At 43.5% G+C, this 572,259-nt stretch overlaps 30 protein-coding genes, 2 long non-coding RNA genes and 6 other non-coding genes across 108 annotated transcripts; 18 read left to right on the top strand and 20 right to left on the bottom strand.

Moving 5' to 3' along the window:
* Positions 1–29,021: 29,021 nt before the first annotated feature.
* trnal-cag (transfer RNA leucine (anticodon CAG)) lies at positions 29,022–29,104 on the bottom strand. The gene has a single exon. It is a non-coding gene; the product is annotated as a tRNA-Leu (tRNA).
* A 1,899-nt stretch (positions 29,105–31,003) lies between these two features.
* On the top strand, positions 31,004–35,946 carry baalcb (BAALC binder of MAP3K1 and KLF4 b). 5 transcript variants are annotated; one of them, XM_054762529.1, is made up of 5 exons: positions 31,004–31,098; positions 32,244–32,329; positions 32,407–32,619; positions 33,004–33,209; positions 34,857–35,946. In XM_054762529.1, exons 2-5 carry the CDS (start codon positions 32,317–32,319, stop codon positions 35,022–35,024), a joined length of 600 nt encoding a protein of 199 aa, XP_054618504.1. In that variant the 5' UTR covers positions 31,004–31,098; positions 32,244–32,316; the 3' UTR covers positions 35,025–35,946. The 5 variants fall into 5 exon arrangements, with proteins under 5 accessions (XP_054618504.1, XP_054618502.1, XP_054618506.1 ...); XM_054762527.1 differs by having other exon boundaries at positions 32,392–32,619; XM_054762531.1 differs by having other exon boundaries at positions 31,058–31,098; positions 32,388–32,619.
* Positions 31,140–38,611, bottom strand: nme6 (NME/NM23 nucleoside diphosphate kinase 6). 2 transcript variants are annotated; one of them, XM_054762533.1, is made up of 9 exons: positions 38,416–38,611; positions 38,167–38,262; positions 37,950–38,052; positions 37,768–37,807; positions 37,082–37,242; positions 33,675–36,956; positions 33,494–33,594; positions 32,962–33,198; positions 31,140–32,865 (listed from the first exon to the last, which is right to left on the bottom strand). In XM_054762533.1, the coding sequence occupies exons 2-6, from the start codon at positions 38,257–38,259 to the stop codon at positions 36,805–36,807; spliced, it is 549 nt and encodes a 182-aa protein (XP_054618508.1). In that variant the 5' UTR covers positions 38,260–38,262; positions 38,416–38,611; the 3' UTR covers positions 31,140–32,865; positions 32,962–33,198; positions 33,494–33,594; positions 33,675–36,804. The 2 variants fall into 2 exon arrangements, with proteins under 2 accessions (XP_054618508.1, XP_054618507.1); XM_054762532.1 differs by having other exon boundaries at positions 31,140–33,198.
* On the top strand, positions 32,669–32,750 carry trnas-uga (transfer RNA serine (anticodon UGA)). The gene has a single exon. It is a non-coding gene; the product is annotated as a tRNA-Ser (tRNA).
* Positions 38,612–47,927: 9,316 nt separating the features above from the next.
* On the top strand, positions 47,928–53,235 carry eif2b4 (eukaryotic translation initiation factor 2B, subunit 4 delta). Its single transcript, XM_054761138.1, has 13 exons — positions 47,928–48,025; positions 48,463–48,500; positions 48,592–48,790; positions 48,852–49,037; positions 49,108–49,190; positions 50,707–50,798; positions 50,865–50,979; positions 51,626–51,702; positions 51,837–51,939; positions 52,044–52,171; positions 52,235–52,412; positions 52,487–52,667; positions 52,956–53,235. The coding sequence occupies exons 1-13, from the start codon at positions 48,004–48,006 to the stop codon at positions 53,153–53,155; spliced, it is 1,602 nt and encodes a 533-aa protein (XP_054617113.1). The 5' UTR covers positions 47,928–48,003; the 3' UTR covers positions 53,156–53,235.
* On the bottom strand, positions 51,952–55,071 carry atraid (all-trans retinoic acid-induced differentiation factor). Its single transcript, XM_054761141.1, has 7 exons — positions 54,943–55,071; positions 54,631–54,761; positions 54,336–54,404; positions 54,155–54,226; positions 53,908–54,029; positions 53,714–53,814; positions 51,952–53,632 (listed from the first exon to the last, which is right to left on the bottom strand). Exons 1-7 carry the CDS (start codon positions 55,033–55,035, stop codon positions 53,528–53,530), a joined length of 693 nt encoding a protein of 230 aa, XP_054617116.1. The 5' UTR covers positions 55,036–55,071; the 3' UTR covers positions 51,952–53,527.
* Positions 55,072–55,719: 648 nt separating this feature from the next.
* snx17 (sorting nexin 17) lies at positions 55,720–73,972 on the top strand. 2 transcript variants are annotated; one of them, XM_054761139.1, is made up of 16 exons: positions 55,720–56,193; positions 57,310–57,586; positions 59,677–59,751; positions 62,387–62,504; positions 63,325–63,389; positions 64,925–65,035; positions 65,112–65,202; positions 65,420–65,507; positions 68,316–68,385; positions 68,472–68,564; positions 69,240–69,443; positions 71,243–71,371; positions 71,997–72,074; positions 72,175–72,249; positions 72,321–72,362; positions 72,804–73,972. In XM_054761139.1, exons 2-16 carry the CDS (start codon positions 57,503–57,505, stop codon positions 72,921–72,923), a joined length of 1,443 nt encoding a protein of 480 aa, XP_054617114.1. In that variant the 5' UTR covers positions 55,720–56,193; positions 57,310–57,502; the 3' UTR covers positions 72,924–73,972. The 2 variants fall into 2 exon arrangements, with proteins under 2 accessions (XP_054617114.1, XP_054617115.1); XM_054761140.1 differs by lacking the exon at positions 57,310–57,586.
* A 567-nt stretch (positions 73,973–74,539) lies between these two features.
* znf513a (zinc finger protein 513a) lies at positions 74,540–85,203 on the bottom strand. The gene is made up of 5 exons (XM_054761137.1): positions 83,514–85,203; positions 80,241–80,365; positions 80,016–80,150; positions 77,455–78,207; positions 74,540–76,248 (listed from the first exon to the last, which is right to left on the bottom strand). The coding sequence occupies exons 2-5, from the start codon at positions 80,278–80,280 to the stop codon at positions 75,371–75,373; spliced, it is 1,806 nt and encodes a 601-aa protein (XP_054617112.1). The 5' UTR covers positions 80,281–80,365; positions 83,514–85,203; the 3' UTR covers positions 74,540–75,370.
* si:ch211-278j3.3 (E3 ubiquitin-protein ligase RNF19B) lies at positions 75,756–100,936 on the top strand. Of its 2 annotated transcripts, XM_054761135.1 has the most exons (11): positions 75,756–80,442; positions 82,741–85,333; positions 87,295–87,743; positions 89,044–89,507; positions 90,758–90,963; positions 91,546–91,693; positions 92,501–92,663; positions 94,406–94,520; positions 96,113–96,244; positions 97,350–97,587; positions 97,756–100,936. In XM_054761135.1, the coding sequence occupies exons 3-11, from the start codon at positions 87,588–87,590 to the stop codon at positions 97,958–97,960; spliced, it is 1,827 nt and encodes a 608-aa protein (XP_054617110.1). In that variant the 5' UTR covers positions 75,756–80,442; positions 82,741–85,333; positions 87,295–87,587; the 3' UTR covers positions 97,961–100,936. The 2 variants fall into 2 exon arrangements, with proteins under 2 accessions (XP_054617110.1, XP_054617111.1); XM_054761136.1 differs by lacking the exon at positions 75,756–80,442 and having other exon boundaries at positions 80,465–85,333; positions 96,174–96,244.
* Positions 100,937–101,624: 688 nt separating this feature from the next.
* On the top strand, positions 101,625–124,220 carry si:dkey-71h2.2 (low density lipoprotein receptor adapter protein 1). 6 transcript variants are annotated; one of them, XM_054762708.1, is made up of 10 exons: positions 101,625–101,896; positions 112,917–113,059; positions 114,675–114,787; positions 118,093–118,207; positions 118,846–118,918; positions 119,004–119,096; positions 119,202–119,329; positions 119,866–119,900; positions 121,049–121,074; positions 121,378–124,220. In XM_054762708.1, the coding sequence occupies exons 1-10, from the start codon at positions 101,812–101,814 to the stop codon at positions 121,413–121,415; spliced, it is 849 nt and encodes a 282-aa protein (XP_054618683.1). In that variant the 5' UTR covers positions 101,625–101,811; the 3' UTR covers positions 121,416–124,220. The 6 variants fall into 6 exon arrangements, with proteins under 6 accessions (XP_054618683.1, XP_054618680.1, XP_054618679.1 ...); XM_054762705.1 differs by having other exon boundaries at positions 121,016–121,074; XM_054762707.1 differs by having other exon boundaries at positions 101,626–101,896; positions 121,046–121,074.
* Positions 124,221–124,490: 270 nt separating this feature from the next.
* On the bottom strand, positions 124,491–147,001 carry fndc4a (fibronectin type III domain containing 4a). Of its 10 annotated transcripts, none has more exons than XM_054762716.1 (8): positions 141,830–141,901; positions 134,711–134,785; positions 130,944–133,980; positions 130,569–130,874; positions 130,299–130,503; positions 127,980–128,069; positions 126,240–126,373; positions 124,491–124,891 (listed from the first exon to the last, which is right to left on the bottom strand). In XM_054762716.1, the coding sequence occupies exons 4-8, from the start codon at positions 130,650–130,652 to the stop codon at positions 124,850–124,852; spliced, it is 555 nt and encodes a 184-aa protein (XP_054618691.1). In that variant the 5' UTR covers positions 130,653–130,874; positions 130,944–133,980; positions 134,711–134,785; positions 141,830–141,901; the 3' UTR covers positions 124,491–124,849. The 10 variants fall into 10 exon arrangements, with proteins under 10 accessions (XP_054618691.1, XP_054618690.1, XP_054618689.1 ...); XM_054762715.1 differs by having other exon boundaries at positions 130,569–133,716; positions 133,788–133,980; XM_054762714.1 differs by lacking the exon at positions 141,830–141,901 and adding an exon at positions 146,985–147,001 and having other exon boundaries at positions 130,569–133,980.
* Positions 147,002–147,748: 747 nt separating this feature from the next.
* On the bottom strand, positions 147,749–155,570 carry blk (BLK proto-oncogene, Src family tyrosine kinase). Of its 3 annotated transcripts, none has more exons than XM_054762700.1 (13): positions 155,382–155,570; positions 155,109–155,219; positions 154,846–154,876; positions 153,656–153,795; positions 153,481–153,579; positions 153,314–153,417; positions 153,054–153,203; positions 152,171–152,323; positions 151,922–152,101; positions 151,783–151,859; positions 151,500–151,650; positions 149,939–150,070; positions 147,749–149,864 (listed from the first exon to the last, which is right to left on the bottom strand). In XM_054762700.1, the coding sequence occupies exons 1-13, from the start codon at positions 155,555–155,557 to the stop codon at positions 149,662–149,664; spliced, it is 1,707 nt and encodes a 568-aa protein (XP_054618675.1). In that variant the 5' UTR covers positions 155,558–155,570; the 3' UTR covers positions 147,749–149,661. The 3 variants fall into 3 exon arrangements, with proteins under 3 accessions (XP_054618675.1, XP_054618676.1, XP_054618677.1); XM_054762701.1 differs by having other exon boundaries at positions 153,645–153,795; positions 155,382–155,568; XM_054762702.1 differs by having other exon boundaries at positions 153,645–153,738; positions 155,382–155,566.
* A 944-nt stretch (positions 155,571–156,514) lies between these two features.
* On the top strand, positions 156,515–172,216 carry LOC129172711 (uncharacterized). Its single transcript, XR_008567063.1, has 4 exons — positions 156,515–156,628; positions 157,376–157,495; positions 171,649–171,715; positions 171,823–172,216. It is a non-coding gene; the product is annotated as an uncharacterized LOC129172711 (long non-coding RNA).
* rp1l1b (rp1 like 1b) lies at positions 160,106–177,776 on the bottom strand. Its single transcript, XM_054762699.1, has 5 exons — positions 177,632–177,776; positions 175,614–175,691; positions 174,935–175,451; positions 171,441–171,606; positions 160,106–171,374 (listed from the first exon to the last, which is right to left on the bottom strand). The coding sequence occupies exons 3-5, from the start codon at positions 175,376–175,378 to the stop codon at positions 160,693–160,695; spliced, it is 11,292 nt and encodes a 3,763-aa protein (XP_054618674.1). The 5' UTR covers positions 175,379–175,451; positions 175,614–175,691; positions 177,632–177,776; the 3' UTR covers positions 160,106–160,692.
* A 2,874-nt stretch (positions 177,777–180,650) lies between these two features.
* On the bottom strand, positions 180,651–180,733 carry trnal-cag (transfer RNA leucine (anticodon CAG)). Its single transcript has one exon. It is a non-coding gene; the product is annotated as a tRNA-Leu (tRNA).
* Positions 180,734–188,612: 7,879 nt separating this feature from the next.
* On the bottom strand, positions 188,613–191,888 carry sox7 (SRY-box transcription factor 7). The gene is made up of 2 exons (XM_054761587.1): positions 190,729–191,888; positions 188,613–190,106 (listed from the first exon to the last, which is right to left on the bottom strand). Exons 1-2 carry the CDS (start codon positions 190,958–190,960, stop codon positions 189,145–189,147), a joined length of 1,194 nt encoding a protein of 397 aa, XP_054617562.1. The 5' UTR covers positions 190,961–191,888; the 3' UTR covers positions 188,613–189,144.
* Positions 191,889–195,166: 3,278 nt separating this feature from the next.
* Positions 195,167–222,610, bottom strand: pinx1 (PIN2 (TERF1) interacting telomerase inhibitor 1). Its single transcript, XM_054761588.1, has 8 exons — positions 222,578–222,610; positions 222,072–222,138; positions 221,439–221,548; positions 220,586–220,678; positions 219,245–219,326; positions 218,969–219,058; positions 210,852–210,934; positions 195,167–196,429 (listed from the first exon to the last, which is right to left on the bottom strand). The coding sequence occupies exons 2-8, from the start codon at positions 222,088–222,090 to the stop codon at positions 195,851–195,853; spliced, it is 1,056 nt and encodes a 351-aa protein (XP_054617563.1). The 5' UTR covers positions 222,091–222,138; positions 222,578–222,610; the 3' UTR covers positions 195,167–195,850.
* An 11,432-nt stretch (positions 222,611–234,042) lies between these two features.
* tdh (L-threonine dehydrogenase) lies at positions 234,043–240,270 on the bottom strand. 2 transcript variants are annotated; one of them, XM_054761329.1, is made up of 9 exons: positions 240,103–240,270; positions 238,919–239,114; positions 238,189–238,231; positions 238,035–238,105; positions 237,145–237,294; positions 236,906–237,078; positions 236,719–236,809; positions 236,270–236,539; positions 234,043–235,265 (listed from the first exon to the last, which is right to left on the bottom strand). In XM_054761329.1, exons 2-9 carry the CDS (start codon positions 239,103–239,105, stop codon positions 235,126–235,128), a joined length of 1,125 nt encoding a protein of 374 aa, XP_054617304.1. In that variant the 5' UTR covers positions 239,106–239,114; positions 240,103–240,270; the 3' UTR covers positions 234,043–235,125. The 2 variants fall into 2 exon arrangements, with proteins under 2 accessions (XP_054617304.1, XP_054617305.1); XM_054761330.1 differs by lacking the exon at positions 240,103–240,270 and adding an exon at positions 239,681–240,048.
* Positions 240,271–242,218: 1,948 nt separating this feature from the next.
* On the bottom strand, positions 242,219–250,809 carry mtmr9 (myotubularin related protein 9). Of its 2 annotated transcripts, none has more exons than XM_054761327.1 (11): positions 250,634–250,809; positions 250,118–250,307; positions 249,892–250,000; positions 249,694–249,819; positions 248,651–248,824; positions 248,364–248,581; positions 248,137–248,298; positions 247,930–248,071; positions 247,637–247,857; positions 247,032–247,183; positions 242,219–244,001 (listed from the first exon to the last, which is right to left on the bottom strand). In XM_054761327.1, the coding sequence occupies exons 2-11, from the start codon at positions 250,297–250,299 to the stop codon at positions 243,820–243,822; spliced, it is 1,668 nt and encodes a 555-aa protein (XP_054617302.1). In that variant the 5' UTR covers positions 250,300–250,307; positions 250,634–250,809; the 3' UTR covers positions 242,219–243,819. The 2 variants fall into 2 exon arrangements, with proteins under 2 accessions (XP_054617302.1, XP_054617303.1); XM_054761328.1 differs by having other exon boundaries at positions 242,219–243,983; positions 250,634–250,807.
* On the top strand, positions 250,128–303,315 carry xkr6b (XK, Kell blood group complex subunit-related family, member 6b). 4 transcript variants are annotated; one of them, XM_054761324.1, is made up of 5 exons: positions 250,128–250,315; positions 253,338–254,120; positions 289,129–289,325; positions 292,783–293,698; positions 299,218–303,308. In XM_054761324.1, exons 2-5 carry the CDS (start codon positions 253,561–253,563, stop codon positions 299,303–299,305), a joined length of 1,761 nt encoding a protein of 586 aa, XP_054617299.1. In that variant the 5' UTR covers positions 250,128–250,315; positions 253,338–253,560; the 3' UTR covers positions 299,306–303,308. The 4 variants fall into 4 exon arrangements, with proteins under 4 accessions (XP_054617299.1, XP_054617301.1, XP_054617298.1 ...); XM_054761326.1 differs by lacking the exon at positions 250,128–250,315 and having other exon boundaries at positions 253,224–254,120; positions 301,810–303,315; XM_054761323.1 differs by lacking the exon at positions 250,128–250,315 and having other exon boundaries at positions 253,224–254,120.
* A 280-nt stretch (positions 303,316–303,595) lies between these two features.
* ccm2 (CCM2 scaffold protein) lies at positions 303,596–311,074 on the top strand. 2 transcript variants are annotated; one of them, XM_054761351.1, is made up of 10 exons: positions 303,596–303,977; positions 305,942–306,118; positions 306,249–306,332; positions 306,462–306,645; positions 308,148–308,284; positions 308,370–308,505; positions 308,580–308,637; positions 308,712–308,847; positions 308,933–309,071; positions 310,324–311,074. In XM_054761351.1, the coding sequence occupies exons 1-10, from the start codon at positions 303,948–303,950 to the stop codon at positions 310,626–310,628; spliced, it is 1,386 nt and encodes a 461-aa protein (XP_054617326.1). In that variant the 5' UTR covers positions 303,596–303,947; the 3' UTR covers positions 310,629–311,074. The 2 variants fall into 2 exon arrangements, with proteins under 2 accessions (XP_054617326.1, XP_054617327.1); XM_054761352.1 differs by lacking the exon at positions 303,596–303,977 and adding an exon at positions 305,286–305,400.
* Positions 311,075–312,741: 1,667 nt separating this feature from the next.
* Positions 312,742–317,223, bottom strand: fam167ab (family with sequence similarity 167 member Ab). Of its 2 annotated transcripts, none has more exons than XM_054761353.1 (3): positions 316,934–317,223; positions 315,419–315,796; positions 312,742–313,301 (listed from the first exon to the last, which is right to left on the bottom strand). In XM_054761353.1, exons 2-3 carry the CDS (start codon positions 315,737–315,739, stop codon positions 313,038–313,040), a joined length of 585 nt encoding a protein of 194 aa, XP_054617328.1. In that variant the 5' UTR covers positions 315,740–315,796; positions 316,934–317,223; the 3' UTR covers positions 312,742–313,037. The 2 variants fall into 2 exon arrangements, with proteins under 2 accessions (XP_054617328.1, XP_054617330.1); XM_054761355.1 differs by lacking the exon at positions 316,934–317,223 and adding an exon at positions 316,728–316,918.
* Positions 317,224–317,390: 167 nt separating this feature from the next.
* lca5 (lebercilin LCA5) lies at positions 317,391–324,069 on the bottom strand. 3 transcript variants are annotated; one of them, XM_054761348.1, is made up of 9 exons: positions 323,466–324,069; positions 321,077–321,168; positions 320,579–320,959; positions 320,043–320,263; positions 319,623–319,928; positions 319,151–319,288; positions 318,979–319,075; positions 318,570–318,706; positions 317,392–318,472 (listed from the first exon to the last, which is right to left on the bottom strand). In XM_054761348.1, exons 3-9 carry the CDS (start codon positions 320,952–320,954, stop codon positions 317,576–317,578), a joined length of 2,172 nt encoding a protein of 723 aa, XP_054617323.1. In that variant the 5' UTR covers positions 320,955–320,959; positions 321,077–321,168; positions 323,466–324,069; the 3' UTR covers positions 317,392–317,575. The 3 variants fall into 3 exon arrangements, with proteins under 3 accessions (XP_054617324.1, XP_054617325.1, XP_054617323.1); XM_054761349.1 differs by having other exon boundaries at positions 317,391–318,472; positions 320,579–321,168; XM_054761350.1 differs by lacking the exon at positions 321,077–321,168 and having other exon boundaries at positions 317,391–318,472.
* A 255-nt stretch (positions 324,070–324,324) lies between these two features.
* Positions 324,325–345,314, top strand: sh3bgrl2 (SH3 domain binding glutamate-rich protein like 2). Of its 3 annotated transcripts, XM_054761346.1 has the most exons (17): positions 333,079–333,148; positions 333,232–333,291; positions 333,718–333,744; positions 333,841–334,161; positions 334,893–335,186; positions 335,257–335,571; positions 336,232–336,516; positions 337,218–337,532; positions 338,396–338,698; positions 338,760–339,068; positions 339,533–339,847; positions 340,911–341,219; positions 341,953–342,246; positions 342,311–342,646; positions 342,714–342,824; positions 343,881–343,965; positions 344,040–345,314. In XM_054761346.1, exons 2-17 carry the CDS (start codon positions 333,252–333,254, stop codon positions 344,188–344,190), a joined length of 3,810 nt encoding a protein of 1,269 aa, XP_054617321.1. In that variant the 5' UTR covers positions 333,079–333,148; positions 333,232–333,251; the 3' UTR covers positions 344,191–345,314. The 3 variants fall into 3 exon arrangements, 2 of the variants coding, with proteins under 2 accessions (XP_054617322.1, XP_054617321.1); XR_008566892.1 differs by lacking the exons at positions 334,893–335,186; positions 335,257–335,571; positions 336,232–336,516; ... (8 more) ...; positions 343,881–343,965; positions 344,040–345,314 and adding exons at positions 324,325–324,538; positions 327,154–327,339; positions 328,167–328,247 and having other exon boundaries at positions 333,841–333,962; XM_054761347.1 differs by lacking the exons at positions 333,079–333,148; positions 333,232–333,291; positions 333,718–333,744; ... (12 more) ...; positions 343,881–343,965; positions 344,040–345,314 and adding exons at positions 324,325–324,538; positions 327,154–327,339; positions 328,167–328,247; positions 330,991–333,069.
* A 153-nt stretch (positions 345,315–345,467) lies between these two features.
* On the top strand, positions 345,468–347,376 carry zgc:153284 (uncharacterized protein LOC751696 homolog). Its single transcript, XM_054761356.1, has 3 exons — positions 345,468–346,185; positions 346,265–346,432; positions 347,126–347,376. The coding sequence occupies exons 1-3, from the start codon at positions 345,994–345,996 to the stop codon at positions 347,186–347,188; spliced, it is 423 nt and encodes a 140-aa protein (XP_054617331.1). The 5' UTR covers positions 345,468–345,993; the 3' UTR covers positions 347,189–347,376.
* Positions 347,377–347,962: 586 nt separating this feature from the next.
* rps12 (ribosomal protein S12) lies at positions 347,963–351,831 on the top strand. Its single transcript, XM_054761499.1, has 6 exons — positions 347,963–348,072; positions 348,197–348,242; positions 349,133–349,249; positions 349,452–349,554; positions 349,803–349,904; positions 351,746–351,831. The coding sequence occupies exons 2-6, from the start codon at positions 348,229–348,231 to the stop codon at positions 351,806–351,808; spliced, it is 399 nt and encodes a 132-aa protein (XP_054617474.1). The 5' UTR covers positions 347,963–348,072; positions 348,197–348,228; the 3' UTR covers positions 351,809–351,831.
* LOC129172758 (small nucleolar RNA SNORD101) lies at positions 348,974–349,048 on the top strand. Its single transcript, XR_008567087.1, has one exon. It is a non-coding gene; the product is annotated as a small nucleolar RNA SNORD101 (small nucleolar RNA).
* Positions 349,284–349,366, top strand: LOC129172752 (small nucleolar RNA SNORD100). Its single transcript, XR_008567081.1, has one exon. It is a non-coding gene; the product is annotated as a small nucleolar RNA SNORD100 (small nucleolar RNA).
* LOC129172751 (small nucleolar RNA SNORD100) lies at positions 349,630–349,714 on the top strand. Its single transcript, XR_008567080.1, has one exon. It is a non-coding gene; the product is annotated as a small nucleolar RNA SNORD100 (small nucleolar RNA).
* Positions 351,832–352,000: 169 nt separating the features above from the next.
* Positions 352,001–399,112, bottom strand: eya4 (EYA transcriptional coactivator and phosphatase 4). 11 transcript variants are annotated; one of them, XM_054761491.1, is made up of 20 exons: positions 398,831–399,112; positions 394,147–394,212; positions 369,184–369,233; positions 366,459–366,580; positions 363,573–363,656; positions 363,197–363,274; positions 362,155–362,221; positions 361,939–362,078; positions 361,725–361,868; positions 361,557–361,639; positions 359,724–359,898; positions 358,345–358,481; positions 358,157–358,240; positions 354,831–354,920; positions 354,671–354,729; positions 354,215–354,375; positions 353,889–354,003; positions 353,687–353,808; positions 353,206–353,306; positions 352,001–352,418 (listed from the first exon to the last, which is right to left on the bottom strand). In XM_054761491.1, exons 2-20 carry the CDS (start codon positions 394,177–394,179, stop codon positions 352,338–352,340), a joined length of 1,926 nt encoding a protein of 641 aa, XP_054617466.1. In that variant the 5' UTR covers positions 394,180–394,212; positions 398,831–399,112; the 3' UTR covers positions 352,001–352,337. The 11 variants fall into 11 exon arrangements, 10 of the variants coding, with proteins under 10 accessions (XP_054617466.1, XP_054617467.1, XP_054617473.1 ...); XM_054761492.1 differs by lacking the exon at positions 353,206–353,306 and adding an exon at positions 353,039–353,139; XM_054761498.1 differs by lacking the exons at positions 353,206–353,306; positions 363,573–363,656 and adding an exon at positions 353,039–353,139.
* On the top strand, positions 358,328–407,829 carry LOC129172099 (uncharacterized). Of its 2 annotated transcripts, XR_008566914.1 has the most exons (5): positions 358,328–358,486; positions 361,717–361,866; positions 369,135–369,262; positions 404,231–404,329; positions 405,599–407,829. It is a non-coding gene; the product is annotated as an uncharacterized LOC129172099 (long non-coding RNA). The 2 variants fall into 2 exon arrangements; XR_008566915.1 differs by lacking the exons at positions 358,328–358,486; positions 361,717–361,866; positions 369,135–369,262 and adding an exon at positions 398,831–399,162.
* A 6,457-nt stretch (positions 407,830–414,286) lies between these two features.
* On the bottom strand, positions 414,287–416,001 carry tcf21 (transcription factor 21). The gene is made up of 2 exons (XM_054762098.1): positions 415,486–416,001; positions 414,287–414,662 (listed from the first exon to the last, which is right to left on the bottom strand). The coding sequence occupies exons 1-2, from the start codon at positions 415,909–415,911 to the stop codon at positions 414,573–414,575; spliced, it is 516 nt and encodes a 171-aa protein (XP_054618073.1). The 5' UTR covers positions 415,912–416,001; the 3' UTR covers positions 414,287–414,572.
* A 20,117-nt stretch (positions 416,002–436,118) lies between these two features.
* Positions 436,119–462,546, top strand: tbpl1 (TBP-like 1). 6 transcript variants are annotated; one of them, XM_054762277.1, is made up of 7 exons: positions 436,119–436,463; positions 437,128–437,369; positions 437,467–437,549; positions 439,597–439,660; positions 439,903–440,006; positions 442,867–442,961; positions 462,109–462,546. In XM_054762277.1, exons 2-7 carry the CDS (start codon positions 437,241–437,243, stop codon positions 462,312–462,314), a joined length of 681 nt encoding a protein of 226 aa, XP_054618252.1. In that variant the 5' UTR covers positions 436,119–436,463; positions 437,128–437,240; the 3' UTR covers positions 462,315–462,546. The 6 variants fall into 6 exon arrangements, with proteins under 6 accessions (XP_054618252.1, XP_054618250.1, XP_054618249.1 ...); XM_054762275.1 differs by having other exon boundaries at positions 436,119–436,357; positions 437,128–437,375; positions 462,109–462,539; XM_054762274.1 differs by having other exon boundaries at positions 436,120–436,463; positions 437,128–437,375; positions 462,109–462,537.
* slc2a12 (solute carrier family 2 member 12) lies at positions 444,665–452,033 on the bottom strand. Of its 5 annotated transcripts, none has more exons than XM_054762265.1 (6): positions 451,824–452,033; positions 450,618–450,736; positions 447,708–448,982; positions 447,414–447,536; positions 447,163–447,295; positions 444,665–447,086 (listed from the first exon to the last, which is right to left on the bottom strand). In XM_054762265.1, exons 2-6 carry the CDS (start codon positions 450,712–450,714, stop codon positions 446,876–446,878), a joined length of 1,839 nt encoding a protein of 612 aa, XP_054618240.1. In that variant the 5' UTR covers positions 450,715–450,736; positions 451,824–452,033; the 3' UTR covers positions 444,665–446,875. The 5 variants fall into 5 exon arrangements, with proteins under 5 accessions (XP_054618240.1, XP_054618241.1, XP_054618242.1 ...); XM_054762267.1 differs by having other exon boundaries at positions 446,942–447,086; positions 447,163–447,320; XM_054762268.1 differs by having other exon boundaries at positions 446,942–447,086; positions 447,163–447,290.
* On the bottom strand, positions 454,834–490,876 carry sgk1 (serum/glucocorticoid regulated kinase 1). Of its 4 annotated transcripts, XM_054762261.1 has the most exons (13): positions 490,586–490,876; positions 488,929–489,168; positions 472,166–472,360; positions 470,484–470,547; positions 460,175–460,250; positions 460,025–460,100; positions 458,299–458,487; positions 458,096–458,227; positions 457,628–457,864; positions 457,453–457,548; positions 457,218–457,373; positions 457,051–457,140; positions 454,834–455,751 (listed from the first exon to the last, which is right to left on the bottom strand). In XM_054762261.1, the coding sequence occupies exons 1-13, from the start codon at positions 490,709–490,711 to the stop codon at positions 455,584–455,586; spliced, it is 1,845 nt and encodes a 614-aa protein (XP_054618236.1). In that variant the 5' UTR covers positions 490,712–490,876; the 3' UTR covers positions 454,834–455,583. The 4 variants fall into 4 exon arrangements, with proteins under 4 accessions (XP_054618236.1, XP_054618237.1, XP_054618239.1 ...); XM_054762262.1 differs by lacking the exon at positions 472,166–472,360 and having other exon boundaries at positions 490,586–490,745; XM_054762264.1 differs by lacking the exons at positions 470,484–470,547; positions 472,166–472,360; positions 488,929–489,168; positions 490,586–490,876 and adding an exon at positions 461,975–462,183.
* A 21,973-nt stretch (positions 490,877–512,849) lies between these two features.
* Positions 512,850–533,304, bottom strand: aldh8a1 (aldehyde dehydrogenase 8 family, member A1). 5 transcript variants are annotated; one of them, XR_008567029.1, is made up of 10 exons: positions 533,189–533,304; positions 532,958–533,106; positions 531,163–531,310; positions 529,640–529,795; positions 529,400–529,549; positions 528,613–528,869; positions 527,052–527,213; positions 526,510–526,977; positions 526,342–526,448; positions 512,850–512,956 (listed from the first exon to the last, which is right to left on the bottom strand). XR_008567029.1 is itself a non-coding variant. In XM_054762272.1 (9 exons), the coding sequence occupies exons 2-8, from the start codon at positions 533,090–533,092 to the stop codon at positions 526,525–526,527; spliced, it is 1,461 nt and encodes a 486-aa protein (XP_054618247.1). In that variant the 5' UTR covers positions 533,093–533,106; positions 533,189–533,304; the 3' UTR covers positions 523,144–526,448; positions 526,510–526,524. The 5 variants fall into 5 exon arrangements, 3 of the variants coding, with proteins under 3 accessions (XP_054618247.1, XP_054618246.1, XP_054618245.1); XR_008567030.1 differs by lacking the exon at positions 512,850–512,956 and adding an exon at positions 523,144–524,786 and having other exon boundaries at positions 525,337–526,448; XM_054762272.1 differs by lacking the exon at positions 512,850–512,956 and having other exon boundaries at positions 523,144–526,448.
* A 1,551-nt stretch (positions 533,305–534,855) lies between these two features.
* hbs1l (HBS1-like translational GTPase) lies at positions 534,856–555,257 on the bottom strand. Of its 9 annotated transcripts, none has more exons than XM_054762253.1 (18): positions 555,109–555,257; positions 554,519–554,584; positions 554,270–554,401; positions 553,947–554,198; positions 544,945–545,053; positions 543,249–543,508; positions 541,833–541,998; positions 541,645–541,762; positions 539,841–539,987; positions 539,419–539,493; positions 538,355–538,472; positions 538,080–538,148; positions 537,895–537,999; positions 537,669–537,759; positions 537,480–537,588; positions 536,418–536,518; positions 536,187–536,331; positions 534,856–535,974 (listed from the first exon to the last, which is right to left on the bottom strand). In XM_054762253.1, the coding sequence occupies exons 1-18, from the start codon at positions 555,149–555,151 to the stop codon at positions 535,963–535,965; spliced, it is 2,118 nt and encodes a 705-aa protein (XP_054618228.1). In that variant the 5' UTR covers positions 555,152–555,257; the 3' UTR covers positions 534,856–535,962. The 9 variants fall into 9 exon arrangements, 7 of the variants coding, with proteins under 7 accessions (XP_054618228.1, XP_054618229.1, XP_054618233.1 ...); XM_054762254.1 differs by having other exon boundaries at positions 543,249–543,505; XM_054762258.1 differs by lacking the exons at positions 554,519–554,584; positions 555,109–555,257 and having other exon boundaries at positions 554,114–554,198; positions 554,270–554,306.
* Positions 555,258–555,519: 262 nt separating this feature from the next.
* myb (v-myb avian myeloblastosis viral oncogene homolog) lies at positions 555,520–571,782 on the top strand. 2 transcript variants are annotated; one of them, XM_054762641.1, is made up of 15 exons: positions 555,520–555,661; positions 564,004–564,121; positions 564,193–564,264; positions 564,357–564,449; positions 566,561–566,781; positions 567,105–567,333; positions 567,409–567,471; positions 567,543–567,647; positions 568,004–568,237; positions 568,710–568,828; positions 568,900–569,014; positions 569,084–569,179; positions 569,245–569,343; positions 570,457–570,540; positions 570,615–571,782. In XM_054762641.1, the coding sequence occupies exons 2-15, from the start codon at positions 564,041–564,043 to the stop codon at positions 570,711–570,713; spliced, it is 1,710 nt and encodes a 569-aa protein (XP_054618616.1). In that variant the 5' UTR covers positions 555,520–555,661; positions 564,004–564,040; the 3' UTR covers positions 570,714–571,782. The 2 variants fall into 2 exon arrangements, with proteins under 2 accessions (XP_054618616.1, XP_054618615.1); XM_054762640.1 differs by lacking the exon at positions 555,520–555,661 and adding an exon at positions 560,487–562,019.
* The last annotated feature ends 477 nt before the right edge of the window (positions 571,783–572,259 follow it).

The following is a 572,259-nucleotide window of genomic DNA, read 5'->3' as shown; positions in this document are numbered from 1 at the left end:
TGAGGTCTGCGAGCCCTCGTTTCCCGGGTCGGAATCACCCGGGATGACCTGTGGTCTCCATCGCCGCTGGTCTTATTTTGTCAACCGGATTTTACGAGCAGCGCGCTGGAATGGCCTTCAGTTTCATTTCGTCCGCAGCCGCTGCAGGAAGTGGTGACATACTGTCGCTGCTACACGATGGAATCAGGCGACATCGGCCATTAAAGCTCCATCATCCAGGAAGCATACAAAGTGCCTCATTACAGTACGTTCGCCCCGTTACATGCTGGCTTCTCTTATTATTTACTGTTGGGCTTTGCTAATTAACACTCATTAAAAAACCTCATGACAAAAACTGCTGTACAAATATGACAGATTCATATTTGTTTCCATTTGAATGTGACTATCTACGTGAGCCTGAAATATACATAGAAAACACAAATAACATTATTTGGGGGGATTTTCAACCTTTGAGGCCGGGATGGTCGCACAGCTCCACACACACTTTTTAATTATCACATGCAAAAAAACTTCATACTAGAAAATAATAGTTAATTCATATTTATAGAAAAAGACGCCAATCAAAAATTAATTTTAAAAACATTTGTATTTCAAAATAAAATAAAATTACATTAAATATTTTTCTATAATTTATACACAGTAAAAAAAATAAATACAACTATTTTGCAAAATGTTCAGTTTAAAAATAAAAATGCACCAACATTTTTTGTATCATGTTGTGAAGTATATTAACTACATTAAAATATTTCATGTACAAATTTCAACATGTAAAATGAATTATATAGTTCAGAAATTCCATTAAAATATTGAAGGTCATTTTGTAATTTATAGTATTTGTTTGGTTTGAAATACAAATATTTTAAATTTTATTTTACATGAAATACTGTATTTTCAATGTAATGTTTGGATCAGGCGGGGTACACCCTGGACTGGTCGCCAGCCAATCGCAGGGCTACAAATATTGTAAAAATATATTTTTTACTTGTCTGCAACCCACTTTTGGGTACCGACTAGAAGGGCCGCATAAAAGCTTTGCTATGATAGTTGATGTTCAGATAAATGTGTGCTTTTCAACGGGATATGTTTTATGAGGAGGAACAGAAGTGTCACGTTTGTGTAGCTTTGCCATGTTAGGCTCATTTAAGGAATTGAAATGTTTTAAAATGATGAATATTGTCTGCCAAATTCATACATACAGCCAAAATAACTCAAGTGAATAAGACCAAAATGTCCCTAGGATGTGTTCAGGGTTAAAAAGGGGTTCTGTGTGATTGCGAGCATAAATAAAGCCGGCGTACAGAAGTGCTTACTGTCAACAATCCACCGAACGCATGAAGTGCAAAGATCCAGAAGACACGCTGTGTCCGGAATGCGTCTTGTCTTTGCTTCCTCCTTTGTGCACAACGGCTGAGCTCTGCAGCGAAATCCAAGCTGGACGTGGCGGCCGAGCGCATTAACACACGGACGTTAGGCCTTTACAAAGCAGCTGTGAAATATCACACACGGTGGTGCGCGAGATGCGGCCGGCGCATTTCAATGAGGCGCTGGGATCAGTCAGGGCGCAAAAAGGACTCTTTCCTGGATTGCGGGACGTGGAGTACATCAGCATAGATATTACTCCATTCCACGTTCCCGTTGCAAGAAATACGTGAGGAATGTCACCTCCATTATTTGGCTGTTTGGACAGGAAGGGTCGGTGGCGCTCATGTTTCTTTCATGTTCATTACGCCGCAGCTTCAATCCCTGACATGGACACAACACGGGTGCAATCTAACCAGCTTGCTAACAATGGATACCTGAGCTTGTATCATTCCGAAGTCCACCTAAATTTGGGGGAGAAAAATATAAAGATCCCGCCCGCCCCGGCATGACCTCGCCCGTCAGTGATCGTTACGCAACGCCGCGTCTCATCTATCTCGGTCAAGGGCTCGGCTCAGAACAACGCCGCACTGTCGTTCTCACGTTACGCCGTTTCCTCGCGAAACTAGCTGACAGCACGGCTTTGGGTCAGGGTGACACGCAGCTGACTGTCTATATTTAAACGCCACGCTGCAAAGTACTATTTAGCTCCCTTTGTGCCGTCAGATGCCTTAAAGGTCCCTCGATATGCAAAAGTGACTTTTTAATGAGTCCCTCCGTCCTCTTTAGGAGCACCAAATGTGAGAAAAATGTACAATCTCCCTCCTCTCTGACAGAATAGGCGTCCCAACGGTTGATGTAAAAAAAAGCAGGCTTTGCTACGTATCTTAAAGTCAAGCCTGGAGCTCTACCAACTGTCCGTCAGTCAGCTGCAGGTGTGGGCGCAGTAAGGTTTGTTTTTCTTCAGCCAATAGACTAACCTAACGTGATGTTGCTGTTAAAATATGAGTGCAATGTTAGCACTGTATTAGCATTGCTATGCTAGTGTCTGGCATCGATAGGCTTAGCCTGTGACAAGCTGACTCCACATTTTCAACTACACTGCTTTTCCTTCCCACTGCAAGATTACAAAGTGCGTCCCTGGCCAACTCAATACGGGAGGCATACTTTATTTGATACTTGATTCACTACATACTACACACTTTATTACCTCCGCCAAGCACAGCGCACGGCGCAAGCGCAGAGGTTATGTTTTTGCCGGCGGTTTGCGATCAAAACAACTGGAAACGTTCTGCATGGATTTGGATGACATTTTCAGGAACCGTCGGAAATAAGATATGGAAGAACTGATTCAAATTTGGGGGTGATGCGGATCCAGGATTCTTTCACATTGCGACAGAGGACCATTTTCGGCTTTTGTGCATGTAACTCCACAAAAAATGGTCAGAGCACTTTGGAAAAAAAATACAGGACAAGTTTCCAACAGGTTCTGTAAAATGTCAGAGACTGGGCCAAGAAATGTAGAATTATGATTTTTATTTTGGTGCGACTCACAATATGGGGGGAACCATGGCGCTTGGCGGAGGTCTGTGCTTCTTTAGGTTCCTACTTTGTTTTTCAATACGGGATGATTCGGTTGTTCAAGAAACAAGCACAGCTCATTCGCATTAAAGCCGCAAACACAAACGGCGTGTTCCCACGCGGGTTTCCTAAAAGCACGTTTAAACTGTCTCAATCGCAGCATCAAGGCTGGATTTTGGACAGCACACTTGCTTATTTAAAAGAGTCGGGGGGGGGAAGACAAGCCAAGGGTACATCGCCTGACAGAGGTTGTTCAAAAGCAGCAAGCTGACCTACTTTGTTCCATCACTTTCACACAAACTTTTTGTTTTAGACTGAAGGGGAAAACGTCCCACTTATGGAAGAAAAGAAACAGACGACCTTTTTGTTCTTCTTCAGTCTGAAATCTCTTCTATTTCCTAAACCACTGTGGTTGCACGAGAATAAAAATGGAGCAGGTCCGGCGGTCTATCACGGTCCTGCGTGCACTTGATGTGAAACAAATGAAGTGATTAGCAGCTAATTAGGCCCAAAAAAATCATGGAAGAATCGCACGCTATTTTCACTCCGCTGTGGACAAAATGAATGAAGTGATTTTACGTTGATAGCGTGGGAGGCAGGGAGGACTACTTAGCGCCTTTCTTCATGCTGGTGCCAGCAGCTCTTCCAGTGGTTTGTACAGATACATAAATAAATACCAGGGGAGGGTCCCCAATGGAGGGCATCAAGAACCACAAAAGGGGAAGGGGGCAGTGCGCCACCTGACTCAGCAGGTGACAATGTATGAGTAATTGGTTCCAGACAAGGAAAAGTAGCAGTAGGTTTTTGTAGGTAGATCAGAGAAAAACTGCTTAAGACAACCTTATTAACTTTAGAGCCCACCAGAAGTGAAATAGCACCCCTATAGTCACCTTTGCACTCCTATTACCCAATGTAGTACACATAATAAGAGAAAATAAGACATTTAAAACATAAATACGACTTTTTTTTTCTTTTTTTTTTACAAATAATCAATACAAAACACAAAAAATCTATGATTTAATCATTGATGAATTTTTGCAAAAACAAAATGGAGTGAGGGCGCGATGTTCCGACCGTGAAGTGGTGAGGGACGACTGCATCTGCTGTTGTCAAACCAAGCGTGTCAATCACCGACATTTCAGGCGCAGCTGTGCGGTGTGGAGAAGTGGCGCTCCCTTGAAAAGCTCTGCCTGGAAGAATTCATTATCTTGAAAGCGAGCGCAGCAGAGAGGGGGGCCAGGTGGCGACGCGGGGTGGGTGGGGGGGGGCTAATTTAGCATTTCATCCCGTGTCCTGAGAGTGAAGACACCACTTGCCATCTCGGGGGAGAGCGGTGCCCGGCCGACATGAACGCTTGATCGGACGTAAGGGGAAGTCCCCCAACGCAGCACAAATTGCTCCACGTTTTCACCACGTTGACCCCCACCCACAAGCTTGGCGGTGTTGTTTGTTTGGCGGGGTGGAACACTGGTCTCAAGCGTTGCGGAGATTGGTTTTAGTGTTATTGTCTCGTTTTCAGCGATAGGACGTCTAATGGCGTGACACCATACCCCAATCACCGCCCAAGAAATGGCCTCTTATTCTTTCAGGGAGCAATCAGAAAAGGTTAAGACATACAGCATTTACATTTTTGGCTTCTTGGTCCTTCTTCCCCACTCCGTTTGGGCCACATTGGGAAGAAACAACAGAGATTTCGGGAATAAAAGTCGTTAATTTTCCAAGAAAAAAAGGGGTAATCGTGCGAGAACAAAGTGGAAATGTTAGGTTTCATGGTGTCATACGCGGCAGAGGGAAAATAAAGCACAGCTTTCAGGAAGGAAGGAAACTCTCCTCTTGTGATTCATAACGGGACAACAACACAGAGCAGTGGAGCACAAACAGATTAGCGCAGGTTAGCATCATCTCACTTTATTATTTCAATACGCCGTCGTAACAGGCATTGCCCGGGACATCTATGACAACGGGGTCAAAAGGTAATATTAGGACTATTAGAACTTTTTTCCTCGGAAATGTCCGACTTTTTTTCTCGTAATGATTGAAAGCACTTTGATTGGTGTTTATGGCGTCTTTGTCCTTCTTCCCCTCCCCGTTTGTACATCAGCGTCTTAGGGCCACATCGAAAAAAAACCCTATGATTCCAAGAATACAATTCAAGTTCAAATTGGAGAGGCTAACTCGTTAGCTTGCTATGCTAGTGGCAGTCCCTGCAGCGATCCCGTAGCAACAAAGTGACTACTGGGGTGTTATTTCATGTGTACTGGACTCTAGGAATGTTAAAACCCGTACTTAGAAAGGTATACGCAGGTTTCCTATGCTCTAACTACGAAAAGACTCCGGTAATATTGAATCCCACTGAGTGGAAATTCACGTATCTCGGTCAGGTCTGGAATCATCAATCAACGCGCTAAACAAGGGAAGACTGTCGTTTTAAAAAGGCTGTCAGCTATTCGCACGTCATGATTACTACCTTGTTGCTGTGTCAACGGGCCCTGGGTGGAACACTGGCTGGCTTACCTGGTGATTCTTTGCGAGGGAAAGATTCATTTGCACGTCAGGTTCCACTGGAGAACCTGCAGAAGTGTGTCGGCACTCTTCATCACGGGTCTCATTTTATTCCCTCAAATCCTAGACCTCTCTTGTCGACGCTTGGTTAGCATAATTAAATTCCACTTTGCTGCGGCCAGCACTTCTTCCTCTCCATACACGAGCGCCACCGCGCTAATCGTACGGCACGCTCGCTCTCTCCACACTCAGTCTGCTGCGGGACCCGAGTTCATATTGTTTCCTCACGGGGTGGGAATCCAATTTCATTTTCCATAAAATACATTATTTATATTGAGTCTTTTACACCAACATCGATACCGACTCATTGTGTTGCAAAGCTCAGACATTTTTTTTGAGGCTTTATTGCTGATGACGGGGACATGTGAGGTTTATTGTGTTTGCCGCTGTCGTATTTTGTAACCACGCACACAGCAAGCAAGCTGATATTGAAATGTAAAGCAGTGGTCTGAAAGAAGTCACTTACAGGAGCACGTTGGGGGAAGTGACTTGACTCTCGGAATCAAACCTTGGCCTCAAGCAGCTTGCTTTCTCATCAGCGATGCCGTCATTCTGCAGTCTGTGGATGTCCCAACAAGCATCCTTGCTGGGAAGAACATGATATTTAAAAAAAGACATCAGGAATTGTTTTCATGTGGTGGTTTCTCATTTGCAAGTGCACAATGGCAAAAGGGTCTGAGCCGGGGTCGCCACCACGGAGTCATTAAAAATGGCGCAATACATGAAATAATATTCATGCTCCCGAAGCACACATTATTATACAATACTTCACAAACGTGAGTACACGGCTCACATTTCAGAATTTGTGATATCTTGTCAAGGAGCAACGCCCTTGAAAGTAAAGTAAACTCGGATATGCCAAAAGAGCAGGGGTGTCCAAAGTGCGGCCCGGGGCCATTGGCAGCCCGCGGCTTTTTTTATTGGTTCACAGCACATTCTAAAAGTATTATTTAACAAGAAAACAACAACAACAACAACAGCAGCAAAAATGGAAACAATGAACAAACTAAGAACAAACAATGAACAAACAAATTTTTTTTGTCATTTTTGGAAAATTAGGTTGGGAAAAAGTAGTAATATTATGGGAATAATTCTCAATTTTATGGGAATTAAGTCATAATATCAGAATAAAGAAGCAAGTTTAAATTGTTGGAAAGTTTTTTTAAAAAATGGAAAGAAACTCATAATTTGAATGCAAATATTAAGAGAAAAAAGCTGTAATTTAATGAGTAAAAGGTCGACTAGTTCCCCCTCACTGTGCCCGGGCTGCTGTGTCACTGTGCGGGGAGCTCGCACGCAGCGGCCAACGGTTTCCGTGGTCATCCTTGGTCACTCTCCGAGCAACCCAACGCCCATTTAAACAACGTATTGCCACCCCTATGTGAGTAATGGTCTCACCTTGGCCACCCCAATGAAACATTCTGGCTCCACCCCTGCTCCCACGGGTAGTGCTGCTCTAACCGCTGGTTGTTTGTGCTAGGGACTGTCAATAAATGACTATTGCGCTGAAGAGAGCTTCTTAAAAAAAAGTCATATATTCTAAATCACACCAGAAATTGATCTACAACCGCAACAAATGATTAGTCCTACCCTAAAAGTATTTTGCACGGCCATTTTTTCCGATTTGGTCTCTATTTTCATAACCGCATAAAAGGTTATTAATGAAAAAAAATTTGTACCGGAAGCCAAAATATGTAGATCGGGACGTCCCTAATCCATACTAGCCATCCGCTTAAGTCGGCTGATTAGAGTCCCAGCAGTTGCGTGGAACCAGACATAAAATATGCCATCATCAGCACATTTGGTCGTGTTACATCCTCAGGACATTACGCTGCTTCACTGCGGTAATCAATAACAGCAAGCACGCCTTTCTGGAGGGATTGATGGCTGCAACACATGGACACAAGCGCTTAAAGCTACTGTATGTCATGTTTTATGAAGAGGTTAACTTAGCCCATAGTCAGCATTTTACATGAAACTAGCATTTGTTCAGTCGTCTCTCCTAACCACAGACAGAACAGCAGCGCACTCGTAATTCCCGATGAAAAACCAGCAAGCCAGCGTAGCCAGCGTCTGATCCAATAGATGAAATGGTGTCCAGACTGACATCGTCAATCCGGACATGGCGGAGTCATTATTAGTATCAATCACTGGCAGAAAGAGAAGACATTTGTACTCCCCAGCTGCCTCTTCAGCAGCGAGCATCGCGCCACAAGTCATTTGATAGGGTGGCGCACCTCTGACTTTGCCAAAGGGGAGAAGGAAAACGTTTGAGAATCTCGTGACCTGTCGCCAAGCACATGACGTGCGACACACAAACAAGCCATCACATCAGTAATGAAAGGTGAAGAGGCTGCTTAGGTCCAAGGTCTCTCTCTCTCTCTCTCTCTCTCTCTCTCTCTCTCTGCACAAACCCACCCCCGCCTTCAACATTAAAACACTTGATAATTCCTCTGCCTGAGGGCTGGGATTTCAAACTGCCAATGCATTTTTCACTCAATTTGACCACTGGCGATGCGAGCGTCTGCCCCAAAAGTCCTTGATTTGGAATAAATACATGCATAACAAGTCACTTGTTGTGGTGATCCCCTCTTCTGCAAACCTTGAAAGTGCAGCGTCCATGAGGAACGAGTCAGGCAGTCTTAACTAGAAGCAATTAACAGGCTGATGGATCGTGATCACACGTCCCCAGAACGTCCATGATCGCAGTGCCTGACATTCAATCATCGGACTCCTTTAAAAATGCATCAAAGGGAGCTCAGGAAATCACATCTAAAAGAAGGAAAGACAAGAAAAATACAGGGAATTTACTCTAATTTAAGTATGAATTTTTAAAGATTATATAAATATGATATATTTTACTGCATTATATCTTTATATGAATCTGCAGTATTGCGGTCGCTGTACCGGACCGTCGTGGTGAAGAGAGAAGAAGCCGTCATATTCTGAGAAACAAAAAAAACAACAAATAAAGTTGTAATTTTTGGAAAATGAGGTTGCTTATGAGAACAAAGTCCAAATATTAGGGGCATAAACTCAATTGTAATCATAAATGGAAAAAAATGCTTCATTTTATGTCAAAATATTAAGTGAAAAGTGCAATTTTATGAGAATAAACAAAAAATGTCATTTTAGTAGCGTAGGTTTGAAATATGAAAGAAAAAAATACATTATTTTGTTGAATTCAAACAAAACAAAATAAGGTCATTTTTGGAAAATTAGGTTGGGGAAATGAATGAATGAATGAATGATTATGGGAATAAAGTCATAATGTTACAAAAAGAACATTTACAAAGATGATTTCAGTAGAAAGCTGAAATATGTGGAAAATTCAAAAGAAAGCAACAGTAAAAAAAGAGTTTGTACTGATAATGCGCTTTTTCGCCGATAACCACAAAGCTGTTTGTTTTTCTTGAAACACTTCCTTCTTAGCGTAGCTACACGTGTTGCTTGACACGTATCTTCAGTGGCCCCTGCGTCCCTGGAGTAGCACATCACGTACATATCACTGACAGGCTGACTTCACCATCATGGAAACCTACATATCATTTCATGCTTCCAAAAACATTGTTATCGTCCAACTAAAACGTGCTTCAAATGTTCCTCTCACCCCAGAAAACACACAGTCACTTCCTGTTTTACAAACTCTGCAGCCCGTTTGGGCGACAAACCACTTCGGCCTCCATTGCTTTAGAGTTTTTTGAAAGAAAATATTCCGTTTTGAGATTACCCTTTCAAAAGGTTGTAGCTTGAACATGGTTGGAGATGAAGGCATACTGTCAATGAGAAAAAGCATCAGTATGACCCAAGGTTTGTGATGGGAGTAAATTCATTCATCTATTTGGATATTATGACGTCACCAGATCCCTGTCTCCATGATACCGGCTCATCAAAACGTCTGATCCCCTTCTGATACACTTCCTCATCTCTCCGGCAGCCCAGCCATCAATATCGGCATTTACAGCGGGATCTTGAACACCGCTGCTGCCTCCACTGCTATTATCACATAGATAGATATAAAGTCTCGATTAGCAGAGCATTTTCTTCCAGCCCAGCACAGCCGCCTCTTCAAAGTTCTTAACAGACGTGGAGCTAATGAATAAACAAACATCACGCCCGGCCCCATGAATGAAAACGACATTTCCACAACCAGAACCTATGGCGAGCGGCTGCAACCTGCTTGTCAAGAGGCAGCACGAGAAGATAAATGAACAACCTTGACTTGCTGACAGCAGCTGCTCATCATCTATTACAGTCTGAAAGCTCATCTCTTTGTATACAAGTGCACGTCACAGAAATGACTCCCCTGGCATTATTATTATTGTTATTATTCAGCCAAGAAGCTGAAAATAATGGCCTGCATGCGTAAAATCACACACAAAACAAATGGATGGCAAGGAAATAAGGTTAAAAAAAGTATAACAGCCAAATGTGAGTGTGGATTTATTTGCCAACAACTAAAAGCTGAAACAGCACAAAAACGAAAGCGTACTTTGACTTACGATCACGTCAGCTCGTCAAAACCAGCTTGACAACTCGACTACTTGCTACGCGTTTCAACTTTATTCTTATCGTAAAACAACACCATTGGCCAAATAAACAGACGCTGCCTTTGCTCATTATAAGGAGAATATCATCTGTATGGGAACAGATCACGGGCCATGGCGGCCTAGTGCTTGTTTGTCTACATGTGCCCTGGCAACCAGTCCAGGGTGTACCCCACCTCGTATTTTCTCTTATTGTGTCCACTATGCTGGGTAATAGGAGTCTAAAGGTGACTATAGGGGTGTTATTTCATATCTAGAGGGCTCTAATCATGTTAAAAATCGTATTTAGAAGGTTGTAAACAGGTTTTCTATGCTCTAACTACGAAAATCATCCATCTATTAATATTGAATTCCTACTTCATGGAAATTCACTCATCACAGTCGGATGTAAAATGAATAAATGAGGGATGACTGTACTCTGGACAGCAAAATGAATAAATCAAATAAATAAATACAAGTAAATAAAAGTGAAATACTTGTAAGTCGGTGTTCCTTATTTTGCTTTACTCCTCAATAGACCCGTCATGCTAACGTTAGCCGATGCGAAGGGGCTGTCGGTGCGGCCTGTCCTCATTGGTCATTTCCAATCAGTGATCCAAAGTGTGATCAATGATTGCCCCCCGCCGGGCATTCCGCCTGCTTCTTAATGGACTGAGTGTGGCGCTCGAAAATAAAAACTGGAAGGTCTTCGTCAGGGCGCGACGTCGATGGCGGCTATTGATTTAGTGTTTGTCTTGCGTTTTGATACGACAACGCATTCTCACGCTCACTCGCGGGGAAGCCTCCTCGCTGAGGCATTCAACCTGGCACTGCCGAGTCCAGGAAGCAGAACTTGCTTTCGATAATTATTACAAATTGGATGAAATCTGTATTATTTTTTTTCATTTTATTTTGAATTGATTTCTTATTACAAATATTTTAAATGCAATAAATGTTGATATTATACTCTGCATCTCCAGTAAAAATGCATAAGCAGGCATTGGTAGCTGAAAAGGGGACTGGCGTGCATTTATGCTTCTGAGATTTGATTGTATTCCCAAAGCTACAAAGACACCATTGTGGAAAATGGCTTCATGGAAAAGAAAGCTGATAAAACTTGAACTTTATCTGGTAGCATCTGGAGGTTTATATCGCTAAAGTCTTAAAAATAAGCAGTAAATGCAGTAACATTGAAAACACCACACTCGTAGCAACAGTTAATTGCATATTTTGTCATTTTAACCACATTGACTCAAGAAAATACCAAAGAAATATGTAAGAAATATTTATTTGTTGCCAAATCTGAATTCTAATCACATTTCCTTACATAACTTTAGTCACATTACCAACTAAAACGACAGAAAATAAGATATCCATAACAGGTAAGGAACCTTATTTGGTAACTTCCAACTTAAATTCTACTCTGGTGGTATCAAGTTTTGGGGGTTAAGTAGTTGGAATTTCCATGTATTTAATTGAGTGCCTTATCTATTTATAATGTATTAATGTCCCAGTTTTTGAGCAAATAAGTAGTAATAAAAAATATTACATAAATGAAACAAAATACTAGGGGTGCACGATGACTATCGGGCCGATACGAGGGAATTATGACGTCCTACCAATCTATCAATCTATCGATTGTACTTGCGTTTCCGGGTCATGAGGTTGTGTCAGCCACTTAGCTGTTGCTAAAGACTTGTTGCTTGTTGTTGAGTTGAGTGGAGAGTGAACTGATTGGCCCCACCTGCCTCCACTCCTGTCTCGTTGCGAATCACATCTCCACGTTTGGTGACCCTCGACGTGGGGAAGAACATCGACCGTGCCGGTACATCCACGCCCGTGGTTTCAACACATTGCAGTCCCGTTCCGACTGCGAGGGATAACACAGGAATAACACACAAAGTATTTCCACGTATTGGTGCCGCTGAATGCCTCGATGACGGCAACTACGGGAGCCCATAGGCCGATATACACAGCAGTTTTTTTATTATAGGGGAAAACTTGATACCAACATCGACCAACATTGCATTGGTGGGCCGATATTATCAGACATCCCTAGTCATGATGTTTGATTAGGACAAATCAACAGGTACAATTGGGCAAGTCCAACTATGAGCCCTTCTTACCTCCAGGTGTTCACAAACTACAGTTAAATCTAAATAAAAACAAAGTAGATATATCGGTTATCCATATGCGTATCGGTCTGGAGAAGCAGAAAGGTAACGGTATCGGCTTGACAAGAAAAAAACAATATCGTGCATCTCTACAAATATACAGAAATTGCAGCCCCCCAAGTCAAACCACACAGCAAAATGTTGCATTGGTCTAATGTGATTTGCCTCGTAAGCGACAGAGTGCATGCATCCACAGCGCAGCCCCTCCCTTCCCCTTCCTTGCCGGCTTCCGAAATCGTTGGGGTGGGAATCAATTTGAAGCAGCTGTCTTCATGTTCCGGCACACTTGAGGAATCGGAATAAATGAACACAAAGTGACAAGATGACTCTCCCTCCCCTGAATATGACCGAGTTGAATGGGCGACCACCAAACGAGACGGCCGACCAGACGGGAGAAGCCCCCCACCTCCACCGCAATATGTTTTCTCTCCAGCACATACGTCGGAGGCTGACCCTGGGGCATGTCACTCACTTCTGATCCATGTATTGATCTCTCACTGCGACGTGACGAATGCATGCCAGCCTCCGCACGTGGCGCTGAAGGTCAATCATGACATTTTAATGGTGCATTTTTACGCGCTTTCAGTTTAGGCTACAAACGGGAACAAGAGAAGACAGACGGTTGCCTTTCCTGCGCAGCATGACGGCGGTGTCCAAAGTGCGGCTCGGGGGCCATGTGCGGCATCAAGTTAAAATATTAAAGAAAAAAATGGTTATTTTGGAAGTTGTAATATTATGAGAAACGGACAAACAAAATAAAGTTGTAATTTATTGGAAAGAAAAGTGATAATATTCCAAGAATAAAAGCTAAATATTATGGTAATAAAGTCATAATTACGAGATGAAAATTTACAAAAAAATGTTTAAATACTAGTTGGAAAATGTAAAAAGTAAGAGCAAAAAAGAGAAAACCAAAACAAGAAATAGTCTAAATCTTCCAAAAATAGGTTGTAATATTATGAGAAAACATGATGTCATTTTAGGAGCATAAGGTTGAAACATTAAAGAAAGAAGATTATTTAGATTAAACAAATAAAGTTTACAATTTTAGAAAATTAGGTTGGGGAAAAAGTTATAATATTGTGGGAATAAAGTCCAAAATATAACAATATTGGGGGGGCCGGGGGGGGATGAAGTGAAATACTTCATTTCAACCAGCAGAGTCACGGCTGATTCAGTCTCAGGTGGTTATTGTAGATGTTTCTCCTTATATAACATTTTATGTGCAAAAGTCCCAATTTGTGGTATTTTTCACAAATTTGACTAACTTTGCATTGGGAATGGTTTTATTTTAAGATGTGTAGCGAAGCCCTAAGTGGTGTGGTGGGTGTATATGTAACGGCTGCAGCTGTGCGACAAGTACATGAGCAAATCTCGCTCGCTGAACCTTAAGACTCTCGCTGGACGCCGAGCCGACAGTTCAGGCTTTCAGCTCGACGGCTAGCGCTCTCGATTCTCATCTTGTTTTTAGTAGTATTTTGTTAGAAATGATCTCAATGAAGACTCTTATTTTATATTATTGATAGGTTCAAAATAATAACCCAAAAATATATGCAGTAAACTTGAAAAAAATAGGTGTAAAATTGTAGTAAAACTTGAGCAATGTTACACATCTACTAGATATCTACTATCTATATACAGTATACAGTAGACCTGCTATAATACTATAAGAAGATACCAACCAGGTGACACTGTGCTAAGTATGGAGGAATTGTACAACCAGAGTTTGATGAGCATCTTCTCCAGATGTTAAAAATCTACCCCCCCAGATGCTAATGAATTCCATCAACTCCTCATTCACACCAAGTTGACGGCCAGACCCTGCGGGATACTAATAATACCAAATAAATTAAATAAATGCAAATAATGGAATCCAATTCAAAGACCACCTTTACCCCCGGGGGTTTAATTATCAATTACCACCCGTCATGAAAAATATTGACATGTTCAAATTTCATGGCGTCCTGCCTGCCGCTTGTCTGACGGTGACTGTAATGGCGAGTTAAGCGTGGCCGCCGTGTTTCATGCCTGTTAAAGTGTTGAGCAGAGTAGGGAGCCGTCAGAGGCAATGACACAGCTCCCCGTGATGACAGCCCACAGTCGTTATTCATCACACACACGCTGCACACCAGACAGGTAGCTTATTGCGGCTGAATGGGTGGAGGTGTACTTCCTGGAGGAGCATACCTGCTGTGTCAGACTGAAGTCAAAACGGACACGCGTCACTATAAAGGCAGCGGAAAACAGACCCATGCAGCGTCCGCACCAATCTGTCCATCTGGCGTTCCTTCCTTCCCTCACTCGTGAACAACACCCCCGTTTGGAAAATGTGAGCTGTAATTTGTTTGGCAGTCCAAAGGAAATGTTCATATAAATATCAATGAAAAATGGGAACAGAGTGCCCCCTGAGGAACAGAGCGGAATTGCAAGAGAGCGCAGACCACTGTTGCTTAGGCCCTGTCCCCACGGGAACGTTCATGAGATATTTTTTGGGGGGCGGGTTGAAAAAAAGTCACGTCCATCCCGTGGCGGATTAGTAAATTGCTGCATCCAGACGGGAACGAATCACTGAGTGAAAACGATGTAATACACAAGCACACCAACGAGTGGCGCTTGAACAAGCACGCGGGCAGAACCACGTGACTCACCAAACCATAGAAGAAGACATGTGCATAAGTCCGTCGTCTTCCGCTTTTCCAGACTTACGAGACTTACAGCATATGTGGAGAGCGTAGATTGGGTGAGTCATGTCCGTCGAGATATTCAGACGTGATGCTGGTTTGTCGTCAAAGCGCACTTCTGGTCACGTGAGTCGGCAACGTCATCGTTTTTGTATTGCGGCAAGTCTGCGTTCTCAGATTTTCCCACTCTGGAAGCCGTTTTCCAAAAAAGAACGGCGCTCTCGTGTGAATGAAAGGCTGAAAGCATAAAATACTTTGCCGTTTTGACATGAAGACATTTCGGTGTGGCTAGCCCCCCAGTCCAAACACCGCTAAACGATCTCATCACAAATGATCCACGCCGGTTCCGAGGTCAGACATGAGCCTCACAATGGATTGCCGACATGTATTTTGTCGTGTGAACCCTTTGAGGGCAAACGCGACTCAAAATGACCGTTTTGCCGGGTGATGCCGGGCTCCACCCTGCCGCTTGTGTGCCGTGTACGAGTTTACGATGGAGGCAGATGTTCATTTGAAAGCACCACTGAGGTGCATCGGCGGGCAGAAAGAGCAGTCAGCACCATCTGGTTGAGATTCACAGCAGCTTGTTGTGTTTCAAAGCAACCCATATGCAAAAAGAATCTAAATGTTTGGGCTGCAATGAAAAGAACTCCGTGATACGTTACATTATTTCCTAGGAGAAAATGGAATAGAATGTCATATTTTATTTAGAGGGATTGAAATGCCCTTTTGCGCATATTTTGGCGTGAGTCTTACATCATGCTCGCAGACAACTGAACGCACTATTGCACACAAATTGCAGCCTTTTCCAGCATGAAATAACGCCGATTAAATGCAGATGCCGTTGCAGCAGCAAAAGCCCTTCGTCACCGCCTTCCTGCCGCCATCTTGTTTGTCTCCCAATCACCACAGCGAAGTTAATACAGAAGTTGAAAAGGGGAGAAACATTTCAGCTTCCTTTCTGTGCAGTGATAATGAAGGGCTTTCTGCAAAAGCCCATTAGAGGATGCGCCTCCACTAATAATGCAAATCACTTCCTGAGAAGGAACGAGCACAAAGCTGGCTTTGATCTCAATTGGCGTTTCCTTAAAAAAACAAAAAACAAACATGTCTGTGCCACATCTTTTTCAGTGTGAGTTCGTCCAATCAGTGGCATCATTAGCAGCGGGATAAAGCCATGCGGCGCATCAACAAGCAACAATTCAAAATGTTGAAAAGTGATGTACAGCTTGTTGCCCGATACGTGACGTATTATTTTATAGGGAGAAATCTTATCTCGTATCGGCTTTATGAAAGATATTTGATGTTGTTTGTTGAATACGTCATTTCTACTGGCTCCTTGTAGCTAGATAGTACAAATTAGTATTAGGGCTCCAATGAGAAGTAGGGGTGTCACGAAACACTCAGTTCACAAGACAGGGCGATACACAAGATTGGGTCTACGCGAACGAGATGAGACGAGATTTTAACATTACTTTGAAGAAAAGTACAGTGAAAAGATGTATATGACAATATATTGCAATCTACTAACTTAATTTCTACTACGTTACACTCTTCTGCACTCTGTGTGTATGCTGGCGGCCCCGCCTCCACCCACTGAGACAGCAATCTCGAGACAGCTCGGTGATGAAGGGTGCAAACACGTCTGAACATCTCCGTGGGTTGATCTGACAAATCTTGAAGTAAAACTGATCAAATGTAAAATTACTAGCGCGTCTGCTTTGACATCAACAAGTAGCAAGCAGCTGTTCAACTCCGATGGAAAAAACATCCACACGTCGCTCGCTGACGCTGAGGCTGGGAACCCCACGGCAGGTTGGATTGCAAGGTGTGCCTAAAGCATTTCACGTGCGCTTCCAAAAATGCCCCGCAGCCTGCCACGTCCGCATTTTTATCTTCCTTTTTCTGTCCTGTCCAGCCATTGGGGAAGATAGGATTGTTGATCTAAATGTCCTTACATGCTAAACAAATTTGCTCTGCCAGGGAGAAGTGTAAGACACTCTTGCCCTGTCCTACAGATAAAGTATTATTGCACTTTATTTGATGTTTATTCTTACGCAAATTTGGAGCGGCCGGAGCGGAGCAGGTGGGGACAGAGAAGAAGAGAAAAGAAGACAGAGGGGGGAGTGCCGGGACATGAGGGGGGACAATACAGAAAGTGACAACAACAACAACTGCAACGACAATAACAACACAACAGAAACGAACGGGCCTACAACAGCAAATGGAAATGACACAATAATATGAAGAACCACAGTGATAATGCTCTATTAAACTGTCATAGTTATTAGTGGTAATAGTAGCAATGAACATATTAACCCTAAGAGTGAACAAAATGACAATAACTGACATCCACATGACTGTGTTATCATTCATAAGCTGTGCCGTAGTTCACCGTCTGATTGGTTCCCGGCTGCCCTGTCCTCTGCTCCAAACTAGAAATGATGAGATGTCACCACACCCCTACCAGCGGCTATGTATTCAAGTGTGTACAGGCCCTCACACCAAGTCATATTTGACCCCAAGTAAAGCACAACGCATAACAACCTTGTCAACAAAATAAGATCAACTGTAGAGGAAAGAAATTCTATTTTAACAAGCATCTCACTGCGTGATTGGTGGGTTTTTGAATGAAGAGATGCAATATTAACAAATCTGTATGATTGTGTCCATTGCAGCCTTTAACAAGTCCTGTAAACTAACCGATGGCTCCAGTCGTGCATAAATGAACTCTGCCTCTGCCAATAGTGTACATGTAATGTGGAAGAGCCTCCCAGCTTAACTGACTGCCTGCCTTGTGCAACGTTCCCTCATGAACGTGCAATTATCTCTCTTAAGCACTTTTGCTTCCCCCTAAAAAGTGCTAACTTGAACGTCTGCAAAAGTGTTCCACTGCCTTTTGATGTTCGGCGTCCACCGGGAGGCCGACTTTGGAAACTGACAAAGTTTGACCGCTGTCTCCTGGGACACGGGGCGCACTTTGTAGTTTGGAGACACACTGTCGTACTGTACTTTTATTACCCCAACTGAAATACGAGGGGCGTAATGTTGCCCAAGTTATGTTTTTTCAGGCAAAACCAGGAAATAGCTGCGGGGATTTTTCTAACCTGTTCTATTGCAACATTAACATGTAGTTCTGTTTTCCAAGACGTTTCATGCCATCTCTCCCTGTCCGTTCGCTTCCGTGTGAGGCAGCAGAACGAGCTTCAAGTCCTAAATCAAAAATGATACCATGACTAGTGTAAAGTCTATTTCTTCTCTTTAGCCTTTGTTCCTGGTTCTTTGAACCCTCGTTGCTATCGCAGATGCAGTCATTGATCACACAATTTAAAAAGGTGTACAAATTGGATTACAGAGCAGGTGACAGTGCCGGACTCTATCCTCAACACACACAGTATAGAATACACGCCACCTGTCAAGTGACCCGATGTAGTGGCGAGATCAACCACCACCACCTGCCTGTTTTCAGTCACGTCAAGAAACACGTCTTCAGTGAAGGTAAACGGAACCTTCAATGTTCATTTATCCCTTTCATTCGTCATTGCTCTGCATTTCCAATAGTTTTCTGCATGTAAAACTACAAAAACGTGTTTTGTTAACGTGTATTCTACTATTACTATGCTCACATGTTAGAACAAATTTATAACGATAACCGAGGTTTCACTGTCCAGTACTCTGAGGATAAAGTCATGGCGTTTACGAGCATGAAGTCGTAGTATTATGACAAAAGTCACAATGCGGGAAAAAGTTGTCATTTAGTGAGAATAGAATAACTTTGTAAAAAAAAAAATGTAAAAAGCAGGCAAAGCTAATATGATTACGTTGCTGTTTTATGTGGTTTTTGATGAGGAAATGATAAGAAAACTTTCCTATGCTTTTCTATGTTCACAACAACAAAGCCCTTAAAATCCATCCAGCCGTACAGTACAACGCACCAAATCCCTCTCAGGGACCCAAGTGACCTATCCAGAAAATAAACCCGACTTTGTTTATCGCAGAGGTTCTTCATTCAGATCGGTGCCCTTTCAAAAGCGGCTTTAGTAAGCCCCTCCCTCTGTGGACAATTGAGTGGGAATTAGATGTCAGTCTTTCTTTTCCTTGGAAATACAAGCCGCCTCTTTTGCAGAGTTGATGCTTTGTGGCGTTCCCCCTGGCCTCAATGGGGATTATGGTGAGATAAAGTGGCAATAACTCACGCTGCTGCGGGGGTGGAGGCAGCACACATTGAAATGTATCACCATGATGCAGACGCTTCCGATCTCCAACCATCTGCTTCATCCTGCTCCTTTTCGCTTGAATTGTGCGAGCGTAAGCTTGTGATGCGCTTCAATGTAACACTGCTAAGCATGTTCCAAAAAAAATGAAACCGTAGTCCAACTAGATATTATTTTAGTTAACAGCTGCAAACGCCCTCTAATACAGCGAGGGTCATATGTTGAAAAATGAAAGGATGCATCTTTGCCACTGTGATATTTTGCAAAGCCACACATGTAGATGTGTGAAGAAGTTGTATTTCAAGAAAAAAGGGCATCTCAGCGTTGCGAGATAGGTGAAAAAGCCTATTATTAAAAGCTTTTTTTGCTGTTGTTTCCAAATATTTCAACTTTCTTTTTCAATAATCGTTGTACATTTTCTTAAATATTATAACTTTATTCTCAGAATCTAATCTAATTTTCCAAAAATTACAACTTATATTATGACTTAAAAAAAAATAAAAACATTTTTCCTTAATATTTCACCTCTCTGACTAAAATGGCATTATTTCTCCCTTGTAATATTACAACTTTATTCTCGTAAAATTACTGCTGAATGTTTAATTTTTGCTGCTGTTGTTTTTTTTGGAAAATTAGGTTGGGGAAAATACTTCAATATTATGGAAATAATATCAAAATATTATAGGTAGAAAGTCATAATATATAGAGAAGAAAATGTACAAAAAGCAAGTTTAAATTGTTGGGGAAAAAAAACACAGCAGAAATGGAAAAAACTGCTGTAATTTAGAATAAAGTAAAGTAAAGTAAGAATAAAGTCAAAATATTAAGTGAAAAGAAGTCGTATTTTAACAAGAACATTTTTTTTTCTCCATAAATATTAAAAGTCATAATATGATAAACAAACCAAACAAAATAAAGTTGTCATTTTTTTGGAAAAAAAGTTATAATATCATGACAATAAAGTTCTAATATTGAAAAAAATGTACAAAGATTATTTAAGAAGGAAGTTGAAATATTTGGAAAACCAAAACCAAAAAAACAATATCAAAAAACATTTACGCTCATAATAATCTGAGATGCAGTTTTTCTATTTTTGAAATATACATGACTCCTTAGCTTATGTACATTTACAAACTATGACAGTGGCCCTTGCATCCTTTCATTGTTCAGCATATGGCCCTCAGTGGACAAACACAGCCGTTTTGGAATGTGCTGCGGGCCACACGTTGCACACCCCTGATCTAATATTAGCACGTGGGTACAGACTGGAACCAAAGCTCGATTAAATATCAAGTTCATGCATTGAAACTGATAAAGCATCTTCAACTCACATCTTATCTAAGAATCAAGCTTTGGCTGGCTGTGTAATGCAAGGAGTGATAACTTCCAAGTTGGATAAATGATGATTACACACACAGCGCACACATTGACTTCCTTACTGTTGCTTTCATTAGTCTTTTCATATTTTTCCGCCAACACGCATGAGTGCATGGATCGATGCAGTGAAAGGACGGTCAAACGGTGGGGCTGCCTCGTCCCGTTATCGCAGTGGATTATCCAACTATTCCGGAACATTTGCAGGCACAGGAGATAAGAAGCGACTGTCGGATTCCCTTAAGGAGGGTAACACATGATGGAAAACATCTTCCATGCTACATTAAGTCACTGCAAACTTCTGGAAGATAAACATCGTTTAGTCGTGTTGGCGGTATCAGTATGCAGAACGCACGGTACAGAGTCAACACCGCATAAATACCTCAGACGTCAGCTGCGATGCTTCTGTTTGGGAGGCCCACTTTAAATAATTACGATTCAAATTAGCTTTTTGGCCGTCCTCCAGTTTGTATTCTATTCATTATTTATCACGGCCGCGTGTGGATGTGTGACTTCCATCAAAAGAAAAACATACTGCCACGCCGGCGTTTCACCATCGCATCCGATGATAGACGCCGTCCAACTAACCACAATAAACGAGGGACGACTCTACGTTTATTCAAATTTCAACTACGATGTCATAAATCGTGCAGGAAAAAAAAAAACATAATTTCAGAATACTGAACGATTATTTGAACGATGAATGAAAATTGAACCTCATAAACTGACGTGTCCACTTGTTGCTCGGAAGAGTTCATTGGGTCCAATGACGATACACCCCGATGGCCGATGGGAAAATACAGTTGTCCCTCCTTTGTGGCGGTTCATTGGTTCCAGACCCGGCTGCGATAAGTGCATGTCCGCCAAGTAGGATTCAACATTAATATACGGAGTGTTTTCGTAGTTAGAGCATAGAAAACCTGTTTATACCATTATTAGAGCCCTCTAGACATGAAATAACACCCCTATAGCCACCTTTACCTTCCTATTATTCTTTGTTCACGCCACATTGCACAGGCTACAGGATCACTGCAGGGACACAAGAGACGGCCGCCGCTCGTCGCATACAGGAAGCTACCGAGCTAACTAGTTAGCCTCCAATTTATCTGTTCTAAACTTCAGAAAATGTTTCAAACGGCATGGGGAAGAAGGACAAAGAAGCCAAAAACGCACCACTTGAATGTCAAGTCGGACATGCCGTGAGAGACTACACGCAGTAATGTAACATTACTGATGCCTCGTGACCGCAGTACTTGACTCGGCTTGTATTTTTTGACTGCTAATATGTCAACCACGAAACAGATCATTTACTTACATACCAGCCTGAATTTCACTTCACATCGGAAACGAAAACAGTGGTAATCACACATCACCAGTAATTTGACAAGAATGAAGTCGTTATGTTACAAGAGAAATAAAAACAATAGTAAGAGAACAAAAAAAGGTTGCAGTACTGGCAGTCTCATGAGGTTTACATGATCATTTTACGAGGAAAGTCCTAACTGTGTGAAAAAAAGCCATCCTTGAACGAGGGGAAAGTTGTAATATTACAATAACAAAGTCCTTTTATTTCACCCTGGCCTTCCTCATTAACAGATCGTGTCTCGAGGTGCTCAATTATTTTGTCTGATGTTTTTTTTTTAAAGAAGTGGTCCAAGGGACGCCGGCTTGGCGACGTGTGGACATCATCATTAAGGACGCCCGCTCAGCAAACATTAACGGCTGTGATTACGATCACTGCGAGTGAGTGGTGATTGCCCCGTTGAAGGGAACCTCATCATGTAATTATGAGCCATTAGGGAAGAGACCCTCATTTAGCACACAGACGAGCTGTAATTTCATTGACGCTGCAACAAGTGATGAGCCTCAATACCCCTGATTTGCCTCTGATTGCATCACGCTGACTTCTCTAAAGTGCACCACTTGCTTGTTAACAAAGTTGGGTAATTGGAGAGTCAACCTAAGACGCTCTAATATTAGCTGCTTCACCAGGCTCTGTTTCCTCACCAAACAGTCATTATTAGTCATTATCTTGCAAATCAAATACAGTAACACACAACGCACAACGTAGACAAGAAGAGCAGAGAGACTGCAAGCGCTTGGAAAGCTGAGCTGAGTGTGTGGATCCATTTTTCTCTTCTTTTATTACGAATGTTGAATTATTTTCATACCGAGTCAGCTCAGTCCAAAGCCTTGCGTGACATCGTCACGACAGCTGTCCAGCTTCCAAAGTTTTGTGCGGCTTTTGAGGCGGATTTTTTCCAGACAAAGTCCGAATTGTACAATCCCTCGGGCGAAATTCACACAAGTCACGCAAGACTTTAGCATATCTTGCGTGACTTGTGCGAATTTCATCATGACGGTGGTTCGACTTCCAAAGCGTGGGTGTATTATTCCGGACCATTTTAGTCCAAGTCTGAAGTTTTGTACATTTTCTCAGGCGTTTGAATTGTCGAGTTTCACTGGATGTGGCTGGCTTTGACTGCTGAGTCCCAATTGTACAATTCCTCAGGCGAAATTCACAGAAGTCACGCAAGATATGCTAAAAGTCTTGCGTGGTGTCGTCATAATGGCAGTTCTAGTTCAGAATTTTATGTCAGCTTTTGAGACGTACTTTTCCAGTCAGTTTTTGTCAAATTCTAGCAAGCTATGCAGACATATCACAAGATTTTCTCAAGCAAGATTTGCGAAAGTCTTACGTTACCCTCGTCCACTTCCAAAGTGTTGCGCGGATTTTGAGGCGTATTTTCTCCAGACAATTTTAGTCGGAGTCTGAATTGTACAATTCCTCAGGCAAAATTCACAGACGTCACGCAAGATAGGCTAAAGTCTTGCGCGATGTCGTTATGATGGCGGTTCCACTTCCAACGTCCTGTGTTGCTTTTGAGACAGATTTTTGGAGACAATTATCGTTGAATTCCAAATAGTACGTTCAACGGCAAGATTTGTAGAAGTATCGGTAGGTATAGTTTCACGTGATGCCAACTTTCAGACAAGTTTTTCCTCACTGTACGAGTTTTTGGGCGAGATTTGCTTAAGTCTGACAGGACTGTCATTATGATGGCAATTCAACTTCCAAAGTTTTAAGACATATTTTTTCCAGACAGAGTCAGAGTCCGAACTGTACAATTCCTTCATTCCTCGGGCGAAATTCGCAGAAGTCACGCAAGATTCAGTATGCTAAAGTTATTGTACAAATTGTACGTTCTCGGTAAGTATTGCAAGACATTCTGACATTTCGCTTGATGACGACTGTCGCCATTTTGTGCAACAGTTTTCAGACAATTTTATCCTCACTGTACCACTTTTTGGGTGAGATTCGCTAAAGTCTTACGGGACTGTCATCATGACGGCAATTCAAGTTCCGAAGTTTTGAGGCATATTTTTTCCAGACAACTTTAGTCAGAGTCCGAACTGTACAATTCCTCGGGCGAAATTCGCAGAAGTCACGCAAGATAGGCTAAAGGCTTGTGTGATGTCGTTATGATGACAGTTCCAATTGAGAAGTTTTGCGTTGATTTTTATTTTTCCAGTCAATTTTCATCAAATTCAGAATTGTACGTTCTTGAGCAAGATGTGCAGAAGTATCGCAAGATACGCAAGTTTATCATTTGCGCAGTCAAGGGACCTTCTCAACACACACGATACACTTCCGGCCTTCAAAATAAGAGCGCACTGGGCTACATCCTGTTGACTTGTGTTAAATAAAAAAAATAATTAAAAAAATGAAAAATAGCTCACGTCAACACTGAGGCAACAAACAAAGCATACTACTCTTCAAAAGTAATCATCGTGAAAATGTAGTAAACGTCGTAACATTTATATTCAAGTAGAACACTTTGCTATTTATCGACAGATTGCAAATAGCCCAGTGAGAAATTCATAGTAAAGCGGATAAAAAGTTCATATCATGAAACAATTCATAGAGACGTCAAGACATTTCATCCGAAAAGAATTCTGGTTGGAGCCCCCATTTAAACCATTTATGACCCTGCCTCTTAAAAGCATCGGAATCGAGAATCGTTAGGAACCGGGATCGAAACGAGGAATCGGTATCTGAACCGGATTCGTTCAAACTCAAACGATGCCCAACCCTAACCTCCACACAGTGACACTTTCGTTTTTGCTGTTCACGTAATGAGGGGTGTTGTCACGGCGGCTGTTCCGAAGTCCTCAATTCTGAAGTCCTCAATTATCGCAGTTCAATTTCAAACGGTGAAAATAAATCCCGCTGACCTTTGCTTTACAACGGCTGACGCACAGAATAGATTCTGTGGGTGCCGTGGCAACCACGCCCGGGCTTCTTAATTGAGCTCAATCTCGTCGTGGCCTTTGCACGGCTCACTCTGCCTATTCTTCACTTTGCGTAGGTTAATGGAAGCGGAAGGGCGGGGCGATATCTCCACTCACCTCGTATTTCACGGCCACGCACCGACTTTATAAGAGCGTTGATGTCGTGGGCGGTGAACCCTGTTTTTTTTATACAGCTTTTGTAATTGCGCACCAGTTAACCACTGGGGTCTTTAGATTGTCGCTCAACAATTTGCATTTATGACTCACTAGGGGCTTATAAGCCAGCTTCTATTGTGGATAAAACGCTTCAATGGGAAGACAGTTTAATAAAAACTACATACCGTGCTGGCTCATGCATAAATTTGTGCTTTTGCGATAGTAAAACAAAGCGGATCGTTTGGCTTTTTATCCACCTCGGCCGCTACGCCTCGATGCGGGAACATTACAGGCATTCATCTGTTATCAGTTCATAATGGGGCACGGGGAGGAGGGCATTTCAATTCCACAGAAAGGCCATTTGAAACGTTTCTGCTTGTGGCGTACATGCTTTGTCTTCAATTAGATTAATGAAAAAGGCCGGGCTCTGTTTAGCGTAACTGTCACCTGGTTCTTATGCTTGACAAATGGCATTTCAAAATGAACGGAAACACCTGCCTCCTGGGCCCATGCATCTGCACCACGTCGTCTCTTAAAAGCACAGAGCATCGCTTTAGATTTGATCATTTGATTGAGCTTCAATAGACCAGACTTTAACGATAACCCGTGGTGGGTAAGAGACACCCGTGCTAAATCCAAGCTGCAGCAGAGAGCATTAAATGTGATCGTTAAATACGTGCAGGTGGTACCTACAAGTCCTGTTCCTAGACCAAGGGTGGGCAAACTTTATATATATATATATATAGGTGCAGAACGACATACTTGCTCACGCTGCAACAAAACACATCCAAAGCAAGTTAAAGGCATCACATCAATCAACAACTAAGCGCTAAACATAGCACATAACTTCAAACTGTTACTTCCAAATGCCCGCAAGGCATATGGTGGCCGCTCTATCAGAGCATCCCTACTTTATTCCCATATTTGATTTTGTTCTCGTAACTATCATTTTTCCGCAACCTAATTTTCCAAAAACTACAACTTTATCGTTGTTTTGTTAGTTCCTCATGATATTACCACTTAAAAAAAAACATCTTTTTTCTTTGATATTTCAAATTTATGCTACTAAAATGACATTTTCATCACAATATTATGACGTTATTGTCGTAAAATTACAATTACAGCCTTTTTCTCTTAATATTTTGAGCCAAATTTATGTAAAATTACTGCCGATTTTTTCATTTTTGCCCTTTTCTTGTTCAGTGATATCTCTAGAATGTGCTACAGGCCCGTACGAGGGTATCCTCAATGGAAAATGTCCAAACTTTGTTTTCATCATCATCATGATCACTGCAGAGTAGTTACGAGAATAACTGCTCCAAGTTTTGAATAAACAAGAACTATTCCCTTTTCTTCCCCCGTTCTTTGCAAACTTTTAAACCTCATGGCACAAGTTCACTTTCGCAGAAGAAGATCTTGCTGGTAGCTCATCAGCCAGTCTTATCACACATGCTAAATAAGCAACAAGGGCAAGCAGGAGGTTCCAGAAAGGCCACGTCACAAGTTTGGACAAAGCAGATGAAAGCGGTGCGATGCTCCTCAATTTGACTTGATAAAAAGCTTCGACCCGTGGCGGGCAAATTAGAATTTTTCGGCGGGATACCTCACGTCACCCCGCCCTTCATCACATCGGCGCTTCCTCCCCGTCACGCCAACATGCTCCTGCGCTCAAATTAAAACAACTTGAAGAAAAGCCGGCTTCTAATTATTGAGGTGCCGCATGGGAGTTTTGCGGCATGAATAATTCATCACTCTCTTTCATCAGCTGACTAAGAAGCCATAAAATAGATGAGCCAATAGCTTATGTACAGTGTATCGTAAATAATGACGTCATCTCCGGAAACCATTTGGCAAATTTGTGGGAAAAATATGGCAATAAGCTCAATCAAATGAACCGCTGCATGTTTTAATTATGTATTTTTCTTCTTGCAGCAAACGTTACAATAGACTGCTGTGTTGTTTTTAATAGCTATTTCTATACAATTTGACTTGAACCATAATTTAGTAAAAAATTTGGGTTGGGATTGAACACACAGGTTCTACCTTAAAAAGGTGGCAGCTGTACCCTTACACCAACAGAGCCAGACATGACAACAGGTGAATTCTCCCGCGTGCCGTCAATCACTGTGGCAATAAGCACAAGGTCTCTCATGCCTCGGGCTGAATTGGTGCCCTTGTGAAAAATGCTGATTCTGATTCTCCCTCTCTGACATCATGAACTCCCACTAATTCCCTTTCTGGAATATTCCCCTCTACCTCCCATCCCGTCTTTGACAGGATTAGAGTTGTGTGTTTAGGAGGATAAGAAGAGGAACGTAAAAGTGCAAAGGCTGCGGTCCTCACGGCCGGAATTTCAAATATCAATTGAAGGGAGCTAAAGATTGATGGTGCGTGTTTATGTAAATGGCCCATAAAAAGTGTGGGAAATTACAGGAATCCGTCACAGGGGAGCGATTTTGGCTGCTGTTTCAAAATTGATAAGGCTGAGGCGCACATTTATTTAAGGAAATAGAAAACACCTTATGTTGTTTCATCAGCAACAAATTAGGGGTGCAACAAAATATGAATAACTGCAATATATGGCATAAATATCTCTGAGAGTATAGTACTGTTACACCAGCATCAGATATCACTACTGTTGCTAATACTATGTCCAAGGCTATTATAATGGAAATATGACTGAAATGTGTATTTTTTTGGATGCTTAACATGCAGGATGTTTTTTTTGCCAAAAATTATCACATAAAGGCTGTATCGTCGTATTATCCTTAAGCCATATTGCGATTTCATTGTTCCATCACTAAAAACAACAGTAAAAAAATCCCAAACAAATCATTTTGCTCACTTACATTCAGCACCACCACTGCCCGGCACTTTGCTCTGATGAAAGAGTGTCATGTTAGGACGTGTTGGCTTGACACTAGAGATTTGTCTGGCACAAATCTGAACAACAAGAAAAAAGGGTGTGAGATTGCCACCGGGGGTCCGTGGAGGATGCACCCACTCTGCCAAAAAAAAAAAAAGGATATGTGATTGATGTCAGTGAACCTTAACCTCCAGGTCCTCCGTAAAGAAGGATGCTCATGCTGGCTGCTGCAACAAAAACAATTTGGTGATGAAACTTGGATCATTTACAGTCTAATTTCACATTTCATGCAACACTTTGCTGCGGTTTATTGCTGCTCACGTTGTATATCTGTTCTACCATCTTTACACTACATACACTGATAGCAAAGTTCTGTATGATAGGATCAGCTCCCAACCTTTTTATATTACACAAACGCATGCTAATAAGTTTTCTTGTGCATGACTAACTGGCTGTCTCAGTGACTAATACAGTAAAAAGTTGGCTTCTTTTGGTACTTAGTTTCAAAATGTCTGTGTACAGAACTTGCCAGTCGACATTCTACTGACCGTGATTAGCAAGAATAAAGAAACAGTACTTGTCATTTTAACTTACGTGAAGCATGAATGAGATTAACAATTATATAAAATGTACTTTTACTCTGTGGAATAAATCCATATAACACAGTTAAGGCGAAAACAAGTTGGCCAACAGATCGAATTCAAACGCGCCGCCATGGAATCATTCCCCACTTCCGCGTTTGGATCCTCGCGCTCATCTGTGATTGGTCAAATATTTAACAGGGGCGAATTTCTACACGCTGATTGGTCGCGGGGTGTTGAAACCTCGAACGTGATTGGTCTACTTTGTGTAACTGTTATAATGGCTATTTGATTAATACAAATGTAACGATCTGAGTAATAACATTTGGATGCCTTTTGCCGCTTTTCGGACGGGTAAGTGGCAGGTTTCAAAACACATACATTTGTGCATTAAAGAGTTGTTTCCATTTTGCCAAAGTTAATTTTAATTTTAATCTATTTAAATTAATTATCTTCATCGATGTAGTTCACAATAATTGCTTTTACCATTGCCATTATTATTCAAATATGATTTATTCCCGTCCTTTAGTCAAATGAGTATTCAAAGAAAATAACAAACTGGTATTTGATTTAATGAAGAATATAAACCAAAGATTGTAATTGGTGGAATGCATCTTACACAGCAATTAAACTGCCATTCAATAAAAACATACATGTCAGAAGTGGGATTCGAACCCACGCCTACAGAGTAGACTACGACCTGAACGTAGCGCCTTAGACCGCTCGGCCATCCTGACACGTACCACCTTCAGCACCAAAAAACATATAAAAACGTTAAATAGTAACAATAAAGCTGAAGCGTCATTGTTTGATATCATATGCACGTTAACAGCTCACATACAGAAGGTGATGGAGAACCAGTGTAGTCACACTGCACATTTATAGCAGCGGTAATGCGGAAGACGTATTGACCTACTTGTCTGATAGGACAGACTAGGTGCAGGACATACAAATCAAAGCTGTCTGGTCGCATATTGACCACACTGTCTCCACCAGCAAGATTCATTAGGAAGGATGGAGACGGAAGAGAGGAGGAGGAGGAGGAGGAGGAGTTCACGGGCTTTTTGATTCAGCTGCCCGCGTGCAAGCTCCATACCAAACTCACCTCACATACTGTAGTCCATAGCAAAAAATGTTGGTGTTTTCTGTTTACAGCTGCACAATTCAACTTTCTGCTTTGTAAAGCAAGTGATGCCATTAGTGAATCAATGGCACAGCTGAGGCTTTTCATTGTTGGCAACACACGCATCACTTATTACTTGCTGCAACTTCTCATTGTATTAGTGCAGTTGCAGCGGCACAAGGAAAAAGGATCGGTGTATATAATTAAAAAGAAAAAAAAACATCATATGATATACATCAAATTAGACAAACGTCAAGTAAGCACGGTATGATACTGTGCTGTACTATGTTTGCAGTAGTTAGAGCCGTAGGATAGTCTAAAATGAGTAAAAGGAAAGAATGTGGCTGCCCTCTTGTGGGCATAATAGTCAACATGCATAACGTTTATTATTGTGGCTATAATGGTATACAGCTGCACTGCATCGTCACTGGGAGCTGTTTCTAATATTGTGGTGAACTTATTTAGTTACACGGGAGGGTAAAAATATTGGAAAAGGTTTTCAGCATGATGCAGTGCAGTTTACATCACCACAAACTGCAATGACACAATTTGTTTCATTTGCTTGTGAAGCACTTCATGATTTTGACCTGTCAGATGTGGTGAAGCTAACTAACTTAGATTTATTCGTGCAGTTGTACCTAACGTTGTGACTGCTGCGTGTATTTTATCCATTGCGTTAATCACACAAATGAACATAAATGCATTATTTTAGTTTCATAAATGTACTGTAGACTTATGAAAATAAAATATCCAATGTATACAAATGGCGTAGTTCATCAAATGGATACAAACAGTTAAATACATGTACATTTTACCACCTTTCGCAGACAAAAATCACAATTTCAAATGTATTTTTGTGTGACGTGACCAAACCTCTTTAATTGCATACCAGTTTTGTTTAAGTTACTGTATATTGGCCTTAAAATGAACATACTTTATATAGGGTTATTAAGGAACATACGGTTTCTCAAACTACAATAAATCGACACCTTAGCAATAAGTCGTCCCTCCTTTATCTACCGAGATAAGTGAACTTCCGACAAACCGGCTTTAAACTTATTAGCGCTCTGTAGACATTAAATTATACCCCTATAGTCATCTTTACACTCCTAATATAAAATACCTTTATGAAACCTTTGCACTCATTAATATTCTTTAAACCACACTGCACAGGCTACGGGATCACTGCAGGGACATAAGAGACGGCCGCCGCTAGCATACAAAGTTAACTAGTTAGCCTCTCCAATTTAAGTGGTTAACAGGCAGATTTTGTACTTTTACGCAAAAGACACCTCCCAGGTAACACTATAAGCCAAAATGCATTGCATTAAATACTATTTCTTAGCAATACGTCATTTCTCGTTTAAATCCTTTCGTTAGGATTGACAATTAAACTAAGCTTTGGTTATTGCATTTTATGTTACTTAGCAACCGATGAGAATCTTCGCGAACAAAATAGATGTTTTCAAATTTAACAAAGAATGTATTTGTGTCAGGGACGAAAGGGGGCAGTGTCATCATCATGAGCCGAGGGGGGGCGCCATACTGACTAAACGCAGGATCATCGAGCAGAGGAGGAAAGACAAAAACAGACAATCTCCATCATTAGTAAGCCTCTATCATCATCATCTTCATCGTTTCTGTGGTGTCCGGGATGAACGGGGCTGTTGCCTGCCACCATTAAGAATGTTTTATGTGCACTGATGTCACGCTGTCACGGCGCTTTTGTCAGCATTGCCTGCAACTAAAAAGATGCTCATTTGTGTCGGTGCACTTGGACACTGCGTATAGGTAGGCATTGGACAGTATGCTTGTTTTTGTGGTGGCATCTTTAGACACTCTCATATAGCTACGAGCAAAATATTACAAACCGCTACAAACCCTTTAAGAGATCATGGGGACATGTTGTGCAATTCAGTTTTTTATTTTATTTTCAAGCCAGTATGGCCGAGTTGAATGATCATAGATGACATTTGCCAGAGAATATTCAGCTTCAGGACATTTTAGAATTGAAAAAAATGGCAACGCTACACAAAAAGTGACACATTTGTTCCTCATGAACCAAAAATGTCCCATTTTCAATGCCATTTTTGATCGTAGTTCACCTTTCAAGTGTTATCCCCTAAATAATCATTATAAATACATAATAAAGAGGGAACATATATATAATATTTTTGGGAAGCCGACACTTTTTATTATCTATTATTATGATTAATTATTGACATATTTGTTCCTCATGCCCAAAAATATCCCGTTGTAAATTCTACTTGTGATCGTACCATAAACTAATACCGACGTCAATATGGACTACCGGCTATTTTTATTTGTTGTATTTGACCACCAGATGGCACTACTGTTTCCCATAATAATAATAATCATTTCAAATAAATATAAAAGAGTGGGAAAAATTATTTTTTTTTAAGCAGTTTTTGGGCAGCTGACATTTTGGTTTTAAATCTGACACTGGAGAAAAAATAGTAATGCATAAAAATGCGTGTTACTGCCAATCATTAACCCAGGTTACTAATAATACAAATAGAAAGTCATTGAAATGTATTTTATGGTATTTTTTGTCTTTTTTTCGATACAAAAAAGTCATTTGTATAGCCTTTTTCTTAAGATGATGTTTTTGTGGTTTTTTTTTTTATTTTTAAAGCTTTTTATTTCCTATTACTTTTTTAAGCCTGCGACCCTAGTGAGGACAAGCGACATAGAAAGATTATTTTTCCAATGACTTGTTATTGTTGTCTCAGGTGTATCCAGCATGCAAATGAGCCAAGTGTGATGGGGAACCCTCAACCTGCATTTGAAGGCTAGCAAAGTCTCATGAGGACACCTCGTAAGTAAATATTGAACATTTGGAGTCACGTGTGGGTTCTCCAGCTGACTAATGATAGATAGCGTCTTGTGCCAAAGGGTTAGACAGCGAGGAAACAGGCGCTAAAGACATGGGCTGCGGCGGGAGCAGGACCGACGCTCTGGAGCCTCGCTACCTGGACAGCTGGACCAAAGAGACGGAGTCCATGTGGTTGACAAGCACAGATGCGGACATCCCGCTGTCGTCCATCCAGAGCATCCCCTCAGAGAGCTCTGAGGCCTGCTTCACCTCCGAGAAGATGGTCAGTCCCGGTAAGAGCACCGGTCTGCTCGATTGAGAGAACAACAATTTGCTATGAAAGCTGTGATGGCTGAGCGGTTAAGGTGTTGGACTTGAAATCCAATGGGTTTTTCCCGTGCAGGTTTGAACCCTGCTTGCAGCGTTCTCTCTTGCTTGGATGAGCTTAGAAACTATAAGAATAGGGCCTTCCCTGAACCCCCAGTATCCAATTGCCGGCTCTCCTGTATTGTGCTTTGAGGCCTGAAGCAGCTGAATGACTAAACAGGGCACAATAATAAGGCAGCTATATCAAACAGCAGGACCATGGCAACACATGATCAGCCTTTTCATCTATCAGATGGTGTTCTACATACTGTACGTAAGAGCTCCTTAGATTAATCCAGGCTTCATCACAGTTCCAGATTTCTTTGAGGACGTTGACGGCCTGCCGCTTCCCGCTCAGGCTTACCTCAAAGTCTGCTCGGCCGTCTCGGAGGCCAGCCTCGGCGACGTGAAGCCCGGGAGCCCCTTGAAGATGCCGGCCCCTCCAGCCCAGGAGGGGGCGCTGGCAGCCCCCGGGACCATGGTGCAGTGCAGAAGTGTCTTACACACTGAAGAAATAGTGAGTGACCACACAATAAAAAAATCTGTGTATGTGGAAAACAATGTGATTATCATTTTTATAGCCGCTTTTGTTGCTGAAGCTGATGTTTTCTTAAATTGGTAACACATGACGGTGGGGGTGTCACAAGATTGGCTCTACGAGAACAAGATTTTAACATGAATTCAAACAAATTCAACAAAGTTGGTGGCTCACTTTGCTTTTTGCTATTAATCGTCCCATACGAGGGATGTGGCATTTGGCTGGCCAATCATCTTTTGTCCTCCTAATTTCAAGTACATTACCTTGCATTTCTCCCCACGAGGCTCCCTTGCCTTTGAATGCTAGCGGCTCGGAGTGTCACAAGATCTCTTGACAAGATTTCTTGTTCTCGTGGGCACTTGGCCTGGGACAATAACAAATAAATGAATGAGTCACACAATAAATGAAAATGATCTCGATCATTTTGCCAGCCTCCATATTTACCTCCAATTAGGCAGAAAGAGGTTCACTCTGTGCATTGCTTTCAGCACTCGCTTGTTCCCTAGAACAACAGTATGAACGGAGTCCACACAGAGTGCAGAATTAAATGAATAGATTGCAATATATCGTCATATATTTTGAATATTTTTTCATTGGATTTTTCTTAAAAGTAATGATAAAATGTCATCTGGTTTGCCCAATTTTGTGTCTCGTCTCGTTTATGACACCCCTACTAGCGGATCCGCCTTCTCCCACAGAGACAGCACGACAGTATGACTGACAAGAGGTCTCACTGCGTTGTTCTATGGAACACTGTTGGTCTACGAAGCGTCCGGGTGCTGAACCAATGCACAGAGTGAACTCTCTTCCTAGCGTGCGACGAGGAGAACAGACATGCATGCACATGGCAACATGTGGAGGCTGGCAAAATTATCCAGTTCCTTTTCATTTATCGTGTGTAGGCTTGTCACGATAATTGATTAATCGAACGATAAATAAAAACAAAGTTGATCATTTTGCCAGCCTCGATAAATTGACACGTGCATGCATGTGTGTTTGTTTTCCTCGTCTCTCTTTACCAACACAGGCTGGATGACAAGAGGGTTCACTCTGCATCTGCCTGTGCCCGTTGGTGCCACAGTGGAATGAACGGAGCGAGTGAACCCTCCCCTCAGCCATTCAGCCTCTTTGTCCCAGTACGTGGAGGCGAGGCTACTAATGTTGCGAGATCTTGTGACACTCCTACGGATTAGACTTTATAGCACTTTTCAAGGCACCCAAAGCGCTTCACAATGAAGTGAAAACATTATTAATTCACTCCTCAGTCACACGCCGGTGGTGGTAAGCTACATCTGTAGCCTCAGCTGCCCTGGGGTAGTCTGACAGAAACATGGCTGTCAATTCACGCCTACGGCCTCTCCGACCACAAGCAAACATTCATTCGCATTCACACACCAGCACTGGAGGCAAGGTGGGTGAAGTGTCTCGCCCAAGGACACAACAACAGTGACTGGGTGGAGGGAGCGAGGATTGAACCACCAACCTTCCCGTTTCTGGACGATCCGCTCTACCTCCTGAGCCCAAAGAGTAGCAAACTAGCTAGCTGATGCTACAAAAAAGCTAAATCGCTCTTACTGCAGTTTGACATGGTGCTGTCTTTTGTCCCCCGACGTAAAAAAAACCCAGACCAAATGGCACGACAACCGCATGTCCACCAAGCAGGTGACCATCACGGTGACGCAGAGTATCCACCAGGTGGACAAGAACGGCAAGGTCAAGAAGTCACTCACCACCTACGAGGTCATGAAACCCACCACCGAAACGGTAAAGCAGGTGGCCACACTCAACACTTGAGGGCGCGTTGGGAGAAACCAAAGAAGACAAAAACTAGCAAGGCCTGGGAAGCGCACAAGGATGGCGAGACGAGAGGCAGATTTATGAACAAATTCATTGTGATTTATTAAATAATGTATATTTTCATAGTGGATTGTTGCTGTGTTATACTGTATTTTGGCCATAGAAGATGTACAAAAAATGTTTATATACGCAATGACTGTATGCGATAGGATGGAGATACTGTGAGTGCTGACCAAACGGGAAGCCAATAACTCATGCACACCCCCTAGTGGACAGCTGCTGCATAGGTCATTCATTCGATCACGTCAACAAACAGCTCCTAGGTACCGTATGTCATTATTGTGGGGCACCTGGAACCTTGCCGTTGTTGCTGTCCGATGATTAGCTCGTATCTGCTGATTAGAGGGGGGGGAAACTGCAATATTTGGAGATACATGCTGTACACTGGACAGCAAAAATACTTTTTAACTATTTAACAATTATTTTATCACTTACCATTAATGAGTGAAGTATTTACCACAGAAAATAGTGCTTTCTATGGAAAGTTTGTGTTAGTGTAATATTGTTTTCTAAACTGCAAGCACTATGTTTACTGTGAGAATAAATCAGAATAATATACTTAGATTTATTTAATATAATTTCCTATATTTAGTATTCACTTAGATCAGGGGTGTCCAAAGTGCAGCTGGGGGGCAGGGGAGGGCATTTACGGGGCCCTCGGCACTTTCTAAAAACACAATCAATACAATTAAGCAAGAAAACTAAAAACAAAAAAAAGCAAAAGTAGAAAAAAAGAAGTAATTTTGCAAGAATAAAGATTAAATATTGAGAAAGTCACAATATTAAGAAAAAAACTAGCATAAAGCTGAAAAATTTATTTTAAAAAGTGATATCAGAAACAAAAAAATAATAAAATAATTGAAATAATAAAGTCAAATTATTATGAGTATAAAGTCGTAATATTACAAGAAATTTTTTAGAGGAAATCTTCTTAAAAATAAACAATATATATAGCTAAAAAGTGCAATGTAAAGAGAAAAAGTTCATACTAATAATACGCTTTGTCACAGATAACACAATGCTGATGCAGGCTCTTTTTTCAAAATAAAGAAATTATAAAATTACAAAAAAACATCTCTGCATATCAACATGGGGTGATTTAAAATTTGGCCCCCGCATCCTTTGATTTTTCAGTATGGGGCCCTCAGTTGAAAAAGTTTGGACACCCCCGACTTAGCTGCCCCATATGGACAGTATCAATTGTCTTCAGTTTTAGTTTTTAAGTGTAGTTCGGCCAAAAAAAAGTATGCTTTCAGTATTTCTTTGGGTAATAACGACACACTTAAATAACAATTAAGCAGGGAACGAAGGCCATTGTCAGTCGGTGTTTTTCGTCAACTGTGACTAAAAGACAGCTCTGATAAAAGAGCTGTATCGCACCTTACAGGATGTCAAATCTGTCACAACACAAAGTCAATTGATGGATTTTCATGACATGGCACAATCAAAAGGCTTGTTTTTAAGTGGGGAAGGTTGTAACTGTGTACTAAAGTCACAAATAAATCCTTGGTAGTATTGATAAAAGGGCACATGTCTCAGGATGCCGACATTGAAGATTGCACTATTTACAGTGAAGTGAACTATTTCATGTGTTGTTTGTACTCCTGTGTCTTTTGCTCTGTCTGGATTTGTGTGTTTTATAATGACAATTAAAAAAAAAAAAAAAGGTCTTTATTTCTTTGTGTCAGTAACTAACACCCTATGAGCAGATCTGGGGTCAGCTCGTTGCTGCGAGTGTGTGGATGTGTTTGCGATGGTCGTAATGTATCTGTCCTGATCTGAAGCCGGGTTCCTCCATCTCCATCCACTCCTCAACACGGAAGTCTGGGAAGAATAAAGCAATTTCTCGTCTTGCAGACTCGGTAGAATCTATACAGAGGACAGTGGAAGATTGCTTTATTGATCACAACAGTTTGACCCTGGAACAGACAAAATCAAGTTCCAATATTTTCTACAGTAGAAAAAACCAACGAATCGCATTTCTTCTGCAGTACCTGAGCCGTGAGTCGTGTTTCGTGTGTCCGTGAGTCCAAACTGAGCCCGCAGAGACCCCGGGGAGGTGTATCTGGCTTGGAACACCTTGGTGGGACCCATCAGTTCCCTCCAGTGACGAATGGCGTCCTCTCTGGCTAAGATGTACGCGCGCATGGGACCACTGTGGCGAAAAAACAAGTCTTAGGTAGTGTAGTAGTTTGTTAATACATTTATATCATGCTAAAAAAATAATTCTTTGGCATCATTGCTTTTTGCAGATCATGTTAGGGTTTTTTTGTCTGTCACGATAACGATAAATCAATTAACCGCATGATAAATAAAAACAAACTTGATCATTTTGCTGGCTTCAATATATTGACATGTGCATGCAAGAGGGTTTACTCTGTGCATCTGTCTCAACACCTGGGTCCATTGGTTCTATAGCGGAATGAACGGCGTGAGGGAACCCTCCTGTTAGTCATTCAGTGTCTTTGTGCCAGTGAGGAGAGGCGGGGCGCTAGCTCTATGTATGTCGTGTGTTCTACGATCCAATACTTCCTTTGTGCATATCATAAAATTTGACAATAACTGTCAAAAATATGTCAATATTGTAAACTACTGGTATATAATCAATATTGTAATTTATTGAGATGCATGTGTATGTATACATACAGTATGTTTTGGTTTGTCTGTGCATAATGTTTACCTTGACATGAACTCAACAAGTCTTTGATAGAAGAATCGCCCTAACGAGCAACATAACAATGGTTAAAGCTACAATATGGAACATTAAAACCAACAACCTGCTCATCTGCTAAACTAGACTAATGTTAATTCTACATGGATCGCCACCGTGAAGGTGTGCGTGGAAAAAGGTTGTTGCCACACCTGAATGTTCAGCATAAAACCTCTCAGAGTCTTCTCTTCTCCACACCAGATCTTTGCGTCGAACAATGACAAAGTTGTTATCCAAGATGCTTTGGTGAAGCGCCTGTAAGAGAAAAATACACATATATGTTGCATTGTATAAAAATGACAACAGTAAATCACGCATTACTATAACAATTCCATTAAAGCAGAAACAAAGTGTGCTATCGATTGGTACCTCCATCATGAGAGGATGAGCCATTGCATCTGGTTTAATGACCGCCAGGGTGAGCTGCAGCGCTTTGGACAGGCGACACTTTGTCAGCAACATTGTCTAAAAAAAGAAAAAAGGGGCCACTTTGTATCATAAATGGTGAATCAAAATGTTGAAATTGTACCTGTGTACACGTCGCCACGCCATTTAAAAAAAAGCTAACATTGAGACTGTAGTGCCACAACAACGCGTTCCAGCTAAAGGTTAGCTTACCGGAAGTCGACCTTTGTGGACTCGTAAAAAGGGTCGTTATCTTTCAAAGGACACCAAGAAGTTCCACCATCATGTCGGTAATATTTAACGTTTCTCTTAAACGTCTTTGTTTAATGTTTCATCGTGCGTAGACGTAAAAACAGCTATAAAATGTATTTAGGGCTGGGATGCCGGTATGGCCCAGTGAGTCCGTCAGTCAAATATGTCCCCGGAAGTGGTCCAAGTGACAGAAACAGCGGTGGAAGAATATTTGACCCGCTTGTAGTTATACGTTGTTTTTTTTTAACCAAATTAATTAGCTATGAAATTATTTTCACACTTACTGGAGAGAGGATAAATAATGCAGCTATAAATGTCGTAATTTAAGCGTTGTAGACAAAACATAAGACAATACATTGTCAGTCTGCGCTTTTAACATGACATGTCTGATAAGAAATTGTTTGGGGAAGCAACTGTGACTCTTGCCTGCGGTATTTAAACAATGCGGTGGATCAGACATGAGTAGAAATATGTCAAGTGCATTGCCAACTGTGCCAACATGGCCACACCCTGTAAAAGAGGAGAAGAGGATGGAGGAATGTCAGCGGGTGAAAGTCCCTCAGTACATACTGTAGGGTCTACAGTGACGTCCCACCTGGCCTGGTCATATGACACAGCTGTCACCCGCCATCATGGTATAGATAGCTACAATAGCAGCTACAACAGCTAAATTAGTCACCATACTGACAGCAGTCAAGCTGCAAAGAGCAGTTAATCTTTTATTCATGCTTTAAACATAAACTTCTTCTGCGTTTCATCTCGCTGCTGTCTTCCGTGTGCAGTTGTCGCTGGTACCTTTTGGTGGGCAGCTGAGCCACGACCCTCGCAGGCCCTCAGCGGTGCAACACACTCATCCGTCCATCAGGGCCCACACAGTCTGAAGAAGAAGAGCATGTGCGAATGAGCCCAACACGGCACCAATGAGAATTGACTTTTATGCCAAAAAGTGTTGACTAAAGTGAGTTAGGGTTAGTTGAGCTTGTGGTTCTCTATGTTTACACGACAGTTCAGTCCTTTTTTTCATGCAAATTAATGTGTAAATTTATAACATACTCAAATACATTACCCAACAATATTTTATAATAATATTCATATTATAATAAATCATAATATCTTACAAACAGCTTACCTATTCTGACTCAATTCCATACACCTACCCTAAAAATCAAATAAAAACAAATCATTTAAATCATGAAATATTTTTTATTTGAAAAATACTTGACAAATACATTTTTTTTCATTGAATCATTGACTACATAATAATATAATAGAAGTTCCACTACTTTCTATGCTAGAAAAAACCAACAATCACATCTGCAGTACCTGAGCTGTGGGTCCATGTTTTGTGTGTCTGTGAGACCACACTAAGCCCACAGAGACCCCGGGGAGGACCCCTTGGTGGGACCCATCGGTTCCCTCCAGTGGCGAATGGCGTCCTCTCTGGCTAAGATGTACGCGCGCATGGGACCACTGTGGCGACAAAACAAGTGTTAAGTAGTGGAGAACTTTGTTATCAATACATTTATATCATGTCAGGCTCGTGACAAAAACACCCGAGAATTCACCATTTTGGTTCTTTGGATCATTGCTTTTTGCCGATCACGTCAATCACAAAAAATGTTGGGTTTTTTTTACATTTCTTAAAATGCAAAAATAAAGAAAAGCTAAAAATACAAATAATTAAATATTTTTCATTAGAAAAATAAGATTTTCTTCATTGAAACATTCATCCATTCCAGTTCTGTGCTGCTTACTCCTCCTATTAGGGTCGCCAGGGTGTGCTGGAGCCTATCCCAGCTGACTTTGGGAGAGGCAGGGTGCACCCTGGACTGGTCGCCAGCCAATCGCAATATTGAAACATTTAATACGTAATAATACAATGTAATAATAGAATACATTTTATAGTTTCCTCTGACTGTGACAACTAATAAGAAATAAAATAATAATACAAATAAATAATGCTTAATAAAAAAAACAGTGAAACTATTTTTGGCTTAATACTTGAATGATTGTGTCTTAGGGTGAAGAGCTCGGCCATCCGGGAGGGGCTCAGTGTAGAGCCGCTGCGCCTTCACATGGAGAGGAGCCAGTTGAGGTGGCTCGAGGATCTAGTCCGCATGCCTCCCCAGTGAGGTGTTCCGGGCACGCCCGGCCGGGAGAAGGCCCCGGGGCAGACCTAGGACACGCCAGAGGGATTATGTCTCACAGCTGGCCTGGGAACGCCATGGTGTCCTCCCGGTGGAGCCGGAGGAGGTGGCCGGGGACCGGGAAGTCTGGACTTCCCTACTGAGACTGCTCCCCCTGTGACCCGGACCCGGATAAGCGGAGGAAAATGGATGGATGGACGATTGTGTCTTGTCTGTCAGCATGAATGATGTCATTGAAAGCAACTCAAATGAACAAACTCATTGTTTTTACTTCGTCAAGAGTTTGGTTGCAATGTGTCCAACTGATCACCTGTCACTGACCAATAAAAGGACCCGCTCGGAGGAGGACATGACACCCTCCTACACAATCCTTTCATGTCCTAATTATTCCAATGGTGAGAAAATGAAGACTGGTCTTTCCTGTTGTAACACCCTTTGTGTCTCCAGGCCCTCATTAGGACGCCGCGCAAAAGATACAAGCGGAGACGAGGCTTTAGTGTTTGACCCTTTGTCGGCCATTGGCGCCCTCATGACTTTGTGTTTGATACAGAGTCGCGGCGTGTGATGAAGTGCTTAAAATGCATACTCTCAACTCTCATGACCTCCACGCAATCCGTCCTTGCCTCCTCCTGTCACCTGTTCTCCCCTTTAGCCTAAATGCAGTGACTTTTGACCTTTTTCCTTTGCTGCATTGCTTCAGCGCACGGGACATGGCGGCTGCCCGGAACAGCTGCGTCAACCTCAGCGTTGGCAACTGGCGTGCCCAGGGAAGGACAGAGGGTGGCATTAATCCCCTATCAGCAGCTAATGAGTCAGCAGCACTCGACACGCGTCTCATTCCGTTCAATTGTCGTGTCTTCTGTTGTGACTTCAAAAGTACCGGCGGTGCCGTGCTCTAGTATTTTTCAGTGACTAATTAATGAGACACCTCATAACCCATGTATACACGACTAGAAACACTTCATAAGAGGCCATTTGCATTTCTTTATTGCTTAATAACAACATTACAAATGATTAGAAGAGAATGGATAGACATTTATCAAGTGTTGCCAAGCTAATTCCTTGCCCATTTGCTGAATACACAATTATAATACTTCATAAGGGCAGATGGCTGCGGTTACTTTGTCTCGTGGCTTTTAGCATTTTGTAAGGCTTGATGCAGCACAAATGAACCAGTAATCAATATTTAGAAACCGTTTTAACGATAACCCTCATGAAATGTTCACATGATGCTCAGAAATGAGCTAAAAACAACATTAAGAATTAGAATTATGAAGCCTATCCCAGCTCCTTAAGAATTCTATGCAAATAATTAACAGACATTTATCAAGTGTATGCTTTTGCTTGTGAAAGCGAACGCTTCTACCCTTGAACCGCTGTGCACAAAAGCGTGAAAATTTGTCACAACGTGCACCCCTACTGGGTCGCTCATGCTATTACATGTATTTCTCTGACAAATACACCGCACGGTGGCGCTGTTAAGACCCCCCACAGGTTATACTCTACTGACTGGAAATTTCTCACACAGCTCAGTGCGCGAATCTACGAAACCCCCACTGTAACTTTAGGAAGCTTTGACGAATCATCACGATCTTTGGTACGCACCCTCAGGGGGCCGATAAGAGCATGCGTGTCAAATTTGAGCAAGATTGGTTGAAAAACATGGCCGCCATCAAGCAAAAGGTCTTTCCGGGTCATGGGCGGGACTTAGCAACTGATTGACATGACCGCATGTGGCCTCCAGTAAAAATCCCAAACTTTTGGGTTTTGAGCAGTCCTTTTCTTTAAAAAAAATTCTAATTTTAATTTAAATTTTTTTTAATTTTTGAGTTTTTATTTTGATAATAAAAACTGACTTTTTTTTAGATGTTAAAGTTTTTTTTGTTGTTTAAAAAAAATCAGTTTACTTTTATATGTTTTTATTTTTTAATTTAGATTTTTCCCTGTCACCACAGCAAGTCAGTTAATGGTTTTCGCTTCATTTTCTCGCCGGATGCCGTCTGTACTGCGTATCAGTACGCATGTTACTGTATGTATTGTGTACTAAATTAAATACTAAATAATGAGCTTTAGTTACAGTTCATCATCACATCACTATCAACCACTAACACTTCATAAGAAGTTGATAAACATCCTACAAGTAAGTGTTCATGACATGAATGGCTAATAAAGTTAGTAACAAAGGATTACGTAATACTTACAAACCATTAATAGCGCTTTATGAGGGTATGCTTATTCTAAAGTGGCACTCGGGTGTGTGATGAACTCCCTGGACCAGGAGGGGTGCAAAGTGATTAGCAAATGGGGGCCCCTGTATGTGAATGTGAGATAAAAATAAACTGAGTGACCCAGTTTTGGGGGGAAAACAGCAGGCAGGTACCGAGTAAAGCAAAGTGATTAAAACAAGGGCTGGATGGCAGATGCATCATGCAAAATGGGACAAGCTGATGAGAGGCAGAACATGGAGCCCTCAGCAAGCGGCAGCGATCGGCCGCTCCGTCAAGAGGAACAGTGAGATTATGATTTGTGCTCGGGCCATTGTGTCTGATGTGAGCGGCCGAAGCATTCCATCGGCCACAAAAGTCATTTGATATTCCCGGCAGCCCGATATAACGCGGCGAGGCCTTGGCGCATAGCTGACATTAGTGGAAATGTTGCATTTGAGGTCGGCCCGCACCCTGGCCGGGGGCCATGGGAACTATCCAACAACTGTCCAATTTAGACGACATCCCGTTAAAGAGACAAAATAAAACAAAACAAAAAAAAAGCGCTGCTATTTGTGGACGCAGAGTGCCTCAAAAATAGCGAGCGCCTTGGGTTTCAGTGTAAGCCCCCCTTTCGCTCTGCTCTCTGAGCTGGAGCTTTCTGTGAACGAGGCCCCCGGGTTCCGATCACGCCCAACCCCGGCGCTGATTTTAGAACACAGGTGTTGACCTTAGTGGAAGCGGCTTGTGCTTGCTGCAGAGGAAAATGAACCCTCCGCTCTCCTCCAGCGTGCTGCTGATGGCCATATGGTCCCCGACAGATGCCCGCTGGCGGTCAAATATGGGCCGACGCGGTCCACCCAATGACGCGTTCACAACGACTTTGAAGGAAGATGTATAAGTAGAAACGGTTGTGCAACCCGTTCCCAAGACCTCACATATTCTTTGTTCCTTTCTTTTTATTTTTGGTATTATTTCATGACAAATAAAGGAAGACGCCAAAAACTGGTCATTCATTTGCTGAAGTCGAACCTTATTGGGAATGGTTTAGTATATTTTCAACACATACTGACACACTGATGTCCATAAAGTTTTGGATTTTTACTGGAGGCCACATGCGGTCATGTCAATCAGTTGCTAAGCCCCGCCCATGCCCCTGCAAAGACAATTTGCTTGATGGCGAACATGTTTTTCAACCAATCTTGCTCAAATTGTACAATCATGCTCTTATCGGCCCCCTGAGGGTGTGTACCAAATATTGTGATGATTCGTCAAAATATCCTAAAGTTACAGCATCGTAGATTCACCCATTTTGAGCTGTGTGAGAAATTTCCAGTCAGTAGAGGACAACCTATGGGGGATCATAACAGCGCCACCGTGTGGTGTATTGATATCATGAAATAATAGCACGGGCAGCACAGTAGGTGTCGGGGCTGCGCTCTCCGATTGCTTCTCTAGTTTATCTCTGTGTTCGTAAAACGCCGTAAAATTGGGAACATTTCACATAGTTGCAAATGCTGATTAATCATGATTAATTGATGAGAAAACTGTGATTAATTTGATTTCACTTTCTTTGATTTAACTTTTTTTAACAGCCCAAATAAAAATCGCATCTTTTGGTTTCCAGTATGGGCTGTTGGAAACCCGAGGTAACGCTGCACACGTGTGAGCGGAATGTCTTTTTGTGTCGCCTTTTAAGTTGACGTCTTTTTTGATCCTCCTTGGTAAAGTTCTGACCCGAGCTGTGCTTCATTCTATTCAGATCCTCATACTTTGGCCCACCAACGATGGTGCCTGTTCAGTCATCTTCAACGGATCCCCAATTCGATGTATTATTTGCCTCTTTCTCAAGTTTGGTGGATGTTGGTTTTGTACTGAAGAGTGCGGACCTCCGCCAAGGTCAATCCCGGCGGAGTTTTCATTATTATTCCCTGAGAAAAGTCTTTCAGTCTTTCCTGGTGCTCAGTTTGATGGAAATTGTTAGAAATGTTACTTTTCGTGTCATTCAGCCAGACAAAGGTTGTCTTTATTTTTTCTTGAGGTTATGTTTCATGTCAGAAACCTTCAGCTGCAACCCGCCGAAATGCTCCAACACATGCCCGCCCTACAGTCAATGCATTGTTCCTGCCCGTCACCCTCGCTTTCTCCCGTCTTTCTCCAAAAAAGAATCCATTGACATTCGGCGTAAAATGGAGGCAGGGTGGGGTGTCTTTCGGGGGGTGTAGGGTGTCTCAGCCAGCCCAGTGTGAACAGCTGAGAGGTGTGATTTCACAGACCGGCTCCCCACTGTCACGGGCCCTGATTGGGCCGGACAGGAGGTCGCAAGGAGAGGCCCGGGCCTTCCTAAAGGACACCAACAGGTGGGAGGCCACTTTGGAGGGGGGCTCGCCTCGGCGGGGATAGAAAAGGCCGACATGCGAGGCCTGCTGTGGGACAAGGCACCCTGCCTGGGCCCGGAGGAGGACGCTCGGAAGGAAAGAAGGAGTTGCTTGTGGAGGGGTTCCCGGGAAGGGCTTTTTGGGAGGCGGCAGCCTGACACATTGAGTTGACAAGGGCCAAATTAGGGATTGTAGTTTAGATTTAAAATCCGGTGGTTTGATCTTTGCTTTTACGAGCCTCGAGGCCTCGGGCAGCTGAGAATCAAAAGGGATGTCCTGTTGTTACACTGTCCCAAGAGCAGTTACTGTTAGGTAGAGTCCGCCACCGCCACCGTCCGCCGTGACCTCCATCTTGTCCAAAATCCAAAATGGTGAGTAAAAATATGGACAATCTAGCTTGAGTGCAGTCTGTCAATGTTTTATTACTGGTTTTGCAGCCCTTGAGAGAAAGGCCCTGTGGCGAGACACATCAGCGTAATCATGGATTTGTTTTCATTTTAACACACTTTCAGTGTCTCAAACTGCCACGTGGCATAAGTCATGGATATTTGTTTGTTTCCATGGTAAAATGTCCCACATTTCACCATCACAAACCAATACACGCCAGCATAGGTTATGCGTGTGGGTATGTGTGTGTATTTTGTACTGACACGTCACACATGTTGCATTTTAGCAGACTTGTCGAATTCTGCCATAAATGGTGGGTATTTGTGTGCATTTGAGGCTACAATGTCACACTTTTTGCATTTTAACACCAAAAGCTGGCCTAAATCATGCTATGTTTTGTATTTCATGCTAAAATGTCACACATTTTGCATTTTAACACTTTTTTGCATTACAAAACGCCAAATGCGGGCATAAATTTGGGGGTTTTGTGTGTATTGAAGGCTGCATTGTGCCCGTGCAGGTTCCAGTTGTTGCCCCTTGTGAGGACATGCTTCCTTATATCCCCATATTAATTCACCACTTATGGAATGTAAGGAAGTGTGTGGTTTCAAGGGGACTCAAGCATCACATTCAGCGGCGGGGGGGATGGTGTAATGTGCGTTTTATGTGCGAGCGTGTGTCGGGACGACAGGTGAAAGAAGGCCCGGCCGATTTTAGCCTGCCCCCCCCCCCCAACTGTTGACGGTCAAGGAGGATTGACAGAGCACAGCTGTCACCCTTTATAGCGGCTACAGGATGCTCACAAAAGGGGAGGGGAGGTCAAAAGGTTCTCGAAAAAAAAAGAAGCTATCAGCTTGTTAACATGTTGTAATTAAGAGACGCTCCCTTAATCATGTGTCTCGCTGTGTGTTTCTTTAGGTAAGACCAAAGAAGACAACCTTGCAGAGTGCACCCATTGCTCCCCTCTTTTTTTGTTTTTTTTTTTAAAAGCAACACACCTTGCTGTGGCTGGTCAAACGGAACCAAGTCAGGTGTTTCTGTGAGGTTTGGTCCCCTTCAACCAGCTACTGCGTCGTGCATTCAGTCAGCGGACGCCACCGATGTTGCCGTAGTAACCCTGGCAGATTGTTGTTGTTTTTTGAATGATTAGGTGTGTACTGTCTGTGCCCTGTGTGTTAATGCTGCACGTGAGAAGTCAATAAATCAATAAAATAACTGAACAAGCACAGCGTGGAATTTATTTAATTTATTTTGAAATATTCAGTCAAGAATTGCATTTCTTTTCTTGTTTTTTTTTTTTTAGAAAATATGAATTTGACACATACTCACGTCATTACGTGCATATATTACACACACACGTGATTTTAAATCATGTTGACTAGACATTTTCTATCCCGCTTCTCCTCCCTAGGGTCACGGGGGCATGCTGGAGCCCATCCCAGCTGACTTCAGGCGACAGGCGGGGTACACACACAGCCAGCCAATGGCAGGACACATATAGACAAACAACCATTCACACTCACATTCACACCTATGGACAATTTAGAGTCGCCAATTAACCCAACATCGGAGTCCCCGGAGAAAACCCACGCACGCACGGGGAGACCATGCAAACTCCAAGGGAGAATCGACCCAGTGGTGATCTCCAGACTGTTACTGTGCTGGCCAACATGCTAACCACCAGACCATCGTGCGGTCCGACTAAATAAATGAAATATTGAATTCATTTCACAATATTTTCCATTCATATTTATATATTACATATAAAATGAAAAATATAATGACAAAATAAATATAATAATTTAAGCAGCATTTTTTGGTCCCTGAGTAACTCATTCACGGATGACATCATCATCGCACCCTATTCTGTGTTTTAGCATCATACCATCTCAGTAAACATATATGACCATTTATACGTCAAGCTGTATATTAATTCACTTTATATTCCTGTACGTACAGTGAGACATTCTCTGCTTAGATGCCAAACTACATTTTGTTACCTTGTGAATGTGTAATTGAATCTAATCCAAACACGAAAATAAAAACGCACAGGCTAGCAAATATGCGGCAATTAAATAATCAGCATTCATGTTTTATGTACGTCCCATAAATAACGATATAATTAGCTATGAATCAAATCAAGGAGTTCCTTGTTTGCCTGCAAATTCCATTATATTGAAGGTAGTTTTGCCGTACAACTGGATGTTTTGGCAGGAAAGATGCACTATAAAACTAAGCCAAAGTGTATTTTTTTTCATAATAGTACACAATGTTCCTTAAATAATGTTTTCCAAACTTTACTCCCCATAAAAGACACGCACCGTAATAGCTATTGGTGAGTGGTAGCGGCACCTCCCAATCACTAGAGGGCGATATGCATTATTTGGGTGAACACCTTGTGCCGCGGTGCAGGAAGTGACGTACGTCGTAAAGATGGCTGACAGTGGAGCGACAGGTGAGTTTGAGAGAGTGTTCAGCAGCTGCGGTTTATCACACTTTTGGTGTGTTTTGTCCGCTTCGTGTTGAACGATGGGACACATTTCACGCGCGTTCACAGCTTGTGTTGAAATGTTTTGGTTTGACCCACAGGGAACAATGATAACCCGATGCTAATGCTTAGCATGGAAGCTAGTGATAGTGAGTGGTCCCAGTCGGCTTGAAATGTTGTTGCATCATCTCATCTTGTTTTGTTTTTTTTAACTCACAAAATAACCTAGGAAGGTTGTGTTTGTGTGACTGTATCCGTGAGGGCCAGAACCCTTTTCTGAAATGGCTAAATAGAAAAGCACAGTTAGCTAACAACATCCTGGACTCTCGGCAATGAAAGGCATAAAAAAACCCATGTCAATTCCCGCTATGAATGTAACTGAAGTGTGAGATAAACTATTGCAGATGAACCTGACAAGCAAGTGGACATAGCGCGCGCAAAGGCAAGTGGTTTTGTGTTTGCATTTATATATTGCATTGATATATGGATCGATTACGGTTAGTTATCACTTACTTTTTTATCACGATGCACAGAGCGAAGGCAAAGAGCTGAGCAAAGAGGAGAAGCAGCGGCTGAGGAAAGAGAAGAAACAGCAGAAGAAAAACAAAGAAAAAAAAGAGGACGCAACGTTGCATCAAAATGAGACAAAGCCTGCCACTTCTGTTGCTGTTGCTGCTGCTGCTGCTGCCACCGGCGCCGCCGCTCCACCTGCAAAACCACCAGCACAGCAAGGTATGGCGCCGTGCATTTTGCACCGTATTACATCGCATTGCATCACCTTCTTCTGTGCCAGCTCCTTCCACAGTGCCTGCCTCCGAGACTGCAGATAAGCCGACCAAAAGCAAAGCCGAGCTGAAAGCTGAGAGGAGAGCTCGACAAGAGGCCGAGAGGAACTGCAAACAGGGCAAGAAGGGAGAGACGGGCCCCCAGGCCACTGCCCCTTCAAAACCCAAAGTGCCGCAGAGCGAGCTGCAGCCAGGTAACATCCGCTTCAAGAAAGTGAAATGACCCAAGAAAACTCTCCCACCATTTGTTGTCTTTTGCTCCAGTGGTGAAGAGGCTTCCTGAACACATCCAAGTGGACAACCCTGATGTTTTAAGGAAATTGGCCAAGAAGCTGGAAAGACAACAGGTTGGCTGCTGTCTCGCATTAATAGAAAGACTATAGAGTTCAATAAAAACACCAATCTACAGTAAGCGAGGGGTGATATCGCTCTGTGTCCTTGTAGGTGTCTTTAATGAACACACCGCTTGCATGAAAGCTGACATGGCATCTGGACGGTGGTGTTCCAAAGCACCCCCCCAATAACATTTGCATAATTTATGACCATATTTCAAGTATTTTGTCTGAAATCATACTTTTGCGTGACTATGCTAATATGAAGCCACATTACCTGGCATGTACATGCCTGGTATGTACTATAGATGCCTAGCATGTAGATGCCTGCTATGTACCGTAGATGCCTAGCATGTAGATGCCTGCTATGTACCGTAGATGCCTGGCATGTAGATGCCTGCTATGTACCGTAGATGCCTGGCATGTAGATGCCTGCTATGTACTGTAGATGCCTGGCATGTAGATGCCTGCTATGTACCGTAGATGCCTGGCATGTAGATGCCTGCTATGTACCGTAGATGCCTAGCATGTAGATGCCTGCTATGTACCGTAGATGCCTAGCATGTAGATGCCTGCTATGTAGATGCCTGCTATGTACCGTAGATGCCTGGCATGTAGATGCCTGCTATGTACCGTAGATGCCTGGCATGTAGATGCCTGCTATGTACCGTAGATGCCTGGCATGTAGATGCCTGCTATGTACCGTAGATGCCTGGCATGTAGATGCATGCTATGTACCGTAGATGCCTGGCATGTAGATGCCTGCTATGTAGATGCCTGCTATGTACCGTAGATGCCTGCTATGTAGATGCCTGTAGGCTCTACTACATTACAAACCTGTTAGCTAGCGAGCTAACAAGCTAGCGATCTAACCAGTTAGCCTCGAATTTATTACTTCTTAACTTAAGAAGACAAAAACTTACCACTTCTACACGGAATGGGAGGAGAACTTTTCTTCACTCTATCATGTAGGACATGCCATGGCTGACTTCATGCAGTGTTAAGGTAATGTCATGTAAGGTAATGTCTCAATGTTTTGTGTCATTACTGCTACCTACTGACCAGAATACGGCATATCACTCGTATTTTAATATGTTTTGATTAATAATGGACCATAATCTACCACGAAAAATAGCCCGCATTTATTAATTTCTGAAAAAAACCCGCGCTATAGCGAGGGAGCGATAATCGACTGTGGATATCTCGAGGGACGGCTGTAAACTCACCGACAACCCGGGTTGTGTTTGACGTCCCTTGCCAGTTTTAGCAGCATGTGATCATTCTGAGCATTTCTTGCAGACACCAGAGCACGTTGCTGCTGAAAAGGTACAAAAGCAAAGCGGAACAACACGTAGCTGTTTGCTGTGCAGACTATCAGAGGGAATTGTCTTTGCTTTTGGAACAGGCTGCACGCGCTCTCTAGTGCGCTTTTGGCGTGTCTGTGCATGCATTGACTTTGCTGTGGTTGCTTTTTGCTCTCGCCTTATGCGCAACAACTGATCCATCTGTGCTATGGTTTTGTTTTTTGTAGATCCCGCTGCGGTCAGACTACGGCCACAGGGTCAGCCTCTTCTCACACCTTCACCAGTATAGCCGCAAAGCTCCTCTAACGCAGCAAGTCGGGTAAAGTGGCTTTATTCTGCAGCACATTTACATGGCGTGTCATAAAACAATATGCTCCCTTGCTAGCATTCCCTCCTCGGTCATTCATCCTGCTATTGTTCGACTCGGACTCCAGTACTCGGAGGGCATCGTCGCAGGATCCAACGCTCGCTCCGTGGCCTTGCTGCACGCCTTTAAACAGGTACATTTGCATAATTGGCCGTGTAAATTTTATGGCCGCTGTAGGAGACAAAATATGAGCGAAAAACATAAAAAGCAAAACAAATATCTTTAATAATACAAATGAACTTTCTTCTCTCGCTACTTTTTGTGAGGTTTTGTCAATGTCACAAGCAAGACGGACAGACGGAGCCGCCCTGTGAGTGCTGTTAGAAAAGCGATGCGCTCTCTCGTGTTAGAGTCTGCAGGGTAAAGTATCCCCGAAGCCCAGAAAAAGTTGCTGGATTTGTTGCGAGAGGTCGGAACACTTTACAAATTTAGAGACAAAGCCGCTACAATAGGACGGTATGACGGACAACGGTTTTGAAACCGTGACATTTTCATACCTTGAAACCAGCAACCAGCAACCGGCCCAGGCCTCTGTGTACGACGTATGTTAAGCAGCGGAGTTACGATGCCATCTGCTGCACTGAGTTGGAACAACATGCTACAGATAGTCCCCTTATAATGTGTTCACGAACAAGGGCGAACAGGTTGCACCAAAGCTATTTATGGACATTCAGTTTCGATGTCCACAAAACGCAACTTAACCCTTAACTCCCAAACTGGATGATGTGGGAAAATATTAGAATATATGTTAATAAAGTAAAGTTGTGTTATGTGATCAGGTGATAAGGGACTACACCACACCTCTGCATGAAGAGCTGTCCAGAGACTTGGTTAACAAGTTGAAACCTTACATCAGGTAAAAAAAAAAGTGATAAAATCCCTGACATTGATCTATTTTGGTTTAAAAGTGCATTTTTAAGAGGCATTTCTTACGTAAATGTTGTATATTTTTGTCATATTTATTATGTTTCTGCTGTTTCCCCTCTGCAGCTTTCTGAATCAATGTCGCCCTCTGTCGGCCAGCATGGGCAATGCAATCAAATACATCAAGAAAGAGATCTCCAACATTCCCAGTCATTGCAAAGAAGAAGTGGTGAATGTTACCTTTGTTTTTATGTTTAATTAATCCAAAACGGCTGTTTTATATAAGACGGAGTGTGTTTACAGAACCTCACCTCCTTCTCAACCTCCCTGCAGGCAAAGTGCAAACTGCTCGGCTGCATTGACAGCTACATCAATGAAAAGATAGTCCTTGCCGCCAAAGCCATCGCAGAGATCGCCATAGAAAAGATCAGCGACGGCGATGTCATCCTCGTCTACGGATGGTAAGGTGGTCCATTCAGATCACAGATGTCCCACTCTGGAACCCACGCTCGCATCCTTCTCAGCTCATCGCTGGTTAACCACATTCTGTGCGAGGCCTTCGACATGGGCAGGAAGTTCCGCGTGATAGTGGTGGACAGCAGGCCTCGGCTGGAAGGTAGGGAGGCCCTGAGGCGCCTGGTCCAGAGGGGCATCAGATGCACCTACGTCCTCATCTCCGTCGTCTCCTACATCCTCCCCGAAGTGAGCGCCACACACTCGCACATCAGTTGTCCGTGGTACTTTGGTGCAGGCAAGGTTGTTGTCGCGTGTGATAGGTGTCAAAGGTGTTCCTCGGAGCTCACGCGCTGCTCGCCAACGGCTACATGATGTCCCGCGTGGGGACGTCGCAAATAGCTCTGGTGGCCAAAGCCTTCAACGTGCCTGTGCTGGTGTGCTGCGAGACGTACAAGTTCTGTGACAGGGTGCAGACGGACTCCTTCGTGTCCAATGAACTCGGTAAGGAACAGAACCGCGCTAATGTTCTGACTTTATTCTCATAGAATGAACACATTTTTTCTTGTAATGTTCTGACTCTATTCTCCTAATATTTCAACGTTATTTTTGTAAAATTACTGCTTATTTCCCCCCATTTTCTTGTTTAAATGTATTTTTAAATTGTGCCATGGGCCAATACAGCCGCGGACCACACTTTGGACACCCCTGCTTTAAGGATCTATAATGATCTTAATCTAAAATTATGTAGCATTTGTTTGAAACATTAACATTTAACATAACGATTCCCAGACGACCCTGACGACCTAATTGTGACGCGAAAGGGGAAGACCCAGCTGGAGCACTGGCAGGAAGTGCCTTCGCTCGGCCTGCTCAACCTGGTCTACGACGTGACGCCGCCAGATTTCGTGGATGTGGTCATCACGGAGCTCGGCATGATCCCGTGCACGTCGGTTCCCGTGGTGCTACGCGTAAAAAATGTCGACCAGTAAACTGCGCGCGCCAGGTTCACGTGCTTTTGGCATGCGATAATAAATATATATGTACACACAAAAGAATGGCATCCGGTGTGTTTTTCATCATGGTATTATAGACGCAGTTATTTTTCACACAGAAAACTACAAAAAATGAGAGACTAATTGAATATTCTTAAAAATGAAATAGAGCTTAGTTAGGTGGTGAGAAAAATAAAAAAGGAGAACTTAAAAACAGCATTAGTGGTTACGACCCATCAAGAATCGGCTTACAATAAAAACAGTTTATGTAAAACCCCAACATTTACATAACATAGGACGTCATATACTGAAGTGGTGTGACGGGCAAAGTATTCCCTTTGAGCTGACTGACAGGAAAAAAAAAAAAGACTACAGTGACTTGGCCTTTCGTCTCTGCGTGACCCACAGCAGGAGGGAAAGCACCAGCGTGGATGCACCGATAGCCCCAAACACCTGGAAGCCTGGGAATTCCCCCTGTTGACAAATGCAGGAATTTAAAACTTTTATTTTATTTTTTCAAGAAAGTGGCAAGAAAAATCAAAAAAGGGAACAGACTTGTCTGAGACACTTGTATCCGTAGTAGTTGTCTGCACAGCTGCACTCAAAGAAGCCAGGACCGAAGGGGCCACACTGGGAGAACTCCGGACAATGGACGGCTGTGGGTCAATATCAGTATGGATCAATAATTAGGACATAAGCAGCTATTTGTGTGCCTTTAAATATAAATGGTTACAACACTGGAAACGTACACATCTGCCCGGTTTGGTTGCACATATTCTTCTGGCCTTCACACAACCAGTTTCCCTCTTTCAGCTCCACTTTTTCCCAGGAGGAATTCCCACCAGGACATGCGATGTCTGCAGGTAAAATCCTAAAAATAATAATTACAAAAATAAACTATTTAAATAACATACATATAGTGATAAAAAAGGAATGAATTTAAAATAGCTGAAAAAAAATCATTAAAAATGAAATAAAATACAGTACTGTACATACAAGTAGTTTAACTCAGTAAATCCTTGAAATGCCAAGTCGCTGATGTTGACAAGAGTGTTTCGTGAGAGGTCTCTGCAAAAGAAAGAATACAAACAGAATTTGTCTTTATTGGCGTTAAAGGTAGTTCAAGTATTGTTGAGCAAACATGCATTTTAGCAAGTAACTTCCGTCCCATACATACATCAATAAAGCTGTGGATGCTTCCTGGAGATACTCCACATGATTTAGGGAGCAATTGGACAGATCCAACCTAAAAAACAAACACAAAACAATAGTAATTAATGTATGCATTATTAGTAATAAACGAATTATTAATGGGAAAATACTGAATATATAATGTATGTACAAAAAAATAATCATTACAGATGTATTCGATATATTCAAGAAGTGAATACTACAAAATATGTATTTTGTTTTGAACTGGATGTTGTTATATTTCCCTGAATGACGAAGGCATCACTGCATGAGATGCCTACCCGATGATGCGTTCATGGTCGCTCGTTTTATTCCCCATGCAGCAGCGTCCGGCTATCCGACCAGCGGACGAGGAGCAAAACAGACCCACTGCAGAGCCATCCAGGACTGTCCCGCTACATCGACTACATACCTTGGATTGTAACAAATAAAGCCAACGCTAGAATTATCTGCTTATGTATTATTACAAATAAAATACGATCCTAACAGCCATAGGGGCTTCTTTCACTACTATTATTCATTTGTTAGTCGTTATTACGCCGTGTAATATCTGGTAATGATTAAATAAACAGCATATTACTTCTTGATCTTACCTGTAGCTCTTTAAGGTTCTGAGTAGTGCAAAAACACAAATAAATGATAAAAACAATCAGTGTAGGTTTGAGCTGGCCGTTCCCAGCTTTCATTTTTACCAAATGAGGTCATATGATACTACAGTAACAGACACGTGACCGGATGTTCTTTCCATACGGTATTCCCAACTTGATTTTAGGGGCTGTTTTCCTCCTTACTTTTATTGGCTACGTTTATAATCACTGCCATGAATTAAATTCCCAACAAATTATACGGCGTGAATAAGTAATATAGATATTATTAACATTATCTTATAACGTTATCTTGTTTACACGCACTTTAGCTCGTACCACCAAAAAAGTGGGGCATTATTGAAAACTATTACAGCACCCGCAAAAGCACTCACACAAAATACATCCCATATATAATAAAGAACTTCCATATTCAAGAGTAAATATTGAACTAGAAAAATAGGACCGTTTTCTAATGTTCTTTTAACCTCTGTGTCGATTGAACCACCCTCGACTGGAATGACAATGGTTTATGCCAAGCTTGTTCCAATGGACCTCTCACAGACAAACTCAGCAAAACACACTACCTAACTGACAAATTATGTGACTTTACATTATAAAATTCTTTTTCTTCAATATTAGTTTTAATTTAGCATCTACAGTAGGCGAGGAGAACAAGTAAAGCCACTAATTCCAACCGTGATCCCCCCCACTTGATTGTGAATGGTTCCGACCATCGAGTCTGTAGGAACCAGCTGCAGCCTCCAGCCAGTTAGCTACATCTGGTTAGCGAAAGCGGTTGGCGCAATAATTTAGCTTTTTAACTCCTTTTATATTAAAAATAAGTCGAAAGTGTTTGAAACAGCATTTAACGTTAGCAGTGGTGAGGGCGTAATAACCAAACAGTCGCAACATGGCTGCTGTGGTAGTTTTAAAAGTTTAAAACTGACGTGTGACAAGTTTTTTTATGTGAAAGCTAGCTTGTGTGTGGAGTTTAACGTCAAGTCGCCTCCACAGCACCCTAAACACGGCTCTGTTGGCCCGAGCAACCGTGTGCATCCCTTTTTCCCCTCTACTCATCACTGCTGTGGATTTTTATCTATTTTTTAGTTACTTGTATTATTTTACTCTGGACAACTGTGGCATCTTGAGCATCGTTAGCGTGAGTGGCGTTCAAGGACCGCTGGCTTTGAGCTAAACATGCATTTTTCCATACCCGAAACGGAGGTGCGTTCGGGAGAAAATGGATCTACCTATGTGGTGAGTATAAACATTTTTTTTTAACCCTGACGTGAGGTTTAAAGCTAACGACGAATGCAGCGTGAGCTTGTGTGGATGAGCTCATAGCCTAATAATAATAAATAGAAAACATCTGTCGCGCATCATGCTAATGGGACGACACATTAATATAGGAGAAATACAGTTTTATTGCTTTATCTTGGTTGGACAAAATGGTTTTGGGCATGGTTGAACCACTGAATGAGTTAAACAGACCACAACATGAGGTAGACCACCTATTAGATCCAATACAAGAGCTAACATTTAGGTTTTATTAGGGTTATAATAGTGGTAATCAGCCTTCAGTATGACGCAATGCATAAAAAATAATAAGCAAAAGGCATTAAACTGATCTCGTGTTTGATCTAATAGGATTTGTGCAGGTGTACCTAATTTAATGAGCATGACCTATCAAAGACATCTGAAGAAAGCAAGTGCCTTTTTCCAAAAAGGCTTGAATTCCTCCTGCCAGGGTTATTTTATATCTATTTTCTTTAACTGAAGAAACACACACTTTTGATATTTATCCATGCATCTCTTTTAAGCAGCGGCATATATGTGACTGTGTTTCTTAAAGATGTCCGCGAACCAATGCAGTTCCGATACACAAGACGTTGTGTTGCTAGGGAACTGCTGTCAAGCTTTGGGGAGTAGTGAGCACTGCCACAACAAACAGTCTTAACTGTTAGTAACCTTTGCTAACTGAAAAATTACTCACCCTGCTGGCAGCAGTCATGTGGCCGCCACAGTGACCCTCCAGCCAGCCTGCAGGAAGGGACTTTGCTTGCTCACAGTGCTGAGAGGCGAGCCGTGTGTACGTGTGTACCTTGGATCCAGTGGATGCACCACTGGATCTGCTGACTGTGCGTTTTGTGCAATAACAAGGGCAGCGCATGCAACCGCCAAACCTCATCTTTAGCAAAATAGCAACAATAGTTAATGCACATTAATGTCACAGTCTGAGTCTGATTTAAATGTAAAACCAAAGGGTCAGACATCCTGCCTAGTCACGCTTCCTTCCTGCCTATATCATGCACATCATTTTTTACTTTTGCTTCTCCCTCTCTCCTTTAACCTCCCCCCTACCACTCTCCAAAGGTCTGTCACTTCTCTGTCACATAATTTGCAGTCTGGAATCCTTCCCATCCGCTTGTTTGGACAGATGACTCAGGATAAATATTCAATAGAGACAGCGGGGAGAGAAGATTAAAGTACACGGCGTCCCTCGACACCCCGAAGGGGGGGTAATCAGCTGTTTCTGCAAGCAGGCAGAACGCACTTCCTGCGATCCATGCAAGTGTACGCGGATCCATGGGGGAGGAAAAATATTATCATCCAAAACAAACACCCCTCACATTTTCAGCAAACATATACAGTATGTGTTACAGAATATACTCTCAAACTTGTATAACTTGTCTCTCCACTGAAAAACACACAGCTATTATTGTCTAAATAGCTGCACGAGTGCTGCCGGCACTGGGGGACCTGGGGTTCAATGAGGGGAAACATGAATTCCAACATGCACTGTGACATCGTGAGGCAGAAACTGGGCCACATGGAAGTTTCCCAGACACACCTCCAAGGTGCCTTGCTGAGGAAGGTGATGAGGTGGCCAAGGATGTAGCTCTGTCACGATAACAATGTTTGCCGGACGATGATTGTTGCTGACAAACATTATTTTGAGAACAATTGGAACAAAATATATGGCATAATAATGCAAGTACACCGTATGAAAAGCAATAAAGTTTAACATTTCAGTTGGAATGCCAAGAGCTTTTAAATCAAATAAATTAAACATAATGACTTGTTAATTACTAAACAAATTCATAATTAATAAACAAACAAAAAAAGACAAAAAAACCCTGTTGAAAACCAAATGGACTCTGTCTCTTTTTAGCAAAAATTGCACTTAAATAAAAATCACAATCAATCACAATATTTCAGATTTTCAATCACTTTCACTTTCATTATTTTTTTAATATTGACCAAAAAAAATGCAGAAATGTGTGTGTCAATGCAGACTTCAGCTCATTTGCATAGACACCTCCTTGTTTCACTGTGTGTGGAATACAGCTTTTACGTTTGATGAGGGGTAACGCTTTGTCCGAGTTTGGTCAAAATACATGTTTTGGATGCAGCAAAATGCGGCACACAATGAGGTAAAGTAAGTTGAGCCGTTTTTCTCGTGTATATTTCATTGTTCTTGTCACAAACTTTATCATGTCACAAAACGACATCAGATCGTGTTTTATACACAAACAGACACAAAGACAGTATTCGATCGTGTAGCACACGACACACACAGCTAGCAAGTAGAGCGCCTCTCCCCACTGGGACAAAGAGACTGAATGACTGGCAAGAGGGTCCACTCTGTTCATTCCTCCTATAGACTCAACGCGCCCAGGTGTTGTGTCAGATGCACAGAGTGAACCCTCTTGTCATCCAGCCTGTTTGATAGAGGGAGGAGGGAAACAAGCACGCATCAATATATCGAAGCCGGCAAAATGATCACAGGCCTACAAGTATGTCTCATCCGCACCTGAAACTGATTGAGCGCCTGTGGGGCATCCTCAAGTGGAAGAAAGGAATGTCATCATGGAGGAGTGCAAGATGAATCTGGTAACAACCTGTGGTGCTCTGGTGAATTCCATGCCCAAGAGGATCAAGACCCAGCGGTGCTCCCACTAAATATTCACCCCAAGGACACAATATGGACATGTTCACTGTGATGGACTCACTTGTGTTGCCAGCTGTTTACACAATAATGGCAGTCTGTGGTGTACAAGCTGTACACTGACTACTCTATAATACTGTAAAGTTGTGCATGAACATGAGGGGCGTACTCGTTTTTGTGATATTCTGTAGCTCAACGCATTTTTTTAAGTGCAACAAGGCCTGTGGTATTTAAAAAAAAAAAAAAAAAAAAGTCTACAATATTTTGTAGTTTCATGGAAATAGGCCATAAAAAGTCTGTACTGTGATCATAATTAAAGCCAAAGTGGCTCCCTGCTTGGCTCCTTTTTACAACCGCTCATTTCCATTTTTATAACCAGAGCAACAACACTCCCGGCAGCCAATTATGCACAAAATATTCTAATACTGTACGTGTTTGAAGAGATCTAGACTCCTTGTTAAGAGCAGTTCAAGGCATTTGTTGTAAATTCTGAATGTTTTGTTGCGGTCCGCTTCATGTAGAATCCGGCCTGGGCTTTCTGGTTTGTTTTGACTTGGAGACACTTGGCTTGGTGACTTGATGGGGGAGTTGTGCAGTAGTAGAAAACAAAGACAGAATTCCTCAAACTTAAGTCTGGCTGCGGTTGCACAACGTGATACGAGGAATGGTGGAAAATGTGACGCAAGGTCCCTTCTTCCCCTTTTTTCTAATCTATTTGTTGATTCCTCTTGTTGAGATGTTTGTCTGGTGTAAGTTCTAATGGGTCCATTTTACGTGTGTCCCTCCCACAGGCTTACAACATTCACGTCAACGGCGTACTTCACTGTCGAGTTCGCTACAGCCAACTCCTCGGCCTACACGAGCAGGTAAGCCCAAAACTTGTTTTTTTTCTTTTGTCAGCGTAATGTTCAAGTACGACAATGAGGTTGATTTGACACTTGCCAGCAGGCAATTGTCTTGTCGTGTGGACAAGAGATCATTTTTATGCCCTCAGTAAAACATATTTTTCAGTTTTTTTTTTTTTTTAATGATGTGGAGTGCATGAGAAAGTGGAAAGGAAACCATAGCTACCTTTGACCACCACCAAGCGTACAGTCATCCCTCGCAATGCTGCGGTTTGATTATTGTTGCCTCGCTTTGTCACGTTTTTTCAGAAATGAATGAATAAATAGGTGATGGCTCATGGTAGACTATAGTCTATTATTAGTCAAAACATATTGGAATACAAGTGATGTAGTATCCTGGTCACGCGGCGAAAGAAATGACACTAAACATTGAGACGTTAGCTTACATGACATTACCTTAACACTGCATGAAGTTAGCCATGGCATGTCCCACATGATGGAGTGAAAAAATGTTGTTCTCCCACTCCGTGTGGAAGTGGTAACTTTGGACTTTGTAAAGGTGACTATAGGGGTGTTCTTTCATGTCTACAGGGCTCTAATGTTAAAAATCGTATTTAGAAAGTCATAAACAGGTTTTCAATGTTTGAAGTATGAAAATATTTCATTTATTAACATTGAATCCCACAATAAACGAGGGACGACTGTACTACATTTCAGCAATGTCTTTTAATGCCTTATATTTGTGTCTTAGTTCCTTTAGCCATTTTATGCTTGAAAATGCTTAATTTAGGTCAGAAATACGTGAAATATGCTGAAAAATAAACTTTTTATTTTTTTTTTACACAAATATTAGGTCGTAGTCAACCACGAAACAGCAATCATTTATTAATTATTTCATTTTAAAAAAACGTGATCGAGTGAGAGCACAAGAGTACTTACTTCTTGTGGAGTTTATAAAAAAATATTTGGCGTTTGGCAAGAGCCACAGATGTTAATTAGCGTTAATTACAGACTCCAGCGGGTATTTGCTTTTGTAGACCACGCACGCACCCGCTGACCGTAGGGGACTGGGCGGTTTATGGAATACCGTAGAGGTGTTAATTGGATTTGCTGAAGGTCCCATAGCCAAAAACAAAATCTTTGACAAATCATTGCACACCAAAATGTTTTTCTGTGTGTGTGGATAAGAAAATAAGCATGTGCCACGTTCAGGGAGATTTATTTCTATGCCCGCTTGCTGTCTCACTGTGATAAATAAGCAACCAAACTTCACCATCTCTGTCCTCAAGTCATCCACTCTGACAGGTACTGTTGCCCAGCAACAGGGTGTATGTGTGCGTGCGTGTGCGTGTGAGTGAAATCTATACTCTTGGGCTTCCTGTAGGGCGAAGACTCGCACTGCCACAAACAAAAAAAAAAAGACGTGGTTGTGTTAATCACTTGTCTTGTTTAGAGGACATGTTTGTTAAAAGTCACGCTTCTGTAGGGCGGAGATGGGACGGATTGTCTATACACCGTGTCTACATCTGCAGTACAGTGTTCCCACGCTCCATCATGGTTCGCCTTTTGCGGACTCGCTGTTTCATGGATTTTTTTTTTTTTTTTTAAGTGCAACTTAAAAAAAAAAACATTTTTTATACAGCGTATCAACGTTGTTACAGGCCGAGACTGGCCCTTTTAAGAAGAATTGCGTTGTGGGAAGTTGAGTGTTGTAGTTCTGTGCTTTAGCATGAGGCGCCGGTGTCTCCATTCTCTCTCTTCTGTCTGCACCGCCAATCATCTTCTGTGTCCTGATTGGCTGCAGACCATTGTCAATTGATCTCCTTTGTCCTGTCTCTTGTTGTGATCATGGCTAACAAACTAGCTAACCGTGTGAGCTGCTTGGTAACTGCCAATACTGTAAACGATAGAAGAAACAGAAGAAGCTAACCGCGTGTGACTCTGAACGCTGTATGGTTGCATGTTTTCTCCCCGACAAACCCACCATATCAACAAAACGTTCTGCACCCAGAAGGCAGAAGAAGGCTGACATCACACAAAAAGTTGGACTTCTGGACATGCTGAAGGAAGGCAGAAGTAACGCGGCCCAAGGGCACCGTTACGGAATACTGTATGTTTGAACAAGGATACAAAAATACTACAGCCGAGATGGCACAGTCAGAGGAGTGAAATATGCGAGAGTCACATCATTTCAAACAAAATTTGAGTGTTTAAACGAGAGAAATGTGATAAAATGTTAACGCCTGTCTGAGGAAAGGGCATAAAGTGTATGGTGAAGGGTTTTACAGCCTTAAAACATAGAAAGTATAATAAAGAAATCAAGTTGGCTACTTCACGGATTTCCCTTATTGCGGGCTATTTTGGGAACCTATCCCCCGCGATAAATGAGGGAACACTGTAAATAGAAAATACAAACACTATTTTGTCATGAAACGGCACAAAAACAGGGTTTAAAATACGTCTGTGATTCATGTCAGAGTGCATGAATGTGGCTCATAGACTGGAATGAATGCACAACTGCAACCCTGTGCTTGTGTGTAATCATGCACATGTTTGCTTTTGCAGATTGTTGTAATTGTGGGAGGAAGTGAGAGGGGAGAAAACAGTTTCAGGATGACCTGCTCGGCCTCACAGGGTCTGCTTTGTCTACCCGCAGATCAAGAAGGAATACGGCAGCAACGTGGTGCCGTCCTTCCCCCCAAAGAAGATCTTCACTCTGACGCCCGCCGAGGTGGAGCAGAGGCGGGAGCATCTGGAGAAGTACATGCAGGCGGGTGAGTTGTTTATCGGCGTCGCTCCGCAGGTGGCGCCTTCTGCTTCCAATTGTGTCTGGGTTGTTTTCTTCTTCACATCGTGACAGCAGACCACTTGGTGATACTGCAGCCAAAACACTTCTTTTCCATCTCCACACCGTGTGATAAATGTTGGAGAGAGATTATTCTGACACATTCGATGGGGGGATTAGTAAATATTTTAGGATGGCCACAGTTTGACCCTGAAACAGATGACTTCTGTCTACATTACTCCTTACGGGGGGAAATGTCAATTAGAAGTTATCCGCTGTCCAAACAGATTGGTTTTGGCATTTTGTCCACAGCAAACACATTTAAGCATATTTCTGTTTCAAGTCAAGATACTTATTGCAGCTTTCTGAACAATTCCAGGTTTTACATCACTTTCAAGGGCCGAAAAAAGTGGACGTTCATCTCTTGCTTTTTAATCCTATTACCCCAAACCTCATGCTGAACCCGCTGCATGCACAAACAAGTTTGCGGAAGCTGGCAGCCCGGACGCCGAAGGTTTGTTTTAATCCTCTCAGCGCCGGCCGCCACAGCAGAACAAGGAAGCGTTGTCTTCGAGTCCGTTATTTACTCATGGTCCCCGGGCGTACGCGCACGGGCTGTTCCTGGCGACGAGCTGGCTCGGTTGCGTCACGGCGTGGAAAAATGAACACGGTTGAGCCGTCATCAGCGGGGCCGTCTATCCTGATCAAACTCCACCTGGTGGTGGCGCCAATGGACACGATTCACTCCTCTGTGAGGGAGGGGTAGTTTTCACATGCTGCTTGACTCAGTGTTTCCTCTTTTTATGCAGTACGCCAGGATCCACTGCTTGGAGCCAGCGAGTTGTTCAACAGCTTCCTAAGGAAAGCACAGCAGGTCGGTACCTTGTTTGAATGACACCCACCCGGGACACAACATTAGGAACACGCCCTTTATCATAATCTGGCGAGATATGCAAGTTAATAATGTATGCATGTATTCGGGATGGGGCTCCAGGTTGTGTTGTCATCTGTCAAGCTGTGGTGGCCCGACCTTGGTTGCCAGGCGGGCTTGTGACCTTGGCGGGAGGGATTCATCCATCTGCCGCCGCTCTCGTTATTAGAAAGCGTGGCCACTTGTGTCCTGTCCCCTCCAGTCCTGGTGTTTTGTGAGGACATAGGAAAAGGAGCATTTCATTTTTTTTGGGGGGGGGGGGGGGGGGGGGGGGGGGGGGGGGGGGGTGCATAGTCACAGGTGCAGGCACCTTCTATCTTTTATTAACTAGTAATGCTTGGGCATAGGCCACTGCAACATATCCCACAACATATTTTGCAATTCTAATTCTACACAAAATAAGAGGTAACGCCACCTACTGCTGAATTTACTTTTTATTGCGCAACATGACCAACTATATTGTTTGGCTTTTGTAACAAACCTCTGTGAGTCAGGTCCCTAATCCAATAAAAGATCCAATAAAAGAAAAAAAACAGGAAAAAATGGGCATGCAAAAAACTTTTAGGGTAGGACTAATCATTGGACATGGTTATAGATCACTTTGTGGTGTGATTTGGAATACATGACATTTTTTTTAACAAACTCTCTTCAACGCAGTAGTCATTTTTTGACTGTCCCTAGAATAAACAACCAGAGGTTACAGCGGCACTTCCCGTGCAAGATTCCCACACCCTGACACAGCAGTCCGGGCACAGCGAGGGGGAACTACCGCTCAGCTTCACCACGGTACACCGCGGACATGTCTGCATGGTGGTGTTGCCTTTTCGAGTGACAACCAGCTTTGAGGCGCATTACCGCACCTACCATGTTGGAGTGTGGCCCAGAGTTACAAACGTTATACGGCAACCGGATTTGCCCGATCTCGTGGCGGAAGCCGATATTATCCGATCTTCAAAATACAGCGGCTTGGCAGACGATCCCGATCCTGAAGATTGGATCGGTACATCCCTTGTCGTAACGCTAGTCTAATAACATCACAATTGTGTTTCAGTTTTCCATTTCTGCTGGAATTGTGCAGAAAGTACACACTTAAAGTACTGTAAAATCTTGCGATTGTTTTTTTTTTTCTTTCTCCCACATTCTGTATTCTGTAATGCTGCTGGTGTGCTGTGATAATTATGACTATGTCCCCCCCCCCCCCTCTGTGTTTTCTGCCCCCACTCTCAGTTCATCAACCTGGTCCTTATTGAAGCAAATTACTATTCTGTTCAACTTGGCATTGTTTGAAAATGTTTGTGTTTTCTGTTTTTACAATACATTTTCCGGCACTGGCACCGTTTTAAAAGTACCCATTTGGCACCGGTAACGATATCCAAGCCTACGATACGATGATATGCAGATATATACGTTCCCACGCTGCTTTTCCTTATTTAGACTTTCAAGACGACTGCCACGTCCTCTGTGTATGTCTTATCCAGGAGACGCAGCAGATTCCCACAGAGGAGGTGGCCCTGGACATCTGCCTCTCCAACGGCCAGAAGGTCACGGTCAACATTCTCAGCTCGGATCAGACAGAGGACGTCCTGGATGTAAGCATTGTTGTGTGTCTGGTGTTTGTGGTCGCTCAGCATGAATGAATGCAACTTGATTTGTGTGTTTTTGAAGGTGGTCGCAAGCAAACTGGACCTCCCAGAAGAAATGGTGGGCTACTTCAGTCTCTTCCTTGTCCGTGAGGGGGAAGAAGGAGGACTCACATGTATGTTAACCAACAGCACACTGTTACGCAATCATTCTTTTATTGTTAATGAGTGACCGACACAATCAGATATTCCATGAACTGAATGTTCTGACTATACTCTGCTATCAGGTCAGCCTTGGTGACTCTCAGGAGTCTAAACATAGATGTCTAAACACTGAATGAGATAAGACCTATAGTGTAAAAAATACTTTTTCGTTTGCTGTTTCTCTCTCAGTTGTACGGAAGCTGCAGGAATTTGAGCTGCCCTACGTGTCCATCACCAGCCTGCGCAGCTCTGAATTCCACATACTCTTACGGAAAAGGTACGGACCATCACGCTTTAATTGCGTCTCTTCGCGCGCTCCTTCCACGCTTTAAATCATTTTCAAAAGGACCTGTGTGGCATTCATCTAAAGTGGAACCTCAGTTTTGGTACAATTTGGTTTTCAAGGAAAACGACAGCAGTGCGGCTAAAGCCATGTTTACACGCCTCCGCATTGTTCGACAGTTTGCAATGGCAATGCTTGTCATCTAGGGTTGCTCAAACAGTCTCAATCTGGGACCCGTATTTTCCAATGGTTAAGTTGCAACCCACCTTTATTGACGTAATATTCATTTTTTGAAGTTATTTTTAAATTCATTTTATTACATTTTTTAAAAATAATTTTATTATATTTGTTTTTTTTTTTTTTATTTTATACTTCAAAGTCAAACCAAGTGTATGTGTTATTATTTTTTTAATCACCTGTGTCATTTTTTTTTGAAACATGACTGCACATAATTACATGTCCAAACGTATTGGCACAGCATCAGCACATTGTTGACTCTGTGTGTCTATGTGAGGAAAGGATGAAAGGATGGTGCTTGTTTTACAGTTGGGAAACTATAGACAGATTCCAGCCACACAATCCTTTAATCATCTTTGTTATGTTTGTGTGTTTGTGTGGTTTATTGGACACACAGAACACACACAGAATGATGAACAACTCAGTTTCTGTGTCCTTTCTCCATCCCAATAAGCACAGTACACCCTGAGCTGATGAGGCGCTCAAGCACACTGCATATTTGTGGGTGTTCTTTTTTTTTTTTCTCCCCAATTACAGCTGCAAAATAACCCAGCATTGGGCCACAGAAAGTTGCAAGTGCCAGCACTTTGGTAAAGAAGGTGGGAAACACCTTTGAATTCAAGAAAGGGCTCGTAGCAATGAAAGAAGCGTCTTTTGCAAGAGGATAAAGTTAACAGCGGTTGCAGAGGGAAGAGTTTAAGGGAGAAAGCGAGTCAGGGCCAGTGTGTGCAATGATTGTACCTGCTGCTACAGTTGCACGGATGATTTAGATTTACTGCACATTATTTCCTGTGGAAAAAATGTCTTCGGTTTTGGTGTGAGCTTTTTGGAACGGGTTAATAACGAAAACCGAGGTTCCACTCTGTTTCAGTCCGTCCACGGGATAACATATTTCTGTTGCAGTCTTGTATTTGATTAAGTCCAACAAATGACATCTGCTACTTGGTGCTATTGAAATAAATGAAGCAGACGGTTCATTCAGTTTGAGGCCGAGCCCGCCCAGATTCATTTGTCTGGCTGTAATTGGGTTTAGATAACTTGCCAGCCTGCACATCATGCCGAAATAATTGTGTTGGAACCATTAAGACTGACAGAAACAGGATAGAAGTAGGATAAGGAAACACAATATACACTCCTGATCAAAAGTTTAAGACCAGTTGAAAAATGGCAAGAATTGACACTTTGCACCGTTGGATCTTAAGGAGGTTCTAAGTAGAGTTGAAAAGGCAAAAAGAAGAAATGGGAGTGAGACAAAAAATGTTGGATTTATTGCAATCAAGCATTAAAGTGAAATAGGCTGTTCCTCAGCTAATCAAAAGTTTAAGACCGTGGCTAAAAAAACCCCAGACATAATATTCCAAAAAGGACACTGTGCCATTCTTGTTAATCACCTGAAAATTGGTTTGGTATGCTTGATGCCAGTGTTTCCAGGAGGCTAGTGGGTATGTTGCTCCAGGTGGTGAAGATGGCTTCACAGAGGGCATCCACCCTCTGGAACTGATGTCCGTTTTTGTAAACCTCCCTTGCCATCCATCCATCCATCCATCCATCCATCCATCCATGTTCTCAGTTGGATTTAGATGAGGGGAACGCGCAGGATGGTCTGAAAGAGTGAGCTTATTCCTCTGGAAGAAGTCCTTTTGTGAAGTGCAGCGTTGTCTTGTTGAAAAAGCCAGTCATTACCACACGGACGAGGCCCTTCAGTCAGCGATGCCCCCTGCAGCATCTCCACACAGCCGTCTGCCGTTTGACGCCCCTGCACAACCTGGAGCTCCATTGTTGCACTGAAGGATCATGATGGTGTCCATTTCACTGTGCCGTGTGGAAAACATCTCAGGTGGGATCTCTTTGTCATGCCAGTAACGTTGGAAGCCATCAGGACCGTCAAGGAAGAATAAAACTTTCTTCCACCTTTCAATGTCCCATGTTTGGTGCTTGCCTGCAAATTCCAAACAGGCAATTTTGTGGCGTCGAAGGACCTTAAACCCCTTCTCTTGCAGATGGCGCCTGATGGTTAGGGTTAGATTGGACTGCACTCGGCACCAGTAACAACCTTCATTCGTGTCGAGGACGGTCCCGTGTCCTGATGGACAGCCAATCAGATGCTCCGGCTCAGGGCCGGTGACTTTTTTTTGGGTGTACCACTTGACTTGTTTTGTTCCATAAGCCTCAGGATATTTGAAGAAGTTGGAAATGACTTTGCCATCAAGAAATGACAGTGTGAATCACATTCAGTCTACATGTTTGCCAACATTTTGCTCGTCGACTTTCTACTCGTCTCTTCCTCCATCCTGCCTCCACTGAGGTGCTGTGGATGTTGGTGTGCCTCAAGGGAGCTCTAAAGTCCTGTTGACCTACTTTCACTTTGGATGTGGGACAGCGGGGGAAGATGGAATGTGAATCTGGCAAAGTGGAAGGTGGAGGACTAACAGACCCCCAGTGTACGGGAGCCAAAGAGGGCGTCTTTGTGGCTACAACGTTAGGAAAGGTGTCAGCAGCAGACGCCGTGTGGTTGAATGTTTTTGCTTGGTTCTTTTTAAAGTTAGTGCATGTGTCTCTGTGCAGCTATTGGGACATGGTGTACGATGGTGATGTCATGGACAACAGAGTTGGCCTGAACTTGCTTTACGCACAGGTCAGTAACTTCTAGTCTTTTTCACCTTACTTACCACAGGGATGTTTATAACGAAGTCCATTGATGTGTTTTTTTTGGCCAAAAAGACGGTGTCTGACATCGAGCGAGGCTGGATGCTCGTCAACAAAGACCAGCACAGGCAGCTCAAGTCACTGCAGGAGAAAGGCTCCAAGAAAGAAGTAAGAACGCAGCACATCTTGGTTCACTTTTGTTGTGTTTTAGTGTAGAGTGTCATAATTACTACAATACTTATTGTTACCCTCCCCCTAGGGAACACATTTACAGCAACACACACGAGCATGAGTCTTATTTATGTCTTAAATGGCTTATTTTCTCTTATGTCTGCTCTGTTGGGTAAAAGGAGTGTAAAGGTGACTATAGGGGCGTTGGTTCATGTCTAGAGGGCTCTAATGTTCAAAACAGCATTTAGGAGGTCGTGAACAGGTTTTCTGTGTGCTAACTACAAAAATATTTCATTCATAAATAAAGAATCCTACTTTGCAAAAAATCAGTCGGCTGTGGAATTAATGAAGAGATTTACTGTAACGACATAATATAATGTAAGATATAAGAAAATACAACAATGTGACAACTTGATCAACATAACAATAGCTCGAAAATACTCATCTCATTGCGCTAGGATTGATCCGATACAGATACCATCCTTGGTATCGTTACTATCAGTATTTGGATCGGTCCCCCAAACCCCTGCTGTACAGCTTGTGTCCCAGTGGTATTCCGCTCTATGCCTTTCAGCAATCTGCATGGGGAAGGATTCAAACCTCGTCACGCCAGGGATTAGACAGATTCGTGGTCTTAACCCCCCCGTCTGTGTTTTCTGCCCCCACTCTCAGTTCATCAACCTGGGCCAGACGCTGAAATACTATGGCTACATCAAGTTCGACCCGTGCGTCACTGACTTCCCCGAGAAGGGCTGCCAGGTCATCGTGGGCGCGGGCAACAACGAGCTCAACTTCCACGTCAAGCTGCCCAACGAGCAGATGAAGGAGGGCAGCTTCAAGGTCACGCGTATGCGCTGCTGGAGAGTCACGTCCTCTGTGAGTGTGTGAAGATGTGAAACCAGCAACAACAGGCGCCTGTTACTGCCAAGAATTTGTCCTTTTTTTTCCTCTCTGTCTCCCTCTCCTCACCCTTCCTGCTGCTTGTTGCCTACGTACTCACAATTCATCCTCATTAGCATAATTAGTCAAACACAACACACACAGGGGGCGGAAAATCTTGCATTGCTGTGTGTTGTGGAAGTAGGTTAAGTAGTTTGCTTGCAGCTCCGCTCCTTTGGTGCATCACTGATCCTCAAGTTGTGTCTGCAAAAATATATCTGTAAATATTCCGAGTGTGTGAGGAGGCAAAGCTCATAGCTCTGAGAGCACGTAAATTAGGAATAAAGCCCTCGTCCCCGAGGGGCTGCACGCGACTTTGCAGCATGTTGGGTGTTTGTCCTTGTACACATTCCGTCATGTCTTTGCTGCAAGCCTTACTCAACAAACAGGTTGTCCTTCTATCAGAAACAATGGAAGCAACAATAGTCTGTTCTTGAGTCAAAGTGTCTCCATGATAAAACGATTACTAACTGCATGAGCAGTGTTTGACGTAGCATTTCTGTCACTCGAGTGTACAACAGTAAGTTAGCCGCTAGGGTTGTGAACGACAAACCGATGCGACCGGATGTCCGGTTTGACAGGTGGGAGGTACGGCTCCATCGTCGCAGCCTCCTGGATTGACAACAATCAGCCATAAATCCTGACATGAATGGGCTGTAGAGACGCGCGCCGGGTATCGCAAGACTAGCAACTGGTGGACAGTCCGTCTCTTAAACAACACAAGAGCCTGGGCTGCCGGCCAAAGGATTGTTGCGCATGCGCCGTAGGTTACCACGACTGGAGACGAGACTGGATCTGAATAGCATTAGCAGCACACTAGCTAGTCACCGGGAGAGATTTTCAACACGTCAGCAAAACATACGTACATTATAGCCATCTAACTACTGTCTTACTTGTTATGTATTGTGTAAAACTAAGCCAGCAACAACATCAAATTTAAAAGCACTAAATGAATACAGGCCCACCATCCACCAGTACCAGCCTGGAGTTTGTTTTTCAGAGATGCACCGCACAAATATGCACATTAGCACTAGCAATAACTAGCAATAACCTCATCAGGTCTTACCTTTATGCTTTCCTGCATAATATCAGCATTTGAGACCAAACATGAGGTGAAAGAAAAAAGGCAAAAAATACCATATAGTAGTCTATCTGTGCAGCGTGGGAGAAAGTTAAATGGCACCTTCAAGGACCGCCGAATAAAGTGGGACAAGTCGCCACTCGCATTAAACTTGCAAAACCTGGGGCATTTCTAACTGTATATGTTTTGAATAAAATATTGGCCCATATTTACAAAATGTATATATTTTTTTAATTTACAAATTATTGTATTTTTTAAGTGTGTGTGTGTGTGTGTGTGTGTGTTTTTTTTTTTTTTTTTTAAATCATTACACCTGAACGTTTCCTGCGGCCCAGTGGTTGGGGACCCCTGCCTGACAGCATGCTTGGGGATATGATGTGTAAAATACTGGAAGAATGCAACTTTTTTAGAATTGGCTTCTTTATTTTATAACGCCAGATTCATGTCTACATCAACAAATGGAAATGTTGCATCAAATCGTGGGGTTTGCACACTATCAAATTGTTGTATTTGTAAAATCTATCGTTTCTGAATGGTATCTTAACCCGTGTATGGAGATGCGTATGGAATTGTCTACCACAAAAAGGTTTAGCTACTGTGTCTTGAAAAGATGTCGGTGTCTGCTAAATCCCCCGACTCCATTACGTCTTTGCAGCAAGTCCCGGTAGCGAACGGCACCAACAACCCGTGCACGTTGTCCAAGTGCGACGTCAAGCTGGAGCTGGCCTTCGAGTACCTGATGAGCAAGGACCACCTCCGCTGGGTCACCATCACCAGCCAGCAGGTATGCTCACAACACTGTGCAGCAGGGGTGTGCAAAGTGCGGGCCAGGGGTCATTTATAGTCCGCGGCTTTTTTTCCAGCCTTTCAAAATCTGTTGGTGATAGTGGACGATTGGCGGTCCAAGCAGCCCGAACAGAAGCTATGCTAATTCTACACTTGATCAGATGTACTTCAGATGTGTCAGACATCGCTGTATAAGACTTCAAAACGTGATTTTACCTTCCACTTCACTCGTCCACGTCACTACTTCCTGAAGCTGCACTCCACGCATCGTGGGAAGCGTCGTTTAAATGTATCTCCAGCTGGTGCTGCTGTCAAAAAGTTTGCTTTTCCTCTCTATGGAGGGACGTTCCATCTCACACATGCCCCCCACCCCTCTTATTTGATTGTCCAATTAGCTACAATAATGATGTCACACACACACACAAAACCATGTTTCTGCAAACATTACGATTGGCAGGAGGTGTGCAAATTTTGCAATTTTTTTTTACTTAAGAAAATGTAAACGCTTGGAATCATACAGAAAATACATTGATAACAGTTCATTGGACATACAGTGTATTCTTATGTTATTATTCATATGTCACTGTGCATACGCGTGTGTGTGTGCGCGTGCACGCTTTCAGGCTATCATGATGAGCATCTGCCTTCAGTCTATGGTGGACGAATTGATGGTGAAGAAGTCAGGCGGCAGCATCAAAAAGGTTTGCGTTCAGTGGATTAAGTACCTTATCATTGGCAGTAATAATCATTTCGTGTTAAAATGACGTGTCCTTGATGAGCACCCTGTTTTGTGCCTCCTAGATGCTGAGGAAACGACACAACGGATCCATCCAGCGGCCCGACTGCCAGCAATCTGTCAAGTTGCCCCCTCTACTGGTAAACAGTGGAAGCACAAGTCATTCTTGCTGGCCCCTTTTTGCTGATGAAGCTTGTATTTCTCCCTCCAGGACTCCCCTGACCAGAGCCGTGAACAGATCATCAAACTATCAGTAAGTTGATGCTAAAGTTATCTTATTCTACTGTTATACATCTAGATCTATAATAATCTAGTCATCTTCAACGCGCTGTTTTGTGTGTCTGTAGCTTTAATGCTAAGGATGCCTGTGTGTGTGTGTGTGTGTGTGTGTGTGTGTGTGTGTGTGTGTGTGTGTGTGTGTGTGTGTGTGTGTGTACTATTCTGCATTTTGTACACATACACTGTAACCCTGCACTTGTCCTGATAATTGATTGGGACAAATCAACAAATCCTATTTTCAAAGTGTCCACAAACTAGAGTTCAGTGTAAATGAAAAAAGTAGCTTGTTGGTGATTGGTGATCAGTACCAGTTGGAAAAGGCAGTGTCATGTATGGCATAATAATAATAATAATAATAATAATAATAATAATAATAATAACATAATGAAACAGTCCATTGACTCCCATCGTTCAGACCAAGCTGAGCTCGGTGTCGCTGCGAGGGATCAGCGCCTCCAACTCGGCCAACGACATCAGCGGAACGGATTTCCACGGCAACTACGCTTTCGAGGGGATCGGGGATGACGACCTGTAGCCCCCCCCACCCCCCACCCCACCCCACCCCACCCCACCAAGCAAAGGTCACGCTAACACAAGTATCTTCATTCTTGCAGGGTTGTAGCGTCCACACCCACAAGCCAACTGTTGGCGCTTTTCAAACAGCCGTCATGGTCATGTGATGCTTTTCGTGCATTTGACAGCAAAGCGAGAGCACGAGTCATCACACGGAAGCTAGAAAACCTGAACGTGTCGACAGCCCAGTGGCGCGTCTGGCGGAGGGGGGTCCCACGTGCCAAAATGACATTTATCATCATTTGTGACGACACTCACTAGCCACTAAATTAGGCAGGTGTGTAGTAGTAATGCTCATTTATGGGGCGTACCCGATGTTGCGGGTCACTCTGATGCCTTACGTAGTTGTTGTTGTCGTCGGCGTGGCATCCAGCATGATCTCTCCGAAACGCGCTTTGGTCGCTGCTGCTTGCACTTTGCTCACTATTGCGCGGTGGTGGTGGTGGGGGGGCTTTGGAAATCCATTTTAGCTTTTTTTTTTTTTTTTTTTTTTAAAGGTTTCTCATAAATGCCAAATTATAGTTTACTAAAGCATTTTGCACACAAGATATTATGTCACTTTAAAAAAAAAAAAAAAAAAGTACATGCAATGAAAGTATTCTGAACATTTACTAGTATCAAGTAGCTTAGTGGAGTCCAATAGAACAAATATAACCTGCAGCTGTGTGTACTATAGAGCAGAAACGAACTAACGCCTGTCATTGTTTACATTGTTGTTAGTTTACATTGGTATTTTATTTGTATCAGTCATCGTGCCAATCATCTCAGAGGACTCATCCAATCAAAGGTGCTTTTGGAGGGCGAGCAAAGTCCTTGCGTTGCTGGCAACAAAATGAACACATTTCCAGACGTTTCTTTTGCTGCGATGCCTTTTTTTTTGGTCGTCTTCTGTCATCCGTGTTTTGTCGTGAACGCTCGCAAAGGAGGTGCCAAATGACTTTTTTTTTTCTTTAAAAGTGCTAATTTCATTTTAGCAGCAAGCTCAGTGGCAAAATAAAACCTCTGAAACGATGTGTGTTCTTGTTAACTCGTCACTGCTAACAGCTTTGCTTTTCAGCCATGGAACACGACATCATCCGACACGAGCGAGCCTCCACTCGGAGGGTACAACACCAACCGGGGTCTCTTGATTTTCAGGAGCATATTTTCTGCTCAACCTCTCTCTCGCGCTATAGGCACAAAAACTCCATTCATTGTGCCTTTGATAGAACTAACTTAGCAGGTTTGAAATGATGCTGCGCCTCCACTGAAAAGTCTTCTGGCTTTGAAACTCCCTTTTCTAATGTGAAGCTTTAATGCTTCTAATGTGAACCAAAAAAACCTCAAAATTGCATTTTTTTATCCCCCCCCCAGCAAATGTTTTTAGGTCAAAACGGCAAGTATTTCATCGCTTCAGCCTTTCATCCACGTTTTGAAAATGGCTTCCGGAGTGGGAAAATCTGAAAACACTGGCTTGTTGTTGCCGTGTAGACAAGCAAACTGTTACTTTCTGTAAACAAAATAACAGGAGTGTAAAGGTGGCTGCAGTGCTGAACGTTACGTGTTTAGAAAGTCACCCGCATCTCGGTCGGGTCTGGAACCAGTTACCCGCTATAAACGAGGGACCTAGCGTTGACGCTTTGTATTCTTATTGGAGGAAACAAATGAGTCCGCTGTATGACATTCAATGCAATAACATTTATTGTAAAGTTCTGGTTTTAAGGCATTGATGAGACACTGCATAAGGACACGGAACTGGACAAATTTCCCTTGCATACAATAATGAACTAATCCTTCTAGGGGAAACTACATGGCACATCCACTGAAAACCATATATTTATATTAGAGTAATACTGGTAGAAAAATAAAACACTTGCACACATGCTTGCTTGCTTTCTAATGCCATTTTTTGTTCTGTCAAGTAAACAGTGGGTTGAGTTCACAGTCGGAGCATGAAGGGACACAAACAACCCCTTAAAAACACACATGACAAACATTTAGGACACCACTTCAACTTTAAATCATCTTTTAATAAGTCTTGAGGGGCTTAAAATAGTTTTATTTCTGCATCGCCCATAAAACAATTCCAGTGGTGTTAAGAAGCACTTCTTTGCTAGCAGTTGGTTCATTCCGAGGCTCACTGTCACCAGAGTGCCGATGCAAACAGAATGATGCGTTCAAGGACGCATGTCCCCTTACTTATTGTGTAGGGGTTTTTTTTGTTTTTTTTTAATTAATTTATTTTTTAGGCAAAAAGCATCATGCACCACTCCCTTGGAGTATTTGTCTTTAAATGCTGGAAGTAAGGACAGAAACGTAGCGGGATGGACACAAAGCACAGCGACAGAAGACAAACAGTCCACCCGAAAGGCATCACCATGTTGGGACAAGGAGAGGATATACTGTATAGGCTCTATAGAAAACCAGTCTTTAGACCATTTCCAGTTTGTAGCACGAGTGCTGCAATGTCTGAGCGCCCTCCCTCGCCATGTGGGCGGCCGCTCCCACGCCGCCCCTCGTCCCCTTGGCCACGTCGTCCTGGTCACGGCCTCCGGTCATGGGCACCTTGACCCAGCCGTCGGTGGCCAGGCCGTGCTTCTTCTGGTGCCGCTTGTAGTTGTCCCAGTGCCCCGTGGTGTAGCCGCACTCCTGGCACTTGTAGGGCTTCTCGCCCGTGTGCCGCAGCATGTGGCGCTTGAGGTTCATGCTCTGGTTGCAGCTGTAGTTGCAGATGGCGCACTGGAAGGGCTTGGCGCCAGAGTGCACGCGCTGGTGCCGCTTGAGGTTGGCCAGGTTGCCACAGGCGTAGTCGCACAGGTGGCACTTGTAGGGCTTTTCGCCCGTGTGCACACGGTGGTGGCGCTTGAGGTTGTCGAAGTGTGCCGTGGCGTAGTCGCACTGCGGGCACTTGTAGGGCTTCTCGCCGCTGTGCGTCTTCATGTGGCGGGCCAGGTGGTTGGGGTAGTGCGTGAGGAAGGGGCAGGCGGCGCACGTGTACACTTTGTCGGTGCGCTCGACGGGGCTGCCGGGCGACGACGACGAATCTTTGGTCAGCATCTCCAGCGTGCACTTGGCGCAGATTTGGGCAGACGAGCCGTCCTCGTCTTCCAGCACCACGGCGCACAGGCGGCACGTGTAGGGGAGGGACGAGGACAGGGCCGCGCCGCCGCCTCTGCCCGACCTGCCGCCGGGGGCCGGGGCGGAGGATGGCGTGGGCTGTGGCGACGCCCCTTTTAGGCTCTCCAAGACCGATAGGTAGTCTGCATTCTGGACTGCTAGACTCAGGTGAGCTGAGGCTGCTGCAACCTCTGGCATGACAGAACAAACATACAGCAGGTCAACAACCAGAAATGCATGCTTGTAGATGCCCATCATGTAGCCCACAGGGCATCCTTTCATCGTGATACAATACACAGTACATGCCCTGCTGCGAGTGGTGGGAACAACATGAAAAAAATGTATGATAAAGTCTAAAAATAATGTGGGTAAAGTCTTTTTCCTTTTTTTTTTTTACCAGTTGGGGGAAAAAAACAGCAGAAATGGACAAAATCAGCTGTAATTTTACGAGACTTAAGTCAAAATAAAATTTTAAAAAAGTTGTATTCTAACAAGGAAAAAAGGGTCACAATTTTATGAGAATAAGCTCGCAATATGAGGAATAAATATTTAAAAATATTTACTAGCATAGACTTCAAATATGTTTTGTAATAAAAAAAAATATGAGAAAACAAAAAGTTGAAAACTAGGTTGAGGAAAATGTTTATTATGGGAATCAAGCCAAAATATTACGAAAATAATTTACAAAGATTATTTAAGAAGGAATATGAAATATTTGGGAAATTAAAAACTGCAAAAAATGTGTAAAAAGAGCCAAGGCTTTTGGACGTGGACAGTCGTCCTCGCTGCATCGTGCTTCCAACATCGCTCATTTCAAAAATATTGAAGCAAATTGTTCTTGGCCTAAATTGAGCATTGTCAAGCCAAAAAATGGCTATATGAACTCAAATCCAAATTGTGACTGTAGTAATGTACATTGGCCACCAGGTGTCAGTAATTGTTGGGTGAGACGGGCACTAGACTGGTTGCTAAGGTTCCATGGGGAACACATTTACCGTGACGCTGCTCAAGCAGGAGTTTTGTTTCCATCTTACATGGCTTATTATGTCTACTCTATTGATTAATAGGAGTTTAAAGCCGCCAATACAACACATTGATGAGACAGTAGCTGCTACCGCCTGAGTCTTATTTATGTCCACTACATTGGGTAATACAAATGGAAAAGTGACTATAGCGGTGTTATTTCATGCTCTAATAACAGATCGTGAACAGGTTTTCGATGCTGTAACTACCAAAATATTCCATTTAATACGGAATCCTGCTTAACGAAAATTCACTTAGAATCACGAAGCGGCCCTTGCATGCTGTCATTTTTTTGGCCCTCGCTTGGACCCCCTGCTGTAAACCACACATCTCTCTAAAACGTGTTTTCAATGAGTAAAGCAACATAAACATACCCTTGGCAGCTTCATCCTCCTCCTCCTCCTCGCTGGTTCTCTGGCCTGTCATGTGACTCTTGGGGCCGCTGGGCCCGCTGCCGGGTCTCAGTGAGGCGTCCTGCCCCCCTGGCACGCCGGTGTTGGGCGCGTGCATGCGCTGGTGCCTCTTGAGGTTGCCGAGGGAGCTGCAGGCGAAGGCGCAGCTCTCGCACTTGTAGGGCTTCTCGCCCGTGTGGATGCGCAGGTGTCGCTGCAGGTTGACGAGCTGCGCCGAGGCGTAGGCGCAAATGGGGCAGTTGAAGGGCTTCTCGCCGTTGTGCGTCTTCATGTGGCGCTTGACGTGGTTGGCGTAGCGAGATGAGAAGCCGCACTGGTGGCATGAGTGCAGCTTGGCCTTGTCGTCGCCTGGCAGCGCTCCGTCGGCCGTGCCGTTGGGGATCCCGTCAAGCTGCGCGTGGGGGTGAATCCCGCTCAGGCTTCCGTAAGCGAAGTCCGTGGTCTTGACGTCCCTGGCGGCTTTGCAGCAGCGTAGGCAGTAAGGGCCCACCAGGTGTCCCAGGGGGTCGTCGCGGAGCTGGCCGCAGCCCCGGCAGGACAGATAGGGGGGGAAGGCGGGCTCGGAGCGGCCCATGCGGCCCTCATCCTCCCTTACGTTGTCGGGTGTGCTGCTGTGAGAGTTTTCCGTTTCGCTATCCATGCTGAGCTGGCTGCAGTCGGGGTTGTCCTCATCACACAGAGGAAACACGGAGAAACCGATCTCAGCAGCTACCTCTGTGTGGGACACGACACAACACACTGCTGTAGTAATCACCTCCACCACTATAAAGCATCAACAGTGACGTAATGGAAGTATACATGCTTGGCACTGAAATGCAGCTCTGTGACTGGCTGAGCAGAAAGTGGGCGGGAACTGCTGGCTAGCTGAGCCAAAAAAAAAAAAAAAAAGGCCAACGTTCCAATCAGACAAGATTTAACAGACATTTTATCGGATATATTTGTCTAATTTTTCTATTTAGTTTTTCTGAATTTTGCTGTGCTTTTCAATGATTCTGGTATCATTTAAAAATGCTGTATTTTAACACCAAAAAGAAATGACAGAACAAACTCACTTGCATACGCTTGAATTTTGCCAATGGCTTTGAAGCATTATTCTCGACAGAATGGAAAGAAAATGAAAACCAAGCTCGCAGGACACCTCCTAGGTTCCTTGGCCCGTCCGGTCAAACAACACAACCCTTAGAGACGAAAGCCAAAAGGAACACGCCAACAACCGCCACGTCGTGCCTGATGTACGCCCCTGCGACATCACATCACACTCAAGCGCTCGTGCTCTCAACCACTCTTGGCCAATACTTACGCTTTTTTTGTGGTCAGCCCAAAGAAGCTGCCTCCCTCGGAGCGACAAAACAAAAACCGCCTGGTTTTCAGAGCGCAGCCAGTGCGAGCCCCTTTCCCCTCAAAGATGTGGAGTGAGAATGCCAGGAGAGTCCGGACCGCCTTTTGGTCATTCGCCCCCAACCACCCCCCCACCTCCCAACCATGATTACAGAGCCTGATGATGATGATGATGATGATGATAGTGTGGCTGCAGCTGATGGTAATGAGCTTTGATGATGATGATGATGATGATGGGGTAATAATGGCAACAGGGAAGGCAACAGCAGATGATGATGATGATGATGATGATGATGAATAGATGATGGTGCCCTTGATGGTGGCAGTGGTACTTTTTTTGATAACGGCATCACAGCCTCTCTTGAAAGCAGAAAGTCATTTCTTTGGCTGCTGACCATCACGTCCTGCGTTCTAAAAACCAAACACCCTAGTTTGTGCAAAGGTACGTGCACCGTATTCATCATCGGATTTTTCGGGACAAAAGTACCAAATACGCCCGGTCCATGCCTCGCCTCTGGATGGTGCCAAGGAGAAGCCAGAGCATGAAAACCCGCTTCCGTCGTCCCGGTTACGTAAGGAAGCAGTGTGCCGCCATTGTTCAGTGGAGACGAGTAATGGAGCTACAAGCTGGAACCGCCAAAGCTGAAGCTAACATTTCCTAAAAATAAAAGAATTCAGACGACTCCAGCTGTTGGTTTGGTGGCATTTATATACCTTCAATCTATATACTAGATTTTAACACAGTTTGCATTTCCTTAGGGCCTATGTAACCTCTTCTGAAATGGTTCAATTATTATTTATCGGGTGATTTATAGGATTGTTCCAGGCTGCAATGTTTATCACAAGATGGATTTTAGGCCGATTGGCCCATCACTCTAACATGCTACTTTTCTTTTGTGGGGAAAAACATGATTTTGTATGATGTGTATGACAGAACTTTGCACTGTATAGGATTCTAAGTTCACCATTGATGTGATGACTGAGTGGCTCAATAGGGCCTCTTATGGAGCCTAGTTGTCTTTATTGTGATCTGATGCAGTGCACTTTTAATTCATATTCATCTTTTTTATCTTTGTAGAAGCTTGTAATGAAAGTCATTGGGTGTACCTAATGATGTGTCCATGAATTTACCATGCGTGTAAACACACACACACACAGGCAAGTTTTGGTATGTTCAAACCAACCTGAGAACTTTTCCAGGCCCAGAAACTTGTGGTCACGATAAGGATCAGCAAAGTGAAGGTCGTGTTCTAGAAGGAAGTCTGCGTCCAAGGTGAGGTTTCCCAGAGTTTCGGCAGCTACAACATCTTTAGAATCCGCTGCCACGAGAAGAACGAGATGAGCCGCTCGTGTCCATCGCTTATTTCTTTACCATACAACAACACAACACATCTCCACGCCTGACTCACACTTGACTGGCTGTGGATTCTGCTGTTTTTTTCTTGGCATCTTCCAGTCAGCCTCTCCTTTGTTTGAAACGTCTTCCTGCAGACTTCCACAACCATCACATCAGTGTGGGGGTTTCCCAGCAATTCTGTCAAAAGATGGATGGACATGGGAGACATTTAATGACGCCTGGCACTCTCTGCAGTTGAGTGAGCACCATATGAGGTACATGAAAGTGTCCCAGCTTCTTTCCACAGGGAGGGCCATGTCCTCAAACTTGTTTTTTTGGTTTGGTTTGGTTTAGTTTATTTGAACATGAAGGTTACAATGGAATACATCTCATGAATCATCCTTTGACAGTTCCACATGTCCAATTTACCATGCACATGACAATAACACTCTTGAATCTTGAATCTTGAAAAGGAGTAGGAAGAAGCAAAGCTTATTTAATCCTACCCCCCTTCCAATCTACATCTAGTACAGTACTTGTTGTTCACTTCCTGCATTCCATGTCATGTTTTCAGTGATAGTCAGGATAACACATAATAGATAACGGTAAGATAGCCCTCCCCCCCAAAAAAGAAAGAAGAAAAAAAAATTATATATATATATATATATATACACACACACACATACATTAATAATAAAAATAATAATGATGACAATACTAAATAAATAAATAAAAAAGTAACACAACAAAGAAAATTATTTTAAAAAATAAAATAATAAAAAATAAAATAAAATAATAAAAAAAATAAAATAAAATAACAAACCTGACAGAACAATCAGGACTCTTCTGCCTTGTATTTAGCAAACATCAACTGCTTGTATTGTTTTTTGAATGTGCTCATCTCTGTACTTTGTTTGAGTTCTTTACTCAATCCGTTCCATAATTTAATTCCACACACGGAAATGCTGTGGGTTTTCAGCGTTGTTCTCGCATATAAATGTTTTAGGTTTAATTTTCCTCTAAGATCATATTTCTCCTCTCTGATTGAGAAATACTTTATTAGGTTTTTGGGTAACGAGTTGTTATTAACTTTATACATTATTCTAGCGGTTTGAAAGTGTACTAAATCTGCGAATTTTAATATCTGTGATTTTAAAAATAAATAACTTGTAAAGGAATCAGGGGGCATTTGACATTTTTAAAACCAGTCATTTATGGCTAGGTCTATATACTGGATCGTTATGCCAACTTAGGTGTACGTTAAAGATGCATGATACATTTTATTAAACTTGATCCCGATAACTTTACGCTTCTCAAGACTGATATGATAGCGATAACCGATTACGACTAATTTTACTGTACAACTATTTTATGCTTTTTTTGTACTACTAATTTCTACTTTTTTTAAAATTTAGATTTAACTCTAGGCCTGTCACGATAAAAAAACCAGGTGGATAACTATGACGCCCTGGATAAATTGACGTGTGCTTCATGTGCTGGTCTCTCTGTGCCACACAGGCTGGATGACAAGAGGGTTCACTCCGCATCCGTCTACTAGTGAGTGGATGCAGAGGGTTAGCAGTCAGCTTCATGACGCAGCATACGCTAGCATGAACGAAGGCACGGTAGCGATGCTTTCTGAGGCGAATGCCGCAGCCGACAGCCCCCGTGTGAGAATATTTCAGTTTTAAACAAAAGAAATGCAACGATTCAATACGGTGATATGGCATACATTTTAAACGATATACGTACAGGCTACTTCTGTGCCAAGCTAATGTGGCTCACACAGGTACACTATACTTGAGTACCATCTAGTGGTTCAAATGCGAATACCTCTCACCACAATGACAATAGTGGGCGGGAAAAAATTACGACATTGATTATCAACGATAATTTGTAGCACAATTATCAACCAGCAAAATTTGTTATCGTGACAGACCTATTTAACTCTCGTTAGAGCACACCTGAAGGACGCAAAACAAATTTGGACTTTACCAACTGTACCTGTTGGTTTGTCCTAATCACGTATGATGACATTACTACCACCGCATCTCTACCATCAGGAGAACCAGACTATAGAACGCAGGGAGCCACCTGCTGTGGCCCAGCAAGGTGCACTGTATTCAGGCACACGCTCCCAGTAGCAGGTGTGATGCCACGGAGGTCTCTTGACAAACCTTTTGCACTTTTCAAATGCCGCGGGACACCAGGCCTCAAGCGTTGCAGCGATTGGACATTTCAGGTGGCTAATACGTATGACATCATAATTCCCTCATACCAGCCTGATAATTATCGTGCACCCCTACATATTGACATTTAAACATTTTCTAGTTACATTATGTGTTTTTTGCATTTATTTAAACTTTTGCATTTTTCTTTAATGATCTTGTTTAATTGTACTTATAGAACGTGCAGCGGGCCAATAAAAAAAACAAGCTGCGGTCCGCAAACGAGATTTTAACATTACTTTTAAGAAATGTACAATGAAAAAGGCAAACATATGACAATATATTTCAGTCTACTAGTTTAATTTATTCTACTCTCTTCTGAACTCTGTGTGTGTATATTACCAGGCCCGCCTCCACCCACCGAGACTGAAGGACTGACAAAAGGGCTCACTTCGTTCATGTCGTTCTATGGAACAAGCGCGCCAAGGTGCTGAATGCAATGCAGAGTGAACACTCTTCCTGCCTGTTTGGAGGCGGGAGACAAGGAAAACAGACGCGGACGCACGCACATTGCATTATATCGAGGCTGGCAAAACTATCAAGTTCATTTCAAATTAATTCCTTATATTCCCAGGCCTAGTGTCTGCGAGACAGTTGTTTTTCTGTCACGTTTTAATCTCGCAAGATCTCGTGACACCCTATTAAGACAGTAAATATTTTGTTATTGACCTTTTTTAACCAGTGTTCATCCATACACGCCTGACACCTTCTGCAGGTGAGTAAACGGTTTCCCAGCTCAGCATGAGGCGATAACGTACATGCTTTTTGTTACGTGGACGTAACAATTGTTGTCTCCTTTACTTTGACGCAGTAATTAGAGGCTGAAGCTTACCAGCTGGGAAATTCGTACCAGAGACTGCTTAATTGCAACCCGTTCACAAAAAGAGCATGCGGCTAATGTTGAGCAACCTCAGCAGGTTTGCAGAGGTGGCTGTAAAAGGTGAATCATTTATTATTTTACCTAACACGACGGGGGGGAAACACAGACGCCAAGAACAAACAAGCGTCGTCTTAGTAAATAAATGAGCTGCGGTTCTCCGTTGTCAACACACGGCTAAATTAGCCACGGCGAAGCTAACGTCAACTACAGTGCAAAGTGAGCCACCATGCTAACTTACCTAAAAAGAGAAAGTACTCCTCCCCCCGAGTGGCGTGTTTGTCGCCGCAGTGCGCCCCATTAGCAGCGACGTGGCTCTCCGAGAGTGCACCACGTCTGGAGAGCCGCCATTTCTTCATGAGCCTCGGCGACAAAGAAAGGCAATTAATGCTATTTTTCATAACTTAATTGATTTTCTCATTCGCCCTGTGATCTGCCGGAGCAGGAACAACAAGGAAACTTCCGGTTTGGGCCACTTCACAATTAAAGCGTGTGTATGTCGTCAGGGTAGTATTCGGAGCGTTCGTCCCTTTGGCTGCACCTTACGTCACCCTTTCAGCCATCACGTCTAAAGGCATAATCGCTACAATTAGAGCCTTACGTCGCTGAATGACGACAGTATTACAACATAGAAAGGAAATTTCGTGTTTCTTTTTTTTTATCTTTGTAGATCGCAGACTTGCTAGCCATAACATTAGGTAGACAGATAAACATTAAGAATAAAGCTGTCATGTTCTGAAAATAAATGTGAAATAAATACGTTATCCTCATACTATTTAACTTGATTTTATTATTTTTGTTAGTTTTAGTGTTGTCCCAATACTCTTGTAGAGCTATTGGAACGTCTACTTTTTCATAGAAACTTTGTCGTTTGTTTTGAAAGAGCCATAGACCCCACCGGATTTGATGTTATTATCGAGTTGTAGTTGTCGTCTAGCTCGACATTTCCGTTTCCGGCAGTAATTTACGCAAAAAGAACACATCGTTTAATTGTTATATTTATTTGATTCTAACCGTCAAATGTTTTAGATTTTTGTAGATAAGTGATTTCAGGACTGAATGTTGGCGATATTTAGGGGGTAGGGGTGTTGTTAAGGCCAAAGGTGAAATTAAGAGAATAAAGTTGTAATGTTTCGAGGAATTTTCTTGGTGGTGGTATTTTTTTTAGCATTGCCCTAGAACACATTCGTATATATTTATTCAAACGCTAGGTTACTCTTTGAAATAAACTGCTTTAAAGCGTTTATTTTGAAAGGCACGCGGACCCTGCCGGATGTCACGCTGCTATAGTGGACTTGTCGTTTTTAACTAGTTAATTCCGCTTCGGGTAATCGTTTGATGTTTTGGCGCTAGCTAGGTGAACGCACAAAACAATACCATGTTATCAGATGTTATCTTAAAATTATTTCATCCTTGATTTAGGTGACTGTTTATACATAAAATACTGTAGTGAGTTATATATTTATAGTTCTTCAATAGAACGTGTAAAAAAACGAGAAAAACTTCAGAAGAATCCTTTGTTAGCATACATATAAATTGTATGTACATACGAGGGGCAATATTTCACCTAAATGCAAGATAATACAGAAGAATATCACCAAATCATTTATTTCGTTCTTCTGACATTTAGTCCAACCTGTTTTCATTAAAAACAAGTCCGTACCAGAGGTATTAAATCCTATGCAATGCGCGTATTTGTGAGAAGCAATGTTTCCCTGAGAGGAGCTCATTTATGAATAGGAGATCCTGAGCTGCTGCGTCATCCCATTGGTCCATGTCACCGCAGTGTGCCACCCATCCGGGCCGCTGCTGTTCACATGCGAGTCGTCAGTGAGGTGCAAGCCGGGGGAAGGCTCTCTTCACCGCGGGTGCATTGCTCTGCTTGTGAACACCCGCCCCTCCTTAAAACCACCACCACCACTTGCACGGCTTCTCTGCAGCTTTCCCGGGGTAACAGAGGAGGACAGCGCCTGAAAGGAGGATGAGGATTTTCTTTTGCGTCTTTAGGGGAGGAGCCATTTGTTTAACGCGCTGCAAAGAGAGGGCGCCGAACACGGAGAGGTAAGAAGCCGTTTACGTAATGCATCTTAGATGCATTTATATCTCTTGAGGCGTTCAAAGCCTATCCGTCCTCACATTTTTTACCAACATTATGTGGCGCTATTAAAACATGCCACTCCCTGCAACAGCATGGTGGAAGTTATCCATGCTGCTGTTGTGTACTGTGGTGAAATCGCATCCAAATGAGCTGTAGTTTGTAGTATGTGTTGGATCATGTGATGCCAAAGACTTAAAGGGACCTATGACATGATGTGACCTTTATTGTGTGGCTCTGCAGCAGCTCCCGTTGAGCGTCACATGGTATATTTTGGTCAGGGATGCCGCTGTGTGTGTGTGTGTGTGTTTGTGTGTGTGGGCAGGCTGAGGTCACCCTCCTGCCTCCTGAAAGCCGCATTGCTGCTGTGGGATGCTGTCCAGTGAGCAGATGTTGCACAGGGAGGGTGCATCAGCAGCATCAGCATCCCCATCACCGGGTTTCCCTCCTCCCAAGGTCCTACCTTATTCCCTCTCGGCTAAGCGGCGTGGCAACAGCTGGCTAACAAGTGTCACGTCCTCACGATAAACAAAAGAAAAACAGCACCTTGGAGCTGATCCAAGAAAAAAAGGATGACTTGCTTCCTTGCAGTGCATTTTAGAGCTCTGGGGAGGCTCGGGCAGATGCTGGTTGTGTAATAATTCCATCTGTTGTCATTAAAAGGCATTCTGTAGGCTTTGTCTAACATGTTGTCAGGAGAAAAGATGAAGCTTGTGCAAGCAACGCCTTAGTCAGTTTAGTAGTTTGTTTTTTTTGGCGCGTACACTCAGTGTCTGTGCAAAAAGTGTTGGCTTCTACTTGCTTGGTAAAGCTGACATTTGTACACCTTTTTCCTCTGTCGTTGTTCTGTAAAGCTGCTTTCTGGCTTTGCAAGTAGTACATAGCAGAGCCATAACAGAGGCGGGACACCGTCTGTGTTCAAGAATTTTCGGGACGATTTTTGATTGTAGGATGCAGTAGCCCACTTGACTGGGTTCTGTATGAAAGACACTTTTTTTAATGGTAGATTTGCCATTTGGTCACCTGTGCTTTTCATACAGAGGTGAGTGTCAGATGTTAGTTGACACTTTGGCCCTGGCATCGAATGTTGCGCCGACTTCTTGTGTTGCTGTTGCATATAGTAGGGGTGTCACAAGATCTCGCGAGATTAAAACGTGACAAGAGTTCTTGTTCAGAAAAAAACTGTTTTGGGGCACTAGGACTGGGACGATAATAAACAAAGGGATTAATCATACAATAAATGAAAATCAACTCGATCATTTTGCCGGCTTCAATATATTTCCATGTGCGTTCCTGTCTGTTTTACTCGTCTCCCACCACCTCCAAACAGGCAGGGAGAGGGTTCACTCTGTGCATTGGTTTCAGTACCCTGACGCGTTTGTTCCATAGAACAACGGCATGAACGGAGTGTCGGTCATTCAGCATCTTTGTCTTGGTGGGTGGAGGCGGGGCTGCTAGCATACACACAGAGTGCAGAAGAGTAACGTAGGGTAATGTAATAGAAATTACATTAGTAGATTGTAATATATTGTAATATTTTTAATACTTTTTTATTGAACTTTTCTTAAAAGTATTGCTAGTCTTGTCTTGTAGACCCCATCTTGTGTTTTGTCTCGTCTTGTGAACTGAGTGTCTTGTGACACCACTACTGTATAAGCCATCCTGGCACAGACTTAGGGGGGAAACAAGTCAACCGGGCAATTTTCCTGCTTTTTGGGACGCTGTCGGTCTGTGCGAGGGTGTTCTGCAATGCCGGCAAGTCTCGCTGCTGTCTGACATGTACGTCACATCAGGAGTCTTTGAATGCGGTACCAGAGGCGGGAAATCTCTGTGTGCAAGGGTATTGCTCAATTCTTTCATCTTCTTGTGTTGGATAGAGAGATCTGCAACTTTGTATAGTCTTTAGTTGTTTTTCTTTTGCATGCAGGTTGTGAAGAGGAGCTCTAAAAGTACTTTGCGATGTTCTGCAGAGGACCAGCAGAAGTCCAGTGAAGGAGAAGAAAGAGCAGGAACATCCCAATGAATCGTTACTAGTGATGTTCCCCTCTTGACAGGGGTCACCTCCTCTCTTGTCGTCCTCCATCGCCGCCTCTCTTCCTCCCTCGCTCCTTGACTCACACACACGCACACACACACACACACACACACACACACACACAGTGCTTCTGCTCATGGTCGTTGGCCTGCGCTCGTCAGTCGCCGCTCCAGTCCAAGTAGACCATGAAGAGGCCCAAACAGCAGCAGACGGGACCCCTGAGCTTCCTCAACTTCTTCAGCCGAAAGCCCAAATCGGAACCGCGGCCGGAAAAGAATGTGGAGGCCCGGCCCAAAGAGGAAGTTGCAATCACCCTCACCCTGCGTGAACATCCAGAGCTGGTAAGAGTCACATATATGTATTTTAACGTTTGTTTTATCCATTCTTAGTCAGCTTAGTTAACCACTACAAAGAATGCAAAAAACAACTAATATTCTAATTTTTCGACTCACTTTAGTCAACACGCACGCTCCAAACATGTCTGTGTTGTTGCATTTTTGTTCTAACAGTCAAACTGCTGAATCGACAACATTTGTCATGAAAGTGTACATGGAAAGGATGCTGAGAGACGAGCATTAATCCAGGCTGTAGATCATTAACTTCAGACGGGTCAGCTCCTGTCTGCTCTGTTACAGCCCAGATCCATTAGAGTGTTTATTTAATTAATTGCTAATTTACCTAAATGGTGTTGCCAGGCAACCAGAGCCAACTGAGTACCTGCGGTTTGCTCTTATTTACCAGGGATGAAATTGAGGAAATTAACAATGAATTTGGATATTATTATTCTTTATTAGTTTTTAATTGTTGTTTTGTTTGGCACAACAAATTATTAGCATTTTCTATTATTGTTTGATTTTAAATAATTATTTTTCATCAATTCAAAGAAAAAGCAAAAAAAACGAATCATAAAAACATGTACGCTGTATGTCATTGAAACACCAGAAACAGAAGGCATAGAAAGGCTGCTAGTCTACATACTGTACGAAAGTGACCTTAAAGGAAAACTGCACTTTTTTGGGAATTTTGCTCATCATCCACAATCCTTATGTGCAACATGAACACACGTCTTTTTCTAATGATATAAAAACAGATAAAACGAGGCTGGTAAGAATGCACGTAATGGGATGCAACTATTCCGCTTATAAAGCCTTCTGAAAAAATAGTTATTAACGTTGTTACGCAGAAGAACTACATTACTGGCGTAGTGAAAACAATGAAAAGATATATGACAATATATTTCATTATACTCATTTAATTTCAACCACATTATTCTCTTTTGCACTCCACCACCCGAGAAAAAGAGACTATATGACTGTCAAAAGACCTCACTCCGTTCATGCCCTTGTTCTATGGAGCAAATGCGCCAAGGTGCTGAAATCAGTGCACAGAGTGAACTCTCTTCCTGCCTGTTTGCAGGCGAGAGACGAGGAAAACAGGCACACATGCACTTGGCAATATATTGAGGCGGCCAAAATGGTCCAGTTCATTGTCATTTGTTGTGTGATGAATTCATGTATTTATTATCGTCCCAGGCCTAGTGCCCACGAGACAGAAATCTTGTCACGTTTTAATCTTGTGTGATTTTGTGGCACCCCTGATGTATTGTGTTAAATGCAATCTTCAAAAATGCCTCTTCCATAGGAACTTGCAACAGAGGACGCTGCAGAATCGAGTGTTTCCGGAGCAGAAAGAAGCGAAGGAGGAGGCACTGAGCCGGCGGATGATGCCGGCGCCGCGGCCGCGGCCCCGAGCTGCGGCTCCACCGACGTCCTGTCGCTCTCCTCCTCCAGCCAGGACCACCTGGTGGACGAGCACCTGGAGGAGTGTCCGCTGTGCCTGCTCAGCCAACCGCGGTGCCGCTTCCCGCGACTCATCACCTGCTCCCACCGCACCTGCTCCGACTGCCTGCGCCAGTACCTGCGTATCGAGATATCCGAGAGCCGGGTGGGCATCGCCTGCCCGCAGTGCCCCGAGACCCTGGCGCCGCTGGACGTGCGCACCATCCTGGATGACCGGGCGCTGCTGGAGAGGTTCGAGGAGTACCATCTGAGGCGCTTTCTGGCCGCTGACCCGGATACACGCTGGTGTCCTGCACCTGACTGCAGGTGAGTATTCAGTTTGTTCCCTGTTTAGACAAGCTGCATCAAAACCATAAAAGTACATCATGCATTTATTCACCGGTGCTTTTTATACAGAACCCTAAAAGCGGGGTATAAAAATACGTGCCGGACAGCGACAATTACTTTCAGACTTCCTACCCGCCTTTTTGTCATTCCTTTAAACCAATTGTTTTCTGTTATGTCCTCTTTACGGGACAGACATTTTTCCACCACCTCCCCTCTCTGTGAATTGAAATACAATTGAGAAGCTGATAATATTTATTTATTTATGTGTTCAAACCACTGTATGAGTTGCTGGTACCAGCATTCTGCAGACAAACACTGTACCGCACAAAGTCCTCCCTGTGGTTATTGCTGTCACACAATGGCACTGTTTTTCTTTCTGTCGCCCTTAAAGCCTATTTTATATTTAATACAGAGCTCTGTCCAGGGGCATCCAGCTGTCTGACCCTTAGTTTGTCATTCAAACGCAACTGGCATACTCCATCGTCGACCTATGAACTCTGCCTGGCAACAAGAGGCCAGTCAAACATGCCGTGGACCAGGAAGAAGAATGAAAGGATGGAAGGGGTTGTTTGTGTTGACACGTGAGCTAGACTGCCTGTACTCCCACAAGCGCCACTAGTACTGGTTGTGATTCACCAGTATCTAGCTCTGTGGTTAAAACGAACTACAGATGACTTGAAAGAAATGTGAAAAAGTGTCTCATAGGTCAGTTGTGTGTATTCGCATGGTGTCCACACACAGTCCTCGCCTCAGAGGCTTAACAGGAGATTATGTCTGCTTTGTGAGGCATAAATCCTGTTAATTTTTTGCATAATCCACAGTTTTAGGGCAATGTTCTGTGTATAGTTGCTGCGTGAACATCAAGTATCCACACTCTGATGTCGTAATGCTCAGCATCTGCTTTGTTCCGTACAAGTCAAAGAGTAGATAAGAGAGCTAGAAGGAAGGAAGTGCTTGGCCTGTGGATCACACGAGGTTATTTTTACTTGATCGTTAATCACACGGGCTTATGAATATTAAAAAAGCGTGTTAATATTCCCTCTCGAGGAGCCTGGAGAGACATCTCAGGCTCTCGGTTATGATCACAAGGCGCCACCACCGCCCATCATTTACAGTGTGGCACCACACAGTTGCAACCACAATAATAATAATAATAATAATAATAATAATAATAATAAAGACTGCGCAGGTGTGCCTAATCCAGTGTCTACATGTCCGCTCCTCCACAGCTATGCAGTCATCGCTTACGGCTGCGCAGAGTGTCCCAAGCTGAGCTGCGGCCGGGACGGATGCAACACAGAGTTCTGCTACCACTGTCGCCAGCTGTGGCACCCCAACCAGACGTGCGACCAGGCCCGACGCCAGAGAGCGCGCCACGGGTCGGCCAGTAAGGATGCCTCGGCGCTGTACGTCTTCAACGAAGAGGCCGGAGGAGGTGCGACCCAGCATGTGACTTGTTATGTATTGTGCGTTTACTGCTTCCCACACTTACAGAGCATGCTTAAACACGTAGTTGAGGTCTGGTTTAAGTATACAAGTAGGAGTCACTCTGCGTTGGGGGCTGTGCAGGGGCAGTGACCTATAGCATCCAGCAGATGGTGCTGTTTTTAAGGTGGAGACAGCTACGTTTGCTGGTATTCTTTTGGCTATGTTTGCTGATATTCTTCTAGCTACGTTTGCTGATATTCTTCTAGTTACGTTTGCTGATATTCTTTTGGCTATGTTTGCTGATATTCTTCTAGCTATGTTTGCTGATATTCTTTTGGCATGGTTGCGACAGACTCTAACCTGTTTTGCTCAATAAAGCCATTGTTGCTCGACCACCTCTTTGTCATTCTGCTGACGCTACAACGATAATATCAAAGCAGACAGAGCTCTGGTATCAGAACAGTATCGTATTGGCAGATATCCTAATTGAGTTATTGGGATCAGATCAGCAGTGAAACAAAGTGGCTTGATGCATCCCTACCTACCGGTACCTTGATATAATCATTACGATTCCATGGCATTGTTGCAGATGCAGAGGAGATCAAGCCGTGCCCTCGCTGCGGCGCCTACATCATGAAGACCAACGACGGCAGCTGTAACCGCATGAACTGTACTGTGTGTGCCTGCCAGTTCTGCTGGCTGTGTATGCAGGAGATCACCGACGTGCACTACCTCAGGTGCGCATTGAATACACTTTCCTTGGTTGTTTTTTTTTAAACAATGCAAATTAGGAGTGCACGATAATTATCTGGTCCATATGAAGGAATTATGACATCATACCGATAAATCCGACAACAATAAAAACAGCTCACATAACCCATAATTTAAAAAAGGGTCCAATGAGGCCAGATTACCTGTACTGTGCGGGTGAGCAAATCAAGCGCTGTGACGTTAACAGCCTGTCATACCTTCCCCCGAGCTCACCCATCGAGCACACAAAAAAACCTCACCAGCCACCTGAAACGCCAGCATCGCCACGACGCTCAGGGCATGTTGTGCCGTGGTGTTTGAAATGTTCAAAGGTTTGTCAGAGACTTCCGTAGCAGTGTGGGAGCGTGTGCCCGAATACAGTGCACCTTGCTGGGCCGCGCCAGGTGGCTCCTCCTGCTCTACGCTCCGCTTCTACTGACCTTTGAAGCGGCACACAGACTGCTCGCATGTATCCGAATACAGTGCACCTTGCTGGGCCACAGCAGGTGGCTCCCTCCGCTCTAACTCTGGTTCTCCTGGTGGTAGTGATGTCATGATATTTGATCAGGACAAATCAACAGGTACAGCTGGTCAAATCCAAATTTGTTCCATCTTACCTCCAGGTGTGCAAATACTACAGTTCATGGTTTTAAAAAGTAGCTATAAAAAAGTTTTCGGTTATCGGTATCATATCGATCTTGAGAAGCAGAAAGTTGCAGTATCGGTATCAGTTTGAAAAAAAAAAGATATGGTGCATCTCTAATGCAAATAAATGTGTGTCGTGTCTGCCCCAGTCCCTCAGGATGTACGTTCTGGGGGAAGAAGCCGTGGTCGCAAACCCGCAAAGTTCTGTGGCAGGTGGGCATGCTGCTCGGAGCCCCCGTGGTCATCTCCCTCATAGCTGGCATCGCCATACCCGTCATCATAGTGGGCATACCCATCTACATGGGACGCAAGGTACACCTCCCACTGAACCCTGTTTGATGAGGTCGCTGAGGAGCTACAGCACGTGGTCCTTGACGGCGCTCCGCTGCATTTTGAATCAATGTTCCAACCTTACCTGGTTTACAACAGAGCAAGAACCCTTTTAGCTGCATACATACTGCATGTCCACGGTAGGCAGGGTCACAGGTCACACTCGCTCGATATTTTTGTTCCTATATTAAAAGCAAGAACCCTATTGATTTTAACTGATGTTTGGCGCAAGACAACCAAGAGGGAGGCAGAGTCCAAGGTCACCTTGCTAGGTCTATGTTCAGCTATTGCGCAGATGTGCTGTGTTTTTTTTCTGTCTGTGAAAGTAAGCACACTGTAGATTTTGAGTTGTGTGTTAGGACTTTTTCTCCACTGCTCCTTTTTCCATTTTTGCCATTTTGACGGTCTTCTTGTTGTTTTTTTCATAACACTTGCTTAAATATGTGCTTTTAAATTTTTTTTTACTAATACTAGATTGTATTCAACCGTGAAACAGCGATCATTTATGAATTAATTCGCTTTTGAAAAAGTGCGACCTTAAACCGCGATGTGGCGATGTGTTGTCCAACTCATATTTGGACACGAAACATTGGGGGTGTCACAAGATCTGGCGAGAATAACTCATTCAATACCAAAGACGTACTTATACGTCTTTTACGTTTTTTACGCGAGAGGCAAAAAGAGGTGATGATGCAAGTGCACAGTAAAAGGGGTCACTTTTCAAGAAGATCCACAAGATGGCAGAAGTGGCACAAGGTGGCACACACACACACACACACACACTTTAGTTCCAAATGTGAAAATTGTAAATAGTTGCTGGTGTTATATTTGTAAATAAATTGTTATTGATGTAAAACAACTCCCTTTTTGTGTAGGGAGTTGTTGAGATATTTGAGATGTCACAAAAGCAACAAATATCGGTGTCAAAGTGAAAGCTATGCTTGAAATGTATCTTTTCACAAAAAGCTGCTTTTCTCCCTTTTTTTAGTCAGGAACTGATATTTTCCTGAGACTTAGCTATGTTCTACTGCTGATTACTAAAGAACGCAAAATGGTAGAATTTTTTTTTTTCTGATGAAAGACGGGAGTCTAATCTTTCTTTTGGTAGGTTCCATGTTTATATAGCCAGACAACACAATATTCTGTGTGCCTTGAAAAATCACTCAAAATGGTCTAAAATGGCCGCTACTGAAGGAGTTGAATTGTGAAAAATGGCTGGGATTGAATGAGTTAAAATTTGACTAGATTTTTTCAGAAAAACTGTCTCGATGGCACTTGGCCTGGGACGATAACAAATGAATTCATCAAACAATAAATGAAAATGAACTTCTACGCATGTCTGTTTTCCTCGTCTCCCGCCTCCAAACAAGCAGGAAGAGGGTTCACTCTGTGCATTGCTTTCAGCACCTTGGAGCATTTCTCCCACCGAACAACGGCATGAACGGAGCGAGCCCTTTTGTCAGCCTCTTTGTCTCGGTGGGTGGAGGCGGGGCTGCTAGCATACACAGAGTACAACATAGTAGAAATTCTATAAGTAAAATTTGCAATATAGCAACAATCATATATATTTTTTATTTTTTCATTGTACTTATCTTAAAAGGGATGTTAAAATCTCACCTCGTTCTCGTGACACCCCTATTCTGTAGTCCTCTGGGGTCATTATGAATGTTATGGATTATGTTGATTTTAAACACCAACTTGACATCATATTCATGTTTTTGCAGGTCCACGGTCGCTGTAAGAAAAACAATATCTCAGGAAGCAAGCACTACTTGACGGTGGCCAGCGGCGTGATGATGTCCGTGTTTGTGTCGCCGGTCATAGCAGCTGTCACTGTAGGTAAGGAGGAAGTGATCGGGATGAAAACTATAAAGCACGCTCTTGGTCTTATGATGTCACATACGCTGCGTAGGAGGTGGTGCATGGCCCCGAACGCCTCACACAATGATAAGCGCGTTTAAAGTCTGAAATGTAAAGGCAGTCACTGCTAATGAACGATCATGTAAGATGATGGATGACCAGATGGGTGGGGGCCAGGGTGTAGCCCAGGCGTGGCCAAACGTTTTCACATGGTGAAAGGATGCGAGGACCACGTAGATATTTCGGAAAGCAACACGTGTACTGGAGATATGCTTGCAAGTTACATTTCATGAAAAAAGGGCATCTCAGCTGGTGAAGAAGCCTTTTATTGGCATGAACTTATCATATATACTGTATATCTTATCATATATCATCATCATCATCATCATCGATCCCTGTAGTGTTGGGACTTTTTCCTCCAACCTCATTTTTTCCCCATTTTTACTGTTGGTTTTTCATGCATGTTCCAAATATTTCAAGTTTGTTCTTCTCGTAATTATGACTTTGCTTTCATCATGTTTTGAATTTATTCCCGTAGTATTACAACTTTTCCTCCAACCTATTTTTAAAAAAATTACAGCTTTGTTTTGTTTTTGTTTGTTTCTCATAATATTACATTTGAAAAATAATGTATTTTTTCTTTCATTTTTCAACTTTATGCTACTACAATGATGATCATATGTACTTTAGTTGTGATTCTGTGCCTGTATTTTTATTTTGTATTTTCTTTTAGTTGTTTTTCTTCTATCTTATTAGATCTTACCCTGTTCTCATTTGCTATAACCTCTTTTTACGCTTGTGAAGCACCTCGGGCACCATTGGGATGTTGTAAGGTGCTTTACAAGTAAACTTTGATTTGATTTGATTTTTTTATGCTGAATATTTTGACTTTATTCTCCTAAAATTGTTGCTTTTGGTGTTTTTTTGGCAAATTCACAACAATTTAAACTTGTAAAAGAGTTTCTCACAATTTTTATTCCTTTATTCCCCAAATATTTTGACTTTATTCTGGTGAATTTACTGCAGATTTTGTCATTGTCACTTTTATTTTTCAGTTTAAAATGTGCCGCAGGCCAATGAGAAAACAGCGGTGGGCGGCAAATGGACGCCCGGTGTGGCCTTTAGCCTGGTCGCCCGTCTAGCACGTAGAAGCCAGCAGGCGAGGGACGGCATTTCTCCGAGCCACGTCAACATAATCCACCCTCCACGCGCTCGTCGGTTAACTTGCGTTGACCTGGCTGCACGTTTTCCAGCCGGGTTGACTGCGGAGGCTCCGTAGCCAAACAGACTTTGGTGTGTTCAAGGTCTGCTGAGCAAAGTGCAAAACGCTTGACAAAAACCAAACAAAACTTGTGGTCTTTCTAACACTGGCACATATATGCTGTATTATCAGCTATTTAGAAATGATTGCAGATTTATGGGGAATGCACAAAAAATGGAAAAATAGTTTTTTGGACCAAAAATCAGCGTGAAAAGCGGATGTGCGGGGATCCACTCTACTCTGCAAATCAGACATGCTCTCTCTCTGAGTGCCTGATGTGTGTGTGTGTGTGTGTGTGTGTGTACTGCAGGCGTAGGCGTGCCGCTCATGTTGACGTACGTGTACGGCGTGGTGCCCATGTCGCTCTGCAGGAACGGCTGGTGTCGACCGAACAGCGAGTCCCCCGACACGCGCAAGATACAACTGGAGGACCTGGCCAGCTGTGAGTGCACGCACGCACGCACGCACGCACGCTTGCGGACTTGGGGGCCCCTGCCATTCCACTGACTTGCATTAGATCAGGTTTTCCGTGACATCAAATGCGATGACAGCACAGATTATGTAGATTATGTTCACATGAAGTTACTGTAGAAGACATAAAATCACTTCTTTGTAATGACCTTAGATGACACGAGATGACATGACGTCGCATTGCATTCAAGCAGGTACATCGTGAAGTTTATCGACGTTAGATCCATTTATAGGACGGAAGATTACAATAGATTACTTGTACGTTACATATAATCTTTCCCATTACATTACAATAGATTGTATTACATTTCAGTGGATTACATCAAATGCATACTGGAATATATCCGAGTCCATTACATTCCATAAGAAATTACTCTTTGTAATCAATTCCATTCCACTGGATTAGATCAGATTACATAACATGACTTTTCATGAAATAAAAAGTAGACTTCTGAATAGATTATTGTAGATTACATCAAATCTTTCCCATTACCTCATCGCAGATTGGATTACATTCTAGTAGATGACATAAAATCATCTGATATTGGACTAGATTACATTCGATTGCTTTAGGTTGCATTAAAAAATGACACTTCTGAATAGATCTGATTAGATTACATGACTTTAGATCACAGGGCATAAGATTAGATCACTTCAGATCGCTTTGCGTGAAGTAGAATCTGTTGAGTTAAATGTAGATTGTCTCGTACATGACGTGAAATGAGATTAAATGACACACAATCTGATGAGAGAATCTCATTTTCTGAGGGATTATTTCAGATTTGCAGTGGATTGGATGACATCACAAGGGTTCATTTCAGATGATATCGATGATATCGAATGAGATGAGATCAGATTATGTTGCATTACCTGAGAAGTTCATCTGCATGTGTCTCAAACAAGAAGAACTGGTAAAGATGTCATGCATACAGAATAGAATAGAATAGAATAGAATAGAATAGAATAATAAATAACCAGGGCCTGTTGACTCTCATCTGTATTATGTAGCGTATGATTTAGTACGTTTTCCACGTATTTGCGTCCTCTTCTGACCGAGTTCTCTGCTTCCCCCGCAGACCTTCTGTTCTCTCACGTGGTCAGCGACCACTGGACGTCCCAGAGCAACCCCGTGCCGGGCGACACCTCCAGCCTCCACGAGGTCAGCGTGCAGGAAGCCAGCGCCCTCCCGAGCACCAGCGCCACGCCCGCATCGCTGGACGGCTACCCCGCCAAGGAGGAGGAATCGGGCCAACACCACACATACGCCCACGAGGACAGCCAGTCAGAGCGCACACAAGCGGCGCTTCCGTCGAGGTAAACGCCGCCGCTCTGTCTTTTTGGCGTTTATAGCTCCCTAATGAAGCCTGAACCGCCCTGCGGCTTTTAGACGGGCTGGCAGGCGCACTAGCAGACGTTAATGGACGGACGGACGGGTGGGTGGGTGGGGGCTTGATTGTGTTTGATTCCGTGATGTCGCCACAGGGATGGAACCAACATCGAGGTCCGCGTGGAAATCGAGGCCCACCCCAGAGGCGCGCGCCAGTCCAGCCTTAGTAGCGTCCTGTCCAGCCGTAGCTTGTCAGCCGAGTCTCTGCAGGCACAGTCGGCAGCGGAGGAGAGACGTGAGGGCGGAGAGAAGACAGGAAGAGAAGAAGGGAGCGTTTTCTTTGAAACACACCACGTATGATGCCCAGGGTTTATATATAGGAATATAACACCCACACAAAAGGGGGGCGGTGAACGCACGGACGGACCCGTTGGCCCTGGCCGCCCTCAGCTTCCGAGACCCTCCCACCAGATGCCTTTAACCTGTGAGGAAGAAGAGATCCGTAGCGTGCGTGCGTGCACGTGTGCGTGTTAGCATGACACTGCAATCAGGAGAGCATTCAAACCTCACAGCATGCTAGCTGACGTCTTCTCTGTTGTCTCATTTCACCTTTAGCGACCTAACCCCCCCATAAATAAAGAGCATGACTAGTTTACTGGGAAAGGATGACGGATTTAGCATCATCATCATCATCATCAGACACGTGCTGCAGTGGGAACATGCACGTTCACGCCCGCAAGTCGTTGCACCGTGACTTTGTGGCAGGAACGCCGCATCATGGACAAAAGTATTGGGACACAGGGTCACGATGAAGGACAGAAAACTGTCCACAATGTTTCACTTCAATGAGTCAACTTGAAATTCAAGGGCTGCAGCCCAACCCCCCTGGCTAATGCCCGGTTGGAGATGACCACAGCGTACCCCACCAGACATCTGCTAACACAACATAAGCTTATGAAAAACATTTCATGAATCGCTCTTGGAAAAACTACGCACCAAATTATTGTAGGCGACCACCATGTATCCCACGGGCAAAATTTGGGATTTTTTTGCAAGGATATTTCATGGAAACGGGGGTGTCCAAACTGCAGCCGCTGGCCCACGGCAGATTCCAAAAATAGAATTGAACAAGAAAACGGCAAAATCAGCAGTAGTTTTACAAGAATCGAATGATGTCGAATAATAACGGTTAGAGAAAAAAGTTGTAATCCGTCGGGAAAAAGTTGTACATTTACGAGAGTAAGGGCGTAATGAGATTTGGAAAAATAACCTCATCTTAGTAGCATAAAGTTGAAACATTAAAGACAAGATGTAATATTATGAGAAACAAAACAACAAATAAAGTTGGGATTTTTTTTTAATTAGGTTGCGGAAAAAGTGAAGCGTTGACAAGAATAAAGTCTAAATATGAAGGGAATAAAGTCATAATTACGCAGACATTTTACAAGAAGAAAGAAATTGTTGGGGGGGAAACAATAGTAGAAATGAAAAAAAATGCATTTTATGAGAATAAAGTTGTAATATTATTATTAGGAAAAATAATTTCATTTTAGTAGCAAAATTGTGATAACATGAGAAACAACCAAAATTAATTTGGGGGAAAAATGTGTATTATGGGAGCATTAGATTCTTTTTTTAGGAAGATTATTTAAGAAGAAAGTTGAAATATTTGGAAAATGTAAACAGCAAAAATGTGAAAAAAAGAGCACAGACGGGAGTTGATGCTTTTTCACCACCACGACATCACCACGCTGACCTGCACTTGCATCTCCAAACACACGTTTAGAACCTCTTAGCATATTTCTACAAAATATCCAAGTGGCCCTTGCATCCTTTCATGTTTCACCACCCGGCCCCTCGGTAGAAAGGTTTGGACACCCCCTGCGTGAAAAATGGTGCTCTGATTACCCTGAAAGCCACCACACATGAAGCTCTACAAACAGGTGGGTGTAGACCACCACAGTGTCTCCCACCAGATGCCAGGATTTTTTTTCTGCGCTCATCCCACTAAAATACACACTTTGTTTTGTACAAATCGCACACAAAAAGCTTAGATTGTTTTATGTGTGGATATTTTAAGACCCAAAACAATGGTTGTAAAGCACCACAGTGTTTTTGCTCACACTTTACTATAAGGTACACAAAAATACAGTAGTTACTGAGGAACTAATGAATAACTAATGAGGAACTCATGACTAAGGCACACAAATTTAGCCTACTTACTGAGGAACTAATGAGTAGAGTAGTTACTGAGGAACTAAGACAACATAACTTTAGACTACTTACTGAGGAACTAATGAAGAACTAATGTGGACCTAATGACTAAGGCACAAACATTTAGACAACTTACTGAGAAACTAATGAAGAACTAATGAGGAACTAATGAGTAGAGTAGTTACTGAGGAACTAAGGCATGTAAAGTTAGACTACTTACTGAGGAACTAATGTGGAACTAATGACTAAAGCACATACAATTAGACTACTTACTGAGGAACTAATGAAGAACTAATGACTAAAGCACATACATTTAGACTACTTACTGAGGAACTAATGAAGAACTAATGAGTGGAGTAGTTACTGAGGAACTAAGGCACGTAAAGTTAAGACTACTTACTGAGGAACTAATGAAGAACTACTCTGTAACAAATGAGTAGTGGTTAGGGTTAGGTAGGTTCATTCATTAGCTATGCATTCGCTACTGTCATTTTGTGTACCTTATTGTAAAGTGTCACTCATTTTTTTTTAAGTTTGTTCCACAAAAATACGGCGTTGTAATTTGAAACATGAACTTCTATAAACGTATATAACTTATATAAATATCGATGTTTCCATTCAGAAAAACTCCTACCACAATATGAATCTTTTTTTTTTAAACAATAACAAAGTTTGCCACTATGACCACACTTGACATAGTACTGTGAAACTCATGCATTCTGAGAGGCCAGAGGAGGAAGTGTCCCAAGACTTGTGTCCTTAGTAGCTCACTTTCACACAACAACAAGAAGGAAGCATCAGTGCAGTGGTCTTCCTCATCTTCCAGCTGCACGATGATGGCGATGTTCTCACCAACGTACACTCTGTGCTCACACTCTCATAGTAGGATGTGTAGTCTACGTGACAACATGGATTAAGACCTTCTGCAGTGATCACAGAGCAGCACAACTACCGCAGCAGCAGCAGCAGCAGCAGCAGCAGCATGCCACCTCAGGCCAAAAGTAACATCCACCACTGTTTCATGAGCAGAAACATGGACTGACTGTTCAGGCACTGCTTTGCTTCATGGGTGTTGAGGGCTGACGTTAATAACCTGTGATGGGTTCAATAAATATCAAACAATGTTGGACAAAAACGCAGTCTTCACTCTATTATTAGTTCTTACATTTAAAAAAATCATTTAAAAATTGCAACTCTACGTTTATGCTAGTGGTGTGGTTATTACATTACGTTATTGCAGCTCTCAGTGTGTGCTGAAGTTATTGGGTGCACAAAGTGCAAAAATGACATAAAATAATATATATTTCTGTATATTTAATTTAACTGAAATTAGCGAGATTTTTTACAGGCACTACTAATTTATTATATTTGAAAGTAAATGACGTTTACAAGTACAGCGTAGTAGTATAACGGACCTGCAATGACTCACTGCAACCTACAGAGGGCGACAAAATACAGACTATTCAAAACGATTATGTTTGTAGTTTTTTTAAGTCTATATTTTTGTGACGTTAAACTAAATACATGACGTTAAAAACGTACTCTTTGCATAATAATACTCATAAATATATTTTGCATTTTTTTAATAAATACAATACATTTAAAAGTATTAATGCCATGACTAATATATATTATTATAATTAATCTATAAACCAGAAATAATTGGAAACAACATTCAAGAGATACTTTTTTTGGGGCTTTTTTTACCTCCGTAAATATGGTTCCGTTTGGGGGGCGTTCCCCTATCAACCTTGGAGGGACACGCCCTTAACTTTGACAGGCACGCTGTCTGCAGTGAGTAGCTGTGTTCGGCTGCAGTTCTTCTTAACCACCGGCTCGAACAGCCACCACCAGCAGCACCGCCAGCAGGGGCGGGGCAATAGAGAGTCGCGAGGGCGGGCTCTCTCGCTCTCTTGTGCCGCCAGTCGAGCTCGGCATAGCGGATTCATCCACCTGCTTGGCTGCGGGTTGGCCGGAAGGCACTGACTCTCCTCGGCATGGACGCGCTGAAAAACGCCGGAAGGGCTATCATCAAGAGTCCCGGAGTTCCGCGGCACACATGGGGAACTTCCAAACACGAAAGTAAGTGTGACGAATCTGCTGTCTCGAGACCAAAGATGACTTTTCTTGCATTATCACACGATTGTTTGTTTGTTTGGTGCTTATTGAGGCTTTTTTTCCCCTGCCAAATATACAACATATTTTACAATTTCAAGTCTTAAAATGTAAATATTTACTGTATTTCTCTCATGTTTACGCATATTTTACAATACAGTCGACCCTTGCAATATCGCGGGGTTTTTTTTATAGAAATGAATGAATAAACGATCGCGGTTTCATATGGTCTATAAATAGTCAAAGCATATTAAAATACAAGTGATATGTAGTATTCTGGTCTCTAGGCGGCAGTAATGACACAAAACTTTAAAACAGGACTTTACATTACATGACATTACTTTACATTAGATTACATTACATTAAAAGTGCATGAAGTAGTGAAGTCAGCCATGGCGTGTCCGACATGATAGAGTCCAAAAAAGTTATCCTATATCGTGTAGAAGCGGGAAGTTTTGGGGCTTCTTAAGTTTAGAAGAAATAAATTTGATGCTAACTGGTTAACTTGCTAGCTCGCTAGCTTATTAGCTCGCTAGCTTAAAAGCTAGCCGTCTTGAGTTCCTGCAGCGTAAGAGTTGCGAATGTGGTGTAAACAATGAAAAATAGGAGTGTAAAGGTGACTATAGGTGTGTTATTTCATGTCTACAGGGTTTTGATAATGTTAAAACCCCCTATTTAGAAAGCTATAAACAGGTTTTTATGTTGTAACTACGAAAATATTTTATTTATTACCATTTAATCATATATAGCGGAAATTCATTTATCGTGTTCTGGTCTGGAACCAATTAACCACTCGGTGAATGGGTGATTAGCATGTTGGCCACACAGTCAGGAGATCCGGAAGACATGGGTTTGAATCTCCGCTTGGGTGGAGTTTGTTTGCGTGGGTTTTCTCCCGGTACTCCGGTTCCCAACTTCCAAAAACATGCATGTTGGTTAACTGGCGCCTATAAACGACCCATGGGTATGAATGTCAGAGTGAACGGTTGTTTGTCTATATGTCTACGAACTCACAAGAGGGTTCCCATTTTAATTCAAATTTACTTATGAAATGCAACACTTTCAACAGAAACGCCTTCCAGGAAGTAGTTTTCAAGCGAATGTTTTAGGATTGGGTGCGAGTAAACATTGATGGACAGGTTTTGTCAACACCCCCCCCCCGGCGTTGCCACGGTGACGTCTTGACGATGACAAGCGCTGACAAACATGATGTTATCTGTGAAATTCACTGTGCCCGTTGTGCCGCAGCAGCTTTTTTGTGCTCTCGACATTTGGGGAATACGAAATAAATAACATAAGAATGCAGCAGGTGATAGATAGATAGATAGACAGATAGATAGATAGATAGATAGATACTATAGGTAGATAGATGTGCGTCGGAGGGGACAGAGCTGCTGCCCACAGGTGCCACCGTAGCCAATTAGGAGAGGGAGGGACCATGACCCTCCCAGCATGTAGCAATGTGTTTCAGCAGGCGTTTCTCTGCTTGTTAATAAAGCCATTGAAGTGCGTTGTGAGTCTCTTCCTAACCAGAAAGCAGTAGAGTAGTATTCTACTCTGGTCTCTAGGTGTCTAACGTTAAATTGATGAGACAATAGCCACCAGGAAGTACTCAATGCTAACATGTGAGTCCATCTTATCTTATTTATGTCTAAGATGGCTCATTTTCTATGATGATGTCTAATATATTGGGTAATACAAGTGCAAAGGTGACTGTAGGGGTGTTACTTTACGTCTAGAGGGCTCTAATGATGTTAAAAAAACATATTTAGAAGGTCATTAAGAGGTTTTCTATGCTCTTAACTACAAAAATATTAAATTTATTAATAAAGAACCCTACTTTGTGGTGATTAATGGTGATAGATGAGGGACGACTGTATTACTGTATTTGTATATTAGTTAGTTTAGCCATTTTATTAATTGATGTTAATTCTGTTAATTAATTGATGAAAACCGCAATAGAATGAGGGACGAGTGCATATTAATTTCAAAAATATGTACTTATATTTTTTAACAATTCAACTTGAAATGTTTCTTAACACAAATACTGTTGTTCTTTCGTCAGGGAACAAGTCGAGTGGCTCAGCAGCGCCTCTGCTGGTTGCAGCAAGTAGTGCACCCCCGTTTTGACAAATAATCAGCACATTGATGCTGATGCCATTGTATTGTATACATTTAAACATTTTTCCAAAAATGTTGTCTTTTAATCTGGCTGTGTTGGTGACATCGTGTTATTGAATAAATACATCACCTGCAGGCCGCACCGTCCCGTTAAAGACTGGCTGTTGTGCGTCCTTGTAAGGAGGCGTGTCATATCCTGCTAGAAATGTAACACCTTGCTGTAGCTTGTGTGCCATTTCTTACTAAAATACCCGCTAAAATGGAACCACGGCATCTCAGAAGACAAAGCGCACATCAGAGTGACATCCGGCCCTCAATTAGGCTCATTCTCTCGCAACGCCAGCGTCATCATTCCCGCTCTCCCTTTGACACATGCCGTTGTTTTATGCTCGCAGCTTTTCTCGCTATACCGCCGTCTCCTTGACTAACGAGCCACCGGGAGATAATTGTTCCTCTGGGTGGTGGGGCAGTGGGGTTTGCAACCGGCACCTCCTGTCGCTTTTAATAAGCTGTTGGAACTCGGTCAAAAATCTTCAGAAAACAGCTGACTGCGGTCGCATGCTCCCGTGGCTGATTTTAAAAGAGACGCAGCAGACACGTCAACGACCTTGACGCCAATGGCGAGTGTGCCACTTGTTCCCCCAATTCAGCTTGATGTGATTCAAAGGGACGGCCCGTGCTGCGTCCCCCCCCCCCCCCCCCCCCCCCCCCCCCCCCCCCCCCCCCCCCCCGCTGGCGGCTTTGACCTCAGCTGAAGTGCACTAAATGTCACTTGGCTGCTTGCAGCCGCACCGATGAGGAAGACTGCCTGGGAGGCTCAACTTAATAGGAAGCAAAAAACAAAAACACAGCACTTGTGTTCCTAATCTGTGGTGTATAGAGTTTCCACACAGTACGTATTAAGTGAGGGACAGCAAGTGTGTGGTGGATTTTCCCTTATTTTCCTGAAAATGTGCATTCATTTGAAGTGCAAATGTTGTCAGTTAATGCTTGAAAGTCTCCTGTTTGGGAACACAAGGTGGATAAGCAGTGCGTCTTTATTGTTCAGCAGAGACATGGAGGAACGGGACTACCAGCTGGAATGTTTGCTGGTGGCCGGAGAGAGGCCGTAGGCAGCCACGTTTACGTCAGACTACCCCAGGGCAGCTGTGACTACAGATGTAGAGTACCACCACTAGTGTGTGACTGAGGAGTGAATGAATGATGGCTTCACTTCACTGTGAGGCGCTTTGTAAAAAGATGGTATCAAAAATTAACGCTATGTATTAATTAAATTAATATCCAATTAAACCGTTATTATTATTCATTTTTTTCTCATAATATTATAACTTTATTTTTTTTTGTGTTTCTCCTATTAACAGTTTAATTTTCATCTCCATGCTACTAAAATGACATTATTTCTCCTCATAACATTCCCAGTTTACTCTCGGAAAATTGGGACTTTTTTCCCCCTAGTTAGAATCCGACTTTTTTCTCTTTTAAATGTTGACTATTCTTGTAAAATTCCAACAGATTTTTCCATTTAAGCTGCTGTTGTTGTTTTTTTAAATTTTCCAACTATTTCCAACCTCATTTTCCAAAAATTACAACTTTTATTTTGTTTTGTCTGCTTCTCATAATATTACGACTATAAAAAAAGTCTTGATATTTAAATTTATGCTATTAAAATGATGTTTTTTCCCCCCCCATAATATTCCAAAAGTATTCACGTAAAACTGCAGCTTTTTCTCGTTAGATTCCAACTTTTTTCTGTTGATATTTACATTTTATTGTTGTAAAATTGTTGCTGATTTTTGCTGCTGTTGTTTTGTTTTATTGTTTTAAGTTTTCTTATTAAATGATATTTTTTAGAATGTGCCACGGGCCAATAACACAACAGCTGCGGCTGCAAATGGCCCCCGGGCCGCACTTTGGACACCTGTGGTTTAGGGCTGAAAAGATGACTGGTTTCATGGAAACAACAAGCTTCAGACGAGTCAGCTAAGAAAATAACGAAGACGTATTTAAGGGTGGATCCGTCCTTTCTCGTGAAAGCTATGCTAATGTGCTGCTGTGAGTGATGGGTTATGCTATTTAGCAGACATTTGTCATCCAGGTGTGGTTACGCAAACACAATGTAGATTTGTAGCCCGGCCTGATACGTGCCCTGTCATAAATCATCATCAATCAACCAGCGTCCTCATCATATTTTCATAGCAGTGATGTGATTTTCTCTCCTGTATGGTATTTTCGGCCCTGTTGCACTTGCAGTCATATTGATTGTTAAGTCTGGGCCTTGTGTTATTTAAAACCGCTCCACCTCCATATTGATTTTCGAGGGAAACTTTACAAATGTGTCCAGTTCAACCCCAAACAGTGAGGAGAGGACACGTCCTTAATGCCATAAAAATGTTCTTTCATGTGCTTTTGGAGGGTTCTTTAGCACCATGGAGGCCTGAGGTGAAGTGAATTATGCAACAGCAGCAACACTGATAGAGCGAGCCTATCTTTGGAGAGTGCAGAGCATGTGTCAGCGCTCCTCAAGCTGAACATGGAGGTAAATCCTGTCTCCGTGTTCTGTTCCCGACCCGAGTCGCTCCTATGAATAATGAGGAAAGCAGCGCTCATGCTTCCACTTCAAATGCTCCATAGCCGGGCTGAAATTGAAATCTTCAGCTGGAAATGGTGCAATAAAGTGCCAAAAGACTGTTAGCAGACACACAAAATGAGGACATTTGTCATCTCAAATGTTTCAATATAGTGTATCTATAAAATGCAGTTAAACAGATTCGCTAGCTCAGCGCTAATTTACCTTGAAAATCCCAAATACAGTCAAGGAAAAACTGATTAGAGCACCTTGTTTCTTCAGTGTCTTGCTCACTTGAATGCCTGATACAACTACAGCTACCTTTTGTTTGCACAAATATAACAATGACAACACAACTAGCTCGTGAGAGTTCCATTGTTTGGCAGTGCAATGCTACAGCTATCCATGGAAGAACTGAAGTGATTTTGGTTATGAAGAAAAGCATGGAAGTTCCTACATATCAGCGCTTAAATTCAACTCTGGAGCTATAGTTATTAAAAAATATTAAGAAATCCCCTTCAGAATAAAAGCACAGACAGATTTCCATGTGCGTGTGTGTCTGTTTTCCTCGTCTCCCGCCTCCAAGCAGGCAGGAAGAAATGCAGGAAAATACATTTGGAAAGAAATAGAATGAGGCCTGTTACTCTCTGCAGTGGAGTAGATAAAGACAGATGATCAGTGTGTGGTGTAAAGTAACCATGTAAGGACATACTGAACGCACTCGACCGTGTGGCCCTTTAATTGGAAGCGAAGGTGTCTGTCAGTCACATGGAAGGCTTGTAATTGCTCCACTGCATTAGAGGTGTGTGTGTGTGGGGAGGGGGGTCCCATGGGAATATCCCCCCCCCCCCATCTGTTAAAGAGCCACAATCTAAAGCTTCTTGCCTCCTTCCCGCTTCCTGTGATCAAGCAGGGCTTTGCAGCCTGTGAGATATTTATTCTAAGCATCTTCTTTCTGCTGAAGGCTGCTATCTGTGGTCTTGGTGGACTCCAGAGACACGCATGTGCATCAGCATCAGCATCAGCATTAGCGCGTGTTTGAACTGCTGATGATAAGAAGTGTTCTTCACAGATACGAAGCGATACAACCGCATGCGTTCTAGGAAAAGCGCTGCGGGTGATACCGCTTTCACACTTCCTATGTTCACTGAAGTGTCATAAAAGGAAGGTTGCATTGTTCCTCTTCCTTCAAGTCATTTCCTCGCCGGGAGCTCTTTTGTTACTGGATCTTAAAAAGAAGCCTCAAAGTAGAATATTTTGGGGGAAAAACCAACTTTTTGTTTTCTTGTGTGTTCCCTCACGTTGCCGCCTAGTGGCCTGACATGCACGTTACAGCGTTTCCTGTTGATGTTGCAGCTGCTTTTCTAAATTGGTTAGTGGCGAACCACGTTTCATTACGACCCAATACGCTAATTCCTCCTTTATCGCCGTCAGGTTCCGGACCCCACTGTGATAAGTGCAAGTCCACAAAGTAGGATTCCTAAAGGAAATGTTCTCATAGTTAGAGCATAGAAAACCTGTGTGTGACCTTCTAAATACGCTTGTTAACATTAGTAGAGCCCTCTAGACATGACATGACATATCTACAGTATATCGTCACCTTTACACTCCTATTAGCCAATATAGTGGACGTAACAAGACAAAAGAAGGCATTTCGACTGGTGCTCGTGTGTGTTGCTGTAAATGTGTTCCCTAGGGGGGTGTCCAAACTTTTTTCCTCCGAGGCCCGCATATTGAGAAATCAAAGGATTCGGGGGCCACTTTTCCTTTTTCTAAAGCAACCCATCTAGATACTGCGACGTTTTTTATACTTAAAGATAAAACATTATTCCGATAACATGATCAATATGGACTTCTTCTCCTTGTTTTTTTTTAATACAAATGTTCACAAATATTTCAACTTTCTCCTGTCATTTGTTCTCCTAACAGTATGACTTTCTTCTCATAATATTTTTACGTGATTATTGTAATATCCTAACATTTTTTCCAAAAATGTTTCTCATATTACACCTTTTTTCCCCTTGTAATATTTCAACTTTATGCTATTTTCTCTCTTAATATTATGACTTCATATTTCATATTTATTCTGACTGCTCTTTTTTTTCCCAATTTTTGCTGTAGTTTTCTTGTTTAACTGTATTTTGAGAATGTGCTGAGGGCCTATGGAAACCAACAATGGCCCAGCCCTGCCCTAGGAAGTGACATCGGGGTCCAGAGTTGAGTTTTAGGTGGGTGTGGGCTACAGCCTGTGCCCAGCGTTAGGAGTTCTTGTACCTGTTGTGAGATCATTCACACCTCAAATTAAAGCCTGTCGTTTCGGCGATCCAGTCTGGTGCTTGTGTGTCTCACCCAACATTGCAGTAACATTACTGACACCTAGTGTCCAGCGTGCGGCTTTGAATGCGTCTACTGAATGCCTTGTATTGGTATTTTGGTTCATTTAGCCATTTCTATGCTTAATATACTGTAGATAAAAAATATGTGATATTTGCTTAAATATGCCCATTTTTTGGACTAATAATAGGCCGTATTGCACCATGAAACAGCATGAATCATTAGTTAATATGTTTTTGAAAAACCATGATAGAGTGAAGCTTTTAATTTCATTCCACAGTTTGCGAATGAGTGCTATAATGAAAATGACAAAATAACGCCTAAATAGCCCCTATTATGTTCAATTTGCTTGGACATCTACACTCAACTAAGTTTTTCTGTCTTTACTCTTGCCAAAGATCCCTCTCGGTTTGTTTTATTTGCCTAAAACACGGCAGTGTAAATATTATGTAGCATAAACAGTCCGTGGTTGTTGATTACTGCAGTGGCTCAAGCGCTTGCACATCATTAGCATCACACAGGCCTCATTTGCAGTCGCGCCGTAAACACTGATTAGAATGTTTTCTTTCTTGACAAAAATAATCCCTGCGTGGATGAAAGTCCCAATCATGGGGGTTGTAACCTTCTTTAAGGTGTTTATTATTTACCTGGCGAGGACGGAGACTTCAGAGCGGATGCTAATTCGCTTTAAAGCCGCTGTGATGCTGTGCCAAGGTGTTCTCAGGAATGCTGTTTGTCGGCACCACCTTCCTCCTCCTCCTCCTCTGCGTTGTTAGGGGTGCAGGATGCGGTTGCCATGGCAACACGTGCCGTTTGCGTTCCCCTCCCCTCTTTTGTTATTGTTGTCAATATTTGAGGAGCAGCTGCTACGCTAGCTCTCAGAGGCACTTAGTAATGCTCCCGGCTCGCTTTAATAAAATAAAGGCTTTTAAATTGGTGCAGCAGGTGAGGGGAGGTACTTTGCTTTTTCCTGATTTGCCCCTTAGGGTGGAACCTGAGAGCCACACGCACATTTTCCCCAAATGTGCGGCCTATTTTCCCTGTCAAAGTGGTGTCCCAGATTCAAACTGAATGAGCAATGCAAACAGAATACATCATCATCCATATAGAGACAAGGCAAACACGTTACTTATACAGCATTTTTGATTGTGGACTGGACTCGGGACTCAAAAACACACTGGCGTGCCACATGTGTGTTTATCTCTCCGTTCCATAGCTAGCAGACTACTTCCTGGTGATGGGACTGTACCATGCTGGGATAAGGACAACAGATCCATGGGGATTGAAATGACAAAAAACAGAATAAATCCTTCTAACAAATGTGGAAAAATCATGAAAAGTTCATTTTGTGGTTTTGTGTCACTGTTCAATGTTTTTTTTGTATTTACCATAATTTCTTTGTTTCTGATATGATGGAACAGTTTCATTGTGAGTCAAATGACAAAAAGAGAAAGTAAATCCTTCTAACAAACATGGAGAAATCATGGAAAGTTGTTTATGTCACTTCTTTAGCTAGCAGGCTACTTCCTGGTTTGTGGGGGGTGGTATGTGATCATGATGGAACAGTTTCATTGTGAGTGAAATGGCAATAAGAGAAGATAAGTCCTAACAAACATGGAAAGTTGTTTTTGTGTTTGTTTATCTCACTTTTTAATCTAGCAAGCTACTTTGTGGGGGATGGTATATGAAAGGACTGTACCATTTTTGGCATTTCCCATCATTTCTTTGTTTCTGATATGATGGAACGTTTCATTGTACATTAAATCCTTCTAACAATCCTGAAAAAAGTAATGGAAAGTTGTTTTAGTGTTTGTTTATGTCACTTTTTTCTTAGCTACTTGCAAGCTACTTCCTGGTTCGTGGGGATGATATATGACAGGACTACCCTTTTTTATTGCATTTACCATCATTTCTTTTTTTCTGGTATGATGGAATAGTTTCATTGTGAGTCAAATGGCAAAAAAGAGCGCAGAAATCCTTGTAAGAAATGTGGGAAGTTCATGGAAAGTTGTTTTTGTGCTTGTTTTCCTGTCAGTTTGTTAGCTTGAAGGCTACTTCCTGATTGACGGGGGATGACTTAAGGTGTCAGGAATGTGCCATTTTTTCATTTGAAGCATGAGGAACTGTTTGATTGTAACTCAAATGGCAAAAAAGGGACAAAATCCCTATACAAACATGGACATTTGTATTTGTGTTATATCGCTTTACTTCCTGGTTCATGGAGGAACGTTAGCTACCATTAACATTCAGAGACAAGAAACTTCATCGACATTTTTTTTTCCAGATTTGTGGCTTCTTCCTCCTCCGAAACAGGAGTTAAGAACATTCAGAGAGATTGAGAATCTAAAGGGATGCACCAGAACTGTGCTCGGTGGTTGTTTGACGTGCTGCACTTGCCAAGCAGGAGGACGTTTGGTAGCATCAAACGCTGCCGCTTGACGATGTGATTGAAGAGGAGTTCATCATTCAGAGTTATTCGAGGCGGTGCAAAGCGGGTGCCCGTGCTTTCTCACAGCTGTGGCAGATGGTCCAGCGTGTTTGGACAGATCAGTGTCAGTACATGCCGCTAGAGATTGGAGCCTCATAATTATACTGTGTGCGTGTGTTTCTCTTATAATCTCCTAATCTGCAGGATGAGCACTAAGCATTGCGTGGCTCACAGTCTTACTGAATTACAAGACATCTGGAGGTGATTTTGGTAGTAATGCCGTATACCGATGCGCAAAACCCCGTCTATTGCATCCCTTCTCTCGCTCCGTCCAGGTGGGACTACTCGATGCTATTTTAAGCTCTCTGCATGTGCCAGCCTCCAGTAGTCGGCTCGAGGACAACATGCCTCCTCCTGGAAATTAGCCATCAATGACTGAATAGCTCAGTATTTGGACTGAACAAAATCTGTCTGTTTTGTGCTTAGTTGAGACTAAATCAACAGTCCCTAAATTCACATTTATCATAAAAATGCAGTGATTTAATAATTTCGTATTTTTAATTAAAATCAAATCAATTCATTTTATTAAAATCCAAATATTATGTAACAAATGCGACTTCATTTTTTTTTATTTATAAGGAAACATTTTAAAAAAGTTTTGGGCACACAGTCGTCCCTCGCTATATTGCAGTTTGAATAGTGCTCCCTCACAAAAGAGAATTCATTAATAAATGATTGCTGTTCCGTGGTTGAATATGGCCTATTAGAAGTAACAAAATTATACATATTCTTGGCCTAAATGAAGTATTTTCAAGCATAAAAATGACTAAATGGACTAGGCGGAAGAAGCATTGTTCTTGTGAATGTAGTACTCTGCATTGGCCACTAGGTGTCGCCAGAAAGTGAGGCGTGATTTCCAGAACAGGCCGTTATTGTACTGTAGGTTGAAATGACCTCACGTAGTGATAACAACACAATCATCATCATGACAACACGGGCTACTGTGGGGGCCATAACCCACGACAAGCTCAGACGTCACTTCCTGTCCTCTACACATCTGCCTGCCCTCCACTAAGGTCCGCCAGGGGACACATTTGCTGTGACACACACGTGCAGGAGTTTTATTTCCGTCTGCCATTGTAATACATCGATGAGACAATAGCCACCACAGGAAATACGCTGTCCTGAAAAACAAAACAAGGAACTGCTAACGTGTGAGTCTGTTATCTTATTTATGTCTAATATGTCTTATTTTCTCTTATTATGTTTACTATATTGGGTAATAGGAGTGTAAAGGGGTATTATGGGGTGTTATTTCATGTCTAGATGGCTGTAATAATGTTAAAAAGCGTATTTAGAAGATCTTAAACAGGTTTTCTGTGCCATAACTATGGAAAGATGGCGTTTATTAATATTCAAACCTACTTCATGGAAATTCACTTATCACATCCGGGTGTGGAACCAATTAACAGTCATAAAGGAGAGATTACTGTATTTGTGTTATTATAAAGTGATTTCTGTCGTGTTTTCCCAAACAGAGCTTCCTGAGAACTGGACCGACACCAAGGAGACTCTTCTGGAAGGGATGGCGTTCAACCTCAAGTACCTGGGAATGACGCTGGTGGTGCAGCCCAAAGGAGAGGACATGGCGTCTGCTGCCATCCGCAGGATCGTAACCATGGTGAGTTCTTAGGAGCAACTTCATCCAAGCTGGACGATGTACTGCATGTACTGGATGTACTGCATGTACTGCATGTACTGCATGTACTGGATGTACTGCATGTACTGCATGTACTGGATGTACTGCATGTACTGCATGTACCGCATGTACCGCATGTACTGGATGTACCGCATGTACTGGATGTACCGCATGTACTGGATGTACCGCATGTACTGGATGTACCGCATGTACTGCATGTACTGCATGTACTGCATGTACTGGATGTACTGCATGTACTGCATGTACTGGATGTACTGCATGTACTGCATGTACCGCATGTACTGCATGTACCGCATGTACCGCATGTACTGGATGTACCGCATGTACTGGATGTACTGCATGTACTGGATGTACCGCATGTACTGGATGTACTGCATGTACTGGATGTACTGCATGTACTGGATGTACTGGATGTACCGCATGTACTGGATGTACCGCATGTACTGCATGTACCGCATGTACCGCATGTACCGCATGTACTGGATGTACTGCATGTACTGCATGTACCGCATGTACTGCATGTACCGCATGTACTGCATGTACCGCATGTACCGCATGTACCGCATGTACCGCATGTACTGGATGTACTGCATGTACTGCATGTACCGCATGTACTGGATATACCGCATGTACCGCATGTACCGCATGTACCGCATGTACCGGATGTACTGGATGTACTGGATGTACCAGATGTACTGACACAGTGAGACCTTTTGGAAACTGCAGTTCAGCTCTTCCTTTCTGTCTGATAGTCATGTTCTTTCTATTGTGCATCTTTTCACTGGATGCTGCTTAATCTCACGGAGGGCTTTCTCATCATGAACGCCCCCCCACTACGTCGCAGTTAGGGAGTCAAACTCATGTCCGGATTAAGATTGAATTGATTTACGCCGTCTGTTCCCTTGGAAACCAATCGGTCCCGATGGAACGCACTTGTTGTATTTACCACGTGCGCTACTCCTGCAGGGCTGAAGCTGCTGTCTCTCCCTTGCTGGGAATGTGCTTGTTAGCGCTTCCTACTTATTGGAATGCTGCAGTTTTCAGTGCAATCTGGAATCTCCAACCCGCCGAGCGTGACGGCTTTCCTGTCCGTGGGAAGCCCTTCAAGCCTGCTTGGCCTTGACTTCACCTTTAAATGCCATTAAAGTCTGCAAACTGCAAATGAAACGTGGTCGACCTGCGCTGGCTTCCATCTTGGAACGCTCGATGTCCTGTGGGTGACAAAGAAACAAAGTGCTGGCGTTGGCGAGCTAATGGCGCCATAAGCAGGTCAACAGGCGCCCTCCCAGACTGCTAGCTCAGCATTACAGCCAAGTCAAACCCCCAGATGGAGCACCCGCGGGGGGGTGGGTAGTTGGCGCCTGCCTGCCAGCCCACATTCGAGTACACATTCTGGGCAGGAAATAGCAGCATTTCTCCCCTCTCGTTTTCTTGCCTGTCACTGCGTATACATTTCACACATTTCTCACTTAGCTGCTTATTTTCTCCTCCCGTCTGGGCCTGTAGCGCCAATCCTAATCTTATCTGCATGTTCCTTTTCACGCATTACTTTTATTTCTTTTTTTTAAATCCTCAGGCCAGAGCGGGGGCTAAGAAGTTCCGCAAAGTAACGCTGACGGTGTCGCCCAAAGGCATCGTCATCACCGACACCGACACTGCAGCTCTCATAGAAAATGTCTCCATCTACAGGTGATCCCGCTCATGCGGCTCTTCGCATTTTTAAGCTTCTGCAGTGACGAGGGGCGGGCGGTCAAAGTGAAAGTGAAAGGAAAGTTTCATCTCCCAAATGTAGTAATGCTAATCATCTGTTTCAGGGTCAAACTCTGGTCATCGTAATGACACTGAAACCTTTATTAACCTTTCCAGGCCAGGTTGACCAAGGTGTGACGCGTCATGTCGAAGATGTGCTTTGTTTTTAGCATTGTCATGCAAGTGTAAAAAGAAGTTAGCCACTGTCAAACTTGAAATGAACATAAGTTTATTGACAAAGGGCAAAGATGTGACGCGCCACTCTTTAGCATTTTCAGTTGTCATGCAAGTGTAAAAAGAAGTTAACTACTGTAAAACGCAAAATAGACTCAACTTTGTTGACAAATGACGCAACGTAAAAGTCACCCTTATTTTTAATGTACTTGATTGTCATGCAAGCGTAAAAAGAAGTTAACCACTGTCAAACCTGAGATGAACCAAACTTTATTGACAAATGACGTAAGGTAAATGTGATTCATGTTGCGCCACCTGATTGTATTTTAGCATTCTTGATTGTCACGCGGGCGTAAAAAGAAGACACCTGAAATGAAAAAGCCTTGTAGACAAATGACAGGCGTACATTGCAGATGTGCCACACACGTACTTCCACGGAGACTTGGACAGACTTTATTGATCTGCAAGGGAAATTGCTTGGTTGCAGTAGCTCAACTGCAGAAGAAAACACACAACACATCAAATGCAATGCAATATTAATAAAATATGACAAACAGAAAGAATACAAGAGAAATAAAAAGAATATAAGAGACAAGATGTGCGTATCTACAAATAGTGTGTAGAAATATGTGAACTAGACAGTACAGCACAGCGGTGTTGTGAATGATCTTTTACAGGCAGGTGAGGTTTTGTAGAGCTGGATGGCGTGTGGAATGAATGATGTCCTGTAGCGTTCACTGTGGGAACGAAACCGGAGGAGTCTGTTGGAGAATGAGCTCCACTGCCCCTCTGTTGTCCGATAGGGTGGGTGGGGTTGTCCGTGATGGACAGCAGTTTGTCCAGTGTCCTCCTGTCTCTCACTGTTACAAACGCCTCCAACTGAGTGCCGATAACTTGCTGTGCTGCTCCCCCAACAAACCTCCGCCAAGTCCAGGGCACTGGCTACCACAGACTGGTGGAAGATCTCCAGCAGCTTGCTGCACACTTTGAAGGACCTAAGCTTCCTCAGGAAGTCAACCACTCATTTTATTTGCAGTAAAAAGTGGAGGATATGAGGGCATTGGACTTTAGAAGTTGTATTGTCGTTCTAATCAGCACTAAATTGTATGCCTTTTAAAACCATGTGATTAAAAGATTCCCCACCCCCTTTGTAAACTTGAAAAACCTTTTTGTTACGTAAAGACGCTTAAAAGTACAGGAAACTCAAATGGAAAGCTAACAAGTTATTGATTGGAGTACAGTGGGTGTGTGTGTGTGTGTGTGTGTGTGTGTGTGTGTGTGTGTGTGTGTGTGTGTGTGTGTGTGTGTGTGTGTGTGTGTGTTTAAAAGGAGGAAACGTGTGTGTGTGTTCCTCTGATCCACCTTATCAGCCATAACAGACCTCAGGCCAGGGGATTCAGCCCGCTGTTTGATCCCCCCCCCACAATCTCTTCTTAAAAATATGATTTTCTCTGTATGTGAGCACATAGGATTGGGGTGAGTGATCACATGACTCCACGCCGTCTAATTGGCCACTGATTTATTGTCACTGGAGAAATTGGAGGTTCTCAGGCGGAGGATGTATGGAGACCCCTTCATGCGATACCGTTATGAAATGTCTTTCGGTGGCCTAGAATCGTCTTATTAAAGCGATACGTGTGCGTTTAAGTCACCTGAAAGCCAGCTTTTGTTGCGTATCTTCACACAGAGAGGGCTTCCTTTGAAGCTGAGGCTTTGTGTTGATATTCCTCCACTGTGATGACAGCACGCTGATCAAACGTGAGCGCCAGCTGACAGCGAGCTGTCAGCTTTTTATTTGATTTTTAAATTTATTTATTTATTTTTTTACACGTTTTCTCAATAATAGGAGCCCTTTGTGTGCTACGGTCAGAATCCAAATGCTCTAAATTCCTCAATAGCAAAGGACGCTTAATGATATTCACTCTAGTGAATAATACATCATTCCCACATGGCTCATCGTTTTTAATATACAGAAGTCTGTTCGGAGCTTTAAAAAAAATAGGGCATCTGTTTGAACTTTCTCCTTGCAATGAAGGCCTTAACATTCTACGTTCCGGTGATTGGGTGTCCTGGGCATTGCCAGTATGTGGGTCATGCATCATCAATGCTGCAAACAAGCTAAGAATACTTCTTATTGCATGCTTGTAATAAATATTGCGCCACTATTCCACACTTAGTGCCCTTGCTTTGAAGTGAGGCTGGTGCACATTTGACACGGTACCACTCACACACAACACATCATAATTCCTAACTACAGTATTCACCGCCTGCGTTGACAACGACGTGACAGTTTAAGTGTAGCATGTGTTCTCCTTTTCCCGTTGTGTGTCAGACACGCTGGCCTCAAGACATTCATAAATTGGTGGCACACTTGGTGCTGAATCTAATTATCATTCTATAAATGCATCAAGGTCATGGGAACTCACTGCTAGCATTGTCAGGGCCATACACTTACTGTAGCGTACTGAGGGGTGCCTCTGATATCATGCTAGACCTCTTAGAAATGAGAGAAATGATCCGTTCCAGGGTGGAGCTGTCGCCGTCGTGAACATTGGAGCATTGTCATACGAGTGTATAAAAAATAAGTTCACTGCTGCCAAAACAATGAAATGCTCACACTTTTCACAATAGAAACGCCATCATCATCACTGAAGCATATTAATAAGTGATCAGATAAATGATTAAATACTCACACATACTCATGTTCATTATTTGACCATTCTTACTATTCAATACAAGTCTAAAAAAGGGTTAGTGTTTTTACTTTCAAAATATTAATACATGTAATAAATTCATATATGCATGTGTGTGTGTGTAATGTGTACAAATATGTGTACTATACAATACATACAGTATTGTATGTAATAAATAAATGTGTCATTATTTATAATAATAATAATAATCACCATAATAACAAAAGATTATAATTACCATAATAATAATATTCATCATATATAATTATTTTTTTCAATAAAACATTTTTAATGAAAAATGATTGTAAGTAACAGTAGATATGAAGAAAACCATAATATTGTGATCATAATAATCATTTTCATGTTGGTGTTTTCCAGAATCTCATACTGCACAGCAGATAAAAGTCAGGACAAAGTGTTTGCGTACGTCTCTCAGAGTCAGTTCAACGAAACCCTGGAGTGTCACGCATTCCTCTGCCAAAAGAAGAAGATTGTAAGTACCCCCACCCCACTTTTTTATCCTCTTTATGGCTTTATTGAGCGTGAGATTTTAAGGAACATGCTTCTAGGTATTCTAGGTATTAGCATATCACAAGGTCAGTGTGTTATACAGTACATTCCTGTACGGCTTGAGTAGTGTGAGTAAAAATGGAGGTTTGGCGACACCTTGTGGTCGTTTCCATTTTACCTTAACCAGCCACAGCATTAGGTACACCTGCAAAGTCTAAGAGCTGCACCTGAACAACGAATTGATAGCGCCGACGTCAGCTAACTTGTTAGCTTGTAGCGCCGACGTCCCGGCCTCGGTGTCTCTGTTGCCAGTCGACATTTTGACCCACGTCGACGGTCACCAAATATAGAGATGCGATTCACAACGAGACAGGAGTGGAGGTAGGAAATTGAGAGTTGGACCATATCGGCACATCGGTCAGCATCAGCAAAAAAGCTAATATCGAACGTCCCGAATTATATATTTTTTAATGTTCTTGGGGGCCATTTCCTGGTCTTATTTGAATAAAAATAAGAGCCACTATACTGTACGTTGATCTAATGGTGGCCCAAGACGCTCGCACAGTAAAGTGAATTAGTGGAGATCATGTCATTAATGGCATCCCCGTGTTGGGATTTCAGGCTCAGGCGGTGACGTTAACAGTCGCACAGGCCTTTAAAGTAGCTCTGGATCTTTGGGAGATGTCTCAGGAAGGTGAGTGACGCCCCTCCTACATTTACGTACGCACCCCGCTATCTTTTTTGCTGTTTGATTTGATCTTCTTCCTTGGTTTTTATAGACAAAAGCAAGAAGACCAGAAGCACGTGTTGTTCCTGTCCAGGCACCAATAACGGACAGCGTGAGGCCACAGACAGTCAGTGTGTTGCCGCAGGTACCGTCATCATTGCCTTAATACTCCACCCTCACCACCAGAGGGAGCCATTGTTTCTTGCATGAATATTTCACTGTTTTTATTCACGTCTTCCTGTTTCCTCAGACCCGAAGGCGTGCTCGTCTGTGGGGCTGGACGAGAAGCTTCATGGTCCATTTCTGTCCACATCCATCAGCTCCCCCACGCCTCGTAGCAACCCAGCTAGAAGGCGACCAATCAACCATGACTCCTGGGTAGGTCAAGCTTACCTTTAACAGAGTTGCCGTGTCGAGACAGTTAAACATGCTATTGAAGGACAAGTTGTGTCCAAACATTTTGACTGGAAGTATATAATAAAACCAATCAAATATATTTTGTTGTTTGTCGCACCCTCACTTTAGCACGGTTTTTCCAAATGTAATTATTTAACAATTACATGTTTCGTTGTTGAATACGCCCTGTTAAAAGACCCCCAAAAATCCATATTTAAGTAAATTGCACTTCTTCTTGGCCTAAACGACGCAGGTGATGGTGTTCGCCACCAGGTGGCACCACAATCACAGGTTTCTCCCGTTTTCTTTCATTCTGAACCGACAGCAATTATTGATTGTATTCAGAGGCAGCCTTTTCAGATGCAGATGTTAATACATAATGGTACAAAATAGTCCTTTGCAAAGTAATTAACTGTGCAGCATTTTATTCATTGAGAGTTTGTGCGATTCAGAGGAGATGCGTGCCGGGCCTGAATGAATGCGTCTATTGATTTGATACACGCTTTGTATGTCAACAGGATGTGGATGATGGAGTGGACGATACGTTCTCAAGGTAACCTTCAAGCCTGATGCCATCATGTTTATCTCATGAAAGAAACAGAGATTAGCGCCATGATATATCAAATCTCTCTTGGCTTTCTGTGATCTCCTCCGAAGCGTAGCAGCTTCTGTCTGCTCTGCTGAGCTGGGATTACGGTGCTCTTTGGCTACTCCGACATTGTCATTCCCAAATTCTCAAATGTGTGTTCTACCGTCTGATTCATTTAAACAAGCATCAACATTTCCTGGTTGCCTACTTGTTGTCTGGCAGAATTTGTGGGGCACCCTCATTTGTGCCACCAAGCCAAATGAAACTTAGCAAAACTGCATATTTCAGTTGCGCTGAATGAGTTGTTTCCTTGGTAACTGCCTCACACAGCAGAGAAAGGACAGGGAGATTCAGCAGCAACAGGAAATCCTCCGGAAAACAACACCGTTCTGGGCTTGTACTGTCTATACTGTACATACAGTATGTCTGTCATAGCTGACGCCTCACTTGAAGCAGCAAACGTCTCTCTTTTAGCGCCACCCGCTGGACAACATCTCCTCGCGCCTTCAAAGCAACACTCACCAGATGTGGTATTTGTACGCAAAATAACAGCTGAAATTAATTCATTTGGCTGGCACACTGGCTAGTTGCGACCAAAATAACATCTGTTGTTGCCGTGGCGACACTAGTCCGCCTTCAGTGCTAATGCTAATGCAAACATAAACATCTATATTATGACATAGTGCTGTATCACACATGCCTTAGCATTTAGCATGTACCTGCCTCTCACGGTGTTTGTCACAGGTGTCAAAATCAAGGCCCAGGGGCCAGATTCGGCCCGCCATATTGTTTCATGTGGCCCTTTGGAAATAGTGCACGCCAAAATAACACTATTATTTTATTTGTATTGTTTTAAGCTTGCATGTTATAGCTAGGACTCAAAGGTAAAGGGATACAACAGTGACTTACCCCAAAACTGTGGAACACTCCGTGAAGAACACTCTACAGCGGTAGGGGGAGCCTTTTGAGGCCTCTAAAACCACTGAAACTGTTTCTTTACGGGTTGGATGTTAAGATTAAGTGAGCAGCCACTGCCTCTTTGCTTATTATTCTGATTCTGATTCTGAACGTGTCTTAAGGTGGTGCTTTTCTGCCTTTGCTTTGTGTAGTAGCATGGACGTGGAAGAATCATGCAGTGGTAAGTTGATGCTGCATGTTTTTGTTATTTATTTCCACCGTCCAGTCATCGCTTCACGTAGTAGCTTGACATGTCCGGCCATAATATTAGGTACCGGCATGTCTGCATTACACCGGGTAGCATTTCCTGATGGTTAACCCCAGTAAGGTCCCCAATGCAGTGTGTTCCAGCATGACATTGTGCAGGGTACCTAATAAAGTGGCTGCTGAGCACATACTCAATGACCATAGAAGCAATACAATAACGGACAAAAATGTGATTCTTGTTCTTCGTCCTCATCTGAGAGCTTTTCTGTTCTTCCAGACCCGACTTCAGACCCGTCTGTCACAATGCAGCTCTGAGGAGGTCCACATGACTGGAACCAACAATAAGTGGTTTCAGTCTGGATCAGTAGGGACCCCAAATGAACTTGAACACCTGCAGGAACGTTTTTTGTTTGTTTTTTGCTTCATACAAGACGTTACAGGGTTTGGACTTTCCACTGAAACCTGAGCGGCGAGCTTCTAACGAGTCATAAATCATCTTTTCACGCACAAACATGACTTGACATGAACCACCTGCTACACAACACAAAATTGGCTCACACTCCTGTTGTTGTTTTTTTTGGGGAATGTGGGCGGACTTGGGGCTGCCACACACTGCAGAGAAAGGATGCGAAGGGTCGGCAGACCAGTAGTAGCAGAAGTAAGCAGACTTTTGACAGTCGGCCGCCTGCCCAGTGTTGTGCCCATCCGCGGTCTCTTTCTGTTTTCACTTTCACTTGCGTTGGAACTATTGCGTAATCTACTGCTGATGCATTTGAGTAAATAACACCCCCGCTCACGTGATTCCACATGGACTCTTTCATACCTGCTTGTTTTCTACCTACTATGCAAACGCCATCGTTAGTTTGCAGAAAGACGGTGTGTAGTTTGTACTGGACTGTTTGCATTCGTACACATTGATGCACAATAAACCAGTTTGTACAATGACTCCACCCCCCCGAGTCACCGGTTTGTCCGTTTAGTACAGCGGTGTGAAAAAGTGTTGGCCCCCTCCCTGATTTCTTATTTTTGTGCACGTTTGTCACACTTAAATGTTTCAAATCACCAAGCAAATTTAAACATTAGTCAGTGACAACACAACTCAACACAAAATGCATCTTTTTATTATCGAGGGAGAAAAACAGTCCCCAGCGACATGCAACAAAGAATGATAGGAGTGTGAAGGTGACTATAGGGGTGTTATTTCATGTCTACAGGGCTCTAAAACCATATTCACTAAGTCCTAAACATGTTTGCTATGCTCTAACTACGAAAATAGTCCATTTATTAACATTGAATCCTATAAAAATAAAAAATATATATTAAGTCATAAGTCATGCTGTTTTTTGGTGGAATATTATTAGTAAAAAATGCACTTTTAAGCAAATTTTACTCTATTTTTGCCTAAATGAAGCATTTCCAAGAATAAAAATGGCTAAATGAAGTAAAATCCAAATATAACGCAGTCAAAGACGTTGCGATCATATGCAGTATTCTACCCTGGTCACTAGGTGTCAGTAATGTTACTAACGTTACTGTTTGCTGAGACACACAAGCACCAGACCTGATGGCAGGAACAACAGGCTTTTATTGCAGGTTTGAATGAGCTCACAACAGGCATAATAATCCCTCGCTGCTGTAACCCAGAACTCAACTCTGAACCCCAGCAGCGCCAGCTCCCCCAGCGCAGGAACACATTTACAGCAACACACGCAAACACGAGTCTTATTTATGGCGGAAATGGCTTATTTTCTCATATTGAGTCTACTATAGTGGATAAAGGTGACTATAGGGGTGTTAGTTCATGTCTAGAGGGCTCTAATGCTATATTTCGAAGGTCGTGAACAGGTTTTCTATGCTGTAACTATGAAAATCTTCCATTTCTAAATAAGGAATTCTACTTGTCACTTGTCACAGCCGGGCCTGCAATAAATGAAGGCTTACTGATTACTAACATGACATTTCAGGTTTATTCCCATGAACTCCAGTAGGTTACGGTATATTTATTCATTCCACATACAGTATAGCATCTATTTTAGTGTATTGTCTTTTCATTTGTGTTTTTACTCATTTATTTATTTAAAAAAAACACCCAGAAATGTTACATGCCTAAAAAACAAACCCTAATGACGAATAGCATGATGTGAAACGATGCAGCTAAACACGTGAAGAAAATCTCCATAAAGAACTGCATAAGGATTTGAAGGTGTTTAAGGGAAAAGCAAAATCTACCTTCACATTTGAGCTAATCGTCTTATTCCATGCATTTTAAAACAGTTGCAGCCCTTCATTGTCGTCCTGTTAACTCCACGAAACGCGTTCCTAAAGGCGCATTCCAGCATGTCGTGTAGCGTGTCACGTCACAAGCAGCCATTAAATAAAGGCGTCTGTGTGGCATGCATGGCGCAAATAGGGTGTAAGCGGCGAGTTGCCATGGTAACAGACTGCAAAAGTCTAGCGGAGGAACATGAGCTGTTGTACCTGAGACACTCATGTAGCTTCTGTTGGAAGAAGAGCACTAATTACAATTCGGGACGGGTTTAAAAAGGTCCCCGCGTGCCACGCACTCTATGGGACGTTGCATTCAGCTGTCAGGAAATGTTTACATTTGGCCGTTTGCGGCTTCCCGCTCGCTACGCTACCAGCAGAAGACCGGCATGCACGTCTGTGGAGTCGTGATACCGTACGTATGTAGACACCCCACACATGTTGATATGCAAGACATCAGTCTATTCTACTTTGTCTAAACGGCACATGCCGATATCAAAAATACAATGCTTCCTGTATTTACACCAATGGCCTCCCAGAGTCGTGCTGTGGTCGTTTTTGCTCGTCCAGTCGTCTACAGCAGATGTTTGTGTCGTGATTTCCTGTCTGTTGTCTTTGCATGGACCAGCGCCACTGCTAATGTCCCTCTACAACAGTGGTTCTCAACTGGTGGGGGCCAAAAATGACATTCAAATATGTGATGTACAAATGATGTCTGAATTATTGTCAAGGAAAGCAGAGCAGTATTTTCGTCAGTTTCGTCCTTGGTGTGTATACAGTCTGCTCATTGCACACTTGGAGTGATGTTTCGTTTCAACGGGTGCGTTATTTGGATCATGTTCTTCCTCGCCCCCCCTTGAAAAAATACCTTCAGAAAAATGTGAACGATGCGTAGGCAGGCAATAAAAATGACTCAAATCAATGTTTAAAAAAATAAAAATAAATGCAAATTACTTAAAAGTATAAAAGGAAGAATAAAAATGATATATAACTTAAGTGTAAAAACATCTAAATACAATGAATTTAATAAAAGTACCAAAATAAAAAATGAATGAAAATTAACAAAAGTGTAAAAATCATGAAAATTAATAAAAAAAATAAAAATGGCTTAAATAAAAATGTAAAAAAAAAAAATACTTAAAAGTGTAAAACAATAATAAAAATCAAATACAACTTAAAAGTGTAAAAAAAAATAAAAATATGACTTTTATAGTATAAAAAATAAAAATGAAGAGAAGAGGAGAGGAGAGGAGAGGAGAGGAGACTGTACACTCATCGGACACAACATTAGGTACACCTGAATTCCCTAACAGCAATCGAGTGCTCTTGCTGGTTGTTCCAAACACATGGTAACGCTCAAAGCACACGAATAAGCCAACATGATCTTTGTGTTTTCTTCGCTGTCGTCCTGGATGTCGCCGGATTGCGCAGGTTCGCCTGACATGCTGGCTGGCGAGCGTCCGACCGCGCCAGCCTTCTTCTCGTCACACTTCAATGATGTTGATGGACGGCACAGACGGGTGGAACTGCAACACACAACAAAAGAAACGTTTAACAGGGGTGCCTTGAGCAACCGAAGAAGCACTTGCTTCATTCATTCATTCATTCACTCATTCATTTCATTTTGCGGAAGTGATTGCACCCTTTGTGTGGATAGGAAGCTGCAGGATTTGTCCACAAGGACTCAGAACCAGAAAGAGAGAAAAGTCCTACGGCTGATTCTGTTTTCTTCTTTTCTGGAGGCGCAATCCACCTTGATTATTCATGTGTTCATTGTGGCTCCTCCGAGGCCGCCTCAGTCCTTCCTGGGTGGAAACGAGCCTCCAGCACAACGTCTGCTCTCCGCTTTGCACTCCGTTTTGGAACTTCCATCACCCTCTTTGAGTCCTTCTCTCTGATTTAGACTTTAGGAGTCCTTGAAAAAGTCACATGGTTCCAACTAGAAGAGAAACGTCCTCTGATAGATGAGCTTGCCTTGGAGACGCGGATTAGACAAGGACATGTCTTCCAGTTTGAAGGACAAAAAAATGTTCCTATTAGTTCCTAAGTGTCTGGAGAAAAAGAATCTTATGTCCAAAAAAAGTTGTGACATAACGAAAAAAGTCCAAATAGAACAAAACAAATCTGGCAAGCATAAACCGTCACCCCACATCACCAGAAAAAAACTATTGAACTGTTACGAGCATAAACACGTAAACACGTCGACAACAATTTAGTAACAAATCGGACAAAAAAAGTTTCAATATTACGTAAGCGTAGACGTATCTTTCAGCGCAAGAATTTTACAGCAAACTGCAGAAACACGTGACTTGCAATATCAATATTCATGTTTTCATATTAATAATACAGGCCGGCAAATCACAGAATTACAGAATAAAGTCCAAATATTACAGGAAAAAAGTAGTACTGATGTGAGCATAAACAATTTGTAACAAAGTTACGTAAACACAAGACTTCTTTTCACTGCAAGAATTTAGCAGAAACACGTGACGTGTGGAACCTTGCAGCGGCACGCTAAGATTCAAGATTCAATCCAAAACGATGATGCTAAAGAAGAAAAGTCCTAGCATGACAAGAAAGCGGGGATATTACAAACGTGTAGCAGCAAACTGCACAAAAAAAAAATATTCAATGTGTGACAAAAAACACAACAATTTAGTAAAAACGGTCCAAAAATATCATTGAGTTGAAATCAGGTGTCTGGATTGTTCTGCTAATCATGTGACTGCCGGCAATGAAGAAGCTGAGCTCCGCTTCCCAACTTCATTCAAGACGCCCAAGAGTATGTGCGTGCGTGCGTGCGTGCGTGCGTGCGTGCCTGCGTGTGTGCGTGCGTGTGGTTGCCATGGCCGCCAACAGCACATCATTTCTCACCTTGCTCCTCAGCAGTCCTCCGCTGTGATGCTCCGGCGTGCTCCTCTCCGACGACGGCTTGACCTTCTCCTTGTTGTTGCTGGAGTCGTTGTCCTTGATGATGTCATACTGGCGGCAAAATAGGGCGATGACGGCTGCACACAAACAAAGAGAGAGGGCGTTCACACACGCGCACGTCTCCATGCGACGCACGCACAGGCGGCGTTGCAAACACGGCAGCTGTGTTACGTTTCGACCAAAAGGACTCATTAGGCAGCACGAGCTGCACGCGGAAGTCATCCATTCATCGTCACGCATCAACGTGCGTCTATTTCATCTTCCCGCGCTTCCACACGGGCCCTCGCTCCTTCCTCAGCATGTTCACGGTTTATTGTGACGTCCGCACAAAGAAATACACTCTGGAAAAACCAGCGTATTTTCTTCAGAAATATTTGGCCTTTCGTCCGTGCGCAAACTTTGGGTCGCTAAAATGATGTGAACCCACGGACGGGAAAATCAGCTGATTTTATTCAATCATTCATTTTGTTTTCTTATTTGTTCTTATGGACATGCATTTGTATTCATTCATATCAACTAGAGTTCTACTACAGTAGTTTATTTCATGTCGTTTTGGCTCATTTACTGAATATAAATATATTTTATATATTTATATTTTTTGTTTAACAAGCATTCATTTGTTTGATTGTTAATGACTTATTTTTTCTCATCTCCTCCTTTTAAATGGTTCAATTTAATAACTATTATTTAAAATGTAATAGTTCACATTTTTTAAATGTATCATTTATATATGCAAATATATTTTAAATGAATTATTGTTAACAACTAATATTTTTTATTGTATTTTACCAGTTTTGTTGACTTGATAATCAAATACAAAATGCAAGTGTGACTTTTTTTTTCCGTAAATGACCGCCTTCGGGCTGAAACGGCCGTACCGTCATGGCCCCTAGCGCCACCTGTTGCCGTGGCACGCATGAGACGGCGCACAAACGCATTTGTCACGTGGACGAAGGGCGGAGACGCCACGATCTGAGGGTGTTATGGATTGGCATGGAAGCGTGAGGGCGTGCTTGGAGGTTACGGCTCACTGAGGCAGGATTTAAAGTAACAGTCAGGGAAAGCGTCATCATGACCATAACAGTGTAGCACAGTAACGTCAGCGCGACGTGACACGTGTCCTGGCTTAGTGCATTCATTGTCACTGACATCCAAAGGCTGGTAGTGTAACTCTTCTCCCAATGAAGCTGGACCGCATCCGACATCCTCCTGTGGAACAGCCCCACCCTCACTGGCACATTTGACAGGTTTGTATTATCTTTTTGTTCTCATTCTTTTTATTTTTTGTATTTTTCTGTACTCATTTACATCTTTTTGTTTCATTTCTAACATTTTTTGTCAAACGTTATTCTGCAACAGTTTCCTCGTAGTTTGCATGTTGTAAAATGTAAAAAAAATAGATTTTTTCTTTACCATTATATTTATTTATTTATTAAGAAAAAAAATACTAAGTTTTTTTTTTGTTTTTTTGTAGAATGTTTTTTCTGTGACAGCATCGCCGTTATTTGCATATTTTTATTCAGATAAATCTGTTCAAATATATTTTCATTGTCATATTTTCATTCTTTTTATTTATTTTTGTAAAAACAATTTTTAAAATTTCATTTCTAACATTTTTTTTTGTAGAACAAAACCCGCCCGCGGTCTATCGATGGACGTGTTATTGCGCAATCATGAACGTACCAGCCCACATGACCAGGACCACCACGATGATGATGACCTCTCCTGTCTGCAGATGTCTGGACCGGTCCAGGCCCTGCACAGTGGGGTCGTCTACACACACAAAACACCACAAATGACTAAAAGAGCAGCAAGCGTGCGGCGTGCGTTGTTGTAGCCAAGATCACTGTGGAGCATGAATGCTCCTCTAAGTGGATGGACTTACGTTCTCAAAATGATTCTGGAAGTCTTCCAGCGCTCCACTTACCCCGATTACCTTTATTGTGTGTCAAGAACGTGGAACCCCCAAATATCAAAGCGTTTGCTCCCCTCGCGTGATGCCCATTAAATCCAAAGAGAGGACTGCTCGCTTGATATTTGCAGTCTCTTTGCTAGCGTGTGTGTGCGTGTGCATATGCGTGTGTGTGTGTGTGCGTGCATGCGTGTGAGTGTGCTGACGGCTCAGTCACCGCCGAGCGCCTCGTTAGTGCGTCGCTGTCTTTGTTGCGTGCAGCTCAGCCTGACTCAGCGCTTTGAAATATTGAGCAGCAGTCGCGTCTTGGGGGGCCGCCGACCTACTTAAGACGTCCAGCCTCGGAAAATATTCCTTTTTATGTGACTTAGTTTTTTCCCGGCAACGTCGGAGGCTCGGAGGGATTCACCTGCCGGTTCATGAATATTTGAAAACATGCCCGTCAACTTCCAACAAAATGAGCTGTTTTTTGTCATTATGCGCACGCAACTGTTGGCTTTTGTCATCCCTTTTCGTGCTCCATTCTGCCAATGTCTGTCCCTCTTCAACGAAGCTAAGCCAAGCACTTGTCGGCTACGCTCTCATGAATGGTTTCTGTTGCCTGTTTTCTGGGGGTGTCACGAGACGTCACGCCCATGAGGTTGGGTCTACGAGACAAGACCAGATAAGTGCAATGAAACAGTAGAAGAAATATGTGACAATCGACTAATTTAATGTCTACTACGTTGTCTGCTCTGTGTGTATGCTAGCGGCCCCGCCTCCACCCACCGAGACAAAGAGACCATATGGCTGACAAAAGGGCTCACTCCGTTCATGCCATCATTCTGTGGAACAAACACGCCAAAGTGCTGAAACAGAGTGGACCCTCCTCCTGCCTGTTTATATTTATGTCTTTCTTGTCTTATCTTCTTATCTTACCACTTTTGGGTCCCGACCCCCCAGTTGAGAAGCGCTGCTATAGTCAGTAGATGTGATGTGCTTGATGAAGCGGTCACGTGGCGTCCTGTACACGTTCAACTCGACATCTGAGCTCATGGAGTGATAAGAGCAGGCTCGGCTCTAATGGAATTATGAGGAAGCTAATTAGAAGTCATTAAGGCGACGCCATCACAGCTGCGGTTCCTGTACGTTGGAAACAAGTACCGGGAGGTTAAAAGGGGTCGCCGTGCCGAGATAAGCTGAACTTTGACGACACGCACCTCTTATCTCGAATGAGTGCTCCGAAAAAGCCAAAGCAAAAGCAAAGGCGCTCCCCTTCAATGCCTGCTGACGGGATTTGGTTTTGTTGGACATCAAAGCAGCGCTGAATAGGCTTTTTCTTTTTCCAGACCCCCCCAGTACAGCACAGTACATCATTTGAATCCTTTCCAGAACCCTTCAAAGAATCCGACCCGCCTCAGCAGGTCAGGGGTCCCTGCGCGCTCAGCACTTGGCTCTCACGGTGAGTTAGCTTTGGAGAGGTTTTTACCGCCAAAGAAGCGTTTCTGGATTGTTAAGCATGAGCCAAAGGAGCAGCACGGAAGCGGAGCTCCTTTTAGCTTTTACCAGTCGCTAACAGCTAATAATAATAGCTCAGCTCGGCTGTAGAGAATCTATGATGATTCCACGCTCCGGCGCTTCCGACCTGGGCTAAATGGCAACAAACTGTCGTGGGCATGTTGGCTAGCTTCATTTCAGGAGGCAGAGTGGATTAGCGGATCAATTTCTTCCTAATAAACGTCCTCTCAGTCTTTTGTCATCTTCAAGCGTTATTGGTCTTCATTGTCCCGCCGCAGGACAGCAGTCGGGCACGGACTCTGAAACCAAATGAGCTCAGTAATAAATTGGTGTCAAGCGTAAATGAAAGACAGCGACGTTTGGCAAAGGCCTGTGGCACCTCATGTTCCACGAACACCCCCCCACACTCCCCAACACTGCAATGGTGGAGCAAAATAGCAGAAATGGACAAAAACCGATGCACTTTTTCCCACAGGAGAAAATGTAAATCCAATTAAAATCTGATTAAAAATGTCATCATTTGGCGTAAGCGTATGTAACCTTCTGCTTTCAGCTGTATTTGAGCGTGTTTGGGTTTCACACCTTCAACCCACCTTGATTGGAACTGTTGGAGGGGAAGAGGTCCGTCTTCTTGAGCGTGCGAAAGTGGACCTTCTTGCTCGCTTGGCTTTCTCCGTAAAGGCCGATGGACTGCACCTGGATGATGTAGTCCGTCTCCTCCTCCAGGTCCCAGAGGACGCAAGAGCGGCTGGTGGTGTTCACTTCCCGGATGAACCTCTGCATGTGCGCGTCCTGCCTCTGGAGGACGGATGCGGGATGAATGGAGAGGCCATGTTGTGTCTCGCTCGTGGTTTTGCACTTACTTGCTGCGAGATGGAGAAGCCAATTATTATATCTCCCTCTGGAACCTCCCAGGATACAGTTGCCGAGTCGGCTCGGAGGTACATGACGGACACGTTGACGGGAGCTGGCGGGCGGTCTAATGGAGTGGGAGGTGGAGGCGGGGACAGAACCAGAGAGATCTTGTTAATGTGGACGCTTTACTCTGCTATGAGATTGTCAGGGCCATCTGCTTCCGTGCAGGAAGTCCTTCACTCATTCTCGGGGCGTTTGGGTCTTTGACTTAAGTAGTGTCTGGAGTTGCATGTGACCTGAAATCCAATCAAGACCTGAAATGAAAATGTTTTGAAGTCATGAAGCCTGCAAACCACTCAAACACATGACTTGATACTCCAAACCTTTCCAGCATGGCCCACAGCGTGAAGAACGTTGCCACGTCTTCTCTATTATCTACAGCAGGGGTCACCAACCTTTTTCCTTGTGAGAGCTACTTTTACAAAATGAACATTTCTTTTCAGAGCTTATTTTAAAGCCAAACAAAGTGAATATGCTTGTTTTACCAGAACATGAACAAAATGCTGGTGTCCACAACTCACATGTTGTATTTCACAATGCATTTCTTTCTACTGTTCTTTCATTATTAACTGAACACCTGAATGAAAAGCAGGCTTGCGGGCACCTCATGTGGTCGTGGGGGCTACCTGGTGCCTCCCCTAACTAAAGTGCCTACCGGACGTCCTGGCAGGAGAAGGCCCCGGGGCAAACCGAGGACACGCTGGACGGGTTATGTCTCACGGCTGGCCTGGGAACGCCTTGGGGTCCCCCCGGCGGAACTGGAAGAGTCTGGACTTCCCTACTGAGACTGCGGCCCCCGCGTCCTGGACCCGGACAAGCGGAAGAACATGGAAGGATGGAAAACACTACCCAGCTTTGTGATACGGGTGAAGAAGCCTAGTATTCGTATCAACCTCCAGCGTTGCTTTTTCCCATTTATGTTGTTGTTTTTTAACTATTTCAACTTTCTTCTTCAATAATCTTCATACATTTTCCCAAAATGTGTTTTCTTTCCATCCGTTGTTTTCCACTCATCCGATGCGGGGTCACGGCGGCAGCAGCCTAAGCAGGGAAGGCCACACCTCCCTCCCCCCGGCCACTTCGTCCAGCTGAGAGACATAGTCTCTCCAACGTGTCCTGGGTCTTCCACGAGGCCTCCTACCCGTCGGACGTGCCCTGAACACCTCCCCAGGGAGGCGTCCGGGAGGCATCCTGACCAGATGCCCGAGCCCCCTCGTCTGGCTCCTCTCAATGCGGAGGCGCAGCGCTTCTACTCCGAGTTTCTCCCGGATACGGAGAAAACTCATTTGGGACGCTTGTACCCATGATCTTGTCCTTGGGGTGGTGGCCCCCCTTTTTAAGAATGAGAAATAATTAGAAATGACGAATGGATGGAACTTTCCCACACATCCTGGCCAGATGGAACTCAATAGAGCTGCTCGCCTTCTTCATCCAATTGCTGACACCCGCAACTTTCTTTGGCCCCATGGTGGGTTATTTAGCAGTCGCGCTCAATGACAAATGCACAGAGCGAGTCAGCAACGTGCGGGGGTGCTTTGTTAGCTTGTGCAATATAGTACGAATAGAGCACGAAAACCCAGCCACAATTTTGGCAAGAATGACAGCGAGGTTGTCTAATTTGCTGCATGAAAGCCACACAGCTTCATTAGTGCGTCCGTCTTTGGCTTCTGTGTGAAGAGCAAACGCCGGCTCTAGACTCCTTGGCGGAGGTAACCCATTCTTCATCCCGTGACACCGAGCTTCCATTACTGTCACAGTTACAGCCAACCACCACCGATTCCATTTACGTACTTGTGAAGACAAACTGCTTTGGCTACAAAGGCACTTGTCTTCTGTCCAAATACAACACCTCCCTCCCTCCCTCCCTCTCTCAGTCCCCTCGTCTCCCTGCCTGCCTTGTCCTGACAAACTGGGCTATTTAAAGACACATAGTGTCTCTTTATATATAAATATATATACTGTATATATATATATATATATATATACAGTATATACTGTATATCTCCTCACTGTGTCACCGGGCGGCCTTCTATTGCAGAAAGCTTGCTTGCAAAGTGGGACAAAAGACGTGGACGCTTTGGGAGCAGACAGGCTGCTGAAACAAAGGGTGACATCTGATGGGGGGCCTGTGATAGGATCGGTTGTGGGACATTTGGACGCGGTGGTTCAAAGAAAAGGACTGTTTGACGACGGGAGACAAGTCTTGCACTGTCAAACAGCGGCGTTCCAACTAGTAAGCATATGGAGGCTTGTTTCAAACTTAGAGCCAATGTTGTAATCACGGTAGGCAGCAAACTGCTCAGCGGATGAGTTCACTGTAAACACAACACGACAAGCGTAGCGCGCACGAGTGGCTGAGCAGCACCGATTAAATTGGAAAGTGCATGCAGAGGTAGATACAAATAAAAAAAGTGTAAAGTAAATAAATAAATACAAATTAAAACCAATGCTTTTGTTTGGTTTGACTTAAATAATTGAAGGAATAAATAAATATAAACATGACTTAAATAAGTGTACAAAACAATAGAAATAAATCAAAAGAACTGAAATAAAAGTGTCAAATGAATAATAAATAAAAGAATGAAAGTGTACAAAAACATAAACAAAAATGTCAGGTGACTTAAACCAAAGTGGTTTGCAACTTAATGAACACATGAAAGTGTGTTCCCAGGTTGAGACCACGTGAGAACCCCCCCTCTAAAGTACACCCCAGTCTACTTTCCATACTTTAGTCCCCTGAGAAGACATGCTGTCAAAATAAAATGCTTGCTGAAATGTTCTCTCCTTGACAGAGGTGGCGCTAAAAGACCCTCCTGACGGACACAGCCGCCCGGCCTCCCGTTCGTCACGCTCGGGGTCTCGGACACACTTGACCTCATAGATCGTGGACCGTGGATCGTGAGCCACATCGCCGTGGGGGTCATGGGTGCAGCTTTGAGGTGGAGAGGTGCAGTAATTAATGCTGCAGGTGTCAGAAGGACGGGGAGATGAGGTTTTTGGTTGGTCTCGCCCTGCGTCCTTGGTGTGGACATCCAGACGGACGGTAGAGGACTGATGTGTCTTGTAATGGAGAGACAGAGCACACGCTGTCCTTGGCTGGGAGACAGGAAGAATGACAATAAGACGGCGACCGTCGTCCTGGTGTGTTGGCGCATTGATGATCATACTGTAGTAGCGATCCCGTCATGTCATCTGGAATCTTCTTTCAAAGCTGACACCACATGAAGACACAAACAAAACTTTGGCGCACACCAGGGAGGCTCCGATCGATCGGCCATCGATCAACGTCGGCCGATTTCCGTAAAAAACACGTGATCGGCGTATGCCTTGCCCGCGTGTTTGATCACTCCCTTACCAAACCTAAAAAAAAAAAAACACCTGCTGAGATCATTTAAGGTAAGTCAAAAGCCAAATGAAGAGATTTTCCAGGAACTACGGTCAGAAATGTGCTCCAGAAAATCCGGTTTTCGGCAGTAGGCGAGGACCAAACCATTTAGTGTTCTCTGAGGGGAGGCTAACTGTGCCATACTTGGAAAAGCCCTGATCCATGACACTGCTGGACCTGCCTGGACACCTGTCCTGTTGTGTTAGCGCTAGCTAGCATCAGTGCCAATCATCAAACTGCTGGCACTTGTAACTTTCTTTGGCACCATTGTGGGTTAATTGGCAGCCGTGGTCAATAAGAAAAGCAGAGACTCGTGGCGTAACTGCGTTAGTTAGCAAACAACTAACCACTGATGATGTCATAAACGGGCGACAGAGCAAGAACATTTTGTGATAAAACTATGTTAGAAACACCGTTACTGCGTATTAATAACACGAAAAGACACGCACCACACTGTACGCTAACTGGAGAATGGACATAAACCGAGGCAAAACCGAACAAAAAAAAAAACACACTAACTAGGGTGTACACTAACCGAGGTTCCACTGTATTTCTTATTAGGTTATGGCGCTACAGTTTTCTGTAGCTTTTGTGAGGTTTAGCTTATTTTTACACTTGTACGACAAGAACATCCCTTGTTTATTGCGTATTGTACGCCAACTGGAAAATGTACAGAAAAGCCCGTTAACCGGGGCAGACACTAACCGAGGTTCCGCTGCGATGACTCTCTTATGGTGGCTGTAACTTGGAGTGATGGGGAGGGGCCAACCTTTGAAAAACCTGCATGAGGTGCAAAAAAAAAAAAGGCCGCTAAATCAGGTTAAAATGTCACCTGTCAAAGCGCGTTTCCAGAAAATATGGCAGGTGATGTTATCAGTTTGTTTTCTCCCATGAAGCTGATTCACTCTTTGACATTTCGATTCTTCCACCATTCAAAAAAACGCATCTAATCGTTTTTTATGCTGCTCTGAAAGCAGCATGAATAAAGTATGACTACAGCCAAACACATGGAAATCATGGAAAATGCTTCCATGGCCGCCACCAGCAGCACTTTCACTGTCTCCGCTTAGACGGGGCGGGGGCAATGAATGCATTCGGCTATTATTCATGCTAGCAGCGTGCCCACATCCCAAGAGGATCTTCCCATTTGCTGTGGCGACAACGCGGCTCAGCCCCTCTCCCATTCCAGGCCACATGCTACGGTGGACACACCGAAATGAATCGCATTCCAAATCAATGCACATTTTTGCAGTACACATATCACACATTGGATATTAGATTGCAAATAACCACGCTGGTCACCTACTTGCATGCACATTAGCATGGACGAGGGGGTCACTTCACATGATAGCTGACGCACGGCGCCATCAAATGCATCCCCCGCAATGTATGCACGTCTGCTTAGCTACACGTACTGACACTTACAGTAAATGAAGCAATCAAGACTTCAGAGCCTTTGGTAACTCGCTACTCAGCAAGTACACACTCACTTGTACACGTTTTACGCTTTCCTGTCTTCACGCACCCGCAAAAAGAATAGGACATGATGATTCCAGCCCATCCATTCCTCATTTATGATGGTTTGCATTGTTCTCTGCATGTAAAACTGCAATTATTCTCCATAAAATGGATTTTTTCTTCATATTTTTGGGTGTCTGGAACAGATTAGTTGAATCTTCATGATTTCCTATGAGGAAAAACTGCCTCAGTTTTCGTAGGTTTCAGTTTTCATCGGACGTTTTGTAAGAAATGAACGATGAAAACCGAGGTACTGCTGTCTTAGGATTTAGCAGGGGTGTCGCGAGACGAGACGAGACGAGACGAGACACGAGATTGGGTCTACGGGGACGAGATGAGATTTTAACATTGCTTTTAAGAAAAGTACAATGAAAAAATATGACAATATGTTGCAATCTACTAAATTACTATTTTACACTCTTATGCACTCTGAGTGTATGCTACCAGCCCCGCCTCTACCCACCGAGGCAAGGGCTCACTCCGTACATGCCGTTGTTCTACGGAACAAACATGCCAAGGTTCTGAAACCAATGCACAGAGTGAAGCCTCCTCCCGTCTGTTTGGAGGCGATAGACAAGAAAAACAGACACGCACGCACATGGCGATGTATGGAGGCCGGCAAAATGATCAAGGTGAAGCGCAATGTAGCGAGGGAACACCGTAACTGGGAAAACTGGCTTCCTCCGACCTTTTGGAATGAATGAATAATGACTGTACGCACGTGGCTAAAACATTTCCTGTACACTCATGAAGAGTTTCAAGATGGCCACAGATGGACTTGACGTGGTTTCCCACAGGAAACGTCAAAGAAAGTCATTGTGCAACATTTTACGAGCTTGTGTGTGTTTTTTTTCTGCAGTAGAACTCAGCTGGCGCTAATTATTCAGCCGAACATGAGTGAGCAGATTCCCAAAGGTGCACAAGTCAAGGCGAAACCAAGGTGCCGCGATGGTGAATTATTGATCATATTTCCCTCTTTATTACCTCCGAGTGGCACTTTGAAGGCTTGTGTCTCTCATAATTACAGCAGCGTTATCCCGAATACAGCCACATCACTGGGACACGGAGCCATTACAGCTTCGGGACAAGAATATACGGATTTTTTAAAAAGTCTAATTTGTGACACAGCAGCAAAAAACTACGTTTCTTTTAGCAGAACGTGTGTTTCTCAGACCTGGAGGCGGGGAAGTAGCTCCAAAAGCTAGAAGACGTTAATGCAAGGTTCATGCAATCAGCACAAAGCCTCTGTTTTAGCAACATAGCAGAAACGCAGATGAGACAATCTACTTGGTGGCTCTCTGCATTGTCCTCTAAACATGCTTCAAACATGTGACGGACGCCAGGTCCCGAAAACGATGACAGCAGCAGTTTTTACGAGCAGCAGGTAGCTCATTCAAAGACGTGAGCCTCGCGCCTGCGTACCGGCAAGCCACACGAGCATGCGTTCTTGGTGAGGACTTCAGCTTCAGCATGAGATGGGATGCCTTATTTCAGGGGTGGCCAACTAGTCAGAGACTAAGAGCCACATCATACACATGGGTACACATGAACATCATCTTTTAATCATGCATGCACGCATACACAGACCTCTGCTCAGATCTAATGAAAATAACCACACCAACATGATAACATCAGTCATTTTCAACAGTTTACATTGTGTGCACTGTCTCACACACACACAAACTCTCAGTTCAAGCAAGTCCACAAACAATAATAGAATAACTTTCAATAACATCTTTCTCTTACTTCTGGCATTCCTTATCTTGAACAATCCTCTACAAATCTGGCTTGTATTCTGTCGTTGCCACTCTAAGCAATTCTTTCAAATGAGTGTCAGTCAGAACAGATCGATGCTTTGATTTCACGTTTCAGGGTAGAAAACACAGACTCGCAGACGTACGTTGACCCAAACATGGACAGTATCTGAAGCGTATTAATATCCGATATTCTGCGTTTAACACGGTGGGGGGACAGTTGAACGTCTGATACGCTCCGTTTTAGTTTGTCGTCTCCAGGAGCCAAGGTTTCAAAGGCGTCAATGAGGCATTTTTTAATGAAGTCCCCTTCGTTGTATGGCTTTTTAGCCCGTGCTAGGTTCCAAGCCAGCTGATATCATGCAAGCGTTACGGTCTCCGAGTGTTTCGTAAATTTTTGGAAAAACTGCCCCTGCTTTTCTGCTTGGCTTTTCAAAGCGACCAACTTGTTCTTGCGAAGTTCAGTCCCTTCTGGAAATTCCTGTTCGATGTTAGGGTGGAGTGAGCTGAAGTGACGCTGAAGATGTGAAGCTTTGAAATGTGCTAATGCTGCGTGACATATAAGGCAGATCGGCTTGCCATTACGTTCAACAAAAAAATATAAACTCTCCCACTCTGGCAAAAACGTCCTGTGTTCTTCTTCATATTTCCGTTTGGCTGTGCTTTTTTTCTCTGCCATTTCAAGAGGTAACTTGACGGAAATTGTTTACAACACAAATGATGTCACACCAAAGATTCTCTCGTCGCTCGTTTGACGTCACTCAAACAGGCTTGCATGGTCAGTGTGCCATCTAGCTGTAGGGGGAGTGAATGCCAGCGCCAGCCAAGCATTTTTGACGCATGTCATGTGACAGCTTCTGAAGAGAAACTAGTTAAAGAGACGCATGAGGCTCGCAAGCCGCGGGTTGGCCAGGCCAGCCTTATTTGATCATCTCTTCTCAGATGATAAAATGTTGTGAAAAGATTTGCATTCACCTCGGAACCCTTTACAGCCGACCCCAGTAATGAGATCAGTCCATCAAGGTTCCATATTCATACATGGAGTATTTCAAGGAAACCTGTTCAGGACTTTCTAAGTTTAGCAATCACGATAAAGCAGCACCCGAGGTACAAAACTACATACAACAAAACACAAAGCCTCATTTTGGGGGGAATCCCCGCTCACAGGGACAGCTGGTTTTTCACCACTGAGCCGTGCGGGGGGTTCATCTTCATGTTCATAGGATGCACACAGAGCAATGAACACCTTCATGCTGTGTCTCCTGTCTGCTCCGTTCTCCTTGCACTGTGAGGCGTTCAGGTGCACTCGTGATTGTGAGTGTTAGGCACTAATTGTTTTTCATTTTTACTCACCTGAGGAGCAATGCAAGGTAACGCAGTAGAAGTGAGGAGGGAAAAAGATGCTTGAAAAGCCAAACGCCACAGCCCCCGTTTAGGAATATTAATGAGCAAAGCGAGCCCATCAACACGAACGAGCTAGTATGCCGAATTTATTCCAAAGTGGTAGCAACTTAAAAGGCCACAAAACGAACTTGCCCACCTCAAACATATCCGCCCGATCCGGTTTTCCCATCTGGGGAAAAAAACTACACATGGAGATGCAGAGCCTTCGTCCCGACCGTTGACACTCACTGAGACGTTTGGGTGGCAAAGTAAATACAAACCTTAAAGCACAAAAGGGTGTGCGTTCACAGAAAGTCATGGCAAAAGAGATGCTGCTTTTTAATACAGTCGAAAAGCCAGCATTTCAAGAAATGCTGCAAACGTCCGACAGACGATACATATTGCCTGTGAGAAAATACACGTCACAAACGCCAATTTCAAAACTTTACAGAGTGAACGGTGGCATGTTCAAGGAATATTGCATTATTTTCATATATTATCATATCATAAAATGACTGCTTTATTTGGTCTCAAAAAATGTTGAGAATAATATCGTTTAGTGTCAATTAGTGGGACAGTAAACATTCCACAACACACCTGCATTGTTTAGTGACTTACGCGTTTAAAAGTTGATTGGTCCAGTCAAATGTTTTCATTGTAGTTTCCCATAGACCCAATCTCATCGTGACACCCCTAACAGCGACTAACTTTAGCTTTACCGGCGGCTGAATATCGTACTGAAACTCCATGTTTCCATTTCAGCTAAGTTTCTGTCATTGCGCATGCAACCGTGCCGTTAGCGTCCTCGTGTATTTCCGTTCCCTTTCAAGCTCGATGCCTCAGCTGAACGTACATTCATGAGAGCGGCAGCGCTGATTATTTAGAAAAAGTTGAGCTCTCGAAAGCTCCGGGGAGATGAGAAGTGGCGCCCTCGTTATGTACGGCCCGCCTCCTCCCTCAGGAAGTCAGGTAGATGAAGGCAGCTCTGATTGCTCCTACATTTCATGGAAATGTTCTTTGAAGCCGTCCGATGAGCTGAAAGGGCTGCACGTGCTTGGCAAGGCTGCATGTCTGTTATCGCCGTCATACTGCTGCGAGCCAGGCACGCCGCCAGGGATATTTGCAGCATCCCAATGCTAATAATTAGCACTCCAATACTTTCTGTATCAAAACGTCAGCCTTCACAAAGATAATAAGACTCGCGTGAGTCACAGAGACAGCTGCCGTAGTGTCCAACTGCACTGCGTCATACATCGAAAAGGCTGTCTAATATTTGGGTTACCTTCATTGGCCACAATGAGGTCCAATGACGCCCCACTCGGTGATATTTGCCTCACCCCCTGTGGGCTGGGGTCAGAATGCTTTGAGATACAAACGAGCAAACATGTCAGACAGGTGTCCTCAAAGATTTCTAAGCATTAGTCGGATGGCCAGTGACTTATGTACGATGAGTTGCTAAGTCCCATCCCTGCCCCTGCAATGACCTTTTGTTCTTTTTGGTTGATGTTTGTCAACCAGTCTCGCTCAAATTTTACACACGTGTGCTTGTCAGTCCCCTAAAGGTGTGTACAGTCGTCCCTCGAAATATTGCTTTTCAATCATTCATGAATTCATAAATGATCACTTTTTCGTGGTTGAATGAGGTCTTATTAATTATTAGTCCCAAATAGCAGATTTAAGCAAATTGTACTTATTGTTTGCCTAAATGAAGCTTTTTCAGCATAAAAATGGCAAAATGAACTAAAACTAAATGAACTCAAATACAAATTCAAGGCGGAAGAAGCATTGTAATTGTGAATGTAGTATTCTACATTGGCCACTAGGTGTCGGTGTTCGGTGTAACAGGCACTAGACTCGTTACTGAGGTTCCCTGGGGAACACAATCACTGGGACACGGCTCGAGCAGGAGTTCTATTTACGTCTTACATGGCTTATTTACTCTTATTCTGTCTACTACGTTGGCCAACTCGGGTGTAAAGCCGCTTAAAGCCGCAAGGACGTACGCTGGACGTGCGCCACACAGAAAAATACAACAAGGTACCGCTAACGTGTGTGTAACGTGTTAGCTTATTTATGTGTAATATGCTGTATGGTCTCTGATTAGATCCACTATATTGGGTAAGAGGAGTGTAAAGGTGACTATAGGAGTGTTATTTCATGTCTTGAGGGCTCTAATAATTTGAAAAGAAACGTATTTAGGAGATCGTAAACAGGTTTGCTGTGCCATAACTATGAAAATATTCCATTTATTAACATTGAATCCTGCTTCGTGGAAATTGGTCCGGTCTGGAAGCAATTAACCACGATAAACGAGGGATCAGTGTACCAAATCTAGTGGTGATTCAGCAAAAACCCAAACGTTAGTGGGTGTTTTTGGAGAGCATGTTGACTTGTGTGAGAAATTTCCAGTCAATCCAACTTATAAGGTTTAATAACAGCCTCACTAGAAAAACAACAGCACAGGCAACACGGTGGGCGTGCATGTTATGAGAAATTATCACCCTTTGGTGTGCAGCGGGGGGGCGTTTTGACATTTTTCATTGTTTAAAAGGATAAATCCAATCTATAATGCTCAGATGTTATACATATTTAAAGACGTGTTATCAGTATCAACATTTTCTACTTGTTCACCTTATATTATTCATTTTGGCTCCTCCCTCCCTTTTATGCTGCTTTTTTAGAATATAAAAAGCCCCTGGGCCACACTTTGGACACCCCTGGTCTAAACCAAAGCGTAAGAATATGTCCTGTTTTTTCTCTGACCTTATTTGGCTGGAAGAGGTATTTGTTGCTGTCACCGTCATCCTGGAAAACTTGATGTCCAAAATGAAAAATGATGCAACTCTTTCCAATTGCAATGATTGACCAATTCCCCAACCACAAATGTGATATTCTGGGACTTTCATTCAACGGCTTATCTTTTAAAGCTGAAAGTTTAGACTTCAACCGCCTCTTGACCCACAAGTACGAGACCGCACAAAGAAAAATAACATGTTGTTCAACAAAATGAGCGTTGTTATCTTTGACTTTTGTCTTTTTCTGTTGGGTCTCGTTGTTCCGGGTGTGCAGGTGTACCTAATGGACTGGCCACTGAGTGTCAGTAATATTTCACAGACGAACGGCGGCTGCAGAGTAATAACGCAATGAGTGTACAACAGGATCCACTTACTTGCTCCCACCAGGAACACGTCGCTCCCAAAGAGCAACAGGACCGCCGAGTGGATCAGAAGCAGCAGACGAGCCATGTCTCTCCTAAAATCTCACCACTCTCTCCACGACAGGTCACTGCGGTCCATCGGTGTCGAACATGATTGGGAACAATGCGGCTTTTTTCACATCGGGGTTCTCCTCAGCAGACGTCGCCCACGTTGGAGGACGGGTTGTGGCGCATGCTTCGGTCCATTCCACAAGTGACTGTCTTGGACTAAACGCTGGCGGCCATTACTGCTGTTGGAGCTCAGGTGAGAGGACTGGTTGACGCTCGTGCGGGTCTCCTCGCCGCACACTGGGGTGGGTGGGTTCTACGATTCCGGGGGCGGTTCGGTGCCATTGGACAGAGAAGTTTGCGCGGCACCAGGGTAGGTGATGGTCTTGCAGCGCGCGTTCACGCTCCCGTTTCGTCCGTGCCACAGCAGAACACGCACGCACACGCATGTTGTCGTATGAAGGCAGCCAGCAAGCACACGTCTGGCTAACGTTAGTGCGCATCAAACATATTCACGCAAAAAAGTCACAATGAAGGTCCTCAGTACAAAAAAATGTCAGCTTCCCAAAAAGTGCTGTAAAACATCAGCAGAGCTTTTCTTGAAGGTGCTCGCCTGTCATGAACTTTTAGTTTTCAGGTCCTTCAACTGCGCTTTTCTGGTCCAGGACCCCACCCTCCTCGGGAGTCCGGACAGGACCCAAAAATGCCAGAAAAGGCCACGTTTCCAAGGGCTCCATTTTCGGCATTTTTTTCAGGTCCACGGTTGTTGCGAAACCTCATTTTGTCAGGTGGCTTCAACTACACTTTTCTGGTCAAGGGGGTCAAGGAAACCTCCTACATCCTTATTGGGGGGGTTGGCAGAACCCAAAAATGGCATTTTTGGGCTTTTTTTTTCCAAGTTTGAACCTGTTGCAAAATATAAATTTTTCATGTCACTTTTTTTGTCTGGGAGGGGGGGGGGGGAACCTCCCACTCCTTATCGGGGGTCTTGGCAGGACCCCAAATGGCAAAAAACACCACTTGTCCCACGGCTCCATTTTCGGCATTTTTTTCAGGTCCACAGTTGTTGCGAAACCTCATTTTGTCAGGTGGCTTCAACTACACTTTTCTGCTCTGGGAGGTGGGGGGCGGGGGGGTCATTTGTCGACATTCTTTGCAGCTCTGCATCTGTCGTGAATAAAATAAACCCTGTGGTCTTGACAGCACCAGTCAAAGGTTTGGACACAGATTCCCATTCAAACTTGACGAAGTGCATCAAACTTTTGCTAAAATGTTGTGAGAAGATGTGAAACCTTGTGAAAGAAAGGCCGTGCCCTGCAATGTAATCCAATAACCCCATGCCTTGGCTGGATTACTTCCTGTGAGCCATCAGTCTCCGCCTCCAAGGTGCATTTGGCTGTAAGGATGTTTGTCCAATCACATCACACAACTTTGATATCATCTGCAAACAAACAAGCCACTGCGGCTTCTTCCAAAGCTAATTAAAGCTCCAAATGGGTGTCATTGTCAGTGTGGTGTTTTTAATTAACGTTACAAGGGGGTGGTACGGGGGTGGTACGGGGGTGGTACGGTGTGGTCACGTTCGATCCCTAATTGTGGCTCTGGTGTCGGTGCTTTGGGCGGTCTTTACTGTAACTGAATGTGTTACAATGTACACTGAGCCTCACGGGTTGCCTTCATGAACATTCTCTCTCTTCATTCCAGCACAGCGGCGTGTTCTGTTTCACGCTCCCGCTGGCGCACGTGTCTTATATCGCATTTCATTCCGGCCGTTTTTGAAATCACCGCGGTAGAACGTGTCAGTTAAGTTTGTGTGAGTGACAGCAATGCAGTGCAGTCGGGCTCTATGGCAGCGGTAGCGGACCTGCGGCCTCTCGGGCATTTAACACAATAAAATGCCCATCCATCCATCCATCCATCCATCCATCCATCCGTCCATCCGTCCATCTGTCCATCCATCCATCCATCCATCCATCCATCCGTCCATCTGTCCATCCATCCATCCATCCATCCATCCATCCATCCATCCATCCGTCCATCCATCCATCCATCCATCTGTCCATCCATCCATCCATCCATCCATCCATCCATCCGTCCATCTGTCCATCCATCCATCATTTTCTATGCCGCTTATCCTCATTAGGGTCGTGGGGGCATGCTGGAGCCTATCCCAGCTGACTTCGGGCGACAGGCCAATTGCAGACAATAAAATGTATTTATTAAAAAAAATGTTTTTGCTGACATTTTAAAGTAAAACATTACAGAAGTCACAGTGTTAAAAATAACTTTCAAAATATAAAACTTTCTTACGCATTTTAATCCATTCGTTCATTTCCTACCGCAATGCGGGTGGGTGGCCACAGCCAATATTTGCTGGGTCAGACACCACAACTCGATTATTATTGGATAATATAGTAGCCTGCCCGGGTCATTGAAAGGTCAAGGAGGTCAAGAAGTTCCCGCCTTTAATCCAATAGTCGGCTCGCTAATTCTGCAGAGCAAACCCTTTTGACTAAGAAAACACACGTTTTTTTGTCCTCTTCCTCCTCCTTCATTTTTCAAGTGATTCCCACCATTCAAGCATCAAATCATCCAGCTCGGTCGGGAATACTATCCGACCATTTCAGTTTTTTTCAAAAAAATTCCCAGATTTTCCAAAACTCCAAAAATTCCACTGCATTTTTCCCATTCAAATTGAAAGGGCCATTTTGCAAACTTCCACCATTTGCACATTTCTCACCCAATGTCAACCATTCCGATATGAAACAATCCCACTTATTCAGGGCTTTCAAACTCACATTTCAAAAATTCCAGCTTTTCCTTACATTCCCACTTTTCCTTGTGATCTTAATTCCCGTAATTTCCTTTTATCTTAATTACTCCAACTAATTCAACATGTTTCAACTAATTCTAGCAAAATCCAGACATTAAGGCTACCTATTTTTCACATTAAAAAATGTCCACTTTTCCAAAAAACAAGTTCATTCTTAAGGAATGCTACTACTTCTACATTTGTCAACCCATTCGCCTCATTCTAACATCAACTCATTGAACTTCATCAGGACATTTGTGCTATTATCTACTGCACAGCCACTGATCTGATTAGATCAAAGGCATTCAGCAACTACTTCCACACTGCTCAACAGATTCCAATCGTTCCAACATCAACATGGACACCTTCTTGCTCATTTTTGTTTTCTTCCCCCCCATCAGGCTCACGCATTCACATGCAATGTCTCCAGACGTTGCAATCATTTAGGTTTATTGTAAAATTGCTGATCTTGCTTAAAAATGCACGCATTGAGTTGTATGTTAAAAAATATAACATGGCTCTATGGAAATCCATTTGAAAATATGTGGCATTCAAGGCTCTCTTAGCCAAAAAGGTTCCCGACCCCTGCTCTGGAGGCACACTTACTGCAGTTAGAACAACGTGAAAAAGTAGATTTTGCATCATCTGGAAACTTTGACGTGCAGAAAGATTCCAAAAGTTAATTGCTTGGTGCTCGGTGGCGGCGAAAAGAATTCTTGAAGTTAAATGAAATGTCACGGAGGCAGGCGAGGAGTTTAATAAGCGAGTCTTGCGGGTCATTTTGCTGCTTCTGAAGCAGATGACGCATTCAAAGACCCAGAGGTGTTCTGTGCAGACTGACATGAAAGACACGCGGAAGCTTAGGAATTGGAAGGACGTTGTTGTGTTTTGTTGTTGTTTTATTATTTATGACAACAATACAGGCGCAGGGAAATGGCAGTGCAATGACAAGTCAAGGTCAAAGTGTGATGTATGAATATTTCTTGCGCGGGAGGAAGAGGAGGATGGTGACAGCGTCTTGTTGCATACCGATCAGCTTTTATCAAATATCATATTACAAGCAGTCACACGTACTACTGAGATGAACTGCACAGCTACAGCTGGCCTTGCCTCATGGCCACAAAGTGGGAGGGGCCTCCTGCAGTAAATGATATTAATACACCAAGAGAAGATTTCCACCGGTGGCTCTGCTTTTAGGGAGTTAAGCACCTGTTTTTCTTTCCTGTGTGTTTTATATTGAATACAGAGTAGATTCAGCATTTCCCCAGAGGAAAAGTGCACCAACACGTGAAGGAGTGAAGGCGTTTACAGCGTGATACTGACACCTTGTGGTGTTTTCTAGCTATTGCTTGCCAACAAATCTTACCAATTCCATCGGGATTTGTGGCCCAAAGCATCATTTTTGTCAAGAATACTGAGACTATAACCAACTTTATGGCATTATCAATGAAGAGGCTGTAAATTCATTATTAAATGCGATGCTTCACTATCGCGATGCATATTAAGTATTTAGTACACATAAGTCGAATGGGTCTCGGGCTTCTCATGCCATCATGTAAAATACATACATATACATACATAATATATCAAATAAAAAATAAATACATCTAATAAAGTGGTAATTAAATTAACTGATTAAAAATTAACTTAATTCTTTAAAAATGCATGAATCAAATATTATTAAATATGAAAGTCATTGACTACTAAAAAAAATATAAATGAATAAATGACGTAGATACTAGTTGAACAGTAGGTATTGAATATTCCATCCATACATTTTCTATACCGGTTGTCCTCATTGGGGTAAGTATTGAATATTGTATTTCAAAACTGAATTAATTTACTTTTTAAAAAAAATATAAATGATTATGTGACGGTATGGTGTGGTGATGATGACCCCAGGATGCAGAGACAGGAACCCAGTGGAGGTAAAAGTCTTTTGTTATACTCAAAAGCAGAGCTCGTGGCAAAAACACACACAGGGCACAGACATGCATGCATGCACGCGCATGCACAATGCTCCAGCAGAGGGAGAAGCCACCAGCTGAACTCAATAGGAGAACTAAAAATAGCGCCAGGTGCCTAAGGACAGGGAAAGTAAAGGCGGCAGAAACAAGGCGGAACAGAACAGAATAGTGTCTTAACGGCGGTAACTACTGTAATTTAATCCGTTAATTACGATAAATTATTCAGTGTAATTAACGGATACCCTCATGGCAAGCCACGCCTCTTTGTTATGACGACATACAGCGCCACAGCGTAGCTCCCCACAGAGAGTCTGACGCTCTTTTCTAACTTCATTCTGACCTGAACACGTCAACAGCCGTGGAATTCCAACACCATAGATGTTTCTCCAACTCACAAGCACGTCTCTAGTCCCCCTCGGGACGACACTTCCTCATTGTCACGAGACTACCACGAGATGCGTTCAGGGACACCCCGAACCTCACAATAACGTCTTTATTATGCGCGTGTATGTGGTCTAAATGAACAGAAAGACAAAGAAAAACAATAAGTGGATATTCTTGTCATTGTTAATGCGGAAGTACAGTTTGTTGCATTTAAGTTTGCTCGGAAATCCGAGAAAATAAACTCAAACTTAAATGACGTGGTTTCTTTGATCGCCACCCCTCATTGCTCATAATAACTCGGTTAAAGTGTGATTCAAATGTTCTGCCAGGATTAAAAAAACAGTGTTAGCTAAATAGATTATCAGACATGAGTGCTATCTTTTAGCTTGATTTAAATTTTGAGTTAATTTGGAGCTTTTAATACATAATTAATACAAATATATATAATACCGTCTTGTCTTTCTTTCAATAAAATACAGTAAAAATGGGAATATTTCAGACACAGTTGCAAATGGTGATTAATCATGATTACCGTAATTAATTAGAATATTGTGATTAATCTGATTAAAATTTTTAAATCATTTGACAACCCTAGTTATTTCATTTTTTGGCACACAGACAGTGCAGTGACCTCTGCTGGATAACAAGCGTATTGCATGTCTTTTCTAACATACTTCACAAAGGTTTTTTTTAAAACATTTTTATTTGTTAGATGTTTTTTTAGGCTTAATTATATAACTAACTAAGAGTCCACAACATTCATCCACACCCACTGTCACCATTTCACTCTCATGTGTTCACAACATTATTTTCAGGGAAATGGAGTGGCTCAGGGGTGGCGGTCTCGCTGTGTGGCATCTCAGGAATGCTGACTAGCATTTCCTGTTTCCTGTCCGTCCAGGAAATGGCAGGCTGTCACCCCTGGATGGCAACCATCCCATTCTTATCTCTGAGATGTGCTTTGGTCCTTCATCCGAGGGAGGGGGTCAGTGCTGTACAATCAAGTTGATGTTTTTTGGGGGCTAAAATTACTCAAAGGGTGATGAAAGTACTATGAAATCATTTTTTACTTGCTGCAAGAGTGAGGTTATTGCCATGTTTGTGCTACTTCCTGTGTTATGTTTATTGTGAGCGCTACAGGAGCGAACATATTTTCCCATAGGAAATAATATCAACGATCTGTTCCAGGGTCAAGCTGTGGTGTGTGTAGTGTGTGTATAGTGTGTGTAGGCACTATTTAAAATAATACTTTGTCATACATGTGTAAAAAGAAGTTAACCACTGTTGGTATTAGCGTACTAAAACAATAAAATATCAAAGTTGTTCTGTTAATGACAAATGAGATGCTTCAGGCCTCATAGATGCTACTCATTCCACATACCTAACTGTCATACAGGTGTAAAAAGAAGTTAATCACTGCAAAACGCTGAAGTTGAAGGGTTCCGTGCACACTGAATTCCAAAACAGTACAGCTTTTTCGTCACTGTAGTTTAGGAATAAAATGTTCAAGTTGAGGTGAAAATGCTGTCATTTTATTTTGGGGTCTTTAGGCCTTTTGGGGGTTTTCTGCCACTGAAGCACTGGTTTTGTCCTATAAGATATTAAACAGCATATTCTGCTATAAAACACTATACAATCTATGTTATTCATTTACAGAAGTAATAGAGATGCACAATATGTCTTTTTCAAACCGATAACGATCGTTTTCTGCTTCTCAAGATCCATATGGTACCGATAACATTTTCACATCTACTTTTTCAATTTAGATTAAACTGTCGTTTGTGCACACCTGCAGGTAAGAAGGACTCCAACAAATTAGACTTTGACCAATTGAACCTGTTGATTTGTCCTAATCAAGTATGGTGACATTACTACTGCACCACCACATCTCTTCCATCAGGAGAACCAGAGTATACAGCAAAGGGGGACGAGCCACCTGCTGTGGCCCGGCAAGGTGCACTGTATTCGGGCACACGCTCCGAGCAGCCGGTGCGACGCCACGGAGGTCTCTGGCAAACCTTTTGCACTTTTCAAATGCTGCGGCGCTGGTGTTTCAGGTGGCTGGTAAGGTTTTTTTGTGTGCTCGATGGGTTTTTTTCCCCTCATTGCGGAGCATTTGGTACAACGAGCATGCAAAATGTCTTCCTGGGAAAGTCAATGTTTGTTTGTAAGTGACGGCAGGCCGCCAACGTCACAGGCAGGAGAAAAAAGGAGCGCTTGATTTGCTCACATGCACAGTACGGGTAATCTCGCTGTATTGGAGCGTTTTTTTTTTAAATGATCAATTATGAGAGCTATTTTTAATGTTATCACATTTATCGGTATGATGTCATATCGGCCCTTTTATCGTGCACCCCTAATAATCATTTCAAAAATATAACAAAATATACAAAAAATGTTTTTAAAAGATTCTATATTTTTGACTTACCAAAAATATGTAAAAATGTACAAGTTGAAATGCTTTGAAAGCAGTGTTCTGGCTGTACGGGGATGTACCGTAGGCCTGCTGCTTGAATGATGTGTCTGATGTTCCCTGTGTTGACTCTTCCCCCCAATAGCTGCTTTCGTCCAGCGTGTACACTGCTGTACCCTGTCAGAATCCACAATGGAGTCACTGTGGTCACACTTTGGGGTCACGGCTGCATCTCGTATTGTCCCTCAGTGGCGACAAAGAAGTCGTTGAGAATGTTTTGCAGGAATTCAAAGGTGGGCCGCTCCTCAGGCCTCTCCTTCCAGCAGGCCATCATGATGCGGTAGAGCTCCTCGGGACAGCCCTCAGGACGCGGCATCCTGATGGAGCGCTCCAGGTTTCGGATCACCTCGGGGTTTGTCATCCCTGAAGAAGTTAGGGTCATGCGAGGTGGTATTTTCCAACGAGCTTCATGCGTATTTAACGTGAGCATTACTAACCGGGGTACGGTATTCTTCCATAGGTGACTATTTCTGTCAGGAGGACCCCAAAGGACCAGACATCTGACTTGATGCTGAACGTGCCGTAGTTGATGGCCTCAGGAGCCGTCCACTTGATGGGAAACTTTGCACCTGATTAGCACAAATGAGGTGAGACCACGTTCATGTTATGTTGTTAGGAGCTGACTGTACACTACCTAACACAACACTGGTATCATCTTACTAGTCCACTAGTTTCTTCAAAAAGCTAACACAACACTGGTATCATCTTACTAGTACACTAGTTTCTTCAAAAAGCTAACACAACACTGGTATCATCTTACTAGTACACTAGTTTCTTCAAAAAGCTAACACAACACTGGTATCATCTTACTAGTACACTAGTTTCTTCAAAAAGCTAACACAACACTGGTATCATCTTACTTGTACACTAGTTTCTTCAAAAACTCTTTACTGCCATCTTGTGGTGAGATCGCTTCGTTTCACGGATGTTCTGTTATATATCACCTTATTTCATCTGTTCATGGTGGTTCATTAGACATGATTCAAAAAGATCATCCTCTAAATCAGTGATTCTCAACTGCTGAGTCGCAACCCAAAAGTGGGTCGTGGGTCCACTGTGGGTGGGCCGCAGACAGCAAGTCAAAAATGACATTAAAATATGTGATATACAAGTCATGTCTCGCTTATTTTGAAGTAAAATTGGTCAATATTCATCAGTCATCTTCTAAATACAATTAACATAAATAAGTCAATGAAGGAATAAATAAATAAATATAAAAATTAAAATGACTTAAATAAAAGTATAACAAATAAATAAAAAATACTTAAATACAGTGGAAAAAAATATAAATATAAATATGACTTAAATAAAAATGTAAAAAAATAATACAAATAAAATGTCTTAAATAAGAGTGTCAAAAATATAAAAATGTATCTGAATGACTTAAATAAAAAATTTTAAAAAAAAATTAATTATGAGAAAAATGAAAAACATTTTTTTTCCTTTTTGACTACTTATGATTTTTTTTAAATTATTTTAAGTATTTTTTTTACTCCAACCACCATTTATAGATCATTTTGTGTGAATTTTCTTTTCATCTGAAAAAAAGTAATGATTTTGGTCATAAAAGAAAAAATATATTTTTGTTTTGTGGTTTTCTGTGAAGAAAAGTTTTTTTTTTTAATCATTTATGGACAAAGAACCCACACAATGGTTTCAACATTTTTTTACCCTCCCAAAAGTGATTTTTGTAAATGAAAAATATAAAAAAAAATATATGCAGAATTACCTACAAATTTGGGCTTTTTCCCCCCTTTTTTGTCCAAAAAACCCTCCACTTAATTATCCCTAAATGGAACATAAAGAACATCAAATTTCCAGAGAATAAAGTTGTCATAGGACGACTATATGTTGTTTTTTTCCAGCACAAATGACTCATTTCCTGACTTTCCTGCCTGATTTCAGTTTGAGTGAGATGTCAGCAGCACCCTTTCTTTGTCAAATCTTTGGGAGCGGCATTTGCATCATTTATATGGTGAACGTAAACAGCGAGTGAACCTTCTTGAGCCGTGTATTCAGACTCCACCAGCCTGGCCAGGCCAAAGTCTGCAATTTTGCAGTGCAAAGTGTCGCTGACCAGGATGTTTGCTGCTCGCAGGTCTCGATGGATGGAGTTCTTGCTCTCGATGTACGCCATGCCTTCAGCTATCTGTCGTGAAAGGAGGAGCACAATATCAGCGCGATATAATATCGATGCGCAGCAACCTGCAGCGCTTGCTGTGCGGAATGAATGCAGAGCCAATAAATAAGACACACAGTCGCTGCTGTGACTGTGTCGCACCTGCGCTGACATGTCTATCAGCTTATTCAGCCTGAGCCTTTTTCCGTAATCTGTTTTGAGAAAGTCCAGCAGACATCCTGAAAGGAGAGCAATTCAGATGGCGTATTGGTGATGAATAGCATTGCATTGCTTGTCCTACCATGGACCATGAACTCAGTGACGATGAGAATGGGCTCCACGGTGACCACGGCGTGGAGTCGCACCAGCCGCTCATGCTGCAGCTGCTTCATCAGGTTGGCCTCCTGCAGGAAGGCGTGCGGCTCCATGGTGCCCTCCTTCAAGGTCTTCACGGCCACCTTCAGCGTGTTCTTATAGTAAGCTGAAACCAGACAGAACTCCCAGTGGTGCCAGCTTGTGGATGTCATCGGCGGACGGAACTTTCACTCACCCATCCATACTTCTCCGAACTGGCCGGCCCCGAGTTTCTTCACCAGTTTTAGGGTCTCTCTGGGGATCTCCCACTCATCCGGAGCCCACGGCTGCTGGGGGGGCTTTTTCTTGCAGGGGGCGTACAGGCGCTGGCACAAGCCGTCCGCTGTACCTGCGCACAGCACATCCAAAAAAGGCCAACTACTCCTGAACCGCGGTGAATAGAGTGCAATGATGGATTCATCTCCATGAGAGGATTCAGCTTTGTTACTTTTTTGTCTAACGGGGAAATAGCATCCATCAAACATATCTTGCTAGCAAATGCTTTTGTGTGTGTTTTTTTCAGTGGCGAAAAAAAGAAAGTGAAATAATTTCTGGAACAAAGAAAAAAGGTCTTATTAATTGTCCACCTGCACCACGGATATGATAGAAGAAAAAAGATGATGTTGTTATTTCTCACATTTCTATCTATCTCATAACGTTTTGGGGAGCGGAGGGGGGACGCTTGCGGCCGTAAAATAGATTGACGGATGGCGTAGATGACACATGCCTAACATGTGACTAGTGAAAATGAGGCTGACCAGAAGTAGACCCGTTCTGCACATGCGTAGAACCCAGTTGAACCGATTGCGTTCCGGGTACGCATTGCGTAGTGACAAGGCCACAGACTCACCTGCGAGCACTGGGAGACTTCCTTCTTGTTGCTCTGTTACTTCCTGTTCTGTAGAGTACTTCCTCATCAATGTAACATTACTGACACCTAGTGGCCAGTGTAGAATACTACATATCATCCCAATTCGGTGCCTTATATTTTGCCTTGTATTTTGTATTTGTATTAATATGCTTTTGAAAAAAGGTGTTAGAGTGAAGCCGCAAGCCGTGCTTCCAATGCACTGACTCACCTGTGTAGAATTTAACCAGCTCCTGCAGGGAAGGAAATGTGCTGGACGGGGAGATGTAGTAGCCTCCTTTGTCCAGAGAGCGGATCTTGTAGTGTTTCACCACGTCGGCCGTTTCTGCTGTAAAATCTCTGACGGACAGCGAGAAGGAACCTGCAACAAGCCGCACTTTAACCGCCACAGGTTGTCTTGCTTTTACACGGCAACAACAGCAAGGTCTGCAACCAACAACAATGCAGAGGCAACAAAAGGACGTGTGTTACCTTTACACGTCTCACTTTCACGTATGAGGAAGGCCCCTGGTTTGTTTCCAGGCGCCAGGAGCAGCCTTTCGGTTTCTCTCCTGCTCAGGTCCTTGAAAAACCACCTGTACGCATGCGGATTAGCATCAACGGCGCATCACGCTTCACCAATGGCGTGTACAACTCACTTCTCCACCTCCAGTGTGTCCGTCCGTGCCACGTAATTGGACGGTATGAAACCCTCGTGTCCGGTAGACAAGGAGCGAGCCAGCCACCATTCTCCATGTCTTACAAAGACACAGGTGGCACATGAGTGTTGTTACAGCGCTGCAGAGTTCCCGCATGCACTTACTCTTGCAGCACCTTGAACTGATCCCCCTTGCCGAAGGAGAGATCTCTGTGGTTGGTTGGCTTGAAGTCGTGCTGCGCCACAAACACCGCATCGTCTGAACACGCCGACGGGATGATGAAGTTAGCATAGTGTCTGGACAGCTGGAAGTTTCCTACAGCCACAAGATATTCTGACCTGGGGCCAATTAGAGCTATTTGTTTTTGTAGAACTATAAAAGCGACTATAAAAAGCCATTTTCAGTTAACAACTTACATGAAAGCCACTGCTGTGTAAAAGTGTGCCCCTGGGGGGCCTCTAGAGGAGCTTTATAAAAATGTAATTTATAAAGATGTGTTGTTTTTTTTTTTTTTACCTTGCTATGCTAACTTGAGCTGAATTTGAGCTTTGGCTCGTGACCAAAAGGAGGAGATGGCGGATACAAGCGGCTGAAATGAGTTTCCTCCGTAGGGTGGCTGGACTCTCCCTAAGAGACAGGGTGAGGAGCTCGGCCATCCGGGAGGGGCTCAGAGTAGAGCCACTGCTCCTTCACATGGAGCTGGTTGAGGAGGCTCGGGCATCTAGTCCGGATGCCTCCCTGGTGAGGTGTTCCGGGCACGCCCGGCCGGGAGAAAGCCCCGGGGCAGACCGAGGACACGCTGGAGGGATCATGTCTCACAGCTGACCTGTGACCGCCTCGGTGTCCTCCCGGTGGAACTGGAGGAGGTGGCCGGGGACCGGGAAGTCTGGAGTTCCCTACTGACTGACTGCTGCCCCCGCCACCCGGACCCGGATAAGCGGAGGAAAATGGATTGATGGATGGATGATAAGTGAATCTACATTTGAAGGCTAAGTCAAGCAAATGTTCCTGTAGCCGCCACGCTGATAGACGAGACAGAAGTTCTGCTTTATGCTCTCTGCGAGCGAATCCAGTGTCCCACGCTACCAAAACAAAACTTCTTAATCCTTCTGTGGATGCAATACAAGCAGACATTCATACATCTTCTGGATTCATCTCATCTAAACTGCTAAAACGGAAGCGCTTTGAAGGAACCCGGCAGCACAGCCTTGAGATAAATGTTTCCTTCCCCTGCTAATGACGATGTCTCCCTGCTGTGCATGCTAGCGCTAGTGTTAGAATGGCTTATCATGACAGAAATATGCGCCAACTGTACTCCTGGTTACACTAATATAAGAGTCGTAGTGTCGTGCTGTGTGTCTTTACCGTTGTCACAATAAGTGTTGCCACCCCAAACCTAGAGGACGGAAAGAATAAGGTTGTTTTACAAGACACTTCTGCCACATGTTATCAAAGCTAAGCTAGACTATTTGTATTGTATTTGTGTTTTAAGGTAGCTCTTAAGAATGTTCAAATGTGACCTGGTCACAGTTTGACCCTGGAACAGATTACTCCCATTGCTCTTACTTCCTTTGTGTGTTTTTGTTGGATCCTTAAAGGCTCTTCACGGCTTCTAGTTGTTTGCTTACCATGTGATTAGAAGCGTTGGGGTCCAGAGAACATCTTTTTCTTCTGTGGGAGTTGTCACCCACCACTTGGCCACTGCAAGTACATCCCATCCCTGAACGTGACGCTGGAAACTGATCATAAACATCAAGCAAGATGATTTTACTGTTAGCCTACGTGCGCTTTCTCCACCCGGTAGCCGGAAAATATTCTGTTGCTGCTCATAACTGCCAACAGCTATCTGATTTAGTTCATTCTGTGCACGGTTAACTGGAAGAAAGTAGAAATATACGTACTTGAACTTGTGCTTGGTCGCCCCCCGGATGTCAAATGTTCTTGTCAGTGTGTCACTCTCGCTCAGTTTCCCTCTCAAAGCCTTTCTCTCTCTCTCACGATGAAGTCCCTCAGGAGGCCTCATTGCGTTTGGAACACTTTCTGTTTTGCTTGTCCTCGCTTTAGTTAGCGTTAGCATCACCTCCTTGGTCAACAAGGCTTTCAAAATGACTGCTTACCACTTGGATGTAAATTAGCTGTACTTCCGCAAGCTAATCACATCCAAAACAAAACAACTGCCTTTACAAAAGGGCGCTAATGAAATTGATGTAGATACATGTTTTTATGCCTACATGATAGTTCATGTTTTTACAGGGCCTATTCCTATTTCTGTTTTATTTGATAAAAAAAGAATAAATATAAATAAAATGTATTGTTTTCTTAGACATCTCTATGTATTATAAATGTGTATAATTGTAGGGCTGTCAAATGATAAAAGAATTGAATCAGTTTTCAAATTAATTAATCATGATTAATCACCATTTGCCTCTATGTGTGAAATATGCCCATTAGTGCTGTATTTTATAAACAGAAAGATAAATTACGGAACACAGTTATCTTTATTTATATGTAGTAACGGCACCAAATGAACTGAAAATTTAAATCAAGCTAAAAGATACCCGGGGGTGGATCCAGCTTTTTTGAGAAGGGGGGGTGTGGCCGAGGCCGGAGGCCTAGGCACTGGAAATGGAGGGGGGTGTGTAATTTTTTAAATTAGACCTCATTTCCTGCAATCTAGTGATATCTGATATAATTTTATGTCCTTAATTTCAAGAGTTTGTTGTTATTTTTATTCTTGGAATATATCGTTTAAGATTCAAGATTCAAGAGTGTACACCCCCCACACCCCCTCTAAATCCGCGCCTGCGGCAGAGCACAAATGTCTGAAAATCTATTCACGTGATGCTACTCTCTTGCGTTCAAAGACACCTCGTAACGTAAATTGAATTTACATGTTTTCTGTGTGTTTTCTGGGGTTTCTGAGGATACTTCAATTCCGCTTACCGTTTTTGTTCATATGTCTGTTTTTTTAGACCACACTTGCAAGCATAATGAAGAAGTTGTTGTGATTTTCGGAGTGTCCGTGAATGCATCTCGCGGTCAACGACGATGCGGAAGTTTCGTTCCCAGGACGAGCTGACTAGAGACTTGTTTGTGAGTTGGAGATCAATAAATGGTGTTGGAATTGCACTGCTGTTGATGTGTTCAGGTAAGAATAAAGGTTTTGAAGAGTGGCAGACTCTGTGTGACTCTGTGGGGACTATTGTGGCTCCCTGCCGTCATAACAGAGCGATGTGGCTGGACATAACACCTATGCGTTAACGATGCTAAAAATGTTAACATAATTAATGAAATAAATTAGTTATGGTGTTAACGCGCTATTTTGACAACCCTAATCATATGTAGTCAAAGTTAAACTACTGAATATAAAAATTATTTTCTGCAATCACATTCACTGAACGCTGTTGTTGACGTTCCCCAAACTTGCCACCGGAGGTCGCCAAAGATAACGTTTTCCTTCTCCTAACGTATGACGAAATCCTCTTTTGACTCGTGATTGACCCTTGTCGTGACCTGCTGTGTATTCAAGGGCTATTCTATGATGTAATGTAATAATAATGACTCATTTATGCTTTGTGCTTTGCATCCTAAATGACAAAGAAATCCCTGAAAGGAGGAGGATCTCATTGAACTGAAGTGGAGGCGAACAATCAATCTTACAACAGTGGAAGTCTTTGCTTCCTATGGGGGGATTTATCCAACACACAACGTGGGGGGATATTACTCTACTGGGCAACACTTCACAGTCTTTTTTTTTTGGACCACCTGTGCTGTGTGTGGCTATTGTGATCTCACACACACACATACACACACACATGCATGCTGCAGGTGCACAGAGAGTGTTATTGAGTGCGTCCTGGTTTGCTAAAACTCCTGTTCCGTTTTTGTTTTTCAGGCTTCCATCAGGCTCCCTTGTTTTCTTCCCAAGCCTTGGCGGATGCGCTCGGGGTCCCCAGACATCGCATCCTGCCTGCAGGAGCCTCCTAAGTGGCCCCACAGGATAACCTCAACAACGGTGGGAAAGAAAGGGAGCGTGGGTCTCCTTTGGTATCCCGCTCACCCCTGTACCACCCTTTATTAATGTCACTGTGCACACTGTATGTGTGTGTATTAGTGATATTGTGTGCACATGTGAAAAGAAAGTTCGTTATCGTGTTGGAATCATGGTCCAAACGTCTACGCGTCAACAGTGTCTTTTCAACCCAAAGGTCATGTTACAAATACAACTACAAACGTATTCAGTAGAGCACAGACCTCGCCCGAGGACAAATACTGTGCATCCGAAATGCAGCATGTCCCTTCATCTCATTTGATGAGTCCAAACATATTGAAATACAAGTGAAATGTAGCATTCTGGTCACTAGGTGGCAGTAAAGACACAAAACACTGAGACAGGACCTTACATGACATTACCTTAACACTGCATGAAGTCAGCCATGGCATGTCCCACACCATAGAGTGAAAAAAAGTTCTCCAATCCGTGTGGAAGTGGTACGTTTTGGGCTCTTTAAGTTTAGAAGAAATAAATTTGAGGCTATCTGGTTTGTTTACTAGCTTCCAGCTGTCTCGATTCCCTGCAGCATAACAAGTTGCACAATATAAGGTGAACAAAGATTAATGGGAGTGTAAAGGTGACTACAGGTGTTATTTCATGTCCACAGGGCTCTAATAATGGCAACAAAAATAACATTTAGAAAGTCATAAGCAGTTTTTCTATGCTCCAACTACAAAATATTCTATTGATTAACATTGAATCCAATGTTGCGGACATTCATTTATCGCGGTTGGGTCTGGAACCAATTAGCCGCTTTATATTTAAAGACAAAGCTGTTTGCTATTATTAGTTAGTATCAATATTTCTGCTTTTTCTCTTTACATTGTGCCTTTGTGCTCTATTTTATCCGTGGGATAATAGCAAATGGACCATGGGCCGCAAAAGGACCCCAAGCCACACTTGGGACACCCCTGCTGTAGCGTGACCACAATATTCTTGTAAAACCACAACACACTTTTCTCTTAAAATTGCAACATAGTTTTTGTTGCGCCGTCCTCATCAAATTGCAACTTAAATCTTGTCAAATTACATCTATTTTGTCGTGATGTTACAAACGAGCGAAACGTCCGACACCTTCTTCACAGAAGTACAGATGACGTCTCAAGGAGCCTTTCCCTCGTTGGACAACTCCTGTACGACTGAGAGCCTACACAGACGTGATGTTACAAAGTTATTTTGGGAAAATTCTGATGTTTTCTCCATAATATATAAAATAGTGACTTCACATAAATGAAATGACCACTTTTCCCCATAAAATCCACCTTTATTCCCCTCAAATGAGTTCCTTTCTTGTAGAATAACCACTTTATCCTCCTAATTGTTTGACTTCATTCTCATTGGGTTATTTTTGTCTCTTTTCTCTGTGGCCGTGACACATGAGTGAATGTATCATTCTGACCCCCTCCATGACACAAGGCTCCTGTTGGACTTCCTGCCAGTGTGGGAACCGCTAGCGTTCACTGTCACACACGGAAGTGAGGAGAAGGTCCCCTCTCTTTCTCCTTCTGCATTATTCCTAACAAGACCAAGTGATGGAGGAACAATCATGATGATGATGATGATGCATTGAGCAGACACCATCATGGTGCTCCACTGGGACGTAGAACATGCAGCGGCCACCACCTTTAATGCCTTCATAGTGTGCAGTAGTAGTAGTAGCAGTAGTAGTAGTGGTAGTGGTAGTGTCTTGACAGCTGGGAGGGAAAAACCCCCTTCTTTCATGATTGAGCTCCGGATGACGCTCCTCACTCTTCCACCGTTTGTTGTGGAAACAGCTCTGCTCTGCCAGCCAGCAGGTGCTTCCTCTGCTACTTTTTTTCCTTGTCCAACTCTTGAAACACAGCAGGGGAAGCTGATGTTCATCGACACAGTGCAGCCCAAAAAGTACTGCAGGAACTGTAGCGCCTTATGTAGAAGACCTTTGACGCTGTTTTTGCAGTTTTTGTCCCTAAAAACAGCACAGCGCCCCGTCCCACATCGAGGATCTTTAAGTAGGAGTCTCTCCGAGGCCACGTGACGTCCTCATTCCGGTGCAGTCAATCAGGGTGACACCAATTATGGGTGTCACATGCCCACGGGAGACCTCCAGTGGCAAAGGCACCATCCATCAGCTCCGTCTTAATAGGGGTTGGGAGGGGGGTGGGGGGGCTCTGCTGCTGCTGCACACAAGTTGATTGGATGCTAGTTAGCTGTTAGCTTCCTGGCTATCAAGGTCGGTCTGAGTGAAAAACAGTAACACTTAGTATTTAATTATGATGGATCTTTTACTTTTTTTCACAAAAGATTACATTTAAATATAAATTATAATAAAATTATATAAAATATCAATTGTATTTATACATGTATTTTATATAATAATACATACTTGTGTAGAATATAATGTCTTATTTATAAATATAAATTATACAATTATATAAAAAAGAATTTGTATTTTAATAACACATGTCATCTTATTTAATACTACACAGTAATGTAGAATGTGTGCATAGTCATGTAGCAATCATGTATATTCATTCATTAACAATGAATCAAAAACTGAATTCATTAAAAATCATATAAAAAAAGACATCAATGAAGTATTTAAAGTGCATTTGCATTTTATTCCACAGACAAAAAAAGTGCAGTACATTCAGCTGAAGTAACACCCGCCCCACACAATGAAACCAGTACAGTTATCTTCTCTACTACGACATTTTAACAATCATATGGGAGTACTTAGCAATCATTCAAAATGACAATTCTTCATGGCTTTGCAGTAACGTTAACTAGAAAAATAAAGAGTATTATAACCGCAACAAAGGAAACGCATGTTTGCTTTCAAATAGGAAAACCTACAATATTCTGGATGTGCAAATGTACACACAATGGCCGCAATATTAGGTACACCTCACGAGATGCAATACAAAAGCCGCATGATTTGGACTGCGTAAGGAGAACAAAGAACATTTTTTGGTGTATCTAATATTGTGGCCGCTGCGTGCGTCTAAAGGAAGTTCCAGGTGGGAGTGTTACGATACAGTACACAAGTGGATTCAAGTTGTCCTTCAAGTTTTCAAGTTGATTGTGTCAAAGAGCTGCCTCGTTATGGAGGTGGTGGTTGTGATGCCCGTATGTTCTTTTGGTCGCGCCTAAAGAACCACCCCGCATACTGCATCCAGTCACTTGCCGTCTGACTTTAAGGGTTCAACGTCCGAGTCTTCTCCGTCAGCGTAAACGCCGTCCTCAGACTCGGCGCTCACTTTAAACAAAGTGTTATTTACCTCTAATGTGGTTTCCCCGGCGACAGCTTTATCCGCCTCCCGATTGGCTGCCCAGTCGGGCATAGAGTTCTCGCTTCCTTCCTCCTCCGCGCCGTTGTCGGATTCTGCCTCGTCTTCCCCGTCGGCTGACTCCCCCTGATCTTCCTCTTTTTCAGAAACTTCAAACGTGTCCCCAATGGTTTCGCGATCATCTTCATTATCATCTTCCCGGGTTTTGGCTTCCTCGTTTTCTGCATCATCCGGACCATCGCCATCGGGAACCTCAGGTTCCTCAGTCTGCTCATCCTCCTGTGTCACTCCACCTGGATCTGGGGCTTCCTCATCTTCAGCTTCCACATCCTCTTCTTCGCCAGTTGCTCCTGACTCCTTGTTTTCTGCAGGTTCCTCAGGTTCTGCTTCTGGATCTTCCTCGTCAGATTCCTTTGCAGCCTCCTCTTCATTATCAGATTCAGCATCAACATCTTCTTCACTGTCAGCCTCCTCTGCTTCTGGATGTTCATCAACATCCTGAGAAGAAGCACCAGCCTTGTCTTCTTCCTGTTCTGTTGCTAGCTCATCGGTCTCCTCCGCATGTTTAGATGGTTCCTCATCATCTGGCTCATCTCCATCCTCGTCCACGCCTGCCATTTGGTCTTCTCCGTCGTCACTTGTTAGGCCAGGATCTTCTTCCTCATTTTCAGTCTCATGGTTTGTGGCCTGCGCAACTCCAGCGGTCTCATCTTGGAGCTCCATCTCATCTGGTGCTCCTTCAGCTGCCCCTTCCTCAGCGCATTCGTCCTCATTCTCAGGCATACTTTCATCTTCACCTGCAGGATCATCCGGATCCGTTTGTTCTGCTGCCGTTTCCTCGCTGGCGGACTTTTCCTGAGTCGCATCATCGCCGCTTTCATCAGCTTCGTCATCGTTCTCAGGTAAGGATGCCTCCTCTTCCGCAGTCTCATCCTTGTTGTCATCCTCCACCTCATCTTCAGCTTCTTCTGAGGCAGAGTCTTCATTCTCATCTCCACTGGTGACAGGAGTCTCCAGATTACCAGGGATATCTTCATCTTTCTCGGCTTCATCATTGCCTGGGGCAGCCTCGTGTTCCGCATCTTCAGCTTCAACTGTTTCAGTATTGTCTTCGCTCATCTTCTCATCCTCTGCGGCATCCTCATCAATGGCTGCAGCCTCATTTTCGTCTCCGCTAGTGGCAGGAATATCATGTTCTTCTTCCTCTTTCTCAGATTCAACCTCATTTGTGGCCGTCACGGTGGCCTCTTCTGCTGCATCTTCAGCAGTTTCGGGAACCTCTTCACTCATCTTCTCATCTTCTGCAGCAACCTCATTATCGCTGATAGCATCCTCATTCTCATCTCCACTGGTGAAAGGAGTGTCATTTTCTTCTTCTTCCTCTTTCTCAGATTCATTCTCATTTGTGGCCATCACGGCGGTCTCTTCTGCTGCATCTTCTGCTGTTTCGGCAACCTCTTCACTCATCTTCTCATCTTCTGTAGCAATGTTATCATCAGTGGCGGCATCCTCATTCTCATCTCCACTAGTGACAGGAGTCTCATTTTCTTCTTCTTTGTCTGCCTCATGTGCTACATCTTCAGCAGTTTCGGCAACCTCTTTGCTTATCTTGTCATCTTCTGCAGCAACCTCATTATCGCTGGTAGCATCCTCATTCTCATCTCCACTGGTGACAGGAGTCTCATTTTCTTCTTCTTCCTCTTTCTCAGATTCATTCTCATTTGTGGCCGTCACGGCGGTCTCTTCTGCTGCATCTTCTGCTGTTTCGGCAACCTCTTCACTCATCTTCTCATCTTCTGTAGCAATGTTATCATCAGTGGCGGCATCCTCATTCTCATCTCCACTAGTGACAGGAGTCTCATTTTCTTCTTCTTTGTCTGCCTCATGTGCTACATCTTCAGCAGTTTCGGCAACCTCTTTGCTTATCTTGTCATCTTCTGCAGCAACCTCATTATCGCTGGTAGCATCCTCATTCTCATCTCCACTGGTGACAGGAGTCTCATTTTCTTCTTCTTCCTCTTTCTCAGATTCATTCTCATTTGTGGCCGTCACGGCGGTCTCTTCTGCTGCATCTTCTGCTGTTTCGGCAACCTCTTCACTCATCTTCTCATCTTCTGTAGCAATGTTATCATCAGTGGCGGCATCCTCATTCTCATCTCCACTAGTGACAGGAGTCTCATTTTCTTCTTCTTTGTCTGCCTCATGTGCTACATCTTCAGCAGTTTCGGCAACCTCTTCGCTTATCTTGTCATCTTCTGCAGCAACCTCATTATCGCTGGTAGCATCCTCATTCTCATCTCCACTGGTGACAGGAGTCTCATTTTCTTCTTCTTCCTCTTTCTCAGATTCATTCTCATTTGTGGCCATCACGGCGGTCTCTTCTGCTGCATCTTCTGCTGTTTCGGCAACCTCTTCACTCATCTTCTCATCTTCTGCAGCAATGTTATCATCAGTGGCGGCATCCTCATTCTCATCTCCACTAGTGACAGGAGTTTCATTTTCTTCTTCTTTGTCTGCCTCATGTGCTACATCTTCAGCAGTTTCGGTAACCTCTTCGCTCATTTTCTCATCTTCTGCAGCAACCTCATTATCGCTGGTGGCATCCTCATTCTCGTCTCCATTATTGACAGGAGTCTCATTTTCTTCTTCTTCCTCTTTCTCAGAGTCATTCTCATTTGTGGCCATCACAGTGGTCTCTTCTGCTGCATCTTCAGCAGTTTCGGCAACCTCTTCACTCATCTTCTCATCTTCTGCAGCAACCTCATTATCGCTGGTGGCATCCTCATTCTCATCTCCACTGGTGACAGGAGTCTCATTTTCTTCTTCTTCCTCTTTTTCAGATTCATTCTCATTTGTGGCCGTCACTGCGGTCTCTTCTGTCGCATCTTCTGCTGTTTCGGCAACATCTTCACTCGTCTTCTCATCTTCTGCAGCAACATTATCATCAGTGTCGGCATCCTCATTTTCATCTCCACTAGTGACAGGAGTGTCTTCCTCACCGCTTGCTCTGTCTTCTTCATCATCCTCTGCCATGGTGACCTCTGGTGCTGCATCTTCAGTTTCAGCTGTTTGAGCAACCTCTTCGTTCTTCTTCTCATCTTCTGCAGCAACCTCATTATCAGTGGTGGCATCCTCATTTATATCTCCATTATTGTCAGGAGTCTCATTATCTTCTTCTTCCTCTTTCTCAGATTCATCCCTGTTTGTAGCCGTCATGGTGGCCTCTTCTGCTGCATCTTCTGCTGTTTCGGGAACCTCTTCACTCATCTTCTCATCTTCTGCAGCAACCTCAGCATCAGTGGCTGCATCTTTATTCTCATCTCCACATGTAACAAAAGTCTCCTTTTCGTCTTCCTCTTTCTCAGATGCCTCTGCCTTTGAAGCGGTCATGGTGGCCTTTTCCTCTGCATCTTCAGCTGTTTCAGCAGCTTCTTCGCTCATCTTCTCAAGTTCCGCAACATCTTCATCAGGAACTGCATCTTCATTCTCATCTCCACTGGTGGCAGGAATCTGTTCTTCAGCACTTACTGTGTCAGATTCATCATCATCTTGTGTTGCATCTTTGGCTTCAGCTGCTTCGCTAACTTCCTCACTGATCTCTTCTTTTGCAGCAACCTCATCATTTACGTTGTCGTTCTCAGAAGGTGCATCATCATTCTCATCTCCACTAATGGCAGGAGTCTCTTCTTCACCACCGATTCTCTGTTCTTCGTCTTTATCGTCACTTACAGCACCCTCTTCACTCATCTTCTGATCTTCTCCAGCATTGGTGATCTCATTGTCAGTGGCTGAGTCATCGTTCTCTCCTTCACTGGTAGCAGGAGCTTCTTCTTCTTCATCTTCCTCGGATTTGTGTTGACTGGTGGCTGTCATGGCACCTTCTGATGCTGCATTTTCAGTTTCAGCAGTTTCAGGAACCTCTTCGCTTATCATCTCATCTTCTGCAGCAACCTCATCGGCAGCATTTGTGTCGTCAAACTCAGTGGCTACCTCATCCTTCTCATCTCCACTGGCAGCAGGAGTCGCTTCTTCACCAATGGCTGACCTTTCTTCATCTATCGTCACTTCTTCTGCTACAGCTGTTTCCTCAACCTCTTCCCTCATCATCTCATCTTCTGCAGCAACCTCGTTATCAGTGGTTGTGTTGTTATTCTCATCTCCAGTCATACCAAGACCCTCCTCTTCACCACTGATGGATTCTTGTGCTGCATCTTCATCTTCAGCCGTGATGGTTTCATTTGCGTTTATCATCTCATCTTCTGCAGCGTCCTGATCCACAGTTTCTGCATCATCATTCTCAGCATTGTCATCATTCTCTTCTCCGCTGGTAGCAGGAGTTTGCTCTTCACCATCAACTTCGACTTCCCCATCTTCTTCACATTCATGTTCACTTGTGACCGCTTCAGCTGTGTTGATTTCAGCCATCATCTCGTTTTCCGCAGAAACCCCATCGTCAGTGTTTGCACATTCATTTGAGTCCTGCACGATGGAGGCGTCATCCGTCTCTGGTCCACTGGCAGCAGTTGTCTCGTTAGCTACAACAGCAGTCACAGCTTGACATGCTACAGCTGCTTGCTTTTGTGGCATATCGGCATTAGTGGTGGAATTATCTTCAAATGGAACTTCTGTTTGGTCTTCGCTTAGCTTGGCTTCTTTTTCTTCTTTGGCCTCACCAGGCTCCTCGACAGAAACATCTCCACCTGTGACCCCAACCTCAACCTCAGCTTCATCTTCCTCCATTTGGTTTATGGCTTTCTCCAGAATCTGTCCAACAATTGTTGCTGCTGCTTTAGTATCAGTGTTGGCGAGAGAGTCATCTGTAGGATCGTCGTTCCTCGTATGAAGGTTTCTGTTTAGGTCAAAGTCGTTGAGAAGCGGGGCAGTGCTCATAATTTCCTCAGGGCGTTTCTTAATGCATGATTCGCACGGACAGTTTTCATCCACGGTTTCTGCACGCTGGTCACTGTAAACTGTGCTTGTTGTCGAATCATCGCTTTTTCCCAAATGCGATTCATACGACTGTTTGGCTTTGATCTTAAGCCTTCGTCGCCTCTCGTCAGTTTGGGTCGTTGAAGGCCTGGACTTTGCTTCTTTCGGAGGCCTCGGTAGGCCTCCTCGATCTTTGATCTTGCCCAGTTCTTTTTGTATGCTGGTTTGGATGCGTCTTTGAAGTTCTCCTATCATCCTGTTCAGCTGCTCATTATCATCCAAGTTCCAGTGATCTTTGAACTCTCTCATTGCGTTGATGTAATGAGTCATGAACTGCTTCTCTACATTGGCTAGTAAACTCAAGACCCAAACAGGATCAGGGTCTTGACAAATGCGTTTGCTGGACTGCACTGGACTCTCAGACATAGAGTCTGTTTCAAGCCGCTCACCATTGCCTGAGGATGGTGGACTTTCAGACAGTTCTCTTGGACTATCATTACTTCCAGTGGTTTCATTTGTGGATGGGTCTCCCTTTTGGTTTCCCTCAGGTAATCCCTCCTCTCCTCCTCCTGCTTCTTCATGCTGGTGGACTTCCTGTGCTTTGCTAAACGTATCTGCGAGAGTTTGTGCTTGATTACCATTTGCACAGTCGCTGCTCTTTCCAGAACCTGTGGAGCCACTGTTGACATCCACGCCAGAAGAGGACGTGTGAATGAATTCCTCGTCAGAATGGCGGTCCTTTTCTAAGACAGGTTCATTGTCTGAGTCGCGTAACCAAAGGGATTGAAGAATCTCCATCAGTGCTTTATATCGTTTACATTTTTCATCTGTGTTCTTAGGATCGTGGTCTATGAACTGCAACTTCACCAGGCAATCCAAGAAACCTCTGGCTGAAGTGCTTAATTTGCGTCCATATGCGGGAGAAACCTCTGGTAAACTGTTGCATCTGTCCAGCTTTGGGTTTAGAAGTACTCTCATCACCTGCACAGAAGAGTAAAACATCTTGGAGTCATTATCTCCATGATCTCCATTTGATTCCTCTGTGGTTTGTTGACATTCATCTCCAGAAACACCTTTCACATCGTTTGGTTCGTTTATATTGTCAACGGCGGAGTCTTCGTTGTTTTCGTCGACTGTGGTGCTGCTTTTGAGCCTGTCACAGTTAAACTCCTCCACGTCGCACAGTTCGCCGTCAGCTGGTATGGTTTTAAGCCATTCATTTACGACCTCAGTTAGGGAAGCATTTGGCAGGTTTGATGGAACTATCGCAGCATCATCAGCATCCATCTTCTCTTGGTCACTTTTGTTGTTGTCAATGACAGCGTCCATGTGATCTGTAGGCCCATTTAGTCCTCTCCCTGAGCTCACATCTCCATTGGTAGGTCCGTTGTCGTCATCACTTTTCTTGGATTTTACAGATTTGACAGATACAGAGTTTTGTCCTTTCCTTTGGCTTTTTCTTTCCAGAGCATCCGATGTTGCTGACACTTTGGACTTGGATGACATGGCCGTAGGTGTTCTTTCTTCTGATTCCTCAACTGCCACAGCAAGAACTTCTGACTTCTTGGATTTTACAGATGCATTTGACAGTGCACTTTGGGTTCTTTTATCAGTCTGTTCGCTGGGAGCTACTCCAGACTTTCTGGTTCTTGAAGATACATTTGATTTGATGGACAAAACACTTGGAGTCCCACTGATTACATCAACGTCCTCAGCGGGTATTTCAGCTGACTTTTCTGATTTGTTTGATGTCCTTGATTTTAAAGATACATCTGATTTGATGGTCATCGCACTTGGGATTCTTAATTCTTCACAGTCTTCTTCGCCACATTCATTTTCAGGCTGTACAGAATATTTGGATTCTCCAGACACAACAGACTTTACTGATTTATTTGATTTGATTTCAGTTTCGTCAATATTAACAACATCTACAGCAGCGTCTGACTTCTTTGATGCTGCTGAGGAATTTGACTTCTTGGATTTCATTGATTTGCCAGAGAAACTACTCGGTGCTCTCTCCGTATTGGCTTCATTGTTTTCGTGCACCGCATGTGAGGATTTTGCTGATATGTCTGACTGTGCTGATGTGGCACTCAGCGGTCTCTGCACTGCCTCCTCACCGTTTGTAGCGTTTTCTTCAGAAGGAGCCTCACATGTCGCTCTTGATGAGCCAGATCTGTTTGTCCTGGTTGATTTGGTGGATGCTTTGCTTGCTGATCTCATTTCTGATACGTCATCGTGATTCTCAATGTCTTTATTTAACAGAGAGAGGCCTGAAGACTTTGACTTTGCAGAGCTTGCTGACAAGCAGCTGGCAGCTCTTTGCATAGTCACCTCTTTAGCAACACCAGATGCTTGTGACTGGACTGATTCTTCAGCTTCACGTCGCTCCTCGTCCTCATTATTATCTACACGTTCAGGACTTTCTACATCTTCGGACCCGTTTGCTCTTGCTGATGTACATGACTCGACTGACTGCCTTGAACTCCGCTGCTCTTCACTCTCCATTTCAGCGATTTCAATGCTGTGTTCGCTGGTCAGCTCAGAAACATCCCGAGATACACCAGAGACGCTTGTCTTTGCAGATTTTGCTGATTTGATGGACAAGTTGCTCAAAGCTCTTTCTACTGGATCATGACAAGAAGCATTTTCATCAGCTGAGATTTTAGATTTGTTGGACTTGATGGATTTGGCAGACACTTTACTCCCCGCTCTACTTGAGACTTCTGCAGACAGAACCTCTGACACATTGGATACCACCGATGTCTCAGAAGCACGTGACTTAAGCCTGCATTGTTCAGCTGGACCTTCAGTTGAACATTTGGACTTACTCGCTGAAACACTTGATAAAACTGATAGTGAACTTATTGATCTGCTTTCAGTTTGTTCTTCTTGGAGAGAATCCATACCATGATCAGATGGACTGTCCTTCATGGACTTAGATGTTACTGAAACGTTTGATTTTGTAGATCTTTCTGATCTGACTGACCTGCTGCTTGGCACCCTCTCTTGGTGATCACAGGGATCAGTTGAAACATTCGATACTTTTGATTTTACAGAAAGAGAAGACTTTGCAGATTTGGCTGACATCGCACTGTGTGATCTCTCATCACATTCCTCTTCAACATCTTTGGCACAAATTCCAGAAACATCTGATTTTGTAGATTTCCTAGAAACGTGTGATTTTGCTGATTTTGCAGAAAAAGCACTGTGCGGTCTCTCTGCAGAAACATGTGACTGGATTGATTTTGATGACATGCAGCTTGAGGCCCTTTCTTCTGTTTCTTCAATGGAACACTGAGACTTCTCCTCCACTTGAACATCAGCAGAGCATTTCGACTTGTTTGATCTTGTGGATTTGTTGGATCGGGCTGACATGCCGCTTGTTGCTCTACCATTTGTGTCCTCATCTTCAAGTATATCGACACCATCTTCCAGAGGAACTTCAGAAACATTGGATTGTGAAGAAACATTAGGTTTGGAGATGTTAGATTTAGCAGATCGCGTCGATTTGACTGACTTGGCTGATCGCTCCGACTTTACCGACATCACACTTGGTTCCCGCTCATCCTCGTTTGACCTCGAACAAACGCTTGACTTGGCAGATTTGGTTGACATGCCACTTGGTGACCTCTGGCTAGCTCCTTGTCCAGTATCTTCTTCGTCATTTTGTCCAAGAACCATCTGAGAGGCTTTGGATTTAGAAGATCCTTCAGATGCTTTTGATTTGGCAGACATTGCACTTTGTGCTCTTGGTGCATCATTGCCATTTTCTTCAGTCCTATCTTCAGACTTTACAGATATTGCAGATGATTCTGACTTCCCATTTTTTTCTGACATGGCACTGTGTGATCTTGCTTCAAATTCACTGTGGTTGCCTGAATTAGGTCCCTGTGTGTCCTCATCCTCGTAATGTGAGACGTCGTCTTCTACTTCCAAATTGCTCACTTTGGCTGATGTGTTGCTCGCTGCTTCTTCTTCAGTTGGAGCTCCATCAATTTGACATTCATCGCCTGGAGCTTCCAGTGACTTAGATTGGCGAGATCTTGCAGAAACACTGGTCTTTTCTGACTTTACTGAGTTGATTGACTTTGTGCTTTGTGGTCTACCTTCAGCTGCCTCTGTAGTATATCGATCAGCATCAACTTCTGGGGTTTTTGATTTCCTTGACCTTGCATCTGAAATGGCAGATACTATGGACATGGTACTAGGAGGTCTGTCATCAGTTTCCTCCTCAGTGCAGCCATCAGTATTTAACACTGCATCTGTGTCTTGTACTTCCTTGTCAACTTCCAAGGTTTTAGACTTTCCGGATGTTGCTGACAGGACACTCTGCGCTCTTTCTTGATCTTCTCCAGCCTTCGTAGATTCTAGTTCATCAACATTCACCTCTGATTTCTCTTCTAGACTTTGTTCAAGTGTTTTGGACTTTGTAGAAGATTTAATTAACATTTGGCTTTGTGTTCGCTGTCCATTCTCACTTTCCTCGGGTTGGTCTTGGACTTCTTTGGCAGATTCTTTGTCAGCCGCATCCACATGAGCAGACGACAAGGAAGTTGCTGGTCTTTCGCCAGTGGCTTCCTTTTCTGATTGACATTCACTTGTCACCTCAGACTTGGCTGATGTTTGACTTGATGGTCTTTCTTCACACTCTAAGAGTTCTGGTTTGCACTTTGTTGAGGCATTTGAACGAATGGACATGGCACTTTTGGATCGTTCCTCCTCCAAACCCTCAGGTTCTGCAGTATTTGTTTCTTTTGAGTTTGATTGGCCAGACGTAACTGCAACTGTCTCCTCAGAGTTTACATCAGATGCTCCACAGTGACACGCATAGATCTTTTTGGACTTCTTGGTGGAGTTCTTTGAGTGATTAGATTCCGGTGATGATTGCCTCAAAGTGTCATCTGCTGTGATCTCCTCAGGTTTCCCACTCTGTGAGGGTGGTCTTGAAGATCTTGTAGATCCAGGTTCTTCTTCTTGCTCAGCCTCACAGTTGCCCATAGTGTCCACGTAAGACTCACTGCGGATGGTGCTATACTCCACCGTTTCAGACGCTTCAACATGCTCCACCACTTCTTCTTTGTGCTCCTCGTCCGATCTGGCCACAGTTTGCAGATTTTCAACCGTGGTTTTTCTGGAAACCACTGTGTGCGAGGATGCGCTTGAGCTTGATGTGTGAATGCCGCGACTTTCTTCCTGAGAACCTGCCGCCGTGTTTGTCCAAATGTTGGACTCTCTTCTTTGACTACAGCAGTGTGGACAACGAGAATTGTGTCTTTGGTGGTGCCTTGTGACGTACACCTCACCCGGTTCCGAAACATTTTCAGAACCTGAGCAGCTTCTTCCGACGGCTTGCTCCTGAAGGTGCTCGCCGGTCCTATTGGAGCTTTTTCTCACTTCTGTCGACCACAGTAAGGTTTCCTCCTCTAGCCGAAAGCGCACTTTCATCTTCATGGACAAGCTGCCATCTTTGTTGACATGGACTAGTTTCTCTACATCGTCATCAATTAATTTGTCAGCGGTGGCTGGACAGAAGGTAACATCTTCTGGTGATTCTGTTCCATCTGGAAGTGACTTCTCAGAAGACACTGAATGCCTCGTGGATTGGTTGGTAGATCCTAGTTTCGGTTGAACGGTGTGTCCTTGGATGATAAACAGAAGAAATTGAATCCATTTGTATTCAAACACTATGTCAATACGTTCCCTACCGTCGTCGCTGTCTGCGCAGCCAGCGGATTGTGCCATTGCGTTCAGCGTTGGCAATTTTTCTTCTGCAGCTTTTCGAAATCTCTCCACAACGGAGGGGTGAGATGGATCCCGACCCACGCAGACCAGAACACCGGGACAGTGCATGACACTTTGCACATTTTCAACCTGAAACGGGAAAAAATAGTTGAAAGACTGTTGCCCTGACAGGTTTTAGTTTCGCATTGGATGGCGATTGGGACTGGTTGGCACAGGGGAAGGGCCTGTTCACCCTTGGGTAAGGCTTCTCAACTGTTGGGGTCCTCATTATAACAAAGTCCTAGTTTCTGACACCCTTGCCTGCAATAAAAATACTGCTTTCTCTCCTTGTACCACTGCGTGCAGGCTAAAACGTCTTAATCCAGGATGATCTCCAAGGGACTCCAACAGATGACGGTGCAGTCCCGCAATGGAAGGCTGCCAGCGAGGCTTACACAGGGACACGTTAAAGTGTGACAAAGTCATATTAAACGTGTTACGCTGACTAACTATCGTCATCACAAGTGAATAAAAAATATAATCCCTTTGTTTAAGAGATGATTAACCTGATGGGCTGGGTCCGGTGGGGCAGTAGGGCCAGTGCGCGCTGACCCCTTTCTATCTTTCTGGACTGCTTGAAGCAACTAATCAGCTGTGATAGTGTGACACGGTGCACGTCTACAGACAGAAAGACAGACTTTTGAACCCAGTTCATGTCTCATATTGTGACCAGAGACTGTAGAACTGCTGTAATGCTTCTTTCACTGACACTTTTTAAAAGTGTTGTTCATGAGCAACGTGTTTTTGATGGCAAAGCAGTTTTGAGCTGAAAATCCACTCTCAGGCAGCGTAGATGAATCGCTTCATGCACAGTCACACCAAGCTAGAGTGAAGGTAATTAATTGCCTTTCTGATGTATGTACTGCACATAGAGAGTAAAAGTGTGCGAGTTTTAAAAGTGGCCCATTTCTCCCTTTGTCGAAATAACAGTGATTTCATGAAGATAAATGGTGTTTGGAGGAAAATGGGAAGGCGTTTTGCGACGACTGGGAAATCTTCAATGGCCCTGTAATTGCATATGTGCTAAATGTTATATGATATACATACAGTACGTAACGTACTTTACAGTAGAAGAACCATCAGCAGCAATGTAAACAAAAGTACTTTTTGCTATCTTATATTCCAACATGGGCATAATTGCGCTTGCTAACAAACATTTTAACGTCCCTCATTTATTGGTTAATTGGTTCCAGACCCGAATGCGATGAATGAATTTCCACAATATAGGATTCAGTGTTAATAAATGAAATATTTTCATTATTCAAACTTAAAAAAACTGTTTATGACTTTCTAAATATAGTCTTAATATTATTACAGCCATGAAATAACACCACTATAGTCACCTTTACACTCTTATTATTCTTTATTTACAACACATTGTTCAACTCTTATGCTGCAGGGACTAGAGACAGCCGCTAGCTAGCAAGTTAGCAAGCTTGTGAGCTAACCATTTAGCCTTGAATTTATTTCTTCTAAACTAAAGAAGCCAAAAACGTACTATTTCCACACGGAATGGGAGGATGGCTTTTTTTCACATGTGGGACACGACGTCATGACTTGGTGCAGTGTTAAGGTAATGTCATGTAAGCTAATGTCTCAATGTTTTGTGTCATTACTGTCACCTAGTGACCAGAATCCTACATATCACTTGTACTTTAATATGCTTTGACTAATAATAGACCAGAGTCTACCACAAAACAGTCATCATTTACTCATTCATTAATTTCTAAAAAAAACGCAATGAAGTGAGGGCGCAATAATCAAACCGCGATATTGCGAAGGATGACTGTATGAGTATCTCTAGCAGATAAAAGTACTTTTTAAACCAATACAAGTGCGTTTGTAGCCGACACTTGTTAGCTGAACACCAGTAAAATGTAATTTGTACATCATTTATTACACAATTACATTTGGAATTAACTGACAAAAAACACTGCGAATTGATATGCATACTTTTGGAATTAATGGAAGATGCTCGGAACGCAGTCGTCCCTCACCACTAAGTGGTTTGAATTTCGTGGCTTCACTCAAAAACGGCTTTTCAAAATAAATTAAGAAATGATCGCTGTTTTGTGGTTGACTACGGCCTGTTATTACTTTTTTTTAAAGCATGCGTTTGCAAGCAAATGTTACATATTCTTAGCCTAAATTAAGCATTTTCAAGCATAAAAATTGCTACATGAAAATCAAATACAAATATAAGGCATTCAGAAGACGCATTCAATAGTTATAGTTTAATAGTTTAATATGTTTTTATATGTACTTTTAAATGTACATTGAAGTGTAATTTGTGCACACCTGAAGTTAACAAATTAGGATTTGACCAAGTGTACGTGTTGAAATCTGATGACATCACTACCACCACATCTCTCCTATCAGCAGAACCAGAGTATAGAGGGAGAGGAGCCGCCTGCTGTGGCCCAGCAAGGTACACTGTATTCGGGCACACGCCCCCGGCAGCCGGTGTGCTGCTACGGAAGTCTCTGGGAAACTTTTTGCACTTTTCAAACAGCGCGGCACAGCAAGCCCCAGGCGTGGTAGCGATGCTGGCGTTTCAGGTGGCCAGTGAGGTTTCTTTCCCCTCATCGCTGAGCGTTTGGTACAACTAGCACGCCAAACGTCTTCCTCTGAAGGTGAATGTTTGTTTACAAGTGAGCTCAGGGGAAGTTACGGCAAAGGCAGGAGAAAAAAAGGGGCGCTTGATTTGCACACCAGCACAGTGCAGGTGATCTCACCTCAGTAGAGCGTTTTTTTAATATTATATTTATTATTATATTTCTACTTAATCTTATCAGATTTATCAGCATGACATCATAATTCCCTCATAACTATCGGTACCCCTAGTTGAAATGCTTCATTGAGCACCTCGAACCTCGCTATGTCACGCCTAACCGCCACTACATTGTGGATAAAACCATACCTCGGATGCTTGATCAAGCCTTTTCTAACATTCCACACTAAAAGTACATATGATTCATGTTCATATAGGATTTCAGTATCGGCCGATATTCAAGGCTGTAATATCGGTATAGACCGGAAGTGGCACTCCTGACTAACAACTCTTGTAGCTTTTTATTATCGCTAATAAATGACTCCTTTAGTACCTAAAGTGACTTTTATAACTAATTTGTTTAATTTTTATAGCTAATAAAACAACTTTTTAGGCAAATTATGCTACTTTTATAATTGATATGTTTAGCTGGTGAACCCATAGTAGTGGTTCCATGCTGGTTTCACACGGGGCATCCACCTGCTGTACATCAATATGGCCGCTAGAGGCCTCTGTTTCCCTCTGCTCTGTATTTCATTATCAGCAGAGGTCGAGCTGCATAAAGGCTAACACTGATGAATGAATGCCTGTTTGACAATAACTTTTCGATACTTTTACACTGTGCAGGTGTACCTAACGTGACCTCACCTTGTGCCCGTCCAGAGTGTACACCTTCCTGACGTGGTACTGCATGAGCTCAGAGAGTTCCTCCAGGAAAAGTCCAAAGCTGCGCAGCCCCTTGCGATGTAAGACGATGGTCTTCCTCACCGAGGGGTCGCTGTTTTTCACCAGCACCACCCTCTTAGCGTGCCGCTGAGGCGCCCCGGGGTTCTCCTCGGGCCTGCTGGGCCTCCAGCGGACATACTGGTGAGGATGATGATGGGTATGACGGTGGCGCTGGTGGTCGTAGTGACAGAGAGAGGACAAGGACTGCAGCGCCTCCATGGTGCGGGCGTGTCTGTACTCCGAGCACAGGCAGCATTCGGCCGCCACGGGGTCGTGATGGGAGATGCGGGGCAGCCTGCAGGTGGGGTGTTTTTGGGAGGTGTCCCCAGAGACGGCGCTGAAGCACTGGAAGCTGTGGGAGGACATGGCCGATGCTCGTCCTTCAGTTTAGACGCCGAGCGTGGAGCCTAGCAGAGCCCCGCCTTCCAATCATCCCAACCTGGACGAAAGACGACATCTTTGAAATTCTGTTGTGGCGTGATTGATCCTAGCTACTCAGCATTTCAAATGGGACATCCTCCCATGCCAGAGATGAAGGTGTCAGAGAAGACAGGGATGACGAGGAGGCAAAGCAAATAACAAGCTTAAAAGTGGACGTTACCTCGTTGCTGTCGCCAGCGAGGAGAATCCATCGGGAGAACCTCCGCCAGGGATTAGCGCCGCTAAAAAGCGTAAATATCTGCAAATAAAGTCATTCACGCTAAGACAAAGCTGGGAGGTAAGAGGCTTCATTGTTGCCGGGTAGAAAAGGAGAGGAGGGGATGGTGTGGAAAACTGTAAAGAGTTGGTAAAATAGGCCAAGCTTGACTGACAATTATAAAGAAATATTTTGGCTCTTATCCTTCTTTTTGTATTAGCGTCTTTTAAGGGTTTCCTTTTGGCAAAGGCGAGCGCTCCATTGCTTAAAATACTCCTTCGTTTCTTATTGTGTGGCCGCTCAAACGTGTTGTTTACCTTTTGGTGGCTATCGCATGCTTTTAAACAACAAAATAAGCATTTCCTGCCTTTAAAGCAGAATAGATCAGTGGGTTTTCTCACAGTGCCTTTAGTAAAGACCCTTAAAGTAACCTTTTGTTTGCTTTTGGCACGGAATGCTAACACAAGTCATCGGTTTCTTTTCTTTTCGTGACGCTAGTGCTAACGCAACACGAGAGGTGTCCTGGCTGGCCCGCCCATAATATCGTAAGATGTGTTTAGCATCGCGACGTTGTTCCCGTTTTTATAAGAACGTTCCATCGGGATGATTTTGGAAGTCTCGTTTGAAACCAGTTCTTACATTTTGTTGCTTTAATGTGGGGGTGTCCAAACTTTTTCCAGCGAAGGCCACGTAGTGAAAAATGAAAGGGTGCTTGGTAAAGCACCACACGTAAATATGATAAGAAGTTATGGATATTTCACGGGCGTCAGCTTTGTGATCTCAGCGAAAAAGCATTTTATTAGTATCAACTTCACTTTCACCATTTTTACTGTTCTACATTTTCCAAATATTTCAACTTTCTTCTTAAATAACTTTCGTGAATTTTATTTCCATAATTTTAGAACTTTTTCCCCAAACTAATAATCCAAAAATGACAACTTTATTTTGTTTTGTTTGTTTCTCATAATATTACGACTTTAGAAAAATTACATATTTTTTATTATATTTAAACTTTCTTCTTGTAAATTATCTTCTCCTAATTATGACATTATTGCCATAACATTTAGACTTTATTCTCCTAACATTACTGTATAACTTTTTCTGCAAGCTAATATTCCAAGCTAATACTTGTTTTGTTTGTTTTTCATAATATTACGACTTAAACAAATATTTTTCTTTAATATTCCAACTTTATGCTACTAAAAAGACATTAATTTTCCTCATAATATTACAAATGTGTTCTCTTAAAATTGCCACTATTTTTCTCATCAGCATACTATTTTTTCTCTTAATATTTTGACTTTATTCTCGTAATATTACAGCTGTTTTTTCGTCTCGGAATTATAACTTTATTAGCATCATATTTGAACTTTATTCTCGTAACATTATAACTTTTTCCGCAACCTAATTTTCCAAAAATTACAGCTTGATTTTGTTTTATTTGTTTTTCATAATATTACGACTTTTTCTTTAATATTTCAACTTTATGTAACAAAAATGACGTCATTTTTTCCTCAACATTGCAACGTTATTCTCGTAAAAATGCGACTTTTTCTTGCAAGATTACAACTTCTTTTCTCTTAATACAGGATTTTGGCTTTATGCTTGCAAAATGACTGATTTTCCCATTTTTGCTGTTGATGTTTTTTTTTAATGTTTTTTTCTTAAATGATGATTTTAGAATGTGCCACGCACCAAAAGAAAAACAGCCACGGGCCGCAAATGGCCCCCAGGCCCTACTTTAATGCTTAGCATGTTGTTTTCCTTGAGGAGTGACCATATGCAGCTTCGGATGACTGCAGTGATAGAAACATACACCCGGAGGTCGTGTTCTCCTTATTAAAGGAGTTCCACAAGTCCGGTCGCATTCATAGTCTATGCAGCATTAAAGACTTGTCTGCAAGTCGTGATTCTGCAGCAAGGAGATTTCCAGATGCGTCGTAGCATTGAGCCAAACAGTACTGAAAAGTGCATCCACTTACTAGATCCATCCAGCGCCATCATCCAAAACCATCCAAGGAATAAAACTCCACAAAGGACCTCCACCAGAGAAGCTAGTTTGCGGTCCTCCGGTCCAGTGCAGTCCCGTAGCGGGCCCAGCAGCTAATCACATGCACGAGGGCGCCAAGGATAGACTGAAAAGCTGGGCTAATCACTGGCAGATTGGACAGAAATCTGCTGGACACATGACTTGGACGCCACCGCCGCATGAAGCCAGTTGGAGACGCTTTTAGCGCGCAGCTAAAGGATTAAATGTTAAAAATATGTCAGGTCTATTTTCACCAGCCCCGCAACCCCCTGAGTCATCATGACACGGCTGGTGAGTTTTTGCTGCGGCATTGTCCACGCTCAAGCTTCAATCTTGGCGTTGAACACGCGCCAACGTTGACTGAGACTCTTGCTTGGTTAGTTAGGGTTGGAGTTTTGGTACGTTTGCTTCCTGCTTCATTGCCTCTACCGCTCACATGCGCGTGTGGGGGAGCAGCGGAATCGGGACTCAAAAGGAATCTTTTTTCACATCTGAAACGAAAGTCTTTTGGAAATTGTAGTTTTTGCACAGCGATCGGAACGAAGCCTCTCTGGCGTGGCTGGATCACGCTTGGCGGAGGTAACAACATTCATACGGAACGTGTACACACTCTTGGCGGCTTAGCTCTCCTCGCCCCGCCCCGCCCCGGCTGCAGTTCAGCGATCACAAGTCGTTAGCGTCCAACCTGCTGAGGGACAAAATTGCTCGGAGCTTTGCACCTTGACAAAGTGGAACTGACTGCTGCTCTCAAAACAACATCATTTGAATCACAATTGGAAATGGAAATAACAAAAAGTAGGATTTTAAATTCTCTCAAAATGAGTTTTTATTATGAGCATGCTTGTTGATACCACAGAGCGATGGAGAAGTTGTTTTAAAGCCCAAACATGAAAGAATAAACAAGTCACCTTTTATCAACGCAAGCATCTCTGGACCTAGACCCTAACCCAAACCCCAGACCCTAACCCAAACCCCAGACCCTAACCCCAGACCCTAACCCTAACCTCAGACACTAACCCCAGACCCTAACCATAAACCCAATGAATCACACAATAAATGAAAATGAACTGGATCATTTTGCCCGCCTCAAAATATCGCCGTGTGCGTGCGTGTCTGTTTTCTTCATCTCTCACTTCCAAACGATTGCCGATTAAGGCTTTTTGATTTAAAAATGTAATATCCTCTGATTTGAGCCTCTCATATGTGAGTATTTTTTGTATTTCATGAGTCATCCATGAAAGCAGGCGTATTATCTTGGTGTTTTCAGCATAACACACATCAGCTTTGACTTTGGAAAACAGTGATGGACATTTTTGCCTCTTTTCTGATGTGTTGCGGACCAAACTGCCAACTGTTTGTGTTTTGGTTCATATAGACTTGGCCCGTCTGGGGCCAGGGCGTCCAAAGTGCGGCTTGGGGGCTGTTTTTTTACTGGCCCACAGCACATTCTAAAAATGCAACTTAACAAGGAAACAGCAACAACAGCAAAAATTACAAATCAGCAGCCATTTTTCAAGAATCAAGCCAAAAGATTAAGAGGAAAAAGTTGTCATCTAACAACAAAAAGTCATAATTTTACGACCCTAACCCTAGGGTCGTAGAACGAATGAAGTTGTAATTTTGTAAAAAAAAAAAAAAAAAAAAAAAAAAAAAAAACGTTTGCAGAAAAAGTAAAAAAAAATATTGACTGAAAAAATGAAAAAAAACAGCTGTATTTTTACAAGAATAAAGTCCAAATATTAAGAGAAAAAGAGTTTTACGAGAACAAACTAGTAATATTGTGAGGAAAAATAATGTGATTTTAGTAGCATAGTGTTGAAATATTTAAGAACAAAAATATTGTTTTTGGAAAATTGGGTCATAACATTATGGAAATAAAGTCCAAATATTATGGGATTACATTTAAAAAAATAAATTTATAAAGATGATTTTGGGAAAATAAAAACCCCCAGCAAAAATGGGTTAGGGTGAGGGTTAGGTTTTCTTAAAATACTTGTAACTTCTTAGCATCCGTGTGTGTTGTTCTACAAACTAGCAAAGTGGCAAAGTTGCACCCTTTCGTTTTTCACTGTCATTTTTCCTCACTGGAAAGAGTTTGGACACCCCCGGCCTGGGGCCTAAGCGACTACTCCATTCATCGAAACAACAAGCTTTCCATTAATCAACTAAGAAAATAATTGTTAGTTGCAGCCCTAATATTATGAGAAACAAATAATAATATAATACAACTATTTGTTTAGGAAAAACAGTAGCACAAGAAAAATATGGTAAGAAAAATATTTTAATATCGTGACAAAAATGTCCCCCCCCTTACAACTTTCATTTTCATAACATTTGCATGGTATCTTGGGTTGCTATGGTATGCTGTGATGTGATGTACACTACCTGTCAAAAGTTTGGACACACTTCTGACTTCAACTTAATGTTTAGAGACAATCGAAAATCCTAACTCCACAATATATATTTGTCTATTTAGTGGGTGTTTTTCGGGAAATAATTTTCCTAAAGTTACACTTTTACTCTGGTGATATAAGTCACGTGGTGTAGTTTGTACATTACGGTGTTCTGATTGAATACTCGGTCATTAGGAGCCTTGATGAGCCTGCAATGTCCAGTATTACAATCCCAATGCATGCATGAAATCTGACAAGAGGAGTTTTATGTTCCATATTTCAGAGAGAACCTGCATCGCTTAATCCCACAGTAATGAGATTGGCACGGCATCGGATGATGAAACCAGTCCAAATCGGGGGAATGGAGGTTAGCCAAGCAGATCGCTGTTTTACTTTCTCGCTTTCATGCCTGTCGAAGAGTTTATTCTGCAGGAAAAGTAAATACTGTACAATGTCGCCTGCCACTATCTTCAAACTTGTGTGTACAATCTCCGCTTTGCATTAATAATTTACCCTTTCTTTTGTATTCACTGTACAATAATGGAATATAAAAAATAAACGTGAATAAAAAAAGATTTATGTCAGAAGTGGGATTCGAACCCACGCCTACAGAGTAGACTACGACCTGAACGTAGCGCCTTAGACCGCTCGGCCATCCTGACACACTTCAGAAGCTCTCCACATGGTATATATATCACTATAAACCATTTAATGAATTTTCTGACAAATAATATTTATAATAACACTTGGTTATACGCCTACAACTGTTAAGGGGTTATAATAGCAACAAACCCCACAGTCAATGAACGCGTGGAACTCGCGAATTCACAACACATTCCATTATACCGACGTTTGAGAAGGCGGAAGTGTTTCAGTTCGTCGTCGCTACATTGCCGCATGTGATTGGCCAACTGGTTGTAGTAGACCAATGGGATTGTCTTAACAGCAATGGCGGTCTGCTTGTTAATGAAAGTGTGTTCGTATTAATAAACGTGACTGAATTCGTCATAGTTTTTTTTTTGGTTTATTACGTGAATGGGTGAATTTGAGGATATTGTAAAAGCACAGTGAGTAGTATATTTGCATGATACTTCTACAGGGTCACGGGAGATGACCACTGAAGTAATGTGGGTTCATTCCATCCATGAGCAGTACTGTATAGTAAATAGCGTGATAGACACAAGTTACCACTATACACAATGTTTTTGAATGGTTTCATCTCACGTGGTGTCACACTTCAGTTTTCATACAAACTATACGGTATATACATGTATGACGTACAGCATAGAAGTGACTGTATTTGCAGTTGTGGGTTATCAGAGCTATCAGCCATGTCTGCACTTAAGTGCTCGGCCATCTGCAACAAACACACAGCTACATGGCTCATATCCTGTTTTCAGCCTGTCAACACGCCACTTTAGCCGCAGCGTCTCAACTCTGGGGACGAACCTATGAGTCACTTCCATGCGCTTCTTTTTTTTTGATGTGCTAGTCTTTAAGGAAACGGGCCTCAAGCGTTCCAGCAGGAAGGGATTCCTTCAAGCTAACAACACGGCAAATATTAGCCCCATAATGGCATGGAAATGATGCCGCTTGACCCGGTGCCAAGGTCAGCCTGGATCAGGCCCATAACCAGAAGCTTTTCAAGTAGAAAGAGACGAGAACATCAAGGCAGCGGACATGATGTGTGTCATCGTTGACGTACTTGTATCTTCACACACAAGAAGAGACGCTCTTGGTGTGGTTCCTGTAGGGAACAACGTGATCCCACCAAGTAAACAACTATACGATAGAATATGATAGATAGATAGATAGATAGATAGATAGATAGATAGATAGATAGATAGATAGATAGATAGATAGATAGATAGATAGATAGATAGATGGTTTTACACTGAGAACGCAGACTATGTTTTTTTCTTTTTTGTGTATTTTTTAAAATTAAATTTTCATTTTTATTTCTGGCCAACACAGCCACAGTCTGGAGATGGAAGACCTGGGTTGGATTCTCCGTTGGGCATTTCTGTGTGGAGTTTGCATGTTCTCCCCGTGTGTGTGTGTTTTCTGGGTACTCCCACATTCCAAAAACATGCATGCATGCTTCATTGGAGACTCTAAATGGTCCATAGGTATGAATGTGAGTGTTTGTCTATATGTGCCCTGCCATTGGCTGGACACCAGTCCAGGGTGTACCCCGCCTCTCGCCCGGGGTAGCGACAGCTGGGATAGGCTCCAACATGCCCCCGCGACCCTAATGAGGATTAAGCGGTATAGAAAATGGATGGATGGATTTTTATTTCTATTTTTTTAATTCTATTATTTATTTATTTTACATTTTCCCCATGTTTTCTTTCTTTCTTTCTTTCTTTCTTTCTTTCTTTCTAATTTATTTTTATATGTTACTATTTTATTGACATTTTGCTATTTATTTTTTATATTCTCATGTATTTTTTCCATTTTATCACTTTGTAATTTATATGTTTTTTTTTTACTTTTTTCATTCATGTTTGTAAGATTTTGTCTGAACAGATTATGTAAATATGTAAATATATTTTTTCTTTTTTGTGCATGTGCATATATATGTATAAAGTATATATACCATCAAACCTGTCTTAGCGGCCACCTTTATAGAAGGGCCACCTGCCTATAGCAGCCACTGAAAAATCCCCCCCAGCAAATGTACATGTTATAGACCCTGTGTATAGCAGTCACCTGTCCAACGCAGCCAGCAGCCACCCATTTTGTCTCCCTTGGTCAATATCTGACCGCATATAGCAGCCAAATTACCAACTCAAGTAGAAGCTTCATGCACAAAAAAGTTTGGTTTTCCAATCAATGAAGCCGTCGTGTGTAGACTTTAATTACTGAGTCCTAGCTCAGTCACAATCATTCACAAGATCCACACAAACTGTCAGTTGTTCCACAAAAAAAAAAGCCGTCTTCTTTTGAGCTTGTTGCAGACAGTGACACCGTTTATTTCCTGGTGTGAGACAATGTGCACTGGTCAATACTGTAATGCCGCTTGTTGTGGGGAAGGAGAGACTCACGTCGCCGATGCACTTTAATGGCTTTATTAACAGCGGTTTATGAACCTAGTAGTTTTTTACAACTTTTATCCGCAGTCCCACAGTGCCCTCTACTGGTCAACATGTAACAGTATTATTATATGTATCTGCAAAGACAACAAGCTTCTAATCACAGACATGTTAATACATGCGTGCACAAATTCAAAATGGCCACCAACCTGTCTATAACGGCCACCTGCCTATAGCGGCCACTTTTGCCCTTTCCTTTTAGTGGCCGCTATAGACAGGTTTGACTGTATTTATAATACTGACTTCATGTATTGATACATACATTGTTTATTTTTGTGTAGCATTTTAAATTAAAATAAATGTACATATTTATTTTGTCATTATTTTATGGTTGGATTGTGCTTTTAAGATTTAGTGTGTATTTACTCTGTTTTTTTAAATTGTTGTATACATATTCAAATTAAAACATGATATAGAAATTAAAAACACATGATAAAAAACTGAAAAAGCAAATGTGTATATGGGGGCAAGTATACAACATATGAACACATGACACGTATGAAGACAATGCTATGTGTATTTGCTAAGAGGTAGACCACATGCGTCCATACAAGGCAGTGAAGTCATGTGACAGCCAGCCAATGACAAACATCCAAATGATATTTAGTCAGTTTTATTTGACCTTTGTATGTGATGTGGTGCCAGGAGGCTGCTTTGCTTCGTCTGAAGCTCCGCGACGTATAAAAGCACCACTCGTCACAACGTGGCATGCAAGTGTAAAAATAAGCCAAGCAGGCACTGAACGTGTACTTTAAATAACTCGTGGACTAAAAGTAGACTTTGCACTGGGTACTTTTGGACAGAAGTGCATTTGCCAGTCCTCTCTTGTCAGGCCGTAAATGAGCACCTATCCTTCTCCTTCCCCAGGTTGGCAGCCACCGCTTGGCCTCCCCCTGCTCGCCTGTATCTGCTCAGAACAGGTGGAGGATCGCTGCAGCATTCGCAGCACAGGTACGACTGGGAGGCCCTTGGCTGCTCATCCGTTCCCGCTCCATCAAGTTTTCCAAAGGGGTCCCCATCTGTGTCCCCCACCCCCTCCTCCCCCAACACCCACACATCCTCTGCCACATGGCAGCCGTCCCTCGACGAGTCTGGTCCATTCTTTTGCGAACACGCCTGCCTGCCACCGCTGCACGCTGCCCGTTGTTGAGCCACAATGAGAGGAAGAATAGCAGCACCCATAATCCCTTAGTGTGTGTGTGTGTGTGTGTGTGTGTGTGTGCGCCTCCATCTTTTGGCCCCATTTGGATCCAAGTACAAATTGTAAACAGGTTATTATGCTGCTGTAACACACTCCAGTTGGAGATGCACTCCAGCAACATTTACTTAGTCATGCAAACGCACACATTATCCACAACTTGTTCATATTTGGGGGCTTTTTCAGTCATAAACACTTCAAAGAAGACTTTCTGGTCTTCACTCTATGCAGCTTTCTATTATACACAAAATAGATTAAAAAAAAACAATGATAATAACTGGGATATTTACAATGTTGTATTTTTTCAAGGCAAAACATGTAAATAGTAAAACCAAGCAGATGAATATTCATAATATGAATGCATATTAATGCATTCATATTAATGCATATAGTTAGATGAATATTCACATTTCAGCATCACAAAGGCACGGTGACTAGCTATAGTTTCCAGCCAATCAATACACCAAATAATGAAATATATCAATATAACATTAACAAGATCATTTAAAAACACAAAACATTTATGAATTATTATAAGACGATTACGTTGGGATATTTATCCACATCCCCAAAAAATATGCACACAATAGAAAGAAATCCTGAAAAAATGCATGAATATGAGATAACAGTGTTGACAGAATGACATCAATCTTCAGACTTTAGTTTAGTTTTCCTGCCTGCTGGGAGGAGACGAGGAAAACACGCACGCACGCCCGGCTAAGTGATCATGTTGGTGTTCATTGATTGTGTCATGAATTCATTCATTCATTCATTCATTCATTATCGTCCCGGCGCCCACGAGACAGTTTGTCCTGAAGGTGAAATCTTGTCACGTTTAAACTGGCGAGATCTTGTGACCCCCCCGTTGACCACGTTGTTGCATCGATACCTCTTTTTAATATCGCATTGGGTTTCATTGCGCTCGTGTGCCTAATGAACTGTCCAGTTCAGGCCTAGGTGTAAATGAACCCCCCCATAATAAGCCTTAGTCACGTAAGTCGAGTCGCCCTCTTCCTCTTGATCTCTAATTAGCGTGCACAGAATGCGACCTCCAAGGTGTGACGCGATGGACAGGGGTGCGGGGCGGGGTGGGACACAATCGCCAGACAGTCGGCCTCCTGCGAGCCTCTGGAGGACGCCGGCTTTAAAGCGACTTCGGGAAGCCGGCGGATGGATAATCCTTTACACAGCTGTGAGAGAGCCTCGCCACGGACGGCGCTGCCTCCACGCCGCTTGCTGACTTGGAGCGCCGAGATTGTTTGTTTGCCCCAGGAAGTGACACGACAGCACAGGAGGAAATAGGAAACATAACAGACTACCTGACAGCCTCGTTCCACTGGCCTGACCTGAGCCTGGAACCCTGCCAGGCGGCAATCAGGGTGTTTGTTCAGCCTGTGTGCTTCACTACCAACTTCAATTGCTGAAAAGTTCTCCATATTAGACTTCCTAACGGTCCCCTTTTACACTCTTTTCCCACAATAGTGTTTAAGAAGTGCTTTTCGTATTAGCGCTTTCATGGGAACATGGCGCTTTGTGTGCGTGTAGCTTTAATGCTAATGAGCTGTGTTTGTACAGACTGTGTGTCTCCAAGAAGCGCACTTTATCCACGCTTTGCACACACACTAACTGTTAGCAACGCAAGCGACGCCATATGTCACACACGACAACGAGGACGCAAGCAGGCCCCCCATGGTCAGTGGCACCCCCTGCAGGTTGTGGTCAAAATGCTTTGGAAGATATGCTAGCATGCATGTTTTATCATCGTTACACAACCGCTCAATGACTTAGGGACATTTGGCTGCTGCGTAGTCACTACGTCCTTCCCTTCAACGCCGCCTTGGTGGTAGACTACGGTCTAGAATTAGTCCAAACATATTCAAATACAAGTGATATGTAGTATTCTGGCCACTAGGCGGCAGTAATGACACAAAACATTGATGAGAAGTTAGCTTACCTTACATGATATTACCTTAACACTGCATCGAGTCATTAAGTCAGCCATGGCATGTCCCACATCATAGCGTGAAAACGAGTTCTCCTCCTATCCCGTGTGGAAGTGGTAAGGTCTGGGCTTCTTTAGTGTAGAAAAAATAAATTTGAGGCTAACTGGGTTGCTTGCTAGCTAGCGGTCGTCTCGAGTCCCTGCAGCATAAGAGTTGTGCAATGTGATGTAAACAAAGAATAATAGGAGTGTAAAGGTGACTATAGGGGTGTTATTTCATGTCTACAGGGCTCTAACAATATTAAAAACTGTATTTAGCAAGTCATAAACAGGTTTTCTATGCTCTGTGAAAATATTCCATTTATTAGCTCCGGAGTTTATGTTTTTGCCGACGTTTGTCTGTTCGTCTGTTTGTGCTCAAAACAACTTGAAAAGTTCTGAATGGATTTGGATACAATTTTCAGGAATTGTCAGAAATGGGATATGGAAAAAGTGATTTAATTTTGGGGGTGATCCGGATCACCGTCTGGATCCAGGAATCTTTGAAAGGACTCTTTAACGTTGCCAGATAGCACCATTTTCACCATTTGTGCACAACGCCACAAAAAAAGGTCAGAGGACTTGGGGAAAAATACAGGACAAGTTTCCAACAGGTTGTACAAAATATGTAAGATTATTATTTTGGTGTGAATGACAATATGGGGGGGAACTATGGCGCCTGGCGGGGGTCTGCCAGCAAGGGCCACCGTGAACAATGAAAGGATGCAACAGTGATATTTTGTAAAGCAACACATGCAGATAAGCTAAGAAGAAGAAAAGGCTTTGTCGTACACCGTAGATACAAACTCCTACTATTAGTATCAACTGCACTGCTTGTTCTTTTTTTCAGCTACAAAAATTTCAACTAATCATCATCATTATTTTCATCCTAATATTTGGACTTTAGTCCCACAACATTCTAACGTCTTCCCAGTCTAATTTCACAAAAAATGACGACTTAAGTAGAGCAGGTCGTCCAGAAACTGGAAGGTTGGCAGTTTGATCCTTGCTCCCTCCACCCACCTTGCCCCCGGTGCTGCCCATGCTGGTGTATGAACGTGAATGCATGTTTGGTGGGGGTCGCAGAGGCCGTAGGCGCCAATTGGCAGCCACGTTTCCGTCAGTCTACCCCAGGGCAGCTGTGCCTACAGATGTAGATGACCACACACCGATGAGTGGCTTCTGTTTCTAACCTATTATTTTGATGAACTGTATTTTGTTTCTTATAATAGAACTTAAAAAGATAAGCATTTTTCCGTACTGTTTCAAGTCTGTGCTACTAAAAATTATAGTCAACATTATTTTTCCTCAAGAGTTTATTCTAAAATTACAGCTGTCCCCTTTTTCCTCAACCTAATTTTCCAAAAGTGACAAGTTCAGTCATTGTTTTGTTTCTGGTGTTTCACCTTCATGCCACTAAATGATTCTTCTTCTTCCTCACTTTACGTTATCCTCCTCAAGCTGTGACTTTTCCCTTTGAATAGTTGGACTTCATTCTTGTTCATTTACTGCTGATTTTTCCATTTTTGCTGTTGTTTTTGTTTTCTTGCTGAATTCTATTTTTAGAATGTACCACAGGCCAATAATTAAAAAAACAAAAACCAGCGTGCACCCGCCCCTGGCGTGAGCGTGTATGACTTTAAGGTAGAAGTAGCGCGATGATGAAGATGCTGGTTTGTCCTTGAGTGAATGGATGGGACGCGCCAACACGTACCGAGGGAGTCTGCCTCCCGAGCTGACCCCGACGACCCCTAATATCGCCAGCATGCCCGGGGGCACCGCCTCTAAACGGGCTAATGTCGTCACCCTGCAGGAATGAGCTGCAAACATGATGAATGTTGTCACTCCTGCTCATGTTTAAAATGAAGAAAGAAATATTTTTGGATTTCTCAGCCCGGCTGCGCAGACGGGCGAGTCGACACAGCGGTGTAGTTTCCTAGGAATAGCAGCATGACCGCATCCCTCTGGTTCTTTAATGGCGGGTCCAGCCAGGCCCAAACATCCTGACATGGAGAGCTTCCCCCCCCCACACGAGCCCATACACACCTTATCAGGCAGGAAACACTGCTCCTCCGCCACATCCTCTTTACAAGAAGCACGACTCAAGCCTTCCCAAAAAACGCAGGAAGACCAGCCAGGATTTGTCAAAAGCCCCCCCGAATTCCTTCTGTGAGGAAAAAAAAAAAAAAGAGGAAAAATGTGTATAGAATGAGGCCTTGCCTGCGTTCTCATGTATTTCTTTATTTATGTACGCTGAGATTATGAAAGGTCTGCATCAGCGAGATACGAGCGTACATGAAGGATGGCACAAAAGCAACGTCGCAGGGCGGAGGCGGGCTAATCCTCTGCAGCACCACCGTGATAGCGGGCGGTGGGCGTACAGCACGACAACATGTGTTTGCACCGTTTGCATTATTTGCTTTTATTGAGGACTCTTTTGCTTTGTACAGGACACCAAAATGTGGAAAATCAAATTTCTAAGAAAAAAATGCAGCTTTAAATGATCCACAATTGTAAATCAGCATACATTTTATACTGTAGCCATTATTTCATGTATAATATATACTGTATATATTATTATTATTATTAAGCATTTCATAGAGAGTATTGTCCAACTTCTAAACAAAAAAAGACATAAATTAGCGTCTGTACACGTCTTTAGTGGTTCGACATTTACAAGTCTTTCACTGTGCTTCTGAAATGTACAGGTGGCCTACTAGAGATCCCTGAGGCGTCCCGTTTGAGTGTTCCTCTCAGGTTCTGCTCCGTTGTCCGGCAGCCTGGTGGGCGGAGCGGCGCTCACGAGATGCCGTAGTTGTTGTAGTAGGCGGCGGTGGCGTCGGCCAGCACCGAGATGAGACTGGTCTCTGTGGCGCTACTGGGACACGCCAGGGAGACGGAGGAGGCGGAGGACACCTGGATGTGTCCCGCAATGGCAGCTTGCTCAGAATGGAAGCCGCCGCCCCCGTTGGAGTTCAGGTACTGGTCAAACTCGTTCCGGTCCACCTCGCCCAGAAGTTCAGCTTGACTCAGCTGGTCCAGGGTCTCCAGGTGGGCCTGTGTCTCTGGGGGCGGGGACAGCTGACCTAGGTGGCCTTGATGGTGGAGGTGAATCTGAGGGAAGGGGGAGGGACTGTAGTAAGACAAAGGCGGGATCAGTCCAGTGCTGCTGCCGCCACCGGCCGTGGGGACCATGTGGGGCATGTGTGCACCCCCACAGTGGATTTGGGTCTGAGTGTAGTCCACGTGGTATGGCGGCGGGCTGCTCATGTGATTCTGGTGTTGCTCCTCAGGATGTGAGGCTGACGATGTACAGGAGATGGCGGTGCCCCCGGGGTAATAAGAAGGGGGCACGTGCTCGTGGTCCACAGCGTCCAAGGGGGACATCTCCGGAGGGGTGGGCAGGCCGTATGGGTAGGTGTCAAAAGTGTTTGAAGCGGTGGCGTCTCGGAAGCTTCGCACGCTGGGCAGAGCGGGGCTGGGACTGGAGAAGCCGCTGCGGACGCCCACGGGGCTGCCCCCGTCCTTCTCCAGGGGGCGGCAAAGGGCTCGCTGCTCGGGCAGGGAGTTCTGGTCGGGGCCCCCCAGGCCACCCAGGAGGAAGCCGGGGTCCACACGCTTGCAGATGCGCTTGAGCTGCTTCTTGCGGCGGGGGCGGTACTTGTAGTTGGGGTAGTCCTGCATGTGCTGCACGCGCAGACGCTCGGCTTCCTCCACGTAGGGCCGCTTTTGAGGGGGGGTTAGGGCCTTCCAGGACTTGCCTGTACAGGACCACAATAAAAAAGGCAAAGATTCTTTAATTCACTTGTAAAATGCTGCTAAAAAGTTTTCAAATGCGTCCGAGAACATGGCTGACTGAATTACACAGGCAAAAAATCCGCATTAAGAACTGCATAAGGATTTTAAGCTTTTTAAGAGCAACGCAAGTTATAACTTAGTAAGCTATATTATTTAAAGCTTTCACATAAAAGTAATAAATGTCATTTTTAAATAGTTGCAGCTCTGGAATTTCATTCGACACCATTTCCACTTTTATGTTTAGAGCATAAATGTAAAAAAAGTCATTTAAGTGTACAAGCAATCAAAAATCTTTGTTTTCTTGTGCAAGTTCTGTATGTAAGTTGACAACTTGACATTTGAAAGTGTAAGTTTGTTCTGTAAAAATGGACCCACACCGCCCAAGTTGTTGCTGCTTATCTTTTCATATGAAATACATTTTTACAAGTGATTCGATTTCTACACTGGACTGTAGAAATAAAAAAGACGTCCTTCTATCTTAAAGAGGCCTGTAGATAAATAGTGATAACGGTTTCATAATAATACAAATAATCGAATAATAATAATAATAATAATAATAATAATAATAATAATAATGTTACTCACCCAGCATCTTGCTTAGCTCGGCGTTGTGCAAGTCCGGGTTCTGGACGGCCAGCCGTTTTCTCTCGTCTTTGGCCCACACCATGAAGGCGTTCATAGGCCGCCTGATGCGGGGCTCCGGCGCCTTGTCCCCGGCTCCCCTGTGCGGGCCGTGCCCATCGGCCACGTCGCCGTCCGCCGGGGGACAGTCGAAGGACTCGGGCCACGACGAGTACGCGCTGATGAGGGCGGCCATGTGCGCGCTCCCTGCCCGCCAAAGTTGCGGACTCGCCCCCTTTTTGTCGCACAAGTGGTAAAGTGCCACCGCAGTTACGTGCTGCTGTAAATCAAATCAAAGAACGCACCTTTTCACCGTAAAAGTACTTTTCAGATACAGCGTCGTTGCACTGAGGATGTGCGAGGACAGGCTTTGGAGCTCCTCCTCGCATGCGAGGTGTGATCCAGGATCTCCTCCCGCATGGAAGGGGGCTTTATATTTGAGGAGGGGGGAGCACGAGCGCAAACCCCGCAGGACTCTCGGCTCCTCCTCGATGATTGCGAGTCCACTGGAGGTGTGCACCACCGCGACCCCGAGTAAAACCTGCGTTCCTTCTGGTGCCTCCTTTTAAACGTTAGAGGAAACTCTGCTTGGCCTGACACTCCTTCCGTGACGTGCACGGCAACAACAAACTTATCAGACCTGTTCAGGTGTGCTCCTCGAGCGTCGACTCGCGTGTGTAGGCGGGTGAGGTTAGGTTTACCAAGTCACACCAACACCGAGAGAAAAAAGCCCTTGTTTAGTCAAGTGTAGCAGACGATACAGTCAAACATCTCATCTGGAGGTCAATGAGCCTGCAGGGAGGCCGCATGTGCTCCAACGTAAGCTCACGTGGAGGCTCCAGCAAGCCATGCAAATATGCTGCAAGGAAAAGCAGCCTGCATCTTTCTTACACGTTTTATCCACTGCTCCTTTTTACATTTTTGCTGCTGTTTTCCATTTTTCCAAGTATTTCAACGGTCTTTTATCAGTTTCGCTTTCAGAATAAACTTTATTTCCATAATTTGTTCTTGTAACTTTGTTTTTTGTTGCTGTTACCAATGTGATGTTCCCCCTCACAGCATTATGCTCTTAACAGATTATGATTTTATGTTATTCTCCTACAATTACTGCTATTTCCCCCCCATTTTTCTTGCTGCTTTTGTTAGTTTTCTTGATTAATTGTATTTTTAAAATTACTTCCCCCCCCCATAGCATGATGACATGCTCTCAAAAATGTTTGTCCTATTGTTAGAATATTTTATATTAATATTATGACTTTATTCTCCTAAAACTACTCATTTTCCAATTGTTCTTGCTAGTTTTGATTTTTTGCATTTTTTAAATGACATTTTCCCCCCCATAGCATTATGACATCACACTCAGCATTTGTTGTCCTCATATTTTATATTATGACTATTTCCTTTTTGTAAAAATTGCTATTTTTGTCCATTTTTCTTGTTTTTGTGAGATTTTTTAATTAATTGTATTTTTAAAATGCGTCAATAAAAAAAAATCATATTCCCCAAACGGCCCCCGGGCCGCACTTTGGTCACACAATGTTACACAATGTTAACTTTGTTTTCTTTTCTTTTTACAATCCAATATTTTAGAGTAATTGTCTTTGCAGATAATTTTTTTTCTATTAAACTATTTTTTTTAATGAAACAAATTTTTGTGACTAATTAAACAGTTTTTAAATGCTTTTCTTAGCCAATAAAAATAAACATTTCTGGAATGAAGTTAATTTTCTTTCCTCTATTAACCAGTAATGTTTTGTTTTAACAAATTTGATGATTTTCTTAACAATTTTCTTGGCTGATAATACAAATTTTAGGAATTGTTTCATTTTGTTGTATTTACAATTTTTGTATAATTCTTTTGGTTGATTATAATGAAAGTGTTAATTTCTTCCGATTAACAAAGACATTTTAAGGGTTAATTATGACATGAATTGATTACCTTGGTTGAGTGAAATGCACATTTTATTATTTTTCTTCATTTTTATATTATTTTTCCCCCCAAAGACCAACTATCATATGATGATAGTATGAAAAACAAAGTCTTATTTAGTCCAGAAACGAAAGGAAATACGCCTCACGTTACAGCCCAGCCTGGAATACTCAACTCCTTCCTCTCAGGTCGCACAATTCATTATTTAACCCAAATTATTAGGAACTGGCGCTTGACTTCATTTGACACTTTTAAGGCCTTCACTAATGTTAGGGGGAGGCGCAACTGAACGTATTTGTACACCTGTGTGCCAGTTAAGAAGGCTAAGTTCATGAGTAAAGATTGCGGTTGGGGGGTTCCAGCAAGCAGCCAATCAGTTTCCTTCTGTGGCTACAAGTCACCGCATATCAAATCTGGGAGTTCCTGTTGACAGGACACTCTTGGGCTGCAGCCATGGAGTAGTTCTCTTGCTCACACACGCACTTCCATCCTATGTGTGGGGGTGGGGGGTGGGGGGTTAAGACTACAGGACAAAAGTATTGGGTCGCAACGAGCAGGGGTTGGGCTTATCTTCATTCGTCACGTCAGCAAGACATTTTTGTACAAGTGTGTACAAAGCAAGGACCATAAGGCATGCTTGGGGGGGGACCTCTGACCTTATGGATGGATGAAAAAGCCTCCCCAAGATGCTTCCAAAATCTAGTAGGATGTACACACACACACACACACACACAGGAAGGGGATGCAACACCTGAAGACACAGATTGTGCATTGGTGATGTATGGGCCTGTTTCCCCTCTAAACACACTGATTTGCAGTGAAAGTGTGTGTGTGGGGCGGGGGTGGCGGTGGGTGGCAGCCTGCCGCCTACGTGAGCTACATACTGTACAGTATACTTACCCCACGGTCGTCCATGTTTACACCACGGTGCCATGATGCAGTGTCTCGCATGCAAGCCCATTGTCGGTGCCCCTTTTAACTACAAAACAATCCAATCACGTTATCAACAGGCATGTTGGCCAAATGACAATGCAAACATGCATCAAATTCAGCACGAAATTTCATGTGTGTTTGTGTCATTTATTTACCCGCATTGTTGGTCCGTCAGCAAAACACAAAAACTACTTGAGCGGCCCCAAAGGGCGGACCGTACCATTATCCAAAGCAGGAAGTCACTCAACAATCAGCTCAGGAGAAATGAGGAGAAAGTGTTTAGTTGTGAGAAAAGGGCCGCAAACGCCTGAGAAATGAGATGAGCCTTAGTTGGCATGAGAAAATAGGAGGAAATGGGACACAAGGTTGAGCCCTGTAGTCAATATTGGCATTTTTGCCCATAACCGATATGCCGACATCGTCCCACACCGATATGTGTAACACCGCATATCTGTTGTGAAGCTAATGGATAGAGCATCAGCAGTTAGCCTGTCAATGTGGCGGTAAACAACGTAAAACATCGGAGAGATACTTGCCATCAGGCTTAGGCTGGGACGTTTCTTTTAAAAGTCACCCCAGGAGCCACTTACATTTTTTTGATGGTCAAAAAGTCCGGGGTAGAAAGTCAAGCATCATCATTTTCATGTCGGCCTAACACTCTTAGTGCAGCAGCAGAAATGTTTCGCTCGTACAAATGAGGGTAGGCGGGAGAAAAAACAGAAAATGGATGGAAGGAGCGAGCTAGCTAGCTTGCTACTTACTAGCCACCCTAGTGTTGCTTACATGCTTGGGGCGGTTTGACAAGGTCATCATATGCTCGCCGGCAAACACAGGAGCCCATAGGCCTACATGCAGCATTATGTTCATTAGCTTCGTTATAGGGGAAAATCCCCATACCGATATTAACCGATATTACATTTTTATGCCAATATCGGGCCCATAATATTTGTGGGCCAATATTATGGGACATCCCCTGTTTTTTCCCCACCGCCCCATTAGAAAAACATTGAGCTCGTCTCGCAAGAAACTCGCCTTCTTCACAACTGACTTATCTCATAATTATAACTTATCTTGTCATTTCGACTTTTTATCTCTGAGTTTTTTATCGCATAAGTCTGAATTTTTACCTCAGAATTTTGAGTTTTTATCTCATAAGTTAGAATTTGTATCTCTTATGACTTACCATTGGGAATTTTTTTCCCCAGAGGCAGATATGGACTTCCATCATTTTGTCACAAGAAAACAGTAAAAAAAAAGAAAAGAAAAGAAAAAAAAGACAAAAAGTTCATCCCAATGTATTGTTTTCTCATGAGACAATTGAATTTGAGGGAACATAAAGTTGAAGCCTGTGCTTTTTCTTATGAGAAATTTGGAATATTTCAACACACACATACTACATATAAAACATATGTCATCATTTCATGGAACAAGGGAACTAAAGAGAAAGCCGTGCTTTCTAGCCGCACTTGAAGGTACGTGAAGGTACGTGTGTTGGCAGATTAAGATCAGGAAAGGAAAATTATACTCATCGGTGGTTCCTTGATGCCACAAAAGATAACCCAATCAAGTCTTTTTATTTTTACACCAAACCTTTTCCTCATCTGACTCACACCCACACTGGTGGCTGCAGATGAACATGCTGACAGTTCAACATGCAGCTGAAGGAATCGCATCGTTACAAAAATGGGCTTTTACAGCACATTCATTGGTCCACTGGTCCACTTCATGAGGTACAGCTGCTTGTTGAAAGCAAACACTAAAAAGACAGCCAATCACAAGGCACGAGTGCACCAGCACACCCGCATTTATCTCCATGCAGGGCTAGCTATCACAAAAGGAAGCAGTGAGTGAAATGACTGGTGGGTGTGTTTGCTGTATTCACTTCATGAAAACCACAAATAAACATCAGTGGTCACTTGGATTTATTTTGTCTGCAGCTCACTCGTGTCCTAGTTTTGCCAAGTGGATGACATCGTTTAGACTAAACGTGTCAGATGCAAGCAGTTTCTAAATACAACTTCAATTCATGTGTCATGAAGTGTAAGAAAATCATTTGTCTCGTCCGGTGCTTGGAGTGGCCAAGAACTGCAGCTTAACCAGTGCTGCCCCTGCGGGAGGGAAAGAGAAGAGAAGAAAGAGAGGTACAGTACTGTGTCAAAATGTGATCAGCCCATTCATTGGCATAGATGCTCGCCCCCCCTTTGACAAAATGTCATCAATTCCTCACAAATCTTGCTTCTTTTTCTTGTGCTTTTTACATTTCTTCTCCGTTACCTCCAACACCTCGCTGCATTTTGCCACATTCAGGGCAGGTCCATTCAACATCTCGCCTTCCTTTTTGTGTTTTTTATGCTTCTTCTTGTTGTTCTTCTTGGGGGGAGGCCTCTCCTCCTCCTCACAGTCCTGCTCTACAGCCGTGCTGGAGTTTTCATTCAAAGCACCTTCAAGCTCCTCATTTTTCCTCTTTCTCTTCTTCTGCTTCGAAGGTTGTTGGTCCTCATCAGCTGCTTCTTCTGCAACAGGTGCATCGCAATAGACTTCCATCTCCTCTGCAGATTTCTTCTTCTTTTTCATCTTCTTTTTGGGCTCTTCGCTGGAAGCAGAGGCATCCTCACATGGTTGGTCCTCCACTGAGGAGGCGGCAGCGTCCTGGTTCCGGGCCACCTTCAACTGGGCCATTCTCTGCGCAAAGTACTCCTGCATGGTGAGGGTGCTGGTGACGGTGCGGGTGATGGCCTTCGGGTCAGGTTCACAAGGAGGAGCCTCGCCATTGTCGCTCTGAGAGTCTCTGCTGCTGCTCCCCTGCACGTGTGAGAAGATCATGCGACAGGCAATGGCTTCGTTAATGCGGCAAACAATGGCTTTTAAATGAGCGTCCATCGGCATGCAAAGATGAGGGAAGACGGATGATGATGCAACAATCTGTGTTCAAGCGTTTAAACGAAGAATCAGACCTACAGTATCTATGCAGCAAAACACTTGACTTTTTATCCACAAGTTAGCTTCTTTTTACGCTAGCGAGACAGGAAGATCAGCATGAAGCCAGACAGCAGTGTGACCAGGCAGGACTGCTATCAATAAATAAAAAAGCACATTCTGGGGACGGTGAAACCCAAACATGCAGCACACAGTCATGTGATCAGTCAGCCGTTTTCACCAGGTTATGTCATGCATCTCAAACCTGTGCTACTTGTTTTTGTAACGACCAACAAACAAAAGTGGTGGAAATAAGGCCCTTCAAGCATCCGAGCACTTTGTCACCAGCGCATAGCATGGACATTTTCATGGTTTTCATCCCCCTTCTTGGAGGTTCCACCGCCTAGGAAGAATCTCCAAGTTGTCTACTTTAACTGCACTTGTCCGACAGAGGCTGTGGCTCCCCAAAGCGCTACCGTGCACTTTTATCCATTTTCTACATGCTGTATAGGCTACACTGTAACGCCTAATAGGTGGTGCTCGGCCTACACACGACTTCTGTTCCGACGACGCCTTGTAGGTCGAACTTTAGTGTAAGGTGGAGCTCACACCTAAATCAACTCTTTCAGCCACAGAATGGCGACAAGCAACATTGCTGAACTGAACAAACGGTTTCTGCAAATATGGTGCCTCATGTAGTTTATACTTTACACCAGGAGGTGGCAGACATCTAACTTCAATCTCAGCAACAGTCTATGCAAACCCTGCGGAAATGGCGGCGTAGGCGGTACGATCTGCGGGAGAGGCATTTTTAATTGTGTGTAAATGTTTGGTTGTGAATACACCATAAACCCAGGACAACCTGCAGTGGTGGTTGGGGTGGGGGTGTTGCAACACTAGCATAGCTGTGTGAATGCTAACATTACACTCACGTTTTAACATCAAGTTCCATTCATTAAAAAAAAAAAAAAGATCAAACTTGCAGCTCCCACTGCTATTTTGCCATTCTGCTGAACCCGGTCTGTTGGGTCCAACCAGGATGGAGGACCAGTAGGAATCCTGCTATGGGATGGCTAAAGCTAAGACACACCAGCGCAGCGTGACTTTATGAAAAGTAGAACATGGTTAATTCACTCATTTGTCAAAATGGTACGGTGGAGGAATAAGTGTGGTCACTTAAATCAAATCAAGACCTTTGGGCTTCTCCCTGCACATTAAACATGGCCAACATAGTCTATTTGTCACCTCCCGCCCCTGACCCATTTGTCTCCATTTTCCTAATAGCCTACTCAATGCATAAATGATTTGTCCGCAAGACGAATACGCTACTTCCTCCTGAGGATCACCCTAAACAATGCAGCCCGAGCGAGGCCATTACCTCAGAGATGGCAGAGGGGATTGCCTTTTAAGAGACGAATTGAAAAATGTCGTGTTTTGTGTCGAGTCACCTCGCTGCTTGGCCTTAACGCTTTTACACGGTGATTATACGGCCTGACTCTCAATGCTGATTAGGATAGACAAGGTAAAGGATGGGCTGCTAACACAATATGTACATTCAAGCAGGCCTCAGGGAGTGAAGATCCCTACTGGACTTTAGGTTTATTTACTGTTACAACTACAAGTAGAAAGACCTCCACCAAGGTGGATTGTGGTCTGCATGGCAACACAACAACAGACTACATCATACAGTATGTATCCAAGCGTGTTTACTGAAAGCGTTTTTGTACTACCGTACTGATCCTAAAATGTCAAAGATTTTCCATGTTTGGAGACAAAATATTGAAGTTTTTTTTAAAGAAATAATTGGTAGGTTACAATAAAAAGAGACATCATATTTCACCATTATCTTAAAATTAGCATCATAACTCAGGAAGTGACAGGAAGAAAAGCTCTGGCGTTTGCGTGTATAAAGCGCTACACTTCGAGTATAAGGACCGGTCCACACGGGAATGCTCCTGGGTGGGTTTTTTTTGGCGGGTAACAATAATGGCGTCCACACTGTGTTGGATTAGCAAGCATTTGCAAACAGACAGGAACGGCTCACCGGGTAAAAACGTTGTAATCCATCAGGTACACCTACCTGTGGCACCGTAAACACACACACAGAACCACGTGGCACCAAAACTATAGAAGGACGATGACAGCCGTGGTCCGCTTTCCAGGGCCTGGCTTGTCTGGACTGACGACGACGTGAAATTATTTTGGACATTGAAGAGAATGTCCAAGTATTCAAATATCACGTTGGCGCCTCACTTCTGGTCATGTGACGGTGACATGTTCTTCAGAAAGTAGTGCTTTGCTTGTCTACAGGCGGTGTTACCACATTTTCTCCAATCTGGAAGCAGTTTCCATGTGGATGAAAGGCTGAAGCGATAAAATACTTTGCCGTTTTGACATGAAAACGTTCCGGTGTGGACAGCCACTAAGATGGGATGAAAATACCATCTTATATTTGGGTCAATATAGAAGAACTAAAGCCTTTTATAAATGCCTGAAAAAGATGGTGATTTGTCCACTTTGTTGACCAGTACTGCTATCGTACATGATGTCCACTGACATTGAATAGGTGGGACAAAGTTGACCCACCTTTAGTGGTAGTTTCAGTGCCTGTGTGTAAGGGTGTTCCACGTGTGACCGACACTAACATTGCTTGGACTTTTGTGCTGACAGTAGGGATGTGATTTCTGTGAGAAAGCGTGATCGGCTTATGCTGATAAAGGCCTTTAAAAGTCGATCACCAGTGGCTGGCACTACTGCAGCCTGTGGCGAGATGACCAACCTCTGCCAGCGGTGGAAGACACCGGGTTCGCCGACTGCTTTGTCACTTGGAGCCCACCTACGTCTGCATCTGACAGGATCGACGGGTGGTCATCAGGTTGCGTATGAGTTCCACCTCATCATCATCCTTACAATGTCTGGGTACTGTATGCTACTATACAATCTTTACCCTGGATGATGGTTGCAACTGAGACAAGTACACACAGAGTACTCTTGCACGTTCTTCATAGTTCCCAAGTGAGTCTCATGTCTATGTTTGTAAGCATGAAATGACGTAACACAAAATGCTGTAAACCTGTAATGATAATTCACATGTTTAGTTTTGCTCGGGTTGCTTGATGAAACCTACAAAGCTATTCATCTAAAAAGGGGCTAAAAACGCTCCTGGTAGTCAATACATCTCCATAAGGGACATCACCATTGTTTGATAAACTCATATTGATCAGGGTGGGAAAAAATAACTTGCTATAGATTACACACAAAACCTGATGCCAAAACAATTGAGGTATTGAGCTGTAGACAACACTAGGTGGAAAAAAATGAAGATGATTGAGGCAGAACTAAGTTTGAGCCACCTCAGAGCTTGAGTGGTGCTTCTACGGCCCGACCATTTAACTTTCCAAACTTCAGAGAAAATCTATACTGGCCGTTACTTCACACAATGGCCGAGCAGAGTGGAGACGGTGGCTTTAAAGCGAGCTGACAGCGCCAAACAACGTGTTAACTGGGATTTGGGGGAAGATGGCTGGGGGCCACTTTGCAACTGCCTGTGAAATTACTCTCTCGAGAGGGAGAGGGAGGAAGCCGGGAGGGCGAGTGAGCCGAGCCGCACAAAAGGAAAAGGTGAGTGGCTAAGAAACATCTTCATCAGGGGGAAAAGTGGCTGGAACTGAGTTTGTCGTTCTTGCTGGCTGCCCGCGGGAGGAACCAATGAAGGGCTGGAGATGCGACACACGTGGAGACGCAGCACAAAACACGCAGTCAGCATAACTGGCAGCCCGGTAGAGTCGCGTGGCCGGTGTTGATGGCAACATGTTACGAGGAAACACCTCAGCAACTCAGTTTGGGGATCGTGTTTCCTCCTTTTACAAGGTCCACTGGTTTTTCTAACATGTAATTATTTGTAATCTGACCGTTAGCAACACGCAAACAATGCAACATGAGTTGAAAGAAAACTAATTGTGAGCGGTCTGCAAATTCTTTTGCAACAGCAGACCTGTCAACCGTGACGACATTTACTCCCTCTGGGGGGCCACTTAGATGCTTTTCTAATTTTGTACAATGGCTGAAAAAACCCCAAACCCATTTCAAGAAAAAGCTTTGTGTCATTAGTATCATTTCAATTTTTTTATAGCAATTTTAGTTCAATTTTATTTCAACAATTTGCTGCGGACCATTTCAAAAACAAGCCATGTGCCGCAAACGGCTGCATGTTAGACACCCCTCCTTTTGTAGCTCCTCGTCAGGGTTGGCGTGACATCAGCTCTCTAAGCAACCACAAGTCTCACTGACTAGCTAGCTTGTTTGCGCCCTTTGTCACGAGCAAATCTTTTTTTATTAATCATCCACATTTTTAATATATTGGGCAGGGAGCAACACCATATAAATCCTTCCAAGTTTACATACGGCATTTTGGTTCAAATTAAAGCAATTATTGCAGGAATCTGAGTGTCCTTCTTGTGCAAACACCGTAAATTTTGTAAAATTTCAGCATTAAAATATGTTTTTGCCTAAATTGTAATGAAGCTCAGGCACACTAATTTAGTCAAATGTATTTATTAAAAAGAGCTTGATCAACCACAAAATCTCAATAAAACAGTGCATTAATTTAGAATAAATCCAATTTTTCTGCTATACATGGAACCCTGCAAAATTCCAAATTGCTCCTTTAAAAATCATATGCAACTTTAAATGTTTCTTATCCTGTGCAAACCCTAACCTGGAATGTACTGCGTGCCAAAGTCAGAAAACCACAATCCCTGGTTGGAGCACATGGAGGGTGAGTAGTGGAAAGGTTGGGGGGGGGGGCATAGAAAGCACCTATGTCACAGCATCTCCTCCTCCTCGGCCCAGAACCCCAGGAAAAGGATGCGCTCAGTGAGCTGTGTGCACTTCTGAGATAAGGTTCCTTCGGCAGAGGAGCGGCCTGGTTTGCTATCGGGCCCTTCCTGCGCTGCACTCTCCCCAGGTGGGGGTGGAGGGGAACACAGAGAGGGCTTGCCGAGGGTCCCAGTGTAAAAAAAAAAAAAAAAAAACATTCAACAGGCCACCTCCTTCAAGACGCTCCAGTTTTCTCTCTCGCCGCTAATGAAGGCTGTGGAAAGCCAGCGGGCATGTGCCAAGACTCCCAGGCCAGACGGTGCATTTGAGGAGGAGGCGGCAACGGGCCAGGAGAAGGATGCTTTGCATGGTGCTGCATTTGGTTCACTGCACTTCAGGGCAAACTTTACCCGACAAAATTGCACAAGGCTGAAAAAATTTCTTTCAGAGGAGGCTGAAGTGTTGAAAGAAGACTCACGTCTACCATCAATGAAAGTGCATTACTGTCCTGACTTTTAAGTGTCGTCAAAAGCCATAAAAGTGCTAAAGAAACGGTAGGATTAAGGACCAGCCAGAGGCTATCCAAACGGCAAAGTATTTTATCGCTTCAGCCGTTCTTCCACACGAAAACGGAGTTCCAGGTGATCTGAAACGGTATTCTTTGAAGACAGCTTCCAGAGTGGGAAAATCTGAAAGCGGCGGCTTGTCCTTTCCGTGTAGACAAGCAACCCACTTCTTTCAGAAAACGACGCCGTCACCAACCCGTCGCCGTCATGTGACCGGATGTGAGCTCTGACGACAAGCCAACAAAATATCTGAATATTCTGACTGCAACCATTTACTAATCCAGCAACTGTGTGGACGCAAATTTTCATCAAACTGCCAAAATAAAAACCCCAGGAATGTTTCCTTGTGGACGGGGCCTAACGTGCTTCTTTCTGATCCACTCCTTTGTTGCCATGGCTCTATGTTTTGGGTCACGGTCAAGCTAAAAGAACTGTCCACGACCCATTTCCATTCTCATCCAAGATTTCTATGGTATATGGCCCCGTCCAGCAGCCCCTCATGCGGTGATGTAAAAAGGCCAAAAAAAAGGCCAAAGAAAAGGCGGAACAGAGTACAGACTTCATGCATGACAGGTTCCACTGTACCTCACATTAAAGCTGATTCTTCAGTTGTTGTCAAACTGGACAAAAGTTGCATGAAAGATGAAAAATATGGATGATCTCCACCTCTTCGACATGCTTCACGGCCACTCTGCTGCTTCTTGTTAGCTTTAGTTTCTCGTTTGTCCACGGGGGTTCGGGTTTTAGTTGTGTGTTTTTTCTCGTTCAGGGGTATCAGTGAGGTGGGTTGGCCTGTTCGCCTCAGTCCTTTTGTTGTTTGGGCCGGTGCATCAGGACCTTTTCTTTGCGCACGAGAGGGTTTTTTTGGTCATCTCTTTTTAGTTTATTCATTAATAAAACTTGGGTGACTTGATTTTCCCGCCTCCTGTGTCCTCATCAAATATGTTATGTTCCTCAGGGTCGTAACAATGAATTTCAATAAATCCGATGTAAAGTCTCGTTCCTTTTCAAAATCACTTCCTAGTTTCCACGGTAATTAGACCTTGATGAAGCTGCAGTTGCTCATTTATTTACTCGGTGGGGGGTGGGGGGTGGGGTGGGAATGCCTGTTTGCAATACTTCCTGTTATTTTTTCCAATAATTTCCAGCCAATATCGGTTGGGTCCGTAATTGCGCAAGGGTGCCCTCATTGTCCTGCCACAATAATAAATTTGGCAATACTCGAGGTCTATGGATCAGGGCCTGATTAGCCAGCTGTCTCTCCCTGATGAGAGCACGGGTCCAGGAGCCCATCCTTCATGGGCCTGATGTGGGCGGACAGAAAAACAGGTGGCTGCCTTACTGGCTGGTAAATAAGCCAAAAGCCTTTGCTTCGCCATCAATAACTCTGCGGCAATGTCACTGCCCCTGAAGTGGCACTAATACTTGGGGGTTCTACAAACCTGTTAAGACAAAATAAATGGGTGTTCAAGTATTGCACTTTACACCCAGAAAACAAGCAAGAGTGTTTATCATAGCTAAACAAATGAAGACGGCATTATGCACACGGCCCGACTGCCTCTGCCTCCTTTTTGCACAACATTGCCCTGCCGACGACGCCCACCCCAAACCCGCGAAGGGACGACATATTACTTTCCTCGGCTGTGATTTATTCAAGTCGGTGATTAAAGCGTAGAGGGCAGTTAGCAGCAGACGCTAATTAGCCTCGCTGTGCAATTTTATACTTTAACTCAGACACGCAAACCTTGTTTTTTTTTCCCCCCTCCCCACCAGTGCTAATCTGTAAGTGTCAGCGAGACGGTATGGCCTGGAGGGAGCTGCCAGGGAGCTAGGTGGTAAAGGTGCAGTGCTTGTCATTTGGCGGGGTGTTGATGTTTTTTGGCGCTACGAGCAAAAAAAAAAAAAAAAAAAAAAAAAAAAAAAAAAAGGGCCTCAAGAAAAAAGGGAAAGGTTAAGCCTTCAATTAGATGTTATCTGAGAGTGAATTAGAGTGCCTCCATCTCACTTTAAGCGTGACGCCCTGCTCCAGTGCATCGGGCCGTGCAATTGCCATGGTGCTGCTTTATTTCACCTGGCAACACATCAACCACTATTTCCATAAATTCTTCCACAAAGACCAAAACATGTATGACAAACACATGATTAATATTAGACACATCAACAGCTGCATTGCAACTAACTGACTAAATGTCCAACCTTTCATCGGGGCTCCTACAGATTTGACATTTGAAAACGCCATACTTTTTCCAGAGCCAGTAAAGACGTGTATCATTAGAGCTGCTAATTCAGCCATGAGTCCATGATTGATTATCCAATTAATCCACAACTATTTTGGTATTCCATTCATGGTTGTTTGATTTACAAATGTAAATATCCTTGGATTTCAGCCTCTCAAATGTGAATATTCTTACATTTCCTTAGTCATTCATGAAAGCAGACCTATTATCTTGGTGTTTTAGGCAAAACAGGATATTCACACACATCAGCTTTGACTTTGGAAAACAGTGATAGGCATTGTCACCTCTTTTCTGATATGTTGCGAACCAACGCACTCACTGTTTGTGTTTGGTTCATATTGGTTTGGTCCGTCTGGGCCTAACCAACCAACACCTTGATCAATCGAAACTACAAACTTCAGATTAATCAACCAAGGAAATAATCCCTACTATCATGTAAAAAAATGATGGAATTCATCGTTTCTTTTCATTATCCTGAGTATGAGTGCCATTATGTCACCACAAACATTTCCAGGAGATTATAGCTGGGTAAAGTAGCTCATACAAAGGCTTGGAGGAGGGTAAGAACAGACGGCTGGCCATTCAACGTATCAATCTTCCCAAACGTGTTCCGGGATGCGTCGGCCACTTTGATCTCACACAAAACATCTTAGTTGCCTTAGAAAAAGAGATCCATCCATTTAGGTTTTCAGTTATTCATCATTTTATCTTTTAGAAACTAGAACAGTGGTAACAGTCTTGACCACTGTATGCAGTCTTTCAAATGAGTAAAATTGACGAGGGGGTTCATAAAATATCAATATGATGCCAAACTATACCTGGCTATAATAGATTAAAAATAGACTTACATGCTTTTCAGTTTATTGTATATATATATATATCATTTAATTGGACAATTGGTTTTTACATTCTATGCATCAAACAGAGCTGCAAAACTAATTTTGTTGCACTGAACTGTAAAAATGGCAATAAAAGGTATTCTGTTTTATCATAAAAAGTGCATGTTATGGTGGCTCCAAATATTGTATGTAACATTGAACTTTCTTGGCCAAGACCACTGGGCATTATGTTTTACAATTGATGTTACGTCATATTATGACTTATATATTTTAGTTAGGACTCAAATTTCTAATTTGTGTCCGAGTTGAAAATGTTTTTCTATTGAGATTCAGCTTAAAAAAAAAAAAAAGCTGATTTTCTATGATACGCAATCAGCAAATTAGCACAAAGTAAACACATTGGTTCCCTGGCGTCGAGATGACGCTGGGCCCCCCTAAACTAGGCCTTGTATTCCTTAAGGTGTTGGTACCGGAGGGAGCCCCCCCGCAGCTGACGTGCAATCCTTCATGTGGAGGAAGCGTGGGCAGCAGACACTCGCAACAGGTGCCCCCCGACGAAGGTCCCACTCTCAGCCCTTTGTGGCCCAGCAGGCGTGGGAGTGGGAGAGGGCACGGGGGTCACGCTGACCTGAGATGGCGGAGCAGTGCACGGAGTGTCTGACTCAAAGAGGTCCAAAACAAGGAGGGTGCCAATTTGTGATTTTTCTTCTTTTAATCACTTGAAGAAGGAATGGACATTTTGTTGCATGGCCTCAAATAATTACATTTTTAATCATTTAATTCTACTTAATAATACATTTAGTCATAATTTTGGTGAAATATTAAATCACATCTATCATGTAGTTATTTCTAAACCAGAGAAATTAAATGAAAAAAAACAAAAGAAAAAGCGCTTTAGCATGACTAATACATTTAAATAAACAAAATAAGAATAAATACAATTTAAGTAAATCAAGGATTACAATTACCAGATATCAATATTAGTCCTGTTTTATAGCTGACGTGTGAGAATTATGCCATCAAATACACGACACATCGAGAATCGGTGGTTGGGCAAATAAAACTGTGGCTCGTTTCCACCTTTCAACTGAGCTGGCGCTTTTAAAAAATGACTAACTTTTGTTGATGTATGAATCGGCGGGGAGTCTATTTATCAGCGGGGCCCCTGCGCTCGCCCGCCTGGGTCCCTCAAGTCACAAGCCGCCTTGCTCCCCTTTGACTGATTAATTAGCCAATCAGAGGACATTTTTCACTAGGCGGCAGAATGCTTTATTTCAGCTAATGCTGGGCTTTGGAGCCGGGGGCGCGCTGGAGCCTCGTCGGCTTTTTCGGCCGGCTTGAGTGGACCGGGCAGAGGGGGGCCAAGGAGATAAATCAAGCCGGGCGGCAGCTTCCTTGCGGCTCCTCTAACTAAACCCCTCGAGGAGGGCAAGGAGGGCCGGTGGAGCCGGAGGTGAGCGGTGAGGGGAGGGACGCGGGACGGCCAGGGGCGCTGCTCGCCCGCTGATAAGCGCGGGGAGACTGCCAGATCGCCTTCATTTAAAAAGTGGCCGCCTCTTTCTGATACCTCAGCAGCCTGTCGTTTGTCATGTGGTGAGTAATTGTGTTGAGGAGGCAGGAGACGGGGAGGTGGAGGCGTGCGAGCGTGGGACGGGTGATGGATAGTGGAGGGGGCCGGATGGACAAATGCCGTTATGACGCATACGTTTCCCATTGACTACATGGAAAAAAGTGGCAGCCATTCACATATCACATCTTGTAATGCTGCTAAATAAGGATGGTATCATCGATTAAGAACTGATTATCCATTCATCAAGCAACGGAGGTAAAAGGCAGTGGCACAGGTCGACCGCAACAACTGATTGATTGATTAACTATGCAGAAAGTTAACAAAGAAAGTGCATCACAAGCCCATCTGTTGTGCTAAATTGTACATTTATGGACAAAGTTAGTGTATATGCATACTTGCACACAAATATGCATTCTTTAGTTCTTAAATTTAGGGGTGCACGATAATTTAGGGGTGCCGATATGAGGAAATTATGACGTCATACCAATGAAATTTAAAATTGCTCGGACAACCAATAATTTAAAAGAACAAAAACCAAAAAAAACACTCCAATGAGGTGAGATGACCCACACACTGCGGGTGAGCAGTGTTTGCAGGCGGGGGACGAGTAAAAGAGACACGCATGCAATTGGCGATATCGTGATGCCGGCAAAATGGCAGAATTAATTTTCATTTATTGTATGATTCATGTATTTATTATCATTCCAGGCCTAGTGCCCAGGTTTTTTTCCCTGAATGAGAAATATTGTCACATTTTAATCTCACGAGACTTTGTGACGCCGCATATCTCACAATTTGGTGCTAAAGCATATTAGGGTTGGTGATATCGTGGCATCCTCGGTAAAAACAGCATGGCAGCCTATTTTTTTTGGAAAATCGGGATTGAGATTGGACCTGATTTGAACAATGGTGGAGCTGTACTGGTGGTTATAGATTAGACGCAAAATGTGCAATTATGTGTCAAATGTGTCAAAATGCTGGCAATGAATGCTTGCGCAGTTAGCGAAATTCCACAGGAATAGTCACAGCAGTGCATGATACGCTGCGAGGCCGCTCTATAAACAGAATCTTCCAGTTGTTATTTTTGATACCGCTCAATCTCATTACATTCTGCAGCTGTTCCTAATGAATTGCCCTGCAAGTGTTTGTCGCTACGTCCGTCTATAGCCTTTGATGAAGAGAGGCATGCGAGGCAGCTATGTGCCTGTTTGTGTGTGTGTGTGTGTGTGTGTGTGTGTGTGTGTGTTTCGGGGGAGCGTTGCAAGCAGCGATAAGAGGTGAACAGGAAGCACGGCAGAGGAAGGAAAACCCCAGCGGTGGGCGAGTGGAAAGGCGGCTGCAGAGAGACAGCAGTGGGCGGCTGGATGAAGTGCTTGATGATTCATGTGGGGACCCAAAGAAGCCGACCCAGATTTGGTCTCCTGGTGTCACCTTGTCTGGATGCAGATAGGCGATAACGCCAAAGCTCATGGATGTCCATACGCAGAGTGTTTAAATATGTGAAATAGCACACTGGCTTGGGGGGAGCAGAACTTGCACAATAGCTACAGCTTCTTTGGGCCATCATGCACTTTCGCTCTTCCGAACAAGGCTCAGACAACGCTGGGCTCCGACGCAGGGCCTTGTGGGAGACCATTGTAATTGTGTAGAATGTTTTCGATATGGTCAATGGAGTCCCTCCTGGCCAAAAAATAACAAGCCATAACCAAACGATTAGGAGAGAGAACGTTTGTGCTTGTTGCCTGAATATCCAGTGTTAATCAGCCGGGGAGCCGCCGCCATTGTCATGCGGCGGCTCGATACCCTCAGGAGTCAGGAGTCGAGTGTTTTGTTTTTTTTTTGCCATCTTCAGAATTTATAGATCTTCCATTGCCAAATTCTTCAAGCCAAATGTTGGTGATGACTGACAAAGAAGACAAAAGGATTTTTGTATTTGTGTGTGCCTTGGTTCCTGTGGGGGGGTGTGATGTCCACAAAAGTTATGTTTCAGTAGCAGCTGCAGTATGTTTACTTACATGATGAGGTGTTTTAATGAAAATGCATGAGCAGGGGTGGATATAGATGAAAGTGACCTTGGCGGAGGTTGCATTCTACCGAGTAGCCATTCTGGTTGATGGTGGCAGGATCCTAAATCGCCTTATTCTTTTTTTTTTTTTTTTTTTTTTTTTAAATGGGGCTCGAGTTTGGTTCATGTGCAAAAAGGCTCTGTGCTGGCAAAGACATGGCATTTACTTTGAATATTTTGACCCTAAATGTGCAATAATCTGCTTAAAATATGGCACTATGCAGGCCAAACTAAATGATTTATCCTTGCAGTTTCCAGTGTTATGCAGGAATAGCCACCGTAGTGCAGGGCTGTTTTCATTGAGGGCCACTTCTAACTGCTAATATATTTGAATATTTAACAATACAAACTCATGACTTTATTACATATGCACTTGGATTTTTTTTACAAACAAATTGGTGGATAACCTGAGTTTGACAAGCAGTCATTCAAGTATTTATATTTGATCATCCTGGGATGTCTTGTTGCATGATTAGATAACATTTAAGTTTAGAGGAAGTGCACACAGTACAATTATTCTGTCAAAATGAAAGAATACATTTACAAGGAAAAAGGTGAAGTGCATTATTGACACACATAAAAGATGTGGCGGGCCACATCTGGCCCCAGGGCCTTGAGTTTAACACATGCAATAGTGCATCATACTGTATGCTGTTTAACTCATTCAATACCAAAAACATATTTATACGTTTTTATGAACCCGAGCGGCCGATCCCAAAGACGTTACGTCTTTTACATTTTTTTGTGCAAGAGTAAAAAGAGGTGATGACGGAAGTGGACGCTAAAAGATGCCACTTTAAGAGCGGTTTTAAGCCATAAAAACAGCCCCAAGGTGGCAGAAGTGCATTTGATAAGTGCTCGGCAAGGATCTTTTGCATGTAAATACACACTGGGACACTCGGGCAGACGGAGTAAGCTTGTTCACATTCCTGAAAGACACCAGTCGCCTCGTCAGATCAGCAAACTTCATGGGACAAATACCAAAATTGTTTATAGAATTTTGGATTCCAGCAACGACCCCTTAAAAATGGCCAAGAGCCGCCACAAAAGTATTTTGCCAGCGTCATCATGTTTAGAGTTCATATTTTCTGCAGAACTAGCCACAGTTTCCCTTTGACTTTAATAACGACCGTCGGCACATCGACGTCGGGGGGGGGGCACTTGAAGACAGAAGTGTGACAGTGGTGGGGTTGGTTCAGAGTGCAAATCCTTTAACTGGATTTCACTGCTCTCACCACCACCAGCGGCCTGGCTGGCAACGCTAAAAAGCCGCACGCTGTGACGAGGCTAATCTGGGGCCATGGGGCTGGCTCATGAGCCAAACACTTGAGTGTAGCCTCACCGCCGGAGGTCCTACAGGGTAATTACCACGAAAACGTCATATTGGGTCATCAAAATATGGACATCTGGCCTCGCTTGGAGAAACAATTTAAGTAAAGTTAAGCGGATTAGGAATACACAAATGTTGTGTCCAACAAGATGATTTGAGCATTGTCTAACGCAGGGGTGTCCAAACTTTTTTCATCAAGAGCCGCATACTAAAAAAGGACAAGCCACTTTGATATTTTACATTTTGTACACCCACCCATGTAGATATGCTCAAATGTTATCAACACTGAAGAGAAAACAGGCTGCATCTCATCTTAGCAGAAACTTTTTCTCCTTCATTACCAGTTTTTCCCCCCCCAATATTTCACTTTTTCTTGTAATGTTCAGACTTTATTCCCATGTATTGACTTTATCCTCGTATTATAACCGTTTTCCCCAACCTAATTTCACCAGAAATGCAACTTTATTCTGGTTCACAAAAAATAACTTTAGAAAATATATATATATATATACATATTTTTTTAACCTATTTCAGTTTTATTACTTTAATTAATGAATAAATTAAAATGTATAATTTTCAAAATAATTTTAATTACGTTTTTTTTCATCCGACTATTCTTGTTAAATTACGACTTTTTTGCCCGAAATGTTATGATTTACGGCTCCTGATGTCGCCTCCCATTTTTTTGATTAATTGTATTTTTAGAATGTGCCATCAGCCAATTAGAATAAAAATGAAAAAACACTTGAATGGCCCCCGGGCCGCACTTGGGACACTCCTGGTCTAATAAGTGCCATCTTTCTCCAAAATTTAACTTTCAAATGCATGCTCTTAATGAAGGGTAATATTTGACACTTTGAGGCGCTGGAGGTGTACGTCTTACCTGCTCAGGGTGTTTGGCAGATTTTGCTCTCTTTCCAAAGACACAGTTGAGGTCCGTTACACTTCGGGAGGAAAGGTCCTTCCCTAAAACAATAGAATTGTTCATTAAAGCTAGGTGGATTTTATACATTCTTAACCCCACAAATAGGGCTTTCAGCGTCGTCATCGCGATGTCCATGTATGCAATAGTCACCTTGGCGGTGCTGTGATGTTGGATGCAAATGAACTGGGATGTCACGGGACAAGACGATACATGAGATTTTAACATTACTTTTAAGAAAAGTACAATAAAAAAATAACTAATTTCATTTCCACTACATTACTTTGCATTGCGCGTCACAAGGCTACACCCCTCTGCACTGTGTGTGTATGCTAGCTGCCCCGCCTTCACCCATCGAGACAAAGAGACTGTATGACTGACAAAAGGGTTCACTCGATTCATGCCCTTGTTCTTTGGAACGAGCACACCAAGGTGCTGAAACCAATGCACAAAGTGAACCCTCTTCCTGCCTGTTTGGAGGCAGGAGACGAGGAAAACAGACACGCACGCACGCAGCAAAACCCCAGAAAATACGTCTACAGTCAAAACATGTCAAGTTAGTTAGTTAGTTAGCCTGTCATGGCTCATAACGCAATTCAAGCGTGATTCTGATACTATTAAAGAGACGTGTGGTATCTTAGCTTAATTTCAACTCTCAGTTCATTTGGAGATGTTACTACATCCTGTATGAGTATATATATATATATATATATATATATATATATATATATATATATATATATATTCTAATCCTGTCATTTTCTTCACCTATTGCTCGCTTCTTCAATAAAACACAGCAAAAATGGGCATATTTCACACAGTGGCAAACAGTGATTAATCATGATGAATTTATTAGAAAACTGATTAACTTGATTAAAAATTGTCATCATCCATCCATCTTCTACAGCTTATCCGAGATGGGGTGGCGGGGGCAGCAGCCTAAGCAGGGAGGCCACTTCGTCCAGCTCCTCCCGGCGGATCCCGAGGCATTCCCAGGCCAGTTGGGAGACATGGTCTCTCCAACGTGTCCTGGGTCTTCCCCGAGGCCTTTTACCGATTAGACTTGCCAGAACACCTCCCCGGGGAGGCATTCGGGAAATTGTAATCATTTGACAACCCTAATTATGAAATGTATTATGTACTGAACAATACTGATAACATAAGAAGGTGGGGGTAAGTGATGCACCCCATGTGGCTTTTACGCGTTACATATCCCGTTTGAGGATGGGAAGGGCAGAAGGACGACGTCAACCAGCGTGGCTGTCGCCAACGTGGAATTGTAAAAATGCAGACATGTCAAGTGTGTGTACGAGGTGGGGTGGGGGCAGTTCCAAACTGAAGAAAGGGGAGCTTGCTTCTGTCTCCAGAGGATAAAACGGCAAAGAAAAATAAACTGGCGACGAGTTGGGCCACGCCACGCCACGCCTCCATTCTCCCATTTTCAGGCCGGGCCTCAAAGACTCCTGGAGCACACACACCGGGCCGTCTCGGGCCCCGGGTCCTGTTCGTACAGCTGCATCCTCTTCCTTCAGTGCGCCTCTGATAACATTTGGTTATTTATTGCTCCACAACCTCTATCTCCCTGCCCACTCTTGGCTTTTGGAAGTCGCTGCACATGCAGGTCTGAGAAAGCTGAACCAAGAAAGCAACTTAAAATAAATAGGAAAGGGGGGGGGGGGGGGGGGGGGGGGGGGGGGGGGGGGGGGCAACGGTCCTATGCTGGACATAGGTCAAACGTCCAGTGTGACCTTTTGGAGGTTTCCAAGAGGAAGAACCTGTCAAAAAATGGCAGGCTTTCAGGTGAAAGTGCAAATAATGTTGTGATAAAAAAGCCCACTTTTCCTTTTAGCGTTCAAAAGGTGGGCGAGAGCCTGATGAGGCAGAAGGGGAGTGTGTTATTCAACACAAGGTGGTTTCCAAGGACACGGTGCAAATGGCAACAACTCATAGTTGTGATAAGCAGTCCAACCGGACCAAAACATCACTGTGGGTCTCACTCACTTGTTTTTAAAAAGCAAGGTGAGACAATTAACCACTTTGAATGTACACGCGATTCAATATGACCCGTCCACACGCACACACCAGGTATGCAGCCATGACACGTGATAGATGGAGCTCGCAATTAAAACTGGCTTACTAGTTTTTTGGTAGTCTCTCTCCCTCCCCCAAACAAAGGCCGTCAATCCTCGGCACTGGCAGTGAGAGGGCCAGCATGAACAGGAAGTCGATTAAAAGCAGCCCCCAGTAAGTGGGAGGGAGATCTTTGGAAGCTTCACTGATAAATGCAGTAATTGCTGGGACTGGCATCACAAATCATAGCAATGCTCATGTGCATGTTCCCTCTAGTGGCTATGAGCAGCATAGGGATGACTTGAATTTTGCCTGGACGTGTCGTAAGATTCAGGCAATGCCATGGCATCCTTTGCACATCATGGCTTTCCATTATTTCAGAATTAGCATCAGCTAATGTTTGAGCTGGCCACAAGGTGGCCACACAGCCAGGACATCTGGAAGATCTGAATAAACATGGCAATGTAACTAGCAACTTTTTTTTGCCCATCATCCTTTTGTCCATCATTTCTGTGCATTCTGACGATAGAAAAAACGATAAAAAGAGACAGCTCATTAGTGCACGTACGCAGGTACATGTCATCATGAATGTACCTGTTACCACATGCTCACAGCATGGATGGAAAACCTTGCTGCAGATGTTTTAATAGCGGGCTTTGTAGGCGGCATAGGTGGATCCCATCATGTGCAGTAAAAGAGACATCTCGAGCCGTCTCTTTTATCTGTTTTTATATCTTTAGAGCACACAGAAACGCTAAAGATGTGTTCACGTGGCCAGGACGACCCAAATGACTAAATACGCCACTGTTCGCAGCGCGATGTAGCGAGAGACGACCGTATTCCTGTTTTATAACAAATCAAGGACAACATTATGTGCAATTGAACAGGTTGATTATTGCTGTAGCATTGCCATTCAGTATTTCCAAATGCAAAGTGTGATGTAGTTCCAAAGCAAAATGCAAGTTGTCCAACAGAATAACTGTCACACAAAGACAATTTCAAATGCTTGCCTCTCAGCATTCACATTCATTGAATTGCATCATGAAAGAATCATGCATTAAGAAAAAAAAGCGCACAGAAACGTGCACAACTTTACACACAGCCACACCATCACCTTCTTAATCCCATCAAACGTGCAAATGGGTTGAGTAGTTTTTCCATAATCACGCTGACTAACGAACGTCAAGGAAAACAAGCTCCTTGGCAGAGGTAATTGACTGCTTGGCCTGCGCATGGTGACAACATGGGCGTGCACGCGTTAGGGAATGGCAAGTTGTACTTGACTTTCCCAACCTCCCCATAATGAGCTTAGCAGCGATAAGTCTATTAGCGAGCCTCAACTTGGCAACAGCTCCAAAGGGCGGCGAGTGTTCGGGGACAGGCATGCGAGCGGGCGTGGTGGGGTTGGTGGCTTCCGGGTAACGTTGCATTTCCCGTATCCAGACTCCGCAAACTACAAAGGAAAGTAATTATGCTCTTACACTGTAATTAATTGTGTAAATTTGACTTTTCTAAGTTATGTGTCGTGAAGGGCCATCAACTATATTTTTGTGCAGAAAGGAAACACCTAACAGCAGAAGAGAGCTGCCGAGTTTGTAATTACGTTACGAAGACATGCGAGAGGAGCAAGCATCCCTTTGGTTGCCTGAAAACTGGTCCCGACGCAAAAGCAGAAGAGAGTTGAACAGCATTCCGCTGCCAAAGACAGGTCTGCAACTGGCAAACAGGCTGGAGACTGGCGTACTTGTGAACGCACCCTGCCTAAATTTCCCATCAAGCATCTTTCCCGTCCTCCAAGGAAGATGGAAATCTTTGACAGACACCAAAAAGTCAGGTGCTTCGCCCCCCCCCCTATTTTTTTTGTTTTGATGTGTCCAAACAGCTGCTGAAGAGAAGTGAATGGATTTCATCTCAATAGTCTCAGCCTTTAATAGCTGATGACTGGCTTGGGTGGCTGGGGTGCGAGTATGTCCCGGGGCAAAGACAATGAAAGAGTCAACACGAATGTCCAACTGAACATACTCATTCATCACTGGTCAAAACTCATGAGAAAGGCATTGTTAGAGCCACTTATCACTGTGCTATTTTAAGGGCTCCAAAGGAGGGCGGGGACAGGTGGGGGGCCCACAACTTGATGCAGTGTGGAAAAGGGAGCTGGAATAACATATTAGCTGGTTAGTTTGGCGGCCATGCTTCCCCGGGTCTGGAGTTGACCCGGCACAGGTAGCAAACATCCTGATACGCTCTTATCAGGGGGGGTCATCTGCTATGTCCACATAAATGGACAAGCCAGATGCCCCAAACAGGAAGCAGGAAGTGGCTGCTGAATGACGTAGAGATCGTCCAGATGTTTACCAAACTAAGTGATCGCTGATGAATTACTTTAACAAATGTCATTAGCCGGCTGGCGCGCTTGCATTTCCTGCCAAGAAAAATGCGAGGAGAGTTCTGCATGTTAAAATGCAACAACCATCATTTTGTTGCTTTTTCTTTCGCTATTCACCACCTTTGAATGAAAAAGATGTCATGTGAGACTTTAGCACACCTCAAGCAAGCTCAGTTAAGCTAGACCAGGGGTGTCAAACTCCCTTTGGTCTGCGGGCCAAATACAGCTTAATTTGAGATCAAGCGGGCCGGACCAGTAAACTCATTGCAAAATTACATAGAACTAACAATAAGCCCACTTTTTTCCTTTGTATTAGTCACTAATACTAATAATTAGTGCAAAGAATGAGTAAATTATCAAAATGTTTATTAACAGAATTTTCCTTTTACATTATGAACAATATATTATGAACAAGAGAATAACATAAGAACATAAATAAAGTATGTGCAATTTTAACAACCCTTTTACACAGTTAAACATATATTTAAGTGTGTTGTACATAAAACTGATCACAGAAATAGTAACAATGTTCCAAAAACATTTAGTACCAGCCTTGTGGAACTTAAAAACACTGTTTTTCAACATCTGGAAAGCAATTTGAACAAATGAATAACTTTCACAGAAATTATTCGTCTTGCTTGGAATTTGCCCCTGAAACTTGACATCGTTTATCCTGCACAAGTGCATCAATATGAGGCATCATGTCCTGAGAAGCAGCCAATTTCAGAATCTCATTCAAATGCTTATGTGTGAGCTTTGAGCGCAGCTTTGTTTTATTAATGTTCATTAGTGAGAAAACTTGCTCACAAAGGTAGGTTGTCCCAAACATGGACAATGTTTTAGCAGCTAGTGCTGTCAATGTGGGATAGCCTGGTAGGAGGTACTTGTAAAACGTGTCCAAGCTTACAGAGGCAAATCTGTCCTTCAGTTCTACATCACACTGCAAATCAATGATTTCAAGTTGCATGGCAACGGGCAAATCAGAAGCTTTGACTGTGAATGGTGAGCGAAAAACTGCAAAATCTGTTTCGAGTTCGCTAAAAACCTGAAATCTTTTCTCAAACTCCATCAACAGCCCTGAAATCTTCTCTTTGTACCGTTTCACGTCAGAATTAACGCTTGCTGCGCACATATCTTTTAAACAGGGAAAATGAGCAGGGTCACCGCTTGCCACCTGCGTCTCCCATAACCCGAGCTTTAACTTGAATGCACGTATGCTGTCATAATACTGTGTTACGATTTTTTTGCGTCCCTGCAACATTTTGTTAAGAATATTCAAGTGCTCAGTGATGTCAACCATAAATGCAAGGTCCTGCAGCCACAGATGGCACTGTAATTCCTTAACAGGTTTACCTTTTTTCTCCATGAATTGTCCGATTTCATCACGTAAATCAAAGAAGCGCTTTAGCACAGCACCTCTGCTTAACCATCGTACGTTCGTGTGATAAGGCACACCATGGATAATGTTACAGTCACTGAGAAAGCTGTCAAATTGACGATGATTGAGACCTCTGGCTCGGATGAAATTAACAGTTCGGACAACCACCTCCATGACGTGATCCATTCTTAGCGATTTGCTGCATAATGCCTCCTGATGCAAAATGCAATGAAATGTCCAAAAATTACCTCCCCCATTTGCGGCTTGTACTTTATCTCTGAACTTTGTTACAACACCTGCCTTTTTACCGATCATTGACGGCGCACCATCAGTAGCCAGGCTTACGGCGCGTGACCAGTCCGCTCCGACTCTGTCCAGCGCTCCAACGACGGAGCTGAAAATGTCCTCAGCTGTTGTGGTGTCGATCATCGGCACCAGCTCGAGAAACTCCTCTGTGACATTCAAAGTCTTGTCAACTCCACGAATGAATATGGCCAGTTGAGCGACGTCCGTGATATCAGTACTCTCATCAATCGCAACAGAAAATGCCACAAATGACCCCACTTTGCGTTTTAGTTGGTGGTCCAAATCTGCAGAGAGTTCCGAAATCCTGTCTGCCACGGTATTTCTTGTCAAGCTTATATTGGCGAAAGCATGTCGCTTCTCAGGACACACAATTTCAGCAGCCGTCAGCAAGCAGTTTTTGATGAACTCTCCATCACTGTACGGCTTTGATGCCATTGCTATTTGGCTCGCAATTAGGTAGCTGGCTTTCACCGCAGCATCACTGGCTTCTCGGCTCCGGGTGAAAACAGATTGCTGTTTCTTCAGACGCGCCATCATTTCATTTACCTTCTGTTTTCTCAATTCTCCATGCAAACTGTTGTATTTTTCACCATGCTGAGTTTCGTAATGGCGCCGAATATTGTATTCTTTAAGCACCGAAACTTGCTGCTGGCACACCAGGCACACGGGTTTCCCATTCACCTCCGTGAACATATAAGAACATGTCCATTTTTCTTGAAAAGTCCGACACTCTGTGTCTACTTTTCTCCTTTTTGACAAAGACATTTTGCTGATGAGGGTGCGAGGCAAACGGAAAAGTAGATAATGCAATTGTCGCCAATAGACGCTGTACAGACGTTCAATTTTACCAGGTTAAGGTGGTCCTAGTTCCGCCGCAGTGTTGCTTTCATGTTGTCTGCACGTACTAAAACACTGCGCCCCCTAGCGGATAATACAAGAACTACAAATTTTAAAGAAAATTAATATTTTTTTTTATACAATGCAGCTTTCTTCCCCGGGCCGTACCAAACCACCAGACGGGCCGGATCCGGCCCGCGGGCCGTATGTTTGACACCCCTGAGCTAGACTGTAAGGTCGCCGTGCTTTTTCTTTGGCTATTTTGTGACCGTTACTGCCTCAACAGGGGGTGTATGTAAGAATGTAAAACAAGTATGGCTGCCAAATGATTACAAATCAGATTAATCAGGTTTCTAATTAATTATGATTAATCACCATTTCAAATTGTGTGAGAAATATGCCCGAAATGAACAAAAAATGTAAGACTTCACCACAAACAAACTCATGAGGTTTGCCATCATTTTTCAGCATAGTGAACTTTGAAGTAGCCTAAACCTTAATTAAGTATTGGCGGTTCAACAAATGAGTAGATTAGCATGCTGTGACAACAATGTCTGTGATCCTAACGTTACCATCCAAGCTGCTGCTGCACTAAACCCCCAGCCCGCCCCTTCATCTCAAGCGTCTGCCCTATAAAATATGACCCAGTGTTTGCTCATTTTGCTCTCCAGTCATCCTTAAACACCACGTTCCTCCTTGTGCCTATCACCCAGAAAATCTTCCCAATATGTAATGAATGTTTAAGGTTACGTCATCTCAAATAACCTCCCCTAGCAGTGACCCGGGCCAAGTGACCTTGAGCAGGCTGACAGATCTCTGATCAGCGTCCTGAGCTGTGAGCCATGCAAAGAGGGCTCAGCGAGGGGTGAGGGAGGATATCTGGCCTGGATGGCATCAAAGTTAATAAAGCTGCGAGAAAATACCAAAGTGCAGCCAAAACCTTTTTTTTTTTTTTTAAATCCCTTTTAAGTAGAAGACTATATGAGGTTTTGGGATGCTAGTAGCCACATTTATTTCAGGCAATTACTGAGAACGAGAATGGGGGAAGTTATAAATTGTCAATTCTGGCAGTACCATATATCTCTTAGTTGTGAAACTCACCTTTTGCAAATTTCATGTAATGGACTCGCTTTTTGGAGGTCTTGGACTTCTCTTCCAAGCTGAAACCTTTCTGCTCTTTTGGAAAAGTTTCTGCAAATAAAATGATAAAAGATGCATGAATAACCTCTCTGATCACAAACAACGTGCATCTGCTGCACTGCAGCACCCTCTACTGTCCCCAAGTGGTAGCGCTAACATAGCAAAACTCCTATGATGTCAACCAACGCAAATACAAGATGGAAAAAGGTCACTAAATATACGATATATATTAATTACCAGTGCTGTTGCTTTGGCCATGGCAGCTGTTTAGCTCAGCAAGAAGGTCGTTGAAATCATCCTGGTGAGCGATCCAGTTATCCTAGGCACACAGCAGAAAACAAATCACTTGCAAATGTAGGCATGCACTTACAGTCTAAAAATAATAAATGATGGCTGTTTCCTGGTTGACTACAGCCTGTTAGTCAAACAATATAAAAGCATAAGTTATATGTAGCATTCTGATCACTAGGCAGCAGTAATGTTAGCGTGTTGTTAGGTTACATGACCTTTCACACTGCATGGAGACTGGCTACTGAGCCAGCAGAGCCGAGCAGGCATGCCATGGACATGCCGCAGCTGAGATCTCCTCTCATTTCGTGTGGAAGTGGTAAGTTTTTGGCTTCTTTGTCCTTCTTCCCCACTCCGTTTGAAACACTTACGTTTAGAATAAGTCAACTGGAGAGGCTAACTAGTAAGCTCGGTAGTTTGCGATGTGATGTAAACAAAAAAGTAACAGGAATGTAAAAGTGACAACAGGGGTGTTATTTCATGTCTACAGGGTTCTAATAATGTTAAACCCCATATTTAGAAAGCCAAACAGGTTTTCTAAGCTCCAACTACAAAAGCATTCAGTTCATTAATATTGAATCCTACTGCGCAGAAATTCACTTATCGCGGTCGGGTCTAGAACCAATTAAAAGCGATAATCGAGAGACGACTGCAATATGATAGTTAAACTGGGTAGTTACAGAATCAGATTAATATGTGAATACAGAGGTGACCTTTCAATCTGTACAGGAAGGCACCGTTGACATAAATTACGTTTGCATGCAGATATACAGTTATGGCAATAACCTCAACAAAAGGTCATCAAATACTTCAAGGAAAACTGCACTTAAAAAAAAAAAACATTTGCTCATCAACCACAATCCCAACGGACAAACAAAAACACAACAGCAGTAGCGGCAGCTCCAATATGTAGCCTTACCTAGTGAGTGTGTGGTGAAGCTAGTCGCTAGCCGGCTAGTAGCTAGCCAGTGTGGTGTGGCAAGGTGTCACTACGCCCACAAAGTAGTTCTTCAGCATGACAATGTTAATAATAATAATAATAATTTTGTCACTGTAGCTTGGTTAATATGCAGGTCACATTATGTAAATGGAGCATTGTTGACAGTTTGTGGAGATTTTTCGGAAGGCTTTATAGGCGGAATAGCTGCATCCCATCACGTGCATTGTTAGTTGCCTCTTTTTATAGCTTTAGAACGCAGAGAAAAGAGAAAGACCTGTGTGTTCATGTCTCACATAAGGATTGTGGATGATGGGCAAAATAAAAAAAGTGCACTTCTCCTTTAAGCTCACCTCTTGGCTTGCACTGGCTCCAAGACCATGGTGGTTGTTTTTAATTTTCACTTTGATGTGGTCAGTGGCTCCTTGTTCACTTTTGCCAAGGCCCTGCATATGATAGAGGGGTCAAGTCACATATTTCATACTCATTTTGTCTATACAGTGGAGCCACGCCGATTCGCATTTCAGGATTCGTGGCACGTGGCATTCGTGACTGTTTGACAGGCAAGGTGCAGTGAGGTTACTCTAAGACAGGGGTCACCAAGGTTTGTCCTTGTGAGAGCTACTTTTACAAAATGAAAATGGCCAAGACCTACTCATTTTTGTAACATTTCTTTTCAGAGCTTATTTTAAACCCAAACAAAGCGAATATGCTTGTTTTACCAGAACATGAACAAAATGCTGGTGTCCACAACTCACATGTTGTATTTCACAATGCATTTCTTTCTAGTGTTCTCACATTATTAACTGAACACCTGAATGAAAAGCAGGCTTGCGGGCACCACGTTGGTGACCTCTGCTCTAAGACATCACAGGAATTACAAGAGGCGAGCAGCGTGGATATTGTAGACGCGTCACACCACTGCTTGCCGCTTCAGAGGAAACTGGCGCACAAAAGGAAGCTAAAGGCTAGACCGTGACTCCAATAACATCCGTTCTCTTATCCATGTCTTACATTATCATTCAATAACATACATTGAAGTGTGTGAGGATTACTATAGAGATATGCCAAAAATATTCGCGGGGGTCACTTTCTGAGACCCCTGCTAGACACTTGATGTCAGGTAGGTGTCAGTTACCTTCTGCAGTAGAGTAAACAAAGACCCATGGCCACACTACAGGAGGGAATAGTACTTTAAACACACACCTTTCCTTTGGACCAGCCCATTCGCTCCATGAGCTTCTGGCCAATCTTGGAGTTGTCATTGCTCCAGGCACTGTTCCTTGGATCAACTGACCACTTCTGTTTCCTCCGGGCTGGAAAAGAGAAGTACTGTTGAAAAAGGAAGCAACTCCTAATCGGGGAAACCGGTCACAATCTGACACTGAATGGTGGCCCAAGCTAGCTTGTTAGGCAAACACACAATTGTAAACATTGTGTACGTCCATGTTTACACATGGATTGGCTTTAAATGCCACGACTACACAACAATATTACTAAACATAAAGAGGTAGGTCACTGGCACGAAAAAACAAAGCAAACACGTCTCGCTATAATGAAACTTGAAGTGACTAAAAGTATATTTTATGCTAAACAAAATAAACTCCTGACAATTAGCCCAAGTAAGTTCACATGACAACACGTGTGCTGACAGACTATGCTAAAGCTAACGTTGGCTACTCTAACTTTTATAGGTCCTATTTGACGGATAGTTTCACTGGCGACCGCTTTTACGGCGTTATTCTGGAGTTTGGACACACAAGACATTTATATACACGTCGTTAAAATGAAGGAAAAGGTCACATTTTTAAGAAAAAGGTGATTAAAAAAATGTCTTACGCTCGGCAAGCATGGACATGCTGGGAGGTCCTTCGTCGGCTTCTTCAGTAGGAGTCTGAGAAAATGCCTGACCAAAAAAAAACACAGGACGCTCCATTGGTTTTAAATTCTGCTTGTGTACTTAAAAATGTACTTCGTTTTCTTCTAGCATACATTTGAAAGTTATTTTTTTATGTCCACATTATCGTTCATAATATGTTTTCAATGCTTGTTATTTCATATACACTAGCAGCAGGGGACGCTGCGATCACGAGAAAAGCGCACCGATTTGTCAACACGTTGATTAAGTTTATTCAGCTTTATTTTAGTTGAGAAAGACATGACATTAAAAGGAACAATAATGAATTCTGCTTCTGATAGAAAGGGCAACTAATTGTTTGCTCTGGAAACTAAATAAAAAGAAACAGGGGTACTTTGTAGTACTTTGTAGTTTATTTAGTTTTCAAACACTCTGTAGTTATAGAGCTTTTTTTGTTATCACAAAGTTTGCAACAGTTTATCTTTACCTTTGAGGGTAATTTGCTGCCAGCTGAAGCCCAAGTTGTAACACACACGGTCATAGTTTAAAAGCAGCCACCTCACACTCCAAAGTAAACTCCCTTGGTTCAAAAGTGGAGCAGCCGGATTCCTTGGGAATATTTCTGTCCTCTTATGTAACATACTAAGATGCATTGCTAGATGATGACAGGAATAAAAGCCATTTAAGTCGAGCCATGCTGGTGGTTTATACTGTCAGCTTTCATATGAAGCGCACATGTAACTGTGGTCTGGGTGTGCGGAGGGCAGCAGGGTAAAAACAACATCGCTTGTTTTTGATCATACCAACACTGTTGCCTTTTTGTCTTGCGTTATAAAGCAGTATTATGGTATCTTTGTCAAGAGGGAGGAGAACAAAAACCCAAAGTGATACGAGCAGAGCAGTGTTTACATTTCAAGGCTATGAGTGGATTATACTAACCCAACAGAACCAGGAAACATTCCATGCTGCGTTCTTAGAAAGCACACATAAAAAAAAGTGTTAAAAAAAGTGCTTGTGTTTCATAATTGAACTCGAATGCCCTTCCAAGGAGTGACTGAACAGTTCCACGTGGACACCCCTGGATCAAAAACATTGAGCATGAAGCAGTGCTTCACGCCTTAAAACAATGAAATGAGCATGTAGCACACAGGCATTGTCAGTTTGGGCCACTTATAGCAGAAAAATGCCATGTGCAATACTGTATCAAAGTCACTGTTTCCATTGCACAGAAGGTACAAGTGTGACGATAACCATAGAACAGGAAATGGAACTTGCTGCGACGTGGGAATGAGGTGTGACTTATCAGTACAATACGAGCAACACGAACATATTTAATAGCACAAGACCAGAAATATTGATAAAACACCACCCCCTCCATAGGGTGGGTAGTTTTACTTGATTTTTATTTTATTTTAAAGAGCTTGCCTTCTCTTTGCATGTAGGACAAATAAGGATGTTTCTTAAAACATTACCGCTTGACCCTGGAACAGATTAATTCATGTGTAACTCACAGATGAATTCACAGATTAATCGGTGAGTCTCTTCCTTTTGCAGATGAAGTGGTCCTGTTGGCTTCCTCGCGCCGGGATCTTCAACTCTCACTGGATCGGTTCAGCACCTCCAAGTCCCAGTCCATGGTTGTCGCTCGGGAAAGGGTGGAGTGCCATCTCTGGGTCGCGTATGAGATCCTGCCCTCAGTGGAGGACTTTAAGTACCTCGGGGTCTTCTTCACGAGTGAGGGAAAGATGGAACGCAAGATCGATAGGCGGATCGGTGCGGCGTCGATGCAGACTCTCCTTCGGTCCGTTGTGGTGAAGAAGGAGCTGAGCCGAAGGGCAAAACTCTCAATTTACCCGTCGATCTACATTCCTACCCTCACCTATGGTCACGAGCTTTGGGAGTGACCGAAAGGTCGTAGGGGGGCTGGGCTCTCCCTAGGAGATAAGGTGAGAAGCACTGTCATCTGGGACACATTGAGAGGAGCCAGATGAGGTGGTTCGGGCATCTGCTTAGGATGCCTCCAAGGTGTTCAGGGCACCTCCGACCCAGGACACGCTGGAGAGACTATGTCCCTCAGCTGGCCTGGGAACACCTTGCGACCCGAAGATGGATGGATGGATGGAATGTTATTATTTCTTATGGGAACAAATGTTTTTGTCTTCAATGTGTGTATTTTTATGAGTTAGTGAACTTTTCCATGTGGACATTAGTGGCACAAAAAGCATGCCACTAAAAATGATTTCCACTCATGAAATGAACAAGCAGCGCACTCTTGACCCACTTGCACGGGCTTTACGCAGTTGGATTACAGCCCTGCAGATGACATTTCAGCTGGTCCCGGGTCAGACACACCCTGTTGTTATAGAAGTCAAGATGGGATTATGTGACACACCAATCTGACCCAGGATCTGTGTTTAAAAATGTCTCCCTGATGGGATTAAAACCACATTGTGTAACAAACACTTGAGGTTAAGCTCGATTCTAAAGTGATAGCTCACGACGGAGGTCATGAAATCCTATCGAGCTCATAGAGGTGGCCGTGGTCCTGACGCACACGCGTATTTTCTGACCTTCAGTCCTTCTTCGGGACCATTGGCTGCCCTGAAAAGTCATTCTGTACAATTAGTTCATAAATGACAGCGGAGGGAATCGTCTTTTGGGGTAAAAAAAATATGAGGTAGAAGACAAAAATATTACTCAAGTTCTTGTGTTGTCACTTTCTCCTGCACATTCACTGAAAAAGTAGGAATTCATTTTTAAAAATGCCCAAAAAAGTGCAATTTTTATCAGTGTAGCACAAAAAATATTCTGCATTCACAACATTCTTTGTTTCTTTGTAAAAGTCCTAAAATTTGGACTTCAAAACCATCATTAGATTTCTACACGCGAAGGAACACGTGGCGTCAAAACAACTCATCCCCAGAGCTTTTCCTCCTGTCACTCTCACACACCAATGACATTTCAGATACTGCTGATCAATGAAGCAGCTTGAGCTCATCACATATTCAGTGGCGTCATACATTTGGGTCAATACGGGAATTAGATATTATTGCTTTATTAACTCCAGAAGTGGTATCGTGTTCTAGTGCTGGGATTCTCAACCGGTGGGTCGCGGGGTCTTTGCCAGAAAAAATAGTGCAATGAAAGCACCTTGCGTCTGTGCTTTTCGCTTGCTACGCCTTCACGAGGTGTGTGCCATGTTTATGGGCGACTTGGTCAAGCTTGAGCGGGAGGGGAAGGACATCGGGTGTGGACTTAAGGCGCCGTCCCTCCGACACGCAGCGAGACAGCGAGATATCTACCGGAGAAGAGCGCAGCATACGGCCAAACCTCACATGAAGACTACCAGTACAGTATGGCACTACTGGTTAATGCAGGGGTGTCCAAACTGCAGCCCGGGGGCCATCTGTGGCCCATGGATGTATTTTTATTGGCCTGTGGCACATTCTAAAAATATAATTTAACAAGAAAACTGAAAAAAGGGGAAAAATCAGCAGTAGTTTTAAAGAATAAGGACAAAATATTGAGAAAAAAAGTTGGAATCTAACAAGAAAAAGGTGTAATTTTTACAAGAATAACGTAATATTATGAGGAAAAGTATGGTCATTTTACAAGAATAAAGGCAAAATATTAAGAGAAAAAAAGTTGTATTCTAAAGGGGAAAAAAGTGACAAAATTATGTCATTTTAGTAGCATAGAGTTGAAATATGAAAGAAAAAAAGAAGACGTAATATTATGAGAAACACAAAACAACTAATTAAGTTGTAGTTTTTAGACAGGTTGTGGAAAAAGATGAAATATTACGAGAATAAAGGGAAAATATGACAACAAAAAACATGTCCAAAAAAATCGTAGTATGAGAAACAAACATAACAAAATAAGATTGCAATTTTTGGAAAATTTGTTTGGGGAAAAAGTTAGAATGTTCTGGGAATGAAGTCACAATATTATTGGAATAAAGATGACTTCAGAAGAAAAGCAAACCAGCAGAAATGGGAGGAACAAAGCAAAGCGCTAAGCTGCTGCTAAAAATAGTCTTTTTCACCTCCAGTATATCACTAAGACCAGATGCCCTTTTTTCAACTTCTTAGCTTATCTCGTGTTGCTTTACAAAATATCAAAGTCGCATCCTTTCATTTTCCACTGTGTCGCTGGAAAATGTTTGGACACCCCTGGTTTAATGCCTAGTTTGACGTACCAGGCAGAGGGAGGGGCTACAGAAGAAATGCTCTTCCTGTTACTATTATTAAATGCAAAACTTTTTCAAATTTTTCACTTCTTGTTTCACTTCTCATCCAGGTCCAAGTGCAAGTGACTCCCCCAGATGCACCGAGTACGCAAAACATTTACACACACTTTTTTTTCCAAACCATTTTTGAATTTGCGGATGAAAACGTTGTGTTGCTGAGCTGGCCCTGAAACTCGTTAGGTGCTGGCGCGCACCACGTTATTCTGCACTACAGTCGTCCCTCGTTTATAGCGGTTCATCGGTTCTGTCGCTACGCAATATGTACCCGGGTCGCAGTCGGTTCAACGCATGTGCAGAATGCGTCCACATCCAGCCTTTTTTTCGGCAGTGTAGGCATGTGTAATCTACGCCATCCGTCCAGCTATTTTACGGCAGCAAGCAATACAAGTCCCCCCTCCCACTCCCAAAAGCGTTATAAAGACAGATAGAAATGAGAGAAAATACCATTTTTTTCTTATATATATATATAAGTATATCAGTGCGTGTGTGAAGGTATGAACGAGAGGAATTAACTTCAATGTCTTTGTAGAAAGGTGCTTTATGGAAGTAAGCACATTAACTTGGATTCATTTACAGCGCAGCCTTGGCACATCCAATATGGCGGCAACGTTGACGTATCGCCGCAGTGGACAAATCCACTCGATGCGGCGTCTAGCTAGCGGTGTCATAAGACCATAGAAACATCCGCACGCTAACAAAGTATTTTAAAAAGAGTCACTCATAAAATAACCTTCCAATATATGACATACATCAAGGATGGTTATTTACGTTCATACATTTTAAAAATAATAACTACCTCTGCACGTGACATCGCAGAAGCACTGTGGTAAACATTTAGGAGGAAAGGAGGAAGCGAGTAGCCTCGCACATGCACGGCACCAATTGCGTTCGGGGTACGAATTGCGTTGTGAGAGGTTCCAGACTCAAGATTCAAGATTCAAGATTCAAGAGTTTTCTTGTCATATGCACAGTAAAACAGCAGTTCTACTATGCAATGAAATTCTTATTCTGTTCATTCTCCCAAGAAAAGAAAGAAAACACAAGAAAAATAATAGAGCACAATAAACATAAATACCAATAAATTAAGCAACAACAACAGAAGAGACATTAATACAAGTAAATACTACAAATAAATAAATAAATAATAAAGTACTATGAGTGTGTGCGTGTGTTGTGTGCGGCGTGTGCGAGTGCTTCGTTGAGAAGCCTGATGGCCTGTGGGTAAAAGCTGTTTGCCAGCCTTGTGGTCCTGGACTTCAAACTCCTGTAGCGTCTGCCTGACGGTAGGAGTGTGAATAATGAGTGTTGTGGATGTGTGCTGTCCTTGATGAGGTTGTGTGTTCTTCGTAGGACTCTAGTTTTATAAATGTCTTGCAGTGAGGGGAGGGCTGCCCCAACAATGTTCTGTGAGGTCTTGATCACCCGCTGGAGTGCCTTCCTATCACGTGTTGTACAGTTACCGTACCAAACAGTGATGGAGGCGGTAAGGACACTTTCGATAGTGCATCTGTAGAAGCAACTCAGGATTGTGGTGGACATGCCAAATTTCCTCAGTCTTCTCAGGAAGTACAGTCTCCTTTGGGACTTCTTCATCATTTGTTGGGTGTTGTGAGACCAGGTGAGGTCCTCGCTGATGTGTGTGCCAAGGAACTTGAAGGTTTTCACCCTCTCCACCTCAGTCTCATCAATAAACAGGGGTCTATGCGGCTCCTTTTCCCTTGTTCTTGGGTCGATGATCATCTCTTTAGTCTTATCTGTATTGAGAAGGAGATTGTTATCACGACACCAAGCTATGAGGTCCGCCACCTCTCTTCTGTATGATGTTTCAACACCACCAGTGATCAGTCCGATGACTGTAGTGTCATCCGCAAATTTAATGATGCTGGTGTTGTTCTGGGAGGCCACGCAATCGTAGGTGAAGAGCGTGTAGAGGAGCGGACTCAGCACACACCCCTGTGGGGTCCCAGTGCTCACAATTCTTGAGCTGGATGTGCGATTGTGGACTCTGACTGACTGGGGCCTGCCTGTTAGAAAGTTAAACACCCAGTTACAGAGGGAGGGTGACAGGCCAAGTGTGAGGAGCTTATTTGTGAGTTTGTGGGGGCTGACTGTATTAAAAGCAGAGCTATAGTCTATAAATAGCATTCTGACGTATGTGTCCTGGCCCTGTAGGTGAGAAAGGGCTGTGTGGATGGCAGTGTTGACTGCATCATCCATGGACCGGTTCTGGCGATATGCAAACTGTAGAGGGTCCACAGTGGCCGGGATGCTCTTTTTGATGTGGGTCATGACTATTCTTTCAAAGCACTTCATAACAATAGGAGTGAGTGCTATAGGGCGATAGTCATTCAAGCAGGTCACGTTGCTCTTCTTGGGTACGGGCACTATGGTGGTGGACTTAAAGCAGGTCGGTACAGATGCTTGTGCAAGCGACAGGTTAAATATGTCAGCAAGCACATCAGCTAGCTCTGATGAGCAAACCCGAAGTGCACGTCCTGAGATGTTGTCTGGGCCTGCTGCTTTTCGTGGGTTTGTTTTGTTTAGAACCCTGCGCACATCAGCTGATGTCACCATGAGAGGTGAGTCCTGTGTGCTCCCCAAGTCCAGCCACCCTCTCTGCTCATCAGGAGTTTGGGTGTCAACAGACTCAACGTTAATAAATGGAATATTTTCCTAGATAGAGCATAGAAAATCTGTTTATGACTTTCTAAATACGCTTTTAACATCATTAGACCCCTTAGAGACATGAAATAACACCCCTACAGTTACCTTTGCACTCCTATTATTCATTGTTTACGCCATATTGCACAACTCTTATGCTGTAGGGACTCGAGACGGTTGCTAGCTAGCGAGCTAACAAGCTAACGAGCTAACCAGTTAGCCTCGAATTTATTTCTTCTAAACTTAAGAAGCCAAAAACTTACCACTTCCACACGGGATGGGAAGAGAACTTTTTTTTAGTCTATCATGTCGGACCTGCCATGGCTGACTTCGTGACATGGAATGTGAGGTAAGCTAAGGTCTCAATGTTTTGTGTCATTACTGCCGCCTACTGACCAGGATGCTACATATTGCTTGTACTACTTATACTATACATTAGTACACGTGTTGATTACGCTAATAATAGACCATAGTCTACCACAAAACACTGTCACTTTCAATTATTTCCAGTGTAAAGCATCCCTGCAAAGATTGTGTAATGATCCCTTTAAGTGGTTATTGCCAACATGCATGTATCTACACAGTGCAAGTGGGGGAGGGCTCGGCCTCCATCGCCATGGCAACAGGTTAGGTTATGGCCTTCTTGGCACACGGCCCAGTAGCTATAGCCTCCCCCTCGCGTCGTCTCGTCCTCGCCCTGCTCCGATGTAAGCCCCCGTGGAACACTGTGGGAATCTTATTACACCACTGGCCAACACAACACTCGCAGCGCTGGGAGCGCTCCCATTGGCTGGCAGGAGGCAAGCCTGCGCGTTACATAAGAGGCCAGGAAGGTGCCCCCCTCCCTGCCCCATTTAAAAGACAGAAAGTGGAGACTACACGCACACACACACACACACACACACACACACACACACACACACACTGAGGTGGCCTTTTGTTGCTGTTTCAGAAGGCCGCTATGTCAACGACACCCCCGCCACAACTGCAACCTCTGCCTGCCCAGACGCCATCACCACACCCTCCTCTTCTGTGCGCCTTCTTGGAAAATCTCTCCCACACATGCTGAAGAAGGCGAGGGAACTTCTGCATTATGCCTCTTAAAAGGAAAACACAACACACGCGCCTTTCTCTTTTCTGCACGTTCCAAAGATACGAAAACAGCTAAAAAGAGGCAACAAAGATGCACATAATATTCCGGTTATAAAGCCTCCTGAAAAAACCTCCATTTCCATAATGTGAGCTGCATATTAACCAAGCGACATTGCTATTATGACATTGTTACGCCCAAGAACTACTTTACTGGCGTAATGACACTCCGCCACGCCACACTGGCTAGCGACTAGCTTCACCACACACTCACTGCCAATGCCTCAGGTCACTAGCCAAAGGTAACGCTACATATCGGAGCTGCCGCCACTGCTGCTGTGTTGTTGTGTAGCGTTCCTTTCTATGTGAAATCAATGCACCCAGGAAGGACGTTCCGCTGATGCTTAAAATGCAAAATACTGTAAGTATGGCATGCTAGCATGAATGTAGGCTCTTTAACATGATTAGAAACCTGTAGACATGAAATAACACCCCTATAACCACCTTTACTGCCCTATTATTCATTGTTTACATCACTCTTATGCCACAAGGACTCAAGATGGCCGCTTGCTAGCGAGCTAACCAGTTCGCCTCGAACGTATTTCTTCTAAACTTAAAGGAAAAGTGCACTTTTTTGGGAGTTTTGCCCATCGGTCACAATCCTTATGTGAGACATGTCGCTGTAGCTTGGTTGATATGCAGGTCACATGATGTAAACGGAGCGTTGTTGGAGGTTTTTTAAGAAGGCTTTCTAGGCGGAATACGTGTGTCCCGTTACGTGCATTAATAATTAATAATTAATAATTAATTTGCTGCCTCTTTTTGGCTGCTTTTATATTGATACATATTTTTATATTTCTAGAATAGTCATAAAATATACACATATTTATATATATTTCTGATATATATGTTTATATTATACGTGTGTTCATGTCTCACAGAACACACGGGCTGATGGGCCAAATTCCGCAAAAAGTGCACATTTCCTTTAAAGGGTGGCTTTCATGACGTTTTCTTGGAAGGCTTTTCCAAGCAAGGTTCTCAAAAATCACCATTTGTGAAATGGTGAAACCATCTATTTGTGAAACGCTCCGATTCTTTTGAATTGCTTCATCGAGTGTTTTGCAATTCCAGCTGAGCAAAGAAGTGGCTGAAATGCCCACCCTTCCAACGCAAGGTCACCCAGCTGCACCATGAAGAAACTGAAGAAATGCCACGCAGCGCTCAGCGAAGCCCACGCCCTCCTCGGGGTTGCACTGATGTGGTCCACGTCAGACGTCAGCCATGCTTGGGTGCATTTATTCATGTTCTGACGCTGCTGTTTCTCACCTCTTTCAACGTTTGGGTCCCATTTTCTTGCTCTGCAGGACGCGGTGGTGTGTGTGATCCAGTCTGTGCTCAACAACACACAGCAACACAGTCATTTATGGTAGAAAAATACCACTAACGATGCCGTCACTTTCAGGAAATGGCAACTTACTGTAACGCAGGATTGGAGTCTGACTCCTCAGCGTGAAACCAGCAACGCGAGTCATTGAATATTACCTACAAAACACCACCTTCTCCAAAAAGACATCTCCAAAGGCCGACTAGCTGTATTTGTAGTTTGACCCTGAACATACCGAGTCATTAGTTCATATGGGACCTTTCCAAAAAAAAAAATAAAATAAAAATATATACTGTATATATATATGTACTATGTATATATACAGTGATTTATCATTTTTTATTTTTGTAAATTAGTCTACAGCTTTATTTAATTCTAATTAATTATCATTTTTAAAAATTAAAGTCAATGTTTTTTTTCTAATATATAGTCGTTCCTTTTTTAAATTTCTATAAGTTTACTTAAATAAAACAACTTCTAATTAAATATACATAATAATCATGATAATAAAGTATTCATTTGTTTTATATGATTTTGTATATATTAAAAAAGATGATATATATTTCATTTAGACAATTTTTTTTATTCTATATTGTTCTATAATTTGACCTACTAATTAAATATACATAATAATAATAATAACAATATCAGCTGGGATAGGCTCTAGCATATGCAACCTTAATGAGGACAAGCAGTATAGAAAATGAATCAATGAATAATAGTAATCATAATAATACATCAAAATAAACGTTAAAAAAAAAATGGTTTATTTTGTGGTGGCTGTTTGTTTCCCGATAAAGTTTTTTATTTTAAAAAAGAAAATACAAAACGTTCTATAGATTTATTTATTTCAAATAACAAATATAGATGATTTTTTGTTATGATTTTGCCTTCCAGGTGTGTATTCTTGGTAAATGTACTAGTTTTCTGTCTTTCAATGCCTTCAAGCTTCCTTTCGTAATGTTGAGTGTGTTTTTCTCGGAGTCGCTGGTGTGACTGCACGACTCGCACATGGAAGGGATTTGCAGCCAGGCCACGTTGTCATCAGTTGCAGTCACACTTTCCAAAAACACGTTTCCCTTTTCCCCGTGCTGAGTTTCACATGCGGCGCTGTCGCTGCAGACGAATGTTTGAAAAGCCTTGACGGGGTTACATAAGTGCTCTGTACAGTACGGCGAGTTCATGCTCAACAGGAAGTGCGGCCGGCACAGGCTGAACATTCTCACAACACAAGCTGCCGCCTGTTCCGGAACGCAAGGAGACGCTTCTGTGGAGGAGCGTCATGGAAAAGTAGAAATGAACGGAAGATTAAAGTACAACGCTTGGTTAAGCGCCACAATGGCGCTAACATGCTGCCACTTACGTTTTAAACTAAATTAAATTAGCTTTGATCTTCTTGCGGAAAACCTCGAAATATAGTATAGAGTGTTCCCTGATTGTGGCAGAGGTAGGGCCCCAAAATAGCCCGCAATAAGTGAAATCCGCAAAGTAGCCAACTTGATTTGTTTCCAATGACCCCCCCCCATACACGCCATGCGCTTTTCTCAGACAGACATGAACATTTTCTCACATTTCTCTCTTATTTCAACAAACGTCCTTTGAATTTGACTCATCAACCTACGAGGTTGGACACAAGAAATGATCACGTGTATTTCACTCCCTGACCGTGCCCCGGCGTCCTGGCGCCGTTCTGCTGTGCTGTAGCGTTCTTGCGTCCTTCTTAAGACATGTTGCCACAGTATTTCCTCCTCCTCGTCCTCCTTGATCCGAAAATTCATTTATTCTGTTAGCTTCTACTGCTTCTATTGTTTGTTGGCGGTTAGCAAGCAGCTCACACCAGACACAGATAGACGCCGCATTGAGTGGGTTTGTTCTCCCTGTGTGTGTGTGTGTGGGGGGGGGGGGCGTCTCCAGGTACTCCGGTTTCCTCCCACATTCCAAAACCATGCATGTTAGCTTCATTGGCGATTGTCCATAGGAGGGTTGACTAGTCAGAAAGTACTGAAAGGTAGAAATATAAAAGGTATACGTAGTATTCTGGACACTAGGTGTCAGTAATGCTCAGTTATTGAGACATGACATTAGAATACCATCACACAGTGCATGAAGTCATGGCATGTCTGACATGATAGAGTAAACAGAAGTTCTCCTCCCATTCAGTGTGGAAGTGGTAAGTTTTTGGCTTCTTTGTGCTTCTTCTCCACTCCATTTGAAACCCTTTCTTAAGTTTGGAATACAGTAAATAAATTGGAGGCTAACTAGTTAGCTTGTGTCCTTGCTAATGGTTAAAGCTGTGGCCCATCTCGTGTGTCCCTGCAGTGATCCCGTAGCATGTGCATTACAGTTGCACAATGTGGCGTAAACAAAGAATGATAGGAGTGTAAAGGTGACTACTGGGGTGTTATTTCATGTCTACTGATCTCTAACAATGGTAAAGATTGTATTTAGGAAGTCATAAAGAGGTTTCCCATGCTCTGTCTACAAAAATGGGCCATTTATTAATATTGAATACTACTTTGCGGAAATTCACTTATCGGGCCTGGAACCAATTAACAGAGATGAGGGATGACACACAACAATATGCATGCTTTAATCTTTACTTTACAGTAAGGTACAAAACAAATACAGTAGTTACTGAGGAACAAGTCAACAACTCATGAGGAACTAATGACTAAGGCACATAAAGTAGTTACAGGAACTAATGAGGAACTAATGACTAAGGCACTTACATTTAAAGCAGTAAGAGGAACTAATGACTAAGGCACATAAATGTAGTGACTGAGGAACTAATGCGTAAGCAACAAGTAGGTGTCAGGGTTGTGTAGGGTGGTTCCTCATGAACTACTGTGGTATGGTTTTATACAAAATGATGTTGAGGAAATGAGTAAGGTAACAAAAACAAGAGAAATGTGGGAACAAAGTGGTTTATTTGCCTGATCGAAACAACAGGAGATGTTTCCCTTCTAACACAATACCTTAATAGGAATAATAATAATAATAATAATAATATTCCCCATTTGGGTCCACATAGTCCCACAGTGTTGATGGAAAAATAAGCGTTAAGAAAAGCAATCACCGGACACCAATAGAAAGAATAAATAAAGTTATGTGGAATAAACAGAAGAAGTTCTTTGTTACGGATGTCCTGTATCAGAAATCACCCCCCCTTTTCCCTTTTCTGCACTTGATCGATGACGTGTTTACGCAGTAATTAGGATAGAAACCCTGCTAAAATGCATAAAAGGGCACACCTTTTATATCTGTAAATCCAACAAGACATTGAATTATTATCATTTGCTTTTTGTGTTTTTCAGCCCTGAACACTAAAAAAGTTACGCAATCGTTGGTGATGCAGCAAAAGCAGAACTGGTTTCACCGCTCTCTGCCCAAGTGACAAGCGGAGTCAAAAGGTCAAAAGCTTTGTTCTCTTTTTTTTCCCAGACAGCAAATTGTGTGCGTTTGTGTGTGGGGGGGTGTCTCACCCGCGCCAACCTTCACATTCATCATGCCGGGCAGCCGGGCGAGCGGAGGAGCCCTTCGTATTTGCACCGAGAGAACAACTATGTACACGCCATGTTTCTCATCCAGCCTCTTTGGTCAGTCTTTACATTATTTTTATGTACAACGAGGAGCCGCCGTTGCCGACGCCTCAGTTGGCGCGGGCCATGCGCATTTCAGCGCTCAGGTAGTTGAGCATCGTCTGGACGAGCTCGGGCAGGTCGTAGTCGTGCTTCCAGGCCCAGTCTCTCTTGGCGTTGGAGTCGTCGAAGTTCATCGGCCAGGAGTCGGCTAAGGAGAGACAAAACTGTTCAGCCACATGTCTGTGTGTTATTAATGCATGCATACTTGGAACGGGGGGGGCCCTTTTTCCTTATTTGGGACTAAATCTGGGTATCAAATTAGGGCTGTCAAGGAAATCGTATTCAGTGTCTTTTGTTCAATGATTTTGTTTTAATTCCCCCTCGATAATTACCAGGATTACGTACAAAAATAATCAATACATAGAATTTCCATCGCGCTTTACGAAGTTTCAGGTAAAAAGGGGCGTGGCAACACAAAGGAACAAAGCTTTTTCAGACATTTTCCTTGTTTTGGCCAAGAGTTGGGCATCTATGAAGATGTTTGGTACGGATGCCAACTACGCTTGTCACATATCATTTTGTTTTATTCATTTGTATTCATAAATGCTTTTATTTTGGAAGTCATCAAACCAAATAGTAAAAAGCGATGGAAACAAAACGAGGACGTTACGTTTTCTGAAAAAAAATTCCAGATCCTTTGTTTGTTTTAGTAGAATTAGGTAAAATCAAATACTTTTTTCCAAGTTTGACAGACTCTGGGTATCGATGGACGAAGGTGAATTATGATTTTCAAAGAAGTCAATTTCATGTTTTTTTATGTTATTAGGGAAACAAAATGTGTGTCCAGTTTGTTTACAAGTGAGCTCAGGGGAAGTTCTGACAGGCCGTTACCCTCACAGGCCGGAGAAAAAAGGAGCGCTTGATTTGCTCACCCGTAATCTCGCCTCATTGGAGTGTTTTTTTTTTTTTTAGTTATCGGTTATCTGTGCCATTTTTAAAAGTTTGGATTTATCCGTATGAAGTCATAATTCCCTCATATCAGCCCGATCATTGATAATCATCCATTTGTGTGCAGATGCAGTCATTTTCCAAAAAATCTTACTATGATCGGATTGGCTTGATGGTCAACAAGCAGGTGGAAATGAGCATCACCGCCACCTACAAGACTGGAGCGTACTACAAACGACTTTGCAACCAGCGTCGCCCATTTACCGATGGCCTGTCGGACGGGGTCCACATTGTACGTGACCTCCAGCTCGGGCACGTGCTTGCGGAGCTCCTGCACCAGCTCCTCGGGGGTGAAGCTCATGGCGTTGATGTTGTACGTCCTCATGCTCAGCATGTCGGCGGGCGCCTCCATCACCTCCAGCGTGGCGCGCAGGCAGTCGTCGATGTACATCATGGGCAGACGCGTGTCGGGCTTCAGGAAGCACTCGAACTTCCCCGTCTTGATGGCATCGTGGAAAATCTGGACGGCATAGTCTGAGGAGGGAAAAAAAAAAACGGTATTGATCTTGAGATGTGGTCCGAAAGGGCAAACGGTTCAAAAGAAATCGAGTATGGGGGGGCCCAAAAATAAAAGCGGTTACATAAGAAGCGTAAGGCAGGAAGGCTCCGGGAATAGACGTCCATTAAAAGTGATCTCTCGGTTTATCCCTCACCTGTTGTGCCGCCACCAGGCATGGAGTCAGCGGAGATGATTCCCGGGTAGCGAAGACAGCGGAAGTCTAGGCCGTATCGGTGATGGTAGTACTGCCGAAAAAACCCAAACATTCGATTGATTTATTTATTTACTTACTTGTCTATCGGGAGGATAACAAGAAGAAAAGCACCATCATGGAGACCCACCTCGCCCATGAGCTCAGCATGGACTTTGGAGACGCCGTAGATGGTGCGAGGCCTCTGCACGCAAAGATCTGGCGTGGGGTTACGAGGAGAAGTGGGGCCGAAGGCGCCGATGGTGCTGGGGACGAAGAGACGCAGGCCGTGCTCGGCGGCAATGTCCAGGATGTTATGAAGCCCTTCCGAGAAGAGGAGACGTTAGCGGGAACCTTTGGCGGTGCGTAATTAGGCGGCATTTCGCTCACCGGTGATGTTCACGGATCTTGCCAGCGCCACGTTTGCCTCGCCCACGGCGCTGAGGAGGGCGCTGTAGTGGACCAGCCAGGTGATGCGGTTGTTCACCACGATTTCACGCAGGTTCTTGTAGTCCAGGATGTCAGAGTAGATGAATGGGCCTGATGGGAACAGAAGACATGTTTGTATTTACTAAAGAGGCATTTTAAAGCCACTTTAAAGCCATTTTAAAGGCAATATCAACAACTTTCACAGCAATTCATTTTTAAAAGCTTTATTTTCAGATACTCTTGGGGTTTTTAATTTGTGTCTGTACAATTATTTCACGTGTATATCTCTAGTAACAATAAGTATTGTATAATGCTGATAAAAACCATGTATTTAGAATAATAATATTTATTAGATTCATTATTCATTCATACATAAAGAATTTAACAACAAAAAACAACTTTTCTGTCAAAAGTGACAATACATCAAAGTTTAAATAAAATATCAAATGAAGGTTAAATAAGTTTGCAATGAGATAAAAAAAACAATTACAGTATCAGTATCTAGATTTTTCTGGTAAACTCTGAAAATGCTTGATTTTGACGTTTGAGCAAACATTGACTCAACTCACTCCCTTGAAATAAACAGTTTCTATGATTATTGTTACAGTATAATTAGTATTATGAATATTACTACTATTAGTATTATTATTATTAATAATAATAGTACACATTCTGCCGAGTCATCTCCGCTTGCACATTTGGACACACTTGCGCTGTCCTTACTAGTCATGAATCACGAGTGACACGTTAACCTCATCCATGCAGGCTCATGTGATGAGATACGTGACCGCCGTGGCGCTCAATCAATCATGTTTGCACAGATGGGGTGCCTGTGACGAGGTCATACGCACCGCTGTGGAAAACATTGCTCGATGGCTTCCTGATATCGGACAGAATCACGTTGTTCTTTCCAAATCGCTTCCTGTAAAGCAACAGGTGGCTGTTACGCAACTTTTCACCAATAGCGAAAGTTTGTCTAGTAAGGGCAAGAGTGTGAGCTCTTACCGTAAGAGTTTGGCCAGCCCCACGCCGAGCTGTCCAAGGCCACCTGAAATTGACAGAACACCCGTGACAATGCTGCACGTTTCCATGGAGCCATGAAGCAAGAAGGACACTAGGAGGGAAATGTCAAAGCACTTGTTGCCTTTTGTTTCTCACTGGCATCCGACTTTGGGTGTCTCGCCAAACTCGTTAGCAGTCCCAGCACATTCTGTACAAAGCATCCGGCTAACCCCCTTTCTCAAGATTCAAGAGTTTTATTGTCATGTGCATAGTAAAACAGCAGTTATACCATGCAATGAAAATCTTATTCTGTTCATTCTCCCAAGAAAAGAAAGAAAACACAAGAAAGAATAAGAACATAAGAAACATAAATACCAATAAATTAAGCAACAACAACAGAAGAGACATTAATACAGATAAATAATACAAATAAATAAATAAATAAATAAATAAAGTGCTATGAGTGTGTGCGTGTGTTGCGTGCGGTGTGTGTGAGTGCTTCGTTGAGGAGCCTGATGGCCTGTGGGTAAAAGCTGTTTGCCAGCCTTGTGGTCCTGGACTTCAAACTCCTGTAGCGTCTGCCTGACGGTAGGAGTGTGAATAATGAGTGTTGTGGATGTGTGCTGTCCTTGATGAGGTTGTGTGTTCTTCGTAGGACTCTAGTTTTATAAATGTCTTGCAGTGAGGGGAGGGCTGCTTTTAGCGCTACGGAAAGTGAATCGGTGCGACCCACCTGTGATGAGCACCTTGGGGTGGTCCGTCTCAGAGAAGGACACAGAGTGGAAGCTGGCGTCGGACGTCACCTGGCGAGGGGAGAAGCTGATGTTGCGCACGGCCACCGCCAAGGGCTGGCAGCTGCACACCGGGCTGCTGAGCACGGCCTGCTTGGCCACCTTGCTGAGGGTTCTGATGATGGGCATGCTTGGTACCTAGAAAAAGGACATGATTACTTGTCACATGACTTTGACCCTTCTGCTGCTTTTGATATGCAGAATTTAGAACAGTTGTGTCCAAACTTTTGGCTCTCTTTTTACTACAATACAAAAAGTGAGCTCTTTGGACAACTGATTAAGAAGAAACATTAGATTCATAAGGCTGGAAATTAACTTTACCGTCATCCCCTGGTGGTTTGAGTGAATGCTTCTTTTCCATAAATAAGATGCCTGTGCCCCCCACCCCTTTCGGGTTCCTCTCCAATCCTCAGCGTGCCAACATTGAATGTGCAAATATGACAACATACACACAATAACAAACAAGCAGAGCAGACACGTACGCGGGTCCATTTACGATGATTCGGGGAGACCAGAATTCACAAAACAGGCGCTCAAGCTAGTTGTTGTGAAGAAACGTGCATATTAAACACATTTTAGATTTTTTTTTCCCCATAGTGGACTTGGGAAAAACATTTTTGCTATATAAAACACAAAATGCAACGTTTTCAATGCTTCAAAGGCGTTTGTAGCAGCTTATACATCATATATTTCTACAAACTCACCGATAGTGGTGGCAGCTCCCCACAAAAAAGCAAATAAGGGAGCAACTTGAGAGCACTTATACGCGCTGCCTTGCCTTGCCTCGCCAGAGAGACGTCACATCAAGGGTGGTTGTTACATACACGACTCGGGTGGGCCTGTAATACCGAAAATGTGGCGCTGGCTCCGCAGAAGTGTAAAGAATTAGCGGGAAACTACAACGATGAGCTAGCTGATCGCCCGTCGTAGTCCTCCAGCATGAACAGTAAAACCAGTTTGACTCGTAAAATATCACGAGGTAGACATAAAATACACAAACAGCTGATTTAGAAAGGTAAACTATACAAATCGTAAAAACAAGCACACGCATGCCAAACTACCTTGTCCCCTTCCTAAACCGGAAGTTGGAGAGATTATTTCACATTAAAGTTAGTGGTGTACTTACCAGTGATTCCACTCAAGTAGACGCAGTGCTGCTGCTACTACTACTACTACTACTACTTTTCCTCTTTGGTTCTCTGTGACGTGATGCTTGTTGTGGTCTTATCGCCAGCCAGTGTTGCATCAGATGCTCCCCGCTGCTATATATCAGCAACCAGCTGCATACTGGAGAAGCCGGTCTCGCCTCTGATTGGTTGAGGCATGGAGGTGCGGCGCTGCTTCGACAGACCACGCCTTGTGGCGTCACACACATCGCTGGCCTTCCACCGAGTCCATTCTACTGGCGCGCCATATCTCAACGGAGGCCAAGACTGGTGTTGCCTTGTTTACCCTTTACAGTCTATTCCATATGATCGAGTAGGTTAACTTAGGTCACAGGAACCCTACACATGGAAGGAATTAGAAGCACCTCTTATCTTTTTGGTCTAACAAACAATACCACATTCAAATCCAAATCTTACTTCAATAGTAAAAGTGAGTATGATATACTGGAATGGCCTAGAGAATAGTGAGGAATAAATTCTATTGAACTTTTCCAAGGTACAATTTCAAGGACTGAGAGTGAGGGAGCGATGAACAGCACCAAAAAGCCATCTGTTATAATACCCCCATAAGTTGGACAGACTTGGACTGAAATGTAACCCACTGTAACTTTAGGGTGCGACGTTCCACTGCGAAAATTGCTACACACCTATAGGGGACTGACAAGCACGTGTGAAAAGTTTGAGCAAGATTGGTTGAAAAACACGGTCACCATCAAGCAAAATGTCTTACTGAAATAGCAGCTAATTGCACATTACTAACTATTAACTATGGCCACTTATAAAACCTGGATTTTGTTTCGTTTTGGCTACATGGTAGCAATATTTTGGCGGGGCAACACCACCTGGAAACAACAGTACTCTGAAATGGTTTCAAAAAGTGTAATGGAGCATTTAAAGGAAAGTGCACTTTTTAAAAAATTTTTACTTTGCCCATCATCCACAATCCTTATGTGAGACATGAACACGTCTTTCTCTTTCCTGTGCCTTCTAAAGATAAAAGATGCAGCTAATTCATGCACGTAATGGGACACACCTATTCCACCTAGGAAGCCCGCTATTAACACCTCCAACAAGGTGTTATGGTTTTCTATCCATGCTGTGAGCATGTACTAACAGGTACATTCATGATAGCATGACATAGTATTTTGCCCTATTTTGGTAATTTTAAGCATTAGCGGAACTTCCTTCCTGGGTGCATTGATTTCACGTAGCAACATAGAAAGGAACGCTACACAAAAACACAGCAGCAGTGGCAGCAGCTCCGATATGTAGCGTTACCTTTGGCTAGTGGTGGTGAAGCTAGTAGCTAGCCGGTGTTGTGTGGCGAGGTGTCACTACGCCAGTTCTGTAGTTCTTGGGCGTAACAATGTTAATAACATGTCGCTGTAGCTTGGTTAATATGCAGCTCACATGTAAATGTAAATGGAGCGTTGTTGGCACTTGCAGGAGTTTTTTTCAGAAGGCTTTATAGAATAGGTGCGTCCCATTACATGCCTCTTTTTAGCTGTTTTTATATCTTTAGAAGGCACAGAAAAGAGAAAGACGTGTAAGGAATGTGGATGATGGGCAACATTTAAGATAAATGCTGTTTTCCATTAAAGGGCGTGACTAGGTAATTTCCATTCCAAAGTGTTTGTCCAGAAAGTTTTGACATTGATGGTTTGTTTGCGATGACTAGAGGTCATCCAAAGAGCCAACAAGGGGCGGGATTAAGCCGTGGCGCTGGCATGTGAGTGGACGAGCCGACACACCCATTTCGTTCACAGTAAGGGAAGGAAATGACCTTGGCAAAGCACAAAGTTAATCAGTAAGCTGACACACTTTTTTTTTTTTTTTTTTTTAGTTTTTACTAAAAACAAAACCAAAAGACCTGTCCTTCGTGAGACGAGCAGCAAGTTCATATGTAGGAAAGTACTGTATGTAAACAGCAGTGGTCACGTGGCGGCTGGAAGCAGCTGATGCTGGCCTATTTATGCCACTGTCACCTCATCAGCACAGACGTAGTACAATATTTTGGGTGGCGGTCTTGGGCTCCTTTGTCATGTGGAAAGATTTTTCGACACTAAACTACAGGAATATTTGTAGAGTTTTATTGACTGACATGGCCAGAGCACATGATGCATACTTACACTGGACAACATTCTTCACTTAAACATTTGGCAACATGTAAACCGTGTTGTGCAGGCAGAGACTCTTTAGGATGTACAATTTCAAGCAGTTTAAAGTAGTGGCTGGAATCATTGAGTGTTAGTTGTTGGCTTAGTGCACAGCCAAAAGCAATGAAGGCGACATGAAACCATCAGTTGCTGTACCAGAGGAGCTGCACGGTACCCATGCCAACAGGAAGTAACTGTGCTCTTCTTCAAGGGATAGTTTGGATATTTTCACATGAAGTTGTGAACACATGAACATCCCCATCAGCAGTGTAGTACATACGGTGACTTACCCCCCCCCACTTGGTGATTGGAAACGTAGTTCTGGTTAGTTATTAGGGTTACTTAAGGACTTTGGCTTGTCAAAACAACATGCGTTGGAAAGAGTTGTACATTTGCACCACAAAAATGCCTCCTTGAAAAAACAGAGCTCGCGAATCGCTCGGCTTTACTTTCTCTGACATTGTATTAGTGCGCGCTATCGGCTGTCCGTTGTTGTGCGTGTGATGAAGATGGCTGCGACCTTTGCATCTTCATCCGCTGTGGAACACATACGTGAACAAGTTGCAGCAGACGCATCTTCATCACACACACACACACAACGATGGACATCCGATAATACGACGTCAGAGAAAGTAAAGCCCAGCAATTTGTGAGGTCTGAATTTTTCGAGGAGGCATCACTACTCCTTCCACCGCCTATCGTTTTCAGAAGCCAAACGCTTCACTTAAGTAACCCCAATAACGGACCATAACTACATTTCTCATCATCGACATCTGACCAGAAGTGGACTTGGGGGGCCAAGTGGAGGGTAAGTGGCTGTTGATGGGGATGTCATACAAGTTCATGTCAAACAATCCCAACTATCCCTTTAACACACAGATCACCTTTGACTTAGACACAGTAGAGGATATTACCAACACAAAGTGCCTTGTTTTAATATCATAATAAAACGCTTTTAAGACTTTTTGGCAACCGTTCTTTACGCCCCCAGCATCCAACTCATATTTACTTGCAGCAAGTTGCAGTAATGCGCTGGTATCACCGCACACTTTCCATGACATTACTAGCACTTGCGAGGTGCATAAAGCTGCCATGCGTGGTAGTGCTCGTTAGAAATATTCAATAATCAGTACGGTGGGTCAGTCCCGCTATATGCCTTAGGTGCTGACCCCACCCACGCTCACTGTGCAACAGCAACGTGCAGGCGAGCCACGTACCGCCTTACGGCGTGCTTATTTGTTGCCATAGTTACGGTGTTGCATGCGCTTCAGTAGTTTAAATTCCGTGGGACGCGGGACGGAAGATGTGATACACCACACGGACAAAAGCATTGGTGTGGTTGTTCAAGAGGTGTGTATTGACACATTTGTCCACATAGTGTTAGCGTGACCAATGAATTGTAAACATAAAGCTTCAGGTGTGTGATGTAAACATGAAACAATAATCCAATCCCTCGTATCTGAACCCATTCGGACCAACGCAGGTCCGTTTTCTACCTCTTCCGCCTGCCTGGCGCTGCATCTAGGGCGTTTGCAGCAGAGGATCCTCGGTTTCCAGCTGGGCCAGCTGCCTGCACAGGAGGTTGACTCGACTCTGCAGCTCCTTGTTGTACTCGATGATGTGCACCATCTCCTCGTAGGCCTCGTCCAAACACTTGGACGAGCGGTTCCAGCGGAGGAAGACTCCTGTCATTAAAGACAACACTGGTTTGCTGTGGTTAGCGTGGAAGAGGAATTTCAAGTAAAAAAAAAAAAAAAAAGAAAAATAAGTAAATTTCCCCGCTGTGGGATAAATAAAGTACAAATACAAATACAAATACGAATTTGTCGTACACAAGCGGCATCCGTGGCTTCCTGTGCCGACTACCAAAAATAGAAGGTAACGCATGGGAGGATGCCTTTAGCTTAAGAGAACATTCCAGCACTGATATTATTATAGCGGGGTTACGCGTGAGCACAGACGAGTTTATTCTACCTGAATTGTTATTTAATATTGGAATGAGCAGGGCTGGAATTACAGGCCAAATACTTTGGATGCTCTGTAGTCTGTCAACATCCAATACTGCATTTTGGTGACTTTATTGAGCTACATGGAGGGAAAAAAACGAGCAGCAACAGATCTGCAGCACAATCATCAACTACAGCCACGATAGTAGAAATATAACTATTCAAAATATACATCAAAAATAATAATAAAATATAGTTATATTTATAATAAAATATTATGGATATATAACAAAACATAATACAATTTAAACAAACAAACAACAAAAATATTGCATTTTTCTAAGTAATCAAATATTCTAAAAATGTAAACTATGATATAAAAAACAAAAATGTAAAATACAAATATATATTAATATCATACAAATTCAATTAATAACATTTATGAGCATTATGAGCTTTGCAAAGGTAGACTTTAACACACAGCTCTTGAATTGTCTCTAATACTGCATGGATATCGCGTGACTCATACCTTTTCCCAATTTTCCACAATAAATCAACGAAGGAACACAGAGCCTTGAATTGGGCAGCAACGGTCACGCAGATTTCAAAATAAAAAGGTCACATGAGTCTTTGTGGTGGATAATCATTAAACCTGGTCTACCTGCTGAGAGACTTCATATTTTGCAGCTGTCAGTCATAAATGTCAAGATAGCAGCAGTTTGAGTGTTCTATGATGTGCTTGTCCCATCAATAAAACCTTCACCATCCCATCCGCACCATCGGTCACACACGGCTGGCTACAAATTTGGAGGGGCCAGGGGTCATGCGGGGTTGGTGAAGGAGGAGCAGCGTAAGCAGCATTTTTTTATTGATTGCTCCACTTAAGGTAAACAGGAAGTCTGATGCAAGTCAAAGTAAAATCATGGTTTACTGCACATCACGCCTGCTTTTATTGAAATTTATGGCATGCAGGTACACAGCATTCCTTTTCGTGTGTGTGTTTTTTTTTTTACAGGCAGTCGGCGCCCTATTTACTCTAATGAGCACAAATGACAATAAATCAATAAATTCATCTAAACTTTGTGTTGAGCAAGAAACCAACAAGCACGCACCCCGGGACATAAGAATAAAAGTGTGCCGCATGGATTAGCATGCATGTGACCCCTGGGGAGTAAAAGGGGCTCGAGTGTCACCCGCAGTGCAAGCTACACAGCGGTGACACGCTGCAGGAGTTATGCCGGCAATGTGAAAAGGTGCTGAAAGCAAAAACGAGTGCTCGGTTGGCCGAGTCACATGCGCGGTGTGAACGCTTCATGTTACAAGTCTTTGTGATGCAGCATGTGTAACCCGGCTTGTGCCCCGTTTGCTCTTTCTTGTTCAAAGCAATCTACAGTACGGTGTGCTCGTTTTCTTTTAGGAGACACGCTTGCTTATTAGTCATTTACTTGCCAAGTCAAAGACTTTTAACATGTTTTTAAATGAGTCTTTCTAAAGCTTACACACACAGGCGCTTGTCGATCCCATAAACGTGTGGACCACATTTTGTGGCGAGTTGTCAAAACACCCTAAATCTAGAGTGGATGTGTTGTAGAGAAATGTTGAGTCAATCCGACTTTAGGGGTGTCATACCAGCGCTGCCATGTGGCCTATTTGCCAGGAAAATAATAGCACAGGCAACACAGTCGGGGTGCGGGTTTTGACAAATGTTCACCCTTTGGTGTGCAGCCCTTCAAGAGTAGAAGAGTCACCACAAATAAACAAGTACTGCATGGCATCGTGATGATGACAATAGTGCCCCCTTCTGGTAACAATTCCCAAATATCAGCCTGGGATTTTTTTGGCAGTGCGATTTGTGGCGTTCCCCAAATTGCTGCGTTTTGTGTTTTTTTTTGTTCATGGGGAATGTAGTTGTGGTGACCATGAAGGAGTAAGACCACCACGCACCCTCTCTCTCCCCTACTCCTCCCTCTCTGCCACCTTTTCTCTTTGCGCATAAAGAATGCAAGACATCATGTACAACATCAGAAAAAACAAAAGACAACATCATATATCTCAAATATCGATATTTTGATTTGAGAATCGACTTTAGAGCATGAAGGGTTGGTATCGGAAGTATTGATATTTCAGTATCGATCCGTGATGCACTCTCGTGTACGGCAACGCACAACTGACTTACTCGACATGCATGGAGAACGCATGAAATATCTGAACGTGCGCGCTAATGATGTATGCCGGGTGCACGTGTGGCGCACGACACACATACGGACTCCACAAGTGCGACGGACAAAAAAAAAATGGACATTTGACCCAAACCTGACACCAGCAAAACGTGCTAAAGACACACGTTGGCCGTACGGACGACGCAAGAAGTACGAAGTGCGTAAGTGTGACCTCTGCGGCCAGTCTACGGCTCCAACATCAGCACGTCACACAAGCGCCCCTGCGTGCCTTTCTTTGCATACGACTGATTGTGACCGAGGCTTAAAGGAAAAGTGCACTTTTTTGCCCATCATCCGCAATCCTCATGTGAGACATCAACACGCATGTCTTTCTCTTATCTGTGTTCTAAAGATATAAAAACAGCTAAAAAGAGGCAGCTAATTAATGCACGTAATGGGACGCCTACCAAGGCAGCTGTTCAAACGCCTCCAAAAAGCTCCAACAAGGTTTTCTGGTTTTCCACCCATGCTGTGAGCGTTTAGTAACAGATGCATTCATGATAACATGGAATGCCCTATTTTGGTCATTTTAAGCATTATGGCGCTGCAATGGGTCTTTGTGTCTTACCTTCCCACAGCAGCAGGCTCTGAGGGGCCACCGAGGGCCAGATGACGAGGCCGTTGGCCTCGTAGAGCGGGTTGGTCAGGCGCTCCAGCTCCTGGGGACGGTTCACCCAAGACCACAGGGAGACGGTCTTCTCAGGCACGGACAGTTTCGACCTGTAAGGGGCGGGGGAGGGACGATAACTTCAGTGCAGCTTGGAGTCAAAATGTTCCCATTTTGGGATCCATCTAGGTTAGCCTGCAGTTAGACATGAATTTAAGTACGCAAACAGGATCAAATGAAACCGACCTGTTAAAATAAACAGCGAGGTCGAATGCTTTTGATGAACACTGCCACGGTGATTACCAATCACAAGACCGAATGCAAGCGCTCCATCAAATCGCTCCATTGTAACGGATACTGTCAGAAAAGGTATCTATAACGATTGTGGTTGTAGTCTGCATCATACAGTACATAACACAAAATGTTAAAACTGACAAACAACAACCTCCCTAGTAAACATATTGCTCAATTAATACACGACAAGAGCAATGTTATCTTGGTAAAGTCAGAGTTGATGATTCATCTCTTGTATTGGATCACACCTAATATTGTGGTCACTGATTTACCTCTCTGCGGCGCTGTTGCCCAGAAAAGTGCCGAACTGCGACGCGTAGGCGTGCTCAAAAAGCAGTGCCAGGAAACCCTCGCTGAACTCAAAGGAGCACGGGAACTGCCGGAGGATCTGCCACACGCAGTCCAAGAAGAGCAGGAAGACGGGAGCCTCCTGGCGAGGTTTGCCGCTCGAGTAGGCCGACTGGGCACAGCGCTGCTGGAAGGGGTGACCCGCCTTGATGGAAGAAGAGAGACACAAGGTTCATTTTTTTGTATTGTTTTAAAAGGCCAGGTTTACCGGGCTTACCTGGAGCCACTCTCGCTCCACCAAGCCCTGGAAGCCTCTGATGGTCCTGCAGACTGGGTCCAGAATGATCTGAGCCAAGGAGGTGACCTGCAGGGTGGAGTCTGTGCCTTCTGTACCGTGGACAAGCACTGAAGCTCCCTCCCTGAGACACAACATACATCAATACGGGGGCCCTTTCAAAAGGTCTCATCCACAATCAGATCCAACCTATCGATGCACTGGGCCGCCAGGCAGGCCGTGGTTAGGATCTCCTTGACATGAGCCAGCCAGTTGGACGCCTCCAACTTGCTGAGCCAGCGGTCCATGTTGTGGGATTGGTCGTTGCATGCCTCCACCAGCTTGATGAGGCTCTCTTGCAGCACGTTGGACCTGGTTGACGACAAATAGTAAATGATTACACCCGTAACCTCCATTTCAGTATAAGTTTGGTCCACCTTTCAATGGCCTTGTGGATCCTCCTCCACTGGGGGTAATTTGCCTCAGACTCAAAGCCTCCCCCTTTAGCTTTGGCCTGCTGGGCCACGTTGATGGCACGCGTATCTATAATGTAGCCGCGTTTGCCCGGCCTCAGGGTGGCATTGATGAGCTTCTCGTCTTCCTTGCACCGCCGCCCGTTGGTGCCCGTCAGAGGCTGAGCTGCTCGCATCATCACCTGACAACACAAAAGAGATGTCACGCCGTCTGCGGCCATCGAAGCCGAGTCAACACTCGACGCGCTCACCATTCCGTTCTTCTTGTGGTAATAGCTGAGCACGGGGAAGCGGCCGGCGTGACGGAAGGTTGCTACTTTCCTCAGGGCGTCGTCGTCGATACATTTGGGCACAGCAACAAGGGGAGGGTAGGACGGGCACACGCCGAAGTCCTTGTTGACTTCACTCAGCCTCCATTCATCCGTCTGAGGGATGAAACATGTCAGGCTGCTGTTGAAGGCTTTTTCATTTGAAACTTTATTTAGCAGAATTACGCCAAAGCTACACTTAAAAATGTTCATAAAACCTTGCAAGGAAGAATCATCGCTATCTTGGTTCTCAATGCAGTTTGTCCTTGCCTGTTGCTATAAGGCAGGGGTGTCCAAAGTGCAGCCTGGGGGCCATTTGTGGCCTGTGGCACATTCTAAAAATATAATTGTAATAATATATAATAAAAAGAATATAAATATAACAAAAATAATAAAACTGTTGCCTAAACTGCAATATTAAAGAAAAAATACTTTTTAAAAAGTTGTTATCTTATGAGAAACAAACAAAACAACAAATGAAGTTGTACTTTTTTGGAAAATTAGGGTGCAGAAAATGTTATGGGAATAGAGTGAAAATATTATGGCAATAAAGTTAGAATATTAGAAAAAAATGTACAAGATAACGTCATTTTAGTAGCATAGCGTTGGAAGTATTAAAGAAAAAATGATGGTGCTGTTAAGTTACTTTTTTCAAGTGGTAATATGAAAAACAAGACAAAATAAAATTGTAATTTTTTACAAAAGGCTGGGGGAAAATAATAATAATAATAATGGAATAAAGAGAAAATATTATGGGAAAAAGTCAATATTACAAAAATAAATTTTACAAAGATAAAATTATGAAGAAAGTTGAAATATTTGGAAAATAAAAAACAGCAAAAATGGGGGGCAAAGTTGATACTACCACTACTAGCGTCTACAAAATATCATAAAGTGGCCCTTGCATCCTTTCATTTTTCAGTATGTGGCCATCAGTGGAAAAAGTCGGGACACCATCGCTGGAAGGTTCTCTAGTTCTTTCGTACCATAGACTCTAGATCTTTAAAGGCATCTTGAGGTCTGAAACAATTCCATCCATCGTCTATGACTTCAAACATGGGCCGGTAGAAGAAAGGGTACATGAGGGAGACAGAATCCAGCGTGGACAGAGCCTAGAAGGGTCAATAAAGCGTATTAAAACACAGCAATCAACATCTTTCCTCTTTCAAAATCGAGCCTTTTACCTCGGTGGAGCTGACAATGTTGAGACACTCCTCCATACCGGGAATGTCCAGCTGGATCACTCTCAGGTCTTTGCATTTGACTATGATCCTGCCAAGGGAGCCAACAAATCTGGAACACAAGGGAAAAAGCGTTGCATTGCAATGTTTAGTACTGTGGTTGTGGTTTGCAATGGTGCACAACTGCATTGTTGTTGTCATTATTTATTCATATTAAAATAGTACTAACTTTTTCTCTATAGAGTCTATATTGGCATGAAGCAACCACAGCTCCTCTGTATTATCCTGCCTGGAGGACAGAATGAGGTGATGTCCCGTCAAACATAAAGTTCCCTCCACGGTGGGCATAAAAGGCCGATGGAGGACCACCCCGTCCACCCTGGGCGTCTTGATCAGCTCCGCAAACTCCATGACGACACCTGACAAGGTACAGTAAAGCAGACGCACCACAAGTACTTACTTACATGGTGTCTGATGTAGTTGTCAACCTTTTCCAAACACACTATCTTGTAACAAATGTGTTCCGAATGGCATAAAGCCAGCAAATGACCGTCAAAATGGTCAAATTAGCAATGCATGGAGTATGGTGGCTAACTAGCCAGCTAGCTAGCTAGCAAGCGATGACAGAAACGAGAAATAGGCCAAATGAATGACCTCTTGTTTAAAAATGTACATAACACGGCGTACCACAAATGTCCCCAGTGTACATAAACGCTTATGTTTAACGATGAAGTACTATAATTACCTGACCGGATTCGTATGTTTGTTCCAACGAGTCAAGTGCGTCGTTAAAAACACACCGACTTTGCAAAACTAAGCGGAACTAAAGGTACGGAACTTTAGTTTGGGTCAATAATAAACCTTCCTAATTTGCTCTGAAAGTATGAAAAATCCGTTTGAGCTTGTAGGCATGTCCATCAACTTAATATCCATATATTTATTTATTTTAAAAGCATTTCCTTAGCAATTGCCCCCAATTGTGGTGATAGCAAACATTGACACTAGGTGGTAGCATTGTACAATGTTAATACTCGTCTGCACTAATGCGTCGCTAAATGAGCTCAACGAAAGCTCTATCATTAAGATAATCAATGGGGGGGGGGGGGAGAAGAGAGAGAGAGAGAGAGAGAGGTTAAATAAAGTAAAACAACAAAAAGGCAGCCACACTGGTGATGACATGACAACAGAATGAAGCCCGCCTGCAACCTTGAATAACGGTCTATTGTGGACCTGTCTTTGGTGCGTCATTGTGCTGAGTGTGTGTTGTTGCAAATCTGCAGCACAATATTCGCTTCCCTTGCAGCCTGTCTGGCGTTCACAATAAATGATTCGTTCCGGCTGTTCTTTCATCCCGCCCCCCACATCATTGAGAATTCCCGGGCTTGACTGACAGTGAAAGCAACCTTTCTTCTGGAGGCTCAAGATGCTTTGCTATGGTATTTTTCTACGATTATGAAATTGCTTTTAAAGCAAATCTGTGAGAACGCTCACTAAAAGATGCCCGAATGTTTCTGACGATGAGTAACGTCCAAACATCACTTCCCAATCTGCGCACCGGTTTTGGCGTCCAGAGCCATGGGATTTGAAAAGCTTGCAGACATTTTGCATACGCACCTGTTACTTGCCTTCACTCTTCTGAGTCATTTCTTATCTATTCAGACGCCTTCTGTTCTGGAAGGCTCTGGCGGTATTTAAGCCGTGTATTTAAGGAAAACACGCACACAAGATGAGCAGAAGGTAGGGCACGAATGAATGCATTTAGGACCAAAATAGATCATGAAATTCTCATCATTTGTCCTTGTTTGGCCCCCACCAGTTTTGCTTCTCCCACATGTTCCAGCTAGCTGGGGTTGAAGTTCACACTGCTGGTCATACAGTGTATCCCACATGAAGGCTTTCCACCATTATCATAACAAGAACTTTATTTTATTGATACTGCAGCCAAGATGTTTGTGGTCTGAGTGAATCAAATGTCAGACCCAGGAGTGGACTGGTCATCGGGAGTACCAGTGTTTTTTCCCAGTAATAATGGACCGATCTATGGCTGCTTTATTTATTTTTTGCTGCTCCATGCCTTGGTAACCACACTAACCAACCCTTTCGGCCCGGTCCGGGAACATGCCACTGCAGACGTTTTGCACAAGGGGGACGCATTCTCGGAGGCTCTGTCAGCAGTTAGGTCAGGTGTGTCAAACTGGTGCCATGGAGGGCCGAGACACTGCAGGTTTTCTTTCCAGCCAGTCACTAAAGCAGGTGATTTTAATGATCAACACCTTCAGTTTGAGGGAAGGAGCTCATCAATTAAATCACCTGCTGAAGAAACTGGTTGGAGAGAAAACTTGCAGCGTCTCGGCCCTCCAGGGCACCAGTTTGACACATGTGAGTTAGAGATCACAGAATTCCTGTTGGTGTAATGGTACACACGGCTCCCTTTTAAGGCAGAGGAGGCGCAGATTCAATCCCAGCCCCAGTCAGACCCCTAGTCACATGTCCCTTAAAAAGGCTTTGCAGGCCTCAAGTAATCTTCAAACTTTCTGCCATTATTGTTCAGTATCATTGCAATTACAAGTACTATTGGAATAAAAAAAAAAAAATTACATCCAAAATATTTGAGGTTTTAGGGGTTAAAGGGCAGACTGCCAGTCAACTATTCCTCATCCAGGCTTTGTAGCTTTCCATTTTTAAACTTTTGTAATTTGTTTGTTGCCATAGATGAAGTACTCTGTAGGATTTTACTGTTCAGATTACATTTAAGCTAAATTGTTATCAGACTGTATGTGATCCAAGGTGGTGGCAGATGTATTGTGGTATTCCACTAAACTACTAAAAAGAAAACAGGGTGTCAAAGGTCAGAGCGCTAGTCACATGTCCCGTACTGTACAAGCTTTTCAGTTTTCTACTAATCGCTGTAAATTTCCTGCCATTTGTTGTTCACCATCTTCACAATAATTAGTGCTGTACTGCTTGTAAGATGCACTAACTGAAAATAGCCCACTGTGCTGCTTATTGGACCACAAGGTCACTTTTCCGCGGTCCAACAATGATCCAGGTGCATCTTATCCTGCTGTAAAATTCAAATGTTAAGGATACAAAAGCAAAACCACCCCAGTGAGATGGAACGTACCCCTAAATGTATAATTATGTGCTTTTTGCACTTTTTTGATGGGGAGGGTTATGCAGACCCGCTCTAATGACTGCATGGGCACATGAAACAAGACACTAGATGGCAACCAAGTTGAAATGGACAGCGTGTGTGTGCGTGTGCGTGTGTGAATGAGCGAGGATGGGAGGGGGCAGAGGTAGGGGATGAATTACGTCGGTGAGGACCAGTGGAGGGACGCGGTGGCTTGCAGCTGGAGGAGGGTTGCGGGGAGGGCTGAGGCAGCAAAAACAAAATAATAAATTGTTCTTTCGCAGTCGGACGGATTAAAAGTGTTTCAACTCCGCAGATTAGATGACCGAAGGACCGAGGGTCGCCAGGAAGATGCGCTGCGTCCGCGGGGCTTGCGGCTGCTTCTGCGGCGGCGGCGCGCCATCCGAGCCCGGGGTGAGCAGCGGCGACGCGCAGGCACAGCGCTCGTAGATGGCTGCGGGGCCCGGGGTCCAATACAGGTGTCCGGGAAGTGTCGTCACGAGTGGTCGCCGGGGGAGGGGGCAACGTCCGAGGGTAAGATGGCAGCGAAGTCCGACGGCCGAGGGGTCGTCACCGGCTTCGCCCAGCTGCGCAACCTGGACGAGGTGGTGGGCACCGGGGAGGAGGGCCCCGACAACGGCAGCTCCTTCCACATCTGCCACTGCTGCAACACCTCGTCGTGCTACTGGGGCTGCCGGAGCGCCTGCCTGCACTACCTCCGGTCCAGGCGGAGGGAGGCGGCGCGGCCACCGCAGGAAGAGCAGCGCCTCTGGCTGGACTGCCTGTGGATCGTCCTGGCCCTGCTGGTCTTTTTCTGGGACGTGGGGAGCGACGTGTGGCTCGCCGCGCACTACTACCGCAGCCAGGACTTCCTGTGGTCGGGCATGACCCTCTTCTTTGTGTTGGTGCCCTCGGTCCTGGTGCAGATCCTCAGCTTCAGGTGGTTCGTGCAGGATTACACGGAGGGCGGACTGGGCTCCGTGCAGGGTTTGAGTAGTCGCAGAGCCGCGGCCAGTCTGCACAGGGACCGCTGCTGTCGCCTCTCGGTGTGGGTCTGGCAGAGCCTCCTGCATGTCTTTCAGATGGGACAGGTGTGGAGGTAAGACTTGTGTCGTTTGTCACCTCAGCTTGACGGTCACCTGGTGTAACCTTATGTGTGCATGACTGGGGTGCAAAGCAGCATCACCGGTGCATGCTGTAATTACTACGCAAGTATACTCTGAAATGCATTACTACTACTTCATCCCAGTGCGCCATTGTGATGACTATTTGTGCACGTGTGAGGTGTGTTATAGCTGCATTAAAGACTCCCAATTTGTAGATGCTGCAACACTCCCCAGACTGAGCATCTGTTCTAACTCTGCTCACACAACTAACCCCCACCACCCTCCACCACCACCACCACCACCACCACCACCACCACCACCAATGCACAGACATGATGTCATTGATTCTTCTGCATTGACCCAAACCTCTACCCCCCCCCCCCCCCCCGCCTCCCCCGCCAAATCTGGCCACACAAATGAGGACGGATGTGCTGCCTCTCCAGTGCGTAATAATAGTGTTTGTGTATCTGTTTGATGTAGCGGATGGAGCAGTGAAGCATCACTGCAGGTCATAGCGGACTGAGCAGACTTTCTAGCAGCCTGGATCTGGATGTATCACGTTATTGTTTACATCTCGTAACTTTGTAATAGAATGTAGTCCGGTCGTGCTACAGGATGCACTGTTGAAGTAGTTATCCTCTCGCTGGAGATCAGTATTTAAAGGTCCCCTATTGTGTAAAGTGACATTTAAAACCATGTTCTAAAAGTAATGTGTCCCCAGAGCAGTGATTCTCAACTGGTGGTTTGGGACCCAAAAGTGGGTCGCGCAGCTGCTTTCAGTGGGTCGCGGTTCTATGCCTGGGGGAGGGGAAGGGGGGGGGGGGGGGTAGGTAATGACCCCGATGCCCGTGAATGCAACTCGCGTTCCAGTCTGTGCTACGTCACCACGGGGTGCGTGCTGCGTGCCGTGTTTATGGGCAACTTTGTCAAGCTTGATCAGGAGGGGAGAGACCTCGAGTGAGTCCGTCCGACACACAGTTGCAGATATCTGCTGGAGAAGAGCGCACCACAAAATGAGGACAGCGTTGCAGATGGTGCCTTTTTAAATAGAAGATATGTGACAAGTTTGAGTTGAAAAAATTCTGCAATTTGGGTCGTCGCTTGTCAAAACCAGTTGAGAGCCGCTGGCCCTAAAGAGTTTGTTTATGACAAATGTGTCATCTTCCTCACTTGTTTGCTCCACTTTTGAAAGTAGAGGCACTTTGGAAGGGAACGCCGCCTACCCCAGGCTTCATTACACGTCTTAAAATAAAGTTTTGCCAACTGTTCCTCACTCAGCTACTGCGAATACGCTAATGTTGCTGTTGAAAATGTGAGTCTAATGTTAGCACTTTTGCTGACATAGCTACTTGTTTTAGAATATTTTTAGAGGATCGTGTTCAGTCGGCACACAGAATGACACAGACACATCAAGGTATTTTAGCCTAAACAAGGGCGTATTTATTTAAGCATCAACACACAAGATATATGATTGCAGCGAAAAAGCCTCTTACCTACGCCAACAGAGTGGAGAGCCAACACCCGTGGAAGAGTTCGCGTCAATCGGCTGGGCGTTCGATCACAACCCGCAGCAGACTCCGTCTAGGTGTTTTCGCTCACCCCTCTTTATGCCAGTCTGTTCGTGCGAGCGTGAGAACGGGGTGGCCGGCCCCGAAACTCAGGCATTCGCACGCAGAGTTACTATTTTTTAACAAGCACCTGGTAGGCAAGGTCAGCAGATATACAGTGGGAAGTGAATATTCAGAACAACACAAACCCTTTCTCACATTCGTATCAAGACCATAACAAGATACAGTGGGAAGTGAATATTCAGAACAACACAAACCCTTTCTCACATTCGTATCCTGGGAAATGAATGTTCAGAACAACACAAACCCATCACCCTTTCACACTACTGTATGTGTGCATCCGAGTCCGAGCCCTTCATGTTACATTGTTGTATGTGATCTATCACATCTATTACGTTGGGCAAGTGCAGAGTTACAGTGGACGTGTAAAAAGTGGATAAGCGCATTTTGGAGCCATACACACTGTCAGGCAAATACGGGTCATTAGCATTAAAGCTACAGACACACAATGCTGTGTTCCCATTAGGGCTTACTGAAAGCACTTTTAAACATCCAGGCTAGATTTTGGGCAACATACGGTGCTATTGTGGGACCTCTGAGACTGAATAAGTCAGTAACTGTTTCCAACAACCGTGTACTGTTTGTAAAAATAAAAAAAAAAGTGCACATCATGATAGATTGCTGTCAGGATGACATTCCCTCATCACACGCCCACAGGAGCCACAAGTGAGGGTGATTATATTGATTAGCTGCAGCTCTTTTGGATCATCTTGTATTTACTCCAGCACTCTTCCACCCCTCAAAGATTTAGTGGAAAAACACATGTGAGTGCCTGTGAGGCAGCTTTAAACAAAACGAACCTCCGCCAAGGCTTACACAGTCAGAACAGAAGGGGAAAAAGTAGCCACAAGGTACATAATGCAGTCGTGTGTGTGTGTGTGTGTGTTGTGACAGGACACGACCTCGGGGGGTGAATAGGATCATGGTCAGACCTGCTGTCTGAACCCTTGGACACGATCCGCCTGGATGCCCAAAGTTTGGGGTTAAAAGCTGCTCGTGTCAGCTTAGTGAGAGCTGACTAGAAGGTTAACAAGCTGATATGGAGATGATGAGGCCAGAGACCACCCTGACACTGTCGTTAAGCAAAGCATGCCATTAGAAGGCATTTGGAGAGGGATTATACAAAGACAGGACATAACATTAGGCACACTTGCACTATACGTCTAATACAGGGGTGTCAAACTCGTGCCATGGAGGGCCGAGACACTGCAGGTTTTCTGTCCAACCAGTTTCTCCAGCAGGTGACTTAATTTATGAGCGCCTCACCTCAAATTGCAGGAGGTGTTGATCGTTAAAATCACCTGCTTTAGTGACGGGCTGCAACGAAAACCTGCAGTGTCTCGGCCCTCCATGGCACGAGTTTGACACCCCTGGTCTAATACCAGGGCGGTATCAAATCATCCAATTGGAATAAAATCCAACAAATAAACAAAAAGCACAAACAAATCACAAGCCCCCTTGGCCATGTTTCATTTGGCCAAGCAGGCTGTTTTTGCCCAGTGTCTTTCATATGGTGGAGTCATGAACACTAACCTTAACTGAGGCAAGTGAGGCCTGCGGTTCTTTGGATGTTGTTGTGGGGTCTTTTGTGACCTCTCGGATGAGTCGTCACTGCTTTCTTGGTCATCTTGGTTGGCCGGCCACTCCTGGGAAGGATCACCACTGTTCCATGTTTTGGCCATTTGTGGGTAATGGCTGTCACTGTGGTTGGCTGGAGTCCCAAAGCTTTAGAAATGGCTTTATAACCTTTTCCACACTGATAGATGCACACAGGAAGTTGCACACAAACAAGAAAACTAATAATGACAACGGTCATTTTTTTCACACAGTGATGGAAGCATTGCATCGTAAACCCACTGTTACGTTAGTGTCTTGTGCTGGCTCTCCTCTGACAGTGCGAGGGTACCTAATGTTGTGGCTGCCGAGCATTTACATGAATATTACAATGCTCCTTTTGGGCCTTTTTAAAGGATAAAGAGATTCCATCTTCCATGTCAGGTATCGGTATCATTTAGTGAAAATGTTGTGACTCCATTAGGAGAGGAAAGCGCGCTGAAGTGCTGACAGGAGTCATGTCTCATTACTCACCTTTATCTGCAGCGCTACATTCAATTAGCGGCCTTCCCTGCATGCATTGCGAGCAAGGCTTCTCTCCTGTCCTGCTATGTTGTCACACAAAAAGCACACTAGACACTCGCACTACGCGAGTCTCCTCGACGGCACGCTGGACAGCTTAATCAGTGTAAAACCCAAATTAGCGGGCGACTGGGAAAGCAGTGCAGGCGTTCCCACTGATTCCAAAGCGTGCAGGAGCGGAAACCCCAGCAGACTAGACCGGCGGGGGTGCCGTTCCTTTCTTCCCTTTCTGGTTGTCACAATTGGCCCAAAACACGCAATAATTGGCAATTATGAGAATTTCAACCAGAAGAGGCTGAGTGAGTGAGTGGAGTGTGTGTTCTCTGTAAACGCAGCATGCTGCAACTTCACACCAAACAAACATGAAACAGTTCATCCTTTTTAGCGACCACAGACGGGACCTGGAGGGCTGCTGTGTATTTGACTACATACTGCATATACAGCAGGGCTGTTACAAGAGGAGCCGAGGTACCAGATGGGCACCACGAGTACGAGACGAGAAACGATTTTAAAATGTAAAATTTAAAACCAATGCAGAGTGAACGCTCTTCCTGTCGCTTTTGGAGGCGAGACGAGGAAAACAGACATGCAAACACATGGCAGTTGATGGAGGCTGGCGAAGTTATCGAGTTCATTTTCATTTATCGTGTGAATAATTCCTTTTATTTAGCATTGCAAGACCTTTTTTCCTGAACAAGAAATCTTGTCACATTTTAATCTCACGAGGTCTCGTGACACCCCTAATATACACTATGTGAAGTGTATCATAACCAAACTGTAGATCTCAGTAAATTACACACTTGGCACGCAGTTCATGGCCGAAAAATGACCACGCTCCTGCACGACTTATCTACAGCTGGTCAAGTGCTGTTTACATGTAGCGCACGACACGCAGTGTTCCCGCATGGGTATGCATTGCCCCCTCCACTTCCCGTATCTGTGAAGCAGTCGTGCCATTATTTGGTCCCATGTGACACCACCCAACAAAGAGCAGGAAGGAGGCATTGACGAGAAAAAAAGGATGCACGGACAGTGTGGGAGAGGGAATTGCTGACTAGAAGACATTGCTTCAGGCAGTATGATCACTTATTGACAGAAATTCACAAGGAAATGCAGAAATGACTTGAGAATTCCCCCTGACTTGCTCTAAGAGGTGGTGTAAAAGTTAAGCCCTTCATGTGAATGAGACACACGTTGATACGCACCGCCTGCGCTGTTTAGGCATAGGGTGCGGCGCGTTTACGTGAATCATGCTTGCCACAAATTGAAAATGTGACATTTTTCTTTGCGCACCAGCATGCAGCCCAGCACAGTTTACACGTACTTCACACCTTCCGATTCTAATGTAAACACTCACCCTCAACTTTTTCCCTCTCGTTGCCCAAACGCCAGGACTGATCCGCTTGCCTTCGAAAGTTTAGCGCCACAAATCTGAAGCGTCTGAGGCTTACGCTTTAATCCAGAACAAGAGCGGCCTCGCCAACCGAGCAACAATGAGGAAATGGCCCACCGTACGTCTGCCTTTACGGCGTCTCCCCGCCTGGTAAATATTCATTCAGACTGCAAAAGGAGTTTGACAAAAGCCTCCCTCGGCTCACCGGGCTGCTTGTAGTTGCCATGAAGCGTTTGTTCTTGCGGAGATGACATGAAGAAAGGTAAAAGAAAGCGGAGGAAGGAATGAAACACATTGTTAAAGGTCCCCTATTATGCATACAGTAAGTGAGTTTTTAATGATGCTCTAACAGTGATATGTGTCCCTAGAGTCTGCTTATGAGCACCACATGTGAGGAAAAATATTATTCCCCTCATTCGTTTGCTTCACCTCTGAGAGAAGAGCAAGTTTTGAGTTTCATGACCTCATGAAGAGAAATAACCCCCTACTCAGGCTTTGCTACACATCCTTAAAATAAAGCCAGGCACTCTGCTAACTATCTTGACCATTTAGTTTTTTGTTTTTTTTTTTCAACGTATAGGCTAACCTAGCATGATATTTGACTGTTAAAATAGGAGTGTAATGTTAGCATTGTAGCTCACATAACTATGCTAGTGTTGCTAACATTTGTGTCCTTCTTCATGGTGCGTTGTTGTATGTGATCTGTGGCATCTATTATGTTGGACAAGTGAATACGGCCCATCGAATATGCACATTTTAAGCAAGTTTTACATGTTTACATGTATGCTTAAAATGCTAAAAACACATTTAGAAGGTTGTAAACAGGTGTGCTAAATATTCCATTTATAAATAAGGAATCCAAATTTGTTGCAGTTAACCTTGATAAATGATGCATTACTGTATGTAGAAAGAGCACAGCAGCGCTTCTTGGAGCTGCACGCTGTCGGAGGTGGGCGTGGACAAACGCAGCTCATTAGCATTAAAGCTACAGGCACACAAAAGGGTGTGTTCCCAGTAGGGTTTGAAAACGTCTACATTCCAGCATCAAGCTTTGATAAAACACTATCAGTTATGCGGGTGTACCTAATGGTGTGCGCGCTGAGAGTTCCAGCTGTGATTTTGCGTTCATGACAGGGCGAAGGAGTGTGAGTAAGCACCCTGAAGTTGATTGTTGCTGTAACAGTCCATGGTGTGCATGCTGAGCTGAGTCATAGTTAGTCATGGAAGCCTCCTGAAGGCCTTGATGTTGCACCCTGGCTGCCTCTCAACCTCCGTCCAGCAGACAGAGGCCACAGCGAATATTAAGCACAGATGGGCCTGCCAGACAGACATAAGCATGTGCGTCACATGCTTACAGTGTGTGTGTGTGTGTGTGTGTGTGTGTGTGCGCGCGCAGGCGTTCACAAACCTTTTACCTCAAGGGGGGAGTAGCCGTGAGATGCACCTCTTCGTATGCACACTCACAACTCACACACACGCTTTGGTAGAATTTCACATTTCCATGTCCTGTTTCTTGAGGCGTTCACATCAGAGAGAGGCGGCGCAGAAAATGGACAATGAACTCCTCCCTGCTGACTCCTGGCTTTGGAGAAGCCAGCAAATAAATATGCCTCTCTTATCGCACCCCCCTCATCTCTCATTTGTTACGCTACGCTGTGTCAGCCATTCACACCCGTGGAACCAGACGGCATCATTTAGCTCTTTAGATGTGGAAATCTGACTGCACGAATATGTGAGTTTTATTCATTCACATTACTATGCTGTTGGGCATCATGCTTTAGTGGGATACTCCTTGGGGTGTCCAAATTGGTCAAAATACTCTGGAAGACATGCTAGCATACATGTAGCCTTTCAAACCAGAAGCTGGACAGCTAGCCATGGCCCGGGAGTGGAAGATGCAAGCAACTAATCTTTCCTCCAGAGATCAAAACCACCACCCTCAGGCCAGACTTGGTGCTGTGGTCCTCTTCACTAAAGGTGGTCTACATCATAGAGCTGCACAACACCGAGGATGGAAGGCCAAGGTCTGTCCAGCTGAAGGAGGATGCAGACGTTCTAGCATCAGGCTTATGAAAGACCTTGGCATTCATGGACAGGCTCTGTGACAGACAATAAGATCAGTCTCTGAAGCGGCCGAAAGAAGCAGCCAGTGGCTGTGGAGCAAGTGCAAGGACACTTGCTGGGCCCAAAGCGCAGAGGGGCACACCTGGGGCACCAGGTGTTGCCGATGAGCTCTCTGGAGGTGGTCATCGAAACACCAATGAAGGAGGGTTTGAAACCCACCCCCTTCCTGCCCTTAACCAAGGATGGGTGCGGGGGGAAGGGGGAGCTGAGCGACCACCTGGTGAATGGGGCAGTTTTTGTTCCCAGGTCATCTCACTGCCAGCTCAGCTTAGACAAACACATGCAGTACATCCATGATTGATGAAGTACACTTTAGTCAGGAAATAACAAGCATGTGAAGTCATATTCTTTTGTTAAGGATAAAGTGCCAGAATGATTCACATTTTGAAAACCTTTTTTTAAATAAAACACTTGAATAAAATATTGATTATGATTGTCATATATAGTATAATAATATGTGTAAAACCTCCACCAATCAGAAGCCTGAAGAAAGTCATGTATGGAAAATATAAACACAAGGTGCTAAATGCATCATGCATCAGTCGCCAATACGTCCAATCAATGTGCTTCTCTCCTCCACAAAAAATACAGCAATAAAAGCACATTCGTCTTTGCTCTTTTTAAAATGTGGATGACATTCCGCAAGGCTTACGCACGCACGCACGCACGCGCACGGGCTGCAAGTACGTGTGCGCCGACTGGGATTGGTTTTGCAATCATTCATGCGGTACGTTCTGACATGTCTGACATGTCCCCCAATTTGCTAGCGTGCATGTTCACATGTTTACACTGCTCTTGGTTCCAGATACATTAGTCGCGTGCACGCCGGCGCAACTTGGCTGGTGATGAGGATTTATTGACTTTTGTAGTCTGCTGTTTGTTCTCTACGTGTGTGTGGGGGGGCGGGGGCCTGTTTGGCAGCTGTAGCGACTGCATCGCTTGCATTCGCCGAGCTGTCGCTTGTTTTATTCCCTCTCTGATGGCGAAATCTAAATATGGAATGCGATCTGTGATGTTTTCCCACGGATTCCACGGTACCACATAGACAAGCACTGTTTGTTTTTCCAATATGTGTTTTCTATTTAATACAGAGTTGTGACTCAGTTGCAAAACTTATTTATACGCATAAACTTGGCTCATAAGCCTTTTAGCAGCCCAGTGGGCGTGACTGGACAATTTTTATTGGCATATTGGACAGTTGTGAATGAAGCCCTATGAAATCCGCCTAGCAACAAGCAGCCAACCAAACATGACTAGGAAAAAGAAATGGAGCCATTTTCTGTGGGTTGCATGTCAATGCCTGTAGCAAAAAAAAAATTGTGATGACGCGATGTCTGTGAATGCACCTCGTGTTCTCGTTTATGCTACGCCACCATTGGGGGGGCGTGCCATGTTTATGGGCAACTTTGCCGGGCTTGAGCAGGAGGGGAAAGACCTCCGGTGGGTCCATCCGACACACAGCTGCAGATATCTGCTGGAGAATAGCGCACCATAAAGAGAGGACAGCGTCTCACCGCTGCAGCTCACGTTGTGTTACAAATAGTCCCTTTAAATGGGTTCCCAAAGTGGGGTACACCAATTGTCATAGGGGGTGCGTGAATAAAAATGAAACACAATTGGTGTCTGACACTCACAGTTGCCTTTGGCTGCAAGGAGAACGGAGCAGAAAGGAGACAGAGCATTCATACCCAGGTACAAGTTTAGTTTTAGTCAGTGAACGGGCGTAGGAAGTGGCAAAGATGCAACAACGTTCAACATGTAAATACGAAACTAACTTCTTAGTCTTTTGACACTTCCTTGTGTAGTTTCCTGCCAGAAAAGAACCATAAATTCACGTTGGCTCTCACTTTAAAGTAGGCCAGTGCATGAATCACTGTGGGCTTAGCCATCGGAGTAGTCAGTGCGCTATTATTTATTTTTTTAGACAAAAACGCCACAAGAGAAGATCATTACTGGGCTCGGCGAGAGCGCTCAAAGGCTATTTTTCACTAATACTTGTTGTCCTATTATACGTTTATGCCGTTCCGTCTCTTGAATTAGGGGATGCTTCCACTCCCAGGCGTGCTATCTTGAGATGATCATGTGTTCTCCTGGTGCTCTCTTTGCATCCATTAAGCTCCCCGACAACGTTAACATACCACCACCTCACTATCACTTACACCTATTCATGTTTTTTTAATCTCCACTACTGTACGTTCTCCGTGCTGGCAGCTGCTTGCCCTCCTTCCTCTCTCCTCTCTCATGAAGCTGCACTTGACCTCCATTTGTGTCAAGGAAACTGGAGCATCTGGTGCTGGCCTGCTCATCTTGTACTCACAGAAATGTGTCACATCTGCTCCCATTCATGAATCAACCTCGTGGCTGAGCGGCCCGACGGGCTGTGCCTTTTTTTCTCTTTGTGTTGACGCTTTGTTTAAAAGATGACTCACAAAGTGCCCGAGTCAATACAACAATGTGTCCAAAGGAGGAGGCGAGGTTGGATGTAAAATTTGACGGGTCTTTGATAAGATTTTGATAAACGCGACGGGCTGCCAAAAGAGTGCTGGCAGTGCACATGGCGAGAAGAATCATGGCTTCACTTTGTTAAGTGTCTGCTTTATTTTCTTGGCAAGACAAGCGTGCTTTTGTCCTTTTCCCGCTACAGTCATGTAGACACCAACACGCGCACCCCTGCTGTGTTGGCCAAACCTTGGATTGACTTGAAATTTCTCACACAGGTCAAAGCGCTCTCCTGCCAACTTTAGCACACACCTTTAGGGGACTGACAAGCAAACGTGTGCAATATTTGGGCCAGATTGGTTGGAAAACATGGCCGCCACCAAGCACATATAGACAGTGCTTACAAGAGGCCGATACAGGTGGCGACATGACCTGGTGCTGAAAAAGTTGGCGGAGGCAGTGGAGACATGCAGACAGGATGCCACCAGCAGACCTGCGGCCCCAGCGAGGCATTTCATCCAGTTTGCCACGGCGGGAGAGAACATCGTTACCCTCCGCGAGAGAGATACGCCAGGCTCGACCTTGGAGAGCAGCTACAGTTCTCCAGGGAGTTTGCTGAAACGTCACTCCGGCCAGACCTGCTAATGTGCTGCTACGGGGAGAACGTGGAAGCAGGCAAGCGACGGGGCTGAAGAGTGACATTTGATGAGGATGTGTCAGCTTGGAATCCAGTTGAGTTCCTGTCGCGTCCCAACACAGTGAAAATATTCAAACGTTGATAGATTGAAAGACACAGGATGAAGGGGAGGGTGGCCTGGATATGAATAAATGCCCCAACTCACACCCATCCTTCAATTAAAGGCCCTGCAGCAAGGCACAGCGCGGGACATCTAGCCCAAATAAAACTGCTCTTTTAACTCCGCATGCGGCCAATTCTCACGTTCTTAATTCCTCGGCGAGCGTAACAGCTCGCTGAGAGGGGGTATCGCCTCGCCAATGCACGAACGAGAGGAGATCGCGGCCAAGACCCTGCCAGCGCGACACTGAAAGTGTGAGAACTAAACAGTGGGGAGGCACGTGGGGGGGCTGTTCAATTATTTCTAAGCGGAGAGCGTCTGTTTATCAAAGCCACGCTCAGCGAGTCCGTCGCGATTACACTCGAGTCATGGTGATCTTCTCTGGCCGATGCTGCTGATGTTGCTGCAGCGTCCGCCACGAAGCCTGGATAGGAAATGAAATGCAGATCACGTGTGTTCTTGTGTACTTGTTTATCTGCCTCTACGAGGACCTGTTCTTTGCTGGGACTCATCTCTGCCCCACAGTTTTACGAGGAATCATTTTACGAGAATAAAGTCAAAACATTAAGAGAAAAAAGTTGTAATCTAACGAGAAAAAGAAAAAAAATAGGAGAAAAAGGTAATATGAAGGGAAAATAACGTCATTTTAATATCATAAAGTAGAAATGTTAAAGACAATAGAAGTTCTTTTTTGAAACTCATATTATTATGAGAACCAAACAAAACAATAAAGAATGTTGTCATTTTTGCAAAATTAGGTTGCGGAAAGAGGAATAATGTTACCAGAATTCAAAAGTCAAAATATCAAGAGAATAAAGTCATAACATTACAAAAAGAAAAAGTAAAAAAAACAACAGCAGAAATGGAAGAAACAGCTGCAGTTGTGAGAACAAAGTCCAAATCCATCCATCCGCTTTCTATGCCGCTTATCCTCACCAGGGTCGCGAGCGCATGCTGGAGCCTATCCCAGCTGACTTTGGCCAAGAGGCGGGGTACACCCTGCACAAACAGACAAACAAGCATTCTCAGTCACGTTCACACTATGGACCATTTAGAGTCGCCAATGACGCTAACATGCATGTTTTTGGATGAAGCCCACAAGCTGCGGTTCATTGAGGGAAAACATGAATTCCGACGTGTTCTGTGACATCGTGAAGCAGAAATTCAGCCTCATGGCAGTTTCCCAAATGATAAGGGGCCCAAACAGCTCCGGGATGACGAGCACCTTGCTGAGCGAGCTGAAGCTAAAGGTGTTGGGTGTCGGTGTGGGAGCACAAGGCGGGGAGGAGGAGCTTGTGCTGCTCTGGTCAATTCCATGCTCACGAGGTTTAAGGCAGCGCTCGATAACGATGGTGCTCACAACAAACGGCCACACCAAGGACACAATTTGGTCATGTTCACGGTGAGGTGGTCTCACCTGTGTTGCCAGCTACTGCATGTGTTGACCCATAACCGCTATGCAAGATGTACCCTGACTACTCTTAAGTGCATCCTAGTTTACTTTCAGAAGATATTCTGCAGTAAATGCTTGCTGAAGGGAGAATGAGATGCTGTACTTAGACAGTCCTTAGACATGGGGGCCCGGTGTTGTTCTACTGCATGATTCCTCCATAGTAGCTTAAAAAAAAAGCATCAGTGAGATATTTTCAGCCACTGTGTCTGAGTGGATTAGTCCGGCGTCCCTTCAAGGGACACAACGGAGCAAAACGGAATACTGCCATTGCTTCTCCTGCGGATGAATTTGCTAGAAAAAGATGTGACTACAGTAAGGCTAGTGTGGCCAAGGAATACGTGCACTGTACACTGTGTTGTGTATTTACAGTATGGTGGCGTGCCGGTGCTCGGCAAGGACATATTTCAAGGGCAAAATAGTTTCCTTGTCCTCGTTAGCAGCATGGCAGAAGCGGAGTGTGAAATGACACGTTTCCTCGCCAAAATATTGACAGCATCTCCATATTTTCCTCACATTTTGCAGTTAATGGATTTGTGGCGTTTTATGTGCAATGCGCCACGATTAGCAGGGTGTTTAATCACGCAGCCTTTTGAGACGAGCTTAACTTATCCCAATACTAATTTCCCTCATGTGGGAACGCACATCCTAGCAGCAGTGTCTCTTTATTTCGTTAATAATATCTCTCAGGCTCACTCTGATGGGGGGTTTCCATGCAAACACATTCAGGGATTTTTTTTTTTAGTCTTAAATGATTAACTGTGCTAGTTTCACCTCTCACCCCACCCCCATGCTGTGCACAGATGTCTGCCTTTTGAGGAGAAGCAAAATGCAGCCTTGTCATGCACTTACAGATAGCTGACAGCAGACATAGTATCTGCTCTGGGATCAGTTGATGCTTGGATGTGTCGTGGAGAGCGTGTACCTTCCGCTGCGGTGCTGACACTTCCACGTCTCAGAGGAATTGTGACACATGTTAAACTGCACAAACATACGCACACTCGCGACAGGAAACTCCTTTTACTGGCTCGTTTTTATGAGTCACTCCAGGGTTTCCCCTCGGGTTTTTTGAAGCTGTGATGGTGGGCTGCATGGGAGGGCTGCTTTCGCTGGGTTGTGCCACTCCTGCGTCTGCATTTTTTAAAAATGTTTTTGGACAAATAGCAATTTTTTAGGATTTATTTATTTATTAACCTATTTAACGTTTTCAACAACTAGCAGAACACGAACCGAGACATTGCAAGACTGTTCATTTAATGGCAAAGTTGCTGAAAGCACTGCCGACATTTCAATCGCACTTTGTTTAAGAAGCACATCTCCACTGAGTGTGCTCGTTTGTCATTAAATACGGACGTCGTGCTTGAATAGAACGCTTATAAAATACTGCATTCTTTGGTGAACTACTCCACATCAGCCGGCGAGCGGCCTGTTGGAGACCCCTGTGATAGCATCACTGGCTAAAGCTGGATGTGTTTCTGTTGCACAACTTCGACACACAAGGAGACAAGCCATAAGCATCATAAGGTTGTTAAGTGACACTTTTAAAGGAAAACTGGAAAAAACCCACAAGTTTTAAACAACTCGTCAATACTCGGCCATCGTGAAGTGCGTACTCGGCAGGCTTTCCTTGCCTACTCTTGTTTGGTTTGCATTTTCTGCCTGCTGCCGCGTTGACTTCAAACAGCCGCGTCCTATTGAAGAACACATCATAGCTGGGCCGCGCTGCCTCTGAAGTCTCCTGCGTGGAGCATGCTCAGTAGCGTGTGGTCAATAAGTCATTAGCGGCGGCTTGGCCGCTCACCTTGGGAGGCTGGAACTCGGCAAGTACAAACACGGAGGCACGTCTCGGTGGCTAAGAGCAGCTTTATTTAAAATAATGAACACGGTTAGGAAGCATCGTGAAAAATGGATTTATTACATCAGTGCCCTCCCCACCCGGAGAGTGACCAACAAGCACGCTTTTTGACCACTGAACACGCCCGTACGCCTCGCCACCCTCCAGGCACGCAACCCGACCGGAGGTATCAGCGCAAGTGAGGGAGAGAGAGTGAGTGACAGAGCGCAGTGACGTGCCTGTGCGCACATTGTCACACACACGTGTGCCTGTTGTACCTCGAAAGTAAGGCACAAAGACAACTCCGTAGACGTGCACCTCCAAACAATTCTTCACGCTGCGGCTCATTAGGGCTGCGTTGACCACTCGCTCATGACGCTGAGCCGACAAGCCGAGCTGTAGTTGGCGCACAGAGCCCACCCCACAAGCCCGACCCCGACGAAGATCCACAAAAGCAGGGGTGGCCAAAGTGGGGGCCGTCCACGGACTGTGGCTCATTTGTCATTGCACCACTGCAGAAACAAATACAATAAAAACCCCAGCAAGAATGAGATGATTCATTTGGTCTATAATTTCATATCCTGCTCTGGTGCAGGTTGATGACCACTGCTGCACAGCTTCGTCAAACAGTAACACAAAACTTGTTGAGCCAGTCTGGCTCTCGGCAACGAGTGGCAGGAGAGTGGCCGCCTGCTGGGTGGTGTCTTGCAGTGACACCATCAACAGAAGGCTCAATAACGCCACCCCTCCCGGACCTCAGCGGGAGGGTTGGCGCTGACAAAAGGGTGCTATGGTAACAACGTGGGACACTCATGGCAACGTGTGTAGTACAAACACAGACGACTGATTTACACCACATATTATTGCCACGTATCCTTTGCTCTGCACCTACCCAGCTGACAGTTGCAGGTACAATGAGGTACTATTTCTCGTACCTGGTCTGCCAGGGTTCCAAGCTCACCTTACCATATTGTGTATGGGTGAATCACTGCTCCGAAAATAAACACACAAACACAACGTTGGCTTACAGCAGGGGTGTCCCAACGTTTTCCAGTCAAAAATGAAAGGATGCACGGGCCACGAGGGCACAACCGGTCATACGGGCTCCTATGGCGGGTCTGCGTGTAAAAAACGCACAGAGGGTGTGCATGGGACGTGCTGATTTTCGAGCCATAGACAACCCGCAGAGGTTCTTGGTTGTGTCAAACAAACTCTAGGGCCGCTTACGTTTTTTTCAGGTCGCAAGACAAACTTACGCACTTTGTACGTCTTCGTGCGTCGTCCGTACGGCCAGCGTGTGTCTTTTGTACGTTTTGCTGGTGTCAGGTTAGGACAAAGTGTTATTTTTTTCGTACGTCACACCCAAAAAACAGCACAATCCAACACTGATTGGTGTTTGTGCTTCAGTATGAGCCGCAGCTGTTTAGGGCAAAGGATTCACCATGGGAGGGCGGGACAACTCATTCAAGCCATTCTTCCTTTTCCTCCATAGGACGACTAAAAAGCTCTCAGAGGAGCAGCAGCCCACTTGTTGCCATGGCGACAAAATGTCAATCAGAAGATGGCGGGAGCCAGAAGATGGCTATAGTGCATTACGCCCACGCCCACGCCCACGCCTCGTAATGTAAACACACGTAGGTGGACTCGCTCAGCGCCAAACGCCAAAACCCAATCTGTCTTTTCCCAGCATCCGTCCGTCTGTACGCCATGCTCCATCCTCCCTCCGTTTTGTTCCCGTGGCTCAGACGGCGCTGGCAGGTCTCAGCGGGTCCCAACGAAAGTGACCTCGCTATCGACTGATAATACGACTGTCATTGTCTGCTGCCCGCCGTGGCGCAGCAGTGGGAAAGAGAGCAGAGGAAGGAATACAAGCCAGGAAACGCAGCCGGCGTATGCGTGAGAAAAGGTGCTGAGAGGCGAGAGCGGAGCGGAGCTGAAGTGCTCAGACCGCCGCGAGGTCATGCGGCGACAAGGCTGCGAGCGTCACGGCCAGAGGGTCAGACAGGTTGATGGAAACAGACGACGGCGGACACAACAGGATGCGCACGGCTGCCTTTGACGCCGTCCACGCCACTCGGTCACCTTTGCAAATGTGCCGCTCGTCTTCGTTAACCTCGAAAGCCCCTTTCACGCAGCCTGTAAAGAGGCGGCGTCTTTCCCACAACAGCCCAGAAGGAGGATTTCATTTGTCATTCCCTATGACACGGGTGTCAAACTCAAGGCCCCGGGGGCCGGATTTGGCCCACCATGTCATTTTATGTGCCCCGCAATAACACACATCAAAAAGACACTTAATTGATTTTATTATTTTCATTTTATTTGAGCAGTTTGCATATATTTTTTTAAATTGTATTATTATTTTTAAAAACTCTTTTAATATAATTTTTTAAAAATTGTTTTAGTTTTTTTTATCTTATTACAAAAATATTTTTTAGATATTAATTTTATTAAACTTATGTTTAATATATCCATATTAAGTACAAAATAACAAAAAATGAAATCTGTAAGAAATTTAAAAAGACACTGAATCTTACTTGCTAAATTTATTTGTCAATTTTGACAGAAAAGTTCTTATCTTTTGTTGTCAAATCCAATTTAAAATTCTTTTTTATGATTTATGAATGAATATAATGAATTATTATTCATGACTAATGCTTTTCGTATTAGATTTATACTATACCGTAATAGTAGTTTACAGTACTCCAATCTGGGCTTGGCTCCTTGACGTCTTTCAATGTCGTTTTGTTGTTAAAACAAAGCAGACTGGAAATGCTGATAATCACACGTCTTCTAGCGTCATGAGGCGATGATACATGAATATGGTTTCCTAGTTACAGGGGGGCCATAATTGCCATGTGGCCCTATGAGAAAAATAGTTTCAAAGTAATTACGAACAAATTGGAAGTGGACCGGGATCCCGGGTCGGGTATGGATTGAGCTCAACTTCAGCGACCGCAGGTGACCTAAGCTGTAATTGCCAGCCCATATTTGCCAGAGGCTAAAGGGCAGCATATAGCCTTGCTTCTTATCTCCGTGCGTGTCTGGAAGCTGATAGCGATTCCAACGGCGGAGCTGCCGCGCCGCTGCTTTGACTCATCAGCACCGGAGTCCAGCGGGAATGTGGGTCAGGGTTTGCAGCAGTGCAATAATGGATCACCATGTTTGGATACACGCAGCCGCATAGATGATATCATATGATAGGAGTCTGGGCCTGGCTCACGATTGACCACGCCGTATTGTGTATACAAAGCGGTCCCAAAAGTGTGCGTAAGATGAGTGACGATATCCCTCGTCGCCGCTGTAGCGTTACATTCTCCACAGCGTTTCTGACACTTGCAAAATGAGGTGCCAGATTCTGTAATTGCGACTCTGAAGGGCAGATGTTGTGCAAAGAGCTAATTAAAAACTCCACTGTGAGAGCTGAGCGCTGAATAATTAATTGCATTATTACGACACCGTCACATGATCCTCTCAGTCACTGTGGCGCTACAACCAAACGGACACGTCACTCAAAGCGCCACACAAAGCGCTTTTGCATTGTCGCCGCGTGGAGTAATTAAGTCAGACAGCCGTAGCTTTGTCTTCATGTTCCTCGTCTTCATCATTATTTGGGCCTCTTTTTCTGCTGAAGCCATTCATGTTTAGGTTGGGAAAAAATGCCACAGTTCTGACAAGCGTAATGAATGTCGATGATCAGCAATGCAGGCTAACACTTCAACCGTGCACTAGCTTGTCAATGCTGTGCACCTTTAACCCTTCATACCATGTTCCAGGTTGGGAATGAGGTCCTGCCCCTGGCGAGGGAGTTCAAGTATCTCGGGGTCTTGTTCACCAGTGAGGGAAGGTTGGAGCGTGAGGTCCACAGGCAGATGCGTGCAGCGTTTGCTGGAATGTGGTCGCCATAGCGGACCGTCGTGGTCACTTCCCCCCCCCATTTATGGTCATGAGCTTTGGGTCGAGCTCGCGAAAGAACGAGCTCGCAAATAGAAGCAGCTGAAGTGAGTTTCCCCCGTAGGACTCGCACGGTGGCCTAGCGGTTAGCATGTCGGCCACACAGTAAGGAGATGGGAAGACCTGGGTTCGGATCTCCACTGGTTTTGCAACTTGCTTTTCTTCCTCCCACATTCCAAAAACATGCGTGTTGGGCTAATGGTCCATAGGTATGAATGTGAGCGTGAATGATTGGTTGTCTATACTGTATGTGGCCTGCCATTGGCTGGCCACCAGTCCAGGGTGTTCCCCGCCTCTCGTCCAAAGTCAGCTGGAATAGACTCCAAAAATGGCATCAAAAATGGATGGATGGGGTGGCTGGACTCACTAGGGTGAGGAGCTCGCTCATCCGGGGGGGCTCAGGGTAGAGCCGCTGCTCCATCACATGGGGAGGATCTAGTCGAGGCGTCTAGTCCAGATGCCTCCCTGGTGAGGCGTTCTGGGCATGCCCGGCCGGGAGAAGACCCCGGGGCAGACCTAGGACACGCTGGAGGCATTATGTCTCACAGCTGAGAACGCTTTGGGTTCCTCTCGGTGGAACTGGAAGAGGTGGCCCGGGGGACCAGGAAGTCTGGACTTCCCTACTAAGCGAGTGCCCCCGCCACCCAGACCCCGATAAGCGGAAGAAAATGATTTTGTGCTTATGTCATCCACCACGTTGGAGAGCATGTGTGCTTGGGACCTTACAGGATGTCCTCGGTCTTCATACAGGTTCCATTCCTCCGACAATGTCAGTCATTCATCCGTTCCAGAAGATCCGACTCAAACCAAAACGGACTCTAACCGAAACAAATTTTCCCATAGAAAATAATGTAAACGGATTGGGTGAGCTGATAAAAAAATGAATGAATGAATGAATGAATGTTTAGTAAATATAAATGAATAACGCATCTGATAACCGATCCTCATTATTTTCACCATCTGAAGTCTTGTGAGAGCCGTGATGCACCGTGAGTGTGCTTGTCCTTCAGTGTGGTTAAGTAGGGTTGATTCCCTCTTACTCTTACTTCCTTTCCCACTGATGCATTTGTGTTCGTGTGTGATGGCTGTTTTTGCTTGGCGGTGCTGCAGGCTTCTCTGAGTGAAGTGACTGTAACAAACCGGACATTTCTAAGGCAATTTCTCTCTCCCCCAGCCTTTGATGAAAGTGTGTCACAGACCCGAGATGCACGCTATTTGATGCAGCTCGCTCCAAAATTGGGGAGGAGACCTCACAGCCCATGCTGGCTAATTATCCTTTCCCAGATGTTTAGTTTGGGACACCAGTGACCAAAATATATCGTTGGAAAAACACAAAAGAGCAGAGCAGATGGGAAAGAGGCAGAACTGGTCCCTGTACAGTATGAATGCAGCCACCACCAGTGGACTAACGTTCCCTAGCTGACATTTGCATACCAGCTGACTTGAGCATGCAAATGTGTGTATCAGCGTGTTTGTCAAGCAGCTGACCAATGGAGGTCGGTGGTTCTGCGTGGGTTCATCGTAGCAGATGGCCAATGATGACTCAGCATCGCGGTGACTCACGCTGGCGTATGTCTTTGTTATCGTTCTTAAGTTGATGTCAACACCTGCAGCACTTCGCACGCCATCATCGTCAGTATTTTTCCTTTTTTTTGGTTGGTTTTTGCGCTCGGGTATCGTGGTTATCATGCGTGATAAATTACAGAACCCATTTCCAGAAATTTTGGTGGAGGGGCGGGACATGGACCAAGGAAAACCCAGTTAAAAAGGTGGATTAACTAACGCATGATAGAGTTTTAGGAAGTGTATCTCTGTATTCCGGTCACTAGGGGGCAGTAATGACACAAAACTGACTATTTTTTTCACTTGAATTGTATTATTTTTAGTAGTCTCACGTATTTTTCTGGCGGTTTTCATGCTCAGGTATCATGGATCAGTGGCGGGTTCTTAGGCGTTGGTCAGGGTTGGGGAATGGACTGAGAAAAGTTGGGGGAAAAAATTGACTTTTTTTTTTTTTTAGAACATTTTCTAAAATGTATTTTTGTGTCTTCATTTCTTTTTGTTCCTCTTTTGTTCTCGTCCTAACTTCCTGTAAATATTGCATGTGTTTGTGTAAAAATTCGATACAAATATTTCATATAATTGATGTGCTACTGTTGTTGATACTATTTATACTACTGTATGCTGTTATAGTTGAGATATTTTGGCATGTTTCTGTAACAATTGTAATGGTGTTTATAACAAAGGAAGATTTTTTTCCAACAAAATCCATAATTGCCCAGTAAATAAAGCATGAACGACATTACTGGGAAAAACATAAGCGTGTTCGTGAGGTGTGTATCTGGTGCCGATCCCGATTAGCATTATTGCATTGCTGCCTTGGTGGAAATGAAATCTTCAGAATAAAAGCCCTACTACGTTCAGCTCACTCTTCCATCCCGCCGTCGTCTTGAATGAAGCAGCCTTTGCACAGCAGAAGATGAATCTTTTTTTTTTGTCCAGCTGAGCAAGGACGAAAGCGTGGTCTCCTTCCTGGCCCGCTAAAAGGATTTGGCCGTGCAGATTCTTCCTGTAGCGGAGCTGTCAGCCTTATCGCTTTTTTCAGGCCAGATAGGCGACGGCGCAGTGAGTGAAGTACATGGCAGGTGTCAAGGAAGCGCTGGAGACGTTTCCCTGCTGCCTCCCTACGGAGGACACCATTATCAGCAAACGTAACAGCGAGTCCCCGTACTTACATTCCAAGGCCGTGTGCGGCCGCAGGGATTTCAAATTCCCCCCCCCCCTCCTTGAAGGTGCAGCATTAGTGGGGTCCTGACCCCCATCCCGGGGAGAACACTGGCGTAAAAACAGCTGCTCGGTCAAGAAGGAGAGACGTCGTCCTTGTTTGTCCTACTTTTTACTCTAACGTAACCAAAAGGAAGGACGGCAAGAGTCGGCAGGAGAGACACACTCGGGAATGTAGTCCCAAATTAGCACAGACGAAGCAACGTAGTCCTTCAAGATGGCCACAACTCTTTTTCCTGCTTGTTTTTTCTTCTTCTCACTTGTTGCTAGGCAGAATTCATGAGGCACAAACAAAGAAAGGACAGGGAGGGACGGCAGGAACAGCACATACTCTTGAATCTAGTTGAAAATGAGCAGAAGTGACCTAGAATGACAGAATGTCTGCTTAATTATTTAGTTTTCTTTATTTATGATTTTCTTTTGTTGCTAGGCAGAATGCAATCATTCACACCTCAGAGAAAGGACAGGGAGAGTTGGCAGGAAATACGCACACTCAGGCCTCTAGTTGAAAATTAGTGGAAGCGACCTAGAATGACAGCATGTCTACTTAATTATTTTATTCAGTTTTTCTTCCCTTTGTTGCTAGGCAGAATTCAAGGGGCACACTCATTCACAATCAGAGAAAGGACAGGGAGAGGCGGCAGGAAAAGCACACACTCAGGAATCTCGTTGAAAATTAGCGGAAGCAACCTAGATCAGCAGGATGTCTATTTGGTTTTATTTTATTTTAGTTTTATTCAGTTTTTCTTCCCTTTGTTCCTAGGAAGAATTCAAGGGGCACACTCATTCACAGTGAGAGAAAGGACAGGGAGAGGCGGCAGGAAACATGCACACTCAGGAATCTAGTCCTGAATTAGCATAAACTAAGCAACATCAAATTTTTAAATGTTGTCACTTGTTGCTAGGCAGAATTCACAGGCCCCAATCGGAGAAAGGACAGGGAGTCGGCAGTCAGGAAACGAGCTCATCAGATGGCACCTGAAAGATTGTGAGGTACCCGCTAATGATGCCCTGACAAGCCGTTTCTACTGCAGCACCATCTGCTGGACCTGGGGAGGCCCCGCCCCCACAGGCCTGCAATGAAACATATTGTCAGCTTTGCACGCATCAACCCATGTTTCTCCAGGGGGCGGGCCACTTGTATGTTTATTGTGAGCATTATTCCCCCCCATACAGTACGTACGTGTTTGATTGTTGGGGGGGTCATCCTGTCAATGAAATGGACGCTTTGGCAGCGGGCCCCCACGTTACAGCACTTCCAATTCATCACATTTCCCAGACTGCAACATGCCGGAGTCCGGTTACCACCACTTAGCCGCTCCCGGCGGACATCTGAGCGCTGTCGGCCCGTCGTTAAAGTACATCGTTCTGTGGTGTCGTCAGAGCGTCGGCGTATCGACTCGTTGCCGGCGCATTAGACCTGAAAGCTACTCGCTAGCCGCCATGTTACCCCCGCGGAAAACATGTAGGGCTCTATTTCACTCGTACTTACTGCCACTGGCGCTCTTTTAACGTCTCGTCTTTCGCCGTCGTGGTCCACCCTGTCACATGACAACACGACGTATCGCAAGTAGAACCTAATGAGTCCAACGGCCTCTAGCTCGTACTATTCGCAATTTCACCAACATTTGAATTATGGACTAAGAACCCCCTCACATGAGATGTTAGCAAGTCTTTTTCTTTGGCTTTTTGGGTGAGTGACGTTAGCTGCCAGCGTTAGCTGCCAGCGTTAGCCGCAGGTTGAGCGGCTAACTGCCATCCTGACGACAATCGCAAAGCTTTACGCATGTAGCGTCTTACACTGATTAACGTCTTTTCACACTGACCCAACTTTTACCATTAACTCAAGATTAATAGAGGGATTCAAGATTAATTGAAAGCTTGTTGCTGTGAGTAATAGAGTAATCGGTTAGGCCCTTGACCAGGTGTGTCCAAAACGCGCCACACGCCCAGGACACATTCTAAAAATAAAATTTAAATTACATTTTTAAAAAACAGCAGAAAAGGAAAAATCTGCAGTCATTTTACAAGAATAAAGTCAAAATATTAAGAGAAAAAAAGTTGTAATCCGACGTGAAAAAATAGTAATTTTACAAGAATGGTAAAGAGTGGTAATTTCATCATTTGAGGAGGAAAAACACCACCATTTGACTCGTATGCTGGCATGGAAACAGGAGTTGAGAACAATGCACATCCCAGTGAAAACAATACTGGAACTTACTTGCTTAACACAGAAATGAAAGGATGAATGGTGGAGAGGTGGAGTTTGACCCTGGAACAGATGAAAGCCATGATCATGATTACCTACAGGGAAACAAATTTGAGCATCAGGGTTCCTCCGTCGTGTCTCTGGAAGACAAACGATGCATTGCTAGCAAACACTCAGCTCTCCTGTCAGTGCCTACGCCAGCACACCGCGCATCACAGCCACCAGCGTCTTACCAGCCTGAGGCGCACATGACAGCTCTCACTTGCACACAATGCTGGAGGTGCATTCTTTTTAGCTGTTTTTGTGTCTTTACAACGCACAGAAAAGAGAAAGACGCACGTTCGTGTCTCGTCTAAGGGTTGTGGACGATGGGCTTGCCAGCGTCTTCCTCACATGGATTCCTGGAAGCGAGGAAACGTTCCCATGTTAGCTTTTTATTGATCTGTCCGCTCCATTCTCACGCTGGAAGGAGCTTAACTAGCTTCCCCATTTACACTAGCCGACGCCATGTTCTTGTCAACGGCGCCTCCGCTGGTTGCAGCCAAGCGGTGCGCTCCGTTTTGCCTCCTTTACTTCAAGAAGGGGTAAAACCTTCACACTCCCGCTTCAAGGACGCTACCCGGATGAGTAGTGGAGCTCACCCTCCCCATTTATGACTGTACACGCCAGCCAATCGCGTGGCAGGAGGAAAACCCACGCACATGCAAACTCTGCACAAACGGAGATTGGAACCCAGATCTTCCAGATCACCTGACTGTGTGGCCAACATGCCAACCAGCAGGCCACCGTGCAGCAAAAAAACAGCGCCAAGTAGTGCACTCTGCTTTGCCATTGATCATCCATCCATTTTCTATGCCGCTTCTCGCAGGCATGCTGGAGCCTATCCCAGCTGACTTCGGGCGACAGGCGGGCACATATAGACAAACAAGCATTCACGCTCACATTCATACCTATGCCCAATTTACAATGAAGCTAACGTGCATGTTTTTGGAATGTGGGAGGAAACCGGAGTCACCTGAAAACCCCCCCACACACGGGTAGAACATGCAAACTCCACACAGAAATGCCCAAGGGAGAATCCAACCCAGGTCTTCCCATCTCCTGACTATACGTGGCATACATGGCATACGTGTCATACATGGCATACATGTCATACATGGCATACGTGTCATACATGGCATACGTGTCATACATGGCATACGTGTCATACATGGCATACGTGTCATACATGGCATACGTGGCATACATGTCATACATGGCATACATGGCATACGTGTCATACATGGCATACGTGTCATACATGGCATACGTGGCATACGTGGCATACGTGGCATACATGGCATACATGTCATACATGGCATACGTGTCATACATGGCATACGTGGCATACGTGGCATACATGGCATACATGTCATACGTGTCATACATGGCATACGTGTCATACGTGGCATACGTGTCATACATGGCATACGTGGCATACGTGGCATACATGGCATACGTGTCATGGTATCCCTTGGGGTTATGACAGGGGCGGGCCTCAGTGATGTGGTGGGATTATACATCTGCCATTATTTTGCTTTCACACGAGCGCCTTCAACGAAGTCGTTGTCGTCAGGTGTGTTGCCCACAACCCGACCTCCCGAGTTCACCCCGAAGAGCAGCCAGCACGCTTGAAGCCTCCGCTGTCTCGGACTGTTGGCACAGCGCTCTCATTAGAGCCGTCATCCGTATTGCAGGATGTCTGCTGGAGGCACACGGTCTTCCCCCCTTTATCGTGGGGGATGGCTTCCCAAAACAGGCCGCCATAAGTCGCCAGCTTGCTTTGTTTCCAGTGGTTCTATTTGTTGTGAGGCCGTGAAAGCCCCGCCCCCGTACACTTGATACGCTTCATACGCTGTTAAAAAATGCAACTTTGCACTTAAAAAAATGGTGCACCGCGATGTAGCGACGGAACACTGGACTTTAGAGCGGGGGTGTCCAAAGGTTGGGCCACGTAGTGAGAAATGAGAGCGTGCGGGGGCCACCAAGATGCTGCAACTGCATCTCAGCTTGGTGATCAAAGTCTACCAGCATGAACTTTGCATTTTGGCTGCTTTCTTCTTCAGTCATCCCTGGAAGTGTTCTTTTGGGAATGTTAGGACTTTACTCCCACAGTATTAGCACTTTTCCCCAACTAATATGCCAAAAATTACAACTTTACTTTGTTAGTTTCTTTCTCACATTTTTGGGACTTTTCAAAAATACACATTTTTTCTAGAATGTTTCCTCATAATTTTACACATTTCTCATCAAAATGAGACTTTTTTCTCTTAATATCGTTACCTTGTTCTCATGAAATCAGAGCTGTTTTTCCCATTTCTGCTGTTTTTGAAATTTGACGTACTTCTTGTCAATGTTGTGATAGTATGACTTCCTAGAATATTTTGACTTTATTCATTCTAATCATATAATACAGCTTAAAAAATAACGTCTTTTTACTTTCATATTTCTGATGTTTTCTTTTCTTTTTTCCGTTTTTTTGTTTGTTATAGCTGTCTTGTTAAATTCTATTTTTAGAATGCCAATAAATAAAAAAACGCCACGGGCCACAAATGGCTCCTGGGCCGCACTTTGTAGATGACAGGTATTTGTGTTTGAGGGTCTAGTTTACGTTTGCCAATTAGCATTATTTTAGAAATGCTCTAACGCTCGACACCCTTTACTGTTCACTGGTGCTACCATATTTACAGTTTATTGTAGCTTTGCTTATTCTTACTCCTTTTGGACGTTTGTTGAACTATTTGCAATGCCAGCTGTGACATTGTTGATTGTATTAAGAGCTTATGGTGCTTGGAAATCTTTTAAATCTAGTCTAAATCGAAATTTAAACTAGAAAAGCACTCGGAGAGCGCAGACCTCTGCCAAGGGCTGTAGTTGCCCCATATTGTGATTTACACCATAAATATTACTGTTTATGCATGCTAACAATGCTAACATGCTAACACCTGGCATAATTATGGTAAGTGTTTATATAAGTGTCTAGCTATGAAAGTGGCTAAAAATGCTACTGTCCTAATGTAAGCATGCTAGCAATGCTAACATGCTAGCATTAGCATGCTAACACATAGCATAATAGTGCTAAGTGCTTATATATGCGTCTAGCTATGATGGCTAAAAATGCTGCTATGCTAATGTTAACATGCTAACACCGAGCATGATAACACATTGTACCGGGAAGTGTCCCGAATGACTTGAGAGTTTTGACTTTGGAACGTTGTGACTGGGTGGAGAAAGGTGGAAGTATCTAGAACTCTTTAGATCAAAGGCATTTTGCGTTGCGGACCTTTGATCGCAGGAAGTGGGGGCTAAGTTGAAGCACCATCATCTTGTGACTGTGAAGTTGTGCATCTTGAGACGTTCCAGCGCCTCAGCGAGGGATGCTAGCCTTCGCGGGGACGTCCGTGTCGATGATGATGGATGAGGTGATTTGCTGCGTGTCAATCACCTCACCTACGTCCTAACTCTCCACTGGTGAATTTTGCCAGGGGGTGAGCGCTGGCATGGGCCTAAGAGGCGCCATGATTGTTCTATCAGCGGATCACAGGAGTGTTGTGGTGTGTGTGAGCGTGGGGGGAGCGTGGGGGGGCCGCCTCCTTGATTTGCATGTCTGCTGCGAGCATCTATCATCATCATCATCATCAAGGCGCTGCAAAATAGTGAGGCGGGCAGACTCTCGGGGGGTGGGGGGGACACCTTCAGTTCTTTGCTGCAGAGGCATCAAATCCTTCCCAAGCGCCGCCTCGGCCCCCGTCGTTCACCTAACCATCACAGCGGAGCCGTCCATTTTAGAGGAAGGGGCTCGCCACCAAATGGTACGTCCTGATAGATAAGAGAGCGAGAGCGAGCGTTTGTGAGCAGAATAGTAAAGACGAGCCCCCAAGACAGCAGCGTAGTGGCGGCGTGGTGGGGGGGGGTGCGCTGGAGTGGAGGCACAGAGCCAGAAAATTGCATTGCGTGCTCAGTGATTAGTTTACCTCCTCCCTTCCTCCTCAGGTCTTTGCCCCCCGACAACCCCCCCGTCTCGCCACTTCCCCTCGCCTCCCTCCGCTTGCACTGTCACTACATCACGCTGTCACGTCTGCCCGTTCGTACCCTCCGCTTCCTCTCGGCTTATCTCCCACAGCGCCTCGCCCCTCCAGCCTCGCCTCCCCCCGCCAACCCCCCACCTCCTCTTTCTCCTTGCCGTGTGCTGACTTGGCTCCTGCCCCCACTCTAGTGTGATGGAAGAAAACGCTACCTAACCCGGCGAGACAAATTCAGCCAAAAAAACCAAATAATGACGTCTCACTCTGACATCAAATGTGCCGAATGCTGAGCGTCACTTTGCAGGGAGGGGGGCACTGAAAGCCAGCACTCTTGCGTTCCTCTTCTCCCTTTTTTTGGCAAGCAACTAGGTCAAGCCTTTCTTCTTAATCTCGCACATGATCTGCTCCTTCCTCCTTGTGGGAAAAGATTCTACCTCAGGCTGGCCCGCTGCAAAAGAGCAATTAAGTTGGCGAGAGGGCAGGCTGGCGTTCTGCCTTTCATCTAACGTACTCCGACCTGGACGGTCCTCTGGACTCCGTGGAGGAAGTGGGGGAGAGAAGGATGTTGGCTAAGCTGACATCCATCATGGACAACACCTCTCACCCGCTACATGACACTGTGGGTTCCCTTAGCAGCTCCTTCAGCAGCAGACTGTTACACCCACGGTGTAAGAAGGAGAGGTTCCGCAGGTCCTTCATACCGACCGCTGTCAGGCTCTACAACACCTGCACCACCTGAACCATGTTGTAGTCACTATGTATTCTTTACTTGCGTATCTTGCTTGCTGCTGTAACAAGTCAATTTCCCTGCTGTGGGATAAATAAAGTACAAATACAATACAATACAATACAAATGAAAATGAACTGTCATTTTGCCCGTTTCAATATATTGCCGTGTGCACTCGTGTCTGTTTTGCTCCTCTCCCTCCTCCAAACGGGCAGGAAGGGAGTTCACTGTGCATTGGTTAAGCACCTCGAGGCCTCATAGAACAACAGCGTTCCATCTCTTGTCTCTGTGGGGAAAGGCGGGGCCGCTAGCATACACACACAGTGCAGCCAGGCGGCCTCATGAGGAGCAATGCCAGGTAATGCTCTCAAAATTAGGAGGAAAAAAAGATGATTGCAAAGCCAAATGTCACAGCCCTCGTATGGGAATATTAATGCTGAGCAAAGTGAGCCCCCCAGCATGAACAATGTAACGATGTCTCCTTTGCCGAGATGATACCAACCCGGCAAAACTGCACAACATGGCGTCAACTAGCCAGTCAGTGCTTTTCTTCCTGCCACTCACGCACGCACACACACCCACCCACCCACACACACACACACACCGGTGAGGTATGGAGATGACGCACGGCCCCACTGGGAAAAGGTGTCCCCCGGGTTGGTAGCAAGTTTTAGCACATTTTAAGATAATGGCGATCAATGAAGTCGAGTCATCAGCTGGAACACAAGTCATCTTGAAAAAGACAGGTCGTCTTACATTCAAGGTCGTCTTACATTCAGATCAATAGATTCATAATAATAGAATTTAACGAGAAAACCGAAAACAGGAAGTTGTTGTTTGGTTTGCTTCTCATGAGAGTAAAGTTGTCATTTTCAAAATCAGCTTATGTAATAAGGTCAAAAGCCACGAGAATGAAGTCACAATTTATGGGAAGAAAGTTTCAGCTGAAAAAACCACCAGCAGTCGTTTTTAGGAGGATTCAGGTCCAAATATGAAGAGAAAAAAGTTGCGTTCTAACGAGAAATAACGCTGCAACGAAACTTGTAACACATCGAGGAAAAATAACCTCATTTTAAAAATGAAGTTGTCATTTGAGGAAAAAGTTCTAATCATTTGGGGATGAAGTCGTAATATTAGGGAAACCGGGTCAAAAGAGAATGTATGAAGATTATGAAACGAGAAAGTTCCAATATTTGGAATTTAAAAAAAAACAGCACAAATGGGGGAAAAAGAGCAACGTTCATGGTAATAACAAGCTTGTTCAGCTGCAGTATATCACAAAGCTTTTTTGGAAAAGAGGGGTCAACACAGTACTAACCCACTCATGCAAGACGTTTGTGCGACCGCTCCAGCTTCTGGGTTGCCGTGCAGCATATTTTCGTCATTTATAAATTTTGAATTGTTGGACCACCAAAGCCCTTATTGTCTGTTACGCTTGACGCTTATCGTCACTAGTATCACTGACAAAGGTACGGAGCTAAGATGCCATGCAGGACGTGTGTAGTAACTTCCTAGCCTACGTGACCCCCCCCCCCCCCCCCCCCCCCCCCCCCCCCCCCCCACTGGTAATCCTATTAGGCGATGACTCGCTGTAATCTCCTGATAATACTGATCACAGCCGCAGTGGGCCATGTCATCTGTTGAATGAATGAAATCATCAAGTCATTTCATGAAGCCTGGCCTTGGTTTGATGACTCATGTGGATATTGGCCGGTGTTGACCCGGTGCCTCTGATAGGCTTTCATGTCCAGCTGGATTGATCAATGGTGTTCTTGTGCTGGCAGGAACACTACTGACAGTCTCCTTGTCTGATCCCTGCGTTCATCCGTTACGGGACAGCAATCTGGAAATGTTCCAAGACTGCCTTCAATCTCTGGACGACGTCCATGGAAGACCTTCTCCACTTGTCTTGGCTACTTCCCATCGACCCGAAACACACGGAATGGTTTCTCGTCGATACAGAGCAGTGACATGAACAGCAGAAGCCACATTTGACTGTGACGCTGTAACGGGATGCATTGCATAATACAAAGAGGCCGTAGCAAATGCAGACGTGCCTCGAATGAATGAATGAATAAATAATGGCTGTTTGGTGGGAGACTATGGTCTATTTTTAGTCAAAACATATTGAAATACAAGCGATATGCAGCATTGTGGTCACTGGGTGGCAGTAAAGACATTGAGACATTAGCTTATATGACATTACCTTAACGCTGGATGAAGTCATGAATTAGTGATGGCATGTCCCACACCATAGAGTGAAAAAAGTTCTCCTTTCATTTCATGGGGAAGCGGTACGTTTTTGGATTCTTAGTTTAGAAGAAATCAATTCAAGGCTAATTGGCTAGCTCGCTAACTCGCTAACTCCCTGCCGCATAAGAGTTGAGCAAACAAAGAATAATAGGAGTGTAAAGGTGACTACAGGCCTGTTATTTCATGTCTACAGGGATCTAATCATGTTAAAAACCGTATTTAGAAAGTCCTAAACAGGTTTTCTATACTCGAACTCCGAAACTAGTCCATTTATTACCGTTGAATCCTATTCTATCTCCTTTGTGCCGCACCGCCTGTTTCCTGTTTCCTGATCGCTAGCAAACAGCTTGCAGAGACTCTGACACTCAATTTATTCTGTTTGAACTTAAGCAGGACAGATAAAGATAAATAAATGATGAAACAATTTATTTGCCGTGCATTGGTTTTACTCCAAAACACGTATCAAATTCAATTCAGGTTTGTGGCAAATAGCACAGAAAACCCAAATAAATGCCCAAGAGTTCATTATTTAATAATGAACCTATTTGCCAGGGGCCCTTTAAGGCGGTCCTGGCCAATAGCAATCATCATAAATACATTGAAAAACATCCCGTTAATCCATGTGATCGGTATCGGTCGATCTCACTCCCGTATGTACGGTACTCATAGTACAGTACGTTTAATGTTGTTGTTGACATGTATGGAATGTTCATCGATTTATGTAGCATTATTATAGATTTTGATCCTAATAATATTTGTAAAAATGGCTAATTGTTAAGAATTTGTCATTCAAACAGCCTAGTGGGCGTGTCTCGCATAAGCTCATTTTTTCATTGGCCCCCGGGGGCAGTTATGATACATGAGCCCTGTGAAGTCAGCCTAGCAACACAAACATCCAATCCAAGCGTTTCTGTTGATGAAAGATGTATTTCTTATTATTTATTATATTGAATGACTCTATTTAGATTTTTCATGTCATTGTGATCAAATGAAGCCTGCCAGACTGTAAGAAAGTATCGGCGTTTTTCCAGATAAATAAGTGCTTGCAGCCCTTTCGCCTTATTTCCATTTTTCTCAATTTAGCGTCACGTGATGGCGGCTCCCTCGAGTAGCGCTACCTGAGCGCCGTTGCTAATGGTAACAAATGAGCGGCTTTGGCGGAGAGGAAAAACAGATTGAGTGCCTCCGCGTGCACTGCTGGGGTTTGATGTTGTTGCTCGTGGCTGAGACGCAGATACTGATACTGTAAGTAGAACCACACCAAACACACAAAAGGATCACTCAACGCTCGCAAGAAGCATGTAGCACCCGCATGATCTTCAACTGCTACATCGTCATTCTTTTTATTTGTGAAATATTTGCTGTTGTCACTCTAAAGCACATGAGATGATATCAAGTGCGGTGATATCATTTGGTGTAGACGCACACACGCAGCTCCGAAACCCTTTCAGCTCCCATCACATCATCCCCGCTCTATCCCATCCCTGCGTCCTTCCATCCCAGCATCCCAGGAATGGCCCCAAGGTGCTGGTGCCACATTACTTGGTGTGTATCTGACTTAACTGTAGGATCTGCACTCAGCCAGCGTATCATCTCTGGCCTAATCACTGCCATGGGGGAGGATGACGATATCTGATCTAGCAACAGTGGTACCCTGAAAGGGGACGCACACGTTAGGTGATGTAGAGCCTACAGAGTCGGTCTAGCAAAACATGCTCCCCTACTGTTTTTGCTATTGTTTCTCTGACAAAAACGCCACATGATGGCGCTGTAATGAATTGCCAACGTTGGACCCACGTAAGTCCGATTAGTCATAAGTCACTCTACAAAACACACACTCTAACATTACCGCAAAATTTGGTACACACCTTCGGGGGACTAACAAGCACATGGGTGCAAAATTTGAACAAGATTGGTTGAAAAACATGGCAGCCATTCAGCAAAAGGGCGGGACTTACAGTAGTCGTTGACCATTTGTCTCATGATGATAAAGCTTTGAGGATATCTGTATGACATGAATGGACACTAGGACACGAGCATGTCCTCCAAAGCATGCTGACCACATCCCATAGGGGGCGCCACACATTTAGTCATTTACATGTGGACAAAACAGGACACGCCGTCTACCGAGTCATCAATCAAAGAAACCCACTGAAGCCAACACATGAACGTGGCAAACGACAGCGTTCCCTTATTTAGCGCGGGGGATGCGTTCCCAAAATAGCCTGCAATAAGTGAAATCCTCGAAGTAGCCAACTTTGTTTTTCTACATGGTTCTATATGTTTTAAGGCTGTGAAACCCCTCACTTTGTACACTTTGTACACTTTGTACTTTATACACTTTGTACACTTTGTACACTTTGTACTTTATACACTTTGTACACTTTGTACTTTGTACACTTTGTACACTCTGTACACTTTGTACTTTATACACTTTGTACACTTTGTACACTTTGAACTTTATACACTTTGTACACTATACACTTTATACACTTTGTACACTTTGTACACTATACACTTTATACACTTTGTACACTATACACTTTATACACTTTGTACACTATACACTTTATACACTTTGTACACTTTGTACTTTATACACTTATACACTTTGTACACTTTATACACTTTGTACACTTTGTACTTTATACACTTCTCAGACAGGCATAAACACTCTCAAAGTTCAACTTTCCTTTGCATTTTAAAAAACAACTTACGAGATTGAACACAAGAAGTCATGTGACTCACACGTATTTCCTCTGATCGTGGCCTGTCCTGGTGCATCGTCGTCCTGCATGAACCAAAGATTCATGAACAGTATTCCAGGGGCCCAAAGCTGCGTAACTTGTGCCTTTATTCAGCATGTATGAAATAGCTAATCGCTATAGCAACTAGTGTTCATACAACAGGAAACAGGCAGTCCTGCACCAGATTGATTGACAATGGTCTATAGCCAATCAGAACACATGACATAATGGGCGGGTTCTCCCTTAGCCAATCAGGACTGTTGTGGCTCTATATTTACTATGAAACAGGACAGTCTGGACACGTCTTCAATACAGTACAACACCTCGTACAGGTAGCGGTAGTAAATACAATCACAGACACATGCACCAGAGCGCCGATAGATCACTCTAATACACCACAACGACGTACAACAAAATGCGCATTCATAAGCTGTGAAAAACTTCACTTTAAAAAATCTGCATAAGGGCGAATGCGCGAAAAGTGAACCGCGAACACTGTACTGTATATCCAAGTTTAGTAGTTCAGCTCTGTATTAACTAGCGAAGGAAACCTACCAAGGAGCCACCTTATGGTGTACTTTTGAGATGGTTGTGCCAAGTTCTGCTAGAATCACACATAAGACTTGTGTTGGAAGAGCTCACCCTTGCAGGGAAGGCGCTGAAAAGCCCCGGAGCCACTCTAGATGTGAATGAGCGCCGCCGGTACCTTAAACACACCTTTTTCATCACAGACCCTCAGGCCCAGCCGGTCTACATGATGCATCATGATGGCTTTGCGTTTCTCGCGTGTGAATCTGCTCATGACGTGAGAAGTGGTGCTGCACAGAAGAGAGAAAGACACGTGTTCATGTCTCACAGAAGGATTGGTCATGATGGGCAAAATTCCCCCCCCAAAAATGCACTTTTCCTTGAACGAGTCGCAAGCGAACGCCTACGACCTCGCCACAAATAATTCATGAGACGCGCGCTAGAGGAGATAGCGAGACAGTGGGTGGAAAGAGGAGGTGGTTGACCACAGCCGAGGAAATTCCCACTTTCCTTCCGAAGCTGACAAGTCAGTTTGTGTCTGGTCGTCTTTAGGGAGCCATTTGTTTTCAGAAAAGGCACGGCGGGGGTGCATGAGGGTGTGTTGTGTGATGGAGTAGGTTGGGATTTTTCTGACGGCTTTCAAAGCCAACTTTAGAAAAAAAAAGCAAAGGTGTGGATTGGTAATGGAACTTCACAGCAACACTGTTAATTGTCCCTTTTGAAATGACAGGTTAGCGTCTGACCTCGTTATATAAAGAGGAAACTCTTCTGAGTCTGTCTTCACGAACAGAAACGATTCAAAAGTGGCTCATTTCTATCACGTATGTTTTTTCTTTCCTTCATACTGAGCCACAAGATCTCGCCAGATTAAAACGTGGCAAGATTTCTTGTTCTAAAAAACGACACCAGGCGTGGGGCAATGATAAATAAATGAATGCATTAATCACACAAATGAAAATGAACTGGATCATTTTGCCCGCCTCAATATATCGCCATGTTTTCCTCGTCTCTCGCCTCCAAACCCGCAGGAAGAGGGTTCACTCTGTGCATTGCTTTCAGCACCTTGGCGCGTTCGTTCCATAGAACAACGGCATGAACGGAGTGAGCCCTTTTGCTAGTCATACGGTCTCCGTGGGTAGAGGCGGGACCACTAGCATGCACACGGCATTAAGAAGAGTGCAACATAGTAGAAATTAAATGAGTAGATTGCAATATGTTGTCATACATTTTTAATATCTTTTTTATTGTTTTTAAAAGTCATGTTAAAATCTCATCTCGTCTTGTTCTCGTGGACCCGAGCTCGTTTATCGTCTTGTCCCGTGAACCGAGCGTCTGGTGACACCCCTATTGATCATGAAATGTTTTCCACACAGGTGACAATGATTGGTCGTTGGTGGCTACATGCATGCTAACGCTGCACAGCACTGACTTAGCTTGGGCTTTGTGGCGTTTCATTCATTTCCCAAAGCGCGCTAGTCTCACAGCTTCACACACACACGCACACACACGCAGGCTAACGGAGCTCGGTGGGCGGAGACTAACGTGAGATCTCTGTGGCGTGTCATTCGGGACGGGAGTGGGGGGAGGCGGGGGTGTGGACGTGATCCATGTGACATTTACCAGCCTGAGTGAAAATGTCACAAAATACCAGCCTTTACCTCCGCGTACGGTGCCTCTCGCAGCCCGCAGCTCCCACTTTCCCTACACACACCAAGCCCCGCCCCCCCCCCCGTGATGTGGAAGACCACCACCATGGTTGTTACATTTGAGGATACACGGCCAACGCAGGTCTGACATTGTGCTTCACAGTCTCCACTTGGCTGCAGTGCCCCATTTTCTCGCTGCCCTCAGTCTCCTGGTGGATAAAATTGGTCTCCTTATAGCTGTGCTTTCTGCCAAGGCGTCATTGCACTAATGCTGTGTTTCTCCGTCCGCAGGTACATCCGCACTATGTACCTGGGCATCCAAAGCCACCGGCAGAAGGAGAACCAGCGTCGCTTTTACTGGGCTATGATGTACGAGTACGCCGACGTCAACATGCTGCGGCTGCTGGAGACCTTCCTGGAGAGCGCTCCTCAGCTGGTGCTGCAGCTCTGCATCATGATCCAGAGCAACCAGGCCGAGTGGCTGCAGTGTAAGTGGGCGGGGGGGCGGCTGTCACTTGTTTTTTATGGACCTTCGACGTATTCAATAAATGCAACTACAGTAATCCCTCGTTCATCACGGTTAATTGGTTCCGGAGCTGAACGTGATGAGTACATTTCCATGAAGTTATTTATAGAGTGACTATATTTATATGTTCTTTAACATTATTGGAGCCCTCCAGACATGAAATAACACCCCTATAGTCACTCTTACACTCCAATATAGTAGACATAAGAGAAAGTAAGCCATTTAAGGCATAAATGATGTTTAGTGTGGCGAGGGTTACGCCCATAACAGCAGTCCATGTTAGGGATTACTGTGCCTGTTGTGAGATACAGTCGGCATTCGTTTGTGGATGTTAATTGGTTCCAGACCCTCCTGCGCTAATTTAATTAGCCAAGTAGGATATGAATAAATGGAAAAAGGGGGAAAAAAGTTACAAAAAAACCCTGATATTTAATAAACTTTGTAAATGCGTCTTTTTCCCATTATTAGAGCCCTCTAGACATGAAATAACACCCCTATGGTCACCTTTACACATCTGTTATTCTTTTTTTAAGTCACATTACGCAACTCTGACGCACGGGTTAACTGCATGGACACGGGAGACGGCCGCCTCTTTCAGCATAGCACGCTAACTAGTTAGCCTCCAATTTATTTACTCTCAACCTCCGAAGGGGTTCCAAGCAGTGTGGGGAAGAAGGACAAAGTAACAAGCCAAGAACATAACCACTTCCACACAGAATGAGAGGAGAACTTGTGTTAAGGTAATGTCATGTGAGGTAATGTGTCAGCAGTGTCACATGACTTGTCTTTCAATATTTTTGGACTAATAATAGGCCCCAGTCAGCCATGAAACAGCCATCATTTGTTTATTCATTCACTGCTGAAACACCACAACAGGGTGAGGCGAGTGAGGGTCCACCCTTAAAGGGGTGAGGGGCGTCTGTAATTCAAACCTGCAAGTCTGGTGCTTGTGTGTCTCACCGAACATTACAGTAACAGTACTGACACCTAGTGACCAGTGCAGAATACTACATGTGTCTTCTGAATGCCTTATATTTCTATTTAACTTCCTTTTTATACTTGAAAATGATCCATTTAGACCAAAAATACAAACAATTTGATTAAATACACATATTTGTGACGAATGATAGGCCTTATTCAAGCATGAAACACATGATTTCACTGTGATGGGGTGACGTGGTGAAAGCGAAAGCGTGAAGTGGCGAGGGATTACTGTAATTCATCAGGAACGAGACGTCACACTCATGTCCATCTTAACCTCCACTGGTTTGTGTTTAGCGTCTTTAATGTACAAAATGTATCAAAGTGGCCTCCCTGCATCCTTCAGTTTTTCTGCATGTGGTGGGAAAAAAGTTTGGGCGCCCCGAAGGCTAAGAGCGATAGTGTCGTTGATTGTTGTGTGGTATCACACGCCACTTGATGGACTGTTGTCACAACGGAAGCTGTGAGATCCAATTTCAAACCATCATCGCTCTGGCTTGCTTGTGCACTTCTACTGTAGTGTGCAATACGGCCCCCCCAAGGAAGGCAATCCAATCATAACAAGCCATATCTCCTTCCTGCTTTGCTACTCTTACATTTGTATGTTGGCTGCTGCTCTGCATTTAGAGGAGTCAGTGTACAGCTTGTATCGCAGTATACGCTTATTAGACACAAGCGAGTCCACCTCAAGGTAATGATGTGCCGATTCAAACTGAAATATCGACGCTTCCGATACCAGCTCTTTCTCTAAAACTGATTCTCAAATCAAAATCTCGGTACTTTTGATTTGGGCTGTCAAAGTACGCCGGAATGTTTTGGGTTTTTTTGGACGCGCGATTAACTTGCGCATGTCCTGTCTGAGCCTTGGCCCACGCTGCAGCGTGAGGAAGCGCAGCGGCGTGGCGGCTGATGCGGCGCCACAAGCGGGAGCAAATATTGAGCAGAAATGGAGAAAGGAAAGGAAAGGCTAAGTTTAGCTTCTAAGTCATTTGTGTCTTACTGTCACTTACTTTAGTTGCTTAGTTGTTTTCTAGCAACCTGCTTTCATTTCACGTAGTTGTTGAGCGCTTTTGCAAACCTGTATTTGTAATGTTAGTCACCAGTGTTATACTTTGTGAGATGATTTGCTTGAAGGGAATGACGTGTGACTGATGGACAGTTTACCTTACCAGTCCGTTGTGCGTTGTGTTTGTTTTTTATACCCTGAGGTCCATTTTGTGTTGAGCTGTTTAAAAAATGTGCATAAAGCAAACATATTATCCAGTCTCACGTTGACCGGTGTATTCAAAACTTTAAAATGATCTTTCAGACGTACACTTATGATGGATAAAAACTTTTTTTAAATCTGCGATTAATTGCGATTAATTACGAGTGAACCACTACCCTACTTTTGACATATCAGCCGTTTGAGGTGATGTTTGTCTGAAACGATGACCCCATGTGCTAATTGTAAATAAAGTTTTCATTCTTAGAGTAGTTCTTACTAATTACTTATTTATTTTAACGGATTTATTATTTCACTTTTTTAAATGTTTAAAAGACTATTTTCGCATGTTGATATGATTTTGTCCTGTATATTTGTAAATCACCTCGATACATCAATATAATCAATAAATACATTGCTTACATGAATTATTACATGAAGTCATATTAATACATTCCTGAAATAAAGTCCATCCTTCCCTGGCTCGTGGACAAGACCCCCAGGTGCTTCACCCCCTCCACCTGGGCAGGATGTCATCCCCGACCAGGAGGTGAAATGAATCATTTATTTCCGTGAGTAATGATTGAATCAATAAATGAATGAAATGTCTTGTATTCTTTCTGCTATGATATCAAATGCTCCACCCGTGTAGGTGAATTTGCACAACATATCGGTATCGGATCGGCATCGCCGATACCAGCCTGAATTTGACTAAGTATCGGATCAGAAACAAAATCAGTGATATCGCAGAGGGCCTTCTTGGGCGTGGAATGGAGCAGAGCTGCGCAGGTCGTTACTGAAATTCTCTTGCGCTCCTCCATGATGACATCAGCCGACATCATATCCTTCCTTCCACTTGAGGATGCCGCACAGGTCAGGCCACTCCATCACCTTCACCTTCACCTTCACCTTCACCTTCAGCTTCAGCTTCCTCAGCAAGACACGCGTCATCATCGAGGTGTGTTTGGGCTCCTTATCATTGCCGGAAAACTGCCATTTGGCCCAGTTTCTGCTTCAAAATGTGACAGAGGGTGTTTAAATTTGGGTTTCTCCTGAACGAACCGCAGCTCTGCAGCGTCAGGAGCGCTCGAGTTGACTTATTCTCAGAGGATACTGCCATCCAAGCTGTGCACTGACTACTCTAAAGTAGAAGATAGGATAGATTGAGAGCGCACGTGGACGGCATGGCCTCTGTTTTCTATCTCATCCATTCTATCTTCTCTACGTCTGTCAGGTTCTTCTGCCATGTCCTCCCTCCTGTCTCTGTCCTGGGTGCTAGCGTCCTACCACAAGCTCCTGCGCGACTCCCGCGACGACAAGAAGAGCATGAGCTATCGCGGCGCTCTGGTGCATCTCTTCTGGCGTCTCTTCACCATCTCCTCCCGGGTGCTCTCCTTCGCCCTGTTCGCCTCCGTTTTCCACATCTACTTTGGCATTTTCGTGGTGCTCCACTGGTGCGCCATGGCTTTCTGGGTCATCCATGGCGGCACCGACTTCTGCATGTCCAAGTGGGAGGAGGTGCTGTTCAACATGGTGGTGGGCGTGGTGTACGTCTTCTGCTGGTTCAACGTGCGTGAGGGGCGGACACGCTACCGCATGGTGGCCTACTACACCGTGGTGCTGCTAGAGAACGCCCTCCTCAGTTCGCTGTGGTACGCGTACCGCGACCCGGCCACCACTGACGCCTATGCCTCTTATGCCCTCTGTGGCGTCTTCCTGTGCTTTGCCTCAGGTGTGGCCTGCATGGTCCTCTACTACGGGGTCCTACACCCCATGGGCCCCCGCCTGAGGGTCTTGGCCAGCTCCTGTTGCGCCGAACTGCTTTGGGGTCTCCCGTTACCCCCCGAGGCCGAGCCCATGGCCCCCACACCTGGCCCGCGGGGCTCCCAGGCCACCCCGACTAGGGGGCTGGCGGGGGAACACGCGGAGCCCGACGAAACCGCCACAGACACCTGCCTTCCTGTTTTTCAGGTGAGGTCCACAGAGCCCGTGGACGCATCCGGCAGGCCCATCCAACCCGAAGGCCCCCTCATTAAAGTAGACATGCCCAGAAAGCGCTACCCAGCCTGGGACGCACACTTTGTGGATCGACGCCTGCGCAGGACCATCAACGTGCTGCAGTACGTCAGCCCCCACGCGGTGGGCATCAGGTACAGGGACGGCCCGCTTCTCTATGAACTCCTGCAGTACGAATCGTCGTTCTGAAGGCTTCCTCGGCTCTCTTACAGTCCAAACACACGTTCATGATTTATTTTTGGAGAAAAAAAACCCACACAAAGAGGAAAATCTGATGAAGCCGCATATGCAGAATAGAAGGAGGGCTGCGTGTGTAGATAACATGAATGTTGCATACCACACTATATGTCCCCCGTCACGCCTAAAGGGAATGTTGGAGGAGAGTCTCAGAAGGATGCCCCCCCCACACACACACACACACACATCCTTAACTTTTACTGCCATTTTTGATGTAAATAATGTATGATTTACCAACCGAGCTCCTTAAGGCCTCCATTTCTAGCAGGATGTTGCAAATTGGGAGGAAGATTTCCCTCCTGTGAGCTCTCCTGGCTGTTCTATTTTGGTTGCAAAATCCTAAATCGTAATCACATCATGTATGGCGAGAGAGCGAGAAAAGAAGCACACTGACCTTCAATCAGTTCCGCCCAATCGTTTAAACAGGTGTTCTTAGTGCACACTGCCCTCTAGTGGGGGCAAAGGGTTGTGGCGTGTCTTACCCTGACGGTGTGGCCACGAAAATGACGGTAATAGCACAATGAAAGGAGCGTGGAATACAACAGAAAAAGCACATCATCTTTTCAAGTGGAGGGTAGGGTACGGTGGCCGACGGGGGAAAACACTCCAAACACAGAACTGACACAAAAACACACAAACACCGCAAAATACTGCATATTAAAAATGCTGCAAATGCCAAAAACACATGCAAAAACTGCAAGTGCAACGGATGCCAGCCTGTGCAGCTGAGCCAGAGTACATGGGTAGGCCTCACTCCATGACGCCTTCAAGGAAAAGTGCACTTTCTTTGGAAAAAGAAACGAGAAAGGAGCGCTACACCGAGTGTTAACTTTTCCAAACTCAAAAACAAAAGCACAGCAGCAGTGGCGGCAGCTCCAGGCACCTTGAGCACAGCGCAGACGTGCCTCGGGTGAGTGTGTGGTGAAGCTAGTTGGCTTGTCGCTAGCCGGTGTGGTGTGGCGAGGTGTCACTGTGCCAGTAATGTAGTTCTTGGGCGTAACAATGTTAATAATAATAATAACAATGTCGCTGTAGCTTGGTTAATATGCTGGTCACATGATGGAAACAGAGCATTGTTGGCGCTGTTTGGAGATTTTTTCAGAAGGCTTTATAGACGGAGTAGGTGCGTCCCATTACGTGCATTCTTAGCTGTCTCTTTTTAGCTGTTTTTATAGCTTTAGAACGCACAGAAAAGAGAACAACGTATGTGTTAATGTCTCACATAAGGATTGTGGATGATGGGCAACATTTTTTAAAAAGTGCAGTTTTCCTTTAAGAGTTGCAACGGCCGTCGAAGGCTTTTAGCAATGGCTAGCGCTCTCAACTCTCAGTCGGCTCACTGAGACAAAAAGGTAAGCTTGCCAGGCCACCGGTGGAGCCAGACCTACGCTACGCTAACATTGCTACTTAAAGCGGTTGCTGTATAAAATCCTAAAATATGACGAAGACATCATGAATAACGTACGTGGTATCCCGGCTAACCTTCCTTTTGTTCTGTGAACTTGCAACGTTTCTCTCATGCAGCTGGCATTTGCAGCCTTTTTCTTTTGTATTTGCTGCGCACCCTCGTCGACCATCCCTTTTTTCTTCCAAACACAAATCCTCCACCATTCCCTTCTCAGCCCTGAAGAGTACTTGTGTTTTGATAAGAACAATGAGTTTCTTTCAGTATTTATTGCTATTATTTCACATGATTTGGGTGTAAAATCCAATGAGTCTATTAGTTACAAAGCAATCTACTAAAAGGCAACAGTGTCATTCTGCATTCATTCTGCTATTCACTGAAATCAACTCCCGTCAAGAAATGTATGAGCAGAAATGTACCGGGGCGGTGGACAGGGGTTGTCTGCTTCGCTGTGTGGCCGCACGTGCCTGATAACATCGTACTGTAAAAAGGCAGATGCCGTCTAAACGTTTGGGCTAAAGGCGAGAGGGCTCATTTTCTTTGCCAGGGATGGAAAAGAACGTGACGGGGAGACTGTGCTAAAGCGTTACCTTGCGGAACAGGTGTCTGTGGCTGTGGATTGGACCTTAAGGTGCACAGATGGACGCCTAGCCTACCAAGGTCCTTGCAGCTGAAGCTACAAGTAATACTCCAGCCTCTCTGCGAGAAGTCATAATACCTTCAGAGCAGGGGCTTCCAAAGTCATTTGCGACCTGTGGCTCCTTTTTTTGGGGGCCGCAACAGAGAAAATAAAAGATTTCAAGAAATACAGCTTAATTTTATGATAACTGTAAGCCATTTTTTGGCCCGCAGCTCGTTTTTTATTCATCCATTACAGATAGATTGACTGCATGATTAAACACATGTACTGTTAAATATTCCACTCATTTGCTTTGCCACCTACTGTATAACACATATCAATGTCAGTATCAGCAGTCTGGATGCTGCTTCAGCTGCCGCCTTCACGACTACTATTACTACACAGGAAGCCGAACAGCTCGTGAACCCGGGTGGTAGTTGCTCACGCTCCCTGGGGCTGTGCCCCCTAGCGTTTTGGTAGAGAATTGCAAGTCTCAAAGCTAAGCTCGTGAAACATTACAACAAGACACGTCCTTTTTTCCCCGAAAAACTAATGCAATAATTACTTTCAATTACTTTTTGGGAAAGTAACTAGTAACTACACCCTAATTGCTTTTACTAAAGTAATCTTCCCAACACTGATGCTAAATATACCAAACCAGTTGGACTTCACAACACTTCTACTCTCACTCTCGACTCTGTTTACTCTCTCACCGTCAGAGCTAAAAATCAGTTCATTTCGCATTTAAACCAGGGATGCTCCGATGGATCGGCCACCGATTAGTATCAGACGATTTCCGTAAAAAACACGTGATTGGCGTAAATGCGGACAAATGCCGTTTGATCACTCCCATGTCCAACCTATTGGAGTTCCACTTTTCTTGCATCGTTCTTTACAGAATTACCCGCCTAGCTTCTCGTCTTGTTTTTTTTAGCTTTACCTTTACACTGTGTTCCAGATGATTATGCAAAATGGATTTTACTATCACAAACATAAACATGTTTTTGTTTTCCAATGAAATTGAAGGATGGCATTGTGTCTTGGGGCTCTTTGGATGACTGATATCAATCTGGGACAAGTGTCATCATCAGCTTGCCAGGTGAGCCCGATTAAAAGAAAACTACTTCAAAGTGATGTTCCACATTACGAAGCACGCCTCGGACGAGGCATCAAAACATTGATTCATTCACAAAAACTTTGGAACGGTGAAGATATTTGCGGCTGATGGACATGACAGGCGGGATTGTGCTGATAAAGGCGTCGTGAGAAAAGTTTGTGGCAGCAAATGTATGGAATGAAGAGAGCAGCTGCTAAAAAGCCATTAAAAAGCAGCAAACGGGTATCTGAAGCTGCTGGTGCCTCTGAAGCCCCAGGAGCCTCCACAGGCTTGCAGTTCTGCATGAACCCACTATTTGGCCACCCCTCACCAATACCCACAAGCAGAGCGGGCCAACAAATACATGAAGATGAATTTCCAAACAATCCTGCTTACTGATGAGGGGGGGTGCAACCTCGGGTGGTCCGCGTGGATGAAGGCTGTGATGTCAGCAAGGAGGCGGCTGACTCACGTCTTGGATGGGAATCGTTGGGAGAGAGCTAGTAGGCCCTTGATGGTCACTGAAGGTGTGAAAATGACCTCAGCAAAGTATGTAGAGTTTCTCACTGGCCACTTTCTTCCATGGTACAATATGAAGAACCAAAAGGACCTTCATGCATGACAATGCACCATCTCATGATGCAAAGAATACCTAGCTCTCTGGCATTGGCTCTTATGGCCATAAAAGGAGAGAAACCCACGGTTTGGCCCCCTTTTCCCCCCCTGACCTCAACTCAGTTGAGAACCCGTGCAGCGTCGTCGAGCAAAAAGTCTATGAGGGTGGGAGGCCGATCACAACAAAACAGCAGCTGTGGGAGGCTTTTCTGACATCTTGCAAAGAAATCCAAGCAGGAACGCTCCAAAAACTCCCAAGTTCAACGTAAGAAGTGTGAAGGTTATATCAAAGAAGGGATCTCATGTTAGCATGTTTCACCAAATATGACCTCCTGATGCTGCTAATTCAACAAATGAGCATTTTGGCTTCTTAACAAGCAGCGAAATGTGGGACAGTGAAATGCGGGGCAGTGAAATGCGGCACAGTGAAATGCGGCACAGTGAAATGTGGCACAGTGAAATGCGGGGCAGTGAAATGCGGCACAGTGAAATGCGGCAGGTTCATGACTTGAAAATGAGGATGACCGGTCATTTATATTGAATATTTAGCAAAATCAGAGAAAAGTATCATGACATAATGATTTGGAACACAGTGTACGGGGGGCGTGTTCACTTTTCCAAGTGTCACCGAACAACTTGTCTTCAAAACACTGTTTGTGTGTGCTTGTTTAATGAACATAAAGACAATCTGCCCAAAAGTTTATTTTTAATAACTACCTGTTTGCCAGGGATGCTTGGAATTGTCTAACGGGGCCCCAACCAACAGCACTCATCATGAATAAATGCAAAAATGTTCAGTTCGTCCAGTTCGTGTGATCGGCATCGGTGTGGATGATGGATGATGGGTGTCGGAATCGGCTGCATAAAACCCTAATTTAAACGTTACCCAAGTTAGCTTAGCAGGTGAGAAAAATGTGTTTTTCTTTGTTTATCTCAAGCTGTTGCGTCTCACACTTTGAAAAACCCCGACGTAACGTATTTTGAAACACCGTGGATTGGTTTCAGCGTGTTTATGACGCAAAAGTAGTTTGCTTGCAGAGCTGATTGGTTGACAGAGAAAGGAATTGGGTTATGAAAAGCATGGATTGGGACAGCGCCGATGGAGTTACGTGCTGGCGGAATTATTGCCAGTCGCCCACCTGACTCAAACAGAACCCATACCTTTTTTTTAGACGGAGGGAGGACGGGAACGAACTCGTTCATTAGCTGGAGGAGTCTTCGTCTTTCCCTGCAGTCCTCGTAGCTCGTTCGACTCCATCCCCGGTTGCTGCTCCGCCCTCTCGCCGATCTCCAAGTACTTGCCGTACTCCCCCCGTGAAGCACTTCCACATGCTCTGGTTGGTTGAGGGCTGAGCCGTTGGAGATCCTGACATGAGAACATGCAATGAGGTCCACTGCTAAATAAGAATTGATGAGTCAGCTATGGGCGGATCACGCATTCACCTGGTTAGCGTACACGTTGGACCTTGTCAGCGGGGTAGCGCCCGTCAAGGTTCCAAGCTTCTCCAGTGTGGGGAGGAAACGCCAGCAGCCAGAGTAGTTCAGCCCTGGTGTAGTCGACGAATGAGCAGCCATGTTAGTTAGTTAGGTGTTAGTCAATGACTGCTTTCCTCAGGAGCAACACACCAAGACCACTAAATCAGCTGACTCAGGGGTGTCTCAATGCAGTTCTCATCCCCAGGAATGTCACTCCTCCACAAAACCACATCCTGGACCACACCTCACCTGCTGGGACCCCGCGGTTTCTGCTTAGTTTTGGGGAATGCTGATTATTTTGAAATTGGTGGCTGCCTGGCACATGACTCTGCAGACAAATCAGGTGCAATTTACACTGTGATTCATTTCTTCTTTTCACCAGTGGGGCGTCAGAACCAAGATTATCTTGTCAATATTTCAGCTTGCGGTGCTTAATGTTGTGCGTATTGCAGATGAGGAAGCGGCAAATCTATTTTGCATATTTCTATAGTACAGCCTGGTAACAAGGGTTCTAGCAGTCAGAAAAGGACTTTTTGTTTTTTTGTTGTTTTATTTAAAGACCAAATTGATTTCAAGAGCTAACACTGCAAGTGGAAGCCTTTTCTAATGCATGTAGAGTCGTTTTCAGGCCAGTAACAGCATTTCCCCACGTCACAGCAAGACCGTCTGAACATGAAGCGTGTGTTCTTTTCAGTCTTTGTTGTGCCTTCCAACCTTTTAGGGCTGCTTTAGTCCGGCCCGGCTCGGCAGCCGAGGTTTCGCCGCAAAAACCATGAGGCCAACGTTTTTATGTGTGTTGTACTGTTTTTGCCAGAACGCTAAACGTAGGCGTCTGTATCGTTCCAAAACGGGATGACGCCAAACTCCAAATTAGCTGACGCATTCGTGTTGACGCCACTCTGTTGGGATTCCCAGAACCAAACGGTTCATTCAAGCAACACTTTGCATGTTCTCCACTTGAGTGAAAGCTTCTGTGTTATTTGATATACAGTGGAATCCCCAAGGTTGAACACAATCCAACCCCGGTTTCCCCCGCAGCAACTTGTGTCATTACAGTCGTCCCTCCCTGTTTACTGTGACACTGCTCGAGCAGGAGTTTTATTTACGTCGTACATGGCTTATTTAGTCTTATTCTGTCTGCTATATTGGCCGATACGAGTGTAAAGCCATTTAAAGCCGCAAGGACGTACGCTGGAAGTACACTGTCCAGAAAACAACAGCAATGCCAACGTGTGAGTCTATGTTGTCTTATTTATGTCAAATATGTCTTATTTTCTCTGATTGTATCTGCTATATTGGGTAATACAAATGTCTTGAGGGCTGTAATCATATTAAAGAAACATATTTAACTATTTAAGTATGAAAATATGTAAATATTTCATTTATTAATATTGAATCCTATTCATTTATCACGATCGGGTCTGGAACCAGTTCATTTTTTTCTTAAAATTGATGTTAAAATCTGGTCTCGTCTCATCCTCGCGAACCCAATCTTGTGCATCGTCTTGTCTCGTGAGTTGGGTGCTGCGTGACACCCCCATTCATTTACAATGCTTTTTTAACGGTGGGTTCTTGTGTTTGTTTTTGTAAATAATGCATTTAATCCCAATTTTATCCACTCCGGGCACCACGTAACTTTTGTCTTTGCCATAATTCCAGCAGACTGGTGAGTTAGGCTAACAAGGATGTTTATGATAGAACTAGCTGTTATTTGTCTGTTTTAATTGAAAAACATCATTTATTGTGTCCCATTTTGATGAATTCATTGCACTTCTAACTCATGGGATTATCCATTTTTCATCAATCTTCAATTTGTCTAACTAACTAACTAGTGGTTGTAGGCACTTTGACCAAATAAAATCACAGGTACTGGACAGACGGCCAATGATATATTGGCTGCTCCATAAGATGTGGGCGGGGCAACAAACTTTGATGATCAATCAGACAGTTCACCGCTAAACTGCAAACGTTAATAACTCAGTTCCTCAAGCTCACATCTTCATCATCATTGGTACATAAAGTATGCAGAAGCCGATGCCTTGAAGCTAAATGTTGGTCACTTCCTGAATTTTGTCTCAGCGCCAACCGGGGGTAACAGGAAATGAAATGCGCATGCCCGCCGACTTACGTGAACCCTGAGTTCCACGGCGTTGCAAGGGCCCGTTTTGTTTCTTTACTTTCTGCTTTTCTCCGTCAAGGGTCGCTACAGGGAGTCAATCGCATAGTTTTTACACCCGATGCCCTTCCCGACATGGCCCCGGACAGGTATCGAACCCACGGCCTTTGCCGTGCAAGTGTGCACCGTTACACCACCAGGGATGTTGGCGATGAAGCCATATTGCACTGTGCAGCCGGGACGGAGACGTGTGTCGCCATCGCTTCATCACTTCCACAGAGGAAGTGATGGCGATCGCCGGTATTTTTGTGCGACTTCGGTGCTTTTTTTTCCGCTGTCGCTCGTCAAATTCCAAGCGACATGGCCTCCGCTGTGTTGGACTGTCGGGGTTCCACTGTGTATTTACATCCTTCACGTTTGCTTTTGTGCTCAAGATGCCAGCCAGCCACGAATTGGCCGCTCGATGATTGTTTTGTATGTTTCTTGTGTCTATCTATGCCTTGACGCCAACGATTTGTAGTGCCAAGACTTGTTTTCTGTGTGTGTCGTGTAATGTTTGTCTGGATTTTTAAAATAAGTGTATAAAGCTAGGTTTCAAAATGTGCAGGACTCCGAAGCAATCTGATTCTTGATTTCACTTTGAAACATCCTCATTTCCTGTTTTTTCCCCCCACCTCCCAGCATGCATCTCATTGTGAGGTGATGAACGGTTCCTGCACGGCAGCCCCTCTGATTTCTGCACTGATGTGAAGCAGCAGGGCGTCTTAGTTTTACAGTATGTCACCGCTCTTCGTGACAGAACAGGATGAATGAATAGGATGCATTCTCTTTTGTTTCTTAATAACCTGGTGCTGAACAAACTCATTCAGTGGTGCTAACACTGTGGAGTCCACTTTTCGGACTTTCCAAAGAGCATAAAAAAAGACTCCAGTGTCAACGCAATGCTCGACAGCAAGCACCTCAAACCCACAGAAATCTACAGCAAAACTTCCCAATGGTGCCATTTTTTTATTTACCACTCAATGCACAAACAAGTACAGTACAGCTACAGTCTGCACATTGTCTCGTTAATTATTCTCAGCATACAGGTGCTTTTTCTTTCCTTTCTTGTCTGTTTGTTATTTTTATTCTGGGGCAATGAAACGCTACATCACTTTGGCCCAGAAGCACAAACTACAGAAGGAAATTGACTTAAAAAAAACTAACAAAAAAACAATATATATCTAGAACGTGATTGCTGTGTTGTAAAGTCATCTATATGTCCTGTGTGTATCTATTGTTTTATTTATATTGTACAATTGGCTGTAACATTTTATTGGAACATGGATTTGATATTGCAATGACTGTGGGTGTCACATTAATTGCTGCTAATTTCAAAATTACGATGAAAAAAAGTGTTGCTTTGTTGATATTCACTCAATTTCTAGATTGTGTTAGCTTGTGGGTATATATTTAAATAACCCCTCCCTGGGCTATATATGATTTCTATCGGTGGAGTATTGCAGCAATCGGCAGTGTATGAATTTCTGACTGCAGAGGATTTCATTGTGATGGTTGAATATAAAATGTAAGTAAAATATTTCATGGAATTCCCTTTCTTTAAAAAAAAACAAAAAAACAAAACAAGCAAAGCTGATGTCCAGTATTGTACCTTTCCCTGTTTTAGGGAACAATATGAATATTATTATTATGAATAACATATGGTGCTAAAGTTCTTTTTGTATGTTTTGGTTTTTAGATGACATGAGAACTATTATGCTGAAAATATAATGTTAAGCCTTACTGTAGATTCATATATAAGACTGTTCATCCCAGAAGAGAAAAATAAATATAGTATTTGAAAGTGCAATGTGACTGTCATCTATTTATTTCACATTTCATTTCATGAGCCTGGCAAAAGTGTTGTTTTCAAATGACTTCATCAGGACATATCCGGACTTTAATATTTATTTAAAATGTATCAAAAGTGATGTTGTTGATGATGACGATTACTGTTCATATACAAAATCAATTGCCTCGTATTTAACGGCATATTACTGATTCGGCCACCAGGGGCGCTATTTAATCGCTTGGGGGAAATGTTGTTGGGCACCACTTGTTGGTTCGCATGTATTAGTCTCTTATATATCACGCATGCAATCTGTTGCTTGATTTTCTATCTAAAATTCTTATGATTATGGTGATGATTATTGTCACTGTTATTAGTGGGGGGGTTTTAAATCCAATAGATTGCATTTAGCGGCATATTACCGATTCCGCCAGAGAGGGCGCTGCTGAGCCGCTTGGAGGAGAAGTCGTTTGTTCGCCATCTGTTGTATTTGTAAGTCTCTTATGTGTTGCTTATTTTTCCCATTTAGAAATATGACTGTGTATTATAATTCTGATGATCATTATTCGAAAATGGAATGTAAAGAATTGCATATAGCTGCATGCTACATATTTCGCCAGATGGGGCGCTGCTGAGTGTCCTGGGCAGCATTCGACGCCCAAAATGGCGGCACGATTGAAAAGTTTTGACTGTTTTGTTCGAGTTTGTTTTCATACTATTTATCGGGGTGTGTAGCCCCTTAGAATACCACCAGAATCGAGTTGGACTCCGCGTATGGCTGTGTTCTCCACGATGAATTCAATACAAGTCCAACATGAGAATAGCGCTTAGCTATCATCCCAAATTCGGGCTCACTTCACCGAAGCGGGGCTAAGACTAAGCTAAAAGAAGCTAACAAGCGGTTTATATCGAAAAGCTTCGTTGCTTATGTCTTCTGTCGTTCGGACAAAGGTGGTGGGTTGAACATGAAGAAGGGGACCTTGTCATAGCAATGGAGGAAGATGTGAAAAAAGTGAAAAAGGTAAGTTAACCCTTCCACGGCACACTAGTTATCCACCCACCCACCTACCCAGCCGGCTAGCATGCTAACCCGCTTAGCCAATCAAACAAGTTAGCCTGGGCAAGTTAAAAGCATAACATAACGGAAGCGAAAGTCTCATAAATGTGGTCTCTTGCCTAATAATATAACACGAAATGACCAGGAAGTCTACAAATTGCCACCTATGTAACTGTTACTTCCAGAGCTCTTTGATTTAGCTTTACTTTATTGACCTGTATGGCAACTACAGCACTTTGAATTGATTTCTGTATGTAAACTTTTTTTAGTATTATGACTGTAATTGCCATACCTTAGTATTATACAATATCACATCCACATCGAGCCTTTTACCAATATTGTCATCCCGTTCCAGTTTAGCGACAGGAGTGCACCGTCTGTACTGTTTATTAACATAACGTAGTCTAAATTCCGTTTTAAATGACCAAATGAATGTTTGCCATGTTTTGTTTTTGTCTGTAGACTGGTTTTAGTGAGGTCACCATTCTGTGCAATTCCTGTTTGTGCCACTAGAGGGTGACAGGGACCCGTTATCGTTGAAAACTGTCAGCTGAGGTAATAATTTAAGGTTTGGGTACTTTTGTACTCTACGTCAGAGGTCCCCAGCCACTGGTTGCATATCCATTTAGTTAACTATGTGGTTTGTTTTGATTACCAATAATGTACAGTAAATGATTTTCACTCTGAATTTTGTGCAAACCGAGCTAATAAACTGGAGGCTGCTGAAAAACTTCCCAGACCAATGAGGATAATGGAGACAGCAAAGCAAAATTCAAAGTGAAATGCTTAAATGTTGTTTTGCTCATGTGCCAAATCCCTTGTGTGTTGTGTATGTGGGAAAGAAATTTGCGTTTCTGTCAATTTGGATTAAATTTAAAAGAAACTATCCAGAAAACCTTAGAGGCTTGCTCTTTTTCCAGCATGTTCCACACACTGACTCCAAGAAGAAACATATTTTTGTTTTTAAATAAGCAATTCTATCCATTTTATGTTTCATTGTAAATAAAACGTCATCATCAGAAGAAATACTGTCACCGTAGGGCCAACACTATCTCACCTTTCTCAACCAAAGCGCTATGAATTGTTAATGCACGTGTCATCTGGAGCCATACGCTTGTTTAATAATGCAGTCCTATGGTGTATGAAGTCTGCCATCAGTTGCGGCGTCTTGCATGCATCTAAAAGTGCGAGTGCCGGCGTCATCACAGGATGCTGCGGCGGTCCGTTTCCTGTTCTCACGTCACGCTTTCCTTTCAATTGCTTTGGGTCACGCGCACAGCAGTAGACAGCTTTCACTTAGTGCGGTCCCAGGCAACAGGTGTAAACAGAGGTTGAGTGCTTATTGGAATACTTAAGTCATCTCCTGTACGGGTTCATGGAGACTGAGGTACGGGGCTTTAATAATATTTGCAGGGCTAAAAAGTATCATGGTTTTGCAGAGTTAATCACATGTACGGAAGGCTTTAACTCTGTGTTGACATACTGTCAGAAGAAAACCTCATCTCTGTCGCATGTAAGCTGTCTTTTGATATCAAAATCATTGAGGATTGCAAAATGCAGTTTCCCTTTGTGTTGCTGTTGCTGACAGTGGAGATGCACGTATTGGGTAACACAAAGCAGCATTCGCTTTCCTCTGCAGGGACTTGTAGTGGTTGAGCTTCTTCATTTTGTTGGTACTTTTGCACGATGAAAACTGGGGAAGTTGTAATGGAGGGAAAATTGTTTGAGTCAAAACCTTTCATGTACCATCAACAAGGTTGATCCTTGTTCACACGGACCTGCAAAAGCTGTACATCCATGTCAGGTTACCAGTTGGCAACACTGTCTTTTGTACACCGAGTCCTGTCACAATGACACATTTTGCTGGACCATAATTGTCCTTCAAATGATTGCCGGTAAACCTTTGCCGCATGTCGTGTTTTTCTTAGCCTGGTATCGTGTCGCCTTTCAAGCGGGTCTTCCTGAAGGGAGAAAAAGGGCGGGACAAGAAGGCCCAGGAGAAGTCCACCGAGCGCCGGGCCCTGCACACCTTCTCACTCTCGCAGCCCGACCATCGCATCGACCCTGACATCCTCCTCAATGACTACATCGAAAAGGAAGTCAAAGTGAGTACGAGGAAGTATTTACTGAGTTGGCTGAGCAATTGTTGTGCCTGGTAATAAGTATGTGTCAATCAGGAAATGTTACTAATGCACACCTCAGGGTTTTTTTAACTCGACGCTGCGTTCTTTCTAGTATTTGGGCCAGCTGATGTCCGTTCCAGGATACTTGAACCCTTCAAGCAGGACCGAAGTCCTGCAGCTCATTGACAATGCAAGAGTACGTCATCTCAGTCTTGAGTAGTCAGCGTCCAGTTTGTGTTGCAGTATAGTTTTACAATCAACACACGGCCATTACTAGCTGGCAACACAATGCAGTAGAATAAAGTCCTCCTAATGTGTCGTCCAGAAGTCGCATCAGTTGGCGGGCCAGCTGACGTCAGAGCAGGACGCCGTAGTGAGCTTGTCAGCGTACAACATCAAGCTAGTGTGGCGTGACGGCGAGGATATCATCTTGAGGTTGCCCATCCACGACATCGCCGCCGTCTCCTACATCAGGGACGACTCGCTGCACCTCGTGGTCATCAAGACGGGTAAGGGAACAAAATTGGAAAGTACACATTTGTTCTGTGTGGAGGATTACCCACTGGCAGATTACATCGGGTTTTAAATTGAGCGTTTGTTCTCTTGCCCATAGTGGCGGGGCTCCAACTTGCCACTGTTTTTTTTTTTAGTAGTCACTTTCTTGTTTTAATCCTTAGTTTTTGTGACTAATAAGCCCCACAGGAATCAGAAGCAGGTACCCAGAAACACTCATTTAGTTGAAATAAGAGTGTCCTACAGGAACATGTTTATATATAGCAGTATTTGTGATGAAAGTAGTGTCACTAAATAGAAGTATGGTACTGGCAGTGCATATTACAGCTTGATACAGGAGATTCTTACTATATGTGGGGGCTATGACCTGAGACCTCCCGTGAATAGCAAATAAACGCAAGTAATTGAGGTGGCCATAAAAATGTCTATTTATGACACACTAATAAAACCTGGATTGTGCATCGAGGCGCCACCCTACGCAATGGAGGCTCGCTCCTTTCCCTCCAAACCTACCTGCTAGCTTGACGTTGATGTTCTCTGATTTCAGATCAACATTAAAAGTGACTATTTTAGATGATTAGATTCAATTCAGCTCTAGAACCCTCTTCGTCTCTTCAACTGCCATTGTTTGTGCGCAGCGAAGGAGGCTAACAAGCTAACTGCACAGAAGCACTATCCAGGTTTACGTCCCAAATATGCCCCACGCACTTATGAAACACATTTTCAATGATAAAACGTATGTAATGTACTCACCACTGATGAATGACGATCAATAGAACAGATGGAATCGGAGTCACGGTCTAACCTTTATACTAGGGATGTCCGATATCTAGTATGCTGATATTGTCCAACTCTCATTTCCGATTCCGATATCAACCGATATCGATATGTATAACATCACATATCCCCTGTCGTGGAATGAACACATATCTGTTGTGAAGCTAATGGACACAGCATCAGCAACTACCTTTTCAACAACAACATCGTACAACTGGCGTAAGCAAATATCTGAGAAATACTTCCAAAGCATGGCTCCAGGAACTCCACAAGTTTGGTTAATCCAGCAGCAGTGCACTTTCTGCAGAGGAGTCGCCCGTGTCTGCCTGCCGCTATTTTCCCGTTACCCCCCTCACCATTAGCGGTGTTTTGACAACCCACCATGTCCTGCCACCATCGGCTCAAGTATGTGCTGCATGTGTAGTGTTTTGGCGGGCGGAGACGAGCTTTCACTGCTTTTCCATCGTCTCGTTTCAACTATTTCATGTTTGCATGCATCACACAATGTACACTCACAATTGAAGCAATTCCTTTCAACGACATGCACCATTATTCACTTTAATCTCCAAAATGTTGCACAAACATACAGAGCGTGTATGTGGCTGTATCTACTGCTCCCTCCCCCCGCTCACCGCAAGGGATGCGAGGTCATGCGGTTGAAAGCCAACAATACATGTGCAGATGTCAGCCCCGCACAGTCAATGTTGCTTTGGTTTCTCAGCTCAGGAATCTGGAGGTTCTCCTTTTCCCAGCTCCTGTCCCGATCTCAACAAATCCCAGACGCTGAGCTCCTTGTCGGAGAGCGGAGCCGTGCTGGTGGAGGTCTGCTGTCTGCTCGTCCTCGCGGTCGAAAACAAGGTCTGTTTGCTCCCCGAGTGTTCTCACTAAAAGTAATGTAGTATACAGAGAAGTAAGTTGGTTTCCTTTGTTTCGTGTGTGTCAGGCAGCAGCAGAGGAGCTGTGTCTTCTCCTCAGTCAAGTCTTTCAGATCGTTTACACCGAGTCCACTATCGACTTCTTGGACAGAGCCATCTTTGACGGAGCCACCACCCCGACCAGGCATCTGTCCCTGTATAGTGGTAAGCAATAAGTCAGCTTTTGTCCTCCGTGTCATGCTGATGAAAGTTTTGTCCTAACGTGCGGTCGTCCTCAGATGACTCGTCAAGCAAAGTGGACGTCAAGGAGGCGTTTGAAGGCGACACCAGCTCTTTGTAAGAACTTGCCTTCATTGTGATTCATAAGTCCCTTGCGTTGTGGATGTGTTTATTTGTTTTCTCTCTTTCAGTCCGTTCCAAGCATCAGTGGACGCAGATGGCAGCTCGCCGTCCACCTCCAGCCCGGCCTCTCCTCAGGTGAAGACGGTGAGCGAAGGGGAGCTCAGCACCACGGCTGCAGAGCTGCTTCAGGACTACATGACCACAGTATGCAAACCGCTACACCCTTCACTCTTTGTGGATCAAGCTTGCGTAAATACGCTAATGGGGCTCCGTTGTCTCTTCCAACTAGCTGCGCACAAAGCTGTCCTCCCAGGAGATTCAGCAATTTGCCACTCTGCTCCACGAATACCGCAACGGGGCCTCCGTACACGAGTTCTGCATTAACCTGAGACAGCTCTACGGGGACAGCAGGAAGTTCCTTCTGCTCGGTATGGCCGCTCTTCACTAGACGTGTCATCTCTACGTAGTTGAACTGTTTGGCAATTTGAGCTTGGAACGCATTAAAACAACAAATCATCTAATCACAAAGCTAGTTTTTTAGGAGCAGACAGGTTTTATTTTTAATTTCCTGACCTTAAAGACCTATTTTGTTGGCAGGGTCCCTTCAAAAAGAAGTGCAGCCCCAAAGAACAAACCTCTTCTATTTTGGGATGCTGTTTGTTGGGATTGTTCCTGTAGGAAATCATGCAAATAAAAATAATCTGTAACACCTTTATTAACTGTACATGCAAGGTTTTAGGTAACGCTTTAACTAGGGGTATACGATATTATGAAGTAATACCGATAAATCTGTTAACATTAAAAATAGATCAGATCATTAAAAAAATAAAAACACTCCAATTAGGCGAGATTACCCCTACAGTGCGGGTGAGCAAATCAAGTGCTCCTTTTTCTCCTGCCTGTGATGTTAACAGCCTGACCTCACTTGTAAACAAACATTTACTTACTCCATTTACTTACTTACTACATTACTTTACTTACTACATTTACTACTCCACGATGAGGGGAACAAACCCCATCGCGCACACAAAACACCTCATCAGCTACCTGAAACACCAGCGTCACGGCATTTGAAAAGTGCAAAAGGTTTGCCAGAGACCTCCGTGGCATCACACTGGCTGCTCAGAGCGTGTCCCCGAATACGGTGCACTTTGCTGGGCCGCAGCAGACGGCTCCTTCCGCTCTAAACGCCGATTCTCCTGACCTCCGTAGGATCATATCGGCTGCTCGGAGCATGTGCCCGAATATAGTGCACCATGCTGGGCCGCATCAGATGGCTCCTCCCCCTCTATACAGTACTGTGGTTGTCCTGATAGTAGAGATGTGGTGGTAGTAATGTCATCATATTTAATTACGACGACTCAACAGGTACAGTCAAATCCAAATTTTGAGTAAATATTGAGTCCTTCTTACCTCCAGGTGCACACAAACTACAGTTAAATCTAAAAAATGTTTAAAGTTGATCTAAAAATGTTTGGTTATCGCTATCCAGTCGGTCTTGAGAAGCAGAAAGGTATCTGTTTGGAAAAAAGATATTGTGTGTCTCAAGTTTTTACATTTGTCATTCAAGTATAAAAAGAAGTTTAGCATTGCTATTAGCAAAACCACACAAGCGTAAAAACAAGTTAACCACTATAATATAACACATTTGAACCAAATCATGTGTCCTTGATCTCACAGGCCTGCGTCCCTTCATACCCGAGAAGGACAGCCAGCACTTCGAGAACTTCCTGGAGACCATCGGGGTCAAAGACGGCCGGGGCATCATCACAGACAGCTTTGGCCGCTACCGCCGGGCGGCGAGCTCGGCCTCCGATTCCACCACCAACGGCAACGGGGCGGCGGGCAGCAGTGGAGACAGCGCCGCCTCCGACGAGGGCCAGGAGACCTCCGAGGGCGACGAGTGGGACCGCATGATCAGCGACATCAGCAATGACATCGAAGCGCTCGGCTGCAGTATGGACGGAGAAGGGGTGACGCCGTGATGCGACCGGCGTGATCACGTGACGCTTGTTGGCACTGAAGATTTGCTTTACTGTCTCAACACATGAAGTCAAACAACTGCACTTGCAATCAAGTATTTTTGTACCCACTTATAGGCAGTATCTGCCACTGCTGTCAGCTATGTAGCCACAAAAAAGACTGATTAGATTTGGTTTTATTATTATTATTGCTGCCTTATATAAATGTTTTTTCTTTTACACTATCATTTATCAGTGTTTACTCAATCTAACTGACTCACCAAATGCTGTCAAAGTTTTATTCATTAAGTGTTCTTGACAAAGCCAGTTAGTTTGCGGCTAATGTTGACGTACTCTCATGCAGGTCATTTGGCATTTATCCCTGATTGTGCCTTTAAAACCGTAGCGCAGCCTCTGTTGTGCAAATGGTTATGATTAAATAACAGCAACTCTGACTTTTTATTTTTCAACGCTGTTGTGGTCCTTTTCTCTTTACTTTTGGGGTGCGAAGCTGACCTGAGAGGTGAAGGTTAGGGTGGGATGGTGATCCTCGCTGACTGATCATGCGCTCTGATGCGCCTAAACCTGCTGTGAAACTTCACTTTGAGTTCCGTCAAGGCGAGCAAGGTGGACATATCCTTAATGCCATCAAAGTTGGGAATACTGAGCGATGAAAATTGAGCACATTCCATCCTGGGAACCCCCTCCGATGTTGCGTTTACTGTGTTGACATTTTTAACACACCTAACCTCCGATGATGACAATAAATGACTTCACAGTGCAGATATAAGACACTTCCTGTCCAACCGCCTTCGTGCTACAGAGCATCTTAATTGTTTGGATGCTGAGCTGCCCTAATTAATTCTTTCTAACACGGTGTGAAACCGCTTTCTCCCGCAGCACTTGAAAGCACCCTAATTGGCCTCCTGTAACGCTAATCCTTAATCCAATTGTTAGCGGAACTGAATTGTTCTGGTGCTTTATTTGGAGCGACTTTATTAAAAAGTAAGCACAGGGTTAAAGCGAGTCATTGAGGCGATGTCATGGCAATTAAAAGAGCGTTTTATCTCGCAAGCTTACTGTCAGTTTGGGTTAGTGTGCTTAGCGTTTGCATACAGCTACTTGTTTAAAAAATATCAATTTCATGCCCGTGTTGGTTTAAACCATTGCAGGTAAACTACAGCTATTGTGTCTTCTTGCACAAAAGAAAAGGTAACTATATGATTAATATGTTAAACCATTTAAAAATGCTACATTAGAGTATGTGTTGACTTGACTAAAATTGTATTCAGAAAAACACAATTTTAGATTCAAACCATTTAAAAATGCTACATTAGAGTATGTGTTGACTTGACTAAAATTGTATTCAGAAAAACACAATTTTAGATTCTAGGAGACACACACACACACACACACGTCATCCAAAAATTAGAATATAACCACAATGTATCCCGCCTTTTTTTGCTCGGCTCATTACGGGAAAAGCCGAATTTGCCATTAAGATTATGCGAAACTACATCCCCTGGGAATGCAGACCGACCAATCACTGAGCAGCACACACCGAACCCCGCCCATAAGTCCGCCATTCTTCTGATGAGACGCCGTTCAATTGAATGTGTTGCTTAGTTTAAACATATTTTTGCTATTCAAGAAGATAATTATGCTGCTTCGATCACCCGTACCAGATGTGACAAATGTTCATTTTTGTATTTTGTTTCCAAGAATATGAAGGGCGATTACAAAGCTAATATAAAATTTAGCAAACAAAACAAAGTTAGTTAAATCCCTCAAAAAACTGCAAGCACACCTTCTGTCTTTTTGGTAAGGTAAGGAATACATTTATTTTTCTTAAAGTAATGCTTCTGGTAAACCAGAGTAAAACCAGTTATATGTATAAATGTGTACATGTCGGCTATGTGCTATACTAACTAACTCCTAGCCGGGCAGCTTTACAAGATCCATGCTAATTAGATCGGGGACATAATCAAGTGTCTGCAAAGTCAACATTTGGTTTATTGATGAACGACTCATGTTGAAGAGGCAGGAAGTGTTTAACCTGTTAGGACGTCGCCAAAATAAGTCAATGGCTGCATCACCTTAGTCATCACGGATCAGGTAAAGCCTCTGGGAGTATAACTGCAATGTTAGCAACGCAGGTGACTGTTTTTATTACATATGAGATTTGTGATCGTAATCACAATCACTGCATAGAGTCTGCTTTTCATCCGAGAAGCATGTGGATAGGCTCAAACTGGCAACGACAGTGTGAGGACACAATATTTGTTGCCCTTGATAAGAATAAATAATACATTTTTAACGTTTTATACGCATATATAGCTATATTCTGCCCACCGGTGGGCAAAAAGGTTTATCAAGCATTCACTTTACTATATCGGGTTAGTAACAGAACATCAGGTTAGCCTTCTACGACTACTAACATAGCGAGAAACGTCGAGAGTTAATGTTCATCTTAGTGACGCCAATGAGTCGCAGCGGTGCTGATAAGCCGAGGCCCGGCGTGACGGGGCACTCGCACAGCAGGTCGGCCAACTCGTCGCGCTCCTCCAGACCATAGGTGGCGTCGTTGAGCATGCGGCGATGCAGATGGCACGCCTGCTCGACCTTCATCTTGCTGATGTCGCCACGCAGGCGAATGAGCTGCCTCGCCAGCTGCTGGTCCTGCAGGCGCATCTCGGCCTGGAGGACAGAAGAAGAGGTGCAGACGAGAGCGGATGAGACACTTGCTCTCTAAATTTACACAAAGCGTCTTCACTCAGGCCTCGTTGTCGTCACCGAATTGACAAAGAAAACTCACAGTGGGACTCTCCGGACATGATGTCACTCCCGTGCACTGGCCTGCAGAATGTGCAAAGATCAGTGCAGTTTTTTTCTCACATCACTTGTTCACTGACTTTTTGCAAACGGTGGAAACCGGTCGCGAAGTCAGTGCCTCTTTGTGTGCTCGCTCCATGAACACCAATGAAAGAATGGATGAGCAGAGTGGAGGCAACCACACGCGTTTGGAACATGAAATAAATGAGGCATTAAAGGGATAGTTGGGATTTTTTTACATGAAGTTGTGTGACGTCCCCACCAGCAGTGCAGCACATCAACAGCGACTTACCGCCCACTCGGCCCCCTCTCGAAAAAATCAGATCTCACAAATCGCTCGGCGTTATATTTAGTCTATTTGTCGGGGTATGGCGGGAGACAAATACAACGCTGAGCAATTTGTGAGGTCTGATGTTTTTGGAGGAGGCATTTTTGTGATCAAATGTATTACTCTTTTGAACGCATATTGTTTTGAGGAGCCAAACTCTTTGCTTGTGTAACCCCAGCGACTACCTGCAACTACGTCCTTCCAGAACAGGACTTAGGGGACCAAGTGGGGGGTAAGTCGCTGTTGATGTACTACACTGCTGATGGGGCTGTCACACAACTTCATGGCAAAAATATCTTGAAGTCAGGCCCAACTTGTATGCTGCCTAAACGGGTTGCTGTAGAAAATAGAAACAAACAAATCTACAGGGCTGTTGGATTCTAACTGCTATGGCTAGAAATACTGTACAGTACATTATTGGTTGACCGGTATCGGCATAAAAATGAGATATCGGATCATATGAGCATCGATTTTTCTGCTGATGATGATATCATGTGCGAGTGAGACCACATCAAACTACCCAGCTTGTTTTCTGCCTAGTCAGGCTGCTGTAGAAAATGGAAACCAAAAAAAATGCACAGGCCTGTTAGATTGTAACTCCTGAATCATTAAGCAAGTCATGTTTACATGTCACACGTGTTTGCTGTCGAAACAGAAAAAGTGAAAAATTAGACTGTAGTAGCTAAGTCATTTAATAAGTCGGGCCCAACTTGTTTTCTGCCTAGATGGGGAGCTGTAGAAAATGGAAACAAAATCTCCAGGAATATTAGATTGTAGCCGCTTCGTCTTTAAGCCAAGAAGTCATGTCTACAGGTCAGACTTGTTTGCTGCCTCAACGGGCTGCTGTAAAAAAAAAAAAAAATCAACACAAACAGAATAAATGTGAATATATATATCGACTGTACTGCTTACGTGATAAAATGGTTCCTTCAGTCAGACCCAATTAGTTTGCTGCCTAAATGGGCTGCTGTGGAAAATTGAAACAGAAAATAAATTTGAAAAAAGTGACAAATGAGACTGCAGTAACAAGTTATTAAATAAGTTGGGCCTAACTTGTTTTCTGCCTCGATGGGTTGCTGTAGTAAATGGAAACAAAATCAACAGGATTAGTCATTAGTCATTAGTCAAGTCATTAGGCGAGGAAGTCATGTTTACAGGTCAAACTTGTGTGCTGCCGAAACGGAAAAAAAAATCAACACAAAAAATAAAGAGGATAATTGTGAAGATGTCATCGTAGTGCCTGTGTCATTAAATAAATGATTCCTTCAGGTAGTTGGCTGCCTAAACAGGTTGTGTCGAAAAGGGGAACCCAAAATAAACAACAATAAAGTGAAGATTAGATTGTAATCGCTGAGCAAAGAGGTGAATAAGGCATTTATACAGGCCCAACTTATTTGCTGCACTCAATGGGCTGCTGTAAAACATGTTTTTAAAAAAATAAAAATGCAAGAAGTTTTTTAAAATTTTTAAATTGGATTGTAGTAGCTAGGTCAATAAGTCGTGGCCATCTTGTTTTCTGCCTAGATGGGCTGCTGTGAAAAAAACCTGACTGTGGTTGCTATAAAGTCGTTCATTCAGGCCCAACTTGCTTGCTGCCTACACGGGTTGCAAAATATGAAACAAAAGATTTTAGGGAACTTTCCGGCCGTCTTACCAGTTCTCTCCTGAGCCAACTCAGAGCCTCGTCGATGTTCTCAAATGCCTTCAGGACACCTGACCTCAACTTGCAGCGAATCACGTTCGAGTCCCCTCGTTTGTCGGCCGATTCCGCTTCGACGTTTCCGCCCCCGGACCCTGTGAAGTGTTTCGCCTCCACCCTGGCTTTCCATTCCAGGTAGGAAGGTCTCCTGGTCTCTAGTCTCAGCCTCTCCGTCAAGGCCTTCAGGGTCAGGAGATGGTCACTGGAAGGCGAATCCTCACATGCCGACCCCTCCAGGCCGTCTGAAGTGACAGTAGAGGACGAGGACGCCTCCATTACAGAAGAGCTCCGTGGCTAAAGTGTGGCGTAAACGTTCTTGAACATTTTAAAGAACTGTAGTAAAGAGAGGGAGAGAGGGAACACGGTGAATGGTAAAACAGGAATAAGAAGGTATAATCCCCCATTTGGTGCGGTGATTAAGACGCCATTCTTCCATATCAAATTATAGCCGATCAGCAGCTTGTTCTTATGTTTCCACAGCAACTACACATGTGACGTAAATGAATCAGCAGTTTGTTGCCTCCAGAAGACAGATGCAACATCTTTTTTATTTAACAGGAATATAACATTTTTGACCTTGCAGGATGTGGAAAATGCATGAAATCTACACGGCTGTCTCCTAAACCTTGTAGTAACAAGTTGTCAAAGTGTTCCCAGGCGTTCACCTTTTTTTCTTTTTACAAAGCGGTTTATGCTCACTTATCCCATAATCGGCGCCGCAGACCAGCAGTGAGGTCATTGGCCATGTCGCTAATGATAGCCTTGGCTCTTTTAACAAGGCCAAAAAGAGAAATCTGAGTGGCTTTAAAATGCTTTGGGGTGGATTTTGTGATTATTCACAGCATGAATCAAGGAGGAGGAACATCCTTGAGTGTGTGTTTGCATATATACACACACAAATGGAAGTGCTTTACGACAAAAAAAATAGTAATCCTAATAATTACATTTAAGCACCAAAAAGGGGAAAAAGATCACCAACAGCCAATAATCTTCATTCCGACATTCCTTTTTGGTCTAAAGATCATCTGGTGGCTGCATTAAAAACTAAGTTCAGCAATAAAATATACTTTGTGGTTTGGGATGGCCAAAAGCGTCTAAATGGAGAACACAGTCAGCAAATTTGTCCATGAAAGTACCGTGTTTACTGTAAATACAGTTTAGTGAACATTCATTATACCAGTAAAAAATATATTGCTACTACTACTAATAAATATTTAGCTTTTCTACTATATACAAGAAAAAACCGGAACCTTTGAAACTTTACCACAGCTACAGCAATATCCCGGAATGAGCCACTTTGTGTTTATGGTTTAATAGTTTTACTTATACTTTCCGTAGAAATAATTGAAGTTATACTTAAATAAAAACAGCATTCGTATTTCTGATAAATACAAGGGAACAGTGCTTCATGTCTGGAAGCTACTGAAGAGCTAATAATCATTAGCATAACAATGTATGTTTTACTCTTACCACGTGACTCCTGGTTGCGCGTTGAACCACTTCCGGCATAAACAGCTCGTTACACAGCAGTTAAAATGTTAACTTCTCGACAAGTTGTTATGAAGCAGAAAGGAGTGGAGACCACTATATGTACCCCCTCCGAAAAAGGAAAGGAAAAACTCTTAATCCCCCCCCAGTCCTCGCACTGTCCACTTAAGTTTGAGAGCCGGCACCTACCGCTGGAGGGGCGGGGAGATTGGGTCAGTTGACAGTTATTAGGCGACACATTAGGCGATATGTAAGTGTTTCCAAGAAATAATACAATAACAAAGTATCATAAAAATCAAACACAATAATAAAGAGAGCCAATGTTTGAATTGTGTGTGCAGCTCTTGTATTATTTGTTGTGTAAAGTGTAAATGAATGACTCAACGTTTTTTTTTATCGTGCACATTTAATCCAAGACTTAAAATTTTAAATAACAGAATAATAAATTAAAAAAAACTAAACAGAAGAGATTTGAAAACACATTATTTTTGTTTTTGTTAGATTGTACCAAGTGCAATAAATTAAAACCATTTCAAAGTGCAACAAAAAAAATAAACACAAGCTAATGTCAGCCATATTCGACACACACTTGAGTGCTGAGTTTGTCTAGTCGCTAAAAACATGTTATAATATGAGCTCCTCGATGTCGTCGTCGAACGAGGCGATGGCGCGCACAGTCGGCCGGCTCTCTACGACGTGTCGGGCGTCCAAGGAGGCCGACGGCGGCGCTGACGTGCTGAAGCTCATGCGTCCCGAGCGGGGCCCTGAACGCACGCCATTGCTGCTCAAGTCCAGGATGTCACTTTTGTTAGTGTTGCCAGACGGTGTCGCCAGAGAGCCAAACAGCTGCTGCATGAGAATGGACTTCTTGTTGTTTGTGACGTCGTCACTCGCTTGCTTTTTGTCCAATTCCGCCCCCTTGAGGCTGAAAACGCCAATCGCCTCCAACGCGGAGTCGCCGTCCTCTTTGACAGGCGCAGGGGGAACGCTTCGGGAATTTCCAAAAGAAGGAATGTAACTCCCGAAAATTAAGTCCTCGTTGGATTTTTGGGAGCGCAGGCTTCGTCTCCGTCCAGCCTCCCTGTTTCCATCTCCAGCAGCCAAACTCGGATCCTCCACGTGAGAGGAGGGAGGCTCAGCGGGAGCTGTGTTGGACGCAAAGGAGTCGCCGAAGACGGATTTCCGCACGCCCTCGTTTTGAAGGTCGATTTCCCGCATCTTAGCCAGAAGCTGGTCCTTTCTGCGACGTGCCTCGGCCGCCTCTTGGTTCCACCTGTCCACTTCCTCTTGGACATGGCCGCTCTTCCTGCTGCTGCTCCCCTCTCTCAAATTTGTTAAGAAGCTGGCAATCTTTCTCTCCTCGTCCTCCTTCTCTGCCTTGTCCCACCCTGCGGGTTGTTCCTCTTTTGCCTCCTGCTCACTTGTACATCTTATGTCTTCCGTCTTCTTCTGATGCTGCTGCTGCTGCTCCTGGTTTGGACGTTTGCCCGTCTCTGGCGGTCCATCCACCTTGTCCAGTTGCTGGTGACATCACATGGGACAAAAGACATAAACAGAGTTATTGTTGGTGCTGTTTGTTAGCAAAATCCCTTCAACTGACCCTAAATATTTAGCTTACCTTGAGCGACAGGTATCCATCAGGTGCTGGATCATTGTTCTCTATAGCATCAATGACAGCGGGAGGCGGCGAGGGGAAATCTGGGCTGCACGTTCGGTCTTGGGCCTGCACCCCCTTTACGTGGGTACTACTAGGGACTTGTGCGACAAGACAAAGTCACTTTTCAAGCACGTGGCTTTGAAATAAATTTAAAAAAAACATGTTAATGTGCATTTTTAGATTATTTCTCTAATAAACTATTCAGTCAAGCTTTTAAAGCACTTTAAAAATCAATGCCACATTAAAAATTAAGCATTTTCAATTACCCACAGGCTCCCTGGAGCTCCCTTTACTTCAGACCAGCTTATTAAATAATGCTTAAATGATTCAATGGGAAGAAAAGAAAAAAAGATGATTAAACGAGCCTTACGCTTTGATTTGGGCTCACCCTCGGTGACTTTCCTCAGTGGGAGTTTCCCCATGCGGTGAGCGTAAATGTTCTTCGTCTCTAGTTCCCTTTCTTTTTCCTGCAAAAACATGAAATAATTAGGACAACATGCTTTTTTTATGCGGTATGTGACTGTATCGTTGCAGTTATGCACCCTGAGTTTATTGGTGAGTTGGTCGAGCTCCTTCTGCAGAGTCTTGATCTCTTCCTGAGCAATGAGCATCTTCCTCCTCTCTGCGGCGAGCTGTCTCTGGTGACTGCTGCTGCTCAGCTCCATGTTCCTCTCCAGCTCCTGTAACGCACACGGGATAGAAATGTGGCACATTACTGCCCACAAATGATGGTTTAAATAGTTAAGCTACGATAACGACCAATGTTAACATATTGGAAAATGTTGAATTGCTAGCTGCCTTTTCCTTTCCATTTTCTCATGCACTCCAAATCATTATTAAAGCTTAAACAAAGAACTTATTCATGGCAATTTTTCACATTTAAGATGTAACAGTCTCTCTCCAGTTATCTCGCCCGTCCTCTTTGTAGTTGAGGTAAATAAATGCTTATGTGAAGATCCTGCAGAAAATGACAAGTCCATTTGGAACCTCAGTGGATGTAAATGACCTTAATACCTTCATCTTGAGTTCAACCTCCTGCGTGCGTGCCCTCTCCTCCTCCAGCTTACAGGTCAGCTCCTCGCGGGCTCCCAACTCCCGCTGCTCCACCAGCTTCTTCATGCGGCCGACCGTCACCTGACTCCTCATCAGCTGCGCCTCCTTCTCCTTCAGCCGACGCTCGGCAACACGCTCCCGCTCCTGAGTGCGCCGGAGTCGCTCGCGCAGCACGTGGGTCTCGTTGGCGTGGCACGACAGCATCTGGGAGATTTTGTTCTCGGCGTCCGTGTAGTTCTGCAAGGCTTTCTCCTGGCGCAGCTGAAGCTGTGGCACGGAAACGATGGATGGATCTCATTAACATGTGGTTAAACTAACACCTCCCTGACCATGTCAATCAAAACTTGAGCATTATCATCAGTCAGAACTCGAGGAACCTACGTGCTTGAGAATCCGGTTTTCCTTCTGCAGCTCTACGATGCGCAGCTGCAGCTCGGCATGAGCATTGCGCAATTCGTTGATCTTCAGCAGACGGCCCGAGAGCATTTGCTTGGTCAGAGGGTCCAGGTCTTTTGGAGGAAGGGACTCTTTGCTGCGCGAACGCACTCCCCGGTAGCGTCCGCCTGGACGCGGTGGGCGGGCCCGGACGCGTTGCTGCACACCTAATATGGAGTACAGACATTACAATTGTCATCTACGGTACTCGTCAAAAGCTTAGGAGCATCTTCTCTTTTAATGATATAATAAGGCGTCTCCAAACTTTTGACCGGTAATGTGTTTTTTGAATTTTTTGTCCATCGCAGTCAATATTTGTATGTATGAATGTTAGCATTAATGGTGGTTAACTTCTTTTTACACATGTATGACATTTAGGAACTTTCAAACATTGGCTGTACGGTTTAAAAAAGGTTTATGATGGTGACAGTTTGACCCCGGAACAGATTATTTAAATTCCATTGAGTCTTTGCTTGACCCACCTGTGTTATAGGGCGAACTGCTAGGAATCTGGTTTCTCCGTACCCCCGTGGGTGGGGTAGGGGACAGAGTCCGATCCCGCGAAAACGGTGAGAGCGAACGCTCCGACAGCGACTCATTCTCGTAGTCGTCCGAGTAAGAGGGGCCCTTGCTCCCTCGACCCCCATCTCCGTCCGACATTTGGTCACGGTCTGGATCCAAAGGGTAGATTTCATTCTTTGAAATGTCTTTTTCATCCTGGATCCGGTCTCGGAAGTTCTTGTTGTGTTTCTGTTTCTTAGTGGAGGATGCTCGACCCTTCTTGTGCACGCTGCTCAGGGACCGTCGGCTCTGATTGTCACTCCAGTCGTCTGCGATGGGGTCACATTTAGACTCCATTGTTTCTGTATCATGAGAAGCAGCACCGCCAGGAGACAGAGAGACAGAACAGGCATGGACTTTTAATGTGCACACAGGTTAGACTGCATTTCATTCACCAGAAGAGATGGTCGAGTACTGACAGAGTCGTTCAAAACTTGCAAGTTCTTCCACTGAAGCGGGACCCGCGGGTATTTGTCTCAGTTAACTCGTTCACCTACCCTGCTGCCGTCACCTAAATGAAAAAGGAAACCAGGTAACATGGCAATAATTGTCTAAGTGTTACTCTAACTGCATTTGTATAACCGTATTATCTCACAGATCAACATCAAAATCAACAGATCTGCTAACTGCCTCAAATCTCTCCTTTCGACTTCCTGTTCCTGTCTGAGCTGCTCGCTAACGCCGAGGCGAGCACTCAAAGAGCCCAGGTACTCGCAAACCTAGACTCACTGACAAACCACGTCGGTGGACTTGTTGCACATGTGCGAGTTTCTCGGGTGCCCTAGACGCCGCATTGCGCGCTCAATCGTAAGTCTACGTCACGGCCGTATTGGATGCGTCCAGAGAGAAATGGGAGGATGCCTACAGTAATTGATGTTCTGCATGGAATTGTACCAACAAGTTTACCGTCTTCTTAGAAGGGAGACCGGGAGGTGTGTTCCAACTACCGTGGGATCGCTCTCCGATTCAGGGGTTCTGGAGAGGAGGATCCGCCAGATAGTTGAATCTTGGGTTCAGGAGGAGCAGGGTGGTTTTCGTCCTGGTCGTGGAACTGTGGACCAACTCTACGCTCTCGGCAGGGTCCTTGAGGGTGCATGGGAGTTTACCCAACCAGTCCACATGTGTTTTGTGGACTTGGAGCAGGCGTTTGACCGTGTGCTTCACGGAATCCTGTGGGGAGTACTCTGGGAGTATGGGGTACCAAACCACCTAATTCAGGCGTTTCGCTCCCTGTATGACTGGTGTAAGAGCTTGGTCCGCCTTGCCGGCAGAAGTCGGACTCGTTTCCTGTGAGAGTTGAACCGCACCAGGGCTGCCCTTTGTCTCCCTGGGGAGGTGTTCAGGGCACATCCAACCAGAGCAGGCCTCGGGGAAGAAGACCCAGGACACAGTGGAGAGACCATGTCTCTCAACTGGCCTGGGAACGCCTCGGGATCCGCCGGGAGGAACTGGACCAAGTAGCTGGGGAGAGGGAAGTCTGGGCTTCTCTGCCAAGGCTGCTGCCTGTGTTACCTGACCTTAGATAAGATGGATGGTTTACAGTCCAAACAAGATCTCACGGGATTACCTTTCACAGGTTAGGCTGAAAAACATACTTTTGATTGTATTTGGCTATTATAACATCATTTTATGAACAGAATTTGTTGGCTTTGTGGTATAATACTGTGGATTCCCGTGGTGAAACCATCCTCCTTTGCAGAAAGGAGCTTTGTTAGGTTTTCATTTTCTTGTACTTGTTTAAGGGGCAGATCTGCCACATCCAAACGTAACGCTCCTATGGGCCAATCATCTCAATGAGGAGTTTGCTTAGTGCGTAAATATTTGCATGAGTCTCTCTGTGTGTGGGTTTTTTTTTGGCGCATTCGCGTTGTGACACCTGATTTGAGTGAATTGTGTACTCGATTCACTTCAGTGAGTGATCCACTAAAAATGCGAGTCAGTAAAAGGAATCAAATTTACCATCACCACACGAGACTGACATTAAAATCCATTGACAGGTAAACTGGACTCCACATTGGGACTAAGCAACTGACTTCCTTATTGTGCAACATGGTTTGGTTCCTAAGCAACACCACAATAAGCTAGAAGTTTCCACCAGGCTAAATAATAATAATAATAATTAATAATAATAATACAAGTGCAGCACAAAATGCAAGATTGCTCTTATGGAAAAAGGCATGTTAATCAACAACAAATACATCTTGCATAAAACTAATGATACAGAGCGGTGTATTAATGTATAACAACAACCTAACACTCGTTTTTAATGGTACCATAAGGTCAGGCTGTCATCTGGCCCCTTCTAATCATCCAGACAATAAAACACTTGGTGTGTGTGTGTGTGTGTGTGTGTGTGTGTCTATGGCAACAGAAGCCCACAAAGACCAATCAACAAAGAGGAAATACATAAAGAACAGTGCTTGGAAATCACTGCTGTGCATCAACCGTCAATGCAGAAATAATCCTTTAAAATCTTTTTTTTCCAGTAGTGTCGTGACTTCCACAAATGTATGCTTTTAGCTGCCATGTGTTTGTTAGCAAGGTGATCTAGCCTATCTTTGACAGGATTAAGATAAACCCGCACCGTCTGCTCTTGACAGGTGCATTGTTGGCACAGATGGCTGCTCACATCACCACACACAAATAGAAGAACCTATATTCCCTATATTTTGTATTCTTAAACTTCAATGTCACTTGCCACAATTAAGGTCGATAACGGAAAGCTAACTTGCTAATGGCGTACTACACTTTTACAATCGCTAGCCCCGAGGCATTAACCCGACAATCAACAGGTGAGACGTGTCTTACCGTTTGGCGTCGTCTCCTGCACTTTCACTTGCAGATGGGTTCCTCATAAATGGCCGTTGCTGACAAGACCTTTGACAAAATAACAGTAAGTCTGCAACGTTGAGAATGGACGAACTTCCGCTAAGCGCTGCTTACGAGCTAGCTAGTAGTTTAGCCTCCCACCCCACCCCCAGCTTCATCCTCCACGACGTTTGTTTGTTAAAAGTCATCACCACGCAGAGTTCCGACTCGAGTGGGAGTGTGGACCTGCCAAGTCCGACCCGGTAGAACCAAGTTGCAAGGAGTGAAACCAAGCAGGACGGACATTCCTGCTGCTGCGCTGTATTTGCATAGGAACCGCTTCTATGACGTCAGCAGTTCGTCTTGGCAATACACGACGTGATTACAGTTCGCCTACACACACTAACGCATTGATGTTACATAATAAATGAATGAACTAGCTATCACATCTGTTCGTATGCCAGTGAGGCAACATTAAATGACTGTTCATAAGACCAGAAAATGAAAAATATATCGTTGCATTGGCTGGGAGTCGAATATGCGCGTCCATCGTAATGTCTGCCCCCTTCTAACCTAAACCTGAGATTGACATAAAGGTACGTCAAAGCAGCAGACGTTAAAAAAAATAACTTTCACAGTAAAGATGTGTGCAATTTCATGATGTCCAGTTTCATTAGGCTTGTATATCAGTCAAACAATATCTCAAATAAAACTAGTATGAAATATTCAAAATTGATAAATGTGTAGAAACCCTAAATATACGACGCGTTAAAGGAGAAAAAAGATGAAAATGACGTTCTGAGGTTTTATTTTGAAAATGAATACCGGAAGTGTATTCAATCTCGCTCGCGCGAGAAAGACGGCTGCTGATAGTCAGCAGCAGCGCACTCGTATAGTTAAAATAGTCGACTCGCTTATTTTTCTCGATCATTTAACACGTTGTCCTAAAAATACACCACTTTCACTGCTTTGTTGGGCGAAACTGTCGGCAAAATTCATCCACGCTGTGACCGTAATGTGGGTTTAAAATGGTCATCAAGGTTTACGTCGCCTCATCAAGTGGATCTGTGGCGGTGAGTGTTGTCCGTGCTGTCACTAATTTGGGTGTTTTTTCTTTGGAACTTTTGAATGTGGTGCGCAAACGCGCTTGTTAGAGTGCGGAAATAAACGTAAGTTAAATTATTGTCAGCAACTCATGTTCACTTGTTAATTGAGCCACTGCACATGCAGTCAAAATGATGACTAACTGTGATCATATGAGCCTAATATTGCAAAAAATTTATTTATTTATATTTATATATATATATGTGTATGTACATATATATATATATATATATAGCCTGCTTTTAACTACAACGGAATTATTTTACCTTGCCTGCACGTGAATAAATTAATTTATAGTATGGTTTACTTGGATATCATCACCTTTGCCAACATATAGTCTTTGATGTCATTGACAAAGGAAGAGTTTGAACTCGCATATATGCACTTGTATCACTGGACCACACATTACGGTATTGCACGCCTGAATAAGTTCTCCATTTGGGTCAGTTCCGCCAGTGCTGAGCTTGTGATTGCATTTGGCTCTGAATGCCTGGTGACTGGTTGGGGGGGGTTGAGGCCCTCAGCTGATTGGAAATGAAATGTGTGGGAAAAGAAAAGGTTGGTAAGAGACATGTATGTAGGAGAGAGAAATAAAACATGAAATCATCTGTTGCAAGCCTTACAGAAGCAGATTAGTGGGGCGGAAATCATCCGTGCCCAATAGATGAAGCGCAAATTAGGTTATGCCACGCTTGATATCGAACAGTGTCAAAAGAAATGAACCGCTTGTACAGGAAAAACTTCAAAACAATGATGACAGTGGGATTACATTACAGTCTTTCACATGAGCACGTTAAACACACTCCACTTAGCCACATTCTACTGAGCTATTCCACGTCACATCGCAGTAAATTTCATTTGAGGTTCTATGGTTATCATCGTACTTTCCCTCAAGTTTCTATTTGACTTTTAAGGCACTTTATTAAGTTGAAGTGCTCACCATGAACATGCTTGACAAACCTGAAGAGGTTTTCCCAGGGCATCCTCTATTTTAATGATTCTCAGCTGGTGGGTCAACCTATTTTGGCTGGGCAAAACCCACCCCGAAAATAATCTTGTGCTTTTAGTCTGAAGGGGATTTTCTATGCAATGGGGTGACGTCTATCAATACCCCTTAAGGTGGCAACAACGCTCTGTAGTGCCGTTTGAAGAAGACCAATGTTTGTTTGTTGTCTACAGCCATTAAGTTGTAGAATGTGCCGGGCCTGTCTCTGGTTGAGCCTGCCTGTATGCTTATTATATATCAAGTGTTTAAGTGGAACGTGCTTCTTGGTTATCTACATTCTTTGTTTGTGCAGTTTTAAGACTCTATAATGGAACTTCTGTGTCTTTGTATCTCACGTTCAAACTGCAGTCTTTTCATTAAATATAGATATTTCAGTCGAAAAATGTCCGCAATTGTCATTGAAAGGCTGCTGGTGTGTCCCGCAGCCAAACCAGTTGAGAACCACTGCTCTGTTTGTCCTCAGCAGCCCCGTTTTGTCCCCGTTTCTTTCTTGTAATGAAAGGATTAGTCCGAGTTAATCCCTTCATTTCACAGAGTGCTGTCAAACAATTGATGTGCATGCAGGGCTGCAGTTTGAGGGATACTATTTTGATATTTCATGAACGAGTGTTGAATTTCACATCAGTCTTTCACTCGGCTGGAAGAGAAGGCAATGTGTTGTTATTGCACTTGCACTTTAGGGTCAGGCTTGTTTGCGTGTGAGAGAGTACCGCACGACCCCGACTGGCAAACAATAGCTCCATTGTGGCCATCAGCATCCCAAAAATACAGTATACACAAGCCCATGTAATCTTATTACAGCAGAAAACCACCTAGTTATGACTGTTTGAAACTTTTTTTTTATTCAAATGTTTGTTTTACTTTTGTTGATTTATTCTGTGCATTTACTTTCACCTTGTAGTCAAAGACTGTTTGGCATTTTTTTTTATTTTATTTTGCTTATTTTTAATTAAAAAAAGAATTACATTAAATACATTAATTAAATAATTATTATCATTACATTTTATTTTATTATAAACATTTTCACAAGATTAAATAGGCTGTGTGGCAATATTATTATATTCTATTTTGTTTATTTTTAACATTTTAAATGAATTACATTAAATAAATAAATTACATTAGTATTACATTTAATTTTAGTTTATTAATATAAATATTTTTACAAGACTAAGTAGACTGTTTGGCAATTTTAGTATCTTCTAGGTTATTTTTAACATTTTAAATTAAATTACCTGAAATAAATACATTAAACTTTTTTTTATTAAATTGCATTTAATTTTATTAATATATATATTTTTACAAGATTAAGTAGTTTTAATTAATTTTATTGTATTCTATTTTGCTTATTTAAAACAAATTATATTAAATTAATTACATTAAATAAATAAATGTTATTATTATTTTTAAATTAAATAAAACCTATTTTATTAATATAAATATTTTGAAATGCGTTTAAAAAATAATAATAACATAGTGGGCCAGTACTAATGAGTTGGATGAGCTGGCAACATAAGCAGGTTCCACTACCCTTGTTTTGGGTCACGATGCATTCGCAATCTTTCCTATTTCCACCTCCAGGTGAAAAAGCACCAGCAATCAGTGGTGGGTTTCCTCGAGGCCAATCGTATCCGCTTCCAGGAAGTAGACATCACCATGCTGGAGGAGCAGAGGCTCTGGATGTACCGGCACATCCCTCGGGACAAGCAGCCGGCCAAGGGCAACCCGCTGCCTCCGCAGATCTTCAATGAGGATCGCTACTGTGGGGTAGGACTGCTTCTTTGGAGCTTCAACGTCCAGGAAGGTTTTCTTTTTACATGCGTTTGTTTTTTTATGGGCGACTTTCTGTGTGGTTTTTTTTGTTGTTGAGGATGTTCACAAAAATATTGAAGATAGGTTTAAAAAGTGTAGTGTTTATTCATTCTTTTTTTTTTTTTTTAATTCATCAATTTATTTTTGGTGAATCGCCAGCATTAATTTAGCTTTTTTTTATATGTAAATGTTTTGCTTTTTGGTTGATTTAGTCATATGCTTGTTTTTACTTTTTATTTCTTTTTGTCGAACCACCTTTTGAAGTTTGCTTTTGAAATTAATTAACAATTTATTTGTGATCCCCTACTTAATTAATGAATTTATTAATGACCACTTCAACTCTCTCTCTGCTCTGGTTTTAAGCGTTTTTATCTCCTAAAGCGCTACACGCAGTATGAAAAAAGGGATGACAAGACAAATATGAAGAGATTCTAAAAGCTTCCATTGTGCCTTTTATGCACATGACTCTTCCAGAGGGACGGTGATGGCACAAACTAGGTCAAGTCTATTTTGGTTATTTGGAGATTAAACTACCTTTTGACTGGCGGGCTGGTGAGTTCGCTCACACTCAACTCCAGAGTTGACACACGCCACCTCTGTAATCCTGTCGTAATCCCGTTTTCATGGCCGCCCGGGCAGATTATGTGGCGTCACTCTCACTGGTTGAAGTAAATCCACCATTACTCCCCGTAACAACATTGACTTACCGTAAAACCTGAAGCACCTTTCATCAAGGACGTTTTGATCTTACTTTGCCAACACCTCTCTCCCCTTCCTCACAGGACTATGAGGACTTCTTCCAGTCTAAAGAGAACAACACCGTGTTTGCATTCCTGGGCATCCGTCCTGGACCCTCCGTCAAGGTGAGCAAACGTCATTTGTTGTACGCATGACATAGCATCAACACCCCCTACATGAACATTACAATCACAAAACCCTTCCAACAAATAAGGAGATGAATTCAGTGGTCACATTCAACCTTGGGTACGTACACTCGGGTTATGGCTATTGCTAATACAGCCGTCCCTCGTTTATGGCGCTGATTTGGTTCCACACGATAAATGAATTTCTGCGATAAAGGATTCAATGTTATTAAATGGAATATTTTTGTAGTTAGAGCATAGCAAGACTTTGTAAATACGTTTTTTAAAATGATTAGAGCCCTGTAGACATTAAATAAATAACCCCTATAGTCACCTTTACACTCCTATTATTCTTTCGTTATACCACATTGTATTTGTACTTTATTTATCCCACCGCGGGGAAATTCACTATTGTGAACTAACAAGCTAGCGAGCTCACCAGTTCGCGTCAAATTTCAATCCATCCGTCCATCCATCCATCCATCCATTTTCTTCCGCTCATCCGGGAGGCGGGGGCAGCGGTCTCCGTAGGGAAGTCCAGACTTTCCTGACCCGGGCCGCCTCCTCCAGCTCCACCGGGAGGACACCAAGGCCTTCCCAGGCCTCTAGACGAGCCTTGAGAAGCTGAAGATGACAGACTTTCTTCTTGTATAGTCGGTGTGTCACGTGGTTCCGTATGTGTGTCACGTTTACAGCACCACACAGAGGTGTGCCTTGTGTATTACATCCTTTCCACCCAATGATCCGTTCCCGTCTGGATGCAACTATTTACTAATCCGCCACAGGGTGGACATGAATTTTTTTCAACTGGCCAAAAAAATAATCACAGGAACGTTTCCGTGTGGACAGGTCCTTAATAAGGTGAAAACATACCACTTCCACACGGAATTGGAGGAGAAGGTTGTTTTCACTCTCATGTGGGACATGCCATGGCTGACTTCATGACTTCATGCAGTGCTAAGGTCATGTAAGGTCATGCCTGATCATTGTTGTCATTACTGCCCCCTAGTGAGCAGAATGCTGCATATGAAGTAGCTTGTATGTTCCATGTTTTGACACGTAACAGACATATTCTCCCAGGAAACAGCCATCATTTACTCATGAATTCATTCCTGGAAAACCGCGATGTAGTGAGGGAGCGATAGTGGAAGCGTGATATTGCGAGGGACGCCTGTATGATGATGATGATGATGATGATGATGTACATTCCAAAACGTGCCTTTTAAAGATAAGCATATGAGAAAACTATTCCTTTTTCTACTCATAATGGGAAGTATTCGACCAGGAAACAACGATCGTTATTAGTTTTTGAAAAACTGCGACGGGGGGAGGGCGCCATGTTTGACCCGTGACGTAGCAAGACTTTCTTTTAAAGTTCTTTTTTTGAATGACTGAATTGAATGTAGATATTTTACATGCTTCATTACTTGTTCATTTAGGGAGCTTATCCACTTTTGAAAGCATCATCTACAGGATGTCTAATGTTTAGTAAGGACACGCCGTACACACAGTGCACTTCTTTTGATGAGCACTTTTACTCCACCGTCATGACTGTTTACAGCAGGGGTGTCCAAACTTTTTCCAGCGAGGGCCACATACTGGAAAATGAAAGGATGCAAGGGCCACTTTGATATTTAGTAAAGTAACACATTGAGATATGCTAAGAAGCTATACTGTATGGAACTCAAGAAAAAACTGCATTTCACCTTCGTAATATAGATGAAATGCTACAAAAATAATGTTTTTTTTCTCTATAATAATACAAGTTTATTCTTGTAGAATTGGGATTTTTGTTCTTCATTCGATTATGACTAATATTTAGACTTTATTCCCGTCAAATTACAGCTGCTTTTTCCATTTCTGCTGATTTTTTAAATTTTCCAACTGTTTCATTTCAGCTTTCCATTTGTACATTTTCTTCTCGTAATTCTAACTTTATATCTTTTAAAAGCAATAATGTATTTTTTGTTATTTCAACATTGTTACTAAAAGGATATTGATGCTCATTTTACAAGTTTATTCTCTTAAAATTGCAACTTTTTTCTCATAAGAAAACTTGTTTTTTTCTGAATATTTTGACTTTACTCTGGTAAAATTTCTGCTATTGATTTTTTGGTATAGTTTTCCAAATATTTCAATTTCTTTTCTTCTTCTGATATTTTGATTTTATTCCGATGTTATAAATTTTCCCCCTTCTTCCAAAAAGAACCTTTTTCATTGTTTTTACATAAAAAAAACTTTTTTCTTTAACATTTCAACTTCAAGCTACTAAAATGACATTTTTCCTCATTCTGTTACTTTATTCTTGTGAAATTGTGGCTTTTATTTCCTTTTAATTGATTTTCCCATTTTTGCTGCTGTTTTTGTTTAATTTTTTAAAAAGTTTCCTTGTTAAATTACATTTGTAGACCGATAAAATCACAGCCGAGGGCCGCAAATGGCCCCTGGGCCGCACTTTGGACACCCCTGGTGTACATTTTGATGGTTAGGGTTACCAAATCTGGTTCGTTGCCCTTAAGAAAGCACGACCAATCAGTTGGATTAATGTGGTTTTAGTTAGCATCGGTGTGGTGTAACACATAAGCATAAGACATACGTATAGAAGACATACATAAGACAGTATCAAGTATCCGATGCACTTTCTCCCGGGGTGACATGCAGCAGGGTCACACCACCGTTTATCTGCCTTCAAATGGAGAAATGCTAAGGAGTGTTTTTTGTTTGTTTTTGTTTTTAAATGCAGGATTTTGAATGTTAGGCGACAACACAGCGACCTCCTCCTGCGACCTCTCACTGTGTACGCCAGCGTGATGCCAAACACGGGATTTTGCCTTCTACATCCTCGTCAGACTTCAATATAAAACTTTCTGACCAAAAAAGGGAGGTTTACATTTGTGATGTGCGATACCGCTGATTTTGTTTCTGATCCAATACTGAATGATACTCAGGCGATACCGATCCGACGGCGATACTTCAAATTCAAAATCACCTAATGTGTATGGTAAATTGTAAAAAGTGGTGTATTCCTTATCACAGCATAAACAGTACAAGACATTTAATTAATGTATTCATTCAATAAATGACTCATTTAAATAATTAATTGAAATAAATACAAACATGATCAAATTCTATTAGTTAATTACATTTATTAAAATACAAATTTTAAATAAATACAAATTATATATTAAGTTTTACAAAATAGAAAGTTATTATATAGTAATATAAAATAAATTAAAAATTATTAAGTAATTATTAAAATTAATTACATTTATAAAAATTAACATTTAAAAGGATGTAAAATTCTATATTAAATTCTAAAAAAAACTACACGATAAATTTATTAAATTCATATAAATAAATAAAGTACTTTAAAAATGATTAATTCAAATAAATTAATAATTGAAGAATTAATTGAAGTTATTTATTTATTTAAAACCCTGAAGTTTATTGAGGTGTATAGCCAAGCTAATATACAACAACAGAAAAAACGTTAACAGAATCGTATGGAATGTGAAAATGGTATTTTAAACAATAAGATAAGAAAATGAGTAAAATAATAAAACCATTAAAAGAAATGATTAATACGATCGGTCAGCCTTTCAACAAACGTTACCTCAAGTGACTCAAGGATCAAAAGTATCGCTATTTGGACTTGAGAATGGATTTTAGAGCCTGAAGCGCTGGTTTGGGAAGTATGGACGTTTCAGTGTGGAGCCGCACATCCCCAGTTCGCATCACATCCTGCAGACCAGCGTAGAGAAGTGTTAGCTAGCCTCGTGTAGCGTCGTTTACCAGCTTCACCACTAGAGGCACCACCCGTTTGTGCTTCCCCCCCACTTGCTAATGGAAATGCTATGTCCAGTAGGATACGTGGTGGTGGTCTGTTTTGGTGGGGCCACATTAGATCGTGCAAGTGTACCTAATGTTGTGTCTGTTCTTCTTTCCTGCGTGCTGTGCCATGTGATCAGAAACACCATGTGACTTTTTACGTTTGTCAGGTGAAATCATCACATTCTTCCTCCATCAGTGTTTCAAAGCCAATTAAAGTTTCTACGTGTACGAGAAGGGACTCGTGTTTTCTTTGTTTGTGATGCCCGACGAACAATCAAATCCAATAAGATCAACGTACACTTGAGGCCACCTGTTGCCATTTTTGGGTCCTGTCGGGACCTCGATGGAGGTTCGGGAGGTTACCCACACCTCCCGCACTGTAAATTTGAGGTTGAAGCCACCTGAAACAAATGAGAGCTGCGGGCCTGAAACAAGTCATAAAATCCTACGTGTGCACCAATAATGGTAAAAATCACACTTAGAAAGTCAGAAACAGGTTTTGGATGATCGAACTCCAAAGAGAATCCGTTCAGTGATGTTGACTCCTACCGATCCCGATAAACAAGTGACTTTATTGGAAGATTAGTCAACAAGCAGGTTTCTTTGGAAGATTTCGCAACACTTTGCAGACAAATGTGCCCTTTGACTGGACGCTGGCATATACTGGAGTCCCGCTTGCCCTCTTGTCCCGCACGGGTCCTCACTTCCCATCAAAATGTTGCACACACGCAAGTCTGCAATGATTTACCCGGGAATCAATAGAGGAGTTCAACTTGCTGCTTCCATTAAAAAGCTGTTTTGCAAATAAAAGATGCCCACAAGGCTAAGGTTGCCTCCTTTTCACGTCTCGAAATGAAAGCCAGCTTCTCTCACCGCCGTGCTGTCATCACACTTCATCTGCGGTTCATTTACATGCTGTAGTGCAGATATCGGGTCAAATCATCTCCTCTCATCCTGTGCTCTTAATGATTGATCCTAATGTCAACATGCGTCCTGTTAGCAGCGCGGGTCCAGACTCTTATTGGGAACAAGCGACTGCATGTTTACGCGGGCGCCAGTGGATGCGACAGGTATGATTTATGCCCTTACGTTTCCCATCAGTGGAAATAAAACCTTACCGTCTCTTTCACGTTCTGCTTTCTTCCCCCCCAAGTGTGGCTACGTTGAAGGCACATGATGAGCTTCAAAAAGCTGCTTGTTCATCTGTCAGTTGGTAAGTTGTCCTTCTGTCCTTCCTCAAAACACGCTTGTTGTTTGGAAACGTTACATCTATACACATTCATCCAATGTCAATGTGAATTGAATTCAATATAAATATTTACTAACATGATATATTGATCCATAATATAATCCCATTACAATTACTGTATTAAAGAATCAATAATTGAATGATAATAAAATAACGTATCGGTACAAATAATAAATCATGATTAAAAAATGTCTTAGAGTATACTATTAGTAACAACTGCAAATATTAAATACAGATAGAAATATTATCTTTGGCACACCTCATGTAGCGTAACTGAATGAGGTCTTTAAATATTAGGAAGAACCCCCCCAATGGATTGCACAGGTGACATTCACATCCCGTTAGGAAGATGAAGAATACGTCTCACTTTGCTGTCTGTTTTTGTCTTAGGTCTTCTCAGTCTGTTGCTGAGTTCAGGTCAGTGTTTTGCCAAAAACAAAATCAGTTTGAATATTTCAGAAGCCTTCACCTAACAGATGCTTGTTCCTTGTGTTCTTTGTTCTTGTTGGCCAGAATGTGACCGTGAAGTCAGACTGGTCGGAGGCGGGTCGTCGCGATGCTCCGGCAGGCTGGAGGTCTTCCACGGCGGCGTCTGGGGGACGGTGTGTGACGACCACTGGAGCCACATCAACTCCGACGTGGTGTGCCAGGAACTGCAGTGCGGCTCCACCCTGGCGTCCAAAAAGAGCGCCTATTTCGGGGAGGGAAAGGACCAGATCTGGCTGGACGATGTGGAATGCACCGGGAAGGAGCTGTCCATCCTCAAGTGCCCGCACAGGCCCTTTGGGGAGAACAACTGCGGGCACAGTGAAGATGTCGGTGTGGTCTGCTCTGGTGTGTCTTGACTCACTTGACTTTGTAAAGCTCATCATGCTGCTGATCACACGCTGGTGCTGGACGCACTTCACAGGGCTCGTGCCAGATTGAATTTCAACGATTGTGGCTCATTTGTACACATTGGTGGTTGAACCACTACTCTGTATTAAATGTAAAATACTGTACATATTAGAAACATATTTACTGGGGCCGCACTGAAATGAAAACGATACTGTGAGAACCGAGTCTCATTAACTCAATTATTAAGTCAAGTTTTCATTTTATGCTACAAAAACAGTCAATACAATACTGAAATTCCAATTTTACAAGAAAAAATAGAATATACAATGTGAATGAAGTGGGAGTTCTACAAACAGAAGTGCTGTAATTTGATGGGGAAATGCTTGAGCGTATTAGGAGGGAAAACACGAACAAACAATACGAGAATAAAGTTGTAATATTTGAAGAAGTCACTATTTCACACAATGAAGGATGGAATGTTAGGAGAAATAAGTTGGAATCACCATTTTTGCCACAAAAAGAAGAAAAATCAGCATAACGTCGAATATTGTGAAAAATAACAAATCCGTTTTATGACGAAATGGTCATAATTTGATGAAGATAAAAGTAAACAGCCTTTTATCGCAAAAATAATCATAATTTTCAAGAAAAATCATTTGTAATTTGACAGGAATGAACTTGCAATGTTACGTCACAGTATAATAAAAAAGTCTTTGACTCGTTTGCAGATCACGTGAGAGTTAGCCACGGAAACAACCGGTGTAGCGGCCGACTGGAGATCTACCTGGGGGGCCACTGGAGCAAGGTGTGCAGCAGCGAGTGGAGCCAGGTCGAAGCTGAGGTGGTCTGCCGGGAGATCGGCTGCGGAAAGCCTCTCGCTTCCACGGATATTCTGGATTTTGGAGAACTGCGTGAAGCCTCCGGGGTCAATAGCAAGTGCTCGGGGAACGAGAGCTCCATCTCTCAGTGCTCGCATGAATCCATGAAGGGGGACTGCGTCGTCGCCAGCGTCCACTGCTCCAGTGAGTCGGCCGTGTCGATTGGTTGTTGATGCGCATGCGTTTCACCGTGTGCTTGCTTTCGCCCGCGCAGACAGCCAACCTCTTCGGCTGGTCAACGGGACAAACAGGTGCTCGGGACGAGTGGAGATCTTCTACCAGGACCAGTGGGGGACGGTGTGCGATGACAAATGGGGGCTACAGGAGGCGGCTGTCACCTGCCGTGAGATGAACTGCGGGGCTCCGCTGGCTGCCAAGTACCACGCCTTCTTTGGCGCCGGCAGCGATCAGATGTGGTTAGACGAGCTGGAGTGCACCGGCCACGAGAAGGCCCTGGTAGACTGCCCGCACAGAGGCTTCGGGGAGCATGACTGCAACCATAATGAGGATGCTGGTGTGATATGTTCAGGTGACGACTGGTATACATTATGGTCATCTGCAGCCATGCATTTTTAGTTGTGTAAATGCAAGCTTCCGGTTGCTCATTCAAAACTCAATTGAAAATCTTCCCAAAATTCACCCTTTTCCTTACAACTGGTTTTTATTACCTGCAACTGCTGCCACGTTTCTCAACCCATCCTAGCCATTCCAACATCCAACCGTTCAACACGTTCAGCACATTCAGACTAGCTATATTGATACTGGAAAAAGGTGTTAGCATGCCAATGTTTACTTGCATTTTTAGTTATTTTCATGGGTAGACACATACACAGTATAAACGCTTAGCGCTATCATGCTCGGTGTTAGCATACTAACGTTAGCACACCAGCATTGCTATCATTTTTAGCCATTTCCATAGCTAGACATACTATTCTACATGCTATCATGCTAACATTAGCATAGTAGCATTTTTAGCCATTTTAATAGCTAGACACTTTTATAAACATTTACCACTCTTATGCTAGGTGTTAGCAGTGCTAGCATGCTAACATTGGCAATCTGAATATGTAGATAGAATAAATGTAAGGGGAGGGTAACTATGACGCTTGGAGGAGGTCTGCGCTCTCCGAGTGTTTTTCTGGTTGTTTAAATACAAGCTTCCGGTTGTTCTATATTCTTTTTTTCCCAGAAACACTCCGATTGACCAACGGGACGACGCACTGCTCAGGCCGACTGGAGGTCTTCCACAACGGCAACTGGGGCAAACTGTGCAATCACAACTGGGGCACCAAAGAGGCCAAAATGGTGTGCGAGGAACTCGGCTGCGGACCTCTTTCCAAAACCGCTGAGTACTTTGGCGACAGCGATCTCGCTGCACTCAGGGGCGCGTGCCCGAGAGATGCCACCTCGTTCTCCCAGTGTTCCGTCGAGGGAACCTCCGACACATGCAGAGGGGTGTCGCTTTCATGCGCAGGTAACCTTCGGACATTCTTAACCGTCATTGGAAGTGTAAAACGAAGCGCAGGCGTCACTCGTTTATCGGTTAGTTGTTTCCAGGGTGTACCCCGCCTGTCGCCCAAAGTCATCTGGGATAGGCTCCAGCATGCCCCCGCAACCCTAATTAGGAGAAGCAGCATAGAAAATGGATGGATGGATGTTTCCAGACCCGACCGCCATAAGTGAATTTCCACATAGTAGGATAAATGGAATATTTTCATAGTTACGGCATAGAAAGCCTGTTTATGGTCTTCTAAATACGGTTTTTAACATTAGTAGAGCCCTCCAGAAATGAAATAACACCCCTATAGCCACCTTTACATTCCTATTACCCAACATAGTAGATTAGGCGCACTAAGAGGTACATTAGTGAGTGATGAGAATATGCACTTATTGTTTGAATGAGTTAGTTTGTTTAGACCACGCGGACGCGCACATTAAAGATGATGTGTGATGTTTGGAGCGTCCGCCAACGCCAAGTGTCTTTCCGAGGATGAACTGGAGACGTGTTTGTGAGTTGGAGGTACATACATAGTGTTGGATCAAGTCATGAAAGAGCGTCAGACTGGTGTGTGGACGCTACACTCCGTCTGCCGTCCTCTGCCATCCTCTCTGCAGAGAGGCGTGGCTCAAGTAGCCGTGGCTCATCGATGTATTGTGCTTTGGTAACATCCTCAGGTACTCCATCGTTAAAGCTCGTCAACGGCACGGACCGGTGCTCCGGCAGGGTGGAAATCTTCCACGACGGCCAGTGGGGGACAGTGTGCGACGACTCCTGGGACATCAGGGACGCCCAGGTAGTGTGCCGAGCTATGGACTGCGGGACGGCCATGACGGCCAAACACGGCGGCTTCTTCGGCGAAGGCACCGGAGATATCTGGCTGGATGACGTGGAATGTGTGGGCAACGAGTCGTCGCTGGCCCACTGCACGCGTTCCCCCTTTGGAGATAATAACTGTGGTCACGCTGAGGACGCTGGCGTGGTGTGTTCAGGTGAACAGGGATTTGGGATGCTGATCCACTGCATTCAAGGAAAAGTGCCCACCATCACAATCCTTATATGAAAAATGACCACACGTCTTTCCCTTCTCCATGCGTTGTAGAGCTATAACAACAGCTAAAAAGAGGCAGCTCATGAATGCACGTAATGGGCCTCACCTATTCCGCCCGCTATTAAAACGATCCATGCTGAGAGCGGGTAGTAGCAGACATTCATCATTACATGGAATATTTACACTATTTTGCTGTATTTCCCTCATTTTAAGCATTAGCGGAACTTCCTTCCTGGGCGCATTGATTTCACGTAGCGACATAGAAAGGAACGCCACACCTAGCGTTGACTTTTCCAAACTCGGCAGCAGTGGAGCAGGTGGTGACCTGAAGCGTTATGAACAAGTGTGTGGTGCAACTAGTTGCTAGCCGGCTAGTAGCTAGCCACGTGGTTTGGCGAGGCAAGGTGTCACTACGCCAGCAACGTAGTTATTGGGCGTAACAGCGTTAAGCAACGTCGCTGTAGCGTGGTGAATATGCAGGTCACATGATGGAAATGGAGTGTTGTAGCGTTTTGGAGTAGGTGGGGTCGGCACGTCCCATTACATGCATTCTTAGCCACCTCTTTTTAGCTGTTTTTATGTCTTTAGAATGCATTTAAAAGAGAAAGACGTGTGTGGATGATGGGCACTGTTCCTTTGTAGCTCCGGGCCATATGGGCATTTAAGCCAGAAGCCCCCACAGCCTTTAAGACAACCTGCACAGCACAGCTTGACATTAACTTCATTCCAAGTGTAAAAAGAAGTGAGCTGCTATAGTGTGTAGTATTTCCAACCACAGTCCTGATGGACTCCTTGCTCCCCCAGCCACCATCCGACTGATAAATGGCACCGACCAGTGTTCGGGGCGGGTGGAGGTGTTCCACAACGAAGGCAGATGGTCGTCGGTCTTTAACGTCAACTGGGGGATGAACGAAGCGGCGGTGGTGTGCAGAGAGATGAACTGCGGCGACCCCGTCAAGACTTCGGGCTCATTCGGGCGCAGCGGCGACGTACGAGGATACAAGGTCAGCTGCGCTGGCAGGGAGAATTCCCTCACCCGGTGCACGCTGAGGGATTACGACCGCAGCGGCCACGATCTCATCGAGGACGCGTCTGTCGTATGCTCAGGTAAACGACCTCACCCCAAAGCGCATCATCACGCCTGCATGTGCGTGCATCCCGTCCGCAGGCAACGTGAGGCTGGCGGGTGGACCCCACCGTTGCGTCGGGAGAGTGGAGTTCTACGAAAAAGGCCAGTGGGGCAACGTGTGCGGTGAAGTGTGGGACATGATAGGCGCCACCGTGGTGTGCCAACAGCTGCACTGCGGCAAAGCTCACCAGATCACCACGATGGAGGAGTACGGCCACGGCTCGGGACACACCTGGATCGACCAGATGGAGTGCAAGGGCATGGAGTCCACGTTGGCCCAGTGCCGCCGTACTCCATTCCTGGACAGAAGGTGTAACGCCACGTCCATTGCTGGCGTCATCTGCACAGGTATGACGAGCTGGATGAATGTCCTTCCTTCCTGTCATGACAATATTTTGGGAACCTATCCCCCGCGATAAACGAGGGAACACTGTAGCTTGTTGCTAGGTTTTTGGTAACTAGAACATTTAGAGGTCAGACCTTTGTGTGCTCAACGTGGGATATTTCCCGCCAGCAGCCTCGTTCTGCTGTTTTTAAGGATCCGCTGCCAAAGACGCTCGTCCAAGATCCCCGATGTGAGCTCTGGCATGTTGGCATGTCAGTCATGGGCCACCAATTGGACTAGACTGTTTTCTGCTAGAAGGCCAAACAGGAAAGTGCAGATGACACAGTAATGATGCCCCAGCATTGCCTCAAAGCGCTTACTAATCATCCAATCAGATTGCTCTGAATAATCACCTATGCCGCTCACAACCACCAGGCGGCGCTACTGTATAAACTTGTCTCGCTGCTTTTGTTTTCTCACTCCACAGACAGCCTGGGGGTTCGTTTGGTGAACAGCGATGTCGGGTGCACGGGCAGAGTGGAGGTCCAGCATGGCGATGTTTGGCACTCGGTGTGCGACGCCACCTGGGACCTGAGCAAAGCTCAAGCGGTGTGCGAGCATCTCGAATGTGGCCGAGTCGTGAGCGCTCCCGGCGGGGCGCATTACGGCCGGGGCAACGGACCCGTGGTGGAGGCGGACGACTTGTGTTTTGCCAACGGCACGGCTCTTCAGCAGTGCTCACGTGGAGGCTTCAACAAGTCGACGTGCGGGCACGAACGTGATGCTGGTGTTTCCTGTGCAGGTTTGCTGCTTTTTATTCACATTCTAACAGTAGAAATTGGATCCTTTTGACATTTTTTGTCTGATAGATTCACCGACATTCAAAAGACGCCATTATTAGAATGTGGGTCGTTTTGTTTTGTCAGAACATGCACCCCTACCGGGTTGCCTGTGCTGCTATTTTTCTGACAAATACACCACTCGGTGGCGCCATGAGTCAGGTTGACTTGAAATTTCTCACACAGCTCATTCGCTAATTTACAAAACACCGACGGTAACTTCAGGCACTGTATGTAATACAGTACATGCTAGCATGTGTTCCAAGGCATTTGACCACAACCTGCAAATGTCGTTGACTGTAAGGCAGGGGTGTCCAAAGTGCGGCCCACGGGGAATTTGTGGCCTGTAGCTGTTTTTTTTATTGTTTTTTTAAAATATAATTTAACAAGAAAACGTTTTTTTCAAATCAGCAAAAGTGGAAAAGTCAGCAGTAATTTTACAAGAATAAAGTCAAAATACTAAGAGAAACAAGTTGTAATCTAACAAAGCTAACAAACTCATGTTGGAATATCATGAGGAAAAATAACACCTTTCTACTAGCATAAAGGCATTATTTTTTAAGTCATAATATTTGGGAAAAAATCAAACTGTATAAAGTATTTTTGGAAAAATATTTTTGGAAATGTTATTATTTTTATTTGGAATTTTTTTGCGGAAAAATTCTAATGTTCCGACTATAAATATGTTGTGGGAATAAAGCCATTACGAGATGAAAATCTACAAGAAGAAAGTGGAAACAGTCTGAAAATATTTGTTTAAAAAGCTGCAGAAATGAAAAATAGTCCAAATATTAATTAAGGATTAAAGTCATGAATCTTTACAAGGATTTTTTATGAAGTAATTGTAAGCAATGAAGAAATATATGAAATATTTTGATATTTTTTCAAAAGCAAAGAGTGAGGTTGATACTAATATTGGTACTAATCATGCATATGTTGCCTTACAAGATATCAGTCATCCATTTCCAGCCACGCATGTGAAGTTGAGAGAAGTCGTATTAAAGAGTTTTGTGTCTCCACGTGCAGCCAAGGTGAGGTTGGTCGGCGGCTGGAGTGGATGCTCCGGCCGGGTGGAGATCTTCTATCAGGGCGAGTGGGGGACCGTGTGTGACGACCAGTGGGAGATGGTCAATGGCGACGTGGTGTGCAGGCAGCTGGGCTGCGGCCACGCCGTGTCCGCCCCCATCAGCGCCCACTTTGGCAGAGGCACTGGCCCCATCTGGCTGGATAATGTGGAGTGCGCGGGCGAGGAGGCGGCCATCACGCATTGCCGCCATCAGGGATTTGGGGAAAATAACTGCGGACACAGTGAGGACGCTGGTGTTATCTGCTTGGGTAAGACACCTGGATTGTGGTGGTGGTGTTATTTTTCATTTTAGTGGGGGTGGGGGTGGGGGGGGGTTGAACTCCTGTTTCCATACTGGTGTCTTATTGGCTAGAGTTGCTGTATTGTTGGCTCTGGCAAAAAAGTACCGATGCGTAGAATCCGTTATTCAGTGTTACCTTGGGTTTTGTTACTAATTTGTTTCAAAAGGTGTGACAAAAACTGAAACATACAAAAATGGAGGCATTATTTGCCAAAGGAAATAATGGTAATCCAATTCATTTGTTCCAGATATCAACAAAAAAGATATTTTGCAAATGTGAAATATATTAAATAGTCCTTTGTCACCTCTTTTATTGAAGTGCTGGCACTTTCTTTGGCCCCATGGCGGGTTATTTAGCAGTCACACAGTAGAACAATGCATGCAGAGTGAGTCAGCAGCGCGCAGGCTGCTTTGTTTGGGCACTTGACTTGCCAAGGATGCAGTACAGGGAAAAGGGACTAGTTATGTGTAGTAAGTATGCCAGGAGTGTCGCCAGATGAAAACGTGATGAGATTTCACGTTTGGAGAAAAGCTGCATCATGCAACAGGGCAACCGAAGCCAATCAGGTTGTGAAGTACGGCGTCGCTGCTGTGTGCGGTGATAAATTCCAGCATCAAGGCTAGATTTGGGACAGCACACTTCCAATGCGCTGTTGTGGCACCTCTGAGGCAATCAATCTGTTGGTACTGATATCTGCTAGGTTCTCTGGAGAAGCCTCAGGTGACGGTGAGTCCATCTGTGGAGGTCAACTGGGGCGACAGCCTGGAGTTCACCTGCAGCATCCTGACGGAGCACATGGGCGGCACCTTCCTCTTGAAGAAAAGCCAAGGCTTGTTTAAAATCCAGAAGTATTCCGAGAACGAGGCTGCGACCTTCATGCTCCACAAAGTCAACTTCAGCCACCAGGGCTCGTACTTCTGCGAGTATCAGAAGAAGCTGTCAAATAACTTCATCTACTACCCTCAAGGGAATCCAGTGGAGATCACCGTCAAAGGTGCTGCGTCTGTTTGCCCTTCTGCGGACAAATCCAGTACATAACCTCCGTCTCTAATCCCTAGTGTCGCTGGAGAAGCCGTTCATCACCATGACGACCTTCCAGGTGATGGTGGTCTACAGCCCGCAAGAGGTGTCAGTCACGCGAGGGAGCAGCTTCTCCATCACGTGCTCTGCCCACTCCTTGTACTCCAAAGGCTTCTTCTACCTGAAGAACACAAACACAAACAGCTCCGTCACAAAGCCGGCGTTTGGACACTCTGTCTTCTACCTGGCCTACTTTGAATTCCCCGAGATAGAAGACAAACACCAGGGAGCCTACGTCTGCATCTACGCTGTCAACATCTCCTCCAGGGTTTTTTGGTCCACTCCCTCCCAGTCGCTGTATGTCAGTGTTGTCGGTAAGATCCAAAGAGATCAAGCAGAGCTTCGTGTCCGCCACTCAAACTAATGTTGCCACCCCCGCAGCAACATCGTCTTCGTCGGTGGTCTCAGGACTTGTGATTGGGCTGGTGCTGCTGCTGCTGCTGCTTCTCATCGTGGGTTATCTGGTGTGGAGGAGGAGGAGGCAGCATGCTGGTAAGGGAAGCTTTCATATGCAGTACATACGTAAACTCTATACTGTACCGCACATCCTCCCTATTTGCCTTTCGGGACCACCCACAGCTGGTGGAAAACCACGAGTCTTTGAGACGTTTTGCAGCACACAACTATGGTGCGTTCAAGAACTGCCGAACACAGTGCGTACTTTCATGCTTCACCATTATCAGTGAAGCATGAATACATAAACGTACAAACTGGGGGAGATTTTTTAGCAGGGGTACTTGTATACTGTACATTTTCCCGCCATTATCATGGACGTAAAAATGACTACCGACTTACGGTGAACGTGATGTCTTTTCCGTGGAGGAAAAAAAGATATTTTTGAAGAAAAAAAAAATTTGGAAAAATATTTTCTTTGACCAAAAAGCTGCAAATTTGCAGGGTTGTGAATGCTGAAATGCAATCCTGCAGGGATCCACTGGACAAACACTGCAAACGTGTCTCGTGAATAAGTTACTGCAACGTTACAAATCAAATGAATTGTGTGTCATGTATTTTACAACAATTATAAGCATTCTGTTTTATTTACATGTTTTATCAAATATTAGCATTTATTGTTATTCTTATTCATAAATAATAAATACAAATAATAAATATTGTAATTTTATCAAAACAAATTTTTTCAGTTTTTTTTTATTTGTATAGAATTTTATGAAATTTTCAATGATTGTGGTAAAAATATTAAAAAAAAAATGATAGTAATAATGGTTAATATATATTTTTTTAATAAAATATTATTGTTATTCTTATGAATAAATAATAAAAAAAATAACAAAAACATAAAATAATGATAGTAATGATCCAGTAATGATTTTTATTAATGTATTTATGATGATTATTTTTCTAAGAAGCGGTATAGAAAATGGATGGATGGATGGAAATAAAAAAAAACAGCTGTCTTGCAATGAATGCCTCATACTGTCTGAGGTTGGTTCATCCATTCATTCATTTACCTTCCTGCTGCCTAGTAGGTGTATTCATGTTGTTTTCATGACTTTGGTGTCTTTTTTCCCCGTTTGCTCATCCTGTCAGGCACCGTGGTTCAGTTCAGTAACAGGTTCGGAGGAGCCATGAAACCGCAGTCGGACGAACGAGGCAACAGAGCGCTCGACGGCGGGTAAGGGGAAGAGAGATTTTGGAACTCAAAATGACACCACACCCACGTCACCGTCTCCATTTCTCTCCCTCAAGAGACCGGAACCCGCCCGTGAAAGAGCGAGGAGCACGCCGCCTGCAGGAGGAGGACAAGGCTGCTGATGTGGACTTGGAGAACTCCGTGGAGGAAGTCCCAGAGGACCTGGCGGGCCGAGTGTGTTACGAGCTCGAACCACTTGTTCTCTAAAAACGTGGACATCATGTGGCGACATGACGCAAACGATGAGGCCTTGTTTACACTCAGTACACAACGGACACTTCATTAGGTACACGTGTGGCATGTGATGCCATCCAGAACACGTTTGTGCCTACTATTCCTATTCATCGATGTCGTGTCATTGCAAGCCTTCACATTCACATACCTTCACATTTTTACAATATAGTCCGTTCAAAGATCCTCTACGTGACGGGAATTCTGTTTTTTTAGGACCTGCTACACAAACGCTAGTCAAAGATCCTCTATATGACAGCCGTCTGCCGTTATTAGCAATATGCTGTAAAACGCTGGTGAAAGATCCTCTATATGATAGAAACAAACTGCTGTTTTTGAGGTCGTGTTTCAAAAATTATAGTCATAGATCTTCTATAAGCCATGGACACTCTGCTGTTTTTTTAAGACCAACTTTAAAAACATTTATCAAAGATCCTCTATATGACAGTACCCTGGTGTGTTTAGGAATCTGCAGCAAAAACCCTGGTCAAAGATCCTCTATATGACAGGAGCACTCTGCAGTTTTTGAGGACCGACATCAAAAACACTATTCAGAGATACTCCATAAGCCAGGGACACTTTGCTGTTTTTTATTTTTACTTACTTTAAAAACACTTTTCAAAGATCCTCTACATGACAGTACCCTGGTGTTTTTAAGAATCTGCAGCAAAAACTCTGGTCAAAGATCCTCTATATGACAGGTGCACTTTGCAGTTTTTTTAGGACCTACATCAAAAACATGATTCAGAGGTCCTCTATAAGCCAGGGACACTACCAATGAATAGTCCATCGTGTTAGCTTGTGAGGGTGTACCTAATGAATAGTCCAAATGCTGACATGTGCTTCAGTGAGGTTGTTAAACAAACCTGGAAGTGGTTTGACATATTTTTCCCTCTTGAGCGAGATTGAAATGAAACACGTTTTGCTCATATTTTGTATTTGTTTTTCCAGAAAGAGAACGTCAGTCATGAAGCAGATGATTCCATGCATGTCAGTGATATCTTTGCTTTGCTTTGTATATTGTTGCATCGTGTTGTTTGTTGTCGCTGCAGTTGTACGTGCCAACCAATAAATGTGTCTTTCCTACAGGGCGTGCTTGACATTGCCACATAAGATACTGTATGTTAATACTAGGGGTGTACGGGAATTACGACATCATACAGATAAAGTGGATAACATTATTTAAAAAAAAGAAAAAACGCTACACTGTGGTTCCCCTACTGTGCTGGTGAGCAAATCAAGCGCTCACTGCCTGTGATGTTAACGGCCTGTTGTAACGTCACCTGAGCTTACTTGTAAACAGTCACTAGCAGAGGAAGACATTTTGCGTGCTAGTTGCTCCAAATGCTCCGCGATGAGGGACAAAAAAAACAACCATCAAGCAAACAAAAAACCTTATCAGCCCCCTGATAAGGTACCACGGCGTTTGAAAAGTGCAAAAGGTTTGCCAGAGACCTCCTTCGTGGCGTCACACAGGCTGCTCGGAGCATGTGCCCGACTACAGTGCACCTTGCTGGGCCACAGCAGGTGGCTCCCTCCGCTCTTTACTCTGGTTCTGCTGATAGCAGTGATGTGGTCGTGGTAGTGTCATGATATTTGATCATCAACGGGTACAGTTGGTCAAATCCAAATTTGTTTGAGTCCGTCCTTCTTCCAGGTTTGCACAAACTACAGTTCAATTAAAACTTTACAAAGTAGATCAAATCAGGTATCGGTTTGAAAAAAAGATATTGTGCATCTGTAGTTAATACTAAAGCACTTTCTTATGCATCCACTTACATGTGTGTGCACGTGTGTGTGCGCCAGCATGCCACGACTAGTCAGATAAGTGGGCGTGTCCCTGCACTCAGGTATGTCCCGTCCAAACCTGCTTACCTTGTTTACTTGCTCAGCCAAGCAGCACAACACACCCTGGTACCTGCAGCCATGTCCGTCATTGTGTATTATTCCAGCGTGAGCAGTAACCTTGTGGTACAGTATTCCACACTTGATCTGCACACTTCTTGCTAGAAACTTTTATTCACGGATCTTGCCGCCTCCTTTGGTGCAGATGAAGAAACAGCAGTCCAGAGTGTTTGATGTCCTGGAGTCCAAGAACATCTCCTTTGAGCAAGTGGACATTGCCCAGGATGCTGCAGATAAAGAGTTAATGAGGAGCAGAGCGAACAACCCCACCGCGCTGCCCCCTCAAATCTGCAACGGGGACGTCTACTGTGGGGTAAGACCAGGGGTGCCGTATGGGGGGAGGGGAAGTTAGACGGGTAAAAAAAATACAGGTGTGGTGACAACAGCTATCTATGGGGCCCAGAATTCCTGGCGACGCCCCTGGGTAAGATACGTAAATGCTGATATGGCTTTTTTTTACCGTATGCAGGTGTTTTGATTTAGCAGTTTGCTCGCAAAGTAACGCCCTTCCTGTCTGGTAGTCACGGCTGTGTGTGGGAACATGGACTAAGTCAATATTTGAAGACTTGATACCACACCCCGAAACGACTTCATTGCTTCTGTGCCAGAAAGGATGCTGGTTCAGCATGTGCTGTCTTAATGTAGCCATCTATTGAAATTCCAAACTTCAATCTAAAAAAAAGATGGCCGTTTTATGTTTGTATTCTTTTTTTTTTGTTGTTTTGTCCGGGTACTCCGGTTTCCTCCCACATTAAAAAACATGCATGTTAGGTTCATTGGCAACTCTAAATGGTCCATAGGTCCGCCTCTCACCCGAAGTCAGCTGGGATAGGCTCCAGCATACCCCTCCTAGTGAGGATAAGCGGCATAGAAAATAGATGGATGGATAACTCATTTCTTCAAATGGGACACAGCCTTCCTACAATGTGGTTGTACAAAGTGTCATTCATGTATACTTTTATTTTATATCTAAATGTTTTTCATGCACTTGTTGTTTTCCATTCAGGATTATGAGGCATTCGAAAGTGCAGTCGAGGACGGCCAATTGGAGGCGTTTCTCAAACTCTGACCAGCCTCTGCATTCCACTTTATTTCTTCATTGTCAACTACTTGGTCTGTTTATTTTGTCGTTGTTGTGTTTGTTCTGTTGCTGTCAGATGCTCTAAAATCAACTTAACTTGTTTTATTTTTCTGTCAGGATAACAGCTGGAATCTGAAAATAAATACTTGAAAAAGAAAATAAACAAAATGATTAAAAACGACTGGACCTTTGCCTACAAGACTTGCTTACAATAAATAACATTGTGATGCAATGTTTACAGTGCATTACAACATTTACTAAATATACATATTTTACAGATATTACATTTTCTATAAATAAAATATATATTATATATACAGTATAATATTTAATATTTTATGAACACTCCCAAAGGCCATGGGTAGTTTCATTACTGCTCACTATGTATACATTTCATTGTCTTTATTTTGTACAGGTAGAAAGTATTGTCAGTGTACTATGAAACATTTGTTTATCCATCCGTTGTCCTCCGTTTATCCGGGTTCGGGTCGCAGGGGGCAGCAGTCTCAGTAGGGAAGGCCAGACTTCCCGGCTCCCGGCCACCTCCTGCAGCTCTACCCGGAGGACACCAAGGCGTTCCCAGGCCAGTTTGTGAGACATACTGTGACTTGAATAATCCCTCCAGCGTGTCCTAGGTCTGCCCCGGACCATTTGTTTACTAAATTACTTAATTACAACAAATATAGTGAACACGTGGTCGGCCAAGCATTTAACAAACAGTTGGCTCCAAAGTCATAAATAAAACACGTAAAACATGAACTGAAATTTCAACAGGCAATCCTAGGACGCCATCATTTGGGGGCCTTGCAGCGTTAAAGCAATGTCGCACACTGATGACGTCCTCTTTACCCGCTGTCCGAAAGGAGGAAAGGGTGCGTTTCTATGCTTGCGCCAACAATCCACCGGATTCATATAACATCCGACATTAATACTTCACCGAAACAACATATTTATGGTGGAAAATAACTGCTATGTCGTGTCTGTTGTTTATTGCAGAAGTTTAGGTCCGCCATCCATCCTCATCTACAATGGCCGAGGAAGGGTAAGCACAACAAAGTGGCTTCTCGAATGCTATAGTATTTGTGTCAGCTAAGCCGTTATGGGAGTGCTTAATAGTGACAACTTGGAGGTTAAGTTGGTTCCGATTGAAACGATGTCCTTTTTCTACAAAGGAGGCGACTGCATGGCGCATATGAACGAGGTAGTTCATGAGTTAGCCGATTAGCTTACATTTTATGCAGCCTCATTCAGTATAATAGAACTTTGCTTGAACAAAGTGCTATACTGTAGAACAGAAGTCAAATGTGTTCATATAAAAACTGTCTTATAGAATAGTAAAACAAAATGAATCTCGTGCTGCCAGGTAAATGTACAACATCCATTTGAGACTGTTAGCCTGTTTCAATACACATACTGTACAGTATCTGTGTAGGCTCTCAGTCGTACAGGAGTTGTCCATCGAGGAAAAGGCTTCTTGAGACGTCATCTGTACTTCTGTGAAGAAAGTGTCGGACGTTTCGCTCCTCATCCGAAGAGCTTCGTCAGCGAACTAATAAGTGCTGGTATTATTAGTTCCGAAGAGCTTCGTCAGCGAACTAATAAGTGCTGGTATTATTAGTTCGCTGACGAAGCTCTTCGGATGAGGAGCGAAACGTCCGACACTTTCTTCACAGAAGTACAGATGACGTCTCAAGAAGCCTTTTCCTCGATACTGTACAGTATTCAAGTAATGCCAAATCTCTGATAAATCTCTGATCTGCTGAGCTCCCACATGCTTGAGTGATGACTTGAATCTTTTGTCGGATACCCCTTCACTCTCCAATGAGTGACATTTGTGTTCTGACAAGCTAGCGGCTCCATTCCAGCCCCAAATGTTAGAACTGGTGCCCCTTATGGTGTACTTTTTCTTAAGTTGTCTACTTTCTCCAACAGCATTGCTGCCGGAGGTGTGATGGATGTCAACACCGCTCTCCCTGAAGTGCTCAAGACCGCACTAATTCACGATGGCCTCGCCCGTGGCATCCGCGAGGCTGCTAAAGCCCTGGACAAGTAGGTCTCCTTTTTAGATTACCCTTCTCCTCAAAGTATCAATGACGATACCTTGGCTCCCTCTTCTGAACACCCTGAGGAAATTGCCATTGTTACCCAATTCTTGTCTGAGATATGCTACTTCTTTGTCTAAGGGCTTGTATATGTATACGGTGTACATGTCATCCCATGGGAGTTAAAGCAGTGCACTTGTTCAATTCAGGCGCCAGGCCCATCTGTGTGTCCTTGCCGCCAACTGCGACGAGCCCATGTACGTCAAGCTGGTGGAGGCCCTCTGTGCCGAGCATCAGATCAACCTAATCAAGGTGAGAATAGAATTGAAACCTCATTGGTAAAGAAATGGGAAGAGGTGTCCTGTCTGCTCTAGTTTGATATACTGCTGTATCCCTGATGATAAATTTGGCTCCCTCTACTGAAAGCTTGTGATGAGATTGCCACTGTTACCCAATTAGTGTCTGAGATACAGCCAAGAGTACCTGTACTGCTTTCTAGTACCAATTATCTACGACATCGTTCATGGAACGAGAATTACAATGAGTGCTGTCTAACTCAGGTTGACGACAATAAGAAGCTTGGCGAGTGGGTTGGTCTGTGCAAGATTGACCGTGAGGGCAAACCCCGTAAGGTGGTGGGCTGCAGCTGCGTTGTCGTCAAGGTAAGCAAACACCACCGCCTTTTTTTATGAATATGAGAAATGATGACAGCAGTGTCTGACTAATTTGGTCGCTACTGGTCCATTTTTAGGCTTAAAGGAAAACCACTATTTATTTTTTTTGCCCATCCACAATCCTTGTGACACATCTCTCGTTTTTTGCATTCTGAAAACGGCTAAAAAGTAGCTGAGCATGCACACAATGAGATGCACCTCTTCTGAAAAACTCCAAAAGCACAGACAACGCTTCATTTACATCATGTGACCTGCATATTAACCAAGCTACAGCGACATTATTACTAACATTGTTATGCCAAAGAACTTGTTACTGGCATAGAGACACTTGGCCACACCACACTGGCTACCTACTAGCTTCTCCACGCCCTCGCACAATGTGCCAGGACGCTAGGTGTAACGCTATGTTGCTACGTGAAATGGATGCACCCATGAAGGAAGTTCCGCTAATGCTTAAAAGGACCAAAATATCTGAAGTATTGCATGTTGAAGTATTGAATGTCTCACAGCATGGATAGAAAACCATAAAACCTTGTTGGCTTGTGGAAGTGTTTTTATGCCAGTGCACTCATTACCTGCCTGTTTTAAGATCTTTTAAAATGCACAGAAACGAGATGTTGTGGATGGGCAAAATTCCCCAAAAGTGTGGTTTTCCCTTCAAGACCAAAAGTGCTTAGCTGAGTCCTTTTAGGGTTCCTCACTGGGGAGTACTTGAGACGGTACACAAGATGAGGTTTTAACATTACTTAATGAAAATGACACATTGCAATCCACTTATTTCATTTCTACTACGTTACTCTTGTGCACTGTGTAGGCTAGAGACCCCCCCCCCATCCACAAGAGCTCAATTTGTTCATGCCAAGGTGCTGAATCCAATGCACAGAGTGCACCCTCTTCCTGCCCGTTTGGAGGCAAGAGACGAGAAACGGACACGTATGCAGATATCAATGTGTCGAGGCTGCTAAAATTAATTAATTTTTAATGTTGGTGTGATCAATGTGTCATCCCGGGCCGAGTGCCCATACGACCATTTTTTCCTCTTAACGAGAAATCTTGTCACGTTTTAATCTTGAGACCTTGACGTGGTCTTAACATCCCCAGTATGGGTATACCAAGGGATGTCAGCCTTTCTTCTGCCAGTCAAGTCCAGTTGTTGTGCTACATGCCACACAGCTGTTTTCACAACTGGCTAGAGGAGCGCCATGGTACGAACCCCGTCATCTCAACTGTGGTGGCTGGGGCCCCTGAAAGTGGCAACATGCTTTGTTTGCTTACCTCTTAACAGCACTACAACTTGTTATCCAGTTAGCTACTATAGAGTGCACTGGTGTATGTAAGCCACACCCACTAAATTTAAGGGGGGGGGAGGAGAGAATTGTACATATACAAGCCACACCTATCTATATGCCGCAACATGGGATATGTAATAGAGGGTTTTGCTTTTTAAACCAGTCGATTAAATAAATGCTTTTTGCCAAACAGTGCGTGTAAAATGACAAGTTAAACTGCAAGTGTCATTCGTTGCCATCCTCCTCCTGGGAACTGAAACCACTAAAGTCGTCATCTTCAGCGTCACAATTGAGCAGCCTCTTAATTCCTTCGTCACACACTTTCAGTCTATCTTTAGCTGTTGTTTGAGCTGTCCTCTTCATGCGTTTTGAAACCCGTTAGTGGACGTCTTGACAAACACTGAATAGCAATTCTAATGGGGCTGTAGTGGAGCGAGCCACATGAAGTGGCTGCAGTCATGTTAGGCAGGTTGTGAAATGTTCGTTGGGGTGGTCAAAGTGTGGTTTCTCTAATTTGGACCTTTTAAATTCCCGCCACAGGACTATGGCAAGGAGTCTCAAGCCAAGGATGTCATTGAGGAATACTTCAAGGCCAAGAAATGAGAATAAACTATTGAAAGGGTGAATTAGTCTCATGTGTTCATGACTGACGGAGCTGTCGTGTGTTTTGAAATATGATTAGAATTTTCAAGAGAAAATGCAAAGGTGACTTGGAAGGAGTTTAGTGCTTTTTTTTAATATTTACACTTCTGAAAAGAACAGACATGAAAACACTAAGGCACAACACATGATGCACATCCTCAACCCCCACCCACCCCAAAAACACAACTCCATTGACACACCACCCACACTTCTGCCCTTCACTTTATTGCAAATAATTTACACAAACGTCTGCTTCAGACTTGTTAGAAAGGAAACACAAAAAAGCAGCTTGTCCCTACATGCTGCCTGTACAGAGACCAGCCAGGTGCGGATGCCGTCGTCCACGTGGAGCTCCTCAGTCCTTGTTGCTCTTTAAGACCATTCAGTTTGTAAATCCAGATGTTCAAAACAATTGCAGTGTATAGTGTCTTAAGTAGTTCTACAAAAGCGGGTGCGCGCGTCCGCTGCCACAAGTCCATGTTGAACACTTTTACAGGTACTCAAACTCCAGTGCTTGATGTAACGCCAGCAGGTCCGAGTGGCTGGATATCCTCCAGAAGGGCATGTTATGCTGGGGAGAGTACACAAACACTGAAGAACAAGCTGATGCTGGATGTAAACTCTGCAACAAACACTGCAAACAAAGTCCATGCGGTCCTAAAAGCTCCGTAAGCGTTTGGGGAAATGTTTGCTTTCTTGCCAAGTGATCTCTAAATGGGATGCAGACCTCGGCTAAAGCCCAAATCCTCATTTTCCACCTTTTTTATTCTACAGATTTTGCCCGTTTTAAGTTATGTTTCAATAAATTCTGGGGGGGGGGGGAGACCTGACCATGTGAAATGTATATTTGAACATAATCCTGCTGAAACATTCTTGGCATGAAAGCAATTCAGCACTCACACCAACAATCCCGACACCCACTAACTCTAACTGGAGAAAACTGCATTTTTGCACATACAGAGCAAAACTATAACACTAACTTAAAGCAGGACCCACAAACCAGATTGTTCAAAAATACAACCATTGAGTTTTAGTTGCACAAGACTGACAACAAACCACAGCAAGTGAGGGGAAATGAAGCAAAAAGGACTAAAGTATCAGTACACCTCTACAGCAAAGACAGGCAGCCTTCATCCAATCATAAAGCTCACACTGCACCCAGTGGGCGGGGCCACAGTAAGGTCCATTTACCTTTTTGGCCGCCTGCTCCTCTTCCACACCGTCCCCCACTACAACATACACTACTTTCCTGCCAAACCTTTGCATTATGCGCTCAAAGCAACTCTCTTTTCCTGCAAATAAACAAGAAGGAGGGAAAGGGGGAGGGGGTCAAAAAAAAAGCTCAAAAGGTCATTTACCTGGCCTGCTGCATGCTCTTCATCCTTGCCATCACCAATCACAACATATGTAATGTTAGCGCCGAAGCGGGAGACTATACGCTCAAAACAGCTCTCTTTGCCTGGGGATGAAAAATGGCTTTCACAGGGTTTCACTTTGTTGTTCGTGTGCTTCAATTAGAAAACATCAACTTTAATGTTGGCATGCCTCCATAAGTATTCAGTTAGATTCTACAATATCTATCAATACAGAATGTGACATTTGATTGCTCTTTCCATATATGCCAAATGAATATGGATTAACAATTGCCACGTCCACAAGCATGAGGTCTTCGGGTTTCGATAGTTTGGATTGGGTGCTAAAGCTAGAAAATGTCAACTGTCTCTTCTGTATTGTCTCAATATGGTATGATGTGAAGTTGTTTCCATAGGGACCACTGCTCCATCAACAGGTTGCAAAAACTACTGTGCTTGCGTGCACGTGTGTGCGTGTGTGTCTTGCCTATTTTTGTCGCACTGTAGATGTTCTCAATGGGGAACACAGAACCGAGACTGTAGAGGAGAACCTTAGCGAGCGCCGGTATGAGCTGCGTCGTGGTCACCAGCACGTTGACGCAGTTACTCCTGCCAGGGGAACAGCAGCAAAGTAAGCGAGAGCACTTTAGACGTGGGGGAACGATTTCAATGCAGACTATGAGAGACACCTGGAGCTGATGATGGACAGCGACTTGAGGGCGTGAGTGAGCCAGGAGTCGGTGAGAGCCTCTACCTCGGCTCGGAGCTGCAGCCAAGCATCCCTCTTTGCAGGACCCAGCAGACCTGCAGGGCAGCATGGACTCATTAGGACATCGGGGGTGGGGGGCGTCATTTGTCAATGCAGAGGTAAGGCCAAAATCTCCAATATGAACAAAATCATGTATATGTACAGTATGTCCACTCAGCTTGTGCAGGTGTAGCTAATGCGGTGGTCAGTTGAGTGTAAGCTAAGGCCTCCCGCACCCCCCATCCCTCACTCATCCTATTGGCTTACCCCCTACATTGTTTTTGTACGTGCTATACAACTCTTTGACCCGTCGGTAGCGGAAGGCCAGCTTCCTCATCCAGTCGACGCCGCCGCGGACGCCCGTAGCGAGGCACAGGTTGGCGCTGGTCGCAGCTGCATGGAAGCCATCAGTTGCAAAACTGTAAGTACTGTCGATCACAACAATAACATGTTTTATTTGGAGGATCTGCTTTGCCGGAACAAGAAAAACATTGAACTGAGTGAGCGCTATAACAAAATGACAGCTAGCTAGTTTGTCTGTGTAGGCTCTCAGGCGTACAGGAGTTGTCCATCGAGGGAAAAGCTTCCTGAGACGTCATCTGTACTTCTGTGAAGAAGTACAGATGACGTCTCAAGAAGCCTCGCTAGCTAGTTTGGTCATTTCATGAAAGAAACATCTTATTAAAGCATCGCATTCATGTTAAATCACATTGCAGTTGTCACCTTAAGTCCTGCCCGTTGTCATCTGATGACACGTCATCAATGTGTACCTGATCACACTCCTGTAAACACACAACATGATGCCAAACGTGTTACGCAACATTTTACCAGCAGAGGGCAGCAGTGCCACTGACATCCCGCTGCTGCTGCCCTGGAGTCTCACCTCCAGGTCGTTAAAGAATAAGTGCGAGTCCGCCAGGTTGAAAATCATCTCTTCCATCCTCAGACCCAGCGTGACGGCCATGGGGGGGTCCTGCGCGAGCATAAACACCACCACCACCAGATCAAAAATGATTTAGAAACAAACAGTCATCATTACTGTACACATGCGGACAGACGCGTTGCACTTGTTCTCTCCCGTCAACATTCCTTCTGGCCTGGTGGGGTGTGCGCACGCGTGTGTGTGTGTGTGAGGCTCAGCTGCAAAAACCATCATGTACCATAGGTCAGCGGGGGTCGACAGCCCGCAGAGCGATTCGCTGACGCTGTTGTTGCACCAGAATAGAATAGACCCAGCGAACAGCAGAGTGAAAGTGGGTGAGAGAGGCACACACACACACACACACACACACACACACACACGCATTCCCAGTTGGGAGAATGTTTTACAACATGTCTTCATCCCCTGTGAGCACTGGCCACACCGATGCTCTTTGTGCGCCACAAACATTGTTGTAGGTATTTAGGCTTTCTTTGTGATTAAACAGACTTTCAGCGGTGCCACTTGCACCCATGAAGGCATTTTAGTGAGGATCTGGAGAAATGTTGCTTTCACTGACATTTTTCTGTTATGCTCTGCATAGAGCAACATTGTGCAAACATTTGATCCTAAAGTAAATCTATTCCATGCTGAGATACCCTTTAACAACAATCGCATGCAAGGAGACAAACCGATACAACCCGAAAGGCTGCTGAAACCCTCCCCGAAATGAGGGGAGGGGTGAGCTACTCCTCCTGTGGGGGATGGAGACGGTGAGGGACAGACTCGCATGCCTGGACACATACTTTTATCAGGTGCAGGAACATTTCCTCGGTTAAACAGAGCCCGTTGGCATGGAAACACCATTGGAGAGACTTTTTTTTGAAGGCATGAGGTCACTGACCTCGAGCAAGTGAGTGTGCTGTACTGGCGTACAAACCATCTAGAAAACACGTTCCCATAGGAAACAATTGGAATTGCTGTTGTAAAGTTTGCACATCACATTTCAACATTCTTCATTTGCCATCCACTTGTAAAATTTAGGGCTGTCAAACCATACCAAATTTTAATACGATTAATCACAGTTTTCAAATGAATGAATCATCATTTGCAACATTTTTTTGTTTTATGAACAAAAAGATAAATGACAGATTCGTATGTGAACAGCTCCAAACCAACAGGGCATTTAAGTCATTTCACTCACGTTAGCCGTGTTGTTATGAGCCATGAGGAGGTGCGTTCAAAGACACCATGTAGTTTTGAAGTTGAATTCACTGTTTTGAGTGTAGTGGGATTTCCGAGCACACTTAAATGCAGCAACTTGTACTTAGACGTGTTTGTGGGTTGGAGTTGATGCTGTTGGAATTGCACTGCTGTTGATGTGGCAGACTGTGGGGGGGCACGCTACTGTGCCTCATATCTGCTGTGTATCCATCTGCTTGACACGGTGTGAATGCGTTCATTATGCTGGAAATGTCATTCATGAAATCAATTAGTTAACGCGCTATTTTGACAGCCCAAATAAAAATGTTTTCCAGAAACATTCAAAACAAATCCAAATGCCCGACCCAACATGCAACACTCCTTTCGGTCTTCTCCCAACACTGTTGTGTTGAAAGCAATTGTTGCTGTCTGACAAACGAGGCTTCTTAGCTTATGGACCTGTGGGATGCCACACTGCTGTGTGAAAGTGCACAGCTGCCCCAATATCCTGCGTTGCTGGGTTCCGTGTTTAAGGCAAAGGCGTATGTCACACGTGTGGTGTGCAGGACTTGCTGTGTATCGGCTCGGTTACATCCTAGCTTCCCAAAGGGGGGTACGCCCATTGTCATAGTGGGCTGAAATAAAAGATGTAGGACCGATACTTACATACTTTATTCATCTCCAAGTTAACCAATTAGTCAAGCTTCATATTTGAATGGAATGAAAGTTCAAAATGGTTTGTCTTTTTAAGTGTGCAGGAGTCGGGGGTACATGGCTGATGAGGTACGTGCCTGTGAAAAGTTTGGGCCCCGTGATCGGATGCCATGCCTGTGCTGCTCACAACCACTAGGGGGCACATTCGCACCCTCTAATGAGCATCATTTCTCAGCATTCTCGTTCCATTTCTAGGGGAGTGAGAAGTTGCTTTGCAAACATGCATTGTGAGCGTGTGAGAACGAGGCTCCTCTATTTATCCTCAAAAGGCCAAACAATATTAGTTGTGGTCTGTGAGAGAGGCGACTCAGGGTCCCGCGGTTGCTATGCCAACAGTGTAAACACTATTTTGGGAGAGGTGCGAACAGACGCAGCTGCCGCTATAGCTCATGCGAAGGAGCGGGGGTGCCGGGGGCAAGGGGCTAACGCTCTTATTTTAAGGCAAATATTCCGGCGCATTCGTGCAAATTCTTGGCCAACGCTCAGCAGGAGATGATAAGTGGCCTTTTATCAGGAGGACGCGTCATGTGACTGGTGCGTTTGTTTACAACTCACTCTTTAGCCAAGACTTGACTTGTCTTATCGTCCTTCGGTATTCAGCTTTGGTTCTCTCAAAGGAACTCAGCTCCCCAACCCTCAGTGTCACCATGGAAGATACCTTGACACAATCACAGGAAGTGATGGGCGGGGTTTACCCTCCAAGACCCCCGTGAATGCCAAACACCCCCCCCAAAAAAAACAGTATTACAAAATGTGCAGTTACGCAACATCACATTTTGTCAAAGCTTCAAATGCTGAGACTCGCTATTGCTAGCTATTCATAACTGCAGGACTCCTCCAGCACTCTCTGCCCTGCAGATAGCGCCAGCGCACGAACATCTAATTGTTTCCAACGTAAAGCGGAGAAAGGCAGTGCACAAATACGCCAGGCAGGGAATGTACTGTACCGTATAGCTTGCGTCATTTGCAGCATTGGTTCTTTGCCACAAGGGAGACATTTTCACATAGTATCGCACAAACCCTAAAACTTCATTAAGGGTCACATGGCAGTCATGGCTGCCCTCAGAGCTGTCAATGTATAGGAACATGATGATTTCCCGTGCCTTGGATGATTATACTTGACCATAACTTGCTTTAAATGAGAAGGGCAGTGAGAATGTAGGAAGGAATGCTTGGAACATCTTGTTGTATGATCACATGACATCACATCACAGCTGAGAGGAAGTGCACACGGCACAATTCTTACGTATGTCGAAATGATACGAATACATTTGGAAGGACAAAGATGAAGTGCGTGATTGACACCCAGGCCAGTCGTAGGAGCTGTGTGCTGATTCTGTTTATTTTCCAGCAACGACGTGTGGCTGACTCACCTTGCCGTATTTCTGTGCGTAGGAGCCCGTGAGCAAGGAATGGAAGACAATGATGGTCTCATCCAGATCCCACACAAAAACCCTCTGCAAAGACATGAGGCATCAGCAGTCCCCCCCATAAAGCATGTAAAACACTAATAAGTGCTCTTTGCTTTGTTTTTTTATTCTTATTCTTCTTGGTGTGTTACCTCCAGGTCACTGTCTGGGGGAGGAGAGGGGTTGTTCTTGCGGCTCCTGCCTCGCGACTTGGACCCGCCACTCCGACAGGCTCGATCATCCAGGTCCTTGATGGGCGTGGAGGGCCTCTGCACCGCATCAAAGTCCCCTGAGGTTAGAAACAAACGAGTAGCATGCCGCTGCATTTTGTAATCCCACGCTGCTAACGCTACATGCGTTACAAGCACCACCCTGTGGAAACTGGATCCAGACACGCATTTGCCCCGCATTGTTATGTCTCCATCAGAGGGGGGGAGAGGACGCAAAGAAGACTCAGGGAGTTCAAGCAGGACATGACACGTCGTCCGAGCTCTTCAAATCACTGTTGCGCAACTACAGCCAAGATACACCACAGAGATGTCTGCACGTGGACTAGATGGGCAAAAGTATTGGGATGCATGCGCCGCACAGACAGGAAGTAAGACCCTTTTTGCAAAAGCATTAGGAGTGTCTGGCAATCAGGGATGTTCTGGCTTCTAATCCCATTTTTTTATAGTCTTGCTGAACTGATCCAATCCGATCCCTTTTTTTAATTTATTTTTTTAAATAATAATAATGTTTGTTACAAACATGAATTTGTGGAATTGAATACGGTCATAAAAATAGCTCTTCAAAGCATTTCAAATAATGCCAGCAAAGTACTGCTGAATGTACTTTTTTACAACACGGCATGACCAGCGACCTCTGTGTGTCACGTCCCTAATCCAATAAAAGACCCAATAAAAGTCCATCCAATGAAAGCTAGAACATTGGAAAAAATGTGCGTGCAAAATAGTTTTGGGGTAGGACTAATCATCTGATACGGTCATAGGTCAACTTGTGCTGTCATTTACAATACATCACTTTTGTTGCAGTGTGGCTCAGAGTTCCGAACGCTACACGGCAACCCGATGGGCCCGATCTCGTGGTGGTAGCCAATATTATCCGATCTTCAAAATAGAGCAGATCGGCAGCCGATCCCGATCCTGAATTCGGATCAGGGCACCCCTACTGGGAATTCTGGTCCATTTTTTGCTTTAGGCTAAAATTCCAGTGCTTCTCAAATAGTGGGGTGCGTGGGAGGCTGGGAGGACTTTGAACATTAGTGCAGACCTGCCAACATGTGTGAATTTGTTGTACTCAGCATTCCATTTGCAAACGCTTGCATGCATTTTGTTGCATTTCGCTGGTTTCAGTTTGGAGTTCAGTACATTACAAGCGTATATTATCACTTGGTATTCAAATCAATGATATTTCAAATCTGGGGGGAGGCGAAAACATTTCTGTCCCCCAGTGGGGGCATAACAGAAAACAATTGAGAACCACTGACATGGACCCAAAGAGCGGTGCAGAAAGTGAAACCACCACCAACCTGGATGGAGTTCTGCAGCCTGGCCCGTCATAGCAGGGGCGGGGTCTTGCAGCTGGTAGGCTGCAGTGGAGCCGGTCCCATCCACACCACTGGAGGTCATATACGTCCCGTACGTGGAGGCGGAATAATACTGGGCGTACTGGTTTTGGCCAAAGCTTGTGTACGAGGGGTAGTCCTGCAAAGAGAGTGGGATGTTTTCTGGACGGACTCCAACTGCCTTCCCTCGCTCTTATCGGACCCCCTTTTATTTCTATTTCCAAAACAGTTCCAGTCTGGAATCGCTGCTGGCTTTTACTGTCCCAGAGGAGAAGAGAGGGTGCTTTTATGAGTCAGCTCCGTCGGTCTCTAAACGAGAGCGTGCCGCACAAACATCCACATTAAAGCCCCCATTTTAGGGGCCTTTTTACGACCAAAATACAATGCATCAAACAGACATGGGCGAAAGTTTCATTTCTGTGTCTGTAAAATCATTTTTTTCCTTTGTCTTAACTGCTCTTGCAGAGACAAAACAAAGCTCGAGCTCGTTGGTGACGTCCGTTGGACGGCGCGTGTTAACATCTGCTCCGACGCCGACCACTGCCAGGGAAAGTTCCGTGGGAAAGTTCATATTTAGGCTCAGGCTACCTTTTCAAAGTTAAGGCGGCGGTGCGGAATCATTGTGGGATTGGACTAACATTCGTGGGGAGAAGTACATTTTTTAAAAATCACATGGCGTGAGACGTCCGTAATGCCAGCATGCACGCATTTGGCTTTTTCTTTGGCTTTGTGTTTTATGGTTCTCAAATAGCGTATTTTCATATGTGAATGGCAAATGGCAAAAGTTGACCCCGGAACTGGTCATTGTCATTCCCATTGTTTCTTATGGAAATCCAGTCAAACCTTTGTTTTCAGATCTTTTAGGTTTGCTCAAAAATGATTGCCAAAATTTTGAACTAGTCTGTTTGCCCTCTACCATATCGTTCTGCAAAATCGACCCAAACAAATCACCCGACACGTTGCTGAATCGCTGTCAACGTGCATTTATTTACTGCAATCACCCACCACGGGGCCAAAAAAGCTGTGCCAGCAATCTGATCAAGACACTGTTGAATTCCATCTGGCCAGGATGTATGGGAAGTCCTTATCAATAATAAATTCAATCCATTCACTATTTAGAATGATTTTGCATCGTTTTCTGCATGTAAAACTATCATTATGCTCTATCACATGTATTTTTGTTCATAGTTTTGGGCTTCTGACACAGACCAATTCCATTTACATTACACATGACCCCGCATCCTTCAATTTCTATGCACAGTGGTCCCTTGTTCACAGCAGTTAATTGGTTCCAGACCTGACCGTGATAAATGAATTTCCTCGATATAGCATTCAATGTTAATAAATGGAAGATTTTCGTAGTTAAGGCATAGAAAACCTTTATGACTTTCTACAAACGCTTATAACACGCCTACAGTCACCTTTACACTTTTATTATTCATTGTTTACATCACATTGTGCAACTCTTACGCTGCAGGGACTTGAGATGTGAGCTAGTGAGCTAACCAGTTAGCCTCAAATTTATTTCTTCCAAACTTAAAAAGCCAAAAACGTACCTCTTCCACACAGAATGGGGGGAGAACCTTTTTTTCCACTCTATCATGTGGGACACGCCATGGCTGACTTGATGCAGTATTAAGGTAATGTCATGTAAGCTAATGTCATCAATGTTTTGTGTCATTACTGCCACCAAACGGCAATATTGTATGCGGCCCTCAGTGGAAAAAGCCTGGGCACTCCTGCTTCAGGCCAAAATGTGTTGCTTTAAAGGCTCATCGATGCGTATAAAGACAGTACCTGCTGAGCAGCAGTGTAGTTGGTGGGACTGGACACGGAGTTGTTGGTGGCGTAGAGGCCTGAGGAGGGGGTGAAACTTGAACCTGGAAGGTGAACAACAAAAGACACATTGGAAAAACACAGCAACGCCTTGTCTCACCCTTTTTTCTTCACATTGTAGATCCAGACCTGGCATCTGGTAGGGCGAGTAGGCCGTCTGTCCGGGCTGAGGCGTGGTGAAGCCGGGGCTGTAACTCAGGCCCGTCTGGAGAGGAGACTGACTCTGCGCCAGGCCGCTCTCTGTCTTGATGCCTGGCAGCATCACGCCCAGGTCTGTGATATGACAGAGAATCACACATTTGCAACATGCCGCTAGTTCATGCTTCTACTGATGCTGTGTTACCGTAGCCAGACAGTCCATAGGCCTGTCCCGTTTGAGAGTACGTGTAGACGGCAGACTGCTGCATGCTGCTGAACTGGGGCTGGCCCGCGTAAGTCGGCATGGACGGGGCAGGCGGTGTGGAGAGGATGTGTGGGTAAGGTCTGACAATGATCAAACACTGAGCATGAGAGCACATAAAAGCAAGTGACAGGAGTTTCCAGAAAGAGGCTAGCTTACTTAGACGGGTAGAGAGGAGGAGAGTACTGGTGTGCGGAGCGAGGACTGTATCCGCTGCTGGTGATGACTGCAGACACATCACAAAAGGGGTTATTCCATGGGACGTACTGCGGCCAAAACATAATCACTTCCACCACCAGTGCCCAAACATTTCAATGGATGTAGGGGGCCTCTTTGGTATTTTTAGATTTAAAATTTTGTAAAAAAGGCTAAAAAAAATGCTTATTATTCTACTTGAGTTGGTAATTTGGCCGCTATATGCGGTCAGATATTGACCAAGGGAGACAAAATGGGTGGCTGCTGGCTGCGTTGGACAGGTGACTGCTATACACAGGGTCTATAACATGTAAATTTGCTGGGGGGGATTTTTCAGTGTGTCTTAATATTAGCTGTTTCTCCAGATTTTCACCTTTCATTTGTGTTTTTTTACTACAATAACAATTTTTCTTCATGTTTTTGGACAAAAAGGACAACTTTTGAGCACCAGTATTATAATAATGTTCAAAAAGTGACTTATACAATACTTATACAAAATAAAGCTATGTACTATACAATGGACTACACATCGAGGTAATACTACATTGCCATCCATGTACATGTACACTATAATATATTTTTGCACTACTACAACATTGTTTACGCTCTACAATAACACCATAACACCAACCTGCAACACCCAATATTGGTGTAGTGTTGTCGTGTGGACAACTGCCAAGTTGTCCCGTGGCCTCCTGCTAGGAAAGTCTGTTGTTGTCATTGAGATGTCACGCTCCATAGTTTAGTGTGTGTGTGTGTGCGTGTCCTAGTGTTAAAAATGAGTGTGACGTCATCCAAGGCTGGGCAGCACTTTTGGGGATTAAAGCTTTCAACGAGGCCGCCCCCAGCCTCAAATTGATGTTGCTGTGCGTGCGTGCGTGCATGCGTGCGTGCGTGCGTGCGTGCGTGCGTGAGAGAGAGCTGACACCTCGACCTGACGCTGCCGGTCAATCCCGTAACACATACAAACGCGCGTGTGCATACAGTATGTGTGTGTTTGTGGTACCTGAGCTGCCGTAGGAGTCTAGAGCTGCGTCGCCTGTCGTGGTGACCGCCTCGCTGTTGTTCATGGGCTCTGTTTTCACTCCAAGATGAATGAAGACGCTAAGTGTTAGCATGTGAGGACGCAACCAAAAAACACACATGTAGGTTTTGCCCCATTTCCACCAAGTTGTGGTTGGTTTGATATTAAAAGTGTTGTTTTTCCACTTGGTGGAAACGTGGCTTTTACATGCACAGTCGGCTGCAAAAGGACACAAAACAATTCACAGCAAACTAAAACAAAAAGCAATCTGAGCTGATTCAGCACAAATGGGCTTAAAAAAACAAAACAGAAGTTGCAGCAATGGCTGCTGTCAATTCACACACATGCACCTCTGTACCATAGTCCTTGGAGGCGGGCGCTGGGGGCGGGCTGCTGCAGCCCAGCAGCCAATCAGCCGTGTTTAGAACGGTCATGTTTTCACCTACAGGGGGTGCAAGGCGGGAAGGCGGTCAGGACAGGAGGGGGGCATGAATTGATGCCTTATTGTAAGCAAGATCCCAGCAGGCGGCCTTGGTTTGTGTTGTGTTGTTCCCAATACAAATACACATCACAGTACTTGTGTACTTTATTGCTACTAGTGAACACGAACACATACTCGCCTAAAACACTGAAGTAAAATCCTGATGCTGTATTCACCCAAACGAGTTATTGGAATAATTCACGTTATTATCTAAGCTTACGCAATGATGCCAACTGTTTTATGTCAAGGCTTTGCATCATGGCTCAAATGGGGCTGTACATTTCTACAAACATGTTTTCTTACATGCCTTTTCTACTTCATCGGCTTACTATTATTTTTTTCATATAAGTTATTGTCATTACACCAGGAAAAATAACATAACTCTTAAAGAAAGAACACATTTCTTGTAATTTTGCACAGAAAACTAATCTAATTAACCACAGTTTTCAAATGAATTAATTGTGATTAATCACCATTTGCCACAATGTGTGAAATATGGCCATTTTTGCTGTATTTTATGAAGAGAAAGATTACTAAAGATTACTGGGCACAATTACACATATTTGGATGCATTAACATCTTAAATCAAGCTCAAAGATAGCACACAGTATTTGTCTACCGCTTGTCTCTTTAAGAGTAGCAGAGTCACACTTTAACCGTGTTATTAAGCCAGGAAGGCTTGCAATCAAAGACACCACGTAACTTAAGTTGAATTCGTGTTTTGAGTGTAGATGTGTTTGTGGGACGTCTGAGCACACACGAATGCAGCAAACGGTATTTCTGCACTAAGGATGGCGTTCATGACAGATAAGAATATCCACGTACTGTTTTTCTTTGTCTTTCTGTTTATTTAGACCACACATACACGCAGAATCAAGAGACTGTTGTGATTTTCTAGTGTCAGTGGGGTAAGTGTCATTCCCAGGACGAGCTGACCAGACGTGTTTGAGTCGGATACGGTGCTGTTGATGTGTTCAGGTCAGAATAAACGTTTTAACGAGCGGCAGACTCTGCAGGGACACTTGAGGCGCCGTCTGCCATCATAACAGAGAGCTGTGGCTTGAATGGTGCGCATGTGTTAATGACGGCAAGTAAAACATACGTACTTTGAACTATTCTACTCAGGATACTACGAAAGATCTAGTTTTGCAAATAAGTGAATGACTACTTGTAGATAAGCTGCGTTCCTGTCATTGCACAAGGTCTGATGAAGACAAACGTGTCGCCATGGAGACGACCCCCGTAGCTGCCTGATGTCAGTCCAGGGGAATGTTAGCGATGTCGTTTGTTTTGGCCGCCGGCGTGCGGTCCCGCCTCGCCTCGGCCCGCTTCGGCCGCTAACTGATCTCATCGCAAACGATTAAAACGATCCGACTGCGTGATACAGCAAAAGGTCAAAGCTAAGGACTGAGATGGTGAGAGAGGACTTTGGAGGCAGCCATGACACCAAGTGATGCTCTAACGCTCTTGTAGAGGAAATAGTTTCCAGTGGGATTTCTTTTTGCCAAGAGTGGCGAGCGTGTGTGTTTACGCTTGACTGCTCATGCCAGCGTTGGCACGTCCACAAAAGGAAAAATGTTCTCTGACTGATGACTTTGCAATGGATGTCATAAACGTTGATTGTATCAATCACATGATTTAGCAGAGCTCTAAAACAGTTGCTGATGCAGAAGGCACTTTCTAATATGGACTTTATATTTAATACAGAGCTGTGAGAAACGAGTGTGTATAAACAAACCGTGATGCATGTATTCTCCTTGGCACAACCCTCTTTCCACTGACGACTGAATACTGAAAATCAAAGGACGCGGACACCAATTTTGATACTGTGAAAAGGCTAAAACCGGTCCAACATACTGTAGGTATGCTAAAATTATAATATATTGTTATTAGCCTAATTTGTATACACTTTTTTCATATTGTTGCTTTTTTTAATTCTCCTTTTTTTAGGATATACCGTGGGCCAATAAAAAAAAAAAACTTGCTGTGCGCTGCAAATGGTCACCCTGGGCCTAGAGGGTTTGACTAGCATACGTTACCGTAATATCCGGAATATAAGCTGCTACTTTTTTCTCACGCTTTGAACCCCGCGGCTAGTACAGTGATGCAGCTAATTTATGGCTAAAAGAACTACACTTCCCACGAGTGCACACTAACAGCACATTTTGAAATCTTACGCAGCGATCATGTTTTGATCTGACACATCTTAAGTACGTTTGATCAAGTGTAGAATTACTACAGCTTGTGGTTGGGCTGCTCGGACTGCCATCACCAACGGGTTTCGAAAGGCTGGACTACAGCGTGATGGCAGGCTTGTAGGCTACTGTTATGCTAGCCACATTACGCGCACTGTTTGGGGGCAAAAGCAATTATTTAATCAGTAGTTAAAAACATTTCTGTGTACTAAATATCCCATGCGGCCTATATTTGTACTGTACAAATCTATTTTTCTCTTGAACGAGAAATCTTGTCATATTTTAATCTCGCGACATCTTGTGACACGAGACCTTGTGACATCCCTGCACACAAATCATTGATTCTGCCATTTTTTCTTTTTAAAAAGAGGATTTTTTTTTAACTCCCATATTTCTTTGCCATTTTATTTAAAACTATTTTTTTTGCATTGCTTTCCAGCCTGGCACAGAACAGGTCTGCACTCCGCTGGTTGGGACCCCTGATTAAATTTTGCACGAGGTTACGTGATCTTAGGGGTGGTCCATTTGACCAAGCTCCGCCCTACGGGGTCCACACATGGCCACTCACCTCCTGTTCCATTGGTGGTGATGGAAGGGCTGCCCAGGTTGTTCTTGTCCAGCTTGGAGCCCGTCGAATCCCCGCCTCCCACGCGGTTGTGAGGACTGGCTAGGTCCTGCATTTCCATAGACCTGAGGGGTCATGGGTCAGGGGTCAGGGGTCAGGGGTCAGGGTGTGCAAGATATGGAAAAAAGTATTTTTGTTTATCTGGGTGCATAGATGGTACGTGTAAATAAACAAAGAACCACAAAACCACAGCCCCACGTGTGTGTGTGTGTGTGTGTGTGTGTGTGTGTGTCTTGTCTTTCTATGCTTATGTGGCATCCCACCTTTAATGTGGGGACATTTGTCATCACTGGGCCATCTGGGCAGGGAAAAAAGCACTAGCACCAGCTCCTTTCCCCCTCTTCAGTATGATTTGTGTTCGTAGTCACGATGCCCGCAGGCTAGTCACACTCGCACTGCTTTGTGGGCACATCAAAGTCTGAGATGGCAGCGATGGAGGGAGAATTCAAACAAGTGTGCATTGCGGTTCTGGAAGGCGGGCCCGGCTCGGCTCAACTCGGCTATGTAGCAAGTCCACGCGTGGCTGACAAAGCCGCAGTCAGACCGACAGCTTTAAACATTCCGCTCGCACCCGACAAGAAACGGCTCGGCTTGACACACTTAAACATTCCGACTCAACATCTTTTTTTATGTGCGGTTGAGATGGTAATCAGCGAGCTCAGCTGGTGCTCTGAGGGGGCGTCCTTCACATAACTTGTGCTGTGAACCGGCACTACTACTACAGGTACTTTGTTTGAGTGTTTCTACAGGAGGAAAGGATGCTTATCCACACACACCCGCCAGAGGTGATGGCAGCAGTTGGTGTTTCAGGAACTCTTCTCCTCTGCTTTTTACATGAACTCTGCCTGCCCGTTCCTGGGACTTTTTGTAAAAAAACCCAAAAAAACACATTTATTCTGTAGCATTTTGCGATGCAACTGTGAGTGACAGGCGACAACGGGCAGTAAGACCATACAGAAGAACACGATGGCCAACACTGCCCAGCCAATGATAACATCCCGTTTGCACGTATCAATTCATTACGTCTTTACGTTACGTAGTACATGCTGCTGTTTTGCTAACGGGGCAGCGGAGTTCCGAGAGCTGCGTGCGGCTTGCTAAGTCGTGTGTTGCGGCCTCCTTGTGCCTCCTGCCGCCCACGGTCACGGTCACGGGAGTGAAATACGCGTGAGTCACTTAATAATTTCTTGTGTCCGACCTGCAGGTTGATCATTAAAAGTCAAACGCAGGTTTGGACTTCTTTGAAAGTGTCTAAACAAGAGAAATGTGAGAAAATGTTAACGTATGTCTGAGAAAAGTGTATCAAGTGTACGGTGAAGGTTTTACAGCCTTAAAGCATATACAAGTAGAATCATTGGAAACAAATACAGTTGGCTACTTAGCAGATTCCACTTATTGCGGGTATTTTGGGAACCTATCCCCCACCATAAATGAGGGAACACTCTCTCCATGATGAACAGAATCAATGGTAAACAAGACAAAAAGGAAAATGAAATGACAAACTAGGTGTTTCCTACGAGACTGGGATGATGAATGGGATGAGATGCCAGTAAAGAAAGCTAGCTTGTGAAATACGCCTTGCTGTCCTTTTCCACCCTCTCATACACTAAACACCACAGGAAGGAAGCTGGACTACCTCAGCTCTCAGGTTTGGGACAAGTGTGATACTACAGTGTGCACGTCTGATTGAGCTCCGAGGAACGCTCAGGTTGTTTGCATGTCTGAAAAATTTGGGAGAACATTGCTGACCACCATGGTTTTGAGAAAATTGTTTTTTCATTTTTAGTGTAAGAATTTACAAAAAAGACGACTTCCAGGCTCCCCCTTCAAAAATGTGTTCAGGGGCTAAAGAAGCTAAGCTAACAGATGCACTCATAACACCTCGTCTAATCATTTGTGTTTGTTAAAAGTGGCTCACACGATTATTTAACATAAGCACAGCATGAAAAGCATCCTGGCTGGTCCACCGGAAGTGTAGACCACTAAAGTAGCCCATCAACAGCTCCAATCTCGTCAATAACTCCAATGATTACGTACCAGGGATGCTCCCATCAGGGTTTTATGCTGCGATACCGATCATCCAGGACTGAAATCGTCCGATACCGGTACCGATCAGATGGATTAATTATACATTATTACATTATACAAAGAGTGCTATTGGCCAGGTGTACCGTATAAAGGAGAAAATTCCAAGGTCCTTTGACTGCCAGTGGACCCAAAAAATAGGTACTTACTAATAAAAAGAGTAATTGATGAATAAAGGGGGGGGGTTACACTTTCAGAGGATGATATGTCTTCTTTAAGGAGACTTTGGATGTGAGAGTACATCGCTGGAACGTGAGAAAGCACTCGGCCAATTCTGTGTCTTCCACTGCTGGGAAAGGCTGCTCATCTCGTCCGTTGAATTCAATTATTTTTTGGGTTACTAGCTTGGCACGCACGTACGCGTGAGCGTTAGCTGCCGTTTGAACGAGCCTCCAAAACTCACCATCCTCCGTCAATTGTTTGTTCTTCAAATGCCGTTTTAGAGCTGTTTTAACGCGCTGCCCCTGCAACATGCTGTAGTTTCACGTGTGGCACGTCTTGGTAGCTAAGCTCTGCTTTCTTTCTGTTATTCAGGAAGCCATGGACGCAACCATCACACACTGTCCCACACCGGCATTGTTACCTGCTGTCTGAAGGGTCTGGAACATGAGAGTCACTGTTTGATTTCTTCACCTGCAGAGGAAGCACAACACAAACGTGAGGTGAAAACACACACACACACACCTAGCAAACCTCCAACGTGACACATATAGTCCTGGCAACGCACGCATGCACGCACGCGCTACGTGCAAATGGCACAGTTGCTAACAGTCACCTCCACGTTTGAACTTTCTCTTGTTCACCCTTGACACCGCGCGCCCCCCTCCCGGTTCACACCCCCTTCCTTGTCTAACTTAAAAGGGTTGGAAGGTCATGCCGGGGTCATGTTAGGTCAAGACGGGGGCGTGCTCTTTTACCCTCTTAGACGGAGCGACACCATAACAAGGCAGAGGAGTGGTGGTGCCCCAACCAAGACATTTGGGCACGTCAATCAATACATGCTGGAACTTGTACTTTATACCCGTGTGTGTGTGTGTGTGTGTGTGTGTGTGTGTGTGTGTGTGTGTGTGTGTGTGTGTGTGTGTGTCGGTCATCTTGTCTTTATATACATTTTGTATTTTTCTATCTATCCACCTTGACTGTGGGACAATTTGTCTTGTGTGTGTGTGATTCTTGCCTTACTATGTTTGTGTGTGTGTTTTTGTGTATCTCCTATCTTAGTGTGGACCACTTTTGGCATCCCACCTTAATTGTAGGCCCCATTTTACACAGTGGGGGACATTTTGGTTTGTCCACACACAAAAAAATGCTACACTGTGTGTGTGTGTGTGTGTGTGTGTTGTCTTCTCTCAATAGTTGTGTGTTTTTGTCTTTCTAGCTCTTTGTTGCATCACTCTCGGCATCCAACCCTAAATTGTAGGCCCCATTTTTCTGAGTGGGGACATTTTGGTCCAAACAAAAGAATGCTACACCATGTGTGTGTGTGTGTGTTGTTGTATTTCTACCTTTGTGTGTTTTTGTCTTTCTATCTCTGCGTGGCAACACTCTTGGCATCCCACCTTAATTGGGCCCCGTTTTTGGGGACATACTAGTACATACTTGCTTGTTCTCACACTTTAATGCTACAATGCGTGGGTGTGTGTGTGTTACTGTATTTCTATATTTCTGCGAGTGTATTTTTGTCTTTCTGTCCCTGCTGGGCGCGATGCTTGGCATCCCACCTAAATTGTTGGCCCCATTTTTGTTAGTGGGGACATTTTGGCTGGTAAAAACAAAAAAAACTAGTCTGTGTGTACGTGCTCATGTCTTTCTAAATTTGTGTGGCACATCCCCACATTATTGTGGAGACATATTGGTTGGTCCACACATGAAAAATACGAGAATGAGAGCCTTTCACCCCTTTAGACAGCGCGTGTGTGCGTGTGTGCACATTCTCTATTAAAATTCCTCCCTCTTATTTGACCCAGGAACTAATTAGGACAGTAAATGGAGGGCGGAGCCACAGCCAATGTGTACCAGCTGCCGTGTAATGACTGTGTCAACACGCCGCTGATGTGTAGGCCACGCGTGCAGGAACACACACAATGAAATGGACTGAGGCGGTGTGTGTTTGGGTCATTTCTAACTAGCGCAATCATTGTTAAGTGTGAAGAAAGTGCTTAGGCAAGCGGGTGTGTATTCGTGTCTGTGTGTCTCAGGGCTTTTATTTTGGCGGCATGGTTCTGATTAGAGGATCCTGCGGCGAGCCAATAAGAAGCAGCACTTAGCCGTTTAAGACGGGGGCCACAGGTCAGCCGTTGGCCCTCGCGTGGATCGCTTTACACGCACAAGCCACTTTCATGTCGCGTTTCATGCTTTGCTGAAATTTAACAAGGCTGTCAGTCACGGCGCTGGCGGGCGCTGCCGTGAGAAAGTGCATACGAGTATGTGCGCGCACGCGCATGAAGAGGGAACAGACAATCCTGGCTGTTTCTGTCTCGACACGATCCGCGACAACACAAGCGCACTTTGATCCCGTCGAGCTTATCATTGTGCTTCATGCGTGCACGCTTTCGCTGAGTGACGACATCGCTCAGTCATTCTGCTCTCGCTTTGACTTCTACCAGAAAAAGCCAAGTTCATTCTCGATCATTCTCTGTAGGACGCACTTCCTTCACATTATGGTGGGTGGAGAAGAGCTGCTCCTAATGTTTTGACCCTTGCATGCATCATCATTCCAATCCTGGAAGAAGAAAGAAGAAGTCCGTTATGTTGCAGCCCGGCTGAAAGCCATACAGCCTCTCTGGTGGCCAGCAGGCCCGTGACGGACTCATTTGTGTCATCCGAGCCACTTTAAAAAGGCTGACCTCTGACCTGGGCGCAGGTGACCGCTCGTTTACACCGCCTGCCTGCCTGCCTAATATGGACGACTGGGGGGGTGGGGAGAGAACTCAGGCTAATTAGATTTATTCACGGGCACCATTACGTTAGTGTTGTTGTTGAATATTTGCTCATCACCCGTCACCTTTGTGCAGCCTTACTGGGCTTATTGAATGAGCACAGTGCTAATATTTTGACATTTATTTGCTTGTTTTATCATATTTAAAAGTTTACTACGTTTACAGAATACTAAAAAAAACATCACGCATCACGTAATTAAAGAAAATATGCCATTGTAAATAAAGTGAAATGCCATTTCATTTTCACTATTTATTATAATAAATATATTTGGACATTATACAACAAAAATACACTTCCTGTGATTCAGAAATGCTATTTATTCACACTAACAGGCCTTTTCATTAGGAACACCTGCACAATCCAGCACATGTTCTGATGACCCTTTCTAGTATTTTGGTGACCTGACTTAGCCAACCGTGAGGCTCAAAATATTAGAACCAGCTCTCTATTGCATCTGCAACCGCCAACGCGTCCCGCTTCGCATGCAGAGGTGCTGCTCATGAGGTGCAGACGTGTAGAAATAGGCAAATACATCCAGACCGTCTTACCTCAAAAGTGCAATCAGGTGACTTTGCAGTGCTTTACATCCACACATTACACAGCTGCGTCATCCACCACACACACACACACACACACACACACACACACACACTCGGTCCAATCCGAAGTGTGTCTATCGTCCTGCAGGTGCCACGTTTCTCTCGCCTTTCTGTGCTTAAAAAAAAAAGCTACATTGTTTCCCCTCCATTCATTCTTGCAAAGTCCGACAATGTTTAGAAAAATTAAAAAAACAAGTGAGCGTTAAAGGACACTGTTCACTCCACGTCGTCCTCCTGGACTATACGGTCCATCCATGCACAGCTGCTGTCTTCCTTAAGTCCACTAATGGGGAGCGTTCCACTCACCCTTGCTTCCTCTCCTCTTCCTCCTCCCCTTCTTCTCCCTCCTCCTCCGCACACTCTCTCTCACCTGCCACTCAATCCCCACTTTTAGCCTGGTAACTTTCCTCCACTTCAAAAGTGTAAAAATCACTACTTCTTATGTTTGAAAGCGCAGTGCGAGACATGATTCAGTACGGCAAGATGTGCATGCAATAACAATGTGGCACCGTGGAGGAAAACGTACAGGTCAGACTATAAAATTCACACCACGGGTCCTACTGCATAGCTTCGCATCGGCACCCGAGCACGCCACGCACACACAAAAAACAGTCTGTGTTCATTGTAGCCACCTGGGGAACACGTGTGAATCACTGCAACTTGACGCCACACTTAGGCCCGTCGTGATAATCGATAAAGCGATGAATCAAACACTTAAAAAAAGCAGGTGGATAATTATGACAGCCTGGATAAATTGCCGTGTGCATGTGTGTGTGTTTCATTTGCTGGTCTCTTTGTGCCACACAGGCTGGATGACAAGAGGGTTCACTCTGCATGTGTCTGTGCACATTGCTTCTATAGTGGAACAAACAGAGAGAGTGGGCCATCAATCATCTCGTTCAGCCTCTTTATGGAGGCGGAGCTACTAGTGAGCGGCTACAGAGGGTTAGCGGTCAGCCTCGTGGGACAGCATACGCTGACATGAATGAAGGTGCAGAAGCCATGGTTTCTGAGGCAAAGCCACAGCCGACAGCCCCAGTAGGAGAGCCTTCGTCCCGACCGTCAACTCTTCCTGAGGTGTTTGGTGGGCAAATATAAACAAAACGGTGCACACTGACAGACAGTGTCACTGGCTACGTTGCAAAAACATGCATACAGGCAACTTCTGTGTCAAGCTAATGTCTCACACAGGTACACCGTACGCAATACTTGAGTACCATCTAGTGGTTCAAATGTGAAGTCATCCAGTCATTCAGAAAAAAACAACCATTGGTTAGCGCCCTCATTTAAACCTTGCAAACTTTTATGACCCTACCTCTGGAAAGAATCGGAATCTTTAGGAATCGGAATCTAAAGGAGGAGTCGGAACCGCTCAAATTCATACGACGCCCAACCCTGTGTGTGACTTCACAACGCTCCATCTCGTCCGAATTCTGCCATTGCCACTTACGGTATTAAGTCAAAGGTCATCTCACTTGAATTCCAGAACGTCTGTTAGCCGCGGTGGAGGTGAGGTCACTGTTCCTGATGAATAGACTGAAGAATTGGATATGGGTTATGAAAGCCATGAGGGACCTGAAGCATTGAACTCTATTGTGTTATTTGCTGCTTTAAGGAATGTTCACCAAATTCCACTCAGGACAATCAAATCCTATGAGAATAAAACCAGAAGTTGTTTTGCAACGTGCATACAAATTCCTCTTTTCAGTCTTGCTCGGGAAAATCAAAAGTTCAGATGAGAGAAACTTAATCAGCCCCTCATGAAGCGTCTGTCAAAAGAAGCTGGCAGCTCACAGCAGGAAACCCAATGGCAATCTCACGCCGCCATGCTAGCTGTTTTGTTAGCAAGATCACCCACCTTGAACTCGCCAGTTCCACTGGAAGATGGTTTTGTTAGAGACGGGGCCGTGTTTTGCCTGAGACGCCACAGGGAGCTCCAGCTCAGTCTTCCGTTTGCTTTATGCCATCATTTCTATTCTGCTGTGGTACTGCAATTTCTCTGACTAGTGGACTATTTCCAGTCTTATTATTGTATGAATAAAAGGATAAATTCTATTCTGCTGTGTTAATCCGATTTCTATGACTTTTTGGAATAATTCCAGGCTTATTTAGAGTCGTTCGGATTGTTTGTTTTGTGCAAGGTTACCCTTTAGCAGCAATCCTATGGATTACATGACACTTCTCTATAGAACTTTTGGATCGTTTTGCGTCTTTCTGTTTTAGGAGCCGTTGCATTCTTGTCATTGTGTCAGTGATACGCTGCGTGCATGGAACAGTGCCTCTTCCAGTCGTGCCAAAGGACTGGAAGCGTGTGCTCAAACTGGTCAAACGCAGGCACGGCATGATTGGCTGAGTGAGTTACGCCGAACGGCCAGATTCATTTGATCTGGGAAACAATGACGTGTCTACGTCGTGCACATTTGGTGGGTCACTGCCCCACTTGGCCCCAATTAAAGCGGACTGTAACTCCTTGATCATTTGGATCTGCACCAAAATTTCAGGGACCCTTCCTTGGCCCATGCGCCACTCCTCTACAAAGTTCAGTGTTATTCTATTATGTAGTGTTGGCATCATCTTAACTAACTCAAAATCCCGACTTTCTCAACGATGCTGTTCCATTTCAGTCCTGCAGGGGGCGACGATGCACGGTATATTTAAGTGGGTGCCAACAGCTGTTTTGAAATGGCTGACATCTGTCCAACATGTCCACAATATTTCCCTTCAGGGATCAATAAAGCAAAGTAAATCAAACATAAAACACATTTAAAGAACATTTTGGACCCGTGCCACTGTGCTCCATGGTGGGACACCCCCCGCCCCCAAAACCCCAAAAAACACATTGATTGATATACTGTGTGAGGACCCCCGCGTGCACACTTTGCAGGGGCCGTCACACGTGCACGCTGACACGCCTTTTGTGTGCGTGCGTGCGTGCACGGAGGACTACTTGTCAGAACCGATTAAGGGTGTTGCCCAAAGTGCTCAAGCACTTTATTATTAGCCAGGCAGGACCCCTTGTGAGGGGGGGTTGGTGGGTCACCCTCCCCTAAAAAACATCCCTGATGAAATATTTTCACAGCAAGTGGAGAAGGCAAAGCAGGGAGGCGTCCCAAAACACGCCTGGTAAAAACAAAACAAAAAAACTACCAAAAATATGGTAGCAGAGCGTGGGCATATCAGGAGGGGAAACAAGGCGTGCAGTATATTAGAGCACTAAATGACAACTATTGTTGACATTTGCTCCGTTTGAAGTGTCTCTAAGAGGCGCCTCTTTGCCTCCACAACAACATCGTCACGGCTCCTCAAGCGAAACCAACGCCGTTTGTCTTCCAGCGGACCGAGACGCACTCCTCCAGCAACACCGTTGTTGCTTCTTTCTTTTAAAGTTAAATACAATCTCACTTTTACTTTTCTACACTGATGATAACAGTAGAATAACTGATTTGGTATCATCATGATACCAAATACTTGGTATGGTTCATTATATAATCACAGTAGTTTTGTATTATGTACTTGAATAATATGTATTTTTATTTTGTTATCAATAAATCATATTATTTATTCTAATTCATTTTATCAATAAAACAATATGTCGTAATCTTTTCATATTAAAGAATTCATACAAATATTTATTGTAGTTTTATTATTAAATACAATTATAAATAAATACAATTACTATACACAAATTAACAAACAATTTATTTGATCTTTTAATTTTTGAAATATTGCTAAATATCACATTTCACCCAAATATTTGAAATATATCCAATGTAATCTTTTCATGACTACGTATTGTGGACACCACCCTAATTGGAAGTGCACAAAAAGAAATGTAAATATTAGCAAGTGTTCATTTCATAGGTCGATGAAATGGTCCAAAGATTAGAAACAGCTCCGCCACAAACGTAGGCATATTAATACCTACGGCACACAAGCGCAGCCTCCATTTCTGTCTTACACACATTTACCTGTCCCCCGCCTCTCCCCCCCTCGCTCAAAGCACTCCCCATTTGTGTGAGTGGTTATCTTGGCAGAAACCCAATCCCCCTTCCTTTCATGTAAAATACATTGTGCCTTCCCTCCCTCGCCTCGCCCCGCCCGCCCCCCCAGCAGTTGTGCCCCAGCCTGGGGAGGTGTAAAACTATCCCTCTTCTTTATGTCTCCAAAAATGCCCCCCTTTTCAGGTGTACGAGGAAGCTAGAAAAGACCAAGGGACATGGGGAGGAGGAGGGGTTTGGGTGAATGCCCTCCAAAAAACATCCCTCTTTCTTTCTTTTTCTTTCTTTCTTTCTCTCATTGGCTCGCTTTACCCGCCGATGTTCACACGAACGTGGCCAGGAGCGGCTTGCGGCGACACACCTTGGGAATGTCACGGAAACTAGTTTCTACACCCCAGGAAGGAAATCTTTGACCTTTTTGTTGTCTTCAAATTGTCCCAAAGAGATGACAGGAGACCACAATAGAGCTGAAAGGTTACACGTCGAGGACAGAGCAACATCACTACGATACAGTGTGTAGCCACACCATTAGGTACACCTGCACGACATCCCATACAGGAGCTGTATCATAAACGCTTGAAATTAACCAAGGAATGTAAGAAATGTCTCCATTTGTACCATTTTTTAGGGCCCTTGCCATCATTATACAAAAAACACCCCAAATGTTTAACCTTCGTAGGACTCACTAAAATAGTCTTGGACAATACACTCAGCAAAAATATAAACAAGACTTTTTTGCTCCCATTTTTCACAAGCTACACTCATTGTTGTGAGCAGTCGTCATTCCTCCACCCTCAACATGCTGATTAGACAGTATGATTATTGCCTTAGGTTGGCCACAATAAAACGTGCAGTTGAGGGGTGGTGGGGATTTTTTGACATGACATTGTATAACATCCCCATCAGCAGTGTAGTGCAGGGGCGCCCATTATGTCGATCGCGAGCTACCGGTCGATCGCAAAGGTAGTTTGGGTCGACCGCATAAACGTCACTTTGCGGATGTCATATGACATCAGTCAGCTGACACTGATTCGCTCTTGCTCCCCCGTGGCAATGGTGGAAGTCATGTGTCGAACGACATGCAGAGATGCAACTTTATGGCTAAAGTAACTATTGAGGAATGATGTGTCATTATCTTTATTGCCATGTTGAATTGACTTGCCAACGATTAGAACGATATCAACTACTTTGATCACCTGTACACTTTGAATGTGAAATACTAATCATGAGTATTTGGTATAGTAGTTGCAAAGTTTAGCCCTTAGATGTGATATACGTGTTATATGTTTTATAGGAAGAGATAGATCATGTCCACTTACAGCTTGCATGGTACACATGTACCAGGTACATACTGTAAATACATACATACACTAAGTCCCCAACTAACGAACACAATTGGTTCCAGATGACCGTTCTTAAGTCAAATTGTTCTTAATTCAAAACAAAATTAATATTACCAAAGATATGGGTACTACATGTACGTGTATACATATACAGTATACACTGTATGTGTATGTATGTAAATATGAGTTTGGATGCAGTAGTAATATTAAACCAGAATAACTCATGAAAAAAACAATAATAAAAGTGATAATAATAATATAATAATATATTACATATACGTAATGATAAATAATAATACGTAATGATAAATGTTATTTACCTTTGAAGAGGAGTGGTCGAGCATACGTCGTTGTGGAGGAGGAGGCGGCAATATTGGAAAAAAAAAAAAGGACAAATGGTCGTCGTGGTTAGACTCTTCTAAAAGAGGTAGTGTTCTGTGGGTGGTGTAGAATTAAGCAGGCCTATTAACTCTTCATAAACTTTAATCACACGCTCTGTCCGGGTTGTATCATACAGCTAGCTACAATTTAGCTTTCTATTTGTCCTTTACACTCTCTTCCCACCGTCTGCCTCTGTTGGTCCCATTAGCAGTGTCACAGTGCCCTCTACTGGTCAAGCATGTACCAGTATAAATACTGATGGAGCGAATAGAAGGCAAAATAAAATAAAATATAGACCAGTCGGCTTGTGTTCGTATCTACGAGTGTTCACAAGTCGGATGTTTGTAAGTTGGGGACTTAGTGTATTTATAAAGATATATGTTCTATATTTATAGTAGGAGGTAGAGCTTTGGGACTTGCCACCCCTGATGTAGTGCATCAAAGGTGGCTTTGCCCCCACGTCATCCCGTGAGCAGAGTTCTGGTCGGTTTTCTGTGTTGAGGAAAGTAGTTCCGGCTAGTTGTTGTGGTCACTTAAGTAAAGCGTCTTGCTTCTCAAAAGAAAAGAGTAATACATTTGCATCACAAAACAGTTTTCCCACGAAAAAGTCCGACCTCACAATCGATCTGCGTTATTTTCTCTCCGTTTGTATCAATGCACGCTGCCGCCTGCATATGCGTTCCACATTGTTTACAAGCGCGGATTACGGCCTCTGCGACGCGAGACAGTTTTTTGGTGCTTTTTTTACAGCATGTGAATGTGCATTGTGTTCTGCGTCCTGATTGGCTAAGGGACTGTAGACCATTGTCAACCAATCTCTTCCATGCCTTCCTGTGCAGTACAGAATGCATTGGGCTTGCCAAATTGACATAACTGTTGATCGCTAGCAGCGTGACTCTGAAGTGCTGCATGTTTGCAAGTTTTACCCCCAATAACACCCACAATGTCGACGAAACGTTCTTCACAGTCAAAGGCACCTGCGGTCGCACCCAAAAGGCAGAGGAGGATGCGAACCATCACACAAAAAGTTGGACTTCCGGACATGCTGAAGAAAGGTAGAAGTTGCAGCTGTAGGGCGCCATTATGGAATAAATGAATCTTCAGTTTGAGGAGGAGGAAAATGTTTTAACAAGGATACAAAAACGCTACGGTACAGCGGAACGGCGCCAGGACAGTCAGAGGAGTGAAATACGCGTGAGTCACTTAATTTCTTGTGTCCAGCCTCGTCGATCATTAAAATTCAAATGAAGGTTTTAAGTATTTTGAGAGTGTTTAATCAAGAGACAAATGTGAGAGTGTGAATGCCTGTCTGAGAAGCGTGGGGGCTTTTACAGCCTTAAAACATATAGAATCGTTGGAAACAAATCAAGTTGGCTAATTTACACATTTCACTGAGGGGCTAGCCACACGGAGTAAGTATTTTACCATTTCAGCCTCTCATCCACACGGCTTTCAGAGTGAGAAAATCTGACAATGCTGACTCGTCGTTGCCGTGTATACAGGAAATACCAAAATGATGACGTCACCGCCGTCACGTGACTTGAAGTGAGCTTTGCCGACAAACCAACACAATATCGGAATATTTCCACGAACATGACTCACCCCAGTGGACATTCTCCTCATGTTTGGTTGCCTTATACTCCATGATGACTTGCTGAAGTAACTTTCTTTCTTCTTCTATGGTTGCCACGGGTTGTCCACAGCGCCACATGTAGGTGTGCATGTGTCTTACATCCTTTTCCCTCAGTGATTTCTTCCTGTCCGAATGCAACAATTTACTAATCTGGCATAGTATTGATGGGAGTTTTTTTTCAATCCGCCCCCCCCCCCAAAAAAATCTCAGGCACATTCCCGTGAAGACAGGGCCTTATTGTGGGCTATTTTGGGAACCATAAATGAGGGAACACTGCATCTGGGCTGTAGCAACAGAATGTGTCTGAATGGCCCAACATGTTCCACGTTCATGCATTTTATCTTTGCAAAGGCTAAACTGTTCATACAGCTCTTCTGTTGGATCTCACTAGATTGAGAGATTAGTGTCAAAAGCACTATTTTATCTATTTGCACTGTTTACTCATGCGTGGGGAGGAAGCAGACTCTTCACCCCCACCCGATGCCCCGGTGGTCTCCCCACTCAACGCCACTTGGAGCTCCTCGTTGTCTCAGGAGAGTGAGGGAGCGGATCAGCAGACATGATTTAATGCAGCTTTACTCCATGCACACAAATGAAAAGTCACTGATGGATACGTCTGTGTGTGTGTGTGTGCGCGTGTGCTGGTGGTGTGGGGAGGGGGGGAGGGGTATGGCAGTTCTGCACTGTTAATTGTGAAACGTTTGGCCTCGACTGCCCCTCTGCTCAGCTAATCTGATGAGAGTGATTAAAAAAAACACACTGGGAGAAACCTACACCTGTACACGGATGACTAGGCAGACGCAGACAGACACACACACACACACACACACACACACACACACACACACACACACAGTTGGAGAGTCAGACAGTGGGAGAAACATTTGAACAGATTGTGGGTCTAAGTTTCAGAGGACACGATGATGAATGCCTCCATTGTTTTCATTGGTTTTGCATCAATGTAGGCTGGTTAGACGACACACAACTATCACGGCTGCCGCTGCTGATATCATTGAGCTGATACTGAAACATGTAGGAGTGGTCTTATTCTTTGCAACTGTTACACACAGACACTTTCATAGCAAAGCAATGTAACACGCTACAAGCTACAGAATATGCTACAACGTGTGTAAACAAGTTATGACCGTATATGCACAAATGAAGGAAAATGAAAATGGCCCTAGGTTACCGCCCATTCTCCTTATGTCACCCGACAAAGTCACGCGCAATTGCTAACTTCCGTTTTGGCCATGTCAACAACCGCTCACGTCGACGTCAGTCAGTCCGAGGGGCGTCGACTCCAATGGGTTGCGCTGTATAAGATGCAAATCACTGTTTGAAACTGAACAGGTCATGGACCTCAAACAAACTCAGTTATTTGAAACTTTATTTCTGTACAAACAACCTGCTTGTCTTATTCCTGGGCAACAGTCTAGCCTCGGATGTGGTGGATAGAGGCGTAAGAACAAGAGACAGAACCATAAGAAGCATCCATACGGGAAGCTGACAGTGGACTGGAACACACAACCTCTCCTTCTCTTTGCTGCTGTTGGGAACCTGTGGAAACACAACACCAGTCTTTTTGCATTGCCCCCCTCCGACAAACTCAGCCCCTTTCCCCCTTTCCCTGACCACAGCCAGTGCAGGTCCACCCAAGTCCCCCCCCAAAATCTACCAAAACCAAACCCTGTGTCCCTAAACATCTCAATACCAAGTCAATGAACACACAACAAATGATGTCCACTTCAGTAAGAAATGGTACAAGAAGCTACAGTATGCTAACTATACCCATGAGTAGGTGTGGGCCGGTTACCGGTTTCAAGGTCGGTATGACAAAGTCAGAGAGAAAGTGGAGGTCCAGTGCGGCCACTGTGTGGAAATACTTTGTCATGTCCTGTGTTGTTCCTCACAGTTGGAACTGGCTTTGGGCTTCCATGTGCTGAAACCACAGCCACAGCACGACGTACGTTTACATGCAGTCAAATAACCCGATCATAATCACAATATTAGCAAGAACCCGGTTGCACACGCCCATGTGAACACCAGTAACCTGGAGGAAACAAGCCACCTGGTCAGTGTGGTGAAAGACAGGAACATTACTGTAGGTTTTGATAGACGGTAGAACGTACCGCCATGACCTAATCTATCAGAAGTTCTACGATGCAGGGTTTGTACACACGCACCTTCATCCAAAGTGTCCGGGGGGTTCTGGTGGAAACGAGTAGCATGGACATGGATGGCAGAGCTCCATTTCCTATTTCTTTACGTTCTCGCCTTCCATTAACAAAGAAAGTGAGACAGAGTAGTGTCAAGTACTGGTGGTGGGTCAGTACCAGCACCAAAGCGCAAACAAAGGCGACTGCTACCGGCACCGTGCTGACAGGAAGAAGAAACGGAACAAAACGTTTTCTGTGCGTAGAGACATTGTCTGTGCATTTTGGGGGTTTTTTTCACATCACGTGTGTAAACGGGTTATTCCAAACGTTTCAGAAACCGGAACATTGACCTTAACCCGAACGCTGAATGCATGTAAACGCAGTGAGTGATAGCACAGGCGTTGTTACGTATTGCTCGCGTGGAGGGTCACCAAATGTGGAGATGAGACGTGGTACGTGGTATAAAGCCTTCATTCTCCACTGAACAACAAGCAACAACTTCTCAGTGGCTAACAATCACATGACACGGAAACGGACGTCTGTGGAAAAAAACCTGCCGCTATGAAATTATAAATAAAAAAGGGACATTAAGAGAAATTGATTGCATTTACTCACATTTTGCTTTGTTTTTTACTCCGAAAATATCTAGTGTTGTGCTTTGAGTCGCAGGATTGATTTAGAAAGAATTCACTTAGTTTTGTATTTATTTTAATACATACGTTCCACTTTCATTGTGTTGTATTATATGGTTTAAAAACATTTTTTAGAGCTGTAAGTATAATACCGTCAAACGGTTTGGCCAAGGTTACCATACCGGCCCACGCCTACTGATGACAGCTGGACTAAATCCTGTGACACATGCACGTCACTGTGTCTGCACGTGCACAATATTAGAATAAGAGTAGGAATCTGCTGCCCAACGGTTAGTTGGCGCCATGTTCTGCAGTGAAGTGGCAGTGTGGTGTTGGCTGTGTGGTTGGACCGTGGTGGTGTACCTAATGTTGTGGCTTGAGCTGTGAGCTGTGAGGCGTGTCATAAAATGTGTCATCAAGGTCTTGTGTGTGTCTTTATGTGCCTGCGGCTGGAGAGGTGATTCCATTGTCACAGCAGCAATCTGATACAGAGCGGGGGGTGAAGGGACAGACACTGGAGGGGAGTGGGCTCTTCTCATGGGATGGCTGGAACCCACTACCCTGGGGGGGCCCCCTCATACCTGGCCTCTGCCTACCTGTTGTTCCTCTACTACGGTCTCAAAGAGCTGACCCGTTTTTTTGGTGTTTTTTTTTTACTTTCCGTCCTTCCTTCCTTCCTTCCTTCCTTCTCCCCTTTCACACTTACTCACATCCTCCCCTTCCTCCTTGACCTTCTTTTTTCTTTTTCTTTTTTACACATGTGGTATTTTGAGTGATTTTATGAGGAAGATGATATGAAGTGTTTTTTTTAACAGCTTGGTATGACAGAACAGCTTGCGCCGCCTGCTCGCTGGCTGGCGGCCTGTCGGCTATATTGAATCTTGGCTTAGAGCAGATGGTGTGTGTGTGTGCGTGTGTGTGTGCGAGAGAAAGAGCCAGCGCATCTATCTGTCTCCTGTCACCCACCCGTTAAATGATGTCTTTTTCTTAAAAAGGCCATCTACCTTATGTTGTGGCGCTGGCACATGCTGGTGATGTCACAAGCCGCATTATTTAACAGGCAGCTGGGATGGGCCATTCATCATTTAATTAAAAGCATCTGAAAAGGAGCTGAGGCCTAATGACATTAGCTTTAATTATTAACGATGATGATGCTGCCGCCACTGCTGCTGCTGTGGAGACTGTGGGCGTTCTCGGACTTTCATGTGCAATTTTGTTTTTCCTCCCTCAAGAAGGTCTTGTTTTCATCTCGGCTTGCTTCCTTAACCGATTTCTGCAACGGTTTTGGAACGTGGGCTTTACAGGAAGTAACCACTTTTTTTTTTTTGGGCAACTCTGGATAAATTCACTGTTTTTGCCCCCCTTTTGTTAGCATTGCAAAGCTTTAATTTCTCAGTGAGTAATGCATACATGTAAATCTATGCATCCACTTCCAACTGATTTACTAATGTATTTTCAATACTTCACATATAATTCCGTGTTACGTGATGCACGTAAACAACTCCACTAGTGTCAAAACAACATAGATGTCAAAGAATAATAATATAAGTAGCTATGCTTTCACTGCCATTTAGAATTATCACGAGTGTGTTTGTTTGTCCGCCGTGTGTGTGTTGTTTGGGTACGTGTCATCAATCTGTGTATTCCAATATCTTTGACAGCGTGTAGCCAACCTGTGTACACTAAAGTGACATCGGCAGATAGCCCATCCATAGCCCAATCGTATTTAAAGAGGCACGATTCTCATCTGGACATATCTGATGCCATTTTTTTTGTCTTTACGTTGCCATGACCCATGTTTGACTTCTACTACATGCAAACAAAAAAACCCAACTTCAACGAAATCAATTCAAGTGGGTGTTGATCCAAATTGGAACTGGTATTCCTCAGCTGAACTATGGCAGGTAAAATCTAGTGTTGTTGTGCATCCGTTGTTAGGAAATTGGTCGCACATAGGGATGAGCATAATAATCAATTCTGGTGACGTTGATTGCAGTCGTCCCTCGCCACATCGTACTTCTATTTTCACCACTTCACTCGATCATGGTTTTTCAAAATATATTCATTAATAAATCTGCTTTTTTGTTGTTCATTACGGTCAATCACAATTATCACTAGTAAAATATGCATTTTTAGGCAAATGTTACGTATTTTTGTCCTAAATGAAGCATTTTCAAGCATAGAAATGGCTAAATAAACAAAAAGTCGTCCCTCGCTCCCTTGTGTTTTTTCAAAAGTTACTTAATGAATAAATGGCTACCACCGCAGGAAGAACTGTCCAGAAACTGGAACAACAACAAGAAACTTTCCTATTGCTAACATGTGCGGGTCTATATTAAGTAATTATTTTCTATTACTATGTGTATTATATTCAGTAATATGAGTGTTTTCATGTCAAGAGGGCTCTAATGTTAAAAAACGTATTTAGAAGGTCATAAACAGGTTTTCGATCGTCTAACTACTTATATATTTCATTTATTCCACTTATCACAGTCGGGTCTAGAACCAATTACCTGCAATAAACGAGGGATTACTGTCAGGAAGTGCACTACTTGGCTGCAACCAGCAGAGGCGCTGTTGATTCAGTCTTATCACATTTGTAGTCTAAATAAGGCGACGTGACGCCAACGATGAGAAGTAGCATGCAACACTGGCATGAAAACAGGAGCTCAGAACATTCAAGGAGGCATTCTCCCATCCCAGGTTTAAATAATCATTACGGCCCAGAATGCTGATGATGCAAAAATGCCAACATTTGCCACTGCACCTGGGGTCACAGTAAACTGGCCTCAGCATCCGCTCCGATGCCTCTGTGGGTCTACGCTGCAAAGGCAGTCATCCCATCTCCCAGCAGAGGAGCAGAGGAAGTTCTCGCTGCAGGCAAGTCAGTCTCCCAATTGTTGCAAGTTTCCCAGCAAAACAAAGAAGCATGCTAAAGATGAACTTCCAGCCAAGTTTAACGAAAGGTCAGCTGGATTCAAATGTTCACCGTCCGATCGTGAGGGCGGTCTTGAAAAGTATTTGAGAAGTAATCAATAAAGACACGAACGAGACAGTCTCCACTCGCATGACCTCAGCCGTCCCACGCCGCTGCGAGCATATGCGTAAAGCAGAGAGGCCAAAACACCGAGACGCACTCAGCAGACACTCAAGTGCAAATATCATGCGGTTTCCTGTCTGGTGCGTTTCTCTAGAAAGCCCACGCTGCTTTCTTCAGCCTTCTTTAGATGGATTCTCCAGCCTGTTTGGCCACTTTGTAGACTTGGCTTGACGCTCCACCGTGACCCGCTGACCTCACACCTCTGTGGCGTCTCCGAAAGCGCCAAGCTAATTATCATGTTACATCTTTTTCTTTCCTGTTACCCCCAAAACGAAGTGAGGGACCGACAAAGTTGGTTTTTATGGTGTGTTTTGCTGTGACCTCACACAGTCCCCACTGGGGGGAGGATAGTCTATCTTTTCAACAGAACTGGGCTAACCTTTCCTTCTAGGCTTTTCCAGTCTCAGGAGGTTCTCTAGCGCGGCGGGGAGGCATCAAGAAGCAGACAAACCAAAACCAAATTTCTCTATGGGCTGACGACAAAGGCTGCCTTGATGGATTCTTGACAACTTGGGGAAAAGTTGATGCAATGAGCAAGAATAAACACTTCATTCGTAATTAAATACATTTCCTTGGTTACTTGATTTGGATTCTATGGCACTTTCTATGGCAGCCCGTTTAGGCAGCAGACGCACAACAAAAATAGGCCTTTGACTAAATTTCCTTCTGTAATTGTTCCCTTTTTCAATGATTTTTGTAAAGGGATGGGAGTATCAGCTCCAAATCTTGTGGCGTCATGTTGTATAAACTTCTTTAGGCAACAAACTAGTTGAAAGTGAATCAACAGTGCCTCTGCTGGTTGCAGCAAAGTAGTGCACTCCATTTTTCAATGAAAGACAAACTGGGCCGATGTCGTCACAATAAATTAAGTGATTACTATACCCATTCCTCATCGTCTTTATCGTGGTTATTTGGTTTCAATATTATTAATAATATTATTATTAATTCAATATTAATTCAATATTAATGCACAGAATATTTGAGCAATTAGAGCAAAGAAAACCTGTTTCTGACTTTCTAAATAAGGGATTTAACACAATTAGAGGCCTGTAGACATGAAATAACACCCCATTGGTCACGCTTACACTCCTATTACTTGTTTACATCACATTGGGCAGGCTACAGGATCACTGCAGGGACATAAGCAATGGCTGCCTAGCGAGCTAACTAGTTAGCCTCTCCAACGGACTTATTGTAAACATGATCAGCTGATGAACAGCCTATTTCACTTTCATGCTTGTTTGCAAAAAATTTGCTTCCCTGAAGCTCTACTTAGCACATCCTTGTCCATTCATTTTTCAACTGCTATTACCATTTTGATGGGGAGTGTTTATCGTTATTGGAAGAGGCTGCAATCGGGATATCGCCCATCCTATCCCTTGATCTGCAGCAAGAATGTAAACCATGCGTGAACCTGCTAACTGTTTGAACATAACCTTTCTGCAGATGCAATGTGTCACAGCTGAATAAGGAATAAAAGCATGAAATGTACCCAAGACTGCACAGAGGCCGACTGCCAGCTGTCAACTAAACATAAATCTTACAAGAATCACCGTATCCGAGGCTGAAACTGAAGCGCACCTCTGTGCCACGACCGGGATGCCAGTCCACTCGAGGGATGCGGGGGCTTTTCGCTGCTGCACTCCTGTCAAGTGCCAGCACGCCTTGTCGTCGGGCAGATGGTGACGGCAATTCTCGGGCTCGCATTTAGCTACCGCCGCTACATGTATGTGTGTTTGTGTGAGCGAGACTGTATGGGGCTGTCAGGGTGAAAGGGGTGCAACCTGACCCCCCTCGCCTCTTCTAACTTGGTCCGTGCACGCTAACTGGGACAGCTGCCATACGCTCGGAGACTCTACCCACAGTGTGCCACAGGAAGACGGCTACCCCTAAAAGAACCTTCCCTTATACGCATGAAGGGATGAATATAACAGTGGAGGAAAAACAGGAGACGTTTTTGCGGGATGACAGCAATCTCTGTCCACATTGACCTGCAAATATATTTTAATATGCATGCCGGGCCACTCGTGGGTGACGTTATTAGCACAAACACAGCAAAAGCCCAGTAGACCACAAAGACGTGATGCATTTGCACATTTACAGGCTACCACTCTGAGTATTCAAATAAAAACATCCAAATGAAAGACTCCTTAGAGACCCATTCTTTTAAATGGTTGCATTTTGTACTAAGGAAGATGGAAAATGAAAGTAGACAGAGTCTAAGTAGCAGTTGTGGGGGCCAAACCTTTCCCAGTGAGGGACGCATACGGTAAAATCAAAGGATACGGGGGCCACTTGGATATTTGATACTTTGTGTGTACAGTATGTATACATGCTAACAAGACAAAGCAGCCTGCATCTAAGCTTTGTGTTATAGGTGACAAAGTGTATCATTACTACTGTGTGAACTTTTTCTACACTTTTCATTTTCCATTTTCACTGTTGTTGTTTTTCAATTTTACAAATATTTCAACTTTCTTCTGGTAATTTTTTTCCTAACATTGAGATGTTATTCCCCTAACATAGTGCCCCTTCTTTCATAATATAACAATTTTTTGCCTCTTCTCCCAGTATTTTTCCATCAGTTATATGTAGGCATTGTGCTTTGTGTGTGCATGTGTGTGTGAGTGTGTGTGTATTGTAAAGGCTTCTATGAGAAGCTATTAGACTGAATCTTAAAGTGTAATAATAATAATAATAATAATAATAATGCACAATAATTATCGAGCCAGCGCTTGTTGAATTCTGCTTCACAATGGTAGGAAGAGCCGATGTCGAAGGCTCAAAAAGCGACGTTGCTATGAACACTTGGCCGCCACAAGCCAGTAATTCCTGTGGTGACTTCTCTCACACCTCCTGCTTGAAACCCAAAAAGTCACAAAGACCGTGAGGCCTCGCTTTCACGGTCTGTACTCATACTGAAAATCAAGATCAAGCGAGTTTTTGCCCTTCTGCTTCATCCGATATCCAATTTCATTCAAAAATAACCAATGAGGCGAGATTAGCCGTACTGTGCGAGTGAGCAAATCAAGTACTCCTTTTTTTCCTCTTGCCTGTGACGTTAACGGCCTGTCGTAACTTCCACTGAGCTCACCTGTAAACAAACATTCACTGTCAGAGGAAGACATTTTGAGTGCTGGTTGTACCAAATGCTCCACACAAAAGCACACACAAAAAAAATTTAATCAGCCACCAGAAACGCAGGCATCACTACGACGTCTGTAGCTTGTTGCACTGCGGCATTTAAAAAGTGCAAAAGGTTTGCCCGAGACCTCCGTGGCGTTACACCGGCTGCTTGGAGCATGTGCCCAAATACAGTGCACCTTGCTGGGCCACGCCAGGTGGCTCCTCCCCCTCTATACTCTGGTTCTCCTGATAGTAGTGATGTGGTCGTAGTAATGTCATCATATTTGATTAGAACAAATCAACAAGTACAGTTGGTCAAATCTTAATTTGTTCCAGTCTTTCCACTCCCAGGTGTGCACAAACTACAGTGAAATCTAAACTTTAAAAAGTAGATGTAAAAAAGTAATAGGTATCTTATCAGTCTTGAGAAAAGATATGGTGCTTGTCTAATTAGTAGTAGCTAACAAGCTCTTAAACAATTAGTTGACTTTTATGCACATTTCTAGTCCATTTTCAGTAAAGCAGCCCCTAAAAACCTTACGATGCTCCCTGGCCCATTAATAACTACTTCAACTCAAGGCTGAAGAGGCGTTGAGGGACTGTATACAGTACCGGTCAAAATGTTAGCCACACCTCATTGAAGAACATGCACGTACAGTATGTGCCTATGGCTTGTAGCAAATGCAGATGCTAAATCAGGCCCCTAATCCTGTCAAACTCGTAGTCGACACGCAGTCCACGTCATTATGAAGCATCACTTGGAATAAAAAAAAAAAAAAAGAAAAAACATAACACCATTTCGCCTCAGCTAAACAAGTACGTGACAACAGGTGGAGTGGGACAGTTAAACAGGCTAAAAGTAGCATTAGCAAGCACTCTTGGCTTCGACCCAATGCTCTTTCCAGCACCATCCTCCACCCCCGCCCCTCCCCCATCCCCCCAGACGGCAGGTTGGACCGCTTCGGACCGCAACGCAGATGCCGCGGCGTGGTGGTTCTGTGGTTGGTGGGAAACGGGCGGTAGGGAGAGGAGGAAGTGGAACGGGGACAGGAGACTTTGAAGGGTAGCAGCAAGAGGGACAAGTGGGGGGAACGTCGGGATCGGGTATCAACAGACAACTCCCCGAAACTGAGTGTGTCAACCAAGACACGCCTTATTCAATGAACAAATTAGCTACTATTAGTTGGAATAGTTAACGTTTACTTCGTGTTTGCTAAAGACGACATTCCCAGTTTGTAAAAAGAAAAAAAAAACAAAAACACAAAATGGCAGCTAAAATGCGGAAAGGACACAACATGTTTACTGAAAGCCGATACTGTCATATGATAAGTACACATTGTTCATTTAGCGAACGCTTCCTCTGGCCTTGCTTAACATTTCCACAATGCAGACCAGGTTTTTTTTGTTGCCTCCCTGCCCTCAAGCAACCTGCAAACAATTTTGACCCACCCATTTACATCACTGCCAATAAACCTAATACCAGAGGAAACGCCCCTTCATTTGGAAAATACAACAAAAGTCTTTGTAGAAATGTTCCCAAATATTATTACAGGACCATCTACACCAGAAGTTCTCAAGTGGTGTCATCATACAGTATATTTAGGATATTTACATATGGAAAGTCCTCCTGGCAGGACTATGGTGCCCAATTAGACAATGACATAGAAACAGAAGTTAAGAACATTAAAAAACATCTTCTGAAAGAATAATTTTTTAAACATATTTTTGTTAGCAAGCCTTTTTATTATACGCTCCCATTCAAAATGTTAATACCAGTTGAAAAATTGCAAGAAGTGACATTTTATTGTTGGCTCTTAAGTAGAGCTTCACAATGTAGAAGGAAGAAATGGCAGTGAGCCGAACAATTGATGATATGATCTTCATCAGCTGATCAAACGCTGAACACCACAGCCTTTAAAAGGCAAAATGTTGGCAAACATGTGGATTGAATGTGATGCAGTGTCAGGTATTCACACTGTCATCCTCTCTTGATGGCAAAGGCAAACAAGCTTTCTCTCTTTGAAGGTGCTGGGATTGCTGAGCTGCACAAGCAAGCCCTCTCACTCGCAGAGTACCATTGCTGCTGAGGTTGGACGCAGTAAGATGCTCATTTCAAACTTCTTCACACGTCCTGAGACTCATGGAACAAAAAAGGCAAGGGGTAGACCTCAAGAAATGAGCAGGTGGATCCCATTGGCTGTCCATCGAGACACAGGACCATCCTCAACCCTTATGAAGGTTGTTACTGGCGCCGAGTGTGGTCCAATAACCATCAGACACCATCTGTTAGAGAAGGATTTTCAGAAGAAAAACTTCTTCAAGAGGCTTGTCTCCTTCAATGCCACAAAATTACCCGTTTGGAATTTGCCGGAGAGCAGCAAACATGGGACATTGAAAGGTGGAAGAAAGTTTTATTCTCACTTGGCGGTGCTGATGGCTTCCAACGTTACTGGCATGACAAGAAGATCCCACCTGAGATGTTTTCCACACGGCACAGTGAAGGGGGCGCCATCATGATCCTTCAATGGAACAATGGAGCTCTAGGTGGTGCATGGGCGTCAAACGGCAGCCGGCTTGTGGAGATGTCACAGGGGGCACCCCTCATGACTGAAGGCCCTCGTCTGTGTGATGACTTTTTCAACATGACAACGCTGCACTTCACAAAGGACTTCATCCAGAGGAATACGCTCACTCATTTGGACCATCCTGCGTGTTCCCGTCATCTAAATACAATAGAGAACATGTGGGGATGGATTTACAAAAATGGATATCAGTTCCAGACAGTGGATGCCCTCCGTGAAGTCATGTTCACCACCTGGAGCAACATTCCCACTGTCTCACTCCCATTTCTTCTGTCTGCATTTTGCAGCTCTACTTAGAACATCTGTAAGATCCAACGCTGCAAAATGTACATTCTTGCTATTTCTCAACTGTTCTTTACAATTTTGATCAGAAGTGTATCTTCTCAAAGGACAATACTATACAAACAACACTTGAATATACCTTTAGTGTACAGCACCACACAACCATGATTGTCTAAATAGCTGGCAGCACAAGATCATTCTCCTCACAGTGAGCGTGTCCAAATTGTGTCCTCGGTGTTACTATTTAGTTTGAGCAACGGTGCTTTCCATCACCACCTTAATCCCTTTGGGCATGGAATTGACCAGAGCTGCACTATTAGTGGAATCCCTCTTCCACTCCTCCACCATGACATCACTGGTGGAGCTCGTGCTTCCTTCCTTCCTTCCTTTCTTCCTTCCTTGAGGATACTCCACAGGTTCTCAATCAGGTTCAGGTCTGGAGGAGACATACTTGGCCACTCCATCACCTTCAGCTTCCCCAGCAAGGCACTTGATCCTCTTGGACGTGTGTTTGGGCTAGGCTGGAAAGCTGCCATGAGGCTGAATTTCTGCTTGAGAATGTCACGGTACATGTTGGAACTCATGTTTCCCCTCAATGAGCCGCAGCTCCCCCAGTGCCGGCAGCACTCGTGCACCCCCAGACCATTACGTTACCCCCTCCATGTTCGACTAGACCAGTGGTTCTCAGTTATTGTCTGATGATATCTACAGTATGTATTTATCTGTACCGTACAGAAGGAACTCCAAGCTGACAGCAACGCAACAAAATGGAGAGCAGTGACGCATACAAGCGGATTCAAGAGTCAAATGGCATGCTGAGTAAGACAAATTTACACATGTTGGCAGGTCTGCACTAATATCGAAAGTCCTCCCTGCCTCCCACGCCCCACTGACTGGTCCCCCCCGGGGGCCCGTCCCACTTTTTAAGAAGCACTGGAGTAGACACAATTACGTTGCACTCACTTTGTTGCCAGCTACAGTGTTTATACAACGCTGGCTGATCAGTACAAGCTGTACACTGACTACTCTGAAGTTGACTTTCGCTAGAGAAGGTATACACTGACAAAGGGGGCGTCCTCACTTTTGTAGAATCTGTGCATGACATCAGCACCGCGTCCTCATTTTGCTTATTTAAAGATCGCAGCGTGTATTGTTGGGAAAATGATTTTGGCGGCGACCGAGGCCCGCATCGCATTTCAAAGTCGTTAGTCAGCCACCAGAACAGGTGTAATTTCATCTCCTCCTGCATCAAGCCTCGTCCTCCCCTCCACCCTGACCCGCCAGCCTCCACTGTAATAACAGTGCAAAGCGGGACAAAACCCATGAAATGTGTTGTTTTCCTTCTTTCCCCCCCCCCGATGTCGTTCCACTAGACGCGAGTCGTATGGATTACAGGCCGACCACGGTAGACCGCTGTCACTCACATTTACAGTAGGCAAGGAAGAAATGAATGGGTCTTGTCTTGCATTGTGCCACTATGAAATATTCATGGCCATATATTCCTCACTTACTTCACCTGCTTTAAATAGGCCAGTGACATCATTTTTGATGGGAATTTGAGACATATTGATTTATTGTTGGAAATGAGATCTCAGAGGGAGCGCAGCGATGTCAACTGTTGATACGTAACACTAACTTGCATTACTTTTTCCTACAAAATAAGGCGCTTTTTTGCGTATGGTTTTTCACTAACTTCTATCTTGTAATATTCTTGAAAAAAAACTGTATTTGAATACAGTGTTTCCTCGTTTATCATGGGAGATAGGTTCTCAAAATAGCCCGCAATAAGTGATATCCGAAGTAGCCAACTTTGTTTGTTTCCAATGATTCTATATGTTTTAAGGCTGTAAAAGTCCTCACTGGACACTTGATACACTTTTCTCAGACAGACATGAACATTTTGTCACACTTGAAACACTCCCAAAGTTCAAATTTCCTTTTAATGTTCAACCTACGAGGTAGGGCACAAGAAAGGATGAAGTGACTCACACATATTTCACTCCTCTGACCGTGCCTCTCCGTCCTGGTGCCGTTCCGCTGTACTGTAGCGTTTTTGTATCCTTGTTAAAACATGTTGCTCCTGTCTTCATATTTTCCTCCTCGAACCGAAGATTCATTTATTTCGTAATGGTGCCTTACAGCCGCAACTTCTACCTTTCTTCAGCATGTCCGGAAGTCCAACTTTTTGTGCGATGGTCTGCTTCCTCTGCCTTTTGGGTGCAGAACGTTTCGTCGACATTGTGGGTTTTGTTGGGGAGAAAACTTGCAAAGATGCAGTGTTCAGAGTCACATGGTTAGCTTCTTCTTCTATTGCTTACTGGCAGTTAGCAAGCAGCTCACACGGTTGGCTAGTTTGCTAGCGATGACCACAACAGGAGACCAATTGACCAGGGTCTACAGCCAATCAGGACGCAGAAGACAATGGGCGGTGCAGACAGAAGAGAGACAATAGAGACACCGCCACCTCGTGCCAAAGCACAGAACTATAACACTCAACCTCCCACAATGCAATTCTTCTTAAAGGGCCAGGCTTGGCCTGTAACAGCATTGCATATACTTGAAAAAAAAAAAAGAAGCAGTACAGTGAGTCCGTGCAGGTGACCCGTGATGGGGCGAGGGAATATTATCAGTTTTTTTCTAATAACTAATTGTATTTAACTAATTATTTAATTCCACTTCCTATAATCACACTTTTTAAATGTATATTCTAAACAACGTACATGTAATACACATAAATAAAAGGAAAATGAACATGAGGTGAATATTTGACTCACCATTTGCTGGTTGAGGTCCTGTGAAGCCTCCATTACCTTTTGGGTTGTGATCCTCACACACTTCAGCTGCAAAAAAAAAAAAAAAAAAAAGTGACAAATGTGCACAAGTGTACACATTGTTGCATTATTTACTTGCACTGGTGTCCAACTTTATTGCTAAATGATCACTTCTAACGATTAGATAATAGTAATTATGCCCAATGTGCTTGAAGCCCGCCATAACACTTATCTCTGCGTTTGTGCGTGTGTGTGTGTGTGTTGATGTGTCACACCGTGTGTTTATGTGTGAGCAACAAGAGACGGGAGGGAGGGAGGCCGGTGGTGGTGGTGGCGGCGGCGGCGGCGGCGGCGGCAGGCAGCGGCATATCGTCTTCAGCCGAGGGCCAAGCGGAGAGATAATTGCAGAAGTAAATATCAACAATGAAAAGGGAGACGTGTAAATGATACGCGCGCTTGGCCGCAGACGCACTCGACAAGACGAGAACACTGACCCTGTTTTTGTTTGTGCGTCGGCGACGGATTGTGACGTGATTGTGTGGACGAGGTGAGACTGATAAGATATGATGTCACGATTTTAAAAAAACACAGCGCCTGGGTTGAGTCAACTGACCCTGCAGCCCTCCTCCTGTAGTCCAGTACTGAGCCTTTTGACACTTTAGGGCCACCGTAGTTTGCTTGTGTGTTCAACAACACAGGAGGTGAAAACCATACGAACATGATTTATTCAAATCTCTTAAATCAATTTTCTTTATTTTACATTTGGAATATTTTGTATTCATTACATTTATTTTTAAACTATTTTTATTCTATTGTCATATACAGTATATTTTAAATATTTCTTGTGTCTTGTCCTGCTAAAGGTTGAAATAAAAAATAGCGACAAAATGATTTATTATTTTTTATGAATCCCTCTTAACACAAAGTTCTTTTGTAATTCAATTTATACAATTTATTTTGTATTTATTAAGTGTCTTTTTAAACAAGTGTCTTGTGTTGTTTCCTGCTAAGGGTAAAAATAAAAAATAGTGACGATACTAATTTATTATTATTTTATGAATCCCTCTTAGCACAATTTGTCTTTAATAAATTGGTATTTATTTTTTGTGTCAGCTTTTTTGTGTCATTTCCTACTAAAAACAACAAAAATAGTGATTTATTTTTTAAATGAATAATTCTTAAGACAACTTTTATTTTGTATTTATTTTCTTACATGAAAAATTTGAAAAATGTGACATTTAATCAACTTTGTGTCATTTTCAGCTAAGAAAAAACACATTTAACTCATTTAAAATAAAACTTTTGTCAGGTTATGAATCATTTTGCTCTTTAACTGTACATATATATAATGCAAATATTGGAGAAGGGAAAAAATGATGTGCTGGTGCCACAATTGAAGATGTCATGGCTGGTTACCTCCATGACAGACAGGGACTCTTCAGCAGCTAGGGGAGGTATCATTAGTGGGGTTTTTAAATGAATGATGACAACTAATACTACTATTACCACTATTGTCACCGTTGGATTCAACAGACCATTGTACATACCCTATAGCGTGTACGTATATATATTATGATAGTCATTGACTTATTGATTTAGTAGCCTTTTATTGCCTCCTGAAGCACCACAAGTCATTTCATTGACTTGGATAAATATGAATGCTTGTTTTCCGGCTCGATAAAAATCACACTCAGTGGCGTCCTTTTAATTTTTCATAGCTGCTGCTCCTGAAACCCAAGACAATAATGTGTCCCTCAGGTGAATTGATTTGTCCTCCACCAGCACCTCTACTGTAGTAGTATCCACCTCTCACCTGCTCCTTTCTGCCAACTAGACAGTACATCTGCATACAATGAACTTTGCTACAACATATGCATGCATTTAAAGTACTTTTTACTGCGTCATAACCTTGCATTTGCGACTGTAAATTCATCTGGTGCCTCACGTCGTCCCTTAGAGGACCCGGAGGCCACCTGACACTGAGCAGTGAATCGATGATGCCTGCCATTTCCTCCAGAGTCCCACAAGAGAGAATTCTATTTCTTACAGTAGAAGAAACGCTGATTGGGGCGTGGGGGGCCGTGGGGTGATCACTACACGCTGCAAAGACGGCAAAGGCAGGAATATGTTGAACAAACCGCAGAGTGAGGTTGCGGTGAAAAGGTACATGTTTATGTGACTCCTCCTTTTAAAAAAGCTCATGTCGTAACATTGCTCATTTGTACAGTCGTTATACATTTATAGCTCCTTCCCACATCACTTTCACTATTACTTCATTCCACATGTCTGAAAAGGAGTAGGTAGAGCAGACCTTAGCTAATCTTACCCCTCCCCTGTGTCTCTTCAATTACCACAAGTCTTTTAGTTCATCTTCAAACATTTTTAGTCACACTGGTCTGAGATGACGTGCTGCTGCAGGCAAATACTGAGACATAACGAATACAATTATGTACATTTATTTATACATACTGTATACCCCTACTGAATTCCAAAAAAGTTAATACAGTATACCGTAAATATGTATTTATCGAAGAAAGAATTGAATTCAAATAATAATCATCTATTTTTATTTACACCAGTGGAGCTGATTTGCTGCTGCAGGTAAATACTGTACTTGCAATATAAATGAATACATTGAGCTAGTTAATGCAATCAAGTCAGAGCTGTCAAATGTTTGATATTACATTTTCTTGGCCTGGCAAGAAGCGGGAGCTCTTTGACTTGCTTTGTGCCATTTAACATTTTTTTATTGTTAAATACCACTATTTGAAATATAATAGAATATAAATATTGCATATGTTTTGTGGAAATCTGAAATGTTAATCCTATTTATTAACATTTATATTGACTTATGAAAAAGAACATTTGAATAAAATGCCTTATTTCAGCGTCAAATAATGTGTTCACTTGAAAAATAAGTCCTGATTTTCCTTCCCTCCCTGCACTCCACGTGAAGTACACCTGCACTGCGGCATTACATCTCATAACAATCCAAATGTGCCTTTTTAGAAACTTGTTTATTATTATTATTATTATTATAACAATTGCACTGCATCATTCTTTTAGCTGCTGTATAGAAGAGGGTCAAACTAATAGAAAGATCTGTCAGTACGACTGTACACCACTGTAAATAATCAATATACTGCTAAAGTAATACAGTACATCAACAGTATGCTGATTATTGTGGACAAGCACATGAAAGTTATTCATTCTAAATAGTCCGGCAGATATAAACCACACCGTCATTTATTTCCGGCGCCTAGAAATGCACAAGTGACATCTGCACAAGCTATCCCGGCCGTGTGTCTGTACCGCAGCCCCACGAATATACCGTATGTCTGCTCATGCATGTGAAATCTAATCTTGCAGCCTATGGATTAGGACACAGTCACCCCCGTACAACCTGTCATGTCGTTGCAGGCGGGCCAAAAGCCGGATGGGCGAACCCGAGCCCTCGGCATTCCCGTTTCCTACATATCAAGTAGGAACACAAACTCCACGTGGACTGGGAAAGAAATACCTCCACCAAGGCTAATATATTAGGTTGCTCATTTCAGTTAAACTGATTGTTAGTAATAAGTATAATATTGTGTCATGTGACCTGGAGATGCTAGGTATATGTACACATATTAAACAAAAAATGTCTACGTGTGCCTAAATTGACCAATATTTCCCCCACACACTTGATATGATTGGTAGAGGTGGGCAAATCAAATCAATCCACATATCAATATTATCAATACTATACAACACTATAATGTGATTAGAACCACGAGCAACAAATTAAAGGCAGACATCACATCAAAAAATGTCCAAGTTGAAAGTAGTGGTATCTGTAATAGTGGCCCTGTATTTACTTGGTGTCGGATGATACCAAAACCTCTAGTATCGCCCACCTCTAGCGATTGGTGGTGATGTATGGGGCCACAAGGTTATGGATAATACTTACAGTCATGGAACAACTGATGAGAGCACCCTTGTTTCTTCAGTTTATTGTTCACTTTAATTCCTGATACAACTAAAGCTACCTTTGATTGGACAAATATGACAATGACAACAAAAATAGCTCATGAGGGTTTTAATTGTTTGGCAGTACTATAGCTATCCATGGAAGAACTTGCGTTATCTTGGTTATTATGAAGAAAAGCATGGTTGCTCGATATCAGCTCTTATTATGAGCGATATTTGTTATCATCATTCTATTTGTCCAAACAAATGTGCCTTTAGTTGTAGCAGGCGTTCCAATGGATCAGTAAACCGAAGAAACAAGGCTGCTCTCATCATTTTGTCCATGACTGTACAGTATATACTGTATGATAATTGTGTCATGTGGAAAACGATTTATTAATGCAGAAAAAATGCAAAATTGTATTTATAATTCCATTGCTATCTTAAATTTGTAAAATATTTTTGAAATCATAATTGTATTTTCAGTTTAATTTATACTTAAAATAAACTAAAATTAAAACATTAAAAATGGAAAAAAGGGGGATGGAAATGATTAAAAAAAACATATCAACATTCAAAAAAATGTCATGATGTCAACATGATTTTAAAATACCTTTAAGTATGTTTAATAGTTGTTTTTGGTGTTTACTGCCATGTTGAATGATGAAGTGGTCAGTGGAAAGGCGTGTCCAGCACATTCCACGCACACTCATAACAAGAAATAATTATATGAATGTACCTGCGTCCTGTGCCAGCAAGTAGTCAGGTCCCAGGTCCAGTTTACTTGTTGGTGTAGCTCATATTGACGTGCTCTCTCCTGCCTCTTGCAGGCTGTCACTGACTTGTTTACAACATCCCAAACAAACGAGCACAACAAAGCTAAACAGTTGTCAACTTTCAGAAAGCAGTCAAAGCCGGTTTACGGTGAGCTGACAGCAACTTTCCTCTGAGTCGGCGTCCAAGTTGCAGCAGCGGCAGCAGGCTGCTCAGAGCCATTAACGCCAACTTCATTATTGACGACGGGGCGGCTACTGCGCATGCGCGCTGTTGACAGGCGGACACTGACGGCCAGTAAGTGATGGATGTTTCCAAGGGACTCTGCTCCACCAAATCGTTGATATAAATACTTTTATTGGTGAAATGCTTCCATATCTATCCATTTAATATATATTTGCTTTCATGTAGGCACTCCACACTCTACATTTGAGCTTATTTTAGTCCAATTTTACTTCATTTAAGTCAGTTTAGCCAACATTTCAGCTCTGTAACTTATGTCAAAGTTCTATCTGGCTAGCTGTTCTGCCAGCGAGCTATTTAGCTATCTGCCTCATGTATTTCATTTAGTGCAGGCACACTCTTCATATCAGCTCATTTAAGTTGAATTTGCTTTCATTTAAGTCAGTCTCACCAGCAGTTCAGCTAGCGTTCTAGTAAAGGCAATGATATCTGGCTAGTTATCTGTTAGCTAGCTAGCTGTCTGGCCAACTGATGTACATTCATTCCTCGTTTATAGTCGTTAATTGGTTCCAAACCCGACAGCGATAAATTAATTTATATATAGGTGATATTGGAGTCACTGTTACTAAATGGAATATTTCCATAGTTAGGGCATAGAAAACCTGTTTATGACTTTCTAAATGTGGTTTTTAACATTATTAGAGCCATGTAGGCATGAAATAACACCCCTATAGTCACCTTTAATGTCCTATTATTCATTGTTTACATCACATTGCACAACACTTATGCTGCAGGGACTCGAGACAGGCATTAGCTAGTGAGCTAACCATTTGGTTAAAATCGTTCAGACTGTAGGAGCTCGGATACATATCGGATTTATAACTACATACAAACGAGGACTGAGATGCATTTGAAAAAATCAGAATTGTACTGTTCACACTGACATTAAAAAACAAATGTTTTGGGCCAATGAGCAACCAGTTGTGGTGTACGTCCATGTCACCTATGGACCCTCAGCTGACCAGGTACTAGAAGTGGTGCCTCATTGTAGCTGCTTTTGCCAACAGAAAAGCATCAACAGCGAGTTTAGTCAACCAGAAACAGGCTGGATTCTCTCTTGAACCCCGACCTTCCGCGATTGACATGCAGGTCCCAAATAAATGAAAATGGCGCCCGAAATTGCGGGAAGCTGCTGTGGCTGACCTGCCACCTCTGGTGCTGCGTGTCAAGCAAGCTTAGAACACTTGGCAGAACATTTTGAACAAAGGAGGCACGTCCAGGTGTTTTTAGAGGCGACAGACAGAGGAATTTCAAGGCAGCAGCCGATGCACCCTTTCTTTTTTTGTCAGGCCAGCTGTTGCACGATGAGCAGGGTTGAAGCCTACCCCCCGTCCCCCCACCACATAAAAAAATGTTAAATGGCACAAAGCAAGTCAAAGAGCTCCCGCTTCTTGCCAGGCCAAGAAAATGGCCATACGCTCATCTGTATTTATAGATATGTGCAGAACTGGCGCTTGCGCTGGCTGGAGGTGCTGACGATGTAAAACGAGAAGACGCTTCCAGAAGTCCGAGTGTCAGGGTGAAAAGATAAAAATACCCGTTGAAAGATGGGCCCAGCCATTAGTCGCACAACCCGGCATGTGACATGGCAGCGTTTCAGACGTGATTTATGGTTATTACTACAGCCAACCCCCACCCCTCCCACCCTGCAGTCCAAACTGAATTGCCAAATGAGGGTTATTTCAGGCCCCGATGCGTGGACTAAATACTTCACTTGCCTTTTGGAAAGGATTTTTTAAAAAACTCAAAACAAGTCATTTCCTGGAAGTGTTTTTGATTAGTTGAAGAGCTGCATCTTCTAGAGCAGGGGTCACCAACGTGGTGCCCGCGGGCACCAGGTAGCCCCCCACGACGTCATGAGGTGCCCGCAAGCCTGCTTTTCATTCAGGTGTTCAGTTAATAATGAAAGAACAGTAGAAAGAAATGCATTGTGAAATGCAACATGTGAGTTGTGGACACCAGCATTTTGTTCATGTTCTGGTAAAACAAGCATATTTGCTTTGTTTGGCTTTAAAATAAGCTCTGAAAAGAAATGTTACAAAAATGAGTAGCTCTTGGCCATTTTCATTTTGTAAAAGTAGCTCTCACAAGGAAAAATGTTGGTGGCCCCTGACCTAGAGTAATGCTCAGTTTTGGCGTATTAATTAGGAGAATATTGACTTCCCTGAGCCATCGCAGGTCAGAACAAAGGAAACATTTAGATGCCGTAAATTCCTCTGATGTTCTTCCCTGAAGCGGCCACTAGTTACTTTTAGTTACTAATAGTTACTTTTATTTTTGTCTGCAAAGTGAGATACCATAATCTAATGATGTCCGATACAAGCTCTGGTTAGTAAATAGCTCATATAGTATGTCATCAGTTTAACACTTCTCTGACAATGTCAATCAAAACTGCCCATTATTGTCTTTGTAAAGTCAGAATGATTGCACTTCCGTCCTGCGTAAGTTCCATATCCTTATCCCTCCGCCTCATGGCCAGCCGGGCTTTTACTGCAGTACCCTTGGGAGCATGGAGGAGGGCTACTGTGGTCTGTTCCAGAACACTTTGCTTTATGTGGAGGGAATGGTTTACAGCAATGGACATAATATTTAAGTACGGGAACAGTTCCGAGTCAACCCACGCATGGCGAGAGAGTGGGCTTTTTAGCCAAAATGTGCAAGAAACCGACTGACATTGAATTACAGTAGTGCACAAAAGCTACACTTGATACATTATTGGTCATTTTCAGATTTGTTTGTTCTTAGGATGGACAATAATGAACTTCAGTAGGGTTTTTCCTCCCTTGAATCGTCTGCATCCGACTTTAACCTCGCTTGTGGTGACGTAGAACATGAGTGTAATGATTTGGGAGCCACATGGGACTTGTATTTAAGGGATGAATCATTATGAGTCAATGCCTAACAGCGTAGTAAGCCAATCTCTCTCTTTCTCTCTCTGTGCACAAATCCCTACGCTGACACTGAATCTCAATGGTATTACAGCTGGAATGCCTGCTATGTTGTTTCAACTAATGAAAGAATGAAGAAAAACAAACAGAGGGACCTAAATTAAAAGAGGAAAAAGTGAAAGAGGAAGACGCCACAAAATAGCTGTCCCTTGTTTGACTTGTATTCCTCTCCTTTTTGCATCTAATTCGATTTTCTTGTGAACAACAGCCGCAGACGAAGGAGTGAGGGACACGACACCTGCGTAAATTAGCTGATTTGTTAGCCTCAATGAGACTAATCGTTTAAACTCAGGACTCCTCCCAGTGGTTAGAAGTGTCACTTCATTGAAGTCACTGTGGCAAATGGGAATCAACCACTGCATGCTATGATGTCCAATTCAGATTTTTTGTTACAATCCGATACGTTAGCAAAAACTTGCAACTCGTTAATGTGAATGCAAAGTGTCGGGGAAGCGACGCCCATGCCATGCCATGCCATGCCATGCCATTGATTTATGGAAGTAAACATTGCCTGAATCTATCTATCTATCTATCTATCTATCTATCTATCTATCTATCTATCTATCTATCTATCTATCTATCTATCTATCTGTCTGTCTGTCTGTCTGTCTGCCTGTACGGTAAAGCGTTGTTTACACTCGCACGCATTTTGCCTCCGCATTGTCCCACAATTTTCTGTGCCAATGCGTGTCATTTATTTATTTACGGCACGCCTGAAAAGTGTGAAGACTAGTTTGCTGGCTGTTTGCGTTCAGTTTGGGGTTGGGGGAAAAGTGAACCCATTCGTGTGAATGAGACAGGCTTTGACACGCACCGCCCGCATTGTTTAGGAATGAGTTGCGTTGCGTTCACGACTTGTTCGCAGAAATTAAGAGTGCCACAAATTTTGAACATTTGACAATTTTCTTTGTGTACTGGCACGTAGCCCCGCACTGTTTACACATACTTAGTACCTGCTTAAGACCAATTTACTCACTGGCATGCAACATTGTGCACAGCAGGAAGAAAATGTGTGCAAGCTTTAATAAAACAGCAGCTTCGCATGGAAACACTTTGATTCATTCCAGTTATTTTCAACCAGCCTGTTACTGTACTTACTCGCACACGTTAACGCTCACCCCAATGGGGTTTCTATTGTTTTGTTTGGCATTCATGTTTCATTTAGGGGCAGGCGACTGTGGAAGAATTTAAGCATTGGGTGTCCTCACCAATCCTAATCACGAAGGCGTACACACAGCCTGATTGCTGCACAGTCTGGCCTGTATAGCGTTAGCGATAGAGATTGAACATGTCACAGTGGACCTCTCAGAAGTTTAAGAAGGGAAAGACTGTATTGAATGAAGGTCTTTTATATCTTTATCTTTATCTCTATCACACACGCACACGGTATATGGATGGTCAAGTGCTTGGATTAAGTGCTGTCTGGTGTTCTCTCACTCTCTAACCTCCCCTGAGAATGGATCAATAGTCACTCAGCATCAGGTTACCGTTAATGTCTTCATCTTTTTAACCAGGCACTGAATGCGTGTGTGTGTGTGTGTGTGTGTGTGTGTGTGTGTGTGTGTGTTTGACCCAAGCTTCAATTAAATGTCAGAGAAAGCTATTAATCCCTCAAGACTCACAGCGCCCCCTCGGGAGACTTGTTGGCAAGTGCAGGTTCATTATTCAGTGGGCTTTCGTGAGGAACAATTCATTAACTTCAGTGGGATGAGCATTTATTTATTAGCTGCACTCCCATCTCAGCTCGAGTTACACATGTATCATGATGTTGCAGGATATTTATCACCTTAATAATACATGGAGTGTCATGCTGAATGAGCGATTGTATGCATCACTGGGGCTGCTGGCAGGATTTATGCATCACCTCCATGCTTTCTGGTGTGCAGGTAGGAGATATTAAGAAAGTAAACAATAATGGAGGTGAGCAGAGCTAAGTTCATTCAATTTGATGACAAAAATCATCCCTCCATCTCCTCTCCTCATCCCTCTATCCCGATCAATCTCCTCCTCCCTTCCCCCTCGCCTAATGCACTCTTTCATGTGCTCTCCTGTTTCCTCCCCCCACCCCCACCCTTACCGCAACCCCTGTCTCCCTCACCCTCTTGTCTCATTGCTCTTTTGTAGGCCCCTCCACATTTTTTGGGAGTAACGTGATCTCCCCCTTTTCTCCCCAGGGTGGTCCGCTCCGGCCTCGCTCCAACAGCACAGCGGGACCGGGCTGAAGCGAGCATAGAGCGGGCCTGATAGAGGGGGAAAGACCTGCTAAGATAATGGTATGTAAATTCAGGCCTTAAAGCTTGTGTGTGTCCGTTCATGCGCCTTTCTTACATAAGTGGTGTGCCGTACCTGTGCCACCTGTTTCAGCACATCTAGCAGCTGGCATTGCTCTGCCACTTCAAAAAAAGGAAACATTTAATATTCATCAAACTTGTCACCGCTAAATGATATTTCAAATACACTCATGCAATATCAAATGTGTTTTACATGAGTACAAATCATCCTCTGCATACAAGGTTATGTTATTCAACACTTCAGTGGCCCCCACAAATCTCACTAATGTGTATGAACATAAAGATTAGACAAAAAAATGCTACTTGGCTCCAACAATGATGCAGTTGCCATGTTGTTTATTTAGTCTGGGCTTTATAATGGAGGCACTGTGGAACCTCTAAATTCAAACACTCCAAAGGTTGGACATTTTAGGGAAAACGGCACAGCACTGATGTTTCAGGTGGCTGATAAAAGTTTTTTTGTGTGCTCCATTGGTTTTTTCCCCTCATCACGGAGCATTTGGTACAATGTCCTTCCTCTTAAAGTGAATGTTTGTTTACAAGTGAGCTCAGCCACAGGCTGCAAATGTGACAGGCAGTAGAAAAAAGGAGCGCTTGATTTGCTCACCCGCACAGTAAGCTCACCTAATTGGAGCGTTTTTTTAAATGATTGGCTATCTGACCTATCTTTAATGTTATCAGATTTCATCATCATTTCCTGATATCGGCCCGACAATTATCGTGCACCCCTAACATTTAATAATAATAATAAAATTAGGAGCAAAGAGCTGAAAGTGAGCTGCATTTGTCTAAATTTGAAGAGACTCCCCTCACAAGCACAAGCATTAATCCTCCCTCTGCATGTCCATCACTTGTCACCACAGGTATGTTTGAATATACAGTATGTTTTAGGTTGTTAAGTGTTCTTCTTTTGATGCTTGTATGTCATGTTCAAATGTCCTGGAGCAAATTAGTTCCATTATTCCTCATCAAAACACTGCATTCAGCATGCCCTCCAGCTTTTGTTCTGTTAATTGCTAGAAAAATTGTCCAGTTATAACTAAATTTAGTGGAAACCTTAGCACGTAGAACACCCGAGACCCGTTTTAAATGAGCACTATAGTTTGGTCCATACCCTTCCATCAGGGTACTCAACTGTTGGATGGCACCAACGTACGGCAGGCACTTACATTGAATAGAAATACTCTTGAACAAATCATTCCCATCATTGTGTTGTCACTCTAATCTTCTTCACTGTTGTTCTTGACTAAGGCCTTCATCCACCAACACATGCCTCTGGGGCACACCAGCCAGACAGCCTCCTACTATGTGGACACCCCCCAGGGACTTTGTGTAACTCTGTCTCCTCTACCTGCCAAATGCTGTGTCACAAAGAGGTCTACACCACACACACACACACACACACACAAAGACACAAATTGAGCAGGTATCTAGCCAAATCTCTTTCATTGCTGCCTCCAAACTGAAGCCTATCATGGCGGGGGGAGGATTAGGAGAAGTGAAACCCAGCTAATGTCCTTACATGCCAACAAAAAATCTCTTTGCTATATATGTACAAGTTAATTTGGAAGAATAATATTCAAATAAAAAGAGTTGTATCCTCGTTTATCACCTCTATCAATGCAAATGTGCTGTACTGGGTGTGTGTGTGTGCATGTGTGGCTTTTTCTTGCTCATAGACAAACTGGAGCTGAACTTAAAGCCTCTCGCCAATAATAACAAATTCAAACTCACACACACGTGCACAGAGTTCAGTGGTTAGTTGAAGTGCATGGAGGGAATGTTGTGGTCACACCTGGGAATACTCTTTCATGAAAGAACCAACCTGACCAACATTTTCTTTCTCTTGCTATCGTTTCCTCTCCTTGGACAAGGAAAGCACCAACTTATGTTTTCTTTCACTTTAGTTTGTGTCTGCTCCTGAGACACATACGTGGAGTCGTCTGTATTTACAAAGAGACATTTGGAACATCTCGGCATGGTCTTGCTGTTACACTGCATAGCGTGCACGTGGTCTCCCAATGTGAATTTTAATTCTGATCTGATTGGAATTAAAGCAGTTTAAAGTCAGAGTTAATGGCTTTAGACGGGCTCTAATCCTTGTTTAATGAAGGCCTCGGTGGGCTCGCCGGCCTCCTTTCTTCATGCTGGACGCGGGCCCATCATAACTCAAGTGCACATTTAGGCAAACACTTTATAGAAAATGGCGGACGTGTGTGCATAGAAGCCGTTAGCATACGTGCAATGTATGACCAGCAAACACACAACAGAATTTGGACTTTTAAATTCATAAGATCTTATCAAGGAGCTTCTTGTTCACTTGTGTGTTTGTGTTTGTGTGTGTGTGTGTGTGTGTGTGTGTGTGTGTGTGCGCGTGCGTGCGTGGATTGTCATGCTCTCACTCCTTATCATCCCTATGTAATTGGAGCCAATCCCCTTCCGCCCCGCCTCTGTCAAATATAAAAATCATTTGTCCGCTGCATGAGTGTGGCCATTAAATATGCATGGTGGCTGGCTGGGGTGGGTGGGCGTGTCCTCTGGGGGAAGAAAGCCGATATTCAGGCGCTCCGGAAGGGCATCAGTAGCAAGGTAGACAAATGGCATCTGAAGAGGAAAAAGAAAGAAAGGTGGATCAGTGGGTTGCGTTGCAGTGCCCCTTAACAACCACTAGGCCGCATGAACAAAATATTGGCCAACATTCATAACTACCAACCATACTGTATGTAGCTGTTCAGATCATATCAGCTAGTTGTTTTCAAGTACAGCAACCCCTCCTTTATCGCAGTTGATCCAGACTGGATTGTGATAAGTGAATTTCCGCAAAGTAGGATTCAATATTAATAAACGGAATGTTTTTGAGAGGTGGTGGACTGGTGGCCAGTCAGTCGCAGGGCACTAACCCTAACCCTAACCCTAACCCTAACCCAATGGATCACACAGAGATACCCAATGGAGATTTGACCCAGGTCTCCTGACTGCGTGGCTAACATGCTCACCACTAGGCCAAAAACCTCCACATAGGGGGGCATCTGATCTGTGAAATGTTTGGTGGTGTGTTTATTGTTAATCTGGTTTTGTGTGCAGAGCCCAGGTAATAGGGAGGTAGTTTTATGTGGATCAAATGGCGTATGCTTCACCACTTGAAGTCTTAACATAGGATGAAAACAGTGTCTTTTTTTTCTTTAATTGTGATTTTCCTATGACAATTTTCCCCTGCTGTATTGAAAAGACAGTTTCATTTCTACTTAGAAGTAAGACGTTCATGTAGAGGACGTACAACAGGCTGCAATGCAGTACCACTTCAAACGTTTGGACAGACTATGTAATGCAACAAGTGTATACTGTACATTGTGTATTTTTCTCATATTCACACTAAATTGTGCCATGATGTCCTGTTTTACATCTCCTCTCTTTTTCTTTCTTTGCTGCGCTCCATGTGCTTCCTGTTAGCCATTTGCAGGGCGTTTATTCACACACAAGCAAAACAGTCCCTTTTCTTTTTCAACCATGCTGAAAAAAATGTGACATTTTTTTGTGCTTTTTCAATAGGGTGGTCGAATCTGGACCCAATTAAACTGGGGACCCCCTATATTTCCTTCACACCCAGCTTGAGGAAGACCCCAGATTAGGGGAATATTTTCCTTATTGCCCACTACTTTTCTGGAATTCCAGTGGATAATAATTGAACCCATGTGTCCTCTGTGTTCTGAGGTGTTCCCATTTTTTGTGGATGTTGTCGTTGCTGGAGCTATGACTGTGGCTCTTCAGTTGTTTGGATCTTTAACTGACTTTTAATTCCTGCTCATGTCTCCAATGCGGTGAGAAGTAGGCGCTTCATTGAGATCAAATAAACAACGTCGGCTGTGAGTGATTTTGTCTCGTTGCACACATGCGTGCACCACCGCAGCTTGATAAGCACTAATGCAGGTGTTTGCACAGTGCATGATGCCATTTACCTCCATATGCCACCACTGGCCTCTTGTCTAAACACACACACACACACACACACACTGGGGATTAGCCTCTCATAAGACTCAACACTGAGAGCTTGTGTTCTGTGCGCTGACCCGTAGTTCTTGTGCTTCCTCCGACCATGTGAGTGTGGAGAAATGAATGGCCACTTGTTGGATAAACCCTCGACACTTCTTTGGAATCCAGCTTGTCTGCACGGTATCACCCTTAAGTGGAGTTATTATATATTAAGGAAAGCGTCAGGAAACGGCTTGTCTGTGCTCGTCATCTGGTACCTCGAGTGGGCCGTGGAAAAAAAAAAAAACGCGTTGGGTGATTGTGATTCATGTCTTCCTAATTGTAATGGACTTCAATCCCGTAAAAACAACACGCAGATAATTCTTGAACGCATGGAGAACCCCACGCACCCGTAATTGTGCCCACCTGGTAAAACATCATTTAGTCCGGCGCCCCTTTCCGTCGACTAACACTGCTCTTACGACATGGATGTGTGTCTAAGAATGACCTCCTGTACCCTTTGCCAGTGCTTTGATCGCCATAATTGCATTTGACCAACCCCCGTCTTGAACCAGCCTTTGACAACTTCAGGGTTATGAGCAGCAGACCTGTGTTGTCGTTACAACGTAGATTCAAGTCAATGACAGCCTGAAACTGGATGGATCTCTGCCAACGTTTCACCAACAGAGATATGTATCTCACTTCCTGGTTGACAGAGAATGACGTAAGAAGGTAGGACCATACCATTTTTAATTCTGAGCTGGGAGAACGAGAAGATTCACTGATTTAAAACTTAAAATCTCTGAAATGTCAGGGGAAAATGCGAGTTGCGTTAGGTTTTACCTCTTTGTATCAACTAAATTTGGTCTGGATGTATTTGAACAAAAAATAAACTAATCATTAGCCAAACTGTGTTTTCTAACTTCCTTTTAGTCAACGCAAAGAATTGTGGGTAGGCTCGTGTACGTAACGAGGTAAGCCTGGCTAAAGCCATTCACCCCCACGTTTGTGTATGAGGCCTAAAATATGCATAATAGCTGTTTGTTCATCATCAGTCAAATTGCTTATTTATTTTTGTATAAGGCCTCATGTAAGAGTTTTCTTAATAAATAAGCTAACTTTGAATTGCTTGATTCATTTTTAATCAGTGCAAAGCAAAAAAATACATTTTTAAGCTGGGTGTATTTGGATGGTGATGCATTGCTATCAGGAGGTAAATCCCATCCAGTCAACTCGCCAGTTATTGAGGAGGTATCTTAAATGCATCGGATCTTTGGTGGTAAATCTGCAGAGACCAGGGATTCCCATCCCTACACCGTACACAAGTGGAGTTTTGTATTTGTGTTTATTTGTTGATCCATACAACTACTACTCCATACAGAACAATACCCAAGCAATGTCTCCTACTGTATGTTGGCCTCTTTTTCTACAAAACGCACTATCTTAGGAAAACAACTGCCACGTTTGGGGTTTCCTAAAAAGGCTTTTTTAGTTAATTTGATTAAAAATAGTATGGACTAGATTCAAGAGTTTTATTGTCATATGCACAGTAAAACAGGTAGTTCTGCTATGCAATGAAATTCTTATTCTGTTCATTCTCCCAAAAAAAAGAAAGAAAACACAAGAAAATGAATAAGAACATAAGAAACATAAATACCAATAAATAGATGAATAAATAATAAAGTGCTATGAGTGTGTTGCGTGCGGCGTGTGTGAGTGCTTCGTTGAGGAGCCTGATGGCCTGTGGGTAAAAGCTGTTTGCCAGCCTTGTGGTCCTGGACTTCAAACTCCTGTAGCGTCTGCCTGACGGTAGGAGTGTGAATAATGAGTGTTGTGGATGTGTGCTGTCCTTGATGAGGCTGTGTGTTCTTTTATAAATGTCTTGCAGTGAGGCCTAACACTAAAAGCCTAATTATATCCGCAATGACACAAACTATGGTGCGTTTTCAGCGTTACTGCAGCAGTATCTCTTCTGTGTTGTCTCCGTGTTTACTACTGTAGGGTGTCACAAAATCTCACCAGCTTAAAATGCGACAAGATTTCTCGTTTAGAAAAACAATGTCTCATGGGCACTCGGCCTGGGACGAGAATAAATAACTTCATTTGTCACGTGATACATTTTCTGGCCTCAATATATTGGCATGTGCTCGCGTGTCTGTTTTCCTCATCTCCCTCCTTCCATAGAACAACGGTATGAACAGATGAGCCCTTTTGTGAGTTATACAGTCTCTTTGTCTGGGTGGTGGAGGGAAGCGGGGCAGGTAGCATACACACAGAATGCAGAAGTGTAACGCAGTAGAAATTAAATGAATAGATTGCTATATATTGTCATATTTGTTTAGATTTCATTGTACTTTTCCTGAAAGTAATGTTAAAATCTCAAGTCGTCTTGTTCGCGTCCTGTGAAACCCCTAATGGTTATATTGTGAACAATCTAAATGTTGAGCCTCAAAATATAGAATTGCAAATAAATATGGCTACATTTCTGTGGCAAAATACAGCATTTTAAGCACATTGTACCTGGTGAATCCCCTTCGTCAATCTACTACTTTTTTTGAAAACGTCTTAAAGGTTGTGTGTGTGTGAATATAAAGGTCACCATTACTCCAGTGAGTTTTGACTGTAGACACCTGCTGGGATTCTTTCATGTGATGCTAACAACGAGACAAACACACACATACATACTGTATATATACATATTAGTATGCCAACAAACATGGCTTTGTTATCCAGCTATCTGAGGCATCTGCAGACCCTGATGCCACCTGACGTGCAGCTGCTTCACCTTGGTCTTCTATGGCAGAGATGAGCCTGGCATTGTTTTAGATGTAGTTTAGATGTGTGTAATGTTTAAAACCACTCAGTTTAAAGTGTTCTGGGCTTCATCTTAGTAGTCATTAGAGACCTATTTAGTTTGACTCCCACAGGCCCAACTTACTTTCCATTGTAGACGTTGTGATGCTGCCATCTTCTGGTTGAAGCAGAAAATGTTAGCCCAGACGTGAAAACAAACAAAATGAGGACGTGAAAGGTGATGCGAGGCCACCGGATGGCAGTGTTACAAAGAATTAGTAAGGTTTTATGCAAAAAGTAAGACTGTCATTTTTTCTCAGATCCAGAGAGTACTAGGTGTCATTAGCGGTCAGATGTTTTTGGTGTTGTCCAATTTATACCAATATATACTTTGAAAAGTCATTTCCACTAGATAACATATAGAGCTTGTTCAGGACTGTAAATATAGTTAGTGCAGTATGTCCTCCTAAAATCTCATGGGAAGGCACTGCAGCGAGAGCAAGACATGACTGCATCAGCTGCAAAAAAAAAAATTCTTTCCCTCCTTCCCTCCTTGTATTTCTGTTGGGCAGGGGTCCAACAAAACAATTAGCAAGTATGGGAATCCCTCCTTTCCTTCGTCCTCCTCCTCCTCCTCTTCAAGTTCTCTACCCCCTCTGCCAAGTTTATTTTCTCCCCGGTGGTCCTTCAAAAGGTGGTGCTGGGGGGCCCCTGCCACACCACCGCTGATGTATTAGGTGAGGGCCCTTGAAGTGACATCGGTGCGTTTCTTTTATTATGGCAGTGCTTCGTCTTATTGTTCCGTTAGTGTCTTATGTTCAAACACGACTGAAGTGTGATGAATGTGAGCAGGAAGACTTAGTCAGACCAGTGACTGAAGGAGGGCTGATAAACACAACTTGAAGCTAAACTGCATTGTCCTTTAATAGTTGTAACCATTCCATGGACAATCTAGAAGGCTTTCAGTGCGTCTACAAACAGTTAAATGCTAACTGCATACAAAGTATACGACACCAAAGTTGTGTTTGGTTGGCGACACTAGACACTCGGTGGTTACGTGACTACGATGAGGTGTAGGGTCAAACCTGATTGGTTCTGTTGACAGTTGGTTAAGATAGAGGTAGGATTGTGGTGTCATTTGTTTGGAACCGGACTATTACAACCGAGCAGAGGATCCGTTGATTTGGTCCGTGGCTGAGCTACACGGAACCACCAGGCGTAGCACAGTGCTTTGCAAGTCTTGAGTCTTCAGTCTCAAATGTCAAGTCAAGACACTAAAGGCTGAGTCAAACCCACAGTCATAGGCTTGAAATCCTTCCAAGTCATAAGCACGCTTTAGTGTCTCCCACATAAAATGCCTTTTTAACATTTAACAATTTTTAACAATTCCACAATACAACCAATGCATTTTCAATTGTTTTCTTTTTTTAAATCAAATCAGAAGCCTTAGTCACAGAACAAGAGTGCTGACATAGCGTTCAGAATTTATGTAATCAACACTTTTGTTGTTTATTCTTGAACCTGACTGGACGTTCATAGACGCATTCAATGAGGCAGATTCAAGGGGAAATACAGGATGTTGTCTTGCTGGAAATGACATAAGCATTAAGTTAGTTTAATACTTTGAATCGGGACAAGTGATGTGCGATACCATTGAATTCCTTTTTGATCCCATAAGTCAAATTCGCGATCTGACACGGATACTTTATGCACATACACTTAATGTGTCTGGTAAATTCATAAAGGTATTGTATTTCAAATCATAGCCAAAACATATGATACATCAAAGTCGTGTATTTTAAACTCTGAAGTATGTTGAGGTAGCAGCATCATTTACATTATAGCCCGGCTAATATACAACAATGTATTATTTTACACTTGAATTTGACGTGGTCTGTTGCCTATTGATTTTTTTCTATTTTCTTAACTCTCTTGTCTTGCTTTATTTCATTTCTTTTTAGCGTTTACTTTGACATTTTTGCAGAGCTGCAGGAGATGAATAAAGTATCTACGAATGAAAACTCAATAATGAGTTACTTTCCACTGTGTGCCTGTTAATGATATCCATGAGTATCAGAAGTATCAATATTTTGATCATCGATTTTACAGCATCAAAATGTGGTATCGAAGTATTGATCCGCACATCACTAATCGGGACACATTTTACTCAACACGTTCACCGAAAACACCAAATATTTTCAAATCACGAGCCACTGATGTCCAAGTGGAGTCGCAAGTCTTTGATGATATTGTCAGGTCTAATCCGTAGCCATCAAAATGAATCGCTGACTCAAGTCCACACTTTTTTGGACCACAGAGTTGTAGTGTGAAAGCACCCTTACTTAAGACTGCTTTTCTGTAAGAATACAAGCTTACCTATCTTTTATTTTGTAACCGTAGCTGGTATCTGTAAAGCTGCTTCTGTCTGTTTTGCCCCCTTTCACGACATGTAGGAAAACATGGATGTACACTACACACGGCTAAACTGTCTGAACAAAGCTGGTGAAGATAACAGTGCTGACCAAATAAAAATGACACAAACATGAGCCTAATTGCTAAAGGCTATGTCAGCCATGAGCCATTCTGCTTTCTCCACTGCTGTTAATGGCCCCCAAGTCTGCATCATCTTTTATGCCTTGGACTAGCCTTTTTCCAAACAAAATGGGAATGAAGAGAAGAGGGGATGCTATCAGAAAGTGAGGGAGAGTAAGAGAAAGAGGCCTTTTTTGTCTGAATGCATAAATAACTGTCGGTGGGATGTAAACATCACAGGTCATAACCCAAACGAATTAAAACAACTGCTCTGGGTGGGATAAGCTCACATTTTCCCCATTTCTCTTTGTTTTTCCTACTAGTTCATCTTCATACCTCTTAAAACTTGCCAATATTTGAATAGTGGCTTGATTGAAACTAAATGAAATGAGCCTTTTTCAAAAATAAAAAGTAATCTTTTGAAGGCAAACGTTTGTTTATGTAAAGGCGACCGCATCCAGCGCTATCTTTTAGGAACAACACTGCCACTTATCTTCCTCAGGTTGTGCTATTATTCTGAAAGGCTGCAGCGATAAGAGAGGTTAGGTCAGAGCACACACACAAAGACAAACACACATCTAGTTAAGAAAAAGAAGACAAATACAAAGCGATCCAAACATATACTGTATATATTTACAACATGTTCATCTGTAGACACACGGAGAGGAAAATAGAAATGCTTCTGCAGGGTACACATTACAAAAGCACAGTTTATCTTTGGACCAGCAAAGACAAATGAGTGATTAAAAATGCATTTAAATAGAATTTGGTCTTTACAGGAACAATAGGGGGAGGAGTACAGGCACCATCCACCCGTTATTCCCACTCAAAAGTCTGTGGAGATGAGTTCAGTCAGGGGTTTTTTTTTTAGTAAAAAAGTAAAATTGCTCCATGAAAATAAAAATAAAAAGAGGTATCCAAAGAGTCTTGGTCAAGATGCCGTAGTGCCGCATAACCTTGTTGAGTTGAGCATTTCCTTTAACTCGTTGTCCGGTTTGCCTGCAACCATGAAGGGCCACGTCTGGGGAGGGAAATGCAGCCGTAGGTTAGGACAATAGGACTGCACAAAATCATCATTTTAAACTCATTTATTTGAATACTGGGACTTTAAATTCCATTTTGGGGGGGAAAATGGATTTAATACAATTGAATACAAAATACAAATCATGAATTTAGTTTTTTGTTTTGTTCTTATAAATGGGAAAGGTTACTGAAATGGTTATCGGTGACCCCATGACCTGTTCACTTGAATATCATGGATGAAAACGTCACAGTCAGTCAGCCATCTACCTCAGGAATCAGGCCAAAGTAGCATAGTTTTATGTTATATCTTCACTACCACATATTCTCCCTGGCAGTGTTAACCCAAACTAAACAGCATTTTCTTTTTAAAGGTGAGATTTTGTGTTGGATTTGGTGAGGTTGTGCAGTGTAGCTGACATTTGTCGTGTTTTGTTAAAAACGTGTCTGACTGACGAGGCTGCATGGCACCTTCAATATCACCAACTTTATATGTGATTGCTTGCTACATACGTATTTTAAGCATCAGCCACACGAAACAAAGATGAAACACTGACGCATTTCTGCTTGTTTTTAATATTTCTTACTCATGTAAAACTACAGTCATGTCTTTTAAATGTGCGCATATAAGCAATTTTATGTTCTTCACGGCGTAAGCAGGTGAACGGCAAAAGAAAACGTCCAAAGAGCATGCATGACTAAAAAACTCAAATAAAATCTTAAGTTATTGTTGTTAATGGAGCAACTACGGTACGTGGAAACAAAAGCGTTCAACTTGACTAAATCATCATTATTGTGCCCTCAGTGATGTCTGCCAGGCTCACCAGGTTGACGGGGTGGATGAAGCCGCTCTCGTACTTGTCGTTAGCCAAGATCTCACGCAGGTGCGCGATGTAGCTGGACGCCAGACGCAGGGTGTCCAGCTTGGACAGCTTTGTGTCGGGAGGCACCCAGGGTAAGGAAGTCTTCAACCGGGAGAAGGCCTTTGAGAGGACGCGCATCCGGGCTCTCTCTCGGGCGTTCGCCGCGTTCCTCTGCACCTGCTTGCCGCCCCGCGGCGCACCCTCCTCCGAGGCGTTCTTGCGTGACGCGGTCTTCCGTGACGCGGTCTTGCGCCGCTTGGCCGGCGTGCGGCTGCCGTGACCCTCGCCGTTGGAGCTCTCCTCCGTGCTCTCGGTGGAGTCCTTGGCGAACTTGAGGATGCCGTCCAGCAGCTCGTCGTCCACGTCGCTGAGGGAGCCGGTGGACATGGTGATGTTCAGAACATGGGGTCCCAAGGGCTGAGGCTGGGTCTGGAGTGGACTGAGTGGGCGGACACATGCACGCACTAACACGGTGTGTTCATGAGCTAGGAGCAAAGTGAGGAGATGATTGCAAAACACTTAGTTTTATCTCCATGAGCAGAGAGGGCGTCTAACTCCAACGGTGGGAGGAGACAGCAGCAACTAACTCCAGCACTGACCTGCCCAAACTTTGTCTTTTTATTGGAACGCTAACCTTACAAAAGGTGTAAGTGACCTTTGTTAGGCTTTTGTCAATGCCAGTGAACCCGTGGTGTTAAGTGGAACCTCCTGTTCGAGCACAATGCTTATTTGGCTTTAGTGAATTATGGAAATACATAGAAATAATCTGTTCCGGAGTCAAGCTGCTGCCATCGTAGAATCTTTAGCAACCGCACAGGCAAAAATCACTATTTGAGGCTGGACAAAAGTATTGGGGCGCTGCCAGGGTCTTGAAGTTTGGGGGTGTATTCTGTTTCAGCTTTCCTCATGTTTCTTTTTTTAACATGCGAAGAAATACTTTTTGATGCTCACTGAATTGACGTCTCGCAAGATTGTATTGTACGCTGTTACCTTCCACGTGCATCGGGGCTCAGTGGGGCAGACTAGATCAGACCAGAAGGCACTGGTTTTTTTGGTGGGTTGAAAAAAAGTTGCATCCATATTACTAAATAGTTGCATCCACACAGGAACGAATCACTGAGTGAAAAGGATGTGACACACAAGGCACACCTGCGTGTGGCACTGTGAACAAACCGTAGAAGAAGAGAGACACAAGTCCGTCTTCTGCTTTTCACGGCGCTTTTAGACTTGGAGAAGTGGAATTACTTCTGCGAGTCATTAAGGAGTATAAAACAACAAAATAGGAGGAGAACGTCGACTTGGGTGTGTTACGTCCATCGAAATATTCAAATATTATGTTGGCTTATCGTCACAGCGCACTTCTGGATCACGTGACGGCGACGAGGCGGCGGATCGGCGACATCATTGTTCTCGTATTGCCTGTCTAGGCAATGACAAACGGGCGTTTTCAGACGATCCCACTCTGGAAGCTGGTTTAAAAAAATAGCACTTCAGATCACCCGCCGTTCTCGGTAAAATACTTGAACCTTTCGACCTCGAGACGTTTCCGTGTGGATAGCCCCTAAAGCGTGACAAGAGTTCTCTTTCAGAAAAGAATCACACAATAAATAAAAATGAGCTTGATCATTTTGCTGGCCTCAATCTATCATCACTCTATTAAAATAATGTCACTTTTTGAGGAAAATGAGTTTTTGGCCTAAATTGATCACCGATTCATTGATGGGCGGCCCCTTGAGATGAATCATCTCGTTTTCAAGGGAGTCCACCATAAAACTTAAAATGCACAATACAATACAACACAATCACATCCAGCAGTCACAGGCTCCTAGCTACCCCACACCCCCTCATCGCCCCCACAAGCCCACACTACCCACACAGCATCAATATGTCACACCGTCACTACACCGTCCACAGAATAAACAAGAATATGCCACCGTTAGTGACCGCAACAAGCATGGCCATGTGCCCGCGTGTCTTTTTCTCATCTCAGAACTGTTCCGCTCCTAAAAATGGCAACTTTGTGTCTGCCGCTACACTACTGTAGGTTGTGATGAGCTGCACAGGCTATCCATGTTCTGCTGTGACTTTTTAACAGGAAGTCAGACAAGTACTTAGCATCCACTCACAGGTCCGATGTAACTTTCAACACGTCGTGCCAGTTAGGAGGGTAAAGTGCAAGGACAAGGAGGAGGGGGATGCGGGTCACGTCTCAAATGGCAAACTGGCGCCTCGGTCCCCTCTGATGTAATGGATATCAGGCACCCACAATCCCCTTGTTTGGCCTCCCACATCATTCCACACGGATGCCACCGGGGGGGGGGGGACCATCTTTGGACAGGATGAGCACCTTGCCATTGGGATTTTTGTGCATCTTCTTGTTTCAGCCTACGGGGATGCGGCGTCTCCTTGGCCTGTGCGTGGGTGAGAGGTGTGTCCCCTGACGGCTGACCTCTGCTTCCGGTGTCACAACATCTAAAAGGGAGCAGATCTATTTTGGAACGAGCGTGATGCGGGCAGCATAGGGGAAAGAGGTGAAGTGATGGAGTCAGAAGAGGAAGTGAGGAGGGGGTTCGGTCTCCTGGGTGGGCCGGGAATCAAAGTGGAAAAGTAATAATCGAGTCAATGAGATTGATGACCACCTCTGAGCTGCATGCGTCCACAAGAGAGATGCAGGCCGAAAGAGACCAACTGAAATAGCTCATGAAAAAGATGTTGCCTTGGCTTGTTTGCTTTAAAAACACGCAGCATGCGGCCAGCGCTTCTCAACCATTACTTACAGTATCTCTCATGAGGTCTGCACAGAAAAAAGTCAAAGATGCTATCATTTATTGTCATAGCGATGCTGGTCTGATGTTTAAAACAAAGCCTCATGTTTTCCCTCTCTTTCCACATCCAGAGTGGCAGTGACACAAGGCAACAGGTGGAAAAAAGGGGGTTGGGGGGACGAAGAAAGACAAAAAGTCAGGACCTGGCCGCTTAGGGAAGGATGTGCTGCTAATTAGCCGCTAAGTGTCAAAGGTCGCTGTGGTTGTCTGATGCCACCATTAAGGGACGGTGTCCAGATGTTGTGTGTTTGCAGTGGCAATGGCAGGAGGGGCAACTGGGGGGGTTTAGACCCAACCATGAATTGCTGTTAGCTTGCTAGCTTCCTGTTTGCAAGACAGACTACAAGTAATAACTGGAATTTGGATTGCTTTGGCCTCTTCATTAGGCACACCAGCATAATTTAAGGTCCAGTGTAGGAGCACGTGTACAAAGATAGTCATGCATCTCTTGTAATTGAACAACAGTAATCATCGCATGTCTTTTAGTCTGCAGGGCCGCCTCCAACTAACGGGTTTCATAGTCGAATCTGATTGGGTAAATTTTGTCCGTAGTCAACTAATAGTCCTTTTTCGGACATGCAAAATTGTGAATTGTACTATGTGACGTGCTACAGTTTGACTCATGCATGTTCAGGATGAATTAAACCATTAAACCATTAAACCATTATTAGTGGAATGAGCAGCGCTAATGGCAATTTGACAAATTGTTCAAGTAAGTGAAAAGTTGGAGTTTGTATTATTCAAAATCTTGTTGCCAGTATTTTCACTTTTACTGCTAATGAATGCCAGTTATTGGCCTCCTTGTCTACTAAAAGTCTGTATTGGTATCATCCCATCCCGGAGAAAACCGTATCGGTCCAGCTCTAATAAGAAATATGTGGGAACAATTTGAAGAATTAATTTTTTCTTGTTATCCTCTTATCGAGCAACCTTTATTAACGTCATGAAAACCTCCAAAAAAGAGCCTCATCGTGCGTCACTGATTAGCAGTCATGGCTGAGCAGGAGGAGGGCGGGAAATAGTTACTTGGAACGCAAGCGCCCCCATTGCAGCACCTCACCACGAAGGACAGCACCTCTAAGTATAAAACTAATCAAAGTTGTGATGTTAAAAAGAAAAGGGACAAAAAAATCCCAAATAGTCCATTTTTTTGGTCTAATTTTGTGTTTTAGGTAAATAAGAAAAGGAAAAGCCACACATGGCCTTTTTATGACTTATTATTTATTACTGGAAAAACATCCCACAAGCTGTCTGTGTCACTTGGAATGAAAGTGTGAATAAACAAGAAAATGGTTTCTTGTGAGTCGGTAAGAGAAATAACTGCCATCTTTGAGTGAAGCTGGGGGCGAGAAAAACATCATCCATCTTTGTCCGAACACTCCAGCTCTCTGTCCGTTATCACCGCCGCACAACCCACACTCCCCCCTTACTCCCCCAACACACACAAGGCTTCGTCGCAGTTCAAGTCCATCTAAAGAGAGGCAGAAAACCAAAGTAGAACAACAGAAAGCGAGGTTGCAGAGAGTGCAAAGACCCAGCGGGGAGTGTTGGGGAACAGGATGTCGTGGACAATTAGAGAGAGTTATGAATATGTTTATTGCCGTGGAAATATTATTGTTCATTTTTATTTTTTTAAAGACAACCCCTTTTGATATTTGGTGACAAGAACATCCGGCGGGAGGCTTCTGTGATTCCTGCAGAATAAAACTGATGAACTTTCACAGTGCGGCCTAGAAGCCTTCTTCTTTACAGTGGGAGGGAGCGTATTGCATGGAATGTCAATACACAAACACACATTTATCTGCATAATCATGTCATGGATGGAAATGTTGAAGGAAAAGTGTACCCACGTTAAAAGTTTGGACGGTCTCACAAACGCCCACGATTGATATTGAACAACATTTCATTGCATCAGCACAGGCTGGTAGGCCATATTTGGCATTTAAAGGCTAGGATGGTGCAGGTATACCTCCTGGTGTGGACACCTGATGTGTATTTACAGATGCAAATAAGATGTGATGGAGCTACAGCAGTTTACCATTTCAGCCCCAAATATAAATAACCTGTGCCGGGGTCATCCTGACCTCTTAACTGCACAGGCAATGTTTTAGCAGCTAAAATTCAGCTCATTTTAACATTCAAGTGTAAAAATGGGTGAAAGACTGTTCAAATGGAAAAAGTAGGGCGGTCGAAAATAGCGCATTAATGGAGGAAACCATTTTATTTGATGGTGTAAAATGTTTAGCATTATTGATGCATGCGCACGGTGGATGAGCGGTTAGCATCTTGGCCACACAGTCAGGAGTTTGCATGTTCTCCCTGTGTGCACGTGGGTTTTTTGTCTGGGTACTTCAGTTTCCCCCCACAAACATGACTCTAAACTGTCCATTGGTATGAAAGTGAGTGCAAATGGTTGTTGGTTTACATGTGCCCTCTGACCCCACCTCTTGCCCAAAGTCAGCTGGGATAGGCTCCAGCATACCCCCGTGACCCTAGTGAAGATAAAGCGGCATAGAAAATGGACCGATAATGCAGTGCATCATGCCAAGCCACATCTCTATTATGACCATAGAGTCACGCAGTCTGCTGCTCTTTATCACTTTATTGTGACATGAACACATCCATCAGCCACCAGCTAGTATCGGACGGTTTCTGTCAAAATGCCGATCAAAGCTGATCACAAAACCAATCAGCGTGCAGTGGCAAACCCAACATGTGTGCTGTGTCACGTCGTGTTGCCAACGCCCGTATGGAGCTGACAAGGGTCGCACTTTGTGGTCACCAGGCATCAGTAACGCTATGAGACATGATGTTAGATGACATGAACTTTCACGCTGCATGGAGACTGGCTACTGAGCCAGCAGAGCCGAGCCGACATACCAGGGCTGAGATTGAGTGGAAAAAAAGGTATTCCTCTCATTCCGTGTGGAAGTGGTATGTTTTTGGCTTCTTTTACGCCCCCTAACCCTACTGAGAGCTTGGGGGCCCTTATTAAACACATTTTATGGGAAAATATTTGTTTTTCAAGCCAAAACATCACAAACTTTTAAAATAGCCATTTTTGAGTTTTGACCAGGAGCTCTGCAGTCGTCCAATTGTGCACAGAGTGTACGCATGTGCACCACTGGATGGTCGTTTCCCAGAGCCCTGCCTTCTGTCACCATGAACGAGTCTTCAGTTTATAAACAAAAGAGGGACACTGTTCAGTTTCCCATCTCCAATTGAAGTGGTTGTGTGTGTGTGTGTGTGTGTGTGTGTGTGTGTCTAGCCTCCTGCACTCCACTAAATCCTTCACCGCGAAGACCCCCCACCCCCATCTTTGCCTCCTCTTACTCGTCTTCATCCCAGTGTGCCCACTTGAGCCTCTGGTGTGTCTGCTTGGCCAAAGCTGTCAAGTCCCAGCAGTCACGCATAAACAAGCTCTTACACCTCAGATGCACACACAAACACTTCATGTGTTGCAAGTGTGTTTGCTTAGCAAACACAACTAAGGCAAGAAAGTTGTCTTTTAGTCATGTTTCATGATCAAAACTTGATTGAAACACTTGAATTGACCTATGACAGGAAAGTGTTGGTCTGGTAAAATCACACTTAAAACAAAATGGCATGTGAGGATTATTATTTATTGCCATTTTTATTATTACTACAGTATATACACAGTAATTAACAGCAGAAGTGTGCCATTCTTTGGTATATTTTTAATGTAAGCAGTACAGTCGTCCCTCGCTATATTGCAGTTTGAATATCGCTCCCTCCCTGAATCATTGTCATCATATTGCTGTTTCATGGTTGACTGTGGCCTATCATCAGTAAGAAATATATAGAAAGACAAGTTATATGTACGTAGTATGGTGGTCACTCGGCATCAGTCATGTCATGAGACGTGACATTAGATCACGTTACCTTTCACACCGCATGGAGACTGGCTAGTGTGCCAGCAGAGCCGAGTCGACGTGCCATGGCTGAGATCGAGTGACAACAAGGTTCTCCTCTCATTCCGTGTGGAAGTGGTAAGTTTTAGGCTGCTAAGGAAAAAATAAGGAATCCTACTTTGTGAGCCTGGAACCAATTAACTGCAATAAACGAGATGACTGTATTTGCTAAATGTTTTTGTTTAACTTAATAGCGTGCACCCAGAAAATACTATCAACTATAGTCAGCATTTCATTTCAATCGGCACTGTCACCCAAGTGTTAAATTTGCAACATATTTATTATTGTTGGTGTACCAGCAGAATTTTGAATGTACTTTTTGTACTGCACCTCTTTCTTTCCATGTGCAATGTAATGATCTCACTGCATCATATCTTGTGGGTTAGCTCCCCCCACAACAGAGCGCTGATACAGACATGCACTCATTATCTACTGGTTGCACTATCAGAGCCCAGGAAGGCAGATACAGCAAGGAGTAGTCCCTAAACGTACCACATTACGCCTTCCTGCGTGCATCCCAGCGGAGGAGCTGAGATACACCCCGACATAACCTGCCGATATCACCGGATAAAGGCAACGTCCACCACTGATATCCTGGGACGTGTTGACTGCTCAGACTTAAAGGCCGGTGCCCGAGCGCAGACATTACACACATGCCCCTCTCCCTCCCTCCTCCTTCCATAACTCCCACCCCCACCCATGACGGACACTCCTCGTGGGCTACTTATCCCCCCCAAGCCTGATACAGAGGGAGGGAACTTGTACAAACATTTGATTTGAGTGCGCTGACATACTGTACACCCACATAACTGCAGGGCTGTTGGAAATGGCTTAGTTTGTGTATACAGTAAACATGACACTAATGTGGAATATGCTGGATAGGTGTCCCTCGCTACATCACGCTTCAAATATCACTCCCTCACTCTATCGCCGGTGTACAAAAATGAATAGATGACCGCTGTTTCGTGCTTTACTGTGGACTATTAGTAGTCCAGAAATATTGAAAAACAAGTTATATGTAGTGTTCTGGCCACTAGGCGTCAGTAATGTTACATGACAAATTCCATTACCTTCACACTGCATGTAGTTAGCCATGGCCTCCCAGGCCTCCTCCCATTCCGTGTGGAAGTGGTAAGGTTTTGGCTTCTTACTTTGGCCTTCATCCCCACTCCGTTTGAAACACTTTAAGTTTAGAATAAGTCAATTAGGCTTCATTCATAATAGGGAACCAATTAACCGCGAGGGATGACTGTAATGATAACAAAATCCCATCAATCACAATATTAAAGGATGAAATATTCACCCCAGTCACACGTCTACAGAATCTCGCTGTATCTCCGGTCTGGAAAGTGGGCCAGTTTCTCTTGGGTTCAATTTGTCACAGAGGGACCACGGACATTGTTTATAAAGACGGTGAACATTGTGTTGAAATGATATTAGTAGAATCAGAAATGCAATTGGTGTGTGGTTGTACGTGTTGGTTCTGACAGGAACAGGTCATCCAGAAACTGGAAGATTGGTGGTTCCATTGCTGCTTCCTCCCCCCAGTTGCTGTTGTTGTGTCCTCGGGCAAGACGCTTCACCCACATTGCCGCCAGTGTATGTTTGGTGGTGGTCGGAGAGGCCGTAGGCACGATGTCAGCCTGTGGCTACAGACGTAGATGATGTAGATTACTACCAGCGTGTGACTGAGCAGCGAATGAGTGATGGCTTCAACGAGAAGCTCTTTGGGTACCTTGAAAAATGCAATATAAACCTAATTCATTATTATTATTCTTGGCGCTCAGACGAACCACCGCAGCTAAGAGCAAAGCAAAGCTGAGTGACACAACCATCCTGTGTTCCAACACTCAAACGTGCCATCCTGCTATTTCACTTGATATGTCACTTGTTGCATGTGAAAAATTAGGACGACTACTGATCTGTGTTTTTATGTGTTATTCATTGTTCTTGTTGGGCCTTTCACATGAAGTTCTTCATTTTCTTCATGTGATGGAAGTTGCATTATACGTTATATTCGTAAGGGTGTGTCAGTATAAAATAGGGACACAAGGGCAAAAGTGCATATTTGCAAGAAATCAAATGTTCTACATTTTATTCAAATGTAATATGAATAAATCTTGAATATGATTCCCAATATTTGTGTTGCAAAAGGTGATGTGCTTTGCAAGAAGTGGATGCCAAAACTGCACCACTGCTTCATTTCCTTTGTGTCCAGACTTTAGGGATACTCTGCATTATATTTATTTGGACTTTTTTCATTATTATCAATGTCTTATGTGTCTTTTTTGGCTTGTTGCAAAATACACTGGGAGTAAATATAATAGCCAAAAACACATCAGTCCCATGGAGAGGCAGGTCCAGTGAATAACTGCACAAGACGACCTTCACGGCACCCTCTCACATGACATTTCCACCTAATCTATGTTTTCACGAGGGTGTGTATCAGCCGTCCCATGAGACGCACACATAGTGCTACCGGAGGCCAACAGGAGATGACTAAGGGGTGAGATGTGACTTGCGATAAAAAGTGGCTCTGACACACACACACACACACCCAAACCTCCTGGGACCCCCCACAATCCTCTGAACCCCAAGTCTGAGGGCAGGAAGCAGACAAGCGCCTTTGTATGCGAGTGTATTAGCCTCATTAGTGTGTGCACATGTTTGTTTGTACATGCGACTGTGAGCCAAGCGCCGACCCGCTTAGTAGCAGAGGACAGGCACTGAAGCATCTTGCCTTAGTGGCCTGATTGCAAACAGATGTGTGCCAGCCTCTTTGCTGTGTGCTAACTGTAGCATCGCATGCTAAGATGGCAGTACAGCAATCCCTCCTTTATCTCACCGTGATAAGTGAATTTCCGCGAGGTAGGATTCCTTTTTATAAATGAAATATATAGAAACCCTGTTTTTGATCTTCTGAATACGGTTTTTAACATTATTAGAGCCCTCTAGACATGACATAACACCCCTATATTCACCTTCACACTCATATTACTCAATATAGGAGACATAATAAGAGTAAATAAGCCAGTTAAGACATAAATAAGACTCACGCTCGTGTGTGTTGCTATATGTATTTGTTTCCTCAGGGAGCAGTGTGAGTGGTGGACAGGAAGTGACATCACGGGTTCAGAGTTGAGTTTCAGCCCACGTTAGCCTGGTTTTTATCAGGGATTATTGTGAGATCATTCAAACCAGCAATACAAGCCTGTGGTTCAGGTGGTCAAGTCTGGTGCTTGTGTATCTCACCAAACATTACAGTAACATTACTGCCACCTAGTGACTAGTGTAGAATAATATGTCAATGTCTTTTAAAGGGATAGTTCGGAATGTCATACAACTTCATGTCAAAAAATCCGAACCATCCTTTCAATGCATCTTTTGAATGCCTTATATTTGTGTTTTACTTCATTTCGCCATTTTTATGCTTGAAAATGCTTAATTTAGGCAACAAATATGAAACATTAGCTTATAGTGCTCATGACACCAAAACAGACCTCATTCTTGCAATACTTGCACGTGATCACGCAATGCATTGTCGGCCGCGGGTGCCATTTTAGGACAACATCGTTTGTTTATATCAGAGTTTGTTTGTATTGTTTGTTTATGTCAGAGATGCATGACGTAACAAACAAATGGACCACCCAAAAGAGGTAAAAATGAGGTAAAAGTGATGTTAAGTGTTCAGTTGTCCATTCATTTATCATTTGCAATTATTTTTGCATCATTTTCTGCATGTACAACTATAATTATTGTCTATAAAATGTGTTTTGTGTTAACATTTTTGGGTGTCTGGAACGGATTAATTGGATTTACATTATTTTCTATGTGAAATTTTGCTTTGGTTAGAGACCGTTTCGGTTTGAGTCGGACCTTCTGGAAGGGATTAATGATGTTAACCAAGGCACCGCTGTATATAGCAACTTCTTCAACTTGAATTATGGTGGAAAGAGAAGCTCTTAACTCTATGACAGCATTATCATTTATTAGCAGGTATATTGCACAACACAGCAGCAACAGAACCGATGCTGGAATGGTGGAACTGCTCAGCCAACCTTAATACTGCTGATGAGTTTATGGTATACAAATGATGTGGCACAGCAACAGCTGAGTGGTGTGACCAAGACAGGATTGGAAACTCCATCGACATCTCTGTGTGGAGTTTGCATGTTCTCCGGGTACTCCGGCTTCCTCAGTCATTCCTAAAACGTCCTCCCTCCTGATCGTGTCCAAGTGTCCTGAACCCCCAGTTGCTCCCGATGCTGCGTCATCATCAGCAGGTAAATTTGACCAAATGTTGTTTTTATATATGTGCCCTGTGATTGGCTGTTGCACCCCGCCTCTCGCCAAAAGTCAGCTGTGATAGGCTCCAGCATACTAGTAGTAAGGACAAGCGGCATAGAAAATGAATGAATGTAGATGATTGGTGGAGGTAATGAAAACCAAACTACTGGAAAACTGATCCTCTGTGGTACTGAAGACACCCCCCTCCTGCTCTTTTCCAACACCATCTTCTTGCTTTAGGGAAGAAAAGCACAGATCACATCCATCAGATAAATGGAGCTCCTTATCTATCTTTTTCACCAAGGATGCTAATTAAAGATAATAAACCCTGCAGATAATTTCTCCGCTGCTCCAAACGGCCCGTCAGGTCCGCTCCCCTCGCACTCGCGCACATGTGGCCGTCCCGACGGCGAGAGCACGTCCGCACATGGCTCTTGGCTGTGCCTCCAGTGCAGGTGCTCGCCGCACATAGAAAGTTCACGCCGCGATGTGTGTTTACACAAGCAATGAATAATAACGCATGAAAGCAGACACACAAACACAGAGATTCATTTGTCTAACTTATCTTGGCTCGTTGATTTCCTGCTGCTTTGACTTGTAGGCCACATGCTTTCATGTTTATGTATGACATCACAATGAGGCTAATGTGTTCATAACCCTGTCTTTTCATAATGTCTTTTTTTCATCTGTTTGTGCGCTAAAACAACATAACCCGTTTCCACCAAACCAGGGGTGTGCAAACTTTTTCCAGGGAGGCCCACATAGTGAAAAATGAAAGGATGCAACAAGGCATCACGTGTAGCTATGCGGGGGCGAGCATCAGGGTCCAGTGCAATGTGTTTTGGGTGGCGGTCGAGGGTGGGCGCCTGGGTGACCTGGTCCTTGGTGGCCAAATCTGGTTCTTGGGACTTGGAACATCGCTTCTCTGGCGGGGAAGGAGCCCAAGGTTGTGTGAGAGGCTGAGATATTCCAACTAGACATAGTCGGACTCACCTCCACCCACAGTTTGAGTTCTGGAACCAGTAAGTCCTCGAGAGGGCCTGGACCTTGTTCTACTCAGGTGTTGCTTTTTAATGGCCCTCCTGGCTCGGTGCCGAGTGTTGGAGTCATCCCCGGTGAATGAGAGGGTCACTTGCCTCCGCCTTCGGGTTGGGGAAAGGGTCCTGACTGTCGGCATTTCAGAGTACCAGCCTTCTTGGAGTCTATGCTGGTGACTCTGTAGTTGTACTTGGAGACATCAACGCCCATGTGGGCCCTGACAGTGTGACCTCCCTGATCTGAACTCGTGCGGTGTGATGTTATTGGACTTCTGTGCAAACCACAGTTTGTCAATAAGATAAAAAGATTGCAGATTAAATAAAGTTTAGACTGCTGTTTTTCAAGTACTCAACGACTTCTTGCTGTGATCTCCTCCCGTGGTTCTACATTAGCTGCTGAGTTTTCACGTGGACTCTTGCCGTTGGAGTTTTTCAGAGACGGCGGGTTTCACAATCTCATCTTTTATTGAGCCCTGAGATAAAAGCACCGGCTCTGCTCTTGCGTCCATTAGTGCTAAAATGGCAGAAGAGAATCGTCTGAAATGGAATAAACTGTTGTGGTTATCTCTTCTGGCGATTGCATTGCATTGCGTCGTGCATGTGTAGGCTGGCAAAGACACGCATGACCACACAGACACAAAGTCATCCCTCCGCTTGGTGTGGCCCGGCCGCGCTCTCTGTATTTATACTCAAACATAACTCACCGGCCAGATAATGGCTGATGGGACAGTCGTAAAAATAACCGGCCGCACATTTGTTTGGATTACCTAACCTTGCTCGTCTCCTCACGCCTCCTTCCATTTCTATCCCACCACTATCTAGTCATCCGTGCATGCTGTATGGTCCAAAGTAACGGGACAAAAAGTGAAAATGGAAGAGAATGTTAAGCTTTTTTGAGCTATAACAGCTTCCTTTCTCCAAGATGTTGGCGTGTGCACCAATCAGCCTAAAAGCAAGCATCTTTGTTTGCCTAAATACAATAAATTAAGTGCATGCATACTACGATTCTGAGTATGTGGGGGGAAAGCTCCAGTCCCAGCACAAAGAAAACAGCATACATCATCACAAGTACTTCCTTTTGGAGGGCTGGGGGGGTTGAACTCCTGACAGATATGCGCTCGTACACTAACACTTGAAAATGTAAGCCTCTCCCTGAAACATGGCAAACATCATTTTGTTGAAATGAAAACACAAAGTGATTCCTGACAAAGTGGGAAACTTTACAAATAAAAGGAAAAAGGGGATGAAGGGATGTCTCATTTTATCACTCGAGAAAAGGAGAAATTAGAAATGAGTTAAATTAGGATATATGGACTATAATGAACATGTATTACAGAGGTCCCAAACTTGCCGCCCGCGGGCCATTTGCGGCCCACCAAATCGTATCTTGTGGCCCGCGACTGGACATCAAAGAGTAGCGTAACTGTAGCCCGCAACATCCGGGCAAGCTGAGTGTTACTTCCATACGTCCAGGGGCAAGGGAACACCAACGCTGAACTACCAGTGGTGTTGTCACATGGATGTATTGTGAATTGCATCGTATCGTGAGGTACCCTGACATTCCCAGCCCTACTCCCAGTACTCACCCACACTCTACCTCCACTGGCCCCCAGTGAAATTGAGTTTGAGACCCCTGATGTATTATGTACACAATATAAAAAGAACTAAAGGCGTAAAAGTTTGTAATTAATCTTGAATATTTATGTACATTTCCAAATATGATGAATAAAAATGAAATATATTGTGAAAACTTGTGCCTCACTGTTGCCTCGTGTGGCAGGGAGAGTCGTTACAAGACGAGCACGTGGTTCCCTAACTTTCTACAGTCACGTGCCACGGACAGTCACGGACAGGTGACCTGAAGCAATGTATCCCCTACTCCTGGACACTTGTGTTGTTGCTCCAGGTGGTGAAGATGGCTTCATGAAGGACATCGACTGTCTGGAACTGATGTCCATTTTTGTAAACCTTCCTTGCCATCCATCCCCAAATGTTCTCCACTGGATTTAGATGAGTGGAACATGCAGGATGGTCCAAAAGAGTGAGCTTGTTGCTCTTTGTGAAGTGCAGCGTTGTCCTGTTAAAAACGCCAGTCATCACCACACAGACCAGGGCCTTCGGTCATGAGGGAGGCCCCCTGCAACATCTCCATATAGCCGTCTTCCGTTTGACACCCCTGCACAACCTGAAGCTCTGTTGTTCAATTGAAGGCCTCCTCCACTGTGCCGTGTGGAAAACATCTGAAGTGGGATCTCCTTGTCATGCTAGTAAGAAGAACCTTTCAGTGTCCCATGCTTGCTGCTCTCCTGCAAATTCCAAACAGGCAATTTTGCGCCTTTGAAGATGTTTTTTCTCTCCTATAATCCTTCTCTGGCAGATGGTGTCTGATGGTTATTGGACTGCAGTCGGCACCAGGAACAACCTTTATTTTGGCTGAGGATGGTCCCGTGTCTTGACGGACAGCCAATCTGATCCTCCTGCTACCCCTTGCCTTTTTGTTCTATGAGCCTCAGGACGTGTGAAGAAGTTTGAAATGAGCGTCTACTGCGTCCAACCTCAGCAGCAATGGTACTCTGCGAGTGAGAGGCCTTGCTTGCGCCTTCAAAGAGAGAAAGCTTGTTTGCCTTTGCCATCAAGAGAGGATGACGGTGTGAATACCTGACACTGCATCACATTCAATCCACATGTTTGCCAACATTTTGCCTTTTAAAGGCTGTGGTGTTCAACGTTTGATCAGCTGATGAAGATCATACTTCACTTTAAAGCTTCTTTGCAACTAATTGCTTACTCGGATCTTCTTTGTCTCCATCCCATTTCTTCCTTTTGTGCAAAATGGAAATTCTTGCAATTTTTCAACTGGTCCTAAAATTTTGATCAGGACTGAATATGGATGTTAATCAATTTTACAGCAAACAAGTCAGTCATGCCTTGACTCACTGTTGCCTCCTGTGGCAGGGAGTGTCATTACAGTAAAGGACAGGCTCTTCCAGGCTTGGCTATCAATTCCGTTTTTCATCAAATTGGCCCGATCTTCCCCTTAATGCCCACAAAGTCAAGCTGACTTTGAGTTCCATTGGATGGTCTTCTATTTTATTGAGTGCTGCTCAGCAAGAGCGGAAACAATTATGTTGAAACTCAACAACGGGGACAATTTTGGGAAACTCTCTGAAGTCCAAAGGGAGAACATTGTGAGCCTGTAAATTGTTGTCTGATAACAATGGGAGGCCAAGACTTGATATCTCCATGGCGGCCTGGGACACAGTATATCTGACACACTTTTATTGGCTTCCTGTTTAATGACTTCCTGCACTGAACATGCTCACAACTTCTTTTGATCCTTCATCTTCTTATTCCTGATGACCTCACTTCTTATAGAGTTATCTCAGTTTTAGGTCTGAGTTAAAGCCTCCTTTGCAGTGAGTTTGACACTGTTCATGTATTTGCTGAGCGTAATCGCGCCCTCACGCCCCCGCCTCACTCGCTCTGGATGGCTAAGATGTGCTTACCAATGAGCAAATGTTTTGATGATGAAGCCTTTTTCCAAGAATCTTTTCTCCCAAACGCCCATGGCCTTTGGATGACTCCCCGAGGAGACCATTAATTTAAATATCTGTGTGTGTGTGTGTGTGTGTGTGTGTGTACATGAGTGGGAGATTTGTACTTTTTTAAGCACACACAAGAAAGAGCAACGCAGATCAATGCAACACAAGTCTGTGCAAGAATATATGCGCTAATGTATGAAAAACCTAATGATCCAAATAGTAAGAATAAATAAAGACAAGGAAGTTAGTGACCATTGGATCATCCTAATTAGCCACTTCATGCTAATTTTAAAAGATACTCCAAAAAAATGAATGTACGGAAAACCCTAACACCTAAACTAATCACTTCTTTTAAAAGTAAAAATATGTAGTTCATGAATGAAAACCACAATAATTCATCTAAAAAATCACAAAACAAAAAAAATGTTAATGTTAGATTAACCTAATAATTTAAAAAAAACACACAAAAAAATCCTATTAATCAAAGAAATAGTAAATGAAAAGAACCACAAAAAATGTTATCATGGACCATCCTTGTTTTGAACATCATTTTCAAAAATGTTAATGGCAGCCGCTAAAAGTACATCTTATCACATGACCCCCTCTCACACACACACACCCTTCCTATCATCATTCTACACCTACACCCCAAAACATCCCTCTATGTCAGCACCTACCACCCCCATTCCACCCCTCCTAGTTGACAGTACACATTGCAGTACGTACACTTCAACCTTAAACCCCTCCTAGTCGACACACAAGGCATACTCCACATCTTGAACCAAGTATTGCGTATTTTCTATGATTTCCACTTCCTCTGGCTGTAATGGCTGCTTGTCCTGATTATGATTTGAGCGGCAGTGATGGCACTCCTGCGCATGTACAAAGAGGCCCCCCCCCACGCTCTTCTAGCAGTTTGTTTTCACACAGCCAGCCAGAGGAAGAAGCCACTCAGCATGGCTTACAGCAGCTAACCGACTGTCTCAGGGCCTCATTACGTCTTGGCAAACAATAACACAAAAACCTGCTTGATTCAGGTAACTATAAAGTACAATACATGTAATAGAACTTTATTGTACAGTACAGGACATTTTTCACCAAGAAAGCTTTTGTATGGCGTCCTTTGAAATTTGTCATTGATGAAAGCCGAATAACAAAAAATAAACACAGACATTTCAGAAGACAAAAATATATCCTGTAAGATCAACTTAAAGTTAATGGGACGCAACTATTCCGCCTACAAAGCCTTCTGACAAAAAACCTCCAGCAAGGCTCCATTTCCATAATGTGAGCTGCGTATTAACCAAGCTACAGCGACATTGTTATTATTATTATTGTTATTAACATTGCTTACTGCTGTAACAAGCACATTTCCCCGCTGTGGGATTAATAAAGTACAATCTAATCTAATCTAATTGTTACGCCCAAGAACTACGTTGCTGGCATAGTGACACCTCGCCATACCACACTGCTAATAGCGACTAGCTTCACCACACAGTCGTTCATAACGCCTCAGGCCACCACCGAAAGCTAACGCTACATCTGGGAGCTGCCGCCACTGCTGCTGCGTTTTGGTTTTTCAAGATTCAAGATTCAAGAGAGTTTTATTGTCATGTGCATAGTAAAACAGCAGTTATACCATGCAATGAAAATCTTATTCTGTTCATTCTCCCAAGAAAAGAAAGAAAAACACAAGAAAGAATAAGAACATAAGAAACATAAACACATAAACATAAATACCAATAACTAAATACAATAACTAAGTCAAATAATTTGACGCTAGGTGTCGCGTTCCTTTCTATTTTGCTATGTGAAATTTTTAGCTGTTTTCATCTTTATCTTTATCTTTACAACACACAAAGACATGTGTGTTCATGTCTCAAATAAGGATTGTGGATGATGACCATAATTCTAAAAAAAAGTGCACTTTTCGAAAATTTTATTATCCTAATAATCAACCTTACATATATATATATATATATATATATATATATATATATATATAATAATAATAATCAACCTTACATGTATAAGGTTGCCTGGCCTTATATATATATATATATAATTTTTTTTTATTTAATAAAAACAAAAAAATGTATGGAAAATCTCACAAATAATCCAACTAACAACAATAGACACGAAACACGTAGTTACCAATGTATCAGCCTAATAATACTGTATGATTTAATACTAATACCAACCTGATATTTTTTTAAAGCGAAAAAACCAAATTAACTATAAAAAACAGAAAGGAACTGTGAATGTTGGATCAACCTAATCATTTGGGAAAAAAACAACAACACAAAAAATTTTAGACCAATGGTCTAAAATTCGTGGCCCGTGGGCCATTTGCGGCCCACCGAGTCACATTTTGCGGCCTGCGACTTGTCTTCAAAGATGACTGTAATACGGCGTGCGACAAGCCAGTGTTACTCGTAGGATGCACACATAGCCTACACTGAACTAAGAGTGAGTGAGCCACATTTTAAAAGATGTGGTAAAAAAGTTCCACCCATTTTCTATCGCGCTTGTCTTCATTAGGGTCACAGGTGAGCTGGAGCCTATCCCAGCTGAATGCAGCAAAATATAAACTGTGAAATTATTTATTTTTTTATTGATCTGACTCACCCTATTACTGTATCAAGATATTATTGTTATCGTGAGCCATGTGTCGCGTGTCGTATCCTGAGGTACCCCGACATTCCCGATACTTGATGCGGCCCAGCCTCACTAAGACTCTACCTCCAGCGGCCCCCAGGTAAAGACCATCCTTACAATGAACACAATGTTCAACATTTTGGAATGGAATGGAGGATCGTCCTTGTCGTCAACCTAATAATAAACACACAAACAATCATGAACGTAAGAACATCAAAACAAACAAAAAGCCATTTCGTTCTTCTTTTTCTTATAGGCTAAAACTCTCAGGGCTATTTGTGGCGCACTTGCTGTCTTAGCAGTTGTTGACAAAAATCAAACATAGGTCCAAATAAAGCTGGGTGAGGCTCCTGTGTGACTCGGTTATTAAATCAATCACGTGCAGATATTGTAGAAATGAACATAAGTCATGTGACAGCATGAAGGTTAAATGTTGAGCAGGTGCTCTTGCTCGAGCCATAAAAATTTAGAAGTCAGCGCACCAGAGGCTGCAAACACGACCCACGTGGTTCATGACTCATGTGTCCACCGATGATCGATGACATCCTCAGCTATTATTTCATCATTACTTTTTTATGAATCATTAGATTCTGTGGATTGGAGTCACGCCAAAGATTGCTCATGTCAGTTGTTATGGTTTTGCAAAGCTAGTCTAAACACGGCTACGTGCTCCTCTACATTTGTGCAGGTGTGTTAACGTTAGCGCAGTAAATCTGACGCGATGAGATTTGGACCATTTGTCCCGCGCCTGCCTGACTTTTATTGTTGCTGTTTTTCTACCTCGTCATTGGATTGCCTGAGCTCATGAGCGCCGACATGTGAATGATTTCAAATAAGTGTGCGCATGTTGTGTGTATTTTTGATTTTTTTTTGCACGCCCCCCCATGCCTGGCCTAGTGGTCCCCTCTAAGAAGGCAGATGATGTAAACAGGCTTGGTCGTTCCCACGTCTCTGTTTAGAGTGGAAGATCCCAGAGCAGCACCAGCAGAGTGCTGGACTGCCTCTGCATAGCGAACTCACACACAGTCCATCACCTCAACGTCATGACAGCTATGGACACTTCATTAGGGACACCTGCCCGTTATAATGAGCTGTATTATAACTTCTGCCTCCTGAAGTTTCCTATTAGTATTTCTTTTCTGCTATTCCTTGTCACGCTCTTGCACACAGTCATACACAGAGCGGTTGTATTGATGGATTGTCTGTTTATTGTCAGATTTATCTGCACGTAGAAGGCATTCACGTTCAGGCAGTAAGTTTACTTTCAGCATGGTATGACCGAATGAGAAAAGGCGCATTGTTTCCCCCCAGGCTACGTGTTGTGTGGTTTGTGCAGTGTTTACTGTATATCCGCCCTGCTACAGTATGTGATGATGCCCCCATCTGTTTGTGTGAACGTTATTTGACTTAAGGAGGCGACGTTCCACTGGCATGACGGCCTAGCGCCTCTTTGCTAAACTCATTCATGAGCCGCGTGAGACATAACTCTCTCCTTGATAACACTAACATTCCCACTGGCTTGTAAACCGCGTTCCCTCTCCTCGTTGCGTAGCCTGTTCCAGAAAATCCCTCGCCGAGCATTTACAGAGCAGATGTGCTCGTCTGCCTCAAGAGACGTCACTAAATTGCCGCATTTTTGTACATGTCAGTGCACACAAACACTGAATAACACAGCGCGAGTGTCAACACGGTAAGAGTACTGTTGGCGTGGATGTGGATGTGAAGTTTCACGTTTGTAAACACATTTGGCAAAAGGTGAGAAACTCAATAACTCAGCCCCACTTGGTTCTTGACAATGTGATTTTATCAAGAACACACTAATTGTTTCCTACAGGAGAAATCAATTAAACACTTAGATTTTTATACTTTACACATTACAGTCCAAATTCAAGTGTATACTGCACTGTTTTTAAAAACATTTGTTCTTTCAAATTTAGATGAACTACCTGTTAATATCAAGGTGGTGGCTGTTCTAAATTAACTTAAAGCTGCAAGTTGTAACCGGAAACTACCGTTTGGTGGATTTATTTTGAAAGCAAAAACCGAAAAACATATTGCCTTGCTTAACCCACTGATCTGTATAATATATCTGGATAGCTCATACGTCGCATGCCGCCATGCAAGCCCCTGAAGACTAACCTTGCATTTAGTGTGAGTGGCTAACAAACTAACAACACACTTAACAACTCACAAGTTCTTATATAAGTCATTGTCCGAGAAGTATTTCTTGCGAGTGGCAATATGGCGGCCGTGTGGCTTCACAAGCCATCGCCAATGGGCTATCCAGATATGTAATACAGATCAGTGGGTTAACCCCTTCAGACCGGAAACTCATTCTTCGTTTCCGGGTCGTACTTTAAAAACTAGCCCTGGAAAGTGTTTTGCTCTGTCGTTCAAGCTGTTCAATGTGTTTTATTTTGAAAGTTAAAAACAGAAATAGCAATCTGGCGTATGCAAACGCCGTGCATGTTTTATTTTATTTTTTCAACCTGCGTTCGGGATGACGAGCTATTAGTTTAATGTCGCGGCTACCGCACTGGCAAGCGGATGAGGTAGCTAAAAAAATAAATGCAACCGTTTACATTGTACATCATTTTACCAAAAGCCACCCGGAAACAATGAGAACATCCTCAGTGCAATGTTAAGGCTGCTAGCATGGTAAGCTAGCTATGCTAATAACTTTTCATTCATCCTGCCCTTCTTTGTTGTTAGCTAGCGCTCATCGCAACATTAGCGGGGTAGAAGAAATGGTGCGTCGTTGCTCTGCTATTTTTTTATTTGCACATTTTGACTCACAGAGAAAAGATAATTCCCTATCCGAATTAGTTTGTTGTGGCTAATTTTCAACGGGATAAGCGAGCATCACAACTCTAAACAAGTGCTAGCTGGTCGATACAGAACTTCAATTTTTACGTAGAACTACGGCGACGCTACGCTCTTGCACGATTTAGTCTGAAATTGACTGTTACGTTTTTAATCAAAGCGCGCGTGTCGTGGTCTGAAGGAGGGAAGTCGTGCTGGCACACATGAGAGTCTTTGTCTTGAAGAGTTGTAAACGGGATGCTCTTGAAATGGACCTGTGATTTTTATCATCATAAACGAGTAGATGACTATGACAGCTTCTCTTATGACTTTAATTCACTTAACACTGAGGTTTGTACGAAAGAGATGACTTGCTGCTGTGTTATGACACTGGCAGGAAGTAGCTTGAGATGTATTATTTCAATCATATCAGCATGCATCACTTCATACATGTCTCATACATGTTGATTGTGTTCTCATGATATTCACTAATAAAACCTTTGCTTTCCCCTCCAACTAGCCTTTAATCTGCGACCAATGCTTAACATCATGGTGATGGCGGACGAGTGAGGTCTTGGTGCATAACACACACATATACACACACACACACACACACACACACACACTTCCTCCATGGATTCCAGCAATGATGACACTCTGGATATCATCATCACCAATGTGGTGGCAACGTTCAGGACCAGGTGCCACCTCAACCTCCGCACCATTGCTTTAGAGGGCACCAACGTCATCTACAAGCCGGAGGTGGGGGTAAGAATGTCTCTTGAAAAGAGAGAAAAATACTTAGTGATGTATGTTGTGGATAATCTTGTTTTTTTTTTTTTTTACACTTTATTTTCAGAAAGTTCTCATGAAGCTTCGTAAGCCCAAGATAACTGCCTCTATCTGGTCCTCAGGGAAAATTATTTGCACAGGAGCAACAAGGTAGACACACTTATTCACTAGGGGTGTGACAAGATTTCTTGTTTTGTGAAAAGCTGTATCGTGAGAACAGGGCAGCCAGAAGCCACCCAAGACTGAACTATGGCATGGCTACTATGAATGATGATCAAGTCATGTGGAAGTGGCAGTGTGCAAGGCATTATTTGAAGTGCTTTAGGCACACCTTGCAATCCAACCTACCTCGGTGTTCACAGCTTACTACAGCTACTACAGCAGAAGCTGTAGTAACTCTACATTTGATCATTTTCACCGAAGATTTGTCAGATCAACCCACGTAGATGCTCATCACCGAGCGGTTCTATTGATGCTCATTGCATTTGGCTCAGCGGCAACTTTCAAGCACCGGCAATCACTGGTTGCGTTTTATAACGCATCTCATACGTACAGTGCAGGCCAAGAGTCTGGACACACCTTCTCAGTCAATGGCTTTTCTTTATTTTCTTGACTATTCACATTGTGAATAGTCATAACTTCGTCAAACAGAACTTCGAATATGTTTTATATTTTGGGGCTGCACGGTGGACTAGTTGTTAGCATGTTGGCCAACACAGTCACAGTCTGGAGATGGGAAGACCTGGGTTTGATTCTCCCTTGGGCATTTCTGTGTGGAGTTTACATGTTCTCCCCGTGTGTGGGGGGGTTTCTGGGTACTCCGGTTTCCTCCCACATTCCAAAAACATGCATGTTAGCTTCATTGAAGACTCTAAATGGTGCATAGGTATGAATGTGAGTGTGAATGCTTGTTTGTCGCCCGAAGTCAGCTGGGATAGGCTCCAGCATGCCCCCGCGACCCTAAGAGAAGAAGCAGTATAGAAAATGGATGGGTGTTTTATATTTTAGATTCCTCAAAGATAACGCTGCAAACCCTTGGTGTCCTCTCAATGAGCTTCATGAAATGTTTTTCACTTCACAGGTGTGCCTTGTCAGGGTTACTTGGTGGAATTTCTTGCCTGACTAATGGGGTTGTATTGTGTGTGTCTAAACATTGATCCATGTTGACAATTTTGCGACATGGTCACTACATTTAGCAAGTAAAGGGTGTGCATATAAGCGTTTCTTGCATCCTGCATTTATTTGGTAATTAAATACAAGCCATCAACAAAGTGAAGAATCTGCCAAGCAGGCGAGCTGGAGTGAGCTCCACCTGCGTAACGCCGTGCAATGCACGTCTGAAAGCTGTAAAAAAAAAAAGTAAAATAAAAAATCCAACTCTCCACAATGCAACAGACCCAAGAAAGTAGAGTTTGGACACAATCCTCTGTCGCCTCGCTGCACCACGCCTTCCTGGCAACATGCAAAAACTTGGCAAAAGTGGAAAAATAGAGCAAAAAGGCATAATGTAACTAGAAAAAGCTAAAATGTTTATACTAATAACTAATAAAAATACAAATATTTGTCTTTGTATATGAATATCCATCCATCCATCCATCCAATCGCAGGGCACATACAAACATTTACACTCACATACACTTCCAGTTTCCAATGAATCAAGCATGCATATTATTGGAATGTGGGAGGAAACCGGAGCACCCGTAGAAAACTCACGCACGCACACATGGAGAAAACATGCAAACTCCACACAGAGAGGGCTTTTATTATAAATATCATAGGATAGCAAACACACAGAGGGTTTTTATTATAATAAGATAGCAAACACACAGAGGGTTTTTAATTCTAAATATCATAGGATAGCTGGACAGCACACATGTAAGTAGCTAAAGACGCGCACATAAGAGAAAACAGTGAGGTGTATTATTATTATTATTATTATTATTATTATTATTATTATTATTATTATGGGTGTCACAAGATCTTGCGAGATTAAAACATGACAAGATTTCTTGTTCAGAAAAAAACGGGGGCAGTAGTCCTGGGACGCTAACAAATGTGTTGGCACCCCTATTGTAATGTTGCCACATTGATTTAGAACACATGGTTTGTGTTTAGACATCTGTTCATAACAGATTTAATTCTATGTGCAATTTGTCAGTATGACGCCAAACTCTGAACCATGTCTGCTTTCCTTCAGCGAAGAAGAGGCCAAGCTGGGCGCTCGCAGGCTGGCACGTTGTCTGCAGAAAATTGGCTTCAAGGTAATAAGCAGCTCATTTCTCTTGCATATATGACGACTATCAGTGTGCATGCCACATTTCCTCAAATAGTGGCCTCTGTTAAACACCACTCCTTAATAAATGCCTCCATTTGCCACCCTGGCATCATAAGGTGTCATTTTAGGGGCCACCATTTGGGGGCATACTAGTATTTTTTGAGGAACTGCACATGAGGCGAGGGCATATGCTGCTGCTTCTATGATAAAACATCATTTCGTGTTCAGGTGAAATTCTCAGCCTTCAAGGTGGTAAACGTGCTGGCCGTGTGCTCCATGCCCTTTGCCGTCCACCTGGTCGACTTCACTAAGAAGAACCGGCCCATCGCCAGGTGTGTGTATTGTTGTGGACTGGAAGTACTGGGATGATATCATTTTCCTGTACTTATGGTAACTACTGGGATGTTTGTACCGTTAAATGTTTGCATTGGGTGACCTCCAGTGGCAGGAAGGTTGATCTGCACTGGAGGTTTTTTGGTGTGTGTCAGCCGCAGCAGCAATAAAATGTCAGCCAGCACCTTTCTGTACACGAACTCAAGCAAAAATCCTACTTTTCCAAAGATAATTGCGATACATGTTTATTGATGTTTCTGATATCTTCTGGGTGACCATTCACCTCCATGAAGGGACGGTCAGTGTATGGCTAACTTGCATGTTTACTTGTTTCCCGTTGTCTGTTTATTCCAGCTAACCACTTAAAGATAAAATACACAAAGTACGTATAGAACATACGGGGTGCCCTGCTGCAAAAAAAGACAATTCTTCATGTCAACTTTGTTCAGCAGTAGTTCATGAAGTGTTATTACATTCACTTAGATCAATGGTTCTCAATTATTTTCTGTCATGCCCCCACTGGGGGACAAATGTTTTCGCTCCACCACCCCGGCTTGAAATACTATTGGGGGAAAATGATAATATATATTTATTTATCGGTGCTGTGGAGCTGGGCTTTTATGTGCTGAAACCACAGGCATGAGTTGTGTTGCTAAAAGTCTGGTAACTTAACCGTCACAGCTTAGCTAGCAGTGACGTTAGCATCAAGTGGCGCCGGTGTGACGACTAATATGTCCTATATCATATGTTGCAAATGTCGCTTGGAGTGTAAACACTACACATTGCAACTTAAAACATACAGTAAATGACAAAATACACAAATGTAGCATTATGAAGTGAAAACATTGCACTCACATTAAAAGTTCCTTCGAAGGGATGCACATTTACAAGATTTGGTCCATTTACAACAGGTTTTCTTGCATGTGCATGCGTGGTAGCGCTAGGTGGCAGAACTCGGAAGGCACATGTGTCATCATTCCACCGGTACGGCCACGCTGTTGTCAACGTTATCGGTCAACATTTTACTCATATCGAGGGTCACCAAATGTGGAGATGTGATTCAGAACGAGACAGGATAAGTGGTATCAAGCGTCTGCCCTCCGCTGAACAACAAGCAACAACAGCTTAGTAACAGTTGCTAACAACAATCACATGACCCGGAAACACAGGTGAAAGTTGGTGATGCAAGCAAATGAATAAAACCTCAACAAATACACAATCCAGCAACTCCAAAACACCTGTGGACAAGTTGCGACCTGCACATTCACCATGCTATGAAGTATTAACGCAACATTATGAGTTGTAACAATGATTTATGTTTGTATTTTTTGAGACATTGATTTACTTTTAGTTTTTTTTAGTAATATATATGGTCTTGAGACATGCATCAAAGGATTAGCCACTGCATTTTTTGCTATTTAGTTTAGATACATATGTTCCACTTCCATCATGTTCTATTACATTGTTTCCAAATGACTTTTTTCTTGTAAATAAAAATATTTCAAAATAAACACATTTTAGCGCTGTAAATATAACGCTGTGAAACGCGATATTTTTGCCCAAGATCATACCGTCTGAATCTCATAGCGGCCCATGCCCACCCACCCATGTACATATGCTGACAGGTTAGGAAAAGTCTTTGTTATTGGTAGGAGTGTCACGAGGCGAGACGATACACAAGCTTGGGTCTGAGCACGAGACGAGATGGGATTTGAACTTTAAGTGAAATGATAACATTTACAAAAAAAAGACAATATATTGCGATGTATTAATTTAATTTCTACAACGTTACACTCGTCTGCACTGTGTATGCTAGCAGCCCCGCCTCCACCCACCAAGACAAAGAGACTGTATGGCTGAGAAAAGGGGTCACTCTGTTCATACCATTATTCTATGGAAGCGCCCAGTTGCTGAAAGCAATGCACAGAGTGAACCGTCTTTCTGCCTGCTTGGAGGCGAGAGATGAAAACAGGCACGCACGCACATGGAAATATGTTAAGGCCGGCAAAATGATGGCGTTATTTTCATTTATTGTGTGATTTATTCATTTGTTATTGTCCCAGTGCTATTGCCCACGAGACTTCTTTTTTTTTCTGAACGAGGAATCTTGTCACGTTTAATCTTGCGAGATCATGACACCCCCGGTTATTGGTGACAAAGTGTATGAACTTTTATTTTATGCTTTTTTTTAATATTTCAACTTCTCATACCTTATGGAAAATGTAATTATATGTCTTTATTGTCCAAATAGTCTGACTTTATTATTTTAATATTTTCCCAACCAATTTATCTCAAATTGCAACTTATTCTTTGCTTTGCTTGTTTCTGATACTATGACTTTTAAAAAAAAAATGACATATTTTTGGCTCCTCATAGCATGGTGGCCTAGTGGTTAGCATGTTGGCCACACAGTCAGGAGTTCGGGAAGAAGACGTGGGTTTCCTCCCACATTCCAAAAACATGCATGTTAGCTTCATTGGAGACTCTAAATGGTCCATAGGTATGAATGTGAGTGTTTGTCTATATGTGTCCTGCCATTGGCTGGACACCAGTCCAGGGTGTACCCTGCCTGTCGCCCGAAGTCAGCTGGGATAAGCTCCAGCATACCCACGACCCTAATGAGGATAAGCGGCATAGAAAATAAATGGATAGCTCCTAATATTTTGTCTTTATTCTTGTAAAAAATTACTGCTTTTTTCCATTTTTGTTGTCGTTTTAAATTTCATTTTCCTGTTTAATCGTATTTTAGAATGTGCTGGGGGCTGATGAAAAAACAGTCGTGGGATGTAACTCAATCTTTGGACACCCCTGACTTAGATGTCAAATGTAAATATGTAATCATGCATGTGTTTTTGCTAGCTATGAGCCAGAGCTCCATCCCGCAGCCACCTACAGGATCAAACACCTCAAGGCCACCATCCAGGTGTTCTCCACCGGCAGCCTCACAGTGACAGGTACCTCGCGCACGCACACACACACACGCACACGCACACACACACACACACACACACAAACACACATTAACTCGACCCCAGAGACATAAGCTTCAGAAGGATTTGAGATTTCATACAAGTGGAAAATCAGGTGATTAAGTAAGCCTGATCCCAAAAGGAATTTCAGAGCGAGATTTACTCAGATTCGACCACCCTTGGCCCGCTTTCTTTCTTCAGGACCAAATGTGCAGAATGTGGCCACAGCTGTGGAGCAGGTGTACCCGCTCCTCTTTGAGTGCCAGAAGCCGCTCTGCAAATGAGGGAAGGTAGACCGTGGAGAAAGCTCCAAAATGGTGGACTGTCTTTTCTTTTGAATTCATTTTGAACAGACCTGAACAGACAAACAGGCTGGTTTCTCCATACACATTCTTCCGGACTTACTGGACAAATACCACTCCAGGATCAATTGATTTGCTTGGCTGTCTTCGTGCTTCGCCCATTTTGGCTGCATGCTTGCAACCCATATTTGTGTGCACAAACCTTTTTTTTAACCTTTTTTTTGTCTTCCTGACTTGTGGATGATGATGATGCATCACAAGGAAGAAAAGAGTCTAAGCACCAATGGCAAACGAGTCCCAAAGTCAACTCTGGCACTGAAGCTTGTTTTCGCATCCATGGATAGAAGCTATTTTCTTTATTCATGTTGTCCCTCCAGCTATTTACTCAACAGTTTGCCACAGCAGTGACAGATGAGAACACTAAAATGTTCCACAAGTTCACTTCTTGTACATTTCTATAACACTAACTGTAAATTGTAAATATTTCATTTTTTTATTTTAACTGCTACAAACTGGTCTGTCTTGCTCAAATATGAGCTGTTTTGGTTCAAGTGGTGCTGACAACAACAACAACAACAACAACAAACACCAACACGAAGACACATAACTTATGCTGATGAACTCACTGAATTTACCTACCATAACATGCAAACATTGCCTAATAGGGGTGTCACAAGAGCACAGGTCACAGGATGTCGCGTGATTCAAATCGTGTTAAGTTTTCTTGTTCAGAAAAGAAAGTGTCCTGGGCACTAGGTCTGGGACAATAATAAATTCATTAATCGCACAATAAATGAAAATGAGCTCAAACATTTATTGTCATGTGCATGCGTGTCTGTTTTCCTCGTTACCTCCAAACAGGCAGGAAGATGGTTGACTCTGTTGGTTTCACTGTCTCAGCACGTTTGTTCCATAGAACAACGGCATGAACGGAGCTCTTTTGTCAGTCATACAGTCGTTTTGTCTCGATGGGTGGAGACGGGGCCGCTAGCATACACACCCATGTATGCGCGGAAGAGTGTAACGTAGTAGAAATGATATTAGTAGACTGCGGTACATTGTCATACAGTTTTTCATTGTGCTTTTCTTCAAAGTCGTCTGGTGACACCCCTATTCAAGTCTTCAAGTTTAAATGGAAGCCAAGTGCTGATGGTGAGTGTAACGCTCGTTATCTGTGGCAAGGTTTTCAACCACTCACTATTTGAGTATTATATACAGTACGTATATCTGATTATTTTGTATTTTGTATAAAAATAAAGACTCATAATAAATCAGGCAGTGCATGTGTTCATGTCTGCATTGGGGAAAGAAATCACCTGACTGGATTTGAATAGTCAACACAAGTCATTGTTTCAGCAGAAAAACAGCAACAGGTAATCACCAGTGTACTCATTTAATCCTTCATTTTTACGTATGTGGCCACATACGGTACACATGCAAGTGTTGTATTACCTACAGCAGAGGGACAACATATTTGACACGGCGTGTGATGTAGTCAACTATCCATCTTCTGCTTATCCAAGGTCAAGTCGAGGGTGAAGCAGCCTAAAGCCTGCCGGTCACAACCGGTTGTACGGGCTCCTACAGCCGGTCTACATGCAAAAAAAAAAAATGCAAGAAATGCACAGAGGGCGCGCTTTTGATGTGATCATTTTTGAGCCGTAGGCTGGCTGCAGACCGGCTACAGAGGTAAGTCCAAACTTCCGCACTTCATGTGTCTTAGTGCGTCGTCCGTACGGCCAACCTGTGTCTTTCGCATGTTTTGCTGGTGTCAGGTTTTGGCGAAATGTCATTTTTGTCATATGTCGCACTTGCGGACTCCATGTTGTGCACCACACGTGCACCCCACATACGTAATTAGCACAGCCAACGCATGCTCAGATTTTTCTTACGTGCTCAATGCGCATCGAGTAAGTCGGTTGTGCGTTGCCCGTACGGCGAGAGTGCATCAATCGCACAAAAACTTGGGTGTATAGTTTCATATGCTTTATTGTATATGGTAATGTATATTTATATTTGATTCCTGTTGCAATGCCTGTTATTTACACGGCTGGATATGATGTATACGCCTGTGGTGCATCTATTTGCACGTGTACTGCAAGAGGTCACGGTTGGTGAATAATGACCATCTACATGCTGGCGAAGTCTTTTAATAAGCGCCATTCAGAAAAAGAAGCTGAATATATTGAATATTAAATATTTATCATATGGTTATTGACCATTTATGTTCATAAACTGAAACTGTCGTAAAAAGATAGTGGAGGAGCCAGTCATGTTTCCGGTCCGGATCTTCTGTTGGTGCGCACAATGTACAGCTCATGTGGTTCTTGCAACCTTCATACCAAGCCCAGATAGAACGCAAAGTCAGGACTTTTATTGCAAGTTTGCGGGACAGTGGTCTTACAAGTGACATGCGTTGGCTGTATGATTGACACGACAGCCATACTGTATGTCCGAGCAGCCTCAGAGTTTGTGTGCGGGACGCACATTGGACTTGCAAGTTGTACGTTGGGTGCACTGTGATCTTACTCCTTCATGATCAACTACATTCTCCACAAGCAAAAAAAAAAAAAAACGGCCTAAAAGTCGTACATCCGGTTGTGACCAACTGTAGGCTATAGATGGAAGCCCAGGCTTCCCTCTCCTCGGCTGCTTTGTCCACCAGGCGTTCCCAGGCGAGTTGAGAGACTGTCCCAACGGGCTCTGGGTCTTCCCTGAGGCCTCCTACCAGTCAGACATGCCCTCAATACCTCGCCAAGGAGGCATCCTAACCACCTCATCTGGCTCCTCTGTCAACTAACCACCATAATAAACCTCCCTGCCAATAAAGAATTAACATTATTAGAACATCTATTTTGTCAGTGCCTTGTTAAAGGAAAACAGCACTTTTTTATGTGAGACATGAGTACACGTCTCTTTTCTGTGCAGCCTAAAATGCATGTAATGGGACATAACTATTCTGCCTACAAAGCCCGCTATTAACACACCTCCAAAAAGCTCAACAAGGTTTTCTGGTTTTCTATCCGTTCTGTGAGCGTGTAGTAACAGTCACATTCATGATAACATGGAATATAACCTTAGTGTAACCTAGCGTTAACTTTCCCAAACTCAGAAACAGAAACGCAGCAGCAGTGGCGGCAGCTCCAATATGCAGCTAGTGGCGTGAGACGCTGGGAGCGAGTGTGTGGTGAAGCTAGCCGCTGTGGTGTGGCGAGGTGTCACTACGCCAGTAATGTAGTTCTTGGGCATAACAATGTTAATAACAACAGCAATAATGTTGCTGTGGCTTGGTTAATATGCAGGTGACATTATGGAAATGGAGCCTTGTTGGTGCGTTTTGGAGGTTTTTTCAGAAGACGGAATAGTTGCGTCCAATGACATGCATTCTTAGCTGCCTCTCTTTGTTTATATCTGTAGAACACAGGAAAGAGAGACGTGTGTTCATGTCTCACATAAGGATTGTTGATGATGGGCAACATTTTAAGAAAAAAAAGTGCACTTTTTCTTTAAAGCTCTCAATGGATGTACCTAATGTTTTTAAACTGACTGGCAACTTGCAAACAAAGTGTGCTTTAAATATGTTTTCCATGCTGCTTGTTAATCTTTACTGCAATTGCTTTTCCATAGAGGGACTTGCTTACTGTTACTGCACACAGAGTTTTTGTTCATCTTGGCACTGCAGTGTGTGCTTGCTTCACATTGCGTGTGAAGTGGATGCGTGTCGCAGGATTTTTGGAACGTCTCTGTGGACATTCGACTCATCTCCTGGGGTTGGACTTTCTTGCAGAGACTAAACTTAAAATGCTTCCTGCAGATGGCAAAGAGAGAAAGATGCGCGCATGAGACCATGAAACTAGTGGACGATCCCGCTGCGTCAAACTCACTTTTTAGCCAGTTCCTTCGATATTTCCTCCAGCGTGCGTCCTTTTGTCTCAGGTACACAGACGATGACAAACACCAGCAGGATGAAGCTCATGGTGGCGTACAGGAACATAACGCTGGGAACGCCAGCCTTCTCTGGAAAATGTCCACCCAAAAAAAACTGGTATTTCCATTATGAACTCAGCTTCTGTCAACACTGCAGGCTTTTGATTATGCTTGCATCATTTTACCTGCCATTACTCTGAGGACACACCTGTAATAGTGAGGAAGGTCATGGAGATGAGCAGGTTGGTGCCCCAGTTGACGGCCGACACCACCGACACGGCTCGGCCTCTGACACCCATCGGGAAGATCTCGGTGAGGACCACGTACGTCACTGGAAGCAACAGTTAGTGTGTGTTAATATGCAGCAGCAGTAGCATTTGTTATCTAAGGCTACTTGTTTGTAGACAACAAATGCACTTTGTCCCTCCCAGCACAACACCAGATACTTTATCTGGCCTATCTATGCCTTCATTGAGATTTACAGCAAGTATGCGCTGCTTACTTGGCCCGAGGCTGATGGAGAAGGCCGCCACAAACACCAGCAAGCTGATGAGCGACACCCACTTGAGCGACGTAGACCTGTCTTCCATTGGCCCAACCCCCACCGCGCCTTCATCTTCTGTCGTCTCTCTGCTGTTCCACTGGACTGTTGGGTTGGTGGGAAACGTTTTGCCGTTCTCCAACAGCACTGCGGTTCTGTTGGGATCCCACATCATGAGCGAGTGGTTGGTTGTCACATTGCTGGCACACAGGCTGGACAAGTGCGTGTGACTCTGCAGCGTCAATCCGCCCAGTGTGGTCAGTGACATCCCCATGCCCACGGCGCCCACACACAGGAAGGTCTTAGGTCCCACACGGTCCACGAGCAGCACAGCCGGGATGGTGGCCACCACCTTGACCACGCCTAAGCCGGTGGACGCCAAGGTGGCGGCGGCGTCGCTGTGGAAGCTGACGCTACGTAGCAGCGGTGAGGCGTAGGACAGGATGTTGGGCTGGCCGGTGGTTTGCTGGAGGAAAACGAGCGCCACACCTGTCAGCAGCCGGGATCGCAGGTTGGACTTGGAGCTAAATAGCTCCATGAAGCTGTGTTCTGACTCCTCTTTAAGTCCTGCCTGGATGTCCCTGAGTTCTCCTTCCACCTGCTCCTTCATGCCCCCACCCATGCGAGCCAGAACCATCCTGGCCTGCTCCATCCTCCCTTGTGCCACCAGGAACCTTGGACTGGGTGGGAGGAACACAAGAGTGCTGACCTGGAGCAGGGCTGCAGGGATCACAAGTCCAAACGTGTACATCCAGCCATGGGTGAGCGTGGTGAAGGCGTAGCTACAGCCGAAGCCAAGCATGACGCCCACCACCAGCATCAGCTCGTACAGCGTCACCAGCATTCCACGCCTCTCCCGCGGTGAGATCTCCGCGATGTACAGGCAAGCCCCGGTTCCCGACAGCGCCGTGCCCATGCCCACGATGACTCGCCCTATTGTCAGCGTCACCATTGAGGTGATGGCCAACAGGAGTATTGTCCCCCCGACCACCATGAAGGCGCTCAGGATCAGACAGCAACGCCGTCCGTAGCGGTCCAGGATGGGACCGCCCGCCAGGCACATGAGCAAAGAGCCGAGTACCTGGGAGCTGACCAGAAGCTCTTGTTCTTGGCATGAGAGCGACAGGACGCCTCGCAGCTGTAGCAGCACCCCCGAGGTCAGGCCTATCTCGTAGCCGAGCATCAGGCCGCTCAGGGAGGCCGTCACTGCTCCAACCACCACCAGCCAGCTGCACCCTGCGGGAAGGCACACCCGTGAGTACTAGGGTTGTGAATGATGAACCCATGCGACCGCCATAAATCCTTAGATGAATGGATTGTAGAGACATGCAAGGCTAGCAACCGCTTGACAGTCCGTCTCTTGAACAATGCCAGAGCTTGGGCTGTCACGTGTGCTCTGTAGCATAGCATGACTGAAGACCAGAATGGATCTAAATAGCATTAGCAACGCTAGCATTAGCCAGCACTAGCTAGTCACTGGGAAGGATTTTCCACACATCAGCAAAACAAGCGTGCATTATAGCCTTCTAATTGTTCTTATTTATGATGTGATGCATAAAACTAAGACAGGAACTACATCAAATACAGACCCAGCATTCCCACACAGTACCAGCATTTGGTACCAAATATGAGGTGAAAGGGGGGTAAAAATACTGTACATCTGTACAGCGTGGGGGAAAGTTAGATGGTGCATTCAAGGACTGTTGAACAAAGTGGGACAAGTCGCAGCTCGCATGCAAAAACTGGGATTTCTAACTGCTATTATTTTTTGGAATAAAATAATGGCCCATATTTCCAAAATTGATATCCCTTTCCATACAATGTGATGGAGGTTTTTTATCGCTGTGCCTGAACATTTCCCACGGCTAGGTGGTTGGGGATGCTTGGGGGGTATGACGTGCTCTTTCACACATTTGAAAGTACTGTGGGAATGCCACTTTTATACACTTGCCTTCTTTATCTTATACTGTAAGATCCATGTCTACATCCTACATGTCGAATCCTTGTGTTTTAAAAATATATCGTTTTTTTCATCGCATCTTAACCCACGTATCAAGATGTGTATCAAAGCGCCATTGACATCCCTGCTACTGGTCAGTACCAGCCATGTGCCATGCCTCTAGCACCAAGCGCTACGGCCCCCATTAGCTGTCCAAGGTGTGTTTTCAGCAGCACATCTTCAACTGGTTTGAAGCATGAAGGACAGCTCCTGTGTGTCTGCTGTTGTGTAATGTGGTCTTAAAAGTGCTGACTGAGTGGAACAGTGAGTATTATTGATTTATCCGTACAGTGACTTTGGCAGGCGGCATCATGACCTGCATTCAAAGCAGTTTGACCATTTGCAGCTCCCCTCCCCTTAGTCGCACAATGTAGCGCTACAGCTGCAAGCTGCGGGTCATTCCTGTAAGGACTCCTCAGACATCCCACCCTCTCCCAGGAACATCTAACCTTTGTCTCACGTGTACGGTAGATAACGTTCTAATCACAATCCATGATTGTTTACACGTGGTGATTAAGTAGGATTGACACTGTTGGGTTTATTGTTGTGGTTGTACTTTACATGGCGTCACACTGGGACCTGTTCAAGAAATGATATGATTCATGCAGAAAGGAAATGAACAACATGTCAAACATGTGAAATCACGACCTGTCTGACTGAACACAATGATGGCTTTTTTAAAAGATGCAACTCCATCATTTACAAATGCTGACGTTTTCAAAAATGACAAGTAGAACATTTGGCTTCTAATTTTTTAAAAAAGGAAAAAGCTATTTATTGACTCAGACAGCAGAAGTAATGACTCATCACTGGTGTACACATCATTTTACTGGCGCTTAGCAGGACAACTACTTGCTAACGTGTGTGTGTACCTTGGCCTCGGGCTGTTGTCTGGCCCTGGGTGTCTTCACAGTAGGGGTTGCCTGGGGGGTCAGAGGACATCATCTTGGTCTCGCTGCTGGAGTCCATCTGGGACCGCCTGGCAGCAGGCCTGTAATATTTAGCACATGTACGCTAATCCATCCAAACACAAATATGACTTGAAGAAACGCTGGAGTTTCAGGAGAAAAGATGCCTTTGAACTTCACCACCACGTTGCCATTTTATTTATTACTTTGAAGAAAAGTACAAAAAAATATATACAAAACACAACATCTCACAGCATTCAAACGTGACAAGATTTCTAGTCTGGTGGACACGATGCTCGGCATGATCATGAATGAATGAATGAATTCATCACAACAAATGAAAATGAACTCCATCATTTTGCCAGCTTCAAAGGCATAGCTTGGGTTTATTGGCCTGTTGGACGCTTGCGCATGGCAGTATATTGATCATCCACTTCATTGTCATTTATGTGATGAACACATGAATTCATTCATGTGTTATCAGCCCAGGCCCAGTGGCCATGAGACTTTTTTACATTTTAATCTCACAAGATCTTGTGACAGCCCTAATTTACACTAATTCATATTGGAAAAGTGGATTTGATGAGAGTATGTTTGGGTTGGAGCCGGACGGTCTGGTCTATTGTACTTATTTATGTATTATGCTTACGGTATATTGTCTACTACACTTTGCTTCCACTTTGTTTCCATTCTTAGCGCTTACGTGAGGAGTAAAAACGGATGATTGTTATTACAAGAATTCCGAAGAAGAAGAATCCCAAAGAACACATAGTTTGTGTTGGGTGACTTGCATCTATTTTTTTATTTTTTACTTGAGTGCATTTTTAGACTTGTACTTTGACTTGACTGCAACAGTTTACTACTTTTTCCACCTCTGAAAACCAGTAAATAAAAGCACTGAAGAGCCACAGGAAAGAACTACATGTAGTTCTGTGATTATGTTCTACTAAACAATAATTACAGTACATAGAAAGAAGCAGAGACGGGTCTAGCTGTCCAGTGGGGGGGCCGTCATAAATACCAGCCCCCTGACGGAGCTGTGAGCTGAGAACCGCATCTGGCTGTGCTCTCACACTATCATTGTGTCTCTTCCACCAAAGCAACACGAACGAACACACTTGTTGGAACTACGTTGTGAGTTAAAACAACCGCGGTGCAGTTCGTCCCTACCTGCTTGTGCCGCTTGTTTAAAGTCTACTTTGGTACTCCATTCGCCTCCTTAAGTCTTTTGGGGGGGTGTAAGACTCTCTTTGCCCCCCCAACTAGTCCTTGTCTTAAGAATCTTTCTGTCCCCTAATTATTCCTCTCTTAAGACTTTTTTCCGCAGCCCAACTATTCCTTCCTTCTTTCTCGTGTCGCCACACGCGGCTGCTTGTTTTGGTCAAGATGACCTCTTCAGGCCCGCCTACTTCCTTGCCGAACCACCAATAGGAAGCTGGGGTTGCTTTAGCCCCACCCTAGACGAGCTGATATTGGTCCAAACTCTCTGACCTGCGTGGCTTTTTTATTTTTTAAACTGTGCGGTCTTATCGAATGGACGACTTTCATGAATGAATGACATTTCATTTTTTACGATGGGGGGTACATTTTCAAGCCCTTGCATGGCATTTAAAGAGAATGATGTTATTAAGGTGATTATGTCATCAAATAAATTCAGTGACTCAACACAAGTCAGTCTGCATGTGTAAACATAAAAACCCTGCAGCGCTGCTCCGCTCTTTTGCTTCTTGTCCCTTCACACCTGCTTGACTGCAATGAGGCCTCCATTCCACCCCCCCCCCCCCCCCCCTCCCAAAAAAAAGTGCAGCCCCTCGCTATTCCAGATATGTATGGTTCATGTTTTGAATCTCTGCTGTCGGGTCTTATGTAACGCCACGGCCGCCCTGTCAGCAAATCTTTGCAGAGGTTAATTTATCGTTTGACATATCGCAAAAATCCTTATCTTGCTCAATGCCGAGCCCTGTTTGCATGCTTGGGAGGTGGTTGCATAACATGGAGACACGTACAGAAACATAAAAGTTGTGCAGGTAGCAGTGACACGTTCATGCAATGCAATTTGCACTTTTTATGGCAGGAAACGCATGAGGTGCCAAAGTAGTGGTCTAAAGGTCATGACCAATGGCTACAATAAACTGTGTGTGCTAATCTTGTTAATGCTCCAGGGTCTGCTCTGCACTGTGGAAGCTTCCGTCCATCATGTTGTGTAATCATGCACTGATGCATCCACCTGCAGTATACAGCATGTGTGTGTGTGTGTGTGTGTGTGTGTGTGTGTGTGTGTACATACTGTATATGTCCAGCATCTGTCCCCGCCTATGGCAGATTCATAGTCAAGCGGCACAATTCATTGAGAGACTTTTGCACAGTGTCATAGTGGTTTAGTGGCGTAAACTAACACTTCATTGTTCCTGTGTGTTCCACTTGATGATGCTTGTAAATGTACGTTTCTCTTTTCTCTCCAATGCAGTTTGGTTTCACAGCTCAATACTCCACAGAGACTGCTAATTGTTTTGTCATAGAAACTAGCAAACAACTACTAGATGAAGGTGGCGTGGTTGGTGCTGTGTTCCTCGACTTGAAACAAGCTTTCGATGTTGTAAATCACAGAATATTGTTGACCAAACTAAGCAAATCCAATCGTTCTTCAGATGCAATAAAATGGATAAAATCGTATTTATCAAATCCATGACAGTCTGTCAGAATTAGGGACTAGCATTCACCTCACGTCCTGCCGCTGTCCACAGGTGTTCCGCAAGGTTCCATTTCAGGGCCTTTGCTATTTACAGTTGATATAAATCCTCATTCAAATGTATGCAGACGCCGCCGCCATTTATACACAGGGTAAAAACACTACTCAAGTGTCTGAGTGGGTAAACCAGTCCTGCTGCAAATTCAATGTAAACTAAACAGTTGCTGTGTTCTTTCCTAAATTCGACACTGCAAATAACCAGACAGATATTTATGTGGACGAGGGAAAGATTGGAGTTGTGTCAGAATTCAAATATCTCGATGTCCTAAAGATCCTAAAGTAACATTTCAATCTCTGCTAAAAAAGGTGTGTAATGGTGTCAAATAAAAGATCCCAGCTATCACTGCAGGCGGCTAAAGTGTTGTTGCGTGCTGTGGTCCTGCCACATCCAACCGACTGTCTTCCAACCTGCACCAGCAAATAAGACACGCTAACGCCAACAGAATCCCTTTACAAAAGATATATATCAACATGTTGGATAGTGCTTCGTGGTTTTCTCTTACACAAACATCACCTTTGAGGTTGGGACAATGTAATCAAGTATTCAGAAGACATGCAAACTCATCCACGGCCTGTCAGCTCCTCCTCTCAGTCACTTTGTAAACCTCTGAGAAATTAAGACCGGGGGCAGTTCAGGAGACTGGATTCTACGGAAAAGTCCAAGTGCCTTTGCAGTCACAGCTCCACAGGAGGGGAACTCTCCCCCCCAGAACATCGTATACTTTATTCCAAAAAGAGCTCAGAAAGTGGTTCATAACTCATACTTGTCATCGCTAGTACTAGTTTTTGTAAGATTGTACCCGATGTCTGCACTGTGTATGTACACTTGATCTTTTAGCAGGGGTTGTGTCGTTGCAACTATGCTTTCCTCATCTTTTATATTTGCATTGTTCCTTTTACTGTTGCTTTAGGGAGACCATTTTAGCATCTGTCCAGGGACAAGAGATGGAGAATAGCAGCAATGCTATTTAATGTGCACTGTGCCCATCAAATAAACCAATCAAATAATACATTGAAGGCCAAAATGATTGATACCCTGGCCTTGAAGAGCTAAAGTGACTGTACTTGGCCTCTGTATCTCCCAGGGGGTGAAGCGAAGTCATAATGAGTCACTTTGAACTCCATAGTTGGTCTTGGAAGGAAAGATAGCGACATCTCGTGGAATGTGTTCTGCACTACATCAGCATTCAAACCTCGAGTCACTGAAGTGTAGTCCACCCCGCCCATGCAAAGATGATTGAAGTAGTCCAGCTTAAATAACTGGAATGTTTAAACAAACCGTTCAATTTTCCTTTCCAATCTTATTTCATTTGGACACTTCTGTCTTTGCAAATCCATAATGGATCCTTGCTTAGCCCTTTATTACAAATATATTTGATGTAAAATCGTCTTTTTAAGATCAGCCTTCACACGTGTACTAAAGATGAGTCCTAAAGTTCAAACTTTTATTGCAAACCAGCAACGGTCACATAAATCTTGAAACAATTTCCAATTGACAGTACATTGAAACATGAATACGACATCTACGCATACCTTGTTTTGTAAATCAACATACATTACAACTAAATACACTTGACTCAATATACAAACAAACTTAAATAATGCTCAACAGCAACATTGAAATGGAATGTTCCGCTTTTTTTGGGGTGAGGGGGCGCTGTTGGCAACACTTCCTGTGACAATAGCAGCAAGTCTCTGGCTATCAGCATGATTTGTTTAGTGTGCAACCGACACATCGTATGCGCTACAGCGTCCTCTTGTGGCGGCTCCTCCCACCTGCAGTCTACGTGAGGGAGTGACTTCAAGTCCAACATGAGGTGAGGGAGGGAACAGAAAGGCACCTCGAGGGGGTGGGGGGGAAGCCCGCTCTGTAACAATCATCCGACTCCCCTTTTCATGACATTGAAAAGAACAAAAAGCACCAAAAATGAAGTCGGGGACCATGGTGAGGATGAGGATGCGTGGCTACGTGGATGAAGATACGTGTGCTTACTGACTTGCCGGAGCTGTCTGTGTGCAAAGAGATCTCAGAATTTGTGTGTTTTAATGGACTAAAAGTTGATGTTGGAGGAACGGCAGCGTATTTACACACAAAGAAAAGAGACAGGACGGTTTCCCCAAATATCCATCCTGGCTGGAAATGCAAGTCTATGTTAATTAGGGCGCTGGTGTCGGGGAGTCCTATAGGTAGGAGTCCATGGAGGGGGCGTAGGAGAAGCCCACAAAGGCCTCGGCAGCCTCTTTGATGCTGGCCGTCACCAGGGCGCTGTCAGGCGAGCAGCCGATGGAGCTGGGCACCGGCTCGTCTGTGAACTCGGGGTCAAAGTGTCGAAGGTCGTTGGGGCCCGTCTGGTTGGAAGAAGAAGTCATGTTCAAAATGTCATGCCGGTAAAAACCACACTTCATGCATTCATCTGCTCTATTATGTACTCTCATGCATTCACCTACTCTATTGTGTACTGCGTGTGCACATACAGTAGATACTTCATGTCATGTACTCTATTATGTACTGCATGATGTGTGGATGTGTACACGTGGTGTACACCAGGGGTGTCCAAACGTTTTCTAGCGAGGGCCATAGTGAAAAATGGAAGGACGTTTTCCACGTTAATATTTGTAAAGACAGCATGTAGCTATGCTAACAGGTTATTTTAGCTTTGTGATAGACGTGAAAATGCGTATTATTAGTGTCAACTTCAGTCTTTTTTTCCCATTTTTGCTTTTTTAAAAATCTTATTTTCCAAATATTTTGACTTTCTTCCTTAATAATCTTTGTACGTTTCCTTCTTGTAATATTATGACTTTAGATTTTTTTGGAGAATAAAGAAAATATTTTTTAAAGTTGTAATATTATGAGGAAAAAAAACAAAGTTGTAATTTCTGGAAAATTAGGGTGGGGAAAGCTCTAATATTATTATGAAAATAACTTTTTTGTTTTTAATATTTTGACTTTATTCTCATAAATGACAGCAGGTTTTTCCATTTCTATTCTTTCATTGCATCCAGTAGATGGAAATCCAAGTAGATGAACGTCATTGTTTGATCGAAGAAGTACGTAGGAGCCCAAATACAACTTTAGTCAAGTCCTATTAGGCTAAAAGGACTTTTATGTTTGTTCAGATAAAAAGGGCTTATTTCCATTATTTACTCATGGAAATATTCAAAGGTCACGTTTACAGTAAGTACTACAAGATATGTTTACAGAAAGTACTAAGTCATTGCATTTACTGTATGTATACGTGCATGTGCTTTTCCTATAACTTTACAATATTGGTTGAAGTACTGCATGTATGCGTGTTTCCTATAGCTTTACAACATTGGTTGAAGTACTGCATGTATGCGTGTTTCCTATAGCTTTACAACATTGGTTGAAGTACTGCATGTATACGTGTTTCCTATAGCTTTACAACATTGGTTGAAGTACTGCATGTATACGAGTTTCCTATAGCATTACAACATTAGGAAGTCATGTTTTTTGAGGTGGTGAAACAACAGTGAATGTTTCCATGTTTGTGTCATACGCACACAAATGCTTTTTTGCTGATTTAAGTTGATCCAATCTTGAAGATGAGTTCTGGGGTGCCTTATTACTTATTACTTTCACTTTCATGAGACTGGAAGAAGCGCGACGTGACGTGAAGTTCTTACCACGTTGGGGTTGAAGGGAGGCGTGATCTTCTTGGCGTTGAGCTCGTCCCAGTTGATGGGTGAGAAGAACATGTGGTTCTTGATTTCAAGCTGAGGAGACATGAAGGCGGCGTTCAAAGTGTGGCTACAAGACCTTTCAAGCAGCAACAGCGGGAGCGAACGCTCACAAAGTCGTCTGTGCAGCCCAGTCGCTTGGTTCTGTCCTTCTGCAGCAGACCCTCCAGCAGGTGTCTGGCCGCGTTGGAGATGTTGGGCTTCAGCTGCAGGGGTTTGTTCAGGATGTTGTCGTACATCTCCGCCGTGTTGCGGCTGTAGAAGGGGGGCTGCGAGGGTCGGCGGGGACAAGGAGCACCAGTTAGAGCGTGCGAGGAGGAGATGAGGAAGGAGGCGGCCGTCACTCACCAGGCCGTAGAGCATCTCGTAGAGGACGGCTCCTAAACACCACCAGTCCACCGTGCGGTCGTAAGGTTGCTTGTGGAGCACCTCAGGAGCTAAATACTGCAACCAAGGTCACACAACAAGGTCAGGACACACCTCGGCTAAAACCAACAGCCAACAGACCAACCTTCATTCTTACCTCCGGCGTGCCGCAGAACGTGGACGTGGTCCCGTTGGGCTCGATGTTCTCCTTGCACAGGCCGAAGTCGGTGAGGATGATGTGACCCTGCGAATCCAGCAGGATGTTCTCGGGCTTCAGGTCCCGGTAGACGATGTTGAGGGAGTGCAGGTAGCCCAGCGCGCTGGCGATCTCGGCGGCGTAGAAGCGCGCCCTGGGCTCCAGGAAGCAACGCTCTCGCTGGAGGTGGTAGAAGAGCTGCGGGAAGAACACAAGGTCGTGTGTGAAGACAGCTGACACCCTGGGAGGACACACGCTGAAATCACTTAGGGATGAAACCCCACCCAGCAGAGCACACAAAGACACAACAGCTGGGCCCACAGTGGCAGGAAATGGCTGACGGACTGAGGATGGCTCATTTTGGAGCCGGCCCCTGACTCCTGACCCCAACCCCTGACCCCTGACGTCCCACGTGTCTCTTTGCCTCACCTCGCCTCCGTTGATGTAGTCCAGAATGAAGTAGAGCTTGTCTGCCGTCTGGAAGGAGTAGTGCAGACCCACCAGGAAAGGATGCTTGACATTCTTCAGCAGCACGTTTCTCTCCGACATGATGTGCTTCTCCTGAGGAAGGCAAAGGTCAGGGGTCAGAGCTTGGCAAGTGGAGAGACTCAAACTCATCAGCGCTCGCCAACCTCCTTCTTCTTGAGGATGGCCTTCTTCTGCAGGACCTTGACAGCGTAGAACTGGTCGTCGGCGCGGTGGCGGGCCAGCAGCACCTTGCCGAAGCTGCCCTTGCCGATGACCTTGAGGAAGTGAAAGTCGCTGGGCTTGGCCGAGGGGTTGGACGACGGGCCGAGGTTGATCTGCTGGGTTGGGCTGGGCTGTGGAACCACAACACTTCATTAGGTACACCCTCACACCCTACTAGGTACCCTGCTATTATACTACCTATACCCTACTATTATACTACCTATACCCTACAGGTAGTATAATAATATACAGGTAGTATAATAATAATACCCTACTATTATACTACCTATACCCTACAGGTAGTATAATAATATACAGGTAGTATAATAATAATACCCTACTATTATACTACCTATACCCTACTATACTACCTATACCCTACAGGTAGTATAATAATATACAGGTAGTATAATAATAATACCCTACTATTATACTACCTATACCCTACTATTATATTAACTATACCCTATTATTATATTAACTATACCCTACTATTATATTAACTATACCCTACTATTATACTACCTACCTACCTACTCGTCTTTTCATTTATCAACACTGCACAACTTTGACATATTAACACTTCTCCATTTAAAAAATATGAAATATGAATCTTTGAAATATGTCTATATTGTTTTCACTTCACATTTTATTGCTCTACATGATCAAATGCTGTACCTCTTTGTGACCACTAGGTGGCAGCGTTGCCGTGTTTTGTGGCGATCTTTTTCTCCTTTTTGTTGGAATGAAAAGTGTTGAGTGCGGGCTGAGTACTCATGCAAGGACTGCTGTGACATACACGTCTGCAAACTTAATATTTCATATTGCTTTTTATTCCTGATGCGCGTATTCTCTCGGCTGAAAATCTTCTGTCTTCTCGAGAAGTTCATCAGAGAATGTTAGCGGATCAGGGTGATGGCCAAGCAGCCACTCCTGCCGCAGTGCTGCCCCGACTGTTCTTCATCAGCTCTCAATGAGTTACAGTGAAACAAGGGCACTTTCATAGCCCATTTTAAGATGAAAGTCTGGACATAATGAGTTTATTTGGCCTCCGTTACCATGGTGATATAGCTGCTTTAAAAGAGCTCCCTTCACTGACCTGGCAAGCCCGGCTTTACGCTCAACACACCTCATAAACCCACTGAACTGGCTTGGCAGTACACCCCCTGCGTCATATTAACACTGTTACTTAGCTACAAGATGGGGTCAAAATATTACAACCTAGATGCACTTTTCAGCATAAATAGCACATTTTTCATGCCGCGCTTACAAAAGTACCTACAAAAAAACTACACTTGTCTATTTTTTCCTCTATTTTTCCACAATATCTGACATTTAATAATTGTAGTAGTAAAATCATTATGTTTTATGTAATTATATTTTATATAATGTATATATGTTTAAATGTAAAAAAAAGACTCACTTTTCCAATTTTCTTTTACAATTGTTTTCATTTAATGACCTCTTGTTTCATGTAATTTTTAAATGTTTCCTTGTTAGCAAAATGACAAAAACTGATCATAAAAACTGTCAGAACCAGTTTTTTTTTTCTTGAAAACCCGCCTGAAAATCGCCTTAAGCAAGTGCAGAACAAATATTTCCAATAGCGTTCTTTGCATTGGCTGTCAACAGACAGTACGGGTGCCGCGAGGAATTCTAGGTACTTACAGGAGGAGAGGGGTTCGTATTCATGAGCTCGGCATCCTGCGGAGGACTCAAGTTGAGGATGGACTGCACCTCAGGACTAAAAAAACAAAAGAAAAGAAATGTAACAGATGACAATACATTGAAGTGATGAGTCGCAGACTGGATGCTCACTGTTTGCAGGCGTAGGAATTCGTGGCGAGCCTCTGAATGAAGTCGTTCAAACCCATTCTCCTCTGTTTCATAAAAGCTGGAACACAAAAAAATACAAAACAGGCTTATTAAAGGCAATCCAATGAATAGAAAACAAGCAGTAAATATGTTCCTCTTCTCCATACCAGTGACTAAAGCCACCAGCCCCTTCGACTTGGAGTAAGTCATGCCAGGCTGTCCTCTGTCTGTTTTTATCGTCATGGTGGCGAAGATTTGTCCCACAAAAGAAAATATTACAAGTTTGTCGTTGGCTCTTTGCTTTTATGACGACAGGAAAGCTAAGGGGGCGGCGTTTCCGGGTGGGCGTGAGCCTCCGGCGAGAAGGCTTCAGCTGATTGGACGCCCTGATTTGCTTTTGCCCAATTAGAGCTTGCAGCGCTCTGCACCTAAGTTGTGCTGCTTGCGTCAAAACTGAAAGGAAGCCTTTCTTGTCCTTTTTGCGCAATAGCGCAATTTAAACCTCACCTGAGCAACCTTGTGTGAATTTTAAAGTACGTCGGACCACAAAAGAACCACGGAGGGACAATTTTAATGCGATTTTTAAAAAGTGTTCTCTAATTATATCCAGATGTGTCGGTGAATACCACAGCACTAAGGCGCTTATACGTGGATTGTAAAACATGTCTTATAAAAACAAAACATCACTGCATAATATAATAATGGCCGTTTGTTTGTTTTTGGAGTGGGGATGCGCATGAACTAGCGACCCGGCTTCCATAACAGTTAATAACGGGGTGGGGCGTGTGCAAAAGAATAAAACATTACATTTCTGTGCAGATACGGATCGACGTAGTGGAAACAGTAGCATTTTTCACTGGCTAATTAATTAATGGTGTATATTTTTACAGCCTGTGCAAGAACCTTTGAGTGTGAATCGGATTTGCAACTAAGTAAATAATGGAAGTGAGCCTATCACTTTTCGCTGCTTTGGCTGCTGTTCAATTATAACGGCCCAGAATGACGCACATTCCCTTTACTAAAAAGAAAAAAAGTGGGAGAGTCTGAACCCAAGAGGGGGGTCGGATGCCAAGAAAAAGCCGCTGGTAGTGGAAAAGTACAGAGTGAGGGAACGACTCCACAAGTTCAAGGGGGAGAAAGAAGACTAGAGGAGCGCATGCAGAAGTCCATCCAGAAAGTGACAACTTTAAGGCACAAATAATATCACGGTACAACTATCACACACACAGCACTTTTATCGTCAGGGTTATTATGTAAGACACCTGGAGGGAGTTTTTTTAATCTAGACTCGGCACATGTACAGATATCAGCATGAAGGCCTCGTCCACTTTGTTCAACACATTCAACTAGCAATAGGTGAGGAAAAAGGAAAAAAGACAACGTAATTTGTAATCGCAAGACAATTTCCATCCAAAACGAAAACATGCAACTTTGCTACAAGATGTTCAGCACTCATTTGCAGGAAAAACAAGCCACTTATTCCCCACTCCACACCCACAAAATGATATTTGTGCAAAGCAGGTCACAGGTTTGCGGGGTGGATGGAGCACCCGTCAAGATAAGAGTCTGTATTTTCCTCCCAAACATAAGTAGGTTACAGCATCATCCTCCTTATGTAATCCACTGTATACATCCCAGCAGACGTGACGTGTTTCTACTGTGCACATATATACATACATACATAATATATATATATAATCCTGCATACGTTCATGGCGGACCCACTTCCCCATTTAGGAGCACGTTTTAAAACCAAATACAGTACTGTGTCAATGTTGCGTTCAAAGCCCAGCTCGTACTCACACGTCAAAGCCGTCGTTTTGTCTTTCATGAGGGGATGCTTCAATGTCCGAGGCTGGATGGCAGAGAGCTAATCATCACATTACACGGCATTCCTCGGACAGCAGAGTTTCAGTTCAATGATTTTTTTCTTCCAGATCCTTTCGCTGCACGGGAAGGCGGAGACGGTCCGCCTTCTTGTTTCCTTCCATTCCGAGGCATGACCCGCGGTGCGTTCAAGCTCTCCATAGAAAGTCAGGAGTTTGGAATAGCGCCGCGAGACGCGGTGAAAGCAGGGTTTCCCCAGACACAAATGCCAGTTTGGTTCCTCCTTGGCATAATAAGGTACTCGAATGCATCGTAACATCCATACAGACATGTAAGCTAATGATAAACAGCACAGCAGACATTGTGACATAAATTGTGGTCCTACTTCACCATAAAAACTATAAAATGACATTTTTTGTAAATACTGTAATAATAAACATTTTCGAAAAAATTGTATTCACGTATTTGTTTTTTTAATTGAGAAAAAAGTTATAATACAGTTAAAATATATTGTAATGTATATTTCTATTTTTTAACTACAACAGTTGGAAACATTTTTAAACTGTATTTCAAAATGTTTAAATATAGAAATACATGATAAAAATTTCCCCCCAAAAGTTCCAACCATTAAAACATTTATGAAATGTTACTGGGTTTTAAAAAATAAATAATGAATAATTCTGATTCAAATTTCACTTCAAGAATATTGGAATGTATCAGTCATGTGTTTTTGAATACAAATGAAAGCACGTTACTGCGACAATGCAAGGACTGCAGGGTACCAAACCCAAGCCAACTAATATACGCAGACTCACTTCTTCCCCAACTCATCAATCAAGCTAGCATCTATCTCTCCATGTTATTGGGACATTTGTGAAATTTGGAGCCCCCATGCGAGGCACACTCTGCCTCCACGCCGCACCTCCTTGTGCAAACAGCGTTCCGCCTTCGCAAAGAGGCGTTCTTTTCCACTGTGTCCCAGCAGGCCTGGGAAGTAAACAGTAACCTGGATTGGGAAACCTCAGCGGGTTCACATTCATTGAAACAGTGTTGGGGAAATGCAGTGCAGGGACATAAGAGTTCCTTGTTGAACAAAGTGTACCATTGTGGTGGTCAGTCCCACTGACTGAGGTACTTGTTGTCCCCCCCCCCCCACTAGGATGTAGAGCGTGTCCTCAGTGCCTCCGTTGAGGCTTCTCATCAACGCTCTGCTGCCCGCTAGTCTCCGAGTGCAAAACAAGAACCCTATTGAGTTTGAATGGTATCTGACACGGGATGATGGTCAAAACGGCTGAGGTCAAAGGTCGACAGTCACCGGTTTGGACCCGATCTTCAAAATGTCACCATGTGGCAAAGCAGTGCTTCCTTATTTCCATCCATTCCACACACCCCCACAATAAAAAACTAGTACAGTCCTGTCGTCTTATGTTACCGTCAGGGAAGCAGGAAGGCTAAGCGACAAAGAAACCTGACTTGTGTGCTGCACTTTCATGTGGTTTTTGCTCACCAGCGTTCTCCCGACGCCACAAACGACTACAGTACAGGCCCGCCGTCACTGAACCAGGAAGTAGCCTCAAACAAGCTGGAAAAACAAACCAAAATGTTCTTTTTGCCGTCTGAGTCCCGATGGAACTCGTCCCTCTTCCCTTACAGCGGGGGTGTCCAAACCTTTTCCAGCGAGGGCCACATACTGAAAAATGAAAGCATGCAAGGGCCTCTTTGATATTTTGTAACCCACCTAAGAGGTTCTACTGTATTACGATCGTATCCATATCGACAGTACTGAGACTTGAAGAAAAGCCAGCACCGCCTGTCAGCGCCGCTCTAAAGCTTGACAAGGCTGCAGCTTCCCTGAGGAAAACGTGTTAAGATGCTGTGTCTCTCTTCCACTGCTCATTGCCTTTTTCTTGCCACTTGTGGAGCAACAAATGACTGAATGCTGTTAACCGATGTTGACGAGGGTGTAGTACCACAGTGTTTTTATGCAGACAGAGGAGGTAGTAAGTCCTCCTGTAGGGATGACTTTCAATTGTTCACCTGTTTTGTAGTCCCTGAAACAGTATCATTGTGAAACACGCTCTTTTTCACTTCACTTTCTCATGATTCAGATGAACTTCACTCTTGCTTTTTTTTCTCCATTTTTTGCTGTTGTGTTTTTTTCTTTTCCAAATACTTCAACTTTCTTCCCGTAATGATGACTTTATTCCCATAACATTTGGACGTTATTCTTGTAGCATCGTTACGACTTTTTCCCCAACCTAATTTTACAAAAATGACTTCATTCTTTGTTTTGTTTGTTGTCATAAGATGACAACTTAACCAAAAGAACACTTTTAGTTCTGCTTTGATGTTCGAGCTTTCTCCTCAGAAAGCTACAACTTTATTTTCAGAAATAATGTTTGCACATTATTCTCGCTGGATGGTGCATGTTTTGCTTTGTTAATGTTTCATTTCCCGAATGTTTCAACTTTCGTGTCGATGTTCTTGTTGTGATGATGACCTTATTCCTGTAATATTTGGACTTCATTCTCAGAACATTAGAACTTTTTCCCCAAAGTGGTTTTCCAAAAACAACATCTTTCTTCTTTGTTTTGTTTGTTTGTCATAATATTACAACTAAAAAAACATCATATTTCTACTTGAATATTAGAAATGTATGCGAGTAAAATAATAGAATTTCTACTCATGACTTTATTCTCATAAAATTCACTCTTTTTTCTCATTAGATTTTCTTCTTTAATATTTCAACGTTTTGCTACTGGAATGACTCCAAATATTATATTTTATTCTTGTAAAAATATCTTTTTCTCTGTAGATTACAACTTTTTTTGCTTAATAATTTGTAAATGACTGCAAATGTTTCCATTCTTGCAGGGTTGTTTTCATCTTCCTGCTAACTGCTGCTGTGCAGACGCAGACGGCCAATAGAATGTTGTAAACATTTTGGTTTAAGTCCGCCCCATCACGCTGGGAGACCAGGAGAAGAAGTTAATGACAGGTCGTCTCCTGTGTTCTCCCACGTGGGTTCTTCCAAAAGTACATACTTATTGGCTTTGTGCGTGTGAGACGAGCGTGTTATGTAAGACACTGGCGGCAATATGACGGATGCCAAGAGCGGGACCTGTGTGACTCACATGCACTTTGGGATGCTGCTTGGTGAGAGCAGGAAGGGAGGCCGGGCCGGGCCGGGCCGGGCCGGGCCGGGCCAAGCAGCGGATATTAGCATCATAGTAGAAACACCCTTTTTTCCCAGTATGGCACACTTTCATGCATCCGTCTTTTGTCCACCGTACCAGTCTGTCTGCCGGGGACGGTGCGCTTGATCCGAGCTGTCGGGCCGTGAATGCCGATGAGCTTTGGTGGCGAGAAGGCGGATGGCGTTACGTAAAAAACACTCGCCTATTCACGGAGTCTCAGCCTGGCTTAATTCGGACTCCTAGTGCGTCGCCAATGTGTGCTTGCTGTGATAAAAGCAACTTGGGCGCCATCGGGGGAACCTGGTCCAAGTGGCCTCATGAGCCCGGCCAATGTTTGCTATCCTACACACGCAACATGGGCGAGTGCGTTTGTCCAAAAACATGTTGAGACGTTCTTCCTTGGCCAAATTGGGCGTGTTGGTGGCTGATGTAGTATTGTCAACTGTGTAGGTGTGTGTTTTGTTCAGGGCAGGTCCGCACAGGTGAGCTAACTCTAGGGCTACAAGCAAAACAATCCACTTAGGAAATCATGGGGTTTTTAAAAATAGCTTGTTTCATGGTCACACAACATAAACAAGTTAACAACGACACGCTGGACAACTTTTTGCTAAGGCCAAGAAGCCAAATAAAAAGCAAAACAAACTTGCAGTTCCTCAATACTTTCATAGCTGATGAACTGAGGGTCCACTCCAACTTTATGGACACTTACTTCCCACAACGTCCACACTAATAAACCCAAAGGACTTCCACTCTAGTTTCTTTTCACAAAACTGTAATCTAGCTACACTGTCACAAGTAAAAGTACCCTCTGGGCCCATTTCATTCCCTTAAGACGTCAATCGCTAAGGTACGTTGGGTCGACGGCATAAGCGTCACTTTGTAGACGTCACATGACATCAGTCGGCTGACATTAAGATCCCCCGCGGCAACGGTGGAAGTCGCGTGCGAAACGACACGCAGAGATGCAACTTTATGGCTAAAGTGAGCGGTAAGATGGCGATATCTAGAACTAAAGTCTACGTCCGCGTGCAGCGGCTAGTTCAGTATTTCAAAAGTGAATTGTTTGAGGAAGTCCACTGTAGAAATGTGTGTTTTTCTACTCTTCCCGTTCCTGAACTATTATTTCATGATGAAGTGGAAAACGTTCATGTCTTGGATATGGGGAATGTTTGCTAGCAAATGCTAGCTGGACGTAACACATGAAGCGTGTGTCTAATGAACGCTACGTAGCTATTTTCACTTCCATGCTACTCAGCTGATGTACACAACTATTGAGGAATGATGTGTCATTATCTTTATTGCCATGTTGAATTGACTTGCCAACGATTAGAACGATATCAACTACTTTGATCACCTGTACACTTTGAATGTGAAATACTAATCATGAGTATTTGGTATAGTAGTTGCAAAGTTTAGCCCTTAGATGTGATATACGTGTTATATGTTTTATAGGAAGAGATAGATCATGTCCACTTACAGCTTGCATGGTACACATGTACCAGGTACATAAATACATATTTATAAAGATATATGTTCTACATTTATAGTAGGGGGTAGAGCTAAGTGCACTGTAGTGAACATAATGCCAAGTGCACTGCATGCAACATAGTGCCAAGTGCACTGTAGGGAACATAATGCCAAGTGCACTGTATGTAACATAATGCCAAGTGCACTGTAGGGAACATAATGCCAAGTGCACTGTATGTAACATAATGCCAAGTGCACTGTATGTAACATAGTGCCAAGTGCACTGTAGGGAACATAATGCCAAGTGCAATGTAGGGAACAAAGTGCCAAGTGCACTGTATGTAACATAGTGCCAAGTGCAATGTAGGGAACAAAGTGCCAAGTGCACTGTATGTAACATAGTGCCAAGTGCACTGTATGTAACATAATGCCAAGTGCACTGTAGGGAACATAATGCCAAGTGCACTGTATGTAACATAATGCCAAGTGCACTGTAGGGAACATAGTGCCAAGTGCACTGTATGTAACATAGTGCCAAGTGCACTGTAGGGAACATAGTGCCAAGTGCACTGTAGGGAACATAATGCCAAGTGCACTGTATGTAACATAATGCCAAGTGCACTGTAGGGAACATAGTGCCAAGTGCACTGTAGGGAACATAGTGCCAAGTGCACTGTATGTAACATAGTGCCAAGTGCACTGTAGGGAACATAATGCCAAGTGCACTGTATGTAACATAATGCCAAGTGCACTGTATGTAACATAGTGCCAAGTGCACTGTAGGGAACAAAGTGCCAAGTGCACTGTATGTAACATAATGCCAAGTGCACTGTAGGGAACATAATGCCAAGTGCACTGTATGTAACATAATGCCAAGTGCACTGTAGGGAACATAGTGCCAAGTGCACTGTATGTAACATAGTGCCAAGTGCACTGTAGGGAACAAAGTGCCCAGCCAGGGTTGGGGTTTTTGTTTTGGTACTCTAAAACTTTCCAGCGTGCACTCAAATGACAAATGAGTGTGTTGCAAGAGTGAAATGAATGGTTCTTGTGTGTGCATGAGTGTGTTTGAATAACACACCAGCTATGCTAAATCACAAAGAAGCACATGCTAGCTTAGTTTGTGAATGTAAAACAAAGACGCGTGAGAAAGACGTCCTTTCATGCTTTTCTACGTCAAACAGTGACACACAAACGCAAATAAAGATAGTTGAGCTGCTGTCAGTGTTGCTGGCTGGAGGCTGATGCTTGGACGGCTGGCAAACATCTCGGAGCAGAGCCAAAAAGGTCAGCGTGTCCCGACAGTTTGCCCTCTGTATCATTTACAGCAGGGGTGTTCAAAGTGCAGCCCGTAAAAAAACCCAAAAACGGCAAAAATGGAAAAGTCAGCTGTAATTTTACAAGAATAAAGTCAAAAGATTCTAAGAAAGAAAGTTGCAATTAATGAGAAAAAGGCATCATTTTACAAGAATAACACTGGAAAAGCAACGTACCTTAGTAGCATAGAGCTGACATTTAAAAGAAGTCATAATATTATGAAAAACAAATAATAATGAATAAAGTTGTTATTTTGGGAAAATGAGGCTGTAGAAAAAGAATGAAGTCAGAATGTTATGGCAATAAAGTCATCATTACAAGAAGAAAGTTGAAATAGTTAAAAAAGTAAAAGTAAAAAATCAGCAGGAATGGAAAAACAGCTGTAATTTGACCAGAATAAAGTCCAAATACTGAGAGAAAAAGTCGTATTCTCATGAGAAAAAAACCTAATTTTACAAGAATAACGTCGTAATGACAGCATTTTAGTAGCATAAAGCTGAAATAGGAACATTATTTTTTAAAGTCATAATGTTACATCCAGAAAAGTCCAAGTATTCTGGCAATGTCGTCCTAATTACGAGAAGAACCTCTCCAGAACAACGTTGAAATAGTTGCGGGAAAAAACGTAACAATAAAGTCAAAATATAAAGAGAAAAAAGTTGCATTTGAACAGAAAAAAGTGGCAATTTTACAAGAATAAGCTGACAACATTAAGAGGAAAAATAGCATGGAGTTGAAATATGACACTTTTTTAAAGTTGTCATATTATGAGAAAGAAACAAAACCAAATCCATTTGTAGTACTAAAATTAGCTGGGGGGAAAAGTCCAATAAAATCCAAATGCTTTGGGAATAAAGTCCTAATCTTACGGGACGAACATGTCTGATTATTTACAAAGAAAGTTGAAACATTTGAAGAATGAATTGAACAAACAACAGCAAAAAACAGCAAAGAGGGAAGCTGATACAAAGCTGAGATGCACTTTTGTCTTAAATCTATACCGTGGAGCTTCTTAGCACTCGTTACAAAACATCAACGTTGCATCCTTTCATTGTCCGCCACGTGGCCCCCACTGGACGCCCCATCTACCACAACCTGCTGGAATGCAGCGCCACCAATAAAGCTCCACTGGTGTCATCGCTATGTTTTGCCAGAACCATTATGCCAATAATTACTGTGAGACTGGGAAGCAAATACTGGGATGAGGCGAGCGACACATCTCTGAACCACTCGGGTTTGCAAGGCAGCAAGACAGCGAGACAGCGCTAAGGAATGCGTACCGAAACTCGGTGTAGCCGCACGCGACAAGCGACAAGCGCGTGAAGGCGTTATCGCGCAAGCAGCATCTTGACAAAGAGCCTGATGCTCTTTTTAAACTTCGCTGCCAACCTTAACACGCCAACAGCAGCGCTTACTTCCTCCATCGTTTCTCCGTCGCTATCCACAGCAACACACCACACACCCCCTGGTTAGCGTTCACCGCCGGCGAGCGAGGCGCACTCACAACCGCCACCACACACGGCGGCGTTCGGATGATGGATCTCTTCTTGAACCGCGTGGGAAGTACGCACCAAACGTCATTGCTGCCGTTGGCCTGCGACCTTTATGACGCTTTGCTGTGGATTTGATTTGACATTGGAGAATGCGTGACTTTGTTATCATTTACTTTATTTCAGTCAAGGATTTCAATGACTCGTCTCCATGGCACAAAACAAAAAGGCATCGTTTTTGCACACAATGTGTACATTTTTCCTTTTTTAATGCACCTTTCAGCCTCTGTTTAAGAACCGGCACTGGCACACTTCAATGAAAAACTCCACGAAAATAATCTCATCTCTCATAAAAAGGTAATGAATGCTGCTTTTGTGCAGAAAAAAAGCTGTTTTCACAGTCGTCAGTGAATAATGAACACTTATTCTATCATGTGAATATTTCCCTGACTGCTATTACCACTAATAACGAGAGTAGTATCACTGTGGCTGCTGATATCATCTGGACTTTTGCTGATGTCGTCCTCTCTGTTTCTCTTGTGTTCTTGTTGTCCTTGCAATTGTTGTTGTTGTCGTCTCTCTCTGTATTCTCCCCCTCTCGTCCCCGCACTCCCCCCTCCCTCTGCTTTTCTCTTCTTTTCTATCCCCCCCGCTCCGGTCCGGCCGCTCAGTATTTGCAGAACAATAAACGTCAAATAAAGTCAAATGAAATCTACATAAGAGGGGAAGCGTATCTTACGCTTCTCCCCGGCAGAGCAAATGTGTTGAGCATGTAAGGAAGGGCATTTAGGTCAACAACGCTAGCTGCCCCGATGGTTGGACGGGACAAAACTAAAAAAGTAACATCAAACAGCGACGGCATCGATGTAGAGTCCGATCCACTTGTATCGACACTGTAGCATCACAGTGAACACCCCCTGATGCCACGCCGCTTCCAGACGTCCGGAGAACAGCATGAATGGTGAAAGAAGGGAGCAGGAAGCAAAAACAACAAGAGTCTTATTTAAGACCTACCGTTGTCGCCTTGGCAACAGTAGCTGTCCGGGTCTGACTCATTGTGGTAGTAAAGGTCCATGGCCTGGGGGAGGAGAGCATCGGCATTAGTCAATAAAAGCAACACTTTAACGGCACTGATGATGCACCGTGACTTGCTTGCTTGCTTGGTGATGCAATCAACGCGTGACAGCAACGCTTTCACAGCAGCTAACGCGTTCTGCTAACCGGTCCGACCCTGCCGATCCAATCGGGCTGCAGGGATTATGGGATGTAGTGGAGACTGAGCAGACTTTGTGCTCGAATGTTCTCTGAAAAGCACAGCGAAATAAAAGCCCACAGTAGAGGCCGGACCCCTGCCAAGGACCAACTGCTGGTGGGTCACTGCCCCACTTGGCCCCATTGCAAGTAGACTGCAACATCAGCCATGACAGAGCCTCGAGTGGATTTGCACCAAAATGTCATTTTGCTTTTGCTTTGCCTTTGAGCCACTAGTCTTCTCGTGAAGCTAAGTAGTTCATTCGTGGTGGTGACTTTGGCACCGGTCTTCCACCACAGTCCTGCAGACAGATGAACACATGAACAAACCCAAAAAGCAGAGCCTGACTGTAAAGTTGTCCTCCCCAATGTTGGGCTTGATAATGTTCCACTCCAGTCCTGCAGGTGGCGCTCATGCGCATTACAAAGTAGACGACTGCCAAAATCCTGCATCCTCAGTCCCAACCTGCAGCAAAAATGCTCGCAGACGTAGAAATCTACAACCCACACGTCAACGAAACAACGCTGGAGGTAAAAACACACACAGCCTGCTTGTCATTTGGACTCACGCACACGTTGATGGGGATGATGTTCCACTCCAGTCCTGCAGGTGGCAACAGTGCACGTTACACAACCACACATGTCTAATATATATCAACTATGCATCTAAAAATCGGCAGAAGTGAGGTAGTTTTTGCATAAGCCGCACACAAATAGATAAAAATGTAATACATTTTTAAATCATTATTAGACAAGATGGAACACTAAGCTGCTGCATTGTGACCCAGACTGGTTCCTGCCCCACTTTCAGGCCGGGCTGCCACCTGATGTGCCTTAATGAAGCTGCGTTGCCGGGGCGACGCCGCCTTTAATCACTCCCCAGAAAGTGGCGAGAGGGGCCCCCTGGCACCACCATCACGCGAGGGATGCTGCATTGCTGACAACAGGATGGAAAGTAATCTGCCTGGCGACATGTGAAGGTTTGACTTGCTCTTCACGCAATCGGTGTCCTCGCAGATGCGCGACACCGATTGCGTTCCGGGTACAAATTGCGTGGTGACAGGCAGTTAGCAAGCAGCTCACACGGTTAGCTAGTTTGCTAGCAACCATTGACCACAACAGGAAACGACATGAAGGAGTACGTAACAGTAGCATCCACCTGTTGGTTCCACTACAGTGTTTGGGTGAAACGACAGAGCAGACCTCCGCCAAGGCTTTGGCTGTGCAGTGTGCACGTCTTCCTGTTGTCATTAAGGTCCATGCATGTTCTCTGAGGTTGACCTTTTCAACATGGGGAAGCATATCCCAGAGCTGCTCCCAAAAATGGATTTGGTTCTTCAGAGACAGAATCATTTATCGATCCACCGGTGGGGATTTGATGCGTTACAGTGCAGGAAAGTGCGCACGCAATGAGACCACACGTGCGTGAAAGGGCAGATACACACCTGTGTGCGCTGGCGGGGCTGCCAGGTGTCCTCCAGGGCGTAGCTGATGTAAGGTCCGCTACAGATGGAGCACTCCACCATGACAGGGCTGGCCAGGAAGGGCGAGCGGTGAGCCCCCCGGGACTGACAGCAGCCCAGGTGGGCGTCCGGCTCCGACTCCTTCATCTGACGAGATAGCATCTTCCACTTCCTGACCTGGAAGACGACATCAGTGCTGGTTCATCATCACACGTCAGTGCCACATCACGGATTATGGATTATGAAACGTGCACTGACCCCACCCCCCGCTGACTTGGAATATCTCACGTCCTCAAATCATGTGTTCATTGTGTTTTCACACATTCATTCATTACTGAACTGTACTCATTTACTATCATAGGCACATTCTTCCTTTGCTTTTTTGTGATTTTGTTTTCATTTTAAGTATTTTTTTAAGTTTAATATTTTTAAATGTGAATCTTTATGGGTTTTTTATTGGTTATTTCTTTCCCCTTATTTATATTTTATGACTTGGAAAACCCTTTACTTGATTTATTAATAATAGTGAAATAATACCTAAAATTACAAATAAAAGGCAATAAAACACACATTTTTTAAATCCTAAAAATGTTTATTAGTATATGTTAATATACTTTTTAATATATTTTGAACAGTGCTTTATTTGATGTTGATGGCACATCATTTGTAAAATAAGAATAATAGAGATACTGTACCTACGTAAAATTACAAATAAAAACAAATAAAACACTGATTTTTTTTGTACAATATTAGATTTTTAAGGCACATTATTTGTTTTTCTTTTGTGTCCATTTTCACTTTGCCCGATTAGATGTTTCAACGGATGTTTTCTAGTTGGTCTAAGTAATTAAAACACAGCGCAAGACTGCTCAGTATTATCAATGGTTACACAAACACAAGCCCTCTCTGAACATAAGAGCTGCAGTCGTGTGAAAGGAACGCAGAATAACCTTCCAAAAAGTGAAAAAGCCTCCAAACTCCTGGGGAAGTCCTGCAGCTGGAGGCAGGAGCATCACTGCCTATGCAGTATTTGCTTTCAATAGGAGGAGGAAGCCAGTGAGTCACTTAAGAGGATTTTACACACACGCACACACACACAAACACGCACACACACACACACAGTTGCAGAGAGATACACACCCTCATCCACACCGAGCATAAAACGGAATTCACATAAGCTCCTCTCATGCAGTCCAAGTGAAATACACTCCTGATGAAAATGCTAAGACCAGTTGAAAAACTCCCTCATGACCGAAGGCCCTGGTGTGTGTGGGGATGACTGGCTTTTCCAACAGGACAACGCTGCACTGCACAAAGCAACAAGCTCGCTCTTGAGGAGCATCCTGCGTGTTCCCCTCATCTAAACCCAACGGAGAACACTTGGGGATGGACGGCGAGGGACGTTCAGTTCACTTCATCAGTTCCCGACAGTGGATGCCTTCCATGATAATTTGCTTACTCAAAACTATTTTTGTGCACTCCCATTTCTTCTTTTTTCATTTTGAAACCGCGCATAAAACCTCCTTAAGATCCAACAGTGCAAAACATAGCTCCTTTCAACTGGTCTCAACATTTTGATGAGGAGTGTATGAGCGCCACGGAACAATGCCAGCGGCGGTCAAGGTGAACACAACAGTTGTGGACGGAAGTGAGTCCAGCATGATGGATGTTGTAGTGACCCAGAATGGCCGTTACGTAAGCTAAATGGCGTCCTTGGCACAGCCAGCTGACAGGTTCAGTGACTGCGACCCGCTTCTAACGAGCGTTATCGAGGCTGCTATCAGCGAAGGGGCCTCTACGCTAACACCACTGCATGCACTCCTGGAAATGTGCGGCAGGGAGATTGGGACTGCGTGTATCCCAACTTGCAAATCAGCAAATACTGTATCTGTGAATGCTAACTCCCTGCACTGTGATTATGGACGAGCACCGACAGGCAGAATGGATTCTAATGATCACTGCAGGTGCCAAACTACCAATCATGTTTATGTTATGAGAAGGCAGCCATGTTATGAAAAGCCAGTCGTAATATTCCAGGAAAAACATACAACATGAGGGAAAATGTAGTAATATTAGGAGGAAAAACATGTCGTAAAAAATGTCCTTGCAAAACTAAATTTCTTGTAAAAGAAATTTCAAGAAAAAAATGTAGTAAAGTTAAGTGACCTATGTCAAAATGCTATCACACAAAAGTAGCAATGTTACGAGAAAAAAGTTCAACCTACACGAGAAAATGTCATCTGTTGTGAGAAACAAGTCAGACGAAAAGTCACAGTTTGATGGGAAGGTGTGAGAATATCAGGAGGACAACACGGTGGTGTTACGTGAATAACGTTGGAACATCAGGCAGGAAGACGCTGCAACTTTACGAGAATGAAGTCACATTTTTGGGGGAAAAAAAGATCAAATGTTCCAAGAATGATGTTAAGACTTTAAGAGTACAAAGAATCTTGGGTTCATGGAGGACCACGAGGAGTAAAATACTCTGACAGGAGCAACGTGTTCCAACAGGGAGCAGGACGGAGAGGCGCGGTCAGAGGAGTGAAATACACGTGAGCCACTTCATAAATTCTTGTTTCCGACCTCGGAGGTTGATCATTCAAATTTAAATGAAATTTGAACTTTGGGAGTGTTTCAAGTGTGACAAAATGTTCATGTCTGTCTGAGGGTGGGGGCTTTTACAGCCTGAAAACATACAGAATCACTGGAAACAAATGAAGTTGGCTACTTCACGAATCTCACTTGTTGCAGGCTATTTTGGGAACCTACCCCCGCGATAAACGAGACTTTTTCCTGGCAACATTGAGACATTATTGTGAGGAAATGCCAAGTAAGCCTTGGTATTCTAAAAGCATGACCTCTGACAAGCAGCTCTTAAGTGTGACACCTTGATTGACTGGAGGTGGAGTTTGCATGCAAAGCCCATAAAGTGAGCGAGCGTGTGCAGGTGTAATACTTCATCGGAGTTATGTACTGTATGTACGTACAGAACCCTGACCCGCTGCTCTTTATTGTACAGACATGCTCTCCTTTATCACGGAACACGTTGCAGACAAAGAACCGCTGGAGGTTGCTTGGAAGAACATGCTCGCCACAAGCATAGCACACAAATATGAAGGTCATCCATTTCTAGACCGGGCTTCCTCTTGTTGCCCTTTGACCTGCCTTTTGTCCAGTGAGTCTTTAAAAACGTGCTTCTGTAGCGTGCAGGATGCTGGAAACAACACACAGCGTAGTCTCTTCACCTCCTACAGCGAGGCTGTCGGGACACGCTTCTAAACTATTCCAACTCAACAAGCAAATGGGAAGTTGGCTTCCTCCCCAAATGGCACCTAAACTATTCCAAATGCACCCCGTGCTGCTGTAAGTACCCAATAAAAACAGACCTGGGATCTGTTTTGGGTCCCAGCTTGAGGTTTGGGAAATGCTGATTCAAGGATTCAAGGATTCATAGAACCGGTGCTCATAATAATATTTGTTATTAGTAGAAAGCCTTTATTTTTGGTTTTTAGATATTTGGATACGACTGTACTCCTCTTTTTTATTTTCCTATTTTTTGGAGTTATTGGAATAAATTCTAGGGCCGCACGGTGGTCTAGTGGTTAGCATGTTGGCCAACACAGCCACAGCCTGGAGATGGAAGACCTGGGTTGGATTCTCCCTTGGGCCTTTCTGTGTGGAGTTTGCATGTTCTCCCCGTGTGTGGGGGGGTTTTCTCCGGGTACTCCGGTTTCCTCCCACATTCCAAAAACATGCATGTTAGCTTCATTGGAGACTCTAAATGGTCCATAGGTATGAATGGGAGTGTTTGTCTATATGTGCCCTGCCATTGGCTGGCCACCCGTCCAGGGTGTACCCCGCCTGTCACCCCAAGTCAGCTGGGATAGGCTCCAGCATGCCCCCGCGACCCTAATGAGGAGAAGCGGCATAGAAAATGGATGGATGGATGGAATAAATTCTATGTCAGATTTTGTAAAAATACATTTGTTTCATTGTTTTCCTCATTTTTTATACCTTCGTTTTATATACAATAAATCAGTTTTGTAAAGAAACAATAGTACTACCCCCCCTCCCCAGAAATGCAAAACAATAGAAATTAATATAAAATAATACAAAGCAATTATGTTATGGAAAATATAGATTTTTTCAAACATAGTAAAAAAATATTATTCAAAGGTTTTATCCCAAAAAATATTTTAATCCAATAAAAAGAAACTTTAATTTGAAAAACTTTTACAAATGTTATTGTGGTTTATAATAACGTGAATCTACTCATTTAATTTTTACTATATTACATGCTTCTGCACTCTGTGTGTATGCCAGCGGCCCCGCCTCCACCCACAGATACACAGAGACTGTATGACAGACAAGGGCTCACTCTGTTCATGCCGCTGTTCTGTGGAACAAACGCGCCAAGGTGCACAGAGTGAACCCTCTTCCTGGCTGTGGAGGCGGGAGACGAGGAAGAGAAGCATGCACGTGGAAATATTTACTCAGTTCATTTTCATTTATTGTCTGATTCATTCATTCATTTAGTATCGTCCCAGGCCGAGCTCCCACAAGACACTTTTTTTCCTGAGTGACAAATGTGGTCACGTTTTACTGTTGCGAGATCTTGTGGCACCCTGCTGCTCACTTTGACTGCTTGAGAGCGACGTGTGTGCGTGGCGCCAGTTGGGACTAACAAATGACCAAATGTGTTTTCCCCAAAGAAAGGTGCAGCAAAGTGAGTCCTTAGATGATGATGATGGCGGAGGGTGGGAAGGTTAACCTGAAAAACGAGTACGTGAGAGGCAGCATGTGGCGGCGCTGCGTCATGTTGTTGGACCGGCAGCACGGCTAACCCCTGGGACCACATCACCCCACATGGACGCTAAGAAGATTGCAGCTGAGCTCAGCTATCACAATAACTCAGCATTCACTCTTATTGCTGGTGTGACTGCTTGGAGCGACGTAGATTTGGAGTTACTAACGCTTCTTTCCCTGCGAAGAGGTGCAGCTAAGTGAAAAAGTCCTGAGGTGATGATGGTGGGGGGGACTGTTGAGAGGGTGGGAAGGTCAACCTGAAAAACGAGTACGTGAGAAGCAGTGCGAGGTGGAGATGCGTCATGCTGTAGTTGGACTGGCAATGCGACTAACCTTTGGGAGCGCAACATCACGGTACGATACGGACCCCAAGATGATTTCAGTTTTGGCATCACAGTCTTAACAGTCCTTATGTATGACACATGAACACGTCTTCCTCTGCCCTGTGCGTTTTAAAGATAAAAAAGCAACAGCTCAGTAGTGCACGTAGTGGGATACACCTATTCCGCCCGCCATTCAGACACCTCCAAAAACCTCCAACGAGGTTTGATGGTTCAATATCCCCGCTGTGAGCATGTAGTAACGGGTACGTTCATGATAACGTGTCATACTTACGGTATTTTGCGTATTCGAAGCATCATGAGAACGTCCTTGCTCAGTGCATTGATTTCACATACTGTAGCAACGTCGTAGAAACGAATGCCGATGCCCGATATCGTCCAACTCTCAATTTCCAATTCCGATATCAACTGATACTGATACCGATATATGTAGCATCACATGTCTCCTGTGGTGGAATTAACACATATGTGGCTTCTCGACGTGGCTGTAAACAACATCTAGCAAACTACCGCGTCTGCCTGCGACTATTTCCACGTTTTTTTACATTCCTGCTACGCCGCTGGCTTCTGGATGACTGAACTGTGTGCGGGAGTACAGCGTTTTCCTCATCGCCTGCAAACGATGCCCTCAAAACGATGTTATAATGTCCAAATCATGCAGTGTATGGGCCAGATACTACAAAACCAGGAATGAGGCATCTTCTCCCTCCGCCTCTTGGCGTTGACGTACGGCTGAGCGCTCGATGCGGCGTCTACGTACATACAGTATGTCTATGAGCTACCCGCTCACCATTAGCATACAGTTCAGCAAAACATGGGCTCACGTATTTGCTGCGTGTTGACAGCAATGTTGCTTGTGGCACTTAAAGGACCATCGACTCTCCTTACAGGGAAAAGACACGATACCGATATTGACCTATATTCCATTTTTATGCCAATAACGTTTTAGGCATCCCTAATGTGGCTCGGTTAATATGCATGTGACATTAGATGTCAGTGCAGCACTCTTAGTGTCTCTTAGCGCTTTTGGGAGACGTCCCATACAGTAATGAGCCGGCTCTTTTTATTTGTTTTTATATCTTTAAAACGCACAGAAAAGAAAAAGACGTGTTCATGTCTCGCATAAGGATTGTGAATGATGGGCAACATTAAAAAAACAAAAGGAGCAATTTTCCTTCAACGTGTTTGAGTGCTGATGCAAGGTATCAAAGCGGCTAAAACGCTGCTCTCTTTCCTGGAAGTAAAGACACTTCTCTTTCCCTGGAAGGGGGATGTCTCACTTTCTCCCCCTCGCCTCGACAGCCCGAACATCGCAGCTTGTGTGAACACGGCTGCACGGCCAAACCATCAGAGTCTTGAGCGCTGAGTAAGCATATTGATCGGCAGGAAGCAGATCACATCAGCGCTAAGCTCTCCTTCTGATGACGTGCCACTGGGCCCAAATCACTGCAATAACCACGCCGCTGAGCGCTGTTGGCGCTGGTTCTGAAACATCAAGATGGGAGTGAGGGATTAGCACGGTTCCTTGGCCAGATTAGAACAGCAGTAATCCCACCAAATTCCCTTACAATGCGACTAAGAAGGGAGGATGAGGCAAGGACGAGAGGGACTTACTAAAAGTGGTGCTTACATCAAGAGTTGCATGTTTTTGTTTAGGTGTTAATCCTTTAAAATAAAAAACACAAAGGACAGAAAAAAACATGCTTAATATTGCTGTAATATTTATTTGAAAAAACGATGTTATGAGTTGAATAAAGTTGAAGTGTTACAAGAAGGATGTGGTGATGATGAGGATGGTGTCTATGCTGTACGTGAAGAATCCGCTCACGGCAGCAGCATAAAAGAAAGTATAACATTAAGTCGTATTTGCAAATGTGAGAATAAAGTTGCAATACCACAACAAAAAGTGGCAAACGAGCAGAAAGCAGGAAAATGACGAGGAAGAACTTCAAACGTTACGCAGTCGTCGGTGTATTTTATACCTCTCAAGGCGGGACGGCTGGTCGTTGTGGAAAAGTGCACAAACTGTTGCGGGAAAAGGCGGACAAATGGCGACTGTGCTTGAAGGGAGCTAGCGCCTGAAGCAAGGTGAACTGGTTCATCAGGTACATGTCATGCACTCTCAGGAGATCCACTCCAAGTCAGCACTTTCCACCCAGCTGGTGCTTCCTGTGTCACGGAAGCGTTAAAAGGTCACATTCTTCATGCGTGACACGCAACTTATTAACGGATTTACGGCCAACGCTGGCATGATTACGTCAAAGAAAGTCTGAAGTTCAAAGTGTAGGAGGGACTTCTTCTCGGTTGCGCTGTAAAAGTCTAGACGACAGCAACGCCTGCCGCTAATATACAGTAAAATTCAAGGTCGCGAAGGCACATGTGAAGAACTGGGACGAGCTTTGAATGGACTCTTTGAATTGATGTGTCGTCTCGTCTCTTTCTCCCACTGAGTGCATCGGCGCTGGTGATGAGAGGCGAGCCCGCGGGACCTCGTTCCCCGCCGAGGGAGAACAAGAGAGATGGGTTTGTCATAGGTCGCCTCCCTCGGACCGCCAAACAAAGAGGCCGAGTCGCATAAAAAGACGCAGATCATCTGAACGCTGAAGATGAGCGAGCCCACGAGCAGCTTTGTCTCTTTTTGAAATACAAACATTTGAATGGTTGGCAGCTCTGGTGGCTTGTGGCCCTCACTGATTGGCCAGAAAACATGAAAGCACAAGTAATGATTCACGCTACACGTCTGTCAGTTCATGTTATCATGCCTCACCAGGGTGCCGGGAGGCATGCTGGAGCCTATCCCAGCTGACTTTAGGCGATAGGCGGGGTGCACCCTGGACTGGTCGCCAGCCAATTGCTGGGTTTCAACCACATGACCTCGCGTCACTTCTGGTGAGCAGACGGGGGGGCAAGCATGACAAACGGCCACATACACACTCAGTATGTTTGTGGAATATTTTGGCGATTATAAGTGAATAACGGTGCGCGTCATCATGGTGTGATGTATGAAGACTAGAGTGCTCCGGCCACCGATTTCTGTGAAAAAGCATGGTATCGGCATATGCTGATACTTGCCGATCAGATCCACGGCCATTGCAGCATCCCGCCCACAAGACAAGCATGTCTGGCGTGTGGGCCTTCCTGTTGTTGTGAGAGTGATATCACTTTTGCACCCTGCAAAATATGCCATGAAAAATATCTCGCCGGGGTGGCGCCTTAAAAAGCTTGAGTTTGGTGCGGCCTTTAGGGGGGCGGGCACTTGGCAGGATGTGGTGAGTTTTCACGACACGCGATGTGATGCTTGGTGAGGTGGCGGCTAATTAGCCAAAACACGGGACATGTGCCTGTGTGTGTGTGGCAGTCGGAGGTCTAAGGTGGAAGGCCTGAAAAGTGGTTGGATTCGTCGACTGGAGGAAACCGGGTTTGCCGACTGCCTGGGGGTCCTGCTGGAGCGCCACCAAGCTGCTCTTGCATCCAAAGTCTCCTTAAAGAAGGCGCCTGATCCGCTAAGGTTTACCAGCGATTTTGAAAAAGGAAGTCCAATATGTTGTTGTCCAAATGTGATGGTTCCCATTTCACATCGGGACCCCAGGACCACATGAGGCTCTTCATTCAGGTTTTCATAATCAAGTGAGAAGCCTAGAAAGCAATGCATGGTGAAATAGAAAGTGGGGGTTGTGGATACCAGCATGTTGGCTTTGTCTGCCTTGAAATCCAGCATGAAAATAAATGTTGCTAAAATGAATTGGTCTTGGCCATTTGCATTTTGTAAAAGTAGTTCTCACAAGAAACAACGTCGGTGCCCCTGATATAGCCAATAGTACATTTCAACAGTTACACGTCATCTACATCATCCGCATGGGTATCATCTGATTTCACTCATGGATGATCGGTATGGGTATCGGCAGCATGAAAACCTGATGGGAGCATCCCCAAATGAAGACATAAAATAGCTGAAAACATGCAGGCTTATCTCAGCGACAGACATAATAAAAACAATGCGTTCAAATCAAACCAGCGTCCATGAATCCACTCATGGGTCCGTCCTGGAACCAAGGAACCGTGATAAACCAGGGACGGCAACATCTCCAACCTTCCAATCACAACAAACTGATTGATGGCAAGGCCGGCATGAGCTTCCAAAGTATATCAACACAATTTAAATGCGGAACACGCGGTGTTAAATAATAATATGACTAATGACCCAAAAGTGAAAAAGGGTGTGTATTTCAGAATGATACTGTTTCAGGGGCAACAAAACGGGTCAACAACTGAAAGCTGCAGAAATGGAGGTTGATCAAGCCTTGGCAGTTGGTGCAAGTCATCCCTACAGGAGTACTTACTACCTCCTCTGTCTGCGTAAAAACACTGTGGTACTACACCCTCGTCAACATCAGTTAACAGCAGAAAGTCATTTGTTGCTCCACAAGTGGCAAGAAAACAGGAAACAAACAATGGAAGAGACACACCATCAAACACTTGAAAATGGAGCTTTTTCCTCAAAGAAACTGCAGCGTTTAGACCGGTAGTGTAGCTGGAGGTCCGACATGTGCCATTTGTTCTGGAATGCAGCCCTGCATGTGTCTAACTGATCTTCCTAAAGACTCGCTGGCTTGGACTTGACACCCTTTGGTTTGAAATCCACTGCACATGCTGTCTATACGCCGCACTTGTCTCAGCAGGCTCGATGTAATCAATAGTCACGTTCTTCTCCCTGGACATGCTTGACTTGCCTCCTCATCCCTCCTGCCCTCCCTGCCATTTCTTTGCCTAACTTCCTTCCAGCCCCCTCTCTTTCCCTGCTTGGATAACTTTTGGACAGTCAACCCAAATGGGAGCGCAGCAGGTCAGACCCGTCTATGCAAGGAGCGTGTTAAATTTAAACGGACAACTCAGTCTGCTGTCAAATATGGTGCTCCCTCGGTTTTTGTTATGAATCCGTTCCAAAGGGTCCGTCACAAAAGTTGTAAATGTTGTGCGTAATATTGCACGATAATGGAGATAGTCTACAGGACATTTTTTGTCAAAAACTGGGGCGTTCGAAAACCAAGCTTCCGCTGTATAGAAAATACAAGTTTGACAAGTAAATATTCACCAGAGAAAAACGTCGTCCCTCGTTTAAAGCGGTTAATTGGTTCCAGACTCAACCGTGATAAATGAACTTCCGGGATATAGGATTCAATGTCAATAAATGGAATATTTTTGCAGTTAGAGCATAGAAAACCTGTTGATGACTTCCTAAATATGGTTTTTAACATCATTAGAGGCCTGAAGACATGAAATAACACGACTATAGTCAGCTTTACAAATCAAATTATTTCATGCAGCGTTAAGGTAACGTCATGTAAGCTAATGTCTCCATTTGAATATCTTTTGACTAATAATACACCAGAGTCTTCTTGAAACAGCCATCATTTATTCATTCATTTCGGAAAAACTGCGATATAGCAAGGGAGTGATAATCGAACCGCCATATTGTGAGGGACAACTGTATAGCAATGATGAATCTCAACAAAACGTTTTCATGGTCCAAATTTGAATCAAATCAAATCAAACTTTATTTATAAAACACTTTTCATACATATAAGTTAGTAAAAACAATGCCTGGATAACCACCTCCCCAACCACACATACAGGTAGAATTAAAATATGAAACTATGGCTGAGTGCACAGGAGCCATCTGCACCAGGAGCCCATCGGACCACAGGGGACCTCCCTCTGCGGACGACTGGACTAGAAAACTAATACTTCTAACTTATAAGATGAGAATCATCACTTTCAACCATAGAACACATAGAAATAGTAAGCGCTATAATTAAAAATATAGTGTGTAAACAAGAATACAAATGGCATTAAGGTTTAAAATAAACAAGATAAAAGTGGGATAAAGACAAAAAATAAAGCATCAGAAAATAAAAGAGTACAGCAAACAGTAAACAGAAACAGCTCTAATAAAACTGACAAACAGAGTGAAATGACAATAAGGCCTTGGTGGAGGTCGGTGCTCTCATTCGGTCCTAAAAAATGCACCTTGTGTGCCCAAATCCTCCTAAGAAGGACAAACGTTTGTTCCTAGCTCCTCTCATTGTAAAGTGGCAGTGGGCTCAGTTCACGTCATCGCCCTCATGAATGCAGTTCCTTTAGTTCCCTGGGAACCCTTCAAACTTCAAACCCAAAGTTCAAGATGAATACGCTTCAGGAGCAACTCATTTAACAGACTGATTGGTTGGGGGGGGGTGTGCCGGGACTTTTGCAGCATGCCAGCAAAAATTTGGGATATGTTTTTTTTTTTTTTACTCCTCAGCAAGGACACTTGATGCGAGAGATTAGTGGAAATGCTGCGTTAGCTTCTGCTCCGTGTGTATTTGTTAGCAATGCGCTTGGGACTCTGGACGTTCTTATCAGGAGGATTTATGTTTTTGATTTGGGATCACGTTGAGGCAGTGGGGCACTTCGCTTTGACCTGCTGCTCCAATAAAAGCGTCCTCTCAGCTGTTCTCATCTCTCTTTATCACTGCTGCTCCCTCTTCTTCTTAATGGCTGCTTCAGCTCAGCTCCTGGATGTTTTTTTTTTATATCTTCTATTGGCTTTAATGTTTACACTGTGACCCTTCTTTTTAATGCAGTCATTCCACCCCAAACGCTCCAATCAACCTACTTTCAGCCCCTGTGTGGCGGTTTTGATGTCATAAAGGCCGCACGCTGGTCTTGATAGCGTAATAAAAGCATGAGTCACAGCTGCATTTAGATTTGGCTCTGGCAGGCTCATCAGAGGGGTGAAGGCAGGGCAGCGCACCGGGTCAAGGCTAGCATCCACCCCCACCTAGCCCCTCTGCTGCCAGCGCTTTTAATGGTGCTGACACATCACAGCGTTTTAACAGTGTAATGGCGTGTCCTTCAGGGCTCGGTATGAGTAAGTGACAACAGCGTGTTGCACTGTGGATACGAAAGCTGCATTCAATGCAAATTAAACGCCACCCAGGCCAACACACCTAATTTGAACCACAACCAAAATGACTCAACACACAGCCACTATTGTCCAGCAGTCAGCCATAAAATGATTGTGTCTTACCTACAGACGAGCACGGAGGTGGTCATTGTCTAGGGCTGTATGAGTGCAGCCAGCATCCAGGAGCACCGGTTCATTGAGAGGAAACATGAATCCCAACATGCACTGACATTGTGAAGCATAAATTGATCCTCATGGCAGTTTTCCAACATGATAAGGAGCCCAAACACACCTTCAAGGTGACATGTGCATTGGTGAAGGTGACGGGACCTGAACCCAACGGAGCACCTGTGGGGCATCCTCAAGCGGAAGGAAAGAAGAAAGGTGTATTTCTCATTTTCTCTTTCTCATTTATCAAATTCATTGGTTGTAGACCCGACTGCGATAAGTGAATTTCAGCAAAGTAGGATTCAATATTATAATAAACGCAATACTTTTGTAGTTAGAGCATAGAAAACCTGTCTAGGACTTTCTAAGTACAGGTTTTAACATGATTAGAGCCCTGTAGACATGAAATAGAAATAACACCCCATAGTCACTTTTATACTCCTATTAGTCTTTGTTTACATCACATTGCTCAGGCTACGGGATCACTGCAGGGACATAACAGACGGCTGCCCCTAGCATAGTAAGCGAGAGAGCTAACTAGTTAGCATCTCCAATTTACTTATTCTAAACTTGTGTTTCAAACGGTGTAAAGGACAAAGAAGCCAAAAACATACCACTTCCACACGGAATGAGAGGTGAACCATTTTTTCATTCGATCTCAGCCACGACCTGTGGGCTGGGTTCTGCTGGCTCAGTAGCCTCAGTGTCCATGCAGTGTGAAAGGTAATGTAAGCTAACGGCATGTCTCATAACATTACTGATGCCCAGTGACCACAATACTACATAGAACTTGTCTTTCTATAGTTTTTGACTAATAATAGGCCAAAGTCAACAAGCAAACACGTCGTGTGTTTGGTTTATTAATTAATTATTTATGAGGGAGCGATATTCTAACCACGATATCGTGAGGGACGGCTGTATTGCTAAACAAGCTGTGCACTGACTACTCCCAAGTACATCCAGTTTCTAGAGTATTGTTCCTTAGGAAGGTATTGTCGGTAGGAAATGTGAGCGCTGTGCTAGCTTTTGGGAGATGTCCCGTCCTAGCTCTAGTTGTGACATTTATGTCAGTGTTGTTGGGACAGAGCGTCCACTGATGACGCACTATTTGCCAACTACATGTCAGGTCAAATACAAGAGGAGTACTGTCAGAGTCAATCATTTGGAAAGAATAAACATGCTGTACGATGCTGTAAAAACTAGCGACTAAGTTACTCACACACAGCAAAGACCACCCTCCTCTTTCCCACCTTCATGGATACACAGCCATTAATTCTATCCATGCACGCTCACACACTTCCCTCCAGCGAGACATTTGTGTTGGAGGGTGAATAAATGAGGCCATAGTTACAAGAACAGAGCAAAGAACAAAGCAAAATATTATGTTGGCAGACAAATGGGGGCTATAAAGAGCAAAACAATGACACCACCCCAGCATTGTTGTTTCTCACATACATGGTGCATGCTGGGAAAATCACGACTCATCGTCTCACACACACACGCACAAATACACACACACACACACACACTTACACTCACGCCTGCCATGGGCATGATGGGCATGATGATTGGGATAACCATTACGCTTGCAGTTACATAACTACTGGACGACATGGCAAACACCTGCTGCAGCATTAATGCACTAGCCAGTGTGTGTGTGTGTGGGGGGAGGTCTTTAAAAAAGGTCGTGATGTAACAACAGTCATGGTGCAGTTGAAAAGGAGAGGAAAGATCAAGAGAAGCGTTCATTTGCTTTGACGTCTGGTAATTGGCAGAGCGAGGGAGCTTAGGGACGTTCATGTTGTTGAACAAGACTCATTTCCTCCATTTTAATCCAGTTTAAAGACTCATTCTTTACTCATTATTTCCACATTTTCTACATTCCTGAAAGTATTGGTCATGAAATGAAATATAAATATACACGATGCACGAGATCTCGCATGATTGAAAAAAAAGCTGTCTCGTGACAGTAAATACGTTCATTAATCACACAATCACAATCACACAATGTTGCCGGCCTCCACACACGGCCATGTGCATGTGTGTCTGTTTTCCTCGTCTCTCGCCTCCAAACAGGCAGCAAGCGGCTTCACTCTGGGCATTGCTTTCAGCGCCTAGACAACGGCGAACAGAGTGAGACCACTTGTCATACAGTCGCTTTGTCTCTGTGGGGGGAGGCGGGGCCGCTAGCATACACACGCAGCAAAAGAGTTGAGCTTTGTGAGGAGCAATGCAAGGTAACGTAGTAGAAGTCAGGAGGGAGGATGCTTGCAAAGCCACATGCCGCAGCCCCTGCATGGGAATATTAATGAGCAAGGTGAGCCCATCAACATGAACGAGCCAGTATGCCGAAATTATTCCAAAGTGGGAGCAACATAAAAGGCCACAGAACAAACTTGCCCACCTCAAAAATAGTTTTACCATCTGGGAAAAAAACACACATCGCGAAGCAGAGCCTTCCTCCCAACAGTCAACACTCACTGGGACGTTTGGTCGGCAAAGTCAATACTAACAGAGCGGCACAAAATGGTGTGCGTTCTCAGAAAGTGATCGTAAAAGAAAAAAGGCTGCTCTTGAAGACAGTTCAAAAGCCAACATTTCAAGAAATGCTGCAAACATTTAACAGCCAGTACGAATTGCCTGTGAGAAACGACATGTACAAAAGACATGTACAAACGACATGTACAAACGACGTGTACAAACGACGTGTACAAACGACATGTACAAATGACATGTACAAACGACAATTCCACAACTTTACAGATTGAAAGGTGACACATTAAAGGCAATATGTCAATATTAGAATATATTATTATTTATTGTTATATACAGTAGTACCTCGCATAACATAAACCTCCTTTTACATAAATTCCACTGAACATAAAGAATTTATGTAAAGTTTTTGCTTCGTATTACAGAAGAAATTCCCTATAACATAAAGCCTCAAGTCAGAGCAAGTCTTTTTTTTCCAATCAACTTGATAAATGCCTCAAGTCGGTGCAAGTTCAGACTAACACTTGGTGACGCCTTCTGAAGCATCACACTCTCATTGGCTGATTTTCGGGTCACCGCCTCCGCTCTCATCTCAGTGGCTGATTATCGGGTCACCGCCTACGCTCTCATCTCATTGGCTGATTATCGGAGCACCGCCTACGCTCTCATCTCATTGGCTGACTTATACAGCACGTACGTGAGTTTGTGTGAGAGACAGGCTTGTCCCTTCAAACTCCTTCCTCTTCGTAGTCCCCCTGAAACTAACTTAAACAATTAAGTTAAGTTACAAATTAAAATTTGGCACACAGCATTATCGTGTAGAGACCAGCTGACTCTTAGACTCTTTGAGTCGCGTTTCGACTCAGGCTAGTCCTCATCCTCCTTCCTGCCTCCACTTGCGCTCCTGATCAAGACATCTCGTGAACGGTAGGATTGTTTTTGTTTTCAGTTTTATTCAATTACAGTAATCTTATTTATTACCATATTTTATATTGGAATGTTACTTTACTATGTTTATGCTAATGTTTTCTTATATTTTCCCACCATATTTGGTGGACTTTGAATATTTTGAAGGGCCAAAGGGGTGAGTTTGGGAAGATCTTGGAACGGATTAGGCTATTTACATGTATTTTACGCTTCGTATAACATCAAATCCCTAGAACATAAAGGTTCTCGGAACGGATTATTTACGTTGTAGGGGCGTCTACTGTACTATCATAACAATAGTAGTTTACTTGGTTGCAAAAAGTGTTGACAATCATATTGTTTAGCGTCAATGCGTGGGACAATACACATTCCCAAACTCACCTGCATTGTTTTGTGATGCGGTTAAAATAAAAAAGTTTGTTTGTTCAGTCATATTTTTTCATTGTACTTTTCTTAAAAGTAATGCTAAAATTTCGTCTCATTCACGTTCACGTTCACGCCCTCGCGGATCCAATCTCACCTGTTGTCGTGTCTCATGAGTTGGGTGTCTCTTGACACCCCTAATATATCCATTTAACATAGTTTATTATATTCTAATATATTTATATACATATAGGAATCATTGAAATATGACAACTCTTGTAATAAACCAGCAATTTTGTTAATTCAAATCCTAATTTTGCAAGAAAAATGCCAATAATTCAAGAATATTAATATATAGAGTATACTATATGTACGGTTTGTAATATATGTATATATTATCATACTGTGTAGCAATCAGAAATGTGAAGTCGTAACATTACAAGAAAAATGTTGATATTTTGGTCAAACAGGTAAAAGTGAGTAATAACACGTGAACATAAAGTCAGTGTAATGCTTCCAACAGATATTCCTACAATACAGCAACATGCCATACATTGCTCATCTTATGTTTATTCTGCTGACTTTTTTTGCTGTAGTTGATGACAGGTGATGTCATTTGTCCTGACACTGTATATGCAGTATCTGTCCCACCTGGATGTCATGTCATGTTGCAGGTGTACCTAATGTTTTGCTTCTCTCACCTTGCAGCCTTTGCTCTTGTCCTGACTCTTGGCTTGTTCTCTGTTGGAACACGGCGATGGTGGCTCGGCGTGGTAGTGGTGGGCGCCGTGCAAGCCGGCGTAGTGACAGCAGCCGTACGGCGAGGGGAAGTGCGTGTACCACAGGTCCTCGGACAAGGGACACTTGGGACACGGGTAGAGGAGACCTTTGGCCTGGACTTTCTCCACGCTCACTTTGGGATTCCTCATCCATCTCCGCACCTTTGTGGAAAAATGTGAAGATGTCAGTACACTCGTGAGCAAAGCAACGTCTGCCTTGTTCAATCTTGTCTGGATGTTTTTTAGTTGCTGATTTGACTTGTTTGTGTTAAAAGTACAGCTTCCTGGAACGGCTCATTAGCATAACTGTGCAGCCTTAAAGGTCAAACAGCACCACACTGGGCTCGTGACAGGAGGGGTTTAAGGCGAGTGCCATGCTGGAAAAAGAAGCGGAAATGAGCGTGTCAATCTTCTTGTGCCATCGCTTCTTCAACTTCAGCTATGTTTCTGTCAACATTGAAGCCTTCATCAGTTGTTGCTATATATTTATTATATCATTCATTTACAGTGATTATCAACCACGGCTCGTATTGCTGCGTACAGTATTTGAAATGGGCAAAGAGTACATTTGGAGTACAGGAAGTGAAGAAATGTAATTGATGTGAAACAGAAAGGGTGTAGGATTAAATAAGCTTTGCTTCTTTTGTGAATTGTACCCTGTGGTGTACTCCAATGGAACCTGCATGTTCCAAATAAAGTAAACCATTACTGTTCAAATATAGTCATATTATCATGTGCTTTTTCTCAGTGAGAGGACACACAAAGCCCCCTTGTCCTGCTGTGCACACACACACACACACACACACACTGCGATGTGATGTGATGTGTGTGATGTGGAGGGCATGTCACGGCATGTCGGGATGAAATGGAAAGCATGGAAAAACCTTGCAGGTTGCGGGTCAACATGTTAACTGGTGAGCACACACAGGTCATATGACACACTAACAACATGCTAACAATTGAATTCATTTCTTGGCTTAGCACGTAAGTGACGTCATAACCGGATATCTTTCAAGAAATGACCAAACGGATCAGGAGCCAATGACAGGAGTCCTTGGTGCTTAAAGGATTTCACCTTAAAATACCGTTGAATAATTTGGGGTGAAACAGTTCTATTGATCTTCTCAGGCGTGTGCAGGTACAGTAGGCGTACCCAATGAAGTGGCCAGTGAGTGTACCCTGACCACACAAAGAAACCACTTAACGTAACGAGCCATCAACGCTGCACAGGAAATGAGTCTTGCAAGCTAACACTGGGTTGAAGCACGAGTATCTACTGTACCAGCTGGGTGATGTCATCATTTCTATCTCTTTATTTATTTCTTGTCCTGCAGACACTTGTGGTGAACACTCACGCAACAGTGTTTTATGAAGCGCACGCACGCACACGCACACACACAGTAAACACAGATGAGGAATCTTGCACCTGATTAGCAGTGCCTGCTTACAATGACATCATCGCTGGCATACACACACACATGGGCACAATGTGAGTGTGTAGGTGCAAGTGAAGGCACACACTCCTACTGTGTGTGTGTGTGTGTGTGTGTGTGTGTGTGTGTGTGTCATCACAACTCACCTTCCTCTTGACAAACTGAAAGGCTGAGCACTTCTTGAAGGAAAAAGCTGTCTTTTCTCCTCCTCCTGCACCTCCTCCTCCTCCTCCTCCACCACCAGATCCTCCTCCTCTGTTGACCAGCTTCATGGCCGACACTGGCACCCCGCTAGCCTCCGTAGATCCCAGGGTGACGGGCGGAGAGACTGAGAGACACAGTGGACAGTTGATTAAGGCATGAGGGAATGTCGTGGATTCCGAGATGAGCGAGATGCTTCTGCGTGGAACGGAGAGGATGCGAGGAGGAGGTGGAGGTGGTGAAGGAGGCAGATGGACCAAAATGCAAGAGAGAGAGAGAGAGAGAGAGAGAGAGAGAGTGAGAGCTAGGGTGAGTAAGAGAGGGAGGCGGGACAGTCACAAAGAGATGCTGGACTCTTGAATGCGTTATCCTCCTCCTGTGAGATGCGTGTGATGGAAGTTTGCATCTCTTGTTTGTGTCAGCATCATCGGGCCACGCACACCAAACACTGAGTTAGTAATAATTGTCCCTTAAAATAACACCTTCAAAATCATCAAAGTGGTACCCTGGCCTGTATGAAGAACAGCATCCCTTCTGTTGCCATAGCAACCCTACATCACCAACTTTAGTGGTGTTTAGTGTGTGTGGACCAGCTGGGACACCTCTCATATTGGATCAGCATCGCACAGGTAGGACACTTGCACGCCTCTAGAAGAGAGGATTTGTTCACATCCAAATCAGACATTACAATACCAATCATTTAAAACAGCAATAAGTAACAGTTGTGTCTTAAAGTAACAGCTTCAAAATCACGAGGCGGTGGAACACTTCCTTTCAACAAAGAATAGCCTTGATGTGTGGACCAGCCAGGACGCCAATCATGTCTAGTCCAGACACATCACTTCAGGTGTCCAAATGATGGGTTCACTGGACGGTTAAAGCCACCATAGGTAACATGCGCACCTGAGTGGTACCGTGGCAAAGGGAACAGCATTTCTTCCGCCTGCCTAGATCGCATACTCTTGACAACTCTTGCTTACCTGTATGCTAATCCGCCTGTGGACGAGTAGATTTGTTTGTGCTGTCACGGTTACAGGTGCTCCGCCCCTCCCGTTGTTCCTAAAGGGGTCCAAGGGGGAGCCGTGGGGGCGTTCCGACTGAAACCAAACGATGATGGAGAGTCCAGATGCAGTCATGCTACTTTATCAATGAACGCCTCCGCAGTGAGCACATGCCGCCTCCCTCCTTTTCTCCCTCCTTCTCGCTCCCTCATCACCACCTTGCTCATTTTTCCGCAGCAGACCAGGCTGGCTCCTCCTCCTCCTCCTCCTCCTCCTCTTTTCCGCTTGCTGAATTGTCTCAATGGGATGTGTTGAGTACGGAGTTCATCCACGCACCGTTTCATCCCTTTAGGGCTGCAGAGCTCCAACACAGAGTGACCAGTGTCAGCACGACGACCAGCAGTCAGAATGGCACACAAATAATCTTACACTTACACAAGCAATATTCTCACAAAAATGGAAATACATACATAAATAAAAAAATACACCAAAAATGAATTGGTTGTATGGTGAAGTCTGGTGTCTACAGGATACAAACACATAAGATACTTTGTAGTACAACTGTTAGTTGCCTTTATACTTTCCCTTGTTTAGGTTTTAGAATTCAGGTGACGTTATTATGACTTATGCCATTTCTATTTGGTACATTTAGCTCCTCTGAAGGTTACATTTGAGCTAAGGACCAATGACAACATGTTTCAATGAAGGTAAAACGTAACAAACGCATGTCAGACATTGGCGTGCAGCGTGTAGCTTCTAGCCTAGACAGTCATGCTCGCCACTTTGCGGTCTGAATTGCACGGCTTCACTCTAACACCGTGTTTCCAAAATCTATGAATAAATCACGCTGGCCACGGTTGAATACGGCCTGTTGTTAGTCAAAAATATGGATATTGAAGCAAATGTTCCGGATTTTTTGCCTAAATTAAGCAAAAAATGGTTAAATGAACAAAAATACAAGTATGAAGCATTCAGAGAATGACATGTAGTATCTGCACTGATTGCCAGAACAACAGGCTTTTATTGCAGGTTTGAATGATCTCACAACAGGCACAATAAAAATCCCCATAAAAACACGGGCTACTGTTGCGGCCCTGAACCCATGCTAAGCTAAAACTTAACCCTGAGCCCCCGACATGGCTTCCTGTCCGCCCGCCACTCAGCTTCCCTTGGGAACACATTTACAGCAACACACACAACCAGTCTTATTTATGTCTTAAATGGTTATTTACTCTTATGATGTCTACTATTGGTAAGAGGAGTGTAAAGGTGACTGTTGGGGTGTTAGCTCATGTCTAATAATGTTAAAACGGTAATGTTGAAGGTCACAAACACATTTTCTATGCTCTAACTACCAAAATATTCCATTTATAAATAACAAATCCTACTTTGCAAAAATGTACTTATCACGATGGGGTCTGCAAGGTAGAATAAGGTAGATGTAAGGTAGACATAAGATAGACATAAGACAGACATAAGACAGACATAAGGTAGACATAAGATAGACATAAGACAGACATAAGATAGACATAAGACAGACATAAGGTAGACATACGATAGACATAAGACAGACATAAGGTAGACATAAGACAGACATAAGACAGACATAAGACAGACATAAGGTAGACATAAGATAGACATAAGACAGACATAAGATAGACATAAGACAGACATAAGGTAGACATACGATAGACATAAGACAGACATAAGGTAGACATAAGACAGACATAAGACAGACATAAGATAGACATAAGACAGACATAAGGTAGACATAAGATAGACATAAGACAGACATAAGACAGACATAAGATAGACATAAGACAGACATAAGATAGACAGAAGGTAGACATAAGGTAGACATAAGATAGACATAAGACAGACATAAGACAGACATAAGATAGTCATAAGGTAGACATAAGACAGACATAAGGTAGACATAAGACAGACATAAGACAGACATAAGATAGACATAAGATAGACATAAGACAGACATAAGGTAGACATAAGACATACATAAGATAGACATAAGGTAGACATAATATAGACATAAGACAGACATAAGATAAACATAAGACAGACATAAGGTAGACATAAGATAGACACAAGGTAGACATAAGACAGACATAAGATAGACATAAGACAGACATGAGACAGACATGAGATAGACATAAGACAGACATAAGATAGACATAAGGTAGACATAAGATAGACATAAGATAGACATAAGACAGACATAAGATAGACATAAGACAGACATAAGATAGACATAAGATAGACATAAGGTAGACATGAGACAGACATAAGATAGACATAAGGTAGACATAAGACAGACATAAGATAGACATAAGACAGACATAAGCAAGGCATCAGGTAGACATAAGACAGACATAAGGTAGACATAAGACAGACATAAGGTAGACATGAGACAGACATAAGACAGACATAAGGTAGACATGAGACAGACATAAGACAGACATAAGGTAGACATAAGACAGACATAAGGTAGACATAAGGTAGACATAAGATAGACACAAGGTAAACATAAGACAGACATAAGATAGACATAAGACAGACAGAAGACACACATAAGATAGATGTAAGGTAGACATAAGATAGACATAAGATAGACATAAGACAGACATAAGATAGACATAAGACAGACATGAGACAGACATGAGATAGACATAAGACAGACATAAGATAGACATAAGGTAGACATAAGATAGACATAAGATAGACATAAGACAGACATAAGATAGACATAAGACAGACATGAGACACACATAAGATAGATGTAAGGTAGACATAAGATAGACATAAGATAGACATAAGACAGACATAAGATAGACATAAGACAGACATGAGACAGACATAAGACAGACATAAGACAGACATAAGACACACATAAGATAGATGTAAGGTAGACATAAGATAGTCATAAGATAGACATAAGACAGACATAAGATAGACATAAGACAGACATGAGACAGACATAAGATAGACATAGGACAGACATAAGACCGACATAAGACAGACATGAGATAGACATAAGGCAGACATAAGATAGACATAAGACAGACATAAGACAGACATGAGATAGACATAAGACAGACATCATATAAGCAGCAACAGAAAAGGCTGCATTAGCTCCAAGCATTTGAACGCTATTCATTGAAACCATCTCTTTCTCTTCGTGGAGCTAAAAGCTTCTCTATTCTGACAACACTCAAATATAGCCAGCAGCTCCGCAGCGCCATAAATTATTCTGGGATCTCAAACCAAAGATGCTCTGCCGCTACTCAGAATTCAAAAGTGTGATAAATAATTCATAGGACTGTTGCTTAAATGGTTGACGGCACTGCGAAACTCAACTAGGGATAAATCTCCCTTGCAATAAAGTATCCCACGTACATACACACACCCTTCAAAACAAACCTCCAACCACGCCGTGCCACTTGGGGGCCACTGGTAACATGCACCCCTGCGCTTATTATTTACCTGCAAATATGCAGGGAGCGCAAGGGAAGACGTTTGAGAACTTTTAATAGAAAGCCAAGGGGGGCTCTTCTGAGCCGCAGTGATGGTCAGGCTGTGATTTAGACGGGCTAATGAGCTCCAGTGGGCATGTTTGGACGCTCAACCCAACAAGACCTCAGGAAGGAATGATGAATGAATCCTTTACATCTCTCTCCACTGTTTGGTCCACATCTAAACGCCTGTGCAGCCTATCACACAAGTGACCCTGTCACCCCCTCACTCAGGACTGTTTTGTGGGAAAGGTAAAGGCTTTGCTTCAAAAATCAAAAACAGTCCATCATGGATGGAAACAGCTAAGCTAGCTGCTAAACTAGAAAAATTATATCATGCTAACCTTCAGACTGTCTTCTTTTATTAGTTAACATCCTTTAAATGTTTTCAACACTTTCTGAGCCACTAGAAGACTATAAACATTCACTCCGTCGAAGTTTACAAACAGCCCAGATAGCTACTCAACCGGTAAAGTGCTATCATGCTAACCTTGACATGATGTAGTTTTGTCAGCCGATTCAACGTCTAAAATAAACTAAACTAACTGTCCTATTTGCTCAGTCGGTAAAATATTCTTTAGATGTTCTCCACACCTTACGAGCCTCTATGCCGTCTATCCACCAAGAATGGAAAAAAGCTAAGCTCGCTGCTAAACTAGAATAATTAGAGCATGCTAACCTTCACACTGTGTCATTTTATAGTTAAACATTCTTTAGATGTTTTAAACACTTTTGAGCCACTATAGGAGCATGTACTCTCCGCCAAGGTTTAAAAATAACCGGGATAGCTGCTAAACCGGTAAAGTGCTATCATGCTAACCTTGGCGCTAAATATTCTTCTATATGTTTTCCACACTTTATGAGCCATACTGCAGTCTATCCAACAAAGTTGGGAACTGCTAAACTAGCTGCTAAACTAGAAGAATGAAAGCATGCTAACCTTCACACTGTCATTTTATTAGCTAACATCCTTTAAATGTTTTCAACACTTTTTGAGCCACTATAAGAGGATATACACTTCATCAAAGTTTAAAAACCACTACAGTGCTATCAACTATAACTTTGATGTTATGTAGTTTTGTTAGCCAACCTAAATGTCTCCACAAACGCCCTATTTGCTCAGTTAGTTAAATATTCTTTAGATGTTTGCCGCTCTTTACAAGCCAAGGTTGAAAATAGCTAAGCTAGCTGTTAAATGAGTAAAATGGTATCATGCTAACATTCACGCTATAGTTTTGTCAGTCCAAACTAAACATTCAGTTAGCTCACATTGAGGTAACTCCTTCTGACTCCATAAGCAAGGCTGGGAATAGTAAGTGTTGGGTTTTATTTGTTTTTTTTTATTTCTTAGCACGTGCTACCATTAATTTCCCCACATGGGATTGACTCAAGCAGAGGTGCACACGCCGTGTCGCTACACAAACAGACAGCTTTTGTGGAGTGTGAATAATGTCAAGGATCGTGTGGTTGTCTTTTTGTGGATGAGTGACGGGGCTGCCACCTGCATGCGTTTGCCTTCCCGAGTAAACAACATGAATTCTCCGTGACAACAACGTATGACAAGTGATCATTGTGGGTGTTGTCTGTTTGTGTGAATATGGAAATGTGTTTTTGTGTAAGTTCATGTGAAGGCCTAAACTTAATCTGACTGGATCTATCATCGCCTAATGAGCTCCACACACACACACACTCTGAAACACGTGCCTACTGCCAGTGTGTGTGTGTGTGTGTGTGTGTGTGTGTGTGCTGCGTGGGCGGCAGCAGCGTGTGTGGTGATCCAGAGGAGCCCCCAGTACCCGCACGTGCCTGATTCTGCAGAATATGCGCATTTTGTATTCACACATCAAAAAGCTATCAAACATGTCAAACACACAAAAAAAGTGTTTTTTCAACTGATTGTCTTCGAAGTTGGTGGTGGACACACATGAGGTAGTTTTGGTGGACTGTCTTGACGTCAAAGCTACAAGCTCAGTCATTTGAAAAAATAGACCCGTCTAGAGAAGTACCTCACCCTAAAGGCCGTGAGAAGGGCTTTCCAGATGCGTCATTATTTAGTGAAGGAAGCCTCATAGGATGACACACGTCACCACTAAACGTTTTGTTTTTATTTTATCTTATTCATCAAGGAAGTCAACACAGGGAAAATGCCCAAAAATAAATATATATTGTTTTATTTACGGTGGAACCTTGATTAGCATCATTAATTTGTTCCAGAAGGTTGCACGCTAACCCAAACGGAAACTAACCAAGACATTCCCCCCTAAGAAATCCTGTCAATGTAAATCCAAACATGTTTTGATAGTTTTCCAATTGTAGTTTGGCATGCAGGAAACAGCTGGAAATGCATAGAAATGATGAATGAAAGGGATAAATGAACATTTAATGTTCCTTTTACCTTCACTCAAGACTGAAAACAGGAAGGTGGGGGTGGTTGTTGATGCCGCTGCTGCTTGGTGTCTTTGGGAACAGTCACGTCTTCAATGAAGGCAAACGTAACCTTAAAGGAATAATAATAAGTATATAAGTATAAGTGGATATAAGTCCATGAATAGTTTCTCTTGGAGAAGAATAAAGTATCTAGAGTACGTAAATGTTCATTTATTCCTCATTCGCATGCATTTAGCTTTGTTTTATGCACAAAAGTATCATTGGAAAATGACAGTAAAACACCTTTTATGCTAACATCATAGACGGGCGACGTAACTGCCAGTTGCCATTTTGTTTAGCTAGCTTACAGGATGCTAACAAGGAAGGATGTTTTGTGATAAAAAAAGTAGATCAAGAACACAGTTGGAGTCACGCAGCGTATTAACAACACGACAAGACATGCGCCGGATTGTACGCCAAGCGGACAACGCATGCAAACTGAGGCAAAACCGTGGGCTAAATTTTTGACGTGATCCGAAAAACACGCTAACTGGTGCGGACGCTAACCGAGGTTACACTGTATTTGTGGAAACATGAGGAAATGACTATTTTCCTTTTACTTGATTGAGTAGAATTCCAATGCCTTTCATATTGAAATAGATGTTTCATGTTATGATCTACTTTGTGTAGTTTTTCCCACTGCAGACTCCAGGCGCTACAATAACGCTGCATGCGTGTCATGTGCTGAATCTTACACTGTGCAGGCGGTTACATCACATACTTCGTGGCCTGGCTACGCTCCCGCTTATCTCATTGACAGCTTTCTTGAACGAAATGTCTCCACCACACAACAGCACGAAGGAAGGAAGCCTGTCCTAGCGCCACATACCTGGACACAGGAGGTCGGAATGTGGACACATTCTGTTCTCGTCAAGCCAAGAATGTGGGCTTGGGAGGCGTCATGTGATGGCAAACGCAAAGTGGGACAACCTTTTTTAAATTATTATCTGCATGCTCTCTTTCTTTCTTCCTTGTCTCCCGCCCGATCATCAGCCCCCCGTGTGACCTTTTCAGGGATGCAGGCTTTCATGGGTGATTGACAGGAACGAGCCTGGGAGGCTGCAAGCCAAACAAGTGAATGTGAGTCACGGGGGACGTAGAGTGAAGGGCATTTTATCATCAGGTGCCATCATGATGCACTTCTGCTTCTCATTGTGTTTGGAAACAAACGATGGACTCAAACGGGACGTCTTTTTCAAATAGTATTTTTGGTCTGACGTCCACACGCAAACTGTAAATATTGGAGGTCACCCAAAAAACTTTCAAAAAGGAAAGGAAGCTACAGTGTCTCCTCCTTTAAAGCTCTACTCTATTTCTTCTATATCAAATGTTGTTGCACTGCCTGTATTGTAATATTTCATCTATTACTGTAGTACTTTTTATACCTACCTTTGTTTTTTCTGCATTTTTTGTGTTTGTCTTTTTATAAAAATGTACATTTATATTTAGAGATGCATGATATCAAACGGGTAACTTTGTGCTTCTATATGTACCGATGTGGCCCCCATACGCCACCATTTTCTTTGGGTCTAATTTTTAATTTAGATTGAAGTGTAGTTGGTTCACACCTGGAGGCCAGATGGACTCAAGCAATGAGGACTTGACCAACTGCACCTGTTCATTTGTCCTAATCAGGTATCATCCTGCATGACTACGAGCACATCAGTACTACCAGGACAACCAGGGAGCGGAGCGGAGGGAGACACCTGGCCTGGCCCAGCAAGGTGCACTGTATTCGGGCACACGCTCCGAGCAGCCGGTGTGACGCCGTGCAGGTGTCTGGCAAACCTTTTACGCTGGTGTTTCAGGTGGATGATCAGGTTTTTGGGGTGCTTGATGGGTTTTCCCCCCCCTCATCACGGAGCACTTGGTACAACTAGCAAGCCAAACGTCTTTCATCATTATCGTGCACCCCCGTTTATTTCATTTCATTTTATTCGACTGCAAATGTTGTAGCACATAACTGATGACATAATAAACATTCTTCAGGTTTGGGATTGGATGAAAAGGCATCACCTGTTGCTTGCATAAATGCTGTTGGTAGTCGTCCATCCAGCCACGGATGGTCAATAGCAACTCCGCCCCGTGTCCGCCCGCACTGTCAGTCCAATTGTACCCGCTGCCACGTTCCAGTCCCTCCAGCAACAATGGGAAGCCGAGACTTCAGAGGCGAAAGCCCAAGCGATGCCACTGCGATAAGGAAGTCTGCAGGAGCTGCGCTATTTACAGACCAGGCTTTGTCCTGCCGCATGCCAATCATTTCCCTCTCGTTGCCCTGATGCTTGCTTTGGGGCTGTGAACTCACTGTTTAGGTTTGTCCTTTAATGGGGAGGGGGCAGCACGCATGCTGTGATGACAAATACTGTAGGATCATATGGTATATGGGAAAGTACGTACTAGTACACGTATTACTACTTGAACAAACGTTTACCAACGTTTTGGGAATAAAATGATGACTTTTGATGATTTAACACGCATGACGAGGACGTGCTGTATATTCTCATACCTGTATATCACACCTGTATATCACACCTGTATATCACACCTGTATATCACGCCTGTATATCACACCTGTATATCACACCTGTATATCACGCCTGTATATCACACCTGTATATCACACCTGTATATCACACCTGTATATCACACCTGTATATCACGCCTGTATATCACACCTGTATATCACACCTGTATATCACATCTATATATCACACCTGTATATCACATCTATATATCACACCTGTATATCACACCTGTATATCACATCTATATATCACACCTGTATATCACGCCTGTATATCACATCTATATATCACGCCTGTATATCACACCTGTATATCACATCTATATATCACACCTGTATATCACACCTGTATATCACATCTATATATCACACCTGTATATCACACCTGCATATCACACCTGTATATCACATCTATATATCACACCTGCATATCACACCTGTATATCACATCTATATATCACACCTGTATATCACACCTGCATATCACACCTGTATATCACACCTGTATATCACATCTATATATCACACCTGTATATCACACCTGCATATCACACCTGTATATCACATCTATATATCACACCTGTATATCACATCTATATATCACACCTGTATATCACACCTGCATATCACACCTGTATATCACATCTATATATCACACCTGCATATCACACCTGTATATCACATCTATATATCACACCTGTATATCACACCTGCATATCACGCCTGTATATCACACCTGCATATCACACCTGTATATCACGCCTGTATATCACATCTATATATCACACCTGCATATCACACCTGCATATCACACCTGCATATCACGCCTGTATATCACACCTGCATATCACACCTGTATATCACACCTGTACATCACACCTGCATATCACACCTGTATATCACACCTGTATATCACGCCTGTATATCACACCTGTATATCACGCCTGTATATCACATCTATATATCACGCCTGTATATCACGCCTGTATATCACACCTGTATATCACATCTATATATCACGCCTGTATATCACGCCTGTATATCACGCCTGTATATCACGCCTGTATATCACACCTGTATATCACACCTGCATATCACACCTGTATATCACACCTGCATATCACACCTGTATATCACATCTATATATCACGCCTGTATATCACGCCTATATATCACACCTGTATATCACATCTATATATCACGCCTGTATATCACGCCTGTATATCACGCCTGTATATCACACCTGTATATCACACCTGTATATCACATCTATATATCACGCCTGTATATCACGCCTGTATATCACGCCTGTATATCACGCCTGTATATCACACCTGTATATCACACCTGTATATCACGCCTGTATATCACATCTATATATCACATCTATATATCACGCCTGTATATCACGCCTGTATATCACGCCTGTATATCACACCTGCATATCACACCTGTATATCACACCTGTATATCACATCTATATATCACATCTATATATCACACCTGTATATCACACCTGTATATCACACCTGCATATCACACCTGTATATCACACCTGTATATCACATCTATATATCACATCTATATATCACACCTGTATATCACACCTGTATATCACACCTGCATATCACACCTGTATATCACACCTGTATATCACATCTATATATCACACCTGTATATCACACCTGCATATCACGCCTGTATATCACGCCTGTATATCACACCTGCATATCACACCTGTATATCACACCTGTATATCACACCTGTATATCACATCTATATATCACACCTGTATATCACGCCTGTATATCACGCCTGTATATCACACCTGTACATCACACCTGCATATCACACCTGTATATCACACCTGTATATCACGCCTGTATATCACACCTGTATATCACGCCTGTATATCACATCTATATATCACGCCTGTATATCACGCCTGTATATCACGCCTGTATATCACGCCTGTATATCACACCTGTATATCACACCTGCATATCACACCTGTATATCACACCTGCATATCACACCTGCATATCACATCTATATATCACACCTGTATATCACACCTGCATATCACACCTGTATATCACACCTGTATATCACGCCTGTATATCACACCTGTATATCACGCCTGTATATCACATCTATATATCACGCCTGTATATCACGCCTGTATATCACACCTGTATATCACGCCTGTATATCACACCTGTATATCACGCCTGTATATCACGCCTGTATATCACGCCTGTATATCACATCTATATATCACACCTGTATATCACGCCTGTATATCACGCCTGTATATCACACCTGTATATCACACCTGCATATCACACCTGTATATCACACCTGTATATCACATCTATATATCACATCTATATATCACACCTGTATATCACATCTATATATCACATCTATATATCACACCTGTATATCACGCCTGTATATCACGCCTGTATATCACACCTGCATATCACACCTGTATATCACACCTGTATATCACATCTATATATCTATATATCACACCTGTATATCACACCTGTATATCACACCTGCATATCACACCTGTATATCACACCTGTATATCACATCTATATATCACATCTATATATCACACCTGTATATCACACCTGTATATCACACCTGCATATCACACCTGTATATCACACCTGTATATCACATCTATATATCACACCTGTATATCACACCTGCATATCACGCCTGTATATCACGCCTGTATATCACACCTGCATATCACACCTGTATATCACACCTGTATATCACATCTATATATCACACCTGTATATCACGCCTGTATATCACGCCTGTATATCACACCTGTACATCACACCTGCATATCACACCTGTATATCACACCTGTATATCACGCCTGTATATCACACCTGTATATCACACCTGTATATCACATCTATATATCACGCCTGTATATCACATCTATATATCACGCCTGTATATCACGCCTGTATATCACGCCTGTATATCACACCTGTATATCACACCTGCATATCACACCTGTATATCACACCTGCATATCACACCTGTATATCACATCTATATATCACACCTGTATATCACACCTGCATATCACACCTGTATATCACACCTGTATATCACGCCTGTATATCACACCTGTATATCACATCTATATATCACGCCTGTATATCACGCCTGTATATCACACCTGTATATCACACCTGCATATCACACCTGTATATCACACCTGCATATCACACCTGTATATCACATCTATATATCACACCTGTATATCACACCTGCATATCACACCTGCATATCACGCCTGTATATCACGCCTGTATATCACACCTGTATATCACACCTGTATATCACACCTGCATATCACACCTGTATATCACATCTATATATCACACCTGTATATCACACCTGCATATCACACCTGCATATCACGCCTGTATATCACGCCTGTATATCACACCTGCATATCACACCTGTATATCACGCCTGTATATCACATCTATATATCACACCTGTATATCACATCTATATATCACACCTGTATATCACGCCTGTATATCACACCTGTATATCACGCCTGTATATCACATCTATATATCACGCCTGTATATCACGCCTGTATATCACACCTGTATATCACGCCTGTATATCACACCTGCATATCACACCTGTATATCACACCTGCATATCACACCTGTATATCACGCCTGTATATCACGCCTGTATATCACATCTATATATCACACCTGTATATCACATCTATATATCACGCCTGTATATCACGCCTGTATGTCACACCTGTATATCACGCCTGTATATCACATCTATATATCACGCCTGTATATCACGCCTGTATATCACGCCTGTATATCACGCCTGTATATCACGCCTGTATATCACGCCTGTATATCACACCTGTACATCACACCTGCATATCACACCTGTATATCACACCTGTATATCACGCCTGTATATCACATCTATATATCACGCCTGTATATCACGCCTGTATATCACATCTACTGTATATATCACGCCTGTATATCACGCCTGTATATCACACCTGTACATCACACCTGCATATCACACCTGTATATCACATCTATATATCACACCTGTACATCACATCTATATATCACATCTACTGTATATATCACGCCTGTATATCACACCTGTATATCACGCCTGTATATCACGCCTGTATATTACACCTGTATATCACACCTGTATATCACATCTATATATCACATCTACTGTATATATCACGCCTGTATATCACACCTGTATAGCACGCCTGTATATCACGCCTGTATATTACACCTGTATATCACACCTGTATATCACATCTATATATCACATCTACTGTATATATCACGCCTGTATATCACACCTGTATATCACGCCTGTATATCACGCCTGTATATTACACCTGTATATCACCTGTATATCACATCTATATATCACATCTACTGTATATATCACGCCTGTACATCACACCTGTATATCACACCTGTATATCACACCTGTATATTACACCTGTATATCACCTGTATATAGTGGTTATTGCATACCATTTGAAGAAATGACGAGCAGCTTTTGGAACTCAAGCGCATTACTGTTTGTTCTCTTTAGTATGCTACATGCTAACTGTACTAAAGTGCATTTATTTGGTCTCAGCACTGACCCAGGCTCACATATTGTCTTGTCGTTGATGCCTGAAGCCCACTTTGTCCTTCATTGTCTACTTCCTGCACAGCGGGCAGCTGCTTCCTGTCTGGCGCCACGACGATGAGCAACCGCCGCCCGCCTCCAGCGTTTCGGAAACAGCCAGGATTGGGGCGGTCATAAAGAGACAAAAGAGATGAATTTGTACAAAGGAGAATTTGACAGACATTCCAAACAATAGAGGGTGATCCCTGCCTTGGGGGTGGCAAGTCATACGGTGTATGATGAACGGGCTGATACTGTACCTTGTTATGTATGTGTACCTTGTTTAACAACCCTTTTACGCTCCTTTCGTCTCGTTTTACTGCTTCTTTCCAAGGCGCCTGTTTTAGCCGCCAGGCAAGAATTGCGATGACATCACGCGGATGCTGCGGGGGGGGGGGAATACATCAAAGCCTTTTTTATAGACAGTGAGAGCAATGGAGAAGCAGAAATTGTGCTGGGGGCTCGGTGCATGGGAAAAAATAGAATACGATGAATAGAGAAAGAAGAGAGAGCAACGGAGATCTGACGTGACGGGTGGGGAGGGGGGGGGGGGTAACTGTGTATATAAAGAGCATTGGATATGATCCCCCAGTGGGAGTCCACAGGGAACGTGGCCTGCTTTCTCTCCCATCCGTATAGAAGACACACATCATACATGCCCATTCACGAAATGATCAGCATGGGAGTGTGGAGGTTCTACCAATCAAAAGTATCCGCTTGCCTGGGAGCCCCCTCACAACACAACGTTCATGTCACAGTCCCCAATCACATGATAGATGTGGCACTAAAGGCTCTTTAAAAGGCTATTTTTTTCTATTTAATCCCAAAGCCTTGAGCAGTAATATAGCTGTAGCTGTGGGGGGGTCATTTCATCCTGTTATTTTCTTTTTGGTTGTATGGAAATAATAAACAATGGAAACTCATAGAAACACTCCAACGTGTCATAAAGTCCAAGGAAAAATGTATTATCCATCCTTCTTCTATGCCGCTTATCCTCACTGGGGTCACGGGTATGCTGGAGCCTATCCCAGCTGACTTGGGGTACCCTGGACTGGTTGCCAGCCAATCACAGGGCACAGACGGACAACCATTCATACTCACATGCATCCCTGTTCACGAGTGAGGGAAGGATGGAAGGCTGATTCTAATTATTATGATCCATTGTTCCTTCCAAGGTCGCATGTCTGGTTGCTTGACCACCACTCGGATTCAACGAGGAGGGGCAGGTGGGTCTTCGTTCTTTGTGTCCTTTGGCAACAAACATGAAAAGCAAGCAAGTGTATTTCCTGCTCACGCCCCCTTTGAAGAGTGAACAAAAGAGGAGCGCTTCTGCTGAGGGGAAAGCGAGGGATGTCACTCGGTGTTTGAGCGGGGAGTTTCAAAGCGGCAGAGTCGTCATGAACGCGCATACTTTTTGAGTAAGGCTGAAAGACGTTCACTCGAGCCGCGGCCACATGGCGGAGAATATTAAAGAGCAGAAGACAGCTAAAAAGAATACTGAAGACAAGGCGGACAAAGGTCAGCGTGCACACTCTCTCAAGACACGGCTTTGGAAAGTTAGCGGGACTGTTTTCTCTCTAGGAAGCTAACACGATGAATATTTCATACAGTTGGCAACATCACTTGTTGTCAACTTGAAGGGAAAAACATGTTTTGTGTTTAATATTGGTTGTGTACACAGCAGTGATCCATTGCAAGAATCCGCAATCTGAAAGAAAAAAAATCCAAACTTATTATTTTAAAAATCCTTAAGGCACTTTTTTGGATTTTCCATATACTGTTGAGTTTGATGTGTAGCGTCTAGCCATGCATGTACTCCACCAACTTTGCTGGCTTCCACTGTTGCTTGTTTGACCTCCACGACATGACTCAGCATTTTTACCCAACAACTGGCTGCAAGAGAAGAGAAGAAGAGTCAGCCAGAATAATGAATAAGACCAAAGCGTTGCTCCCGGTGTCATCATACTGTCTTTGACCAATCCCAATGTGCTTGCCCCCCCAACACACACACACACACACACACACACCTACCTACCAAAATTGATTGCACACATCAGCAGTAGGGCCATAAAATGGTGCTGCACTTTCATTGGCAGAGGTGGCGTGTCTATCAGCCAATGAGGGTGCACGACAGTCTTGCAGCCCGGCAAAACTACTCGGTGACTGTGGCACATCTGCAAGCACACACACACACACACACACACAGGGCACATGAGGGAAGACAGTCTTGCATCCAAAGTAGACAACTAATTGTTTAAAAACATGCAATGTGAAAATGTGACACCTATTTACAGCCATTGTTTCTTTTCTGCCCTTCCATGGGTAGACGCCTAATATTCTCTGCCCACAACATTAGGTACACCTGCACACTCCTGTGTCATCCAATGAAAGAGTTGCAATGATGCAAAAATAAGTAGAATGGCACACTCAGCTAAGATAGTCAAAGCTTGACCTAAAAAGAGAAACAGATCAAATAAATTGCTTGAGCAAAAGTAAAAAGTAGCACACAGTGTTTGTTCTTCTGTATAATAGCACGGTAGCTAGCAGGCTACTTCCTGGTTCAAAGACGATGACAAAAGTTGCGAGAAGGTTACCATTTATGTTATTCTGGTGTGGGGGTAATGGTTCCTTCTTGACCTAAAAGGCAAACAATTAAATGAATTCCTCTAACTCTATAAAAATATCAGTGGGTGCAATATTAATGGCTGTCTTAATGGTTGGTTCATTAACTTACTCGCTACTTCCTGGTTTAAAGAGGCTGATATAAAATAGCGGAACTTACCACTTTAGGTTCCGTCCAAGACAAGACTACTTCCTGGTTCACGACCGCAGAATGTCACCATTATTGATTTTGGGGCTTTGGAAACACTTCCACCTAGGCCTTTAAAGGCAAAATCAGCAAAAAAAATGTGTGTATTATCAGGTTAGTTAGCAGGTTACTTCCTGGTTCAAGGAGGATGACATAAGATGGTGGAGCCTTACAATTATTCATTCTGGGGCTTGCGACATCATTTCATTTTGACATGAAGGCAAAAAACAATAAAACATTTGTGTAACAACAGCAAAATATCACAGAGTGGTGCATTATATTTATTTGTCTGCTAGTTTGTTAGCTAGCAGGTTACGTCCTGGTTCAAGGATGACATAAGATGGCGGAACCTTACAATTCTGCATTCTGAGGCTTGAAACATGATTCCATTTTGACATAAAGGCAAAAAACAATCAAACATTTGTGTAACAACAGCAAAACATCACAGAGTGATGCATTTATGTTTATTTGTCTGCTAGTTTGTTAGCGTTAGCGTGGAACTTTTTCATTGCCAAAACAAAACTCACCAAGCATCTGTCAATTTCAGATTTACCGTCTTAGGTTTATACGAAGATACAATTTCAGGCCGCTGTCCCGAAAAGGGAGACATCTCAACTCTCATGGCTGGTTCCAAAGATGCCTGCTCACTTTCAGCTTAGAATCATCTTATACTGTCCGTCCCCACTTTGTATGTGATTGTGTGCCACACTTCAAGACGACCATCTACTCTTGTATCACAATATAATAGTGATACAACAGTTAGCATACACAAATATAGCAGTCAAAAATCAAGATTCATTTTATCAAGTGTGTGTGTGTGTGCTGTTTCTGAATTGTGTAATTCCATTTAGGGCTGAAAAGAGATAATTACTTTCCTTCACAAATGTGAAAAACCTTGTGGAACACAGTATTTGTGTTTGTTTGTCCTTCTGTGTAACTTAGTGAACAAATTTACTTCCTGGTTCATTCAAACAAATGCCATCCAGGACTCTACCATTTGCAATCTGGGGCCGGGGGGAGCAAGTTCTTTTTTTAGTCTAAATAAACAATAACGTGCTAAACTGAGATGACAGTGTCAGTCAAAAGTGAGCATTACCATCGTAGTAAAGGCCAAATGTTAGATACAGCACTTGCGTTGTATGATTTTCTTGTTCTACTTATGTCCTCCCGCCTGTGCCTCCCTCCTATTTCCTGTTCTTGCATGAAGACTCAGTGTGATTTGTTTCTGCTTGCAGGATGATGGTCTGATCATCCAGTATTGGGTACTTTCATAAATCAGCCGCTGTGCACTGCTTTCAGCTCAAAGACAGCCGTTGTTATACAGTATAAATACAAGTGCATATGGGAAGAGGGGGAAGTGTGCGTGATATGAACTCAGATAAACTTTCTCCTCTCCTTCCTTTGCTATTTATCACCTGTCTGCGTCGGGTGGAAATTGGTTCAGTATGACAAAGCGTGCATTCAAGATGATATAACATGGTAATTCACTTCTTTTTTTTTTACCTCGTTCTCGTCTCTGAATGATTTGTTTTATGACAGGGACATCCATACCAAAAGCCATTGGTGCAGCTTGCTTGCTGGGTCTCATCGCTCATTGGACTTGTGGGTCAGCGATGTGAGTGAAAGAGTTACATAGTCTTTTCTTGTCTTTTTACCTTGCCACAGCAAATACATGTTTCATAAAATTATTCAGATATAGAGTCAAATAATGATATAACTTTGCACACTGAAACATAGAATGCATTTGTTTGCAATTTAAATTATATTATTTTATTTGTTTATTTTATATTATTTTTAAAAACAATTTATCTAATAATATTTTACATTTAAAAAATACAACATAAAACATAACACAAACATAATTCAAATCACTTACATTCATTATTCATTTAAGAATTTTAAACATAAACTTTATTTATATTTAATATAATTCTGAATTGTGTATGTAATTTACTCTATTTTAACTTTAATTTAATTGAATTTCATCTCAAAATGAACATGATTTAAATGACATATTTAAAAAAAGAATCATCATGATGATATATAATAAAAATGATAAGAGATAATATACTGTAGTCATGTAGACGTTTCTATCCCATTATGTCCAAACTATATATTGTTTGCGTATGCGTGCTGAATGTGTGAGATCCTAAGGTCAAAGTTGACCAGCAGCAAGCTCCTGGAGTCACACGTCATCCACGAAATCCTATCGTATTACACGTTATCATGTCACTTGTATTGTTTGTGTGCAATTTCCCGCCAGCTCTTTGTAATCTCTTTTTAAGCTTTTTAAACTTTTTAAGTTTAGTGCTTCTGATTAAACGCATGATGACGTTGACGTAAACTGTTGTTTAGTGCAGACTGTGGGTGCGCCACGCTCTCCCTTCCTTCTCGATAGAGATCAGCTTTTACACAAAGATGCTGACAGTATCGCCCACTGACTGACTGACAATGACGATGATGATGATGATGATGATGACGATGTCAAGTTGCTGGCACTGGAACATTTTCATCAGATAGTGCAGCACTGCACACTTGCACTGACTTGCTAAGTGACTTGTGAGTGACTTATCAGTGGGGTAGCACTGCACGTCACCTGACCAACACGAACTACGGGGCTGGATTGGATCATGCATCGTGAAACACTAGCTATGTTTGCATTTACTGGGGTTTAGTGCACACATTAGTAGGATCCAATACAAACAGTGTGGGTGCTTAAAAAAAAAAACATACATTTTGAGGGGAAGTTCTGAGTTTAAAAAAATAACCCAAAAAACATAAGAAAGAACTAGAAAGCACTCAGAGAGCACAGACCTCCGCCAAGCACCATAGTTCCCCCATACTGTAAATATTAGCCCCCAATGTATTTGATGTACATATTTACATTCCTTCACCATGACAACGTAGCAATATTAGTTCAGTAGTTATTCACCAAAATGGCATTTTTCATAATTCTTGTGGAACTTTTGAAGATCCAACAAATCCAGATTCCACAATATCTGTCAACGGCGCTTCACACGCGACTGTTTTGTGAAGATGGGCCAATATGAAGCCGGACTACCCTCCAAGCTGTTGTGAAGTTCGACGCCTTTCCAACGATACTTGGTCGTGTTGAAGAGGCAGAAGCGCAAGCTGCAAGTAACAATTTATCAGCGTCCTAACCGTCTTTATTTTGTGTAAGCGATCGGACAAAAGGGGTTTGGCAGCTGTCCGGAGGTGTGACCAATCACAGCGGAGTGGGCTCGGCCACAGGCGTACCCGGAGGAGGGCCGGGGGTGGAGTAAATTACACCGAGCGTTTGGCAGGAAACACTGCAGGAAGAGGTGTAGAGTCTGGAAGATGGAGAAAGCTTTCTGTGCGGGTTATCGTGTGTAGCTGCTCTGTAGGAGTCCACGACTCAATACAAAGGCCCGAAAACAAGCATAATAGGTCGTCTTTAAAGCGGCAGCTGTCTCTTATGTCCCTGCGTTGATCCCGTTGCACAATGTGATGTAAACAAAGAATAATAGGAGTGGAAAGGTGACTATAGGGGTGTTACTTCATGTCTACAGGGCTCTAATAATGATAAAAGACGTATTCAGAAAGTCATAAATGGGTTTTCTATGCTCTAACTATGAAAATATTTTACTGAATCCACTTCATGGAAAATTCACTCATCACTTATCAATTAACTGTGATAAACGAGGGACGATTGTATTTGATGGATGGAGGCTCACGGTGCCACACTTTGAAACTCTTTTGAAATAATGGGGAATAAATATGTTGGATTTCCTTCTAAATTCCTGCAAGACCGCACTGCCCGGAAGCATCGTGCAAAAAAACGAGGTGTTGGGATGGCTTTGCTGATGTGCAAAAGGCCTCCTATTGTTCTTCTGTCCTGCATGCATACAGCATAAAACAAGAATCATTGTCCTCAGATAAGAGCGAGCCACTCGTCTGCTTCCCCCGTGGTGCCTGAGTGTCTGCTGTCCCGTTAGCGTCGCTCAGGTGGGGTGGAGTCCACAGCAAAATGAAGCAAAGACAGAAAGACGGTGCACACAATGGCTTTGGCCCGCATTGAAGCTATTTCCAGAGGCTTCCTCCACCTTTGGCCTCGCCCTAAACTTCACCCACTCCCTCCAGGGTCTCACTGTGTGAGTCATTAGCATTATGGACTTTGTGTACAGGCTCCAAATGTCTTGCCGGATGCTGACGATGCACTCCTGAGACATACTGCCTGGTCAAAAAAGGAAGGATTGCAAAGAATTGGGGATTAAGATTGAGCTTTTGAAAGATGGTGGGGTTCGTCAAGACGGGATCAACATATTCATCCACAGTGCCAGCGGTGCACAGGAAGTGTTGGCCCTCGCCATGGAGACAGCGGCCGTGCAGGACACACATACGTAGTGCGTCTCAGTCTGTCCCCATCACCACAAGATGACAATCGTGGCTTTTCTGCTCAAACTCTCTTCAAACTGACTTCATTCATGCTTACAAAGTAGACATACTGTATTACATTGGTTATATTTATATTCATGAACGTGTTAAATGAAGCAATCATATTCAAAGTTTGATGAATATAGGCCAAGGAAAGGAGTCATCTTTGCCACTTTTGCTTTTTGTTATTCGTATCAACTTCAGTCTTTGCTCTTTTTTTCCCTATTTTTGCTGTTGTTTTGGGTTTTTTGTCCAAATAATATTTCAGCTTTCTTCTCAAATAATCTGCTGTTTTTAGTTTTCTTGTTAAATGGTACTTTTAGAATGTGTCGCGGGCCAATAAAACAACAGCCGTGGTCTGCAAATGACCCCCAGGCCGCACTTTGGAAACCCCTGATAGCCAGACAGCCCCTTTCATGGTCCACTTTTAAACCCCCATTTATTCTTTTTTATATTTGTTATTTATTTTTCTTATTTATATTTGATTATATTCCATGTGGCTTTGATATTTGTAAATGAATTAAAGTGTCTTCTAGTTGTTTAACAATATTTGATTTATTATTACAGTATTCATGACCTTGTTATTCTATTATTATGAATGATGTTTTTATCTTGGATTGTTCTTATTTGTGATCATATTCTGTTGACACGATTCTTTTTGTGACCTTCGTGCGTCCCCCCTCATGTGACTGAACGTTGCGCAAATGTTCCTCAAATCAAAACACTGACCCTCTCCCACCGACCTTTCACCTTTCCATGGAGCGTAAACAGCTCCTCATCTCCGTCCACGGTGACGCCAGCGCCCACTTCGGTCGATAGTGTCAGGGGGGATGGGGGCCGCATGCGCTCATCATTGTGCGGGGGCCAGTTGGCATCTAAAAGAACACACGCACATCACAAAAGTTTAATATCGGGGAAACTTTTTGTTCTTGTTTTTGAAACTCCGCCAATTAGACCAGAGGGGTGGGGATGGGGGGCAGGTCAATGGATTAGCATCTGAGGGGTGAAAACGTCTTTAAGAATGGTGGAAAACACTGCACAGGGCAACATGGAACCTTGGAACCTTGGTTAGCAGCATTCATTTGTTCCAGAAGGTATGTTCTCCCCCACAACAAATCAATTTGTTTGTTCCAGAAGGTACGTTCTCCCCCACAACAGAAAGCGCATCTAAATGATGAGTTAAAGGGCTAAAGGAACATTTAAGGTTGCTTTAAGCTCCACTGAAGACGTGACTGAAAGCAGGAAGGAGGTGCTGGTGGTTGATCTCGCTGCCACGTGGTGTCTTTGGGAATGTCTTCAGAAGTAAGAATCCACTTTTGAGAGAAACGGCCCTCCGATGCGCCCCTTTGAAGTTCACGGCTTCATGAAGGAAAAAGCTCCTTCCCCAGGCTTCGCTACACACCTTGAAATAAAGCCTGCAGCTGTGCCGACTGTTTGTCAGTCCGCCACACACGTGGGAGATGTAAGATTGATCATTTTGTTTTTTCTTCAGCAAACAGGCAAACCTAGCATGATGTTGCTGCTGAAATGCGAGTGTAATGATAGCACTTTAGCTCACATAGCAACATTTGTATCCCACTCCTGAATGTTACATTGTTCTATGTCAGTGGTTCTTAACCTGGGTTCGATTGAACCCTAGGGGTTCGGTGAGTCGGTCCCAGGTGTTCGGCGGAGCCTCCGCCACGGAGGTTAAGACACACCAGACCCATCATGTCAATTCGTGACGACACGCCGCCGCTTAGCCATCACTGGCTGCAGATAATCACATTACATTGCTTGCCTTGGCCAATCAGTGCTGGGAAGAATTTAGCGTGCTCATGGTGCGTTCCATTTGTACTTGGAAGTCGGAATTTCCGAGTTCCTAGCGGGAACACCTGACTGAAACGCCCCCGGAAGTTGGAATGTTCAACTTGGAAGTCAGAGCATCCACACCACCTCTGAGTCAACAATCAATGATGGCTGCCGCGTGTGTAAGCAGTAAATAATCAATAAATAATTTATAAAAAATATTGCTACAGTGTGAAGTTTTTCTGATTTGGCAACTGGAACGCTTTTAACTCAGAGCTCACGTCACTCTCACTCCGACTTCCCAGTTCCGAGTACAAATGAAACGCACCATCAAGTAGTCAACGTGTAACTGATGTGGTAGCACTTCGTGTGATTTCGCTCTAAATATTTGAATCCATACTAACCATGTCCCTGGTGGGATGAATATGTACAGCATGGATTCACATGCATCACAGACCATGATGAGAGTCAGCGTCCTGTCTCTGTCATTTTGTGCACCAGTAAACAAACATATACCTATAAACAAACATATATACCTATAAACAAACATATACCTATAAACAAACATATATACCTAGAAACAAACATATACCTATAAACAAACATACCTATATACAAGCATATACCTATAAACAAACATATATACCTATAAACAAACATATACCTATAAACAAACATATACCTATATACAAACATATATCTATAAACAAACATATACCTATAAACAAACATATATACCTATAAACAAACATATACCTATAAACAAACATACCTATATACAAACATATATCTATAAACAAACATATACCTATAAACAAACATATAACTATAAACAAACATATACCTATATACAAACATATGCCTATAAACAAACACACCTATAAACAAACATACCTACAAACAAACATATACCTATAAACAAACATATACCTAAAACAAACATATGCCTATAAACAAACATATACAGTCAAACCTGTCTTAGCGACCACCTTTATAGAAGGGCCACCTGCCTATAGCAGCCACTGAAAAATCCCCCCCCAGCAAATTTACATGTTATAGACCCTGTGTATAGCAGTCACCTGTCCAACGCAGCCAGCAGCCACCCATTTTGTCTCCCTTGGTCAATATCTGACCGCATATAGCGGCCAAATTACCAACTCAAGTAGAAGCTTCATGCACAAAAAAGTTTTGTTTTTCAATCAATGAAGCCGTCGTGTGTAGACTTTAATTACTGAGTCCTAGCTCAGTCACAATCATTCACAAGATCCACACAAACTCTCAGTTGTTCCACATAAAAAAGCAGTCTTCTTTTGAGCTTGCTATTTCCTGGTCAAACATGTAACTTTAAGAGCATTTGCACCAAAACATTACCGCAAAGTAGGCTGAGAACAGGACGTGCTCCCAGCAACGCTACCATAAATAAAAAAACATATGCTAGCATGCATGCGGCAGCGGGAGCAAAACTGAGTTCGGTTGTACTTAACTGAAGTATTTTATCAGTTATCAGTTATTATTAAGCCTCTAGCTTCCTTTTAGGAAGTAAAAACCTTGGCTATGATTGCACTACATTGTCATGTAGACCTACAAAGTACACTTGGAAGAACAAGAGGTGAATAAATGTATTGCAACTGATGTGAAACTGATGAGGGGTAGGATTAAATAAGCTTTGCTTCTTCCTACTCCTTTTTGGACATGCAAAATTGTGAATTGTACTATGTGATGTGCTACTGTTTGACTCATGCATGTTCAGGATTAAAACCATGAACCATGATAATAACAAGCCTAGTAGTGCTGTACAACTTTTATCAGCAGTCCGCAGTGCCCTCTACTGGTCAACATTATTATTATTATTTTTTTCCCTTTTTTTTCCTCTACTGGTCAACATTCAAACTGGACGCCAACCTGTCTATAGAGGCCACCTGTCTATAGCGGCCACTTTTGCAGACTCCCTCTAGTGGCCGCTATAGACAAGTTTGACTGTACCTATAAACAAACACACCTATACTGTAAACAAACATATACCTATAAACAAACAAATGCTTATGAACAAACATATACCTATAAATAAACACACCTACAAACAAACATATACCTATACACAAACATACTTATAACAAACATATCTATAAACAAACATATACCTATAAACAAACACATACCTATAAACAAACATATACCTATAAACAAACATATACCTATAAATAAACACACCTATAAACAAACATATATCTATAAACAAACATACCTATAAACAAACATATACCTATAAACAGACATATACAGTATCTATAAACAAGCATATACCTATAAACAAACATACCTATAAACAAACATATACCTATAAAAAAAATATATCTATAAACAAACACATACCTATAAACAAACATACCTATAAACAAACATATACCTATAAACAAACATATCTATAAACAAACATACCTATAAACAAACATATACCTATAAACAAACATACCTATAAACAAACATATACCTATAAACAGACATATATCTATAAACAAGCATATACCTATAAACAAACATACCTATAAACAAACATATATCTATAAACAAACATATACTTATAAACAAACATATCTATAAACAAACACATACCTATAAACAAACATACCTATAAACAAACATATACCTATAAACAAACATATCTATAAACAAACATATATCTATAAACAAACATACCTATAAACAAACATATACCTATAAACAGACATATATTTATAAACAGACATATACCTATAAACAAACATACCTATAAACAAACATACCTATAAACAAACATATACCTATAAACAGACATATACCTATAAACAAACATACCTATAAACAAACATATCTATAAACAAACACATACCTATAAATAAACATATACCTATAAATAAACAAACATATCTATAAACAAACATACCTATAAACAAACATATATATAAAAACAAACATATACCTATAAACAAACATATCTATAAACAAACATACCTATAAACAAACATATATCTATAAACAAACATATATCTCTAAACAAACATATACCTATAAACAAACACACCTATAAACAAACATATACCTATAAACAAACATACCTATAACAAACATATCTATAAACAAACATATACCTATAAACAAACATATATCTATAAACAAACATATACCTATAAACATACATACCTATAAACAAACATACCTATAAACAAACATATGTCTATAAACAAACATATATCTATAAACAAACATACCTATAAACAAACATACCTATAAACAAACATATATCTATAAACAAACATATACCTATAAACAGACATATATCTATAAACAAACATATATCTATAAACAAACATATCTATAAACAAACATATACCTATAAACAACCATATATCTATAAACAAACATACCTATAAACAAACATACCTATAACAAACATACCTATAACAAACACATCTATAAACAAACATATACCTATAAACAAACATATCTATAAACAAACATACCTATAAACAAACATACCTATAAACAAACATATACCTATAAACAGACATATATCTATAAACAAACATATATCTATAAACAAACATACCTATAAACATATCTATTAACAAACATATACCTATAAACAAACATACATCTTTAAACAAACACATACCTATAAACAAACATATACCTATAAACAAACATACGTATAAGCAAACATATACCTATAAACAAACATATATCTATAAACAAACATATACCTATAAACAAACATATACCTATAAACAAACACACCTATAAACAAACATATACCTATAAACAAACATACCTATAACAAACATATACCTATAAACAAACATACAGTATATCTATAAACAAACATACCTATAAACAAACATATACCTATAAACAGACATATCTATAAACAAACATATACCTATAAACAAACATACCTATAAACAAACATATCTATAAACAAACATACCTATAAACAAACATATACCTATAAACAAACATATACCTATAAACAAACATACCTATAAACAAACATATACCTATAAACAGACATATATCTATAAACAAACATATACCTATAAACAGACACATATCTATAAACAAACATATATCTATTAACAAACATATATCTATAAACAAACATATATCTATAAACAAGCATATACCTATAAACAAACATACCTATAAACAAACATATATCTAAAAACAAACATATACCTATAAACAAACATATCTATAAACAAACACATACCTATAAACAAACATACCTATAAACAAACATATACCTATAAACAAACATATATCTATAAACAAACATACCTATAAACAAACATATACCTATAAACAGATATATATCTATAAACAAACATATACCTATAAACAGACATATATCTATTAACAAACATACCTATAAACAAACATATACCTATAAACAAACATATATCTTTAAACGAACACATACCTATAAACAAACATATACCTATAAACAAACATACCTATAAACAAACATACCTATAAACAAACATATATCTATAAACAAACATACCTATAAACAAACATACCTATAACAAACATACCTATAAACAAACATACCTATAACAAACATATCTATAAACAAACATATACCTATAAACAAACATATCTACTGTATCAACAAACACATACCTATAAACAAACATACCTATAAACAAACATATACCTATAAACAAACATATCTATAAACAAACATACCTATAAACAAACATATACCTATAAACAGACATATATCTATAAACAAACATATACCTATAAACAAACATATATCTATAAACAAACATACCTATAAACATATCTATTAACAAACATATACCTATAAACAAACATACATCTTTAAACAAACACATACCTATAAACAAACATATACCTATAAACAAACATACGTATAAGCAAACATATACCTATAAACAAACATATCTATAAACAAACATATACCTATAAACAAACATATACCTATAAACAAACACACCTATAAACAAACATATACCTATAAACAAACATACCTATAACAAACATATACCTATAAACAAACATACAGTATATCTATAAACAAACATACCTATAAACAAACATATACCTATAAACAGACATATCTATAAACAAACATATACCTATAAACAAACATACCTATAAACAAACATATATCTATAAACAAACATACCTATAAACAAACATATACCTATAAACAAACATATACCTATAAACAAACATACCTATAAACAAACATATACCTATAAACAGACATATATCTATAAACAAACATATACCTATAAACAGACACATATCTATAAACAAACATATATCTATTAACAAACATATATCTATAAACAAACATATATCTATAAACAAGCATATACCTATAAACAAACATACCTATAAACAAACATATATCTAAAAACAAACATATACCTATAAACAAACATATCTATAAACAAACACATACCTATAAACAAATATACCTATAAACAAACATATACCTATAAACAAACATATATCTATAAACAAACATACCTATAAACAAACATATACCTATAAACAGATATATATCTATAAACAAACATATACCTATAAACAGACATATATCTATTAACAAACATACCTATAAACAAACATATACCTATAAACAAACATATATCTTTAAACGAACACATACCTATAAACAAACATATACCTATAAACAAACATACCTATAAACAAACATATATCTATAAACAAACATACCTATAAACAAACATACCTATAACAAACATACCTATAAACAAACATACCTATAACAAACATATCTATAAACAAACATATACCTATAAACAAACATATCTACTGTATCAACAAACACATACCTATAAACAAACATACCTATAAACAAACATATACCTATAAACAAACATATCTATAAACAAACATACCTATAAACAAACATATACCTATAAACAGACATATATCTATAAACAAACATATACCTATAAACAAACATATATCTATAAACAAACATACCTATAAACATATCTTTAAACAAACACATACCTATAAACAAACATATACCTATAAACAAACATACGTATAAGCAAACATATACCTATAAACAAACATATACCTATAAACAAACATATCTACTGTATCAACAAACACATACCTATAAACAAACATACCTATAAACAAACATACCTATAAACAAACATATATCTATTAACAAACATATACCTATAAACAAACACATACCTATAAACAAACACATACCTATAAACAAACATATACCTATAAACAAACATACCTATAAACAAACATATACCTATAAACAAACATATATCTATAAACAAACATATACCTATAACAAACATATACCTATAAACAAACACATCTATAAACAAACATATACCTATAAACAAACATACTGTACACCTATAAACAAACATATACCTATAAACAAACTTATGCCTATAAACAAACATATACCTATAAACAAACATATATCTATAAACAAACATATCTATAAACAAACATATTCCTATAAACAAACATATTCCTATAAACAAACATATACCTATAAACAAACATATACCTATGTCTTGAATTTGAAAAAATATATATATTTTATTTTTCACTAAATAAGGGTTCGGTGAGTGGGCATATGACATTGATGGGTTTCGGTACCCCCAACAAGGTTAAGAGCCACTGTTCTATGTGATCTACGGCATCTATTAGCTTGGGCAAGTGCATATGTAAAAAGTGGGAAAAGCGCTTCTTGGAGACACGCACTCCGTACAAAAACGGCTCACTGGAACACGTCGGGGTCACCAACGTGTCAAACTTACTTCAAATTGTTGAAAATACTGCAATGTGGGACATTTCACACATTTTGTGGTACTAAAAGTAGTAAAAGACAGATGTTGATCAATGAAAGTGGCCCTCCGTGTTAATAAATACACAAGTGTTTGCCGTCCATTGATGGAGGCCTGTCTCGGCCCCCTGATCTCCTATTGGCTGCATGGAGACACACCACCTTCTGGAATGCAGCCACTAAAGAGCAAACAACACGACTCACTACACAAAGCGCGATTGACCCTTCCTGGCACATGATGGGGGGTGGTGGGGCGCCATATGACAGCAGCGTATGTTGACATAATTCTTCTCCGCCTGCGACCAAAACACACACACAGACATCCGCAGGTTATCTGGGAAGCTGATCTAGGTGTTCATATTTCTAGTTATCATTAAGTACATCACATGCTATTAAGCCAACGATTCTTCCCCGATGCCCTTGAACACCTCATCTAATATTTATCTATTAAACTGAGCACAAGGCCAAAGCAGCTGATGTTCTACATTCTCTTTTATTTTAGGAGTGCATTGACCCTACGCACCCGCACACACACACACACACTTTGGCCCATCTCGTGACAACAATGGGCCCTCGTCTCGCTACGTTTCCTGAGACGCGGGGAGACACTTTCCGGGGATTCTTGGTGTGCGCTGGCCAAGATGGAGACACGCATGAGCACGCCCACGGGGATGCCAGTTATTTCAATCCATTTCCCCAAATGTCGTCACAAACGCGCACAGACTTCGTAAGAAGACGACTGGGCGGTGTTCAAGCCAGCGTACGGCACACGACAAAGGATGGATCCCCTGCAGTGTTCCATGACTTTGTCGCAAACACACACATAAAGATTATTATTAGTTCAAAAATATGCATGTTTAAGCTAATTTGACGTATTGGATGAATATATTACATATCATCACATTTTTAAATGTGTCTTCTGAATGCCTTTGACTTGTATTTTAGTTAACTTTGCCATTTCTATGCTTGAAAATACTTCATTTAAGGAAAAACTATGCATATTTACGCAAATCTTGTGTTTTTTAAAACTGAAATTAAGCATTTTCAAGCCATTTAAGAAATAAATACGACTTGTGTGCAGACCTGGACCATGGCCTGAGGAATCAGAGGCCAAACTGAACCATCTGGTCCAACCACCAAGACCAGTAGGATGCTGGACCAGCCAGTGCCACCCCCCTACATCCATCCTGTACACACACACACATGCAGTTTGCAAACACACAGCAAGGTTGCAGAATCTTTAGATGGTCACATTATGTCTTTGAAAGTATCACACCAGGTCACATTGTGAACATCTAAAACGTCACATGACCCGCTTTGGCCGCCAGGTTGACACAGTGGGAGGATGACCTGAGCTTCTTGTTGTTTCTCCTGTCTGCTTCCATCACATGACCTTATGCAAACAAATAAATCACCTTTGACACCAGATGGCCTCAACATGTTGGCTCAGGTATCTTTTCAATATCAGGAAGCTCACGTTTATGTCGATAGAACATCCTTCCCGTAGAACTCCAGCTACTACCATTGACCTCAGCTATGCTATGCTATGCTATGCTATTGTTTTCAGATATGGACCATCAATAAACATCCTGCTTACACTTCAACATGTTGGAAAATGATCAGGAAGAAGCTGCAGAGCTTATTATGGGGACATAGCACATCAAAAAAACATTTTTCCTTTTTTTTTTTTTTTTTACAAACTAAAACCCCTTTATTGTGGTTAAATGGTTCCAGACCCGATCATACCATGTGAAGTAGGATTCCTTCTTTGCAAATGGAACATTTTCACAGTTAGAGCATAGAAGACCTGTTTACAACCTTCTAAATGTGGGTTTTAACATTATTAGAGCCCTCTGACTTGAAATGACACCCCTATATTAGCCAATATAGTAGGCATAATAAGAGAAAATAAGTCATAAGACATAAATAAGACTTGTGCTCGTGTGTGTTGCTACACTGTAAATGCGTACTGACCCAGAAAATATTCATTTCTGGAGAAGGAATCCTACTTCAATGAATAATTCACTTATCATGGCCAACTGCTATAAACAAGGGATTGATATATTTCACATTCCGTTATTTGTGATGGGGTGGAAAGTAAATCAGATTTGGAAGGTGATAAATGTGTTTGGGATTGGGGTAGGGCTGCAACTAACGGTTATTTTAATAACCCATTAATCGGTCGATTATTTTTTTTTCGAGCCAATGGTGAATCGAATTTTTTAAAAAACAACACATTGTGTCGGGCAGTCGACCACTGTGTGTGTGCGTGTGTGTGTGCACGCTTGGGTGTGTAGGAGTGTGTGTGTGCGTGTGTGTGTACTTTTATTTATTTATTTATTTTAGTTATTTTTTTTTTTGGGGGGGGGGGGGGGGGGGGGGGGGGCATACAGGAGTTTGCTCCGTGGGGTCGGGTGCTGGGTGATACATCTCTGCCGCCCATGCCTTCGCCGGGTGGGTGGAGGGTGTGCCTCCTGCATCCCTGTGTCGGGTGTCGGGCGGGCCTGCCGGTTTGTGGCCCCCTGTACTCGTCTGCCTTTGTGGGGTGTGATCTCTCGCTGGTCTCAGGGGTTGGCTGTCCTCCGGCCCGCCGGCGCCCTGTCCTTGGCTGGGATTACCTCTCTTCGGCCCCTTGCTGGTCTTCCCTGGGGGGAGGGCTCTCTGGCTGGCGCTTGGGGCACTGATCTTTGTGCTGCCTGCCCCTGTGGGCCTGGTGGCCTTCTGGTGGTGGGGGCTCGGCCTGGCTATTTGGGGCGGGGCTCTCTGGGAGGTGGAGGGCGGCCCCTTTCTTTTCATGCATTCTCAGTGACAATTACACGCCCACACATTCTTGCACCTTTATATATATGAAGTCTTCCCCACATACAGAGATACCTGTACACACGTACATATGCACACTCACAGTACATAGGTACTTCCCCACATTACTCACTGAGTTATCCAGGGTGTTATTATGTTGTTGGTTTTATTACAGCGACGGTGATATCAGTAGTATGATTATAGTTTTTTTTTTACAATGATGTGCATTACAGTTATTGTGATCACTATCATAGTTCATCATTTCATGACTACTATTATGTGTGACTGTTTCAATGCAGTATTATCATTGTGATCACTATCATAGATAATCATTTCATTACTACTATTATGTGTGACTGTTTCAATGCAGTATTGTCATTGTGATCACTATCATAGTTCATCATTTCATGACTACTATTATGTGTGATTGTCATTGACAGCATTGTCATTGTGGTTGTTGATATTGTTTTGTCCTTTGTCCTTAAGTCCTTGTTCATCTTTATAGTTGTCACAGACATTTATTTGCTGATGTCGTTCTGTATGTTTCTGTTGTTCTGTTCTTGTTGTCACAATTGTTGTTGCTGCTGTTGTCCTTGTCTCTCTTTTTTTTTTGTCCCCCCAAACACGAGGATGCCACTTGAATATTATATTATATTATTATATTCCAAATATTATAAATACTATAATAATACAAAATGTAAATGTTTGTCAAACAGCTTCAGTGAAGCAATCAACATACACAAATATACACACAGGACCATCCTCTTAGCAGGTGAATGTGACGCTTGTTGTTTGGTTGAATGGCGTAACGGGCTAGGTTAGGCCGTAGATCAGGGGTCACCAACGTTTTTCCTTTTGAGAGCCAAGAGCTACTCATTTTTGTAACATTTCTTTTCAGAGCTTATTTTAAAGCCAAACAAAGTGAATATGCTTGTTTTACCAGAACATGAACAAAATGCTGGTGTCCACAACTCACATGTTGTATTTCACAATGCATTTCTTTCTACTGTTCTTTCATTATTAACTGAACACCTGAATGAAAAGCAGGCTTGCGGGCACCTCATGTGGTCGTGGGGGCTACCTGGTGCCCGTGGGCACCACGTTGGTGACCCCTGCTGTAGATGGACCAAATGAATATGAAGCAAACACCTACAGTTAGCGGTTGGGCCCGAAACATCTCAGGAAAGAGGAAAAAATGCCCATCGCTGTTTTCCAAAGCCAAAGCTGACGTGTGTGAATATCCTGTTTGCCTAAAACACAAAGATAATAGCTCTGCTTTCATGGATGATTGAAAAACATTCACATTTGAGAGGCTGAAATCAGAGGGTATTTACATATTTCAATCAATCAACGATTAATCCATGACCAAAATAGTTGCCGATTCATGGATTAACTATTGATTAATGGATGAATTGTTGCAGCTCTAGTTTGGAATCATCCTCCGTCACATTTTTCTCACTTTTTTTGTTTTTTTTTATATTCTGAATTTTCAAGAAGTCAAACATGTGACAGTACGAAATGTCAGACGTGGGTGGATGTGCGGGTATGTTCATCACTGTGTGAGTGTGTGTGTGTGTTGCATCGGTGATGTACATGCTGGCTTTGGAAGCCTACGTGTGGGATGTGTCGCCATCCCAAGCTCATGCGATGAGGTTTGTGTCAAACTGTATGAGTGTGTGTGTGTGTGCGTGTGTGTGTGTGTGTGTGCCCTCAACGTGTCGAGTGTGCAAGCATTTAGGAGGGTGTTGGGGGACGTGTTTGGCCGCACTTCTTCAGTTTGCATCAATCTCTCTTACAGACCTTTTATGACTCTGTGGTGGCCTCAGCCATCTTCTATGCTGTGGGCTGCTGGAGAGGGGGCAGCACGAACAGGGACAGGAGCAGGATCAATACACTGATCAGGAGAGCGAGCTCTGTCCTGGACGGTCCTCTGGACTCCGTGGAGGAAGTGGGGGAGAGAAGGATGTTGGCTAAGCTGACATCCATCATGGACAACACCTCTCACCCGCTACATGACACTGTGGGTTCCCTTAGCAGCTCCTTCAGCAGCAGACTGTTACACCCACGGTGTAAGAAGGAGAGGTTCCGCAGGTCCTTCATACCGACCGCTGTCAGGCTCTACAACACCTGCACCACCTGAACCATGTTGTAGTCACTATGTATTCTTTACTTGTGTATCTTGCTTGCTGCTGTAACAAGTCAATTTCCCTGCTGTGGGACAAATAAAGTACAAATACAAATACAATACAAAAATAAATGTTACAAAAATGAGTAGCTCTTGGCCATTTTCATTTTGTAAAAGTAGCTCTCACAAGGAAAAACGTTGGTGACCCCTGACCTACAGTATATACGCACATTATACCATTCTTACATCCTGGATTACTTTATTTTAGCAAGGATAATAAAGATCAGCTATGATTGGCTGATATTGATCAACATTTTCATGACATTTTTGTTTCCTCCTGTTTTAATACCCAAAAAGGACATGGTCTGGGGACAAACATGGACTTCAACCAAGGCTACAAGCATAAGGACGAGTGAGAAGGCTCAAAGTGTGCAGATGATAAACTATAAAAGTGGACTCCTTGCCTGTTAAAATCATAAATTAATAAGCAAGTGGGGCCACGTTTTTGCTTACAGCAGCTCTCATTAAAGTTTTATTGACATCTTGTCAGACAGTGATGGCATCCTGACTATGACATAACACGCCGTGTGCGTGTGAGCAAGGATGGTAATGACGCCCCACAGTGGCGAAGAAGTGTACTACAGCTTCCGGAAATGCGTTTCTATGACTTTTTTTGTTACCTTATTCAGAAGTCGCGTCTGTCAAAGTTGATGGAAACGGGGGAGGAGCATGACTCTTACGCGTGGGTGCGGAGCCACGCCTACCATACCATATTTGGGGAGCCTCTCTGCAAAACCAGCAAAATTGTTGAAGTTGCTGGACCACCAAACGAAGATGAGTTTCCATACCTGCTCGTCCTCGCATCAATGCTTGATGGTGACGGTCTTCACCTCTGTGAAGAAGTGGTAGGAATCCCTCCCTCCTTCCCTGCCAACGCCAGAGTTCTTCATCCCGCCAAAGGGCAGGTTGAGATCTCTCACCAGCCAGCAGTTGGTCCACACCAGGCCAGCCTGAAGCCTCCTGGCCACCCGATGGACCTTCCCCACGTCCCGGGACCATACTGTGGCTGCCAGCCCGTAGCGCACCCCGTTGGCCTTGGCGACTGCCTGGTCCTCGCCATCGAAGGGGCTGACACAAGCGACGGGGCCGAAGATCTCCTCCTGCATGACGCTGGAGCTGTCGGAGACGCCCGAGATGACGGTGGCGGCCATGAAGTAGCCCTTGATGTTGCGCTCAGGGAGGTCCGGGTAGTCGATGCCTTCGCCACAGTGCACAGTGGCGCCTTCCGATTTAGCCAGAGCGACAAAGCTACGAACCTAAAGGAGGGAAACCAACAGAAACCGCACACATAAGAACACAAAGTTGTTATTCTTTGTAGATGTTTTCAGACCTTCTCCAGGTGCTCTTTGCTGATGAGAGCTCCGTTGTTGTTACCGGGGTCAGAGGGCACGCCGGTCTTCCACTTCCTGGTGGCCGCCACAAACTTCTCTAAGAAGGTGGAGTAAACGCTCTTCTCCACGTAAATCCTGCTGGTGCACAGGCAGATTTCTCCCTGACCAGACAATGGAAAGAGACGCCTTGAGAAACTACAGTGACACAAAGGACGCTGAAGACCTCCGCCAAGGCCCACAATAAAAAGTAAAAGAAGTCGTAAGGTTGCAATACAGTCCTTAGCATAAAACAGGTTTATGTTCATTCTATTTACAAAGTTATTGGCTTTTTTTTGTTGCAAAGTTACAACTTTATTTGCGTAATCATTATTTCCTACTAACACCGCTACCACTAATTTCCGGTGTAAAAGGTGCTACTTTTTTCTTAAACTTTGAACCCTGCGGCTTATACGACGGTGTGGCTAATTTATGACTTGTTTCCTACACTTGAGAACTACCACTAATCATGTCACATCCATCCATCCATTTCTAGTTAGGGTCACGGGGGTATGCTGTAGCCTATCCCAGCTGACTTCGGGCAAGAGGCGGGGTACACCCTGGACTGGTCGCCAGCCAATGGCAGGGCACATATAGACAAACAACCATTCCCACTCACATTCATACCTAGGGACAATTTAGAGTCACCAATGAACCTAAAAGGAGGAAACCGGAGTACCCGGAGAAAACCCACGCACGCACGGGGGGAACATGCAAACTCAAACAGAAAAGCCCAACGGAGATTCGAAGCCAAGTTCACAAGCTTGTCAACCCATTGGAAATCGCATCAGTTCCGGGCCACCAGAGGGAGCTCATGAACTCACGGGGAGCTCCCATGTGCTTATGAACTCCCTGTGAGCTCAAGAGCTCCCTCTGGTGGCCCGGCGCCCAACAGCTGACAGCTGACAGATTGGTACCTCATGTGATGTCCAATTGGTTGACAAACTTCTTCGCATATTTCATAATTGATTTGTGTCAGATGACGAATTACCAAAGTTGATGCTCATGCGTTAATCGTATTCAGTTGTAGTGTGTTTTATACACCAGCAATGACGGTGACTCTTACTGGCATTCTCAGCAGTTCTTTCAACGTAATAAGGATGTCCAACAACCTAGAATGGCACGAAGTACAGCGCAGACCTCCGCCAAGGCTAAATAGTCCTATATCCTCTTATACACTGGCATTGGAATTGCGTTAATAAGCAAAGATAAAAGGCAGCAACGATCTAATCTATCTTCTGCGGGCGGGCCAGAAGTGTCCATGCACCCGAAAATGCTAATCTCAAATGTATGACTTTATTGTTGTAAATGTACTACTTTACTCTTGTTTTGTTTTCAGTGTGGCCCTAATACTAATAATACCTAATAGTAATCCTACAGAGCATTATAGAACATGATATCAATAAAAACATGTATGGAATCCTACGGCCCACCCTGAACATTTGAACAGAGTGGTTTTCCTAACACAGAAAAGAAAGCGAGATGACAAAGTGGCCTTAAATGTGTTTTCATGGCCCTCAGTACCTGGTTGGAGAAGCTGGAGCGGACCGTGGTCTGGATGCACTGGTCCAGGTCCGCGTCGGCAAAGATGAGGGCGGGATTTTTGCCGCCGAGCTCCAGCGACAGCTTCTTACAGTAGGGGGCGCTGCGCTCCGTGATGTGCCGGGCTGTGGCGGTAGATCCCGTGAAGGAGATCAAGGGGACGTCTGGGTGGCCTACCAGGGCGTCGCCTGCACGAGGGCCCACTCCAAACACGATGTTGACCACACCTGGAGGAACACCTGGAGAAGAACACAGCCTCGTATTTCATCTTGTGCATGCGCCCAAACACGGGTTCTCAACTAGTGGCTCGCAGACAGCAAGTCAAGAATGGCATGAAAAGACGTCATCGAACTGACGGCTGGCTTCTTCTGAAGTACATTGAGAGATATTTGAGTCATCTTCCTCCTTGTGTTCTGTTCATTGCACCATTACAAGTGAAATATCTCATTTGGTGGCATTTTTGACATTTAGTTTTCACATGGTTTGCCAGTAGAAATGGTCTTTGACTTGTATTGCGCTTTTCCACCTCAAGGCACCCAACGCGCTTCAACACTGCTGGCACACCTACCAACTGATGACACGCATCAGGAGCAACTGGGGTCAGTATCTTGCCCAACGACACTCACCGGAGGATTGAACCCGCAACCTTCACGTCGGGAGACGACCACTCGACCACCTGAGCCATGCCGCCCCATACAGGGCTACAGCTGTTCATGTGACATTTCTGGGCACTTGACGGAGCCCCTAAAGGTCTCGTGCGGGTTCCTACCAGCCTGCTGCACCAGCTTGCACATCATCCAGGCAGTCACTGAGGTCATCTCGCTGGGTTTGGCGACCACCGTGTTGCCCACAGCGATGGCGGGTGCAATCTTCCAGGTCAGGAGGTACAGCGGAAGATTCCAGGGGCTGATCAGACCAGCTATAACAACATTTGAGAACAAGCCCAGAGGGAATAGACCAAGTATAAACACAGCCTAACATTGCATTTATCCGCCATTTAACATCTTACCCACTCCCACGGGGCAGCGTACAGTATAGTTGAGGCAGCCCGTGTGGTCCATCTGGCTGCAGTCGGTGGTGTGGTGGAGCACGGACGATGCAAAGAAGCGGAAGTTGTACGCCGACCGAGGAATGTCCACAGTGCGTGCAAATGTCACGGTTTTACCTGGAATATGCAGAATGTCAGAAGTGTCAGTACGTTCCGATGGAACTCCAATGCAACAAGAGGCACTCCTGCAATAGCTAAGAAGAGCTGAGTATTGCTCCTTGAAGGACAATTCAACATTATGACGTCTCATTACATATGAGGTGCACCTAACATTTTGTGTGTGTAAGCTGCAGTGCAGGGTGTCCACCGAGGGCGGCACACTGAAAAATCACAAGATGCAGGCGGCCATTTTGATATTTTAATGTATTTTTTACATTTTGTCACATATATATTTCAGGACAATGCTTTGTGTTGTTAATTAGAATCAACATTTCGGCTTTTTGTCTTCACAGTCTGCCTTTTTGCTCCATTTTTCAAATATTTGTTTTTTGTGTGTTTCATAGTTGTATTTTGTGCCACAGCCAATAAGAAACACCCCTGCTGTGGTGGATGCCAATACGGTTTATATTATACAGTATGTATATTATTATTTGGTTATGTTTATTTTGTTTCTTCAACTAAGACGACGGTAGAAATTACCTTTAAGTAACTTGGAATGCATGAAAAAAATGTTTAAAATGTTTTTATATAATTTATTTCTAAATGTATAACTTCATTTAAAAAAAATTCGTTTTTTCCTTTTTTTTTAAAATAAAAAAAACATTTAGCATTTTTGAGGCTATATATGATTACTATATTATAATATATTCATATCATTTATTTATAAATGTATACCTTTATAAAAAAAAAGATACATTTTTTTAACTTGCAGTAAATTATTGATTTTTTATTATTTTTATGTTGACTGTTATATGATTTTGTTTCTTCAACTAAGGTCGAGGCAGAAATGACCTTTTAACAACTTGGAATGAATGAAAAAAAAATGTTTTAAATATTTTGTATAAAATTACTAATTTGTTTATAAATGTATACCTTTATAAAAAACAAGGGTTTTTGACTTTAAAACAAAAAAAAAAAAGAGAAAAAGCCTCGACATTTTTTGAGGCTTAATACGCCGTAGGTAACTTCTTTTTACACATGTGGCAGGTACAAGCACGACGGCTGAGTGGTTAGCATGGTTGCCACACTGTTTCGGCCGTGTACTCCCACATTCCAAAAGCATGCATGCTAAATTGTCCACAGGTGTGAATGTGAGTGTGAATGCTTGTTTGTCTGTATGTGCCCTGCCATTGGCCGGCCACCAGTCCAGGTTGTACCCTGCCCATACCTCTGCAACCCTAGTGTGGATAAGCGGCATAGAAAGTGGATGGATGGACTTAGAGCACCATCTATTGGGTAAATATCGCTAGAAGTCTTCCTCTACCACCATATTTGGACTGCATAAAAAAACAAAGAAGCTGCAAATAAGAAGACGTGCTCCACACCTTGGTCTCTGGACTCGGCCTGAGCAAACTCCTCCAGATGGGCCTCGATCAGGTCGGCCAGCTTGTTGAGGACCTGAGCTCTCTGCTCTGGACTGCGAGCGGACCAGCCCGGGAAGGCCTCCTTGGCCGCCTGCACCGCCGCCTCCACCTGCGGGAAAAAACATCTATTTGTTAGAACATACAGTACAACGATCCATCCTTTATGGCAGTTAATTGGTCCCAGAACCCACTGTGAGAAGTCAGTTTCCGCAATATAGGATGCAATGTGAATAAATGGAATATTTTCATAGTTATGGCATAGAAAACCTGTTTACAGTCTTCTAAATAACATTATTAGAGCCCTCAAGATGTGAAATAACACCCCTACCTACACCTCACCATTGCACTTGTATTAGCCAATATAGTAGATGTAATCAGAGGAAAATAAAACATATTAGACCATCAATAAGATAACATCGCTAACACGTTAGTAGATCCTTGTTGTTTTCTGGACAGCGTACTTCCATATGAGCCAATATAGTAGACAAAATAAGAGTAAATAAAACGTAAATAAAACTCCTGCTCGAGCAGTGTCACAGTAAATGTGTTCCCTAGGGAACCTTAGTGAGGAGTCTAGTGCCTATCTCACCGAACACCAACACCTAGTGGCCAATGTAGAATTGCTACATTCACAATTACAATGTCTTGCAATTGTATATGAGTTGATTTAGTTAGATCATTTAGCCACTGTTAGGCTTGAAAATGCTTAATTTAGGCCAAGAATATGTACAATTTGCTTAAATATGCATTTTTTTTAAATTAATAAGCCGTATTCAACCACAAAACAGTGATCATTTATTAATTCATTCATTTTTGAAAAACCGCAGCATAGCGATGGAGCTAGGCCTGCCAAGATAACAAATTTTGCTGGTCGGTAATTGTGCTACAAATTATTGGCGATAATCGGTTTTATCGACAACATTTTTGAGAACATTGTTTCATTATTTGTCATGAGAGGTGTAGTTCACATTTGAACCACTAGATGGTACTCAAGTATAGTGTACGGTGTACCTGTGTAAGACATTAGCGTGACACAGAAAGTAGCCAGCAACACGGTCTGTGAGCGCGCAGCATTTTGCACTGTTTTGTTTATATTTGACGACCAAACGCCTCAGTAAGTGTTGACTGTCGGGATGTCCGAGCACCTGCATGGGTAGTTTTTTTCCCCAGTTGAGAAAACTGTCCGTGTCGATCGTCGGTGTTCATGCGCTCATGAACCACACGCACACATGCACATGTCAATTTACCCAGGGTGTCATAATTATCCACATGCTTTTTTTTTTTAATCATTCGATTAATCAATTTATGGAATATGGTGACAGGCCTAGACGAGCACCAAGCGCGGTAAAATACCGACTCTAGTCAGAAATAGTCAAAAATGCCTGTAATGATATAGTGGCGCCCCCTGTGGGTTGTGGTCAAAAAGCTGTGTAAGACATGCTAGCATGCAAGTAATACAGATCTCCTCAAAGTTTTACACTCATTAGACAAATACTCATAGACTTATGGACAATGTGTTGCTAAGTCCCGCCCCTGGCCCTGAAAGAGCAATTATGCTAAAACGGTACAACGAAAGTTTAAAGGCAGGCTTGTGTTTAATGATTTACTTGCCTGTTGACTCTGCTAAGTGCAAAGGTTCTCGTCAGTTGAGTGTAATTACCGCATGAAAGACACTCAAATGTCAAGGCAAGGCGAGCACATATGCGATGTTTCCGTACAAAATGATCAAGTATACTACATCTACAGTCTTCCTCACCTCTTCCCCGCCGCTGTCCGGCACTTTGCAGTACACCTGGCCTGTGGACGGGTCGTACGAGTCAACGTGAGCCGGGCAGGGGACAAACTTTCCTCCGATGAAGTTCTCCAGGACCAGGAATGTGTTCTCCTCCATGTTTCTTTGCTTGGCTGTTGATTAGAACGCACATAATAGTGTTACAGTAGAAGCTGTCAAGTGTCCACATGCAAAAAAATAACTTACTGCACACACCTCCCACTTTACTACTTCCTGTTTGACTCTTGTACCGTGTGTGTTATGTTATCCCACCTTTGTTGGGTCCAAAAAGCTTCTAAAAGTCTTTCAGGACACAACACTGCCCTCTTGTGGCAGATACTAGTGATAGACACTTCGGCTCTTTCGGCTCCCAAGTGGCTATATATCGTAGATATAATCAGAGAAAATAAAGACATATTAGACAAAAGTAGGCCAGCAGTTCATTGTTTTTTTTTACTACGTTCAGTGTGACCAGAGTCCTTAGTGTGGCGGTACTCTAATTACCGGTGCAAACTTTTCAGTAAGAAAAGTAGATGACATAATTGTTAAATTTGCATATGATGTTGTAAAATGCTGTAGCAAAAGAGCAGAATCTCGTAAAACCACCTTAATTAAAATGGCCATTGAGAACTATTTGTACATGAGCACAATTGAACAGCGAATACGATGATGTGTTTCTATGGCTCACAGCACACTCTTCTGGTGAATATATGCAATAGCAACTGGTTTATCAATGACTTACATTTACCCCAAGAATAGTAAGAGAATCCACTTCATTGCACAAATAAAGAGTAGCAATAGACTAACAATAAAATAAACACACCCAACTTTCTTATCCAGGCAGTGTGCCGCGGAAGCTGACTGTACACTGCCGGCTCATGACTGCCTTTGGGGGGGGCGGAAATGTCAACAGCACCCTCTGTTGCTTCGTGAGAACACAAAATGCAGAACAATACGTGCTTTCACTTTTGAGTCCCCAAGCACCAGAAAACTCCCCGACGACGCCAGAAAAAGTTGCTAGGTTTGTTGCCAGTCGCCTTTGGAGAAAATATGTGATCAAGGGGGTTAGAATGTCGCCAGATCTAGCAAGCAATCATTTATTCATTAATTTTCGGAAAAAACAATATAGAGCGACAATCAAAGCGCGGTATCACGAGGCACGACTGTATTCTAATTTTTTGAGAAGTACATGTAAAGACCACGCCTGTCATGGCCTGTACACTATTTGCTCCCGCTCAATTCCCCATGAGCACAAACGAAGTGCCAGAAAACCTTTGACCAATATTTGCTGCTAACTATCTTAAAACAACATAGTAGTATTTCATGAATGTAAAAAGACTTCTCTGGCAAGACATTAAAGGCCAATTCATTCTAAGCCATGACAACTCCTGTGTTGACTCAGTTGCTCCTGTGTTAATCCTCATCCCCACAGACACAAAGACAAATGATGTACTACATTCAATTCATCTGTTCCAGAAAGCCAAAAATGGTTTTATAGTTTTACAATTATAGTTTGACACGCAGAAAACAACTGGAAATGCATGTAAATACATACACTACCGCACAAAGGTTTTTCCAGTTATTGACTGAAATTCAAGTGGTTCAAGTCCAATGAACAGCTTGAAATGCTACAAGTGCAATGCTTTAGACCTACAAATCAAAACAGTGAGGCATGACATTACATGACAAGTCAGCCATGGCATAGAATGGGCGGGGAAAAAAGTTATCCTCCCGTTCCATGTGGAAGTGGTATGTTTTTGGCTTCTTAAGTTTAGAAGAAATAAATTAGAGGCTAACTGGTTAGCTCACTAGCTAGCGGCCGTCTCAAGTCCCTGCAGCATAAGAGTAGCACAATGTGTTATAAACAATGAAGAATAGGAGCGTAAAGGTGACTATAGGGGTGTTATTTCATGACTACAGGGGTCTAATCATGTGAAACACCATATTTAGAAAGTCATAAACAGGTTTTCTATGCCCTAACTACAAAAACGTTCTATTTATTAACAATGAATCCTGTATGGCAGAAATGTATTCATCACGATTGGGACTGAAACCAATGAACCGTTATAAACAAGGGACGAGTGTTATACTATTTCTTAACAGTTTCTGTGTGGCGAAGCCTGCTTTTTTTCCTTTTCTCTCATCTGACACACGTTACTGATAGAACATCATTAAAACGTCTACATTTGCATAATAGCGTACCTTGCAAACGGCTCTTCTTGGCTGTATCTGTGAAACACTGCTAGATGTGCCACAAAAGGAAGAATTCTCTGCTTGGAGACCAAAAGAAAAGACTTGCCACCAAGACAATTTAGTGACTTTTTGTCTTCATTTCCTCTGCATTACTGTAATGAATGTCACACACTGGGTCACAACAAAGCAGTAACTCCATCTTCTCTCAACTGGCACACAAATCTTCCATTCAATCATGAAAAAGTCTTGGCATTGTGTGACATGCAAAGCATGTGTGATGAAAACAACAACAAACCTTTTTCTCCTGAATTATGTAGATATTTGCCAACCTGAATTAAAAAAAAAAGTTAGCCAGTTGTGCTGAAAACCATATAAATAATAAGCTGAGGGTTTGTTTGTTCTGTTGAGGCTCCACCAGTACAGTACAGGAGAATATAATGTGCCTCCTGTGTGCGCTCCAGTCTGTTTTTTTCAACAACCTGCATGCCAATATTCCCGCCATGAGGATTAGAAACCAAACCACCAGTCAAATAAGAGCTCAGTGAGATGGATTACTGCCAGTCTGATTAAATGTTAGACATCAAGCATGTCTGTTAGGAGTTGGAGGCTCAGCATCACTGTCTTCCTGTTCGGTGCCACCTCGTGATTGGTCAACGGCGCAGTTTGAGAGTTGATCGGGCCAGTATGGTGAGGTGGCGACAGCGCCGGAGGGATGGAGGAGGGATGCTCTCGCATTTGCAGTGATATGCACTTCCTCTTTGTCTGGCTGCGAGGACAAATGCTGATGGACAGGGCCTTCATTCTTTGATCTTGGGAGAAGAAAAGCCATTAAATACGTAAATTACAACTGATACAAAACTCTACAGTCTTCTTTGCCTAAAAAAAAAAAGTTTGAATATTGCACCGTTAAAATGCTGAAGTTGTGCTATCTTGCACATTGTTAAAAACGTGCTGCATGTAGGCTGTGTAGTGTACTTTGCAACTAAACACATATCATGCAGCACAGGTGGCTGTGCGTTACCTCTGTCACCACGCCTGCAGCGATGGTGGAGCCCACGTAGCGCAGCATCAAGCGACCCAGCTCCTTGTAGTCTTTGTAGAGCTCCAGCGCTATCGGCCTCTGCGTCTGGATCTCCACGATGGCGTTCATACCTTTACACAAACACCTGCACACACAAAATCCTATTTTAGGGGAGGATCAAAGCTTGGATTCAAACTGAGGGGGTACTTTTTTGACGCCTGCCATGCTCACTTTGGTTTCTTCTTGAGGACCTCACCGCTGCTCTTATGTAGAACACTTATCAGCTTTGTAATGGTGGCCGGCTCGCTGACCGTCCCATAATGCAACAATACCTGCAGACAGACATGCAATTATACACACAGCACAGTTTGCAGTGGGTGACTGATCTGGCTTGTGTCTCCGAGGTATACTGCGGCAGAATGGTGACAAATTGGGAATGGATGTACCTATAAAACACCCTACAAATACGTCATACATCTAAACTCTATATAATATGCCTCTCAGTTGGTACACATTTCAAATGAAGATTTACACATTGAGAAACAATTGCCGGCACAGAGTAGACAGAAAATGTGCAGTTATGCAACATCACATTTTGTTAAAGCGTCGTCCTGCTGGAAAATAGAGGAATTGATTTCAGACAGCGCCCTCTTCTGGAGTCAAAACGGCAGCACTCTTCCACCCTTACAGATAGCTCTATCAAACCACTTTTTATTCAAGTAACTCTTAAAAAATGCAAACCAGGTGGTATGGTTTAAGTCTGCTTATTCATTTAATTCCAAATTGAAAGGGAAAGTTTAAGAATCACGATAAAGCAGTATCCCAAGTACAAAAATACACAAGCAGCAGTATGGCCTCACAATGACAGGAACACCAATATGAATGAAATCTTTGAGATAAAACGCTCTTCATTCACAAAATCATCATCAAACTTACTTATTTTTCATATGATGCACACAGAGAAACGAACAACTTCACGCTCTGTCTCCTTTCTGCTCCGTTCTCATTGAGCCGTGAGGCATTCAGGCGCACTCGTAACTGTGAGTGTCAGGCGCTAATTGTTTTCCATTTTTATTCACATACCCCCATGACAATTGGTGTACCATTGAAGGTACAGCTACGCCACTTTGGGAAAGCCTCACAGCAAACAAAGGACATTAATGGAGGACTTGTGGATGTTTATCACTAGAAAAAGATAAGGAAGTGTTGTTGTGGAGATAACCCGCTTCTAGTGACTGCACTGTATCGATTGAGTACCGCCCAAAAATGGCTTATTGCGATGTGGTAACTTACTGGGAAGCCCTTTGTGATGGGAATCTCAAAACTGAAGAGCAACAGCCGCGCTCTGAATCGGGTGCACACTCGTATGGGCTCCTTGGGATCACAGAACACACACCCCACACTGGAAGACAGGAAGGAAGGTGTTAGCACTAAATGTCAGCGCATGCACACCATCTTGCTAAAGAAGCTGCCGAGGCTTACTTGATCTTGATGATGTCCATGCCAGTGACCGTGAGGCTGACGTGATCTCCAGCTGCAGCCCAATCTAAGGGAGTGTCGTGCAGAGTGATTCCTAGAAGATGCAAAGAGATGAAAGTCACTGAACATCCACAAGATGGCAGTGTTCATCCTACTTTGGCTAAGGGCTACCACCCTTCATCATGATAACGCCCAGGTACGTCTATATGCTACCTAACTGAACACAAACCTTTGACTAAGCACGTCTCATTGGGAGGCACAGCCAGCAGTTTGTCTCCGGTCTGAATATAGCCAGCCTCTATCTTGCCTGTGACGCAGAAGCCCGAGCCCTGGTCTGGTTGGAGAACACAAATGCTGACGTGAGACAAGAGAAAGGAGGGGGACGAATTCACACACTGAAGATGGTGACTTTACCTTTGAATACGTCAGAGACGCACAGTCTGAAAGGTTTGTCCACAGAGCGCTGAGGAGCCCTGAAGGCATCTTCAGGGAGAAGAGAAAAGAGTCATGGGGTGGAATTGGATAAATAATCCTTGCTCAGAATTTTCACAAGCATGTGACCCTGCAGGTGCAAGACAACACTTCTTTATTTGCATTTCACTTTCACTTTCAGGCTACCGTCATGTCTCTCTGAGGGAAGTAATTCAACCATAACAGCAATGGAACGCTTTGGTGTTAGCATGCATTACCAATCTGCTCCAGCAAGCTGAGGCCGCAATACCAAGAGGTGAGCTCAGAAACGGAACACCTGACGGTGAGGTTCTCCCCTGACAGGCCGCTGGTGGGGACGTAGAAAACATCAGAGTCCTAAAAAGGAAGTTCAAACCACTATTGAATCGATAAGTGTCTTGGGCTTTTATTGTGATACACCAAAAAGGGTACCATTCATGGCAAAATGGATATACATGATACATTATATGATTATTGCCATAGAACCAAAACGGGCCTTAAAAAAAGGTTCTGGCTCCACAGTAAAACCATACAGTTGCCCCTCCCAATATCACGATTCGATTATTGCTCCCTCGCTATATCACGTTTTTTCAGAAATTAATGAACTCATTAAATCACAGCCATTTTTCAAAATCCACCCCCTTCAGTAGCGGCCATTTTAGACCATTTTGACTGATTTTTCAAGGCAGACAGAATATTGTGTTCTATGGATATATAAGCACGGAACCTACCAGAAGAAAGATCAGACTCTCGTCTTCCATCAGGTATGTATCAGTTTGTTTCTACCTTTTTCCGTTCTTTAGTAATCAGCAGTATTGAATGCGTTAATAAATTAAGGTGGTTTGGTGGTAGACTACTGTCTACTATTAGTCCAAACATATTGAAATACAAGTGAAATGTAGTATTGTGGTCGCTAGGCAGCAGTAATGACACAAAACATTGAGACATTAGCTTACATGACATTACCTTAACACTGCATGAAGTCATGATGTCTGCCATGGTATGTGTTACGTTTTTGGCTTCTTAAGTTTAGTAGGCACTGAATCATATCAAATCGTATTGAATCATTGTGTTTACAAAATATGTTTTTGCATCATATAGATGGACATGGAATAGTCTATCAAAAAGAGATCTACATCCCTACAGTATATTTTAACCTCATGTCTGGACTCAAAAGGCCAAAGAGGCACTGTGCACACAACTGCATGATGCGACCAACATGATGAAGCAGCTTGTGTCCACTGTACGCTTCTTTTGAGGCTCAGAAACGTGCTCCTGAAACACATTCCACAAATACACAAACCTTGAAGCCTGCCTGCTTGAGAAAATGTCCCAACTTAGAGGTGACTTCCTGGAAACGTTCCTGTTGCCAATTAACCTGTGGGCAGACAGTTCCCATAGTTTAGACTCAAGGGTGGTGCCAACAATTTGCCACAAATTAAAAACACACAAGCAAGGAAACATAAAAGGTGTGCGTCAGGTAGGTCAAGTTCAATGCTTTTTAAAGAGCTCGGACTACATTTTGGCATCAGACCATCACTGGGAGGGACACACAAGTAGCGACATGCAAGCGGCCGGACCGGCTAGCAGAACAATGACAAAGTGCACATAACACACAAAGGGGTGTGGCTTCACTCAAGTCTTCTCATTTCTCTTCACCGTCATCTAATTCAGGTTGTCACCATCCATTACATGCAGAGCACATCATTTTGTGCGGGTTCTGACCTGGTCCATCTTGTTGACCGCCACCGCCAGCTGAGTGACGCCAAGCGAGCGCACCAACAAGGCATGCTCTCTGGTCTGGCCGCCTGCCTCGAAGCCCGCCTCGAATTCCCCTCGGCTGGCGTCCACCACCAGCACGGCCACATCTGCCTGAGAAGAAACATAGTGTTACATACTGTAAGTCCTCCACCATCTGTATGAGCACCTACAGTTGGAGATCACCAACAACGTCCCACTGGACGTTTTTCCTTGATTATCTCACCTCACGGGGAAGCGTGGGAATTAGTTTCAACAACAATTCAAATGTATATGTCAACTATTGTTATAAACAAATAAACCACATCTCAAAAACAGACAATAAAACCAAGTATATCCCAAATAAGCCGATTTCCCTGAAGATTAATAAATCAAATATTTTTGTCATTGTGGCATAGAAAACTTGTTTACGATCTTCTAAATAGGGTTTTTAACATTATTCGAGCCCTCTAGACATGAAATATGAGTCACCTTTACATGTATTACCCAGTATAGTAGCGATAATCAGAGAAAACAGAACATATTGGACATAAATAAGATAACATAGGCTCACATGTCAGCAGTTTCTTGTTTGTTTCTGGACAGAATACTTCCTGTGGTGGCTATTGTCTCATCAATGGCTTTACACTCGTATTACCCAATATAGTAGACATAATAGGAGTAAATAGGCCATTTAAGACGTGAATAAAACTCCTGCTCGTGTGTGTCACAATAAATCTGTTCCCTTAGTGGCGGGCAGTGTGGAGGACAGGAAGTGACGTCGGCGGTTCAGAGTTGAGGTTTAGCTGGTCATGGGTTACAGCCCATATGGTGTTCCGTGTTATTAAGTTATTTGCCTGTTATGAGGTCATTTAAACCTGCAATAAATGCCTGTACTGGTGATAACGTCTGGTGCTTCTCTCACTGAACAATGACTGACACCTAGCGGCCAATGCAGACTACTAAAGTCACAATTAGAATGCTTCTTTGCCTTGCATTTATATTTTACTTCATTTAGCCATTTTTATGCATGGAAATGCTTAATTTAGGCCACAAAAATGTACAATTTGCTTAAATTAGCAATTTTATTTTACCAATAGGTCATAGTCAACCAAGAAACAGCTATCATTTATGATTGTTTTAAAATTATTAATCGCGATAGAGTGAGGGACGACTGTAGATGCATTTTGGCATCAGACCATCAATGGGAGGGACACAAGTAGGGACAAGTTACAAATTGACACTAAATTGTATGAAGTGGAGGGCATGGGTTAAGAAAGAACTTTTCTGGTGAAAATACAGATAACGGTGCAGAATCAAGATTTTTTTTCTCCCCTGTTCCAAGAACATTTTTCCCCGTTCCAAGAACATTTTCTATAGGCGGTACCACATGTTAATTTGAGAATGCGCAAATACTAATTACATGCAATGGAAGTTTGCAGAAGGAGCCCATTACATTTTTGGTCTGTACACATTTGGCAACTGGTGACTAATTGTGAGATTTCCTTGACATCTTATGTACTACTTGATAAATCTTGATGACCAAATACCAGTACAGCGGTGCAGGAGATGGGTGCGCCTTAGCGCTGATCCACATCATGATTGTTCAGCTGCATTTTAGTTAATGACACAAACTCTCCAGTCTTAACACAGTCATATAGTAAAAAGACAAATGACACAAGGTGCCGTCAAGCACACCCATTTTTGAAAACGGAAACACCCAAAACCACAACTTGAGCCGGGGTGTGGCCCACCGAGGGCTGAGGTGCAGGACAGGAGGGACGCATGCTACCTGGGCAGCTCCTGTGATCATGTTGGGGATGAAGTCTTTGTGTCCCGGTGCGTCCATCAGCGTCACCACCTTGGAGGTAGTCTCAAACTTGGTCATGCCGACGTCCATGGTCACACCTCTGCAGTCAGAGTTTCCATTGCAGTAAACTGACAATAAACATTAGTGGTAGAGAAATCAATATGTCCGACCTGTCCCTCTCCTCGCCAGTTTCATCCAGAACCCAAGCGTAGGCGAAAGACGCCTTTCCCGCCTTCTTGGACTCCGTCTCATACTTGTGCATGGTGCGCTTGTTGACGTTGCCCAGCAGATACAGCAGGTGGCCCATTAGCGTGCTCTTCCCCGCGTCCACGTGACCTGTAAGATAAGGATGGGGCGACGCTTGTAAGGACAGCAGACACAGCGAGAGCTCGGGGGTGGGTGAAGGACAGTGAAGAGAAACTGAGAAAGATGGAGGAGAGGAAGACTGTGAGAGGAGTGATAAAGCAGGTAGAAGGAAGAGGGGGGCAAAGATAAGATGTGGCCAAAAGGAAACATATTGCACAAGGGTGAGCGTGCTAGACAGAGGGATAGATGCTGGTTTCACACACACAATGTGAAAGTACCGAGTCACTGTTTTCTGGTGTAAACCAACAGGAGCGACACATCACAATAAAAGGAAGTCCCACAAAGGAACGTAAAACTTGAACATTATGAGACTGGTGCTTACCACTCGAGTCTAGCATGTGTTTTAAGAATGGGAACTACAACCCTGTGCATGGTTGTCAATGATGACAAACTAACTAATCAGGTACAACATGCATTCCTACTAAGAAATGCAAAAAACCCCATGAAAAACACATGCTTCACTGCACACCTTGAAATAAAACCTGGCGCTGGTGGGAACTGAAAGCTTGAGCATTTTTTTTGAGTGAATACGCTAACATAGCATAATGTTGCTGTTAAAATGTGTTGTCACATATATACACATAGACAGTTTTTTTTTTCTAAATGAGAAATCTTGTGACACCCCTGGCACTTGGTACCAAATATGAGGTGGGGAAAAAAAGGGGAAAAATACAGTATAGTAGTCTGTGCAGCGTGGGACAACGTTAGATGGTGCGTTAAAGGGCCGTCAAACAAAGTAACAGGTCGCTGCTCGCAACAAACAAAGATGTAAAAACTGGGACATTTCGAACTGTGTATTATTTTATGAATAAAATAATAGCCCTTATTTCCAAATTCAATATCCATTTACATTCATCATTGCGGCTGAAAGTTTTCCAGGACCCGGTGGTTGGGGACCCCCGCCTTACAGCATGCTTGGGAATATGACGTGCTCTTTTACACATTTGAAAATACTGGAAGAATGCCACTTTTATAGAATTGGCTTCTTTATTTTAGAATGAAGATTAATGTCTCCATCAATAAATATAATAGTAGAATCACACCGCAACAGATTGTTCTGTTTTTGAATCGTATGGTAACCCATGTATCTCGCCGGGGCATATGTCATCACAGAGAGTTACATCCCTAGCTAGCCGTGCTAACATTTGTGTCCCACTCTTAATGTTACATTGTAAAAGGTAGCTCAAGTGTACAATAGCACTTCTTGGAGTACATCCTACCTATAACTACTAAATTTAACAGCGGTTTGCCTCCTTGTCTCTTCTCCAGTTCGGCCTTGACGTCGAGCGTCTGCCGGGTCTTTCCGGAAGAGCGTCCAAGAGTGGGAAGGTTGCCAGCCTCGTCCTCGTTGGAACCTTTGGACGGCGTCTCGGTTCGTCTGGAGTTTCCCTCGCCACTGGCGGGTGTCGTCGCAGCGCCGTTTTCAGGGCTGTTGGCTTGCCGCGCCTTGGCTGCTACAACGACTCCGTTGTCCCCACTGCTGGGGAGGGACACCACAGAACTGTAAATGGAACGTGGCCGTAACATGTCCTGGCTGCTCAGATCATGATGGCTAAAGCTACATCATCATCAATATTTTAAAAAAAAAACCTTGCAAATAGAGTTGTTAATTAGTTCCAGACCCGGCCGCGATAAATGAATTTCTGTGAAGTAGGATTCAATATTAATAAATGGAATATTTTGGTAGTTACAAGCATAGAAAACCTGTTTGACCTAAACAGTGTTAGTTCCCCGTAGACATGAAATAAAACCCCTCCTGTCACTTTTACACAGGTATTATAATGAACATACCTTCATCTAAAATAATCAATAAATATGATGAGATACACTCACACGTGTAAGGGAATAAGGGGCCATCCACACTGAAACGTTTTCATGTCAAAATGGTATTTTATCGTTTCCGCCTTTCATCCACACGGAAACGGCCTTCTGGGTGCCCTGAAATGGGATTTTTTGAAAATGGCTTCCAGAGTGAAAAAATCTGAAAAGGCCAGCTCGTCGTTTTCGTGTAGACAGCCGACCCGCCGTTTTACAGGAACGATGAGAACGCCAACCTGTCACTGTCATGTGACCAGAAGTGAGCTTTGACGACAAGCAAGCATAATATCGGACATGACTCACCTCAGTCGACATTCACCTGAGATTGTGTTGTCTTGTTTTCCGAAATGACATGTAGAAGAAATTCCACTTCATCTTAAATCTACATGAGCCTTGGAAACAAGACGACAACGGACTTAAGGACATGCGTTGCTTCTTTTTCCATAGTTTGGTGTGTCACGTGGTTCCGTCTGTGTGTCTGTTTACAGCGCCACATGTAGGTGTGCCTTGTGTATTACATCCTTTTCACAAAGTGATCCGTTCCTGTCCGTAGCCGAGCAATGTGTTGGAAGTGTAATGGATGCCAGCCTGTGAGGCTGTGCAAGTGTACGTTGGTAAATCTCACTTCCTCTGCCTTGAGAGATGCGCTGAACACGCGGTGGACAGTTCGGGCTTTTCCCCGTGTGGTCAGCGCTCATCTCCCATTGCGAATGTCCTGTGTTCGAAACGGTGCAGGCAGTGTGATTGCAGGGCGGGTTACATAAGCAAAGAATACAGTAATATGAGTGTAAACATGACTATTATTTAATGTCTGCAGGTCTGTAATAATGTTAAAATTAGGTTTTATATGCTCCCAACTACAAAAATATTCAGTTTATTAATATTGAATCCTCCTTTGAGGAAAGTCACTTAACGCAGTCGGTTCTGAACCAATTAACCACGATAAATGAGGGACGACTGTACAGTTAATAAGCCTTTTATGATGGGGGCAGTTTGACCCTGGAATAGACTATTTCAACTTCCCCTGGGAAAAATAAAAATGGGTTTAAAATGTCAGAGACTTCTTCCCATGCAAGTGTGTGTGTGTGGGTGAGATACCTGGGGACATCAAAGCCCATGGTCTGCTTCTTGCCAGAAACGGTCATGCGGGCCACTTTGGGTAAGACTTCAGAGTCCATCTTATTTTGAGACACGTCTCTGCTTTTCGCTGCACAGGAGGCAACAAAGAAACTTTATGTAGACTCTCATTCATGTGACAACAAAAGGTTTCTTACATCTTTTTTTGTGTGCAGGTTTTCCCCTCATTGTGACACTTGATGAATGCAAATCAGTTGATGTAAATGTCTACTGTCAGGATGTGCTGCCGTTGCATCAGACCAGCAGAGGATGTGATTACTGGTGACCAGTTCTCATTCACACGGCCTTCCTGGCACAACACCTATAGATTCGTGTTCATATTCAGCATCTTAGAGAGAAATAGCTGCTTTGTCATCCCCGTCCCGAATAGTCAGGTGTGCGAGTCATATCGAGCTGCTACTGATTCATTTAAGACGGCAGGGCTCTATGCCATGTGTGTGACTTCCTGGCTCAGAAGGGGTTAATCTCCGAAGCGGCCGTTGAGTCCCGTCTGGTTGTGAGCAAACAGCATGACTACATTTGCAGAATTAGTCGAAAGAGTTGAAAAACAGCATCAATGACTCATTTAGTCAGACTGTATCCTTGTTGAAGTTAGTTTGGTTCAAAAAGATGCATGATGCATTAATACGCTCTCATCACTTAAGAAGACAAGCTGTGACTCAGCAGAATGATATGAATGGTGTCCCTCCTCAGGTTATTGAAACACACAAAGCAGACTGCTGGCTTTTCAATGTCTGGCGCTGGTATTGATGGACTGATTCAACGCTGATGCCAACAAGGCCAATTTGTTGACATTTTCTGGTGAGGACTGATTGTGGGTCATTGCACGACAAACACTGTGTGCTGAAAATCAACTTGAAATAAAAAAATGAGACGTATTGGAAAGTACCTGACAGTCAAAAGAACATTAAACACGTCCTCTCGGGTCATTTTGTTGCTTTCAAGTTAAACCAAAGACTGTGTGCAACTTTACACTCAATACATGCTTTCAGCCAGCAGTGGGGCGGGACCCAAAGTGTTTCGCGGAGCCATTCTGGGGGGGTTGCAGACAGAGTATAAAATGACATTAAAGTATGCGATCTCAACTCGATGTCTGACTTGTGGGGGTGTCACAAGATCTCCCACGATTAAAACATTCAGAAAAAAAATGTCTCATGGGCTCTAGGCCTTGGATGCTGATAAATAAATTAATCACACAATAAATGAAAATGAACTTGATCAGTTTGCCATGTGCATGCATGTCCGTTTTCCTTGTTTCCTGCATTCAAACAGGCAGGATGAGGGTTCATTCTGTGCACTGGTTTCAGCACCTTGGCGCGTTTGCTCCATAGAACATGGCATGAACGGAGTGAGCCCTTTTGTCGGCCATGCAGTCCATTTGTCTCGGTGGGTGGAGGCGGGGCCGCTAGCATACACACAGAGTGCAGAAGAGTAACGTAGTAGTAATTAAATGAGTAGATTGCAATATATTGTCATATATTTTGGATATTTTTTCATTGTACTTTTCTTAAACGTAATGTTAAAATCTCGTCTTGTGGAACCAATCTCGGGTATCGTCTTGTCTTGTGCTGTATAGCCTATTGTAACAACAACATGAATGTAAATCGTTCAACACCTCTCTGGGACTGCGTGTGTGTGTGTGTGTGTGTGTGTGTGTGTGTGTGTGTGTATATGAACACGCATCATGTATATGCTAGCCGGCGGTGGTGTTTAAAAAAAAAAAAAAGAATTGGAGCAAGATGCACACAGTCCCTTTAAGCAAACAGACATATGATGCTGTGTTTACACTTGTAATTAGCAGTAAACGTGTGCTTGGACGGCATTTAGCCTTTTAGTTCACACACAGTAGCCCCCAAGTTAGGAGGGATGACTCCACTATCTGGCATCATTGTTTGGCCTTGGTGGAGGTCTGCGCTCTTAGGGTACTCCTGTTTCTTTTGTGTGTTGGCCTCGAGCGCAGCCCTGACATAAGCTCAACTACAAACTCCAATCAGGTTCTGAAGCTTTGGAGCAGGATCTATTTGCACAGTGAGCACAGGCAGGTAAACAGTCATCAGCCTTCCGTCCAGGATTCCTCCACACAGGGCATCCTTGCAGGGAGCCAGTCATCCTTACTACTGGGCCCCTGAGGGCCTAACTGAGCCCAGGAAAGGAGGAGTCCGCCCAGGATATGCAAATTTCAACACCTCCTCCTGTCAGAACACACATAAGTGAGCATGCAGGCTCAAGTTAAATAAGACAGGCTGGCCGTGGTTGATGGTGGCGACTGACAGCCACACGGGCCGGGAGGGTTACCCAAGTCTATTTATCATCCTTTTACTTGATATCAGCCCTGAGGGCACAAGCTAACCAAAGCTAGCCAGTTCCAGGTCTTTCAACTCAGTTTATTATAATCCCGCGGTACTTTCATCTCTGGCATATCTTTATACGGCTAAAGGCAACAGGATAAATGGATTTTATGTATTAAATAACTCTGCTTTTTTGTCGACATTTTAATTGCTGGGTTTCATGTGACGTCAACACACGGGATTGGGTCTACGAGAACGAGAAGAAATTTTAACATTACTTTTAAGAAAGTATAATAAAACAATATAAAAAATTGAGACAATATATTGTAATCTACTAATTTAATTTCTACTAGGTTACACTCTTCTGCACTCTGTGTGTATGCTAGTGGCCCCGCCTCCACCCACTGAGACAAAGAGACTGTATGACTGACAAAAGAGCTCACTCTGTTCATGCCGTTGTTCCATGGAACAAACCGATGCACAGAAGAGAGACGAGTAAAACAGAAATGCATGCACATGGCAATATACTGACGCCGGCAAAATTCTCAAGTTCATTTTCATTTATTGTCATTTATTTATTTATTACCCCCCCAAGCCTAGTGCCCACCAGACATTTCTTTTCTGAACGAGAAATCTTTTTAATATTTTAATCTTCTAACACCCCTAGTATTTCGGGGAACACAATTACTAAAATAGTCCACCATAACGGAGAATAAGTTCAGGAAAAATCAAAAAAACGCAGAGAAGCCACCTTTTTCAGCGTTTGCTGACCCTGACGGGGGGAGCCAAGTATGGACGGGTTCCAGGGAGCAACAAGAAGCACAATTTATACTAAAATTGAAGTTAAAACATTGATGGAACTCGAAAATGTCAAATGAAGAAATACTAGCCACTTGGCCTGCAATATTCCACGGAGAGGGCGGGGTCCGGGGCTTCTAGCAGCCCGGCAACACTGTGTGAAATTCGGCTGAAACTTGGCTATGGAGCTCAGACTTTGCCAAACAGTGCAGAGAAACGATGAAGGACACATACAAGAATGTATTCATGCAGACTGATTGGGTGTAGGAACGCAAGCATTATTTTCATTATGTCTGACGCCGAGATAAGCTTTCACTGCTTTTCATTTAATGCCTTCATGCATCACAACAGGTACACTCACACAATTGGAGCAAATCATCTCAATGACTAGCACTGTTATTTGCTTTCATTTCCAAAATATTGCACAAACATGCTGAGTGTGTATGCGGCTGTAGCTTATGCTTGCCCCAAATGATGTGATCTGTCAAAGGCGTTGCTGAACAAAGCTGTAAACGCCGAGAGACGTGAGCAGATTTTCCAACGTAGGTGGCGAATGGTTCAAGACGGTGAGAGGGTCGGCGGCTGTAGCGAGTCAATTGTTGCTTGTGGTGACATTTTCTCCCTGAAGTGCAACTTCCTGCTTGAAACCACACACTTGTCTTCTAAAATAAAAAAAATTAAAAAGCTGGACAAAGCCTGCAGACCTTCATAAGAATAATTATATCCCAACTCCTCCAAAAGGTGAAACCAGTTTGACTCGTCTTGTAAACTGTTATCAATCATTTTCCACGGGCTTGCTCATCTATGTTTGATGGCCTTGGGGGTCCTGTTCAGCTTTATGCACCTGCAGAGTTGACCCCCATCCATTCAAACACTATGACAGGTCTCACGACAAAACAAGAAAAAAAAGAAGTCAACCAACAGGTATCTTTAACATCAGCCCATATTTTGTGAGCCAGTCTGAAAGGTGGCGATAACCACTCCATAGTCGTCATTCAAAGATGATTCAACCCAAAACCTCCACTTGACTCACACTACAAATGTTGAAAGGACTGAAAAGAGCACATCTTGTACTGCACAGCACAAACCATGACTACAAATGTCATAATTCATACATCGTTTATGTACAAAAACAGACAAAAATTGAAAAAACCTATGCCTCAAAGGCCAAATAAAAACCTAAACCCTCAATATAACTTCTGCCCAGTGAGCATCCAAGCATTCACTCCAAAAGTGTGTTCTCCTTTTTCTTTGGCTTTTTTTTTGCATTCTTTTACAAGCAACTAAGAATGGCTAAGAAGAAAAGTGTGCCGAGAACCATAGAAGTACATATGGTACGGACTGCAACATAGGAAAGGGTTGGCTGCACAGACCACTATGAGCAATACATCAATGTAACACAAAAACCAGGGGTGTCCCAATCAGATAATGATATCGGCTATCGGTCCGATCTCAGACACACACACAAAAAAAACAGCATTGGATTATATCGGCCTGCATCTAAAATCTCCGATATTGGCACACCAATACAAGCAGTCCAGCATGCAGAGACAACGTGATCACAACAGCAGCGAGTGCCAGCATGTTTAGTAGGAGTGATGTCAGCCGTGTGCCTGTGTTTTTCGTTAAAATCCGAAAAAGACGTGGCAGCCGAGTGCAAAACTTGTCGTGCACAAGTTTCCCGTGGTGGCACAGAACCGGGGAAGTTTAATACGACCAACATCATCGCGTATTTGAGGAAGGATTTTTGCAACATCGCGGTTTCCTGAAACATCCACCTGTTTGACACATTTGTAGAGAGTGAAAAACTTCCACGGGACGGCAAAAAGTCATTGGCTGTAAATTGGCAGAAAAGAGCCAGCCCCTGTCGGTGGGGAGCAATGTCAGGAATAAACGCCTCATTGAGCACTGCCACGTTACGCCTATTGTGGATAACACCACACACCACATGCATCAACAAGTACATGGGTCCGTTTTCCTCATGACTACTGTTGCTAACCATTATTCCCCGAGTAATATCGCTTGATCAAGCCTTTTCTAACATTGCACGCGACTAAACAAGTAATAAAACTATGGATCGGTATTGGTCCATATTCAAGGCTCCAATATCGGAATCAGATCAGAAGTGAAAAAGCTGTATCGGGACACCCCCAGTAAATACACTTAATCATTTGTGGTGGGTCACTGGCACCTCGTCAAAAATGATATTTCACATGCAAACCTTTTGGGTTTTTTCGGGTTATTTTGGAATGTCTTAGTGTGGATTTGATATTTCGTTGTACTCACTGTATTCATTCTTTTCATGCATGCAGTTTAGTCGTGTAGTGATGAAAACAATGATTTGCTTGGTTTGACCACACAAGACTCATTAATTACAGCAATAGTGGAAAAAAACAGCATGAGGTGACAGTATGCCAGGCGTCTTAAGAAAAGATGGGGAGTTTATTACACAGTGGTTAACTTCCTTTTTGCAACAGGTAAGAATGATGGAATGTTACGTATGACATCGCCTCTAGAGATAAAGGTTTCATGATAGCAACACCAGCGGAGACGCTCAAACAGAAGCACAGTCACAATACATCAATTGGTCTTTATTTCAAATCTGACATCAAGCGATGCTGTTGAGGACACACCCACTTGAAGACGCTTATGTTCATCGAAACCTCGTCTGATGACTTTAACGTGGTTACTGTCAGTCATTGCTCAATCTTGATAAATAAATGGAGGTTGTATTTACTATCACAGTAGAAAAGTGTTTGTGTGTCGGTGCGTGACACAATCGTTCATGGGAAAAACTCCAGGTGTCATTTCAACTAAAAAAAAAAAAAAAAGACATCTTCCACCTCCATGATGTCAAACCCAGGCACCATGGTTAACTGATCCAAATCCAATAGCGGCACTGCACCTGCATGCAACACCAACCTATTTCTTGCCTTTTTGTGGGGGGTGGTGAGCGCAAAACTAGAAAGGAGGCCACAGTTTTAAAGATGATCATTTAGTTGGGTTCCTGTAACGTGTGAATTTAAAAGCCAAAAGCAGATTGCGTGCTTTAAAAAAGCAGCAAACACTGTTTTAAAACACTGCAGGCTATGTGGAAAACAACTCTAATAAAATTTTGTAAAAAAAAAACCAACTCATTTAGCTGCCAGAGAACGTAAGCAAATGCAATATTCACTTCACAAAATAAAAGGATGTAAAACGCTGAAAAGTTTGTTCGTCCATAAAGTGTCTTTACTCCACTCAAGACGTTTTTGCTCAGCCCCGCCTACCTGGTGAAAGCTTTTTTCTGATTGGCTCGTACGATGTCGTCAGGCGAAGGAGTGTCAAAGGTGAAGGGTGCGATGTGTGCAAGTAGGCCATGCTGCTCTTTGGGCTTGCAGAGAAAAGCCAGGCGACCACTTCCTGTCCTCTGACCTTTAACCCTCTTTAGCCTCCTCGCCCTCCTATGCCGCCGGCAGCTCTGGAAGGACAGCGTGATCGCAAACACCGATGGCTGCGCGAAAACAGACAAATCCAAACCGACTGGTCCTGGAGAGGACGGCGAGGGGAGATCACCATCATCAGCCATTAAAGCGCTCAAATCGATACCCTGGTGTGGCTTTGTTGACGCGGTGTTCTTGTGGTGGAGCTTGCTTAGGGTGCCGCCCTTGAGACTGCTTTCAGCCAGCGCCTCAGGCCTCGCTGGTTTCGCTGAGGTGAGGAAGTACTGGGACCCACTTGTGGCAGCTGAGGTTTTGCCTTTGAGTTGGGGGGTCAAATGTGAGGCGGGGAGCATCTCAGGTGGTCTTTTAAGAGCACCTTCTGCTGCTTCTGAAGACGTTTGATTGGACGCTAACGAGCTCTTGTTGTGATACTGCAGCGCTAGCTCGGATAGCGACACGGTCCCGCTGGTGTTTAAGTCCAAAGTGTTTGCTGGCGTTTGACAACCTTGAACTCTGTGGCGGTGCTGCGAGGCGAGCTCAGATAGCGAAAGCGTCGGTCCTGGTGTCACCATAGGCATCCTTTTAGAGTCCCTGAAAAATAGACTCCCATTGGAATGTTCCTGGATTAAATCTGCCAGCGATGGGCTCCCCCGGTGATGAGCCGTTGTTGAGAGTTGATCGTACAGGACTGACCCCAGACACCCGAATCCAGGAGGAGAAGTTGCAGTTTTTACACTGGATTGCGCTATTGAGAGGCTACTGAGAGAAGCGGAAAGTAAGGAGGGAGCTGATGACATATTCAAAGGTGCCAGCGTGCCCAAGGAGAGATTAGTGTTATTATTAAAAACGACCGATGGAGGTGTATTCAGTCCTGAGCCCGAACTTTGCCCTTTATCACCCGACCCTTTCCACTTATTGTTCTGCTCATGCTCGGAGATGAGCCGTCCCAGGCTAGCACCACCACTAAGGTCCAGGCCGACAACATTGGGACTTTGGCCGCCGCTGAACACGGCATGCGGGGAAGAAATCCCAGGCGGTGCCGTGTGTAACACATGTGTGTATTTGTCAGGTTTATGCGCCTCGGATGTCGTGTCTGAACCGGATACAAACAAGTCGGCTCCTTACCTTACAAAAGCCAATTGCAGTCGGCGAGGACGAGGCAGGAGGAGCATTGTGGGGAGGATGGATAAATCAATCAATCAGGAGGCAAAGGGGGGAAAAGAAGAAGGCACTTTGTTAAACAGTTATCTCAAATTTGGCAAGAAAATGACACCATTTTCAATTTAAAAGGTCCCTTATTTTGCAACAGTAATATGAGTACCAAAAGTGAGAAACCGATCACCTCCCTCACTTGTTTGCTTTACTTTTGACACGCGCTCCAGAAGTTGGTTATGTTTTCATGACTTCATGAAAGAAAAAAGCTCCTTTCACAAGCTTCAATACACATCTTAAAATAAAGCCAGCTATCTGTCAGTCAGTTAGACGTGGGAGCTATCAATTTGATCACTGTCTGTTTTCTTCAGCTAGTAGGCTAACTTAGCAAGACGTTGCTGTTAAAATGTGACTCTGCTGTAATGTTAGCTCACATAGCTATGCCAGTGTTGCTAATGTTTGCCTCCTCTTGTGCCACTCCTTAATGTTGCGTTGCTGTATGTGATGTATGGCAAGGGTCCCCAACCAGGGGAAACTTTCAAGCACAATGATAACAAAAAAATAAATACTTAAAAACCTAACTTGTAAATGACTACATAGCATGTTATGTAAATTTATAGCAATTTTGGAAATATTGGCCATTATTCAGAAAAAAATATATATATAATACATAAATAAATATAATAAAATATGTAAATAATACTGTACAGTTACAAATCACAGTTTTTGCATGTTTATGTTGTTTACTGTGAGCGGTGACCCATCCCGATTTGTTTGACAGTCCTTGAACGCACCATAGTCGTGTGAGTGTGCTAACTTTCGGCCATGCTGCACGGATAGACTACTACACTGTATTTACCCTGTTTTTCCTTTCACCTCATGTTTGGTCCCAAATGCTGACACTGTGTGGGAATGCATAAAGGTAAGGTTTGATGACGTTATTGAGTGCTAATGTTCATATTTGTGCGGTGCACAACCTCAAGTTGATTCATGTTAGCACACAGCCTGTTACCACACACATCAAACAAAAAGCAATGTTCTAAGCTTCTCTCTGAAAAACAAACTCCCGACTCGTACTGGTGGATAGTGGGTCTGTACTCATTTTGGGATTTTAATTTGATGTTGTTCCTGTCTTAGTTTTACACAGTACGTAATAAATATGATCAATAGATTGCTATAGTGTGCAGGGTTACAAAATGTGCACAAACCTGATGTACTTAAAAAGGCAGGACTTCAGTAAGAACCCTCGAGTTAGAAATGAGCACACTATTACAACGGTCAAATTGAAAACAACTACAACTACCTTTCTCAATCACTGCCGCCTGCCTGTTTCTTTGCGGAAGCGGAGCTTTCTCCTCGTCAACCCACTGGACAGGCGGTGGTACATCGGCGGCGGTTTTGCTAACCGGGGCCGTTTTAGGGTCTTCAGAGAGGATAGCATCCAGCGCACGCTGTGCATTGAATCCACACCTTATGGCTGCTTGGTTTAAAACGGAGTCCGGCATTGAATCTCCCAGCACGGCCCTCATGTGGTCCAGACAGGAGTAAAGCTTGGCTGGAGGGAAGAACACGCAGCTTGGATGTCAATAGTTTATCTGAGGGTGCTCCTAAGTGCTACGGTGTTACCTTGCTCAAGAGGGTCAAGGTTGTGGCTGATGGTCGGGGACATTGGTACATCCTCCTCTTCATATTCTTCCTCCTCAAGCGGCTTCTCCTTCGGCGCTTGCTTCTCACGACGAGAGTAGATGAACTGATTGGCTGAACAAACCCAAAAAAACAGCACATTTAGAATCATCTCTAGGTGCTGCTCCGCCATTTAAGCTTAATTATATCACTTTTTGAAGCAATCATCTCATCGTAACGTCTGATACCCACCTGTTGCTGGTGATATACAGTAGTCATCCTCCACAGACTGTCCATACATGTCATCATCTTCAAAATCTAAAGGAATGCAAAATAAAGTGTTTAAGCGCCCCCAAATGAACTTAAAGCAAGCAAATAAAGTGGACTAATACAGCTAATAGCCCAAAAGCAAAAGTTCATTCACCATAACAACTGTATAAACATCTTTATAAGATTTAGGACGAAATTAATAATATAGTGAAGTGGCACATTTCGTAAAAGGTGTTGGAAAATTCGACAATTTCGGAATCAAAACAACATTTAGCAAGCCAACAAGATGTAAACAACTATTTAAATCGCCCAAATTTAGCTTTCAGAACATTGTGCCACATTCAAACTTCAGAGTCGAAAGTCAAATACTATTATGTAATAAAATGTTGTGACTGGTCATTGACACGACAGCAAAACAGCTAGCAGCCGGCCAGGTCGAGCTGGTTAGCCACCATAGCTCCATTGAACAACATAGGAAATTAGCTTCTATACTGCTAACTAGCTTAGCGGGTCGCGGCCTTGCCATGAGGTTGGGTTTTTAAAAAACGACGAGCCTTATTAGCTTTGTGTACCTTCGTCGTAGTTGTAGCCTCGGACATTTCTGTGCCGAGACATTTTGACTCATCTGTCGTCTCTCCACCTCAGCGAATTGTGTTTAAGGTTTTGTTGCCGAATTATTTTTGTGACATGTGTGTCAGAGTCCGGAAGTCATTGCTGCTTTTGCTCCTGCGCATGCGCATGACAGTACCCTGCGACGGAACGGCGTTCCACAAACCAAAACATAACAAAAATACAAACCAGTGCTGTTCATTTCTACATTTATGATGAATAAAGTAATTAGTCATGATGTCGCATATAAAATGCATTGTGTTGTTTTTATTTTGTGGAAAAATGTATTTCATGTATTGAGACGATGAGGTAATGTTTGCATGACGTGTCATCAAAATCAGTTACAAAGAGGAAAAATGAGTGAGTGGATCAAAGAATCAAAGAGGTTAGCTGACGACACAAAGGACAAAAACACAGGACAGTCTGCACCTGGCACTGACCCTGGCAGAATTCATCATGATTGTGTTTGTAAAGGAAGATGTCGGTGTTGCAGCCGTGTGCCTAATGATGTGGCCGGTGAGTACTGTATATGCATTTCTTATGTCTGGATTAAGAATATTTGAAGACATGCTTGCTTTTTTTGCACTGTTAAATCTTGCTGCACAATTGTTTGGTTTGTTATTTGCATTTAGTTTTTAGAGATGTTTGTTTAGCAAAATATTTCCTACACAACTATTACAGCAATGCATATTTTTGCACTGTTTCATCTGCATTTACTATCATGTTTCAGTTTGGTGTTGGTTATTTTCAGTTAGTTTTGATTTGTGAAGAAGCTTCATTTGGAAGTGGAGAAGTTTATTTGAATAAATGTTTAAAATACAAGCAGTAAAGAAAATGGATGACTTGTGATTGATTACTTTATTATAGAAAAAGCTGCTGATTTGGCTTTCCAGGTCTTCTTTTTCATTGGATAAACTCCAACAACTCACACATCACTAGACAGCTCAGCAGTTCCCCTCCACAGCGCCACAGCTTTGATTCTTGCAAAGTGTGTTTCATCTCAAATAAATAAGGCTCTGTCCCTTTCAGGGGAGAAAAATGTATTGCTGAGCCTCAGGAGCGTGAATGTGAACATCAGTGGCGAGCAGAGCGTTTGGTATTTGGAAACCAATTAAATCCACCTTGCATCCTGCGAGAACAAAAAACTAATTCGGAGAGACGCACTATCTGCCCTCATATTGGTGCATTCACTTGGCAGGGGTGTCCAAAGTGGGGCCCAGGGGCCATTTGAGACCCGCGGCAGACCTGAACCATGTTATAGTCACTATGTATTCTTTACACTGTATTCTTTAAATGCGTATCTTGCTTGCTGCTGTAACAAGTGAATTTCCCCCTGTGGGATAAATAAAGTACAAATACAAATACAATAGCTTGTTTTTTAATGCCGGTGGCACATTGTAGAAAAAAAAAAGAGCCAAAAAAGTAATGTAACGAGGAAAAACTGAAATGTTGATACTAACAATAATGCTTTGTCACCTATAACACAAAGCTAACTTTAAATACAAATAAAACAGCTTTTTTTAGCCTTATTACAAGATTTAAAAAAACATCAAAATGGCCCCTGCATCCTTTGACTTATCCATAAGAGGCCCTGGTTGGAAAAAGTTGGGACAGCCCTGATCGAGGTGCAACTGTAAACACGCAGAGTCAGAACTAACATGACACGGCTGTGCAGGTGCATGCTGGCGGCCTTGTCTGCAGTTTTAGTAGGAGCCTGTGATGGTGAAAAGGAAGAGGATGGAAACGTCTAGACAATAATCCGATGAAAGCGCAGGTGTATGTGTATGTGAACTATTGCATGAGGTTTGGTGCAATTACAGCAAGAATGACACCTGCTATGGATGCTATCATACGACAGTTCATTAAGTTCATTCATGCAGTGCAGGGTTATCAACAAATATCAATCAATCTTGCTTAGCAGTCTTCAACCTGAGAAAAAAAAACGACCCCAAGTTTTGTTGCACCTTTAAATGTTTCTAGGACATCTCAAAGCCCCAAAATAGCAAAAAGCCACGCAATGGAGATGGAAAATATTGTGAAAAGTAAGTGATGTGATTTTATCTCGCAGCCGCAAAAGATTTAAAAAGAGTAGCGCTGTTTCCATTCCACCAAAGTCTGTCAACTTCCTTTATCCAACCATAATCAAATGAATTTGTGCGAGTCACCTCTCTGCAAAAACAATTGATTCCCCCCCCGCAGAAAGCCTTTTGTACCAAAAAGTATCTGCTGGGCTGATTAGATGGATGAAACAGATGGATGGACAGATTGCTCCGTGAATGGGTGGATCATCACATTTGTTAGGATAAAGGAAACCTGCACTTTTTTGGGAATTTTGCCCATCATCTACAATCCTTATGTGAGACATAAACACACGTCTTTCTCTTTTCTGTGCTTTGTAAAGACATAAAAACAGCTAGAAAGAGGCAGCTAATTCATGCACGTAATGGGACAGACCTATTCCGCGTAGAAAACCCGCTATTAAAACACCTCCAACAAGGTTTTCGGGTTTTCTATCCACGCTGTGAGCATGTAGTAACAGGTACATTCATTATAACATGTCATACGTACAGTATTTTGCCATATTTTGGTCATTTTAAGCATTAGCAGAACTTCCTTCCTGGGCGCATTGATTTCACATAGCAACATAGAATGGAACGCGACACAAAAACACAGCAGCAGTGGCGGCAGCTCCGATATGTAGCGTTACCTTTCGCTAGTGGCCTGAGGCATTGTGAGCAAGTGTGTGGTGAAGCTAGTAGCTAGCCGGTGTGGTGTGGCGAGGTGTCACTACGCCAGTAACGTAGTTGTTAGTCGTAACAATGTTAATAACAATAATAATAACAATGTGGTTCATATGCAGCTCAAATTATGACAATGGAGCCTTGTTCGTGCTTTTTGGAGTTTTTTTCAGAAGATTTCCATGACGTGCATTCTTAGCTGCCTCTTTTTAGCTGTTTTTATGTCTTTAGAACGCCCATAAAAGAGAAAGACGTGTGCTCATGCCTCACATACTGTAAGTATTGTGGATGATGGGCAAAATTCCCCAAAAAGTGCACTTTTCCTTAACAATCCCACCATTGGGTGTATTATTGTTGAGTGATATACATACATACTGTATGATAACTACTGTACATCTGGCAATAATGCAGCGAAACATGAAGGCATTCAGTCGATGGAATGAAGTGAAAGCTAACAGCTGCACATAGTCAATTACAGCACTGTAATCTCTGTACAGATTATTATGTTGTAAGGGGATGATCACATAATCCTAGTGCTTGGCAGAGGCTATGAGGTAATGTTTTACATATTTTTTGCACAAAATCACCTCCGGAGTGGAATGCAAAAGCTTTTGTCAGGCAGTCCAAATGAAAGAAATGTAATATGTCAGCTTATTATTTGATTATTCTTCGTATTCATCGCGGTATGGATTTACTATCCACTGAAAATGACAACACGTTGGAAATGACATTTCCCCTCAATGAACGGCAGCTCCCCAGGGGCCAGCAGCACTCGTGGAGCTCCAAACCATGACGCTACCATGCTTGACCATTACCTTGCTTCTCACTTTTGTGTGTTGACTCATTTTCAGTGGCTAGTAAATCTGTACTGCTGTACAAGCTGTGCACTGACTTCTCTAAAGCAGTGGTTTTCACACTGAGGTACCCTCTAGCACACAGCACTGTAGCATCACTATGTCATTTATTACTGTCCAGAATTGGAAATGCACATATAACATATAAAATAACTTGTTTTGTATTATTAGGAATAAAGCCACGTGCACGTCAGATTGAGGCTATAATAAAGACGTGTTCTGAAATGGACGTACAAATGACTTTATAGACTTTGTTTAATATTGTTTCATATTTAAAAGTTCTGTACTGTTTGGCAAGGGAGCAAATTTACAAAATAATACCCCCAAGGACCAACTGAATGTAAATGCATACTTGCAAATGAAACTCACTCTGTATAATATAAGCAGTATAGTTGCAAGTTTTGCACCAAAAAAAAAAAGGAAAGAAGCTGTTGAAGCTGTTGAAGCTGTTGAAGCTGTTGAAGCTGCGAAGTGAGCAATGTTTGTAGCTGGAAAAAGTTTGGAATGTTACTGTGTTAAGTCTATAACAGACTTCCCTCTCCCCGGCCAGATTCTCCTGGCAGATCCCAGGCCAGTTGAGAGACATAGTCTCTCCAATGTGTCCTGGGTCTTCCGCGAGGCCTCCTACCAGTCGGACGTGCCCTGGACACCTCCCCAGGGGCATCCTGACCAGATTCCTGAGCCACCTCATCTGGCTTCTGTCAATGCGGAGGAGCAGCGTTTCTAATCCGAGTTTCTCCCGGATGACAGTGCTTCTCACCTTATCTCTAAGGGAGACCACAGCCATCCTATGGAGAAAACTCATTTTGGACGCTTGTACCCGCCATCTTGTCCTTTCGGTCACTACCCAAAGCTCATGACCACAGCATAGGAGCATTTTAGCCATTTTCATAGCTAGACACTTATATAAACACTTTTATGCTAGGTGTGAGCATTTCCGTCCCCTAGGGGGGCCGTGACATGAAAGAAGTGAGAACCACTGCTGCACACCGACCATCGTTTCATGACATGAATGACATCAGAGAAAGGCCACCTCGTTTGCTCTTCCCAGCGCTGCCTTTGGTAGTTTGGCTTGCATGCTATCTCAAGGCCAGAGGCCATCATTGCATTAAAACAACATTCAAATGAGCCAACTTGTGCACACAAAGCTTTGCAAAGGGGAGAGGGGTGGAGCCATCTAAATGGCTGCTCCTAACCTGCCCAATCGCGCCCATGCAAATGTCCCGGGCTAAGATTCAATGGACCCCAGGCTGCCCTGCTTCAACCACTTGTGTATTTGCATAGCCTGGCTGTGCTCCCCTCAATTTGGTTTCAGATAACAAGATGGAGGTTTTTTTTAATAATACCCTTGAGGGAAAAAGGGGCACATTTAGAGCTTGTGCAGACGTGGGTTGGATATTTTTTTTGGTTTTCATTTGCAAAGGTGCAAATTTCACTGCACGTTAGGTGGCCTCAATTACCAGCAAGTATATGTTACTGCATGGACGCTGGCTATAACATCATTAAGTACATTGCAAGAACCTCTCCCTCTAGACAAAAAAAGAGTGGAACAATGCATGTGTACACAGGTGTGGGATTTGAAGCCTACAGGCAAGGCAAACAAGCTGGCAACAATGTGACACGTTATGATCATATACTATATTTAACACTACAAGCGCATGCTTTAAGTTGCTCAAATAGCTCTCATTTTGTTCAGTCCACTTGTTGCATTAGTCCACTGCCTTGTGTGTGTGCGTGTGTGTGAGAGTGTAGGCCACTATTTTGATGACTGCCCTGGGACAAAGGGCTCATCATGGGTGATGGTAATTACAAGTGACCAGGACAATACGCTCGCGTATGGAGGAACTAATACAATGTGAAGACACATTTATACAAATAAAGCATTTACCCCTCCTCCTCCTACACCAGCCTCTTCTTCTTCACGAATGGCTGAGTGAAAACAGCCCATGTCATGTGTCGGGTGCAAGGATGGGGGGACCAAAACAGAATCATAATACGTCCATGCAGATCAATCCTCAGTGCAGAAAGTACGCAATTTTCTTTCACATACCGTACGTAGGAGTTATCAACTACAATCTCCTTTGCCCTCGCTATCCTTAATGTTAGGGTAGAAATGACTGTTACTAGTTTGATGCAGTGTTTAATGACAATGCTAAGTCCAATTGCTCTTACACTGACCACTACCTCTTAATTTCTGGTGAGTACATTGTCTGTACTCACTCATTATCAAACTCTTTCTGTCAACTAGTCACCCTCTTATCACTTATTATTACAGAATCTACTGTTCTACACATTGACATTATGATTACTAGTCTGAAGCAATGAATAGACAATGTAAGTTTGCTGTTATGCAAAGACCCAGTGCATGTTTTCCCAAATATGAATATATGGCAAACTACTATGTTGTTTGTTTTCATGAACTAATGTGGCTCTTTCATAAATGTTGTCTACTCTGCAGTAGTGCATGTTCACGTTGTTATGACTAGTCTAAAGGCATGAATAGAACATTTAAGCCCAGGGGCATTGTATTTTATTCCCATACCTCACAAGGGTTACAGGTAAACTACTATGTTCTTTGTTCTTGCGGGGTTATAAACTCATACGGCTCGTTTATTATCTTTAACGTTATCTACTCCGCAGCAGTGCCTGCACTTCACTTTCCTCGCATGCCAAAAGGTCATTCCGCAATTGTTTACCTCGTCCCTGTACTACTAACTTCCTTCTCCCTTTTCACAAGAAAGAGAAGTAACTCTTGAAATTTGATGAAAAAAAAGACACAAAAAGTTGAGCGCGGACTACCTGCCATAAACGCGCGGTTGCTGAGTGTGAGCGAACGGGTGCTTTCACGAGTACTCGTAAATTAGAGCATCATGCGACCGAGTGATCGGGGCTTGAGTGGTTCATGTGAATAGTGGTGATGGGGTAATCATCGGTATGTAGCAAATGTTAAATAGAGTCTGCATTATTAACCAAGTCGAGTGAGTGTAAAGACTGTAAAGTGTAACGTTGCTACAGTGTCTTAAGACGGGAAGTGAACGTACAGCGCATGCGTACTATGTAGAGCGCCAATTTTAGCGGGGCTCTGCCATGGGGGCCGGCGTGTGGCGGTGGGAGGAGGAGCTCGTAGTAGAGGCTTACTGGAGTTTAAATTAATGTCAACCTGACTGCTTGCCGGTAGAACAAACCCGGCGCGGATAGTGAAAGCAGGAGCGGATAGAAGCAGCTTTTGTGAGGCAGCACACCGGAGGAAGTGACTGACATGACTCGGCGGCCGAGGAACAGGTTAGCCTCACAAGCACTAAAATACACATGTCGTTTTGAGATAGCGTATCGGCCTTGTTGTTTCAAGCCTTTCTTAGTAACGTTCCTCAAACATGTTCTCCCTGTTGTTCTGTTTGGTTTCCTACTCTCTATTTGGGGGGGAGTCGTGGGGTGCTCGGGTCGCGCTCGCCCATGACAGGTGGTGGTCATCTGGTGGTCCTTGCGCTGCTGCTGCTGCTGTCATTATTAGCATGCGGCAAAACTCTATGAATGTGCGCGTGGTTGCCCGTATGCGTGTGCACCAAGGGTGGCATTACTTCTATCAGCTTTATTACCCGTGCATGTGCTGTTTATTGCAGTGGTTCACTTCATGAAAGCCAGCCGCGTTTTCACTTTCACACTTACTTACAGTACATCAGTACTGTAAGTACAGTACTTACAGTAGATCACTGAAGTAAAAGTGCAAAGGTCTGCAACCTTTCCACTTCCAGCATTGTCATCTTTTTCTAAGACAAATGTGTTAGTGAGCAGCAAAGCCAACTACTTAACTTACTACACGTCATTCCAAAGCTGCAAAACTATCAACCAGGAAGTTGTGCCTCTTGATAAACTAGACAAAAATCACCATAATCATCTTAGCAGTTCCTCTTCACCTGTTACACTGCAGCAGCACTTACCTGCCTGCTGTACATTCTGATTGGCTGCAGTGTGTGTGTGTGTGTGTGTGTGTGTGTGTGTGTGTGTGTGTGTGCGTGTGCGTGCGTGCGTGCGTGTGCGCTCTACAAACTGTGCTGGTGGGCGGCCATGTGCACTAATAGGGTAGCGTTTTTATTCATTTTTATTCATATGTATAATAATGCAATGCAATGTGACCATTTTAATTGAGTGCATCAACCCATGCATGTGCAACATTTCATTGCGGTAGATGAAAGCCAGTCACTTTCACACTTGTCTCATTTGACGAGCTCACTAAAGTCTAGAACACCTTCTTGCATCACAAAAGCCTTGCTTTGGCACACAGTCGCAGAATAAAACCCTCATTTCCCCCCATATAGTGTCAATAGCCCCTTTTCCTTCAGTGTGTCCTGGAACTTGAAGATAATTCTTGGTAATCTTCGTGCTTTGCATTACTACCACACATAAAAGTTTAATTTAGACTAAATGAACAGATTCTATCAGGACAGACTTTTTTACTAGCGTGCAAACAAACACACAACAAACAAGGTGTCCTGAGATTTACAAAAAAAATCTCTCATAGCTTGTTCTTTTGGGTCCATTTTCCAAAATAAAGCTTGTAATAATGAAATATTAAAGTTAGTGTGTGCCACCAAAATGTCAATTGGATTTTGGAAAGGAGCCATCATCTCAGTACTCTGTACTTTTCCAGGGAAAGTTTGGGGTAAAGTACCCAAGTAAGGTTTTTAAAAATCCCTGGCAAAGAAAAGCTCTTGCGGGATGGAAAAGGGTGTATTTGTGTGTTGTTTGTGAGCAGCAAGTCCAAAAAACATATCACTCCATTGCTTGGCTGCTGGAAATGCATAGCTGTCAATCAGGAAGTGCGTCCTGATTAAATAGACAACCATCTTACCAGTGAAGTTCCTGTTCACCTGTTGCACTGCAGCACCTTACCTTGCTCCACATTCTGATTGGCTGCAGAGTGTGTGTGTGTGTGTGTGTGTGTGTGTGTGTAGGTGTGTGTGTGTGATGTACAATCCGGCTGCAGGTCTGAACATGCCGGGCTCGTGAAATGATGATGACATGTGCCGATCCCAGTATCTGTAGAAACCAAAAACATAAGAACCTGTTCATCCATAAAGTCCCCCCCCCCTCCCCCCCTTCCCTCCACGTCTTGTGGGTGTCTTGGCTGAACGCCTGCACCCAAACCTTCAAGAATGACTGGTTCTGTGTCCGTGTGTGTGTCAGTACTGTTCTGTCTATGCTGAAGAATAGAAAAGCAGTGGCTATTATTATTTAAAAGTTTTAATAGGTCAGCTGTTTCTTTCAGTGTTTACAGCAGCGAGGAGGATGAGGAGGAGACTGAGATGTACGATCACGATTACGACGGCTCGATGGCAAAGCCCGGTAAACGCCACCTTGGGAAAACGCGCTGGACACGGGAGGAGGTATGTTTGCCACTACCTGAACAAAACGCAAACATTGACCTTTTCACTCATTCCATCCTTTCATTGTCCAGGATGAGAAGTTGAAGAAGCTGGTTGAGCTTCACGGATCAGAAGACTGGAAAGTCATCGCAAGTTTACTATCCGTGAGGACGCGCTACACCGTAGACATATTGAAGCTTCACGTGGTTGGTTTGTATCAATTCAAATCCTCTTCTCTTTGTGATGTGACCACCAGAACCGTACAGATGTGCAGTGCCAGCACAGATGGCAAAAGGTTCTCAACCCAGAGCTAATCAAAGGACCCTGGACCAAAGAAGAAGACCAGCGGGTAAGGAGGGAAAAAAACACATCAGAGGAAATGAACACAGCTACAGTGCAGCCCATTCATAGGGTTTTCACATGCGCAATCTGGACTGAACTTGGTTTGACTCCTGGTCTTGCATACTCTTGCAGATTTTGGGTAAACCGGATTATAATGAACCATCATTTTGAAAAAATCCAGTTTGACACATCAAAGTGTAAAAAGGAAGTGGCACACTTAGAAAGAAACGCACACCAATGAAAATCAACAAAATCAAATTATTTCCTGGTAAGCAGGACCATTTAAAAGAAGCTTTAGGACGGCATCTGCCGATGTTGGACGGAGGAGAGTACAATATACACTACCGCCTTCTGTCAAAAGCTTTACAAAGCTCCAATTTCTCTGGAGGAAAACGCTCCATTTTGAAGTGTTTGATGGTGTGTCTCTCTTCCATTGTTCATTCTGTTTTTTCTTGCTATTTTTGGAGCAACAAATGACTTTCTGCTGTTAACTGATGTTGACGAGGGTGTAGTACCACAGTGTTTTTATGCAGACAGAGGAGGTAGTAAGTACTCCTGTAGGGATGACTTGCACCAACTGCCAAGGCTTGATCAACCTCCAATTGTTGATGCATTTTGTGGTTCCTGAAACAGTATCATTCTGAAATACACATTCTTTTTCACTTTTCGCTACCCTTACCTTTTTTTTTTTTTACCTCTGCCATGTCACCACTTACCTTTGTACCATTTCAAGCTATTCATTGGACTTCTACCACTTGAATTTCAGTCAATAACTGGAAAAATTGGGCTGTTCTAAAACTTTTAACCAGTAGTGTAGCAGTGGTTTGAAGAAAATTAAGAAAAAACATACTTTTAAACACGCTAAGCTGTGACTTTTAGCTTCTACGATGAGAAAGGAGAGTAGGAAATTGCACAAAATAGACTCCAGAGAGTTAGTGGAGAGTTAGTGCACGAACAAGCGATGATATTCCATGGATTTACAAAACGCACAACCCATTGTAGTTTATTAAAAATGTTTAGAAAATGAGTTTCTTTAAACTTGTTTTGTGTTGTCTGACCTCTTAAAGGAAATGTGCACTTTTTTAAAACATTTTGCCCATCATCCACAATCTTCATGTGAGACATTAACACACATGCCTTTCTCTTTTCTGTGCAATTTAAAGATATAAAAACAGCTAAAAGAATGCACATAATGGGACGCACCTTGTCCGCCTATAAAGCCTTCTGAATAAACCCCCAATAAGGCACCATTTCCATAATGTCACTGTAGCCAAGCTACAGTGACATTGTTATTATTATTGTTGTTATTATTGTTAGGCCCAAGAACTACGTTACTGGCGTAGTGACACCTCGCCACACCACACCAGCTAGCTATCGACTAGCTTCACCACTCACTCGCTGCCAATGCCTCAGGTCACTAGCCAAAGGTAACGCTACTACATATTGGAGTTGCCGCCACTGCTGCTGTGTTTTTGTGTAGCGTTCCTTTCTATGTTGCTACGTGAAATCAAAGCGCCCAATAAGGAAGTACCGCTAATGCTTAAAATTATCAAAATAGTGCAAGTATTCCATGTTATGATGAATGTACCTGTTACTACATGCTCACAGCATGGATAGAAAACCATAAAACCTTATTGGAGCTTTTTGGATTTACATGCATTTATTAGCCGTCTCTTTTTATCTGTTTTTATATCTTTAGAACGCACAGAATATTTAAAGACGTGGGTGTTCATGTCTCACATTAGGATTGTGGATGACTAATTGATTGGTTATCAATAGGACCAACAATGATTGTAGTAGTATATAAGACTCCCATGCAACATTTCTGTAGCCCAGCAGTGCCCCTTACCCTCCAAAAGTTACGCAACACCACCAACCTGCGAGGGAGGTGTTTATTGAACGTGTCCAAGGGGTGCTTGTATCTCCACCCAGACGCCAATGTAATGATTAGCAGGATGGCTAACGTTCCACTGGAAACTCCCTGGGTGCTCGGCAGGTGTTCCCAGTCACCTACGCAGAGATAAAGAAGAGGGGGGATTTTTCTGGAAGGTGTACACACCTTTGTGTTATTGTCAGCATCCCCTCCATCCTTTCACTGTCATGTTATCTCCCCTGCAGGTGATAGAGCTGGTTCAAAAGTACGGTGCCAAGCGTTGGTCGGTCATCGCCAAGCACCTGAAGGGCCGCATCGGCAAGCAGTGCCGCGAGCGATGGCACAACCACCTCAACCCGGAGGTGAAGAAGACCTCATGGACCGAAGAGGAGGACCGCATCATCTACCAGGCGCATGAGAAGCTGGGCAACCGCTGGGCCGAGATCGCTAAGCTGCTCCCTGGCAGGTGAGCGTTTTTGTTGGAATGAAAAGACATGGGTAGGGGTGTCACGACACGAGATTGGGTGTACGAGAACAAGACAAGACCAGATTTTTAAGAAAAGTACAGTGAAAAAATAAATAACCTGCCTGCTTGGAGGCGAGAGACGAGGAAAACAGACACACATGCACATGGCGATATATTGATTATCCAGTTCATTTTCATTTATTGTGTGAACACAAGACACTTTTGTTCTGATCCAGAAATCTTGTCACGTTTTAATATCGCGAGATCTTGCAGCATGAGATCTTGTGGCTTAAAATGCCTGAACGTTCTGTTTTGCCCTCAAGGACCGACAACGCCATCAAGAACCACTGGAACTCCACCATGAGGCGCAAGGTGGAGCAGGAGGGCTACCTGCAGAGCGCGGCCAAGGGCGCCGGCTCGCCGCTCTCGGTCGGCCACGGCTACGCCAAGCCCAGCGCCCACCTCATGGCTTTCCCGCACCACTCACCCAATCACACGCAGCTGCCTGCCGCGTCGCCGCTCAGCTACACATACATGTCAGACACGCAGAGAGTGAGTTGAATACAGTTTGGTGTACGATGCCAGGTACGTAGTGTTTGTGTAACTGGCTTGTGATTGGCTACACAGGTGCCCTTCCCTTTGGCCTTGCACTTCCTGAGCATCCCCCAGCACAGAACCGCCGCTAAACAGGTAAACATGGCGATGAAACAATCATAAAATAGTCATAGTGGGAATTCTGTTGCTTACACCTGATCTTTCAGAGACACTACGGTGAGGAGGACCCTGACAAGGAGAAGAGGGTGAAAGAGATCGAACTGCTGCTCATGTCGACAGAGAACGAGCTGAGAGGCCAGCCATCACTACCAGTGAGTCGTGTGTGCGTGCGCGCTTGACAACAGGATTTATGTGCACGTAGCCTGACCTGGGGCTTGGGAGTCAGCGGTTAGCTTTGTGTGAATACCATGGAGGAAACATCTGGGGGTGCCTGTTGCTGCAGAAGTGATGAAACAGGACCTCGCATATGTGTGTGTGTGTGTGTGTGTGTGTGTGTGTGTGTGTGCGTGAGAGACTGTGTGTGTCCACGACCCCTTGTGCAACACAGCACGACTGTCACCCTGCTGCCAACTTCAGTTCCCTTTCTGCTTTTCTTCCATTTCGACGCCCCTTCTCTTATTGTCAGGCTTGTACTTTCACTAACATGTTGGATTTTTTTTCCTGCCAGATCAACTTGCCTTATCCAAGCTGGGCCAGCCAGAGCCCGTTGACCCACACCTTAGAGGGCGTGACCATGTCATTACCTCATCACCAGGCCGCCGCCCCGGCCCTGCCCTTGGACCAGAGTTGCCTGCCAGAGGAGAGCGCCTCTGCTTCGCCTGCCCACGGCGACAGCAACGATGACAACAATGCAACGTTCTCCAGTGCAATGCCGGAGTTCATGGAGTCTGTCCTTGACTCAGTAAGCATCTACGTTACATCGCTACATCACCTCTACTTCCTGCTAACACCTGACTGACTGCAGGACATGATGTCTGCACTGTGTGTTAGCATGTAGCGCAGCACTCAAGTTTTTTATCCACCCGTGGGCGTTGACCCATCGTCTCCCGCCCCCCTTTCCCCAGAGCCTCGCCTCAGTGAGTGAGGCCGGTACCGGAAGTATCTTGGAAAAGAGCGCTCTCAAAACAAACTCGTTCCTCCGCTCAACTCTCAAGTCCTCGCCTGTCAGAAGGCTTCCCTTTTCACCCTCGCAGGTAGTCAGCCGCGTGCCATCAGAAGCCAATCAATCACCAGTCTGCTCATCACAGCCAATCATTGACGTTCTCCCTCCTCCCCATCACTCTTTGTCCAACCACCGAGCCACTTGTCTCCATGTCTAACTAATTGTATAAATCAACCTCTTTTCTGACCTTTTTCACGTGTGTGTGTCACAGTTTCTCAACCAGTCCATGAGTCCAGAACACTCGGACAGCGAACACCTTCCACTGAGCTCGCCCGTGGACGCCAAGCCCCTCACGGACAACGCCGTCAGACCTCAGAAGGAGAATGACATGTGAGCAGCGGAGTCCTGTTTAAGAGCGCAGGTTTGCATCAGTACTTTTAAATGACAAATGGTTTCCGTAGGTTCAGAACTCCTAACATGCGCCGTTCCATCCTGGAGTCGTCACCTCGCACGCCCACGCCTTTCAGGTCCGCCCTAGCCCTGCAGGAGGCCAAGTATGGGCCGCTCAAGATGCTGGTGAGCACATCTCTCCTCGTGTATCTGTCATTGATTTGGAGGTGTCTTATTGTTTTGGTTTTACTCCAGAATGCTCCTTTGGATCAGCAGCGAGTGGACGCCATCAAGCAGGAGCCGATGGAGTGCGCCATTGAGCAGCCGCCTCTGAAGAAGATCAAACAAGAGGTAACGAAACACACTGACGTGCGACTGACTTGATCACATGATCTGACCATGTCTTGTTGCCCAAGGTGGAGTCTCCATGTGAGAGGAGTCCATACATGCAGTGTGAAGGACAAGACCTTCACACGCAGCTCTTCTCGCCAAATGGCGCTGCACAGGAAGTACCAGTAAGTGGATCTGGGACACAAATTAGACGCTAAGCTGGCAAAATACATCATATGACACCATTACATTGGCATATCATGTACATAAACATATGATTCATAGTATGCTCTAGTCATTTTATGCAACACTGCAAAAGCTACACACTCTCAGGTTTGTTTTTTTACTCATCTTTACTTGTCATGTGCGTGCGTGTCTGTTTTCCTCGTCTCTCGCCTCCAAACAGGCAGGAAGAGGGTTCACTCTGTGCATTGGTTTCAGCACCTTGGCGAAGAGTGTCATGTTGTACAAATTAAATGAGTAGATTGCAATATATTGTCAGATATTTTTGATATCTTTTCATTGTGCTTCTCTTAAAAGCAATGTTAAAATCTGGTCTCGTCTCGTCCTCGCAGACCCGAGCTTGTGTATCGCCTCGCCTCGTGAAATGAGTATTTAGTGACACCCTTACATATTAGTATTTTGTTTTTTCATCAACTCTTCCATCTTTCATTTCCTTCATCACTACATAAGTTACCTATGCATCACTACATTCTCTAGTCTTTCTCTTGAATTACAAAACACAGGAAGTGAACCAGCCTTTAATGAACAAACTGTAAACACAAGCGCTATTGTAAGTGTCAACATGTATAAGATATGCTATGCATGAATGATCAGTAATAGATTACATGTATAAGATATGCTATGATCAGTAATAGATTACATGTATAAAATATGCTATGCATGAATGATCAGTAATAGATTACATGTATAAGATATGCTATGCATGAATGATCAGTAATAGATTACATGTATAAGATATGCTATGATCAGTAATAGATTACATGTATAAGATATGCTATGCATGAATGATCAGTAATAGATTACATGTATAAGATATGCTATGATCAGTAATAGATTACATGTGTAAGATATGCTATGCATGAATGATCAGTAATAGATTACATGTACAGTATAAGATATGCTATGATCAGTAATAGATATGTCAGTAATAGGTATGGAGAAGTGGTACCATTAAAGAAGCTCTGCTTCTTCCTTTTTCCCCAATGTCAGCATGTGACATTCCTGAAGCACGTCCCAAGCAAACGACTCATTAGACGTTCTCTTTCTTCAATCAGGACTTGATTACAAGCTCGTTACTGAGCGAAGATGCACACAAAACCTACCACCTCCCTCTCAGGGCCACCGACAGCCAGCTACCGGTAGGTAACCCACGGCCGCCGCCATGTAAATAGAAATGGAAACCAATCCTGATCTTTATCGTCTGGCCCGACAGCCGCTCAGCTCCTGGGGCAAAGCGGAGGAGCACGTCCTGGCGGCCGAGCAGAGCCACAAGTACATCAACACCTTCCCGACGAGGACGCTGGTCGTGTAGACGTCACATGATGATGGTCATATTTGTTGTGGTACAACAGTTGGGAGCGGCTCCACCACTGGTCAGCCAACCGAAGACTATATATTATTTTCATATGTAGACAATTGCTTTGGTTGTTTTTTTTACTACGTGTTTGCATCATAAAAGGGGGTAGCTACATCTTTGGCATCGGGCTGTATTGTTAATTCTGAATTTCTGATATTAATATAAAGAACAAGCTGATTAATTTATTTGCTTTTTGAAATGTTTTTGTTTTTAACAATTGGCCAATGGAGCAGTGTTGGAAGATAAAGAAAGTATTTAAGCCCTCTTAGCATTATCCAGTGGCATCTTCATGCATCGAAAACTGACCTGTTTGCTTTCTTTTATCATTATTATTATTATTATTCGTTTGTTTTCAAAAGGCTGTAACGGGTCTACTGAAAATTTCAAGTGTTTGGTGCGTGTGCCAACGTAAAACACTTAAAACTACTGAACAAGCTGTATAGTATATCAGTCACGTTTTACGCAGCAGAAAGGGACAACCTTCCTAGTATTAACCGTTTACCACGTTGTCACCTTTTTCAACTTCATGCATTCCATGAACAAACATTTGAAATGGAAACAATGGATGTATCGATACAGCATATCCACGTTTGTTTGTTTAGCAAATGAGCTCAACTGTGTGAAACCACAAGCTTCATCCAGACATCAAAATGCACTTGAATTTTCTCCATTTTAAAGGAAAAAAACAAAGAGTACTAAACACTGATATTGTATGAAAAGCCTGGCAACGACTGTGCATGGTATGTTGCCCGTGTTGTTTTTGATCATTTCTTTGAATAGTTTTGTGTATTCAATCAGCATTTTATTTTCTTTACTGTGACTGCAGTAGCCCATTTCAAACACTTAGGCAGTCATTTTGTTTTTTTATTTAAAAAAAAAAAAAGAAAGAAAAATACATTTTTTATACCTGGTTTCATACTAGCTTGTGTGCTAAAATGATTGTTTATGAAAGCATTTATCAGCCAAGTTTTCACATTTTTTATACTTTTCTATACTGCCTAGTAAATAAAGTGTGTTGTTTTTATTACAACCTTGTGTTTGTTCTTTTTTCCATCATTAACTTTGTAGTTAAAACTGGAGGAGTCCCACAAGGCTCAATACTCGACCCACAGAGTTTTACAGTTTACTCTGCAACCTTCTGCTTGTCTTGGTGTATTTTTAAATTCAAATGAGATAACTAACTTCATTTTGTTAATGTTGTAGTGAGGCCTTTTACATTTGAAGCCAGTAGAAAACTGCCGGTGTTCCACAAGGCTCTCTACTTGACCCACACAGTTTTACAGTTTACTCTGCAACCTTGTGTTTGTGTATTTTTAAAGACAAACTAAAGAATGAACTCCTTTTTGTTAACTTTTTAGTGAGGCTTTTTACATTTGAAGCCAGTAGAAAACTGGTGGAGTTCCACAAGGCTCAATACTCGACCCACAGGGTTTTACAGTTTACTCTGCAACCTTGTGTGTTTTGAAAGCCAAATTACATAATAAACTTAATTTTGTTACTA

Source organism: Dunckerocampus dactyliophorus, chromosome 19 (assembly GCF_027744805.1).
Source record: "Dunckerocampus dactyliophorus isolate RoL2022-P2 chromosome 19, RoL_Ddac_1.1, whole genome shotgun sequence".
NCBI lineage: Eukaryota > Metazoa > Chordata > Actinopteri > Syngnathiformes > Syngnathidae > Dunckerocampus > Dunckerocampus dactyliophorus.
Note: the sequence above shows the minus strand (reverse complement) of the source record. Positions and strands in the feature narration are given on the sequence as shown.

Excerpts from the sequence above, each read along its gene's own strand:
- baalcb (XM_054762527.1), top strand. Across the intron at positions 32,620-33,003 it reads CGAGAAGATGGTCAGTCCCG|TTCCAGATTTCTTTGAGGAC; the intron begins GTAAGAGCACCG and ends GCTTCATCACAG. Across the intron at positions 33,210-34,856 it reads TCTTACACACTGAAGAAATA|ACCAAATGGCACGACAACCG; the intron begins GTGAGTGACCAC and ends AAAAAAACCCAG.
- nme6 (XM_054762532.1), bottom strand. The coding sequence starts at position 38,259 with ATGTTGCTGACAAAGTGTCGCCTGTCCAAAGCGCTGCAGCTCACCCTG. Across the intron at positions 37,808-37,949 it reads GTTTTATGCTGAACATTCAG|GGCGATTCTTCTATCAAAGA; the intron begins GTGTGGCAACAA and ends GTTGCTCGTTAG. Across the intron at positions 37,243-37,767 it reads CTTGTTGAGTTCATGTCAAG|TGGTCCCATGCGCGCGTACA; the intron begins GTAAACATTATG and ends TTTTCGCCACAG.
- eif2b4 (XM_054761138.1), top strand. The coding sequence starts at position 48,004 with ATGGCTGACAGTGGAGCGACAG. Across the intron at positions 48,026-48,462 it reads GGCTGACAGTGGAGCGACAG|ATGAACCTGACAAGCAAGTG; the intron begins GTGAGTTTGAGA and ends AAACTATTGCAG. Across the intron at positions 52,413-52,486 it reads TCTCCTACATCCTCCCCGAA|GTGTCAAAGGTGTTCCTCGG; the intron begins GTGAGCGCCACA and ends CGCGTGTGATAG.
- atraid (XM_054761141.1), bottom strand. The coding sequence starts at position 55,035 with ATGAAAGCTGGGAACGGCCAGCTCAAACCTACACTGATTGTTTTTATC. Across the intron at positions 53,815-53,907 it reads CAACCAAACCGGGCAGATGT|CCGTCCATTGTCCGGAGTTC; the intron begins GTACGTTTCCAG and ends ATTGACCCACAG. Across the intron at positions 53,633-53,713 it reads GATACAAGTGTCTCAGACAA|GGGGAATTCCCAGGCTTCCA; the intron begins GTCTGTTCCCTT and ends ATTTGTCAACAG.
- snx17 (XM_054761139.1), top strand. The coding sequence starts at position 57,503 with ATGCAAGTGTACGCGGATCCATGGGGGAGGAAAAATATTATCATCCAA. Across the intron at positions 69,444-71,242 it reads GCTGGAGAGTCACGTCCTCT|CAAGTCCCGGTAGCGAACGG; the intron begins GTGAGTGTGTGA and ends ACGTCTTTGCAG. Across the intron at positions 72,250-72,320 it reads TCAAGTTGCCCCCTCTACTG|GACTCCCCTGACCAGAGCCG; the intron begins GTAAACAGTGGA and ends TTCTCCCTCCAG.
- znf513a (XM_054761137.1), bottom strand. The coding sequence starts at position 80,280 with ATGCCAAGAAAAAAACAGCAGAATCCACAGCCAGTCAAGT. Across the intron at positions 78,208-80,015 it reads GGGCCTGGAAAAGTTCTCAG|AGGTAGCTGCTGAGATCGGT; the intron begins GTTGGTTTGAAC and ends TGTCCCACACAG. Across the intron at positions 76,249-77,454 it reads GGAGGATGAAGCTGCCAAGG|AGGTTGCAGCAGCCTCAGCT; the intron begins GTATGTTTATGT and ends CTGTCATGCCAG.
- si:ch211-278j3.3 (XM_054761135.1), top strand. The coding sequence starts at position 87,588 with ATGAAGAGGCCCAAACAGCAGCAGACGGGACCCCTGAGCTTCCTCAAC. Across the intron at positions 92,664-94,405 it reads CCATCTACATGGGACGCAAG|GTCCACGGTCGCTGTAAGAA; the intron begins GTACACCTCCCA and ends ATGTTTTTGCAG. Across the intron at positions 94,521-96,112 it reads CATAGCAGCTGTCACTGTAG|GCGTAGGCGTGCCGCTCATG; the intron begins GTAAGGAGGAAG and ends TGTGTACTGCAG.
- si:dkey-71h2.2 (XM_054762703.1), top strand. The coding sequence starts at position 101,812 with ATGGACGCGCTGAAAAACGCCGGAAGGGCTATCATCAAGAGTCCCGGA. Across the intron at positions 114,788-118,092 it reads GAAAATGTCTCCATCTACAG|AATCTCATACTGCACAGCAG; the intron begins GTGATCCCGCTC and ends GGTGTTTTCCAG. Across the intron at positions 119,097-119,201 it reads CAGTCAGTGTGTTGCCGCAG|ACCCGAAGGCGTGCTCGTCT; the intron begins GTACCGTCATCA and ends CTGTTTCCTCAG.
- fndc4a (XM_054762710.1), bottom strand. The coding sequence starts at position 141,905 with ATGGCTCGTCTGCTGCTTCTGATCCACTCGGCGGTCCTGTTGCTCTTT. Across the intron at positions 134,786-141,829 it reads CGTGTTCCTGGTGGGAGCAA|GTTTTTCAAAGGTTGGCCCC; the intron begins GTAAGTGGATCC and ends CACCTCATGCAG. Across the intron at positions 128,070-130,298 it reads CTCCAACAGTTCCAATCAAG|ACGACCCCACTGTGCAGGGC; the intron begins GTGGGTTGAAGG and ends TTGTGTGTGTAG.
- blk (XM_054762700.1), bottom strand. The coding sequence starts at position 155,557 with ATGCTAACGCTAACTAAAGCGAGGACAAGCAAAACAGAAAGTGTTCCA. Across the intron at positions 153,580-153,655 it reads GCAAGGGGGATCAGTTCAAG|ACATGGAGAATGGTGGCTGG; the intron begins GTGCTGCAAGAG and ends TGTCTTTGTAAG. Across the intron at positions 149,865-149,938 it reads TGGAAGAATACCGTACCCCG|GGATGACAAACCCCGAGGTG; the intron begins GTTAGTAATGCT and ends TAACTTCTTCAG.
- rp1l1b (XM_054762699.1), bottom strand. The coding sequence starts at position 175,378 with ATGTCCTCCCACAGCTTCCAGTGCTTCAGCGCCGTCTCTGGGGACACC. Across the intron at positions 171,607-174,934 it reads ACACTCTGGACGGGCACAAG|GTTGAAAATGTGCAAAGTGT; the intron begins GTGAGGTCACGT and ends TTCCCGTTTCAG. Across the intron at positions 171,375-171,440 it reads CTGCGCAGACAGCGACGACG|GACACACCGTTCAACCGAAA; the intron begins GTAGGGAACGTA and ends TTATCATCCAAG.
- sox7 (XM_054761587.1), bottom strand. The coding sequence starts at position 190,960 with ATGGCCGCCCTCATCAGCGCGTACTCGTCGTGGCCCGAGTCCTTCGAC. Across the intron at positions 190,107-190,728 it reads CGAGCTAAGCAAGATGCTGG|GCAAGTCCTGGAAGGCCCTA; the intron begins GTGAGTAACATT and ends GGTCCTGTACAG.
- pinx1 (XM_054761588.1), bottom strand. Across the intron at positions 219,327-220,585 it reads GAGCCAGTGCAAGCCAAGAG|GATAACTGGATCGCTCACCA; the intron begins GTGAGCTTAAAG and ends CTGTGTGCCTAG. Across the intron at positions 210,935-218,968 it reads TTACATGAAATTTGCAAAAG|GGAAGGACCTTTCCTCCCGA; the intron begins GTGAGTTTCACA and ends CTATTGTTTTAG.
- tdh (XM_054761329.1), bottom strand. The coding sequence starts at position 239,105 with ATGCCCATCATCAGAACCCTCAGCAAGGTGGCCAAGCAGGCCGTGCTC. Across the intron at positions 238,106-238,188 it reads GGGCTGGCCAAACTCTTACG|GAAGCGATTTGGAAAGAACA; the intron begins GTAAGAGCTCAC and ends GTTGCTTTACAG. Across the intron at positions 237,295-238,034 it reads GAGCAATGTTTTCCACAGCG|GCCCATTCATCTACTCTGAC; the intron begins GTGCGTATGACC and ends TGTTCCCATCAG.
- mtmr9 (XM_054761327.1), bottom strand. The coding sequence starts at position 250,299 with ATGGAGTTTGCGGAGCTGATCAAGACGCCCAGGGTGGACGGGGTGGTC. Across the intron at positions 248,582-248,650 it reads ACCACAAGAAGAACGGAATG|GTGATGATGCGAGCAGCTCA; the intron begins GTGAGCGCGTCG and ends TTGTGTTGTCAG. Across the intron at positions 248,072-248,136 it reads GCGGCCCAGTGCATCGATAG|GGAGGGAGCTTCAGTGCTTG; the intron begins GTTGGATCTGAT and ends GTTGTGTCTCAG.
- xkr6b (XM_054761324.1), top strand. The coding sequence starts at position 253,561 with ATGGCAGCGAAGTCCGACGGCCGAGGGGTCGTCACCGGCTTCGCCCAG. Across the intron at positions 254,121-289,128 it reads CAGATGGGACAGGTGTGGAG|GTACATCCGCACTATGTACC; the intron begins GTAAGACTTGTG and ends CTCCGTCCGCAG. Across the intron at positions 293,699-299,217 it reads CCCCACGCGGTGGGCATCAG|GAATGTCACTCCTCCACAAA; the intron begins GTACAGGGACGG and ends TCTCATCCCCAG.
- ccm2 (XM_054761351.1), top strand. The coding sequence starts at position 303,948 with ATGGAGGAAGATGTGAAAAAAGTGAAAAAG. Across the intron at positions 306,333-306,461 it reads AGCTCATTGACAATGCAAGA|AAGTCGCATCAGTTGGCGGG; the intron begins GTACGTCATCTC and ends TGTGTCGTCCAG. Across the intron at positions 308,506-308,579 it reads GCATCTGTCCCTGTATAGTG|ATGACTCGTCAAGCAAAGTG; the intron begins GTAAGCAATAAG and ends GGTCGTCCTCAG.
- fam167ab (XM_054761353.1), bottom strand. The coding sequence starts at position 315,739 with ATGGAGGCGTCCTCGTCCTCTACTGTCACTTCAGACGGCCTGGAGGGG. Across the intron at positions 313,302-315,418 it reads GTTGGCTCAGGAGAGAACTG|GCCGAGATGCGCCTGCAGGA; the intron begins GTAAGACGGCCG and ends TCTGTCCTCCAG.
- lca5 (XM_054761349.1), bottom strand. The coding sequence starts at position 320,954 with ATGGAGTCTAAATGTGACCCCATCGCAGACGACTGGAGTGACAATCAG. Across the intron at positions 319,929-320,042 it reads AAAACCGGATTCTCAAGCAC|CTTCAGCTGCGCCAGGAGAA; the intron begins GTAGGTTCCTCG and ends TCCGTGCCACAG. Across the intron at positions 318,707-318,978 it reads GGGTGAGCCCAAATCAAAGC|TCCCTAGTAGTACCCACGTA; the intron begins GTAAGGCTCGTT and ends TTGTCGCACAAG.
- sh3bgrl2 (XM_054761346.1), top strand. The coding sequence starts at position 333,252 with ATGATGAGCTTCAAAAAGCTGCTTGTTCATCTGTCAGTTG. Across the intron at positions 335,572-336,231 it reads TGCTGGTGTGATATGTTCAG|AAACACTCCGATTGACCAAC; the intron begins GTGACGACTGGT and ends TTTTTTTCCCAG. Across the intron at positions 342,647-342,713 it reads GCTGTATGTCAGTGTTGTCG|CAACATCGTCTTCGTCGGTG; the intron begins GTAAGATCCAAA and ends CCACCCCCGCAG.
- zgc:153284 (XM_054761356.1), top strand. The coding sequence starts at position 345,994 with ATGTGTGTGCACGTGTGTGTGCGCCAGCATGCCACGACTAGTCAGATA. Across the intron at positions 346,186-346,264 it reads GCGTGAGCAGTAACCTTGTG|ATGAAGAAACAGCAGTCCAG; the intron begins GTACAGTATTCC and ends CCTTTGGTGCAG. Across the intron at positions 346,433-347,125 it reads ACGGGGACGTCTACTGTGGG|GATTATGAGGCATTCGAAAG; the intron begins GTAAGACCAGGG and ends TTTTCCATTCAG.
- rps12 (XM_054761499.1), top strand. Across the intron at positions 349,250-349,451 it reads GCTGCTAAAGCCCTGGACAA|GCGCCAGGCCCATCTGTGTG; the intron begins GTAGGTCTCCTT and ends TGTTCAATTCAG. Across the intron at positions 349,905-351,745 it reads GCAGCTGCGTTGTCGTCAAG|GACTATGGCAAGGAGTCTCA; the intron begins GTAAGCAAACAC and ends TTCCCGCCACAG.
- eya4 (XM_054761489.1), bottom strand. The coding sequence starts at position 394,179 with ATGGAGGCTTCACAGGACCTCAACCAGCAAATG. Across the intron at positions 354,376-354,670 it reads GACAACGGGCAGGACTTAAG|TACTTACAGTTTTGCAACTG; the intron begins GTGACAACTGCA and ends TGTGATCGACAG. Across the intron at positions 353,140-353,686 it reads CTACAGTGCGACAAAAATAG|GAAAAGAGAGTTGCTTTGAG; the intron begins GCAAGACACACA and ends GTTTATTTGCAG.
- tcf21 (XM_054762098.1), bottom strand. The coding sequence starts at position 415,911 with ATGTCCACCGGCTCCCTCAGCGACGTGGACGACGAGCTGCTGGACGGC. Across the intron at positions 414,663-415,485 it reads TCATCCACCCCGTCAACCTG|ACGTGGCCCTTCATGGTTGC; the intron begins GTGAGCCTGGCA and ends TTCCCTCCCCAG.
- tbpl1 (XM_054762276.1), top strand. The coding sequence starts at position 437,241 with ATGGATTCCAGCAATGATGACACTCTGGATATCATCATCACCAATGTG. Across the intron at positions 439,661-439,902 it reads TGCAGAAAATTGGCTTCAAG|GTGAAATTCTCAGCCTTCAA; the intron begins GTAATAAGCAGC and ends TTTCGTGTTCAG. Across the intron at positions 440,007-442,866 it reads AAGAACCGGCCCATCGCCAG|CTATGAGCCAGAGCTCCATC; the intron begins GTGTGTGTATTG and ends TGTTTTTGCTAG.
- slc2a12 (XM_054762265.1), bottom strand. The coding sequence starts at position 450,714 with ATGGACTCCAGCAGCGAGACCAAGATGATGTCCTCTGACCCCCCAGGC. Across the intron at positions 448,983-450,617 it reads GACAACAGCCCGAGGCCAAG|GGTGCAGCTGGCTGGTGGTG; the intron begins GTACACACACAC and ends GCCTTCCCGCAG. Across the intron at positions 447,087-447,162 it reads TCGAAGGAACTGGCTAAAAA|GAAGCATTTTAAGTTTAGTC; the intron begins GTGAGTTTGACG and ends TGCCATCTGCAG.
- sgk1 (XM_054762261.1), bottom strand. The coding sequence starts at position 490,711 with ATGAAGCTGGTCAACAGAGGAGGAGGATCTGGTGGTGGAGGAGGAGGA. Across the intron at positions 460,101-460,174 it reads AATTCCTACGCCTGCAAACA|TCCTGAGGTGCAGTCCATCC; the intron begins GTGAGCATCCAG and ends TTGTTTTTTTAG. Across the intron at positions 458,488-460,024 it reads ATACGAACCCCTCTCCTCCT|CCCAGCCCAACCCAGCAGAT; the intron begins GTAAGTACCTAG and ends GTGGTTCCACAG.
- aldh8a1 (XM_054762272.1), bottom strand. The coding sequence starts at position 533,092 with ATGGAGGAGAACACATTCCTGGTCCTGGAGAACTTCATCGGAGGAAAG. Across the intron at positions 531,311-532,957 it reads CGGACAGCGGCGGGGAAGAG|GTGGAGGCGGCGGTGCAGGC; the intron begins GTGAGGAAGACT and ends TTTTTCCCGCAG. Across the intron at positions 529,550-529,639 it reads ACGCTGCCCCGTGGGAGTGG|CTGGTCTGATCAGCCCCTGG; the intron begins GTAAGATGTTAA and ends ATGTTGTTATAG.
- hbs1l (XM_054762253.1), bottom strand. The coding sequence starts at position 555,151 with ATGTCTCGGCACAGAAATGTCCGAGGCTACAACTACGACGAAG. Across the intron at positions 545,054-553,946 it reads GGCGGCAGTGATTGAGAAAG|CGAAAAGCAGAGACGTGTCT; the intron begins GTAGTTGTAGTT and ends CCTCCTGTGCAG. Across the intron at positions 538,149-538,354 it reads CAGCTTGCTGGAGCAGATTG|ATGCCTTCAGGGCTCCTCAG; the intron begins GTAATGCATGCT and ends TTCTCCCTGAAG.
- myb (XM_054762640.1), top strand. The coding sequence starts at position 561,997 with ATGACTCGGCGGCCGAGGAACAG. Across the intron at positions 568,238-568,709 it reads TGGAGTCTGTCCTTGACTCA|TTTCTCAACCAGTCCATGAG; the intron begins GTAAGCATCTAC and ends TGTGTGTCACAG. Across the intron at positions 569,180-569,244 it reads TGAAGAAGATCAAACAAGAG|GTGGAGTCTCCATGTGAGAG; the intron begins GTAACGAAACAC and ends TTGTTGCCCAAG.